This window comes from Mustela putorius, unplaced genomic scaffold (assembly GCF_011764305.1).
Source record: "Mustela putorius furo isolate JIRA1106 unplaced genomic scaffold, ASM1176430v1.1 tig00003845_pilon_pilon_pilon, whole genome shotgun sequence".
Lineage (NCBI taxonomy): Eukaryota > Metazoa > Chordata > Mammalia > Carnivora > Mustelidae > Mustela > Mustela putorius.
The window spans coordinates 4,533,689-5,050,284 of NW_025421998.1; the positions used below are offsets into that span (position 1 = coordinate 4,533,689).

Sequence of the window (516,596 nt, forward strand, 5' to 3'; positions counted from 1 at the left end):
TGTGACTCCAGGACCATGATGTGAGCCGAAGGCGGTCGCTTAACCAACTAAGCCACCCAGGTGCCCTGAAAAAAAAATTATTATGATGATTATTTGCATTTTCAAATGCGAGAAAATGAGACAAAGAGGCTGAAAAAATGTATCTAAATGCATGCAATCCCCTCTTCTGGGAATGATCTGGGAAAGACAAGGTTGAGGGGACAAGACAGAATAGGCATCTTTACCTTGGGGTAAGGAAACCTTGACTTTCTTTGTGAAAAGGGACTACTGGATGATAACAATGACAAGAGCAGGAAAGTGTTAGAGATAAGCAAATTTTATATTTATAATTTGTATAGCTGATACTGAAAGTGAATTCCATGGAGCAGCAGCCCTTTCCTGCTGGACTGAGGGTTTGTGTGGGAAAGTTCGGGAGTAAGAATTAAAGGAAAGCTGAACTTTAGTTCTCTGTAACCGTAAGAACAAAAAGTCTTTTGGATTTCAAGGCAGTCTGGGTGGGAGGAAGTGAGGCAACACTGGAAAGAAAAGAGTCCATGATATGGGGTGGCAGGGTGACCCAAAAGAATTTTAATAAGATTGTTAAATGCAGAGTCAGGAATCATTTGTAATGCTACCTCCCCTCCTCACAACCTACCTCCAAACATCCAGAAATGCTTTTATAAGGAATTTTTTTTCTTTTTATCTCCCCCCCACCCTTTTGACAGGGATATCTGAAGAAAAGCATCACATCTGTGTTAACACAGTGCATTACAAAAAACAATGAGGAAGTTATCCGTGGGCAGAGGTGGCTGTGAAACTAGAAGCACACTGGGAATTTGAAGATCTTAGTAGGTTTCAAACTTCCACACAGTGTGGAATTGAAGTTTGAGCCAATTGTGAAGATACTATTAACCCCAGAGTAGAGTGGTCCCAGCTGACATCTAGGTTACAAAAGCATTGAACATTTGGGTAAAGATCTTGTCAGTGAAGAAGGTTGTCTTTTTTGGTGCATGCTGTTCAAAATAAAGCAAAACAAATTTTAACTATTTTTTAGGTACATAGGATTGACATCCTGGCTGGGTTTTCTTGATTGCTTTGGAATCCTTTAACAAACCATCCACCTGCTGAGTCCACCATGCAAGCCAGAGATCTCTAAGACAGGGTTTGGGGAAACCCTTAGATCTTTCAGCTGCAGGGAAGACACCACTGAAAACCAGGCCGGGGGTTGTGTTGAAAGAGATTGCTGCTGAAGGATTCATTTTCAACAACAGGTCTGCTGATGAATATGATGTCCTCTAACACCTTACATTTTCACAGGGTTGGTTCCTTTGTCCAACAGAACATCTTCTGATCCATACACATTCCTGCTACCCTGGGTTGTAATACATCTTAGCAGATTCCAGGGCACTGAATGCATACCTTAAATAGGCTATCTAGATCAAAGTGAGGTCTCTGATAAGAATGGAACCCTGAGATCTGCGAATGGGACATTTGGTTGACTTCCTGGAACATCCCGAGCCTGCAGCTCTCTCTCTCTTGATAGAGGAGAGAAATCTTCCCTTGCTTTAGCCCTTACAGAGGTTCACCTAAGGCAGAGACCTTTCATGATGATGCTTTTCCTTCATCTCCTGTCATTATTTCCATCCTGCTAAGTTAGAGTCAGGTACTGGTGATTACTGTCTGTCTTCCAGCAGGAAATAGGTTTTACACTGGAAGAACTGCAGGACCTGGCTAATTTACACCAGCAAGATATGAGATTTTGCAGTTAAGAACTAGGAAGGAAAAAAAAAAAAACAGGGAATATTTATCCTATAGAGGGAAATGTGAGGTAATGCAAAGATGTTTTAATTTGTTAATCTATTGCAACACATGGGGTATAAAATGTCTCACTTTAGATGTTCTGAATATTTACTTTGTAACCTTGTTCATTTTTATAGATGTTTCATGACTGATTCAATTAAATGTATGTTTGATTTTTAGAACTATTGATAATATGTCGACTAATTGAATTTTTCACCATTATTTCATCATTATTCTAACCATAAGTACTTCAAATTTCTCTGGTGTCATATGGTCAGTCATCTAGATCCCGCAGGGTAGAGCATGTGATATGTAATCCAGGAATGTACTTCTGAGTCTTCATATCAAGGATGCAATTGTGAGACTCCTGCTCAGGTTTTGGTCAATGCAATCTTGTCTCTTGCTTCTCATACGACCACCACTTTTGGCTCCAATTCTCTATCTTTCTCTGCGTTCAGACCCTTTAACACTGTGAATGCACAGTTACTCCCATCAAGAGGTGGAGTCTATTCCCCATCTCGTGAAGCTGGGCTGGCGTCATGACAAGCTATGGCCAATGGAATATGGTGGAAATGACAGTGTGCCAATTCTGAGCCTAGACCTTGGAGGCCTGACATACTTCTCACCCTCCACACCCTTGCAAACCCTAACTGCTTCCATGAGAACAAGCCTGGCCTGTTTGCTGAAGGATGAGTGGTCATATGGAAGATGGCCAAGCAGTCCTGGAGGAGGTCGTCCTAGATCAGCCAGCTCCCAGAAAACCTGCCAGCAGTCCATATGGATGAGCCCAGCTGAGATCAGCTTAGTCTGGCACAGATCACCGATTTATAGCCAACCTACAGACAGATGAGAAATAATACATGGTTGTTGTTCTAATCAGCTAGATTTGAGGATGGTTTGTTATGCAGCAACACTAACTGAAGTAGATACATTTAGCACATGAGCTATTTAGAGATCCATAAGTAAGTGACAAATTGCACTTCGGATATGTTGGAATGATTTAGCTATCACTAGCAGAAGTGGACTGCATCCCAACTAGTATTTTTTTTAATGTGTGTTGGGGGGGGCACCTTAATGAATGCAAATGTTCTCTCAATTTAATTTGCATTTATTTGATTCACAGGGCTATTAAAAGTTTTTAATGCTTTCATTGTTGATTTTAAATCATCCACTATAATTTTTTAGCATACTTTGTCCCACTTTTCTTTTCTATAAACTGGTTTTTAAAAATCTCTTTGAAAAACCTTTTGCTTATTTTAAGGAGCACCTGGGTGGCTCATTTGACTAGATATCTGCCTTCATCTTGGGTTGTGATCCATCCTGGGATCCTGAGATCAAGCCCAGCATCAGGCTCCTTACTTGGCAGGGAGTTTGCTTCTCCTTCTTCCAATCCCTCTGCTTGTGTGCTCTCTCTCTTAAAAATAAATAATTTTTTCAAAAAGTTAAATAAAAGAAAAATATTTTGCATATTTTAAACATCTAACTTTTGTCCAGATGCTTTTAAACTCAGTATATGCATTGCAGTATGCTGAAATTCCCAAATGGATTTATTTTAAAAATATTACTGATGGAACAAGCTGAGGGATATCAAATGCCATCATGCTCAATGCTACGAATGTCACATTTATCATCTCACTTCAACCTTAACAATTTTTAAGGTAAATAATATTAATAAGCCAATTTCATAGATTAAAAAATGAATTTAAGTAACTTTTTTAACAACATAAAGCAATAGTAGAACCATGTTTTCAAACCCAGTCATTGATATGAGTCCATATTGTTTACCACTATCCTTCTTTTTCTAAAGGATGACTTTGCATTTCCAAGAAAGGGGAACACAGCAATATCTGTTTCTGTATTTTGTTTTTTCTGTCTGGCTGTGTTTCAATGCCTAAGCCAAACTTTGATCAGGGAAAAGTCCTTCTAGAGTGTGATAAATTGTTGATAAACATTCATAGTTCATAACAGTCTGTCACTATTCTTTGTCTTATGCTCCTTAATAAGTATCATGATGGAAAGGTGGGTGAAGGCAAATTAGCCCACTGCCATCCTGTCCTGACAATTCTGTTATCAATACATCTTAATAATCTAAAATTATTACAAACTTAAAAGCACACTCTAAATTTTTCTTTACTATACATTTCAACAACAAATCTTCTTGTTTTACTTCCTGGCTTTTAAAAGCATTATGGTTCTCCATTACTTACAGAATTAAATCTAAAATCTAGAGTACGGCATACTCAGCTCACCACAATCTATCCCAAACCTTTCTATCCTGTTATCTTTGATCACCTCTGTTTTTGCTCCATCTAAATTGAATGCCTCACCATTTCTGAGCACATTCTATTCTTTTAGTATTTCTGCACTTTCATATGCACTGTTATTTTTTCTTAGGCTGTATTTCACCTTTTGGCCATTCAGCAAATTCCTATTGTTCCCTTAAAGCCCTATTATTGGAGGCTTCTCAGAGTTCCCAGCCATAATTAGCGAGCTCAGTCCCGTCACACTGACAGCACATCTCTGTCCCAGCACTTACATCATAACATCATACGGTATTTATATATTAACTTGACCCCAAATGCATATTCTCTTCAGGTATTATTCATCCTTACACTGAAGCTCAACGAATAATAAATTATTGAGTTAATAACTTTAATATATATGTAAGAAGTAGAAAAAATAGCGAGATAATACTAAAAAATATATGAACTGAAAAAGAAGAAATAAAATTCTCCCTTTTCACAGACAACATAATTGTCTTCATTGAGAATTCCAAGTAACTTACACAAAACTGCTAGAATTAATAAACGAGTTTAGCAAATCACAGGATAAAATATAAATATACTAAAGGGGAAAAAAGCTTTATTTTTTTCTCTCCATTCTAGCAATGACCAAGTCTGTATTAATCATGTTTTTAAATTTTCTGTATTTCACTCTATTTTGACATTTTGGAGGCCTTGCTGCCTGGGAAGTGAATGACCTTCCTGTGAATACACCTTTCACATACAAGCCAGCTAATTCTGACTCCTAACTATCTCCTTTATCTAATTTCCATACACCAAGAGAATAATTCCCCAGGGCCAAGTACAGTACAACTTGAGGCCACCTCTCTAGCCCAGAGCCCACTAAAATTATTCAAACTCTCCAGTTCTAAGTTTGTGCCAACTGGCCTGTCCTACTCCCCTGATTCCTTCCTGCAGAGAACAATGTAAGGGCTCTGGGCTATGATTTCCCCTTGTCCTTTCTGCCTCCTGACTGATCCAGCTACTTTCCATGCGACTCTGCATGGCATGTCCTACTTTTTATTTCTAGAAATCTGTAACTTTTCTCCTTCTTGGCAATAATTTCTGTGCCTACATGTCTGAATCCCAGGTACATTTTAATATATAGTGGAATTCAAAATTAAAATTAATACCTTTCACAGTAGGACCCCAAACTGTAATTTTTAGGTATATACCTAAGAAAACATGTGTATGACCTGTATGCTAAAAACCTCAAACACTGATGAAATAAATTAAAGAAATACAAAGGTACAGTAAGCGTATGGACTGGAACACTGAAAGAAACGGGAAGATTATTAAAAGGTCAGTTCTCCTGAAATTGTTACATAAATTTAACACAATTAAGTTAAAACCATAGCAGGAATTTCTTGTAGGGATTGATAAGTTGATTCTAAAATTTTTACGTAAAAGCAAATACGTGAGAATAAACAAAACGACTTGGGAAAAAAACAAGTTTGGAGGCCTCTACCTGATCTCAAGACTTAGGATTAATCTTTGTAATTAAGATAGTGTAATATTAGCAAAAGGACTGACAAACAGGTCAGTGGTAGAGAACAGAGAATCCAGAAAGAGACTTTTATCAATATTTATTTCTGAAAAGTTACAAAAGCAATTCAATTAAGAAAAGATAGTCTTTTCAATATATAGTGTTGGAATAATTTAATACCCATGTGCAAAAACACGCAAATAGACCCCATGACTTAAACCTCACATCTAAAATATAATATAATTCCAAGTGGGCCAAGGACCTAAGTGTAAGATGCAAAAGTTGTAAAAAACAAACAAACAAACAAAAAAACAACCAAACTCTTTGTAACCTCAGGTTAGTCATATGATTCATAAAAGAAAGTTGGTAAAGTAAACTCCTTCAACCTTAGAAACTTTGCTCTGTGAAAGAAACTAAGAGAATGCAAAGGTAAATCACAGACTGGGAGGAAATATTTAGAAATCACATTTCTAACACATAAAGAACTCTAAAACTCAACAGGAAAGAAACAAACCATTTTAAAAGCGGGCAAAAATTTTGAACAGACTCTCCACTAGAAATGGAAAATAAGAGAGAAATGAAAAATAGCATGAGAAAAAGCTCACCTTCATTAATTAATAGGAAAATACAATTTAAAACCATAATAAGACACGGCTATACACCTTTGTCTTTGTCTTAATCAGACTGAAATTTTCTTCAATATAGCATACATCACTCTGCCCATCTTCTCACCTTGCCATGTTAATCTGGCTCCTTCTCCTTCCCCCCTTCACCTGCCAATTCCTCCTGATCCTTTAATACTAACTCTTAATTTAGGCACCATTAATTCTAAGAAGTTTGTCCTTTAACCTCACTCTCACTCCCCACATCTGGGTCTGAATTTGTGGCCCTTGTAATAGGTGATGACGGGCCTTCCATTTTACCTCTCACCTCATCTATCAAATACAGAGCGTTCACTTCTTTAATTAGAGGTTTTAGTACTCTTAACTCTGATCTCCATGATGTCAGACTCTGTCTTCTTCAAGGTTATATCCCCAGAAATTAGCACATTAAAAATATAGTTGAATGAGTAGATAAATTCATATAAGAAAAGTTCTATGTTCCTTCATGTAACCTCTGTCTCTGTTTGACCCACCCTTGATCCCCAACCCCCTTAAGTTTCTCATAGCTGCCACGATAGTCTGTCAATCCCTAGTCATTTACTAATTAAAATCCTTTTTCCTTCATAAGAGGAAGGCCTGGTTTCTCTAGGTGGCTTGTTCAGCTGACCAAAATTGGACACCTTGTCCTCTGAATTACTATCCTTAGCCTTAGGTGTCCTCAAATGAGAATTCTGTATCATGGATACATTGGTCTTATGGAGACAATGTCAGACATGACAGCATGAACACAGTTTCAGCTGCTTGGTACTTCACTATAAGACGTTGACTTCTGGGTCTTCTGGGTGGCTCAGGCAGTTAACTGGTTGCCTTTAGCTCAGGTCATGATCACAGGATCCTGGGATGGAGTCCTGCATCAGGCTCCTTGCTCATTGGGGAGCCTGGTTCTTTTCCTGCCTGCAGCTTCCCCTGCTTGTTCTCTCTCCCTTTTTTGACAAATATATAAATAAAGTCTAAAAAAAAAAAAAACAACCAAAAAAACCAGATTTCTTCTTCTGCCATTATGATGGAGGTCTGTTCCTAGGTGTGATCCCTTGGTTGGTTCAAGTCACCAGTTTTCTCCGCACTGCCGGTGCTGATAACAAAGGATACTGTTTGTCTGTCTTTATCTGCATGTGGCCTGAGTCGAACATGTGTACCAATCCCTCCCTGAGTTACAAAAGTTGGCAACACAAGGTGACATCATTATCATGATAAGACCCAGTGTTTGCATATGCTTCATCATCTTAGCCCTCTTATGTAAGGTTAGTGCTGTCAGGGGCACTAGGACTGGGACTTGATTTTATGGTACTTATAACACTGTTTGGAAAATATTAGAAGCTTCATAAATGTGATTCACAAATGGATGGCTTTGAAGTTGATTATTTCTCCACCCAATATGCCTCGCTTTAAGGTTCGGGAAGCCAAAGTCAGTTAATTCTAGACTTGAGTCTTCTGCGGGCCATGAGACCTTGAAGCCACTGGAGAACCCATGTCTCCTTGGTTTTCTTCTCTGGGAAACAAGATGCTGTTACCCAAGCTGCATGACTCACATGACGATGTGAGTGTGGAGAATACAGGGGACAACAGACAACAAGTGTGTGAGTGTGTGTGCTGCCATTGCCTCCAACGTGGAGAAGCAGCTTCATAAAGAATTTACTCCATGTGCCAAAAGGTGAAAGTTGGTGTACTTCTGCTTTCTTATCTTTTGCCTTCAGTATGAAAAAGGAAACTCCCCAGAGGAAAATAAAGCACACTTCAGGATTGTTGCTTCAAAAACCCTACGAAAGATGTTCACTTGTCCAGTTATCTCGGTGACAGAGAGAACAGAAAAGTGTCTCTGAGCCAGGTTGATGCTGTGACCCTGAAAATAGAGAGGTGAACCTCTTGACAATTAATTGAAGTAAAGAATTTTCTTCACTGTGGTTTTCCAACTCTTCCACTCCTGAAAAGTTCTGGTTGTGAGAGAGAACTCAAGACTTGGGCCAGTGAAGGAAGAGTCACTGAGAAACATCCCATCTTACAGGGTTGGGGGAGAAGTCTTGGTCTAGAGAAGTCTGTGCACTGACTTCAATGAGGAGTGAGGAGTTCCGGAGTCAGGGCCACCCTTTGTTTATTCTAGAGGAAGACTGAGCTTGGGGTGTGGGAAGGAAGACTGAGCTTGGGGTATGGGAAAGATTTCTACTGGTGTGTAAAATGTCTCACTTAGGAGATGCTGGGCAGGAGAATCGGAATAAATAAATAAGCATTCTGAAGAATGCAGTTCATGGGATTACAGATGATGGAGAGCACGTGCTCAAAACCACTGCATCTTATGTGAATACATCAAGCCAGATCCCGACCAAAAGCACATAGATTTACATACACAGGGCAGCCAGCAGCCAACAGCGACCAACATTTCAGTTCTCTATGCATCTTGGTTGGCTGTACAAGGAGGGATTTATTCTTCGCTTCCTTCCAGTTCTAGCATCCTGATACTGCGAGCAGTATCAAACCCTGTTTGAAAGCTGGTCTTGCCCAACAATAGATTGGGGGGGGGTAGTATTTTCACCCTTTGCATTTGTAATTACAATGTTTGTTTTGTGTTTTTGCGGTGCAGACACAGGATGGTGCCTAGACATGTGTGAGTGTTCACAACTGTGTATAGGGTAGGTGGGGAAAGTGTGTAAGACAGAGGCCAAGAACACTTGTCATCTGCTAGGGTGTCTCTACCAGATCCTTTCTGGACATAATGTTTGCTCCGACACAAAAGGGCCAGTGGGCCGGGGCCGGTGCTGGATATGCCCGGTGTGCCTGCTGGGTGTAGGAAGGACGCGGCCGGCGGTAACAAGAATCAATATATATTTACCGCGGGGGCGGGGGGGGGTGCGCGGAGGCTGCAGGGCGGGGCAGCGCTAATGAGAGCAAGCCCGGCTTGTGGTTGGTTCGGGAAGTCTGGTACCCACAGAGGAGCAGGGAGGGAGGGGATGCGGGCGGGAGGATAAAGCGATGAAGTGTGCTGCGTTACCGCGCGTCAGGCGCCGTTGTGGCTGCCCGAATACGGTGGGTCTCTGACCGAGCCGGCCCAGTCCTCGCGCGTACACTACCGAGCAGCGCGCGCCTCTCGCCGTGGCCCTGGCGGCGGCTACCGCAAGCCGCGAGCCGCTGGAGCGCTGCGAGAGCGGGTGGGCGCCCCGGTCCCCGGCAGGTGCCCGGCGCGCCATGCAGGGCACGTGCGCCCCCCGGCTCTAACCTGCGCGCTGACAGGAGCATGATCTGTGCCCAGGCCGGGGCTGCCAAGGTAAGCGAGCGCCTTGCGGGGACTCTGCCTGCAGCCCCTTCCCCCGCCCTTCTCTGGGCGGCTTCCCCGCCGCTCCCGAGGCCCCGGCAGCGCCCTCCCTCCCCAGGGCCCGGGATCCACCCTCCTCCCCACCCTCTCGCTTCTCCCGCGAGGTTCAATTGTCAGCGTGGGACGTGCCGCCGCCCGGGCCGGGCAGGCATCCCGGGGGGCGACCCCGGCTTGGGTACGGCAGGCACACCGGGCCCTCCTGCGGGGCACGAAGAGAAACAAAGAAGCCCCCAAGCGGGTTGGTGGCGCCTCCCCCGCCCCCCGGCGCCCTCCCAGCGGCTAGGAGGTGTCAGGGGAGGGGGCGGAGAGACCTACGTAATCCCCCTTCCCAGCCCACACCCACCCCTTGCGAACCAAGGCTCCGAATTTGGGCTTTGCTTCGGGTTCCCTCGTAGACAATTGTGTCCCATGCAATGCCGTGGTTAGCCGAGCGAGTCCCCAGCCCCGCGCGAGCTTGCCAGTGCTCTCTCAGGGGGCGCGGGGCAGGTCGGGGCCGTGCTCCCCTGGGTGGTGGCAGGATGCGCGGTGTGGGTGCTGCTCCAGCGCCTCCCTGTCCCCGGCCGGCGGCACCGCTCAGCCGGGCCTGCCACCTGAGTTTTAGCGGGAGCAGCCCGTTTCGTCGCCTACCGTATTGCGAGCCGCACGCAGGCGGGGAGGGAGCCACTGGGAAAAATGCGCGCGGTCCATTTTTAGCTAGAGGTGCGCTTCCTTCTACCCCTACATTCCCGGGCCGTGACAATGCAGCAAAATCCGAGGGCTCGAACAATGTGGCCCCTCCATCCCCGCTCCGCCAGTGCCTTGTGATCGCTCTGCCGTTTTGACGTCTCGGCCACTTGGCAGATTTGCGGAGTGTGGGTGCGTGGTCTGTCTCTCTGTCTTGCACACAGAGACCATAACTTCCCTGCCCAATTTGAGCGCGTGGGGGGGAGCTGGCAGGGACACAGGCTGCGGAGATGCCCGGCTTCCTGTGGTTCCGGGCACAGAGCGCCCCTGTCTGCATTGAGCTGACACCAGATAGCAAGTGGGGATTTTCCTAGTTGCTGAAGATATTTGACGTTGCTATAGTTTTGTGCTTACTTCTCTTGGGATCTGCAGTGGTGCACAATTCTCCCCCTTGTTTTTATTTTTTTCTCTTTGAAAAGATAACAAGGCTGTGTTCAGCAGAAATGTAAACAGGACGAGCAGCCTAGTTCAAAGACTAAGGGAGGCATCTTCTCTCTTTTCCTGGGATTTAAACGCGATTTAGGAGGGCAGATGCCCTACCTGAAAACGCCAGACTTTAAAGACTCAGGCAGTGTCGCGGTCCAAGGCCTCTCAAAGCAGGTGGCCAGATCTGCATTTCTCATCAGCGGACTCGCTCCGGCTGTGGCTATTACGGTAATTCGTTCTAGATCGGGGATTCATTTTGAAAATGTGTGTTTTCCACTAAGAAGGGATTAGAGTCCAAATGCCTACCCTGTGTGTATGAATGTGTGTGCGTGCTTGGAGCAAAAGAGAGTGGCAGAATTCCCTGCTGCCCCTTCCCTCTGTTTGCCGCCTCCTCTGGAATGTGGCATTGGGGGGGGGGGGAGTAGGACTATTTTAGTTCCTAGACCCACAGGCAAATTGAACTTCAGAGTGTTTCATTTAATAAACCATGTTCTGACTAATTCTGGAGTCCCAGTCTAGGGCAGGTTAGCAGCTTTGTGGAATGACAGTTCATTTTGTCTCAGGTAGTTATTTCATGAAGGCAAATTGCCCAAGTTTGTTTAGATTGTGACATTATTGACTTGGTTGGGAGACCACCAATAGGCTGAGCTGGCACAGCCTATTAATGGATCAGTACAGAGAGACTGCAACGCCTGTGACTTGTGTCTGTACCGTCATTTGCTTCCCTTTGCGCTTCTGGCTTTTAAAGAAGGGTGTTTTTAAAAGATCATTTAAGCGTTAGTCTCTGTGATGCCTGCATCAGATATGATTATCAATGCAGGGAGGACTAAAAGGACAGATGTGATTATGGGAGAAGAAGCCTCTGCCATCTCCCCTCCTTATCAGTGAAGTGAGGAAGTTGGACTGGCTGATTTCTGGGGCTCCTTCCAGTTCGAGCATTGTGTGATAATGGTAGAGGAGTAAGAAAAGTTACCAAGTTTATCAAGGCCAATAATTATAGCCCAAATTATACAAACAACAAAGGGACAGATTATAGAATCTATGGTTTGTTTTAACACCTTGCAGTTTGTTTTAACTCTGGCATCTGCATTTTCTTCTAGATGAAATTAACCAATGACTCAAACAGGTCAAATTTGTTTGCTTTTATTCCCTAGGGCAAAAGATTTGGTAGGGTCTGGGGTACCTAGAGGAATACTGGGTAACAGATTTTCTCCTTGTTTGTGGATTAGTTCTTTATTACAGTCTCATCTTTTGTTAAGTAATGGACAATATAGCTTATTTCCAATGATTGATTTTTTTTGTTTGTTTTTAATGAAAGACTCTAAGTGGTTGTTTCATTGGCAATTGGTAATAGTGTCTGATTTACTTTCCCTGACAGAATTTGATATTGTTCACAAAACTTGCTAGCACTGATGCTCTTTATAGAAATGAGGCAACAATTATGCTAAGGCAAGCAAAGCATTTTCAGGTGCTTGTAGTAATTTCTACAGTTTGGGAGTGGTTGGGGTATTTGGTCATCGATTTATGCTTAACTACTCAATTTTCCACTGTACTCTGCTCATTGTTTTAAAGTTACAATTATAATAACATCCGGGACTAAGGATACCTGCCAGGCGCAATAAAGTATCCCCTCTCCTGTTTCCATAGCCTTCTCCTTCATACCTCTGAGGTAGCTCTTATCATACTGCAGTTGCAGGAGGTGTGAAAGGACCACAGCCTCCTTGAATGTGCTGCGAGCACTTTGAGGACAAGGACATTGTTCAATTCATCTCTCATCTCTCTGGCACATTGCACTTCGCCCAGGACAGGGGTATGTTCTCAGGAATGTTGGTTGAGTGCATTTCAGGTCATAACAATGCCCTCTACTCTTTTAGGCAGGAGGTAGGTGGGAATTCTTCCCTTTGTGAGTCAGATGGGCTGATCGGAGGGGTTATGTAAGCCTCTGAGGAAACAGGTGAGCCAGGACTCAAATCTGTGCCTTCCCTCATGCTGCCCCAGAGAAAAGTTTCCCCCGGCTCTCAGGGAGAAATCACGGAGATTGCAAGACTGCCCGCTTGGGTTCTTTCTTACTTGAAAAACCTGGGTTATCTTTTGATAAAATTGATCTGATAGCTGCTTGGTTCTGTCTTGCTGTGGCCTTAAAAGGGAACTTATTCAGCCCCTGAACTCCAGCCCACAATTAGACGGGTGAGGGTGAGCCCCACTCTGCCACTTCCTCTCTAAGATTGGAGCTTGCTCTGATGATGGACTTATCTAGGGAATGCCCCTGGCGGAGAGTTGTTCTGTTGGAATCACATTTAACCTCTGAAATGAGCCAGCAGCTAGACCAGAGACAACCATCATTGCTGGGCCACCAGCCCACTCTGACTGTCTCCTCGCAGTCGGATTTCTACGCCAACAGGTGTGACTTACAGACAGACCCCTTGCTTCCATCCAGTCACCTCCTTACCTTTTCATCCTGAAAAGCAGGACGGGTTACTATTAGGAAACCAGGAAGTTCAAATCCACATGCCTTCCTGTAAGGCAACCCTAAGCATGTTTGACACTCATGGACTTTTAGAGAAAACAGTGTGGAATGTTCCACGCAGCTTTTTTCAAGTCACTTTCCCTCTCTGAGGTTTGATTTCCTCCTCTTTAAAAGTAAGGAGTTGAACCAGGTAATCCAAAAGGTCATGTCTAACGCCGTGATTCTGGGATGGTTTTTGTGGGTTTACTCAATTGAATTAGAGGGAGACAAAGATTAGTATTAATTATAATTATATTAATATTTACACTTATTTATAAACCTAACTTTGCAATATATCTACTAGAAACACTTAAGGCTATGTGTGCTAGCCTCTGGGTTATCTCTGTTAACCATATTGTCCATAAGTAGCTATCACAGTTCTTTCTTATTTGTAAAATTAGATTTACTATATGAAAGGAAAAAATCTGTGGCATTTCTGTTCCCAGTGAGGAGAAAAGTGGATGATCCCCAACTTTTGTATAAAATGTCTGTTAGTTTATGGTTTGATAGTCAAGTTTCGAGGACCTAGAGTAAAATGTTTTTATTCTCACCATGGAGTGTGTTTCACAGCTGAGTAACCATGGCGGTCAGAAGTGTTCCCTGGGATTCATCTAACAATGTTCCCATTGCCTTCTGGTCCCTCACTTTGCTCTTATTTATTTACTTATTTACTTACTGTTTTGTGTTTCTGCCCCTTCTTGAGTTCGGCTGATGTCCTGCCTCAGCCATAACACATTGGGGGCTGGTAGCTCTGCCCACTTACCCTTACCCCATCCCACTGGATGCATGCAGGCGTCTCATAATCTTCCATCTGTCTCAACACTTTCTATCTTCTTAAACTTTTTTTAAAAGATTTTATTTATTTGTTTGACAGACAGAGACCACAAGTAGGCAGAGAGGCAAGCAGAGAGAGAGAGAGAGGGAAGCAGGCCCCCACGCTGAGCAGAGAGCCCCATGAGGGGCTCCATCCTAGGACTCTGGGATCATAACCCCAGCCAAAGGAAGAGGCTTAACCCACTGAGCCACCCAGGCGCCCCTCTATTTTCTTCATAACTGTTGCTTCTCAAGTTAAGATACAATGAGGTTTAGAGGCAGACTAGCTCATCTGATGATTTTGTTGGACATCAACATGGACTTTCTAATCACTGGGCATTTGTCCTAAAGCCTCCTTCAACACTTTAGGAAACAAAGCAGTATGTTGGTGATTTATATGTCCCATATCATAATATTTGGATGTATGGGCATTTATTGGTAAGTGGTTGTCATGTTCTGTGACATGGGCATTGTAGAGAAAATGATAAGCAGTCCATGCACGATGACAATAATGTCACTGCTTATGGGCAGGGTATCACCAAGGCCACTGAGCACCCTGGTCACTAGACAATGACTTCTGGATTCCCCATAGCAACCAGGAGTTGTGCCCTGTTCACACTCTTCCTGATTTGTTGGCCCAAAACTTGATGTACACAGAGGATTGATAAATAAGGATGTACTGTACAGACAGGCTATTCTGGTGTTACCCAGTATCTGTTGCCTTGCAGTATTTGGGGGAGAATTCAGTGTATGGAACTTAAGCTGGTGTTGTTGGGGTGGGGGGTGCTGGAAAAGGACGCCATCTGTGCCCATAATGACGAATGCCATCATGGAGACTTCACTCGGGGTCCCTTTTATATATTTAGTGGAGCAGATTTTCCCTTTCACACTTTCTAGATCTATTTGGATTGAACAGATGTCAGGGAAATATCATGTGTGTGGAAGGGAAAAAAAGAAGACCAGAATTCACATCCATGGCCAGTGATTGTGATTCAATCAGTTTGTCCTTAAACTGACACTCATTTAACTTGTACACATGTTCCCTGCTTTTGCTTTCGGGGTTTAAGTCATGACAGTTTGAGAAACAGAAGTCTCAGTCCTGCAATTCAGAGGTTCAGGTTAAGGGGAGACTAGGGTTGGACACATTAGACCTCGCTTGCTTGCTGTCTGCAGCCACAGCAGCCGTCCATCATGGTCCCTCCTGCAACACACTGACCAGCCAGAAAACCACAGGATGTGATCGATAGGTGTTTACTCTTAAAAGAACTTCTCTTTTAAAGTGTTGTTATTCTTAATTCCTTTTACCATCAAAATGTAAGACTACTCAGTTAACAAAATCGTCCCCTCTATTTTGTGCCTAAGTAATTTTTGTGGAAATGAGCTTTCTGAAGTTGAGAAAGAAGTAGTTTTGAGGGTCACCCCTGTCCCTGACAAGACAAAGGACTGGCTTGTAAAGGGACCGATGGGAACAAACAGTTGACACAGAAACATGCTGTGATAGGGGACATTTCAGATGCCTCTCCAGACTCCACACCCCTCCCAGCTGGTCAGTGTTCTGTTCCCTCTTACAGAACACACCTGGATAAAGTGGTCCACGCTGGCTTTCTTTAGTCCCCCTGTGTGAGCCTGTGAAAATGTATTTTATTGTGTAATGTTTAATTGACGCTAACAAGATGATTAACATATCTGTGAATTATGAAGAAAATAAAAAAAATACCGGCCAGCCGTGTAGCCTGAGACCAGAATACTGTGGGTTCATTGGAAGCACCATGTGTGCTCCTGCTTCGTCTCTCTATCAACCTCGCAGAGCACCCATTCAAGCTCTGGTCCCCACCCTTCCTTCCCACTGTCCCCATGATGGTCACTGTCAGTGTCTGCTTATCCAGTACCAGGCCAGCTCCCATCTGAGTGCCGCTGATCACACCCTAGGGTCCGTTTTCTCTGTCCTGAGACCTTTGCTTCTAGGACACCAGATTCTCCTGGCTTCCTACTGTGTCCCTGGATCTCTTTGTTAGGCTCTCTTGATGGTCCCTGATTTTTTTATCCCTACATGATGGAATTCTCTAGAGCTTGGCTCTCACATCTCTTCTTACCTATATTTCTGCCTTTGGTCTCAATACAGCTTTTATGCCAATGATCATCAAGTCTATCTCAGTGGTCCTGGCTCACCTTAGAATGCTACCACTGGCATCTCCCTGAATGCCATGCAATCTAAAATTTGTCTGTGCAAAACACAAACCCCAATTTTCACTCCTCAAAGCTGCCTTCCCTTTGGAGCTCTCTATCTGTGTAAAGGGACGCCTCTGTTCTTCTGTTGCTCAGGCCGAATGCCTTTGATCCCCTGACTTGTGTTTCTCTTCTAATCCGGCTTTTTGCAAATGGCAGTCCCTTCTTCTCACCACGTCTGGCCAGCATAACCAGACTTATCTCAGCCACCATGATCTCTCAGCTTCTGCACGGATGCCCAACCAGTCTCCTGCGTGCCCTGCCCATCTGCAATCTGTTCTCTGTAAGGCAGCCCAAATGATCATTCATTCGTTCACCAAATATTGACTCAATGTCTGCTATGTGTCAGGCATTATTTTAGGTGCTGGCATGCAGCATAAATACAACACAGAACAGTCAGAAATCTCTGTTATTTTTTTGCCCACAGTCTTTGATGGTTCCATCCCTCTGAAAATGAAATCCAAACTTCCTGTTTGGCCAACAGCCCCTTTATAAATGGGGCTCCCACTCCTGCTGTACCAGGCCCATGTCCCCAACCTCCTTAACCTTCCTTAACCAAGCCACTCACACTCTCATCTCCCATGCTGTTCCCTTAACCTGGAAGGGATGCGTGTGCAGGGGGAGGGGAGGCTTCTCCCAGGTATGTGCAAGCTTGACTCTCGGTTGATGACATATCACTTCTTCAGAAAGGCTTTCCCTGACCACCCATGTATACACTGCCTTCTCTTCCATCTCCCTGCTTTCTTTTTCTTCACATTTCTTGACACCACTTGATTTGTGGTGTATTTGCTTCCTTATGCGTCCATTGTCTTGTCTCCCATTCTGTCTTGTAAATGCCTTAGACCAGGGACTCGTTTATTTGTCCAGTGTCTGGAACAGTGCCTGGAACATAGTAGCCACACTCTTTTATTTTTTTAAATTTAATTGAATTTCATGTAAATTCAGTTAATTAATGTATGCTTCATATTAGTTTCAGAGGCAGAGGTCAGTAATTTTTCAGTTGTATATAACATCCAGTACTCATTACCTCATGTGCCCTCCTTAATGACCATCACCCAGTTATCCCATGCCCCACTCACTTCTCCTTCAGCAACCCTCAATTTGTTTCCTAGCGTTAAGAGTCTCTTATGCTTTGTCTCCCTCTCTGATTTCGTCTTTTATTTTTACCCTCCCTTCCCCTATGTTTTGTTTTTAAATTCCACATAGAGCAAAATCATATGATAATTATCTTTCTCTGATTGACTTATTTCACTTAGCATAATACCCTCCAGTTCCATCGACATTGTTGCAAATGGTAAGATTTCATCCTTTTTTAGTGGCTGAGTAATATTCCATTGTATATATGAATCACATCTTCTTTATCAATTCATCTGTCGATGGACATCTGGGCTCTTTCCATAGTTTGGCTATTGTGGACATTGCTGCTATAAACACTGGGGTGAAAATGCCCCTTTGGTTCACTACATCTGAATCTTTGGGGTAAATACCCAGTGGTGCAATTGCTGGGTCATGGGGTAGCTCTATTTTCAAATTTTTGAGGAACCTCCATGCTGTTTTCCAGAGTGGTTGCACCAGCTTGCATTCCCACCAACAGTGTAGGAGGAGGGTTCTCCTTTCTCTGCATCCTTGCCAAAACCTGTTGTCTTCTGATTTGTTGATTTTAGCCATTCTGACTGATGTGCAGTGGTGTGTCCTTGTGGTTTTGATTTGTATTCTGAGTGACGTTGGGCACAGAATAAAATCTTTTCAGAATCTGTGGGGTTAGAGTTTGGATGGTATTTTCAGGTCTCTGGATCCTCCAATAATTGATTTCCATAAATGATTTCCCCTACTCCAAAAGGTGGGAGTTGAGTTCTTCATTACTGCCTGGGTATTTTTTTAAAAGATTTTATTTATTTATTTGACAGACAGAGATCATAATTAGGCAGAGAGGCAGGAAGGGAAGAAGGCTCTCTGCTCAGCCCCGATGCGGGGCTCGATCCCAGGACCCTGGGATCATGACCTGAGCAGAAGGCAGAGGCTTTAACCCAGGTGCCCCATACTGCCTGGGTATTGTGTTGGTACTCAATTTCTGTGTTACTAATCCAGGCTGGCATTCTCTCATGGTTAAAGCTTGTCTTTGCTTCCTCCTCACCCCAGGGGCAAGTAGCTGTTGGTCACTCCATTGTCCTCAAATTTGAGTATTTTATTTGTTGTTATTAGGACTAGATAAAACTCTCTGCCCTCTGGTCTCTGCCTCCTCTGGTCCACACTGATTTTTTTTTTTTTTTCATCTCATATGTTGTTTCTGTGTTTAAAACCATCAGGAGCCCCTAATGTCTACATAAGAAAGAGCCCATTCCCCAGGCTGGTCTTGCAAGTCTGTGGGTGGTGTCCAGCCATGTCCCAGGATTTCCTGTTGACCTCTCCTGCAGCCCACTGGAACTTCTTTTCATTTCTCCAAACATACTTTCCATTTTCCTGTAATGATGTACCTTCTTCCTTACACTGTGTTCTAATCTCAGTTTCCCTAGCCCTCTATAAATTTACCTGTTTTTAAGATCTCGCTTAACTCTTATGTCCTGAGTTTTCCAGTGGATAGAACTCTCCCTGCCCTGACTTCCCATGCGATGGGGATCACTGTATGCTCGCTATTGACTCTCCCGCATTTCAGCCTCCTTACTCAATGATGGGCTCCCCAAGGTTACGGACCATGTCCTGTTTATCTTAGTATCCTGAAAATACTTGTCCTGGTATCTGCCATTGCAGATATGTCTCTGAATGTTAAATGAATGAGTGCCCCGAGGAACAATCTGAGTTGAGAAGGTCTGTATTGTATTGCTTCTAGAATGGCTTTCTGCACAATGTATGCATCCATGAAATGCATATCATAACACTAAGTGGAAATTTGGAAGAGGTGAACTCCACAAGGACAAGAATTTCTATCCTGCTTTTTTCATCGATTTTCCTAAGTGCTGAGAATAGCGCCCAGGAACAGAACTCACTATTTAAAGGCTGAATGCAGTTTATAGCTGGACCATATCTTCAATTTTTAATATCCTTGTATATAAAAGAGTAAGCCCGAGGACAGGTGAGACTTTCCTAAGATCACGCAGTATAAGACATGGAACCTGTCTTCTCCCTGCTGTCCTGCCCAGCCATGAACAGAAGAATGCCTGATAACTTTTCCTAAAGGGACTTTTTTTTTTTTTTTAAGATTGTATTTATTTATTTGACAGAGAGAGAGGGAACACAAGCAGGGGGAGTGGGAGAGGGAAAAGCAGGCTTCCCGCCGAGCCTTTGTGGGGCTCCATCCGAGGACCCCTGGATCATGGCCTGAGCTGAAGGCAGATGCTTAACAACAGAAACACCCAGGCGCTGCCCCCCCAAAGGGAGGTTCACAGTGTTACCTTCTTACCAATGTCTGAGTGACTTCCTTCTTCAGAAGAAACCTGACTTTTTAGATCTTCTGAAAGAAGCCATAGAGAAGAAATTGCAGAATGTCAAAAGACTCAGACCCCAGGCAATAGGAAACAAGATTTGTATGTTACCATTCTGCTTGTGTGGTGCATTCATTTTTGGAAATGCCTGACAGATCTGGCCCCTTGGCTCTGCTGGGCCATGTTTGGGGACTTTGTGTAAACCTGGTGTCTACTTGAAAGAATGAGATAGTCAGTGTTTCTTAAATCCACTCTGATTCAAAAACAATTCACAATAAAGTATCTGGTTAAATTTCACCAGGGAATTTTATTGCAATGCTGTTCTCTGTCTTCATGACAACTTTGAGTAGCAAGCTAGCACAATTTTTGATGAAATATCTCTCACAAGAACTTTGCAAACATTCTCCACCCTTTTGTTACAAGTAAGTAAAAGGCATCTGTCTGGGAAACATACATTCAGGTCCTGGTGTGACATCCTTGGGGAAATAGTTGGAAGTCACTAATTGCTATTTTCGGCTTTTTTCCCAGGAGAGAAGAAAAAATATCACTATATATATACTGAAAAGGCTTTAAGCTTCTAATGAAAAATTTGACCTAGGGACTACTGGATCACAAACCAAAATAAAAATGCATTGTGTGTATGTATACACACACATCTATGTACAGATAATATGGAAATATATATAAAATGTATAAATACTGTATATAAACTTTTAAAGTTCTGATTAATCATTTTCAAGTAATTTTCAATTGTTTTATTCACCTAGAAGACATTTCTTGAGTTTCCATTATATGACAAGCATTTGTTTTTGTGCGGGATTTTTACCTCTAGACAAAAATCTACTTGAGTTTCAGGCAAAATTGTGCAAAAAATACAGCAGAATAAAATCCCTGCAGTGGAGAAACATTTCGGTTGAGAAAGCAAATCGAAAGAGTTGTATCTTTTAAGAGTGATTTTTAAAAAGAGTTTTAATTTTTTTAAAGATTTATAATTTTTAATTAATTAGTCTTTATACCCACCATGGAGCTTGAACTCACAACCCCGAGATTTACAGTTATATATTCCACTGACTGAACCAGGCCCCCAAGGGGTGACTGTTTTATTTCCACACAGCTAATGGAGCGTCTGTTATATACCAGACACTGGGCTGGGGCCTAGGTTATCCTGGTGAATGGGTATGCCAGAGTCCTTGTCACAGAGCTGAGGGTGAGGCCTTCAAGTTCACCATCTTGCTTCTGAGAATATCCTCACGGTTTGGTCATTACGTAGAACATCACCCTTGTCAGGGACTTAGAAATCATTGTGCTGTTCTTCAGTTAAACTTAATCTTACCAAATCAAATGCTTCTGTCCTTGATCTGGACCTTCAGGTCCATTGCTTGAGAACCCAGGGCTGTAGAATCCTGTTCCCTCGTGACTCAAAACTTTGTCACAAATGGTATTTTTCCCCAATGATCTAGAGAATCTTCGGGAACAGGAGGTACTTTTTAATCTAAATATTTTATAGAGACGTCCATGAACATCTGTGTCGAGGGATATTCTGTAGCTCAGACAAGCTACCTGCTCAGGACCCATAGGCTTCCAGGATCAGGCGAGGTGAATGGCCAGGTTTGGTGCACATTGTTAGAAGGTGGAGGAGGCCTGGGATGAAGACCGCACTCGACGCGGGGCCTCCCACTGCTGGGAGTGGGGAAGGGAGGCAGGAGGACAGATGGTCAGATTCTCCTCTCCAGAGGTCTGCATCCTGCTCTGGGTTAAATGGCATTTATCGTGCTAACCTAGGGTATTTTTTTTAGCTTCTAGAGAAAGTATTGAATGAACCATTTCAGCTATTTAGAGAAAGTTGAGGGGTTATAGCAAGAGAAATAAAACACATCTAAACCAAGCTGTGAGAGTAATGGGGGAGGGTAGGAATTAGGTGTCAGAAGTGTCACACTTCCAGAGAAGGAAAGGAAGGTCATTCTGGGGTCCTGACCCCTCCCTGTTTCAAGCGCTCACTGGTCTCAGTTGAATCATGTAAACGATGTACTATTTCTATCAAAACTTTAAACTTCGTGGCAGGAATTTTTTCATGATTGTAAGAGCTCTTGCCTTTGAAATTCCATTTCAGAGGCAGAGTGAATGGCTTTGTTTTTTCCATTTAGCACATCTTGGTATGAATTTGCAGATGGCTTTTGAGGGATCCACATATTTTATTTTTCAAATCTATTTTTCCCAAGTGCCATTAGCAGGTGGAACTCATGACTTCCGGTATTTTTCAGGCAATGAGCTCAGTGAGGTTTGAAAATTAGCTAAGCCATTTATAGATTCATAGAATGCTGGCTAGGGAAGGCACCCAAGCCATGTCCCACTTAACCCTCTCAGGGTCTCCACAATAAGACAGCCATCTCTCAGGGTCACAGCCTCTGCATTTGTGAGACCTAGGATGAGAAGTTGTCTCTGGTCTCCTGGCTTGACCCTTTGCAGCACCATTTGCTAGCTCCCTTTAGGTTTGGGCAGGAAGCTTTTATATCCTTGGAGTCCAGGGAAATAATGGGTTTCAGGGTTGGGGGAGAAGGAAAGCTGCCGGCAGGGGATGGTGAGTCTGGGCCTGTGTTGGTGGCTACTTAGTTTCAAGCCAATTGCTGACATGTGCGAACGTGTTGCTAGTTCTGATTTTTCTAAGAAAACCACAAGACTGAATATTTAAGAGAATTTTAGTTTTTTAAGATTTTTTTTTCCCATTTGCTCAATTTAATAATATGGCAATACTCAGTGAGCCAGACTGGCATAACTGAAAGCCTCTAATTTGCAACTTTTGCTCTAGAGAAACTGTGCTTTGAGGATTTCTAGGATGGAAAGCAAGGCCCATGAGCATGGCTTCAAATAGCCGAAATCGGAAATATGACTCATAGAGGTGCTCTGAGTCCAGAATGAGAACAAGTGGGCAGAAGATTTTGATTCATTAGTAATAAGGATTTTCTGAAAGAGAATTACTTGAAAACAGTGAGGCATCCGTGTGCCAGTGTCCCACTGAGCAGGGGCACTGGGCCCTTTGTTGGGATGCTAGGTGGAGGCCTGGGGTGCTGTACCTTCCATTACACTCTCCATGACGAGCTGTAAGGCTGCCCTACCTGGTTTGGCTTCCTACCTGGGAGCTTCCTACCACCTCAGTGCACCATGGGAGAAGGGCCAAAACTGTCAGGGTGAAACCCTATACAGTTGGCCCTTGCACGGCGTAGGGGGAGAGGGGAGCCAATCCGACATGCAGTTGAAAATCTAAGTATAACTTTTGACTCTTCAAAAAATGTAAGCACTAACAGCCTACTGTTGACGAGAGGCCTTACCAAGAACACGGTCGATTAACACATATTCTGTATATTATATGCATTACATGCTGTATTCTTACAATAAAGTAAGCTAGAGAAAAGACAATATTATTAAGAAAATCATAAGAGAAAATACACTGACAGTACTGTACTGTATCTACTGGGAAAAAATCCAGGTATAAATGGACCCGCACGGTTACGTGTGTCGTTCAGGGGTCAATGGTGTAATTTGTTCTCACTTTCTTCTTTTTTGAGTAAAACCCCACCAGCTTGATTCCTTCTCCCACTGAGGGATTACTTCTCATCTTCCTCTCTAATTGCTGATTTCTCCTGTCTATAAAGCCCTGTGCAAGGCTTCTTCACCACTTAGGAAAATTCCTCTTTTCTTGATTTTTGCTCTACCACCTTACAGATTTTATTTTGAAAATACAGCATGTATATATCATTATGCAAGGGCCTGTGAACTAGGGTTAGCCTGCCTCCAGTTTTTGTAGTTTTGTTGGAACATGGTCACACCCGTAATTTGCATGTGATCTAGGGCTGCTTTCCAGCTGTGGTGGTAGCTGATTAGCGAAGGCAGAGACCCTAAGGCCAGAAAACCTAAAATATTTACTAACTGGCCCTTTAAGAAAAGGTTTCCTGACTCTTGATTCAATCAGATAGATAGCTTGAGAATAAAACCAGGTATAAAGAATAAAATAACAACCACCATTAATGCAATGACCGCGTATTGTTATATTAATGCGTTTCCTCTGGGCATCTGTAATACCAAAATCACACCATAAATACACATTCATGTGCATTTAATAGTATCTCGAATGCATTCTCTTTGCAGTTTTTGATGTTTATATGTGTTATTTTAATTGACTGTATAATAATCTATATACCCTTCCATCCCTATGTATCTATCTATTATGGTCATTTTTATTGTGGTACTTTGCAGTATGCTTTCCATATAAAATTTTATTTAATCCTTCTAAACTTATGTAGGAAATATGACTAACTCCATTTTACAGATGGGAACCTTGAGGTGGAAAGTGTTTCTGAGACTTGACCAGCTCACACCACTAGCCTATCTTATCCCAACCGTGCCTTTTCAGCCATTCACCTGTTACTGGGCATTGCACTTAAATTTACCTTATTTTGTTTATTTGTTTAGTGAGGGAGGGTATATCTTAGAAATACTGCTTTGATGAATACCAATGCATACAAATCATTGACTGAATTTCTCATCACTTCCTTAGAAACGGCTCCCCAAAGCAGAAAAGATCAATCCTGAAATTACATTGTGGTTTCCTAATAGGCTGACAAATTGCTTTTGGAAAAGTTGTAACAATGTATACCACACACTAATGCTCCATAAGGGTGCTCCCTACTGAGTGCTATGATTTAGCCATTCTGTTTTTGCCCTTTCATCATCCAAAGAGGGATACTGGAGGCTGACACTTTGCAGGGAACTGTGGCCAAGTGACTCCTTTGATGGTGACTTCTGGGAAAGATGTTTTCTGGATAAAAAAGGACAGGCTCGACTACCACCAATATTTCCCTTTCCACTTCTTCCAGCTTCTTGGGACCAAGGATGGGAAGCTTCAGGCTAAGAATGGCAGGAGGAGAGAAAGATGGCCTGAGGGCCTGAGACCCTGGGGCACTATTTGGGAAAAATACCGCTATATAGTAAAGCACCCAATTTATTAGTTTTCTGATAGGCAGGCAGAGACAACCCCAGCCAGGGCTGTTTCTGACACTTGCCAATGAAAAGACAAAGAGATGTGAAGCTCTGATTTGGCAAATTCTCTGTACCCGTGTTTTGCCAACACCCTCCCTGGGCAAGGTCTTGGTCTCTTTCCAACTTGTATGCAGTCTTTATATATCATAGATATTAACTCTATCATATATGATGTGGTTATAATGTGTCTACTAATTTTATTTATGATGCTCTATTGGTTAAGGTGGTGATCTTTAGAGGTCCCCATCAAAAGGTACAGTTTGTCTTCACAGTTTGTAATGGGGGCAAATTCCTATTTCCCAATAACCTTGCACTTAATTCTTTGATCATCCAATAAATCTTTCCCTGGATCCATTGTTACATTGGGGAGTGCAAATTGGTGACATTACCATGAAATAATTCCTTCCACATTTATTAGTTGTCATTCTTCCATGAGAAAGAGCTTTCTCTTTCTTCTGATCTCTTCTTTTTTGGGGAAGAGAGGAATCCCTGGGTTCTCATAAATTTTCATTTACTCTTTGTGATACAATCAATTGTTGTCATTTTTTTATGCTTGAATTAACCCAGTTTTGGCCAGTGGGAGCCTTTTATGCTTTTCTAGCACAAGAAATTGAATGCTTATATTTCTTTGTTATTTCCTGCCCTGCTTTTCTCCCTCCTCCTTTCTTCCCTCTCCCTCCTTCCTCCATTCCTCCCTCTTCCCTCCCTTCCTTCCCTTTCATTGGAGTGGGATGTGTTCATAACATGGGCCAGAACCAGAGCTGTATTAAGTAAAAATGGTAAGCGGAAGTCTTCTTATCTTATTCTTGTCCTTAATTAAATTGGATTTCGTTTTTCACTATTAAATGGTATAGGCTGTTTATTTCAGTTAAAAAAAGAAGTTAGTGTTCCTCTATTCCTAATTTAGAATGTGTTTTAATCATGGTGTAAACGCAGAATTTGGGGGAATTTACAAAGGTCAGCTAGTGCATTTTCTCCTTTGACCTAATGAAATGATCCATTGCGTTACTATATTTCCTAATAGTTAACTATTTGTATTGTCTTCAAATTCACCCAAACTGAACGTATTTTATTTTTTAATTGTGTTGATTCAGTATGCTTAGTTTTATATATATATATACACGTAATAATATCTTTATTTAAAGCTAAATATAAACTATATATAAATGTATTTATATATAACTCTGTATAAAAGAAGCAATAAGATTAGTCTACATTTTTATTATGCTATATATTTGAAATTTGCAAAAATGTATTAGGAAACTTTTGTTTTAGTCCTCCCAAAAATGAATGTGATGTTAGGAATATTATTTCCTGGAATTCAGATAGGATTTATTTGGAAAATCTTCTTGAGCTTTATGCTTTTTTCAGGCAACATGATAAATTAACTCATTAATCTCATAGTTATTGGTTTATTTAGAGTTTCTACTTCTACTTGAGACAAATAATTTTTTTTCCTAGAAAGTTATCTATTTGCCTAAATTGAAATTAATTTTTTTTTTGTAAATTTTAATTGCACCCTAACCGGTGGTCTTTTTCTTTTTTTTAATTTCATATTTTCCCAGTCCCTCTTTTCCTGTCTCCCTCTGTTTCTCCCTTCCTTTTCAAAATAAGATCTGTTCGAATTTTGTTATTTTTAACCCAAGAACTAGAGCTGATGTTTACTTTATCACTTTCTTATATCTAATGTTGTTATTGATGTGTCTCTTTTTTTCTGTTGCATACATTTTGTTTTATTAATCACTAGCTTTCTTCAATTACAAGAGTAATATAGAAACATAGCAAAACCAAAAAAATTTTCAAAAAATATAAAATGGAAGCTAGAAGTTGTCCCTTTCAGCTCACCTGTGTTATACTCCCCAAAGACAGATACGCCTATTTTTTTTTAAAGATTTTATTTATTTATTTGACAGAGAGAGATCACAAGTAGGCAGAGAGGCAGGCAGAGAGAGAGAGGGAAGCAGGCTCCCCGCTGAGCAGAGAGCCCAATATGGGACTCGATCCTTGGACCCTGAGATCATGACCCAGCCGAAGGCAGCGGCTTAACCCACTGAGCCACCCAGGCACCCCAGATATGCCTATTTTTAATAATACCTTCTTTGTGAGTTTCTTTTGCTTTTCTCTTTACACTGTCTTGGGTACAAAGCTAATTTATTTATTTTCATCTTGTGATGGAAATTCCACACCAGTCATCCTTTCCTGCTGAGCCCAGATTTGGATTCAGGATTTTCTCAACACCAAGCCATACGTTGTCACATGTAGGAGAGAACATGCTGCTGTGTCGGCCTTTGGAAAATGCAGTTGGCTACTAGACCTATCTAACAGATTCACATTTACCCAGATTGTGGTCTTTTATAGCACAGGTTTCCCATTTGTAAATTTTAAGACTAAATTTATTCTTAAACATGAATGTGATGAGTTTCTCATTCATAGATTTGGGTGAAAATTTTCTATTTTATTTAGTTTTTATGGGATTATTTTCTGATGCTTTCACTGTATGGAGGATTTTTTCCTGTTTTATAAGTAGTGTTTTGACTGTGATTATCATGTTTGTTTATTATGTATTTCCCCAAGACTCTTGATATATTATTTTATGATCCCCTGTCTTTGGGAATCATGGAGAAGTCTGAGGAGAACCTAAATTTAAATTCTTTGTAGAAAATTTGTGTGGAATTAGAGCATTTTACCAATATATCAAGGTACATAGGCTTTTGTTGCTGTTGTTGTTTGTATTGGAACTTACTAGAAACATGCAAAACTCTTTTTTATTTGTGTTTACAGCACAAGAAAATCATCACCTGTTATATTTGTGTGTATTGGCCCTGCTCCTTTGTCACTGTATTTATATCAGGAGTTTTGTTAGGCTACTTATCTACCAGTATCTCCCTTCTCTTTTTAGCTGACTCATAAACTCTGACTTAATTTTGGAATGGTCCCAGTTTAAGAGCTCAATTCCAAATCTTCCTTGCAATGTGAGCTCAGTGAGATGTAGGTCTAAGTCACTGGGTGGGACTTCTGGGATAGCTCTTTGAAGGGGGCTGATTCATCTGGCATACCACATTTGCCTTTACTCTTCCTCCATGTTTAATCTGGAATGTGGTCGTGGTGGCTGGAGTGCCAGCAGCCATCTTGTGAGCAGGAGAAGAAAGCCACACACTAAAGCTGGTAGAAGAAGGCCTAAAAATAAATCCAGGTCCCTGGCAGGGTGGCTGCCTTACCATCCCAGAAATATCATCTCTGGACTTCTTGTCACAGGAGAGAAAGCAAACTTGTTTCTTGGCTAAGCCACCATTAGTGACTTGTTTTGTTTCAATTGGTGTCTTTGAACCAAATGTCTCTCTGACAAACAAATGCCTGTTTCATAAAGGTGAATTATCTGTCTACAGCTGTCATCTTCTCACACGTTGCTTTGTCCTTTGACCCTTTCTTTTGTATTCTTAGGAAACTTCTAATTGCTTTTCTACATCTCTAATTTGAATTCCACTCCAAAGCAGACTTTATTTCTGTTATTGCCTTTTAATTCTTCTTGATCTAGTCCTCAATTTGGGCCACATCTTTTTTTAAATTTCAACTTACATTTCATGCAGTCTCTCTTTGGAGCTCTGAATTTAAGTGTCTTCTGAAACGGTCTCAAGTTATTCTTTACCTGACCTGATGTATGGGTTCACGAGGCCTTTTGTGCATTTATGACATTTATCTGGAGCACAAAATAGAATCAGTTTAGACCCTTCTACTACATGCTGTGCCACCTCTCAAGTATGCTTTTCCCTGAATCCCCACTTGTCTGTGTATTACACACTTTTTTCCATTTCAGTTTGTTTACCTTTGGATGGCATAACCATCTAGGCTGATGTTCTCCAGGGGCACATATTCTCCTGTCCGTTCTCCTGGGTTCTGTGTGTGTTCTGCCCAAAGCAGAGGGTCCGGGATTAGCTGGAGGCAAGGTGAAACACCTAGATGCAGTCAGACTTTAATGCCTCCTTGACATTTATCTGCTGGGGTTTATCTGGCTTCCCAATTGTTGGATGTGGTTCTGTGATCACTTAAGGGAAATTGGCTCCTGGATCAAAGTAAAAAGGGATGAACTTGTGAGACGCTTCCTCTCCACTCCCAAGGGAGGCTGATTCCAGTCAAACCCTGCTTGACGCCCCATCCTCAGCTGTGTTGAAACACAGGGAGGCATTCTCATCTCTGTACAGGCAGATAACCAGAGGAAGCTCTTCCTCCAGAGTGCTGGAAGGGTCAGGTGCATATTCTGGAAGGATGTGGCTCTTGCTTCATTTCTGAAATTGAAGGATGTGCCATGCCTCCTGCTTTCTGCGAAGTTACCTTCTGAACAGATCACAGGTTTGCAGTCCAGCCCATCCACACTGCACCTAAGGGAGACTTCTTCCAGGGAGCTGAAAATATCGAACGGCATTATTGATCCCCAGGGCTGTGCTATGGGAGCATGACCATCATTGGAAGTCGACTCACACCTGTTTGGGTGGTGGCCAAGTCAAGCTCAGGATTTTCCAGACCTGAGTCTGAGCCCACTGAAATGTCAAGGCATTTCATCTGAGAAATACTTTTATTATGTCACGTTTAATATATATAAAGCCAAATTTATGACTTCTCGTGGTAATGATATTGTAGTTCTCCTAGCCCTTAAGACTTGTAGTAATGCAAAGTTAACATGTAGGAGGCAAGCAGCTGGACATAAGAAGTATCACCTTCCAAACACCTTTCAGGTTGTTCCAGAAGTCTACTTCCATCTTTTCTGTTCTCACTGCTGCCACTCTCGCACAAGATTCAATTCATGTTTGATCAGCAGAAGAGCAGTCCTGCTCATCTCCTTCGTCCGGTCTCTTTTCCCTTCCTCTCAACAAGCATCTCAATTCCAGTTTCATCATCTTTCTACAGAAGCGCAGTCATGCGACTACTTTGTGGAGGAACCTTGTCTCCTTCCTTTGATATGCAGTATCGGGTTCAGAGACCTCCCATAGCTGGATTCCACATTCATTTGCCCAGTATTGATTCTCACTGCTGTTGAAGATGGATACTCATCTCATTAGCAGATCTCACACACCCATTCAGCTCTCATCCTCAGCTCTTAAAATCTTATCTATGCTGTTTATTTCTCTGCTTGGAATGCCTTCTGCATTCTTTATTGCCAATTTAGAGTCTACCCTTTACCCCAAACCAGCTCAAATCCAGTTGTCAGATTGTTCTGACCAACACTTTTTTAAAGAATGATTTTGCCCATTATAAATGGAATAGGATTTTTTTTATATTTGGAAATAATTTTACTGGATTTGTATGTAACTTTTTTTTTACATCACTCATTTAAGGGTCTTATTTATGCTATTTCCCTAAAGAACAGCAATAAATAGGCCTTCTTTTTCCCCAGCTTTGAAAGTCAGGATAATAGCCATCTGACTTTGAGAGGGAATGTAAGAAGATGTCATGCTTTTCTGTAGTTGAAATTGCGCTGTCAGGTTGGCATAACTCAGTTACCCTCTGAACAGATCACAGTTTTGCAATCCAGCCCAACCACACTGCCGCTAAGAGACCTCCTCCAAGGAGCTGAGAATGTTGAAATGGTCTGTTGGAATGCCAGGTGAAGGTCTCAATTTAGGTTTTTTACTTTCTTGGCACATGGAGTCAATGGCTTAATCTCTGCTGATGATTAAATATCTCTTTGCTGAAAACACGAGTTTCGTTTTGTTTTGTTTCTGGTTATTTTGTTTTGGTTCCGAAAGCACAGACTCCTCTAGCACTGCCAGTAAATTAGTCATGAACTGCCAGGTGGATTTTATTCTGGGAGGCAGAATTCCAGGGTCTTCTTGGTAGAGTTCATTTGTGTCCTTTCCCCCACATTTCTTGTTCCTAAATTGGTTAGAAAAGGCCTGACTTTTCTGGCTGCACATGTATTTGTCTGCATTATGCATTTACCACTCCCCACAGAAGCTTCTTTTTCCTAACCATGTCTATAGCATTTGCTTTGAAATTGGTGTGGTTATGCCTTATTCAAGCCCGCCCTCTGTCTGAGACCAAGGGACCCATTGTTAGGACCACATTTTCTAGAGTCCTTCCCCTAAGACTGCTTTAGGATAAAAATAGAGCTTACTGATGGAAAAAAGTTTGGGATTTTCAAGGTCAAATAAGGTAGCTCGGACGAAGAGAAACAGATTTCTTTGTTGCAGGACTTCTCAGGGCTTTTGGCATGGTAGTTTGCAACACAGCTCTAGCAGGACAAGGTTGTGGGGCTGTACATTGCACAGTTCTGATGTGAACTGTGCCTCTTGGAGGGGTCCAATGACATAACCCCAGAGGAGATTCCAGTGGCATCCCAGAAGCATCTGGTATGAAGCTCTTTAATTGCTTTAGGAATATATTTTAGAAGAAGTGTTTTATGAGAAATACCATGTCAAACAGCCTGGACTGTTGTCAACTCTATAATCAAGGTAAAATTGGAGGTTTGCTGGAGTTTCTCTGCCAGTCTGGCTTAAAAGTGCTCAAAGACCCCTTCTGTAGCATTATGTGTGATGAAAATGCCGGTGTTGGTCTTCATGCTACGGGGGAGAGCGTGCTGTGGGAACTCCGTTTTCTACTTTATTAGTGCCCCGTTCACTCTTTGAGAACACTTGGCATTTTGGCATTGCTTTAATAAGTTATTTTTCACATCATATATGCCATTTTAATTTGCTTTCTTTTTCTTTCCTCCTCTATTTTATGAAAATAGCTTCCTTTTTTGGGTAATTCTTCTCCTTTTTATTTTTTAAATTTTCTTTGATTTAGAAGTTTAACACACCACTTGCTGTTGTTGTTCTCAGCTTTCTAGTCTTTCCTTAATTCAACTTCGGTTGAATTTTATCTTAATTGCTTTCTCTCATTATTAATTTTGAGGGTTTTGTTGGGGAATAGAAAATTTTCTCCCATCCCTTTAGGTTCTCTTGGCTAGTCTAATAATTAAATTAACAGAGGACAGATTAAGAGGAGAAAAAACAAATTTAATTACATACCTATGAGAGCCCCATAAGAATATGAGACCCAAAGAAGTGAACAAAGGCAGTTTTTATAGCTATAGACAGAGAAACAATAAATTTCTGAAAAACCGTCCAGACAAAGAAACTTACTTGGCTACTGATTAGTGAAAAAAAGCAAGCAGAGTCTGTTTACACAGCCTTCTTCGCCCTGAATTCCCTGTCTCCGGTGGTTAAGAACGTCTCTCTAACTCCTGGGGCAGTGAGGGTACCCTTCCATAGGAAATGGTATTATTGCCTTTCAGGGGGAAGGAGGATGATCAGTGTAAGGACCTATTTAGAAACTGTCCCTGCTCCCCTTCCCCCAGGGGATTTACTAGGAGACAAGTCCCAGAAACCAGCTTCAGGTAACAAAGCCCAGATACAAAGGTGGGTCAGGCCAGGTGGAGGCATCCAATCAGTGGGCGGATGCATACTGTCTCCCTGGTTACCAAGGAGTATGGGCCCCGCCCTTTGGGCGCCAAGGAGTCAGGAGGCAGGCAGAGAGAGAGGGGGAAGCAGGCTCCCTGCGGAGTAGCTGGATCCCAGGACTGTGGGACCATGACCTGAGCCGAAGGCAAAGGCTTTAACCCATTGAGCCACCCAGGCACCCCAATATGCCTGTTTTCTGATCTGTAAAATGCAGTTAGTGATGAGTCAGTTTGAATACTAAACGCATCTGAAGTTCTTTCTCTTTGTTGTTGAATTTGTACTTATTTGATACTTTTTTTTTAAAGATTTTATTTATTTATTTGACAGAGAGAGAAATAGCGAGAGAAGGAACACAAGCAGGGGGAGTGGAAGGGGGAGAAGCACGCTTCCTGCTGAGCAGGGAGCCCCTTGTGGGGCTCGATCCCATTTCCCTGGGATCATCACCTGAGCTGAAGGGAAGGCAGACACTTAACAACTAAGCCACCCAGGCACCCCTTATTTGATATTTTCAATGATTCTATCTATTTTTTTCTTCCTATTCATCTCTAATCCTTGAAATTTAGGATTTTGAAATTCCTTTTTTATTATATTTAATTTGTATATAATCTCTTCATTAATTTTTTTTTAACTCTGTCAAATGTTGTTATTTTTATTAAGGCTTCCCTTTATCTGGCTACATGCAGAGGGATGAGGCTGAGCTGAAATTAGGAGGGTCCTCGTACCAATGAGGAGAGCACAGGTTACAAGACCTTTTCCTTTCACACCAGTGACTGCCCCTCTGAAGGCTCCTGTGTCCTTTCATGTCAGTTCTCCAGAAGAATCCTACTGTGCTCTTGTCCTGGATTCCTCCTGAGCAGATGCCAGTGCCGGTGGAACGCTGCTGTTCCCTTGCAGCGTGCATCCACTGTGAAGAATTCTCAAGTCCATCGCCCTGGCCTTCGTCATCCGTCAAGTCTTTTGTGATTTTCTGGAAGGTATTTTCTTAGAAATGTCATGATCCATCTAAGCTTAGATGATAACAACAATTCAATATATTTCTTTCAGTTTTCTCCCATAGATCAGGAGAGCCCAACATAGTTTTGCCATTTCCCTCTTAAGTAAGGAGAAAGTTGGCTGGGGACCTGTCTGTCTGCCAGCACTGGGGGTGGGGGACGTTTTCCACCTCCACCCCCTACTCCAGCCGCGCACCCCCTTGGCTCTGCTGCTCTTTGCCTGAGTCCACTGAGAGGAGTCCTGAGGAAACTCCTGATTCCACTGGCTCACTAGGGAGCACCACCCACATCGTTCTGGAATCCAGCTGAAGTCACCTGCCCAGGAATCGCCCAAAGGCAGGACACCTTGGCCCACTGACCATCAAAGTGCTTCATTTACAGTTGGGAGTTGAGCTACACGAGGCGATTGGCTGGGCCCTTTTGGGCCCCTGGTTTCCTTGGAGTGTGTTTTTCTTGGAATGCAGCCAAGAGCATTGACAATTCTCTTGGGTTTTACTATTGTATGCGTGTGAAAAATTTAGATTTTAGAAAACTTATTTTGCAGTTTGCAAGGAACTGAGGAAATAAAAATCTTTGGTGACAGTAAGGAGAACTAAGCACTTGAATTATGTCAGCCCCCAAGGGACCACTGCCAGGCTCTAAATCCATACCACAGGATTTTTGCTTCTGGTCCTACTTTAGTCTCTGGCCTTTTGAATGCAGTTAACTACAATGTTTTATTCCTCCTGAGAAAATGCTCACAATATGTGTGGACTTGGGTCTGCCTTCTGTATTTATATATTGTTCTGTGTTGCACACACTCTATGAGGCAGATTTCTCTGAGAACCTGAACACCAGGATGGACTAGCACTGGGGTCTGATTGAGGAGTGGGATGTCTGCTTTTGTTTCTTAATCTGTGACTTGGCTATCCTACATAAGAAGCCCTCGAGGGAGGCTAATTAAAAATGCAGATTCCGAGCTCCCAGGAATGTGGCCCTGGAAACTGTCTCCTGCTGTGCCTAAAATCAGCATTTCAAAACAAGTTCCTCGGTTGGAGCAGATGAGCTCCTGACCAGGGAACCCTTTCTCTGCACTCTGGCAACACTTTGTCTCTTCTCTCTCCCCTTCCCCCCATCCCCTTTCTGCACCACCTTGGGTGTGGCCTGCATCACTGGCTTCGGTATCTCAGTGGCTCCTTCTCCCTTCACTGTCAAGGAGCAAGAAGAGCTTCCCCTGGACCTAACACCTCCCACTCCAGATCTCCCCACACATCTCAGGTAAAAATAGACCATGGGGAGGATCCAGGTGGAACATAATTCAGTATTTAAACCAAGTTAAGATTGTTGGTTTAAGATAGACAGGTCTTTTAAGTTATCAGCAGTAAATGTGAATCTTTTATTCTGTCAAGGTTTACTGAAAGTCAAATAACCTCGTGTTATCTCTGTTGCAATTTGTTAGCAAAAAGATGACAAAAATGATGGTTAATTGTCTGTCTCATCAAAGTTTTCATGGGTAATTATTAAGATAGATTTCAAAGTCTTTGGTAACCTGAAACCTTAAAGTTTTGCTTGGATGATAAATGGAATTAAATTCGTCAGACATCTTGGTCTTTTCCAAATAAGATAAAGTGCTAAATCATTGATAACTGGACATAGGTTTGTGCTTTGAACTTCTTATTACAAAGTAACTAAGGATATTTAAATCTGTTGGTAAACATGTTTAGTGCTTAACTGATTCATAAATTTGCCCTCTAAAGAATTCTGGTGTAACAGTTCACAGTGGGTTACTCCTTAGTCTTTACTAGAGACTAAGGTTTCTAAAGATGAAACATTCTATTAACTGTAACTAAGACTGATGGAAATAAGGAAAACAACTGTGTATGTGGAAAAGTAAGAAATATGTAAGAAAGATAGGAATGGGAATGCATTTTTGTCGAAGGTAAAAGAAGGTTATTTTGTCCTAAATGAGATGGTTGTTTAGAAAGAAATGGCTTGGGACAAAAGCTGAACATAAAGGAAAGTTGTAGAAGGTTTATGGAGGGAAAATTTTGGAACAGAATTTTAGATGTGGTCGGGATGGGCCAAGATTGAAATGAATGGATTTTAAAGTTCACTGGTATAAGATTGAAAGTCTGCTTTCACTCAGTTCAAAAAGACAAAGTATTCTCCAGTTGTTGCTCTGCTCTTGATGAGAAAATGCAAATAGCTGTTTTCTCTCTGCCTGCCCAGAAAAACCAGTTTCTGTGTGTTGACCTTATCAGGTCTTTACCATCCCTAATCCTATTTAGGCCTGTGCTTTAAAACTTTCTAAGGTTTTAACAAACTTCCCAAGATTTAAGTTGTAAATGAAGTCTTCTTAACTTATTAGGCCTTTTATTTGATAGGCTAAGTCACTCCAGAAGTACTGTTAAACAAATGATAACCCTTGGTAACATTTGGAAGGGTCTTGTTAACTACTCTGGAGGTAATGTGTAGTTCCTAAAGTTGTTTGTTTTTGTTTTTTTCAGTTCCTAAAGTTTTAATATACTAAACAAGATAATCGCTCAGTGTTCTGGCTATTGGAGTGTTGCGGGTCACAGAATAACTAAGCTTCCTTGTCAGTTGTATCATGGTGAACTCTTGTGTTGTACCATTGGCAGGGTCTGTTTCTGAGTTTTTGTCATTCACAATTGTTCTTACTGTCTTACAAAATGAGTTTCATCTTCAAGAAAGTTAATGTAAAGGACTTGTAGGACAAAAACAGGTATTCAATATCTTCAAGATCAAAACTGAAATGAATAAGAATTTCTGGGACTAACTAAGAAAAACTTTAAGTATTCATTTGTGAACAAATTGAAGCATTCAACTTTTCTATCTGAACCCTCTAAGATTCAGAGGTCTCAGTATGTATTCTTTCTTCTGTGGCAATCATAGTCATTTGCATAAGTTCAGTAAGAATCTGTTCTTCTTGTAACATTGTTGGACACTATTGGAAACAATTGGCTATTTTATCAAGGTTTTGACTAGAATGTATATTTGAGAAAGACACATGTAAACTCAGATATGACCAGACAGGTTAAAGGAACTAAGGTTGACTTTATGAAACCTGGAGCCCTTGGAACTGTTGGCCTGATACCTTCCTTACAGAGTTCCCAGCAGCCTCACCAGGTGAGTAAAGAATGTCAGTTCCTGGCAGGTACAGGAACCTCAGAATACTCTGGGGACCTCAGGAAGAGGAATTCTCCCAAATCTCCAGACATTGCAGGCATGTCTGATGGCAAGTAATTGGCTGGGCTTCTGGCCTGGAGAGGCTACTAGAAGTTCAACCTAGAGATTCCTTATAAAAGTTCCAGCAAAGTGGATTCTAAAAGATCTATATGATCAATCATTCTCGCTGAGCTTATGTAAATAATTATGCTGTTTGCTAAATCTGGACTTGTTTTTCACACAAATTAGTCTTATTTGGCTATCTCTGGAAATGAAGGTTATTATAGAGAAAAATTATGTTTCAATAACATAACTTTGTGGATGTTAAATTCTAGTTCTGGTTATCTTTGAATAATGTTTACCTAAGCTAGACAAGAGACCAGTGGCCCCCAGTAGACGATGGGAGGCAGATTTATTAAAGCCAGGCAATGCTTTAAAAAATAATACCTAAATCCTGTCAGACTTTAAACCCAGCTATCCTCATCCCTGGAGCTGAACATCTACTTCTGTAGAGCATAAATATTGGAGGTGATTGATCTTGTTTATTTTAGTCAAATTGGATTTAAAAGATTCCTGTAGCTATAATTCACCTCAAAGGCTCTATGGAAGGCCATCTCTCATAATAAGCAGGCTTAGAGGAGACCTTGAACATACTGGAAACTTAGATGTATCCCAACACCTCCAAGCACCAGGTAAAACTCTAAGGTGCATCTCCCGAGAAGCTTTAGAAAGGATCCCAATCCCCATGGGTAACTGGGCTCATCCCCAACCACCAGGGGACATGATATTTGTAAAAGATTTAAAAAAGAGCTTTTCCAACCCACCTGGACAGGCCCCCATCCAGTGATACTGGCAAGTCCCACTGCTGTTAGAGTTGGAGCTATCACTCCCTGGATCCAACATTCCAGAGTAAAGAAGGCTCACCAGTTGGAGGAGGAATCATAACAGTGGAAAGCCCAACCAGAACCTACAGAACCACCTTCAGTGAGACCCCACTAACTGATGGACATCTGTTCGCCATGGTCCCTGGCTATCATTGATGTGATATCCTTCACCTCAGGAGTCAGACTTTATGTTGCTGCACTTTCTGATTGGAATTTCTCCCAGAAACTTACTGCATATTGGGCAACCTTAGGACCCTTAGGATGGATTACTAAGTTTATAGAAAACACTGTTACCAGGTGAGCCACCGCTCAGATACTAGCCTTGTAGGCCTGTAGTAGATGATAATGATGCCTTCTAAACTAGGTGTTTGAAGGGGCATCAAAGAGGGGAATGAAAAGTAAAAACTGTACTGTAAGATCGCCGACCAAACCAGCAAAGGAATTCCAGTCCCTGTCTCAAAGCCTCTCTGGGTTCTTCTTCCCTACCCTGTTTCCTGTGTGTGGTAAACCTCCGATCCTCCAAGTTCTCCGAGTGCCACCTGGTTTTTCCATCAGGATCCAGTCCAGGTGCCATAACAAGAGGGGACCTCTGAGCCTGAAGTACCCCACCAAACATGGCATTGTCATCAGCTGGGATGATGGAAGAGATCTAGCACCACATTCTATAGAAAGTTGCATGTGGCCTCTGAGGAGCGAGCACCCTATGAGCTGACTGAGACCCACCCCCCAAACCTAAGGCCAGGAGAATACCACCCAGATCACATTCACGACCTCTAGCACCCTAGCTAGTCATGCTGTCCTTTACCCTTCTGGCCATACTGCAGGCATGTGATGGACTCCAGCAATGCGCTCACTCACACTGAGCCCATCCGTGTAGGCATGCCACCCCGTGTGTGGACCCAGCTGTCTGGGACCTGACAGATTGCCGTGGAAGATCCTCATGGAGCTTTACCACCATGCCTGGCAGGAAACTGTATGAAGCCTCAAGGAGAAGCCCTGCAGTTTTGCCCTGGACTTGGAGCAGGGGATGGCTAGCAAGCTCCAGCTCCCCTTGGAGAAGAGCTATGAGCCTGAGGAGGTCAACTTCTTACCACTGGTGACAAGATGTTCTGCTGCCCTAGGGTTCTTCTAGCCTTCTGTCCTGGGCATGGCATCCTGAGACATTCATGAAACTAACTGCAACCCCAGTGTGAAGTGTGACTGTCCACAACATGTGGCACTTATACCAATGCAGTGCTATCTGGTGGGACCACCTTTACCAAGGCTTTGCCAATAGGCTGAAGAGGGAGCTCCTCACTGACTCCCAGCATGATCAAGGCTGAGATCATCATGCTGACTACAAGCATCTCTGTGGATCCGTGGTTCCATTCTGGCCTCCCTGCCCACCTTCTGGTAGATGTGGATCAAGCAAGCCGGAGAACCACAAGTCCAGCCCCTCCACCTTACCCCCCACCAAGTGCTTCCAGGCAGACAGAGCGTGTTACCTTCTTTCTTGACAAACCCTCACTTGTGCAGAAAATGAGATGACATTGTCATGGTTGAATTTATTTTTTGCTGCTTGACTCAGGATTTTTAAAAACTGGAATGGTGAAGGTGACAGTAGTCAGTTGGAATTCTATTCCCCAAAGTTCTGCAGTGTGACTTGAGTGTTTGGATTGTATACTTTTTTTTTTGAGTCATTCCAAACATCATGAGATGCATTGTTCCAGGAAGATGCACACCTTCCCAAACACCTCCCCACATCTCCCTAAGGAGAATGGCTCAGACCTCGCCTAGTCCACTCAGGAGAGGGTGATAGCATTGCTTTTATAGAAATTATGTAGTCTATTTTTTTCATTTTCTGCCCGAATGCTTGTTCTTTTTTTTTTTTTCCAATTGAATACCTATTTTTTAAAATTTTTTCAGCTACCATCTTTTTTTGAAGTTTTTATTTAAATTCCAGTTGGTTAACATACAGTGTAATGTTAGTTTCAGGTGCCCAGTTTAGTGATTGACCTACTCCACACATCTCACGGTGCTCATCACAAGTGCACTCCTTAACCCTCTTCACCTTTTAACCACCCCCCACCTCTCCTCTGGTAACCATTAGTTTGTTTTCTACACTTAAGAGTCTTTTCTTGGTTTGCCCCCACCTTTTTCCATTTGCTCACTTGTTTCTTAAATTCCACACATGAGTGAACGCATATGGTATTTGTCTTTCTCTGAGAGATTTATTTCACTTAACATAATGCTTTTAGCTCTATCAGTATCATTGCAAACAGCAAGATTTCATCCTTTTTAATGGCTGAGTAATATTCCATTGCATATGTATACCACATCTTCTTTATCCATTTGTGACTTGTTGGATATTTGGCTGTTTCCATAATTTGGCTATTGTAGATAATGCTGCTATAAACACAGGATGCATGTATCTCTTCAAATCAGTGTTTTTGTATTTTTGGGGTAAATGCCAAGTAGTACAATTGCTGGATTATAGAGTAGTTCTATTTTTCACTGTTTGAGGAAACTCCATACTGTTTTCCAGAGTGGCTACCCCAGTTTGCATTCCCACCAACAGTGTAAGAGGGTTCCCTTTTCTCCACATCCTCACCAGCATGTGCTTTCTTCTGTTGTTAATTTTAGCCATTCTGAGAGGTATGAGGTGATATCTCATTGTAGTTTTGATCTGTATTTGCCTGACAATGAGTGATGTTGAACATCTTTTCACATATCTGTTGGCCATCTGTATGTCTTCTAGGGGAAAAAAGTCTATTCACGTCTTCTCCCCATTTTTTAGTTAGATTATATTTTTTGTGTGAGTTTTTAAAGTTCTTTATCTATTTTAGAAAATAATCCTTTATCAGATATGTCATTTGCAATTGTTTTCTCCTGGTCCATGGGCTGACTTTTAGTTCTGTTGGTTGTTCCTTTCACTGTTCAGCTTTTTTTTTCTTTCTTTTTTTTTTTTTTTTTTGGATGAAGTCCCAATAGTTTATTTTTGTTTTTGTTTCCCTTGCCTCAGGAAACGTATCTAGAAAGAAGGTGCTGTGGCTAGTGTTAAAGAGGTTACTGCTTGTGTCCTCCTCTAGGATTTTAATGATTTCTTGTCTCACTTTTAGCTCTTTGATCCATTTTTAATTTATTTTTTTGTTTGGTATAAGAAAGTGGTCCAGTTTCATTTTTTGCACAGTGTCATCCAATTTTCCCAACACCATTTGTTGCAGAGGCTGCTTTTTTCCTCATTGGATATTCTTTCCTGCTTTGTCAGAGATTAATTGACCATACAGTTAAGGGTTCATTTCTGACTTTCCTTTTCTGTCCCATTGATCTCTGGGTCTTTTTGTGCCAGTATCATTCTGTCTTGATCACTACAGCTTTTTAATGTAACCTGAAGTCAAACCGTGATGCCTCCATCTTTGCTTTTTGTTTTCAAGTCACTTTGACTATTTGGGTTTTTTTTTGTGGCCCCATACAAATTTTAGGATGGTTTTTTCACACTCTGTGAAAAATGCTGTTGATATTTTGATAGGATTTGCATTAACAATGTTCGTTCTTCTAACACATGAGCAGTTTCTTCCATTAATGTTTTATAGTTTTCAGAGTACAGATCTTTTACCTCTTTGGCTAGGTTTATTCCTAGGTATCTTACCATTTTTGGTGCAACTGTAAATGGGATAGATTCCTTGATTTCTATTACTGCTGCTTCCTTATTGGTGTAAAGAAATACAACAGATTTCTGTACATTCATTTTGTATCCTACAACTTTACTGAATTCATATATCAGTTCTAGCAATTTTTTGGTGGAGTCTTGGATTTTCTATGTAGACCAGCATGTCATCTGCAGATAGTGAAAGTTTGACTTCCTTGCTGATCTGGATGCCTTTTATTTCTTTTTGTCTGTTTGCTGTGGCTAGGACTATTTTGAGTGGTCAGTCATAATGACCCCCTTTTTTGCCACCAAACTTTCAATGTGTGAAGACTTTTGTTCTCCCTGGGCATTGGCTGAGACAGTGAGGCAGTTTAATAAAAGTATATACTTTAAGGGGAGGGGAAAAAAAAGACTTGACCAGAGTCCTTTGGTTGGCTGTAGTCTGGGATAAGCTGCTCCAGGTTCTACCTCCTAGTCACATCTAGAACAGAATGAGTTGCCTCTGTCATTGCCCCAATTTTTAAAAGACTTGGAGGCACCAGGAGCTCCTGTTTTACATAGCCCACCACCATTTATTCTATCTGTCCACTTGGATGTGTACTTTCTACCTTATAATTCCTCAGTCTGGGCACACTCCTGGCTAAGACAGTATGCATGCCCTTGGGGGAGAAGGAGGCTTTGGTTCTGTCCCCAAAAGCCTGGCACATGGAATGACCTCATTCTCCCCACTGAGGACTGTGGAGGACTTGCTCAAACACCTTGCCGCACATCGTTCTTAGCCTAAGAGACAAACTACCACATCCTTCACGCTTAGATCAATGGGTATGAGTCTCCAGGTCGAGGCAGGATTTCAGGATGTCATGCAGTGTTTTTAGCCAAGATCTCGTCATACCCGCCCCACGGCCCACCTGGCCCCAGCCTGCTTTCTTGGGTGCATTGGCAACTGAGCAGTCTGTGGGATTATGCTTCCACAGTGTGCACTCAGATGTAGGGCTCTAATTCATTATCGAGTTTTCCCTGGGTCTCAGTCTTTCCTTCTTGTAAACCCTCAACCCCACCCGGATCTGGAAGAACCAAACCCCCTGCCATATCTCAGTGTTGTCCCCAACATTGACTTTGACATTCCCAGAAAACTCTCTGGTATGTGTCATACCTCCTCAGTTCTGGCCTGACCTGCTACCCCAAGGAGGGGCTTTCTAACAGGATGAAGATGAGAGGCACCACATTGAGAGGGTAGCTCTGAGACAGACCCTCTGGCTGCCCTTGTCATCAGGCTGGACACGAGCACTGTCCACAAACACTGAGATCCCCCCATCATGTGGATTTTCCAAGCCTACCACCTGTTTCCGGTGCTGATCACACAGGAAAAGTGAGGCATCTTTGCTAGGACCAGCTGATGTTTCTGTTGACTGGGGGTGTTGTTCTTCAGGGAGGCCGCAGCCCTGCATGCCCCCTCTGTCTGCAGCCACCCTGCCCTTAGCAGCTCTACTGTCTGCCCTGCAGGGAGGAAAAGTGGTGGCGGAAGGGCACAGAGCCTCTCCTACACACACTGGGGAGTTTGTCCTTCCTGCTGCCATGGCTGTGTGAGGAATGGGCTGGCTCCTCTCCTTCACTGGCCTCCCCAGCGCTGCAGCTTTCCCTCCCTCGCTGGGGCCTGGATGCTGTGTCAGCACTTGGGACATTGCTTCCCCGCCAATCTCTCCCCTACTCAATGTGCACTTTTTCACTCATCCAAAGACAAAGTGACCTGATTTGGGACCATCCACCCCTTCGCGGCTCCCTCGCTCCACCCTGGTTTCCTCAAACTTTATTCAGGGCTCCTGGCCCTGCGCAGTGACCTCATACAGGGGAGTGGGGCATCTTGTGGTGTGGACTGACGTGGAGGTCAAGAGAATGGACTCCGCAGACGTTTTTAGCTGTGGGCGACGGGCAAGTTGAAAGGTTTGGTCTCTCCATCTGTGAAACTGGAAAAATTGTGTGCTCATTTCCTAGGAGTGTTACTGGCATAAATGAGGACATACGTGTAATACGATTAACCTGGGACTGGACCAGAGTGCCCTTAGCAAGTCTTAGTAATTGTGCACTATTACTACCCAGTGGTAACTCCACTCTTTGCCTCTACACAGAGGTCGTGAAGCGGCCTCCGTGCAGCACGGGGTGGGGGAGGAGGCAGAAGGAAGCGCGTGAGTCAGCGGGAGACCCACTGCTCTCTGAGGACCTCTATAGCCTGAGTCAGGGATTGCACCTGTATCTCTGAATAAATTGAGATTTACGATTTCACCTGGAGGTTTATCTTCTAGTTCTGAATTTGAAAACAACTATTATTAATGAACTTACCACACTTATATCCTTGCCCGCCCACCCACACACACCCAAAAAAACATGGACCAGGTTGCTAACAGGACACGCAAATCAATTTGAAAAGGGGACCATTGTTCCAATAGCAAATTGAAATCTTTCTAAAAATGTCCTGTCACTTAAATAAATAAAACAGAAGGCATGCACACGTTTGGGAGATGCAGTGTTTGGCTAAGACCAGGGGCTCTGCCAGGGCCAGCCTGAATCCTGTTGCCCGTTTAACTTTTTATTTCTTGCTGTTTTGGGACTCAAAGGAGATGCTTCTGAATTTAAGAATTTTCACCAACTTTCTATTTGAAGGGCTAAGTTATTCATTTAAATTTTGTAAGCCTCACAGCTCTTTCTGGTTAGGTATTAATAACTTTGCCTTACCTACCCGGTTAATCTACAAAGTAGATGGGGGTCATGTGATGACATTCTGCCAATGGAAGTGCCCTCTGAAGGTTGGTTTCATCTATCCTCAACCCAGCAGGCAGGGTCCCAGTGCTACATACCCACAGTGTGGCCTCTAACGTTTTTTAAAAGGAAGTCCAGGGACGCCTGGGTGGCTCAGTTGGTTAAGCAGCTGCCTTCGCTTCAGGTCATGATCCCAGCGTCCTGGGATCGAGTCCCACATCGGGCTCCTTGCTCAGCCGGGAGTCTGCTTCTCCCTCTGCCTCTGCCTGTCATTTTGTCTGCCTGTGCTTCCCCCCCCCCCACTTCTGATAAATAAATAAAATCTAAAAAAAAAACAACAACAACAACAAAAAGGAAGTCCACTATTCCTTTATCAAGCCGTTAACTGGCTATCTGTTACTCCGAAATTGTTTTCCCCTTTAGTTCTTAATTTCAAGCCAGCTCCGTGATCAGAGCTCAGATGTGGAAGCAGGAGGCCTTAAGTAAGTTTTTCATCACTAGGTGAAAAAAATCTGTCTGGATAATATAACATTGTTTAAGCCTTTTGCTATTTTAAAAATTTTTTCTCTCTATATAGAGATCCATATTCATTATAGAAAATGTAGGTTTTTCTCCCATCACCATATGAATATACACTCATAATACATATATTTAAATCTTCTGCAAGTCATTTTCCCCCAGTTTATTGTGATAACATCATCAAATAATGCGAGATGACTTTGACACTGTTCAGCTGGTTTTAGATATAGACTCTCTCCAGTTTGTTTAATGAAAGTCCTATGGCTGGGCCTTTAGGGTCTTGCCAATTTTCACTGTTTTATTAATAAGATAATCTTCCTTCTAAATAAATCTGTGTGATCTGTTTTAAATATATGACCTTTTGTGTCCAGCTTCTTTCACTTAGCATAATGTTTCTGAGGCTCTTCTGAGTCGTGGCCCATGTCTGAACTTAATTTTTTTCAGCTGAATGATCTCCATTGTGTGTATTCAAATTTGCTTAACCATTCTTCAGCTGATGGACATTTGGGCTGTTTCTACCACCTTTTGGCTATTGTAAATAATACTACCGTTAACATGTCTTTGTTTCTTTTCACGTCTTTTGGGTATAAATTTAGGAGTGGAATTGCTGGGTTCTTTGGTAATTCTACATGTAACTTTTTGAAGGCTTATGGCATTTGAAAGATAGACTTAATTTTATAACAGTTCCAGATTTACAAAAAAATTGGAGAAGTTATTACAGAAAATAGTCTACGGCCATACCACCCTGAACGCGCCCGATCTCGTCTGATCTCGGAAGCTAAGCAGGGTCGGGCCTGGTTAGTACTTGGATGGGAGAAAATTTCTATATACCTCACACACAGTGTCCCTATTATTAATATCTAATATTAATGTTACATTTGTTACAATTAATAAGCCAGTATTTATATGTTATTAACTAAAGGCCATACTTCCAGATTTCCTAACATCCCCTTTATGTTACAGGAATCCCCCCAGGATAGCTATTTACATTTGGTCATCTTGGCTTTTCTTGGCTGTAACAGCTTCTTTGACGCTTCTTGTTTTTGATGATTGTTTTGAGGAGTGCCAGTCAGGTGTTTGTAGCACATCCTTCTGTTGGAATTTCTTCTCATGATTAGCCTGGGGTCCTGTGTTTTGACTAGGAAGACCATAGAGGTAGAACATCATTTCATCACCTTGTATCAAAGGTACATTCTGTCTGAGGGACTTCTCACTGTTGATGCTGACCTTGATCACCTGTCCGAGGTGTGTTTGTCAGGTTCCTCCACTCCACTCTCTCCACTTCCCACATGGTGCTCTTTGGAAGGAAGTCACAACATGCAGTTCACATTTAAGGGGTCAGGACTCTGCTCTACTTCCTTGAGGGCAGAGTACCTACCTACATAAATTATTTGGAATTTTTCTCCACAGGAGATTTGTCTCTTTTCCTCCACTTAATAGTTTATTCATTCATTTATTTATGTCGATATGGACTCGTGAATATTTATTTTATGTTTCAAGTTATTGTCCAGTGATACATTATTCATTTCTCATTGCTCAAATTTTTCCAGCTTTGGGCATTGGGAGCTATCTCAGTTGACTCTTGTTCTTTTGACATACACCATCACCATGTGGGTTATCATCATCCAGGACTTTTTGGTTTGGTTTGAGCATTTCCTTAGTTCCTGGTACTGCAAAAGGCACATGGGTCCATCTTGTATCTTTCCTGTTTCAGTCCTAGAATCAGCCATTTCTCCAAGGAGCTCTGGTTTCTTTATCGGAGAATGGAATTGGGCACTACACTCTGGATCCTAGGTTTTATGACATTTTTGATGTTCAAAAACCCATGGCATTAAACTTGATTAAGTGAAATTACCAATATTTTACTCACTATTTTCTTGCATTGCAAGAAGGGTAACCTTAAAATACTTTCTCCTTTCTAAGAATAGATTGCTAGATGATGTAAATAGACCAAATAACATATATCCTCTTAATTATTTCTTGGTTATATTTTTTAACATTTAAATTTTTACATTTATAAGCTATACTTTTGGTACATGGTATCAAGTAGCTGTTTTACATTTTTCCAAACTAAATTACTAGTTCTATCCAATAGGATTCATTTTATACTTTTTAAGTAACTTTTCTTGGTCTTTGAATCTTGTGATAACGGATTAATTGGATTATGGGTTAAGCTGTGTGAGCTCAGTCTAGTCCATATTGTCCCCTAGTACGGCTGAGAGATATGTCACTGGTAAAATCAGACTTGTTTTGCCCTCTTGTTTTCTTATATCTTAATGAACAGTTTCTAGAGGCAGTGGATGCATGTCTTCTTGTTTGGGAAGTCTAGCTTCTTGCTTTGGCCATGGAGCTTGCTTTTAGTATACCTCTGTGGAAGTCCCTTATTGAAAAGCCTATCTGTTCCAATAGCAGGAGAGAACTTCAAACTCTCTGTTGCCCAAGTGTTACTGGAGTGTGACTATGAGAAACAGAGTACATGAAACATTTTCTGAAAAATCTATGGCCTGTCCAGTACTCTTTACATGTTGCCACCAGGGCAAAACAGAACAGAAGTGAATTGGGTCTACCAGTTTGGATCCTTTGTAGACTTGTTCTCGTGTTGGGTTTTGTCCCAACCTTACACTATGGGCTGCTATGAGAACTAGCTGCCCTGAAACCACACTTGGATTTATCCTTTGGGGCCTTCATGGTAGAAGACGTGGTTCTCTCCATCACCCTGTGTCTCTTTTATGCTGGCCTTAGGAAGAATTCTCACCAGATTTGTCGGCCAGCAGAAACTTCCCCAGGGTGGTTGGTGGTTAGTTTTTATCTCGTGGGCACTGTTTCCTCTACCATATGGTATTCTGTCTTTGGTTTGGGTGATAGGAAGCTCAGAGGCAAATCCATAGGCCACTTACAGCAAAATCTTTGCCTCTTACTGAATTATACCATCCTGCTTCCAGTTTTTGCTTTGTCCTGATCTCCTTTTCCATTCAATTTTCCAGTTTTGTGTTTAGGGTTTCTCTACCTCTGCACTGTTGATGTTCTGGGCCACATAATCCTTTCTTGTGGGGATCTGCCCTATGCTTTGTAGGATATTACCAGCATCCCTGCTTGTGCCACTGGTAGCAGCACCTCTTAAGCCCAGTTGTAACAGACAAATATCTCTCCAGACATTTCCAGATGTCGCCTGGAAAGCAAAATCACTCCTTGGATGAGAGTCATCACAAAAATATTTTTGGCTATATGGCAATGTATAACATTTTAAATTAACAATAAATAGCAAACGAAGAAGGCTTAGTGGGTAAAGAAATGGGGAGTGGGACATTTGCATATAGACCTAATGTAAAGAGCCTAGAGCCTTTCTGAGTTGCCCATCACTGCAACTGGTCTGAACCCCTGTAAGTATATTCACCTGGTGATTCTAAAGCAGCATTTAGTCCATGGAAGTTGTCATGTTTTTAAAGAGAGAAGTTTCTGAAGCAGAGAAATGGAGGGTGTGTAATGGCCCAGCCTTCTTTGGGTCCGCCCATTCCACCACGACAAACAAGACAAGGGAGATGTATCAGCTGCCTTCATTCGCAGGGCACTGGTCAAGCCCCATGTCCGCACGCAGGCAGGCTTTCCACTGCTTCCACTGTCCGGTACGGTACCATTCATAATTCAGAACATGTGGAGATGGAAAATGAAGACAAAGAACATGAGTAGATCATAGAGATCATAAATGGGGACCTAAGAATTGGGTTATTTGGCACCTTGGGGGGCCTTATTGTTTCTAAAGACGATCTTAAGGCTGCGTTATGTGCTAGTACAATTGTGTACGCCTTGAGCAACTTGCCCCTGGCCCACAGTGGGCAATGGACATTTTGTACTTTTAAAATATTCTGTGAAAGGCGATTAAAGTTGTCTATCTTCCAAGGAAATCTTTACTAAGCTTTCAAAGCCAGAGCTAAAGAATAATAGGCAGTGCCCAGGCAAGCATTTTCATGTGTCTGTTCTGATTTTTCTAATGGCAGTAGGGATTTAATCATGCAAGAGTGTGTTGTGTGTGTTTGTGTGCTTTAACAACACCTCAGCCTAAAACATCTTTCTTTAGAGTAAATAACTGAGTTTTACACTGTTTTCTGCCTATTGAGATAGTGACATAGAGCACATTTTGGCCTTTGCTTGAAGAAATGTGATTTTCATTTTGCTTTCAGGGCACATTCCTTTGCAATGGAAGCATGATGTAGTTTTTCTTTTGTTATTGTAGAATAGCTGAAATAAAGGTGTGGAGAAATATTTAGAAGCATTTTTAAAAAGCAGGGTTATAAAACTCAGTTCTACATTCTTCATGACTTGGGTTTCCACAGCTTGCTGACATCTGCCTGTGGACTTATATCAAGGGTAAGCAAAGAGTCGTTCAGAAAACAATGAGTTACTTTAGTTTAAAATCAGGTGTGTCTTGTTTTTTGTTTTGTCAGAAAGCAAGTGTGACTCTCCTGCTGCTGACCCAGAGTTTCTCGGTGGTGGCCCTTGTTGGAGCTGTCTCAGGATGTGATTATTAGGAGGGTTTGGGCTGGGAAGGGACCGCCCGCTGGCCATAGTACTCTTTCCAAAACTGTGTTTTGGTTAAATGCACAATCTTGTTTAGTTTTCAGCCCGTCTTACTTGACGGCACACATTGTTTTGTCCATTATTCCACTAGGGCTTTCCACGTACTATCTCTTGTCTTCACTGTTATTCTTCACCATTAAAGTTGGTTAACATATCCTTCAATTTGCACATGTTGAAACTGAAGTTCAGAGAGGTTAACAAATAAGTAATACAAACTAATAATCCAGTTAAAAAAGGGCAAAAGACCTCAATAGCCATTTTTCCAAAGAAGACCTATGAATGGCAATGCACATGAAATGATGTTCAACATCAGTCATCATCAGAGAAAGTCAAATTAAAACCACAATGAGATATCCCTTGACATATCTGTCAGAGTGGCAAAAATTAAAAAAAAAATACAGAAAATAACAAGTGTTGGTGAAGATGGGGAGAAAGAGGAACCTTTGTGCATCGTTGGTGGGAATGTAAATTGGTGCAGCTTCTCTGGAAACATGGACAGTTCTCAAAAAAAAAAAAAAAAAGAATTATCATCATATGATCCATCAATTCCATTACTGAGTATTTACCCATAGATTCTGAAAACACTGTTTCAAAAAGTTAATGCGCCCTTATCTTTATGGCAACATTACTTAGTATAGCTGAGTTATGGAAACAGCTAAAGCATTAACCAATACATGAATGGATAAAGAAGATATGATGTATATACACAATGGAATATTATTCAGTAATAAAAAAGATGAAATCTTGCCATTCAGGACAACATGGATGGACCTAGAGGGGATAATGCTAAGTTAAATATGGCAGTCAGAGAAAGACAAATAACCAAATGATTTCATTCATATGTGGAACTAAAGAAATAAAACAAATGAACAAAAGAGAAAATGCGGACTCTTAAGTACAGAAGACAAACTAGCTGCTACCAGAGGGGAGGCGGGAGGGGGGGTGGATGAAGTAGGTGAAGGGGATTAGGAGTACATCCATTGTGATGAGCACTCAGTAATGTATGGAATTCTTAGATCACTATATTATACACCTGAATCTAATATAACACTTTATGTTAATTATACTTGAATTTTTTAAAAAGGATGAAAACACACACACACACACACACACACACATATATATATATATATATATATCTCATATAAACAGTGTTAAATATTTAAATTAAATTCAGCTCTGACTTTAGCCTGTGTGCCTTGGGTTTCTTTTGGGAGTGAATCAAGAAAGAAGAGGAACATGAATTGGGAGTCAGGAGACAGATTGTAGACTGGCCCTGCTGCTAACTCCAAGTGTGTCTTCAGTTGTTAAATCAATAAATACGGAGCTAAAATGAGCTTTGAAGCACATAAATCAGGAATCTTAGTCTAAATGCAGAGTTGATCCAACAGGTCCTGGGTGGGAAACTGAGCTCTGCATTTTTATATGTAGAAACATATATACAATACAGTACTTTAGACTTCATACGTCATGTTATGTCAATAATGATGGTTTTTTACTTTTCCACTATTTATACCTCTTTTTCCTCCACAGAAGCTAGAACTCAAGTAATTCGAAATTATTGTGGTGGTCTTAGATACCCTGGTAGGATTGCTGAGGTAGAATAAAAAATAATGATAACAAACATTTAGTGTGTTTACTGCAAACCAAGCACTGCGCTAAATGCTTTATTCTGCCCAATAACCTGTTATTATTGCTAATTTATAGAAAAGCAAATATTTAGAGAAGTAAAATATCTCACTTAAATTCAGAGTAATTTGTAAAGCAGGATTTGAACCAAGGTTCTGTAACTTTGGAACCTTAGCCTTTAGTTACAGTGCCCATAACTCTGCTCAGTAATGATAACAACTGATGTCAGATTTTTTAACATCAAAGGGGGTACCATCATTGAACCAACATTTTAAAGAGATCAGAATGACCAAGAAATCAAACCAGTGGGCTTGGGCTATAGCTGGTTTCTATCTGGGCAAAGTAAAGGAGGTCTCCACTGACTGTACTAATACAACAAATACAGAAAAGAGAAAGAAAAATCAGTTCAGGTGTTCCTCCTAGACTTCTTCTGGGCACTCATAGCTCTGACTACACAGATGTCCCATTGGTCTCAAGCAGAGGCTGGGAGGACCAAGTGGGGTTGAAGGGCCAAAGACCTCAATAATTTGGACAGAATTCATAACTCAGTAGGGCCACCTATGTGCTTTCACCCCTGGGTGACACTCAGGGTAATAACGTTTATCTCACAGAATTATTTTAGGGTTTATATGAGAGAACATTACATTACTTAGCACTGTGCCTGGCACACAGAAAAGTGCTTAGTCAAACCTGTTCTTGTAAAAACAATTGATTTATATTTTCATTTGGTAAATATGGGCAAACAATGAAGACTCCTACCTGAAGACACTTTGTTCTATCAGATGAGATCCCATAACAGGGGTAAGATGTGACATGTTGAGGGAAAATGCGTAAAGTAGAATGAATCCTATAGAAAATAGAAGAGGCATTTAAATACACTCCAATGGGACGCCTGGGTGGCTCAGTTGGTTAAGCAGCTGCCTTCGGCTCAGGTCATGATCCCAGCGTCCCGGGATCGAGTCCCACATCGGGCTCCTTGCTCAGCAGGGAGCCTGCTTCTCCCTCTGCCTCTGCCTGCCATTCTGTCTGCCTGTGTTCGCTCTCTCCCCCTCTCTCTCTCTGATAAATAAATAAAATCTTTAAAAAAAAAATAAAAAAATAAATACACTCCAATTAGCTATCTCACGGACAGTTGAGGGGGATATTGTGCCAAAAAAGTAGGCTTCTATGAAGAAGGAAATTGAAAATTTGCTTGCTGACAGCCCCACCAATACTGGCAATAAATACCAATTAAGCACTGCTAGGAATTGGGTTGGGGATTTAGAATCTAATTCGAGGAATTTTCACAGAACATAGAGTGAAAATGTAAATAAGTAGGCATTATAAAAAATAAATGACTAAGAGGCTAGATCTAACATACAGCATATCCAACATACATTTATTCTTCTCACTCACTCTTAACTTGAAGAAAGTGGAGAAGTAGCATCATTTAAAGATAAATAAAAGGGGGGCGCCTGGGTGGCTCAGTGAGTTAAAGCCTCTGCCTTCGGCTCAGGTCATGATCCCAGGGTACTGGGATCAAGCCCCACATGTGGGGGGGGGGGGTCTCTGCTCAGCAGGGAGCCTGCTTCGTCCTCTCTCTGACTGCCTCTCTGCCTACTTGTAATCTCTGTCAAATAAACAAAATCTTTCAAAAGAGAAAAAAGATATATAGAAGGAAAAAATTTTAAGATATCTAGAAGAAAAATTACCTATGCTAAAGAAAGAGTTGAGGTTTCTGGTATAAAAGTCCCTCCTGAGGGGTGCCTGGGTGGCTCAGTCATTAAACGTCTTCCTTCAGGTTAGGTAGTGATCCCAGGGTCCTGGGATTGAGCCTCACATTGGGCTCCCTGCTCAGCAAGGGAGTCTTCTTCTCTCTCACCCTCTGCCCTTCCCCCGATCTTGCCCTCTCTCTCTTTCTATTCTCTCTCAAACAAATGAATAAAACCTTAAGAACAAAAGTTCTATTGAGCCCATATAGAATATTGAAAAAGATACACACATATACATATCCTAACAATATGTTATAATTTCATAGGAAAAGAAAACAATTCAGAAACATTTAAATTTTTAAAAAAGATGGAAGAGACCAATAGTGTTATCAAATAGCTCATTTGCTTCACTAATTGCCTGGTGACAAAGGAACAACAATTAGCAGGACTGTGAGGTAAGAGTAGACATGTAGACATGTAGACAAAGCAGTATTTACACAGCCATACAGAAGAATATACTTTGTGACATGTCAGTATCATGGAATGTTCTATCAATCCAGTATTTCTGGAAAAACGTTTAAGGAAGTACACTATTTATTAAAATCCATCACAATGCAGAACCAACAAAAGGAAAGTCAGTGCATACACGGAACAGTATTAAACGCCAAAGCTACTAATCTCCTAGATAAGCCAAAATGTGTTTTAAAACATATATTTGGAGTAATTTTAATATAACTCTGATAAAAGACAGCCTAAAATAAGAGACATAAATGAACAGTATCATAATATTCTGGAACTAAAGTTCCAACTGGCTTAAAAAGAATTGTATAGTGGTGAAGTAAATATTTCATTTTTAATTTTAAGAGCTTTATGTTACTCTTTTTCGCTTTTCTTTACAGACTTCTGTTCTGGTTTCATGGATGAACTCTCATATGACATTACTTTTTTCCCCTTGCTGTTAGTTTTCTTTTTTCCTTGATGTCTTTTTCTTTCAAATTCTTTTAACATGTCTGTTTATTTTAATCTCTTTATTTCCTCCTACAAGCTTGTCAGCAAATATATGGTCATCCTTGGTGGTCTGGTCATATTTAAGAATGAGGTTTAGTCTATCAATTTGGTGGGCCTTACTTCCTTGAAAGAGCCCTCCAATCCTCATATCTATAGGTGTTTTTCCTTGGGCTGGTCATTTTCTCCTGGAAAAGAAAGCTCCAGACTCCTGCCTGTGGTTTTGAGCTTGACAGCTAGAGTTCTGGGAGCTCTATCAGGCAGGGGTCAGCATAACTCAGTTCAGTGATATACCTCTCCCCTCTTCTGTACTTGGTGCCTTGTAATCTGGAGCTTCTTTTAAAAACTTCCTTCTGAAGGTAAACTTTCTACATATTGCTGTGGGGTGGGGGAAGAGGACGTGGAAGCCAACCTTCCCTATTGATACTGTCTCCTATTTTTGGCCCCCTCTTTTTTACTCTGTAATTCTGGAACCTTCTGGGATTCTGTGATGTGAATTGGCTTGTTTCCTGCTGACTGCTGTCTCTTTGGGCTAGTTCTTTGACATCTGTTGTTGTTTTAAATCATGTTCCCCTTTACCATCCATTGTTCAAAAATGGGTGAGTATATTATCTCTCATTCATTGTCATTATCTCTTGTATTTCCTTGTTCTTGTAAGTTCATTGCTTCTAAAGTCTTCTGCGATCTCATCTGCTTGAAAGGAGAGAGCAGAGGTAAGCACATGCATTCATTCCTTTTTTATGCTTTTCAGTGAACTTTGGGGAAACTGCCACAAAAGGTCTCTTTTCCCAAAAAGAAAGTCCCATTTGGATTTTGGCAGAAGTTACATTAAATCTGTACATTTCTTTGGAAAAAAAAAAAAGAATTTCTTTTTAATATTGAGTTTTCCTACCTGGGAAGGAAGATGACTTGACATTCTGATCAAATGTCCTTGGCAGCATCTCAGTTTTCTCTGCCCGGGTTGAGCAGCTGACTGAGGGACAGTGGGGCATGGGAGGGCTTTGGAGAAAAATAAAGGTAGCTGGCCTGACTCTGCTAGGGGTAGTGTGGCATTGTAGAGCTGACTCCATTACCTGAACTCGTTTTCCTCAGGTCCAGATGGGACATTAATAGCTACCTCCTGGAATTGTAGTGAGAATTAGAGTCTGTTTAAAGCACAGAAAACTGAGATAAAAAAAATAATGGTCCTAGGGGTGCCTGGGTGGCCCAATCTTTAAAGCGTCTGACTTTGGCTTGGGTCTTGATCCCAGCTTCCTGGGATTGAGCCCCGCATCAGGCTCTCCGCTGGCAGGAAGCCTGCTTCTCCCTCTCCTACTCCCCCTGCTTGTGTTCCTTCTCTTGCTGTGTCTCTCTCTGTCAAATAAATAAATAAAATCTTTTTTAAAAAATGGTCCTTATTTACGGTTTCATTAGCATAGGATATTTCCAGGTACACCCCTATATATTTTGCTTTTTGCTGTTAAGATAAATGAGATGTTTACTTTCAATATTTTCATGGTCTTTTAATAGTTTTTAAGAAAAGCAGTTTCTCTTTGGAGAAGTATCGTTAATCCCGATATATAAGTTGAATTACATTTCAATTCTGATAGTATTTTTAGAAGCAGTTCTTGCGTTTGCCATCAGTGAGGAAATTTTAAGAACTCTCTGTATTGGAGGACAGGAAGCAGGAGTATTTAACCCAAGCCGTGAGCCTACTTGAGGCTCAATCAGAGGCCAGGCCAGTCCTAGTGCGGTCTCTGTTCTTACAGCTTCTGTTATTGGTAGGTTCTAGGTACATTTTTGGAGTAATGTTTCTTACATAGTGAAATAACAGTAATTCTCTGTAGAAATATTAGGGGTTGTCTTTTCATTTTCTTTTAAAAAGCATTAACATGTGATACATGCAAAGAAGATATGTGACCTCAGAGCCAGAACATTACCGACCATGCTGAATCCACCTGGGTACTTCTCCCCAGTCCTCAAGTTTATATTTTACATGACCTGCAGAGGGTACAGAGTGTACCCCCAGCTTGTACCTTGCAGTACTTAGTGAGTCTGCATTTTCCTTTCAAAGCATCCTGTAAATCCAGGTACTTCTTCCCTCCCCCCCCTTTTTTAAAAAAGATTTTATTTATTTATTTGACAGACAGAGATCACAAGTAGTCAGAGAGGCAGGCAGAGGGAAAGAGAGAAGTAGGCCCTCTGCTGAGCAGGGATCCCAATGCAGGGCTTGGTTCCAGGACCCTGGAATCATGACCTGAGCCAAAGGCAGCCACTTAACCAACTGAGCCCCCCAGGCACCTCTGGATCCATGCACTTCTAGAAGAACAGCCTGTGGGTGACCGGTTACCTTGCAACATAACCTTCAAGATAACAAACCTGTCCTTTGCTCTACCAGATGAGATCACAGATAGGAAAGTCCTTAGAAATTATAAAACTGCATATGAGTGTAAATGTCTCTATGGAAATGCTAGATACTGCTATCAAATTTAACAACTCTTTCAGATATCCTCGAGGAAGTCAAATTGTTTTAAACAAACAATAAACAGAGCCCACACCAAGAGGGTTAGGATCCATGGCAACAAAGTGGGAAGAACAAAGGAGACTTTGGGGACAATAATGGTTTAGAGCTTGTCAGACACATTTTCTGGATGAATAAAGCATGAAAAGAAGAGCACACATAGAAAAGCAGAGAATGAAATTAGTGAAAATGGAAAAGCAATGTATATGACAAGAAATTTGAGCTTGGAGATGCCTGGGTGGCTCAGTCGGTTAGGTGTCTGCCTTAGGCTCAGGTCATGATCCCAGGATCCTGGGATTGAGTCCCTCACTGGGCTCTTTGCTCAGTGGAGAGCCTGCTTCTCCCTCTCCTGCCACTCCCCCCACTCGTGCCCTCTCTGTCTCTCTCTGACAAATAAATAAACTCTTTAAAAAAGTTAAAAAAAAAAGAAATGAGCTTGTTAAAAATGACTATGCAGTGTTTATAGAAATTAAAGTTTACTTTGGTAAAAGAATTATAAATATATATTTTTAAATACTTTGTATAGTAAACATGTGAAGATCAATTTAAACATGCTATTTGATAGACTTAACCACATATACATTCCTGTATTCAGCAAGCATTAAATTGTAGTTTTGGTCTTTCACTACTATAACACCTCTAAATAAAAACTGGCAAGGGGGCCTGAGTGGCTCAGTGGGTTAAAGCCTCTGCCTTCAGCTCAGGTCCTGATCCCAGGGTCCTGGGATCCAGCCCCACATCGGGCTCTCCGCTCAGCGGGGAGCCTGTCTACCCTCCCGCCCCCCACCTGCCTCTCTGCCTACTTGTGATCTCTGTCTGTCAAATAAATAAATAAAATCTTAAAAAAAAAATAGACTCAAAATGGATGAAGGACCTCAATGTGAGAAAGGAATCCATCAAAAATCCTTGGGGAGAACACAGGCAGCGACCTCTTTGACCTCAGCCGCAGCAACTTCTTCATAGGAATATCACCAAAGGCAAGGGAAGCAAGGGCAAAAATGAACTATTGGGATTTCATCAAGATGAAAAGCTTTTGTGCAGCAAAGGAAACAGTTAACAAAACCAAAAGACAACTGACAGAATAGGAGAAGATATTTGCAAACAACATTAGATAAAGGGCTAGTATCCAAAATCTTTTTTTTTTTTTTTTAAAGATTGATTTATTTATTTGACAGAGAGAGAGATCACAAGTTAGGCAGAGAGGCAGGCAGAGAGAGAGGAGGAAGCAGGCTCCCTGCTGAGCAGAGAGCCCGATGTGGGACTCGATCCCAGGACTCTGAGATCATGACCTGAGCCGAAGGCAGCGGCTTAACCCACTGAGCCACCCAGGCGCCCCTAGTATCCAAAATCTATAAAGAGCTTAGCAAACTCAACACCCAAAGAACAAAGAATCCCATCAAGAAATGGGCAGAGGACATGAACAGACATTTCTGCAAAGAAGACATTCAGATGGCCAACAGACACATGAAAAAGTGATCCACATCACTCAGCATCAGGAAAATACAAATCAAAACCACAATGAGATACCACCTCACACCTGTCAGAATGGCTAAAATTAACAAGTCAGGAAATGACAGATGCTGGTGAGGAGGCGGAGAAAGGGGAACCCTCCTACACTGTTGGTGGGAATGCAGGCTGGTGCAACCGCTCTGGAAAACAGCATGGAGGTTCCTCAAAAAGTTGAAAATAGAGCTACCCGAGGACCCAGCAATTGCAGTACTGGGTATTTACCCTAATGTAGTGATCCAAAGGGGCACGTGCACCCGAATGTTTATAGCAGCAGTGTCCACAATAGCCAAACTATGGAAAGAACCTAGATGTCCATCAACAGATGAATGGATAAAGAAGAAGTGGTATATATACACAATGGAATACTATGCAGCCATCAAAAGAAATGAAATCTTGCCATTTGCGATGATGTGGATGGAACTAGAAGGTATTATGCTTAGCGAAATGAGTCAGTCGGAGAAAGACAACTATCATATGATCTTCCTGATATGAGGAAGTGGAGATGCAACATGGGGTGTTTGGGGGGTAGGAAAAGAATAAATGAAACAAGATGGGATCGGGAGGGAGACAAACTATAAGAGACTCTTAATCTTACAAAACGAACTGAAGGTTGCCCAGGGGGAGATGGGGAGGGAGAGGGTGGTGGGGTTATCGACATTGGAGAGGTATGTGTTATGGTGAGTGCTGTGAAGTCTGTAAACCTGGTGATTCACAGACCTGTACCCCTGGAGCTAATAATATATGTTTATAAAAAATTAAAAAATTATTTAAAAAACCTGGCAGGCATTTATCATGGGATACAAGGATGCCTATTTTATGGAGTGCATTTGGTAGAAACTCTTGCTCTTACTGGCTTGCTGTGCTCAGATGGGCCCTGCCATCCTTGTATGCCCAGCACAGTCTCACAGGTATAATAGTGAATTTATGAATGAACAGGAAAGTCATATGTTCAGTGTCTTTGATTCATGGATGAAGCCACTTGAAGTGGCAAGGAACTCCATGTCACTTGTCCCTTTCTTGTTGAAGTGTTTAAAACAGTAAATCCAGAAGGAATCCTATGACAGCTAGACAGGAAGAAAATTAGCAGCTGCAGTTAAGTACTAAGGACATTTAATTAGGGAACGTAAAATACACCAATTCTGAACTCTCATGAAAAAGCTGATTTTTAAAAATTACCTTTTAGCACAATTATAAAAGGAACACATGATAACAAAAGTCTAATATATGAAAAACTACCATATGAAGAAAAAATTATTCATTATAACACTCTTTTTTTTTTATTTTTTATAAACATATATTTTTATCCCCAGGGGTACAGGTCTGTGAATCACCAGGTTTACACACTTCACAGCACTCACCAAAACACATACCCTCCCCAATGTCCATAATACCACCCCATTATAACACTCTTATAACATTTTGGTGTACTTTCTTTTAGTCTGAGGCCAGAATCTATATCTTCGTCATCTTCATGCTTCCAGAGTCTCTTAGGAAACTGGGTCAGAGCAGGCCCTGCATAGATATTCACTGAATCAAGTGAATTAATTATGGGATGTCTTTAAGCCATTCTTTCTTCTCTCACCTTTCTTCTCGGTCATTGTTAATCAATGATTATTGCTTTCATCTTTGTACCTATGGAAAGGTGAAACTAATGAATAAAATATATAATAAGTATGAATTTGCCACACATAGGAGATAAAATGAATAGATATTTCAACAGTGATACAACTGTAATGTCAAGGAGATGTATAAAACCATCTTTTTCTGTGTTTCTTTCAATTATTTTCAAGAAAAAGAAACTGACATAGCAGACCACCATCAGTGAGGAAATATATCTAATGAGTACTAATAACCATATGATTCCTTCTTTAAACCTTTTATGGCAGTCTTTCAGATGGCCATCGTATTTCATCTTCTAGGTGGTATAGGAAGGACTGTACTTTACTGCACGTCGAAGTTAGGCATGATCATGTCACTTCGAGTGGACAATGGAATAAGGGTGCAAGTAAAAATGTCTTTTCTCTAGGTTAAGATTTATGAGGCTATTTATTTAGCACATTATCTTTCTACACAGAAGTGATCCAGACAGCATGTGTTAAGCTGAAACTACCATCAGTGTCTATTCCTGATAAACAGACCTCTACTACTGACCAAGGTTTGGGAGGTAGTGCGATTCAGAAAAGAAATTTTCGTTGGATTAAGCCGATGAGATCTAGGCTGATTATTTGCTATCACAGTTTAATTTAGCCTGTCCTGACTGACGCATTCCCATTCATGAAACTGGGCATTTTTCTAGTCATTGTGGAAACCAATACTAATAAAATATGCATCTTTATTTCAGAGGAGTTTCCCTCTAAATGAGAGGGTCAGGTGCACAAAAAGTACCACTCAGCCTATAAGTTTAATAAACACAATAAAGTATAACAAGTCAAACACTTATAGGATAGATTAAAAGTTGTGGGAGGTATTGCTTCAGGTACAATGGTTTGAATTAAAAAGCTATAAACTCCAACGATTTCATGGTTAAAAATGAATTCTTTCCAGTAGCTTTTCTCAAACACTCAGAAAATACTTTATCAGCAGATTCATTCTTCTGGCTGTATTATTTAAGACTAGAGTATTTAAAATGTTTCCATATTTGCTATACAAATCTTCTCTGAGTACACTATTAAATTATAATTTATAATAATACATTTAATTATTATTAAATATATTATTCTAAAGAAATTACAATAATTAGGTCAATAATAATAATTCATGTGAGACCATTGCTTCCCTCTTAGGTAATAACCTGCTGTGTGATATTGTGCAGTGAATCTTTCTGTCACAGGGTTTATTTTTCTAGGGATTAAATTGATATGTTCTTTTCAAAATCAAATTGATTCACATCTGCAGAAATATAGAGTTCAGATTTTGGTCTTAGTCTGCACTGAGTCTTTGCTCCCCCACTGATACGAAGTCCGAGACTAGTACCTTTCATGTACCAGAGCTTTAGTTTTCTTAGCTATACAGTGGAAGTAATGAACTCTCATCTTTGAAGCTTCTTGTGAGCACTAAGTTAGGAAGCGCTTTGTGCCAGGGCTGTATTCATAGTGTTCTCTTAAGAAATGTTTATTAGGCAATATTAATTATATTGTTAGCCACTACATTTACCCCTTCTTTAGCTACATTGTTTCCAAAATGTTTTAAAGTTAAAAGGCAATACATGTTGACCAAACATGGGTGATTATTATTTTTTTTAAAGATTTTATTTACTTATTTGAGAGAGAGAGAGATAGAGAATGAAAGAGAGCAGGCATGAGAGGGGAAGGTCAGAGGGAGAAGCAGACCCCCTGCCGAGCATGGAGCTCAATACAGGACTTGATCCTGGAACTCCAGGATCATGACCCTAGCTGAAGGCAGTTGCTCAACCAACTGAGCCACCCAGGTACCCAATATGGGTGATTATTATGAAAAATAAACAGTTAAGGTATGAGGAAAATATAGCAGTTTTCTAATTTTGAGATTCTTTTATTCATGATTTGGTGAGTGGTTCCTTAACTTTTCATCTTACATGGTTATTGAATAACTTTTAGAAAATATAGGTAAGTCAAAAGAATCAAGTAACAAATAAAGAGAAGCAAAAAGAACCAAGTTATAAGAACTTATCCATTATCTCAAAATCTAGAAGTAACTACTATTAATACTTTGGTAGGTGTCCTGCAAGTAGTTTTTTATCTGTATATGTGTGCATGTAAACAAACTCTGTATGATATATACTTTTTAATGAAAAAGGGATTATATTCTGCTTTTTAAAAATACGATCCTTCTTGGGGCACCTGGCTGGCTCGATTGGAAGAACATGAGACCCGATCTCAGGTTCATGAGCTCAAGCCCCACTTTGGGTGTAGAGATTACCAAAAATGAATAAGTAAACTTAAACATTTTTTAAAAATCAAAATGTGGTATTTCATAAACACCTTGCATATGAACATCATTCCCCATAATCTTTTTCTTTTTCTATGGCTACAAGTGCTGTGTACATTCCTCTGCCCCTCCAAACCTTCCTGCCCATTCATCCTGCCTGTACCCAGGGCTTGGCTGGAGTGGGCTACAGGGCACAAAAGAGACTCCCCTGCCCTCTGGGTTCATTCAGTGAGGAGCACCAGAAGAGACCAGAGAGGGGAAGCAGAGCTAGGCAAGGTTATTTATTCTATTCCTGCTACCCTGTGGGACTACTGGGGGGTTTGGGACTCTGGTCAGGCAGTCCCTTCCTGGGATAATAATGCACCCCCCCTGTTACAGTCTGAGAATCCCGTACCACCCTTGTAGTTTACTTACCTTTGTAAAATTCATAAAATTACCTTACCTTTTTAAAAATTATTCAAACCATTCAGTTTGAGTGTCCTGTCTCTTTCCTCCTAGGACCCTGATTCATATAGTAAATGAGATGCACACTATAGTGTGCATCAGAATCACCTGGAATGTTTCCTTTTTTTTTTTCTTCAAATTTTGATTTAAATTCTAGTTAGTTAATATTTAATGTAATATATTGCTTTCAGGAGTAGAATTCGGTGATTCATCACTTACATATAACACCCAGTGCTCATCATAACAAGTGCCCTCCTTAATGCCCTTCACCCATCTAGCCCATCCCCCAGCCACCTCCCTCCATAAACCCTCAGTTTGTTCTTTGTTGTTGAGAGTCCCTTATGGTTAGCTACCTGGAACATTTCTTAAAACAGATTGCTGGGCATGACCTTGGGGAATTTGTGATTCAGTAAGTCTGGGAAAGGTGAGAGTCTGTGTTCTTAACAAGTTCCCAGATGATGTTGGAACTGCTTGTTTAAGGACCATACATTGAGAATCAGTGCTTTAAACGTTCATTACATTGTATGAGTGTGATAGTTTATTTAACCTTCCATCTCTCCCTACACAAGTAACTTGGACATTGATGTCTTTCTAGCTAAATCATTACACACAGATTTGTTAGTTTCATTCAAAAAATTTCCTAAAAGTAGAACTTGGGTATATGTATATGCAAAGTTTTAAGGTTTTTGATCTTTATTGCCAGAATTAAATTAGAAATTCCATTAGAAAGTTTTTATAAATTTATAATTCCAACAAATATGAAAAACAGCACTTCTGTTATCTCTACAAATGTAGTGTCGCATTTTATCGTTTATTAAAATCTTTGCCAATTTATAAATGAGAAAATGCAACTGTTGTTTTCCTTTGAGCTATTTTGATAACTGGTAAGATGAAGCAGCTTCATAGATGCTTTTGTCTGTCTGCACTTCCTGAGTTTTGGAGACCTTTGCCCATTGTCTACGGGTCTACTTGTTTGTTTTATAATCTGAGATACTTTTTATTTGTAAGCAACACCAACTTTTGTCTTTTATGCATTTTCAGTATTTCCCCCAGTTTGTTGTTGGTTCTTGGATTTTATGATGATTTTTCAGACAAAGCATTTCTTGTTCTTTCTGTAGTCGGAGCCTTCAGTCCCTCACTTTATGGTCTCAGGTTTTAGCCCATATGGTTAGAAAAAGAAAAGCCACCTTTACTCCCAACAGGATGTAACTCTCTACCCGTTAGTATTACTTTAATGAATTTCTTTTTCATGTTTCAGTGTTTAAACTTTAATTTTGTAAGATAAAGCTATAGTTTTCCTCCATAAATCTCTTAGAACAACTCTTGAGGGATTTGTCCATTCCCCATTATTCAGAAATACCACTTCTATCAATCACAGAGTCTTACATGTATTATTAGGGTTTATTTTTAGGACTTCTTTTTGTTCCATTGATCTGTCAACCTCTGTACAGGACAACACTGTTAATTACTGAACATTTAAAATGCTTTTAATGCATCTCATTGATTTTCTTTAATTCCCCCCAAATTTCTTTAGCAATTATAATGGCTACTTCCACATAAGATGCCATTTTGTCTGGTTACCTCAGAGAGACCAATAAAATTTTGTCAAATTTTACATCAGCAACCTTTAACTATTTTTTCCATGAATTTCAGTGCTTCGGAATGTTCTGACCCACCTTTCTGTCCCTTTTCCCATTTCATTTGTTTTGTTTTTCCCTTACTCAATTTAATTACCTTATTTAATTTTTAGAACTTATCTCTCCTTCATTTCTATACCTTCTTTCTCCCTCTGAATCACCAGGTTTCTCAAGGGGATGTGGCTGCTGGGTGTGTGTGTCCTTAGGCTGAAGGGACTGGCAGGACCGTGACTGTGTGAGGCCCAGTGCAGACGTCTCTCTTGTGAGGTCCAGGTGGATCTGTGGGTCCTGACTGGGAATAAGTGACAGAATAATTTCAGTGTCACTTTTCTGAAAGGAATCCCTTTGGCATGTTCCAATGGTACTGTACTTTGAGATGACCTTTTTTTTTAAATTGCTGTTGATAGAATTATTTTCTCTTTATTCTGTTTAATGACATTCATATCCCTAAGTTTTGGGCTTGACCTGTGAATGAGAAGGGCTGGTGGAGAGAAGGTAGGTTCAACACCATCAGATGTGTTGAGGTCAAGTTGGGGGCGTGAAGAAAAGAACAGGTAGCACTTGCCTTTCCTTGGGCTTTTGCCTGGTTCATTGTGCTCAGCTGGGCACGCCCTGTTGAAATTCAGCCCATCCACCCCAGGCACTCTCTGTACCCCTTTCCTGCTTTACAGCATTCTATTCCATTGTACCTGTCATCAGTGCATCATACTGATGTACTGATGTACATCAGTACAGATGTACATCATACAGATGATAGTACAACATACAGATGATGTATATCATACTGATGATAGTATATCATACTGATGTACTGTATATTTTCTTATTTATTTTGTATATTGGCCGTGTCGTCAATGATATAGTTTATTGTTTGTGTCCTCTACAAGAATGAAAGTTGCTGAGCTTTCCTTCTCTGTGCCTCCTCTGTGCAAATAAAACAATGTTTGGCTCCTATTAGATGGGCTCAAAAATATTTGACTTCATGACTGAAAGCCTGGATCCCCTTCCTCCTGGATGTTCCCTGCATCCCCCCCCCACCCCCCACCCTTCCTTAGGCTGAGACTTAATCAGCTTTCAGGACCCAGCTCATGGGTCATCCTACCAGAAAGCCCTCCTTGTGAATCCCCTCCTCAGATATCACATTGTAACCCTGTGAGCCGCACAGCAGAGGGCCTGTCTGCTCACTGCCTGCCTCCCACCGTGTGACGTGTGCCTGGCCCGGCTGTCAGAGCATTCTCGCTCCTGGGTTTCTAGATCCTTGTCACTACAGGGCCTGGCTCATAGCACAGAGCTGGAGACTGTCAAGAGAAGAAATGCAAGAGTTGTGTCAAGCTCTTAAATAAGAACGAACACTAGTGGCGAGATATATTTTGTTTTGCTCTGGCTAAGAAAGGTATTTCAATAAAGCTTTCAGTAATGCAGGCTTGTGAGGTAGTAAACTCCCTGTTCCTGGAAGTATTCAAGCACAGGCTGAATAATAACTGTCAGTGGGTACTGAGAAGGTGATTACCACTTTGATTATGTTGGAGGGTGAACTAGACAACGGCTGGGGTCTCTGTGTCACTAAGATTCAATGATTCTATTATTCTTGGCTAATTAAGCTTATGTGTTAAATTTTTTCCCTTTCATTTTTTTCCTTGCCCTATTTCCCTTTGTTTGTTTCTACACTTAGTTTGTCTGTCATGTTACTTGTATGCATTTGTGTCCTCGAAATTATGAGTGCAGCTATAATCCATCTCCTGTTAATTCCTTGGGAAATGCTGGTGCTTTTCATCATCTTTCTCCTTTGGCAGCCCATTTGTCTTTCTCAAATATGCAAATGTCATGGAAACATCTGTCACTTGCTCTGTGATCTCTCTTTCTTCATAAATGATGGAGGAAGAAAAAAAATGATTGCATGTTATTAATACCATAAACAGTTGGATCTCCACTTCAGCGAACATCAAGATTTATAGATTAGGACATTTACCTGACTATTGAATCACTTGTTGCTACACTTTCTCTCATTTTGCTTTAGCAAACAAACTGAAATTTAAAAAGAAATTAAAAAATAAGTAGGAGATCATTTAAAACTTATTTATAAGCATATTAGTTTCCTAAGGCTGTCATAACAAATTAACAGGGGCTTGGCAGCTTAATATGGCAGGAATTTATTCTGGAGGCCAGAAGTCTGAAATCAAGAGGTTGCAGAGCTGTGCTCCCTCCAGAGGCTCTGGGAGAATTGGTTCCTTCCCTCTTCTAGCTTCTGGTGGCTCCAGGCCTTTGTTGGCTGGTGGCTTCACAGATCTGACCTGTGTCTCCATGGTCGTGTGCCTTCTTCTCTCTGGGTCTTTCCTCCATTTGTTTCTTATAAGGGCACTTGTCACTGGATTTAGGGCCTGCCTGGACAGTCCGGGATAATCGCCTCATCTCAAGATCTTTGACTTACTTACATGTGCAACCATTTCCCAGAGTCACATTCACAGATCCCATGGATTAGAATGTGGACATCTCTTTTGAAGGGGCAGCCATTCACGCCACTCCAAGTAGTAAGCCGGGGGAGGTCATTGGGAGAAAAGAAGACTGAGCAAGGTCTCACATGGAGAGCCCAGGGATACCACTGCCACTGTGTGCTATGTTAGTGCTGTCTACAAACAAAGGTCCCATATCACCATAATAATTACAAATAGTTGTAGCAGCCCTAATTTATAGAGCACTTATTATGTTCTGGGCACTATTCTAACTGACTTTACAAGATCATCTTGGCTTATTTTTTCAACAAGTCTGTGAGGAGGCAACTATTCCTGTTATTTTACAGATGAAGAAAATGGGTGTTAGAGAGTTAAGGAACTTGCTTAAGGTGACACAAGCTGTAGGGGGAAGGGTCACTTATGTGTGTTACCACGTGTGCAACCATGACTGTTATGCTCACTGAACAGAAGCAACCCAGCCTCAGCCCCTGTACCCTGACCAGCAAAGGCAGGAGAGGGGACTGGAAGTGCAGTGGTACAGACGAGTTGGAGCGAGTCTCAGAAGTCTTTTGCTGTGCCTGTCTGTGCCAACGGCTCCCAGTGAAAACAGCCAGCCTGGTTTCCAGAACAGTTTCCCTCTACTGCCAAGCTACTGGAGAAGGGAATGCAAACTCCACCACATTTCTTCTTGGGGAGGATCGTACACCATGCAGGGAAAGGAGAACCTGGTTAGGGCTGATCAGCTTGCACGTGGGTGTGCCTGCCCACTACACCATGCATACACGCACACACACACACATCCTCCGTTCCTGTCTGTATGCCAGCCACCTCCCTTGTTCTGCCTAGAAGAAGGTGCTGTGAAGAGTAGGGTCGAAGGCAGGTTCTGCTTCTGTCTGTGTTCCTCCTACCACCAGGACCAAGCTTCAGAACTTCCACTGGAAAGTCCAGGCCACAGTCCAGTTACCCAGGGAACCAGCCAGGGTCACCCACACCCCCCACATGCTTCTGGCTTTCTCCTTCTCCCTGAAGGGGAGGCTGCGGATCAGGCTGGGCGATGACAATCAGGCTGGGGGAGCCGGCATCTCTTCCCAGTGGGTAGGAGACACGGAAGCAGGGGGAAAGAATGGGAAGAAGGCTGCTCCATTGCCATTCGTTATTTATTGTTTTTTTTTTTATTTGTTTATGCCTCAATTACTTAAGAAAAAGAACCAAGCCAGCTTACAAAAGGTACATAAACAACAAAACAGGAAAATACATTTTTTTTAAAGATTTTATTTATTTATCTGACAGACAGAGATCACAAGTAGGCAGAGAGGCAGGCAGAGAGAGAGGGGGAAGCAGGCTCCCCGCTGAGCAGAGAGCCCAATGCGGAGCTCGATCCCAGGACCCTGAGATCATGACCTGAGCCGAAGGCAGCAGCTTAACCCACTGAGCCACCCAGGCGCCCCAGGAAAATACATTTTTGAACTGGAGGTGAAGTTCTGTGAGGCAGATTAAGCTGAGGGGGCCGTGGACCCTCCCCCCCCCCCGCCCCACCCCTGCCATGCACCATGGCTACAATCTTGACCTAGCTCAGGTCTCCAGGAGTGACTAAGGAGGGGCAGCGCAGGGCAAGTGGGCACAGACTCTTCTTTCCAGAATTAGAGGAGATGCCAAGTGTGGCAGAGCACTTAACTGGCATGTTATTTAGAATATCGTCACACAGGCCATACGTCATCACAACAGCTCATTGATCAGGGAAGTCTCTTAGGAGTGAGGAGCCCTGGTGTGGGCAGAAGGAAGAATAGGTCCCTCCCCTCTGTGAGTCTGGGAATATACCTGCCTTTATTCTTAACTGTTCCCCTCCCTTAGAACCTTTCCACTTTTTGAGAAAAGCCTTAATAACTTCGTTTAGCTGGAAGTTCAGTTTTAATGGTAAGGGCTTTTCAGTCCCTCAGTAATGAATAATGAAAATGAAAAATTTTAGTTTTTCACTGGCAGGTATTTCACGTGTGACTACAGTGCATTATGGAACTATCTGTGTTTATTGTGTATATATATATATGTTTTCAAAGGTTTGTGTGTCCACACCTGGAGTTTTCTAAAACACATTAGTAGCCACTTATATGAAATTTCTTTCCTTTCCTTTCTTTCTTTTATTTTTATTTATTTATTTGTTTGTTTATTTATTTATTTTTGAGAGAAAAGAGGGTGAGCAGGAGTGGGGCAGAAGAAGAGGGAGAAAAAGAATCTTTTTTTTTTTTTTTTGAAGATTTTATTTATTCATTTAACAGAGATTGAGAAAGCACAAGCAGGGGGAGTGGCAGGCAGAGGGAGAGGGAGACGCAGACTCCCCACTGAACAGGGAGCCCGATGTGGGGCTCTAGCCCAGGATCCTGGTTCATGACCTGAGCCAGAGGCAGCCACTTAAGCTTAAGCGACTGAGCCACGTAGGTGCCCCATCCTTACTGAAATTTCTAGTTATAGTGTACTCTGTGTGAATTACGTTTGAGTGTATATCATAAAGTTAGAAAATTAGAAAATAATGTCAAGGAAATGGGTTTTGCGGGTGTGTGTGTGAGTGGGTACGGTCTCCTCTGACAGTCAGTCTTCTTTCACTCATCATAAGTCATTAATACCAACTCAATAGATTATCCATAAAGGTGTAAGATGTTTGGGGAGTGCCTGGGTGGCCCAGTCAGTTAAGTGGTTGGCTCTTGACTTTGGCCCAGATCTTGATCGCAGGGTCCTGAGACTGAGCCCCACCTTCACTCCTGGCTGAGTGAGCCTGCCTAAGATTCTCTCTTTCTCTCTCCCCCTCCTTTTGCCCCTCCCCACTCCATGCACACACACACCCCTTAAAAAAAAGTGCAAGACATTATGTGAAGTTTGGATTACTTTGGGGACATTAGAGTGTTTTTATTTTTACTCTTTGTGCATTTGAAAAGGACAGGGGTATCCTTCTTTGCATTTCTTTGGGGCTTTTTATCCATAGACAGACATTGTGAATGCAGTGTAATTATTTAACTTTTTTGGCAATGGTCTCCCTATCAATCAGCCATGCCAGCAGTTATGAAAACATGCCATGAGCTTTATAGTCAGACAAATAAAGTTAGAGGCTATGTTCATCAATCAGTCACGCCAGAGGTAAGAAAGCATGCTACAAGGCATCGGCATGTGCTGAGATTCTAGGTTCCAGAGGGAGACCTCCCTTCTAACTCCTTTCTCACTCACTCATTCATTCAATTATTCAGCCGGTGCTTATAAGCACCCCCACGTGGTTCAAGCAGTTATATCCATTGCATCAAAAAGATGAGTGGGACATGGTCAAAACCCTTACAGTCTGGTGAAGGAGACTGACAAATCAGAAGGATTTAATATGGTAAACGTTAAGTTAGAATCTGCCTTGGATAAAGTGTTATCTAGTTCTAGAAGAAACACCTAATCAACAGCAAGGCAGAGATGAGTGGGGGAAGGCTGCCTGGAAAAGCTGACCTCTGAGCCAAATTTCTATTATTATTGATCCTTTTAGAAAGAATAGTGATTAGTCACGTTTAAAAGCCTCCTTATATCAAAAAAATTGCTAGTAACTGCTTAATTCATACTGTAATATATGATCATCTCTTATACTTCAGATTACCCTTTATAGATTATTATAGATGATTAGTGACTTGAGAGAAAGTGTGACAGGAATCTGTGGGCATTCGAGAGGAATGAGGAATTAAAGTGAATGACCTTAACTGTTCTGCAAGCATTCTGGTCATTGAGTGGAAGGGTCCATTTAAATTCTTGATCTTAGAGGGACGTAGGACCTGCCAGATGCCAGGCTAGGCGGTGGGGCCAGGAATAGTAGCACAAGCAAAGGGTGTTGGGCCAGGGAGCGTCTGGCCAAGTGTGATGGCAGAAGCACCTAAAGAGCTCAGAGATTGCCCAGTGGGAAGGACCCTGTGTGCCATGCCTGAACTATTTGCATTTCCTCCCAGAGGTTATGGCAACTGCTGAAGGATGCTAGGCAGGTAAGAGACATGATCAGAGTAGGATGTTTCAGAAGGACCCTGTGTTATTACATTTTGATGGGATGGTGGATTCATTTCCTAGTAATAAATTATCACAAATTTGGTGGCTTTTCACAACAGGAACTGATTCTCTCCTAATTCTGAGGCTAGAAATGTCACGTTAAGGTGAAGGTAGGGTCATGCTCCCTCTAAAGGCTCTAGGGGAGAATCTGCCTCTGTTGTTTCCCAGCTCCTGGTGGCTCTAGGTGTTCCTCGGTTTATGGCAGCATTTCTCCAGTCTCTGCCTCTGTCTTCACATGACCCTCTTCCCTGTGTTGCTGTGGCCTCTCCTCTTTTATAAGGACACTAGTCACTGGGTTTAGAGTCCACCCTAAATCCAGGTTGATTTCTTCTTGAGATCTTTAGTTATATCATCTGCAAAGACTGTAGTTCCAAATAGGGTCACACCCTGAGGTTCCAGGTAGATAGGAATTTTAAGAGCACACGATTGACCAACTACAAATGGGGACAGGCTTGGAGAGGTCCAGATACTCAGATTATAGAAGGACCTGGGAAGACATTCTAACAGGCACCCACAAGGAGATGGAATGAGTACATGGGGAGAGTGAGGCTGATAGACAATTTTTAGGAAATACATGCTTAGGAGGAAACGGTAAGAAGGTTAAGGGGTTATGGAGTTAAAAAACTAATCTCCATAAAATTTGCATGACCTAAGTCTTAACTCATATGCCACTCTTCCTTCTATAATAGTGGCTCATAACATGTATTTTTATCTTTATGGTTAGCACTAAGAGTGTTACTGTTAGTATGCTAAGCGTGTTACTACCATTATCTCATCTAATTCTTAGACAGTCTTCAGAAACAGGTACTATGGTGATCGACTCCCATCCCACTATAAAGATGAAACAGCTGAGTCTCGGAGAGGCCAAGTTATCTGCCAGTAAAGAAATGCCGGAGTTAGGATTCAAACCAGGTAACCACACTCCAAAGGCAGGACTCCTGAATACTCACACATCACATGCCCCCGCTCCACCCCTACCAGCAGTCAGTTACTCCTCCTCCTTTGCCCTCCCTGCCATACTACATGAGATACATTTCTATTTTGTCCTTTGTCAATTTCTAACTAGTTTATCTTTGTAAGCAGAATTGTGTGCAAGTATGGAGAGCAAGATCTGGACCCCTTTCGCTTTTGCATGGTGCCCCCTATATTTTGCACCTTACGTTGCATGAAGATCACATTTCAGAGTGTTCCTCAGATAAGGGAATATTACTAATTCAAACCACACTGATAATCCAGCCTGTGTGAGAGACAGACAAGAAACACAATTATTGAATATTTTGATTTGTGCCTAGATTGAGGTGAGCATAAGGGCCTTGGGAGGAGCTTAAGAGGGACACTTCGTTGAGACTGGGAGGGGCGTGGAGGATAGGGTCAGGTAAGGCAGCTTTTGGGACCTGAGGCCTAAACTTTGTGTACCTGAGAGGGTGTGTAGGGGTGGCCTGGGAAAGTTCTAGGCAGAGATGAAAGCTCCACATGTGGCTCAGTATGGCTGGAGACAGGGAAAGAGGGAAGGGTGGTGGCCAGCAATAAGCGTGGGCAGGTAGACAGTGGCAAAGCCATCAGAACACTTTCTGTTGTGCTTTGGCCTTCATTCAGAGGAAACAACTGAAAGGCTTTAAAGAGTTGAAGAATTAAAGAATCAGACTCAGGTTCTGAGAATGGCTTTTCAGCAGCATGGTGGGAGATGAGCTATGGGGGGCTGAGACTGGAGGCAGGAGTGTCAGTTGAGAGGCAGCTGTGAATCTGTGAGGAGAGGGTGGGCAATGGGAAGGGGGCTGACAGCTTTCTATATATTGATAAGTGTCAATATACCGTGTAGAGGGGTGAGAAGTGGAGGTCCCTGGAGAGTTGGATAGAAAGAACTTGGTGGCAGATGTAGAAGTCAGGGAAGGGAGGAGTCAGGGATACCTTGGCAGGGTGAGGGGGTGGTCACTAGGGAGCAGTCTGTGGCCAGAGGGAAGTCAATGATTTGTTTGGGACTTGGTGGGTTTTAGACTCTGGGTGCAGATGTCTGAGAGTGGCTGGGTTTTTAGGACCTACATCCTGAGCACCTGGCCTCGTCGGAGCTGTTTGAATGGCAGGCAGCAGCCTTTATTCTTTTTTTTTTTTTTTTTTTTTTTAAAGATTTTATTTATTTATTTGACAGAGAGATCACAAGCAGGCAGAGAGGCAGGCAGAGAGAGAGGAGGAAGCAGGCTCCCCGCTGAGCAGAGAGCCTGATGCGGGCCTCGATCTCAGGACCCTGAGATCATGACCTGAGCCGAAGGCAGCGGCTTAACCCACTGAGCCACCCAGGCGCCCAGCAGCCTTTATTCTAAAAGAAGGAATTGCAATTTGGAATTTAGAAGTCACCGAGTTGGGAAGATGTTAAACAAAACAATAAAAGCAGTACCATTCCAGGAAACACTTGACAAATTCGACACTTAGCAAAACATTGAAAGCTTCCGTCTAAAGGAGGTTAACATAAAAACAAACACAAGTGGCGAGGAGGACCTGGGAGAATGCACCTGCAACATCTGGATATACTTGTCAAAGCACTTAGGGTCCTGTTCAGTGGGGTCCTAATCAATTCCTATACCGACACAGACGGACAAGGAAAATGAACCGGCCATTCTTAGAGAAACGAGAAACTGTCAGTGAACATATGAAGAGATCCTCCGTTTCCCCTGTAATTAACAATATGCAAGGTAAGCAACAATGGATGTTATTTTACTCCCACCAGATTGGTGAAATAAGTGGTTTAAGGGGGGCAGGAAATGGCCCTTTGTTCACTACAGAAAGATACAAACCAAGCGGAGAATAAACTGAGAGTCTAGTAATCTAGTCTACTTCGGAGGGCAAAGGAGGGTGGTTGCTAGGGAAACTTGACTTTTATCTGTGATGTTTCCATTGTTTTAGCAGGAGGATGTATTCATGGCTCGCTTGTATATTTAAAATTAATAAAAAAAAAATCATTGCCTCCCCCTCATTTTACGTTACTGGGTAATTACAAGGAGTCATGACATGTGTTACTCATTGTTGCTTTCACAGCAGGAAGAAAGACTCAGGATGTGCGTTACTAATTCTGTTACCTTTCCATCATATTTTAATGATTGGTGATGTAGAATCTGGAAATAAAGATAATACTAGTCAAGAGGGAAAATAGAACTTAGAGCAGGGTTTTTCATGAAGAGCACTATTATTTTGGGCTGAGTCAACACTTCTGTGATGTTAGGGGTCGTCCTGTGCCATGGAGAATGGTCAGAAGCACCCCGTCCTCTGCCCACCTCCTGAGTTAGGATGAACCGCCAGTCTAGGCAAAGCCCAGAAAAAGAATTTAGGCTTCCTTACTTCCAAAGCCCAATTTCCACTTCTGCAGGAAAAAAATTAGGGACCTAATTATTAGGGGCTAGTACTTTGCTATTCCTTACACCACTCTTACACACTCCTTGACAAAATTACATTTTGCTGTTTTTTTCTTATCTTCCCATCTAGATATACTTCCCATGCCCAGGAAGGGGCAACTCCCTGCCTGACAAGATTGCGGCTTTTGATCCTCCAGGATAGCTCAGAGCCATGAGATTATGGAGACAAAGTAATTTTGTTTGTTGAACACCATCAGAACTTTCTGGACAGAAGTTCATTCCAGGGGACACGCTTCGTTTCTGATCATAGATGCACTAGGGCCCTTGGTTGTAACAGAAATCCACACCAACTAGTTTAGACCAAAAAAAAGAGTCAGCCACCAGAAGATTACAGCTTGTAAAAAAGCCCCAAACGGGGAGCACACATACAGAGGTTAGATGGCAGAAGACAACCTCGGAGGGGTAACAGGGCCTGAATTTTAAATCAGCTGTGTCAGCTGTGTTAGGGGAAGGAGCATTATTTTGTCCAAAGAAGAGCCGTTAGGTCACAGAGCAGCCAGGCCAGGAGGCTGGTTTGGGGAGCAAGAGCAGAGTTCGGAGGACTCCATTAAGTGGGTTCCAACAGCCCTGAGAGAGAAAGTGGCCCAGCTAATGGGTGACAGTGAAGATAGAGCAAGGGCACTGGTCCCAAGGGAACCAGACAATGGGTTCACCTGGAAGTAGGACCAGAGAAGGATGTATGCAGGGCAAGTGTTCTTTTGCACACAGGGAAGAAAGACTATAGGTTAGGTGGCTACAGGACATGAATGGAACCAGTGTCCTCTTAGAGATGGCGAGGCTGGCGTGGCTTGGTGTGCAGTCTTGCCTTCTTACAGAAAGTCGATGGGGGCACACTGGTGGGTGAGATGGGAGAGGGCTAACATGGAGAACCCATGTGCTTTGAGCGGTATTCTTCTGTCCCTCACATTTTAATTTTTAAAACAAAAACAAGATAAGGGTGTAGATTTATAAAAGAATAAAGTGCCCGACTTTATTCTGCATGGAATGAAGATTCCAACTTGACAGTCAAGGAATTCCAAAACTATTGTGAGTGATGGGAAATGTAATTCCACCAAAGTGTTGTGCTGTTCAGAATCACTAGTTACACACACAAACACACAAACACACACACATTTAAGTTCTGGTCTGTTGTTTTATAAGATCTCATTCTCAGGTTTTATTTCCTGGTGTCTCTTTCTGGAATTTGTTTAGGTCTTGTTCAAAACTTGAGTGAACATTTGGATTTCAGGCATCACACTTTCAGCAAATCCACTAGGCTCCAGGGATAGGACACTTAGGAGCTCTGCATGGACAATCTAGTGGGAAAAGACAGTCTCAGAAAATATAATTCAATGATATAAGAAGATGTATGAGAAGCAATGAAGGAAAATCCTTTTTCCCCATCCTGGGAGTTTTAGCTCATATCCTAGAAAAGTCTACAGTCCTGAAATTTGAAGAATTGCCTGTGAATGATAAACGACCAGACCTGAAAGTGTTTAATATAGAATCTCCCTCAAAAGGTTGGGCATTCTTATCCCTTCTCCCTGTTGTCAGCTGCATTATAGGAAATCTTTTCAGTAAGATGACACTTATAGATAATAAAAATAAAATGCTTTTTGGTATTTCATCTGACAGCTTTTGAGATTAGTTTAATGTTATGTGCTGATGAGCTTTAAGTTTCACTGAGTTGAATATTTAAGCAGATAAAAGACTCTCAGTCACTGAGAGTTACTTATGCTTATGTTAAAAAAACAAAAAATCTACTCTACAACTCTACCACTGGGCTTTAGAGCTTCTGAGATTTTTTTTTTTTTTCATAAAAACCCTTTCATATATGTCTGTTTGACATCAAACACAAACACATACATACACACAAGTAAAATCTGACTTGGGTACTAATTAAAGCAATATTTATATGCAGTCTAACAGGTCAAATTATACTTATGTACTAATTAAACTATTATTAAGTGCACTTGAATGTAATGTGTTCCTTCATGTTCAAAATCACTTTTAATAGCATGCTTTCGGTTGGAGGAAAGTAAATAATTAAAAGAGGCGTGAGACTTTTGGTGCCTGCCCCTCCCCTCCATTCCTTCCCCCGGCACTCAGAATGCTCTTAATTGGCACAGATCCCTACAGGGAACCAATGTGACAATTAGAAGTCTGCCCTCTTTATAAGAGGCTCAAAGGAATACAAGGTGTTGGGAAATACTCTTATTTTCTCGGTCGCATTATAAGGAATCCTTGGACACAGCAGTGTCTTCATAGAAAGCCATGTGTTCACTGAAAGGGATGCTTTTCCTCCCAGGTTGGAATGGATAAGCAGCCTGTAGGACACAAACAGCTAGACCAGTCCACCCCCCTCCCTCAGGGTTGTTTTATTTGCCCTTGTCAAATCCCTCACTGTGTCTTTAAGTGCCCACTGCTTTGGGTTCCTAACCCTCATTCCCTGCAAGGCTCTTGTTCTCATGCTGTGTCCACAGAAGTCTCAGGTTCAAAGGAGAGCTCAGATTTCTCATCCCTTTGTCATTAGGGCTGCTCTGGTTGTCCATATATTTTGATTTTGTGTAAAATATAATCTGAAACTCAGGTTTTCTGGGGAAAAACATTAACAAAGACAGCAAACCCCAGCTTTCAGATGTAAATGACCACCCTGAGAATGTTCCAGCCATATCTGGGCCACCTGGGAAGCATTCTCAGATCTGTGGCAAGTGAGGCATGGGGTGGAGGTACCCGAGAAAGAAAGAAGACACCAGTCTTCTCATTCCCAGAGGATGGGGTAGGGTGGGCAGAGGCAGAGGGTGGTTAGGTTGAAGGATTACATAAAAACAAACTCTTCCCACCCCTGCATGAAGGAAAGACAAAGAGCCGGAGGAAAATTAAAGGGCCATTTGGAATGTTGAGCAGGGCACAGAGGTTTTGCTGTCTGGTTCCTGGAATGAAGGGATTGGTCTACTTCTGGACCATCAAATGTATAGTGTCGAAATGGGTTGTTGCTCCCTTGGCATCCGGTGACCATAGGCTGCCCTCCAGAAGATGTCCGTTCCTAACTATGTGTTTAGGAAAACAGTCTGATTAAATAAAGTTACTGAGGGTGTGATGACACACAGTATACCCACTGCTACCTGGGTGCCTGTAATCCTTGTTGAATCTTGATAACTGGAATTTCATATAAGATTGGGAAGCTGGCATAAAAATTCTCCAGCACAAGGAAGGGGTTCATACCCAGTGCCTGGCAAAACCCCAGTTTCTGAGCCATCATTCTTGCAGTGGAGGGGCTATGGAAATCCCCTGTGAGGAAGCTGGAACCTTATCAGTCTGGGTTTCCTGGGTCTTAGGTAGGTGGCTTCAGATTGGTACCCTTGTTGCCAGCTAACCACCAAGTGCACTTTCTTCCTTAGCTTCAGCAGCTGTTCTATTCTTGCTCTAAACTGTGACTCAGGGGCGCCTGGGTGGCTCAGTGGGTTAAGCCTCTGCCTTCGGCTCAGGTCATGATCTTAGGGTCCTGGAATTGAGCCCCACATTGGGCTCTCTGCTCAGCAGGGAGCCTGCTTCCCCCTCCACCTCCCCCTCTGCCTGCCTCTGCCTACTTGTGATCTCTATCTCTCTGTCAAATAAATAAATAAATAAAAATCTCTTAAAAAAATAAACTGTAACTCAGAGATGACCCCAGTTCCTACTTTGCTTCCCAGGTGTTGTCCCAGTGTCAGCCTGGACACTGGACCAGGAAGTAACCCTCCAGCCCAGCCTAGGACAAGGGTCCCTGATGCTCAGGCTCTGGTGTGAGCTGAGAAGAACCGCAGCCACTACTTCACACCGTCCCAAGTCACTTTCTCTTTTGTCAGATTCTAAGAACATCTAGAGAATTTTGTTTCTTAATTGCAGGATGCACAAAGTTTTTATTCCAACCAACTAACTGACACATGGGGGACACTGTCAAAATGTGTCTTTTGTGCTGTCAGTGGACAGCAAGCAAAGAATGATTTAGAATAGTTGACGTTTGCTCTGCCCTCAAAGCAACTTGAAGGGAATACGCTTAATTTCATGTCTCATTTTGTTCGATTTAATTGAAATTTTTATCATATAGTATCTGATAAAAAAAAAGATGTTCTATGTTTATGTAAGTGATGAGGCATATTAATAAACCCATCTCACAATTTAAGAATCAGAGCAGCAGAAGGGACACGTGCCTATGTGCCCAGCCTCCCAAACCCATCTTCTTGTTTTCTTGATATCATTTCCCATAGAATTTATTGTGAAAATTTGCAAATGGACAGCAAAGCTGAGAGAATTTCACTGTGAACATTTCCATTAGATTTCAAGTAAAAATTCCTTCTGAATGTTGAAGACAGAATTTCAGCCACCTAGTACTCTGTCAATGCTAGCTAATTCTTATTCAAGTGGGTGGTGAGGAGGTCCCTTCACCATGCAGACTGGGAATCCTCGGATGAAAGGCTCATTACAAGCACAACAAATCATTGCCAAAATGCAACTGATGTGAAGGATAGAGTAAATCCACTAATATTTGCTCTATCTTTTCTGTGCAAGTAAGACGAAATATTTTGGGAAGAACATGGAGCTTTTTGTGGAACAAAGAAGTCACGGAGGCTCTGGGGTGGCATTTTACTTATTTCCTTTCAATGGACTACTTGCTTTGATAAATGCAGACCTTTCATGGGTGAATGTTTTTAATATTTCAGTCACTTTTTCCTTCTGAAGGGCATACCTTATTTGAAGAGTCTCTTGGTTCTGCTACCTTTTCAATAGCTAATTATGTCTCAAGGTTTTTCCGCCCCCCCTTGCCCACCAGACCACATTTCCTCTTAATGTTCATAGCAGTTAATGGCCTGCTCACATCTGAGTAACCTTTTAGATAATTCTTCTCAGAGAGCCACATGGTATTTTCTTAGCATAATGTTTACCTATTTCGTAGGTATTCCTTGAGGAGGAAAAATAGATTACCAGGTGGAGTTGGTATTTACAGATAAAGAGTGGTAAATATGGCCAATTACTGATAAAGTATGGTGGACTTTTTGCACCCTTGGATTCAATTCTGGAGTCCATTGCTGCATGCAGAGTGCATCATGGGAGAGTGCTTCGTGTAAAAGATGCCCCCAGCTTCTCTTTTTTTATGCTGTATTTCTTTCAGAAAGAGAGAGACAGGCTACAACCAGAACTATACAATGGAACTGTAGAGAGAGGCTCTGAACCAATCCTGATTTTGTATTTTGGGGGCCATTTTTCAGTATGTGTCTGTGATGCTCCAGAACAGGGGTTCTTCCCCTGGGTTCAGGGGACCCCTAGGTTAGAGTTTCTGGACTTTGTATAGAGACCACCTGCATTAGGATCCCTTGATGGTATCTGTTAACAGGCAGGTTCCTGGGCCTCATCCCTAGATCTCCTAGATGACTCTTTTAGGGACTAGAGTTTGGGAATTTGGATTGTAAAGAAGCTCTCTTGCTATTCTCTATAGTACATTAAAGTTTGAGAGCCACTTCTCTAGAATTTCCTGAAATTGTATCCAAATATTTTTATGACTTGCATATGAACATTTTTCCAGGACAGTCAAAATATTTGGAACTATTGCTCTAGAAAACAGAATCCGTGGGTCCTGAAGGAATTAATCCTACCGTCTTACAATTTGGGATTGAGTGACTCAGCTTCTGTGGGAAATGGCACCCAAAGAGGCTTGATGGCTGGGAGAACAGGTTGGAAGCAAGCCCCAGCTTTCCCCTCATTAGACCATCAGTGATGAGGATCTCAACAATTATTCTTCTGGTACTTAGTTCTGATCATGTTACCTCTCAACCCAAAATTTCATGTGCTCCCACTACTTAATGACTTTATAGCCTGATATAAGAAGCAGTATGGGCTGGATTAGTCCCTCCCCAAGTTTTCATTAATTTCCCTCCTGTCAGCCTCCCTGTGTTATCTTCTAGCCAGGATGAGCCCCTCATCATTTCATCTCCCCAATAATGTGGTTAGGAAAGGCTGCAGGGTACGCCCACAATAGCCAAACTATGGAAAGAGCCTAGATGTCCATCAAGAGTTGAGTGGATAAAGAAGATGTGGTGCATGTATGCAACGGAATATTACTCAGTCATCAGTAAGAATGAAATCTGGCCATTTGCAACATGGATGGAATGAGAGGGAATTAGGTTAAGCAAAATAAGTCAGTCAGGGAAGAACAAATGCCATATGATTTCACTCATGTGGCATTTAAGGAACCAAACAGAGGAGCCTAGGGGAAGGGAAGGAAAAATAAGGTAAAAACAGAGGGTGGCAAACCATAAGAAACTCAATTCTAGGAAACAAACAGGGTTGCTGGAGGGGAGGGGGATGAGAGGGTAGGGTAACCTGGTGATAGGCATTAAGGAGGGCACATGATGTATAGAGCACTGGGTGTTTTATATACAGCAGATGAATTACTGAACTCTACCTCTGAAACGAGTAATATACTATAAGTTAACTAAATTGAATTTAAAGAAAAAAATTTTTTTTAAGTCTGCAGAGTCAAATCTGAAGCCCAGTCCTGGCACTGTCCCTTGTTTGTTAGCTCTGTGACTCTAGACAAGTGACTTAAACCCCTTGAGCCTCAATTTCATCCCTAATGATATAAGAATAATCACACCTACTCAGCAAAACTTTGGGAGAATTAAACAAGTCATGGAGCTCTGTGCAGTGTCTGGAATGCAGAGAAGAGCTCAACTGCTGGCACCATTCCTCCTGTCCCTCTGCCTTCCCGCTTCGTTTCCTGGAAGTTTCCTTGGGTCTCCCATCACTCCCCGTACAGGAGGACTTCTCCCTCCCTCTTCCAATATGGGTAACATTTTATTTTTATCTTTCTTTGGCATTTGCCACTCCCTGATTTGTGGGACTTTTATGTACCTGTCTTACCTACCCTGTCCCTGCAGACAGGATTCCTGTCTGCTTATCCTCATGGACACAGACAAAAGCCTCCTTGCACATAAAAGGTGCTCAACTAAAAGCTTGTTTTAATGCTATTCCTAATAGAGAGGAATTTTGTATGTCTTTCTTATTACCCAGGAATTTGCTGGGTTAAAAAAGGCACTTCGTAACATGGAGGAAATGATCAAATATCAAATGATTCCACAACTCAGCCTCCAGACAGCTGTATACCAAGTCTCTGCTCTCTATAATAGCTAGCAGTTAATTATGCACTAGTCACTGTGTGAAGCTGTATCCCAGATCTAACCCTTGAAATGGCCTTTTGACTTGGGTTCTCTAACACCCCCAATGTACAGGTGAGATCTTGAGTCTTAAAGAGGTAAAGAAAGCGGGGAGAGGAGGGTAGTCACACAATATTGTGAATATGTTAAACGCTACTGAATTTTTCCATTTAAAATGGTCAATTTTAGGGGTGCCTGGATGGCTCAGTTGGTGAAGCGTCTGCCTTTGGCTCAGGTCATGATGCTGGGGTCCTGGGATTGAGCCCCATGCCGGGCTCCCTGCTCTGGAGGGAGCCTACTTCTCCGTCTCCCTCTGCCTGCCACTCCCCCTGCTTGTGCTCTCTCCCTGTCAAATAAATAAAATTTTTAGGAAAAAAAATAAAGAGGTAAAGAAAACACACCCAAGGTCCCAGTTAGAGGATGTACAGCCAATGGGACCTCATGCCTTAAGAACTGTGCTATTGTTGCCCCTTGTCCCTCTCTGATTTTGAAATCTTACAAAGGTCCTTTCACTGCCCATTCTTTAAATTAGAGAGGGTTGGCACGCCTGGGTGGCTCAGTGGGTTAAGCCGCTGCCTTCAGCTCAGGTCATGATCTCAGGGTCCTGGGATTGAGCCCTGCATCAGGCTCTCTGCTCAGTGGGGAGCCTACTTCTCTCTCTGTCTCTGCTTGCCTCTCTGCCTACTTGTGATCTCTGTCTCTCTCTCTCTCTGTCAAATAAATAAGTAAATAAAATCTAAAAAAATAAAATAAAATAAATAAATTAGAGAGGGCTTGGTGACATGGGCAAGCAATTGCAAAATGACATTTTCAGAGCTCTTCCTGAAAATATCTTCCTTGTGGAGGCTAATACTTCCATAAGGTGTTTAAATCACTTAAAGAATATTTAAATAAAACCCTGGACATAATATTATCTAGAGGACAAAGCCTTGGAGAATATCAGCGGCTTTCTTGGGAGTGCCGGGGCCTTCACAAATATCACCAAGAAAGGAAAAAGCATTTTCTCCAGAGTAACTCATCCTCTTTTCTTCTGTGGTGAGAAACCATCAAAGTTGTTGACACTCAAAAGAGAATCTTGCTTTCCACGGGAAATAATAAATGGAAAACAGCCATCCTAGGATGCTGGAGAGAGCAGCTGACAGCTCTACCCAAGGGCTCCAGTTTGAATCAAGCTGTGTCATTTGTGCCACATCAAAGGTGAAGTTGAAATCTGCTGCACTGAGCAAAGGAGATTGTAGTATAGTGTTCTTACCCCTAAGTGAGAATTCCAAGGACAATATTAATGCCAAACTTAGCTTGAGTTGTACTGTACTTCAGTAGAAGTTCCTTGTGATTAAGAGCCTAGATGTGGTATTAAAATTGAGTAGTCTTTATATTTTATTGGCACCTAAATCCCTTACTGTGATTATGGTCACCATTAAAATGAAGTCCAGCCCTTGCTTCCTTCCTTCTTTCCAATTTTGCTTGAGAGATCAAATATATTCAAAAGCAAAGATTACAACTCCACTTTTTTAAAAAATATTTTTATTTATTTATTTGAGAGACAGTGAGAGAGAGCATGAGAGGCGAGAAGGTCAGAGGGAGACGCAGACTCCCCATGGAGCTGGGAGCCTGAGGCGGGACTCGATCCCGGGACTCCGGGACCATGACCTGAGCCAAAGGCGGTTGCTTAACCAACTGAGCCACCCAGGTGCCCTACAACTCCACTTTAAAAAAATCTTTTTTTAGGGGCGCCTGGGTGGCTCAGTGGGTTAAGCCACTGCCTTCGGCTCGGGTCATGATCTCAGGGTCCTGGGATCGAGTCCCGCATCGGGCTCTCTGCTCAGCAGGGAGCCTGCTTCCTTCTCTCTCTCTCTCTCTGCCTGCCTCTCAGTGTACTTGTAATTTCTCTCTGTCAAATAAATATATAAAATTAAAAAAAAAAAATCTTTTTTTAGAGAGAGAGCACATGCTTGTGTGTTGTGTGCGAGTGCACCGTGGGTGGGCAGGGGAATAGGGAGAGAGAGAGAGAGAAAATCCCAAGCAGGCTTCATACCCAGCACAGAGCTGGATGTAGGGCTCAATCCCATGACCTTGAGCTCATGACCTGAGCCAAAAATCAAGAGTCAGACACAGCTGACTGAACCACCCAGGTGCCCCAACACTTCCAGCTTTAAGAACAGTTGAATACAAAGAAATGTGTTTTTAATCTATGTAGTATTGTATATAGTCTGTGTTATATCCTGCAGCGTAGACTATGACTGCCTTATTCATATCTAGGGCGAGTTAGAGAACCAAATATTTCTAGTCAGGAGCCATATCTCAGGAGCTGGGTCACTAAAACTACCAAAACTTCACTATCCAGAGCGTGGCTGAGCTTTATTTATCAACATTCCAATTAGTCCTAAAGTGTTCATTAATTAGCTCAAGGGATACTAGAAGTAATTTTTCACTGGTAGAATTTGTCCAGGAAGGCTATGCAGGCAACTTTGCATTTGTCTGCAGAAGGTAAAATAATCAGAAAAAGGTTGAGGACCTTAGTCTTATCTAGGACTGTGTTTGAGCCTGCTGATGAAGATTGTTTGCTCAGGACAAACAAGGAGATTTACTGTCCCTGCACTGTCCTGAGACGAGGTCCTCCAGTCCCCATGCTGCCTAATGGTTAGAGGTTATCTAAAGAACCCAACAACTTTGAGTGTCCAAACTGACTTAGGCTCCTTTGTGTGCAGTATATTCTTCCAGTATATTTTCAGTGATTTAAGTGCAAATTTGGCTTTAACTTCCAACAGCACCTTCCCAAGCATCCCGGAAGAACACATGGGAAAGCCTTACCAATTGCATACAATTATGAAGTGAGAGCAGCTCTCACATCATCCTTATTTTAATACAAACATTCGCCAAATTACTGAGCATCTACTAGGCTCAGGGCCCTGAAATGGTGGGTGCCAGGCTGTGGGAGCAAAGATCTTATAAAATAAGGTCTTTGTGTGCAGGGGCTCACTTGTCATTTGCCTTTGCCTTCATGACTTAGATTATAAAAGATGTCAAAGTAACATTAATCAAAACCTTTCCCCTGTGAAAACTTCCAGTTTTTGCTACCTGATCCTCTATCCTGTAGATCTGGTGGGTGGCTTCAGGCTGGGAAACACACTGGTTCTCCGGCCCTATTCTGAACGCTCCTGCTCCCACCCCTCAGCACAGTCCCTGCCATCCACAATGTTGGCTTATTTTAAGAAAAATAATTCACCTGTTACAGTCAGCATGAGTTAGGATCAGGGGTATACCGGCAAATGTTTCAAAACTGGTGATTTTAAGAAAATGAAGTCTATATACACACATACAGATTTATTAAAAATTCTGCTGATATAAAGGATAGGTAGCATACAGTTTTGCAAATAATAAAATATACAATCTTTTTTCTTATAAGCTCCATAAAGTCAGTTGATTTTCCTAGAATGTTTATGTGAATTTCTGCCAGATTTTTGTATTTTGCATCCTATAGTTGCCATGGACAGAGGAGTGCGATTCAAATCGCATGTTGTTGCATATTTTCATTTACCTTAACTAGTAAGGTAAAATTGAACCGGCAGAGGGGCTCCTGGGGGGCTCCGTGGGTTATGCGTCAGGCTCTTGATTTGGGCTCAGATCATGATCTCGGGGTTGTGAGATCGAGCCTCGTGTCAGGCTCTGCACCTCTTTCTGCTTCTTCCTCTTCCCTTCCCCCACCACCTCTTCCTCTCCCCACACCTGCCCCCTGCGTCTTTTTCATTTTCTGGGGGGAAAAAAAATAAAGTAAACCATTGAAGACACATTAGAACATCGCTCATTCTTCCATGATGAACTGGAAGAAATGTTTCCTCAAAGATTTGTGCTCTTCAACAAGTAACAGCTACAGAAATGACAGAATACTGCAAAATTCATCTGCATTACTAACATTTTCCCTATCACTTCCTAAAGAATAGACAGTTTTTGAAAAAAGAAAATCCAGTCCTCATTTCTAGCCCTTTCCAGTTCCCAGAATATGATTACTCCCACCCTGGATGATTTCCAGTTCCCAGTGTGATTCCCACTGAACACGCATTTGGGAAGAGATACACAGGACAATATTTCCATCGTCTAGATTCAGTACCAAGGAGTTACTTCAAAAGCACAAAAAATAGTATGATGTAGTAAAATAATTAGGATGTGATGAGCCTTCAGTGTTTATTACCTTATTCTCCAGTGTAATTGATTGATATAATTTTAAGTTGATATCATTTAATTTTCCATAATGGTTTCATGGTTTTCGTTAACAACTGGCATGCATAATTTGAGAGAATAGCAGTCTTCTCCCACAAGCCAGTACAAGCATATGTGTGAGGTCATGGATTGAAGAGTTCTGTTTGCAGAAAAGGATAGGCCTCCTCTAATTTGTAGGTCCTAGATATGGGACAGCCACTGGGGCTTCCCTGCTCAAAAGTCTAGTGTGAGAAGGTCCTGAGAGTTTCTCTGGGAGTTTTATACTTCGAGATCACCTCTATCTCGAATGAAAGGGCTCCAGTAGAACACACCTTATTTGACTCCTTTTTAACCTCTACGAATGATACATTGACTTATTTTTAAAGTAACTTTAGCAATTTGTGTTTGTTATCTATTTCTGCTTTACAGGTGATCTAAAACTTGGTAGCTTAACATAACACATATTTATTTTTTCACACAGCATCTGAGAGTCTGGTGTCTGAGGGTGGCTTAGATGGGAGGTTCTGGCTCCGTCTCTCAGGAGGCCACGTGTCAGCCAAGATTAGAGTGTCTGAAGGCCTGACTGGTCTTGGACGACTCCTCACGTGGCCATTCCCTTTGCCATGCAGACCTCTCCATAGGGTTGCCTGAGTATCCTCACAACATGGTGGCTGCTTCCGCCAGAGCCAAAGATCCAAGATGGAGCAGGTGGGAGACCACGAGGCTTTCATGACCTCCTCTCAGAAATCACACACCATCACTTCAGCTTTATTCTATGCTTCACACGTGAGTCACTACTTTCAACCCACTCAAGGAGAGCATAATTAGGCTCCACCTTTTAACGGTAGTGTCAAGAATTTGGGGACATATTTTGAATGATCACATACCGTACTGAGACCATGACCCAAGCTGAAGGCAGAGGCTTAACCCAGTGAGCCACCCAGGTGCCCCTATGTCATATTTTCTAAGGCTAGAAAGCTTTGTTGTGTATATAGCTTAGTTTCTGTACTTAGTGGGAATTTAATCTTGTTTGATAAACGCTGACCTAACATGAGCTTTTTCTCCGTCTGTATGAATCTAGGATACTGTTGGCATCTTCTCTGAGTAGATGCAGTACATGAAAACCATAAACCCTAGTGTGTGTCTTTCCTCTTTTCTACAAAACCTTGTCAAATTCAGAGATGATGGTCTTGGCTTAGTTAACATCCTCTTTTCAAAATTCTCTCTGGAGACCAAGCTCTGTAGGTAGCAAATGCTTCCTACAGAGGAGGGGAGAGAGTGTTGTAACCTGTTATCCATGAGCCAAAAAGGTGGGTTATGACAACCAGGTGAGGCAGCGCAATGAGGAGCTAGTCTCTGGAGGAGACATTTAAAAAGCAAACAAGGGGCACCTGAGTGACTCAGGGGGTTAAAGCCTCTGCCTTCTGCTCAGGTCATGATCCCAGGGTCCTGGGATCAAGCCCCACATCAGGCTCTCTGCTCAGTGGGGGGCCTTCTTCTCCCTGCCTCTCTGCCTACTTGTGATCTCTCTCTCTCTGTCAAATAAATAAATAAAATCTTAAATTAAAAAAAATCAAACAAGTCTATTTTATAATGAGAGAGATTCCCCCCCCCCACAAGTTTGGCAATTACTGTGTTCCCCTTCCTCGTTGCAATAGGCATAGTTTTTTTTCTTGATAGAGGGATGCCCAGATTATGAAAATGACAAGATCAGAAGGTAACTGTCACATTTTGCTAATTCTACTTATTTGGGAAGAAAAAAAAAAGAATCACTAATGGCATGGTGATTACTTCTGGAGCTTATGGCTTACAGGGGGTGTTTCCCTTCAGTCTTGCAATATGGCGTGCGCCAAAATGAATGCTATGGCATGTGAACAGGCACCTCCAGGGAGAGATTTCTAATAAAATTTAATAATTTCCCTCATAAAGATTTATAACACATTTGGTTGAGATCTCTTGTGCACTAATCACAATTGTAACAGTTCATCCATTCAGATATTTTCACATACAGAAAAACCTTATGTTCACGGGGACGCCTGGGTGGCTCAGTTGGTTGGACGACTGCCTTTGGCTCAGGTCATGATCCCGGAGTCCCGGGATCGAGTCCTGCATCGGGCTCCCAGCTCCATGGGGAGTCTGCTTCTCCCTCTGACCTTTTCCTCGCTCATGCTCTCTCTCACTGTCTCTCTCTCAAATAAATAAATAAAATCTTTATTAAAAAAAAAACCTTATGTTCACGAGAAATTTAAAAAAACTTAATTCCCACTTACATGCATATTTTGTTGCAGCAAAATATGACACAATGATCAATGAGACCTCCTTGAGGATATCAGGATATAAATTCAGTGGGGCCAGTGAGACATATGAGTTCTGGGAGATAAAGAGAAATGCAAACATTCCATGTTAAAGAAAAGCTTTACATGAATTTTATAAATTGATAACAATGACTATCAATGTATTATAGTATTTAGAGTCCATTGGGCATGTGTATTTTATTTTATTTATTTTTAAAAGATTTATTTATTTGAGAGAGAGTACACTGGGTGTGGTGGGGGGAGGGGAGGATAGAGACTCTCACGCAGACTCCTGAGCCCAACACAGGGCTCAACCTCCCGACCCTGAGATCAGGACCTGAGCTATAATGAGTTGGATCTTTAACCGACGGGACCACTCATACATCTCATGAGTATCTGTATTTCTTCCTGAGTGGGAAGGGGTATTTATTTCTCTCATGTTCATGTACCCATGGATGGATATGATTTACTGCTAGAATGAGACAGTTTTCAGCACTGATTCTGTACATTAAAAAAAAAAATTCACAGTTGAAAGTTAAGGATAACTTTTAGCTTTACTTCTGGTTGGTTTGGGTGACTATGATAATAATCTGTAGATAACATTGAAAGGAAGTCATGCAGTTTTTTAAACTCCTTCTAGGCCTATTACAAAAATCACAACCATTATTTTTAAGGTCCTATCATCTGACAAATTGATTAGGTTCTCTTTCAGTTTATCTCTGGGAGTGTTAGAAAGCAGGAAGGCTTTCTTAAGTGACTAGTAGTTTTGCTTGTTACTCTTAAACTTAGAGGTACCTTCTCTAAGTTGGTCTGTATAGTTAGAAAAGGTAGATTGAAATGTTGTTAACTTAGTACACTTTTCCAATGTAATGCAATATTTTTTAACCCTACCTATTTAAAAATATTTTTGTCAAATATTGAGTTGCCAATTTTAGCTCATGTAGGTCATGTAATTAGTAAAATGATCACTTTAGCCAAATTTGTAAAGCCAGTGGGGGCTCTTTGGCAAATCAGATTGCCAAATCGGATTTGCTTTCTGCCAGAAAATATAATCTCCCTAGTTTTTTAGATTCAGTGTGTGTTGATATATGTTGCTGAGACAAGCAGCTCACTTCTGAATTCTCCTTCTAAGATAATTACATAGAGAAATCCGGGAGCTCTCCCACACGTCTTGCCATAAATTAAGGCTCTTTTGCCGCCAATATTTTGTACCAGGCCCTTTGCTTTGCTTTTGTGGGAGGCTTCCTCAGGAGCCATGCATGCATGCTTTGGCTTGAACTGGGAAACAGAAGAAGCAGAGTCTTTAAACATCCTTACCACTTTTGCGTCCCCATTTGACCGTATATCATAATGAAGACAGCATCTTGGGCCAAAATGTTCTTTTCTGATTCTGTTTCCATGCTTAACCCTTAACAAAAACAGTGTAAAACTGGAAATACAGGAAACGTTACAAAAGCACCTTGATTGAAAGAAGCTTCGTGAAGGAGGTTTTTACATCAACTCTTTGTGGATTTCCAGAAGGTTTTAACATCCAGAGTTGGGGTGGGATTCATGGCAGGAAAGAGGTATGCCTGTGTTTTGGAAAGTGGGGGGAGTGCAGTTGTAGGAGGGGAGTTGCATGCAAACCCAGCTTGAGCACCGTGGACACGAAGTGATGGTCTTCCTCTCTAGGCTGCATTAAGTGCATCATGTACCGGTGAATCCTGTAAGAAAACTAGTAACAGCCTGCGTGAATTCATCTTTACACTTCTCATGGTAGATTTGTGACCCATAATTGGTTCAAGTTACATTTTCTTCACACTCACACTTGCCACGTTTTTTACCCGCACAAAGTTGCAAAAGAAATTCAGCAGTTCTGCTGGGCCTCAGAGTTGAGAATCTTAGGGAATTTGGGATGAAGTATGTGTAGAGAATGGTCTGGTGTGGAGAGAAATGTCTGTTATATTCTTGCAACTAAAGGAAAAAATTATTTGTACAAAGATGTCATTAACATTAAAATATAAAACAAAAAGAAAACACTTGAATGTCTGAATATGTTTAAGGGAGAAGTTAATTGTGATTCTGTGAAGTGTTGTAACCTATGACTGGGGAGTAGTAGCTTTGTGAAAACTTCAGAGAAATTTGCTACAAGGAGCCTTCAATGAAAAGAGTTTCTTTTTTTAAATTTAAAATTAATTTAATTAACATATAGTATATTATTAGTTTCAGAGGTAGAATTTAGTGATTCATCAGTTGCATATAACACCCAGGACTCATTATATCACGTGCCCTCCTTATGCCCATTGCCCAGTTACCCCATGCCCCTACCCACCTCCCCTCCAGTAACCCTTAGTGTGTTTCCTAGAATTGAGTCTCTTATAGTTTGTCTCCCTCTCTGATTTCATCTAATTTTTTCCCCTCCCCATGTTCATCTGTTTTGTTTCTTAAATTCCACAAATTAATGAAATCATATGGTATTTGTCTTTCTCTGACTTATTTCACTTAACATAATACCCTCTAGTTCTATCCACATTGTTGAAAATGGTTAAGATTTCATTTTTTTTCTGATTGCTGAGTAATATTATATTGTATATATATACCGCCTCTTCTTTATCCATTCATCTGTCGATGGATCTCTGGGCTCTTTCCATAGTTTGGCTATTGTGGACATTGCTGCTATGAACATTGGGGTGCATACGCCCTTTTGATTCACTATGTTTGTATCATTTGGACAAATACCTAGTAGTGCAATTGCAGGGTCATAGAGTAGCTTTATTTGTAACTTTTTGAAGAATCTTCATACTGTTTTCCAGGGTGGCTGTACCAGTTTGTATTCCCACCAACAGTGTAAGAGGTTCCCTTTTCTCCATGTAAGAGGGGTTTTTGATAACTTTTAAAAAATATCTAGTAAACACTGTTTTCAGCATTCTTTAATCCTCACGGTAACTCTGAGAACTATATGTAGCTTCTGTTAAGATTCCCATTTTATAGATGAGGAAATCAAGGCACATGACGATTAATTTGCAAGGATACCAAGTTAGACTCTGAATATTTGATTCTGGTTTTCCAGTCTGTACAATGCACATGGCTTTAGAAGCTTTCTCCCTCTGTTTTGGTCAGGATCTGTACCCTGCAGGATTGCTACCTCATTTTTTAAAAAAGTAGCATGTGTATTTTGGGGTTTTGTGCACAGTAAACCCCATAGCAATAATGACAATCATTATAGAATAAAAAGAAGAGTATTTTCCTTTTCCATGTTTTCCATGTTCCTTTCCAGGTCCATATGTATTCATAATTCTATTATAGTCATCAAATAGACAAAATTTGTTTCCTGCTTTTTCTACTTATTTTATTTATAAAATATTTTTATTTTGCCACATTGCCTTTATAATAATTATTCAAATAGTTGTAAAATGCTTCAATAAGTTGATGTTCCATAATTTATTGAGATAGTCCTCTCTTGGTTTCCTTTATGTATGTTACTTCACATAATATTGCAGTGATCATCTCATAAATTATTTAATTCCTCTGGGCCATTTCCCAAAGATAAATCCCAAGGATAAATCCCAAAGATAAATCTCAAAGATAAAGTGAGATTACTAGACAAAGGATAAAGCATTTTTGTTACAAAACTAAAGTGACTTTTTTTTTAAGATTTATTTATTTATTTGAGAGGAAGAGAGGAAAGAGAAGAGGTGAGAGGGGCAGAAGGAGAGAGAGAGAAGCAGACTCACTCCTGAGTGCAGAGCCAGACCTAAGACTTCACCTAAGGGCCTTGAGATCATGACCTGAGCTGAAATCAAGAGTTGGAGGCCTTCAGTTAGTTAAGTGTCTGCCTTCAACTCAGATCATGATCGCAGGGTCCTGGAATCGAGTGCTGCATCTAGTGCTCTGCTCAGTGGGGAGCCTGTTTCTCCTGCTCCCTCTGCTGTTTCCTCCCCACTGCTTGTGCTCTCTGGCTGTCTTTTTTGCTTTCTGTCAAATAAATAAATTAATTAAATATTAAAAAAAATAATAGAGTCGGAGGCTTAACCAATGGAGCCACTTAGGTACCCCTAAAGTCGCATTACTTTCCTAATGAGATACGCAGTCTTTTCCTTCCTAATCTCACAAGGATGGGCGTATTTTAGTGTTACAATCCTTTGCAAGTGTACCCCCCACTTTCTTAAGTTACCTCTGTTTGCTAGCAGATGAGTCTGGTTATTACATAGTAGTATCTTTTATTCATTGTGTTTAGATGTATGTTGCTGGGGAAAAAGTACTAACTGAATTATAAATGAACTCTCTTTGTCTTTTCTGAAGGAAGTATTTTGAAGTTGTAATTAGTAACAAATGGAATTTTATTTTACAAGAAGGCTAATTTGGCTATTTCGCTCAGGAGATGAGTAATTCCTGCAATTCTTGGCAGATTATGGTTTTGCCTACCCCTGTATCACGATAAATAAATATTTTCGCTTTCTTCAACAGTAGCTGTTGGAGCAGCTGATTTTGCTGCCCTGTCATTATGTAAGTTCATCCTTTTATTATTATTATTTATTTATTTGACAGAGAGACACAGTAAGAGAGGAACACGAGCAGGGATGTGTGGGAGGGAGAAGCAGGCTTCCTGCCAAGCAGGACCATCCCAGGACAGTGGGATCATGACCTGAGCCAAAGGCGGACGCTTAATGACTGAGCCACCCAGGTGCCCTACAAGTTCATTCTTATCCTGGAAATCTCTGAAGAGAGCTTACAAGGAAAGACCACTTTGTATGATTTGTGTATAGTTTACTGAATAAACAAAAGTAATCTAAGACAGTGAGACCACTCCCATTTCTTCATTTGCAGTAGATGTATTCAAGGATCCTAAGTCATTTTCTTTGTGGGTTAGTTTGTCCCAGACTGTATTCTTCATGCCCACCAATAGCGCAGGAGGGTTCCCCTTTCTCCACATCCTTGCCAACCCCTCTTGTTTCTTGTGTTGTTGATTTTAGCCATTCTGACACATGTGATGTGATATCTCATTATAGTTTTGATTTGTATTTCCCTAAAGATGAGTCATGTTGAACATCTTTTTTTTTTTTCTTTTAAGATTGTGTTTATTTGTCAAAGAGACAGAGAGAGGTACAGACCACAAGCAAGGGAAGTGGCAGGCAGAGGGAGAAGCAGACTCCCTGCTGAGCAGGGAGCCAAATGTGGGACTTGATCCCAGGACTCCAGGATCATGATCTGAAGGTAGATGCTTAACCAACCCAGGCATCCAGGCGTCCCAGTGTTGAACATCTTTCCATTGTCTGTTGGCCATCTGTATGTCTTCTTTAGAAAGATATCTGTTCATGTCTTCTGTCCATTTTCTAAGTGGATTACCTGTTTTTTGGGTGTTGAATTTTATAAGTTCTTTATATATTTTGGATACAAACCTTTCATTGTATATGTCATTTGCAAATATCTTCTCACCTTCTGTACCTTGCCTTTTAGTTTTGTTGACTGATTTCTTTTGCTGTGCAGAAGCTTTTTATTTTGATGTAGTCCCAGTAGTTTATTTTTGCTTTTATTTTCCTTTGCCTTAGGGAACTATCTAGAAAAAAATTTGCTATGGCCAATGTCAAAGAACTTATTGCCTGTGTTCTCTACTAGAAATTTTATGGTTTCCTGTCTCACATTTACGTCTTTGATCCATTTCGAATTTATTTCTGTCTATGGTGCAAGAAAGTGGTCCAGTTTCATATTTTGGCATGTTGCTGTCCAGTTTTCTCAACACCATTTGTTGAAGAGACCAGACTCTTTCCCATTGGGTATTCTTTCCTGCTTTGTCAAAGATGAATTGACCATATAGTTATAGGCTCATTTCTGGTTTTTTTATTCTGCTCCATTGGTAACTGTATCTGTTTTTGTACCAGGAGCATACTTCTTTGATCATTACAGTTTTGTAATATAACTCGAAGTCCAGACCTGTGATGCCTCCAGCTTTGCTTTTCATTTTAAGTCGCTTTGGGTATTTAGGATCTTTTGTGGTTCTGTACAGATTTTAGGATTGTTTGTTCTAGCTCTGTGAAAAGTGCTGGTGGTACTTTGATAGGGATTGCATTAAATGTGTTGATTGCTTTGGGTAGTATAGACATTTTAACAAGGTACTTCCAATCCATAAGCGTGAAATATCTTTCCATTTCTTTGTATCTTCTCTCTCATCAGTGTTTTAGTTTTTAGAGTACTGGTCTTTCACCTCTTTGGTTAGGTTCATCCCCAGATATCTTATGGTTTTTGGTGCAGTTGTAAATGGGATTGATTCCTTAATTTCTTTTTCTGATGCTTCATTATTGATGTGTAGAAATGCAACAGATTTCTGTACACTGATTTTATATCCTGGGACTTTGTTGAATTCTTTTATCAGTTCTAGTGGTCTTTTGGTAGAATCTTTCAGGTCTTCTACACAGAGTATCATATTATCTGCAAATAGGGGAAGTTTAGCTTCTTCCTTGCTGATTTGTTTTCGTTACCTGATTGCCAAGGCTGGGACTTCCAGGCTATGTTAAATAACAGTGGTGAAAGCAGATATCCCTGTCTTGTTCCTGCACCTGGAAGAAAAGCTCTCAGTTATCCCCCCCCAAAGATGGTGTTAGCTGTGGGTTTTTCATAGATGGCCTTCATTATGTTGAGTTAGTTCCCTTGAATCTTACTTTGTTGAGGTTATTCATCGTGAAATGATATTGTACTTTGTCAAATGCTTTTCCTGCATCTATTAAAATGATCATATACTTCTCATCCTGAAAGTTGTACTTCTGAAAGGCCAAGGTTGAGGCCTCATTGAGAAGCAGGCTCAGGTTACCGACTAAAGGTTCTGTTAAGGAGAGATTCTTTGTCAAGACACAACCAATTAAAATGAGGCTTATTATTGCACTGCCAGGAAAGCTGTGCAGGTTGCACACTGTTCAACTCTAGGAGTGCCATTTACTTCATAGGCTGTGTAGATGACTACCCACACCTGAGTTGTGTGGTGGGTAGCCTGCATGGCCATGTGCAGTCTTATGGCCACAGCTCCCTCGGCTGGTAGAAGAATTTCCAGTTGCTTCCCTTACGTTCCATCTTGGTCAGTGGGCAAGATCCCTCCTGTCCTATCTCCACCCAAGATGTCTATGTCCCTCACTGTCATTTGAGACTTTGGGACTCTTGGACTATTTGTGGTCCACAGTGAGTGGGTGGACCCTTGCACTGAGTACAATATAGCCCCTACTGCCTCCATCCTGTCCTTTGATCTTACACAGAGAAGGTTTTTACTTAACCTTCCATATCCAGAGCATTCTTTGCAGTCACTGCTCTTCTCTTTGAAGAACTAAAATCTCTATAAGCAGACACTGTCTGACACCTAAGGCTGTGGGTCTTTCCAGTCTCTGCTTCTTTGCAGTGAGAAGAGTAAATCAAGGAGCATAGGAAACACATGGATTGATATATCTAGATAAGCCTCTGCCAGAGGCACTTAACAAGGATACCATTTAAGGGTTCTGGGGGGAAGTAAGGGAGCTCTGGGAGCAGATACTAGTGCACATCAGCCAGTCTGCAGCAGGGGCAAGGAGCCTTTGAGGAGGAACTTCCAGAAAACAAAGGTAGACAGGCAGAAGAGAGCAAAATTCAGTGCAAAATTCAGTGCAAAGAGATCTTTGGCTAAAAAGATCTACCATGCTCCCCTCTCCCCCCTTCTGCTTTTTATTGGATCACTTATGTTTTCTTTATAGCTTTCTCCCTGACTTCCACAAAATGATGTGTTCTATTTGAGTTCTTTTAGTGGTTAACTTTATCTTTCTAAGAGGTGTAGTCAACTTTACAAACATTAAAGCTCAGTAATCTCTGTGTTGTCCTCAGCAACACAAAGGCCTCAAAATGCAAGCTTCCAGGGTGCCTGGGTGGCTCCCTTGGTCAAGGGACTGCCTTTGACTCAGGTCAGGATCCCAGAGTCCTGGGATTGAGTCCCATATTGGGCTCCGAGCGGCATGGGGAGTCTGCTTCTTCCTCTGACTGCCCCTCTCATGCACTCTCTCACTCTGTCTGTCTCTCTCTCTCTCAAATACATAAATAAATAAAATATTTAAGGAAAAAAAAAATGCAGGTTTCCCTCCCCTGCCTCCCATATTTGGCACTGCTTTTACTTTCCTCCTTTTGTGAACTTCCATCTGGTCATTTATCATTTTTACAATCAGTTCACATTTAGATGAACCAACATGTCCATTTCTTTGCTTCATACTGTGTCTTAAGTCCAACTTACTTCTAGATTTAATCTCCGGTGTGCTGAAATAATCTTTAAGCTATTTAGAGCGAGAAAATCTCTGGGTCTTTGTTCTGTCTGAAAGCTAACCCTTACTCTTGAATTACAAATTCACTAAGTATATAATTCTAGCCTAGCGCTTCTATTTTCCCTTGGCACTTTGAATGTATCATTACGTTATCTTCTGGAGTCCTTTGTTGCTTTGGGAAAATGTGCTTTTGTCTAATTGCTATTACTTTTTAGATAATCTTTCCTTTCCTTTTGGCAATTTTTAAGGCATTTTTATGTTCTGCACATTCACCGTGCTGTATGTGTAAAGATTTGCTTATTCTCTTTGAGATATGCTGTGTGGCCTGTTTTAGGGATCGTGTCATTCTTCCCATCTGGAAATGTCTCCACCATCAGGCCTTCCCCATTTTCTCCATTCAATGCTTCCTGTTTCTATATAGTGGATGTTTTCATTTTCTCTCCATGTTACGTAAAGTCTTGTACTTTCTAGATCTTTGCTCTCAGGCGGTACACTCTAGATGATTTTCTCATGTCTTTCTTCCAATAGGCTAATTTCTGAGGTCTGGTCTTCATCCAGTCTGTAGATTTCACTATTTCAAAGTGGCTCGATATTTCATATGAAAACTTTATTTACATCTTTTGTAAATCCACTTGTTCTTTTTCCATTAGGCTCCTGTCTTATGACTCGTATTTCTTCCTTCATCTCTTTGAGCAATTGAAGGTGCCAGTCTTAATTTAAATGTTATCTCAGGGGCGCCTGGGTGGCTCAGGGGTTAGGCCTCTGCCTTCGACTTGGGTCATGGTCTCGGGGTGCTGGGATCGAGCCCTGCGTCGGGCTCTCTGCTCGGCAGGGAGCCAGCTTCCCCTTCTCTCTCTGCCTGCCTCTCTGCCTACTTGTGATCTCTCTCTGTGTGTCAAATAAATAAATAAAATCTTAAAAAAAAATGTTATCTCAGACGGTATTACTATTTTTGGTTTTCAGAGTTTAAAGTCTCCCATTTCTTACCGGCTGACTGTCTCATGGTGGTTTCTTCTCACTGAGTCCGATGGACCTGGGCCATGACTGCCTCCCAGTGGAACAGTTCATTCACATTTATCTCTCTGGACCTCATGCAGTTAATGAGTTCAGGGCAACCTTGTATGTCAGTATTTGGCTGGAGGTGTTGTATGTCTCTTTACTACCCGTGTATGTGAATTCTCTTATTTCTGTTGATGGGTTAGGTCTGAGGCATTATTCTCTTACATAATTCTTATCACCCTTGGCCTCCTTGGAGCCATTGTGTCCCTGAGCTGGTGGGCACTGTTTTTGTCTTCTTCACTAAAGGACAAGTCAGCCCTCCAGGGCTTCTGGCTTCCAGCAGGGAGCCCGGCATCTGCATTCATCAAAAGCCACACTTCCAGAGGTTAAGGCCTGTGTGCAGCTCTGACCTGCCTGTGCCTGCCTATGGCTTCAGCTTTAGCCAAACTCCTCCAGCTTCTAGTTATCCTTTCATTCCTGGCACCTCTTCTGGTATTGAACTTGGGTATATACACAGAGTAATATCTCCTATTTAGCATTTTTTTGTATTTGAAGCAGGTGGGGCAGCACTAGGAGTAGGAGGCAAAGGCCTTTCATGTCAGCTTGGCTTGCCTTATTGCATGAGGCCCCAAATGTTCCATGAAGCCAGTATAGCATGGACGGCAAAGCCGCTGAGGCCCCTTCCTAGCTTTGCCCACAGTGCTGCAGTGATGTGTGGTTTTGAGATGTCACTGGTCACACTGACCCACAGATAATCCATGCTTCCCTGTCACTCTTGCTGACTCAGAAGCAGGTGACCCCCCCCCCACACACACACAGGTGTCCTCAGTCAGTGACTGGGGACCTGTGACACCCTCCAGACACAAGAAGCATCACTCTGCTTCCTGAGCAGATCATTCTGGATTCTGGTTCTCTGTCTCTTTCAGGCTGGTGATTATTTTCTTTCTTAGGGCTCATGACTCCTCTGTAAATCCCAATAATACTTGCAAGGGACTTCTTCTTCCCCTGTCTCTTGACTCTTGCAGATTAGAATTTGCAAGAAGGTGCCCCCCAACCCTGTTTTTTGTTTTTATTTATTTATGTATGTATTTTTTTACTCTGTGAAAGAAGTTTCAGTGGAAGAGTGAGTTTGTAGCCAGGATACAACTGGATAGGATCTGTGGGATACATGGAGAAGGGAAACCAGGACCATAAATGTCTTTCCACAAGGCTGCTGAAAAGGGGAGAAGATAAAGAGGTTATTTGAGTGAGAAGAACCTGGGAGAGGAATGAGTCTATCTGAGCGCTGACAGGAAGGAACCAGGACAGTGGACAGTAACTAAGAGAACAAAGTCATGGAAGGACCAGGATAGCATTCTATTGTGGGGTGGCCAAGATGCACAGTCCCACAGTGGCTGCACGTAAGGTTAATGCACTGGGCTATGTCAGAGGGAGAACTAGAAACTAAAGGAATAGTGCCATGGCTCTATCTTCGGGTTCTTCTCCGAAAGGGTGGGCAGAGTTGAGAGGGATTTGTAATCACTGTCCTTGATTTTTGACCTAGGGCCTTCCTCAAGCCAAGAAACCCTGCCGCCTGTCAGCCTGCCTGGATTGGGAGATTTTGGTAGTCAGTGAGTCCTTTAGTGGAGGAACTTTGTAGAAGTAGAGGGGTCTGTTGCTACTGCCCAAAAATAACTTGTGGGGATGGGTCTTTGAATATCCACTGTGATGGGGTGTGTTCTAGTCAGCTGTTTTAACAAAGTGTCTTGGCCTAGGTGACTGAAACAATAAATACTTATTTATCACAGTTCTGGAGGCAGGAAAGTCCAAGGTCAAGGTTCTGGCTGGGGAGAGCCCTCTCCTTGGTTCACACCACTTTCTTGCTGTGTCCTCACGTGACAGAAAGTACGGGAACTCTGATTTCTTCCTTTTCTTGTGAGGACACTAACCTCATCATGCAGGCTCCGCCATCATGACCCCATCTCAACCTAGTCACCTCCCAAAGGCTGTACCTTCAAATACCATCACATTAGGGATTAGGGCTTCAGCATGGGAATTTGGGGGAGATAAAAACTTTCAGTCCATATCAGAGTGAGTATGAGGAAACTTTCAAAGGTTGAGGCCTGGGATGGAGGGCTTTGGCAGAAAATTATAGAGAGGGACTCAGGGCTTCTAGAAGACAGAATATGTGGGTGCTTGGAGGAACATGACTCAGGAAGGGTTAAGTAGAAAGTGTGTGTGTGTAAGAGAGAGATAGGGAAGCATGCTAAAAACCAGGATGAAAAAAAATCTAAACTTTACAACTTACTTTGGCCTTATTCATGCAGTTCTCACTTTTAAATCCCTTCTGAAATGGCACCTTTCTCTTCTGTAAAGGAATGAACTAATTTGTTCAGTATTTTTTTGAAATGCTATATGTCAGGCACCATGGGAGGGGCAGAGATGCAGGGATAGGTAAACTGTCTCATCCTTGGGAACTCATAGTTTCATGGGACAGTGGTCCTCAAAGTGGTGGATGTGAGTCTCTGGGGCAAAGGACTTGCCAAGGGGTACTCAAACATGGCTATTTTACAGAATTCTGTTCGGAAACCTTTGGCTTCTATCTATTCTTCTCTAAAATTAATTTGTTTGGATGAACCTGTGCTCACCATAATTTTTTATAAAAGGGAGGCATTCCCCTTACCTATCTCAAATCTTACCCTGATGCATTGCCCACAGACAAAACTTCAAGGGCATCAGAGAGAGAGAAAACCTTTTTGTAAATAATAAATCAAGACATCAGAAACCTTTGGAAATTTCTCCTCTGTTCCTGTCTTCTGTAGCTCTCTTAAGAGTGAAGCGTGGTGTTGGAAAGGGGATGGTTGGCCTCTGATTTTGTGATGTTCCATGTATGGTATGTAGAGAAATGGCAGGTTTCATTTTAATGACCTGGCCTCTTCCGTTCTCTGCCTGTAGTGAGAGAAGTTCTTAAGGGAGATAAACAGGAGAGCAAAGCAAGGAGAGCTTCTGTATGAAGTAATGAATACTGAGAACAGGCCATCATATTTAAATGCAAGCAACTCGGGGCACCTGGGTGGCTCAGTCCTTAAATGTCTGCCTTGGACTCAGGTCATGATCTCAGGGTCAGGGGATCGAGCCCACATATGGCTGCCTGCTCAGCGGGAAGCCTGCTTCTTCCTCTCCCACTCCCCCTGCTTGTGTTCGCTCTCTCACTGTGTCTCTCTCTGTCAAATAAATAAATAAATCTTTAAAAATAAAATAAATGCGAGCAACTCTTTCTTTTTCTTTTTTTGACAGAGAGAGCCAGCACAAGTAGGCAGAGAGGCAGGCAGAGAGAGAGGGGGAAGCAGGCTCCCCACTGAGCAGAGAGCCCCATGCAGGGCTCGATCCCAGGACCCTGAGACCATGACCTGAGCCAAAGACAGAGGCTTAACCCACTGAGCCACCGAGGCACCCCAATGTGAGCAACTCTTTACACACATTTTCAGTGCTCATCCTCCTGGCCATTGATTCCTGCAGAAGCAATCAGGATGTTTCCTGGAACTACCAGCATTTGCAGGCTATTAAATAAAATGTGCGAATAAAACTTTTACCTGAATTCTCTCAGATTAGCAGTATATTCTTTTTTTTTTTTTTAAGATTTTTTATTTATTTATCAGGGGGACGGGGAGAGAGCGAGCACAGGCAGACAGAATGGCAGGCAGAGGCAGAGGGAGAAGCAGGCTCCCCGCCAAGTAAGGAGCCTGATGTGGGACTCTATCCCAGGACGCTGGGATCATGACCTGAGCCAAAGGCAGCTGCTTAACCAACTGAGCCACCCAGGCGTCCCAGATTAGCAGTATATTCTTAAGTGAGATACTAAAAACCTAGCTTTTCAAATCATACCATGAACTCTTTCTATAATCATTTGTCATGTTTAAAATAATCAATATTTCTTTCCTACTACTATTTATACAAAATAAAACTGTAATTATATGTTAGCTACTAGACCGAATCTCTTTAGCGATATATTCTTTTCACTTTTTAAAGTAGATTTAAAAGTTTTGTTAATTATGTCTAGCAAAATTATTGGAGTTATTTCAGATTTTTATACATGAGACTCAATTGACCTTCAAACCAAATCATACACAAACAATTATGGAAGGAATGCCAAGGGTATTGTCATGCTCCACTCTTCTCAAATAACTGATAATTTTAGCTGCAAATTACATTGCAATAGAACAAATGAAATAACGAGAAGAATTTATTATCTAATTCATATAATTTACTTTAAAAGGGTAAATATAGGGGTGCCTGGGTGGCTCAGTGGGTTAGAGCCTGAGCCCCACATCGGGCTCTCTGCTCAGCAGTGAGTCTCCTTCCCTTCCTCCCTCTCTCTGCCTGCCTCTCCACCTACTTGTGATCTCTGTCTGTCAAATAAATAAAAAAAATAAATAAATAAAAAGGGTAAATATATTAGATCATGTCATTTTAATCTTACTGGAATATTTTTAGTAATCTAACTTACAAATTACCTTTTACTTCATATCTACTCACATCTATGTTTTGAAATACACATTAACACGTTGATTTGAACTTAAAAATAAAGGCAGACTTCTTCTGACAGAAAAATCTGCTTGGCTATTTGGTTTGACAGAGAAGATAGCTTTACCACTTATGTCAAATGGTAAATATTTCCATAAATAGGATGATTAAATATATAGCTCCAAGATTATGCCAAAAATACATTTACAAATATTATATTGGTAAAAGTGTAATGAAATTAATAAGTAACTCTCCCAACTTTTCATGAATTAATCAATGTATTTCTAAGTGAAAGAGGAATATTGATCATCTGACAAATCTTAGTAACCCTTTTTTGCATACTTCCCACAAAGTGAATGACTCTGATGACAAGTAGCACACTTTTCTAAGTCAGGTGTTTTCCATTTCTTTACTTTCACCAAACTAAAACAGGACCTAAGAGAGTTGCTGGCTCATGACCATTAAAAATAATTTCAGGATGTGAGGGCGATCTGGCTGCGACATCTGTCACCCGATTGATCGCCAGGGTTGATTCGGCTGATCTGGCTGGCTAGGCAGGTGTCCCCTTCCTCCCTCACCGCTCCATGTGCGTCCCTCCCGAAGCTGCGCGCTTGGCCGAAGAGGATGACCTTCCCCGATAGAGGAGAGGACCATTCTTCGGTCAAGGGTATACGAGTAGCTGCACTCCCCTGCTAGAACCTCCAAACAAGCTCTCAAGGTCCATTTGTAGGAGAACGTAGGGTAGTCAAGCTTCCAAGACTCCAGACACATCCAAATGAGGCGCTGCACGTGGCAGTCTGCCTTAAAAAATAATAATAATAATAATTTCATTGATGAGTAAGTATAGAATTTGGATTATAAAACTTGGAAATAGTTCAAAGATTTGTATTATAATATTGCTATAATAAAATCTTTTCTACTAACGTATACTTATTTATGTTACTAAGATGTTACTGCTTAATTCTATAATAATAATAGTAATAACAGGAATTACACTAACGTAGATGCTTGAATCATTCTAGCAATGTCGTATTAATCATGGCTACATAAGCTACTTGAGGAGATACAGCCCTTATATATGTTGATAGATGCACCTCTGATCATGTTTTATAGTAGTATTTTTTAAAACTAAATTTGTAAGAAATTTATTTGATATGGATCAAATAAATAATAACAGGATTAACAATTGATTACCCAACCGGAAGAAGTTGTTTAACACTTAGAGCTGGGGTCATTGATTTTTTTAAAAGATTTTATTTATTTATTTGACATAGAGAGAGATCACAAGTAGGTAGAGTAGCAGGCAGAGGGAGAGGGAGGAGCAGGCTCCCCACTGAGCAGAGAGCCAATGCGGGGCTCCATCCCAAGACATGGAGATCATGACGTGAGCTGAAGGCAGAGGATTTACCCCACTGAGTCACCCAGGCGCCCTGATGTTTTTTTAATTACACTTAAATCTCTATATATTTTGTCACAGAAAGGCATAACTAACAAAAGAGTTTACATCGTAAGTATATAACATGAGGATAAAATTATATCAGGGAATTGAAATGGCAATATGAGTGCAATGAGAATTACAAAAGATGATCTTTGTATGTTGTAAACATCACAGAAGTATGTTAGAGTCTGTTGGATACATTTAAAAGAGCCATGTAATCATTTAATTTTAAAAAGTCAATATATACAATATAGAAATAACATCCTTTGCTGTGATTGAAATTTTTGATGAAAATTTCCTACTTCAATTTTAAAATACACATACAATTACATGGTATTTCAAAAAGCACATTTAGTAGTTATGGTAACAGAAATGTTTGAAGAGAAGAAAAGAACTATAATAGAGCTCACATAGAAATAAAACAATTATCACAAGTTTCCATTAATATAATAATAAGCATGGTAAGTATATGGCACATATCTCAGGTAGATAAATGAAAACTTCCTGGAGTCACCAGTAATTGAGCTAGGACTAGAAGAGTTGGGGCGGAGCCAACCTCAGTGGAAGATGGGGCCCAGAGAGGAGGGCTTGGGGGAACTATGGATGTGCAAGTAATGGAGGAAGCAATGTGTATTCAATCAGTATCCTACGCTGGGTCATTAGGTAGTATTTTTTTTTTAAAGATTTTATTTATTTATTTACAGACAGAGATCACAAGTAAGCAGAGCGGCAAGTAGAGAGAGAGGGGGGAAGCAGGCTTCCCTGAGCAGAGTGCCCGATATGGGGCTCGATCCCAGGACCCTGGGATCATGACTGAGCTGAAGGCAGAGGCTTTAACCCACTGAGCGACCCAGGCGCTCCTAGATAGTATTTTTAAAATGCAGTGTTGCTGCAATGGATATCCTTGTGCATCTGTATTTTCATATTCTGGTGATGTGTCTTCACTTCTTAGAAGTGTAATTGCTGAGTAGATAGCACTGGGGTACTGAAGTCTGCCCTCTCTGGCATAGGCGGGCAAGGAGTGATTGCTACAATTTCAGGAATTTTATGAGCCTGATGTTAAACCATTGGTAACTTGAAGTTGACCAGGGTGAGGGAACTCATACCACAGAAATCAGCAAATGCCTCCTGCTACTCCAGAAAAGCCAGCTTACTAACATCATTGGGGAAAAAGTGCCAAATTCCCATCTACTCATATAGTATTCTTTAAACATATTTCTAGATTCATTTTCTATATCTTGATTTAGAATTTTTGCATCATTTACTTAAGAATGGGTAGGTTATAATTTTTGAGGGGAAGGAGCATAGCATAGGTGTTGCTTTGTTAAATTAGGTTGGAAATTATATAATAATTATCAGTTCCTTGAATTTGTGAAATAATTTTCTGTTAAGCAACAAACGCTTTTATTTTTATCTATTATAATTTATTTTTTATTTATTTAAGCTTTTTAATTTTAATTCTACTGCTAACATACAGTGTTATATTAGCTTCAGGTATATAATGTAGTGATTCAACAATTCTATATGTTGCTTTGGACGCCTGGGTGGCTCAGTCGGTTAAGTGTCTGCCTTTGGCTCAGGTCATGATCCCAGTGTCCTGCGATCGAGTCGCGCATCTCCTTGCTCAGCAGGAAGCCTGCTTCTCTGCTTGCCATTCCCCCTACTTATGCTTGCTCTCTTTCTCTCTAACAAATGAAATTAAAAAAAAAAAAACACCCACAATTTATATATTCTCATAATAAGTATACTCTTAATCCCTTTCGTCTAACTCATACAACCCTACCCACTCCCCTCTGGCAACTATTAGTTTGTTTTCTGTAGTTCAGAGTCTGTTTCTTGGTTTGTATCTCTTCTTTTTTCTTTTGTTGCTTTGTTTTGTTTCTTAAATTCCACATGAGTGAAATCATATGTCTCTTTCTGACTGGCTTATATCACTTAGCATTATGCTTTCTAGCTCTATCCATGTTCTTGCAAATGGTAAGATGTCATTCTTTTTTATGGCTGGATAATATTCCATTACATATACCACTTCTTTATTCATTCATCTATCGATGGACACTTGGGATGCATCCATAATATGGCTAATATAGATAATGCTGCATTAAACATAAGGACGCATATATCCTTTCAAATTAGTGTTTTTGTATTCTTTGGTTAAACACCCAGTAGTGTAATTACTGGATCAGAGGGTAGTTCTATTTTTAATTTTTTGAGAAACCTTCATACTGTTTTCCACAATTGCTGTACCAATTTACATTCCCACCAACAGTGCACAAAGGTTCCTTTTTCTATATCCTCCCCAGCACTTGTTGTTTCCTGAGTGTTTGATGTTAGTTCTTCTAACAGGTATGATATGATATCTCAGTGTGGTTTTGATTTGCATTTCCCTGATGATGAGTGATGTTGGCATCTTTTCATGTATGTTGGCCATCTGTGTATCTTCTTTGAAGAAATGTCTGTTAATGTCTTCTGCCCCTTCTTAATTGGGTGTTTGGGTTTTTTGGCATTGCGTTCTATAAGTTCTTGATATGTTTTGGATACTGACCCTTTGTCAGATATGTCATTTGCAAACATCTTCTCCCATTCCATGGGTGGCCTTGTAGTTTTGTTGTTTCCTTTGCTGTGTGGGATCTTTTTATTTTGTGTAGTTCTAGAAGTTTATTTTTGCTTTTGTTTCCTTTGTCTCAGGAGACATAACTGGAAAAATGTTGTGATGGCCTATGTCAAAGAAGTATTGCCTGTGCTCTCATCTAGAATGTTTATGGTTTCAGGTCTCACATTTAGGTATTATATCCATTTTGAATTTATTTTTGTGTATGGTATAACAAAATGGTCGGGTTTCATTCTTTTGCATGTTGCTATCCAGTTTCTCACCACCATTTGTTGAAGTCTTTTTCCCATTAGATATTCTTCCCTGCTTTGTCAAAGATTAATTGACCGTATGTGTCTGTTTTTGTGCCAGTACCATCCTGTCTTGATGAGTACAGCTTTGTAGTATAACTTGACATCTGGAATTGTGATACCTCTGCTTTTGCTTTTGCTTTTTCAAGATTGCTTTGGCTATGCAGTGAATGCTATGCTATTGAATCACCCTTGCAGCCCAGGAATAAATCCCACTTCATCATGCTGAATAGTATTTTTAATGTATCCTTGGATTTGATTTGCTCATATTCTATTGAGGTTTTTTGTTTCACAGCTCTCTTTTTTGCGGTGTCTTTTATAAATTTAAATTTTAGTTAACGTACAGGGAAATATTGGTTTCTGGAGAAGAATTCAGTGATTTATCACTTATATACAACACCCAGTGCTAGGGACACCTGGGTAGCTCAGTTGGTTAAGCCTCTGCTTTTGGTTCATGTCATGATCCTAGACTCCTGGGATCGAGTCCCGAATTGGGCTTCTTGCTCAGTGGGGAGCCTACTTTTCTCTCTGCCTCTGCCTGCCACTCTACCTGCTTGTGCTCTCTCTCTCTGTCTGACAAATAAATAAATAAATCTTAAAATAAAACAAACCCAGTGCTCATCACAACAAGTACCCTCTTTAATGTCAATCACCCATCTAGCCCATCCCCCAGCAACCTCCCTCCATCAACCCTTAGTTTGTTCTGTATCATTAAGAGTCTCTTGTGTTTTGTTCCCCTCTCTCTTTTCTTGCTTTTCCTCCTTCCCATATGTTCACTTACTTTCTTTCTTAAATTCCACATATGAGTGAGATCATATGGTATTTGTCATTCTCTGACTGACTTATTTCATTTAGCATAATATACTCTAGGTCTATCCCAAGTTGTTACAAGTGGCAAGATTTCATTCTTTTTGATGCTGAAGAAGAGAAGTCTTCTTTATCCTTTCATCAGTTGATTGATATTTGGGCTCTCTCCATAGTTTGGCTATTGTTGATAGTGCTACTATAAACATCGGGGTGCATGTACCCCTTCAAAAGTGTATTTTTGAAACTGTACTTTGGGTAAATACCTAGTACTGCAATTACTGGATTGTAGGAAGGTAGCTCTATTTTTAACTTTTTGAGGAACCTCCATACTGTTCTCCAAAATGGCTGCACCAGTTTTCATTCCCACCAACAGTGCAATCCTTGCCAATACCTGTTGTTTCTAGTGTTGTTAATTTTAGCCATTCTGACAGGTGGGAGGTGGTACGTCATTGTGGGTTAGATTTAATAGTTCCCTGATGATGAATGATGTTGTGCATCTTTTCATGTATCTGTTGGCCATCTGGATGTCTTACTTGGAAAATTGTCTATTCATGTCTTCTGCCCATTTCTTAACTGGAATATTTGATTTTTGGGTGTAGATTTTGATAAGTCCTTTACAGATTTTCGATACTAACTCTTTGTCAGATATGTTCTTTGCAAATATCTGCTCCTGTTCCATAGGCTGCTTTTCAGTTTTGTTGATTGTTTCTTTCACAGTGCAGAAGCATTTTATATTGCTGAATTCCCAGTAGTTTGTTTTTCCTTCTCTTTCCCTTCCTCTGGCATTGTGTCTAGTAAGAAACTGCTATGGCTGTGATCAAAGAGGTTTGTGTCTGTGTTCTCCTTTAGGATTGTGATGGTTTCCTGTCTTACATTTAGGTATTCATCCATTTTGAATTTATTTTTATGTATGGTATAAGAAAGTGGTCCAGTTCATTCTTCTTCTTGTTGCTGTCCAATTTGCCCAGCACTATTTGTTGAAAAGACTGTCTTTTCCCATCAGATACTCTTTCCTGTTTTGCTGAAGATTAGGTGACCATATAGTTGTGGGTCCATTTCCGGGTTTTCTATTCTATTCCATTGACCCGTGTGTCTGTTTTGTGCCAGTACCATACTGTCTTGATGACTAGATCTTTACAATATAGCTTGAAGTCTGGAATTGTTGCCTCTAGCTTTTTCTTTTTCAGGATTGCTTTGGCTATTCAGGGTGTTTTGTGGCTCTGTACAAATTTTAGGATTGTGTGTTCTAGCTCTGAAAAATGCCATTGTATTTTGATAGGGATTGCATTAAACGTATTGATTGTTTTGGGTAGGATAGTCATTTTAACAATGTTTGTTCTTCCAATCCAGTCCAATCCAATTCATGAGCATTGTATGTTTTTCTATTTCTTTGTGTCCTCTTCAGTTTCTTTCAAAAGTGTTCTATAGTTCTTAGTGTACAGATCTTTTACTTCTTTAGTTAAGTTTATTCCTAAATAGTTTATGGGTTTTAGCGCAGTTTTAAGTGGGATATATTCCTTGATTTCCCTTTCTGGTGCTTGGTTATTGGTGCATAGAAATGTAACAGATTTCTCACATTGATTTTATATTCTAACTTTGCTGAATTCATGTATTAGTTCTAGCAATTTTTTGATAGAATCTTTTGGGTTTTCTATGTAGAATATCCTGTCATCTACAAATAGTGAAAATTTGACTTCTTCTTTGCTGATTTGGATACTTCTTATTTCCTTTTGTTTTCTGGTTGCTGAGGCTAAGACTTCTAGTACTGTGTTGAATAGTAATGGTGAGAGTGGAAATCCTTGACTTGTTCCTGACTTTAGGGGAAAGGCTGTCAGTTTTTCCCTATTGATAATGATATTAGCTGCAACTCTTTCAGATATGGCCTTTATGATATTAAAATATGTTCCACCTACCCCTAAATGGTATTGAGGATTTATATCAAGAATGGAAGCTATATTTTATCAAATCATTTTTTGTATCTATTGAAGGGTTATATGATTCATATCATTTCTCCTATTATGTGGTGTATCATGCTGATTGGTTTGCAAATATTGAACACCCCTGCAGTCAAGGAATAAATCCCACTTGATCATGGCAAATAATTCTTTTAATATACTGTTGAATTTGATTTGCTAGTATTTTATTGAGAAATTTTGCATCCATGTTCATCAGGGATATTGGCCTATAGTTCTTCTTTGTGGTGGTGTCTTTGTCTGGTTTTTGGATCAAGGTAGTGTTGGCTTCATAGAATGAGTTTGGAAGTTTTCCTTCCATTTCTATCTTTTGGAACAGTTTGAGAAGAATAGGTATTAACTCTTTAAATGTCTGCTAGAATTCCCCTGGGAAGTCATCAGGTCCAGGACTTTTGTTTGTTGGGAGGCTTTTGATGACTAATTCCATTTCTTTGCTGTTGATGGGTCTGTTCAAATTTTCTATTTCTTCTTGTTTTCATTTTGGTAGTTTGTAAATTTCTAGGATTTGTCCATTTCTTCCAGATTGTCCAGTTTGTTGCCATATAATTTTTTATAGTATTCTCTTATCATTGTATTTCTGTGGTGGTGTTTATGATCTATCCTCTTTCATTCATGATTTCATCTATTTGGGCCCTTTCTCTTTTCTTTTTGATAAGTCTGTCTAGGTGTTTATCAATTTTATTAATTCTTTCAAAGATTCATCTTTTAGTTCATTACTCTGTTCTACTGTTTTCTTTTTTGTTTCTATATAATTTATTTCTGCTCTAATTTTTATTATTTCCCTTCTTCTGCTGGCTTTAGGCTTTATTTGCTGTTCCTTTTCTAGTTCCTTTAGGTTTAAAGTTAGGTTGTGTGTTTGAGATGCTTCTTGCTTCTTGAGGTGGGCTTGTATTGCAATATATTTGCCTTCTCAGACTGCTTTTGCTGCATCCCTAAGGTTTTGGACTGTTGTGTTTGCATTTTCATTTGCTCCCATGTATTTTTTTTTTTCAGTTGTTCTTTAATTTCTTGGTTAATCCATTCATTCATTCTTTAGTATGATCTTCTTTAATCTCCATGTATTCAAGGTCTTTCTAATTTTTTTCTTGTGTTGTGGTCTGAAATCATGGATGGTATGAGCTCAACCTTTTTTTACTTGTTGAGACCTGATTTCTGACTCAGGATATGATCTATTCTGGAGACTATTCCATGGGCCCTTGAAAAGAATGTATAATCTGATGCTTAGGATGAAATGTTTTGACTATCTGTTAAGTCCATCTGATCTAATGTGTCATTCAAAGCCATTGTTTCCTTGTTGATTTTCTGCTTAGATGATCTGTCTATTGCTGTAAGTAAGGTGTTAAAGTCCTGTACTATTATTGCATTATTATCAATGAGTTTCTTTATGTTTATTATTAATTGGTTTGTGTATTTGGGTGCTCCTAATTTGGGGACATAAATATTTACAATAGTTAGATCTTCTTGATGGATAGATCCCTTAATTATGACATAATGTACTTCTTCATCTCTTACTACAGTCTTTGTTTTAAAATCTGGTTTGTCTGATATAAGTATGGCTACTCCAGCTTTCTTTTGTCATCCTTTAGCATGATAGATGGTTCTCCATCCCTTTACTCTCAATCCGCATGTGTCTTTAGGTCTAACATGAGTCTCATGTAGGCAGCATATAGATGGAGCTTGCTTTTTTTTTTTTTTTTAAATCCATTCTGATAGTCTGTCTTTTGATTGGAACACTTAGTTCATTTACATTCAAAGTGATTATTGAAAGATATGAATTTAGTGCCATTGTGTTACCTGTCGAGTTGATGTTTCTGGTGATGTTCCCTGGTCCTTTCCAGTCTTTGTTGCTTTCAATCTTTTTTTTCTTTTTTCCCCCTCCACTCAAAGAGTTCTTAAAATTTCTTGCAGGGCTGGTTTAGTGGTCATGAACTCCTTTAGTTTTTGTTTGTCTGGGAAAATCTTCATCTCACCGTCCCTTTTGAATGACAGCTTTGCTGGATAAGAATATTCTTGGCTGCAGATTTTTTCCTTTCAGTATGTTGAATATATCCTGCCACTCTCTTCTGACCTACCAAGTTTCTGTGGACATTTCTGCTGGCAACCTGATCTGCCTTCCTTTGCAGGTTAAAAGCTCTTTTTCCCTTGCTGCTTTCAGGATTCTTTCCTTGTCTGTGTGTTTTCTGAATTTGACCTTGGTATGTCTTGGCAATGTTTGGCTTTTATTGAATTTAATAGGAGCTTTCTGTGCTTCCTGGATTTTGATAACTGTATCCTTCCCCAGATAAGGCAAGTTTATAGCTATAATTTTTCACATAAACCTTCTGCCTCTTTTCCTCTCTCTTCCTCTGGGACTCCTATGATACAAATGTTATTACATTTTAATAAGTTACTTAGTTCCCTAAGTCTATCTTGGTAGTCCATTATTCTTCTTTCCCTCTTCTTTTCAGTTTCCTTAATTGTCCATAATTTTATCTTCTATATCACTGATATGCTCCTCTGCTTCATCCATCCTAGTTTTTATTAAATCCATTTGGGTTTGCATCTCAATTATAGCATTTTAAATTTTGGCCTAACTAGATTTTAGTTCTTTTATCTCTGCAGTAAGGGATTCTCTAGTGTCTTTTATGCTTTTTTTTTCAAACCCAGCTAATATCCTTATAATTTTTTTTTTAATATTCTAGTTCAGATATCTTACGTACATTTGTATTGATTAAATCCCTGGCCATTGTTTCTACTTCCTGCTCTTTCTTTTGAGGTGGATTTCTCCATGTCATCATTTTGTCCAGAAAAGAAAAGAAGAAAAAAAAAAAGAAAGAAAAAAAACAAAGAAACAAAAACCTAAAATACTAGTTCCTGGGTGTGTTTTGGTCTGTTTTTAAAAGAATCTAGTTCCGGGCGCCTTGGTGGCTCAGTGGGTTAAGCCGCTGCCTTCGGCTCAGGTCATGATCTCAGGGTACTCGGATGGAGTCCCGCATCGGGCTCTCTGCTCAGCAGGGAGCCTGTTTCCTCCTCTCTCTCTCTCTGCCTGCCTCTCTGCCTACTTGTGATCTCTCTCTGTCAAATAAATAAATAAAATCTTAAAAAAAAAAAAAAAGAATCTAGTTCCAAAAATTAAGAAAACAAATTGAAAATTTAAAAATTCAAGAATTATATAAAAATACAAGTAAATTAAAAAAATTTTTTTAAAAGATTTATTTATTTATTTGACAGACAGAGATCACAAGTAGGCAGAGAGGCAGACAGAGAGAGAGGAGGAAGCAGGCTCCCTGCTGAGCAGAGAGCCCAACGTGGGGCTCGATCCCAGGGCCCTGGGATCATGACCTGAGCTGAAAGCAGAGGCTTTAACCCACTGAGCCACCCAGGTGCCCCAAATTAAAATTTTTTTTAAATGTTAATAATAAAAAGTTAAAAAGTGAATTGAAAAAATAAGAAAATAAATGAAAAAATAATAATAAACAAATAAATGATAAAAGTAAAATTAGGACACTAGGTCCTCTTTCCCCTAGAGCTGAAGCTTTGCGGCACTCCATGATCAGTAGACTTGCTACGAACAAGTTGTTTATGTTGGTCTTGGGGGGAGGGGTCTGCTTCCCTGGTTCTCAGGCTGACTTATTTCAGTGGAACTGGGTCTCCAGGGTGCAGGAGGGTGGTGGGGCTTGGCATAAGCAGCTCTGTCATCTAGGAGGTGGTGCTGTTTTGCTCCCTGAAGACTTTCAGTGCTGATGGGATGAATATAGCAGTGCCCTGTTTTCTTGCCCTCACTCTGCAGGAGACCATATAGAAGAGCAAACAGTCACCTTTCTTGTGTTCCTGGAATCAACGCTCTTGTGTTCCATCAGAATCCTTCATTTACCCTGCTTGTGTGTGAGCCTTTTTTTTTTTTTTTTTTTTTTAATCTCAGGCCCTCAACTGAGTTTTAAAACTACAAATTTTAGGGACTCCCACAGACCTGAGCTCTTCCTCTGGGGGAGGACCTTGCTATATTTTTGGCATTTGCTCCTCATGCCAGCAAAGCATTCTATGACATGGAGCAGTTTATGGCAAAACAGAGGACAAAGCGGGCACCAACCCTTGCTGCTCTCAGTAGGCTTCCCCACTCCTTTGCCTGGGAACAGTGCAGTCCTTCCATGCCACATGTTCTTGAGACCCAGCAGATCCTCTGACCAGACTATCATGCCTCGGACTCCACCTTGTTTCTCCACCTAAGCACCTTTAAGCCAGGCATGTCATCCACAGGTAGCAGACTTCTACAAGTTCAGATTTTGTGCTCCACTGCTTATAAATACTTTGTGGTAGCCTGCTTACACAGATTCCCTCTCTGCCACCATATCCACAGCTTCATCTCCCCCAAGTCAACTTTCTACACCCCTTTTCTTCCAAGAGGTTTTCTCTTTTCTACTTGTAGACTTGCAGTATTTCTTCTCTCAGACCTCCAGTTGAATTCCTTAGATATTCAGAATGATTGGACAACTCTCTAGCTGTGTTCCAGGGAAGAGACAAGCCTAGGTCCACCCTACTTCTCCGCCATCTTAACTCCTCCCCTCCTGTGGTGTCTTTATCTGGTTTTGGTGTCAGGATAATTCAGGCCTTATGGAGTAAATTGAGAAATATGCTTTCCTCTTCTCTTTTTTGGAGGAGTGTAGGAAGGACTGATATTAAATCTTCTTTAAATGTATGGTAAAATTTCCTGTGAAGCCATCTGGTCCTGGTTTTTGTTTCTTAGGAGTTTTTTGATTACTGATTCAATTTCATGATACTGACTCATTTTATTGCTGGTAATTTTCTTTTTCTTCCTGATTCAATTTTGGGAGATTATTTCCCTCTAGAAATTTATCCATTTCTTCTAGGTTGTCCAGTTTGCTGGCATATACTTTTTCACAATACTCTCTTACAATCCTTTGTATATCTGTGATGTCAGTTGTTATTTCTCCTCTTACATTTCTAATTTTGTTTGTCTCCCCCCGCCCTCTCTCTCTCTCTCTCTTTTTGTTTTGTGGTATCTGTCTAAAGGATTTTTAATTTTGTTGATCTTTTAAAAGAACTAGCTCTTAGTTTCATTGATCCATTCTATTGTTTTTTAGTTTCTATTCCATTTATTTCTGCTCTAATCTATTTTTTTCTTCCTTCTACTTGTTTTAAGTTCTGTTCATTCTTCTTTCTTTAGGTATGAAGTTAGATTGTTTATTTGAGATTTTTCTTGCTGCTTGAGGTAGGTCTGTATGACTATAAATTTCCCTATTGCTGCATCCCTAAGATTTTGGATTGTTGGGTTTTCATTTTCATTTATCTCTACGTATTTTTTTATTTCATCTTTGATTTCTTGTTTGGTCCATTCACTAGTAAGTAGCATGTTATTCAACCTCTATATTTTGTGCTCTGTCCAGATTTCTTTCTTATGGTCGATTTCTAATTTCATAGCATTATGGTCAAAAAAATATGCATAAAATGACTTCAGTTTTTAAAAATTTGTTGAGGTGTGTTTTTTGTTTAATATGTGATCTATTCTGGAAAATATTCCATGTGTACTTGAAAAGAATGTGTATTCTGCTGTTTTAGAATGGAATATTCTGAATATATTTTTAAAGTTGTTCTGAAGTGTTATTCAAAGCCCCTGTTCCTTATTGATTTCTGTCCATTGATTTAAGTGAGGTGTTAAAATACCCCACTATTATTGTATTACTACTTATTACTTCCTTTATGCTTGTTATTAACTACTTTAAGTATTTGGGTGGTCCTATGCTGGGTACATAAATATTTACAATTGTTATATCTTCTTGTTGGATTGTCCCTTTCATGATTATATAGGGTCCTTTGTTTCTTGTTGCAGTCTTTGTTTGAATGTCTATTTTGTCCAGGATATGCATTACTACCCCAGCTTTCTATTTACCTCCATTCACATGATAAATTATTTTCCATCCCTTCATTTCAATCTGCAAGTGTTTTTAGGTCTGAAATGAGACACTTGTAGGCAGTATAGATGGGTTTGTTTTTGTTTGTTTGTTTTTTGGTTTGGGTGTTTTGTTGTTTTTGTTTTGTTTTTGTTTTGTCTATTCTATCATTCTATGTCTTTTGATTGGAAAATTTAGTACCTTTACATTCAAAGTAATTATTGGCAGATAATGTCTTTATTACCATTTTATTACTTGTTTTTTTGGTTGTTTTTGTAGATTTTCTCTCATCCTTTCTTCTTTTCCTCTCTTTCATGGTTTGCTGGCTTTCTTTAATAATATGCTTGGATTCATTTCTCTTTATTCTTTGCATATCCATTACTGGTTTTGTGATTTGTGGTTACCATTTGGTTTGTATATAACATGTTCTGCGTATAGCAGTTTCTATTAAGTTGATGATTGCTTAAGTTTGAGCCCATTCTTTACTCCCCTTCTCCCCACATTCTAGATATATGGTGTCATATTTTACATCCTTTTATTCTGACAGTCCCTTGTATGATTCTTACAGATATATTTATTTTTATTGCTTTTGGGCTTCCTACTTCCCTTGCTTTTGCTTATAGTCCTTCCTTTCCACTCAGATTCTCCTTTAATATTTCTTGTAAGGCTGGTCCAGTGGTCATGAAATCCTTTAACTTTAATTTGTCTGAGAAGCTCTTTAGCTCTTCTTTTATTCTGATTGATAGCCTTGCTGGATAAGAGTATTCTTGGCTGCAGATTTTTCCCTTTCAGCACTTTGAATATATCATGACAGGCCCTTCTGGCCTGCAATATTTCTGTTGAAAAATCAGCTCATAGCCTTCTGGAGTTTCTCTTCTATGTAACTCCTTTCTTTTCTCTTGCTGCTTTTAAGACTTTCTGTCACTTCTTTTTGCCATCTTCATTGCTATGTGTCTTGGTATGGACCTCTTGGGGTTGATTTTGTTGGGGAATTTCTGTGCCTCCTGGGTCTGGATTTCTATTCTCTTCCCCAGATTCAGGAAGTTTTCAGATATTATTTCTGCAGATAGATGTTCTGCCTTCTCTTTTTTTTCCTTCTCTTTCTGAGTTCCTTTAATGTTAATATTATTCTGCTTAATGAGATTGCTGAGTTCCCTAAGTCTATTCTCTTGTATAATTTTTCTTTCTCTCACCTTCTTAGCTTGATTATTTTTCATTGCTCTGTTCTCCAGGTCACCAATTTGTTCTTCTGTTTCATCTAGTCTACTGTTTATTCCATGTACTGTATTTTAAATTTCATTTATTGTGTTCTTCGTCCCTGATTGGCTCTTTTGTTTTAATCTCATTGTTACATGTCCGCCACTGTTTTCTCAAGTCCAGTGGCTATCTTTATGATCATTTTATCTTTACAATCATTACTTTAAATTCTCTGTCAGGCATATTACTTATCTCCATTTCACTCAGGTCTCTGGCTGTGATTTTGTCCTGTTCTTTCATTTGGGACATATTTCCGATCTCTTCATTTTGTCTAATTCTCTGTGTCTGTTTCTCTGTGTTAGGAGAAATAGCTGTGTCTCCAGCACTGGAAAGTAGTGGTTTTAGGCAGATGTCCTTTACAGCTCTGCTTTTTAGTGCCCCCTGTTCACCAGAACCTGGCACTTTGGGGTATCTCCTATATATGATGAGTGTGTCCTGCTCTTGTGACTAAGCCACTTTTCCTTTAGTCTAGTCATCTGCATTGTTTCTTTTTGCCTGTTATGGGCAGTATTTTGTAACTGTGGTATTAGTGGGCAGACCAGGGATGCCTTGGGTTCAAACTGAGTTGGATTAGGTGTTTGCCAGAGATGCATTGGCACCAACTGCAGAGTATTTTCCCTGTGTTGTCCCCGGTGAGGTTTTGTTGGTGGGTAGGGCTTGTAGTCAGAGGATATATCTGCCCCCAGCCCAGTGTTGAGGTTACAGTCTGGCTGGTATGGAGTCACTTTGGAGTGGTGCTGGCCACTGCATTGTCTGTTTGCACACTGCCAGACTGTGGCACTGCCTTGTATGTGCTCTGACCATGATAATATTGGAGAGGGCAAGTCCACCAGAAGCACAGGGTGGGGTGAGGCTACCAAGCTTTGCGTGTGGCTGGTCCTCTTTGGAAAGTGCCCTGAAGCCCTTGGACTGAGACAGGCTGTCCTGGGTGGATTGGTGGAAGCACAACAGGGGGCAGATTTGGGGAGAGCAGTCGGGAGTAATAGGGCAGCAGTGCTGGCAAGTTTGGTAGAGTCCTACTAGCACTGGGGAGCAGGGAGGGAAATAGCACCTTCCAGTTCCTTTGTTCCTGTAGGCATTCCCTAGTGATCTCAGTCCCCTTCAGGACAAGCTCTGAGATTAGTGAGTAACTCTCCTTCCTATATGCTCTAGGCACCTTCCAAACTGCTGCTTATGCTTTATTTTCTTGAGCTATTTGTCATGCTTTCTCTTTAAGGATGGGAACACTGTTTCTGTGGCCCACATCCTCTCCAGATCCCAGCTTACTTTTTTTTTTTTTTTTAAATTCCAGGTTTTTAGTCTGCCAGCTGTAGGTACAGAAGAAATTTGACCCTTCTGGTTTTCAAAGCTAAAAGGTTTCAAAGGGATTTGTCTCCACTGTATACTACCCAGTGTGGGGGTCTCTTTCTCTCCCCTCTCCATGAGGGGGGCATTCTCTCCCTTCCAGGACAGTCCCACAGTCCGGTTAATTGCCAAATGCTTCTCCATCCTTCCTACCCTCTTTGATGGGGCCTTTTTTCTGCCTTTAGTTGTGGAATTAGATCTGCCAGTCTTTGTACTATTGTCTGGATTATTTACACTGATGTGAATGTTGTCTAGTTGTATCTGTGGTATGAGGTAAGCCTAGGGTCCTCCTACTCTGCCATCTTTCCTGGAAGTCTGTGCAAAACACACTTTTTAAATTGTTATGAAGTAGGCCTGGGTGGCTCAAAATTGTTGTGAATTTCTTCCATATTTACAGTTATCAAATTTTAGAAACAAAGTCAATTTTTTAGAAAAATTAAACATTTCATCAGGAGTTGGGAATTTATTATGTTAGACTCTTAAATACTTTTCTTTTATACTTTAAACTGTTTTCCCTTCCACTAGTAGTTATGTAACTTTCATATTATGCTGCTTATTTGCGTTTTCTCTCTAGTTTTTCTTTTCTAAATTTGTGTGTGAGTATATATTTCTTTGGTTTTCATATATATTTCTAAATTTTATGGTCTTTTTAAAATTTTTCAAATATTTTTTGTTTTTTCATGTATATGTACCTATATGTGTAAAATTAAGAGAGTAAAATAGAAAAACAAGATCAGTAATACTCTGCTTTTTTTCCTAATTTTGAAAAATGTAAGAATTTAATTCTTATTTCCCTTTTCTCTTATTACATAGCAAAAGCAGTTAAGTATATATTTAATTATTGGTCTTGTATAGTATCTGACCCATCGTAATTGAGAGGGTTGGCATTCCTAGGAGAGAGAGTGGTGCTATTTGCCATCCTATATAGAAGTGTTTGGATGTTTTAACCTTCAGATGGCTGACCCAGTGAATACTGGCTGGACAGAACAGGAAAAGGAACAGAAGCAAAACTATACTCAAAAGGAGAATCTATGGTATTAAACAGAACTTCAATACCATAGATTCTCCTTTTGAGTATAGTTTTGCTTCTCTTCCTTTTTTAGCCTTCTCATCATAATTGATTTCTTAAGGCCATAATTGTGATTTAAAATTCCTTTTAACCAAGAAGTTATTTAGGCTCTTAGTTTTAAATTGGCTAAGGTATTTTTAAACTTCAAACTTGCATTATGAATATCTAGCTTAGTTGCTTTGTGGTCAGAATATGTTATCCATATTCTTTTCATATCTTGTAATTTGTCTAGTTTTTCTTTGTGGTCCATGTATAACTAGTTTCAGTAAATGGTTCATGAATACTAGAAACCAAATCTATTCTTCGATGGTCAGGATCTTGAAGGCTTTCCTCAATAGCTTTGTTCTGGTCATAGATGTACCTCAGGACATGTAATGACAGTGTGTGGAAATCCGGATATAAGAGGGGGCAGACAAATCACTGTAGTTCCCCACAAAGGAGAAATAATTTGCCCAGTGTTTCATGGGAGTAGACTTAGGCCCTCTGAGGCACAGAGATGGACGTGGAAGTCACGTGGGTCTGAATGCCATCTTGTGTGATCTGGGTTTTATGGGAGGAAGTTTGAGGCTGGTGACATGAAACAGGTTTTTAAATCCTTTAAGATCTCAACCATAGCAGTAGGCAGTCTATGCTGCTTAGTTCTCCGCACTGTTGACTTTATCCTATTTCTCCTGGGCCACAGCAAGCTGGAGATGTTGCCTTGTCCTGCTCTCCAGATGCTTTGTCTACCCAGAGATATCAGTCTCCTAAGTCAGGTCCTGCTCACCTGTAGTAGAGTGACAAAGGCTGTGTGATCTTAAAGCATCCTTGAACTAGCCCTCAAGGAAATATCTGGTCATAAGTGGAATTAGAGTCCTTTGTGGCATCATTTTAAAAACTCCTTCTCTGATTATGCTTTCCCATTTTTGTCCCAGCACTGTTCCATGCACACTTCTTTTTTTTTTTTTAAGTTTTTATTTATTCATTTGAGAGAGAGAAGCAGAGAGAGCACAAGCGAGGGTCGGCGGGGGGTGGGGGGAGAGACAGAGGGAGAGTGAGAAGGAGAAGCAGACACCCGGCTGAGCTGGGAGCCTGACATGGGACTCCAAGCCAGGACCTGGAGATCATGACTTGAGCCAGAGGCACACTTCTTAATGACAGCCACTTATTACCAATTACACCGTATTAGAAAAAATTTAGAGACTCATTTACTTTTATCTTCTCTCCATATTTTGCTTCGTAGATAATTTATGCTTAAATTCTAATCCTGAACCCGGTACTATAAATTAAAATTGAGTATCAGCTACATATGCAAACTATATTCTTGGCTCCAGCTAAATGAAGTCTCTTCCTGGGAATGCTGATAAGAAATAAGAAACATATTTCTTTCTACTTAAAATGCATGAATTCTGTCAAATAGGGTCCGTGTTGGATTATAGTTGAATGTCTATATCAAACTAATGAGATCTGTTGCAGTTTCTTTACATTTATAGATGAATCGTGGTGTCCTAGAGAGGAAGGTATGTCTGATTCCGTCCAGAATCCTTCTTGCAAGGAAAAGAAACCTATTTGAGCTAATTCAAAAAAGGGGGAGTTGTAGAGGAGCAGGGTTGTAAAATCCTACAACACACAGCTTCGCTTGCAAAATCACGAGGGGCTTAGGTTTCTCTCGATTTCTCTTTTTGGACTGTATTCCTTTGCTTGTCCGTGTCCTCCCATGGCCTGAGGTTTGGATGACCTCACAGAACTAACACCCACCACTCATATCTCTTAGAACAATCAGGGAAGGAACTCTTTTTGGTCACTGGTCAGCCAGTTAATTGGCTCCACTTGATGCCATGTCCATCTCTGGCAGTCAGCTTTGGCCTGGGAGTGGTGTTGTCTAGGGCAAACCTGGCCGCCAGCACCTGCTCCTTGTGGGGCCAGGAGAGGGAAGAATTTCCAAGAAGAGGAAATCCTGAGCCAGAAGGACAGGCAGTGAGGTTTGTGTGGTGCAGAACAGGGAGAGGGGCAGGGTATCACTGAGGAGTTAGCCGGCATTTTACATTCCCCTCTGGAGGAAACCTGTATGAATGGCCCAATAGTCTGTGTCGAAAAGGATTTTGAAGCTTTGGGGACAGAATTTTCCAGGTGAAAACTGATAGTTCATCCTGTATTTTTTTTTTTTTGTTTTATTTATTTATTTGACAGACAGAGATCACAAGTAGGCAGAGAGGCAGGCAGAGAGAGAGAGGAAGGAAGCAGGCTCCCCAGTGAGCAGAGAGCCCGATACGGGGCTCGATCCCAGGACCCTGAGACCATGACCTGAGCTGAAGGCAGAGGCTTTAACCCACTGAGCCACCCAGGTGCCCCTATCCTGTATTTTTAACTTAAAAAATCAATATCACAACACTGGCCCATTCAACTTCAAGTATTTTAGATCACAGGTTGAATTTTGTTCCTAAGTGGCAACATGATCTGAGAGAACAGAAGGGGAGTCAGGTCCCAGTTCTTCTTCCTCATGCAGTGGCTGGGGGTCACCTTGAGAGCCGTGCTCTTGGCTCGTCAAGAGCTCAGGCTGCTTTTTCCAAACAAGAAGGTAAGAGGTATGTTTGCTCTAGAAATGGGCAGCTCCGGGCCAGAAATTCACAGGCTTCCCTGTGCATTGTCAGGTGCAGCTGGTGTCCCAGAAGGAAGCACTGATTCACACATTCATAGTCAGGTCCTGCTACTCTAGAGGGACACGCAGGGTACAGCGTTTGGTGTCCGCCCAGGCAAGACTCTGTGGGCTTGCTGAAGTCTTAAATGAATCCTTCCTCTAAGGCCTGGAAGCACTTTGAACACGGTTTGACAGGTCCTTTATCAAAGAGTGAAGTTAGCGTTGATCACCTGGGATTTAAGGCTAAGGGAGCTAAGGATTTAAGCTAGATGGTTGCCAGGGTCCCATTTCATTGTGTACTAGATGAAAGCGATGGTAACTGGTACCACCTTAGAGCTTAGTGGAGACTCTCTGGCTTCTGATGCTGACTTTCCAGGGTTATTCTATATTTTGATCTCTTTAGGCCACACGTACCATTCAGTTAGACAAGATGCTTGAATTGAAGACCCTTTCACCTTCCCTAATGCTGTTCAGAACCGTAACTTTTTTCCTCTTAGTATCTGGATCTCTTGAAGGTTCTAATGCCAAGCATGCACCTAATAGCTCAGTAAATACTTCCTAAACAAAAGTCTGGAGAACTAGCTTTTAATAGTTGAGTTGACTACATTTTGTTATCACAGATAATAATGCTAGTTAACTTTTGTAGAGGTCATTATGTAGCGTAAATTCTTGCTACTCCAACTGTGGTCTTTAGACTAAATCACACCCTCACTTGGGAAATTGATAGCAGTGTTGAGTTCAGGCTCCTGCTGAATCAGAATGCTTAACGGTGTGGGAAATTCAGATGCATTTAGATTTAAGAAGCCCACTCTGGACCGTGTTTCTCAAGCCTAACGGCAATTAGCATCCTAGAACAATTAGATCAGACTTCCGGTGGGTGAAAACCAGGCTTTGGTATTTTTCAAAACTCCCAAGAAAAATCATGTAACTCCCAGAGGAAGCAGCTTCAGTCATTTTGGACAATCTGGGTGGGTTTTTTAATTTTTCCTCATTAATTCTTAAATTTTATTTTACTTTTAGTAAAATTCACATAGTGTTATATTAGTTTTAGGGGTACAATACAATGATTCAACAATTCTATACATTACTCAGTGCTCATCATAAGTATACTCTGAATCCCCTTCACCTATTTTTTTTTTTAAAGATTTTATTTATTTGACAGAGAGAAAGAGATCACAAGTAGGCAGAGAGGCAGGCAGAGAGACGGGGGAAGTAGGCTCCCCACTGAACAGAGAGGCCGATATGGGGCTCAGTCCCAAGACCCTGAGATCATGACCTGAGTCAAAGGCAGAGGCTTAAGCCACTGAGCCACCCAAGTACCCCTCCTTCACCTATTTCATACATATTCCACCTACCTCCCCACTGGTAACCATCAGTTTTTTCTCTGTTGTTAAGAGTCTGTGGTGGTTTTTTTGTCTCTTTTCTTCGCTCATGTGTTTTGTTTCTTAAACTCCACAAGCGAATGAAATCATATGATATTTGTCTTTCTCTCACTGACTTATTTTGCTATGCATTATAACCTCTAGGTCCAGCCATGTCATAGCAAATGGCAATATTTCATTCCTTTTTGGGGCTAATAATCCATTGGGTGGTGTGTGTGTGTGTGTGTGTGTGTGTGCGTGCGCCATATCTTCTTTATCCATTCCTCTATTGATGGATACTGGGTTGCTTCCATATTTTGGCTATTATAAATAATGTTTTAATAAACATAGGAGCACATATATCTTTTTCAATTAGTGTTTTTGTATTCTTTGTAAATACCCACTATTGAGTATTTAGATAGATGGTTGCCAGGGTCCCACTACTGGGCATTTACCAGATCAAATGGTAATTCTATTTTTAATTTTTTGAGGAACCTCCATCCTATTTTCCACAGTGGCTGCAACCATTGACATTTCTACCAACAGTGCACAAGTGTTCTTTTTTCTCTACATCCTTTCCAACACTTGCTGTTTCTTGTATTTTGGGTTTTAGTCATTCTGACAGGTGTGAGGTGATGCCTTACTGTGGTTTTTGATCTGCATTTCCCTGATGATGAGTCATGTTGAGCATCTTTTCATGTGTGTATTGACCATGTGTATGTCTTCTTTGGAGAAATGTCTGTTCATGTCTTCTGCCCATTCTTAACTGGATTATTCGGTTTTCAGTGTTGAGTTGTATACATTCTTTATATATCTTGGATACTAACCTTTTATGGGATATGTCATTTGCAAATTTTTTCCTCCCATTCTGTACATTGCCTTTTAGTTTTGTTGATTGTTTCTTTTGCTGTGCAGAAGCTTTCTATCTTGATGTAGTCTCAGTAGTTTATTTTTGCTTTTGTTTCCCTTGCCTCAGGAGACATATGTAGAAAAATGTTCCTATAACGAGTATCACAGACATTATTGCCTGTGCTCTCTTCCAGATTTTTATGGTTTCAGTTCTCACTTTTACGTCTTTAATCCATTTTGAGTTTATTTTTGTGTGTGGTGCAAGAAAGTGGTCCAGTTTTATTCTTTTGCATGTAGCTGGACAATCTGGCTTTTCACTGTGAAAATCAGATGGCAGAGTCACAAACTGACTCACCTTTCCTTACAATAAAATCTGATTCCATCTCTGTGTCTTGCACATCTTGCAAAATTATAGAATATTCATGTCTGGGAGATACTTTGTGTCAGAGGGGATTACATTTGAGCCATGCTCAATCTAGGATCAGCTGTTTTCAAAATGTGGACTTCAAAGAGAATGCTTGAAATACTTTGAGGAACCTTACAAGAAACTTGGAAGGTCAGATCTTTTATTAATATTTTCTTCTGCTGCTACCACTGAATTAGTCTAGAGAAATTGTTTGCTTTTTATAAAGAGCCAAGTTCAGTAGGGGGCAACTTGCACAGATGCTTCGGTTTATGAAATTAATCTGGAAACCTGTTATGTATGAGGTTTGTGTCCTTCAGTTTATCTTCCCTTGGCCACGTAATGACCTCTGTGGCCATCTTGATGCCTGTGCTCCTTTTGCAGATTCTTCTTCCTTTTCCTGCACTCTGGGGCTCAGGCCTTTGGCCTTCTGTCTTCTCTACACTCACTTCCCTGGTGTGGTTCCATCTATTCTGAAGACTTTCAGTTTCACCTGTGTGCTGATGACTTCTGTATTTGTATTTCCACTTCACATCTCTCCTTTGAATACTAGACTTGTATTGCCTTCTCCCCCTGGATGTCTCAGAAGCATTTCCAAACATAAATTGTCCAAAACTGAACTCCTGTTTTTCCCCCAAGCTCTGCTCCACCCCTTCCCTATCACAGTTCATGGCAAGTCTATCCTTCCATGTGGCTCAGGTCAAACAATGGTGTCTTCCTTCTCTTTCACTCACATTCTGTAGCCAATGCAGCAGCAGGCACTTTGCTTTTATCATTGATGTTTGTCTAAAATCCAGCAACGGGGCACCTGGGTGGCTCAGTAGGTTAAGCCTCTGTCTTCAACTCAGGTCATGATCTCAGGGTCCTGGGATCAAGCCCCACATCAGGCTCTCTGCTCAGCAGGCAGCCTGCTTCCCCCACTCTCTCTGCCTGCTGCTCTGCCTACTTGTGATCTCTCTCCCTCTCGGTCAAATAAATAAAATCTTAAAAATAAATAAGTAAATAAAATCCAGCAACAACTTCTCACCCCTAACCTAGTCCAAACCACCAACATTTCTCACTGGAATTATTGCAAAGACTCCTAATTTGTCTCCCTGCTTTTTCTCTTGGTCACCCTCACACCCTGGGAGAACCCATTAAAACCTCTGCTCAAATCCCTTCAGTGGCTTCCTATCTCTTAGGAGCAAAATCAGAGTCCTTACTAGGACTTAAGGAGGTGGTACCTAGGTGGCCGCCCTCCTTTCCTCCCCGTCTACATCTCTACCTTCCTCCCCAGCCTCTGTTCCTGCTTTCCTCCATTGTGCCAGACATGCCCCTTCCTTTAGGTTTTGGCTTTTGCCATTCTTCTGCCTGGTAAGCTCTTTCCCCACATATCCACATATGTCCTTCCCTCCCTCCGCCACATCCATTTTGTCCTGTTGCCCCTCTTACAACTCAGTCCCTCACAGCCTCCTGCCTCCCAGTGCTCATCCTGTGTCTGAGCCCTGCTTTCCCCAAAGCTCACATCCCTTTCCAGTACACTACATAACTCATTCACTTCTGTTTATCATCCGTCTTCTCAGTCTAAATGTATGCTCCAAGATGGTAGAAAAAGACATTTCAACTGTTTTACCCGCTTTTGTATTACTCGTGCCTAGAAAAGGCATCTACAGTGAATGAATGGGTATATTGGCTCTTCCAAAGATTCCTGGACCCCATTTAGTATAAAACATCATGTGTTTGTCACTGAGTGCCCACTGGGGCCCTGCCAGCAGCATGTATCACTAATACATTATCTGTGGATCTCTGAGCTCAAGGCCTTACAAGGGTCTGATGTGCAAACAAGCACAGTATAATGTGATTCATGGGCTTGCAGCTAAAAAACAAAAGCCCTGGGCGTTCAGAGGGATGCCAACAATCTGGCTGAGGTAGGAGATGTGGCATTGAATGAGGTGAAGAGTGGGAGTCTCCAGGGAAAGAAAAGGAAAGCATCTTAGGCAGAGACAGCACCATATGAAAAGGGACGCTGGCAAGAAGTATTTTTAGAACCACTGAACAGCAGGACGCAGTGTGGTATGTGGGTAGGAGTGGTTGGGATAATCCTGGAAAGAGGAGTAATGAGACCAACCTATGGAGGCTGAGTTTTCTGCACTGGCGAGTTTGGATTTGGTCTTGTAAGCAGTGGGGGACCATTCAGTGTTTTAAGCAAGGAAATAACAAGACTAAACTGATGGCAGGTAAATACCCCTAGTGAAAGTTCAGGGAGGGATGAAGGTGGATGAAAGCTAGCACTGTGACAATGGAGATGGGTCAAGGGCTTGGCAGCGCAGTGAGGAGGGTCAAGGAACTCACAGAGATATGAAAGGGTGAGTGGCCTAGAATTAACAATAAAACACTGACTGGGGAGTAAATCTTAAGCACTAATAATAAGAGAAATAGAAATTAAACCCATAGTGATATACAATTTTATGCCCCTCAGCACAAAAAAGGAGGCTGACCATAACGAACATTGGAAAGAATGTAGAAACATGGGAACCACACTGGTGTGGAAAATGAATGGGTTCTGCCCCTTTGGCAAGCACAGTGCCCTCCCAGGAAAGTGAAGGATCAGTTGTCTTACTGTTCGCACAAACCCACACCTGTGCACACTCTCAGGAACCTCTCCTATATGTGTCTAATGGGTTGTAACGGGTTGTGGGTAAAAAAAAGTGACATGCTTATATGGCAAAAGAAAAAAAAATGGAAAAAATCTAAACTCTCACTTATAAGAGAGTAGATAAATACATTTTGGAAAACACAGCGATGAAATACTGTAGTGAATAAACCAGAAGTCTAGAATTATGTGCTAATGTAGGCAAATATCCCAACCATAACATTGCTATTTCTGGAATGTGAAGAACATTTTTATAAACTAACGTGAACTCGTTCATGCCACTAAAAAAGGTTAAAAATCCTAATAGTAGAAAATAATGGAAAATTTTCTGTGAGATTTCTGTAATGTAGAATATGCACAAGATACATAATTACTACTTGAAGAGATCTTTGATTTGCATTATTAGATTATTATTTAGATATCTCCCTGTAAAGTCAAAATGTCACTAGATACCATATCTACTTTTGTAAATCAAATAACGTTAGTATGTTCTATATGAATTTAGAGAATTGGGGGTTAAAATGGAAAGCATTTTGAATACAAATTAAAAAGACGTAAGCTCTGGTCCTGGTTCTTTCCTTATTTCTAGAGCTGCTCAGATCACTAGAACTTTCTGAGACTTCTGTTGTTTGTCATTCCCCTTAAAATGAGGACAGGCTTCCCTGCTCTGACACTGGTGGTGTGATGGGGAGGACCAAGTGAAACTGTGTGGAGGAAAGCTGGTCCCTATGAACTCACTGACCATGGGCTTTAGCTTCTTATATTACTGAAGTAATATATTTTGAAATAACATTGTTACTCAATTGGCAGATCTGAAAGGACAGTGAAACAGCCTGAATTTTCTATCACAGACCCAAACTCTTCATGTCTGTGTTACTTCATGTCCTCTGAGCAGGAGGTACATGATGAGATTAGCCATTTGGGGGTGAGGTGTCATTAGGAGAAACCCCTGGAAGGGGTGGTGGCGTGGGAGCTAGAAAGGCTGTGAGGCAGAGAGCACATCAGGGCTGATCGTTGTCAAGAGAGCGAAGAAGCTTGAGTGGATCTTGCCAGGCCTTTCAGGACAGCGTCTCATCTCCTGGGAATGGGGCCACCTGGGCTTCCTTGCGACACCCAGCCCTGGGCAGGAGCCACCCGGGGTGGGTCATGGGCTCCTGAGCACAGCTCGGGGACGTCTCCATCAGTCAGAAATCTGATTTACCGGGAGGAGTCAAGATGGGGGAGAAGTAGCAGGCTGAGACTACTTCAGCTAGCAGGAGATCAGCTAGATAGCTTATCTAAAGATTGCAAACACCTGCAAATCCATCGGCAGATCGAAGAGAAGAACAACAACAATTCTGGAAACAGAAAAACAACCACTTTCTGAAAGGTAGGACCGGCAGAGAAGTGAATCCAAAGCGACAGGAAGATAGATCCCGGGGGGAGGGGCTGGCTCCCGGCAAGCGGTGGAGCAACGGAGCACAAAATCAGGACTTTTAAAAGTCTGTTCCGCTGAGGGACATCGCTCCTGAGGCTAAACCGGGGTGAAGCCCACACCGGGTCAGCGTGGCCTCAGGTCCCGCAGGGTCACAGAAGGATCGGGGTGTCTGAGTGTCGCACAGCTTGCGGGTATTGGAACGGGAAAGCCGGCTACAGAGACAGAGCCGACAGTAAGATCACAGCTCGGTGTTACCTTGAGCCAGCCGCAGGCTCGGTGAGCTCGGAGCGCGGCCAGAGGTCAGGCAGACCGGAGTTACTGGGCGCTGTTCTCTGAGGGCACACTGAGGAGTGGGGCCCTGGGTTCTCGGCTCCTCCGGACTGGAGACCAGGAGGCCGCCATTTGTATTCCCATCTTCCCGAACTCTACGGAAAGCGCTCAGGGAAAAAAAGCTCCTGAAAGCAAACCCGAGCAGATTACTCAGCCTGGCCCCTGGTAAGGGCGGTGCAATTCCGCCTGGGGCAAAGACACTTGAGAATCACTACACCAGGCCCCTCCCCCAAAAGATCAACAAGAAATCCACCCAAGACCAAGTTCACCTACCAAGGAGTGCAGTTTCAATACCAAGGAGAGCAGCAGAATTCCAGAGGAGGAGAAAGCAAAGCACAGAACTCATGGCTTTCTCCCTGTGATTTTTTAGTCTTGCAGTTAATTTAATTTTTTCTTTTTTTTTTTTTTCTCTTCTTCTGCTAAAATTTTTTTCAACTTTTACCCTTTTCTTTTTTAATGTTTTTTAACTAGTTTATCTAATATATATATTTTTTCTTTTTTATATTTTTCTTTATTCGTTTTCTTTTTATTTAATTCTTTTCTTCTTCTTCTTCTACTTTTTTTTCTTTCTTTCTTTTTGAACCTCGTTTTATCCCCGTTTTCCCCCCTCACGATTTGGGATCTCATCTGATTTGGTTAAAGCATATTTTCCTGGGACTGTTGCCACCCTTTTAGTATTTTACTTGCTCCTTCATATACTCTTATCTGGACAAAATGACAAGACGGAAAAATTCAACACAAAAAAAAGAACAAGAGGCAGTACCGAAGGCTAGGGACCTAATCAATACAGACATTGGTAATATGTCAGATCTAGAGTTCAGAATGACAATTCTCAAGGTTCTAGTTGGGCTCGAAAAAAGCATGGAAGATATTAGAGCCCTTTCTGGAGAAATAAAAGAACTAAAATCTAACCAAGTTGAAATCAAAAAAGCTATTAATGAGGTGCAATAAATAATGGAGGCTCTCACTGCTAGGATAAATGAGGCAGAAGAAAGAATTAGTGATATAGAAGACCAAATGACAGAGAATAAAGAAACTGAGCAAAAGAGGGACAAACAGCTACTGGACCACGAGGGGAGAATTCGAGAGATAAGTGACACCATAAGACGAAACAACATTAGAATAATTGGGATTCCAGAAGAAGAAGAAAGAGAGAGGGGAGCAGAAGGTATACTGGAGAGAATTATTGGGGAGAATTTCCCCAATATGGCAAAGGGAACGAGCATCAAAATTCAGGAGGTTCAGAGAATGTCCCTCAGAATCAATAAGAATAGGCCCACACCCCGTCACCTAATAGTAAAATTTACAAGTCTTAGTGACAAGGAGAAAATCCTGAAAGCAGCCCAGGAAAAGAAGTCTGTAACATACAATGGTAAAAATATTAGATTGGCAGCTGACTTATCCACAGAGACCTGGCAGGCCAGAAAGAGCTGGCATGATATTTTCAGAGCACTAAATGAGAAAAACATGCAGCCAAGAACACTATAACCAGCTAGGCTATCATTGAAAATAGAAGGAGAGATTAAAAGCTTCCAGGACAAACAAAAACTGAAAGAATTTGCAAAGACTAAACCAGCTCTACAGGAAATATTGAAAGGGGTCCTCTAAGCAAAGAGAGAGCTTACAAGTGGTAGATCAGTATGGAACAGAGACAATATACAGTCACAGTCACCTTACAGGCAATACAATGGCACTAAATTCATATCTCTCAATAGATACCTTGAATGTTAATGGGCTAAATGCCCCAATCAAAAGACACAGGGTATCAGAATGGATTAAAAAAAACAAAACCCATCTATATGTTGCCTCCAAGAAACTCATTTTAAGCCCGAAGACACCTCCAGATTTAAAGTGAGGGGATGGAAAAGAATTTACCATGCTAATGGACATCAGAAGAAAGCAGGAGTGGCAATCCTTATATCAGATCAATTAGATTTTAAGCCAAAGACTATAATAAGAGATGAGGAAGGACACTATATCATACTCAAAGGGTCTGTCCAACAAGAAGATCTAACAATTTTAAATATCTATGCCCCCAACGTGGGAGCAGCCAACTATATAAACCAATTAATAACAAAATCAAAGAAACACATCAACAATAATACAATAATAGTAGGGGACTTTAACACTCCCCTCACTGAAATGGACAGATCATCCAAGCAAAAGATCAACAAGGAAATAAAGGCCTTAAATGACACACTGGACCAGATGGAAATCACAGATATATTCAGAACATTTCATCCCAAAGCAACAGAATACACATTCTTCTCTAGCGCACATGGAACATTCTCCAGAATAGATCACATCCTCGGAACTAAATCAGGACTCAGCCGGTATCAAAAGATTGGGATCATTCCCTGCATATTTTCAGACCACAATGCTCTGAAGCTGGAACTCAACCACAAGAGGAAGTTTGGAAAGAACCCAGATACATGGAGACTAAACAGCATCCTTCTAAAGAATGAATGGGTCAACCGGGAAATTAAAGAAGAATTGAAAAAAATCATGGAAACAAATGATAATGAAAATACAACGGTTCAAAATCTGTGGGACACAACAAAGGAAGTCCTGAGAGGAAAATATATAGCAATACAAGCCTTTCTCAAGAAACAAGAAAGGTCTCAGGTACACAACCTAACCCTACACCTAAAGGAGCTGGAGAAAGAACAAGAAAGAAACCCTAAGCCCAGCAGGAGAAGAGAAATCGTAAAGATCAGAGAAGAAATCAATGAAATAGAAACCAAAAAAACAATAGAGCAAATCAACGAAACTAGGAGCTGGTTCTTTGAAAGAATTAATAAAATTGATAAACCCCTGGCCAGACGTATCAAAAAGAAAAGAGAAAGGACCCAAATAAATAAAATCATGAATGAAAGAAGAGAGATCACAACTAACACCAAAGAAATACAAACTATTATAAGAACATACTATGAGCAACTCTATGCCAACAAATTTGACAATCTGGAAGAAATGGATGCATTCCTAGAAACATATAAACTACCACAACTGAACGAGGAAGATAGAAAGCCTGAACAGACCCATAACCAGTAGGGAGATTGAAACAGTCATTAAAAATCTCCAAACAAACAAAAGCCCAGGGTCAGACGGCTTCCCGGGGGAATTCTACCAAACACTTAAAGAAGAACTAATTCCTATTCTCCTGAAACTGTTCCAAAAAGTAGAAATGGAAGGAAAACTTCCAAACTCATTTTATGAGGCCAGCATCACCTTGATCCCCAAACCAGACAAGGATCCCATCAAAAAAGAGAGCTATAGACCAATATCCTTGATGAACACAGATGCGAAAATTCTCACCAAAATACTAGGCAATAGGATTCAACAGTACATTAAAAGGATTATTCATCACGACCAAGTGGGATTTATTCCAGGGCTGCAAAGTTGGTTTAACATCCGCAAATCAGTCAACGTGATACAACACATCAATAAAAGAAAGAACAAAAACCATATGATACTCTCAATAGATTCTGCAAAAGCATTTGACAAAGTACAGCATCCCTTCCTGATCAAAACTCTTCAAAGTGTAGGGATAGAGGGCACATACCTCAGTATCTTCAAATCCATCTATGATAAACCCACCGCAAATATCATTCTCAATGGAGAAAAATGGAAAGCTTTTCCACTAAGGTCAGGAACACGGCAGGGATGTCCATTATCACCACTGCTATTCAACATAGTACTAGAAGTCCTAGCCTCAGCAATCAGACAACAAAAGGAAATTAAAGGCATCCAAACGGGCAAAGAAGAAGTCAAATTTTCACTCTTTGCAGATGATATGATACTATATGTCAAAAACCCAAAAGACTCCACTCCAAAACTGCTAGAACTTGTCCAGGAATTCAGTAAAGTGTCAGGATATAAAATCAATGCACAGAAATCAGTTGCATTTCTCTACACCAACAACAAGACAGAAGAAAGAGAAATTAAGGAGTCCATCCCATTTACAATTGCACCCCAAACCATAAGATACCTAGGAATAAACCTAACCAAAGAGGCACAGAATCTATACTCAGAAAACTATAAAGTACTCATGAAAGAAATTGAGGAAGACACAAAGAAATGGAAAAATGTTCCATGCTCCCGGATTGGAAGAATAAATATTGTGAAAATGTCTATGCTACCTAAAGCAATCTACACATTTAATGTAATTCCTATCAAAGTACCATCCATCTTTTTCAAAGAAATGGAGCAAATAATTCTAAAATTTATATGGAACCAGAAAAGACCTCGAATAGCCAAAGGGATATTGAAAAAGAAAGCCGAAGTTGGTGGCATCACAATTCCGGACTTCAAGCTCTATTACAACGCTGTCATCATCAAGACAGCATGGTACTGGGACAAAAACAGACACATCGATCAATGGAACAGAATAGAGATCCCAGAAATAGACCCTCAACTCTATGGTCAACTAATCTTCGACAAAGCAGGAAAGAATGTCCAATGGAAAAAAGACAGCCTCTTCAATAAATGGTGTTGGGAAAATTGGACAGCCACATGCAGAAAAATGAAATTGGACCATTTCCTTACACCACACACAAAAATAGACTCAAAATGGATGAAGGACCTCAATGTGCGAAAGGAATCCATCAGAATCCTTGAGGAGAACACAGGCAGCAACCTCTTCGACCTCAGCCGCAGCAACATCTTCCTAGGAACATCGCCAAAGGCAAGGGAAGCAAGGGCAAAAATGAACTATTGGGATTTCATCAAGATCAAAAGCTTTTGCACAGCAAAGTAAACAGTTAACAAAATCAAAAGACATCTGACAGAATGGGAGAAGATATTTGCAAACGGCATATCTGATAAAGGACTAGTGTCCAAAATCTATAAAGAACTTAGCAATCTCAACACCCAAAGAACAAATAATCCAATCAAGAAATGGGCAGAGGACATGAACAGACATTTCTGCAAAGAAGACATCCATATGACCAACAGACACATGAAAAAGTGCTCCATATCACTCGGCATCAGGGAAATACCAATCAAAACCACAATGAGATATCACCTCACACCAGTCAGAATGGCTAAAATCAAGAAGTCAGGAAATTACAGATGCTGGCGAGGATGCGGAGAAAAGGGAACCCTCCTACACTGTTGGTGGGAATGCAAGCTGGTGCAACCACTCTGGAAAACAGCATGGAGGTTCCTCAAAATGTTGAAAATAGAACTGCCCTATGACCCAGCAATTGCACTACTGGGTATTTACCCTAAAGATACAAACGTAGTGATCCAAAGGGGCACATTCACCCGAATGTTTATAGCAGCAATGTCCACAATAGCCAAACTATGGAAAGAACCTAGATGTCCATCAACAGATGAATGGATAAAGAAGAAGTGGTATATATACACAATGGAATACTATGCAGCCATCAAAAGAAATGAAATCTTGCCATTTGTGACAACATGGATGGAACTAGAGGGTATCATGCTTAGCGAAGTAAGTCAAGCAGAGAAAGACAACTATCATATGATCTCCCTTGATATGAGGAAGTGGTGATGCAACATGGGGGCTTAAGTGGGTAGGAGAAGAATCAATGAAACAAGATGGGACTGGGAGGGAGACAAAGCATAAGTGACTCTTAATCTCACAAAACAAACTGAGGGTTGCTCAGAGGGAGGGGGGATGGGAGAACAGGGGTCGGGTTATGGACATTGGGGAGGGTATGTGCTTTGATAAGTGCTGTGAAGTGTGTAAACCTGGCGATTCACAGACCTGTACCCCTGGGGATAAAAATATATGTCTATAAAAAATAAAAAATTAAAAAGGAAAAAAAAATCTGATTTACCTTTTCAGGGCTGCCACAATATCATGAGAATGCCTTATCATATTTTATGTTTGATGACTGTGATTACCATTATTCACAGTAAAATGACTTAATAAAGCATCTATTCATCTAGATAATACAAGATGGAAATTAATGCCTATTTCAAAGTAATGGCCAGTGTCCTGCTTTATGTTAAGTATGTTTCTGTCACTGTCATAAATGATGTGAAATTGACCACCATGTTGAGTAATTATTTAACACTGGTCTGGAGTTCTGGTTAATGCAAGGAGATATAGAACAAAAGCAGTGTGAGTGGCCATTGTAAAGTTAAGAAAACAACAACAACAACACAGCAATCATTTCTAGGGATATGATTGTAGACTTGTAAAATGGAAGAGAAATAGCTAGTTAATTGAATAATTAAGGCAGTTCACAAAACTAATGCTATTCAGAATATAAAATTGTAAAGTGATTTAAAAATCATCTTATTCACAGCATTAATAAAAATATAAAATGTCTGTATGTAATCATTAAATGCAAGCAGTATGCAGATTAAACTACAAAGCTTTACCAAGAAACATAAAAGATTTACATTAATCCACAGACGTTCCATGTTCTTTCAGGAGAAAACTGAATATTGTGAAGTTGAGGATCTGTTTCATGGTAACTCATATATAGGGTACAGTGTAATAATAAAAATGTACTCAATTTTCCTATTAAAATTTTTGATTAACTTCTTTTGATAATATTTTTCTAAAATATCGTGAAAGTGTAAGGAGGCCAGAGAGATACATTTTTTTTCTCAATGTAAGATTTTATTTATTAACTTGAGAGAGAATGTGAGAGTGAGAAAGAGAGCACAGAGGGAGAGGGAGAAGCAGACTATGCTGAGCAGAGAGTCTGAGGCAGGAGTTGATCCCAGTACCCCAAAATCATGACCTGAGCCCCAGCAGATGCTTAGCTGACTAAGCCACCCAAGTGTCCATAGAAGAGATACATTTAAAGAGGACAAAAGAGAAAGAATGAAATAAGGCTAACATCACCATAGTCAAAGCTACAGCAATGACTGGAATGTGGTCTTGACTCTGAAAACAATGATAGGTTTCTGGAACTGCAGAATGAGAATAAATGCTAACACATGGAAATTCTGCTACATAACAGAGGCAGCAGGTATCAGCAAGGAAGAGGGATGTTTTTCACATGCTCCCAAATAGCCACAGATGGACATGAGAACCAACATTTTCAGTAGTGCCACAGCAGCTAGTTGGGTACAAAAGAAAGGAGCACAAGGCTTCCTAAGATCATGTGTGAGAAGGAATCAGAAAGAAAAAGCTTAACTACATAAAATTGGAAATCTTCCACTTGTATCCAAATACATAAAATTAGGGTGTCTGGGTGGCTCAGTCAGTTGAGTGTCTGCCCTCTGATCAGGTCATGATCCCAGAGTCCTGGGATTGAGTCCCACATCGGGCTTCCTGCTCACTGGAGAGTATGCTTCTCCCTTCGCCTCCACCCTAATCTTATGCTCTCTCGCTCTCTAAAATAAATAAATAAATGAAACCTCAAATATGCAAAATTTAAAGGCAAATAACACAAGAGGAAGATATTTGCAACAAGCACATTGGACAATAGCTTAATATTTTGGGGTGAATAGAACTCCTATACTTAAGTAAAAAACAATGCTAAGCTTCTGTAGATAAACACGCAAAGAATAAGATCAGACAGTTAATAAAAGAGTAATTGGAATTTCCTAATTTTTATACTTGTACTGTATTTATATAAAATAATGCTTTATAGCTTGAGATTCTGAGTTATGGGTGTCCTTTTTTCTTGTTTTCTGCTTTTGTTTGCTTTCAGATTTTCCACAATAAGAGCAAGTTTCTTTCATAAAGGAAGGTAGAGGGGGAGGGAGGGAAGCAAAGGGAGAGAGAGAGAAGGAAGAAAAGGGGAGGGAGAGAGAAAGAAAAAAGAAAGGGAGGAAGAAAAAAAGGGGGAGGAAGGGAGGGAGGGAGGAAGGAAATAAGGAAGGAAGGAAGGAAGGAGAGGGAGAAATACTATGTTGAAACCAAATGTGAAATGACTACTATAATTAAAGTCAAGAGAAATTTAATTTTTATCCACTTTCTGGCAAATAAAATATATTCCCAGTGTTGGTTATGCCCACCTTTCATAAATTAGTCTTTGCAACTAGCTGACATCAGGCAGGAGCCATTTTGGAAAGATGCTTTATAGTATAGTAATGCTAGTGAGTCTCATTATAAAATTCACTGCTGTAGAAAATATTCCTCAAAAGCCAGAATTCAAAACCTCTGTTAAGAAAGGGGATAAGACCCTCAAGATAATAACTGACTGAGGCAAAAATGATTAACTGATGCTAAAAGAAGTAGGTGAATGTCTAAGAAGTAATAATGTATTTATATAATCTCAAAATAACCATAAGATACTTACTAATTGCAAAGGACCCTCAAGATAATAACTGATTGAGGCAAAAGTAATTAATTGTACTAAAAGAAGTAGGTGAATGTCTAAGAAGTAATAATGTATTTACATAATCTCAAAGTATCCATAAGATACTTACTAATTGTAAAGGATTGAATAGCTTTACAGCGGAGAAACCTGGCAGACATCACCTTAACTGAGTAATCGAAGATAACTGCATCAGAAATGGGGAGTGATAGTGTATGTACCCAACATGGTGCCCACAGAATTCAGCTTTGCTTCTTTGGTGTTCTGGCCCAAAAAACAAAGTCTGTGCTGATGATGAGAAAACATCAGCCAAATTTAAGGTGAGAGACACTCCGCAAAATGACTGGTCTGCAGCCTAGAAGACTACCCATGTCACGGAATACAAAGAATGACAACTGAATGCTACACATGCCCTGGGATCTTCGAGCTTTTCTTTTCCCATAAATGACATTATTGAAAAAAATCGGCATAATCTGAATGAGGTCTAAAGATTACATAACAGAATAGTGTCAATGCTCATGTCCTAATTTTTACAATCACACTGTAGTTATATAAAATAATTTCTCGCTTTTAGGAAATATACACCAAAGTATTTAGCAGTAAAGAGTATCTACAGACCACTTTTCAATGGTTCAAAAAAAATCAGACATGCACACATATCAATATGCATAATTATATAAATTATATATGTAGGGGCGCCTGGGTAGGCTCAGTGGGTTAAAGCTCTGCCTTTGGCTCAGGTCTGATCCCAGGATCCTGCATTGGGCTCTCTACTCAGCGGGGATTCTGCTTCCCTTCCTCTCTCTCTGCCTGCCTCTCTGCCTACTTGTGATCTCTGTCAAATAAATAAATCTTTAAAAAAAAAATAAATTATATATGTTTATATGCATGAGTGTGTGTGTATGCATACACACAAGCAGAGAGAGAGAAAGCAAAAACAAATGTAGCAAAATATTAACATTTAGAGAAACTTTGTGAAATGTATTAGGGAATTCATTGTAATAGTCTCACAGCTTTTTGAAGTTTGCCGAAATTTTTTTAAAAAAAATAAATAAATAAATCAGAAAAGGGGCCAGGCGGTTGAAGTCTCAGCCAAGCATTAGTCCTTCTTTAAGGCTCTGGCTGGAGTGGGAAGGCCCCTCAGTTCCTGAACTTAACACGCCTTCCTTGATACTGAGCTCTGTGTCTCTCTCAGTCCTGCAGGTGCCGTGTATCTGGTGCTTTCCATGTATTTTCCTACTTCAATGCACTAATAGCACTGTGGAGTAGAAACACTCAGAGTCCTCATTTACAAGTGATGTTTGGATAGCTTGAGTAACTTGCTCATGGTCCCAGAGCTGGAATTTGCAGAAGCAGACTTGAACTCAGACTTCTCCACCTCCCCCTGCCCTCCTGCTTGTTCTACATCTGGGAACCATCTGTCTCTCCCATCACAAGCCTTTCAAAGCAACTCTTTTTGTCACGGTATTTACAACTCTCAATGCATCCCCGCAGCTCTTGCACACCATGTGGGTTCCCTGAATTGATATGTACGGGCTTATGTTACCCCATTTGCTCGGTGTGCCTCCATTAAAATCACATGGAACTCTGCCGTGTTATTCCTTAAACTATTAGATTCTGGATAGGCAAAATGAAGCAGTGACCGAATTCATTAAGTGTAAATTCGAGGCCTTCTAAGCTCTTTGACTTCAAGTGAGCAACCTTTAACAGACTCTGGCTGTGGTTTGTCCAAAGCCCCTTTTGGCCATGGTAGACAGTGAAGAGAGACCAGACACTAACCTTTCCTGGCAGGTCTTCTCCAGCCTACTCTCTCCCTGTCCCAGCCGCTATGACCTGAGACTGCTCTTATTCTAAAGTGCAAATGCCTCCAGGAGGACCCAGTTTAAGTCTGTTAAACTCCAATTTTGTAATTGCTTTCATGCCCTAAAGGGGACTTTCTGTTTGCCAGCTAAGAGATTGAAAAGGACTCGAGACAGCAGATCGAAGCAGAAAATGCAACCTTCTGATGGGGCAGGAGATGGTTTCCCGTGGTTTTCTATGTTTTGAGATAAAAACTTAGTAAATGCAAATATATAACTATGATCCCTTACCAGCAGCCCAGCACTGCAGCCACCGAATAGAATCCAATCTTCTCTCTTGTAGCAAAGAATGTGTTCTTTGTGGGAAATATTGAGGAGGGAAGGATACAAGGTATGTCCTGACCTAATGACTACTGAGACAAATTTGACCTGAGAGTTGACAGTTCCTAGGGGACAGTGATCAAAACAGCTTGGAGTTTCAATGGAGGAGAGGAAACAGCAAGTACAAAAATAAAAAGTAGAGGACTTGGTTGATTGGGATGGTTTGACTGGGACAGGAGAGAAGAAAGATGTATCTTAGATCATGGCCATCTCACAAGTTTATATTGGTTCTGAAACCTCTTCCTCACTCATGAAATAGAAGACCTTTCTTTTAAAGAAGGTCAGTTTAGGGAAATACCAAATGCTGGTTGGTGGAAGAATCAGGATGTGGGCAGTGGGGCCCAGTGCAGAGAGGAGTAGGACGGAGGCTGTTTTGCAGCCGTGTCAGTCTGCTTTGGCTGGTGATGTTGTGAAACAAGTATCCCCACAGTTTGCTTTTCCTGGGTAGGCTGTGAAATAAACATCCCCATAACTTCATGGCTCCCGCTAAAACATTTATTTCTCCCTCCCATCACACTTAGGCTGGGGGTCGGCTGCCGTTCTCCTTCACTTTGTGGGTTGGACTGCATATGTGTTCTTCCTTTTGAGGTGTAGGCTGAAGGCATAGCCCAATCTAGAATTAGAACATGCTGTTGCTAGGAGCAAGAGGGGTGGTGTAAACTCATCTCTCTTAAAACTTCTTGCTCTGAAGTGAACATCCCATTTAACAGGCCAGAGCACATGGTCAAGTCCAAAGTGTGTGAGGTGGGTGTCTCTGGTCTTCCCACACATAGCACGAGCAAGTTGCATGGCAGGCAGGATGTGTGATCCCTGCGGAGGAGAATGTGAATGGTGTCACCATCACAGCCAACTATCCTTTCGATGTGAAATGATACAGTCTCTTGTCTTCATTTATTCAGACCAAAACCATGAGGTCTTTGGATGAGAGAAAAGACTGATTTCTGTGTAGTCTTACCATCGTTTCCCCTTGGGGGTGAAGCGATGGGAGCCAGGGGTTCCCTAAGGCAGGGCTTTGTGCCACAGGAGAGAAACCCTGAAATTATGACTCGGCCCTTATATAGGAGTTCCTGGCCCATCTGGCCATGTTCCTCTCTGGAAAAAGGAAGAAAGACCTTTGTTCTGGAAAATGATGAAATCCTTTCTGAGCAGAGGAGGCAAAAGACTTACACTCCAGCAAGTAAACAGATACTTCCAGATCAGGTGAGATGACATCTTTCCAGAGGTCTCTATCTTTAGGGTGGCCATAAATCCCTCCCCAACCCAGGTTCCAGGGCTCTTTGCTCAGAAACCCCTTACCACCAGAAGTGTAATATTCATAGGCTGTTTATCCTGATACTTGTGATTTTGATGTTCTGATTTTTAAGATTGTTAAAGTTGTCATTAAATTTTAGCAGACCCACATTTTCAGAGGTGAAAATGAGGACCTGTCTGCTTCACGATCCTTGGTAGGTGAATATTCTCCAGTGGAAATGCTGAGACCAGAGTGAAAAATCTCACACTTGTCTCCCTGTCCCAGCCGGTTGACACTATTGGGTTAAATGTCATATCTGGAACTTCTTCATGTTTCTGTATACCATCAATGTGGAAAAGATAAAGTTTCTGATGAAACCACTTGGATATTCTAATTTTTCTTGCCTTGTAAACCCTCAATATTTTAGCATTGAGTGGCACAATTTTTTACATTTAGTCCTTAGGACCTTTGAGATGCCACTGTAGAAAAGATGGGTGTTGAGCACATGCAATCACATGTATCTGGGTCAGCTGATGCCTATGTTCTTGATATCTTTATGGATTATGCATTCAAAGAAACCTGCTATTGTTTTTCAGTATCTGAAGTACTCTTCTATGTGTCTGTAGAGTCTTAAAATTTTATCCAGTGGAAAAATGTGTGACTGAAATAGAGAGCGGTAATATCCAGTTACCAAAGGGACTGGTAGTGACAGAGGTCACTAGATACCTCTCCCTCCCCCACGTACAACATCTATGGAAATAATTTTATGAAAAGTTTCCAAAATGATGCACAATGATAGCACTCTGGGGCCTAGGAACAGTGATTGATAAACCTGTCTCCAGAACTGATATCCATGGTACAGAGTATGGCTGGCACCCAGAAGACCAGAGCCAGACCAGCACCAACCTACCTGCTGGCCAGCCTCCCATTTCTCCCCTCTTCCTGTCTTCATCTGGGGTCTTCCGCTCCCCAGATGTGGCACAGCTGGAAATGGACATAGAGATAGAATGGGCATAGGAGCTGTGCTGCCTCCAATAAGCAAAAGCAGAACTGGGAGAGGCAGGGAAACGGAGGACAGTTCCTGGCAAGGGAAAGAAGAACTGCTTCATCCTACCCAGCAAGAAGATTCTCTGTGGGTAGATGAACAGGTAAGGAGAAGCAAGGAACCTCTTCGGTCTGCAAGAGCTCCGCGTTGCTAGACCAACAGCGAACCTAACTAGAGGCATTAAGTTAAATGGAAAACAGCCTTGCCTGTGACAGCACTCTTCTCTCTGTAATTCTGACCAAATTTGCAGAACTCCCACTGCCCCCACTCCGTTCATGCCACCTTCATGTGTATGCTGGATTCTTGCAAGCTCTCCCGACTTTCTCCCTTGTCTCCCCATCAGTATGCTCTTAAAGCAGCAGTGAAAGACACTCTGCTCATTGCCAACCAGGTCATGTCACTTCCCTGCCCTCTGATGACTCCCTGCCTCACTCCATGTGGAGACCCCAGCATTTCCACTGAAGTAGGAAGCCTGGAGCCATCCAGCCCCATGCTACATCTTCAACTTCATTTCCTGCTATTCTCCTCTCTGCTTTCTTCGTTCTGTCTGGCCCTATTAGCCTCTTTGCTGTTTCTCAAATAAAGCCCAGGCACTTTCCACCTCAGGACCTTTGCATCTGCTGTTCTCTTTGACTGGAGCCATCTTTCCCTAGACATCTCCTTAGACACTTCCCTTTCTTCCTTCTGTTCTTTACTCAAAATCTTCTTTCCTTTGAAAAACCCGATCTAAAATGTCACCTTCTATCTACATCTTAACATTTCATTTCTCATTTATTGTTTGTTCTTAAAATTTCCCACCATTGAACATGGGTATTTCATTTATTTATTATGATTCTTTGTTGTTGTTGTTGTAGTTGCTGTCTCCTCTCAAACATGAGCTGCACAGCCAGGCCTCATAGTATGTGGTGTTCACAAACACTGCCTCATCTCCAGTGCCTGGTGTGCAGTTGAGCCTCAATGAACCCTTGTTGAATATATGACTGAATGGAAAGACTCTTCCCCATGAAGGCCTAGAGGGAGATATATGTCCAGCAAATGAAAACAAACAAAGTTAGGTCATGTTGTGACTCTCTGAGGGTTTTAGACAGCAGACCCAAAGCAAGGTCCTGCTAGTCCTCCTCTGTCTCATCTCACTGAATTGAGATTGACCAGCAAATCAGACCAATCCCCTGCCAGAGCCATGGTCCCAATCCAAGTCCTGACTACCCTTGTACCTGTGAGGCCCAACTCTAGCACACCTGTAGGGAGAAGGCCTGGATAAGGGGGAACCCTCACCTGGAGCCAGGCAGAACCTTGCTCGAGGGGTTCCTTTGAAACTCTGAAGGAAGGTGGAGCTCACCCCACTGAGGAACCCCATAGAGAACCTCTTGCCCCTACTCCAGGAGTGGGTGCAGGGAAGGAAACTTTGGTCCTTCCTACAGGGGGATGTAGGTGGGAGTCTTCCTCTCTGGCTGGTGCTGATATATTAAATGATTGCTTAACAAATAGCACTTAGCAAACGTGTTAATATTTGACCATGCATGGTAGTAAAATATGATCAAACAAACACAAATACTAGCCCAATAAAAAGAATCTGAAACAGAAGGGAATAAAATGCCATTATTCACACACACACACAAAACCAGAATAAGAAAGGTATTCTTCGGCCCACACCCATGATAATTTTAGAAACCATCTTGAAATCTTAAGAAAGAAACCTCGGCTACAGACAGCAAGGACTTTGTGGGACCTATGTGAAGAAAGTTACGACTATTCATTTAAATCAAAATGGGGCACCTGTGTGGCTCAGTCGGTTAAGCATCTGCCTTCAGCTCAGGTCCTGGGATTGACCCAGTCCCACATCAGGCTCCCTGCTCAGCGGGGAGTCTGCTTCCCCCTCTCCCTCTGCCCCTCCCCCCAGCTTGGGCTCCCTCACTCTCTCTCAAATAAATACAATCTTTAAAAAAAAAAAACAAATTTAATAAGTGGAGAAGAGATCATGTTCCTGGTTGGAATAACTTAGTGTATAAACCCTTACCCTATTCGTTTGCTAGTTTAACTTAATCCCACTAACAAGATCCATGGGATTTTTATGTTCTAGAATGTGGTCAGTTGAGTGTAAGGATTGCGTTCCATTGAATCTTGGGCAGAGTCTTCTGTGTGGTGTTGCCAGCACTCTGGCCCCCTGCCCTATAAGTGCCTTGTGATAAACATAGCTCTGTTATGGCATCTTTACACATCCCCCTGTGTTCACATTTTATTTGCCCAAATTCTAGACAAATAAAAATGCAAGCAGAAGAATTGATTTCAAAAATTAATAAAGGGAGCGTTTTTGCTACCCAATGTGATCCATTCTTATAAATATATAGTAAATAGGTTTTTATGTTTTACTCTGTGTATATGGATACACACGTACACACAAACCTGAAAACTTTGTGTATCAACGTATGACTAGAAGGAACAGTAGAAGAGATTGATCTTGAAATATGTGAGTTTATAAAAAATTTATTGATTTCTAATATATTAAATGATTGCTTAACAAATAGCACTTAGAAAACTATTTGTAGGGGCAAAAAACCAAAAATGAAACAGATGTTAAATATAATGAACCATACTGGGGTTCCAGAAGGCCCGTCCCCATTACTGTCTTAAAGGTATTACTGACCAAAATAACTTTCTGATCACTGAACAGGAGCTGCCAGGACACTCCTCAGCTCTCGGATTCAGTGCTCTAAGACAGGTTTTGTATTCAGATGGTCTGGTCTGTCTATATTGGTTCCTTTAGGGCAGGGCCAGGTCTGTCTGCGTTCTGGAGCCTGATGCCTAGGTCTGTTCCTCATTCTGTGTACAGCGCTTGGCAAATGACATAACCAGCCCACGCTTCAGCTTCCTCCCATGTAAACTATAGACAGTCGTAGCCACCATCTCGCAACGCTGCTGCAAGGGTTAGGGAGTTCCTCTACATGAAGCACTTAGAAAGGGGCCTGACGCATCAGAAGCTATACAAATACTAGATATTAGCTCTCACCACAGCGTTTTTCCAGTGTGAAAACGACGCCAGGCAAGTGGTAAACTGTCAACGAATGAACGACTCTGAGCCTGCTTTGCTACTAGCCCCTCTCTGACACTCCAAGGATACAGGCAAACCCCTCAGTTGTCCCCCTCGGGGACAACGCGTGACAGATTTTGAAAATGGAAGCAGAAATTCAGCTCAACCAGCCTTTCTTCTTCTTCGGCCACTTGGAGCATGAAAAGCACTGAGCAGGATGAAGCCTGCACGTACCCATCTTCCATGAGTTTAAATGAGATACTGAAGACAGTGTAAGTGAGCTCCTAGCTGCTGAGGACAGTGAGAAGTCCATATGTTTTGCATAATTCTGCCCCTTCTTATTGCTTATTGTACAAGGAAAATGTTTTGCTAGTCTGTCACTGGAATCTGTTTTTAATGAAAACATCCTGGGATCGGCTATTATTCTTGGAAGACAGCTTTGTAGTGGAGTCAGTCAAGTATGAGTTCTGTTATGAGAGTTTCCCCATCGCAGATGTCCTGTGGATGGATCCTGAAGGTTGAGGAAGAGCAGCCGTGGACTGAGCAGTGGTAAATTTTGGCCCTGGGAAGGGTGGAAGTGGTAGGTTGGGGACCCAGCTCATGCCATGAACTCTGACCCTCGCAGGATGGCTGCTGGGGGCTGCCTCCCCTGTTCCTTACAATCCTGGCTGTAGGACTCAGCCTCACCCCTCCTCCTGGCAATTCCATGCTGCTGCTTAGAGTTGGGGTCTGAGGAACAAGGTACTGGGAGGAGGAAGCTGCACTCACGTATTTACGTTGTTCGCTCTTGGAGTTGGACCTGTCCCGGTAAGGACAAACTGGTCATCTTTGGAACCGGTCTTCCTTAGAATTAGCATGTCATTGGGCTGGGAAGAAAATGTCACATGGAAGTTTGGTGAACTTGGAAGTTGAAAGTCAGGACATCTTTATTTTCCTTCTGTGTATCATGATCAATAGAGCTTTGGTTATGGTTATGCTAGAGAACTGGAGAAGTATATGAATAAATGAAATTCAAAAATACACTAATAAAATGAGGATAAAAAATGAGTAATTCGGGATGCCTGGGTGGCTCAGTTGGTTAAGCAGCTGCCTTCAGCTCAGGTCATGATCCCGGGGTCCTGGGATCGAGTCCCACATCGGGCTCCTTGCTTGGCAGGGAGCCTGCTTCTCCCTCTGCCTCTGCCTGCCTCTTTGTCTGCCTGTGCTCACTCACTCTCCTTCTGTCTCTGGCAAATAAATAAATAAAATCTTAAAAAAAAAAATGAGTAATTCTGTGGGTATGCTGCCAAGTCCATATTTGGTGAGAAAAGCCTTGCTAGTTTGTCAAAGCCTTTTTTTAAAAATTTTTAATTTAAGATCAATGATCTATATGATGGTAGGGCCTGAGAATTTGGAAGGCATTGTAAGTTGTTAATGGCATGAATTGATGTTCGTGGTAGGGGCTCATAAAGGCACCTCTTCCCAGAAAAAGGAATTCAGCGGCAGTAGTGCCATTAAGGTTATGTGATAGTAAATCTTGTGTGTCCTGAAAATGCAAATGGCATCAAGTCAAGGGGCTAAAAGAAATGAGATCGGGATGAAATGAGACGAGTTAGACCCCCAGTCGTGCTGACAAGCTCATGGTCATGAAATCGAAAATCGGACCAGACTCGTTTGTGTGAGTGCCTTGTCCCACTGGCCATTAGTAGAGGAGTCCTTGCTGTGACAGCAACGTGAGGGAAGTTCTAGTGACACAGCTTGTGACCGGGATCTCTCAACAAGAATCGTTTTATTCAATCAGCGAGTCCAATATTCTGGTCTCCAAGAAGAAATAAGCTTTTAAAAATCTCATTCCGAACACGAACAGTTGAGCTTAATTTGTCCTTCCAGGCGGGTCCCTTGTGTTGCATTTGGAATTGCCCACGTAGGACTTGGCATCTCCTGTTGGAATTCAGTCGATCCTCACTGTCAATCATCCATTGTGAGGACAACTAAGAATAACTGATAGTCATGATGGCAAGTCTCTTATGGGGGGTGATTGTGCGAGTTGACCAGCTTTCTGAGGCTATGAGACACATCTGCTTAGAGTAACTCTAAATTCTTTTTCAGTATCACAGGCCTCCTGGGAAGGCCAGGATCTCTGGGGCTTTTCTAGAATGTCCAGAAGGTGGCACTTTGAATAGGCTTCCCTGAAACTACTTCTTGGAAATAAGAAACCCACTCTCAACCAGAATATCTAGATTTCTTCAGGGGTGGGTTTATGAGTGACTTCTTGTCATACTGCCTGTATGGCTTGGCATTTTAAACAGCAAATGTACATTTTTTCCCTATGATTACCAAAAAAGGATTTAAAAAAAAATCTGTCATCTTTTTCATCTTTTATATTGCCTCCTTTTATCCATTCCACCAATAATGATACAGCTGTCTTCCTCCAAAACTGTTCACTTCCAACATCCAGACCAAAGGGAACAGGAGGCTAGCAAAACAGCAAAAATCCTTTTTAGCACATGATAAATCATTGTGTTATACTTTGTGTATTAGTGTTTAATCTTAGCTCATTTGGGTAGGGACAGATCCATATTGGCCCTGTATGGATATCTTATCTGCTTTTTTTGATTTTTAATAATGGTAACTTCTCCCCTGGTGACCTGGTAGGAGGGGCAGAGTGTTGACACCTTTCAGCCTTGATCCCTAGAATGATGCTGTTGGACGGCTGGTTTGCAGGGCACGAGCATGGATGTCGGGGCCTCAGGGAGCTGACATGGGAACCAGGAAGGATTGGCCTTGTTGAGGACTGTGCTTGCTGTGCCCTTCCTGCTCTGCTGTTAGGACTTCTACCACAGGCCCTGCTGTAGTGATCTCCAGAAGCATCCTTCCTGCTTAGTTTCCCCACTGCCCTGTGCAGGGCGCTCTGAGAGTCCCCCCAAGGATCAGAGCCCCTCAAGTGCAGTAGAAGAAATTGATAAAACTGCATATAAATGCTCGTGCATTTGAAGGAAGAATTGTGTAATCTCGGGTTACTTTCAAGGTACAACTGTGTCGATCCCCAATACTGCCAGTTGCGCTTTCTTGTTGGGGTTTCCTCTAGTTAAATACTTTGAAGAGCCTGGTGGATTTGTAAGCTTAGATGGGCCAAAAGCAAAGGGTAGGGCACTTTTCCGGTTGCGTTCCTATAGACAGGCACCTGGTCCTCTTTTCATTCCTTAACTTCCTTGGGTTTCAACCTATTCCTGATGGAAGAGGTGCCATCCAGGTTCTGGTTGGTGGGGTGGCATGAGATTTTGGAATCTAGAGCTGGATCCTTTTTAATCCCTACTTTGTTTATAAACTCTCCATTCTGCTCTCATTCTTCTTGGCCAGTGTCAAGTTTTACAGCTAAACTATGAAGAAATTGTTTAACAACAAAAAAAAGGAAAGTAAACTGTAAAGTAAAATATACCAGTATTCTCCCAGGTTAATTGCTAAATCAGGAATGTGTGATTTGAATGGTCTTTTTTCCTGTTCTGCTTACTCTTCTAACGTGCATATGCACGTTTGATTAATTGGATCAACATTTGGCTTGGGACAGGTGTACCAAGAGGCTTCTTTCCTATCTTCTAAAGTCTAGACCGTGAGTTGCTCAAGGACATAAACAGTCAGTCCTCGTCATTCAGCAATTCTTTCATCCATCCAATTCTCACTGAACATGGTTAAGTTAAGCCCTTCGACCAGACCTGTGCTTAGTACTGAGGATGGCAGCCGAGCTCCCAGAGAACTTTGTGTTGGCTTCACAAGACAAATGTTAAACAAATAGTTCTTTAGAATTATTTTGGAAAATCCAAAAACAAGTAGTGGGTGTTGTCCCGGAGCACCTGCACTGGCTGGGGAGCCCAGGAGACCAGGGACTAAAGGCTGTGGAAGGGGACTGAGGGAAGCATGTTTCAGACAGAGAGGGCCGTGTCCTGACATCTCCAAGAAAAAGAGAAGCAAGTGTCTCTGAAGACAGCATAGCTCCCCGAGTGGCTGGGGTGTCACATGTGGGGTGTAAAGAGGCGGGCAGGAGGCCCAGATCCATTTTTCACGCTCATATGAAATATCTCGACCTGTCTTCAGCTTTAGCCTAAAGGAAGTGTGCAGCTATGGAAACAAAGAAGAGCCACAGTCTGATGTCCTTTTATAAAAAGCATCCTACCTGTTGTATAGAGTATATATAGGGCACACAGAGGGTGGGGAGATAGGTTTGGGTTAACTGAGATTAGGTAGGAAGGACACTTGGGTCATGATGAAGGAGTAGAAATGATGAGAAGCAATGGATTCTAGAATGGTTAAAAAGTAGTAGCAAAAGGTACTAACAGGGAAAACAAAGTTACTGACAGGGAGACCCAGTGGGTAAACAGCCGTCACTGACTCTGGGCTTTGGGTTCGAGGATAAAGATCCCAACTTCTTTTTGTACTGTCTTTGGGCCATAAGAAGCCCCAGTGGATGTTGGTTTGGAGTTCAGATGAGAGCTCTGAGTTGTCATGGGAATTTGGGAATTGTCAGTGCTCTGATAGTAATTGAGGCCATGGATGGGAATATAGGAGGGTCTGAAGCCCTCCAACATGGAAAAGGTGAGGGAGGAAGAGCCTGCATATGGGGCAGGGCTGGGGCAACCTGAGGAGCAGCTGGGAAGACAGTGGCCACCATAGGGAAAGATATGAATGCCACAGATGGTGTCCAGAATGGGGAGGAAGGGCACAAAGCAGGAGCCAAGCACATGGACCTTCAATTCTCCATCCCCTGTGCAAATCTGCTCAGATCAGGGATGAGAATATCATCTGTACATTCAGAATGCAAGCTTGCAACTTGTTTCTTACACAAACCCATCTGTCAGCAAAGCTTCAGGTTTCACTGGGATTTTTGGAAAGCCGATATCATATACCCCTTTTTTCTGGAGTGCAACCATATTGATTCCTTCCATAGCAACTTCAACTTCCAAGGAAGAGGAGTTTTACCAGAGTAAAGACTCATGAACTCCAGAGTGGTACAGGGATTAATAGGACCCTGGTGGAAACACCACCAGCAATTTTCCCGTGTCTGGTGTCTCTCCTCTAAGTTCCTAATTTTGGACCTGGTTTTGCTGTACTGAAATGCAGATGGTGTGGCCAGGGATTGTTATTTGGGGTAATACTCTCCTGGCGACGCAAAGGACAGTATTCACATCTGAGTGAGTGCGCTGAGATGAGTCAGTGATATTTCCAGCAGTTTAACTGTAGCTCTGGTTCCTTTGTGCTTGAGGGAATCTGGTAAGTGGGGCATGTCTGAAGATGCATTTAGGAAGTTTTCCCATCTCCTCCCCACAAACCCCACACCAAATCCTTGTTTCCTGAAAAGAAAAAAAAAAAAATTTCCCCCTAGTCCCATGATTCTTATTCCTTGACTGTAAATTTTAAAATCTAAATCAAATGACCCATGCCGCAAAATAACGTGGCTTGCTACCTTGGGTCCACATCACGAGAATGATTTTGATCCTCGTGTGATTTTTCCATTCACCTGGGGATCACCCAAGCCAAATATCTCAATGGGGGTGGCGGGCACGACGTCCTTCTTTCGGGTAATGTCGCTGGTTTTGTTTGCTCGGGATACACGCTGAGTTAACCTCGTTGGCCTTTTCCCCAGGAATTGATGCGCGTACACGTGGTGGGTCATTATGCTGCTGCACCTGTGTAGTGTGAAGGTCAGTGTGTTTTTCTGATTCTAAGAACCCATCCATGTCATTCCATTATAAACCCACTCCGCTCATAATGGAATGTGCCTCAGCCCACCGCCCACCATGGCCGCCCGGCCCAGGAGTTCTCCACGGGCAGCTCTGACATCTGAGATCCATCACCCGTCCCTCCCCTGCCCCCTGCATCCACCCCTATCGACCGTGCTCCATTTCGAGATGATGTTTTTTTGCATGTCAAGTTTCCCTTGTGTGATGTGAACCTACAGTTGTCACAAGTGAATTGATACCTAGAAACAAGCACTCTGGGATGGCCCTTCCAAAATGATAGCAGAGAACTCTGCGGGGCTGTCGGGAACTACCTACGGCTGATGTGAATGCGCTGAAATTCACACGGAGACTAGAGCCGCGGTTTCTCTGGCTCACTCGGTCAGACCACCCACCAGGAGGTTGCTAGTTCATTGGAGGGGGTCTCTTGTAGCTAGGGATGGGGGGGGCTTTCCCTGGAAGAGCTTTTCCCGGGTCCCTGCAGACTTCCTGCCACGTCTCCTGCTTCCTGTATATCACAGCTTTACAGCTGTCGGGGACAGCCCTGGTTTGTAATAATCATAGTTCACATTAGTGGACGCTGTGTGTCATGATCTGTGTTAGAATCTTTTGCTGCATGAATCCTCTCTCCCCACAACAATCTGAAGAGGTAGGTATGACCGTCATCCCCATCTTATTTTTGAGGGAACTGGGCATGAAGGGCCGTATCACTGGTGAGTCTCTGGGTGGGTAAGTGAGGAGCAGGGAGGGACCTGCCTATCTGAGCTGGCATCTCCACCCACAGGCCCTAGTGTGGCAACCTGTAAATGAGGCTTTTGTCTGAAAGAAATGAAAAGCTCCCATCTGCATAGTACTTTGCAAATGTACTAAGCATATCTACGTACATATTCAGCTAATCCGTGAACTAGCCCTGCAGGAAGGAGAGCAGAGCCCTGAGATGTTCAGTGAGCATCTCGGCATTCATCAGCTCTCAGAAGGAAGGCAGTCCTCACACTCGGGTCCCTCTTCCACCCCCAGCACTGCCTCCAACTCACCCACGAGGGAGCTGTCTGAATTAGGAAGTTCAGAGTAACGCGCTTAGGGAATGAGCACTTTATGTATTGTGTTCAGGAAGCATTAACTTAGTAGGTAATCCCATGCTGCCAAATGTGCAGGGACAATCCGAGGGCAGTGACTTTAAATGTTTTACTTTAAATGTTAAACTTTTCTTTTCTTACTCTGTTTCCCAGTTTGTTGTGCCGTCAGCAGCCCCTTTATTTCTCTGAGTTTGCTCCGCTACGCATCCACTAGACTTCCCCCTCCGGGAAGGTTCAACTTTCTTTAGGAGAATGCTTTTCCCAACACACAGCACTCCTGTCTGTTTACATTCCCCTGAGACTTTTTGAAATTTTCTCTTTGGCTAGAAAGATACAATAGGAGGACTTAAAAATACCTTTTGGATACATTTAACCTTCTGGAAGAATGTTCTCACTTGCCTCTTTTCAGGACTGGTATCTTGGAAAGTTACAAACTTTGCCTTGACTGCAACTACAAAGCTAAGTGGGTACACAGATAATCTCAAGGGATTTTATTCAGCAATCCAAGAAACACGCTGTCCATCTATTCTCCCTTGACATTCATGGAAGTGAGCGCTACCTGATTAACAGGAGGGAGAAGACAGAGATCAGACTTATGTTCCCAAAGCACTTACTTTGTGAAATATAAGCATAACCCCAACTTCCTACACAACAATGACACTAGAAACAACCTTATCCCCAGTTTCTGTGGAAAGTCAGTGCAAAACTCCTTGTCCCAAATTGCATCATAAAGGAAATGTTACAGCCCCATTACTAATGTGTATTTTGTTGAGACCTTCAAAACTGAAAATAATCCCAAGGTTTCCTATGCCTTTCTGTAATACTTTCCCAGAAGATTCACCATGGTCCAGAAGAAGTCTGCATTACTAGCTGGATTTATTAAAAAAAAAAAAAAAATCTGGAGATGAACGAGAGAAGACTAATGCAGATATCTGACCATTTTATGCAGATATACTTTTCAGGTTCTGGAATGATCCTGAGCAGGATGAATGCTAATCTCTAGAAGAAGCCCCAATAAGGGGGAATTTCATACTGAGACCAGGGATTCTCAACCAGGGATAGGTCTCAGATCAGTAAGTATAGCTTTGTGTGTGGAGCCCAGTCATCTGCATTTGTAAAAGTCTCGGGGGTGATTCTTATATGCACCCCTGGTTAAGAACTAGTGGCCAAAACTGATGGGAATTAAACCTCTCTGTGTCTGTGAATGAGAATAGAACCTAAATCTATACTGCAGATCTTCATGCTAGAGAGAGGATCTTGTTGCTCAAAGACAGGCTTCCTAAAGCCTGTAAAAGGTCCATTTTGGAAAAGCAAACAAACATTAGGGTTTATGTGTTGCAATGATTAGCTTCTGTGTGTCTGTCGGGTCCCCCAGGGCATAGATACTGGTTGTGCAAGAGAGAAGTAACACTTGTGAAAGGAGAGAGGAAGGAAAACTGGTTGGGGCCTTCAGCCTGACGGTCTCCACCACCCCAGGGGGACCCTTGGGAGCAAAGCCTGAGGGTTCAGAAACACCCATGTTGGGTGGGGAACGGCCAGGCACTTGGAGCCCCACTGAGCTCGGAGCACTGTAAGAAGACCGCGACCACACCCTGTAAACTGTGGGGTCCCTGGAGGAGTTGGCAGCTGGAAACAATGAGTCCTTAGCGCCATTGTTTGCCACATACTCCAGAGACTTCATAAAAAATCGGTTCTGGGCTTTTCAGAATTTGGTCAGAAGCAGCTGGAGGCAGAATGAAGATGGGGTCTTTGCAGGAAATCTCTGTCTTCTGTAGAGGGAGAGGGGGGAACGGAAAAAAGAGGGAGACAAACTTGGCTCATTAGACTTCTCTCTGTGTGAGGGCATGTGCTAGAAGCCAGGGCTTGGTAGAACAGGGCATGAAGATTTGAGGGATCTTAAAAACTCCTCATGTAGGAAGTGAAGTCCAGAGAGGTTGTGCACCATCCCAGATCATTCAGAGGGTAGGACTCAAGGGATCCATGGGGTCAACCTCTGCCCCACCCAGCTTCACGTCTGCCCGAGACCATACACCCCTCCTGAAACAGAATGTTCCTTGTCTCTTCATCCTCCTTGACCTCAATCTCTGTATGACAGAAAGAAATTGTATGTCTTCCTAACTTTAGTGTTTTTGTCAAAAAGTCTTCCAAACTGAAAATGATCCCAAAGTTTCCTACATCCTCTCCCCACACCATCACTTCCTGGAGGTGAGTTCTGTATCTAGAATGTGTTAGTAGACAGAGGTGGGGATCCTTGGGCATCTGAAGCCCACAGCCAGCTTCCCTAAATAGCCACCATATCTCTGTCTTGCTTTTCAGTTATAGTCATTCAGGCATAAATGGACAGTCATCAAAGGCCTTGAAGTCCATCCCACAATGGTTCATCTTGACACCAGTAGAAAACCAGCCAAAGAGAATCTTGAATTCTCTTCATTTATTGGCTTGGGAACTGAACTGAAAGATCCACCGCTCACTCCTTCCCCTCCTCCTCCACCTCTCCCATCCCTCTCCCCCTCATAGACTGCAGGTTCCGAAGCCCCGAGCCACTGGATAGAAATAACTAGTAGAGAAGCTCTGAAGCTCCCTGCACGTGAAGCCACAAACTCTAGACCTCACTGAGTTGGGGACCACCAGGCTTTCCCCACAGCTGTTCTCCACTCAGTGCCTTGAATTCAGCTTTACTGGGCTATGAGAGAGAAATTGTGTATCTCGCACTGCTAATGGGTGAGCTGAGTCATGCCCTTGGCAGAGTCAAGGGACTACATCAAGGAGACCAGTATCCTTAGGTGAACCTAGAAGGGCTCTGACCTGACAGAGGAGGTCTCCTTCAGGGGCTACTTGCCCTCTGCCCCCCAACACAGGATGGGCACCCCCTCCTCATCTCGCTCAGAACCCAGATCACCTGGGGAGCGTTGGCTCGCTCTGATACCAGGGAGGAGCTCTGCTACCGGTATTTTCTCATTAGGAAGCAGCAATCTCAGGCCAGAAATAAAACTCTCCTGCTGACTTGCTCACAGCCTGTCCCAATAATTGTTCTGAGCGTCATCTGACGCAGCAGTCCCAGCAGAACGGGCCACGCAGGCTCAACTCTGTCCACCATGCCCAGCAGGACCAGAGCCTCCAGCACAGAGCAAGGCTGTGGCATTGAACATCCTCTTGGTCTGCCCTTTAGAAGGTGTCTTGTTTTGAATACATGATCTGTCCTGTTCTTTCAAAGTAAGTGCTTTTATCCAAGGTCTGGGCTGTCCTTTAAACATATTTTTCTCTCACTTAAAGGGAAGTGTATTTCTAGTTATTTCTAGGCTCTTTTGTGGACTCAGCTTGAGAAAAGGAGACAGGTAAGGGAAGAGCGCTTTTGTGTGCAACTTAAAGATCGGTTGAAACTAGGGCATGCACATTGCAGAGCTGTTTTCCTCAGACAGCAGGTGGCTGGAAACATGCGTGTGTAGCTAATTGTCTGGAGCTTTGCTTTTGAAGTAGCGTGTAGTGAGTGGTTTTGTTCAAACAAGGGAGTGCCGGCTTTATATGTAGCCCCAAATGAGACGCCTCTCTTCTTGGAAGTGCTGGATTTAGAACCTGAATCTTCTTTTTCAGCAAGAACTAGAAGTCCCTTCATACTGCTTTTTTATACCCTTATGCCCATTTGCATCGTGCCGAGTTCTTAGAGAACACAGCATTGCTGGGATCCTGCTGCTGTCTGAGTCCAGCACTGTGTGTCAGCAGATGTTGGTTCTGGGTCTGTCTGGCTTAGTTATGCTTTCTTAGCGAAGAGTCGTGTTTTACATGATTTCAAACAATAAGTCAGTATGTGAGTGATCACGGCCAAATATATACTATACCAAGAAAGGATATCTATTTTCTTTTGTCTCTTGCAGATTTTTGGGGTTTTTTCCCCCATAAAGTAGAAATAGGATTTTGGAGTATTTTATTCTCTGTAAAAGTTTTGGATATAAATTACCCATGTCACTCTGGCCTCATGAACTGTTAGTTGTTAGATATCAGACCCTAGGATAAGGGTCCTAAGACACAGACTCATTCTGATTTGGATGATGGAGATGGAGATATGGACCCATCATGCATTATTAATTTGGCAACTGTTTATTGAGCACCTACTGTGTACCAGACACAGTTGTGTTGGAGACATGGTCGTGAACAAATAGGCTCCTGCCCTCATGGGGATTTCTACCTAGTTGTGGGAGGGGGTTTTTCAGAAATTAAAGTAAGTATACAGTATGATGTCAGGAATTGGGACGTTCTACGAAGAAAGAGAGAGCAGGGTAAGGTTAGGTAGATAAGGGTAGAGAAGGTAGAGAAGAGAGGACCCGGGGACACCTCGCATTGCCTGCTTTGCCATTGTACCCCAGCTTTGGGTATCATCTCCAAAAACTCATGTTATCTCTGAACTTGCTTAAAAATTTAACCCAGAAGTTATCAAGTCATCACTGCTATCCTTCCTCGCAAGATTATTTTATTGGGCTGCATTTTTTTTTATAGTTGTTGTTGGTTTTTTATTGAGGAAGGGTTTGATTCTATTGATGAATTTATTGAAAAAAACAGACAATTTGATATAAAAATTCAAAGTCTGAGCTTCTTTTGAAAAAAAAAATCAATAGTTCTTACAGTATCTGGTCCACGTGTGCTTGGCAGCAATTGTTGGGAGCTGAGGGAGGCAGTCCCTGTTAAATCAGGGGGCGTATGACCTTCAGATTGTCATTGTTTCCACTTTGCTCACCTCCTGCTGGCCTCTCAAGGCAACCCCTGCTCCAGCCCATTTTGATGCCAGTCGTGCAATGCTCAGAGCGGTGGTATACGAGGGACTACGAGGGAGCCTTGCTTCCTGGATGGGTGCTGGGGATCTTACCCTTCACACAGGATCTCACATAGCCCGGCAGAGCAGGGGACTCAATGATTTACACTTCTTTCACTCATGACAGTTGCAGGTCTAAGTAACTAAGAAGCTCTTGGAGTTATGGGTCCCATTACACTCCTGCCTAATTAAAACTCAAGCCCATTCTTTTGTTATTTCATCTTTTGTCCTTTATCAATTCAGTCCACCGAAACCTTCCCGGACTTTCTCTTCTCCAAAATGCAATTAACCCAAGTATGTTACTTTGTTCCAATTACCATTTATTTCATTTCAGTGTGGCTTTCCATAGTATGATGCCATTCGTTACCTGGCATCAGAGTGTGACTACAGGAATTCCAAGAGCTAGACCTGAGGCTCCTGGGTCACATGCCCTGGGATCCTCATGTCACCTCCCAAGAAGGGTAGCGTTCAGGAGTGTCCTCCTCCTTGTTTGAACTGGTTCAACCAGTGTTTGGATATTTCTGAATGTATATAATTGTCATAACCATATGTTTGCGGTCCCCCAATCAGTATGTGTGATTTTCATTTAAATCCATGATGGATACTAGATTCTTTGCTAGGCAATGCCCTCTCCCCTATTGCACGTGTCCCTCCTCATGTCAGAATCACACATCTGAGTGTCCTTTACAACATTTTGCCCTGGTTAGTATACCTGTCAGTGAAGGGCAGTTTGACCCTCACTCACAGGCCTGTGCTCATTTTTCGGGAGTGGATCTCTTTGAACCCACCACAGGGTTGCAGCTGCCTCAATGCAGAAACCAACAACTCTGGCATCAGCTGGAAGCTCAGACACGCAGACTGCCAGGCCCATTCGGGAAATGCTAATTCAGTATCTGCCATTTTAATAAGTGTCCCAGGAAATTCATGTAGACCTTTAAGCATTGACCACAATATAAAATGTCCTTGGGAACTAAGTATTTATCAAAACATCTTAATGGTCATTAGGGAAAAAACAATCTGTCAGTGTAGTTGAATGGAGGATGTAGAACGTGGAAAAAGCAATTAAAGTCCCTAAAAAACGGTTGTTAAATTAAATAAGATGTTATTACCAGTCAGGCGAGACAGAAAAGTGATTAAGAGCTGACGTGGGAGTCCAGTGGCCAACAGCTAGGTTCCTTGAGGAAGTTACCAGCCCGGTCCTCTGCAAGTTCCCCTGCTCAGTAGATAGAACCTTCCATAGGGCTTGGAAATACATCTTCAGCTGCCTGGGATCCACCAGTGAAGACTGCTTCAGTAGCTTTCTGCTGAGAGGCAAGCATCTAATTTCTGAAAAATCTTCAGGTCGTTTTGAAGCCCAGTTGAGTTTGGGAACCACAGGCCCCTCATGGAGCCTCTAACTCCCCTTTTCTCAAAGGAGGACAGTAACGTGGGTTTTTTAGAGAACTTAATGGTAGCACAAAGACAAAGATTGTGTCAAATGCCTTACACAGAGTAGCTGTTCAACACAAGTAGTGATCATGGCGAGGGTGATGATAGGGATGGGGATGACAGTGATGATGGATCATAGATTCTTAACGAGGTGCTGGGGAAGACAGTGGTGGGAGCACTGATGATGGTGATGATGATGTTGATGGTGTAGGTTCCACTTACAGGCCTGCTGGATAGGCACCGATCTGCATCCTTTTTTCTGAAATAGAAGCTTTACTTTATATATGGATCAGTGTGGAAGCCCAGTAACAGAAATTGTCAGAATAAATAGGATTATTTTATTCTGGTGTCTGCTAGGCCTGCACCAGATATGAATCCTCCTTTTTAATAATTCTGGGTGTTCTATTTTAAGTTTTTACATTTATTTTTAATGGAAGTATAGCTGACCTATTATACTAAGAGGAACAAGCTTCCAGTTATAAAATAAACAAGTCATGGGGGCAAAAAGTACAGCATAGGGAATAATAATGATGGTGTTTTATGTTTACCTTGTACTTTCAGTTTTCCGGGTGCTTTGCTGTACATCATCTCCCTTGACATTCCGTTTGATCTTAAGGGATGCACAGAGCTCTCATGTGATCTTAACATCACTGGATAAGGACACAGAGAAGCAAGGGGCTTGCTTAACTCTGCTTACTGCACAACCTCAAAGGGGCTCAGGTCTTTGGACCCTTCAAACCCTATAGAAACTGTTTGCTGTTTTTATACTAAAAGCTCATTGTTTTTTAAAGATTTATTTATTTATTTGACAAAGTGAGAGAGAGACCGCGAGGGAGGGAACACAAGCAAGGAGAGTGGGAGAGGGAGATGCAGGCTTCCCACTGATCAGGGAGTCTGATGCGGGGCTCAATCCCAGGACTCTGGGATCATGACCTGAGCCGAAGGCAGAAGCTTAGCCAACTGAGCCACCCAGGGGTCCCTAAAAGTTCATATTAAGGAAAGTTTCCCTGGCAAATCTTTTTGGTTGAGGGCTGATGAATCCCCACCAGTTGTTAGATTAATAGTTGTCTGGGAAATATCTTTGTTTCCTGAGTCAAGTGCTAAGTTAGTCTTACTTTTAGGTCTTTTCAAATCTGAGGCCAGAGAGGATTTTTTTTTTTTTAATGGAGAATCAATGACCACTGAGAGCAAAATAATAAAGGCCCACTTAACTGAAAAATAACATGATTCTGGTAATTATTAGAAGAAAATATGATATGGTCCACTAACCCTATATTATAGTACTTGTATCTGCAATTTTTCATGAATTCCCTAAGGTAATTAGTTTTATGAAGTATTGCCAGGTGGCACTTTTCTACTTTCCGAGCCCACTTGGAAATCTCCAATAAACACTTCGACTGGAAAGCTATGTCAAGAAGTTTTGCAGAATGTACTAGAGAGCATATCTATCAAACATTAAGTCAATACACAGTCCACTGACACCACCCTCCTGGAAACCTCGACAAAAAGCTCCTTGCCTCCTCCACCATTGTTTTTCCTTGGCAGAGAGTTCACCCCTCCAGCTCGCCAGAACATGATATAGGAGAGTGTGTGGGGACCCAGGGCCCTCTCAGCTCCAGCTGCTTTGAATTGTCATCCCTCCTCCCCTCTCTGACAGCGCTGGTCCTACCTCTCAGAGAAATGGCCAGTCTCTACTCTCTTGAAAACCACAGGACCAACTGTAACTTTTATCTAAAATTGTGTCCACCCCAAGGCCCTGTGGTGTCACTAGGAGGAAGGATTTTGAATTACTTTCTCTCAAGTCACTTTCTCATTACTCACTGGGCAGTCCAGTATACTCATTCCATTTCTGTTTTTTTAGCATCCGTGTGTGAAAAGAGTAATTGCAAGTCAAGAAGGGGAGCACAATGTCTTGGTTAATTGTTATGATAGATTAAAAATTAGTGTCCCAATTCTACATTATTTAAGAATTAGGCATGTAGGGCGGCTGGGTGGCTCAGTGGGTTAAGCCACTGCCTTCGGCTCAGGTCATGATCTCAGGGTCCTGGGATCGAGTCCTGCATTGGGCTATCTGCTCAGTGGGGGGCCTGCTTCCCTCTCTCTCTCTCTCTCTCTCTCTGCCTGCCTCTCTGTCTGCCTGTGATCTCTCTCTGTCAAATAAATAAATAAAATCTTAAAAAAAAAAAAAGAATTAGGCATCTAGAAGCCCAATAGGTGTGCCCAGTGCAATCCACATTGCTAACCCATTTATGATGATTCCTCATCTGGAATCCTACTTTCAAGCTAGGAAGTTTGAAATGAAAACAACTGAGGTGCTACAGATACTTTCTTACTATAGATTCATTACTTCATAAATATTTATAGAGTGGTCACTCTGGGCCAGATGCTGTGCTGTATGGAGTCTACTGAAAGAGAAAACTCACTCAAACCATAACCCATATGGGCATTCAGAAGGAAAAGAACATTGCTCTATGAACGCATGTAAGGGGGATATTTACCTAAACTGGGATTTAGGAAGTGTACCTGAGGAAGGGACGGTTACCGGGGAATTGACATATGAATTATAGTTAATGAGGTAAGGAGGGGAGATTTTCTTATTATAAAAACTAATGTCATCTGCTTCCAAGAAAATATGACCTCATTATTTAACATGGAGGGGTGTGAAAAATAAAGCAAGTTAATATTTTCTAGTTCATTTTTCCAGAACAATCTTCATAATATCTAAAGTGTACTGCTCTTTACCTTGCAAACCACCTCCTGTATTTCTAGGCAATTGTTCTTCATGTTATCACATACTCTAGATCAGTAGTAGGCTCTCATAATATTTTGAGAGTCTTCAAGGAAAGAATAATGACTGGCTATCTACTTTATCCAACTACCCGAAATAATAAATTTGCAGAGTTAGTATGTTGGTCACAGAGCCGTGTATGACAGAAGAGGTCTACTGAGCACCATAAAAGGGAAGAATTACATTTCAAGCCAAGTAAAAATATAGCAGAGTAAAAGATGAGCACCTAAGTAATTTCTCCCAATTACTAATACCATAGTGAAATGCTGGAATAATTAATAAGTAATGCATTATCCTAATGTGTGCCAAGGGAGTAATTGGTTAAGTAAAATCTACTGCCCTCAAAGCATTATTTCTTAGAAGAGCGCATTCTCCTCTTTATCTCCTTCCTCTGTAATGGCTCCCCCTCCCCTCCCCTTCAAGGGAAAAAAAAATGGATATAGATACGTATTGTCAATCATTCGTTTGATTCTATTTATGCTCTGTTAGGCTCAGTTTCAACCTGAGATCTAAATATTTTAGTATAATTGGTACAGAAATCAGGAAACAAAAAGGAAAAATGTTGACTCTTTTCCTGTTCCAGAATTAACAATTTGTGTTACAGTATTACTACTAGGCATTTGCTCATTCTTTCCATTGTTCATTCATTCTGTGACCCTTAACTGATTACCATAGTAAGAGCTGTGGGGTTCCCCAAATGGACAAGACACAAACAGATGTTTGATAAATATGGCATGTGTGTTGATATTCCAAGAGGAGACGTTAGTAGTCATTCATAAAAGACTTTTGTGGTCAAGTAAGCTAGAGATACACTGGATTGAGGCAAACATTCGATTTCTTCACTGCAGGACCTCTCAGAGAGTTTCAGGTGTGTGAGAGGGAAATTCAGAAATGTAACATTTTTTTTTTAAACATCATCCGCTGACTCATGATTCCTTGCTTATGCCCTGGGATTTGTACATTTAAGCAGGATTCTGCCTTCCGGGTAAGGAGGCAGACATTAGCAGAGCCCATTAGGACCCCTAGCAGGAAGCATGGGGATCTGCTCAGACTTCTCTCTGGGATGGAGGGACAGTGGCAAACCTCTAGTGGTGAAGAGGTAGAAAACCAGGACAAACCATAGTCATACAGACCAAGCAAACTTGATGGCAATTTATTTTATTTGCATTACTAATTTTAATAATATTAAGCATTAATAGTAAAAGCAAAGCTTTGAGGGTCAATAAGGTCAGGAATTTCGGCAGACTGGATAAAGTCTGTAGGCTCTTGCTTCAGATTTTTTAGGTTTGTATCTATGTTTTGCCACTGCTGATTTCTATGACCCAAGGCAAGTTACCTTACCTCTCTAAAGTTCAATTTTTTTCATATGTAAATGGAAATTACAATAACAATACTGCAAAGAAAGAAAGAGAACCCTTATGTAAGTATATGTTACAATGTATATAATTGCTAATATTCTATTTTGATCTACGAAACTGCAGTTTCATAAGGCTCACAGTGATAAGGTTAAAATGCCTTGTCTTTTTTCTGACACAAAAATGTGGTTCTCCTATTCTCTGACATTAACCAGGTGTCCAGAGATTCAGTTCACTTCTGACACTAACTCCCAGAATCAGCATAGACCCTATAGTTTAAGGACTCAGCCCCATTACACTGCTCCTCTCTTTAGGCCCTACCTACAAATGGGGTGCCCAGGCCAATTATAAATTCTTCCCAGCCAAGTATAAATTCCAGGGTTCCCGTAACTCCTCCTGGTGATCAATAGTTTAGTGGAAAGACTTACAGAACTCAGAAAAACACTATTCTTAACATTGTAGTGTATCATAAATCATTCCTGTTAGCAGCCAGAGAGACATAGAGCAAGATCCTAAAAGGTATAGGCACATAGGAGCCTCCGTTTCTGTAGAGCTGGGGTGCCTCTTGGCATATATGGATTTATTCACCAACCTGGAAACTCCCCTGAACCCCGTCATTAGGAGTTTTTAATGGAGGCTTCATTAGGTAGGCACGATTGATTAATAGATTGGCCATTGGCACCTGATCTGAAAGTTCCAATGTTATGATTGCAGGTTTGGTTTTTCTGGTGACCAGACCCATCCTAAAGCTCAGAGCCCATGAAGAGTCACCTCATCAGCATAAATTCAGGCATGGTTGAAAGGGGCTTATGCAAATAAGAAAAGATGATCTTATTACTCAGGAAAATTCCAAGGGTTTACGTAGCTCTGTGCCAGAACTGAGGACAAAAACCAAATATAAGACCTGAAACCACACACCTCTTATAAGAACAAATGTAAATACATATCTCCTAAGAACAGAAAATTCTCAAACTGAATCAATCATCTATTTATTTATTTGAAAGAGAGAGAGAGAACAAGCTGGGGGAGCAGCAGGCAGAGAGAGAATGGGGGAAGCAGGCTTCTCGCTGAGCAGGGAGCCCTATGCAGGGCTCTATCCCAGGACTCCGAGATTATGACCTGAGCTCATGGTAGACACTTAACTAACTGAGCCACCCACATGTTCCATGTATATCATATTTAAAGGAGATGTCTATAAAGTAAATGATTAAGAGAGAAAAATGAGAAATAAAAACAATAAAAGTCAGCTTACTATCAAGTCAAGTACTGTTTTCTGGGAAAATTTTCTTAATGTGACAAGGATGATAATACTATATTGATGAAAACTATAGTCTTCAGTGAAAGAGCCATGAACTCTCTGCTTTTCCTAACAATGTAGCACTGAAGTAGGTAAAGCTGCAGGAAATGAGCAGAAATGTACATCTGTTGAGAGTTTTAACTCATTCTTTGGCATACAGATGTGACATAAATATTATTACACAGAAGCCAAATAATATATAAAGTTAAAAATTATACCAGTTTTTGGTGCTGCATGATGGGTCCTGATTCCACATGCAAGAAGCTGGGAAATTTCCACTCCATCCTAATGAACAGGAAGCTGAACACACTGCAAAGTCACCAACTCCTCCTGAGTAGTTAAGAGAGGGGAAGACATAGCGCACACTGCTGCCCCCCAGGACTGGTGAGCCAGACTGGCAAATACAGGGAGTTGTGACTTACCCGAGTGAAGACTTATGAGAAGAAACAGCCACAGGAATCACACTGAAAGAAGAAAACCTATGCTGTAATTGATGGACGGCTGGAGGCTCAGTGCAGACAACTCAGAGAATCAGAAACCCCAGGGACCTAGTCTTAGGGGGCTGCCATGATTTTGAACGATTTAACCTCCAGGAGCTCAACCTGGTTCTGACAATAAATATCAGGGGGAAATACCCTCATACTTCTGGCAGAGGGAGGGGAAAGGGAACATCTTGACATACCTCAGAGCACTCTGTTCTTCTTAACAAAGCCTGTCCTCAGTGGAAATTAGTTGACCAGAGTCTAACTTGTTAGATTATTATCAGAGCCTAAGTGACCAGGGTGCCGGGGGAGGAGGGAAATGCCCACCTCAACCCTGTCTCACCTAATGGGGGAGAAAAAAATGATATGATAAATACTAATACAAGTGTATCAGTAATCATTTTGAAGATCAGTGGTCTAAATGTACCTATTTAATGTTAGAGATTATCAGAATGGATCAAAAAACTGGGCCCAAATATATGTTGTCCACAAGCAACCAATACAGATATAAATATAAATATAAATATAAAGGGATATATAGATTGAAAGTAAATGGATGGAGAAAAATGTGCCCTACTAATAGTAATCAGAAGAGTAACTATATTAATTTTGGATAGCGGAATTCAAAGCAAAGACATTTATCAATTTTGGATAGTGGAATTCAAAGCAAAGACATTTATCAGAGCTAGAGAAGGGTATTACATAATGATAAAGGAGTCAGTTCTCCAAGAAAACATGACAGTCCTCTAATGTGTATGCACCTAAAACATCATGTTAAACTACATGAGACAAAAACTGCATAGAGAAATAAATGAGCGCATTCTCATAGCTGGATCTTTCAATACACTTGTATCAGAAATGGACAGATCCAAACAATCTGAGGGTTTTGGAGGGGTGGGGAGTAGGAGGTTGGGTGAGCCTGGTGGTGGGTATTATGGAGGGCACGTATTGCATGGAGCACTAGGTGTGATGCATAAACGGTGAATTCTGGAATGCTGAAAAGAAATTAAAAAAAAAAAAAAGAGGGAGTCAAGATGGCGGAGAAGTAGCAAGCTGAGACTGCTTCAGCTAGCCGGAGATCAGCTAGATAGCTTATCTAAAGATTGCAAATACCTGAAAATCCATCGGCAGATCGAAGAGAAGAAGAACAGCAATTCTGGAAACAGAAAAACAACCACTTTCTGAAAGGTAGGACCGGCGGAGAAGTGAATCCAAAGCGACGGGAAGATAGACCCCGGGGGGAGGGGCCGGCTCCCGGCAAGCGGCGGAGAAACCGCGCACAAAATCAGGACTTTGAAAAGTCTGTTCCGCCGAGGGACATCGCGCCAGAGGCTAAACCGGGGCGAAGCCCACGCGGGGTCAGCGTGGCCTCAGGTCCCGCAGGGTCACAGAAGGATCGGGGGTGTCTGAGTGTCGCAGAGCTTGCGGGTATTGAAACGGGAAAGCCGGCTACAGAGACAGAGCCGACAGTAAGCTCGCAGCTCCGTGTTACCTTGAACCGGTCGCAGGCTCGGTGAGCTCGGAGCGCGGCCGGAGGTCAGGCAGCCGGGAGTAACTGGGCGCTGTTCTCTGAGGGCGCACTGAGGAGTGGGGCCCTGGGGCTCTCGGCTCCTCCGGGCCGGAGACCAGGAGGCCGCCATTTGTATTCCCATCCTCTGGAACTCTACGGAAAGCGCTCAGGGAACAAAAGCTCCTGAAAGCAAACCCGAGCGGATTACTCACCCCGGCCCCGGGTAAGGGCGGTGTAATTCCGCCTGGGGCAAAGACACTTGAGAATCACTACAACAGGCCCCTCCCCCAGAAGATCAACAAGAAATCCAGCCGAGACCAAGTTCACCTACCAAGGAGTGCGGTTTCAATACCAAGGAGAGCAGCAGAATTCCAGAGGAGGAGAAAGCCAAGCACGGAACTCATGGCTTTTTTTTCCTGTGATTTTTTTTTAGTCTTGCAGTTAATTTAATTTTTTCTTTTTCATTTTTTTTTTTCTCACCTTCGGGTAAAATTTTTTTTTTTAAACTGTTACCTTTTTCTTTTTTTTAACGATTTTTTACTAGTTTATCTAATATATATATATATATATTTTTTACATTTTTCTTAGGTGTTTTTTTTTTTTTAAAAATTCTTTTCTTTTCTTTTCTTTTTTTTTTTTTTTTTTTTTTTTTTTTTTTTTCTTTTTCTTTTTCTTTTTTTTTCTTTCTTTCTTCCTTTTTGAACCTCTTTTTATCCCCTTTCTCCCCACTCACGATTTTGGATCTCTTCTAATTTGGTTAAAGCATATTTTCCTGGGGTTGTTGCCACCCTTTTAGTATTTTACTTGCCCCTTCATTTACTCTTATCTGGACAAAATGACAAGACATAAAAATTCAACACAAAAAAAAGAACAAGAGGCAGTACCGAAGGCTAGGGACCTAATCAATACAGACATCGGTAATATGTCAGATCTAGAGTTCAGAATGACAATTCTCAAGGTTCTAGCCGGGCTCGAAAAAGGCATGGAAGATATTATTAGAGAAACCCTCTCGAGAGATATAAAAGCCCTTTCTGGAGAAATAAAAGAACTAAAATCTAACCAAGGTGAAATCAAAAAAGCTATTAATGAGGTGCAATCAAAAATGGAGGCTCTAACTGCTAGGATAAATGAGGCAGAAGAAAGAATTAGTGATATAGAAGACCAAATGACAGAGAATAAAGAAGCTGAGCAAAAGAGGGACAAACAGCTACTGGACCATGAGGGGAGAATTCGAGAGATAAGTGACACCATAAGACGAAACAACATTAGAATAATTGGGATTCAGAAGAAGAAGAAGAAAGTGAGAGGGGAGCAGAAGGTATACTAGAGAGAATTATTGGGGAGAATTTCCCCAATATGGCAAAGGGAACGAGTATCAAAATTCAGGAGGTTCAGAGAATGCCCCTCAAAATCAATAAGAATAGGCCCACACCCCGTCACCTAATAGTAAAATTTACAAGTCTCAATGACAAAGAGAAAATCCTGAAAGCAGCCCGGGAAAAGAAGTCTGTAACATACAATGGTAAAAATATTAGATTGGCAGCTGACTTATCCACAGAGACCTGGCAGGCCAGAAAGAGCTGGCATGATATTTTCAGAGCACTAAACGAGAAAAACATGCAGCCAAGAATACTATATCCAGCTAGGCTATCATTGAAAATAGAAGGAGAGATTAAAAGCTTCCAGGACAAACAACAACTGAAAGAATTTGCAAATACCAAACCAGCTCTACAGGAAATATTGAAAGGGGTCCTCTAAGCTAAGAGAGAGCCTACAAGTGGTAGATCAGAAAGGAACAGAGACCATATACAGTAACAGTCACCTTACAGGCAATACAATGGCACTAAATTCATATCTCTCAATAGTTACCCTGAATGTGAATGGGCTAAATGCCCCTGTCAAAAGACACAGGGTATCAGAATGGATAAAAAAACAAAACCCATCTATATGTTGCCTCCAAGAAACACATTTTAAGCCCGAAGACACCTCCAGATTTAAAGTGAGGGGGTGGAAAAGAATTTACCATGCTAATGGACATCAGAAGAAAGCAGGAGTGGCAATCCTTATATCAGATCAATTAGATTTTAAGCCAAAGACTATAATAAGAGATGAGGAAGGACACTATATCATACTCAAAGGGTCTGTCCAACAAGAAGATTTAACAATTTTAAATATCTATGCCCCCAATGTGGGAGCAGCCAACTATATAAACCAATTAATAACAAAATCAAAGAAACACATCAACAATAATACAATGATAGTAGGGGACTTTAACACTCCCCTCACTGAAATGGACAGGTCATCCAAGCAAAAGATCAGCAAGGAAATAAAGGCCTTAAATGACACACTGGACCAGATGGACATCACAGATATATTCAGAATATTTCATCCCAAAGCAACAGAATACACATTCTAATCTAGTGCACATGGAACATTCTCCAGAATAGATCACATCCTCGGTCCTAAATCAGGACTCAACCGGTATCAAAAGATTGGGATCATTCCCTGCATATTTTCAGACCACAATGCTCTAAAGCTAGAACTCAACCACAAAAGGAAGTTTGGAAAGAACCCAAATACATGGAGACTAAACAGTATCCTTCTAAAGAATGAATGGGTCAACCGGGAAATTAAAGAAGAATTGAAAAAAATCATGGAAACAAATGATAATGAAAATACAACGGTTCAAAATCTGTGGGACACAACAAAGGCAGTCCTGAGAGGAAAATATATAGCGGTACAAGCCTTTCTCAAGAAACAAGAAAGGTCTCAGGTACACAACCTAACCCTACACCTAAAGGAGCTGGAGAAAGAACAAGAAAGAAAACCCTAAGCCCAGCAGGAGAAGAGAAATCATAAAGATCAGAGCAGAAATCAATGAAATAGAAACCAAAAAAACAATAGAACAAATCAACGAAACTAGGAGCTGGTTCTTTGAAAGAATTAATAAAATTGATAAACCCCTGCCCGACTTATCAAAAAGAAAAGAGAAAGGACCCAAATAAATAAAATCATGAATGAAAGAGGAGAGATCACAACTAACACCAAAGAAATACAAACTATTATAAGAACATACTATGAGCAACTCTACGGCAATAAATTTGACAATCTGGAAGAAATGGATGCATTCCTAGAAACATATAAACTACCACAACTGAACCAGGAAGAAATAGAAAGCCTGAACAGACCCATAACCAGTAAGGAGATTGAAACAGTCATTAAAAATCTCCAAACAAACAAAAGCCCAGGGCCAGACGGCTTCCCGGGGGAATTCTACCAAACATTTAAAGAAGAACTAATTCCTATTCTCCTGAAACTGTTCCAAAAAATAGAAATGGAAGGAAAACTTCCCAACTCATTTTATGAGGCCAGCATCACCTTGATCCCAAAACCAGACAAGGATCCCACCAAAAAAGAGAGCTATAGACCGATATCCTTGATGAACACAGATGCGAAAATACTCAACAAAATACTAGCCAATAGGATTCAACAGTACATTAAAAAGATTATTCACCACGACCAAGTGGGATTTATTCCAGGGCTGCAAGGTTGGTTCAACATCCGCAAATCAGTCAATGTGATACAACACATCAATAAAAGAAAGAACAAGAACCATATGATACTCTCAATAGATGCTGAAAAAGCATTTGACAAAGTACAACATCCCTTCCTGATCAAAACTCTTCAAAGTGTAGGGATAGAGGGCACATACCTCAATATCATCAAAGCTATCTATGAAAAACCCACCGCAAATATCATTCTCAATGGAGAAAAACTGAAAGCTTTTCCGCTAAGGTCAGGAACACGGCAGGGATGTCCATTATCACCACTGCTATTCAACATCGTACTAGAGGTCCTAGCGTCAGCAATCAGACAACAAAAGGAAATTAAAGGCATCCAAATCGGCAAAGAAGAAGTCAAATTATCACTCTTCGCAGATGATATGATACTATATGTGGAAAACCCAAAAGACTCCACTCCAAAACTGCTAGAACTTATACAGGAATTCAGTAAAGTGTCAGGATATAAAATCAATGCACAGAAATCAGTTGCATTTCTCTACACCAACAGCAAGACAGAAGAAAGAGATATTAAGGAGTCAATCCCATTTACAATTGCATCCAAAACCATAAGATACCTAGGAATAAACCTAACCAAAGAGACACAGAATCTATACTCAGAAAACTATAAAGTACTCATGAAAGAAATTGAGGGAAGACACAAAGAAATGGAAAAATGTTCCATGCTCCTGGATTGGAAGAATAAATATTGTGAAAATGTCTATGCTACCTAAAGCAATCTACACATTTAATGCAATTCCTATCAAAGTACCATCCATCTTTTTCAAAGAAATGGAACAAATAATTCTAAAATTTATATGGAACCAGAAAAGACCTCGAATAGCCAAAGGGATATTGAAAAAGAAAGCCAACGTTGGTGGCATCACAATTCCGGACTTCAAGCTCTATTACAAAGCTGTCATCATCAAGACAACATGGTACTGGCACAAAAACAGACACATAGATCAATGGAACAGAATAGAGAGCCCAGAAATAGACCCTCAAATCTATGGTCAACTCATCTTCGACAAAGCAGGAAAGAATGTCCAATGGAAAAAAGACAGCCTTTTCAATAAATGGTGCTGGGAAAATTGGACAGCCACATGCAGAAAAATGAAATTGGACCATTTCCTTACACCACACACAAAAATAGACTCAAAATGGATGAAGGACCTCAATGTACGAAAGGAATCCATCAAAATCCTTGAGGAGAACACGGGCAGCAACCTCTTCGACCTCTGCCGCAGCAATATCTTCCTAGGAACAACGCAAAAGGCAAGGGAAGCAAAGGGAAAAAATGAACTACTGGGATTTCATCAAGATCAAAAGCTTTTGCACAGCAAAGGAAACAGTTAACAAAATCAAAAGACAACTGACAGAATGGGAGAAGATATTTGCAAACGACATATCAGATAAAGGACTAGTGTCCAGAATCTATAAAGAACTTAGCAAACTCAACACCCAAAGAACAAATAATCCAATCAAGAAATGGGCAGAAGACATGAACAGACATTTCTGCAAAGAAGACATCCAGATGGCGAACAGACACATGAAAAAGTGCTCCATATCACTCGGCATCAGGGAAATACAAATCAAAACCACAATGAGATATCACCTCACACCAGTCAGAATGGCTAAAATCAACAAGTCAGGAAATGACAGATGCTGGCGAGGATGCGGAGAAAGGGGAACCCTCCTACACTGTTGGTGGGAATGCAAGCTGGTGCAGCCACTCTGGAAAACAGCATGGAGGTTCCTCAAAATGTTGAAAATAGAACTGCCCTATGACCCAGCAATTGCACTATTGGGTATTTACCCTAAAGATACAAATGTAGTGATCCAAAGGGACACATGCACCCGAATGTTTATAGCAGCAATGTCCACAATAGCCAAACTATGGAAAGAACCTAGATGTCCATCAACAGATGAATGGATCAAGAAGATGTGGTATATATACACAATGGAATACTATGCAGCCATCAAAAGAAATGAAATCTTGCCATTTGCAACAACATGGATGGAACTAGAGCGTATCATGCTTAGCGAAATAAGTCAAGCAGAGAAAGACAACTATCATATGATCTCCCTGATATGAGGAAGTGGTGATGCAACATGGAGGCTTAAGTGGGTAGAAGAAGAATAAATGAAACAAGATGGGATTGGGAGGGAGACAAACCATAAGTGACTCTTAATCTCACAAAACAAACTGAGGGTTGCCGGGGGGAGGGGGTTTGGGAGAAGGGGGTGGGATTATGGTCATTGGGGAGGGTATGTGCTTTGGTGAGTGCTGTGAAGTGTGTAAACCTGGTGATTCACAGACCTGTACCCCTGGGGATAAAAATATATGTTTATAAAAAATAAAAAATTTAAAAAAAATAAAAAATAAAAAATAAAAAAAAATAAAAAAAAAAAAATAAAAAAATATCATTAAAAATATCAAATAAAAAAAAAAAAAAAAAAAAAAAAAAAAAGAAAAGAAATGTAAAGAAAGAAAGAAATTGACAGATCCAACAGGCAGAAAATCAGTAAGGACAGTTGAGCTCAACATGCCATCAGTCTACTGGATACAGTCTACTTAGATCTATAGACGACTTCATCCAACAGCAGAACACGCATGCTTCTTAACATGGAACGTTCACCAAGATAGACCACATTCTGGGACATAAAACACATCTTAAGACACATCTAAGAAATAATGGAAATAATACAATAGCTGCTATCAGACCACAATGAAATGAAGCTAAAAATCAGTTAACAGAAACTTAAAACCACCAAATGTGTGGCAATTAAACAAGCACTTCTAAAGAACACATGGGAAAAGTCTTTGTTTTTAGGTAGAGAGGGGAAGAGGGAGAGGGAGAGAGAGAATCTCAAGCAGGCTCCACTCCCAGGGAAGAGCTTCACGAGGGGCTTGATCTCACCACCCTGAGATCATGACCTGAGCCAAAATCAAGAGTGAGATGCTTAGGCAACTGAGCCACCCCAGGCACCCTAAGTTATGGAAGAAATCTTAAGATGAGGTTTTAAAATATTTTAACTAATCGAAATTGAAAACCAACTTATCAAAATTCATGGAATGAAACAAAAGCAGTACTTAGAAGGAAATTTTTAGCGTTGATTGGATCTATTAGGAAAGAAAGAAAATCTAATACCAATAATTTAAGTTCCCACCTTGTGAAACTAGAAAAAGAACAGCAAGTCAAAGCCAAAGTAAGCAGAAGAAAATAAATAATAGGAATCAGGGCAGAAATCAATGAAACTTTAAACAGATAATACTCTGGTTTCTCTTCAGATCGCATAAATCTTTCGCCTTTTTACTAAACAGATCATTTGTTGAGAAAATAAATGAAACCATAATGATTACAATTACAGTTCTGCTCACAATACAATTAGACAATAAAGTTTTAAAAAATCCCAACAATTTTTAAAATTGAAAAATAGTTTTTGGCCAAAGAAGAAACTAAAGTTATAATTTTGACTATTTAGAAAATAATGTCGGCGCCTGGGTGGCTCAGTGGGTTAAGCCGCTGCCTTCGGCTCAGGTCATGATCTCAGAGTCCTGGGATCGAGTCCCGCATCGGGCTCTCTGCTCGGCAGAGAGCCTGCTTCCCTCTCTCTCTCTCTCTGGCTGCCTCTCTGTCTACTTGTGATTTCTCTCTGTCAAATTAATAAATAAAATCTTTAAAAAAAAAAAAAAAAAAAAAAAAAGAAAATAATGTCAATGTGGTTATTGTACATTGAAACTGTCAAATATTGCTAAAATTATCTATATGGGAAAATTCACAATTATTATTTTTATTACTTAAAATCAAAGAAAAGAAAATTACTAAATATGCTGATGAAGAAATTAGCAAAAACCTAAATTTAGAAAAAAAAGTTAAATAATTAAAACATAAGAAGAAATGGATGTGCTAAACATAAAATACAGGAAAACAATGGCATTGATAAATAAATCTAAAAGCATTTATTTGAGAGAATGCAACATTCTAGAAGACAGAGCTAATGAAAAGAAAACAAATATCCATGATTAAAATCAGAAAAGCCATATAAAATTACATAAAGTTCAAAGAAATATAAGTTATTATGTTCAAAATTATAATACTATATTGTAAAGACTTGGATTAATCTCTTAGAAGAGGAAAATTACCATATTTGCAAAGTAGAAAATTTCAAAATACCAAAATTATGATAGAAATTATAAAACTTGACAGAGAGTACCTATTAAAGTGTCCAGAACCACACCATTTTAGAAATTGATTGAGCCACCCAGGCGCCCCTCGTGGGGCATTTTTAGAGCACTGGTAATAGCTGCCCAAAGTCTGAAACGTCTGGTAACACAGACTTGATCTAATGGAGCCAAGAATATAAAGCAGTGGTTTTCAACTGGGGGAGGGGGTGGTGGCCTAAGAGGACAACTGGCAATGCCTGGAGGCATTTTGATTTTCACAGTTGGGTGGCTGCTGTTGGCGTCTGACTTGTACAAGCCAGGAACCCTACAGTGCACAAGACAGTCCCCATAGTAAAGAACCATCTTGCTTAAAATACAAAACCAGGTTGAGAAACACAGTAAACGTACTGTGCGTGTGTGTGTGTCTGTGTGTGTGTGCGCGCGCGCACGCAAGTATGTGTTTGCGAGTGTGTGTTGGCACAGCATAGCAGCTGTCTTCCTCCAGAGCAGGTAAACTAAGAAACCTACAGGTAGAAGCTACAGGACCTTTATGACTTAGCCTGAGAAGTGTCACTCCTGCTGGCTTGTGTTGGTCACCCAGACCAGCTCTGACTTAGTGCAAAGGGCACTTTGTAATGCTGTGAGCGCCAGGAGGTTAGGATCACTGGGAGTCCTCTATGAGGCTGGCTAAAGGTGTTCAATTGTCTAAATTAAAAAATGGTCAACTGGAATATTAGAATTAAAAGTTAATTCACGTGACAGGAAACAAAATAGATACATATAATAGATGTCAGTAGATTTCATCTAAACTAGTGATTAAAGTTAGAAAATGTGAGGGAAAGAAAATCCAGTTATAAAGTATGTAGAGCTAGCTGCAAAAAGAAGTTCATGGGAACTCTTTGAAGTAAAATATAAAATTTCACAAAGGGACATCAAAGATTGGATTATAAATATAATTTCCTATATGTTTTCTTTGTATGTATTTTATTAAACAATTCCAGAAACAATCTAGATAAATACATGAACATAAGCAAGAAACTTTAGGGAAAGAAGTGTGAATTTTCAGTTTAACATTAATATATTCTAAAGTAATTTGAGTTGGTGTGGTATTAGTACAGTAATATAATGGAAGATCATTGGAACTATATAAATGGGCCACAAATTGGCCTGAGCATAAATTTTGTAAGTAATAGTGATGAAATACAAGACTCTGAGTACAAAATATCTTACACAATAAATATTAGATACAATTAACTACTTGAAAAAGTAATCATTTCATCCATTAACCATACACCAGTTCTTAATAGATTTGCATTAAATATAAAATGTGAAACCATAAAGAGACAAAAGAAAATATGGATGAATATTACCTTGAATTGAAGACAGCGCATCTCTTTAGCATAAACTAACAGAATGATAACAATGGAAAAGAAACCCAGGTATTTGCCAATATAAAATGTTGTCTGTAATTAAAAAAAAAAAAAAAAAACACTGTAAGCAAAATTAGATCAGCAAATTCTGTCATATCAATGGAAAACTGTGGGTGTCCTTGATAGATAAGTAGTAAAATATGTTTTTATGATAAATAAAGCAGTAAAATCCTATGACAAAATAGAAGAGACATGAGCTGCCTCTCCATTGATTATCCATTCAATATATATTTATTGGGCATTTATGATGTGCCAGACTCTGTGGTAGGTATGAGTCATACATGTAAAAGACTGTTGAACCACCGAGAATATATTTAGCCATACTAAAACACAAAACAAAAATTAATGGAAAACCCTCTTCCATTTTGCCTATCAAGCTAAAAATTTTTTTAAATGATACTACAATTTTAAAAATGTGTTAAATGTTGGGGTGCCTGGGTGGCTCAGTCATTAAGCGTCTGGCTTCGGCTTACATCATGATCCCAGGGTCCTGGGATGAGCCCCACATTAGTCTTCCTGCCGAGCTTCTCCCTCTCCCACTCCTGCTCTCGCTGTGTGTCTCTCTCTGTCAAATAAATAAATAAAACCTCCCCCCCCAAAAAAAGTGTTAAATGTGCACTGGGACAGGCACTCAAAATACGCAGAATGAGTTGATGTGAGTCACAGGTTTTGGCTAGCTGTCAGCAGGCATAAATGTGTTACCAGGGTCCTCAGGAAATAACAAAATACTCAGATATTGGTACAAAGAATAAGCTATAGTTTATTTGCAGCATACATTCACAATAGTGAAAAATGAGAACTATCTTATAGAATTCAACAAGCTGACTTAAAATGTTTAAAGTAATACCATTATATGGAATAGTGTGCCTCTTTTATAAAACCAATCTCCTAAGAATAAAATTAAAATTGCCCAGGACATCATGTTATAGAAGTACAATGTACACAGCACAAGATTTTTGGCTGAAAAATGCATATGCGTACCTCAAAGATGGTTGGAGAGGAAATCACTGGTATTTCAGCAGTGCAGATCTTGAGGTGATAGGGCTCGAGGTGCTCTTGGTTTTTCTCGGTATGATTTTGTTTATTTTATAAGCTATTTTTAATTAGGTAGCATTGTTTTGATCCTAGAAACTATGAGTTAGAAATGGTATATTAAGGGTTTTTTTAGTTGGTTTGTTTGTTTGTTTGTTTTAAATATTTTATTTATTTATTTGACAGAGAGATCACAAGTAGGCAGAGAAGCAGACAGAGAGAGGGGGAAGCAGGCTCCCTGCTAAGCAGAGAGCCAGATGCTGGGCTCCATCCCAGGACCCCGGGATCATGAACCGAGTCGAAGGCAGAGGCCTTAACCCACTGAGCCACCCAGGCGCCCCTTGTTTGTTTGTTTGTTTTTTAAAGATTTTGTTTATTTATATGACAGAGAGAGAGAGAGAGAGCAAGAGAGGGAACACAAGCGGGGAGAGTGGGAGAGGGAGAGAAGCAGGCTTCCCGCTGAGCAGGGAGCCCAATGTGGGGCTTGATGTCAGGACCCTGGGATCATGACCTGAACTGAAGGCAGATGCTTTATGACTGAGCCAATCAGGCGCCCCAGTATATATGTTTTGAAAAGGCAAAAGGAAGAATGCCTGTAGATGTCGGGAGCATCTTACCAAATTACAGAGCTGCCTTGCAACTTGGTCATTAATTTAATCTGTGTAGTTCCCTTCACTATTTACTTAAACTTTATAATTTCTCTCTCTCCCCTACCCCGAGCCTGCTGCCCACCGCCCCCCCACGACACACACACACACCACCCCCACCCCCTGCAACAAATCTAATCACTGTTGAAAAGAACAATGTAAAACCAGGACAGGTGGCTTTAGTTTTATTCAATCAAATGCTTTAAAGAGCTTTTGCCAATATCCTGCTAATTGATCCATGGGACCATTTCCTCCAGTGATTTGCGGTGTTTCGTGGTGTTAGCTTTTATTGAATTTCCTTCCTGGATTTTTGTTGTTAGAATTGTTTCATAAATTGAGATCTATTAAAGGGAATGGCATTCGATACTGGTGCCAGAAGGAGGTGGAGGGAGGGGGAGATTATGCTTTCAAGAACTGATTGTGCAGAAGGCCCCAGTCTGGTTCCAGCTGATGGAGGCCCCGTGGCAAGTGACACTTTTATTTATTTCGCTGCCTATGTAAAGGATACCAGAAATGGTAGGAAATCACATAATTACATAAAAACCATGCAACGGACAGTTTGTTTTGGATCAATCTAACAGGCTGACTTAGAGCCTGCCTGTTCTTTAGTCATCTGAATACCAGCAACATTGATTTCCACGTTGAGACTCATAAACTCCAAGGGTGTGTGGCTCCTCTGAGAAGCCCTCCGTGTCCCAGCATGTGACCAGAGACCTCCTATGACTCTGCTCCCAGTTTGTCATTAATTAACACACACACACACACACACACACACACACAGGTCTCCCACAGTGGTTTTAGAATATAGGTGTTAAATTTAATCTTTCTAAATACCTGGTACTATTCAAAATAAAATGCAGGCAGAAATTCACATCATTATTACTTTTTAAGAGCTGTGATAAACTCTCCTGTCTTTTCCTATGTTAAGGGGAATTCCACCATCTTCGTGTAATTATGAATTGTTACTAATGTCAATAAAAAGTGTTTCATTTCTTAGATGATACTATTTATTTTTGCACAGCCATACGCTAAACGCAGTCTCCTGGGAAAATGCTGAGAACACTGGGAACGTGTTAGTAGCTCTTCTTGGAACACGCCTGTCCACTGGCATAGACTACATTTGAAAACAGACCTCGAACCGAAACTGATTAATGTTTTATAGTATTTGTAAACCTAGTTCAGCTCTGCTGTCTCCTGAGGAGCAGTTCCTTTTATGGCACACGGCCTAGCCTGTCTTCTTTCTGTTTTGTTTTTCTAAAGTGAAGTCAGCTACCTGAATCAGAAGGAACATACTGCAGCCCTCCTTTGCCTGTGGAATAGGAAGTACATCCAACAGAAATGCAAATATCTCTTATCCCACTTCGTCTCTCAGAAAGTATCAGCTGGACACTCGCAGTGTTGGCTGGAAGCTTCATCTGGGGTTTCTCTTGGGTTCTCACGATGCTCGGGGCTTTTTTCCTCTTCCCTCTTCTAGTCCTGTTCTTCCTCTTTCTGTGGAAGAACAGATTTTTGTATTTGTGAAAGAAAAATGAATCCATCGATGAATTAAAATGTGATGATGAACGAATCTCCGCCACGTCCTTCCCATCCTCCTAGTCAGATGCTTCAGACTTTGTTGAAACAACTGTGCCTGGTCTCTGCTCTGTTCCCTGATACCCTGCTCCCTCTCCTCCTCAGACAATAATGTCCCTGACCACCCTATTAAAATTGCAACCACCCCACTCCCGAACTCGCTTTCCTGACTCGTTTTTCTCCGTGCTCTTATCCCTTTCTGATATGGTTTGTGATTGGTTCAATTGACTTGTTTATGATCCTTCTGTCATTAGAATGTAAGCTCTCAGAGGGAAGAGAATTTTGTCTTATTGTTTGCTGCCCAGGCGAGAGTGCCTCCTGCAGAGGCATGAACACAGTCAGCTGCCTGAACAAATAAGCCCAAAGATTTTCAGGGATTAAGAATGAGGACACAGGTGTAGATGCGTATTTTTTAATTCCTTTGATCTGGTCTAGGTTACATGTCGTCCTCATTTATCCTAGATGCAACATTTAGGCAAGTTTCAGGAGGGAGTAGTCAAGTTGAGTTACAAGTGGGGGCCCTTTCTTTCCAGCTGAGGACACCCTGTGATCGTGAATGGAGTTTCTTTGCATTTTCCTGAACTCATTTAGAACAAGCAGCAGACAAAGGGCAGCCTTGGGCTTTTGCACTGCCACCTTTTACTTTAATTTTTTTTCTGGTGACTACTTTTTATACAAGGAGAAAGTTCCAGAATGAACATTTTTATGAATACTAGAAGCAAAATGCTCTTTTGTTCCCTTTTAGGATGTAGGTGTTTCAGTTAGGTGAAAAGAAGCATTTTAAACAAAATGTGATTTGCTCATACCTGGAACCCCTGAACTTCTGTTGGATCATGTCTGATGCACTCGAAGCCTTTCCCATTGTACTGAGAACAAACTGCAGGTCTTCCCATACATAGTCCCTGTCCCTCTGCCCCATGCCTCTTTTCCTTGCTCACTATGTGCAGTCTAATGCAGCCTTTCTGTGGTTCCTTGAACCGTCAGGAATTCCCATAAAGCAGAGGGGGTCTGTAAGGTCAATGCTAACTTTATAGTAATAGTAAGACTTTATTTGCCTTTTCCACCTCATTCTCTCATGATGTGCCCTGGAGTTTTTCAGAAGCTCCATGATGTATTATATCAACAAACTAAAGTAAGAAGCAGGTGTGAGAATTCAGCTGTCTTCAATTACACCAGACCTTTACTTGCAAAAACATTAAACAATGCTGCAATTCTCTTTTTTGTTTTGAAAAATGTAGGGTTTTTTTTTTTCATACAGTGTTTCCCAAGTTAATATTTTATGTTTTTCATTGTTGCTTTTAAATGACATAATACATAAACTTAAAATTTTCAGCTGTTAGTGTGATAAATATTGGTAGATATAACCCACATAAGTGGAAGTTCGTTAGGATTCTCAACAATATGTAAGCGTATAAAGTGATCTTGAAACCAAATGTTTAGAATCACTGATTTAGAGCTACAACTATACCAGTTTAAGGGTAATTGTGTGATTCAATAATGCCAATGTTCCACAGCCTCCACTCTGCTAGGTCGTGAGCACCTCTCAGCCTTCTGGGGCTGTGGGGGAGGTGGTCTCTGGAGCCTGCATGGTGGTAACCATGGGGTATCCAGCAACAGGGGCTCACCTGTGTTTGAGACGTGATTTCTCTATAACAAGCAGAGTCTCAAGACCCTTCCCTTTTGGGTCTGTGGGCTCTACTAGTCATAAGCTATTTCACTGTTAAGAAATGCAAAGACTGTCTTTTTTATGATCTAATATAATTTTCATTCTATTCTTAATAATTTTCTGAGACACATTCACAAGCTCTATTCCACTTTCTCCCTATGTGTGAAATCATAGTATTTACATTTTTTAAAAGATTCTATTTATTTATTTGACAGAGAGAGATATCACAAGTAGGCGGAGAGAGAGGGGGAAGCAGGCTCCCCGCTGAGCAGAGAGTCCGATACGGGGCTCCATCTCAGAACCCTGGGATCACTACCTGAGCCGAAGGAGAGGCTTTAATCCACTGAGCCACCCAAGCGTCCCCAGTATTTACATTTTTGATGTGGGAAGGCGAGGTTCTTGTCTCACGGAGTCAAAGAATGAATTTGGCAGACAAAGGAGATTTAGTAAAGCAACAGAAGTTTATTAAGCAAGGGAACTCTCCTCTACTATTGGTGGGAACGCAAGCTGGTGCAGCCACTCTGGAGAACAGTATGGTGGGCGGTTCCTCAAAAAGTTGAAAATAGAACCTACCCTAGACCCAGCAATTGCACTACTGGGTATTTACCCTAAAGATACAAACGTAGTGATCCAAAGGGGCACGTGCACCTGAATGTTTATAGCAGCAGTGTCCACAGTAGCCAAACTATGGAAAGAACCTAGATGTCCACCAACAGATGAATGGATAAAGATGTGGTTTATATATATAATGGAATACTATGCATCCATCAAAACCCCCAAAATCTTGCCATTTGCAATGATGTGGATGTACTAGAGGGTATTATGCTAAGCGAAGTAAGTCAGAGAGGGGCAATTATCCTATGAAGACATGTCTATCTTAATTAAACCAAGAAACCTAAATTAGTTTAAATACTTATTACATCTCACCTGGGCCCACTTTTAAACGTCAGTCAATTTATTTTTCATTGTCAGTTTCTCCCTGAGACACTGGTAGGGAAATCTGGTGTGTGCTGTAGGCAGTCCACACCCAGCGTGCGCAGAAACAGGAGGGGGGGAGACAGAAGAGACAAAGTGCTGCCACAAGGCAGAGAAAAGGGATTCCTACCTCTAAAGCTCATCCACGGGGACAGAGGAGTAGATGCCATGGTTTTCCACCAACAAGTGGAAGTCAGGCCAGAGAAGACAGGGAATTTCCCCGGAAATAAAGGGAGTTTCAGCAGCTGCTTGGGAATATTCCTTAACGTTCTGGTCCAGAAGGTAGACTAACCACAGTCGGCTCCTAATTATAGCCATTAACCTGGGCAAGGAATGAGGGAGAAGACTTCACATCAATTAGAAGGAGCAGAGAGAGTCAGTATCCCCTTTGCTAGGGAGGGCCTGGGTTTCCTCCAACAACCTGGGGTTACTTGGAGTTAGGGTTAGTGCACTATTTACTAGATAGTAAAGTTTACTTGGGGTTTACTATTTAGACAATTATCCAGTATGTCAGGAGGGAGTTTACTGGTCTGGTTACCTCCACGCATGTTCTGCAAAGGGCCCCCATGCCTGGGTCCTGATTTAGAGCCCTGAAAGTCTGTACGGACTTAGGGTACCTTGGTCTGTTCGCAGCATTTCCTGCAGAAGAGACCTGAGAGACCCCAGTGTGGCCATGCAATAAGCATTACAGGAGCTCAGTCCTTTCCTAAATTTGCAATCCAAATGGTCTCCAGGGGGTTGAAAAGCACCCCAAGGGAGAGTCCTTGGAAACTGAAGAAGAGAGGGGAGGCCTTACTGCAAAAGTCATGCCTTATTTTACCTTGTCTTGAAGAACTCGCCATGTTTAACCCATGAAAAACGCTAGAGAAGTTTTACAAGGGGAAATTACCCAATTTTGGAGCACCCAATCCAGAGGCGTCTCCTGGGAGGATGGTTTGTTTCCCATTTTGCAATCCCAGTAGGAGTTACGCTGTACCTGTTACAGAGAGGGGACTCTGAAGGCGTCCCTCCACAGGAGCTCTCACCCCTGAACCAGGAATCCCATGGTTTCCTACTGAAGGTGAGAGACGGGCCTAACATCCTGGGCTGAGGAAGACTCAGGCCAGCTGGGGTAGCCACTCCTACCCGCTGTCACCTAATCCTCCTCTTCTCCTCCAGATTGCGACTCCACCCCTATCTGGCCTAATCATGAGGGTTTGGAGAGGTTAACAGTTTACACGTTGATATACTTTTCAGAAGCCTAAGAATGCAAGCGAAACGGGTAGGTTCTCTTAGTGGGAGGCGTGTGCTGCTTATAGATGAGGCTTCTCTGGGGTGTGACCCCCAGGGCCAAATCTCTATCCTTTTATGTGTCTCCAAGACCCCAAGGTCACCCATGGTAACCAAAGGGCAGGCTCAGAGGGCTGGATTGCCAGTCCTTTGTGCGTTCCCCAGATGAACTTTAAAGCAGGGAATCCTCTTAATGACCTCAGTCTTAGAGTTCTCTTGATTGAGCTCTCATTGTTTGCGCATATAAATTCGCTTGCATTCCTATCCCCAGGGTGCCTGATCAGGCCAATTATAAGCCAATTTCAATTTCGCTTCCTCGCTTTACCCCTGGGCACTTATCCTGTCCATCCTGAAATAAATGCTATGAAAGACATTTTTAAATGAAAAAAACCTTATATCTACATAGGCAACACTCTTCCCCTACTGACCAGTCAGAGGGATCACTGAACTCCTAAAATTCCCAGGTGCTTAGAGAAAGAATTGTGGAGGATAAAGGTGTCCCCGAAATGGATCTCTTGTGAGCCGGCGTACTGATTGGAGACTGGAAAGACCTGAGGCCAAGTCCCTGCAGGGAGAAAGCCATTTAAGAAAAGCCAGTGAGGGGCGCCTGGGTGGCTCAGTGGGTTAAAGCCTCTGCCTTCGGCTCAGGTCATGATCCGAGGGTCCTGGGATGGAGCCCCACGTCGGGCTCTCTGCTCCATGGGGAGCCTGCTTCCTCCTGCCTCTCTGCCTGCCTCTCTGCCTGCCTCTCTGCCTGCCTCTCTGCCTGCCTCTCTGCCTGCCTCTCTGCCTGCCTCTCTGCCTACTTGTGATTTCAGTCTGTCAAATAAGTAAGTAAAATCTTTTAAAAAAAAAAGCCAGTGAACGGAAAGCAAAACGACGTAGGGTTAGGCCTATATTCCTGTCTTCTGTGGCAGGGGGATTGACCAAACCTTTCCCCAGAAACCTATCACCTGAGATGGAAGACTAGGGGCCCTGCTATTCTCCTTTAACTTAAGGTGCCCGGTTTTGTTGTTTGTTAAAAGAGGTCATCTAAGAGAGAGATTTCTCCCAAGAAAGAAAAGAGTCAGCTCTTACTCACCCTTCGGTGGGACTGTTCTGTGGTTTCAGCACCAAAATGATGCGGGAGAGCCAGGTTTTTGTCTCATGGAGTCGAAGAATGAGTCTCGGGGACCACAGAGAGTGAGTAAAGCCATAGGAGTTTATTAAGCAACGATACAGGGGGGGGAAAAAAGCTCTCAGGAGTGAGAGGGGTCCTGACCAGGTTGCCACTGAGGGCTCTTGGGGATTGTCTTTCACAGAAAGCAAACCAGGGAACTTAAATCTTTTACTATCTCTATTGATACCACAATTGAGTCAGGACTAGTGGTAACACCTTCAGTGACTGACTTTTTTTTAAGGGTCTGGTCATTCTCGGCTGGTCACAAGTAGCTGTTAGAACAAGACCTGGTTTGTTCCCTTATCTCTGGTTTCCTTTCATCTCCCCCATTTTGGAATTTTGTGGTCCCATGGCCCCCTACCTGTCTTTTCCTACCTAGCCCCACCTGTCCCTTACTCATTTTGATGTTAAAAATGAAGAAATCAGGAAGCACGAGGGTAAGAGACTGTGCCCAAGATTGAATATCAAGCTAGGGCAGAGAGCCAGGGGGAGGGGCAGGCTTTATAATTCAAAATCCCAAGGGGGTGTGTTTTATTCACTGCGCTTTATTCACATTCTTGTGCTTCCAATATGGATTTTTTTCTTGATTTAAAGCTTTAGTTTTTATTTAAATTTGTTAAACTCATGGTTATATGAATTTAATATAACTTTTTGCTATAAAATAAGTTGGCTGGCTTTTTAAAAGAGCAGATTTTACAAATAACTGGGAATTGCTGGAGAATATTTATAGATGTAGTGTGATTCTTGGAGCCCTCACTATAAAAAGCAGCTTTAGACAAAGCGGGACTGGGCCGGGGGAGTGGGGTGGGAGGTGGTATGGGTTGTTGTCAGAGCTTCCTGGGATTAGAAATCTAGACAAAATGAATCAGACTCTGACCTGGGGAGCCCAGGCCAGACCACCAGCCAATTAAGTCTGAGCCCCTGGGGCTGGGGTCCAACCAAGCATTTACATGCATCTGTTAAAACTACTCGGACTATTCCAAGCACTTTCCCAGGTTGACAGCTAGTGGACTAGAAAATCAAAATACAGCTCTGCAAAGATCCGTGAGGCTCTCTGAATTTCGTGAAGCAGATGGCACTTGGATTCCAACTCCTTACGAGGAGTACGGTAAGGAATGCACTTGCTCTGAGTCATAAAAAATAAAGGACCCAGAGCAGGTTGGGGGGGGGTGTTGGGGAAGCAAATAACAAATAGCAGCAAGCTTTAATCTCTTTGATCCCAGGAAAATGCCTAGACAGGGAAGGATAAGTCCTACTGAAAGCACCAGGAATCCAAGTTAGACAAAGGTCTAATTGCGGAAGCTGGTCAGCAGCCTCTTGGTCCATGGTGTATATGTCTATCCTTAACACCTTGCCTATAAATGAAAGACCACAAAGATAGATCACAGAGGCTTTGAAGCTGTGAGAGCAAGTGCGTCATTGCCCTGGGTTCCAAAGGAAGGGGCTCAGGAGCCTGGAGGGTGGGGGCTTGGGGAGGGCAGGTAGAGAATTGAACAGAGATGGAATGAAAAACCAAAACATTCCAAACAAACTTTCAGTGAGGAAGAGACATAGCAGCAGGCTGCAGAGACCCAGTGGTTGGGACTAACCAAAGCACGCAGCACAAAGCCCAGCTATCATGCCACAAAGACTGACCTCTGCTGGGGTGGCAGGGAGGCCTACGATTCTCTTCTCTTCTTTAGTTTGTGGCTAGGCTTGTCCTCAAGGCTTCTGAGCTGCGGTGTTTCCTGTTCTTACTTCTTCTCTGATTGTGCAGTTAATCTCTGCTCATTTATTCCCTGAAAGAATAAATACAGTGTCAGTCTCTTTATAGTAAATACTTGAAGTAAATCTTAGCAAAAGTGCTGGCCACTGGCTGGCTCTCAAAAATGGTACCTGTTTAAAAATTGTTTTTAAAAATGGTGCCATGTCAAGTGCTGTTAAGACAGTGCAGGAGGAAGGGGGAAGTGATTGAACACAGGGAAAGGAGGCTTCTTGGTACAGGGTGATTAGGGATGAGCAGATGTGCTGAATGGGAGGGAGAGTCAAGGGTGCCTTCAGATGTTCAGCCTGCACACCAGGAAGAATGGGGTTACTGTCTACTGAAGTGGGGAAGCGAGGCCTTGGGGATGGGTTGACCTAGAACTTGTATTTTGGACATGTTGTGCTTGAGATGGGGAGTCCATATCCAAGTAGATGTCGCTAGTTAGGGGGAACCCACCAGCATTAATCCTATGATTCTCTTCGTGTTACAAATGGGGACATAGTCTCCATGTTTTCTCTCTGATGGTGTTTTAGGAACATCATCTCTTTCTCTGGAGCTTGCACAGTTGAACACAGCTGAAAGCACCGGGACCCAGTGTGCTCAGTGAGTGGGGGAGGGGACTGTCAGGACCGGCTGCACAGGAGGCTGATTGACAGCAGAATCGAGGGAGCTCTTGCACAAATATCCTATGATTTCACTCGTATGTGGGATTTTATTGGATGAGCACTGGATGTTGTATGTAAGTGATGAATCACTAAATTCTACTCCTAAGGCTAATACTACATATGTCACTTGACTTGAATTTAAATTTAAAAAAAATAAATAAAAATGAGGAAAAAAATTATTTTAAAAGGAAGCTCTTGCAAATCACATGCATCACAATGACACAGTTAGAATTTGGAAGCAGAGGACAGAGGGAGGATCAAGGTACCCATATGTATTTGGAAAAAAATCCCAGGGTAATTCTGATAGTATTCCTCCCTCTTGTCATTTTTGTGGGAACACAGTGGTAAAGTTTTAAAGATTTTTAAATTGAGAGCGTTTTTTTAAATACTTTATTTATTTATTTGAGGGATGAGAGAGAGAGAGAGATCATGAGCAGGGGGGAGGGTAGAGGGAGAAGCAGACTCTGCTGAGCAGGGTGCCTGATGTGGGACTCGATCCCAGGGCTGTGGGATCATGACCCAAGCAGGGGACAGACGCCTCACCTGTTGCACCATACAGGTGCCCTGTTTTTTGTTTTTGTTTGTGTTGTTTTTTCTTCAAATATTTTATTTATTTATTTGACAGAGAAAGATCACAAGTAGGCAGAGAGGCAGGCAGAGAGGGGGGGGGAAGCAGGCTCCCTGCTGAGCAGAGAGCCTGATGCGGGACTCGATCTCAGGACCCTGAGTCACGACCTGAGCCAAAGGCAGAGGCTTAACCCACTGAGCCACCCAGGTGCCCCTTGTTTGTGTTTTTAAGAGAAAACATGCAATGTGTTTGGAGTACATAACAGTTTTGCCAGAAAAGGAAATATAGACCGGAAGACCAGGAGCCACAAGACAGAGGTTTGAGGCCCCACTTTGCTGCTCAGTGGGACCCCAGGCAGGAACCCCACACCCCTCAGAATGGGCTGGAAGCTGTCTTCCTCGGCCACTGTCACCAGGATGATTGTGTGACGTGATAGCTGAAACTGGAAAATGCTGGGCCAAAGCTTATTGTTACCATTTATCCATTCTCTTCTGTCAGTCTTGCTTTTCTGGCTGTCTGCTTTCATTCTGTTACTCTCCACCCTTCCTGAAGAACATGCAATGGCATTTTCTTTCCCACCGGAGGTAGTGAATCCCAAAGATAATTTCCCAACATTCTGACCTCCCCAACCCTGTTCCCAGCCTGCCTCTCTCACCTTACCCTCAAGTACTCCAATTCGGTCAACATCCAAGTATGCCATGCACAGCTGAATGCAAGCTTCACAAGGGCAGGGGCATTTGCCTCTTTAATTGGCTGGTGCATCTCACTGCCTACAGCAGCATCTGGCTGGTAGCAAGCACTCAACAATATTTGTTCAATGAAAGAATGGAGTATAGTCTTCTTTTTTTTTTTTTAAGATTTTATTTATTTGACAGAATGAGTACAAGCAGAGGGAGCCACAGGCAGAGGGAGGAGAAGCAGGGTCCTGCTGACGAGGGAGCCCAATATGGAACTCGATCCCAGAACCCTGGTATGATGACCTGAGCCAAAGGCAGATGCTTAACCAGCTGAGCCACCCAGGCACCCTGGAGTATAGTCTTTTAATACTAATGCTATTCCTATATGTAGTGGTAGCCCCACCCCTTCTGAGGTTGGGTTCTACCCACTTTCCAAGACCTCCCTGGTGTTCTCACTTGCTAGAATGATAACTCAAGGGTTCAGGAGGTCATGAGCTAGAGTAGAGGAGAATGAGGATCTGGAGACAGTTATGCAAGCACTGTCAATGGACCAAGTATTTGCAGGATCGACCTGACCCACAGGAGGTATAAGGGAGTTGACATGAAGGTCATAATGGCCAGAGCCAATAGTGACAAGTGGCAGATCCATGCAGAAGGGGTAGAGTAACTGGTCTTCAAGCTAGCGGAGAGAGCCTGGGAGGCCAGGATTGGGGATCCCACCTGGTCAGTGACGTGGTGAAGATCTGAGAGCTGATTACGGGACTGAATATCATGGTCTGTTCTTTCTCTAGGGAGAATGACAGGACAAGGTAGGGACCAAGTTTTAGGATAGCAAGGAGAGCAATGAGGTTTCCATCAAGACAAGATGTAAGAATACTCAGTAATAATGTGCTATGCCAACAGCCTGAGTGGGCTGGGCACCTCTCTTCAATTTTCCTTGACTTTACAGCCATCCAGGGTAGTTATTCATCAGATGAAACTAAGGCTCAGAGGAAGCATAAGGCCCTACCTGACTAGGCATAGCGGGTTTGGGGTCACATTGGTAGTAAGATACACCGCTAGTCATTGGCACAGGTACGTCTGATCTAAAGCAAATACTCTCTCCTTCCTATCCTGTGGCCCCAGGGAACCAGCCACAGTGATGGACACCAAAGTGGAGAGAAGTTACCTAAAAACAACTGGAATCGTTCATAACCCGGGTCACATCTCATAGCAGAATCAAAGAAATTGAATTTCCTGCTGTGTCCCCATACTTCCCCTCTAAGGACTCATTACAGGGGTGGCCGGGTATAACCAGCAGCAAGTGGCACGATGGGGGTTGAGGAGGGTGACAGAGTAGGCAAGTTGCTACTGGATGACCTTCTTCTCCGTCCAGCGCTCATAAGGCCACCCTGGGCCTCTCAGACTTTATCGTGTGTGAGGTAGCGTTTCCAGCGGAGCTGTGGCCCCTCTATAGTCAGCTCAGTTTTTCTGATAGTCCAAAGCAAAATCTAGGCTTTTGTGGCAGATAATGTGCTGTTGCTGTCATCGGCACTCACCCAAGGCACCATCTTCATCATTGTGTGCTCTAGGGTACTCTCCAGGTCTAAAGAGAGTCCACTGGAGCAGAGGTGGGCTTTTGGTTGGTTTGCTTGTTTTTCATTAAAAATGGCTTACTTCTGGGGCACCTGGGTTGCTCAGAGGGTTAAGCCTCTGCCTGCGGCTCAGGTCATGATCTCAGGGTCCTGGGATTGAGCCCCACATCGGGCTCTCTGCTCAGCGGGGAACCTGCATCCCTTTCTCTCTCTGCCTGCCTCTCTGCCCACTTGTGATCTCTCTCTGTGCCAAATAAATAAAAACATCTTAAAAAAAAAAAAGAAAGAAAGAAATGGCTTACTTCTAGTGCATCATATAACTAGGGGGAAAGCCTGGGCGTCCCTGGGACCTCAGATATTCTGGTCCCCTCAGCATGGCATCCCTTTTTCTCAAGAGCATCACGTGTAGCCGTGGAGGCAAGCACCCCAGGGGAAATCAAGACAATGGTAGCAGCCCTACAACCAGCCTTTCTGGGGCAGGTGGTGGGAGAGAGGGTATTTCTGAAAAGGCGTTTCTTAGCAGAGAGAAGTAAAGTTTGATTCAGAGATGGTCCTAGGGGATTCCCTGCCGCTGTCCCAACAGTCCCGCTGAAGCCATGTAGATAAGGCCAAACAAGGGTGGGTTATTCCTCTCACTAGTCCTCATCCACTACTAGCTCCTCAGCCTAGTGCCTGACTCTACCTCAGCTGTACAACCGTTTGCTGAGATCAGGTCTTATTTTATTGAATTGACTGAAATTTGGGAAAGGTCGGGATCACACAGCAGTTAGAAGTGTAAATAAGTCCAAATCAGTCGGAGTTCAAAGGCTTTTACCCCCAACGCCAGCCTTTAAGTTAGTGGGGGGTGGGGGGCATTCTCTTACTCTGCCATTCTGGGCTGGCAGCAGGATTGAGGACCGAGAACCATTCTGGACGACGGACCTGGGTCAGCCCACTCTTGGAGGGAGGTTTTACACAGACTGAGGGGAAGACCAGAGGCTAAGAGGAGGGGGTGGGGGCAGCTGGTGGAGGAACAGGCAGAAGGCAGGGAAAGAAGAGGACACCGGATTTGCGTGTGTGTGCGTGTGTGCGCGTTTTCCAGCCAACCTAAATGCTTTGAAATTGACCTTTGTTGAGATCTGATGATCTCTCCTAGCTCTAAGCAGTGGTTCCCAGGACCTTTTGGTAAGAAAGAAACAAATGGTTGTAGTTCATTGCAGACAAACAAAGCTCCTCTAAATTGTTTTTAAATATCAATGGCATCTGTGACAAAAGCTTATTGTTTTAAATTATTTTTAACATCTCAAATTATAGATTATCATTTTTAAGATCTCAAAATGCTGCTTTTGACTTGGACATCTTCACTAGTATGTGGTCATGCCAGCTTAATTAACATTATTTACAATGGAGAAAAATTGAGCAATCGAAATTTCTAAAAATAAAATTAGTGTGGTAATTACTATAAATACCCATGTGCTAATAATTAGGGCTATTGAAATGACTTTTGTAGCATATTTTTAATCACATGGAGAAATTCTTACACTCTGTTATGCATGAAAAGCAAGATACCAGAATGTGTACTCTCAATTACCTGACAAAATGGGTGAGGAAAAAAGAAGGAAATATTGTAAGTTACCCTACTGGGAGCCTCTGAATGATACAGTTATGGGGACATGATATTTTTTTAAAAATTTGGGTATTTTCAAATTTTAGCATTTATTATTTTTACATTCCAAAATCCCAACTCTGGAGTTCCTTGGGTCCTGGAAATGTGCAGAATGTGGCTCAGCTTTCTTCTTGCCCAGGAAAGACTGTGGCAGGTTCTGCCCAGTGGTGAGAGTGAGGCTTATAGTTGAGACCTAACCGGAATGTTCAGCTCTGAGGTCGGCTGCCCAGCCATGCACAGCCGTCGGATGACAGAGCTGAAAGAAGGTGACCGTGAGTGACCCTGCTCATCCTCCATTGATACTCTCAGATCAGGAGCCAACTCAGCCATACCATTTTGCTTCTCTTCAGTCTCCTTTATAGTCCCTTTCCACCATCCTAGGTTGAGGAATGAAGTCAAATGTGCGGGAAGGCGGTGAATCCATTTAGAATCTGTCCCAAGATTCTTCCTAGCAGCTCTCAAGACATTTGAACCTTCGGGGTGCACTTGACTGCCTTGTTACATCTGGTCCTAGCTGGTGTTCACAAACATTCAGCTGAGTAAATTTGAAGATTCAATTGGTTTTATGCAATGACTCTGCCAAACCGTAAAGAAAAGGTTTTGAAAGGTGGGAAGAGGAAATTACTAGTAAAGAATGCAACCTTCTTAAAGGGAACGGGAAGGGGTCTGTTGGGTAGATTATCTCACTAGTGCTGACCAGGTAATTCCATTTTGTCCAGATAAAAGGTTGCATTCCTGGAGGGGTGGAAACTGCAATTAGGTTAGGTAGTAAGCCTTGGTTTGCTGGCGTGGGATTTAGTACAGGTTACTCAATTTTGGGAGTGCTGTCTCCTTTTTAACAATGCTCCCCTTTTGGTCAGACTCTCGCTTGACAGAGAGATGTGATTAAAATGTAAGGCATTAGCCCCATCAGCTATCGCTCTACAGTTCTTGCAGCTTTTGTCAGTCCTCTGTGTGGTATTCACAAGAAACGACATCTTTTGCTTGATCTCTGTGATAGTCACAGGTCCTGAATTCGGGTTCATGGTTTCTAAGTTGGCCATTTTCTTTGCTCCTTTTCTGACATTCCATATCATTTAGGGAAATCATTTTCTTGGTGTAAACATGCAGCTTTAAACATGCAGTTAAAGCTTTGGAGAGAATATGATGCACCAAGGAGATCGTTGTGACTGTTACAAACAGGATAATACCCAATATGTATAGTGTACTTTGGAGTCATGGTCCCCAAGGCTCAAACCAATCAAAATCAAGTCAAAGACTCTGCTGAAGGAGTCACCGTTTTAAGCCAAGTGGATTGCTCAGTGATCGTATGTAACCGAGTTTCTTCAACCTTCCTCACAAGTGTTAATCCAGGTGCAGAAAGTGGTCTGGACCACAGCACAGACCCCTCTTTGCTCAGCTAAGAAATAATCAAGGGTTATCTTACCAAGAACAACTTTGGCTGGAGAATCTTGTGGGTAGTTATTGTTTATCAGTGGGATCTCCAGGAGCTAAAGAGAGGTTTCTGATCATATTCTTACTGACATTTACTCTGAACCAGGGAAACCCGGCCCTGCCAAAGGAGGTAAATCCTGATCTTGAGTCATGAAGGCCTCCTGGTCACTCCTTCCTAACTTGCTGGTGTAGATCCAGGATAGTCCACAAATGAGGTGTCTTCGTTTGTGGAAAGTTAGGGGCACAGTTCAGTAATTGGAGACATTGTCTGGTTATGACTTGCCTTCTAGGCATTCAGAGGCTCAAGGAACATGGTGACTACCACAGACAAAGATCCCGTCAGGGGCCGAATCACCCCCACTAAGCTGGCACCATTAAGGGAGAGATAGGAGTTTTTGATGACAAATCCAGTAGTCTGAAAGGCAAGTTTACCACCCCCTTAGCTGTGGCCTGGGAGAAACAAATGTGGGGTGGGGAGCATTATCTTTCCAGGCTGATGCCAGAGTGAAGGAAAGAGCAAGAAGAAGAAAAGGTTTTATGGTCAGTTAAAGTATGAAGTCTTGTTCTGGTATCTTGTGTGTAAGCAGTCTACCTGAATGTCAGCCTCTTTGCCTGTTTGATTTCTATGTTTCCAGTGCTGGTATAGTGGGGCCTTCTTCAGCTGTGGGATGGATATCTAAGAATTAGGTCCCTAAAGGTTGGCTGCCATCTGAGTAGTGAAAAGAACTTCATATCTCCTTCTAGAGAGAGTCAATGGCAGTCTTTGTTTTTAGCGATTCCAGGTCAGGAGGGTTGAAAAAAATTGGGAACATTGGTTTGGTGAGTTGATGTCCGGTATTTGAGGAAACTAGGATTTAGGATCTAGTCCAGCTTATGGTATATAACAAAACTTCAAAGATAACGAACAGGATTCAAATGTAATATAAACAGAGGTGCAAATACAACTTTTTCTCTACACTTATCCCCATTTTTTCCAAGGACATTCACAGTAAAACTGATTTGCTTACATTAGACTTGAGCTGGTCTTTTACATAAGTCCCGTAAGAATAGTGGTTGACTGTGTAAGCTCTTTTTAGTATTGCTTGTAAGGAAAATACCAGGCCAGTTTTTCCAAGGGGCTTTATTGGCTACATAAAGTCAACTTGAGTTCTTTAACTGTCTGTTAGACTCTGAACAGATTCTTACTGAATTCATGTAAAGAACTCTTTCACCCTGAAGGGAATTTTGGAGGAATCTTGAAGGGGGGGAAGTAAATGTTTCATCTTTGTTTACCAAGTTATGCTTTGCCAAATTGTTGTAAGTCATAAGATAACTTCATAGAAAAGATTTCCTTAAATCTGGAAAAACAAAACATTAAAAAAAAAAAAAGCACTGTTTCAAAACAGGAAGTCATACAAATGATGATCATCCTTCTCAGTTTATTCAGTCCCAAGTAATTAATTCTTATTCTGCTTGAATCCAGGTGTGTTTTTTTAATTGTCATTGTTTGTTCTTTGTTTTTTGGGTTTTTTTGGTTTTGTTGTTGTTATTTTTAGCTCTGGGAATTCTTACTCAGTTCATTTTTATGATCTTACAGGCTTCTTATGATCAGAAACCTATACTTGTCAAAATCCTTTCTTTAAATCTCCTTAAGATGAAGTACTTTTGCAGGAATAATTCTACAAATCATCAGAGTAAAACAATAACTGTCTACAGATGACAATAAAAAATGTAAAAAAAAATGTTGCTAAAGATCTAATGAGAGTTCATTATAATGATATTAATGTGGAAATTTGGTGCTTTCTGTAGCATACAACGTTTTAAAATAATAACTGGAGTTAGGCCTGATAACATTATGCTAGGACCTCTCAGAGTTTAGGATTCCATACGATTTCTAGGAAACTAATTACGTGTACAAATACAACCTAGGAAGGCCTAGTAATTATTTTACAGTGCTTCCATGTAATTTAATGTATCAAATATGCCTAATTTACTTTATCTCCTATTAAAGGACAGAGAATAAATCTTTTGAGGTATTCCAGGATCCTCTGAAAAAAAAAAATCTCAAACTTAGATCTCAAAAACACTTTATTTAGAATTTGATTTGGGGGAAGTTTGTAAAATATATCAAAAGGTTTTAAAACACTTGGTCAGATAGGATTACAGATCATTGTAAAACAATACTTCATTATCCATTTACATATCATGAGGGTTAGAGATTTCACAGGCAAATACAAAAAGTTAAATCCTTCTGTGGCTTGTCAAATTGTGAAAACAACAAAAAAATAAACAAAATTTAGCTTTCTTAATGGAGTTAGTTTTTTTAAGTAATGAAAGAACTGATAAATACACAGGAACATAGGAGATTATTTTCACAAGACATAAAATCTATTTTCTAGGCATGTTACTTAAAAGGTCAAGAAAAACTCTTTATAGTCTCTTATTATGAGCAAACCAGTAGTCCAAGAAAATGTTGTACTTTTTAACATAGAGAAAACCAAATTTAATTTTGCACCAGCCTACTTTTGGTATTAAAGTTCATTTAAATTAATTGAGTTCATTCTAATCTTAGCTTGGCTACACATTTAAATTCTTTTTCAAAGATTCCTTTCCCATAAGCCTTTCACAAATTTCGTTCTTACATTAAGATTTTGTCCTGTGTTTTTCTTCTTTCTCATTTTGAAATAATTAGCCTCTCTTTAAGACAAAATTACTTTCATTTCCCTCCACAGAAATGCATTTCCATCCCTCACACCTTCTTTTACTGAAAACACACATCCTGCTTCACTTGCATTTACAGATGTTTCCTTGGTAGATTTAATTTCTAATAGCTTTAATTATATATTAGAATATAAGATTTTATTTATTTATTTGAGAGGGAGAGAATGAGAGAGAGAGGGAGCATAAGAGGCGGAAGGTCAGAGACAGAAGCAGACTCCCTACCCAGCAGGGAACCGGATGCTGATGCCGGACTTAATCCCAGGACTCTGGTATCATGACCTGAGTCGAAGGCAGTTGCTTAACCAACTGAGCCATGCAGGTGCCCAATTCTTTATTAGAATTTAAAAATTATTTAAAAACTCAATTTTTAGTGAAAATAAACAACCATGAATTGTCTTTTATATTAGCATTCTGTGGCTTAGCAAATTTTAAAATGCTGTTTATATTTTCTAAAAACATGTTTTCTCATAGTACATTTTCTTTTCAGTATGATGCAAAACATGTTTATTAATAAACCCAAATATCTTTCCTCTGTAAAAGAAAGTCTACGTCTAGTGAGTAATATTTTAGTATTTTTTATCTTACTTAGAAATGATCTAGGTATTTAATTTTATATATTTAATATTTAATGACTATTCATCATTTAAGTGAACTTACCAAACTTTAAGGTTTCAGGTTACCAAAATGATTTGGGGCAACTATTTAAAATTTCACCTAAAATATTTTGTTCTACTTACATCTATTTAATTTGCTTGTTCTTAATAATTACGTTTAGATTACCCACTAAACTTCATGAGACGTCAGAGTGAGCCATTATCCCAAGCTATTTTCCTTGCTGAAAAATTTTGTGAGATAACATGAACTTAATGACTAGTAAAGTCAGGTAAAATAGAAATTGTATGTCTGCATTATATTCAATAATGGTAACTTTGAAGATATGCTTATTTGAAATAAACCAAACTTAAACTACCTTTCATATGCAAAGATTATCCCAGATCACATGAATCTGAAAAGTAGTTGGGTTAATTTCTGTTATATTTCTGAGATTTTTAAGGAATACTTAATTCATGCAAGGGTTTATCTAGGTTACTTAAATAGAGCTCTTTTACAAGTTGATTTTAGCGGTATCATCCAAAAGTAGAAAATACCACACATGTAGAGCACACATATGTAGACACACATAAACATACGGAAACATATAAACAGAAACTTTGTAGTTTCTATTTTACTAGTTACAAAAGAAATAGGATCTACTTTTTTTCTAATAGAATTCTAGATAGAATAAGTGAAGTCTACTTGCTTAGATGTCTAAAGCTAAGTTTTTGGTTAGTTTGTTTTTTAAAGATTTTATTTATTTATTTGACAGAGAGAGAGAGAGGGAGAGAGCAAGAGCAGGAACACAAGCAGGGGGAAGTGGGAGAGGGGAAGCAGGCTTCCTGCCGGGTAGGGAGCCCGATGTGGGGTTCGATACAAGGCTGAATCCAGGACCCTGGGATCATGACCTGAGCCAAAGACAGATGCTTAACCATCTGAGCCACCCAGGTGCTCCTGAAGTTAAGTTTTATTTTTTTAAAAAAATTTTAAAGATTTTATTTATTTATTTGACACAGAGAGAGAGAGATCACAAGTAGGCAGAGAGGCAGGCACAGAGAGGCGGGAAAGCAGGGTCTCCGCTGAGCGGAGAGCCCGATGCAGGGCTCAATCCCAGGACCCTGAGATCATGACCTGAGCTAAAGGCAGAGGCTTAACCCACTGAACCACCCAGGTGCCCCTTCTGAAGCTAAGTTTTAAATGAGCTTTCCCCCTTTGGTTTTTCTTCTGATAAGGATTACCTCTCTGAAGTTTGTACTTTAACATTTATGTCTCAAAAGCACAGGGAGAGACGGCAAGTTACAAGCCTTTTAATATAAATAGGGGAGACTTTGGGAAAGGTAAAAAGGAATAGGTGATGTTTGAATTTCCATTAGAGTTGCATTTCTAGTTTTGCAGAGATTTATAAGTTGAGAACAATTGCTCACAATCTCTCCAAGAACTGGGTTGCAATTAGAATAACCTTCTAGATTGATCCATCCATCCATCTTTTTATGAAGGCTTTAAAAGATTTGTTTCCCCCCACCTCCCAAATATAGTTTTATTTTATCCTGTGGGAGAAGCCTAAAATAAAGTTTCTTTTAGGCTGTGCAGTTAGCCAATTTGTAACCACAGAGCTACTTTGTAATTTTGGCTGGGACCTGCAGTCATGCTGGCCCATGGGGAGATGAGGAAGGGGTGGAGGCCCTCCAGCACTACACCATGGGAGACACAGCAGAATGGGAGGCCCTAAACACAGGACTCAAAGCTCCTCTCCATCCTGCTTTGCTGTTCCCAGGACTCTTTTCCACCTCCCACCAGCCAGGCACTTGTCCAGAGGAAGCCCTGGAATGTTGGAAGCAGCTAGGGAGGCAGGGGTCAGTCAATCTGATTTTCTTCCTTCAGCAAAACCCTATTCTTAGCTCCTGGCTTGCCCGTGAAAGCTATTCCAGGAATGAAGAAAATCTCCAGGGGCTCTTGTAGGCCAGGATTCCCCCCAGTCCTGAAGAGGCACTATTCTTGTGACCTGTCTGAAGCCCCCTGAAGCCCTGCTTGGAGGAGGAGGGAAGTAGGAGCCTGTGCCCTGGCCCCATGGAGCCTAGAGCCTCAGAAGTTCTAGAGGAAGGCAAAAATAAAATTGGGTACTTGCTCCAGGGGCAGGGTACTGGGCTATGCGTGAGTGCAATTAACCCAGCTGTCTGACCTGGGAGGGGCCCTCAGGTGCTTAGGCCCATTTATCTGGAGAGGAGAGGGACTCTGAGCAGCAGAGGGGCATGGCAGAGGGAGCTGGGCTCAGAAGCAGTAGTGCAAGACTGAGGCTTGCCCTGTTTCAGTGCCTGGGGAGCTTGGCCTTAGCCCGCCTTCAGGGCACATGAGCACATGCTCCTGGAGGCTTAAAAAAAAGAAAAAGGTGACCTCAAAGAGGGTACAAGGGTTATTATCTCCCCAAGATCCAGAGTCACTCCCAAAGGTAGCAAAAGAAGAAATTGACCGGTCCCGGGCAGTCAGAAACCCAAGCCACATTCTGAGACAAGCAAGAAGGTGATAACTATCCCTGGGAAAGAAAGGACCTGTTAACCCATAGGTATGGGTTTGGAAGGACAGGGACAATGTGAAGTTTTATTTTTCTCTATTGACTGGGCATGATAGAGATTCATAAAGGCTTCCTTTTACCCAGCTTTTGTCAGTTTCTCTAGGCTCCCATCTGTAGCTCCAGTATTTCCCAGAATTGGGCGAGGTTTTTCATTATTTTTTATTTTAATTTTCCTTTGGCCATTTGAGACAATAATATAGTGGTTTACCAGAAAATCTCTTAGGGTCTCAACACTGAGAAGGGCATGTTCGGCAACCTTCCTTCAAAGGTAGATAATGGGGATGTCTGTAAGACCATTAACTTGGAGGACTTTTGTTAATAGTCATATAAAGACAATTCTGACAAAGCATAACCAGAATGAGGACTTGAATAAAGGAAGGTAGAGAGTGGTAGGAGTTACATCCATCTTACATTTCTTTGTTCTAGGTACCTCTTGTGTCTTTAATGTTTCATTAGCCTTTTATGGAAAATCTTTCAATGTAGCCATTTTGGAATTTTTAAACCTTTGAATCTTTATGCATACCAATTAAAATAAGTATCCCATTCTGTTTAATTTTAGAATTTTTTTAAGTGCACTTAAATGATTTTATTTAACTGGAAAATTCCTAATTCTAGGTTGTTTTTAGGAAGATTTTGCCATTTCTGTAGATATTTATTGCTTCTAGGACCATAGATTTTATTTTATTTTTTTTTAAAGATTATTTATTTATTTATTTGACAGGCAGAGATCACAAGTAGGCAGAGAGGCAGACAGAGAGAGAGGTGGAAGCAGGCTCCCTGCTGAGCAGAGACCCCGATGCGGGGCTTGATCTGAGGACCCTGGGATCATGACCTGAGCCGAAAGCAGTGGCTTAACCCACTGAGCCACCCAGGTGCCCCTAGATTGCTTCTAGGACCATAGATTTTAGATAAAGTAGGTGTGCCAGATGTCATGCTTAGCTCTTCAGAGGTTAAGGATACCATTAGCTAAGGCTTGGGGATTCTGAAAGCCAATTTAATACCTAAAAGGGATATGTCCCTGGGTTGTGCAGTGCTTTACAGTATATTTTGGTGCATAGAAATTTTCTTGAGGTTGGTGAGGGACCCAGTATCAATCTGAAACCATTCTGTGATCAACTTATTGTATCATTGGATGTTCTTGAGTTCTTCTGCATTCCAAAAACCTTCAAATGCTCAACATGTGGGGTTCAAGATGGCAGCATAGAAGGATCCTTAACTCACCTTTTCCCATGAACACAACAAAGCTACAAAGTCTTAGCACACTCTCAACAACTGGCACCTATCAAGAATAAATCAGACTACTTAAAAAATCACAAAGGTCTGAGGAACAGCCAAAGCTGTGGCAGGGTTGAACAACTTGTTCATCATCTGCACAGGGCCACTTCTTCAAGACTGGGAAACATAGCTGTTTTGCTTAATACATAAAAACAAACACAGAGAGCATCAAGCAGAGAAATAGGTTCCAAAAGAACAAGACAAAACCTCAGAATAAGACCTTAATGAAAGGGAGATAAGTAATCTACCTGATAAAGAGTTCAGGATAATGGTCATAAGGATGCAGATTGAACTCAAAAGAAGAAAGGATCATCACAGAACTTTAACAAAGAGATGGGAAACAGAAGAAAGTACCAAACACAAGTCAGAGATCTGAAGAATACAATAACCGATCTGAAAAATACATAGATAGGTTCAATAGTAGGCTATACAATGTAGAAGAACAGATGAGTGACCTGGAAGACAGGGCAGTGTAAAATCACTTAAACAGAACAGCAAAAAGAAAAAAGAATTAAATATGAAGATAGCGTAAGGGATTTGTGGCTCAACATCAAGTGGAAAAATACTGCATTGTAAAGATCCCAGAAAGAAGAAAGGGGCAGAAAAATTATTGGAAGAAATAATGGCAGAAAACATCTCTGATCTGTGGGAGGAGACACACATCCAGCTTCAGAAAGCCCAGAGACTTCCAAATACAATGAACCTAGCAGTTACTTTCCAAGACACATTATAATTTTATTGGTAAAAGTTAAAGAGAGAATGTTAAAAGCAGTAAGAGAAACCAATTGTTATGCAAAAGGGAACCCCCATATGACTCTAAGCTGATTTTTCAGCAGCAACTGCAAGCCAGAGAGAGTGGCACAATACATTCAAAGTGCTAAAAGGAAAAACTTTGAACCAAGAAGAGTCTTCTAGCAAGAACAGAAGGAAAGATCGTTTTTCTGAGGCGCAAAAACTAAAAAAGTTTATCACCACTAAACTGGTCTTACCAAAAATGTGAAAGGGATGTACTTAAGCTGATAAAAAGCTTGTTACTAACTGGTAACAAGAAATCCCATGAAAGTAAAAATCTCAATGGTAAATGCAGTTGTAGTAAAGGTATTGGGCCAACCACTTATAAAGCTAATATGAAGGTTAAAAGACAAACATAGTAAAATTAGCCATAACATAATAATTAGCTAAAAGATACACAGAATAAGAAGATATAAAATATGACCTTGAAGACAGAGCACATGGAGGGGAGTAAAAGGGTAGTTATTAGAACATGTTCAAACAATGCTATCAATTTGAAATACACACACACACACACACACACACACACACACCACATACATCAATGGATTGATCATCCAGACAAAATCAATAAGGAAAAATGACCCTTTAATTATGTCTTAGATCAAATGGGCTTCATAGACTTGAAAGAATACTCCATTAAAAAACAGCGGAATACACCTTCTTCTGAAGTACACATCAAACTTTCTCCAGGATGGATCATATGTTTGGGCACAAAACGAGTCTCAATACATGCAACAACATGGAAATTGTATCAAGCATCTTTTCCAACTGCAGTGGTAAGAAACTAGAAGTGATTACAGGAAGAAAACTGGAAAAATTCACAAATATGTGAAATTAATCAAAATGCTACTGAACTATGAAGAAATCAAAGAAAAAATAACAAATACTTGGAGACAAATGAAAATGGAAATACAATAGTCTGAAATCTGTAGGATGCTGCAAAAGCAGTTATAAGGGGGAAGTTTGTAGCTATACAAGGTTACCTCAAAAAAACAAGAAAAATATCAAATAAATAATCTATACTTGAAGGAACTAGGGAAAAGAATGAAGCCCAAGCGAGTAGAGGAAGGAAATAAGGAAAATTAGAGATATTATCTGAATAATTAATTCAAGCCTCAAATGAAAAAAAAAAAATTTTTTTCCCAAAAATAATCCAGATCATTGAGACTTCTGAGTTCTATTTGTCTGGGTAGACAGATTATCTTTTATTTATGTATTTATGTATTTATTATTTTTAATTTAGTTACTTGACAGAAAGAGAGCACAAGCTGGCAGAGTAGCAGGGTGAGGGAGAAGCAGGCTCCCTGGTGAGCAAGGAGCCTGATGCGGGCCTCGATTCCAGGATCCCGGGATCATGACCTGAGCCGAAGGTAGTTGCTCAACCAACTGAGCTACTTAGGCGCCCTGGCAGTTTATCTTTTAACTCATAACAATGGCAGTCCGTCCTCTTGGATAAACATAAATGAAATAGAGACTAAAAGGACAATAGAAAAGATTAATGAATAGATTCAAAGAACATCATTAAAATGCCCAAAGCAATCTAAAGATACTATATATAGAAAACCCTTAAAGACTCCACTAAAAAGCTACTAGAACTAATACACAAATTCAGTAAAGTTGCAGGATACAAAATCAATATACAGGAATTTGTTGGGATTTCTGTACACTAATAATGAGCTATCAGAGAGAAAAATTAAGAAAACAACCATTTATAATTGCATCAAAAGAATAAAATACCTAAGGCATAAGTTTAACCAAGGGGTTAAAAGACCTGTATGCTAAAAACTGTAAGACACTGATGAAAGAAACTGAAGAAGACACAAACAAGTACATGAAAAGATATTCCACGCTCATGGATTCAAAACAATCTCTATCAAAATCCCAATGACATTTTTCATAGAATAGATCTAAAATTTCTATGGAATCCCATAAGATACCCCCAAAACACAAAGCAAGTAATCTTGAGAAAGAGGAACAAAGCTGGATTTCAACCTATACTACAAAGTTATCCTAATAGAAACAGTATGGTGTTGGCATGGCAACACGCAGTCAGATGGAGCAGAATGGAGAGCTCATGTAGTAAACCCATACACTTAATTTATGACAGAGGAGCCAAGAGTATACAGTGGGGAAAGGAAAGCCTCTTCAACAAATGGTGTTGGGAAAACTGGAGAGCCACATGCGAAAGAATGAAGACCACTCTCTTTTATCGTACACAGGGCATGACTGGAATATAAGACCTAAAACCATAAAATTCCTAGAAGAAAACATAGGCAGTAGTTTCCTACCATATCATCTGCAAATAGTGATAGTTTCCATAGCTTGGCTCTTGTAAATAAAACTGCAATGAATACAAGGGTGCATGTATCTTTTCAAATTAGTGTTTTCCTGTTCTTTGGATAAATACCCAGAAATGGATTAAGTGGATGATAGAGTAGTTCTGTTTAAATTTTTAAAGATCTTTCTGTGCTGTTTTCCACAGTAGCTGCACAATTTACGTTCCCACAAACAGGGCATGAGGTGCCCGTTCATGCATATCCTCTCCAACACTTGTTATTTCTTTTCTTGATAATAGCCATTCTGACAGGTGGAAGGTGATATCTCCCTGTGGTTTTTACTTCTATTTCTCTGATAATTAATGACGCCAAACATCTTTCACCTGCCTGTTGTCCATCTGTATGTCTTTGGAGAAATGTCTATTTAGATCCTCTGCCTACTTTAAAATCAGGTTATTTAGGCTTTTATGGCCATAGTTCCATGAGTTCTTCATATATTTTGGATATTAACTCCTTACAGGATATATGTGACCTTTGTCTTAGTGATTTTTTTTTTTTAATCTGATTTGAAAGCCAAAGGAAACAGAAGCAAACAAACAACTTGGGTTATGGCAAACTACAAAGCTTCGGCACACAAAGGAAACCATCAACAAAATGAAAAGGAAATGTACCAAATGGGAGAAGATAGTTGCAAAGCTAAATTGAGTAGGACTTAAAATATGGGTCTCAGTTCTTTTACTTTCTGATCATTATGCACCATTTTCCCTGCTGGGAATATCCCCCCGGCTCTCACCCTGCCCTTGTGATTCTTCGGGTAACTCTTACCTTGGCGGTAGAGTTGGTAAGACTCCACAGACTACCTGGGAGCTGCTAATTGTTCACACAAGTGTGTTCTGGTTTTCCAGGGCAGATCCCACAGCTTATACTCTCATACTCTCGTTCATTTTCCAGTGTTTAACATATGCATTCGTTGACCAAATGAATAAATACATGAAGGTTGTCTGGGAAGTGCACCCTTAGCAGTTTAAAGCCATTCTGAAATGTGGCCCAGGCTATCTCCGAGTAATGTTAATAAAGCAAGAGTAAAATGCTGGCCTCTGATGTGGGTCATAATTGAGGTTCTGAGATGGAGCACATTGTCACAGAGAGGATAAGACTTGTCCTCCACAAAGAACAAAGCTAATGTGTTGGAAAGGCATGTACTTAAGATTCATTAGCATGTACCTGTGGCTCTTGCTTCCTCGGAGCTCATGTTTCATCTCAAACAGCCTTCCAGAAACCCAGATTACTGCATTTTCTCATTTTCCTTTTAATCCCACGGTCTTTTGGGGTCTTGTGAAAAAGCCTGATGAGCTCACCTCATTGTGATGACCCCGTCTCTCTTGCTGCCACCCCGGGAAGGGAGGGCTATGTCTGCTCTTGCTACATCCCTTGACTCCTCCCACAGCTGTCACCCCCTGGAGGGATACAGAACTTTAATCTTTCTACCTACAAGGTAAAAGGGAAAATTAGAGATGTTATCTGAATAATTAATTCAAGCCTCAAATGGAAAAAAAAAAAGATTTTTTCCCTAAAATAATCCAGATCATTGAGACTTCTGAGTTCTATTTGTCTGGGTAGGCAGCTTATCTTTTAAGTCCTAGAAATGGCAGTCCGTGCTCTTGGATATATTACTGTATCATGGAGACCCACGACTTGTAGGCATCGGCTTACGAGTAAAAAATGCCTTAGCCAGATGAAAATCTAGTTTGCTTTCTGGTGATTGCTACAGAGAATCAAATTCAATTGTATTCTCATTGAATGTAATGAAAACCTATAGCATTGAGCAAAGATTCCCTGTGGCTGGAAATTGTTGGGAGAAGCACTGGGAGTTCAAATTCCATGGTGTCCGCTGTATCTTGCATGTCATAGACAAGCTATGGTGATGGTCCCAGACATCCAAATGAGAGACAGATTAGGAGAAAGCCATTCTTTTCCTTTAGTCCAGAAAACTGAAAACTGTGTCTGCTGGTAGCTTTTGTCTGTGATTAATAGGTTCCAAGAAGCCTCAACTGATTACCACTTCTCCCTAGTTCTGACAAATCCAAAAGATTCATTGGTATAACAGGTGTTGGAATGGGACCATCTATGAAAGGTATTCAAGGATCTCTCTATGTGTTATGTTTGAAAAAGTAATGGCTAAATGTTTTCTTTTCTCTTAAAGTTCTCTTAAAAACAAGCAAGGCTTTGGACTGGGGTGATCCGTACACGGGAGAAGTCAAGTAGGGAACCCAGATGTCTGAATGACCACAGCCTGACTGTGAGCTCCTTCAGCCATAATCTTCATGGTGGCTTCCCCAATGCCAATAGAACTAAATAACATGTCCTGGGTTTTTTTGTTTTGTTTTCAAAATAGAATTCTTCCTTATGTCATTTCAATAAGTGATTGATAATACAGTAGTATGTCACTTAGTAGGTCACTTGATTTGCTGTTTTGACCATGGGGATATCTTGAGGCTGTGGGAACTTCCAAGAGATTTTCACAGATTTAGACACTCAGTTCATTTAGTTGTGGTTCACTTAAAAAGCAATGCTTTGTCCTGCTCTTGTATTAATTATTTTTTTCTCCTATAAAAGAGAAAAAGTTTGATGGGGATGCTGGTGGGTTGATTTTTCTCCCTGTCATTCCAATCTCCCAATCATTTTATCGTAAATCACTGGGGATAGGCCTAATTCTTTTTTAATAGCACCAGTTCTTAATCGTTTCCTTCTTTTCCCAACAGATATCTCCCAATTTAAGTCTACCCTATGGCCCTCATATAATAGCCTGGGTGCTGTGATGGCACAAACCTGCTGTGGCCGAGAGAATGAGTGACAGCTAGCATGGACTTGAGTACCTGGACTGGAAATACCACAGGCGTGGGCCCAGTGATGGGAGGGAGGGGAGGGGCCTTGGGAAGGAATGTATTACCTGTGACCCCATCTGGGATATGAACTGGCCATGTCACTTCTCAAGGGAGGTAAAGAAACTCGAATAACACAGGAGGCAGAGACCAGATGCTGTTTATTTTCCTCTTTGTCCCTGCCATAAGTTGTCTTCCAAAAAATGGTCTCAAGTATTAACACGGAACTTATCTCCGTTTGATAACCAGAGCACTGTGTAGCTAGTTCAGTTCACCTGTGTGCTGATAATGGGCCATCTGGCTCGTGTCCCTCAAGACTGGCCTTTCTCGTAGAACTGTGGTCCTGGGTGGTGCCTTTCTCTGTCCTGCTGGGTGATCTGAAAGAACAGTGCTGACCACCCCCCAACTTCCTGAGGGGAGAGCTGGGTCTGTCTAGCTACCTGACCTACCACCGCTTCCTCTAGTGCCTTGGCAGAAACTTCTGCCATGTTGTTCCTGGAGGAAGGTGTTCAACATCACAGTATTCATGAGAGCACAGTGTGGGCAAGCCCACCACTACGTCTTTCCCTGTCTTCAAAAAAGCTCAGAGTCCCCAAAAGAAACAACTCTCCCCTTGAAACATGGCCTTGGTCTTGATCTTGGTCTTGATTAAGCTCCAACCTCGCCAGTCCCCCCATGTTTTGGGGGGGGGGACTGGTCTTCCAGTCCCCTGGATATGTGTGGGCAGTGTTTGTAACACTCATCATGACTTTGCCTATTGTCCTTCTGCCTAAATATACTTTCTCCATTTCTCCCTAAGTCCTATTTCCTTCCCTATCTGACAAAATGAGTAATTATCTTCCTGTCTTGTGAATAACTCTACCCTCGTTTGATTTCACCCTACATTGAAATGATTACTTTATGTATCTTCTCGTCACTAGATAGTATCCAGCTCATAGCATATACCTCACCTCTGGTGTGGTGTCAGTCATGTTCTCCTTGCTCACGTGTGTTTAACTGATATGTTAGCTAGCTCTGCTATGCCACTGGTGACATTACTTTGCTATATAACAGTGAAGTATAGCTTTTGTACTGTATTCGGGCAAAATAAGATTATAAATACAGTATGTTCCAGAAGGTCAGTCTAGTTCAGTTTGTATCGATGGAAGTGTTGTCTAAGCTTTGACAGTGGATGCCAAAGTCCTGAAATTTACTTCTCTTTGATTAGTTCTGAGGAGGAAGGTATCCTGGGGCAGTGTCCCCAACAATAAAATTAGACACAAGTACTACTCGCCTTAGAATGCATGGCGTGGTACATGGCACTGCCCTCCTTCTGGGTGAATGCCATGGCCACGAGATCTCAGTAGAAACAGACCACATGTGGTGCTGTCGGTGACCTCTATTACTGTGTCTTTCGATTGTTCCTTCTTTTACATACCCCCCTCCAGGAAGCAGGCCATTTCTTGTTCTTTTACCTTTCATCCTCCCACAACAAGACTTAGTGCCTGGCTCCCAGGTGGCACTAAGGGATCATCTGATGAAGGCTCTCCCTACAGGCACACTTGGTTTTCAGGATTGCTGTAGTTTGGACTTCCCCAGACACAGTGGGGTCCTTGCACCTTGCCCCTCTGTCACTGCTACAAGGTGATGTTTCTAAGGCGAACAGATTATATCCTTTTCCAGATCAGAAATCTTCTGTGGCCCTCCCATCCTTTAAGGCAGGGAGGTCCTGTGTGGAGGTCCTGTGTCTTGGTGTGTCAAGGGAGACCCTCTCTAGCACTTCTCGCTGTCCCTCCTAACACTCTGGCAGGCAGCTGGGAGGACCTCTTCCAGATATACAGCCCCACCATGCTTGTCACAACATGCTTGTCGTACCATGCTTGTCACGCCATGCTTGTTCATAAAGCTCTGTCTTTATACTGAGACTTCCTTCTGCAGAGATTGGCTTTCCCTCTAACCCTGATCAGTTAGTTGGGTGACCTCCCTACTACTCCTTCCAAATACAGTGTCACTGTTCTCGCATCTGGGAGGGCATTTCCAGAATCCCTTTTTCTCCTATGAGGACCTTGCCTGCCACTCCTGTCATGGGCCTTGGCGTTGTGTCAGAGTTGCCTGCTTAAATGTTTGCCTCCTGTGCAAACTCTCTGAGAATAGGAGCACTGTTTAATTCATCTCTCTATGCGTACTTGATGCTTGGCACAGTGTCTAGTACATACTAATGACTCAATAAACATTTGTTCGTTGAATGGGCTAAAGGAAGGAAGAAAACAAAAACAAACAAAAAAGAACAGTTTACTTAAAAATCTCACCAACTCTGCTGAGCCCAACCTCCCAGGGGGTGGGAGAATTTACGAGGGCATCTATAAAGGAACCCTGAACTTCCACAACGAATCATAAGGTATTTGAACGCTAACTTCACAGTGTATGCAGACGTAGCACCTCATTTGCAGTCCGGCTGAATTGTCCTTAGAAGCGTATTCATTGCCTGGCCAGGTTGCCTCTTAGCAAATCTGAACAGGACTGGGAATAGAGGAGGAAATCACACCGTGACTTACATTCTCTGCAAAACTGATGCTCCCTCCTGAGTGAGGCAGCACAGTCCAAGCCATCGGGCTGGGGTTCCAGTCGTGGCTCTGCTGCTCACTTCAGACCACTGCCCTTCTGGAGCAGCAGGAGAGGCTGGACATGACCTCCCACCACTGACTCTGGGAGTCCCAGTGACTCGGCTTTATAGGGCGGGGTTGAGGACTTGACTGTCATGAGGCAGGTGGCCATGTGCTGGCTGGGAAAGAGACGCAGTCACCCCGCTTGGCACAGCAGCCGTGGGGAGCTCCAGGAGTGCGGCTGCGGTGGTCAGGGGCATTGCTCACGCCTGACCCATTCTGCAGCCTCGTTGCTCCCCTGCCATCCCGCAGGGGGCTCCTCAGTGGTCAACAGGGTCCCTGGGGCTTAGGCGCCGCGACCAGCCAGGGATCACTGTGGTTCTGGGAAGTAAGAGCATATCCTTTACTTCGGCTTGTGTCAACACAGAAAGAAGGGACCTTCCCAGCTTGCATCAAGGTGGGACGATCCTGAGGAAGAAAAGGGCATGTCTGAGACTGAAAAGGGAAAGACATCTGTACATTCCTATTCATTCTCTATCCTGGTCTCTGTCAGTGTGTCCATCTGTCTGCCTGTCTCTCTCTCTCTCACACACACATACACACACACAGAGGAATACCACTTTCAGTGAACTTTCTTTTTAAGTAATCAGAAGGAGATGTTGCTGGGGATCAGAAATTTCCCTTAAATAACATAGGAAGGCACCTGCTGCCTCCAGTCTTCCTCTCTCCCCTCACCCACGTCCCTCCCCTGCCCTGCTCCATTAGTCTGGTCATAGTAACTACCCACGCTTCCACAGCTTCATTCTTGAACATGTCTAAGCATAACCCTCCCAACCCTCAGAGTTGTACCCAGAAATTCCGTATTTGACCAAAGTGATAAGAGTTGCATATCCCACAAAGCATAGCCAGGCCTCCTGCTCACCTCTCTTGGGCACAAGGAGCAAGAATGGCATCGGAGAAGCAGGGAGCCAAGACTTCTCTCTGCCGCCATCACAGGGGCCCCAGAGAGAAGTGGGGATGGGAGTTGTTCCTCTCAAACCTATTGTTGGATTTTTCTCGTTAGTGGTGAGGCTTTCTGTGTTCCTAAAATAATTCATTTAACTGTCATTTTAACAGGTCCCTTGTCTGTTAAATCATGACTTCCTATGTGGATAATCCCTGACTTGGTTTGATTTGCTTATTAAAATTTCCTCTGTCTAATCTTCCCTTCCTGTCGGCAATGTGTGGGATTCTATTTCTTCTTCAAAGAAAAGGAACCCACACAATTCAGTTTATATAATTTTGTGATATTCTTCTGCACAATGGCCAGCACAAAACAGCTTTTTCAACACATGGCTTCAAGGCTAAAAACACAGTTTTGAGACAGTTTCAGAGACAGGTGTGAGGAGCTGAAGAGTTGGCTAGAGATGGTAACACTGCAGCCGCCTCACACTTTTCTCTGCAGAAGGGCTTGGCCATCTGGCGGGTCTTGGCCACCTCTGTCCCATGACCTCACTCCGACACTGCTGTTCCCAAGCCGATGTGCAAACCTACAGGCAGGAATCGGATCTCAGGAAGTGAGACACAGAGTGGGATCTCCTCTCATTCCCTCCTCTCGCTTCTGATCAGTGTCATTCAGGAACTGGTAATGGAGGATTCTGGACAACAAGCCTTGTGCTTTGGGCAAGACAGGCATTGGGAAGGGTTCCTTCCCATTTCTTTCCCAGAAGGGTCATGAGCACCAGAGCTCATGACATGGCTCTGGGACCAGAGGCAGGTGCGCCCCAATCCAACAAAACATCTACTGAGGGGCACCTGGGTGGCTCAGTGGGTTAAGCCTCTCTCTGCCTTCAGCCCAGGTCATGATCCCAGGGTCCTGGGATCGAGCTCCATGTCGGGCTCTCTATTCAGCAGGGAGCCTGCTTCCCTTCCTCTCTCTCTACCTGCCTCTCTGCCTACTTGTGATCTCTGTCTGTCAAATAAATAAATAAAAAATAAAATCGTAAAATAAATAAATAAATACATACATAAAAAACATCTACTGAGTACCCACTGCATTCTCACCATAGAAACACAGGCCCAAGGGGGCCGGGCAAGGCCCATGCTATCTTGGCACCTGCTTCTTAGTAGAGCAGCACTGCTAAGAAATAAGAAAGTTGCAGATAGAAGAGGTGCCCAAACTCCCGTTTATCTGCTTCAAAGTCAGAGAGAGAGAGATGTGAGGTTGAGAACAGGCACTCAATTGGGAGTAGGAGGTTGGGGGCAGTAAGGGTAGAAAAAGCCAGGGGGGCTTTTGAATGTGGTCAGAAAAACATAGCCATGCACAGCCCCAGATAGACTATATTATATTCTAACCTCAACTTTGGTCAAAAACCTGTGCAAGAATCTGCCACCATTGGTAATTTTTACAAAATGTGTTTTTTGTTTTAAAGAACGTTCACCGCATCATGGTTTGTTCTCTGGAGAAAGTCTAAATGAAGCATTTTATTAAGAATGTGGAAGGAGAAAAAATTCAAATATTCTGATCATGAGAGCTATGCGTTCCTTTTTTTTTTTTTTTTTTAATTGTATTTATTTATCTGAGGGAGAAACAGAGTTCCTGCTGAGCAGGGAGCCCGATGCCAGGCTCAGGCTTGGAGATCATGACCTGAGGGAAAGACAGACACTCACCTGTCTGAACCGCCCACGCACCCTAGAACTATGCTTTACTTATGTCTTCTTGGCTGTCAAGAGGATCAGATACTCCATCTGAATCAATTTCTTCAAGTCTGTCTGCCCATGTTACAATTTGGGGAGAGTGCTTAAGAGCGATGAAAGTGCCCCCTCACAGTCACACAGAACAGGCTCAAATCCCCATTTCCTGCTGCCAGAGGACCTTATGAATGTTTATTAACCACCCTTCTGAGCTGGGTTTTTTACCAACAGGGGAGTAGTGATGTTTGATCAGTTTTTAATGTGATGATGCCCTAAGTCCCCTGCATAGAGTGAAGGTTTATAATTATTAGCTATTTTCATACTGCTACTTCCTGCTTTCTGTCTAGTCTTTATCTCCCCAGTTCCTTGTACATTTCTTTTGTTGTAAATTTTCTCAGATCCATCGTAGAAAGAGAAGAGTTACATATAATTTTGTTTTAAGTTCCATTACCGCCCTGATGGCATAACCCAAGCTGAGTGTAAGATAAAAAAAAGCTTCAGGCATCTACTTGCTCAAAATAAAATCTGTTCCTGAACTCAAAAACTATTTTGCTCTTTGCCCAGCTACCTAATGCCCATTTCTTTAACCTCATCTTGTACACTTTAGTGAGGTTTCCTTCAGGGCTTCTGTTTTTCACTCACTGTTTTGATTTCACAGTGTAGAGGCAATTTTTTTTAAGAATCATTTTCTCTGTTATAGATGTGGCTTTTGTCCACTTTCTTTTCATTTCTGAGCTGAAATTCACAGCTTTATATATTTCAAAACAGAAAAGCTATTAATGACTTTGTCAGTTAGAAACTGACACAGCAGAATCTTTGTTTTCCTGTGTTCTGGAAAAAAAAATCCACAACATACCCCTTTCTTAGAAGTGGCAGTTTTTTCTTTTAGGATTCATCTCCTTACGTGTTTTGGTCTTGCTATGTACTATAATGCTTAAGAATAACTTAAAATATTAAACATGTGAGACCTGTTCCAAGATTTTTTTTTAAATCCAGGAACATGTCACTTGACTAAAAATATTCTTAACAATTTGAGTTACTTAAGTTGGAAAGCAAAATTAGTAAACAAAACATCGTTGTTGAATCCTCAGCAGCAAACAGGAGACAAGCCAGCAAATGGAATCTTACTCCCTATGAAGTAGGTCACAATGTGATCAGATTGTCTTTAGTGACTCACTCATTGGAGTCCTTCCTGAAAACTAGCCCATAAAATAGCCATAATTAGATTACAACCAATAATTGGAAAATTACGGTGTCGCTGAAACTGTTACTAGAATTTTTTGGGTTTCTTATCCATGTCAATTACCCATCCCCAAGGAAAGGGAAAATAAAAGACACTCGAATTACTTAGTGGAATGGAGAAAAAGCTGGAAACAATCTAGTGATACTTGTTGCTGTCCTTCTCATAGATAACAGGAAAGCCACTCTTGCTCTTTGTAGGGAAGAGGGAGAAGGCAGGTCTCTGTGCCACGAGATTGGCTTTAGAGATCAGGAAGAATTGCGAGGTTGTAAACAGTGAAATCCCTTTCTGGGAAGAGAGTGGTCTTTTATCTAGGGCTATTTGTAAACAGGACAGATCCTCTCTCTCCCTCTCTCTTCACAGTTCAGATGTGAACAGAGAATGATTAAATTGTTTCTTCCAGCTGGATGAGTCTGTAGTGTGAGCTTGGAACACGTGAATGGCCAGGGAAAATGGAGCCACAAAGGAACACATGTTGGGAATCAACTATCTACCGGCCGTGCGTTGAGAGGCAGCTGTCGTGGGTCTTTAGCAAGAACACCTGTTTAGGGACGTGATGGCATATAGTTTTATGTGAGCCTTTGAACGTAACTTTTTGTCTCTTCTTTCTCTGCACTGTCTACTAACTTACATCTTTCAATATTTTATCTATTTGTAATAGCACACTTAAACCCTTCTGCAAAAAGAAGGGACATTGAATAAAATAAATCATATCAACTGACGTTTCAAGGGCCTTTTTTGTGCCAGGAGTCATGCCAGTTCCAGAGGCAATAAAGAGCATGGAACGCTGGCTTGAAGTCTTCACTGCTTAGGGATGCGAGCGAACTGGTCAGCTAGCAATAATTCAGTAGGACTCTCTTCAGGGGAAGGGGATTCCTGTGGGATCGCAGAGCCGAGGCCCACATTTTAGGGAATCGAAAGAGGGTACAAGGGGAGGTTATATCAGAGTTGGTGCTGGGGCAGAATCTTAAAGCAGAAATACAATTCCTGCGAGTACAGAAGGAAAGGATGTGGACAAAGACAGGGGTGGGGAGGGCGAGGGAAGGCGGTGTTCAAGGAGCAGCTTTGAAACTCCCCTTCTTATTCTGGGCAAATGCCATTCCTCCAATCCACTCAATTACTGACAAATGTCTTCCTTGGCTAATGTTTCCTCCTATGCCTTTGTTCCCACCGCCTGGACAGTGAGCACTGGTATAATTTGAGTTTCAGGGGAGTTGCCTAGTTTCCAGGGAAGTCTAATAAAAATACCACAGCAGAAATGTCTTCAACAAAAGAAAAGCAATCCATAATCTTTTGTGATTTTTACATTGATACTACATTGATAAAATTCCCTCAGCCTCAACATTAATACAAAAACATCCTATTCAAGTACCTTACAGATAAAGGGAGCATTCCCCTCCAAAAAATTGGTATATAAGGTACATTTATAAATACACTAGACCGTTTAAGCTTGGCATTTCAGTTTTGTAACTGTGGGGCTGTGACTTGGGAAAAAATCTGGGGTTTGGTTGCAGGAGAAATTAAGTGTGAGGTCTCTGGGGATGATGTGAGGGGACCCTCGGCTAGTGAGTGGGCCTGGCCGATTTCCCAGAACATATGTTTTGGTGAGGCTTTCATAGTAAAGCAATACCAGTAGTGTTTTAGTAGACTTTTATTTATTAAGTGCCTGTTATGCCAAGAGCTTGGTTTGCGTTCTCTCAGTAAGTTCTGACAACAACCCATTTAAAATAAGGAAACTGAGGACCAGGAGGATCAAGTAAAATGTCTGGGGATACGCATGTTGGAATTCGGTAGGTGCTGCACCAGCTTTGGTTTAACCTGTAATCATCAACTTGACTACTTACTTGCAAGTTGTTTTTATTCTTCGTAATAATACTATAAGATGTTATTTGTCCACATAAGGTATATATGAGCTGCAGAAATGTCATGCTCTAGCCACAGCCTTTCTTTTTTGGAGGTCTCTGGGCAAAGCCCACTGGAGCATGGGCAGGCTAGCAATGTCCTCTCTGAACTGCCCAGAAGAGCCAGGGGGCCTGCTGAGTGCGTGGATGGCCCATGCTCCTGGGCTTTGCCTGTCTTCCTGAGAGGAGGACTGGTTTCCAGGTGACACTGGTCTGTCCATTTTCATACTGTTGCAATGACAAGCATTCTTAAAAAGAAAAAACAACCCCCCCCCAAAAAAAGACCATATGGTGTCAGTAGTGTGATGAGAGGCTTTCTGAAGTCTGGGCTTTTCTGCCTATAGTAATGCCATGGTTACCGCCAGGGGGGCCTGAGGAATTCCTAACGAGAGACTCAAAGAAGCAACGGATAGGCCTGCCACATGGCCATTAAGGCCTGAGATGGAGAATGCCAGCAGTGTGCTTCATTAGGTTCATGGACTTTTTACAAGGGCCCTGGTCTTGAGGATGGGAAAGGTACAGGCCTAAGTGACTGCTGAACAGACTTATGTAATCTCAAGAGCAGAGGGGATGGCCGCTGAGGCCTGGGCCTCGTGACCTGTAAACAGAAACTTGGTTTGATGGATGTGTGCAATAAGTAATTCTCCTGGGATCAAAACTGCATGACTCAACCCGTTTTTAGGCCTCAATCTTCTCTTCTGCTGTCTTTTGGGAGGGGTTTTTTTTTTTTTGTTTTTTGTTTGTTTGTTTGTTTGTTTGTTTTGTTTTGTTTAAGAGCAAGTGAGCAAGAGCAGGGAGTGGGAGAGGGAGAGGGAGAGACAGAACCTGAAGCAGGCTCCATATTGGGTGTGGAGCCTGACTCAGGGCTTGATCTCACCACCCTGAGGTCATGACCTGAGCTGAAATCAAGAGTCTGATGCTTGACTGACCGAGCCACCCAGGCACCCCCTTAATCTTCTCTTCTTGAAAATGGAAGTGTTCCTGGGGCACCTGAGAGGCTCAGTGGGTTAAAGCCTCTGCCTGCAGCTCAGGTCATGATCCCAGGCTCCTGGGTTCCAGCCCCGCATCAGGCTCTCTGCTCAGCAGGGAATGTGCTTCCTCCTCTCACTCTGCCTGCCTCTCTGCCTACTTGTGATCTCTGTCTGTCAAATAAATAAATTAAATCTTAAAAAAAAAAAAATGAAAGTGTTCCTATTTGTAGACCAGCATGTGATTTTATAGCCAGGTTTTATGGCCAAAATGATACATTTAAATCCCTATTTTAATATACTTTGATGAAGTCAGAGTCACCCTTCCTTGTTTCGAAAAAGGGTCTCTTGTGTAAGTTCGCTATGTTTCTCCCCCATGTTTTAAGACTTTAAAAAAATTTTTTTTATTTATTTGAGAGAGAGAGAACAGAAACAGGGAGAGAGAGCATAAGCAGGGAGGAGAGGGAGAATCAGGCTCCCACTGAATGGGGAGCCCAATGTGGGGCTCCATCCCAAGACCCTGGGATCATGACCTGAGCCAAAGGCAGTCACTTAACCAACTGAGCCACCCAGGCGCCCCTCCCCCATGTTCTAAAAGCTATCTGTATCCAGAACAATCCAGCTATTATCACTGTGTATCCACTCAGCTCATATGAAGTGCTCAGTGTTATGTACAGTACAAAGCTTGCCTTTTCCTCATCCGATCCAATGGTTTCTACAGTACCATTGGCTCCAAGGGAGTCCTAGTCCTCTGAGATTGGATTTTGTTGAAAATTATGGTGTTGGGAGATCCCTAGGTATCAGAGGTCCTTGATAGAAATCCCAGATGACTGGGGACATTCTGTAGGGCAGAGAGTTGTAATGGGAAGAGCTGTAATGCAGGGACTACCTCTGATTCTGGACTGTGTGTAGGGTCTCGAATCCTGGTGGGATCACTAAAATGTTCAGTGATAATAGCTGTGATCTCCCCTAAAGAAGGATAAAGCTTGTTCTCAGTGAATTGGTGCTGGATTTCTCAAGAGGTGGCTGTTTGTCTGGGGCGGTCACCCCACCTGAGCCATCTGGACCTTCTGAGACCCCCGGGCTAGAGGGAGTGAGGAGAGACAGACCCCAGCCAAGTGTGGCAATGCCCAGTCCCTTGGTGAGCTTGCATCCTTGTTCCTGCCTCCGCTGTGTGAAGCCCGAGCCAGAGTTCCGACCTTCCTCGGAGGGTTACTCAACTCACAGTTCATCTCTCTGTGAAGATGGGACTAGGTCTCACACCCCCGCTCATTGTCTCTTTGCCCCCACAGAATCTGTACCAGAACAGGTTCTTAGGCCTGGCTGCCATGGCATCTCCATCCAGAACCTCCCAGAATCGACGCCGGTGCAAGGAGCCACTCCGTCATAGCTACAACCCCGGCCAGTTCCACAGCATGGCCATCAGGAACGGCCCCCATGGCACCGTCACCATCCCCCGCTCCACCAGTGACACTGACCTGGTCACCTCGGACAGCCGCTCCACGCTCATGGTCAGCAGCTCCTACTACTCCATAGGGCACTCACAGGACCTGGTGATCCACTGGGACATCAAGGAGGAAGTGGATGCTGGAGACTGGATTGGCATGTATCTCATCGGTGAGTCAGATGCACTTAGCAGGACCAGACCGCAGTGTGCTACAGACAGAAGGGTCTGGACACCGTGGTTTGGCTGTTCAGCAAGTGTGTGGTTCACAGTGCCCTTTTACGTATGCTTTCATATGTCACAGACTCACACAGCTTGCAGTCACCTGTGTCACATACACACCAGATTCTAACACACTGCAGACCAGGTACTGAGGTGTCTCTTGCTACCTCCGTTCAGTGGAAGAAAATCCCAAGATAGGAGGGCCAGGTATGCTTGGACACAAACATCATTACTATTGGCAAGTGTAGAAGCTCTTCTACTTATGAATAAATTAGTATTACAAGCCTCTTGTCAAGTCCATATGTTCCTAAGACCAAAGCAACACCATACACACGAGCGATGTGTGCCCATCTCCGTGGAGGGAATTTCACCGTTTCCAGCATAGTGGGGCACCTCTTCTCACCTGCTCTTTCCATGTTCTTACTGCTTTGTATTCAAAAGATGTCACTGGATTCGATGTACAGTGAGAGCAGGCACACAGCAGGCTAAGGAGCAGAGTGGTAGCTGAGAGGAGAATGCACAAGTCAGCGGATCTCACAAATTCGAACTCACCTGAAACATGCATTTAATCTGTTGTTCCTGATAGAATCGGATGTGCTGGAAATCGGTGCATTTACGAAGCGAAGTTGTGGTTACTGGGCAGGGGGGAGGGTGATCTCTAGAGTCAGCTGTCAAACTCAGGGGAGGCCAGGCCTTCTGCTGTCAGTTTGTGTGTGGAGCAGTTTACACATTTCAGGGGTGCCCGAGTGACTCAGGCGTTAAGTGTCAGCCTTCGACTCAGGGTATGATCCCCGCATCCTGGGATCCAGCCCCGCATCAGGCTTTCTGCTCGGCGAGGAGTCTGCATCTCTCGCTTCCACTCCCCTTGATTGTGTTCCTTCTCTCGCTGTGTCTCTGTCAAGTAGATAAATAAAATCTTAAAAAAAAAAAACCCAAACTACACATTCGGACACAAAATGCCCAATTTAATATCATGAAGTATCACAGAAACCAGTGGATTTTATGAGAATTTTACGACCTGTTTATCTGATAAAAATAAAGGGGATCTTATCTAACTGACTAGCTATCAGGGAAATATTTTTAGCTCTCTTAAAGGTTTTGAAATCTGCTTGGCTGGCCTATTTACAATAGACTCTTTGTTATAAAGATGGAGAAATGTAATTTTTGAAATTTGTACGCAAGCCGTGGTTACTAGATCAATTGGATTCAGGTAAAATTTAATTTGCTTCAGAATAGTTCTTGAGTAAAATTGTTTGGATACCATCAGACTACAACAGAGCTTGTAAAATAAGAGCCCCCAAGCATATTTTTTAGTCCATATTATTTTAAATTTGATTAGTTACCAACATTGTAAAGTGTAGAGATTTCACAGTGAAATCCAGATTTCTAGCTTCTTTCACAAAAGCCCTCAATTTGGCAGCCCGAGCCCATAATTCTACTTGGCTTTAGTGCACCAAAGTTAAGCATTAGCTGCTTTGGGTAGCCTATCTGTACCCTTCAGTCTTTCCACACTCTCCCTCCCATCCGTCCCTACCTTCAGTCATTCATTATGGATGTTACTTGTTCAGCACATTAGGCAGTTAGATTTTTGACCACAGATCTGGTTCTGAAGCAACTCTTTAAAGCTGTACCTTCGTGCAGTGCCATTCATTCCCAGGCCAGGGAACTGTTGGAGGAGGAGCATGTGATGGGGGGAAGGTATGACACCCAAGGACATTCATCCAAAGTGAAGGAGTGGCTGGATCTGGAGCTCAGCCCTAGATCCGGGCTGGGGGTGGAGGTTTCAGGTCATGGGCCCCCCAAGAGTTGATGGAAGTCACCGTGGATTGTGTAGAAAGGAGCACCAGAAAGTCTCTGTCAGAGACAGGGGCAGCAGACGCACCCACAAAGGAGGTAGAGGAGGGATGGAGACTTAGGATCAAACTAGGAGACCACATCACAGAAGTCAAGAGAAGGTGGTGGAGGAAGGAAGGGGTGTTCAGCGGCTCCAAAGGTCGTGAAACTGCAAATGAATCAGATCCGGTGTTAACGTGACATTTTGACTAAGACAAAAGTAAACACAGCTCATCATCTTAGAATCTTAACTTGACAGTTTGTTCTCCTCATAGTAGCTGCATATATATAACTGTGAAGTTATTTAATGCAGAACGCCAACACTTTCGGCAACATAGCATTTCAGAAATAATTTTCAAATCCAAAATTATCTGGGAGTCTTAAGAGTTCATAATTTGTAGGTCCTTAGTAACGTATCTGTCACATTCGCAGTGCCTTGCCAAAGATCAGATCACTGACATAGACCTAACATTTTAGAGGTGATGATTTAATTTAATCTGTCATTTCGCCACAGAAGTGAAGCCAATGCAGTGGCTCCCAAGGCCACAGAGCTGCCTGGCCTAGTGTCAGACCCCATGCTGCCCATAGGAACATCTCAGCACATCCTGGTGCAGTATCAAGTGGGGGCCATTCCATATCCAAGGAAAACCGAAATGCCCTTGGGAGGCCGGGTTTGGGATGCTTTCAGCTCTGACCTTCAAGCTCCCCAGGCAAACATGACTGGGGAAAGAGTGAGACCCTTGAATGTGGAGGGGGATGTGTGGCCTTCCCACTGATCCCAGTGCTGTCCTTAGCCAGGAACGCAGTGGAGTCGGGGGCAGTAACAGGAGCAACCCTGTTATTATTATCATCATCTGTGAAATCCCATTTAGCTGCCCTCCTTTAGGGAGTGGTTCATGAGCTCAATACAGTGTAATGAAGGATTCTCTCTCCTAGTGACACAGAATGGGGAAAGATCACATGGTTTCCGTGACAGTGCGACCTTGTTTAGAATCCTGTCCTGCAGCTGGCCAGAATGTATGGCCCCAGCCAGGTATCGTCATCAGAGCTCCAGGTTTCCTATCCAAAATAGAGGAGAAAACAGGACTTTCTTCTAGAAATACTGAAATGAACTGATGAGACATTTAATGCACATTTAATGCCTGTTGATCAAGACTTCATGCCTTGATCTACCTTGTCAGGGAGCTCTAGTCTCTGGATGTGGGATAGCAACTTACCTTAATTCCCAAACTTTGTCCTGAGGCTGTATCCTCATTTTGCCCAGTTCCATAGGAGCTGAGGTAACAATGGTAGCAGTTTTCCAAGAACCTTGCAGAGCAAGGACACGATTCTGATACACAAAAGTTTCAGTTCACAGGGCGCCTTACAAACCAAGGACTTTTCTCTCTCTCTCCTGTGTATTTAATATGTAGAAAGTTTAATTAGGTATATTCTGATTTTTTGTCTCTTCTTATTTTTGAATGCAGTGTGTCAAAAATTGCTAGTAAAAAATGTATAAATTTTAATCTTAATTTATTTATCTCTACCTTCACTTCTGCAGATTCTATGCTTTGTATATGTTGCTGTGAATTACCTGCTACGTAAATGTTTCATATCTTTCTTCTACTTCCATTTCTTAGTTTATTATTACAGATCTGTCTGTGTTCCTTGTGCTACTCTTTGCCTTGGATTCTTTTTTTAAAAACTATTTAAGATTAGTCTCTCAGTTTCCTTCTGCTTCATATTTGCTTAATCTTTTACTTTATTTTCAGACTTCATCTTTTCTTTAAATGTAGCATGTGTGTATGCTTTTATATTCTGATCTAGGAGTCTCTAGATTTTAACTGGCCAGAATAGCACTTTTCCGTTATTGTATTTACTGTTACATTAAAATTTATTTTTATCATTTCTTCATATTCTTTATCTACTGTGTTTTCTTTTTGTTTTTTTTCTTCTTTCCATTAGATTGATCTATCAATCTAAAAATTACATTTTTCTTATTGTCCTTATCATGAGTGCTTTTAATCAGAGATCAGACATTCTCAATGAAGGGTGTTTCTGCCCCCATTCGATTATCAGAAGGCACGAGTTCCTCTGAGAAGTGGAAGCCAGGTTGCATTTTCTTTGTTGGGCTTAGATGTAGTGGATCAGTTGTCCTTTCTATCTGATTCTGTGCTTACTTGTCCATGCTGCTCTCAACAGCAATAGTCTTTTCTATTACAGATTAGGGCATAGAAAGCATAGCTCCTATGCTTTCATTTGGAAGACAAAGCAAGAGAAGTACATTTCATTTTTCCCAGGTGTGCTGTTTCGGTAAACTTCACTAGAACTTTCTAATACAAATTTTTAACAACCTGTAAAGATCTTTTCTCTATTATAGACTGGAACAAGGAGTAGGAGTCTACACGCCGGAATATATAAATATCATTCAGCAAATATAATCTCCTTTTGAAAAACTTAATACATCTCTATGTGTTCTGTACAAAATGAGTAATGACAAAACTTTTTTTTTTTTTTATTTGTCAGAGAGAGAGCGAGCAAGAGCGAGCATAGGCAGACAGAGTGGAAGGCAGAGTCAGAGGGAGAAGCAGGCTCCCCGCAGAGTAAGGAGCCGGATGTGGGACTCGATCCCAGGACGCTGGGATCATGACCTGAGCCAAAGGCAGCTGCTTAACCAACTGAGCCACCCAGGCGTCCCAAGTAATGACAAAACTTTAAACAGCACTGGCCTAAATAAGCTAATGTTTCAGGTTATTATTATGGTTTTACATGTGCATCATAGAGCTTTGCCATAGAGAGCCCTATTGTTAGCCCAGACTATAAACAGAAGTATCTCCTTACTGGTGATGTCTGACAGTGATCTAAGACCACTCCCTGTATTATTCATTCAGTCTTCACAACAGACTTTTGGGGCAGGTATTGATAATATACCCAGGCTGTAGCGAGGAAGGAAAGACACAGAGGGATTAAATAAGATGCGTAAAATCACATACCTACTAAGGTAGACTAGCCTTCCTTCCTCAAAGGGCTGTAAATTTCCCTGTAACCACACAAACATTGCTCCCAAAAAAGACTTCCACCATGACAAAGAATATGGAAAAAAAACTTTGGGACATAGGGTCTAGGGGCTGCCAGTCCTCAGGGTGGCAAAGGGCCTGGCTGAGCCCCCACCATCCATTTCAGGCCTCTTCTCTTCTCTAATGCTGCCTTCTAGTGCAGAATCTGGTCCCAGCACCTTTAATGTCTCTGACTTTTGTGCAGCTGTCTTCAGATGCACGCCAGTCCCCTTGTCAGGTGCACTTATGCAAGTGGGGAAGGAGGACCTGAGCTCTGGGGATCCCCCTACTGGTTAGCCGGTGGCTGAGAAATTCAGCTTTCCACCACGATGCCTTATGCCTGCTCCCTGTCTTCAAGGTGGCAGGTACTCATTGGGCCCTGGGCTGGTCGCGGTGTAGTAGGGCTGCAGCCCCCTGCTGTGTTCCTTGTGCTACTCTTTGCCTTGAATTCTCAGCTCATGGGCTGCAGCTGCTCTGTGAGATCCTTGAACTTAGCAAGTTCCCATGAGGTCTTTGTGAGCGAGGCAGGAGCTGCACCTTGGAGTTTTTCTGTTATTCTCGGGCTGTTCACAGAGGCCCGGCCTAGCGTCCATGTCTCCAAAACCTTATTCTCTGCATTAAATCCCCTTCTGCATGAACTGTCTGGACTGATTCTGTTTTTCTGCATCTGACCCCTGCAGTACATTTGGATTTCCATGCAAAGACCAGTAGCTTTTCTAAAAATTGGCCATAAATGACCTTGGGGAAGGAACTGACCTCAGCACAGATGGGCCAGACAAGAATATCGACTATTCTGTTTTCTGGTGTGTTATTTGTTATGAAGTATTGTCAATGCAAGAGAATGGGCTATTTATTAGGAGCAATTGACAGTCTCTTAAAATGTGTCCTGTTTGGTTTTTTTTTTTTATGTTTTGCTTTGTTTTTTTTTAGTGTTTTCATGCAATTCAAATATTTATTTTTTTCCTTTTCTTTTTTTTGAAAATTAAAAAAAATTTTTATAAACATATAATGTATTATTAACCCCAGGGGTACAGGTCTGTGAATCACCAGGTTTACACACTTCACAGCACTCACCATAGTACATACACTCCCCAATGTCCATAACCCCACCACCCTCTTCCTACACCCCTCTCCCTGGCCACCCTCAGTTTGTTTTGTGACATTAAGAGTCTCTTGTGGTTTGTCTCCCTCCCAAATGTGTCGTGTTTAAACCTGTACAACCACATGGATCTCCATCCTAGTTCAGTCTTTTCTGACTCTTCCCCCCTACTTAGCCCATCCTTTTCTCATTTGTGGCCCTGGGCTTTCTTGATATTTAACCCATTCTTATACTTACTATAATCTAGGGACATTGTCTGTTTCCTTGAATAAATCCCCAAATCTGTTAGAAACTTTCTGGAAACATAGACCATATCTTACTTGCCATTATGTCCCCACAGTTTAGCATTGTTGTCTGAAGAGGAGGAAATCTTACACAATCATTATATGATTAATGCATGAATGAACATCCCCCTTCTAGGTATTAGTTACGTGGATATCTGATTGTAACTGTTCAAATGAATATTCTGGTGATCAGAGTGGATAGATTCAAGTAAATACCTCTCCTTAGAGAATTGCTATAATGAGGCAAATCTCTTTCTGGATGTGAGACTTGTTATATCTGTACTGAAGACCCAGGGAGCTAGGAAAATATTACACCTTTTTTGCAGAAAGGAGGCAATTACTCTAAAAGACATATTATGCAATCATCTTAGTAACCTAAGCAGGGATGTGAGCACACACTGTGAATATTAAGACTGGCAAATTTTGCAACCAAGTGGTTTTCCCGAGGGATACAAAGAGTTCTTGTTATTAATGAAGCAGAGGTAGTGAGTGTTGCTTTGCCCAATCATCTTTACCAAATAAGAGACAGACAAAATGTGCAATCAGCATGGCAGGTCACGAGCACATTGACCAGCTATCTCATTTAATCCTCCACTAGGAGGTCCTAGTTATTAGGACTCCACCGCCCCGTCCCCCTCAACTTTGCAGGTGATGCCATTGGTACACGGCACAAAGGGCCTTGAGAGCTGGGTCCTTCAGCTACAAGCCCTGCCATCATTCTAGCCTGTTCTCCCAGTCCATTCAGATACAGGATGTGAACCTCAGGATATCCTAGTTGCAAAAAGGATAACCATGACCTAGCTGCTTTCTGTAGAGGAGCCCCTGAGTTCTCTTTATTCCTCCCATCACTGTGGTTGATTTGGATTCTCAAATACGGTTTCCCCACAGCCTCAGATCTATCCAGCTCAAGTGGTTACATTTTGGTGAAGAGGAAACCACCAGGGCACCACGGATGATCAAAGTAAATTCTTATCTCTGTCTTAGTCTGCACCGAAACATAAGGTCTAGAGCCAGAGAGGAGGAAGTCAGTTGGGTCTTCAGAGATCTGTCCTCTTCAGGAATGCTGTGTTCCTCTCTGGACACCGGCTGTAGGAAGGATATTGACTGTTGCACTGTATTGAGTAGAGAAATAGCAGGAAAGAAAAAGTACATCGTCTCCCCACAAGCTCCTCTCAGTGCTACCAGGCAGGAGGCTCTCCCTGAGCTTGAGCCCTGGACACCGCATCGGGACCTCTCTCTTTGCCCTCCACACATCCACCCTCATCTCTGCCCTTGATGAGGGTACTTCCCTGAACCCCTGCTGGTCTCCCTCCTTGAATTTCCCCATCAGAGCACCCTGATCTTTTCCTTCCTATCCCCTAATACAAATTGTAATAGTACCTTTATTTCTCTACTTGGTGTTTCAAGTCTGTATCCTCAATTGCTTGTAAGCTTTAGTTCAAAAAGGACCATCTTGGTTTTGCCCAACTGTGGCTCCTGCATATTCCCCAGCATGACAGACAGTTGGAGCTCAATAAGTATCTGTTGAATGAATAGATGAATGTATGAGTGCATGAAGGATGGATGGACACAATCATGGACGAGTCCCAGGTATTACAGGATGATGGTATGCAGGCTGGAGAAGAAATGCTATTGGTTGGAGCCTGTGATTTTTGGGACCCAACAGAAAGTGTGATTGGATGTTTTCCTTATGGCTCACTCACAGACCCCCATAGAGACCAGGTACTGAAAGTTTTAGGGAGATTTTCACACTCAGACTCACACATGGAAGGGCTGTTCAAAAGCAAAATGGATGGCTACAAGAGCAATCATTTTGTGTTCTGGGAAGTGTTCACGAACCAGCTAGATGAGCTTAGGAGTATCGCAGAGTGGGGAGAGTCTTGTCTTATAAAGGAGTTGGTTCAGAGAGTATCTGAGGATATTTTCAGCTTTCTGATTCTGATTCCAGGTACTTTTTCTTTGGCTGAGTTGGAGATAGTTTTAATATCCTTTGCTCTTTTTCTTTCTTTATTTTTTTGTTCTAAATATGCTGTAAGTTAATATATTTCTCTGTTCTGCTATTCATTTAGATGAGGTCTTGTCAGAAAACTTTCTGGACTATAAGAACCGTGGAGTCAATGGTTCTCATCGGGGCCAGATCATCTGGAAGATTGATGCCAGCTCTTACTTTGTGGAACGTAAGTACTTTTCCTATTCTTGTTGCTCAGGATAAAGCAGAGTTCAGCTGCAATTTTTTTGTTGTTGTTGTTGCTGTTCATTGCATTGCCTCCCCTTAGAAATGTGCCATGCAAGAGAGCCATAGGTTTATGAAGTGCTTAAAAATAAGAAGAAGTAAGTTCTGGGTTAGTTGGGCAACAGCCATCCAAAGCAGCCCAGGGAGCCATTCCTTTTCATTTCAAAGAGAAGTTTTGCTCATAGGCCTCTGCATTCAAGACCTTTTGGCTTAAATCTCTTAACTTTCACTCTGTGGCTCCTCCCAGTGCTAACCTTACGTAGCTGCCCTGCTGTATCTTATCATCCAGTTTTGGCTTGACTTGAGCAGGTTCTTCAAGGCTTACCTGCTCATGGCCCCCCATGCTGGGGATGTTCCTCGCGCTGCCCTGCCCTGACCTTTGACTCTGTCCACAGTTCCCCAGGAGGCGGATGATCCATTACTACCAACAACCTATTTCCTTGATTCCTGATTTACTGACATTTCTGGGTTTATAAAACTTGTCATCATGTATTTTACTGAGATATTTTCGAAACTTTCTGTCTTTGAAAAAAATCCTTCTTACAGTGAAAGGATTTTTTTCATAGGTCCCCATATTGATGCATTTCCCATTGCATGAAGAAATAGCCTTGTGGGCCTCATGTTTGCCAGCTGAAGGAAAGCACAGTTTACCCTTATTTCCAAGTCCTTCCCTTCCCACTTGGGTACTGGAGAGGGCAGAATGCGCAAATCCTTTCCTGCACCTTCTCCTTCATAGCAGGGATTCAGGCCCTGTAACTCTTCTGAAAGGCAATGATGAGCTACTCCCTTGTTCCAGAGGAAAGCATATGTGGCCAGGAACCTAGAGTTGTCTGTTGTCATTGGACTCGTTGTTCAAGAAAAGCTGTATACTCTCAATGCTTATGTTTTATGTTATTTTTATTCACTCTCATTTCCATTCATCCACTCAGTAAGCACTTTATAAGACCTACTATATTTCAAATATCAGGGATTTGAAAATGAAAGGTCTAATGTCTGCCCATTAGAAGCTTATGGCATCTCTCCTACTAGGAATGACACAAATGCCCCCTTATTTTGCATTAGCACGTGCAGAATGTGTAGACAGGCGATTTGATACTGTCAGATGTAGAGGTGAAATGATTTTATGAGATGTGGTTGGGCCCTTGACTTTGGTTTGGGCATAATGAAGTTCCCAACAAGAGATTTCCTTTTCCTTAATATTTAGCTCCCTGACTCTAGCTTTCCTCCTGCAAATCCATTTTGCATGTTAATACCAGGCAAAATGCCTTGAACTCAACTCTGATACCATCTGGACAAAAGCCTCATGGCTCTGTTTTCTGATAATATGAACTGAAACTTCTCCGCCCTGCTGTTGAGACCAAATAAGACCCACTCTCCTCCCTCAACCCCCTTCTCCATCCTCCCCAGCATGCCCTCTTTTGCCCAAGTCATGCCAGTATCTTCCCCATCCCACAAATAGTATCATTGATCATGAAGGACATAGATCGGCTTGATCTGGGGATAATGATGGGTTCCAGCTAGTGGTCCCTAGAGTGACTTCCCAAATGGTAAGAACAAAAAAGGTAAAAACTTGCATTAGTAATGAATATTAGACACAAGAGCTGACTGTATTCTCTAGTCTATGTTGGAAGTTGGATGGAGAGGCCATCTTTACACCTGTTATCTTCTTTGGAGTTCTAACTAATTGAGAAAGAAGCCATTTAGGGTCAAAACATAGTATCAGCTCAAAACGGTGCAGGAATGAGCACATCCTACAAGTATATGTTTTTTTATAGGCAAGGAAATAACTCTTAAGGATGATGTGAAATTTTATGAGCTAATGTGAAAAAGTGGGTTGTGTATAAATTAATCTAGCAATAGTGCTATTCTTTCATTTCAAATAGCAAACCATTTAATATAATTGTCTTCATCAGGAGGATGAAGAGACACTTAAAGTGCCACTAGAGAGATACTATGACATAAAGCCAGCTCTGTAAATTATATAAAATAATTGTCATAATTGAGTAAAAGTGTATTCAAACTTGGTTAAGTAGCAAAGTCCTAGAATAAACAAATGGCTTGCCAGGTCATATTCAAAAATAACTAAAAATGGAACACGTCAGAAAATGACATTTTGCAAACGTCCTAGTGCAGACTTGAGAAGGGCTCACTGGGCAGTGCACCTGCTGGACTACAACTACCTCAAATGGATGAAAGTGAAATTGAGAAGGTGGTTGCAAATACATCAAAGCCGTGTTCAATGTACAGAGAATGTATTATTCTGTACAAATGTAATCTAATGTGTCAAAAACAAAAAAATTATCAAGAAAAAACTTAATTGAGTTCACAAATGACAAGAATCTTAACTCCGGGCACACCTATAAATCAAATAAATTAGAATGCGGTAATGGATAATAGCTGTAGGAGTCTGAGTACATTAAAACTGTATATAATATGCTATGTGAATTCATATTTTTAATGTGAAATAATTGATATTTTCAAAATGTATGATTGGAAACGTGCCAGATTAACAAATGGGAAGGGGTTGAATGTACAAAATGTTCTGCTATTTATATTGCTATTGATTTATATATATTCTTTCATTAATGCAATAAAAGCATCAGAGGTCCTCTTGCTATAATAAAAATGCAGAAGCCAGGCCATTACCCAGAAGGTTACACAAGTTTTTGATATTAATAAAAATCAGACTCCTATAGTCTCTAAATAGTACTAAGTGCATTAATCTAATTTGTAAATTATACCTTCTTAAAATTAAAATCTATTTTACAAACTGCTCATGGGCCAGATTTTAAATGTTGAAATAGGACAGAAGACCATTCTTTTTATCTGAGGATTAAATTAAAATAATAGATGATGTTTTTATTTTATTTTTATTTTCTGTTTTTATTTTTGTCCTTTTCTAGGAGTAGAGATATATTGCAGATTACCTGGAATCTGTAATGTTCTAATAGTACATTTCTTTGGGGTCATGATTCAATTTAGAATTAGGAAATTGCTATTGATTTATATAATTTTTTTTAAGGTCTGACTAAATCAGATTTTGAAAGTACTACTAAATGAGGACCATTCAAAATAAGCATTTCCTGCACTCTGCAAGGAGTTACATGCAAGATAAAACACAAAAGAAAGGTTTCCTTTTCTCTGGCATAATTTTTCCCTAGTGGGCTGTTTTTGACTATAGTAATAATTGCTATAATCTGAGAACTGCAACAAGATACAAGGTTTTGTTTTGTTTTGTTTTTTAAAGATTTTATTTATTTATTTGACAGAGATCACTAATAGGCAGAGAGGCAGGCAGAGAGAGTGAAGGGGAAGCAGGCTCCCTACCGAGCAGATCTAGCTGGGTATGTGTCAGGTTCTCCCAATGAGGTGAAAGCTCTTAACACAAATAAATGGTCAGGCCCTATTACCACCGACTGAGACTATTCTGGAGGAAACTTGACTCACTGTGTCGATAAAAGAGCATACAGATTCACCTGCCTCTCTGAACCCTTTAGTGCTAGAAGCCTCCTGGGCACTGTACTCATCTTCAGGACCTCAGGTCTGGAGGGAGAGGCTTGGTCCCTGCCAGCCAAGGCTATTTGTTGCATTCCAGTAGGAATGTGCTTCTCTCCGGGCACATACCTCTCACTGTGTCTTGGTATCAGTGACGATAAGGAGCACCCATCCCAGCTTTGTGGTACAGAGTTGATCATCACCCATGAGGAAGGGGGGCTTGTAGGCAGATGGGGCCAGTGGGAGGGAAGGGCTGGTATTGGGGGCCAAGTGGTAGAGAGATCATTGCAGGCAAGGGACAGCACCTGCAAAGGCCAGAAGGCACAGGGGGTGGGGGAGGGGGTTGGGCAGGCATAAGGGAGAGTTGAGGACAGAATCCTGACAAAGAAGAGGAGCAGAGGGAGGAGGAGGAAGAGAGATCATCCAATGTGCAGGATTAAGTATGGCCACAAACTCCTTGACAGTCCTCTCGAGAGGAGGCATTCAAGTCTCCTCTCCCGCGTGCATTTTCATGCTAAAGTGATGCTGTGCCAACTTCCAGGCCCAGATTTTAAGAGACAGGTAGCTTCCATTTCCTTACCCTTGAGAAAACTCACTCTTGGAGCTGTGAGGCAGCTGTGCTGTCAGAAGCCCAAGGTGGCCACGCATAAGGTTGCATGGACAGACGGTTGGCCAGCCCAGCTGCTCCAGCCATCCCCACCCAGGGGAAAGCAGGTGCAGCCCAGCTGTTATCCATGGTAACAGCATGTGAGACCCCAAGGGAGAGCTGTCCAGCTGAGCCCAGTCACCTCACAGAACTTTGAGAGATCCTAATACAGTGCTGTTTTAAGCTGTTAAGGTCTTGTTTCCTTTGTTATGGAGCAACAGTAACTGTAGCATCAGAGAAACCAAAAGAGTGGGGCCAGGGCAATCAGGGAGAAGAAAATATGAGAGGAGGCATTGTCAACACGACCTGGTGAGTGCCAGTGGAGGAGACGTAGGAGACACAGTCTGGAATGCATCTGTGGAGAGTTGGACTGTGGTTCAGGAGTCGGGAGGACAGGAGGCAGAGAAAGTGAAGAGCCCAGCCTGTCCTGGAACCCTTGACCTGCTAGGGACCAGGTGACTAGAAGTTTGTTGGGGCAGGATAGGAACAGGACTCGAGGACAGAAATGCATGTGCGAGCAACCTTACAGCACCCCTTTCCTAGCGAGACTGAAGAGAAGAAGAACCTGGAAGAACTCAGGAGTGGTTTTCACCTGTACAGATGTGGTAGAGTGAAATCAGCACTCCCCCAAAAAAGACTCTCTCTGTCCCTCTTAGAGCCTCTCTGCACACAGGATTAATCTCTTTTAGTCAAGACCACAGACACAGGGAGCTAGAAATAAGCAGGCCGATGAGGTTCTCTATAGCTCTGCCTCTAGACTGTGCTTTGACAAGGTAAGGAGGGAGTATTCTGCCCATTTTAATCTCCATGAGATGGAGAGCTCGCGCATAAAGGCCCGTGTGGGTGAGGGCAGAGAGAGCCCACATTTGTCAGGAGAGTATGTGGGGCAGACAAAGGAGCCTGACCTAACTAAGATACTGTGTCTGGACCTGCAGCCAGGTAGGTGAGGCTGTGTCCGAAGGGCATGGCCAGCTGATGTCCATTTAGACGGATAGAGCAGATGGGCAAGAAGGGGCTCCAGCCATCCCACAGGGGGTGGCCTGTGCTTGTCCGTGGGGATCTGTGCATGGGTTATAAGATCTAACCCCTGGGCAGCCATTTGGCATAAGGCTGATGTCCTGAATAGAGGAGTCACAACAGGAATAGTGCAGCGAAACATCTCGAGCTCTCCCAGTATGCCAGGCACCATGCTGAACACCTAAGATGTATTGTCCCACTTAACTTCATGAAAGCCCTGGGAGGCCAGTGGTATTTTCCCCTTTTCTTTTTGAGATGCAAAAAGAGAATGCAACTGGTCCACTATCCACAGAGTAGGACCAGGACTTGAACCTTTACCCTCTGACCTCAGAGCCAACCATGATGTCCTGATAAGGTCAAAGTAGACCAGAAGGGCCCCCACCAGTAAGGTGGAGTTTCAGTGCAAGGTTCTGGTCCCATGGAGGGTGGGTTATCAGGTAATATGCTAGATAGAACTTTGAAGTCGGAGTCAGTGCTGGGGGCATATCTCCCAGAATGACTGGGCAGGGAACTTATATGGCCATCAGAATGGGAAACCGGATGTCACTGCTCTAGCAAATCCTTGACCAGAGGAAGGAAAGTGGAGATGACTAACATATGGCCTTCCTCCCATCCAGATGATTCCAAGTGAGGAGCTCGTAGGCTCTACCATAAAAAGCTATAAAATTCAGCTTAGAAGACAGACGCACTCAAAGATGTCAGTTACTCCTTCACACATAAATCCAGAATCTTATCTGTTTCAGTGTATTTGTTAGATGTGTATGAATCCCGTTTGTATAGACTTTTTTTTTGTATAGACATTTTTTAAAGTTTACCTATTTCCAACAAAATCTGAAGAAAGGATTAAAGTAAAAATCACCCATAATTTCAACACAAGATAACTTTTTAAAACTTTTTTTTTTTATTGCTAGTAGCATCTCCTCTTAGGGAGGCTTAATAAATACTTATTCCGTTAATTAGTGAATTAATTAAGCTAGTGTTCAGAACTCCTGTATAGAAAGCAAGAGACTTATGCACAAGGATAACAACCATTTTGTCTTCTTTTTCCCACACCTGGCCTTTGAGCCATCTAGAGGAAGAGACAGAGAAATATGGGTAAGGGAGGGAACCAAGTGGTCCCCAGGCAGATGCATATGGCAACCAGGTACTACAAAGACAGCATGTAGTTCAGGTCTGTCCAGTTCTTGGAATAAGGAGGTAGCAGAGCGGTACCACCTTTTTAAGCAGACTTACTCTGCTCTTCACTTAACATGGGCCAGTCCACACTGGGATCAGTTTAGTGATTAGCAATGCTTCCTTCTTTGGTTCAGGTCTTAGTTAGTGATTAGGAACTCTTCCTTCTTTGATTCAGGTCCTGGAAGCTGATGCCAGAAGAGCATTCTCCCTTTTTTACTACATTCCCAGCTTACATTTCTTCCTTTTGACCCACTGAGCCTTTTAGTCAAGTCTATGTCGTGCACAGCTGTAGTGTTCTTGAGGACAGAGACCCACAAAGGTCAGGGAAACCTGACGGAACACCATGTGTGACCTCCTAGACACTTGTCCTTTGCATATATCTGGGGCCAGTTCAGAGGTTACCCCCAGGAGCTGCTGTCATCCACCAAAACAGGTTTTCCCTAAGTCAACTCCAAGGCCATTTTGAAATGATGCCAGTGATGCTGTCTGTCCTTAAGGGCTTTGTAGAGCTAAGAAAGTTCAGAGTTCATGTCCTGTTAAAAAAAAAAAAAAAAAAAAAAAAAAAAGCACTAACTCCTCACAAATTCTCATTAATCCAGACCTCAGTCACTCATGAGTCTCACTTTCTCAAAATCCTAGAATTCATATGATACCCAAGAATACTGAAAAACCCAACAACATCCACAAGGTCTAGAAAATGCAAACAATGCCTTCTCTGTTGCAGCAGCTGCTAATCTTAGCACAGTTTCCTGCTTCCCAAGCAAAACCAGAGTCGGCAGGTCCTGGTCCATATTTAGATCCACGTTTCTACTGCCGGCTGTTACCTGAGAGAAGAGGACAGACAAATGCTGAAAGGAGAAAGGAGCGAATTGTGTTTCTTTCAGTTTCACCAGAATGAGCACCAATCTGTCTTTAAAATCCAAACCAGAGAACGTGACTTCTAAGAGAGGAACTGTTTCATTATGCCCTCAATATCCTTGGAGAAAATATAGTTACAAATACCACACCATCTACCAGAGAATGACATATATGAAGCACTGCTATTTTTATACAGAATCTAGAAATTCTGTGGACTCCCCCCTCTCTCTCCATTAATAGTTACCCCCGAAAAAAGTAGGCTTATTTTACAGTGTGGGTTTTCCGTAATAGAGAACATGAATTTCTTGTGAGTATTAAAATTTTAAGTCCTGTCTGACCCTTTAACAAAGGAACAGATGAAAAGATAAAGAATATATATAATATGAAGTACTTTTCAGAAGGGGAAGAGAAGATGTAAAAACACACAAACAGTAACAGAAGGGAAAAGGCAAGAAGGGTGTGGGTACATGGAAAAGAATGACCAAAATGTTCTGCCGCGAGCCCTCTTCCTACTAGCGTAATCATAGGTAGTTCCCAAATTGGAGAAAATAAAATTCAGGCAAAACTCAATACAAAACAATGAATACTTAAAACATCAGAACCCGTTAAATAGAAGCTCTGGATACAAGACACAGACGAAGTAACCACACGAGGCAACTGCACAAAGCAAATTCTTGTAAGAGATGGACTCTTGAAAGAAGACCCGACACCACACACCCCCCACCACCACCCGGGAGTGCTCACGAGGGTCCTAACTGGGGTTCCGATGCGCAGCCCCTCTGGCGCCCTCTGTCGGCGGCGGAGCGAAGAGGAACGGGGGAGGGTCGTTCCTGCGCTGGGGCCACCTGCCAGGGCTGGAAAGGAGCCAGGTAATTCGGAACTCGCCTAAAGGATCAGGGTGTCCTGAGACTCTGTATGAAACGCGGAAGGATGATACAAAGCTCAGAGGAAGCTCCAGGCTGGCTGCAGGCAAGAAGCTAAGCCAGATGCAAGGTAGTAAGAAGTTCATAAAACCTGTGATTCCGGCCACCTCGAGGGAGTGTAGAAAATTAAGGCAGTAGTTACCATTGGGATATTTACATCAAATTAAGACTGTTTCTGATGACGCATGTTCCTCTCGCTTGACCACCTCTGACACAAGCAAGGAGTGGCTGAACTTGGTGTGTTCGATGATCTTCTGTCACCTCTCCCACTTCCACACACCTTCCTTTAGGACAATTCCTGATTATCTGGAATAGACTCCTCTCTGAGCTTACCCAGAAAGAGATGCTGAAACTTCCAGTTCTACAGATTGGTCTGTGGATGCCAGACACGTGGAAAGGGAGGCCCTGCGAGCCCATCAGAAGCTTGCACCATTAGCCAGGTTGATAGTTCTGGGTTTTATGGGATGGCATGTGGGCCTCATTCATCACTTTTTTCTCTAACAGCCTTGACACTAACCTGCCCCATCACTCCTCTCAGCGTCTGTGGACTCTATTCCTGAATGGACTCCCCAACTCAGCCAAATAGTGAAAATCAATGCCTCCAATTCAGAAATGAGTTTTTCCCAAGAGGCAGTAAATTCAAAACCCGCAAATGTTATTCTTTTCATGAAATCCCACATCACTGGAGTGCATTGTCCCCTTCTTAGGCAAGGAATTTGCCTGCTGCAAGGCTGCTTTTTTAAATGCAGAGGTCTCTTAGAGAGACCCAAGATTCAGTTGCTGTGTCCTAGGCTTTGGAATCAGCTGCACCTGGGAAAAGCAGCAGCCAATTCAATATGCAGCATGCCAGATGGCCTGGCATTTCTATATGAGCTTCGAGCTACCACATCCTGTGTGGCTGGGAGCCAGACTGGTGGGTGGGCTCTCCTGGGCCGGACCTGCAGGTCTGAATATTCCTAGCCTGCAAGAGTCTCTCCGCAGAAAACCGTGGTCCTATCTGCAGCTGACACCGTTAGTCCCGCCTGAGCATCAGATGGTGAAAAAGTTAAGTGTCTCCTAGAATCTAAGGGAAAATTGGGTAGGGGCAGAAGAGAGGCTCCCTGTGAGGCAAAGGGGTATCTGGAGACAAAGCAGCGTTTTCCACTGGGCTGGATGCTTCACTTTTTGCCAGGCTAGCCCACCTCTGAGGATCTTACCTTGTCATGCAGCCTGTTTGCAAGATTAAAGTGTGACTGTCTGTGTTACGTGACTCCCGGAGAGCTATTTTGGTAGAGTTCTGTGAGCCGCATCCCTGGAGCTGGTAGCATAGCAGCCCTCTTAAATATGGTCACAGGGCTATCTGGTATCTGGTGACCAGGTATCAGAAATTACTCTGCCTTAGATCCCTAAGATCTGTGCATGGTCAAGGATGTACCCAGTTAGCCTAAAGTTACCCTCCCAACCTCCTGAAGAGCCATGGGTGTGGAGCTCTGACCCCCTTTACTGCCGTAGTGCAGTATATCTCGTGCCCCAATTGTCATGAAACCTCGTCAACAGTCAGGTCTTCTGATAACAGGCTGCTGACATTCCATTTGTGGTTCTCACCTTGATCCAGTTTTGTAAGTCAATATTCAAAATGCTCTACTGATCCTAAACGGTTCATTTTAAAATTCTCGCTGAGATTGCTTCCCTCCTCCACCCATACACTCTCAGTGTCCTTCATACACTCTGCCCCAATGCATCCTTGCCCTTCATGGCACTGGCAAATCTGGAAGAATTTGGCGAGTACCTGATAAAAGTACATGCTTCCCTGAAAGAGTTCAAGAAAACACACCAGCTGGTCAAGGGCTGGGTTAAGTTATTAGTGATCAGGATAGGATGTGGGGTAGGGTCTCCATCTGACCCTGTCCCTTTATGCCAGGAACTGTACTTTCTACCATCTGGACCTCTTCGGTAGGATAGTCTGTCGTTCTTAGTTTATGTGTCCTATGTCAACCCTAGGGAACTCAGCTCTCCACCATCTGACCAGTTAAAAGCCTTCCCACCACGTGGACTGAAATGCAGAGACTGACCCCCGTAATCCAGGATGAGGGATAAAAATATGTGGCACAGAACGTGCTAGACTTTGTGGTGTATGGCCAATCCTGTATTTGGCCTCCGAGGATCTGTTGGGATCCTTGCTTCCAGCTTGAATACCCCAGGGAGGTTGAGGGACAACCTCAGCCAGGAGAGAGGACAAAGTGTCAGCGACTAGATGGTACTTCTTTTTCACTTCAGATTCTTTGATCCTTCTAGATAGAAGGATCCTCTTATCAGGGATTTTTAAAATCTTATTTTATTAATCTTTTCAAAGAATCAAATTCTAGTTTTCTTGATCCTCTCTATATGTTTTCTGTTTTTTTCCTTTCTGCTCTTATTTTTATTTTTATGATCTCCTTCCGTCTTCTTCCCTTGGGTTTAATTTGTTGTTCTTTTTCTAATTTCTTGAGATGGCTGCATAGCTCATTGGTTTTTAGCTATTCTTCTCTATGTATGCATTTAAAGCTGTACATTTTCCACTAAGCAGTTTTTGTTTTGCTTTGTTTTGGTAAAATTCTAAGTGAAGCATAACACAACAGAAAAACGCGCAAATTTAAATGCAGAGCTTATGAATTTTCAGAAAGTGAACACATCCATGTACACAGCACCCAAATCAAGAAGCAAAGCTTTACTCACATTTTTTAACCCATTCTGTATCTCCTCCCTCCTTTCCGTACATCTGTGGGGTTTTTTTCTTTTTTTTTAATCTTGCAGCCTTTTTGCTTTTTTTAGTTTTTATTTAAATTCTGGGTACTTAAGACACAGTATAATATTAGATTCAGATGTAAAATTTCCTGATTGAGCAGTTCTACACAACAGCAAGTGCTCATCACATGTGCCCTCCTTAGTCCCCAGCACCTATTTAACTCATCCCCCACCCACCTCCCCTCTGGTGATCATCAGTGTGTTCTCTACAGTGAAGACTCTGATTCTTGGTTTGCCTCTTTTTTCCCCATGATTGTTTTGTTTCTTAAATTTCACATACAATTGAAATCTTACGGTATCTGTCTTTCTGACTTATTTCCCGTAGATAATACTCCCTAACTCTATCCACATTCTTGCAAATGGCAAGAGTTCATTCTTTTTGATGGCCGAATAATATTCCATTATGTATATGTACTATGTCTTCTTTAGTCATTCATCAGCCAGTGGACATTTGGGCTCGTTCCATAATTTGGCTATTATTGGTAATGCTGCTGTAAACATCAGGGTACTTGTATCAAATTGGTATTTTTGTGTCCTTTGGATAAACACTTCTAGTAGTGCAATGGCTGGATTGTAGGGTAGGTCTATTTTTAATTTTTGAGGAACCTCCATACTGATTTTCAGAATGGCTGCACCAGTTTGCACTCCCACCAACAGTGTAAGAGGGTTCCCCTTTTCCACATCCCTGCCAACACCTGTTGTTTCGTGTGTTGTTGATTTTAGCCATTCTGACAGGTGTGAGGTGATACCGCATTGTAGTTTTCATTTGTATTTGCCTGATAATGAATGATATTGAGCATATTTTCATGTGTCTGTTGGCCATCTGGATGTCTCCTTTAGAAAAATATCTATTCATGTCTTCTGCAAATTTTTTAGTTGGGTTATTTGTTTCTTGAATGTTGAGTTTTATAAGTTCTTGTATATTTTAGATACAAACCTTTTTTCACATGTGTCATTGGCAAACATCTCCCATTTCCTAAGTTACCTTTTAGTTTTGTTGACTGTATCCTTTGCTGTGCAGAAGCTTTTTATTTTGATGAAATCCCAATAGTTTTATTTTTGCTTTTATTTCTCTTGCCTCATGAGACACATTAGTAAGAAGTTGCTACGGCTGATGTCAAAAAGGTTAATACTTGTGTTCTCCTCTAGGATTTTAATGGTTTCTTGTCTCACATTTAGGTCTTTAATCCATTTTGAGATTTTTTTGTGTTTATGGTGTAAGAAAGTGGTCCAGTTTCATTCTTTGCACAGTATTGTCCAGTTTTCCCAATACCATTTGTTGAAGAGACTGCTTTTTTCCCCATTAAAAATTGTGCTTTGTTGAAGAGTAATTGACCGAATAGTTGTGGATTCTTTTCTGAGTTTCCTATTCTGTTCCACTGATCTATGTGTCTGTTTTTGTGCTAGTACTGTACTGTCTTCATCACTGTAGCTTTATAATGTAATTAAAGTCCGGAATTGGGATGCCTCCAGCTTTGCTTTTCTTTTTCAAGATTGCTTTGGCTATTCAGAGTAATTTTGTGGTTCCATACAAATTTTAGGATTGTTTGTTGTAGCTCTGTGACAAATGCTGGTGGTATTTTGATAGGGATTGCATTAAATGGTTAGTATAGACATTTTAACAAAGTTTATTCTTCAGATCCACAAGCATGGAATGTTTTTCCAATTCCTTGTGTTGTCTTCTATTTCTTTCATCAGTGTTTTCAGAATACAGTTCTTTTAACTCTTTGGTTAGGTTTATTCATACGTATCTCACTATTTTTGGTGCAGTTAATGGGATTAATTCCTTGATTTCTGTCTGCTGCTTTGTTACTGGTGTATAGAAATACAACTGTACCTTGATTTTGTATCCTGTGACTTTACTGAATTCCTGCATCAGTTCTAGCAATTTTTGGTGGAGTCTTTTGTTTTTTCTATATAGAGTATCATGTTATCTGCAAATAGTCAAAGTTTGACTTCTTCTTTGCTGATTTGGATGTCTTTTGTATCATTTTGTTGTTTGACTGGCGTGGCTAAGACTTCAGTACTATGTTAAATAACAGCGAGAGTGGACATCCCTGTCTTTTTCCTGACTGTGGAGGAAAAGCTCTTAGTTTCTCCCCATTGAATGATATTAGCTATGGGTTTTTCATATATGGCCTTTATTATGTTGAGTTTTGTTCTCTCTAACCCTACTATGTTGAGGGTTTTTATCAAGAATGGCTGTTGTACTTTGTCAAATGCTTTTTCTGTATCTATTAAATGGATCATATAGTTCTTACCCTTTCTTTTATTGATGTAGGGTATCACGTTGATTGATTTGCAGATATTGAACGACCCTTGTAGCCCAAGAATAATTCCCACCTCATCTTAGTGAATGGTTCTTCTAATGTACTGTTGGATTCCATTTGCTAATATTTTATTGAGAATTTTTGCATCCATGTTCATCAGGAATATTGGCTTGTAGTTCACTCTTCAATGGTGACTTTATCTAGTTTTGGTATCAAGGTAATGCTGGCCTCATAGAATGAGTTTGGAAGTGTCCTCCCATTTCTGTTTTTTTGGAACAGTTGAACAAGGATAGGTATTAACTCTTTAAATATTTGGTACTATTCCCCCCTGTGAAGCTATCTGGCTCTGCACTTTTGTTTGTTGGGAGGTTTTTGATTACTGATACAATTTATTTGCTGGCTATCGGTTTGTTCTAATTTTGTTTCTTCTAATTTTCTATTCCTTCCTTCTATTTCAGGTTTTGTTGTTGTTGTTGTTGTTTTTAGTTTATATGTTTCTAGGAATTCATCCATTTCTTCCAGGCTGTCTAATTTGTTGGCATATAGTTTTTCATAATATTCTCTTAAAATTGCTTGTATTTCTGTTGTGTTGGTTGTGTCTCCTCTTTCATTTGTGATTTTATTTATTTGGGTCCTTTCTCTTTTCTTTTTGATAAGTCTGGCTAGGTATTTATCATTTTTATTACTTTTTTCAAAGAACCAGCTCCTGGTTTCACTGATCTGTTCTATTGTTTTTTGAGTCTATATCATTTATTTCTGCCTTAATCTTTATTATTATTTCCCTTTTTTCTGCCTGCTTTAGGCTTTGTTTGTTTTTCTTTTTCTAGGTCCTTTAGGTGTTTATTTGGTCTATTAGGTTCTGTATTTGAGATTTTTCTTGTTTCTTTTTTTTTTTTAAAGATTTTATTTATTTGACAGAGAGAGAGAGAGAGATCACAAGTAGGCAGAGAGGCAGGCAGCGAGAGAGAGGGGAGGAAGCAGGCTCCCTCCTGAGCAGAGAGCCCAATGAGGGGCTTGATTCCAGGACCCTGGGATCATGACCTGAGCCGAAGGCAGAGGCTTTAACCCACTGAGCCACCCAGGCGCCCCTTTTCTTGCTTCTTAAGATAGGCTTGTAATGCTATATACTTCCCTCTTAGGATCACTTTTGCTGCATTGCAGTGGTTTGGGGCCGTTGTATTTTCATTTTCGTTTGTTTCCCTGTATTTATTTAATTTCATTTGTTGCCATGTAATTTTTTAATTTAGTTTTTTAATTTTTAATTCTTATTCTATTCAATTTAGTATGTGTTTAACCTGCATGTATTTGAGGTCTTTCCAAATTTTTTCTTGTGGTTGACTTCAAGTTTCATAGTGTTCTGGTCAGAAAAATATGCATGGTATGATCTCAGTCTTTTTGTCCTTGTTGAGGCCTGATTTGTGACCTCTTATGTTATCTTCTCTGGAGAATGTCCCATGTGCACTAAAAAGAATGTCAATTCTGCTTCTTTAGGATGCAGTGTTCTAAATGTATCTGTTAAGTCCATCTGGTCCAGTGTGTCATTCAAAGCCCTTGTTTCCTTATTGATTTTTTGCTCAGATGAGCTGTCCATTGCAGTGAGTGGAGTGTTAACGTCCCCTACTAGTATTGTGTTATTATCAATGAGTTCCTTTATGTTTGTTATTAACTGTTTTATATATTTGGGTGCTCCCATTTTGGAGTCATAAATATTTACAATTGTTAGATCTTTTGTTGGAGTTTCCCCGTCTATTATGACACAGTACCCATCTTCATATCTTGTTATAGTCTTTGGTTTAAAGTTGAATGTGTCCAATGTAAGTATTCCTACTCTGGCTTTCTTTTGATGTGCATTTGACAATAAATGTTTCTCTACATCTCACTTCCAGTATATAGTTGTCTTAGATCTAAAATGAATATCTTGTGGGCAGCATATAGATGGGTCTTTTTTTTTTTAATCCATTCTGATATCCTGTGTCTTTGATTGGAACATTTGGTAATTCAGAGTAATTATTGATAGATGTGTATTTAGTGCCATTTTATTATTTGTTTTGTTCTTCTTTCTGGAGACTTTCTCTGTTCCTTTCTTGTCTTTGTCACTTTTAGTCTTTCCTTTCCACTTGGAGTCCCCCTTTAAAATTTCTTCTAGGACTGGTTTAGTGGTCACAAACTCTAGTTTTTGCTTGTTTGAGAAACTCTTTATCTCTCCATCTATTCTGAAAGATAGCCTTGGAGGATAGAGTATTCCTGGCTGTCGATTTTTCCCATTCCACACACTGAATATATCTCTTCTGGCCTCCTGAGTTTCTGGGGAGAGATCTGCAGTAAGCCTTATAGGTCTTCCGTGTAAGTTAAGGATTTCTTTTGTCTTGCTGCTTTTAAGATTCTTTCTTTATCACTATATTTTTCAAATTTAATTACAATATATCTTGGTGTTGGACTGTTTTTGCTGATTTTTGATGGGAGTCCTCTGTGCCTCCAGAACCTGTCTGTTTCCTTCCCCAGATTAGGGAAGTGTTCAACTTTCATTGCCTCGAATCAATTTTCTGCCCCCCCTTTCCTCTCTTCCTCTTCTGGTACTTCTATAATATGAACACTATTACATTGATGGAGATCCTGAGATCCCTAAGTCTACTCTCATGATCCATAATTCTGCTTTCTTTCTTTTGTTCAGCTTCATTATTTTCCATTCTTTTGTCTTCTGGGTCAATAATTCATTCCTCAGCTTCTTCAGCCTGGTGGATATTATAACCAGTCAAATCTCAGTAATTGTATTTTTCATTCCTGACTGATTGTTTTTCAACTTTTTGTCCAAATGCTAAGAGCCTCCCTGAAGGCTTCCATTCTTTTCTCAAGCCCAGCAAATATCCGTATGATCATTCCTTTAAATTCTCTAGCAGGCATGTTACTTACATCTGTTTCATTTAGATCTCTGGCATGACCTTTTCTTGTTCTTTCACGTGGGGTGAATTCCTCCATCTTGGCATTCAAAGTCTCTGCCTTCTTTTGTGTATTAGAAAACCCAGTTATGGGGGCACCTGGGTGGCTCAATTGTTAAGCGTCTGCCTTCAGCTTGATACCAGGGTCTTGGGATGGAGCCCTACATCAGGCTCCCTGCTCAGTGGAAAGCCTGCTTTTCCCTCTCCCACTCCTCCTGTTTGTGTTCCCTCTCTTGCTGTGTCTCTTTCTGTCAAATAAATAAATAAAATATTTAAAAAGGAAGGAAGGAAGGAAAAGAAAAGCCAGTTATGGCTCCTGCCCCCGGAAGTGATGGCCTTATGAGGAAGCGATCATACATGTGTCCAGGGCCTGGTGCTCCTGGGAGCATCTCAGGTGTGCACCGTGTGCATTCTGCAGCTGTCTCTTGTCTATTTTATCCTTCAGGCCAGTTGTCTGCAGAGACTCTCCTTGTCTCTCGTGGGCAGTGTTTGGTACCTGGCCAGAAGCGGGAAGTTTTAACAAGATGTATGCTTTGGTCTGCTTGTGAAATGAGATCCGAAGCTACTTCTGCTAGAACTGAGGCCCCACTGATCTCTCTGGCTGGGAGATACGGGGTGGGCAGGGGTTGGTCTTCTGGGGAAGAGGCCCCCTGTGTGGGGATGGAGGCGCCCTTGCTTGAGAACACAGCCCTGCCAGAGCTCAGGAGTGGGTGTGGTGTAAGCGAGGCAGCCCCTGTAGGCCCCATGCTGCCTCCTACAGGTGGTTCTGTGCTTATGTTGAGGGGCAGGGGAGGAAAATGGCACCAGTCAACTCTTTTGTCCCCAGAGAGGAGCCTCAGTACATGTTGGCTCTCAGGGAAGCACTCTGAGACCAGCAAATAATCTCTCTCCATGTGTCCCATTCATTTTTCACTCCGCTATTTCCACACCGTCTGCGCCCAGCTTGTTTGCCTGCCTTTTCTGCCCCAAGCAGCCCATTGCCCTCTGGGCTCTATCTCAGCCAAGCCTGCTAACTTTTAAAACAGGGTCTGGTGGTGGGTATTAAGGAGGGCACGTATTGCATGGATCACTGGGTGTGGTGCATAAACAATGAATTCTGGTACACTGAAAAGAAATTTTTAAAAATTTTAAAAAGGAAAAATAAATAAATAAAACAGGGTCTGGGCAGGGGCCTGCATTGGTCTTCTGGGGGCTAGGTCCCGCCACACTGGGATTGAGAGAGGTTTGACTAAGAAGGGCAGTTGCAGCAGAGTGCAGGGGGATGGAACTCGGAGTGAGCAGGCCAGGAGGCCAGTGCTGGGCTGGCTGCCCTCTGTCCCTGGCTCTGCACCTAGGCTGAGGGTCAGGGGAGGGAAATGGTGCCAACTGACTCCTTTGTTTTGGAGAGGAGCCTCTGTGAATACTACCTCTCGGGGATGAGCTCCAAGAAGAGTGAACAGTCTGCCCCCTGTTGTGCCCCAGGAGCTCCTGAGATTGCCATTTCCAGGCCATCTGCCCCCAGGGTTGCTTACCTACCTTCTCTCCAGGCGAGGGGCACCCTTGGGGTTTCATCCCAGCCAAGCCCACCGACCTTTAAAACTCTGGTCTTAGTCCGGTGATAGGTATTGAGGAGGGCATGTATTGCATGGAGCAGTGGGGGGTTATATACAAACAATGAATTTTGGAACACTGTATCAAAAACTTATGATGTACTGTATGGTGGCTAACATAACATAATAAAAAAATTAAAATAAGGATAGATAGATAGAGAGATAGATAGATAAAACTCTTGCCTTCAAGCCTTGCTGGTTGCAAGAAATCAAGGAAATTAGCCCCTCTCATTTTCCCAGCCAATGGCTTGGGGGAAATGTTCTCCTTGTGTCTTCCCCTGTGTGCTCCTCTGTCTCTAGCTCTGTCTCTCTCTCTCTCACCTTTGCCCACAACCACAGCTCCCCCCACCCTGTCCACACCAGCTCCACAGCCCCAGTGATCCATTTCAACCCCAAACCAGGTCTCTGTACTACCTCGCTCCCTTGATGTGGTTTCTTCTCTCCCTCTAGTTGTGGAGTTAATTCTGCTACACCTCAGGTTGATCTGATCGTTAGTTATAAAGCTCTTTTTAGGGGATGAGACAAGCCTATGGTTCTACTTCTATGCCACCATTTAGCTCAAGCCCCTCCACTTCTATGTTTCTGTCTCTGGGGTCATTTTCCTTCTAGAAGGAAAGAGCTTCTCTTTTTTGTATTTCTTTTGGTGCAGGCCTGCTAGTGATAAACCCCTCCATTTTTGTCTGAGAATGTCACTATTTCACTTTGACTTCTGAAGAATAATTTCACAGTTATATGAAATTCTAGGTTAGTTGTTATTTTTTTAGCACTTAGGTCTGTCACTTCTCTGTCTTCTGAAAAGTCATCTGTTAGTCTTTCATTCCTTTGAAAATAATATGGGTTTTTTTTCCTCTGATGCTTTTAAGACTTTTCCCTCTGTCTTTTGTTTTCAGCAACTAAACTATAATTTTTTTTTAAGATTTTGTTTATTTATTTGACGCAGAGAGAGAGATCACGGGGCGGGGGTGGGGGAAGGAGGCTCCCTGCTGAGCAGAGAGCCCAATGCGGGGCTCAATCCCAGGACCCTGAGATCATGACCTGAGCCGAAGGCAGAGGCTTAACTGACTGAGCCACCCAGGTGCCCCTGAACTATGATGTTTTAATGAGTGATTTTTGTTTTTATCCTGAGGCTAGATGACAAGTTATTATTATTTCCCTGGTTACCTTTGCCCAGTTCTCTGGGACTCCAGTCATTCTACTGTCCCATATATCCCTATTCCCTCGCCTGTATTTACCATTCTTTTTTGTCTCTTTCTTTGGTCTGGATTTGCTCTATGAATGCATCTAACTGACCCCCTTCCTGCTACATGTGCTATGCTACTAAGCCCTTGTATTGTGTTCTTAATTTCAGCTCTTCTGTTTTTCAATAATAAAGTTGCTATTTGATTCATTTCTATTGGTTCTAATTTTCTGACAAAGGTTGCACTTTATCTGTTTTCTTTAAAGTCTTTGCTTAAGTGACAGGCGTTAAGGAGGGCACTGGGTGTTATATGCAATTGAGGAATCACTTTACCTTTGAAACTAATAATATACTATATGTTAATTAATTGAATTGAAATTACAAAAAAAACCCTAAAGTCTTTGCCTAATGACTTCAGTATCAGGGCCCTATTTTGTTTTGGTTAGTGCTTTAGGCCGGTTACTTCTGTGTCTTATTGTACCTGGCAGTTTTCTATCCATCATCATATGTTGGCCATGAAAGGTAGAAGCTTCTGTAGTGGTATCTCCTCCGGGAGGGCATTTGCCCTTTCCTCAGCTCAGTGGTGCGTGCAGGTGCTGATGGTGGGGACCTAACGAAAGGATAAGCTCAATGAAGGGCAGTACAGTCTTGGTAAGCTGGAATCTCCTTCTGGCTCACTGTGTTCCTAGGGACCCCTCTCCAGGGTTTGCATAGGGATCCAAGGATTTTCTCCAGGGACTTTTCCCTGACCCTCTCCCCGCCAGATCTCCTCCCGACCAAGGGACAGAAGATTCGGGCTCTACTTTTCAGATGTTTCCATGATTAGATTTCTAGTCTTTTGCCCTAAAAGCAAAGATTTGGCAAAATATGAGGGGAAATCAGCTGGGTATTGAGGTCTCCAGTCCTTTCACTCTGGTCCCACGTAGGCAGCAGCTGCTGTGCCTGTCCTCTGCCACCCAGGGAAGGGTATGTAGGTTATCATTCACCCGACTGGTCTCTCCCTTCTCTTGTTTCCATTGCTCTGCAGTGCCTTAAATATTTTGTTTCAAAATCAGCTTACTGAGTTAGCAACAGAAGCATTTGTCTGCTACGATTACTCTGTTCTAGAAGGAAGAGCAAGTCGCTAATTGCCTTTTAGCAAATACTCCACATGCAAGATCCCAGAGACCAGAAATACTTGTCTAATAACTTGCACTGAAACAGGAAACGAAATACATTTATTGGATCATTGTTGAGTTTAGAATCAGCCCTCTAGCACCTGAAATAAATATTGTCCATAAATTGAAGTTGTAATGTTATTTTACCTAATGGTTTAGTTTGATCAATATCCCTCTTTTGCTGTGGTACCATATTTGAAAGCACAAACATAGGATTTATGCTGCTGTTCTAAATAAGAAATTGCTCAAATAATGTATAGTTCTTCATGTAAAAAGAGAAATATCGGTTATTATAATTACTTCAGAAAGAAGTTGCAATTAAGTATTTTTCATTGAAGTAATCATAATTTAGCTATTAGAGAAAAGTGACCTTACCTCATGGCAATTTTTTTTCCCTCATCGCAATTTTTATAAGTTAGGCAAATGTGAAATACTTAAAGATGTGAACATCTTCTCTGTTTATTCAAAATTTATGACTTTATTTTTTCAATTATTTTCAAATTAAAAAGTTAATATAATTAGTCCATAATATAGCATTCTAAACCAATTCTGGAAATGCAGATTTAAGTGGGATAATATCTTACCAAATTACAAACTTTTGACAGATCAATTTGATATTCTGTAATACCATGACTTTTTTTCTATTAGAGTCATATATTACTTTAATGAGAATTTTACTACAAAAATATCATTTGAATGCCAAGTGAAAATACCATGGTTTTCAGAGCTATGTGTAGAGAACAAAGTTTTTTGGTACAACTTCTTATGGCATTCACATTTACATATTTTCCTTTTTTTGAATGAGTTATTGAATGCAGACTGCTTAAATGAAATGTTACTGGACAAGCTTATGTAAAAGGTAGACTGCTTTATTCTGGTGTTAGTCCAAAACCAGGGCCTGATATATGAAAGGCTTTAAACCTCTACTTTCAAGATATCCAACAGACAGTATCAGCTTTAAATTAAAGTGACTTTTCCAAGTGTTAACTGTTTACATACATCATGGAATCTTCAATGTTAGGCATCTTGTCAGTGAACACTAATTCCATTTATTCCCATTTATTAGGAAGCCTTCCTTTTGTTTTTGTCAAAAATCACAGCCTTTCTCTAAGCTACTTATTTCTTAAAATCCATTTAATTCCATTTTATTTTTTTCCATGTAGAAATGAACTTATTGCTATGTAGGATAGACTGGGAGACCCCAAGAAGGTTCATATCATTAATGTTGATTATTTCTTTAAAAATATGCTGAGTGAAATAAGTCAAGCAGAGAGAGTCAAGTCTCATATGGTTTCACTTACTTGTGGAGCATAAGGAATAACATGGAGGACATTGGGAGATGGAGAGAAATGAGGGGGGAATTGGAGGAGGAGACAAACCATGCAAGACTGTGGATTCTGAGAGACAAACTGAGGGTTTTGGAGGGGCGCGAGTGGGAGGTTGGGTGAGCCTGGTGGTGGGTAATGAGGAGGGCACGTATTGCAGGGTGCTCAGCACTGGGTGTGGTGCATAAACAATGAATGCTAGAACACTGAAAAGAAATAAAATAAAATAGAAAAAAATTTTAAAAAATACTGCTCTTGGGAGAGGAAAGGGCAAAGATGGCAGAGGAGTAGGGGACCCTATTTCAACCAGTCCTCTGAATTGAGCTGGATATCTGCCCGAACACTTGGAACACCCATGAAATCAGCCTGAGATGTAAGATTACACACTTCTGGATCTCTAGGCAGGCAGAGGATCATCAGTGGAGAGGTAGAAAGGAGTTGGGAGAGTGTGGGCAGATATCAGAGGATAAACAGAGGGAGGAGAGAGCCATCAGAAGTGAGCCATTGGAAAGTACTACTCCAGTATGAAAGTTCCTGCTCTTGGGAACCAGCAATAGCTTGGAGACCCGTGGCTGTGAGATGGGAAGGGACTAATAACGGTACTCAAAGAGAACAAAGGACCATAAGGGATAGTCGTTAGGACTAGGTGGCTGCAGGTGGGGACCTAAGCCCACAGTTCCCAACTGGCCACAGCCATCTCCCACCCTTGCCTGAGAGGACCCACCAAGGGCTTGAGTCAGCAGTCCTGGGAATGGCGGGTGTCGGGACCGGGCTTACCTGGATCAGTATTGGTGGTGGTTTTGGTGGCAGGAGGTGCAGAAAGCAGAGGCCTCGGGCAACCACTGAGACAGTGGCTGGGGGTGTGCTGCGGGAGGCTGCGGTATTCAGCAGGGTTGACAGGGGGAGTCTGTGTGTTCTAGACCATTCAGAGGGGAGCAGACTGTGGCTTCTCTTTGAGGCGGAGGTCTGGGTGCAGGCAGTTTACTTTGCTCTGACCCTCTGAAAAGGTGTGAAAAGCCGCCAGAAAACAAAAACCTCCACAGAACAAAAGCCTGAAAAACCAGTTTCCACAGAACCCAGCCCCTTGATAGGGGTTAGGGCAACCCTGCCCAAGCAGGACTGACTGAAAAACAATGCAGCAGCCCCCCACCTCCACCAGAAGACAAGCTGAAGGAACAAGAGGACAATAACCACAGGGTCCCCATAAAACTGTTAAAGCCCAACATCCCGGGGAAACTGTATGCTAAGCTCCTGGTAGTGCCTCATGGCCTGTATATTTCTTAGATACAACTTTCTCTCTCTCTCTTTTTTTAATTCTCATGATTCTTTTTCTTTCATTTTTTTTTTACCTACTTACCATTTCAACTAGATGTTTAATATAGCATATTCTATAGAAACTTTCTAACTTGAATTTTTTCATACATATGCTTTTTCTTTTTTTAAATAAATATATAGAGATATAAGCTTCAGTGTAGTCCCTTTTCCCCTATTCAATACTGCCTTTATGTATATACCAGTTTTGATTTCCCTGTATCTCTGGAAACTTGAGTTCTCTAACAAAGATAACAAGATACACCCAGGAAGAATTGAAATACCCTTCCTTGTCCACATCAACAGATTATAACCACCTTTCTGTCACCTGCCCCCTCCTTTTTTCTTCTCTCTCTCTTTTTTTTTTTTTTTTTGTTGGTCTTTCTATTTGTTCACTTTTGTTTTTGTACTTTATAAATCTTATTTTAGAGGCTCATTTTGTCTGGGTTTTTCTTTTTCTTTTGTCAGTCTTTTTGTTTTTGGTTCTGTACTTTCTAAACTTACTCTTGGGGCTCATTTTGGGTGGGGTTTTTTTCCCCTTTTCTCTTTGGCGGTGACTTCCAATTGCTCTGAAACTTCCCAGGGTGTACCTTGCCTGGATAGTGGTTGATACTTTCAACTATACATCCCCTCAACCACAACACAACAGAATGACAAGGAGGAGGAATTCCGAACAAAGAAAAGACCCAAAGACAGTGGCCTCTCCAGCAGATCTAATGAATATGGATCTAAGCAAGATGTCAGAAATACACTTCAGGGTAGCAATTATGAAGACAATGGGCTGGAGAAAACTATTAATGGCAACATAGATTCGTTAAGGGCAGAAGTGAGAACAGATCTGGCAGAACTTAAAAATTCTATTCCTGAGATGCAATCTAATCTAGGCACTCGAACAGGGTAAATGAAGCAGAAGAATGAATTAGTGATCTTGAAAACAAACTTATAGAAAAGAAGGAGCAGGAGGAGGCCTGGAAAAACTTAAAATCCATGAAAACAAAATTAGAGAAATAAATGACACCATGAAACATTTCAATGTCAGAATTATTGGGATCCCTGAGGGGGTGGGGAGAGAGAGGACTAGAAGATATATTTGACCAAATCATAGCCAAGAACTTTCCTAGTCTGGGGAATGAAACAAGTAATCATGTCCTAGAGGCAGAAAAGACAACCCCCAAATCGATGAAGGAAGATCGACCCCCAGGTATGTAATAGTAAAACTGTCAAATCTTAGAACCAAGGAAACCATTTTAAGGGCAGTTAGGAGGAAGAGATTCCTTACACACAGAGGGAGGAACATCAGAATAATGTCAGACCTGTCCACAGAGATCTGGCAAACCAGAAAGGGCTGGCAAGACATATTCAGGGTACTAAATGAGAAGAATATGCAGCCCAGAATTCTTTATCTGGCAAGGCTGTCATTCAGAATAGAAGGAGAGATAAGAAGCTTCTAGGACTGGCAGAGACTGAAAGAGTATGTGACACTAAACCAACCTTGCAAGAAATATTAAGGGGGAGTGGGGTTCTATGAAAGAATGACCCCAAGAGTGGTACAGAACAGAGATATACAGAGACAATCTATAGAAACAGGAACTTCACAGGCAACTTATCTGTCAGTAATTACTCTCAACTTGAATGGCCTAACTGCTCCCATAAAATGACACAGGGTTGCAGATTGGACAAAAAGACAGGACCCATCCATATTCTATCTACAAGAGACTCATTTTGAGCCTAAAGATAGATCCAGAGTGAAAGTGAAGGGATGGAGATCTATCTTTCATGCCAACAAACTTCAAAAGAACACTGGGATAGCAATTCTTGAATCAGACAGCTTAGATTTGACTATAGCTAGAGATATAGGAGGACACTCCATCATTCTTAAAGGATCTATCCAGCAAGAAGAGCTAATAATTGTAAATATCTATGCCCCCAACATGGGAGCAACCATACTTCTTACTATAATAAGTCAATCGTTAGCAAAATAAAGAGACATATTGGTAATAATATGTTAATTTGTAGGAGACCTTAACACACCACTCTCAGAAATAGATCATCTAAGCAGAAAAATCAACCAAGAAATAAGAGCTTTGAATGACACACTGAACCAGATGGACCTCAGAGATATATACTGAACATTCCACCCTAAAACAACAGAATACTCATTCTTCTTGAGCATGCATGAAACTTTCTCCAGAATAAACTACATATCGGGTCACAAATCAAGTCTCAGCCTATACCAAATGATTGAGATTTTTCCCTGCATATTCTCAGACCACAATGCTGTGACACTGGAACTCAATCACCAGAAAAAGTTTGGAAGAATTTCAAACACTTGGAAGCTAAAGACCATTCTGCTAATGTTCGGGTCAACCAGGAAATCATCGAACTTAATCACTACTCATGAAAACCAATGAGAACAAAGACACACCAATCCAAAAGCTATAGGATATGGCAAAGGTAGTCCTAAGGGAGGAATACATAGCCATCCAAGCCTCACTCAAAAACAAAAACAACAAAAAACAAAAACCAGAAAAATCCTGAATACACAAACTATGTTTACTCCTTAAATATATGGAGAATCAACAACAAAACCTAACCCACACATGAGTAGGAAAATAATTAAGATTAGAGCAAAGATCAATGAATTAGAAACCAGAAATACAGTAGAACACATTACTGAAACTAGAAGCTGGTTCTTTGAGAGAATTAATAAGATCAATAAACCACTGGCCAGACTCATCCAAAAGAAAAGAGAAAGGATAATAAATTATGAATGAAAGGGGGGAGAACATGACTAACACCAAGGAAATAGAAGCAATCATCAGAAATTATTATCAACAGCTATATGCCAATAATTAAGCAACCTAGAAGAAACGGATGCATTCTTGGAAACTATGAACTTCCAAGAGTGAAACAGGAAGAAACTGACAACCTGAGTAGACCAGTAAGTAGTAACGAGATTGAAGCAGTGACCAAAAACCTCCCAAAAAACGAGTCCAGGGCCTGATGGATTCCCTGGGTAATTCTATCAAACATTCAAAGAATAAATAATACCCATTCTCCTGAATCTGTTTAAAAAAATAGAAACAGAAGGAAAACTTCCAGATGCTTTCTATGAGGCAGCATTACCTTGATCCTCAAACCAGACAAAGACCCTGTCAAAAAGGAGAATTTCAGACCAATATCCCTGATGAAGAAAACAGATGCCAGAATTCTCAACAAGATCCTAGCTAATAGGATCCAACAGTACATTAAAAGGATTATCCGTCATGATAATGTGGGATTTATCCCTGGGATACAGTGTGGTTCAACATCTGTAAATCAATCAGTGTGAAAGAACACATAAATAAGAGGAGAGCCAAGAATCACATTGTCCTCTAAATTGATGCAGAAAAAACATTTGACAAAATACAGCATCCTTTCCTGATTAAAACTCTTCAGAGTGTAGGAATAGAAGGAACATTCCTCAACTTCATAAAATCCATCTATGAAAAATCCACAGCAAATATCTTTCTCAATGGGGAAAAGCTGAGAGCCTTTCCGTTGATATCAGGAACATGATAAGGATGTCCACTCTTGCCACTGTTGTTCAACATAGGACTAGAAGTCCTAGCAACAGCAGTCAGACAACAAAAATAAATAAAAGGTATTCAGATTGGCAAAGGAGTCGAACTCCCTTCACAGATGACATGATACTATATGTGGAAAACCCAAAAGTCTCCACCCCCAAATTACTAGAACTCATACAGCAATTCAGTAATGTAGCAGGATACAAAAATCAATGCTCAGAAATTAGTTGCTTTCTTATACACTAAGAGTGAAACTGTAGAAAGAGAAATCAGAGACTCGATTCCATCTACAATAGCACCAAAAATCACAAGATGCCTTGGAATAAACCTAACCAACAAGGTAAAGAATCTGTACTCTAGGAACTACAGAACAGTCATGAAAGAAGTGAAGAAGACACAAAAAGATGCAAAAACATTCCATGCTCAGGGATTGGAAGAATAACATCATTAAAATGACTATGCTACCCAGAGCAATCTATATTTTCAACACCATCCCCATCAAAATACCAATGGCATTTTTCAAAATGCTGGAATAAACAATCCTAAAATTTGTATGGAACCAGAAAAGACTCCAAATTGCCACAAAGAAATGTTGAAAAAGAAAAATGAAGCTGGGGGCATCATGTTTCCTGTTTTCAAGCTGTATTACAAAGCTGTGATTACCAAGACAGCATGGTACTGGCACAAAACAGACACATAGACCAGTGGAGCAGAGTAGAGAGCCCAGATATGGACTCTCAACTCTATGGTCAAATAATTTTCGACAAAGCAGGAAAAAATACCCAATGGAAAAAAACTCTTCAGTAAATGGTGCTGGGAAAATTGGACAGCTATATACAGAAGAATGAAACTGGACCATTCTCTTACACCATACACAAAGATAAACTCTAAATGGATGAATGACCTCAATGTGAGACAGGAATCCATCAAAATCCTAGAGAAGAACATAGGCAGTAACCTCTTCAACATTGGCCACTGCAACTTCTTTCAAGACAGGTCTCCAAAGGCAAAGGAAACAAACACAAAAATGAACTTCTGGGACTTCATCAAGATCAAAAGCTTCTGTACAGCAAAGGAAGCAGTCAACAAAACAAAGAGGCAACCCATGGAATGGGAGAAGATATTCGCAAATGACACTACAGAAAAGGGCTGATATTCAAGATCTATAAAGAACTCCTCTAACTCAACACCCGAAAAACAGATAATCATGTCATGTCAAAAAATGGGCAGAAGACACGAACAGACACTTCTCCAATGAAGACAAACAAATGGCTAAGAGATATGTGAAAAAAATGTTCATCATCATCAGCCATCAGGGAAATTAAAATCAAAACCACATTGAGATACCACCTTACACCAGTCAGAATGGCCAAAATTAACAGGACAGGAAGCTACAAGTGTTGGAGAGGATGTGGAAAATGGGAACCCTCTTATACTGCTGGTGGGAATGCAAGTTGGTACAGCCACTTTGGAAAGCAGTGTGGAAATTCCTCCAAAAGTTAAAAATAGAGCTACCCTATGTCCCTGCAATTGCACTAATGGGTATTTACCCCAAATATACAGATGTAGGGAAGGAAGGGCCATATGCACCCCAATGTTCATAGCAGCAGTGTCCACAACAGCCAAACTGTGGAAAGAGCCGAGATGCCTTTCAACAGGCAAATGGATAAAGAAGATGTGGTTCATATATACAATGGAATATTACTCAGCCATCAGAATGGATGAATACCCAATTTTTGCATCAACATGGATGGGGACTGGAGGAGATTATGCTGAGTGAAATAAGTCAAGCAGAGAAAGTCAGTTATCGTATGGTATCACTTACTTGTAGAACATAAGAAATAGCATGGAGGACATTAGGAGAAGGGGAAAATGGAGGAGAAATTGAGGTGAAAGACAAACCATGAGAGACTCCAGGAAAAAAACTGAGAGTTTTAGAAGGGAGGGCAGTAAGGGGATGCGTGAGCCTAGTGGTGGGAATTAAGGAGGGCATGTATTGCATGGAGCACTGGGTGTGATATGCAGACAATGAATCATGGAACACTACATCAAAAACTAATGATAGGGGCACCTGGGTGGCTCAAGTGGGTTGGGCCTCTGCCTTCGGCTCAGGTCATAATCTCAGGGTCCTGGGATCGAGCCCCACATCGGGCTCTCTGCCCAGCAGGGAGCCTGCTTCTCTCTGCCTCTCTCTGTCTGCTTCTCTGTTTACTTGTGATCTCTGTCAAATAAATAAATAAAATCTTTAAAAAATTAAAAAATAATTATGTACTGTATGGTGACTAACATAACACAATTAAAACATATATACATAAAATAAAAATAAAAATACTGCTCTTGGGATTATTTCCTCTTGCTAAAGCTAAGTATTCTTCAGATTCAAAATTCAATTTGTATCTTATTGTTCCACTGCTTCTTTTTTGATTGAGGTTTAATTAACATGCACTATTACATTAGTTCTAGGTGTACAGTATAATGATTCAACAAGTCTATACTTTTCTCAGTGCTCATCAAGATAAGTGTATTCTTAATTCTTTTCATGTATTTCTCCATCCCCCTGGAGCTCCCCTCTGGCAATGACCCGTTTGTCCTGTATATTTAAGAGTCTGTGTGTTTGTCTCTTTGTTTGCTTGTTTGTTTCTTACTTTCCAAATATAACTGTAATCATATGGCATTTGTCTTTCTCTGATTGATTTATGTCACCCTAACTTCATCTATGTTGTTGCTGATGGCAAGATTTCATTTTTTATGGCTAAGTAATATTCCATTGTATATTTATACCACATCTTCCTTAGCCATTCCTCTATCAATAGATACTTGAGCGCCTTCCATAACTTGGTCATTCTATTTTTCTAATTTTTTGAGGAACTTCCATACTGTTTTCCTCAGTGGCTGAAGCAGTTTGCATTCCCACCAACAGTACATGAAGATTCCTTTATATCCACATCCTCTCCATTGCTTCTTGATCTTTTTGAGCATTTGAAAATATTGTACTCTCCATTACTCCTTTTAGATAACTGTTGGGACTGACTCTCTCACAGTTATTATAACCTCTTGAGTTAAAATTGCTTTTCTTGGATGTTGAAGATAGGATTTACATTTGTTTCACATCTCTTATAAATGAAATATTAGATGTAAGCTCATTTTTCTTGCTACAGAATGTTATTGAACAGAGAATTTCATTCTTTCTGCAAGTGGTAAAGGATGGCATTTTACTTCTGTGCTGGTCCAAATGTCTTTCTCAGTCGTCTACTCTGATCATATTTTGATTCATAAGACTTGGACATTTCTGCAGACATGGTAATGTATGGATAGTTAAAAACTTACCATGAAGTTCCGATGCTCATGGTGATGGCAATCTGCAATGTCCGGACAGCAATAGGAATAATCACTTTATTCTTAAAGAATGTTTTTCTGGGTTGCAGAGTTCTATATAACAGTTGTTGGGTTTTGTTGTTATTGGGGATTTTTTGTTTGTTTGTTTTGCATATGGAAGCTGTCATTCCTTTGTCATCTGTGATTTCTGCTGATACTGAATAGTCATATGTCAAATTGTTGTTTCTATGAAGATAATCTAGCTTTTTTTTTTTAATTTTTTATTTTTTATAAACATATATTTTTATCCCCAGGGGTACAGGTCTGTGAATCACCAGGTTTACACACTTCACAGCACTCACCAAAACACATACCCTCCCCAATGTCCATAATCCCACCCCCTTCTCCCAAACCCCCTCCCCCCGGCAACCCTCAGTTTGTTTTGTGAGATTAAGAGTCACTTATGGTTTGTCTCCCTCCCAATCCCATCTTGTTTCATTTATTCTTAAGTGGGTAGAAGAAGAATAAAGGATAATCTAGCTTTTAACTTCACTGGTTGATGATGTGATTTTTCTCTTCTTTTTTTAAAGTTTTACAGTGATATCTGCGTGCTGTATTTTTTTTTTTTTTTTGGTTCATAGGATTTTTTTTAAATCTATAAATTGATGTTTTTTATAACTTTTGGAAGTTTTTGGATAATTTTTCACTTTTGGAGAATTTTTGGCTTTAACACCTCTGTCTCTCTCCTCTCTTTTTGGATTCCAATTTATACATAAATTAGACCACCCCCTAGTATCCCATATGTTCCTTACTTCTCTTTTATATTTTATACCTTTTTTTTCTGCTTGTTTCATTCTGAATTTTTTCATGACCTATATTCCAATTCCCTAAATATGCTCATGTGTTTTGTTTAATCTGCTTTAAAACCCATCTATTAAGTACACTATTTCAAAATTGTAGTTTTTTAGATCCAGAATTTCTGTTTGGTTCATTTTTATAGGCTTCATACTTTGTTGATAGTTTCAATTTTGTATTTTACTTCTTTGAATGTTTTCAGTATACATTCAGTAAAGCTTGTGTCTGATAACCCAGTATCTAGAAGCCATATGAATCAGCTTATGATGTCTACTTGTTCTGTTAGTATTTTGTACATTGTCTAGTATCTTGTGTACCTGGACACACAGAACTGGACATTGGAAATGAAAACTTGCAGAAATAATTTGAGGCTAAGAATCATGTTATTATGATTTCCCTCCTGAAAGGATTTATTTTCCTTCTAGGTGATATTTAGTCATTTTAAGACATGAATGATTTGAAGGGCAAGTAGGTTCTCAGCAGCATATCTATTCTGCTGTTCAACTTGAATCATGAAGGATTACCAAAATCTTCCTCTTTGGCAGGCCCTGAACCCTTACGTTTGATACCCTTAGCCCTGCAAGTCAAAAAAAGTTCTTTTAGCTTTTCCAGTTTCTCAGCTGCATTTTTTGGAATCAACATAATCCTCAGCCCCAACTAGGGAAATGACAACCCCAAGTCCTAGGCTCATTTATGGGTTTTCTTTTTCTGGATCTTGTCCTCAATATTCCCATTCTCATCAGGTCTCTGATGACTTTGGACTAGAATTCCCAATTTTAGAGGGAAAATATTCCAAGACTACCTAACTAAATTTGAATTTGAGATAAACAATGAATATCTTTTCTAGTATAAGTCTGTTCCATGTAATAATAGGAACATACTTATATTAAAAGTATATTCTCTGTTTATCTGAAAACCAAATTTATCTGAGTATCCTATATTTTACCTGGCAGTCCTATTTCAGGCAGATTGATATCCATGTTTTTCCAGCTTTTCTAGATGTTTTCTGAATTAACTAGTACATTGTTACTGGAATAAGAAGTTTGCTGTTGCCTACCTAGTCAACAATCTTGAGTTATTAAAAATTTTTAAAAGACAAATCACCAAATGGAAATTTAAAATGTTTACTGAAATCCTAGTTGCCATGAATTATATATGTGACCTTGTATAATTAGCTTCACATTTTGGTCTCATTCTTTTTAGATGTAAAAAAAAAAAAAGAATACTAGATGACATTTGTTGAGGTCTTACTATATGCTTAGCATTGTGCTAAATACTTTAAAAAATATTAATAATAATTACTTACACTTCATAGGGATTTTGTGAGGGGTAGATTTAGTAGTATGAGTGATTGGGTACATGCTAACTGCTAATTAACTATTAAGACAAATTTGTTGTAACTTGTTTTTTTTATTTTTGCTTTTCTTACTTTTACTTTTATTCTGTTGTAATAAACACATTTAACATGAGATGTATCCTCTTAGTAGATCTCTAAGTGTAGTTACAGTATTGGTAATTATAGGGATAATTTAATACAACAAATGTTTAGAACTTACTTATCTTATGTAACTGAGAATTTATACCACTGATTATCAACTCCTTATTTCCCTTCCCCTCCCAGCCCCTGGAAACTATAATTATACTCTCTGCTTTTATGATTTGACTATTTTATATACAACATATAAGTGAAATCATACAGTATTTGTTCTGCGACTGACTCATTTCATTTAGCATAACATCCTCAAGTTTCATCAATGTGGTTGCATATTTCAAATTTCCTTCTTTTTGAAGATTCAGTAATATTCCATTGTATACCATATGTTCTCTATCCATTCATCCATTGATGAGCCTTTGGGTTGTTTCCACATCCTGGCTGTTGTGAGCAGTGGTACAGTGAACATGGGAGTGCATATACCTCTTTAAGATCCTGATTTCAATTCTTTTGGCTAAATAGCCAGTAGGATTTCCAGATCACATGGTAGTTCTATTTTTTTGTTTTAATTTCAATTCCAGTTAATTAACATATAGTGTTATATTAGTTTCAGGTGTACAATGTAGTGACTCAACAATTCCATACATCACCCGGCTCACCAGAGGAGTGCACACCTTAATCCCCATCACCTATTTAACCCATTCCTCCACCCATCTCTCCCTCAGTACCCATCAGTTTGTTCTCTATAGCTAAAAGTGTTTCTTCATTTGTCTCACTCTCTGTCACCTTTGCTTGTTTGTTTTATTTCTTGAATTCCACATTTGAGTGATAATGGTATTTGTCTTTCTCTGGTTGACTTATTTCACTTAGCATAATACCCTCTAGTTCCATCCAAATTATTGCAAATGGAAAGATTTCATTCTTTTTATGGCTGAATAAATTCCCATTGTATATGTATACCATAACTTCTTTATTCATTCAACTGATGGATATTGGGTTGCTTCCATAATTTGGCTATTGTAAACAACACTGCTATGAACATATGGGTGCATGTGTCTCTTTGAATTAGTGCTTTTTAAATTCTTTGAGTAAATACTCAGTAGTGAAATTTCTGCATTGCATGGTGCTTCTATTTTTAACTTTTTGAGGAATCTCCATACTCTTTTTCTACAGTGACTGTACCCCTTTCCATCCCTGCAAATAGTGCATGAGGGTTCCTTTTTTTCCACATCCTTGCCAACACTTGTTGTTTCTTGTGTTGTTGATCTTACTCATTCTGACCAGTGGGAGATGATATCTCATTGCAGTTCTTTTTTTTAACTTAAAAAAAAAAGTTGTTGTTGTTTTTTAAAGATTTTATTTATTTGACAGACAGAGATCACAAGTAGGCAGAGAGGTAGGCAGAGAGAGGAGGAAGCAGGCTCTCCACTGAGCAGAGAGCCTGATGCAGGGCTCAATCCCAGGATCCTGAGATCATGACCTGAGCCGAAGGCAGAGGCTTTAACCCACTGATCCACTCAGGGGCCCCCCAAAAAAAGTTTTTAAAATTTTTTTTTCCTTTATTTATTTGAGAGAGAGAGCATGAGAAGCGGGGAGGGTCAGAGGGAGAAGCAGACTCCCTGCTGAGCATAGAGCCTGATGCGGGACTCCATCCCAGGGCTCCAGGATCATGACCTGAGCAAAAGGCAGTCGCTTAACCAACTGAGCCACTCAGGCACCCCTCATTGTAGTTTTGATTTGTATTTCCCTGGTGGTAAGTGATGATGAACATCTTTTCATATATCTGTTGGCCATTTGGATATCTTCTTTGGAGAAATATCTATTCATGTCTTCTGCCCAGTTTTTAATGGATTCTTTGTTTTGGGGTATTGAGTTTTATTAGTTCTGTATATATTTTGGATACTAACCTTTTATCTGATAGGTCATTTGGAAATATATTCTCCCATTCTGTAGATTGCCTTTTGCTTTTGTTGATTGTTTCCTTTACTGTGTAGAAGCTTTTTATTTTGATGAAGTCCTGTTAGTTTATATTTAGTTTTATTTCTCTCACCTCAGAAGGCATATCTACAAAAACGTTGCTGTGGCTGATGTCATAGAAGTTACTGTCTGTGTTCTCTTTAGGTTTTGTTGTTATTTCAGGTATCACATTTACATCTTTAATCCATTTTGAATTCATGTGTGTATGGTGTAAGAAAGTGATCCAGTTTCTTTCTTTGCATGTTACTGTCCAGTTTTCCCAATACAATTTGTTGAAGAAACAGTCTTTTTTCCATTGGGTATTCTTTCCTACTTTGTTGAAGATTAATTGACCATATGGTTGTGGGTTCATTTCTGGGTTTCCTATTTTGTTCCATTGAACTGTGTGCCTATTTTTGCACCAGTGCCATACCATTTTGATTACCATGTCAGACTTTCAGACTTGAAGTCTGAAACTGTGCTTTCTCCAGCTTTGCTTTTTTCTTTTCTTTTCTTTTCTTTTTTTAAGATTGTTTTGGCTAGTAAGGGATTTTTGTGGTTTCATACATATTTTAGAATTTTTTGCTCTAGTTCTGACAAATGCTGTTTGTGTTTTGATATGGATTGTATTAGATGTGTGGATTGCTTTTGGTAATATATACATTTTAATAATATTCTTCCAATCCATGAGCATGAAATGTCTTTCCATTTCTTTGTGTACCCTCAATTTCTCCCATCAATTTTTTTTTAATTTAAATTTTGTTAGTTAACATACAGAGCAATATTGGTTTCTGGGGTGGACTTCAGTGATCCATCATATATATACAATACCCAGTGCCTATCACAATTGCCCTCCACCACCCATCTACCCATCCCCACCCAACTCCCTCCATCAACCCTCGATTCATTCTCTATCATTAATAGTCACGTATGGCTTGTTTCCCTTTCTTTTTTTTCTTCCTTTCTCTGTTCCCACATGGTCATCTGTTTTCTTTCTTAAATTCCACATTTAAGAAAGAGTGAGATCATACGGTATTTGTCTTTCTGACTTATTTCACTTAGCATAATGTAGGCTCCATCCGTGTCATTGCAAATGGCAAGATTTCATTCTTTTTGATGGCTGAATAATATTCGTGTGTGTGTGTGTGTGTGTGTGTGTGTGTGTGTGTGTGTGTGTGTGTACACCACATCTTCTTTATCCATTCATCAGCCAATGAACATTTGGGCTTTTTCCATAGTTTGGCTGTTGTTGATAATGCTGCTATAAACATCAAGGTACATGTACCCCTTCAGATCTGTATTTTCACATCCTTTGGGTAAATACCTAGTAGTGGAATTGCTGGATTGTATGGCAGCTCTATTTTTAACTTCTAGAGGAACCTCCATATTGTTTTCCAGAATGGCTGCACCAGTTTGCATTCCCACCAACAGTGTAAGAGGATTCCCCTTTCTCTGCATCCTCACCAACACCTCTTGTTTCTTGTGTTGTTAATTTTAGCCATTTGACAGGTATGAGGTGGTATCACACCATTGCTTTGATTTGCATTTCCCTCATGATGAGTGAGATTGAGCATCTTTTCATGTGTCTGTTGGCCATCTAGATGTCTTCTTAAAAAAATGTCTATTCATGTCTTCTTCCCATTTCTTAACTGGATTTTTTTTGGGGGGGTTTCATTTCATATAAATCTTTATAGATTTTGGAAACTAACCCTTTATAAGATATGTCACTTGCAAATATCTTCTCCCGTTTCCCTTTTAGTTTTGTTGATAAGCTTTTTAGTTCATTTTTGCTTTCGTTTCCCTTGCCTCTGATGATGGGTCTAATAAGAAGTTGCTATGGCCTAAGTCAAAAAAGTGGCTGCCTGTGTTCTTCTCTAGGATTTTGATGGTTTTCTATCTTATATTTAAGTCTCTAATCCATTTTCAATTTATTTTTGTATATGGTGTTAGAAAGTGGTCCAGTTTCATCCTTCTGCATGTTGCTCTCCAGTGTTCCCAAAACCATTTTATTGAAGAGTGTCTTCCCTCCCCCCGCCCCACTGGTTATTTTTTTTCCTGCTTTGTCAAAGATTAGTTGACCATGTAGTTGTGGGTCCATCCCTGGTTTTTCTATTCTGTTCCACTGATCTGTGTGTCTGGTTTTGTGCCAGTATCATACTGTCTTGGTGAATATAGCTTTGTAATAAAGCTTGAAGTCCAGAATCATGGTGTGTCCAGTTTTGCTTTTCTTTTTCAGGATTGCTTTGACTACTCAGGGTCTTTTGTGGTTCCATACAAATTTTAGGATTCTTTGTTCTAGCTCTATGAAAAATGCTGGTGGTATTTTGATAGGGATTGCATTAAATGTGTTGATTGCTTTGGGTAGTATAGACATTTTAACAATGTTTGTTCTTCCAATCCATGAGCATCAAATGCTTTTCCACTTCTTTGTGTTGTGTTCTATTTCTTCCTTAAGTATTCTGTAGTTTTCAGAGTGCAGATCTTTTACCTTTTTAGTTAGATTTATTTGTAGGTATCTTATGCGTTTTGGTGCAATTATAAATGGGATCAATTCCTTGATTTCTCTTTCTGCTGCTTCATTATTGGAGTATAGAAATGCAATAAATTTCTTAATTGATCATATATCCTGCAACTTTGCTGAATTCATATATTAGTTCTAGCATTTGGGGGGGTGGATTTTTTCAGGTTTTCTACATAGAGTACTGTTGTCTGCAAGTAGTGAAATTTGACTTCTCCCTTGCCAGTTTTGTTGCCTTTATATCTTTTTGTTGTCTGATCACTGAGGCTAAGACTTCCAGTACTGCATTAAATAGTTATGGTGAGAGTGGACATCTCTGTTTTATTCCTGACTGTAGAGGAAAAGCTCTCAGTTTTTCCCCTTTGAAGGTCATATTAGCCCTGGGTCTTTCACATATCACTATGATGTTGAAGTATGTTGCATTTATCCCTACGTTGTTGGTTTCTTTGTTTTTATCTAGAATGGATACTGTATTTTGTCAAATGCTTTTTTTGAGAGGATCATATGGCTCTTATCTACATTGACCTTTCTTACTTAAAGACATTGGAATAATCTTATTCATAAGGAAAGCTAGTAATGCCTGTTTAGAAATGCCTGTTACGTAAAATTTCCTTCCACCCAGCTGTGCTTGAGCTGAAGCCACTGGCCCCATCAAGCTGATGTCATGGCACCTACAAGAAGAGGAACTTAAATTGCACCAGCTCAGTGAGGTTGCCTAGCTATATAGGCTCACTGCTTTATTCAGTGTTCCCTCCTAATCCCTAACCTACAGGCTGGAGCAGGACTGGGTCTGGACGTGTATACCTAACAATGTGCAGATAACTGTGAGGTGCCTTGAAGAATACAGAACTGGGTTGTAAGATTGTCCACCAAGAGCTTAAAAGGCAATCAACAGTAATGCAAAATCACTGCAAGAAAAGAATGACAGGAGGGAAATGGAAAGTATTGGTGTATCTAAAAGAGCATATCCACTAAAAAGTGAGCACCCAAGTGTCATCCAGGTGGTGGGAAGTCTTGACAAGTACAGTTCAATGGATAAAAAAGTAAATACAATGGCTAATTAAATTTGATGAGGGGTGCCTGGGTGGCTCACTGGGTTAAGACCTCTGCCTTCGGGGCACCTGGGTGGCTCAGAGAGTTAAGCCTCTGCCTTCGGCTCAGGTTGTGATCTCAGGGTCTTGGAATCAAGCCCCGCATCAGGCTCTCTGCTCAGCGGGGAGCCTGCTTCCCCTTCTCTCTCTCTGCCTGCCTGCTTGTGATCTCTCTCTTAAAAAAAATAAAAAAGACCTCTGCCTTCGGCTTGGGTTGTGATTCCAGGGTCCTGGGATTGAGCCCCGCATTGAGCCCCACATCAGCCTCTTTGCTCAGCAGAGAGTCTGCTTCCTCCTCTCTCTGCCTGCCTCTCTGCCTGCTTGTGATCTATGTCTGTCAAATAAATAAATAAATGAAATCTTTAAAGAAAAAAAAGATTTGATGAAAAAATGCTTAATCTCACTACTAATCAAATACATGAAATAAAGATGAAATACTACTTAAACTTATACTTAATTGATAATACTTAATATTAACAAGGGCTACATTTCCTGATGAAAGTATAAAGTGCTTTTTGAGAAGCATTTTGCCCACAAGGAAGGGGAATCCTTAAAATATTCACATCTTCTACGGAATAATATTGCAGTACTCATATCTTCTGTGTCAAGAACCAATTGTGCTTTTAACTTGTGCTTGAACTCTGTAAATAAAAAAATGAAAGTATAAAAAAATAAAGAAAAAGTAAGCAAGCTTTCTATATTGTAAAATTTACAGATAACAGAAATCCCAAATAACAGTGGAAAACAACAGAAATGTTTTCTGCAAGGGAGGCTCCAAAATATAGTGCTTTAGCTGGACATTACCATTCAAAATAAAATAGAGATTTTTGTATTAAGGAGGAAAGGGAGAATGGATGTTGGAAAGATAACCAGCAAGTTTTGCTCCGTTATACTAGGGAACAAACTTGAACTTCAACATAATTTTCAAAAAGTCATTCATTTTTAGGGAAGAGCCCAAATTTTCAAAATTACATGAATACTACAATTACAAATCAAGTCAATGATTCCGTAAAACAATGAATGTCACCAACAAAGATTTGATAGTTGAACCTATCTGTTTAATGTTAACTTTTTAAAATGCAGTATTATTACATTATTATTTTACTACATTACATATAGTATTAAGCTTATACTCCCAGATATGCATAAAAACACTCATAGAAGTTTTTTTATACTTTTCACTGTCCATATTTTCCATAATGAGCATATCTAAAATGCAAGCTAAGAAAATTATAGACATTTTTTTTTCGAAACATTGAGTCTGATGACAGATTCCCAGACTTGAGAAACAGGATCTCAAATTTGGGATTTCTCATGTTGTTCCAAACAAAATTAAGTAAGGGGCTAAGACATAGCCTGGCAAATTTTTCAAATTTAAAAGAAAAATCCTACAAACAGTAAATTGGGAAAAGCAAGTCACCTTCAAATAAACTAGACCCAGGTTGGCCACAGATTTTGTCTTTAGTTATCATGCATTATTTGCACTCTAAGAACTTTATTTGCTTATCCAATACTTTATGAAGTAGGTACTGTTGTTAGTTCTATTTATTTTACAGGAAGCATGGAGTAAGGGAGGTCATGGACTTGCTTCTTGTCTCACAGATTGTCAGGAATGGAGCCAAAAGGCAAACCCAGGCAGTGTGGACCCCCATGGCCATATCTTTCCTACTTACATAGAAAGGACTTTGAAGAAAAACAAATTGTGATGCAAATAAGTTATCATTAATGAGTATCACAGTTTAGAAAATATGCCTCCATCCATGTATCTCAGTAACTTCTCAAAGTCGTCCTCCAAGTTGCTAAGATAGTAATCACAATGAATTCAATAACCAAAATTACAGAACAGCCTGGTGGTAGGCATCACACCAGCTAGAATCTCAGAAGTAAAGGTTTATTACAAATAACTTTTTTTTTAAAATAAATGGTTGCTGTTTTAGTCCACTGTTTCTTCTTTTAAGATTTTATGTATTTATTTGACAGAGAGAGAGATCACAAGTAGGCAGAGAGAGAGGGGGGAAGCAGGCTCCCCGCTGAGCAGAGAGCCCAATGCAGGATTGGATGAATGCAGAGAAGTTGAAATAATGGATTTCACTTGGGTACAAAGAGAAATTTTTGAGGACACATTTTTAGGGAGATGTCAGACCTGTCCACAGAGCCACATGTCGAATAAGCATCAGCAGATGAGAACTGCTTGGCTCATGGGAGGAATTACGGGTCATTTTCTGGGGGTGTCCTTCTGGAAATGGTTATCTCTTCTGGATCATACCCTAGTTCTCAGTACCATTTGATTTCTATTTTTCAGCTGAAACTAAGATCTGCTTCAAATACTACCACGGTGTGAGTGGAGCCCTGCGAGCCACCACCCCCAGTGTCACAGTCAAAAACTCCGCAGCTCCTGTAAGTCCCATTTCTTCCTCTTTGGTCAGAGCTAATCTTGGTGCTTCTTTGCTTTCTCCCACTTCGTGTGTGTGTGTGTATGTTTATATACACATATGGGCATATGGATTATATATATATAGATATAGATAGATAGATAGATAGATTATAAGTAGACAGAATAGTGAGGAGGAAGGAGAGCCAAAGGCAAACTTATTAAAATCATACCACTTTTTGTTTGTGAAATGTTAAGCTTTAGTAGTGAGATGTTTGCAATAGATTCATGCTTCACAAGTGTGAGGAACAAGTGTTTCTCTGGTGTGCATTTTTAAAAATTCCTTGGTTTTTAAGGATTTATATTTCCATATGTTTTAATTTCTTTTTAAGCTTATAAAGAAATTTATGGAATAGAAATTTATAATCTCAGACTGATTTGGTTCATAAAATTATAAAATGGTAGGCCTAGAAGAGACTAGAATCACTGGTCATTTTTTCCTTTATATGAATGAGGAAACTGTCCGATATGCCTAAGTAATGGACCTAAGCTCACAGCTGCAGACCAGAGATTTAAGTCACGTCTTTTGTTTGTTGTCCTCTGGTTTTGCTCAGTACTCCAGTAACAAATGCTGCCTTTTCCTAAATTACAGTCTAGTTTGCATCTTTCTGGTGCTGCTGACCTTTGTTCTTAATGCATCTGATTAGCTGAAATTTACCTTCAGGTGGCATTTCATGTCCTTTTCACATAAGATAAAGATTAGTCAGTGGGAGAGGCTGACCAAAAACCGGTGAGGGCTTTGTCAGGGTGGCGTGTAAGTAAAAAAGATTTGGTTTCCCCTATGTAAAAAGAGAACCTGGGTAGCTCAGTCCGTTAGGCATTGAACTCTTGATTTTAGCTCAGGTCTTGATCTCAGGGTTGTGAGTTCAAGCCCCACACTTGGCTCCAGTGAGTAAACTTAAAGTGAAGTATGAATGATTTGGAAAGACCTTTACCCCTAAAAGACATGGTTTTGCTGTTTCCTAAGTCAGTCCTTCAAGGTGTGGAAAATGAGTGACTTGAGTCCTTGGTGGTATAACCAAGGTAGGCAGGGCTTGGGACCACAGGCTGGGCTGCCTCAATCCGGATAATTGGTGCAGAACTGGATGCTGGCTGGAGAGGGCGTCCCAGGGCTCCCTGTCGGATGACATACAGCAGGCAGCAGGAGAGGGGAGAGAGAGGGACCATCTGTACTTCTCACTGGTTATACCATTTTCTCCTACACTAGCCAGACAGATTGGAAGGTGATGTCTGTCATTTTACTGGATAGGACAGGAATGAAAGTGTTTTGGGGAAGTATTCCCAGAATGCCAGATACCCCCCATGGTGGGCCCAACATGTGGGAAAGTATCAAAAAGAGGGTGCCTGGAAAGGCCAAAGAGGCTTTGATGGAAGTGGCCAGTTGTTCAGTCAGGAGGGTCAGCTAAACGGAGTCGGCCAAGCTGGAGCTGGTACTGAACTGACCAGAGGCGAGGCGGACAAAGCATGGAGGCCCTGAGCACACAGCAGATAAGGAAGAAAAGAGCCCGGAAGTGGAGGCAACTGACACAGGAAAAGCCTTCCGGGCACGGGCACAGGCACAGCATGTCACACAATGAGGCAGCTTCTCTGCAGGCACACTGACTTCTCAGCCAGAAGGGGCTTTGCTCAATGATGGACGAGCCTTTTTGGTTCAAGGCTGAAATGAGTGGTGCCGTGAGGGAGCTTGGGCAGCCCTGGAATCTTTAGGATTGCTTTTTGGAGAAGGCTCTCTGGAACATGTGGCTTCTCTGAACTCAGCCTCCTGGGGACTCCAGATGTCATCTGCTTCTCAGACCAATACAAGACATGTGATTACAGGAATGCAGGTGTACAGTTTAAGCCTAAAAGAAAATAAGGTGCCAGCTCCCTGGAAACTGCCAGAATTGCACAGTGGACAGGCTTTACCAAGTGGGATAAACTCTCAACAAACAGGCTTTCCAGGGGCTGCTGACGAGAAACAGGCTGAGGAGAGAAACAGCTTCAGCCTATTATTTGACAAAAAGTAGAGGAGACAGCATTGAATCTGAGTCAGCCTTGACCTCATCTTGGTTACTCCTCTTGTGTTACCATTGCTTATACTCAGACATCTTGAAATGTGTTGACATGTTGCCGTCATCCTGATGATTATCTCCATAATGATTTTCTCACATAAATCAGTAGACACTTGGGTCGACAACTTTTGTTTCTCTTTTAATCCCCACGCACGTGAGCCTCAGATCATAAGGCCAAATGAAGCCGGGAACAGAGTCGTCTACCCACTGCCATGTTGGAGTCATTTGCAGAGGGAGCATGCATTTTCCTGGAGACAGTATTTTAATATGCATTTGGGTTTTATAATAGTTAAACTACTGGCTCTTATAGCATGGTGCACTCTTCAGAGGAGTTTCACTTGCCTAATTTTAGTTGGTTCACAGCACATCTGTGAGATAGGCAGGAAGTACCATTTTGGTTACAGGACCATTTGGCTATCTGGTTATGGAGCTGAAACAAATCTCAGTTTTGTTTCTGAAATAATCTAGCGGCATCTGGTCTAAGGACTTATGCAAACTTTTTCTAAGGGGAAATGCTATTCAAGTTTTCCAAAATCAATTTGCCAATAAACTCTGAGTACCCATTTTCCAATGATGGCTTCCATTTTCCATCCAAAGATGGCTGCCAATAGCCATTATGTCATGTCCCAAGGATCAATGAGTTAGTTTGTGGCAATAATCTAAAAGTATAATTTTTTGAAAAGGGGGAAAAGATGCCAAATGCCCTGTTAGTATATAACCAGCACTTCAATATTTTGAGCACAGCAGGTTCTCAGTATGTTTTAGTTCCTTTTCTCATTTTCTCATTCCATCTTATCCTTTGCCTTTGTCCTATTGACAGTCATTGAGGTCCCAGTCGGGGGTGGGGAAAGATGTCACCTATCCTTATCTTTCCAAGGCTCTCATCTGTTTATTATTCTTAATTGTGTATCAGAAAATATGATGAGTAAGGGGTATGGGAGTAAATGAAATACAAATCCCAGCATTGAGAACTCATGGTTATTCTGTTGTGAATTATAAATACTCTTTGAAGTGTCTGGTGCTGGGCTGTGAAAACCCATTGGGCTGGTGTAAGCCATGAGGCAGTGCCTGCAGCAACTGGGAAGGCCTTGGGAGGAGGTGGTGTGTGGGCACTGTGGAAGGGAGTTACGAGGCCCTGGAGGAAGGTAAGGCATTGGCAGAAGGACGGCAAGTGCAGAGGTGTGGGGCTGTGACAGAGAAGGAGACCTACATTGTGTTAGAGCTAAACAATATACGAATTACTTATTTTTTTTGCCATATATCACCCCGTACTTTGTTTTTCATACTGTTTGCATCTTATTGGGAGCACTTAACATGTATTTTATATTTTACTTATATTTTCTGTAGAAAATCATGTTTAAAATAAGCTCTTTCTCTCAGTATTTTTGCTTCCTTTTCCTGTGCATTACAGTCCCTCTTATAAGCCTCGTGGTATTTTTTTTTCCTCTCCCTATTTATACATTGAAGGACAGAAATCTCCCCAGTTTGCCAAAAGACCCCTGGTCTTCATCAAGATTTTAATTTATAGAAATCTCATCAGAATTTTGTTATTCTGGATTTTTTTTTAAACCTAATTTTTCAATTTATTGATTTTTAAATACAAGATACATAAGATGATTAAATTAGTAACAACTTTCCTAGCACTTCCAGATTTTAGTAGAACTTTTTCAAGAGCATTATTTTATTTATTTATTTATTTATTTATTTATTATTATTTTTTTTTAATCCCTAACTCACATTGCTATTTTCGGTAAATTGTCCTCTGCTCAGCACACTGTGAATTTTCCAGCTTTCCCTTCAGGTCCATGCTTCCACACAGGTTTTTCCATCATCTTCCCTTCCCTTTTTGTGGACCAAGCGGCATCCTCCAGTGGGATCTACTAGTGGGCTCGGGAGAGAGCTCTCCATCCACCTGCTGGGTTCTCTACGGGGCATGAGATTCAGATGCAACATGTCCCTGTTCTCAGTGTATGCTCTGCACATCTGCTTTCCAGGTCCCTGAGGAGCCTTCACTGCACATGCAGTGGAGGACCACCATGTGCTCCCTCATCCCCAAACGTGACAAGGCCCGGGGACTGTAGCCTCTGGATACAGAAAATAGGCGGTTGGTGGAGACATATCTGTGGCAGGATGGGGAAACAGGGTCCAGGGAGTGTGGAAGGGCCACCGCAGAAAGGGGTCAGCTGGGGATGTTCGTTCCTGCTGTATCTGGGGCCTGCTGTAGCTGGTTCCCCAGATTTCCGTTTAGACAGGAGTATATTCCTCCTCAGTCTTCATCAAGATTTTAATTTATAGAAATCTCATCAGAATTTTGTTATTCTGGATTGTTTTTAATCCCTAACTCACATTGCTATTTTCTGGCTACCTATTAGTATCTTCTGGCCTTCTCAGTGAGAAATTGGAAGTGAACATATCCATTTCTGCTCCTTCTTCTACCACTTTGATCCAGTGTCTCTGCAGCCAAGCTTTCAGTAATAATTGAACAGCAGAAAGTTCAAAGCAAAGTTTACTGCCAGAACTCGAGATATCTTTCTGTCAGTTCATGTTCACACATTCATTTGCTTTGTCAGACCACCCAGCAGAGGTAGAGTTCACATTCTCCTATTTCAAAACAAAACAAAACTGAATAGGCCATTTGTCTAGAAATGTGGGCTATTATTACTTTAAAGTAAGATCAGGTTCATGGGGTACCCAGGTGGCTCAATCAGTTAAGTGGCTGACTCTTGGTTTTGTCTGAGGTCATAATCTCAGGGTCCTGAGATTGAGCCCCCATCAGGCTCCAAACTCTGGAACCTGGATATGTGGAGTCTGCTTGTCCCTCTCCTTGACCCTTCCCCAGTGCCCCTCTCCCCACTGATGCTCTCTCTGTCTCTCTAGAATAAAATCTTTAATAAAATAAAATAAGATCAGGTTAAGATTTTCTTTGCAGTCTGGGTCTCCTGCAATGGCCATTGAACTAATAGTTGAAAAATAGCCCCAAACTCCAAGTCATTAAACTTTTTTCTAGTAATATTTGTCTTGGGAGTTTTAAAGCAGATTTTTCAGAAAAAAATATTTTAAATCATTAAAAATAACTATAGAATAGCTACCTTAAAGTTACAAACCTCCTGGAAAACACTCTGGCCAAATTAGTTGCTAAATTAACTCACAGGCAAGTGACTGATGGGAGCAACTATCAAACAGAATTGTTAGACATGAACCGATCATTTGATCAGCTTCATTAAAGAGGGTGAAATGATCTTGTGGTTTATTATTGGGAGAGATGAAGTGGCAAGACTAGTTGCTGAATGGAGGCCTTCTTGGTAAGCATCCATGGCAATGTATCATCAGTTTGGGGGTGAAGGTCTCCCAGTTTACCAAAGGGTCCCCTTCATCCTGTGTGTCCACAGGGAGTCTCAGCTTCAGCCCCAGTCTGTCATGAAGTAGTCCCAAAATTAAAGGAGGAGTAAGAGTTCATCCCTCTTGTTAAGTGGGAGGGACGGCACCGCGATGCTGGAGTGACCTTAGCATTGGATCCACGAGAGACCCGGCACAGGCAGCCTTGAGCAGATCTTGGGATAGCAGCACTTCCCAAAGGGCTTCTTTTTCATAATTTTAGTTCTTTATGTGAGTTGTGCTGTGTAAAGAATTGCCTCTACACAGTGGAAGAAGGACTTGAGGAAAGTTCGGAGCCCTTTTTTTTAAATCATAAGAAAACTGGGTCTTGTAAAGTTTTCGTCAGAATTGAGCCTTTTGCGATCTCCCTAGACTTGTGCCCTACAATCATATCCCTCAGTCTGCCCTCTTTTCCCATTCTGATTCTAGAAACCTGGCCCCATGACATTTTGGGAAGGTGACATGATGTTTATTTTATAATTGGATGTGGAATTTATAATAGCCATAGGAGTCATTTGTGAATTAATTCTGTTTTGTCTGTTTTCTTACTAACACATCCATAATTCATTTTTGTTGCTTGTCACCAGTACCTATCGAACCAGGCATTAGAAAAGAACTTCATCAAAAATCCTATGTTGACATGAAATTCTGAGGCTTAGTCCCTAATATTCTGAAAATCAGATTCTTAATGCAATAATCTCAGGTACGCTAGAAGGGCAATAAGTCTGACGTGATTAGACTGTACATTATTCTAATTTTTCATTTCTTTCCTTTATATCTATACCTCTTAGCCTTTCTTTCAGAGAGAACTTAAGAAAACGTTTTGATTTGTAGAAGCCATAAACCAAATGCTACAAATAAAACACAACAAATGTAAACTTGAATGCTCCTCCTAAAACTTCTTGCATGATTTATTTACATGCAAAGGATCTGTCTTATCCATTTACCAGCAAGCTATAGGATGATTTTATAAGGGGGTATTTTACAAGATCTCCTGACTGTTGTGACTTTAAAGTCTGTCTCCATTTCACAAAGTCTAGGGTGCACTGGGAAAGGGGTTTCTCAGAGGAATAGGGAGAATTTGGTGGTTAGTGGTTTTTGTTGTTGTTGTTGTTGTTAACCTTTTCATCCCCTGAACCAATTTTATGGTTATTGACATAACATACCATTTCTTGTATTTGAGAATCTGTAGCCAAGTTTTGTCTCACTCCTAACCTGGCAAATTGTTTTATGGTGCTCAGAGCTTCTTGCCTCTAATCCTCTTTCCGCAGAAACCACTCCCACCTCCTCAGATGCAACCCTCCCCAATATATGCAGCACTCTGGTTCCCCCACCTTGGAGTTTTGCTGAGAACATAGTTATTTTGTACACCTTTGTGTAGCCTACTGCTTCCATAATTCATTCATGCAGTTATTTCTTTATTAGTGAGCTCTTCTGTGTTGACCACTAGTCATCCAAAACTGAACAGAATAAATGCCCATCCTCTTGAAGCTATGTGCCTGGGATGAGGTTGAGTAGTGTGGAAACAGACAAGAAAACAAGCAATAACAAAGGACTATTCTAAGTGCTGTGGGAATGGACACATAGGGCACTTTGGGAGGACCAAAGATGAGCATGCCCAGAACATGATGGAAGGCTTTCTAAGTGGAACAGACCAAATCACGGCCAGGATTTGATCGAGCCCTTTATTTTTATTTTTTTTCTATACTGTTTTGCCCATGTGTAGGGGCATGTTATTCATATGCATATCTTCAGTCCCTTGAGGTTTTGATTAGACTAAAGCAGGGGAACATTTAGACATTTGTATTTTGGCTAACACATCAGATGGATTCATTCTTGTCAAACAGAAGTAAGAGGAAAGGAAATCACAACCACACCAAACATCCTCTTCTAGAGAATTTATGCAGGTCCTGCCCACAGTCATACTTCTTAAAAAGGTACCCTGAAAGTTTGGATTCCATTGTGGCCCAACATTAAGAAATTTGTTCTATTTCAGTGGAAGAGGTTCAGAGCTTATTTTAAAGTGGAATTTTGGGGTCTTGAGTCTGGAGGTGTTTCCTGATAAGGTTCTTCTACCAGCTTTGTTTTGGCATTGGGGTGGTTTACATCCTTCCTTCCTGGGTTGTAAGAAGCAAGTGCCAAATAACATTCTCTGCATTTTTCCATAGAAACCACATTTGAAAATACTAGACACATATCACTCATGGGAAGTGGAGATCCTCTCTGTGTTTGTAAGAGCCGTGTTCTTACACTGGAGTTGGGATGTCTGTGAAGCTCTGATATTATATGGATGTGTTCATGCATGTCCTAGGGGAGGATCCCAGGCATTCATCAGATTCTGAACAGGGTTCATCGTCCCAAAAAGCTCATCACTGTTAGAGAAAACACCCCTATCACTCTTTGCTGATATGGAGACCTAATTTGTCAGGATTTGTACTGTTAAAAGTCCACCTTTGCCTTTATTGGAGTAAACACCCTAGTCTTTGGCAACCCTACGTAAAGCCAAGAATGTTTTTAATGAAAGGAAACAGGTAGTAAATACCTAGATAAGGCACACAAATCTAGAAAAGAGATGAATCTAGACATGAATGTACCCCATGAGCCTGATATAGGAGGACATCAAAATTAAATGAAGGCCTCTTAAACAGAAATCTTTTTGTTTTTCTTTTGCAGTAGGATACAAATGTTGATGTCCAGGGATTAGAGGCAGGGAGCTTGGCACAGAGTAGACAAACTAAAAAGTATTTATTCTTCCTAAAACAAAGCAAAATGAATTCATAGGTGAGGTCTTTCAAATGATTGAGGTATAAGTAAGTCAGATACAGTTTAAACATTCTAGAGCAAAAAGAAAGAAAAAAACTTCTAAATAATTTTCCTTACCCACCATAACACTGAAACCAGAACTGTCAAAAAGAGCACTAAATAGAAAACTATAGGTCAGTCTTATTGATGAATATAAATATAAAATCCTTAAGTTAAATATTGGCAAATAGATTTCAAAAGTATTATTAAAATAAAGAATTATACCCAAGTTATAAATTTGCCTCATTATTATTATACTATGTGAACAGAAAACCACATCATCTTTTCTATAGATACAAAAAAATCATCTGACATTTCTTTCTCTTAGTGATGCTTGTACTTTCAGAACAATGCTAAGTAATAGTGGTATTACTAGAGGTATTAATAGCGCTCTTTGTCTTGTTCTCAACTTTAATGAAACCATTTCTAGTGGTTCCCCAGAAAACATAGGCAAGAAATGAAGATTCAATGTTGGAAAGAGAAACGAAATTATCATCACTTATAAATGACTTGACTGTATTATGTAAAATAATTGATTGAGACTCTTAGAAACAATAAATTATCTCTAATATATAAGAATTAATAGCTCCACTATAAGCAAAGAAAAGCCAATCAGAAAACATAATGGAAAAAAAGGTTTTCATTTTAGATTAACCAAAAAAAATAATAAAATATCTCAGTAAGAAATGTGCAAGACCATGATCTCAAAGAGTTATCTGCACTCAAATGTTCACCACATCATTATTCACAATAGCCAAGATATGGAAGCAACCTAATTGTCTATCAATAGATGAATGGATGAAGATTTTATGAGATAGACAGATAGATAGATGAATATTGTTAAGACATGAGAAAAAGAAAATCCTGCCATTTGTGAGAACATAGATGGACCTCAAAGACATCATGCTAGAAAAATGAGCCAGAAAAGAAAGACAAATACTATATGATTTCATATGTGGGATCTAAAAAGGCTGAACTCACATGATGTTATATGTCAATTATATCTCAGTGAAAGTAGAAAAAATGTGCATGACCAATTTATTTTTTATTTTTTTAAAGACTGTATTTATTTATTTGAGATAGAGCAAGAGAGAGTGAGAGAGAGAGCATGAGTGTGGGTGGGAAGAGGCAGAGGGAGAGAGAGAAGCAGGCTGTCCACTGAGTAGAGAGCCCAATGCGGGACTTGACCCCAGGGTGACCTGACCTGAAGGCAGACACTTAACCAACTGAGCCACTCAGGCACTCCTGTACAAGACCAATTTAATGAAAAATTTAGAACTAATGAAGGATAATAGAATATTTAAATATATGCAAAGATGAACTGTATTTTTGTTTCAGAAGCAGTATTTAACCTATATAAATTCCCTGTAAATTAATTTAAAATTCAACACAACTGCAATTAAAGTATAAATAAGATGGTTTTGATAGCAAAGTAACCCTAGCTTCATCAGACCCAATATGTGAGAAACATTATAATGGTTTTGGGAAATGAAAATAATAAGGAAAGACTAGCCTGCCAGAAATTAAAAGGGCTATGAAGCTATAATAATTAAAATTGTTAATGAAGAAAGAGACTAATAGAACAATGGAAGAGAAGAGAGTACGAAAATAGACCCCAGGATATTGGGAAACTTAATTAACAGTTAAGGTTATATTTAAAATCAGTGTGGGAAAGAGAGATTTTACCATATTGGTATTATGGCAGCTAAACAAACTATTGAAAAAAAAATATATATATATGCATCACACCCTCTTATTAATCCTAATTCCTTATGTACAAATGGATAGATATTTTCAATACTTAAAAATTCTAGTTAAAAAAAGGCATGTATAGGGGCACCTGGGTGGCTCAGTGGGTTAAGCCGCTGCCTTCGGCTCAGGTCATGATCTCAGGGTCCTGGGATCGAGTCCCGCATCAGGCTCTCTGCTCAGCAGGGAGTCTGCTTCCTCCTCTCTCTCTCTCTGCCTGCCTCTCTGCCTACTTGTGATCTCTCTCTGTCAAATAAATAAATAAAATCTCTTAAAAAAAAAAAAGGCATGTATAATTTGAAATCTTGGAGAGGAATAGTTCTTTATAATCAGAACACAAAGCCTAAGACCATAAATGAAAAGTAGCAATAAATTCTATTCAATACATTTAAAAAATCTGAATGGAAAAACATTCTAAAAAGTAAAGAAGTAGAAAACAAAAAGAAGAAACTGATTTAAAAAATCAGGCAAAAAGCTAACTTCTTTAATTTACATAGAACTCATTTATATTGTTTAAAGAAAAGAAACCATTTTAGAAACAGGCAAAGAGCCTGAAGTCCATTTTTAGGGGAAAAAAGTACAATCACCAGTAAGCACATAAAAAGATGCTCCATCAAAACAATGTAAAGACAACCACACTGGGAGAAAATATTTGGAAAAGATTTATCTGACAAGGGACTGTTATGCAAAATATTCAAAGAACTCTTAAAATCAGCAATAAGAAAATGAGCAACCCAATTTATAAATGAGCAAAAGATCTGAAGAGACACCAGACCAAAGAAGATACACAGATGGCAAATATGTACAAGAAAAAATGCTCCATATCATATGTCAAGAGGGAAATGCAAATTAAAACAAGGAGATCAGTACATTCCTCTTAGAGTGCCTAAAATCCAGACAACACTGCCAACAGACAAGGATGTGGAGCAACAGGAATGCTCATTTGCTGGTGGGAGTGCCAAATGATACAGACAGTTTGGAAGACAGTTTGGTAGTCCCATACAAACCCAAACAAACTCTTACTATATGATCCAGTGATCACACTCTGTAGTGTTTATCCAAAAAGTTGAAAATTTAAGTCCATACAAAAACCTACACCCAGATGTTTATAGTAGCTTTCTTCATAATTGCCCAAACTTGGAAGCAATGATGATTTATTTCATTAGGTGCATGGATAAATAAACTATGGTACATCCAGATCATAGAATATTATTATGAGCTACCAAGCTATGGAAAGACATGGAGGAATCTTAAATACATATTGCTAAGTGAAAGGAGCCAATCTGTAAATATTATGTACTGTAGAATTCCAAATATACGACATTCTGGAAAAAGCAAAACCAGAGAGACAGTAAAAAGATGAGTCATTACCAGGGGTTCTGGGAAGGGTAGGTCGAACAGGAAGGGCCCAGCGAATTTTGAGTGCAGTGAAACTATTCCATATGATACTATAATGGTGGATGCATGCATGTTATTATACATTTGTTCAAACCCACAAAATATATAACACGAAGAGTGAGCCCCAGTGTGAACCAGGGACTTTCAGTGAAAATGATGGGGAAGCATGTAGATTTATACATTGCAACAAAGATGGAAGCTGTTGGTGATGGTGGAGGCTATGTATGTGTAGGGGCTGGGAGTTTATGAGACCTCTCTGTACTTTCTGCTTAGGTTTCCTGTTAACCTAAAACTGCTCTTAAAGAAGAATAAAGTCAATTTAAAAAAGAGAGATGCTCCAATTAGAAAGCAAATATAAAACAACATTGTATCTTTGAAATTTGGTAAGAGAATGACTTCGTAAGAAATGATGGTTATAAGATAATGGGGCATCTTTAAACAGCAGGCACAGATGCCTGATCTAAAGGCTATAAGAAATCACTGAATTAGAAGACTACCTAAGAAAATTCACCTAAAACTGAGTGGAAATAAGAAACAAAAATAGAGAAAGAATAAAAAGGATCTAGAGATCAAATCTAGGGACAACAGGATTTTTTAAAAAAGCATTGCCAATGAAATAAAAGATAAAAGACGTTTCTGATCTCAATCATATTTAAGATATCTGAATTTCATGGTAAAATACATATATATGTTCATGGTAGAAAATTTAGTAAGTGCATAAATAAGAAGGAAAAATGATAACACAGCATGCAGCAGGCCTGTGGAACAATATCTTCAAGAATTTTCAAACTGAAGAATCCTGTAAACAAACAGGAGAAACTTCCAGGATACTTGGAAAAAACAAAACCCAAGAAACTTTGAATGTTCCTCCACAGCACTAAAGATATACAGATGGCATAGAACTCATGATGGCATTAACGGTGGCAAGATGAGTATTTAAAGAAAACATTTTGTTTTCTACTGTCTCAGCTGTCAAAGATATGTGAGGACAAGGGAAGATGGATATTCTCAAGCATATAAGAATATGGAAATTGCCCACACATCAAAGATGCAGTCCCAAGTATGAGGAAATTGTGGTTGAAAGTGAGTAAGGAAACTAATTAGCTATAAAATGATAGGCACAATAATTGTGAGGACACATTATTATTTTATTATTCAAATATATATTGTGTGATTTATTGCATAAATGGGTTGAACAAAAAGTACTTTAAACTTAACAATCAAAAAGGCACTCTTAAAAACTCTCTTTTTAAAGATTTTATTTATTTATTTGAAAGAGAGAGAGTGAGCGTGAAAAGGAGCAGAAGCAGAGGGAGAGGCTGAAGCAGACTCCCTGCTGAGTAGGGGCCCTGATGTGGAACTCGATCCCAGGACCCTGGGATCATGACCTGAGCTGAAGTCAGATGTTTAATCGACTGAGCCATCCAGGCGCCCCTTAAAAACCCTTTAAAACAAACAAGCAAACTCTCAATATCGAGACTTGCCATGGTAAGGAATACTTGCTTAAACCAAATAGTGAGTGTCATTCCTGTTGAGGCCCACAGGGACGCCCGTGGGGCCTTTAGCCACCACAAACCTCTCAAGGGCAGATGTCCACAGTAGGCAGCTTGTACCCATAGATCTGATCTATTAATGTTGAAAATGAAGGTTTGCATGTTGAATCCACTGATGTATGCCTCTATATGTCAATAAGCTTCACTTCTATTCCTGACCACCAAAGAGGACTAACATGGTGACTGTATTAGCGGGCAGGGCTGCCATAACAAAATGCCACAGATGGCATGGTTTAAACAACAGACATTTATTTTCTCTCTTCTAGCTTTCTGAAGGCTAGACATCCTAGAGAAGGTGTTGGCAGGATTGGTTTCTCCCGAAGCCTCTCTTTATGGCTTGCAGATGGCCTCTTCCCTGTGTCCTCCTCACTGGCATTTTCTCTCTGCACATGCATTTCTGGTGTCTCCTCCTCTACTTATAAAGATGCCAGTCTGATTGAATTAAGGATCTGCCCTAAAGACTTCATTTAACCTTAATTACTTCTTTGAAGGCTCTATCACCAAATATAGTTACGTTAGGACTTATGAACATATGAATTTTGTGAGACACAAGTCAGTTTATAACAGAGACCTACTGTTTCCTTGGGCTGACTTGACAAAGTGTACTCTAGCTGTCTGTTGTACAGCGCCTGTGCTCCAGGAGAATTCATACAGCTAGCTCACTATCCACCACTGTTGTACATAATATATATTTTATATATTTATAGAAATACATATTGTCACATAAGTATATAATTATATATTTAATATATATTAAAATGTAAGGATTTCAGTCTGATTTTCTGGGACTCTATAATGAAACAACACAGGAGAAGAATGCTGATCTTAGAGCACCAGTCCTATCTCCTTGGCCATAGAAATACAGATTCAGATGTAGATGTAGATATACATATACATATACATATACATATACATATACATATATATGCATATATATATAATTACATATATGGATTTTTCTTTTTGTATTTACATGAGCTTGATCCTCTTTCCACAATCCATCAAACTAAATATATACTCATACATTACAACACTTAGCCATGAAACACTAGAAGTTTGGTTTTTTTTTTTTAGAAGTTTTTAATATTAAAATTAGGAGACCTTAGTTTTGTATAGTCCCAGGAATTCAGCTAAACAACTGTTAAATCATCTGAACACCTGTGAACTCAACCAAAAATCTAAGAAAAAGAAAACCTATAACTGTACAAATAGAAAATCAACCACTTTCTCCACCAATGACAGGACAGAAAAACTCACCTTAAAAAAGAGAATAAAAGGCAGTACTGACTGCCAGGGACCTAATCAATATGAATATAAGTAAGATGTTGGAACTAGAGTTCAGAATAATGATTATAAAGATACTAGCTAGACTTGAAAAACTATAGAAGACATTGGAGAATCCCTTTCTGGAGAAAGAAAACTAAAATCTAATCAAGTCTAAATCAAAAGAAGCTATTAATGAGATGTAATAAAAATGGAAACTCTAACTGGTAGGATAAATGAGGCAGAAGAGAGAATTAGTGATACCTAAGACAGAAAGCTGAGAAAAGAACCTGAGAAAAGAGAGAGAAATAACTACTGGATCATGAGGGGAGAATTCAAGAGATAAGTGATACTTTTAAGTGAAACAATATTAAAATAATTGGGATCCCAGAAGAAGAGGAAAGAGAGAGGAGGGCAGAAGGTATACTGGAGCAAATTATAGAAGAGAACTTTCCTAATCTGAGGAAGGAAACAGGCATTCAAAACAAGGAGGCACAGAGAACCCCCTCAAAATCAATAAAAATAGGTCAATACCCCAAAATATAATAGTGAAGTTTGCAAACTTCAGAGACAAAGAGTAAATCCTAAAAGCAAATGGGACAAGAGGTTCAAAACCTACAAGGGTAGAAAATTAGACTGGCAGAGTACCCCTCCACAGAGATCTGGCAGGCCAGAAAGGACCGGTATGATATATTCAGGGACTAAATGAGAAAAACATGCAGCTAAGAAAATGTTATCCAGCAAGAATGTCATTCAAAATAGGAGGAGAGATTTTTTAAAAAGAAAAATTCCAGGACAAATAGACACTAAAAGAAATTGTGATCATTAAACCAGTCCTGCAAGAAATATTAAAAGGGATCCTTTAAGCGAAGAGAGAGCCCCAAAGTAACATAGACCGGAAAGGAACAGAGACAATCTACAGAAACAGGTACTTTACAGGCAATTCAGTGGCACTAAATTCCTGTCTTTCAATAGTTACTCTAAATGTAAATGGGCTAAATGCCCAAACAGCAGGTATCAGATTGGATGAAAAAGCAAGACCCATCAATGTGCTGTCTGCAAGAGACTCATTTTAGATGCAAAGACACCTCCAGATTGAAAGTGAGGTGGTGGAAAACCATTTATCATGCTAATGAACATCAAAAGAATGCTGGGGTAGCAATCCTTCTATCAATCAAATTAGATTTTATTTTTATTTTATTTTATTTTTTAATTTATTTAGTCAGAGAGAGAGAGCGAGAGCGAGCACAGGCAGACAGAGTGGCAGGCAGAGTCAGAGGGAGAAGCAGGCTCCCCATGGAGCAAGAAGCCCGATGTGGGACTCGATCCCAGGACGCCGGGATCATGACCTGAGCCGAAGGCAGCTGCTTAACCAACTGAGCCACCCAGGCGTCCCTCAAATTAGATTTTAAACCAAAGACTGTAATAAAAGAGGAGGAAGGATACTACGTCATACCTAAAAATTATGTTCAACAAGAAGATCTAACAATTGGAAATATTTATGCCACTAACATAGGAGTAACCAATTATATAAACCAATTAATAACCAAATTAAAGAAACATACTGATAATAAAACAATAATAGTAGGGGACTTTAACACTCTGCAAAGGACAGATCATCTAAGCAGAAGATCAAGGAAACAGGAGCTTTGAATGACACACTGGACAAGATGGACTTCAAGATATATTCAGAGCATTCCATCCTAAAGCAACAGAATACATTATTCTTGATTGCATATGGAACATTCTCCAGAATAGATCACAAATGAGGTCAAAAATCAGTTCTCAACTGATACCAAAAGATTGGGATCATTCCCTGCATATATTTAGACCACAATGGTTTGAAACGAACTCAAACACTAGAGGAAATTTGGAAGGAGCTCAAATACATGGAAATTAAAGAGCATCCTACTAAAGAATGAATGGGTGAACCAGGAAATTTTTAAAAATTTATGGAAACAAATGAAAATGAAAACAGGACAGTTCAGAACCTTTGGGATACAGGAAAAGTGGTCCTAAGAGGGAAGTATGTAGCAATATAATCTTTTCTCAAGAAACAAGAAAGGTCTCAAATATAAACCTAACTTTATACCTAACAGAACTGGAGAAAGAAAAGCAAGTAAAGCCTAAACCAAGCAGGAAAAGAGAATTAATAAAGAATAGAGCAGAAATCAATGAAATAGAAATCAAAAGAACATTAGAAGAGATCAAGGAAACTAGGAGGTGGTTCTTTGAAAGAATTAATAAGATTGATAAACCCCTGACCAGACTTTTCAAAAAGAAAAGAGAGAGGACCCAAATGAAATAAAATCATGAATGAAAGAGAAGAGATCACAACCAACACTGAAGAAATACAAACAATTATAAGAACATATTATGAGCACCTATGTGCCAACAAATTCAGCAATCTGGAAGAAATGGATGCATTCTCAGAAACATAAAAGTAATAAAACTGAAACAGAAATAGAAAACCTGAACAGACCCATAACCAGCAAGGAAACTGAAAGCAGTCATTAAAAATCTCCCAACAAACAAGAGTTCAGGGCCAGATGGCTTCTCAGGGGAATTCTACCAAACATTTAAAGAAGAACTTAATACCTATTCTTCTGAAACTGTTTCAAAAAAAAAAGGAAGAAAGAAAGAAAGAAAAGAAAAAGAAATGGAAGGAAAACTTCCCAACTCATTCCATGAGGCCAACATTACCTTGATCCCAAACCAGACAAAGAGCCTCCCCCAAAAAAAGGAGAATTACAGACCAATATCCCTGATGAACAAGGATGCCAAAATCCTCACCAAGATACTAGTCAACAGGATTATTGGCTGTGACCAAGTGGGATTTATTCCTGGGCTGCAAGGGTGGCTTAACATCTGCACATCAAAAAAGAAAGGACAAGAACCATATAATCCTCTCAATTGATGCAGAAGAAGCACTTGACAAAATACAGCATCCTTTCTTTTTTTTATTTTATTTATTATTTTTTTAAGATTTTATTTATTTATTTGATAGAGAGAAATCACAAGTAGATGGAGAGGCAGGCAGAGAGAGAGAGAGAGAGGGAAGCAGGCTCTCCGCCAAGCAGAGAGCCTGATGCGGGACCCGATCCCAGGACCCTGAGATCATGACCTGAGCCGAAGGCAGCGGCTTAAACCACTGAGCCACCCAGGCGCCCCTACAGCATCCTTTCTTGATTAAAACTCTCCACACTGTAGGGATAGAGGGAACATACCTCACTATCATAAAAGCCATTTATGAAAAACCCACAGAGATTATCATTCTCAATGGGGGGAAACTGAGAACTTTTACTGTAAGGTCAGGAATACAACAGGGATGCCCACTCTCACCACTGTTGTTCAACATAGTACTAGAAGTCCTCTTCTCAGCAATCAGACAACAAAAAGAAATAAAAGGTATTTAAATTGGCAAAGCAGAAACCAAACTCTCACTCTTCGCAGATGGCATGATACTTTAAGTGGAAAATCCAGAAACTTTCACCCCCAAATTGCTAGAACTCATACAGGAATTTAGCAAAATGGCAGGAAATAAAATCAATGCACATAACTCAGTTGCATTTCTACAGACTAACAATAAAGACAAAAGAAAGCAAAATTAAGGAGTTGACCCCATTGCACCAAAAATCATAAAATAACCTAGAAATAAACCTAACCAAAGAGGCAAAGGATCTGTGCTGAGAAAACTATAGAACACTCATAAAAGAAACTGAGGGAGACACAAAGAAGTGGAAAAACATTCCATGGATTGGAAGAACAAATATTGTTAAAATGTCTTTGCTACTCAGAACAGTCTACAAATTTAATGCAGTCTCTATCAAAATACCATTGATACTTTTCACAGAACTGGAACAAATAATCCTAAAATTTATATGGAACCAGAAAACACCCCCAAATAGCCAAAGGAATGTTGAAAAAGAAAACTAGAGCTGGTCACATCACAATTCCAGACTTCAAGCTCTATGACAAAGCTGTAATCATCGAGAGAGTATGGTACTGGCACAAAAACAGACCCATAGATCTATGGAACAGAATAGAGAACCAAGAAATGGTTCTCAACTCTATGGTCAACTAATCTTTGACAAGCCAGAAAGAACATCCAATGGAAAAAGGACAGTTTCTTCAATAAATGTTGCTGGGAAATTGAATAGCCACATGAATTTAAGGCACTGTGGCTGAACAGGAAGCCAGGGCCAACCAACACTTGTAGATCTGACTCTTCCCAGATGCTGTCTTATTAGAGTTTCAAAAAGTCAGAATCCGGGCACCTGGGTGGCTCAGTGGGTTAAGCCGCTGCCTTCGGCTCAGGTCATGATCTCAGGGTCCTGGGATCAAGTCCCGCATCGGGCTCTCTGCTCGGCAGGGAGCCTGTTTCCTCCTCCTCTCTCTCTCTGCCTGCCTCTCTACCTACTTGTGATCTCTCTCTGTCAAATAAATAAATAAAATCTTTAAAAAAAAAAAAAGTCAGAATCCATTCCTTGCATTTTAATGCAGAGAGATAATTACTTTTTGTCCTTTGCAGTTTTTCTGTGTTGCTTTCGACAAAGGTGGCAGAAACCCTAAAATTAATAAAGTCTTCAGGCATGTTGCCGTGGTATCAAGGCCCTTATATGTGTTTCCACCAAAGGGAAGCCATAATTATCAGGCAGCTCTAGGATCTAAAGTGGAAGTCTGATCCTCTGGATTTTCTTATACCTCTCCCAGGGCTGTGGATAATTTCTCCTCCCACATTCTTGACTGCAGCCATGTTTTATGAAAAATGGTACTCTGTCTGCATTTCAGAGGAGGTCAGTAGAATCTTAGCATTGATGCTTTGATGTATGTGTGTCTGTGTGTTTCTGTGTGTGTGTGTGTGTGTGTGTGTGCCTGTGTCTGTACATGTGTACATGCACAGGCAAACACCTTTTTAAGCTAATAGGAGTAGGAATTTCTATTATTTATACATCCAAATAGATACATTTCTATATAGTCACTAACAGGTTGTTGAGATTTCCTTGTAACTGGAGCCAATTTAATTTTATTGGCCAAGTATACAATATATGTGTATTACACTTTCAGATTAAAAAAAAACTTGCTTAAAATTGCTAACATTAAGTTTTTTTTTTAATCTAGCTATTTGAAATCATTATTCTTTCTCTTTTGAGACTCTTTCTAGCTATGTCTAACTCTTTAGTTTGCCTTTTCTTAAGGACTTAAAGAGCTAATAATATAAGGTGATTTTGTTGGATGAGGGAAAAGGGGACTTCTCAGGAGGAAGTTTATTCAAGAGCAGGAGAATCTGACTTTTCAAAGAGCTACTCTGTAACCTGGAACAATCCTGTGGTTTATGGTGTGCTCCCAGATAACCTGTCTTAGGAAGAGTCTGTATTGTTCTCTCAGACATTCCAATGGTGCATGATGAAGCACTTTGAACTAAAAAGGACATATGGGCAACATACATCCCAGGTATAGAACACAGGGGGCCAATTATTGTTTCTGGGTGTGCATATATGTGTGTGTGTGTGTGTGTGTGTGTGTGTGTGTGTGTGTGCTCGAGTCTGTACACATGTACATGTGTGGGCACACACCTTTTTAAGCTAATAGGAGTAGGGAGTAAGAACATCCTGAAGGCAAACAGAGTTGGATTCAAATCCCTGCTCTCTGACCTACCAACTGTATGTCTTTGAAGCTGGGAATAAGATACCCAAACGCAACAGTTGTATGGGCATTTTTTCCTTTACTCATTCATATATTTAGTTCCCACTCTTAAAATTTTAAAAACAATAATATAGGGGGAAATATGGAATAAAGAAACAGATAATACCATTTTTTTAAAAAAGATTTTATTTATTTGACAGAGAGAAATCACAAGTAGGCAGGCAGAGAGGCAGGCAGAGAGAGATGAAGGGAAGCAGGCCCCCTGCTGAGCAGAGAGCCTGATGTGGGACTCGATCCCAGGACCCTGAGATCATGACCTGAGCCGAAGGCAGCGGCTTAACCCACTGAGCCACCCAGGCGTCCCGATAATACCATTTTTGTCATAATTTTTTTTTTTCTTACTTGGGTTGTACATGTTAAAATTGGCCTGATGCTTTCCTCATTCATTGCCAAATATTAAAATATCCAATTACCCTGTATTTCCCAAACAATACACAGGGATATAAAAACAAAAACTGAGATGGGTTCATACTCCTGGTCAGCAGGGTTATTCATGTAGAGTTAGGGTCCAGAACTCTGGACATGATGGGTCCAGGATTTGTCTTCTCTGGGTTTCTAAGTCTGTGTATCTGCATGGACAAAAGTCAGTGGCCACTGTTCTTATCATCCAGAGTTGTACTATGATATGGGGCTGAAAGGCAGTTCTGTTGTTATTCTTGATGATATGATGGTTTCCATATCACACAAAAGAAATCTCTGAGCCACCCTCTGGCTTCTCAGTTCCTAACACCAATCTACTCCAACCATGGACTCCCATGCTTCTGTTCCACACCTTCATACCACCAGTGACAGCATCACTTCCAAATTCTCAGTTCCAAGATTACATGACTCTTGGGCCATCCTCTCCCTACTTTGCAGCGAACTTCCCCACCCTGCGTATTGCACTCATGTTTTCTCCTCCCTGGCTAAGATTCTACCATATATCACTCCAATCTGTTGCTTGCCCCTTTCATCGCTGTGTCACTGTCATGTGGCTAAACCCAGTCCTGGTTAAGCCCAATTCCATCTACTCTTTACTTGCTTCTAGGAAGCAGAAGAATCTTCCATTAGTCTCTGACCACAAACCTCAGGGGCCCTTTAGTACTCCCCAGAAGCACTCTGCCTTTCCCATACTTAGAAAAGGCTATTTCACATTTTATTCTTTTTCCTCAAACCTCAACACTCCTCCACTGTCAGTTGATGACCTGTCTTCCTTCATTGAGAAAATGGAGGCAATCAGAACACAACCAGCTGGCACCCACACTACAGCAGTGTTATTCATGTAGAGTTAGGGTCCAGAACTCTGGACATGATGGGTCCAGGATTTGCCTTCTCTGGGTTTCTAAGTCTGTGTATCTGCATGGACAAAAGTCAGTGGCCACTGTTCTTATCATCCAGAGTTGTACTATGATATGGGGCTGAAAGGCAGTTCTGTTGTTATTCTTGATGATATGATGGTTTCCATATCACACAAAAGAAATCTCTGAGCCACCCTCTGGCTTCTCAGGTCTACTAGCCTGCCTGCATGTGGGCAATGCCCCCTCCTGTTATTGCTGCCATTTCAGCCTCTACATGTGTGCAGCACCCTATCCCATCTTGCCTTCTAAGAAACTCATGCTGAAAGTAGTATCTGGCTCTTGCATAGTCAGTTCTTTCCCCTACTGGAGCTTTCCCAAGCCATCACATGACATTCCTGCTCAAAACTGACTTTTTCCCCAAACAACATTCTTGCCATAGCCTTCAAGTTCTAGATGGTCTACCCTTAGATGGTCAGCCTACTGCCACCTCCTTGTTTTCCATTTAGTTCTAGCCTCACTGGTTGTCCTTCTGACTCTTGAATATAGCAAGTTGGTCTGTCCTCAGGGCCTTTTGCACTTCCTATTTCTCTGCTTAGAATATTTCCCCAAATATTGAAATGGGATACTCTCTCTCTTCATTTAGGATTTTTCTCAACGTACCTCCACAGAGAAAGCTTCTGTAACCACCCAAAGTGAAATCTTTGTTCCCCACACACCCCTATGCTTTGTTTGGGATTGTGTTATAATTTTTCTGTGTTTGCTTCCATGTTAAAGGGTAACCTCCAGGGTCATGGAGGCACCTGCCTGTACTATTAGGAGCTGTTTCCCAGTGCCAGGTAGAACAATATCTAGCATGTAAGAGGGCCTTCATAAAACATTTGTACCCAGTAAGCTTGGGTCTGAGCCCTGGCTCAGACACTTAACTTGGTGGCCTTGGACAAGTTACTAAACTTCTTTGATACTCAATGATATAGGTAAGTGATAAAAATGGACCCACTTCACAGGACTGTTGGAAGGATGTCTGAGGGATGAAATGGCGCCTGTGACACTTTCAGTACTAGTTTATCAGGTAATGTGCCTACAGTAAGGATTAATTCATATTATGATGAGCATGAGCTAATCCTGAAACCATTTCTCTCTGGGATTGCTTCAGCTCTCTGGTTGCAAAATACATAGACTTCAGTATCAGTAGAATAGAGAGAAGCTAAATGCATGTTTGGATAATATACGGAAAATCTGAAAATGCCAAAAGTAATGAGTTAGTACCTGTAAGCAAGAGTTTAATTCTTTCGTTAAAGATGTTTTCTTCAAAAGAATTTACTGGCCCTAGAATAGTAGCCATGAGATGGATGGTTGGATGGATGAATGGATGGATGAATCGATGGTTGGATGGATGGATGGATGGTTGGATGGATGGGGATTGTTCCAAATGATGGCTGAGTTATGGGTTTTATTTTAACAAATATTTGTAAGAAAAGAACTAGATCAGAAGTTATGGATTACTTGTAGTGCACAATTGAGTCTTGTTTAGAGACCTTGTCTTTAAAGATCACAGTTTAGGCAACTAGAAGGAGGGCCTTGGCTTTCTATAAAGCCCTGGGGAATGCAGAGGTGTGAAGTAGGTATGAGGTTAGTGGATGCTGATTAGAGAATGAAAGAGCAAGAACTCTCCTGCCATATGTGAGAAAAGGGTTAGTACTCACTCATCACATGATTCTGCAAAGTGTAGGCAGCAGGAGGCCCCCAATGCATCTGGAGAGTAGGAAGCTGCTCCTCAAGGGCCCTGTGATGGCAGAGTGCCTGGGGACCAACAGCAAGCCCATCCTTGGATGTTAGCAGGCTCTTCTTAGTTTCTCTTGGAAAATGAGTATCCCTGTGGCATGTCATGGGCCAAAAGGCATTATACTAGAGAGAGGCAGATACATTTGTTTGCCCAAACATAAATACCTTTTTACATGAGAATGCATCCTAGAAATGTTAGAGCAAGTTAGCAAGGGGGAAATGGTTTGTGTGGAAGCAAAGTCATTTTATAGGTATCTTTTCAGGAGCATCTTTCATTTGGTAAGGGGTACATACTGTCACAGTTTCACCAAACACTGCCCATCCCTCCCTGGGTGATCCCTCACATTGCTGGTCTGCTCAGTCCAAGGGAGTAGACGGTGACAAAGAGCTCCATGCAGAATGCAGTCCTTTTCTTTCACCAGCAGAAATAGCTGCTGACATAGTCCCCATGATTTCATTTAACCAGAGGTTTTCAGGTAATTAATTTAACAGCTGTTTTCAAAAAGCAGAATTAAAGCCATTCTCTTTTTCCCCTCCAACCTCACAGATTTAGATGCAAAGACCTAACTATTGGTGCACCTGCCTTCTTAGCTACTGGTGGTGGTAAAGTACAAAACCGAGGTCTGAAAGGACAGCGGATTTGAGGAGTTTTATAACCTGTTAGAACAAGATTCTAAATTCCAAAAGGATACAAAGACAGAGAGGTTCAGTACAGGGCTCCCCTCTTTCCCTGAGCACTCTTGTTTACCACTTAATAGAGCAAGGTCCTCTCCTCCACACTGTTGTCCTACCACACTGTTGGGACCCTCATCATGCTTCACCTGGGCCCTTGCAGCTGCCTCAGTGTTGTGGCTTCTGACCTTGTGGCTCGCAGCCTGAGGTGTAACCTAGACTCACCAGGGGAGCTTTAAGGATGAATGTCCTTGCCACACCCAGAGGGTCTACCTCCTCGGGTCTGGAGAGCCTGGATGTAGGTACAGAAATGCCCTGCACATCAGCCTCCGGGCTATGACCATGGGAGCCTTTGGAGCACAATCTAAGCTTTGAACTCCTGTCCAGAACATTACCATGCTTCTGCAATGAGTATGTCTTCCTTTCTGAAGTGAATCGGATCATTTAAATACAAAGTTATTCACCAAAAAATAAAACCAAACATTCACTGGCTCTCTCTTGCCTATAGGTAAAGGTCAAGTTCCTAAACATATACCACAATAAAAAAGAAATAAAAATAAAGCATACATTTAAATGTCCCAAACCTGGCAACACCAGCCTCAACTTTCTGATGCTGCAGAGTCTCAGGGACACCATGCTTTCCAGGTCAGAGCTGGGGCCGTGCTGGCAGCTCCCAGAACACCAGGCTAGTTTGCATCACTCTGCCTTTGCTGCAGCGGTTCTGTCTGCCTACAGCCTCCTTCCTCCCTTACCTCCCTTGGCTCATTCCGCCTCATCCAGCGATACCCAGTTCAGGAGTATTCAGCTCCAGAGCAAACCTGGGCCATACCTCCAGCTGCACAGGATTGAAGCAGTCCATTGCCTGTCAGAAGATCAGCTCCCTAATGGAAAATGCCAAGTACCCCATGGCACTCGAGGGCTGCAGGAGAGAGATTTGGGGGTGGACCCCCTGGCTCTGCCTCTCCCTCTGCCACTCTCCCCTTCGTGTACTTTTGTGGCAACTTTCCCTGACTTCTTTCCCCTGGCTTTCAGAGTGTGCTCTGGCATGATTTGGTTTTAGTGAAAGTGTAGTCTGTCAGTGCATAAAGCACACAAAATGATTGATTTGAAAGATTGATGAACAATGAAATAATTGTTACTTAAGGGGAGGGTATCATTCAAGGAGACTAGAGAAGTTTTATACATTTATGTATACAGACAGATACACATGTACATACATATACATGTTTATAATATACAACATAAGTTATTCTGTATGCTATATGAGGTTTTATACACACATAGGTATTTCTGAAAAGTTGAGAAACACAGAATAAATTCTTTTTTAGATAGTAGGTTAGTTATATTTCCAAGTGATACAATTAACATATTTACCCTCTAAACACCTTTCCAGGTATTTTAAATTTAAAGCGGTGTCTCCAGTTGTTAATCATGAACTGTCAATTTCTTGCCCCTACAAAGTGTTCTAAGAGTCTGGAAACACAGGGAAAAGTGTGTGTGTGTGTGTGTGTGTGTGTGCGCGCGCGCGTGCGCGCACATGCCCTGCCTTGCTCCAAGGAGGATCTCTGGCTACTAACAGAATACACAAGCAGTGAAGGGTGGGGCTCCTGGGTCAGGTTCATGTGCTCAGGACCATGGTGGGCACACATTTTACAAGGGCTGTGGTGGGGGCTGATAGCTCTGTATCAAGTGGTCCTTGCTAACAGGAGAACAAGTCCAGTTACACAGTTCATGGTTTACCAGGGATGAAAACTGGCCACAGCTGCTCAGGAGAAGTACATCTGTTGGTTCTAAGAAAGGGCAGATATTTTTCACAAGGCAAGAAAAATGTGTGGAAAATGAGCTCTAGCTCATAAAGGAAATAGAGTGAAGAAGGTTGTGTTAGTCTTCTATTGTTGTGTAATGAATGACCACAAAGCTAGCAGCTTAAAACAGCACAGATTAGCTCACAGTTCTGAAGGTCAGAAGTCCCACACACGGTGGCTGCATTCTCTGCTCGGTGGATCGCAGGTAAATAGAAAATCAAGGCATCAGCCAGGCTGAGTTCTCATCTGGGAGCAAGGGGAATTCTGCTTGCAAGCCCAGTCTTGCTGAAGAACTCAGTACCTCGTGATTGTAGTTCCTGTTTCCTTGGTGGCTCTTCAAGCTAGCAATAGTGCATCAAATCCTTCTCACTCTGAAACTCTGACTCTCTCTTTCTCTCTGCTTTCGGACCCAAATTTAAAGGGTTCATTGATTAGATTAGATGCACCATATTATCTCTGCCTCTCAAAGTCAACTGTGACATATCCCATCACCTAATCATGGGATTATGCAGGGCTGGTATACCAGAGGCAGGAAACCTTGAGGCCCCTGGAAACTCTTGCCTGGTCCAAGAAAACTCTTAGGCCCCTTCTTTCCTGCCACAAGGCTTAAAAGGGCCCCTTCAGGACTCCCAGTTTTAGGGGTTAAAGATGGGGGAGGAAAGAGACAAGCCAAACCAACTCAACAGGAGTTCCTAACTACCCACAATATGTAGATGTTCACTCCCAGGATGCACATGGTCTCTGAAGAAACAGAGCTGGCACCCTTCCTTCCCCATGAGCTGCCAAGTAACTTGCCCTTAGTCCAGCTTTACCACGAAGTAACCAGGGAGATGCTCAAAACTCCCTACAGGCTTCCCCTATCTTCTGATGGAACCTTTCCAGAAGTTCTGCCCACCACCACCTCCCTGCCTGCTGCAGCTCTGTGACCCCTAATCTCAACCTGTGACCCTTCATCCTAGACCCATGGTCCCTCAGATCAGCTCCAAAATAAGCAAGATGTGCTCATCCGCTGTCTGGGCCAACTGAAGAGCGTAGAAGCTAACACAAGCTTAGTGCATAGTTGCTTCTATTTTTCTATTTCATGAAGGCCAAGATGATTAAAATAGCAGCTTAACATGAATTTGTTGGAAAACTGAGGATAGAAAAATATGGACAAGATTCCAAGTACATTAAATTAATTCAGATGAGTGTGGCATAGCAGACAATGCATTTGTTGACCTGAGGTAGATTTATAAGAGAGTCTGGCAGAGCAGAAAACTGGCTCAGACATGCAGAAGGCCTGGAGGCAGCTTTCAGACTACCTTGTGGTCATGTCTCTTTTTTAGAGCCAGCCAAGCAGATGCCTCGATTGACCTCTTTATGCTTCATGTTCTTCATTGAAGAGTAAAGAACCAAATATTAGATAACCCACTAACATAATACTTAACAATAAAAAGCCAGAGGCTCAAAAACAAGTCACAGTATAAATAACAATACTGGCCTCATTGAGAATTTCTACTGTGTGCCAGCCTTTGTGCTGAGTGTTTCATGTGCACCTCATTCAGGTCTCAGGAAAACTCTGAGAGGAGGTTCCATTCTGGCCTCCATTTGGCAGAAAGCCCCCAATAGAATGAGGGAACATGAGACTCAGAAGAGTTGATTGTCTTGCCTTGGGCCACACACTGAAGAGAAGCCAGCAGAGAAGGGGGTGTACAGACTGGCTTGAGCTGTCAACACCCAATAGAACACCTGCTTATCACAACCTCCATACTTTTTTTGGTGAAATGTGAGAGCAAGAAACAAACTGTGGGAGTAATGTCATCAAGGTGGTGGTATAGGAGATTGTAGCTTCTGTCACCCCACAAGCATCCACAACTAGCTGCCCATGAGCAGAAACAGCTCTGGGGGAGCTGTGGAGTCCACATAAGAAACTTCAGCAATGCAGTGACCAAAAATCCTAAGAATAATCACACAAGAATAGAAGAAAGACAGATTTCGCAGCATTGTCATCTCCATTCCCAGGCTGACACTGCTCAGCACCCCAGGGATGCTGAGGGAAGCCCCCAATAGAAGGAGTTCCCCTCTCTGGGAAAGGAAGAACAGGTGAGTGTCCCCAGTATTTTAGGACACAACACAAAGGTCCCACTTGGATTTTACCGCACCCAGACCAGCAAAGCTGAGCTGTATAGAGCTAGCTAGGAACAAGGAAGGAAAATAAGGACTACCAATAGCAGCACGCAGCAGGAACGATCATGATTCACAGTGACCTGCTCTATAGACAAACCCAGCAGCTTCCATTACTGTAAAAGGAATTAATGACCAGCTCATCTGTGGCATAACTCCTCCAGATTTTACCAGCTTTTGCCCCATAAGTACTTGTGTCTGCCAGTGCAAACTATCACGGTCCGTCTTAGCTCACTCTACCCCTTCCACCAGAGCCTGCAAATCACACCAGGAGCCAGCCTAGGCCTCTGCATCTGTTGCAAATGCAAGATGCCACCCTTGAGCCCCATGGCTGACCTTCATCACTGTGTGTGCCAAAAACTGTAATAAGAAACAAAGGTCATCATATAATTACAAAGGGGTCTATTTATAGCATCTGTCTACCATCTATATCTATATATCTATATTTATATATTAAACAACACATTTTGAAACAACCAATGGGCCAAAGAAGAAATCAAAAGAGAAATTTAAGAATCCCTTGAAACAAATGAAAATGAAAATACAACATATCAAAACCTGTAGAATGCTGCAAAAGCCATTTTAAGAAGGACTTTTATAGTGATAAATGTTGACATTAAGAAAAAAAAGATCAAATAAACAACTTAAATTTATACTTTAAAGGAACTAGGGAAAAAAAGAACTAAGCCCAAAGTTAGCAGAAAAAAGAAATAACAAAAATCCCAGCAGAAATAAATGAAAAAAGACCAACAAAACTATAGAAAAGACTAACAAAACTAAGAACTAATTTTTTGAAAAGATAAACAAAATCCACAGACCTTTAACTATGCTAAGGAAAAAAAGAAAGAAAGAAAACTGAAATAATAAAATCAGAAATGAAAGAGGAGACATTCTAATACCTCAAAAATTCAGAGGCTAATAAGTGATGACTGTGAATATTTATACACTAACAAATTTGATAACCTAGAAGAAATGAAGAAATTCCTAGAAACATACAACCTACCAAAACTGAATCATGAAAAAATAGAAATCTAAACAGATCAATAATAGGTAAGGGGATTGAATCAGTAATCAAAAACTTTCCAAGAGACCCCAGGATCCGATGGTTTCATTGGTTTTTCCTATCAAACATTTAAAGAAAAATGAACACCAGTGCTCTTCAAATTTAAAAAAAAAAAAAATGAAGAGGAGGGAACACCCCCAAACTCATTTTACAAGGCCAGCAATACCCTAAAACCAAAGCCAGATAAGGACACTATAAGAAAGAAAACTGCAAACCAATATCTTTGATGAATATAGATGCAAAAATCCTCAACAACATATTTGCAAACAGAATTTAACAGTACACTAAAGGGATCATACAGTATGATCAAAGTGGGATTTATCCTTCGGATGCAAGAATGGTTCTACATATGCAAATCAATCAATACGTAAAATAAATATTAATAGAATGAAAGATAAACATTGTGATCAAGTCAGTAGATGCAGAAAAAGCATTTGATAAAATACACCATCCTTTCATGGTAAAAAAAAAAAAAAATGGGCAGAACATACCTCAGTGTAATAAAGGCTATATATAACAAGCCCACAGTGAAAGGCCAAAATGAAAGGTTGAAAGATTTTCCTTTAAGATCAAGAATAAGATAAGGGTCCCCATTCACATAGTATCGGAAGTCCTAGCCAAAATAATCAGGCAAGAAAAAGAAATAAATGCATCTTAATTGGAAAAGAAAAAGTAAAGTTGTCTTTTGTTTGTAATGATACAGTCTTTTTAAGATGGTGGCTGGGTGGCTCAGTGTGCTAAGCATCTGCCTTTGGCTCAGGTCATGATCTCAGGTTCCTGGGATCAAGTCCCTCATCAAGCTCTTTATTCAGCTTGCTTCTGCCTCTCACTCTGTCCCTGCGCTCTCTCTCTCTCTCAAATAAATAAATGAAATCTTAAAAAAAAAAAAACAACACATGATCTTATATATAGAAAATCTTGAAGACCACACCAGAAAACTCTTAGAACTAATCACTCAGTGAATTCAGTAAAGTTGGAGGATACAGAATTAACATATGTACATCAATTCTTTCTATATACTATCAGAAAATGCCAAAGAAATAAGGGGAAAAATACCACTTAAAATAACATCAAAAACAAATACTCAGAAATACATTTAACCAAAGAAGTAAAAAGTGTGCACTGAAAAGTATGAGGCTTTGATGAGAAGAATTAAAGAAGACACACAAAAAAAATAGATATTCCATGTTCATGGAGCAAAAGAATTAATGCTATTAAACACTCATAACTACCCAAAGGAATGGATAGATTCAGTGCAATTTTTATCCCAAATTCCAATAGCACTTTTCAAAGAAATAGAAAAAACAATCCTAAAATTTATATGGAACCACAAAGGACCCAAAATAATCAAAGAAATCCTAAGAAAGAACAAAGCTGGAGATACTACACTTCCTGATTTTGAACTATACTACAAAGCTATAGTAATCAAAACAGGATGGCACTGGCATACACAAAGAAACGTAGACTGATGGAAAAGAAACAACAGCTCAGACATAAACCTTTATATATATAGTCAACTAATATTGACAAGGAAGCCATAAATCCTCAATGTAGAAAGGATCGTTTTTTCTTCAATAAATGGTATTGGGGAAACCACATGCAGAAAAAATGAATTAGACCTATATCTCCTACCATTCACAAAAATTAACTCAAATGGATTAAAAACTTTAGTGAAATACCAGAATCCATACAATTCCTCAGAAAAAACATATAGAAAAAGTTCTTGATCTTGTCTTGGCAATGATATGTTGGATAGGACACCAAAAGTACAGGCAACAGAGCAAAATCAATGATAAAGCAAAAACTAATAAGTGGAACGACATCAAACTAAAAAACTTGTGCACAGCAAAAGAAAAAAATCAACAAAATGAAAAGGAAACCTACAAAGTGGGAGAAAGTACTTGAAAATCATGTTATCTGATAAGGTGCCAGTATCCAAAATATGTAAAGAACTAATGGACCTCAGTAGCCAAAAACAAACCAATTTAAAGATGGGCAGAGGACCTGAATAGACATTTTTCCAAAGGAGAGATACATATGGGCAGCAGACACATGAAAAGATGCTCAATATCACTCATCATTAGGGAAATGCAAATCAAAACCACAATGAACTATCACCTCATACCTATTAAAATGGCCATCATCAAAAAGATAAGAGATAAATGCCGGTGAGGATGTGGAGAAATAGGAATCCTTGTGCACTGTTGGTGGGAATGTAAATTGGTGCAACCACTCTGGAAAATAGTATGGGTTTCCTAAAAAAATTAAATATAGGGACACCTGGGTGGCTCAGTCAGTTAAGTGTCTGCCTTTGGCTCAGGTCGTGCATGATGCCAGGGTTCTGGGATCAAGTCCCACATCAGGCTCCTTGCTCAGCAGGGAGCCTGCTTCTCCTTCTGCCTGCCACTCCCCCTGTTCATGCTCTCCCGCCCTCCCTCTTTCCCTCTCTGACAAATAAATAATAAATAAATCTTTAAAAAATTAAAAATAGAATTTCCATATAATCCAGCAATTTCACTTCTGGTGTCTATCCAAAAATATGAAAACAGAATCTTGAAGAGATATCTGCATTGCTGTGTTCATTACAGCATTATTCACAGTAGCCAAGCTCTGGAAACAACCTAAGTGTCCATCAATGAGTACATAGGTAAAGAAAATGTGAGATAAATATAGATATAGGTATATAGATATGTGAATATTACTCAGCCATGAGAAAAAAAGAAATCCTGCCATTTGCAACAACATGGAGGGATCTTGAGAGCATTGTGCTAAGTGAGATAATGCAGACAGAGAAAGACAGATACTGTATGGTATCTATATGTGCAATCCAAAAAAGCCAAATTTATGGAAACAGAGTAGTAGAGGGGTGGATTCTATGGGTGGAGAGGTGGGGGATGGTGGGGAGATTTTGGTCAAAGCATACAAATTTTTAATTGTAAGATGAATAATGTTCTGGGGATCTGATGTCGATCATGGTGATTATAGTTAATAATACTACATTATGAACTTGACAGTTACTAGGAGAGTAGATCTTAAATGTCCTCACCACAAAAATGAAATTGTAATTATATGACATGATGGAGGTGTTACCTAAAACTATGGTGGTAATCATTCTGTGGTATATAAGTGTATCAAACCAACACTTTGTATGACTTAAACTTACAAAATCATTATATGTCGATTATATCTCAAAGCTAGGGGGAAAATAATTTGACAGGATTTCAACAACAAGAAAAACTGGCATATACATCCAATGGATTATTCAGCCATAAAGAGGATTAATCATGGGGAAACCTTTTGATGGTTAATTTTATGTGTCAACTTGACAGGGACACAGGGTGCTCTGATATTTGGTCAAACATTATTCTGGGGTTTTCGTGTGAAGGTACTTTCGGATGAGCTTAACATTTACGTTAATAAACTGAATAAAGCAGATTGCCCCCCTAATGTTGGTGGGCCTCATCCTAGGAACTGAAGATCTAAATAGAAAATAATCCTAACCTTCTGTTGAATGAAAGGGAATTCCTCCTGCCTGACTGCCTTTTAGCTGAGACATCGGTTTTTCCTGCCTTAGGACTCAGACTGAACCGTCAGCCCTTCATGGGTCTTGACTGCTGGCTTTCACACTGGAACTTAACACCATCAGCTCTCCTGAGTCTGCAGCTTGCTGACTGCAGATGTTAGGACTTGTAAGCCTCGAAAAATGTGTGACCCAGTTCCTTATTATATGTGTGTGTATACACATACGCGCATACACACACACTGTTGGTTCTGTTTTTCTGGAGAGCCCTGATTCGTACAAACCTCAAAAACATTACACTAAATAAAAGAATCTAGTCACAAAAGGCCATAAATTGTATGAACCCACATATATGAAATATCTAAAATATGTAAATCCACAGAGACAGAAAGTAAATTAGAGGTTTCCTGGGGCTGGGGAGGAGAGAAGAATGGAAAGAAACTGCTCAATGGGCATAAGGTTTAAGATTCCACTCTGAGTCGTTAAAATGTCTAAGAAATAGAACAGTGGTCACACAATATTGTGAATATGTTAAATGCTACTGAATTGTTCCATTTAAAATGGTCAATTTTAGGGGCACCTGGGTGGCTCAGTGGGTTAAAGCCTCTGCCTTTGGCTCAGGTCATGATCTCAGGGTCCTAGGATTGAGCCCCACATTGGGCTCTCTGCTCAGTGGGGAGCCTGCTTCTCCCTCTCTCTCTGCCTGCTTATGATCTCTGTCAAATAAAAAATTAAAAAATAAAATAAAATGGTCAACTTTAGGGGTGCCTGGGTGGCTAAGTTGGTTAAGCCTCTGCCTTGGGCTCAGGTCATGATCTCAGGGTCTTGGGATCCAGCCCCACATTAGGCTCTCTGCTCAGCGGGGAGCCTGCTTACCTCTCCCCCTCCCTCTCTGTCTGCCTTCCTGCCTGCTTGTGATCTCTCTCTGTCAAATAAATAATTTTTAAAAAAAAAGGTCAGTTTTATGTTATGTGAGTTTCACCTCCTAAATTATTTTAAATGAAACAGAAAAAAGTAAAAAATACATACATACATACCCCCCCACCCATGTACATACACACATGCACACATGTGTATATATGATTACATGTGTACACAGTACGTACATGCCCCACACATGTATGTATACCCATACATGTGCATGTACATGCATACTCCCGTGCATATATACATACTACACACATATGTACATACATACATACACACCAAAAGCTTCCAGGGAGCCAAGTTGGTATCACATTTCATGGAATCTAAAATGCCATGGATATTAAGATGCATCATTGATTTTCATACCACCATGATAGAAAAAGCTTCCCAATTACAAGACACATTGATGATTAGCGATACCCCAACTTCACAGCATTAACATGGAAAGCAATGGATATCTTAGGATTGATGAAGGCAGCTCCAAAGAGATGGCCTGGGAAGGTGTGCTACTGCCACTTCTCAGCTTCAGTTGCTTACTCTGGATATTCTGGAAAAGTCTGAAACCCACATTTTAAATAGTTTAATTAAAAAAAATATGTTGGAAACTAATTTTTTAAAGTTCTATGACTGTATTAGCCAAAGAAAACACATCACTAGATCTTACAGCCTGCAGTGTCACTTGTGCTCAGTGATTGCAAGAGTGCCTTTTGTAGGTGGAAGCAGGCAACAGTGATCAGCTCACAGAGAGTAGAGTGGAGGACCCTTCACACATTGAGGGCCTCACTGTCTAGGGGACAGTCATCCAGACCAGGAAGTGAGATCTGCAGAGAGTTGGATTTTTCGTCCCTAATAGATACAGGCTTGAGCACAGCGCATGGGGCCTCCATGGGCCAAGGCATTACAGAACCTGCTTCTGGTGCTTGGAAATAGGATCAAGACAGTTTGAGATAAGAGTTACAGACAAATCAAAGGCATCTTTCTATTACTGTTTGAAAGAAATTGACACTTAAGACTGATGCTTCTCCAAGTGTGGTCCCCTCAGCAGCATTAGCCTCATCTGAGCCTTGGTAGAAATACAGACTCTTGGGCCCTCCCGAAACCTACAAAATCAGACTCTCGGGGATGGGGTCTGGTAATCTATATTTTATGAAGCCCCACCGGTGATTCTGATGCATTCTAAAGTCAGAGACCTCAGCCCCGGAACAAAGGGAATGACTCAACTATGTCTTAGAATTTGGTAGAGTTTGTTATACGCCTACTTTCAGAATAGTCTACACTACACAAGAAACTATTTTTTAAACAAATAGCTAGAAAAACTAAAAATCATCAGGGAACATCCAGGATTTGCTTACTTCCAGCTAGCATTGCTCTGTACCCAGTCTCCTCATTTTATTTAAGAAAGCCAAATGCGGGGCACCTGGGTGGCTCAGTGGGTTAAGCCACTGCCTTCAGCTCAGGTCATGATCTCAGGGTCCTGGGATCGAGCCCCACATCGGGCTCTCTGCTCAGTGGGGAGCCTGCTTCTTCTTCTCTCTCTGCCTGCTTGTGATCTGTCAAATAAATAAAATCTTAAAAAAAAAAAAAAAAAGAAAAGAAGGCCAAATGCCTAGCCTCTCAGCACAGCAGCCCCTTGCCCCCAAGGAGATTTGCTCCTGGTGCTAATGTCTGCAGTCCTGTGTTGCCCAAAGCAGTCAGAGCTAGAAAATCATTCCCCAGTAGTTACATGTTTTGTTCAATTCACACAATGAAAACTAAGAGGAATACCTCATTTTCCAACCCCTCTCTTTTTGCCCAAAGTGATTAGCAGAAGACCCCTGAGATTGAAGGCCATGCCTTGCCTTCAAGGCAATAATGTAGGAGCAGTGGGGACTCTGGAAGCTGACTTGGTGACAGCAGCATCAGAAGGCAGAGAGGAGCAAGCAAAATAACAGAATAGGAGCTGAAGAGTTGAGCAGCCAGACTGGGTCTGAGGAAATGGTCTCACAGGGCTGAAGGGCTCTGTCGCAGGTTCTGCAACTCATTCTATTTAAGCCAGGGGGACCATAGATGGATTCATCCCAGGTGCATTTGGGGAAGCCAACAAATTGTTCTGAGCTTAGCTCTCACACTTGTGAACTAGTGATGAGTGAATGATGCTTGACTTGCAAACCATTCTCAGAGTATGTCTAGAAGTACTGGCTCCAGGCTTCGCATGTCACCAGCCTTCATCCCTGTTACTTGTCTCTTGCCCCTTTGATGGGCCTTGTAAGTCTTCCATCACAGGTGTCCCTGGGGTTGGGAAATGGCCTGGAATGTGGCTGACTGTTACAATTTTATGTTTTATTCTTTTATGCCCCTAAAGATGACTTTGCACTTTAGATTTATAGACCTTTCTGCTGGAGAACTTGGAATGAGTTGCCTAACCACCTCATAATCATATTATGAGGATTCAGTAAGACAAATGTACTTAAAAGTGCTCTATAAACATTTATAATGTGTTTCTTTGTTTATTATTTGTACATTGAACATTTCAGAGACGGAGGTAGAAAGGAAACTTGGAACTTGGATTTGTTTGCTTTCTTTTTATGTGTTTTTTTGAAGGCAGGTTGGAGGCATATCAGATTAATTATTAGATGGAGGCAATATATATCGAACTGTATGGGAACCACTGATCTCTGATCTAAAATGGAACCTGTAATTCCCTGCTCTTGGCTGCTAATATGCCACAGCTTGGATAGCTTATTATTGGTAATGCTGTGTTAGCTGGCACCTGATTTTTAAATTCATATTAACAATCATTGAGCATGCACTTTGCTTTTATAGGAAAATGAGAGTTACCTGGGTCAGGTAAATAAATAAAGGTTCAGGGGGGCCTGGATGGCTCAGTGGGCTAAGCCTCTGCTCAGGTCATGATCTCAGGGTCCTGGGATTGAGCCCCACATCGGGTTCCCTGCTCAGCACAGAGCCTGCTTCCCTTCCTCTCTCTCGGCCTGCCTCTCTGCCTACTTGTGATCTCTGTCTCTGTGAAATAAATAAATACAATCTTTAAAAATAAATAAACAAAGGTTCAGTGAAGTCATGAATTTCAACGTCTGGCATCATTGTTGCTTGAATTGTTCTGGAACTGAACACAAACCTTGTCAGCATCTTAGGAGGAAGAGTCATCTACAATTACTTGAGAATAGTTGTGGCTATGTAAATAGAGTTAATGCATTAGAATTGAACATACTGTGGCCACACCCCTGTTGGAAATGCTGGGGGTGGGCAGTGTGCTACATGGAACTTTTCCAGCTTTTACCTGTGGAAGAAGAGCCAGGTCCAGGACATTTACAGAAACAACTCAGAGTCACCTTTCCCATGCAAGAGAGTTCTTCGAAAACTCCTTTTTTACCTCAAAATGCACACATGTTTTGCATTTGACTTCAAAGCTCTTTATGTTTGTTTTTAAATTAGTTTTACCCCAAATTTTGAGTACAGTGGGTGCTCCACAGCAGATGTCTCCCCGCCACCCCACCCCGCCCTGGGGCACACTTGCCTACCTCTGGGAAAGAGCAGGCACCTGTCGAGAAACCTCTGTGTTCTCAGAGACTGGGAGACGGAGGATATAGGTTAACACACTCATATGACCGCGTGTTCGAGGCATGCATGTTTCCAGCAAACAGCTACACACCTTCATACTGCTGAAGCAGAGTTCCCCTGCCGGGGTAAAAAGGCCTGCTCTCCACTCAATTTTTTGCCTAATTGTGTTTTGGGAGCATGTAACGATGTAGATTCATAATTAGAGCCTTTCAGACAGCAGACCTAAAGAGAAAATGAGAATGTGAGCAGGAGAGATACATCAGAACTAACCCCAAAGCCCTTCCCTCAACCCTAGGAGCCTTCTCCATAGCCTTCGGGAATCTTCTGCACACCACCAACAGATTGGGCTGTGAATCTGTTACGCCATTTGCCGAGGAGGCTTGTTGTGGAGACATCTTTGTGGAAAACAACCAATGAACTGGCGAGGGCTGCATCCGACTGGGGGCCTCCGGACTAGCACCGGGCAGTTAGGGTAACGGCGAGGCATCACACATGGGAAAGAGCAAAGGGAACTAGAGAACCTACAGACCTGAGAAGATGCGCAGTCTTCACCTGCCTCTATCACCTCAGTCAAGTGGTTCCAGGGTGAACTCTGGCTGAGTCTTCACACCGTTTTCACAGTCCATAAATGGTGGGGCTTCTATATGTGCAGCAGATCTTTTAACCTCAAACACACTCCTGGAACTCACCTCTACCAAGACGTCAGGATGCAGAACCTTCCTGAAACACGCAAACATTTTTACTTCCTGGAAAATGTTAATCACAGTTACTGTTGGCCACCACGTTCATATCGTCAATCTGGCGCCGAGATGACTGTAAATAATGTTAACAAAAATCCACGAGCTAAGTAGATTTCTGTGGGGTTTTAAATGTGTCTCCTCTGTGAGCTTAGTAGCCTCTGAAAAATACATACTTCTCTCTTTGTCTACAGACCTGATTTTTGCTACCATAAAGATGAAGAAATAGTTTGTAAATATCCTGCATATTTACAAATTTGTAAATATCCTGCATAACAAGAAGAGGAATATTTAAATAGGAAGAAGCAAAATATGTATGCTTCAAACTATCCTTTGCTATGGTTGCAGGTTTAAGCTTGTGTTAGCCTGTTATGAAAAATGTAGTTTAGTCCTCCACTTTTTAAAAATTGGAATGCACACACTTTAGACTTATAATTCTACAAGTCTTTATTAAAGTATGGTTTCTGTTGTGTCTTCAGTGAACTTATATTCTGAGGAGATAAGCTAGATGTTGGCATCCTTAAACTAGAATTAGGAAGACAGTTGTCATTGTCCTACTCTGGCACGTACAGCAGCGTAAGGGCTTGTGGCTAGCCTATTGAGAACTTCTATGGCCTTCATCTGGACAGAGGTTTGACAAAGAAGAAAAATTTACATTAAGGAATTTTTATTTATGCCTAGGTGTATTGGCCACTTCAAGAGTTAGGAGAAGGGTCGAGGCTGAGGACACAGTGTCTGAGCTGTTTGTTGACTTCTCAGGCTCTGTGTCAGCCAGGCAATGTGAAGACCACACACAGAGCAGGAAGAATCAGGCTTTCCAAATGGAGGGGAGATAATGCCTTGGAACCAGCCCATATTCCCAACCCACAAATCCCAGGCCATGTCTTCCTCTAATTGTTTATTATCAAATGAGATTCAGAGAACAGACCTATCTCTTATCTCACTTGATGCCAAGATCCATTCCATATGCCACTGACATTGATTTCCTCTGCCACAGCCCAGGAGCCCTGAGATGCACCTTGCACTTGGGTCTGAAAACAGGTATACTGAGGAGATTTGCATATTAGCTACAGCCAAACACGTAGGCACACCAGGGGCACCAGCTTCAGTGTGAAGAAGGATTCTAGAAATCCCTTTGTACTCTCCTGGGCCAAAGCTGTGAGCCCTAGTGATGCCCAGTCGTTACACTCAAGTCTTACAAAGGTGGCTTGATGGTAGCATATAGTCACACTCTTACAGCATCAAGGATACTGAAAAGGCAATAGAAACAGCCCCACAACCTACAACAGAGACTTTGAGCTAGAGGCTGACAAGTTCAAGTTTTCTATCTTCTCCTTTCTCAGGACAGATTACCTTCTAAAAAGTGGACACTTGGGCAGCTGGGCTCAGGTGGCTCAGTTGGTTAAGCCACTGCCTTCAGCTCAGGTCATGATCCTGGAGTCCTGGGATGAAGTCCTACATTGGGCTTCCCCTGTTCTGCAGGGAGCCTGTTTCTCCCTCTCCCTCTGCCTCTCCCCCTGCTTGTTTTCTCTCTCTCTCTCTCTCTCTCTCTGTCGAATAAATAAATAAAATCCTTACAAAAAAAAAAGAAGTGGACACTGTATGAATTTGCTTAATAATCTAACTTTTAAAAAATTATTTTCTGCAAATGCAGTGCTTTAAATAGTAATACTGTGTTGGAATAAATAGTCATGATCATTTCTGAATAGAACTTTCCTAGGAGAAAATGGAAGCAAGGACTTTAGGTGTTCTGATTAATATATTAGCAGATATATATTGAGCAATGCTGGAAAATAAAACATTTTAGCAACTTGACTTGCAAATACTCACCAGACTACAGATAATCCATGTAACAATTATGTTTCTGAAGTTTCCCAGATTAAATAAGAGAGAACTCAAAGTAGTTCTTAATGCTATGCTCAGGCTCTTCCCTAATACACAGAATTTCCTGGAAATCCCTAGATAATAATACAGATTAGAAGAAATGGAGGTACCGCAGTTTTACAGCATACTTTGCTAAATGGAAACACATTATAATTACAGCAGTAAACATCTATTGACCTATATCATTCTGTTGCCTTAGGGTCTGCTTTAATAAATAGTTTTTGCAAATTTGAATGTGAAAAGATGTTGTTTACATAAGTAGTTACAAAGAGCCTCTAATATTACAGTAATTGTGTTTGTTGATTTCCATTACTCTGAAAAATGCCCCTCCTCCCCACTAGCAGATCCTCTATTACTGGGAAAGACATAAGATTGCTAGAAGCTTGTTTTAATCAATAGTAGCCTAATAAAATCACAACACTGCTGTCTTTGTAGACTATAGTTGGAGAAATAACTGTGATTAAGCATGTTTGCTTTGCAGTGTATCTATTTCAATGCTTGTTTTGCTTGTCTCCCATTTTCCTTCTTACAGATTTTTAAAAGCATTGGCTCTGATGAGACTGTCCAAGGCCAAGGAAGTCGGAGGCTGATCAGCTTTTCTCTCTCAGGTATGTTTCGCTCACCTGAAGGCCATGGAGACAATAAAAGGTCAACCAACAGTTGGGTGACCTATTTGACTCTTACCTACAAGTTACTCCATCTCTATGTGCCTCAGTTTCCCTATCTTCTAGTGTAATTCCACATTTAATTTAAAACAAAAATTAAAAATACCTGCTCCGTTTTCCTTGACCTCATAAGGATACCAGAAGAGACAGTAATAATAGATGCTAAAGCACTTTGAGATAATAGGAATAAAAGCTGCCATTTCACTTTGCCTCCATTGTCACTAGCATTATCTGAAAGTTTATAAAGTGGAGGTAGGGGAAAGCCTAGGGAGAGAAGCAACCAGCAGACTGTTTAAGTGAAATCTCACATGAAGCTCATTTGGTAAAACAGATAAAAACCAAGCTGCTCAAAATAGTACATTTGTGGAAAAGTCAGTGAAAATCCAAATAAAGTATGTAACTTAATTAATAGTATTTAGTTGAGTAATCTAATTTTTTAGTTTTCATAATGCATTATAGTTCTGTAATATATTAATAGTGGGGCAAACTGGGTAATGATGTCTTGAAAATATCTGTACCATCTCTGCAACTCTTCTGTAAATCCAGAATAATTTCAGAATTAAAAGAAAAACTGAGTTACACTGCCTAAAATGATATACAAAGCTCAGAGCCCTACACATTAAATTCCATCCTAAGTGGTCTTTGGGGAGACACAATGGCGTGAAGCTCTGGGACTCTATGGAACACAGAAAACTATTATCTTAGCTTGTTGTCAACCAACAAATGTCGCAGGCCATGAATGTCAGAGAGCTAAGACCAAAGACACTAAGTACACTAAGTACATGAGTGTCCTTGGGAGATAAGACAGTCAACTGGCATTTTTTTCATGTCTAAGTGAGCCCCAGTAAAGCAAATGTGTGCCTGAAGAACCACTGGTAAATAATTATAGCAAGATTACAGGATAAAGATTAATAAACAAAAAGTCAGTTGCTTTCCTGTATACTGGCAATGAACAAATGGAATTTGAAATTAAACACAAAATGTCTTTTTATATTAGCACCCCCAAAACCAAAATGTTTAGATATAATTCTAACAAAATTTGTACAAGGTCTGTATGAAGAAGACTACAAAACTCTGATGAATGAGGGGCGCCTGGGTTGCTCAGTGGGTTAAGCTGCTGCCTTCGGCTCGGGTCATGATCTCAGGGTCCTGGGATCGAGTCCCGCGTCGGGCTCTCTGCTCAGCAGGGAGTCTGCTTCCTCCTCTCTCTCTCTCTGCCTACTTGTGATCTCTCTCTGTCAAATAAATAAATAAAATCTTTAAAAAAAACCTCTGATGAATGAAATTAAAGAACTAAATGAATGGAGAGATATGCCATATTGACAGATTAAAAGAGTCAGTATTGTCAAGATTTTAATTTTTCTATAGAATCAGTGCAATCCCAGTTAAAACCCCAGTAAGTCATTTTGTAGATACTGATATATGACTCTAAAATTTATGGAGAGATGCAAAGACCCAGAAAACCAACACAGTATTCAAAGAGCAGATCAAAGTTGGAGAACTGACTTACTCAACTTCAGACTTGCTACAGCTGTGGTAATCAAGTTAGTGTCATATTGTGATGGGACAGATAGATCGGTGGAACAGAATAGAGTATCCAGAAAGAGACCCATATAAATTTAGTCAACTGATCATTGACAGAGGAACAATGGCAATACAGTGGAATAAAGACAGTCTTTTCAACAGATGGTGCTAGAACTACTGGACATCTCCATGCAAAAAAAAAAAAAAAGACTCTATATCCAGAACTTACACCCTTCACAAAAATCAACCCACTGAATAACCCACTGAATAGAACTAATAAATTCAATAAAGTTGGAAGATACAAAATCAAAATACAAAAATCTGCTGTTTCTGTAGTAATGCAGAAAAAGAAATTAAGAAAATAATCCCATTTATAATTTCATCAGAAAGGGTGAAATACCTAGGAATAAATGTAACTAAGGAAAGACAGACCTGTACACCAAAAACAAGAAACACTGATGAAAGAAATTGAAGAAAATGCAAATAAATGGGGAGATAGTCCATGCTCATGGGTGAGAAGAATTAATATAGTCAAAATGTCCATACTACCTATAGCAGTCTACATATTCAGTGCAATCTCTGTCAATATTCCAATGGCATTTTTTCACAGAAATAGAGCAAAGAATTCTAAAATTTGTATGGAACCACAAAAGACCCCAAATAACCAAAGCAATCTGAGGAAAGAAGAGCCAAGTTGGAGGAATCATTCCCAATTTCAAACTATATTACAAAACTATAACAGTCAAAATAGTATGATATTAACATAAAAACAAGACACATAGATAGATCAAAGGAACAGATAGAGAGTCCAGAAGTAAACATACTCTTTTATGGTCATTTAATTTATAGCAAGGAGCCAAGAATATACGATGAGAAAAAGACAATCCAGTCAATAAACAATTCTGGGAAAACAGGACAGCCACATTCAAAAGAATAAAACAAGACCTATATTTCACCGTACAAAAAAATAACTCAAAATATATTAAAGACTTGAACATAAGACCTGAACTCACAAAAGTTTTATAAGAAAGCATAGACATGAGTCTTGGTGGTGATTTTTTGGGATTTGACAAAAGCAAAGGCAACAAAAGCAAAAATAAATAAATGGGACTACATCAAACTAAAAAGCATTTTCACGACAAAGGAAACTGTCAACAAAATGGAAAGGAATAAGAGAAAATAATTGCAAATTGTATTTCTAAAAAAGGGTTAATATCCAAAATATAAAATATATAAAGGGGTTATATATCCAAAATACACAAAGAACTCATGCAACTCAGCAGAAAAAAAAAAAAATCCGACTTAAGAATGTGCAGAAGAGGGGCGCCCTGGTGGCTCAGTGGGTTAAAGCCTCTGCCTTCAGCTCAGGTCATGATCCCAGGGTCCTGGATCGATTCCTGAATTGGGCTCTCTGCCCAGCAGGGAGCCTGTTTCCTCCTCTCTCTCTCTCTCTCTCTCTGCCTGCCTCTCTGCCTACTTGTGATCTCTGTCTGTCAAATAATAAATAAAATCTTAAAAAAAAAAAAAAGAATGTGCAGAAGATCTGAATAGACAGCTCATCAAAGAAGACATATAGATAACCAACAAGTACACAAAAAGATAGTCAGTATCACTTACCATAAGTGAAATGCAAATCAAAACCACAATGAGATATCCTCTCACAGGTGTTAGAATGACTAGTATCAAAAGACAAGGGAGGAGCGCCTGGATGGGTCAGTTGTTAAGTGTCTGCCTTCAGCTCAGGTCATGACCCCAGGGTCCTGGGATCTAGCCCCCCACTGGGCACCCTGCTTAGTGGGGAGCCTACTTCTCCTCTCCCACTCCCCCTGCTTGTGTTCCCTCTCTCACTGTGTCTCTCTCTATCAAATAAATAAATAAAATATTTTTTAAAAAAAGACAAGGGGAAACAAGTATTAGTGAGGTGGTAGAGAAAGGGAACCTTTATGCACTATTGGTAGGGATGTAAGTTAGTGCAGTCACTATAAAAACCAGTATGGAGGTTCCTCAAAAAATTAAAGATAGAACACCATAGGATTCAGCAGTTCCACTTCTGGGTGTTTATCCAAAGAAATGGAAACACTAACTCAAAAAGATATATGCACCCCCATGTTCATTGAGACATTATTTATAATAACCACGACACAGAAGCAACCTAAGTGTCCACTGATAGATGAATGGATAAAGAAATTGTGGCATATATATACACAATACAATGATATTCAGCTAAATAAAAAATGAAATCTTGCTATTTGGACAACATGGATGGACTTGAGGGCATTATGCTAAATGAAATATGTCACACAGAGAAACACAAAGACCATATAACCTCACATATACATGGACTCAAAAAAAAAAATCAAGCTCGTGGATTGGTTGGGGTTGGGCAGAATGGGTGAAGATGGTCAAAAGATACAAACTTCCAGTTATAAAACAAATAAATGATGTGAATATAATATACAGCATAGTGACTAAAGTTAATAATACTGTATTGTGTATTTGAAAGTTGCTAAGAGAATAGATCTTAAATGTTTTTATCAGAAGAAAAAGTTATAACGATGTGTGATGACGGCGGTTAAATAGACTTATTTGGTAATCATTTTGCATTCATACAAATATAATACAAATACATGAACCATTATGTTGTACACCTGAAACTAATATAATTTTAAATGTCAAATATACCTCAGTTTTTACAAATAACTAAAAAATGGATCAGACTTAAGTGTAAAATGCAAAACTATAAAACTTCTTGAAGGTAACAGGAGAAAATCTCCATAACATTGGGTATGACAATGACTTTTTAGCTACAACACTGAAGATGTGGTGCATAAAAGAAATAATTGATAAAGGATGAAATTTATTAGAATTTAAAACTTCTACACCACAAAAAACAATGTCAAGAGAACAAGAAGACAAGCCACACTGGGCAAAAATATTTACAAAATACTCTTATGTTAAAAGAACATTATCCATTATACAAAGAACTCTTGAAACTCAATATGAAAACAAACAACTCAATTTTTAAAAATGGGCCAAAGATTGTGGCAGACATCTCATACAGATGACAAAAAATCATTTGAAAACATGCTCCATATCGTATGTCACTGGGGAAACGCAAATAAACACAACAATGAGATACCACCACATACCTATTAGATTGGCCAAAATCCAGAATGCTGACAACACCAAATGCTGACAAGAATGTAGAACAGTGAGAACTCTCAGTGGTTACTGTTGGGAATACAAGTGGTATAGCCACTTTCAAAGGCAGTTTGGTCATTTGTTACAAAACTAAACATAATCTTACCATAGGATCCAGTGACTGCATTCCTTGGTATTTACCCAAATGAGTTAAAAACTTAACTCTGTACCAAACCTGCACACAGATGTTTATAGGAGCTTTTTTCATAATTGACAAAACATGGAAGCAACTCAGATATCCTTCAGTAGGTGAATGGATGAATAAACTGTAGTATATCCAGACAATGGATTGATGTTCATTGCTAAAAGGAAACGAGCTCTCAGACTAGAAAAAGATATGAGGGAATCTTAAATGCATATTACTAAGTGAAAAACAGTTATTCTGAAAAGGCTACATACTATATGATTCCAACTTTATGACATGATGGGAAGGGCAAAACTGTGGAGTCAGTAGGGAACTCAGTGGTTGCCTGGAGGTAGGGGTGGGGGTTATGGGAGAGGTGGAGAACAGAGGACTTTTTAGGACAGTATACATATTCTGTATGATACTCTAATAATGGATACATTTGTCCAAATCCATAGAAGATACACCACCAAAAGTGAATGCTAATGTAAACTACAGACTTGGGGTAATAATGATGTGTCAGTATAGGTTCATCAGTTGTAACAATTGCACCCCGCTAGTGGGGAATGTTGATAATGGCAGAGGCTCTGCATGTGTGAGGCAAGAGGTATATGGGAAAATCTGTACTTCCTCTTCACTTTGCTATGAACCTACAACTCCCCCCATCAAAATAAAGTATTTTATTTAAAATAAAATAGTTGATGACATTAGCATGTATCTAAGTTAAAGAAAAAGGAAGAAGAAACTCAATACTTTTGTGTTATTAGGGCAGAAAGCCAACAGCTCCTGATTTACCATTCTTATGTTCCTGTTGAAATGCTTGAGAAATAACAGTTAATTGTGCAAACCTGCAGAAACAGCAGAAGCATAGAAAACTTCTCAACTGCCTTCCAGAAACCAAGAGGGACTTTAATTAACCAAAACAGTGAAATCCTGAAACTTGAGAGGGATGCCATGTAGGATGGGCAGCATGGGGCTGGGGAAGGAGACAATATCTCTGTTAATTGGTTCCCATTTTGGTTCTGCCACATAGACATGGGTTGATAGACCTACTATATTCATTGTGTGAGACTACAGCCCTTGGCCATCTTACCTCTCCACTTTGCAGAGGAATTTTCACTTAGACCCTTAGAATTTTCATTTGGATTTCTTCTCTCAGTGTCCACCAGGTTTCCTGAGGTGACCTCAGGCCCTCACCTCAACTGTCCTGAGGAAAGCTGGAAGTCCAGTCCAGGAAAGGCCAACCATCCTCTCTTAAAACACATAGTAACCACAATATCTGTTGTATTGATTTTTGACAAGGAATGGTTTTCTACATGTCAGTAATTGTTCCATATAATGGGTTCTGTAGACATACCAGTCTGTCTTTATAATGAGGTAGAAAACAGTCTAAAGATTGGAAAGACTTTTCCACATTTTAGATGGACTTTTCTCCTTGTGTAAAGCCTGATATGATCTTTAACCTCACCAAAACACATTTAAATTAAAATGTTCCTAATTTTATAGATTTCCAGGCCATGGGGTTGAAGAAAGGGATGTTTTTCAACCCAGACCCTTACCTGAAGATTTCCATTCAGCCTGGAAAGCACAGCATCTTCCCTGCCCTCCCACACCATGGACAGGAGAGGAGATCCAAGATCATAGGCAACACTGTGAACCCCATCTGGCAGGCCGAGGTGAGTGTTGTGGGCCCTGAAAAGAAGTCTGAGTGGCCAACTGAAACAACTGACCATAAACCAGCCCACATGCCATGCCCTCCTTTCTTGGAGCCCCAGACTGCTGCTAAGTTCATGGCTCTCTGATCTTAGAAGAGAGCTGTGTTCTCTGTGGGTTGTAATTCAGGGATTTTGCTGGAGGCCCTCAAGGCAATACCAGGAAACTTGCAGTAACACTCAGTAGGCCTGCTGTAGCTCTTCATCTGAGAGCAAGACAGCCTCCCAGTACCTCTGTGTGGAAGAAAGAAGAGAAGCATTCTGACACTCTTCCTACGTGTGCAGTCCTTAGGCAAGAATGCCAGATTTTAAATGTGTCCCTCTAGACCAGTTCCAGAGTTTCTAAAACCATCCATTTCCTAGAACAGGTAAATCATGAAGCCCTACAATACCCTTGGGAGTTACATATTTTTTTTATTTAAATAAACATGAACCCTAATTTTGCATCCCACCTTCCTGGTCTGAACGGTGTTTGGTAACTTGCTGGAGTATCGAGTGGTTGGTTCTGTCTCAGGAAGGCCTGTCTCCACTCCCGAATGTGTGTCCTCTACCGGCCAGAAGTGAGGACATTCCTCAGTAAAGCCACGCACATGTCAGACTTGGCCTCACAGTGACTAAGTTCTCTCCTAGGGAACTAACAGAAAGTTGTCACCACCTGCTGGGCAGTTTAACTCACATGCTTTGGCTTGAGGTTGTGACCTGCTGACTGTGTGGGCTGGGGAAGCAGGGAGGCTTAGGGCATGGGAGGGGCTACTATTTAATGTTGGTGTTAAAAGCACGGGTTTGCAGCCACACAAATCTTGGTTCAAATCTCAGCATGACCTGTTACTCATGTGGATTTAAGAAATCAATCATCCTCAATCTGAGCCTGAGGTTACCTTCACCAGGCTGTTACTGACGGGAATGTGCTCCTCCTTTCCAAGGCACTTGCTTTGGACAGGTTTCCTTCCTTTATTCTTCAGAGTAGATCATCTCTGTTGTAGACTTTACAAGCGTCCTTGAATAAGAAAGCGTAATTAGATGTCTGGGGATAAATCTCATTGTCTCTGGGGATAAATCTCATTGTCTCTTAAATTACACCACCCACTTCCTAGGCTTAATAAACCCTGACCCAGGCCTTACAGAGGAGCAATGTTTAAAGTTAGAGCAATGTAAAGGCAATGGGATTGCACTTGAACTTCCTACTGCTTTGGTTATCAACAGATTCTAGAGCACTGAGAGTACCAGTAGCATGGAATACTGAATCTTAAATTATTTGATCCTTCAGTCCTGGCTATTGTCACCAATTATTTCTGGTCTCCTCACTGCATTCCTGGGGATAATAAAAGACGCCACAGGAATTTGTAGTACATGGGGGCGGGGTGGGGGGGCTTCTCTCTTCCGAAGAACTTCAGAGCAACTTGTTCTAAAACATTTAGTCACAAAGGTATTATAAGTCTCAAAGAACAGTTCAGAAACCCACCACTATCAGAATGTTTTTGGTCTAAAAATGTCAGCTAGAATCCACTTTAAGTTCTGAAATTATTTCTGCATCTCTAGTTAAGATTTACTTCACTCTGGAAAGATCCTAGCACACTCTCACTAGTCCTTTGCTTTTGACCTCCTGCATTCTATTCAGCCTCCCCTGGTTAAAGTTGGTGTTCTTTTTTTTATTTTTTTAACTGGGTTGGGTGATGGGCCTTAAGGAGAGGATGTGATATAATGAGCACTGGGTGTTATATGCAACTGATGAATTACTGAATCTACATCTGAAACTAATCATACACTGTATGTTAACTAATTTAATTTAAGTATGTAAAAAAAAAAAAAAGTTGGTGTTCTACAATAAGTTTTGCCACAGGTCTTCCCTATGAGGATTAGACTGAGGGTAACTGATTTCTCAAGTTAAATATCAGATAACTTGACTGAAGATCTGCAGTTTCCACCCCTAAATGCTCTCCTGTGCAGAGCACTCAAGGACTTGGCTGTCCCAGCGTTACTTACCGCTTGTGTCCATAACGGATGCACTTGGCTCTGAGCTAGAGGATGTGGGGCCTGCTGTGGTATTTTTTACAAACAAGAAGTCCAGAGGGAGGTGGTTCTGGAAGTGCAGCTGCTGAGAACACCAACAAGGGACTCGAGCTCTCTGGGTCTTCCCACCACACTGTTAGCCAATGACACTCAACGTCCTGTCTTAAAGCCTCAACCTCAAGTTCGAGAGAAGAGAGCAAAAAGCCTTCTCCGTGTAAGGCTTTGCATTTTTATTCTGTAAGAGAAGCCCTTCCCAGCAAAAGCCCTGTTATCTGTCACAGACATTCACCTGTTTGGGAAAATCTAGTACTTCGATTCCCCAGCTCTAAAATAAGGAGAGGAAGGGAGAAGGTGTTGAACATGGGTGTCGAATAGAATAATTTGTAGTGTGTGCAATGTGCTTCAGCTCCCCTCACCAGTACCTTACACTCTCAGTAGTTGCCATCCCCCACTGCCCCACATGCTTTCACGAGGCTGCAAGATAATCTTTGCTCATGTCTGCCTGAAATGTACATTCCCAACGAATCAACTAGCAAGTCCTGCTCACCCATCAAGACTCTGCTAAAATGCCACCTCCCTCCTGGGCCTTCCTTGATTCCCACCCTGGACCTCAGGAGGAAAGTGCTCCTTCCTTTCTGTCCCTTTTTTTATTTGCACATCCATCTTTCCCGTGAGCCTTTGAGCTCCTCAAGCAGATGCTAATATCCAGTTTTTCTTCGCATCTCCAGTTCCGAGAACCTACTTCTATAAGGCTTATATATAGGGCTTACTATGTCAAGCAGTGGAAACATTTTATGTAATTAGCTCAGTCCTCACAACAACTCTAATGTACTATTCTTACCTCCATTTAAAGATGGGAAAACCAAGACACAGAGAAGTTAAGTAATTTTCCCCAGGTCTCAGCTGGTAAATGGCAGAACCAGAATTTGAAGCAGGTCATCTGCCTTTAGAGCCTGATACTGATCAGTTTGGGGTACATAGGTGGTTGTGGATAAATTCTGGAAAGAGTATCCACAGATTTTATCGGATACTCAAAGTGATGAGTATAACCCCTCCCCTTCAAAGGAAGAATAAAGTTTAAATCTATAGCATTGGATGATGAGGCTGAAGACGGTTATCAAGTCGAACGTGGTCTTTCAGCTAATCATCCGAATTGCTACTTCTGAAGGGTAAATTTGAAGGATCAGTGAGAATGTTTTTAATGGGGAAAGCCAGGTGAAGTTCTATGGCTGATAAGATTAATATAAGAAATGTTACTGGGTATCTGTTCTGTGGTAGAAATAGAAATCTCTGGAAGGACAAAAAGGATTGAGAGGTAAGACCTCTCAGGCAGGTGGAAGGAGACAACACAAGGAAATAAATGATCTAATCAAGGTATGGACAGAATGCAGCAGAATGCTGATGGGAGGACTTCCCAGATGGTGTGCTGTGGGACTTAGGTCGTGATAGGTGATGAGACATTTTTGGTGAGTGCCATGGGGGCATTCCAGGTAGAAGGTACAGCATGTGCGAAATTACCAAGGCATCTCACAAACACTTGGGGAACTCTATAGAAATGGCATGTGATTGAGAAATAAAAAGAAAGAAATACCATGTGGTTGGAGCTCACGGTACACACAGACAAGTGATGGCTGTTGGGCTGGGCTTACACCAGTTGCATATATCCAGCATGGTTCTCTTCTTTATTTATTTCTTTTTTTTTTCCCCATGTTCAGTCAGCCAACATACAGTATACCATTAGTCTTTGACATAGTGTTCAACAATTCATTAGTTGCCTGTAACACCCAGTGCTCGTCACAATATGTGTCCCCCTTAATGCTCATCACCCAGTTACCCTATCCCCCCACCCCTTCCCTTCTGTAACCTCAGTTTGTTTCCAGAGTCCAGAGTCTCTCATAGTTTGGTTCTCTTAATTCTTACAAACAAAACCTAATGTTGGGTTCTGGGTCTCATACTGCACCTTGGTGAACGAAATGAAGATTCCCTGCTCCTACAGAATTCACGCACATTTTTAAATATCTGTGCAAACAGGTGAATGAGAACCAAACTGTCCTACTCTCTGTATATACCTACTAACATAAAGCACATTCATTTGAAATAATTGAATTTACCTGCACTTAAGAGCAAGAATAGCCTTTACTGTATAGTTTAAATGCTAAATTTATTTCTGTGATTAATGTTGCATTAAAATCTTACTTTATTTTTTTCAGATTTATGCAAGTTCAAACATAAAACATGTTTTTGCTAATTAAAACACTCTAAACCTTAGAAAAAATACTCTTGGAATTTTATTTACTTATTTATTTTTACTATCAGAATTTTAAAATGAAGAGAGAAAATTGAGAGAAAATACATACTAAGTATAATGTCAACTAAAAAAAAATTTAAAGAAGACTACATGTTGATTGATCTCTTTTTTATGATTACTACTGTAATTAGAAACTATTTTCACACAGGGAAAATGCTCCTGATTTTCAAGTCTGTTTACTTTCCTGAATGGATATATTAAGCACTTAATGAGATTATATCCACACAGAGAAGTTAAATAGAAAATGGCAGCAACTGAAGGGTTTGGGGTTCTTTATTCAGAGTGCCTATCGGGAGAGTATATTTAAACCTCTAAATCAAACAAGGAATTTCTAAAAGCAAATGCTTAGAAATATCATGTGGATTGAGCAAATATTAAAATCGAGCCTGGGTGTTTGTCAGCCTCTACCCTTTCCTAGGAAGGGGCCTGAGTGTACCAAGCCTGGCAGGCTTGCACAATAGCAGGAAGGTCATTATGGCTGGAAAATAACCATGTGTGAGGGATGGGAGTCGGGGATAAGATGAGGTTGGGCAGAGAGGCAGGGCCCGGCATCTTTTAAGTCAGGGAAAGTGGTTGGTTTTTTATCCTAAATGTGGTAAGATGCTATTGGGGTAAAAAGGCATTATGTTCTGATCAAAATTTACCCAAATGTTCCTGCGGCTCTGTGTAGAATGGAAGCAGTTGCTTTCTGCTTCCAGCTGTCATGAAACAGCATGTGGCACACTAACACAAAACACCTAGAAAAGCCAGATAAAATTTAAAAGAAGAAAAAAAAAGATTTGTGATCGTGAGAGGATGTTCAGGACAACAGGACTTGTGTGGCCAAGATCCTGGAGAGGGGGACGCCTGGGGGTCTCCGTCGGTTAAGTATCTGCCTTCAGCTCGGGTCATAATCCTGGGGTCCTGGGATCCCACGTTGGGCTCCCTGCTCAGCGGGGAGCCTGCTTCTCCTTCTCCCTCTGCCTACTGCTCCCCCTGCTTGTGCTCTTTTCTCTCTCTGACAAAAAAATAAATAAAATCTTTTTTTTTTAAGATTTTATTTATTTATTTGACAGAGAGAGATCACAAGAGGGCAGAGAGGCAGGCAGAGACAGAGAGAGAGGGAAATAGGCTCCCCGCTGAGCAGAGAGCCTGATGTGGGGCTTGATCCCAGGACCCTGGGATCATGACCTGAGCCGAAGGCAGAGGCTTTAACCCACTGAGCCACCCAGGCACCCCGTCATCATAAGTTTTCTTGTAGTGTTCAGCAATTCATCAGTTGCGTATAACCCCCAGGGCTCATCACAACATGTGCCCTCCTTAATACACAGGTGCCTATTCTTGGACTTATCAGAGGTAGATTTTAAATACTATTTTATGTTTTTAAACTTAAGAAGCTAGACATCAATAATAAAAATAAAACTAGAAAATGCCCATCCACTTTGAAAATTAAGCAAAATCTCCTAAAAAATCTAGGGGTCAAGGAAGAGATCATAATAGAAACTAGAAAACATTTTGAACTGAATAATAATGAATATATGACATATTTAAACTTATGGGATGTAGCTAAATTAGAAAATAAGCTGATCCCAGTGATGTGAGTTTCCATGTGATTAATCTACTATACCAGTACTGTGAAGAAGATGAATGCAGATATCACTGAACTAGAAAACAAATACTTGACAGAGAGAGTTAACAAAAATTACAGTGTAGTTATTGTACTTGTATTAAAAAGATGAGTATTGGGGCGCCTGGGTGGCTCAGTGGGTTAAGCCGCTGCCTTCGGCTCAGGTCATGATCCCAGGGTCCTGGGATCGAGTCCCGCATCGGGCTCTCTGCTCAGCGGGGAGCCTGCTTTCTCCTCTCTCTCTCTGCCTGCCTCTCTGCCTACTTGTAAGCTCTCTCTGTCAAATAAATAAATAAAATCTTAAAAAAAAAAAAGATGAGTATTATGAAAATATTTTGCAAATAAATTTGAAAATTTAGAGGCAATGGGAAATAATTTTTAATAGCCAAAATTACAGACTTTATTTAGGTTTCCTCAGTTTTCCCTATATTTTTCCCAGAATTATTATTTTTTGTTTGTTTTTAATTTTGTTTATTATGTTATGTCAGTCATCACACAGTACATCAATAGTTTTTGATGTAGTGTTCCATGAAATGGGAAATACTCTTTACATTATTATTTTTATCATTATGTTTATTAAGGGACAATCTATAAACAAAAATACAATTCATTACATACAACAAAAAACTACATTAATTTAAAGCAGACATTTTGTGGGGAAGGTGCCTGGGTGACTCAGTTGGTTGAGCATCTTACTCTTGGTTTTGACTCAGGTTATGTTCTCAGGGTCATGAGATTGAGCTTTGCATTGGGTTCTGTGCTCAGCAGGGAGTCTGATTGAGCTTTCTCTCTCCCTCTGCCCATCCCTCCTCCAATAAATAAATCTTAAAAAAAAATCAAATCAAATGATTTGATTATAACAAGGTTGCAGGATACAGGGTTAATATACAAGAAGTCCCTTGCTATCTTGTATACCAACAATGAACAACTGGAATTTGAAATTAAAAACAACACTTTTATATTACCATCCCCGAATGAAACACTTAGCTATATATCTAATAAAATTTGTATCGAATGAAAACTACAGTGAATAAATCAAAAAACTAAAAAATGGATATATGTTCAGGGATAGGAAGATAACATTGTCAAGATGTTAAGTTCTTTCTAATTTCATCTATAAATACAATGTAGTCTTGAAATCCCAATAAGTTATTTTTTGGGTATTGACAAATTGATTCTAATCTTTACGTGGAGAGGCAAAAGACCTAGAATATCTAACTAATATTAAGAGGAGAAGAACAAAAATGGAGGACCAATGCTACCCAACTTCAAGGCCTACTATAAAGCTGCAGTGTCAAGAATATGTGGTATTGAGGGGGAAAAAAAAAAAGATAAGGATCAATGGAACGGAGTAGAGTAGAGAGCCTGGAATTAGACCCCCACATAGTCAACTGATCTTCGACAAAGAAATAGAGACAATATAATGGAGCAAAGACAGTCTTTTCAACAAATGGTACTGGAAATGCACATGGAAAGAAAAAAATCTAGAGACAGACCTTATACTCTTCAAAAAATTAATTCAAAAAGGATCATAGACCTAAATGTAAAATGCAAAATTATAAAACCTCAGATATTAACATAGGAGAAAATCCAAATGACTTTGAATTTGGTGATGCCTTTTGAGATATAATACCAGAAGCATGACCCAAGAATGAAAGAATTGACAAGCCGGACTTTATTCAAATTAAAACTGCTCTGTTAAAAACTGTATCAAGAGAATTAGAAGATAAGCCACAAACTGGGGGGAAATATTTGTAAAGGCATAGCTGATAAATAGTTATTATCCAAAATATAGAAGAAAAAAAAATTTTTTTTTATTTGACAGACAGAGATCACAAGTAGGCAGAGAGGCAGGCAGAGAGGAAGGAAAGAAGGATCCCTGCTGAGCAGAGAGCCCGATGCAGGGCTCAATCCCAGGACCCTGGGATCATGACCTGAGCCGAAAGCAGAGGCTTTAACCCACTGAGCCACCCAGGCGCCCCTAGAAGAAATTCTTAACACTCAATGAGAAGAAAACAAACAGTCGATTTAAAAATGGGCCAAAGATCATGACAGGCACCTCACCAAAGATACACGGATGGCAAATAAGCACATGAAAAGATGTTGCACACCTTATGTCGTCAGGGAAATACAAATTAAAATAGCAAGGAGACACCACTGCACACCTATAGCATGGCTTAAATCCAGAACACTGGCAACACAAACACAAACGCTGGAGAGGATGTGGATCAACAGTAAATCTCATACATGGCTGGTGGGCTTGCAACATGGTACATTCACTTTGGAAAAGAGTTTGGCAGATTATTAACTAACTATACTCTCTTAAATGACCCAGCAATCAAGGTCCTCGGTATCCAAAGGATTTCAACACTTATGTCCACACAAAAGCCTGCACAAGAATAATTGCCAAAAATTGATGCAACCAAGATGTCTTTCAGGAGGTGATTGGATATATAAACTGTAATGGGTCCGGACAATGCAGTGTTATTTGGCACTAAAAAGAATCAAGCTACCAAGTCATAAAAGACATAGTGCAAACTTAAATTCATATTACTAAGTGAAAAAAGTAGATCTGAAAAGACTACATACTGCATGATTCCAACTATATGACATTCTGGAAAAGGCAAAACTATAGAGACAGACAGTAAATTGTCAGGGGTTGCCAGGAATGTGTAGGAGAGAAGGATGAATAGGCAGAGAGCAGAAGACTTATAGGGCCATGAAAATACTTGGTATATTACAATGGTGGGTGAATCTTAATTTACTTTTGTCCAAACCAGTAGCATATACAACAGGAAGAATTAGCCCTCGGGTATACTGTTGACTTGGGTGATTATGATGTGTCAGTGAAGATTCATCCTTGGTTTAAAAAAAAAAAAAAAAAAAGTGCCATTCTGGTGAGTGATGTGGATGATGGAGGAGACTATGCATGTGTGGGACAAGGGGTGTAGGAGAAATCTTTGTTCCTCCCTCCAGTTTTGCTGTAAATCTAAAAGAGCTCTAAAAAATGAAGTCTTTTTTAAAAATAGCTTTGGCTCCTCCAGAGTGTTTGTATTTTCTGATAAATTTTAGGAAGACCTTTGAACCTGCAAAAAAAGAAGTTCTAGAATCTTATTTGGCAATTTGTTGAATGTTAACTATTCCATTCTGTGAAATGATATATCTCCACTTATTTAGGTCTTTAATTCCTCTTGACAATAGATGTGGTTTTCAGTATAGAAATCTTGCCTATTGGGGGGGGTCTATTGTAAGTGGAATCTTTTTTCATTTCATTTCCAGTTATTTGCTTCCTATATATATAAATTTTCTCTATTAGTCTTGAATCCTGCAGCCATACTAATTTCACTTGCTAATTCACTAGTTGTTTCATGTGAAGATATTTAAGTAAACAAACATACTACAGCAAATAAAAATAATTTTACTCAATCCTTCCTAAATTTATGCCTTTTGACTTGTTTTTGGTGGTCTGCCTTATTGCAATATGCAAATATGCAATATGCAATATGCAATGTTAACTGAAGGGATGATGGAAGGCATCTTTACTTTATTACTGATATTAGGGAGAAAGCATTCAATACTCACCAAAAAGCATAGTGCCACTAGATTTTTGTAGATGCTCTTCATCAGCTTAAGAATGTTTCCTTCTATTCCTAGTTTGCCGAGAATTCTTTTATTAATCATAGGTGATGTTGAATTTTGTTAAACACTTTTTCTACAGCTGTTGAAATGATTCCACAATTTTCACCTTTATTCTATTAATTTGGTAAATTACCATGATTGATTTTCTTTTTTTATTATTACTTTAGGTTAGTCATCATTAGTCATCGTTAGTTTTTGATGCAGCGTTCCATGATTCGTTGTTTGCGTATAACACCCAGTGCTCCATACAATACGTGCCCGCCTTAATTCCCATACTCAGCTCACCCATCCCCCACCCCCTTCCCCTCTAAAACCCTCAGTTTATTTCCCCCATCATGTTCTGTCTCCGCCTCTGATTTCCGCCCCCTTCATTTTCCCCTTCCTTCTCCAAATGTCCTTCATGCTATTCTTTATATTCCAGAATAAGTGAAACCATATGATAATTGACCTTCTCTGCTTGACTTATTTCACTTAGCATGATCTGCTCCGGTTCCGTCCTGTTGATGCAAAAATTGGGTATTCATTCCTTCGGGGTATTCTATTCATTCATTCATTCATGCCCAAAATTTGGGTATTCTGTTCATTCTATTGAATATTCTATGGATATTCATAGAACATTGTATGACTATTCTATTCATTCTGTTCTTTCATTCTTTCTAATATTAGATCAACCATGCATTCCTAAGATAAATTCTACTTGGTCAAATGTGTCATTATTTTTATATATTTTTGAGGTTCTTTTACTAATAATTTATTAAGGATTTTTACATGTACATTCATGAAGAATTTTGATCTAATTTTGTTAGTCTGGTTTTGGTATAATTGTAATCTGGTCTTATGAAATTAGTTTTGAAATTTTCCTTCTTTTATATATTCTGGAAGGATGGTATATAATTGTTGTTTTCCTTCATAAATGTTTAATAGAATATATAGATGAAGACATTTTAGACTGCAGTATTAAAACGTGAGTTCAATTTTTAAATAGAAATAGGGCTATTCAAATTAACTATTTATACATGGGTAAGCTTTTGTAATTTATGTCTCTCAAGGCATATTGACATTTTTCTTCATGCAGTTTTTATAGGGGTGTTCCAAATAGTATTTTATTGTCCTTTAATGTTTATAAATTCATTAAGAATAATATTTTTCTCATTTTTTTTAATGGTGAACTATATTTTCTCTTTTTTTTTGCTAACCAATCTATATATGTTTTTATAAATCTTGTTAATTTTTTTTCAAAGAACCAGGTTTTGATGATGATTTTCTCTATTTTTCTTTGTTTTCTATTTCTTTCTATTTCTACTCTTAATTTTATTTCTCTCCTTTGTTGCCTTCTACTTACTTTAGGGTTATTTTGCTGTTCTGTTTCTAGCCTCTTAAGGTGACATTTTAGGTTTTGATTTTAAACTTATTTTTCTTCTATAATATGTTCATCTAAAACCATTAATTTTCTTTAGCCAGTGGTTTAGCTGCATTTCATAAAATTGATATTTTTTTATTTTCATCATTCAGTTCAACATATTTTTCAATATCCCTTCTTTGACCCATGGATTATTTTGAAATAGACGGTGTAAAGTCTAAATTTTAAGGCTTTCTTAAATATCTTCTTGTTATTAATTTCTAATTCAACTTAATTGTGGTCAGAAAACATACCTACTATGATTTCAGTTCCATTTAAATACATTCAGTCATGTCTTACAGTCTGGTATACAGTATATTTTGGTGGATTTATTATGTACAGTTGAAAAGAATGTGTATTTTATGTTTTACATAGTAAAAATTAATTTCTTACTACTAGCTTTTTATCAGTTGCTGAGAAAATTGGGAGATGCTTAAATTCCCCTGCTATGATCATGGAATTATCTATTTCTCCAATTCTGCCAACTTTTGCTTTCTGTATTTTGAGGCTCTCTTTTGTTAGGTACATGCATAGTAATGTTGTCCTGATGAATTGGCCCTTTTAACATTATGAAATATCTGTCTTTGAAATACCCTGTCTTTGGCAATCCCCTTTCTCTTGAAGGCTATTTTATCTCACATTAATATAGCAACTCCAGCCTTCTTATGTTTGACATTTGAATGGTATGCCTATTCTCATCTATTTACTTTCTAGATATTTGTGTTCCTATCTAAAAGATGCATATCCTGTAGACAGTTTTTCACCTACTGTGATAATCTCTACCTTTAAATAAGAGTCTTTAGTTCATTGTCATTTAATGTCATTATTCATACGGTTGTATTTAGGTCTGTTCTTTTATTATTTTTTGTCTGTCCTCTTTTTTTTCAGTTTTTTTTCTTGTTTTGGATTATTTGAATACTTTCTAGAATTCTGTTTTAATTCATCTGTTGGATTTTTAGCTACCCATTTTTGGATAATTTTTTTGTAGTTGCTTTAGGGACTACAATATACCTTCTTATATATTCATTATCCACATAGACTTAATAGTATACCACTTCACAAAAATGTGGTAACATTTCAACAACATTTACCTGTGCCCATGATCCTTTATGTTATGGTTGCTATATATAGCACATTTTTCATACATTATAAACCCCACATAACTATGTTATAATTTTTGCTTTAAACAGACATATATGTATTTTAGGGGTGCCTGAGTGGCTCATTTGGCTAAACACAACTGACTTGATTTTGGCTCAGGCCATGATCTCAAGGTTGTGAGATCAAGCCCCATATCAAGCTATACACTGGGTGTGGAACCTTCTTAAGATTTTCTCTCTCCCTATGCCCTTCCCTCCTCTCCCCCTCTCTAATAAAAAAGACCAGACATATGTATTTTAAAGAAGTTAAGAAAAAGTATAGCCCCCTATACTTTCCCCATTTGTTTCCTATTTCTAATGTTTTCACTCATTTCTAAAGATCCGAATTTTCCTTCAGGTATCATCTCCCTTCAGCATGAAATCTTTCCCTTGGCATTTCTTGTAGAGTGAGCCTGGTGACAGTTCTCTTAGTTTTTTGTTTATCTGAGTGTTTTAATTTCATCTTCATCTTGGAAGATATTTTCACTGAATATAAAATTCTGGGTGACTGGTATCCCCAATACTTTAAAAATGTAGTTCCACTGTGTTATGGTCCCTATAGTCTCTACTAAGAAATCTGTAATGATTTGAATCATTGCCCTCCTGTATGGAATGTGTCATTTTTCTTTGGTTGGTTCAAGTTTGTCCCTTTATCTTTGGTTTTCAAGGTTGATTATGGCATTCCTACATACGGTTTTTGTATAAGTTTTCTAGGACATACATTGTCCTGCCACATACAGAACATATTATTTCATAACTCTGGAAACTAGAAGTCCAAAATCAAGGAGTAAGCAGGGCTGATTCCTTGTGATTGCCCTGAAGGAGAATCTGTTCCATGCCTCTGCCCTAGCTTCTGGTGATGCTGGCATCTTGGTCATTCCTTGGCTTGTAGTGTGTTGTTCCAATCTCTGCCTCCTTCTTCACATGGTATTCTCACCATATGTCTCTGTGTCCATATTCCTCTCTTCTTATAAATACAACAGACACATTGGACTAGGGCCCAGTCTACTGATCTCATCCTAACTTGATTACATCACAAAGATTCTATTTCCAAATATGATTACATTCACATGTTTAGAGCTTCAACACATTTTTGGATAACAACATAATTCAACCTATAACAGTTTTCTTCTAATTTATCCTGTTGGTTTGTTTAACTTCTGGGATCTATAAACTTATGTTTTCACCAAATTGGTGAAGTTTGGCCTTTATTTCTTCCAATATTTTTCTGTTGAATGCTCTCTCTCCTTTTTTTCTTGGACTCCCAATATTATATGCTAGACCTTTAAATATTGTCCCACAAGTCTCTAAGGCAATTCTCTCTCTTCTTGTAATTGGATCATTTCTGTTGATCTGTCTTCAATTCCACTGACTCTTTATCACCTCCATTCTATTATTACCTCTATTCAGTGAATTTTTTTCATATATTAGAATTTTTAACTCTGAAATTGCAGTTTGGTCTTGTTTTTCTTATTTATGTTTTGCTGATGATGTTTCTTGTCTATTTATTCATGACAAGTATATTTTCCTCTACCTCACTGAGTGTAGTTAAAATAGTTGCTTCAGAGTCCTTTCCTGATAATTCTAACATATGTGCCCCTTTTTTGTTGTTATTCATTATTTTGTTGTTTTGTGGTAGCAGGCAGTTAGCTTGGTTGGGCTCACACTGCCGTGAACGTGGTGGCCAGCAGTTCAGACTTCAGTTCAGTTCTTTAAGACCTAACTGCAAGCTGATTTCATTTTCCCTGTACCTATATGATTCTGTGATCAGCCAGAAACTTGGGCTGAGTTTAAAAAAAGAATTTGTTGCTTTCATTCTTTGCCTTTCTTCTTTCTGGCACTTTTCTTTCACTTTTTGGTGATGCTGGTTACTGCAGGCTCCTTTGCCTGGTTTCTGCCAGCCAAAATGATGATGGGGTTTTTACTGAAGTTTTAGCTACTCTTTACCACTATTGGAGTAGAACTACAGCTGCATTCAAGTCAAAGACCCCCAGTCTCTTATTTCAGTGAACAAGTTCTCACAGTTTAGCTGTATTACAATTATAAGCAATCCTGCCCCCAGTATTGTATGGGGGCAGTTCATTCTCAAATTGATTTTTCTGGACATGGCCAGAATTTGAATTTTTTGTAAAGAAGCAACAATGGCTAGCTGTCTTCTGTGGTGTTCATTTTAAGTGTGCTATTAAAATTTATTTAAATTTAATGAAGGGGAAAAAACATGTTTATCTTAGTAGATCCAGAAAGTGTAGTTGATAAAATTTAATATCTATTCCTGATTTTTAACAACTTTCAGAAAACTGAGAATAGAAGAGAACTTCTTCACTCTGAAAGAGGACTTAAAATATTAAGAATAATAAGAATAAAATCTAGAGTAAACATCATATTGAAATACTTTACCTTGAGAACAAGATAAGGATACATGCTTTAGCCACTTCTGTTTACTGAAGATCCATTCAATGGAATAAGGCAAAAATAAAGAAAATATATCACAGTTGGGAAGGAAGACTTACTTATTCTCAAATAACATTGTCATATAAGTGAACAGTGTAAAATAATAAGCCATTAGAATTAATAAGTGAATTTAATGTCACTAAATAAATAAAAGGTTAATATATAAACACACACTATTTCTACATGCAAATAGAAAATGAAAACTTTAAAAGATGCCATTTACAATAGCATCACAAAACATCAAATACCTAGGAGTAAATCTAGCAAAAATGTAAAAGATCTCTATACTAAGTACTGCCACATTTCTGAGAGAAATTAAAAACACCCTAAATAAAAGGAGAGATATTATATACTTAAGGATTTGAAAATTCAGTATTGTGTGGGGGCAGTTCATTCTCAAATTGATCTGTGGATTCAGTGAAATTTCAATCAAAATTCTAAGAGGTATTTTTAATGTCACTTGACAAGCTAATTCTAAATCTATACAGAAATTTTTAAAAAATGGCCAAGAATAGGCAGGAATATCTTGAAAAAAAAAAAGGACTTAAGTTTACAGATGCCATGATAAATATAAAGCTACAGGAATTACAATGATATGCATTGGCATAGAATAGATGAATGGCTAGTTGAACTGACAAATTAGATACACACGTAGTATCACTGTTTTATGACAAAAGTGGTACTGCCATATACAGTAAGAGAAGGATAGCCTGTTCAGAATTTGATGTTGGGTCAATGCGCTGTCCATATACAAAGCACAGGAGTCTCGAATGTAGTCTCATAGCATAGACAAAAATCAGTTCCCAATAGATAGTTAATCTAGCGAGAGAATTTTAACAATAAGGTTTCTAATTCATAACATGAGAATTCCTTCGTGACCCTATGGAAGCCAAAAAAAGGGGGAGGGGCTGTTAAGTAGAATATGAAAGCATTAACCACAAAGCAAAACTTGGTTAATCGGATGACATTGAAATTACAGATGTCTGTTCCTCAAAATTCTACATTAAGAACAAGCCACAGAGTGGGAAAATATATTGAACTGTATCTAGATAGCACTCACTACCTCTACAAATCAAGAGGAAAAGGACAGACACTCACAGAAAAATGAGCAAAGACTTGAACAGGCACCTCCCAGAGGAGGTTGTCCAAATGCCAATAAACATATAAAAAACTTCTCAGCTTCATTAGTCATCCAGGACTAAAAATTAAAAGTGCAGTGTGATTCCACTGCACACCCACCAGCATGGCTAAAATGAAGGAAATGGACAATGACTACTGCTGGTGAGGTATGGAACAAGTAAGACTCACACTCTGCTGATAGTGGGGGCGGAGTGAGAGGGAGGAGGGGGAGAAGGGACATCAGTTAGGAGGCAGTTGTCAAAGCTAGGTGGGAGACGATGAAGCTTGGACCAGAGAGGTGGCAGTGAACATGAAGAAGTGTAGATGTAGATATAATTAGCCATTATGCCTCACTTTTGTCTACTGGGTCCCTTCCATATCTCCCAGATACCAGGCACTTAAAATAGGGCTCTAGCAGGTAGCTCAGAGTAGCATCTAGTGCTGGGGCTGGCTGTAAGTCCAGTATTAGGCACAAAACCCCCAAAAGATTAGCTTACAGTTAAGCAAACCACAAACCACCAGATGTGTCAGATGTGGGCATAAACTCACAAGAGTTAGGCTTGGGCTCGACATTTAGAACATTCTTGTAGATGCCAAGTGTTAATAGGCTGTTACCAGAGTTTTCACATTTAGTCACCCCAGTAACATCATGAGTAGGTAAGAATGAGACTTATTGTCAAAGAGATTGCCAAAAACCTCACTGATCAAGCAGAGCAAGTGCACCACGTTCGGCTACAAGCCTCATGCTCTAGAGATGAGATAAAAGACCCTGGCTAAGGCCCGTGATCTCTAAGGGTAATGCTAGATGATTACTGTAATCAGCCAGCCCTAACAGGCTTTAATCAAGCTCTGATTGGTTTACAAAGGATGGTTAACCTCAGTGCTGGTTGATTAGAAATTGAAAGGTAATTTAACCAGAAATTAAACTGTACTTTTAACCTGGACTAGATGAACAGTTTTCATAAACACAAAAATCACATTTATGGAAGAAAAGCATTCTTCAAAATGCAAAGCTGGCACTGGTTGTAAGAGAGAAGCCCTAGACAACAGCCCTGTCCCAGGACAATAGTTTTTTGTTTTGTTTTTTAAAGGTGTTGTTTATTTATTTGCCAGAGAGAGAGCGAGAGCTCAAGCAGCGGGGGAACAGCAGGCAGAACAGGCAGATGGAGAAGCAGGCTCCCTGCTGAGCAGAGAGCCCGATGCGGTCGGTACTCAATCCCTGGACCCTGGGATCATGACCTCAGCCAAAGTCAGCCACTCAACCAACTGAGTCATGCAGGCGTCCCAGGACAGTAGTTTTTAAAAAGATTTTTTGAATGGGATGCCTGGGTGGCTCAGTTGGTTAAGCTGTTTCCTTCGGCTCAGGTCATGATCCTGGGGTCCTGGGATCGAGTCCTGAATTGGGATCTTTGCTGAGCGGGGATTTCTGCTTTCTCATCTATCTCTGCCTGCTGCTCTGCCTACTTGTGATCTCTCTTTCTCTCTCCCTCTATGACAAATAAGTAAATAAAATCTTAAAAAAAAAAAGATCAGAGCACGTGGGTGGCTCAGTGGGTTAAGCCTCTGCTTTCAGTTCAGATCATGGTCTCGGGGTCCTAGGATCAAGCCCTGTATCAGGCTCTCTGCTCAGTGGGGAGTCTGCTTCCTCATCTATCTCTGCCTGCCTCTCTGCCTACTTGTCATTCTCTCTCTCGCTCTCTCGCTCTCAAATAAATAAAAAATTAAAAATAAAGATTTTTCGAAGTTCACTGATACAAACAGTGATAATCTCAGCACCAAATAAGTTATTTTAATTGACGAACTCAGGAGCTGAACACTTTTCTGAAAGGAACTCGTGAATGGAACACCAGCGTAAAAACACAAGGGGCTCGGCTCCAGAGCTACTGCCTCTGTTTCCCAGGTGATGCCTGAGGCTCCTGCACTGAACTCAGAGGCACACAGTTTGATGTCAGCTGGCTGTTAAGCTAATGACATCCTATAGGGCTGATACCAAAATCAAAGGTGAGGCTAGAGTCAGTAAGAAACAGATCTAAGTAGATCTCCAAGAATAAAGACTTGAGAGTTAAAGAAATCAAATGCAGATGAGCCAAAGAGGAGGAACCAAGGAAGACCCTTGAGGAATGGGGGAGCAGACAGTGGGAAGAGGCCGTGGGAAATTTCAGAGGAGGCATGCAGTTGTGCTTAGTGTAGCCATATAAGCTGGTCACATTTATTTTTAAAAATGAAAGGAAAAAAAAGGCAGTGTCACAGAAACCAAATCCTGAGCATTCTCTTTCCTTATGCATTCAGCATAAATTCTGCTTCGGTAAGGCCCATCCCTGAGAGTGATCCTGTCCTTCTGGGGGCCGACAGCAGGTCCCCATCTTTGCCTCCCTTATGCTTGTCTTGCAGGAAGTAATGACTGTGCTCCAGGGACAAATTCCAAGTCAAGTCTTTAATCTATTTAGCTTTGTCAGCTTTTCCAGTGCTGTAGGTAATTAACCCGGAAAACCATAAAGATATATGAACAAAAGCAAATATAGATAACAGTATTTTTAATGTTAAAAATATCAGGGAAAATCAATAGAGTTCGTGTCATATTATCAATGACTTTAATTTGAAAATTTTTTACAACGATATTACTATTAGGCTATTGATTTCCTGTATTATAACATTATTATTATGGTGCTACCATGATTAATTAGCTAATCTCACAGTTCCTGGGGTTTTGTTTGTTTTAAAGACAATATATTTATCTTCAAAAATCTGGTAAACTAGGCTGCTAACTGCGTCTGTCTTTGGCTAAGAAACCCTTGTATTTAAGGGAGGCGTTACTGGGTATGGGTGTTACTTAGAACATTTGTGAAAGAGACATTCAGACAGAAGTAATACAGCACTAGTCTGTTGACTTCCAGAGTGATGGAAAGGGGGTACCAGGCAGCCCACACAGAACATGAAAAAGCAAAAAGCAAATCCACCTGACGTTGCAGGGAAGAGGAGGGAGTCTGGCTCCATTTGTTGGACCAGCTCTTTAGATATGGAACCCTTAGGGGCTCCTAGGTGGCTCAGTGGGTTAAAGCCTCTGCCTTCCGCTCAGGTCATGATCCCAGGGTCCTGGGATCAAGCCCTGCATAAGGCTTGATCTGCACAGCTGGGAGCCAAACTCCTCCTCTCTCTGTCTCTGCCTGCCTCTCTGACTACTTGTGATCACTCTCTGTCAAATAAATAAATAAAATCTTAAAACACACACACACACACACACACACACACACACACACACACACAAACTCCACTGTTAAAGATATGGAACCCTTAGTGACCTGACTTTTCCTATGAGCCCACAAATGCCAAATCTAGGCCACACAGCATACACACTGCTTTAAAAAAGTTCACATTTTAATATAGTATTTTATTTTATTTTATTTTATTTTTTATTTTTTTATTTTTTATAAACATATATTTTTATCCCCAGGGGTACAGGTCTGTGAATCGCCAGGTTTACACACTTCACAGCACTCACCAAAGCACATACCCTCCCCAATGTCCATAACCCCACCCCCCTTGTCCCAACCCCCCTCCCCCCAGCAACCCTCAGTTTGTTTTGTGAGATTAAGAGTCACTTGTGGTTTGTCTCCCTCCCAATCCCATCTTGTTTCATTTATTCTTCTTCTACCCACTTAAGCCCCCATGTTGCATCACCACTTCCTCATATCAGAGAGATCATATTACAGTTGTCTTTCTCTGCTTGACTTACTTCGCTAAGCATGATACGCTCTAGTTCCATCCATGTTGTCGCAAATGGCAATATTTCGTTTCTTTTGATGGCTGCATAGTATTCCATTGTGTATATATACCACTTCTTCTTTATCCATTCATCTGTTGATGGACATCTAGGTTCTTTCCATAGTTTGGCTATTGTGGACATTGCTGCTATAAACATTCGGGTGCATGTGCCCCTTCGGATCACTAGGTTTGTATCTTTAGGGTAAATACCCAGTAGTGCTAATTGCTGGGTCATAGGGCAGTTCTATTTTCAACATTTTGAGGAACCTCCATACTGTTTTCCAGAGCGGTTGCACCAGCTTGCATTCCCACCAACAGTGTAGGAGGGTTCCCCTTTCTCCGCATCCTCGCCAGCGTCTGTCATTTCCTGACTTGTTGATTTTAGCCATTCTGACTGGTGTGAGGTGATACCTCAGTGTGGTTTTGATTTGTATTTCCCTGATGCCCAGTGATATGGAGCACTTTTTCATGTGTCTGTTGGCCATCTGGATGTCTTCTTTGCAGAAATGTCTGTTCATGTCCTCTGCCCATTTCTTGATTGGATTATTGGTTCTTTGGGTGTTGAGTTTGCTAAGTTCTTTATAGATTCTGGACACTAGTCCTTTATCTGATATGTCGTTTGCGAATATCTTCTCCCATTCTGTCAGTTGTCTTTTGATTTTGTTAACTGTTTCCTTTGCTGTGCAAAAGCTTTTGATCTTGATGAAATCCCAATAGTTCATTTTTGCCCTTGCTTCCCTTGTCTTTGGTGATGTTCCTAGGAAGATGTTGCTGTGGCTGAGGTCAAAGAAGTTGCTGCCTGTGTCCTCCTCAAGGATTTTGATGGATTTTTTTTTCACATTGAGGTCCTTCATCCATTTTGAGTCAATTTTCGTGTGTGGTGTAAGGAAATGGTCCAATTTCATTTTTCTGCATGTGGCTGTCCAATTTTCCCAACACCATTTATTAAAGAGGCTGTCTTTTTTCCATTGGACATTCTTTCCTGCTTTGTCAAAGATTAGTTGACCATACAGTTGAGGGTCTATTTCTGGTCTCTATATTCTGTTCCATTGATCTATGTGTCTGTTTTTGTGCCAGTACCATGCTGTTTTGATGATGACAGCTTTGTAATAGAGCTTGAAGTCCGGAATTGTGATGACACCAACTTTGGCTTTCTTTTTCAATATCCCTTTGGCTATTCGAGGTCTTTTCTGGTTCCATATAAATTTTAGAATTATTTGTTCCATTTCTTTGAAAAAGATGGATGGTACTTTGATAGGAATTGCATTAAATGTGTAGATTGCTTTAGGTAGCATAGACATTTTCACAATATTTATTCTTCCAATCCAGGAGCATGGAACATTTTTCCATTTCTCTGTGTCTTCCTCAATTTCTTTCATGAGTACTTTATAGTTTTCTGAGTATAGATTCTGTGCCTCTTTGGTTAGGTTTATTCCTAGGTATCTTATGGTTTGGGGTGCAATTGTAAATGGGATTGACTCCTTAATTTCTCTTTCTTTGTCTTGTTGTTGGTGTAGAGAAATGCAACTGATTTCTGTGCATTGATTTTATATCCTGACACTTTACTGAATTCCTGGACAAGTTCTAGCAGTTTTGGAGTGGAGTCTTTTGGATTTTCCACATATAGTATCATATCATCTGTGAAGAGTGATAATTTGACTTCTTCTTTGCCGATTTGGATGCCTTTAATTTCCTTTTGTTGTCTGATTGCTGAGGCTAGGACTTCTAGTACTATGTTGAATAGCAGTGGTGATAATGGACATCCCTGTCGTGTTCCTGACCTTAGCGGAAAAGCTTTCAGTTTTTCTCCATTGAGAATGATATTTGCAGTGGGTTTTTCATAGATGGCTTTGATGATATTGAGGTAGGTGCCCTCTATCCCTACACTTTGAAGAGTTTTGATCAGGAAGGGATGCTGTACTTTGTCAAATGCTTTTTCAGCATCTATTGAGAGTATCATATGGTTTTTGTTCTTTCTTTTATTGATGTCTTGTATCACATTGACTGATTTGCAGATGTTGAACCAACCTTGCAGCCCTGGAATAAATCCCACTTGGTCGTGGTGAATAATCAAGGTAACCCCGAGCTGTGAGCTTACTGTCGGCTCTGTCTCTGTAGCCAGCTTTCCTGTTCCAATACCCGCAAGCTCTGTGACACTCAGACAGCTCCGATCCTTCTGTGACCCTGCGGAACCTGAGGCCACGCTGACCCCGTGTGGGCTTCGCCCCAGTTTAGCCTCTGGAGTGATGTCCCTCAGTGGAACAGACTTTTAAAAGTCCTGATTTTGTGCGCCGTTGCTCTGCCGCTTGCCAGAAGCCGGCCCCTCCCCCCGGGGTCTATCTTCCCGTCACTTTGGATTCACTTCTCCGCCAGTCCTACCTTTCAGAAAGTGGTTGTTTTTCTGTTTCTAGAATTGCTGTTCTTCTTCTCTTTGTTCTGCCGATGGGTTTGCAGGTGTTTGCAATCTTTAGTAAGCGATCTAGCTGATCTCCTGCTAGCTGAAGTAGTCTCAGCTTGCTACTTCTCCGCCATCTTGACTCCTCATCCTAATATAGTATTTTAAATATTCACCTCTCTTCTTGTGCCTGGAAACATACAAAATGCATACAATATAGCAAGATAAAATATATTTAATATAAGCGAGAAGAAGCAAATCAGAAAATCAATTTTGGGGGCGCCTGGGTGACTCAGTGGGTTAAGACTGCCTTCAGCCCAGGTCATGATCTCAGGGTGCTGGGATCGAGCCCCGCATCAGGCTCTCTGCTCAGCAGGGAGCCTGCTTCCCCACCTCCCTTACTTGCCTGCCTTTCTGCCTACTTGTGATCTCTGCCTGTCAAATAAATAATCTTTTTTTTTTCAAGGAAATAAATTTTTAGTACAAAGATAAAGGTAGTACACAAAATGAATGTTCAAAGTCTTGTGCACCCTCTAGAAGAATGTTAGGAATGACTGAGGAGAAAAGGCCTTCTGATCTCAGAGGAATGGTCACACAGGTAGTGCTTAGCCTAGAAGACAAACTTTGGTACTTTTCATACAAATGCTGATTTTGATTTGCAACTAATTTTATTTAGAATTTGTGCAACTGTCTATGTTAACAAGTAAGATATTTTTAATTTTATTTTCTTACATTATTGTACAGTTTGTAGAAAAGGTGTCTCGTCCTCAGCAAATCATTGGGGTAGTTTCTCCTTTTTTATTTCTACTTTCTTTGAACAGTTTATATAAGAAAAGATTATTTACTCCATGAGTTTTGGTAAAATTTACTTCTAAAGTGGCTTGAAGACAGAATGATTGATTACAAAGTCAACTGTTTAATGTTATTAATTTATTCAAGTTTTTTATTTCTTCCTGAATCTATTTTAAAATTTTTTTCTAGAAAGCATCTATTTGCATATGTTTTCTATTTATTTTTATAAAATTGTTCATAAAAATACATATAAAATACAAATGTGGAGGCCATATGCTGTGTATGTGGGTATATGTACAATTTTTATGTCTCTACTATTTCTCTTTATATTAATCTGATGCCTTGATTTTATTCACCTAAAGGGCCCTGAAACTTTGTGACTGGTAAACTCTCCAAGGTTTTTTTTTTTTTATTCAATTAGCTCATTAGTTTTAGATCTTGTGTTCAATAATTCATCAGTTTCTCATAACACCCAGTGTTCATCACATCACATGCCCATCTTAATGCTCATCACCCACTGATTCCATCCCCCACCCATCTCCCCTCCAGCAACCTCACTTTGTTTCATATAGTTAAGTCTCTCATGGTTTTTCTCCCTTTGACTTCTTCCCATACAGTTTTCCCTCTTTTCCCCTATGATCCTCTGCGATGTTTCTTATATTCCACGTATGAGTGAAGCCATATGATAATTGTCTTCTCTGATTGACTTATTTTGCTCAGTATAGTACCCTCCAGTTCCATCCACATTGATGTAAATTGTAAATAATCATCCTTTCTGAGGGCTGAGTAATGTTCCATTGTATATATAAACCATATCTACTTTATCCATTCATCTGTTGATGGACATCTAGGCTCTTTCCATAGTTTGACTGTTGTGGACTCTGTGAATGTTGGGGTGCAGGTGCACCTTTGGATCACATTTGCACATTCTTTGGGGTAAATACCTAGTAGTGCAATTGCTGTGCTATAGGGGTAGTTCTCTTTTTAACTTCTTGATGAACCTCCATGCTGTTTTCCAAAGTGGCTGCGCCAAGTTGCATTCCAACCAACAGTGTAAGAGGGTTCCCCTTTCTCCACATCCTCTCCAGCATTTGTTGTTTACTGTCTTGTTAATTTTAGTTATTCTGACTGGTGTAAGGTAGTATTCTCATTATGGTTTTGATTTGTATTTCCCTGCTGCCAAGAGATGTGGAGCATTTTTTCATGTGTCTGTTGGCCATTTGTATGTTTTCTTTGGAGAAATGTCTGTTTATGTCTTCTTACCATTTCTTGACTGGATTCCTTGTTTTCTGGGTGGTGATTTTGATAAGTTCTTTCTAGATCCTGGGTACTAGCCCTTTATCTGATTCGTCATTTGGAAATCTTCTCCCATTCCATAGGTTGCCTTTTAGTTTTGTTGATTGTTTCCTTGCTGTGCAGAAGCTTTTTGTCTTGATGAAGTCCCATTAGTTCACTTTTGCTTTTGTTTCTCTTGTCTTTGGAGATGTGTCTGCAATAAGTTGCTGTGGTGGAGATCAAAGAAGTTACTACTGTCTGCGTTCTTCTCTGGGATTTTATGGATTCCTGACTCCCATTTAACTCTTTCATCCACTTTGGGTTTATCTTTGTGTAAGGTGTAAAAGAATGATCTGTTTTATTCTTCTGTATGTGACTGTACAATTTTCCCAGTACCATTTATTGAAGATAACTGCCCTTTTCCATTTGATATTCATTCCTGTTTGTCAAGGATTAGTTGACTAGAGAGTTGAGGGTCCTTTTCTGGGTTCTCTATTTTATTCCATTGATCTATGAGTCTATTTTTATGCCATCATACTTTCTTGATGATTATAGCTTTGAAATATAGTTTGAAGTCTGGTATTTTGATGCCATCAATTTTGGTTTTCTTTTTCAACATTCCCCTGGCAATTCAGGGGCTTCTCTAGTTCTGTACAAATTTTAGGATTATTTGTTCCAGTTCTGTGAAAAACGTCGATAGTATTTTGATAGGGATTACATTGAATTTGCAGATTGCTCTGGGCAGCATAGAAATTTTAACAATATCGGTTCTTCAAATCCATGAGCATGGAATATTTTTCCATTTCTTTGTATCTTCCTCAATTTCTTTCATAAGTGTTCTGTAGGTTGTAGAGTACAGATCCTTTACCTCTTTGGTTAGGTTTATTTGTAGGTATCTTGTGTTTTTTGATATAGTTGTAAATGAGACTGATATCTTTTATTTCTCTTTCCTCTACCTCATTGTTAGTGTATACAGATATAACTAATTTCTGTGCCTTGATTTGATATCCTGCCACATTGCTGAATTCCTGTATGAGTTCTAGAAGTTTGGGGGGTAGAGTCTTTTGGGTTTTCCACCTAAAATATCATGTCATCTGTGAAGAAGGTTTTGGCTTCTTCTTTGCCAATTTGAATACCTTTTATTTCTTTTTGTTGTCTGATTGCTGAGGCTAGGACTTCTAGTACTATGCTGAACAACAGTGGTGAGAGTGGGTATCCCTGTCATGTTCCTGACCTTAGGGTAAATGCTCTTAGTTTTCCCCCATTGAAAATTATATTCTCTGTGGGCTTTTCATAAATGACTTTTATAATAGTGAGGTATGTTGCCTCTATCCCTACACTGTCGAGAGTTGTAATCAAGAAAGAAAGCTGTATTTTGTCAAATGATTCTTTTGCATCTATTGAGAGGATTATACGGTTCTTGTTCTTTCTATTAATGTAGTGTATCACATTGATTGATTTGCAGATGTTAAGCCACCCTTGCAGCCCAGGAATAAATCCTACTTGGTCACGGTGTATAATCCTTTGAATATACTGTTGGATCCTGTTGCCTAATATCTTGGTGAGGATTTTGGCATCCATGTTCATCAGGGATATTGGTCTGTAATTCTCCTTTTTGGGAGGGTCTTTGTCTAGTTTTGGGCCCCAGGTAATGCTGGCCTCATAAAATGAGTTGGGAAGCTTTCCTTCCCTTTCTATTTTTGAAACAGTTTCAGAAGAATTCGGTATTAAGTTCTTTAAATGTTTGGTAGAATCCCTCTGGGAAGCCATCTGGCCCTGGAATCTTGTGTTTTGGGAGATTTTTGAAGACTACTTCAATTTCCTTGCTGGTTATGGGTCTGCTCAGGTATTCTATTTCTTCCTGTTTCAGTTTTGGTACTTTTATGTTTCTGAGCATGCATCCATTTCTTCCAGATTGCTGAATTTGTTAGCTTATAGTTGCTCATAATATGTTCCTATAATTGTTTGTATTTCTTCAGTGTTAGTTGTGATCTCTCCTCTTTAATTCATGGTTTTATTTATTTGGGTCCTTTCTCTCTTTTCTTTCTGATAAGTCTGGCCAGGTGTATATCAGTCTTATTAATTCTTTGAGAGAACCAGCTTCTAGTTTCATTGATTGCTTCCAATATTCCTTTGGTTTCTATTTCATTAATTTATGCTCTGATCTTTATTAATTGTCTTCTGCTTGGTTTAAGTTTTATTTGCTCCTCTTTCTCCAGCCCTATTAGGTATAAAATTAGGTTGTGTATTTGAGACCTTTCTTGTTCCTTGAGAAGGGCTTGTATTTCCATGTACTTCCCTCTTAGGACCACCTTTGCTGCATCCCAAAGATTTTGAACAGTTGTGTTTTCATTTTTCATTTGTTGCCATGAATTTTTAAAATTTTTCTTCAATTTCCTGGTTAACCCATTTATTCTTTAGTAGGATGCTCATTAGCTTCCATGTATTTGAGTTCTTTCCAAATTTCCTTTTGTGATTGAGTTCAAGTTTCAAAACACTGTGGTCTGAAAATATGCAGGGAATAATCCTAATCTTTTGGTATCAGTTGAGACCTGCCTTGTGACCCAGTATGTAATCTGTTCTGGAGAATATTCCATGCACAGTGTGCATTCCATGTGCAGAATGTGTATTTTGTTGCTTTAGAATGGAATGCTTTGTATATATCTGTGAAGTCCAACTTGTCCATGTGTCCTTCAAAGCTGTTGTTTCCTTTTTGATCTGCTTAGATGATCTGTCCTTTGTAGTGAGTAGGGTGTTAACATCCCCTACTATAATTGTATTATTATCAATGTGTTTCTTTAATTTTGGTTATTAATTGGTTTATATAATTGCCTGCTCCCAAGTTAAGAGAATAAATATTTATAATTGTTAGATCTTCTCATTGGATAGACACTTTAAGTATGATATAGTGCCCCTCTTCATACCTTGCTACAGTCTTTGGTTTAAAATCTAATTTGTTTGATACAAGGATTGCTACCCCAGCTTTCTTTTGATATCCATTGGCATGATAAATGATTCTTCATCCCCTCACTCTCAATCTGGAGGTGACTTTAGGTCTAAAATGAATTTCTTGAGACAACATTTGGATGGGTCTTGCTTTTTTATCCAATCTGATACCCTGTGTCTTTTGATGGGAATATTTAACCCATTTAAATGCAGAGTAACTATTGACAGATATGACTTTAGTGCCATTGTATTGCCTGTAAATTCCCTGTTTCTGTAGATTGTCTCTGTTTCTCTCTGGTCTGTTGCTTCTGGGTTCTCTCTTTGCTTACAGGATCCCCTTTAATATTTCTTGCAGGTCTGCTTTAGTGATCACAAATTCTTTTAGTTTCTGTTTGTCCTGGAAGCTCTTTATCTCTCCTTCCATTCTGAATGATAGCCCAGCTGGATAAAGTATTCTTGGCTACTTTTTTTTTCCTCTCTTAGCACCCTGAATATATCATGATAGCCCTTTTTTGCTTGCCAGGTCTCTGTGGATAGGTCTTCTGCCAGTTTGATGTTTCTACCATTGTAGGTTAAGGAGCTCTTGCCTTTAGCTGCTTTTAGAAATTTCCTTTTGTCTTTGAAATTCTCAAACATCACTATTGGGGTGTTCATCTATTTTTATTGATTTGGGGGATTTTCTCTCTACCTCTTAGACTTGAATGCCTATTTCTTTCCCCAGATTAGGAAATTTCTCAGGTATGATTTGCTAAAATATACCTTCTGGTCCTCTCTTTCTTCTTCCTCTGGGACTCCAGTAATTCTAATATTGTTTCACTTTATGGTATCACTGATTTCTCGAAGCCTCCCCTCATGGTCCATAGGTATTTTTCTCTCATTTCCTCAGCTTCCTTCCTTTCTGTCATCTTATCTTCTATGTCACTGACTCTCTTCTGCCTTACTTATCCTAGCTGTTAGAGCATCCAGTTTAGTTAAATCCAGTTAAACCATTTTTAAATTTTGGCCTGATTAGATTTTATTTCTACAATGAGATCCTCTAGTGTCTTTTATGCTTTTTCAAGCACAGCTAGTAACTTTATAATCATTATCCTAAATTCCACCCCTAACATTTTACTTATATCCATATCGATTAGATCTGTGGCAGAGAGTATTATTTCTGATTCTTTCTTTTGTTATGAATTCCTCCTAGTCATTTTGCCCAGAGAAGAATGAACAAGAGAACAAAATCAAAAATATCAACCATCACCCAAGTAAAGTGCACACTAGACAAATTTGAAGACATCTGAAACCAGAAAAAGAAAAGAAAAGTTAGAGACGAAAAGGGGGAGGACATAATATAATCTCCCAGGTGGACAAAACAGGTGGTCCACTTGGTCCTAGATGCATTTTGGTATGTTTGTTAGAAGACACTAAATCCCAAAATTCTAAAGAAAGCAAACCTTATATATATATATATACACAAAAATTCAATATAGTGAAAAGAAGCCAAAAATGAAGAATATATCTATAAAATGTAAATGTAAAAAAGAGAAAATTTAAAAAAAAAAAACCTTAAAAACAAAGAGGTAATAAAATAGGAAACTAGTTGAAAAGGAAAAAGAAAATGAAAATTTAAAATTGAAGGGAAAGGAATCATGAGAAAAAAAAAAAAAACCCTCAAATTCTATATACTGCTTTCCCCTAGCACTAGAGTTTTGCAGTCCTGTGTGCTCTATAAACTTGTTCACCTGTTGTTCCAGCTGGTCTTCTGTGGGAGGGGCCTGCTGTGCTGATTCTCAGGTGTCTTTGCCTAGGCAGAGTTGCACTATTCCTTGCCGGGGTCCAGGTTCAGTGTGAGCTGCTTCAGGTTCTTCTATATGGCTTTTGTTCCCTGAAGGCTTTCTATGCCACTTCAAAGGATGAAAATAAAGATGACCTTCCTCCTTCCCCCCACCCAACTCCGCCAATCTCCAGCCCTGGGCCTAAAAGATCTTGGCTGCCTTTCTTCAGTAAATCCTCAGGGAAAATAGTCTTCCCTTTTGTGTTCACTCTTGTGTGCACCAAACTCTGTGGACTCCTTTGGTGTACACCAGTGCAGATCCTCCTGGGGAAAGGTGGAGGGTCACCAAGGTTTCTGCCCTTTGCAGGGCCCCCACTCAGAGAGTAGTCACCTGACCCTGCCACTATTTGCAGTTTATGGCAAACACAGCTGAGACCCCACTCCCAGGCTCACTGATCATAGCCAGTTTCCCCGCTCCAGTGCTTGGGAACTCTGCTGGCTCAGGCACCCCCATTCTTTCTGTTACCCTGGGGGTCCTGAGACCACACTCTCCCCGCTAGGATTCTGCCCCACTTTGCCACCTGAGCACCTTTCAGACAAATCTTTCTCTCACTGGAGCATTTTCTAAAAGTTCCAATGTTCTGCTCAGGGGCTATATCACTTTCTGGAAGCCAGCTTAATGTAGGCTCCTTCCCCACACACCCCAACCAGTTATCTTTCAGTATATCCCTTCTGAATCATCTCTCCGCACCTCCTACCTTGTAAAAAGTGGTCACTTTTCTATTCGTAGTTCTCTTTCTTCTCAGGTTGATTTCATAGGTGTACAGATGATTTGATAGTTATCTAGCTAAATTCAAAGGACCAGGTGAAATGAGGTCCACTATTCTTCTGCCATCTTGCCTCCCTTCTCCAAGTCTTTATTATTTGAAAATGTTTTTAATTTTTACTTCACTCTTGAATGAAAGTTTAGTGGGTATAAAACTTTATTTTTCCCTCAGCACTTTGAATTATAACTGGACACAAAACACCAATTTCCCAGACTATGATCTAGCTTACAGCCATCCTACCACGTAACAACACACAGTTACACATACACACAGGCATGCATGCACATGTGCCCAGAGAGGTGCCGTAATCAAATATATAAACACTGAATTCTATCTTGCAGACTCATGATGCATATTTGTATAATTAAAGCCCCTGCATCACCTGCTATTAAAGAACTGTTTCCCGTGTTTAGCTCAGTGTTTCTTACCAGAGCTTTCACTCTTTCTTCTTTTTTGAGGGGGACCTCTCACCATGATGGGGAAACCAGTTCAAGAGATACTACAGTACACTGATTTAAATACTATCTATAAATAATCACAAACATATTCATAAGGTCTCATCCTGCTCTTACTTACCCTACCTTATTGTTTTAGGTTTCTATTACTGTGTAACAAGTTACCACAAATTTAGCAACTTAAAACCACAACTTTTTATTACCTCACAGTCCTGTAAGTCAGAAGTCTGGGCTCAGCTTATCTGGGTTCTCTGCTCCTGGTCTAAGAGGCAGAGATCAAGGTATTAGCTGACCTATGTCTTCATCTAGGCTTGTCTAGAAGAAAGACTATTTATAAGATCATGAGGGTTGTTGGCAGAATCAGTTCTCTGCTGGTTGTTGGCTGAAGACCACTCTCAGCCACTACAGACTGTTCTCTAGTCCTTGTCATGTGGTCCTCTTCATCAGCAGAGCCAGTCATGGGGACTCTCCCATGCATCAAATTTGTCTCAATACTTTTCATCTCTCTGACTTCAAAAAGTGCCCAGTCTTTTTTAAAGGGCCCTCCCGATTTGGTCTGGCCCACCCAGATTAATTTCTTTTGTATTAGGTCAAAGTCCATTGATTGGTAATTCCCAAATGTGGGTGTCCCATCCATCATGTTCACAAGCCCCACCCACACTGTGGAGGGGGTTATATGGCTTGGGTGGGGAAGGGAGAAACTGGAGGGGTCATCTCAGAATTCTCCCTACCACATTTATTATTCATCTTTGCCAGCCTGTGAGTATCTACATCACACACCCAAATGAGGAGTTTCACTTTCCTTTTATTTCAGAAAAGTCCACTATAGTATGATTCCCAGATTTTCTTCCAGAACAATAACTAGTGTGGCCTGGGCACTGATATTTCAATCTAGTGTTCATAGAATATTTTGACTCACTCACAAGCTTGGAGTGTATTCCACTTTTACAGCATTGGTGTTTCACATGGAGTGGAATTACTTCAAGAACTAGCCAGTCATTCATTACCTCATTTATTGGTGTGCTGAATACAAAGGTAATGTGTGGCTTCTGTGTGCAAAAAGCTTTATTAAAAACAGATACTACATGTGCATCCTTATTAACCACAAGAAAATAAATGGACTATAGAGGAGCTATTGAAGCAGAAGAAAGAGTCACTGCCTCTGTTGGTGGTTCCCAAAGTCAGAAGAGGCTTCATGGAATAAATTTTATGTGAATGAGTTTTTAAAGCCTGAGTAACATGGCAAGGAAATAAGGAAAGAAAAACTACCAGGCAAAGAGTAAATCTGAGAATGTGTGAAAGAAAATGAGTATTCCATTTCATTTCTGAGTGTTTCAGGGAATAAGTATGTTAAATGGACCTGGAAAGGCTGGCAGGAGCTGGACACGTCATTGGGAAATTTAGATTTCATCCTGTAAATGAGAAGAAGAAGGAAATAGCTATGCAGGAGAATGAAATGATCAGATCTGTGTTTCAGAGACATACCTTTACTGGCAACTGTAAGAGAGAAGCTGAATACAGGGAGACAAGGGCCATATGTAGGCCAGTGCAGCCAGAGTGAAGAAGGGAGAATGGAAAATCAATAAGAGAATTTAGGCTCTGACTGACTGGATTTGGGCTTCTGCAGGTGCAAGAACAAGCAGGGTGGCCCAAGGTGCACAGGTGAGGAACCACATCAGGGATGATGGCAATTTACCAACAAAGCATGTGCAGATGCTGAAGATGAAAGAAGAGCTCTTTTCTTTCTACTCTGTTAGGGGTACCATAAAGTCGGGACAGAAAGGTTAAGTAAGTTGCTTGTGATCACACAGCAAATTTTGGTCTTTGTTTCCAATCTAGTAACCTAATCCTATTACTTCTTTGTAAGTATTTAAGTGAATCATCTCCAGAAATAAAAGATTAGAGATATAGATGTGGATAAGGATATGGATATGGATATAGATAGAGTACATGTATATATAATATACACTTTTGCTTTTGATATATTTTATGTGTAATGTGTAATCATATACACATTACATATTTATAGGCACACACATACAGATCTTACTTCCCACTCAACCAAGCCACGAGTAAATCTTGGCCTAACTTTGCCATAGCAGTACCTAAAAATGAAATTAATAATACTGTATTCTGAAGCTGGGGATTCTTAGAGCCTCATATGGAGATGCTTGAGGCCCTGTCAAAATCCAGTTTGTTCACTCTTGGGCAGAAGAGATGGAAACTTCGTATATATCACAAATTTGCAAGAGCAGACTTTACTATTCAAAAAAGTTAGATTCCCTGCAGTTACAAGGCTCATGTCCCAGAAGAATTGTCTCTGGCACTTCCTTCCTAGCACAGAGTTAAACCACACACTGCTTAGAGGGGCTTACGCCTGGACTCCAGGGCCATCCCTTCTTAGTATAAAACCCTGTGATGTTGCTAGGGAGAGTTAAAAAGTTCCTCTTGATTCAAGTATTGCTCTACTGATGGAGTTGTTTTTCTATCCTTGACTTTAGGCAGCCCTGCTTTCAAGGGCCATTTTAAAACTCAATGAATAATGCCACTTGGATAGAAAGCCATATACCGTGCAAGGTTCCACTGGAGAGTAGCTGCAGTTTGTATGCTCCATTTACTTCTTTCCTGCTTTCCTCCTCTTTGAAGAACTTTTGCAGAGGAAGTAGCAGACCTAGTCCATTTAACTTTCATTAGCAATGAATAATAGTGTTGGCTGGGTGGTACCGGCAGCCTTTGGTGAACAGAACTGACTTATTTCCCTATTAAGCCCCACTGCAAGAGAGGCAAGGCAAAACTAGATGTCCCTTCTAACTGACCTGTTTCGCCAAACTGGACCACTCTTACTCCATATCACCAGTTACATAATCTTGGCTTCTAGTTGGTGTCCCTGCCTTACTGCTGAATATCCTCCTATCTTTTCGAAAGCAAAGTTAACCATCTCTGTCATTTTTCGATTCTCAACCTTTTCCAACTTGCATAAGTTTATGAATAAAACACTATACTACTGCTGTTAAAGACTGGAGTCATCTTTTTCTCATACCCCTCCTTAAACACTCAATGGAAAAATACTTTCCAGATCATGATGAACATGTCTCTTAAATTTCCCACAACTGTTTCCTCATTTTTATTATCATATCACCCTCACATTGATACCTGTCTCATCTCAGTTACATTGAGGCAATAATGAGCCCCATTAAAGGACTCCTTTACGTGACCAGTAAAGATCTTTCTACCTGTGGTGACATCTTCCCTTTCTACCTAAGACCTATTATTATGGATGATCATGGTCCACACAAATGACTTATCAAACTTCCCAGTTTCCTTAACCTCCTCAGTTTCCTTGGCCTTCACTTTCATTCATCACCAACCATCCATTCCAACACTTATACCCCAGATCTTGTTAAAATATCACAAGCTCTCCAGCTTTCTTTACAGTCAACTGTTTGATACCCAACTCTTTATTTCCATCACTCTGTTCTCTGATTACTTTGGGACATTTGGTCACTCAACCCCTCTCTTATTCCTAAATATCACTCCTCCCACATGCCCTCAATCCTGGGAATCCAATCTTGGAAATTTGTAGCCTCTTTCTCTCCCACATGCCATGGCTCTCACCGACATTTAGCCAGTCCACAAATCCGCCACCCTCTCCTCCTTCCCTGCCAGTCTTCCTCCTTTTATCTCACTTGTCTTACCTGATCTGCCCACTTTCAGATCAGGTAAGTGGGCAGCCATATGTATGGGCCACCTCCTCAGCACTACTACATTCCTCAAATGCAAGACCTTTGTGTGTCTGTCATTTGCATGAGTCAGATCCTTCAGTTCATCCCAGATGCCTTTGGAATAAGTCCAAGCTCTGGCCAGGAGTTTTATCTCACAACATGACCCACAACCAGAACCCAAACATACTGAGCAGCCCACAGTCCCCAAAGGGACCTGTGCATTCTGTGAAGTTCAACCCCTTGTCCATGGTACTCTCTCTCCCTGGAATGTTCTTCCCACATTTTCTTTACCTGGCAGATGTCTGCCTGTATGTTGAGATTCATTTAAAGCATTGCACCCTCTGGGATGTCATCTCTACCTGTCCATCAGGCTCCTCCCCACCATCATAGCTCTTCTCTTTATTCATTCATTAGGATGAGCCTTTGGGGACTCTCGCTATAGCACTTCCTGTCTTATGGTTGTCTACTTGCAACATAAACACTGTGACTCTTAAGGTTAGAGACCTAAGGCCCCAGCACTTAAGGGTGGTGGCTGTGCCATCAGCACTCAGCTCAGAGCCAGTGCTCAGTGAGTGTTTTTGAGTGAGTGTACAACATTCCCCTTCTCCTGAGTCATTGCCTCCTTCATTAATGACACTCCTGATTTCTTTCCCATTGTGGAACTGCTGCCAGTTTACACAATTGCCAACTAAATAGTCCCTTTAATTAGCTACTCTTTTTATTTTAATAAGTTCAATTCATGGAAGTTCTTTTTATAGAAGATCTGCCTTGTATTTTTCCTGAAGCAAGATGGAACATAATAAATAAAGTATCTTCTTTCTATAAAAGGCATGTTGAGTAACAGTGCAAACTAAAATAAACAAATTCCCCCACAGATTGTAATACCAGTCCTAATATCTCTCTGGAAAACTGAAGTTGTCAAGGCCTACGTCAGTGGGTTCTCAACAAGGGTGATTCCCCCCCCCCAGGGGACATTGGTCAATATCTGGAGCTATTTTTGGTTGTCACAACTAGGTATTACTGGCATCTGTTGGGTAGACACCCACTAACATCCACTGCTATTATTAAGAATGCCAAGACCAAAATAAAGAATTATTAAATTGGGGATGAATAATAGGTTATGAATCATTGGACTAAATATTTAAGCCACAGAAAAAGATTTAGATTTTATCTAAGGAATATTTTCCTAACAATGAGAGTATTTGAAGTTAAAAATGGATTGTTACTCAAAGAACTGTGGCTCTTCACTCTGGGTACACAGCAAAGTAAACTGAGAAGCTTGAACCATGACCAGTTCCCAGCTCCACCCCCCAGGGAAATCTGATTTAAATAGTCAAGAATGGGATTCACTTACAGGTATTTTTGTGAAAGCTCCCCAGATTATTCTAATAAGAGCCAAAGCTGCGTACCAATGGCCCAAAGCAAAAAATAAGAGTCCCAACAATATGTGCTTAAGCAAAACTTTTACTTTGTGTTGGAAAGTTTGCTTTTATGTGAAGTTTACTTTTAACCAAAAGGAGGCTTGATGCTGTAGGAGTACTGCATATAACACTCCAGCTTATACCCAGGTGTTGGGCCTTGCACAGCTTTCTTCCTGCCCTTGCTGCCCAAGTGTAAGAGACCTGACATTTGCCTAAAGTACACCCAAGAATGGAATCCAATGCTATAAAGTAAAGGTGACCTGAAGAACTTAACTTCTCTGACCCTGGGGACACCAGGAGTTCCTTTGTTTAGGACAGTCTTATGTTTAGGTGGAGATAAGGAGCCATTTATGGATTCGTTGGTCCAAGCCTGTGTTTGTAGATTCACAGTTCTCTAGGGAGACTTCCCAGGTGTAGTCTGAAACCACACCCCATATGTGGAGGGCAGGGAGAGAGGAAGAAAGAGGCATGCCATTCCAGGTTGGTAGGTGGCAGTTTTAACAGTAACAAAGGGAACTTACATATGAGGCTTGTCTTGGGCAGCAGCAAGATGAATGGAACCCCATACCTACCCTCTAAATCTTAAAAGGTGACGAAGAGGCCCTAAATGGGTTTAGTCATATGCACCATGCAGCTGTTTTCAACATCACATCACCATCTCGAGGCTGTGTCCTTGGAGCAGCCTCTGGCAGTAAGAAAGGCAAGCAAACCCACATCCCAAGGATGGGGGTGTGTTGCAGCAAAGAGCTGTGTCTGGGTCCAGCTCACAGGTCAATCAGTGTTGTTTGTTTGTTTGTTTGTTTGTTTGTTTTTTAAGAGTTTATAATTTTATTTATATGAGAGAGAGAGACTGGGGACAGGCAGAGGGTGAGGGAGAGAGAATGTCAAGCAGACTTCTCGCTGAGTGTGGTGCCCATCATGAGGCTCGATCCCAGGACCCTGAGATCATGACCTGAACCAAAATCAAGAGTCAGATGTTAACCAATTGAGCCATCCAGGTGCCCCTTGAGCAGCGGTCTTTCTTTATAGTGTTCACCAACAATGTTTCAGTTGCTTTTAGTTGCCCATGAGCAAAAAGAGGGTGAAGTGGGAAATGGCCAGACTTTAGACCCTAAGAATGTTCAGGGAAGGCTCCTTCATTTGCCACATTGGTTTTCTTTCACAGGTGAATTAGGATAAAAAAGATAAAATTCCCCCAAACAGAGAGGGCTTAGAGCAGTAATGCATCTTTTCAAAAAATCTTTTGCAGATACAGTTCAGAGATTTCTCTTTTGGCCAATAGCCAAGCTATTTCTCTGGATAGAAAGACAGAGGGAACATTAGCAGTAGGAAACTATAGCTTTGTCTGAGCTGTAGGTATTTGAAACAAGCCTTATGGATTACTACAAGCAGCTGTGGAATTATTGGTCATTATGGGCCAGATGAAATGAGGTAGGGAATTTGAAAAAAGTACAATAATTAGAAAGTCAAAAGGAGAAAGAGATAGGATAGATGATCCCCAACTTATGATGACTGGACTTAGCAATTTTCAACTTCATGACAGCGTGAAAGGTGATATGCATTCGGTAGAGACTATACTTCAAATTTTTTATTTTGATCTTTTCTTGGGCTAGGGAATGGGTGTGATATACTTTCATGATGCTTAGCTTATCTGGTGATGCCACAACTCCCAACCAGGTGATCATGATGGTCAACACCAATGCACTTACAACTATTCTGTACGTGTACAATCATTCTGTTTCCACTTTCAGTATAGTATTCAATTGATTACATGAGATATGCAAAAAAAAAGTTTGTATTAGAGGATTTTTCCCAACTACAAACTAATGTGTTTTGAGCATGTGTAAGGCAGGCTAGCTAAGCTATGATATTTAGTATTAGATGCATTGCATGTATTTTCAACTTCTGATATTTTTCATTTAAAATGGATTTATGAGGATGTAACTCCATTGTAAGTTGAAGATCTGTAGTGGATGTGGCAGATAGAGTCTGGATAGAGCAGAATTGGAAGGAAAGAATACAGTTTAATTTAACATGGAATGAGCCTTCTTTTAACCCATTTGACAATTGAAGATGCAGAGCCTCAGTGAGGTTGTTCATGAGACTCAAGAATTTGGATGTGCAGAACTTGAAATAAAAACCAAGTTCAATGTCACAACAAAGATTCTTCAAGAGCTTCAAGTAAGCCAGGTCAACAGAAGCAGCCAGGAGAAACACCCTTGGCTCACCAGTACAAGGAGCTTGCTCATGAATAGACAGACTTTTACATTTTCAGAGCTACTCACTGGTTCTTAGAAGAACCTCACATAGCTGGGAGCTTACGTGGACTCCAGGATCTATGGAATGTAAGGAAGGGCCTAGTAGGGAGAGCTTAATGGGGAGAGAAGGAAAAACTCAAGCATTGCTACTGAGTTTTACAGTGAGTTTTGCTAAGCTGACTTTGGTGTCTAGTGTAGGCTGCTATAACCAGAAATACTCTTGTTTTAATAAAGGTGATTAAGTTTTTCATTTTGAAAATAATATATGCTCATTACAGGAAGTATGGAAAATACAGAAAAAGAAATGGGGGAAACAATCCTACTTGGAAAGACAACTGCTATTAAAACTGATTGTAGGGGCACCTGGGTGGCTCAATGGGTTAAGCCTCTGCCTTCAGCTCAGGTCATGATCTCAGGATTCTGGGATCAAGTCCCGCATCAGGCTCTCTGCTCAGCAGGGAGCCTGTTTCCTCCTCTCTCTCTCTCTCTCTCTGCCTACTTGTGATCTCTCTTTGTCAAATAAATAAATAAAATCTTTTAAGAAAAAAAAGATTGTAATTCTTTCCAGTTTATTATTCATGTAATTTGTATTCTTGTGATCATGAATTAAATGTTAAGAATAGGATGCTCTTATCACTTAACATTGTAAAACAAGCATTTTCTATCTTTTGTTCAACATTATATTATAGCTATATATATACACCAAACATAAATTATTATAATTTAGAAAGTTATAAACTATTCTATCATATACATTTACTACAATGTACCTAGCCTATTGTTGACATTTAGGTTAGGATATTGATTACAGTACACTTCAGAATGGAGTTACTGGCTCAAAGATCTAGAAGTTTTAAGGATCTGAGACAGTTACTGTGGCTGGATTCTGGCTTAGGTAGGCCTTCTTAGAGAAGTACCTCTTCCTGGTTTGATACTCAAATTTGCCTGTCCATAAGTTTTGTTAGTACATGAAATGATTGATTCTTAAGAATTGAACTATTCTAAGGTATTATGGAAATTAGAAGCACTACATAGAGGTACAGAGGTCATTAGTGCTGTTTGTCAAATATTTCTGCTCCCCGCCTCCCAGACACATTATAGGATCCTAAGTCCTCCCTGTAGTTGGCTGAGCCATGTGTCTAGTCTTGATGAGGAGTTGGGTTTGGAAATGAACACTTATTTGCAGGGAAAAGACCCCCCAGAGTCCCCTTTCCTCTGTCACTGTGGCTGGCAACTTTTGAGAAGGTGTCTGCTCATCAGACTGGCTCCTTGAGTGGTCGCTAGCAGAGCCCTCAGCCAGCCCTCAATGGCAGTGTGAACAAGGAACAAAACTTTACCATCAAAAGTCACTGAAACTTGAAATTTGGTTGTTACTGCAGCATGACTTAGCCTGTTGTCATGGTACAAAGGAGACTTTAACATTAGTGTATTTAACGTATTTAATCTCTGTAATTAGAAATCAACAAAAGTTAAAAGATTGCTATTAGAAATTAATCACGGTAAAAGGAAATAATTATATATTTCAGCTATTATACAACCCTTGATTAAGGGTACTGTGATGTTCAATATTATTAATACTCCCTTCTCCCAGGTAGTCTGAGCTAGGCAATGCCAACATGTACCTTCTCCTTTTCTGCACTTTTTGTTTGTTTATTAAGTTTTTATTTTAATTCCAGTATGGTTAACATACAGTGTTATATTATTTTGGGGTGTGCAGTATAGTGAATCAACAGCTCTATAGATCACATGGTACTCATCATGGTTAAGTGCTTTCCTTAATTCCTAATACTTATTTCCCCCATCCTCCAACCCATCTCCCCTCTGGTAACCATCAGTTTGTTCTCTATAGTTAAGAATCTGTTTCTTGGTATGTCTCTGTTTTTTTAGTTATAGTTAAGAATCTGTTTCTGGTTTGTCTCTTTTTTTCACTTTGCTCGTTAGTTTTGTTTCTTAAATGCCACATATGAGTGAAGCCATATGTCTTTCTATGACTTATTTCACCTAGTGTTACACTCTTTAGCTTCATCCATGTTATTGTAAATGGCACGATTTCATTCTTTTTTTTAATCTTCTTTATCCATTCATCTACCAATGGACAGGTGGGCTGTTTCCATAATTTGGATATTGTAAATAATGCTGCAGTAAACATAGGGGTGGATATATCCTCTTGAATTAGTGTTTTGGGGGTTGGTTGGTTGGTTGGTTTTTGCATAAATACACAGTAGGGCCATTACTGGATTATAAGGTAGTTCTATTTTTTTTAAGATTTTATTTATTTATTTGACACACAGAGAGAGATTACAAGTAGGCAGAGAGGTAGGCAGAGGGGCGGGGGGAAGCAGGCTCCCTGCTGAGCAGAGAGCTTGATCCCAGGACCCTGAGATCATGGCCTGAGCCAAAGGCAGAGGCTTAACCCACTGAGCCACCCAGGCACCCAAGGTAGTTCTATTTTTAACTTCCAAGGAATCTCCATACTGTTTTCCACAGTGGCTCCACCAAGTTTGCATTCCCACCAATAGTACCCAAGTGTTCCTTTTTCTCCATGTCCTTGTCAATACTTGTTTCTTGTGCTGTTTATTTTAACCATTCTAATATGTGTGAGATGATATAGTGTAGTTTTGATTTGTACTTCCCTAATGATGAGTGGTGTTGAATGTCTTTTTGTGTGTCTGTTGGCCATCTGAATGTCTCCTTTGGAGAAATGTCCATCCATTTTTAATTGGATTATCTAGTTTTGGGGTGTTGTGTTTCATGAGTTCTTTATATATCTTGGATACTGACCCTTTATCAGAAATGTCATTTGCAAATATCTTCTCCCATTCTTAGGTTGCCTTTTAGTTTTGTGGACTGTTTCCTTTGCTGTGCAGAAGCCTTTTATTTTGGTGTAGTCCCAATAGTTTATTTTTGCTTTTATTTCCCTTGCCTCAGGAGACACATCTAGAAAAATGTTGCTATAGCTGATGTCAGAGAAATTACTATCAGCACTCTGTTCCAGGATTTTTATGGTTTTGGGTCTCACACTTATGTCTCTCATTCATTTTTTATTTATTTCTGTGAATGGTATAAGAAAGTGGTCCAGTTTCATTCTTTTACATGTAGCTGTCCAGTTTTCATACCACCATTTGTTGAAGAGACTGTCTTTTTCCCCCTGCATATTCTTTCCTCCTTCATCAAAGATTAATTGACCATATAATTGTGGGTTAATTTCTGGGTTTTCTATTCTGTTCCATTGATCTGTGTGTCTATTTTTGTGCCATACTGTTTTGATCACTACAGCTTTGTAGTATGACATGAAGTCTGGAGATAGTTCATCTTTAGTTTTGTTTTTAAGATTGCTGTGGCTATTCAGGGTCTTTTGTGGTTCCATACAAATTTTAGGATTGTTTGTTCCAGTTCTGTGAAAAATGCTATTGGTATTTTGATAGGGATTGTATTAAATCTGTAACTTGCTTTGGGTAATATAGACAGTTTAACAATATTTGTTCTTCCAATCCATAAGCATGGAATGTCTTTCCATTTTTTTGTGCCTTCTTCATTTTCTTCCATCAGTATGTTTTATACTTTTTAGAGTACAGATCTTTCACCTCTGTGGTTAAGTCCGTTTCTAGGTACTTGATTATTTTTTGGTGCAATTGTAAATGGGTTGTTTTATTAATTTCTTTTTCTGCTGCTTCATTATTAATATATAGAGATGTAACAGTTTACTGTACATTTGTTTTGTATCCTGAGACTTTACTGAATTCATTTATCAGTTCTGGCAGTATTTTGGTGGTCTTTTGGATTTCTGTATAGAGCATCAAGTCCTCTGAAAATAATTTGCAAATAAGTTTGACTTCTTCTTTACCTACTTAGATGCCTTTTGTTCCTTTTTCTTATCTGGTGGCTATAGTTAGGACTCCAGTACTATGTTGAATAAAAGTAGTGAGAGTGGACACTTTGTTTTGTTCTTGACCTTCAGGGAAAAGCTCTCCATTTTCTCCATGAAGTATGATGTTCACTGAGAGCTTTTCATATACATTGAGGTATATACTGTCTAACCCTACTTTGCTGAGGGATTTTTATCATGAATAGATATTGTTCTTTGTCAAATGCTTTTTCTGCATCTATTGAAATGATCATATGGCTTTTGCCCTTTCTCTTAATGATATGAAATATCATTCTGATTGATTTGTTAATATTGAATCACCTTTGCATCCTGGGAATACATCCCACTTTATAGTGCTGAATGATTTTTTTTTTAATGTGTTGTTGGATTCAGTTTGCTGGTATTTTGCAACCTCAATGCCTATCAGCTCTTTTTTAAATGCTTGGTAGAATTCCCCTATATTCCCATCTGGTCCTGGACTTTTGTTTATTGGGAGTTTTTTGATTACTGATTCAGTTGCCTTCCTAGTAATTGGTCTGTTCAAATTTTCTGTTTCTTCCTGCTTCAATTTTGATAGGTTATCTTTCTGGGAATTTATCAGTTTCTTCCCGGTTGCCCAATTTGTTGCCAAAAAATTTTTCATAGTATTTTCTTATAGTTGTTTATATTTCTGTGGTGTTTCTCTAATTTGTTATTTTGTTTGAGTCTTCTCTTTCTCTCTGTTTCTCTCTCTCTCTCTCTCTCTCATGAGTTTGGCTAGAGGTTTATCAATTGTATTTTTTTTATCCCAAAGAACCAGCTCCTGATTTCATTGATCTGTTCTATTGGGTTTTTTTTTTTACTATTTATTTATTTATTTTAGTTTCTATACCATTTCTTTCTGCTCTAATCTTTATTTCCTTCCTTCTGCTGTCATTGAGTTTTATTTGATCTTCTTTTTCTAGCTCCTTTAGGTATAAAGTTAGGTTGTTTATTCTTTCTACACTTTTCATTGTTCACTATGCCACCTTCTGATGGTTACAATCTTTAATTGTTGCTGCCTTTGTTTTAAAAGTCATACAGTTATTTTAAAAATGAACAGTTTAGAATAAAATGAAAAAGATCTGCTTTCTCTCCTCTAGCCTACTAGCCTACTTAATTTAACTTACCTGTTTCTTTTTTTTTTTTTTTTTTTTTTTTTTTTTTTTTTTTTTTATAATTTTTTATTTTTATAAACATATATTTTTATCCCCAGGGGTACAGGTCTGTGAATCACCAGGTTTACACACTTCACAGCACTCACCAAATCACATACCCTCCCCAATGTCCATAATCCCACCCCCTTCTCCCAAACCCCCTCCCCCCGGCAACCCTCAGTTTGTTTTGTGAGATTAAGAGTCACTTATTCCAAGTACAAATGAAATCCACTCTTGAATTGTTATACATCTTGCTTTTTTACTTTGTTTTTAAAGTATCTATTCATGTTGGTACATATTTACCTGTTTCTTTTTAGTGACAACAGAGTTTTTTATTTTAGAGATTTACTTTCCTTAGTTTAACTGGTTGCTGTTGATAGACATTTTTGGTCTTTTCAGTCTTTTGCTATTGTTAATTTGCACAAGTGTGCAAGTTAATCCAGAGGGAGAATTCCTAAAATTGGGATTCTGAGTTGCAGGGGATTTGCAGCTTAAATGCCAGTAAATCTTGCCAATTCCTTTCCCAAAGGTTGAATCAATTGAATGGGATTGTACATCAATAGTGTGAGATTTCTTTTTCCACTGTCAAGAATACAGGGTACTATGAAACATTTTAAATCTCTGCCATTATAATCAAGAAAAAGAGGTATTTTGTTATGGTTTAAAGTGCACTTCCTTAATTATAGATGACTTTATGCTTGTTCTTTCTTTAAATATGTTAATACCTTTAGTATAATGGGACCTAAGTGGATTCTTTCTCTTTAAGGTGAGCTGTTTTTATTCTTCGAGTCTTGGAGAATAGTCTTATTTTTTTTTAAGATTTTATTTATTTATTTGACAGACAGAGATCACAAGTAGGCAGAGAGGCAGGCAGAGAGAGGGAGGAAAGCAGGCTTCCTGCTGAGCAGAGAGCCCGATGTGAGGCTCGATCCCAGGACCCTGAGATCATGACCTGAGCCGAAGGCAGAGGCTTAACCCACTGAGCCACCCAGGTGCCCCAAGAATAGTCTTATTTTTAAGCATCAAAAAAAGTGCCTCAGGGTAGTTATTATTCATTTACTGAATAAAGAGGGCTCATAGCATTTCTAAGACCTTGATATATATATATATTGCCACTGGGATGTTTTATAATGACTTCATCCAAGGCAGATGGGCTGGGAATTGGCTCTCAGTTAAAAACTGAGAGGTGAAAATAAAATAAAATAAATGAAAATATTTATTTTTATAATGATTTTTATAAAAATAAAGTTTATTTTTATAAAAATATAAATATTTATTTTATAAAAATTATAAAAAATAAAAATAAAATATTGTATTATTTATCAAAATAATAAAATATTATCTGATCAATAGCAAATAATATTGATGTGACATATTGTTTAATTACAGCAATTCAGCTTTGTGTCCTTGCCCACTGATGTACTGGAAATTGAAGTGAAGGACAAGTTTGCTAAGAGCCGCCCCATCATCAAGCGCTTCTTGGGAAAGCTGTCGATGCCCGTCCAAAGACTCCTGGAAAGACACGCCATAGGGTAAACCTGTGCCTGAGATCTCAGTATCACTAAGTCTTCAGTGAGCAGGCGAGGGGACACCTCCAAGCTGCAACAATGTAGTCTCGTGGGGACTCAGACTAAAATGGTGGTATTGAACTTCCTTGGCTTCTCCCATTAATTATCTTGCTCAAGACACAGCATTGAGTTACACCAACCTTTCCCTTTCTTCTTGTTTATGTACCACTGGGTATTTCTGCAGAAGAGTAGAAAAATCCCAAGACATATATACTGAAAGGAGCCCTTCATGGGGTATTTTTCTATACAGCTAGAAATTAAAATTTATTTTGCTATTGAGATTATTTCTGCTTGTGTATAGAATTTAATCATTTGGGACATTTCTATAACAAGATGAAATGCTGGTTTACTAGCGTAGAGAGATTTAGAAGATGCTAGTATTTGTAGAAAATGCTAGATAGTATGTATGAAATTTTAAAAGCATGAATTCTCATGGACAACAGCAATTAGGTCACTTGCAAAATTCAGTTATATTTAAGAATGTTTCTCTTTGTATCTTTCATTTTCATGTCCTCTCATGATTCTTATTAAAACAGACTCTTAGCAGATGAGATATTTATATATAGTGTATATTTCCCTAGTTAACAACAACTATATTTGAAAATGCTAGGTAGAGTTCTTGGGACATAAATGTATGCTATGCTGTGCTGTGCCACTGCGGCCCTTAGAATGATATTGAAGGAATGAGGAGAATGTGCAGAATTTCCAACTGTCTTCATTTAAAGCTTTTTGGATTTTCAGGACTTTGGAATCACGAATGATTATCATAATTTAATTAGCGCATTGTAGCCTGTGTGCGTCCGCGTGCGTACTGGCGTGCCATTAACTCTCAAGCCAAAGGGAGAGACATTTATGGAGCTACAGCCATGTCCTTGTGTCAGACACAGTGTTTGTGCTTTCTGTTTATGGTTGTGAGGATTAAACAAACAAACAAATGTACATTAAGAATGCAAAGCAGTCCCTGGCACATAGGGACTAAAAGACTCTAGATCATTCATTTTTTTAAAAAAATAGCGTAATTTTGGCTTGTAAAATAAAGGCAACTCAGAAGGCACCCTCATTTCCTTTGCCTATAACACCCCATCCCTAGGCTAGTTCTCCGCCTCCCCTGAGTCCTATAGCTGGACCACCTCAGCTTCACGTGGGATAGCCGTGGCTTCCTTGAACTTTTTAGAGTAGTCCTGCCTTATGCCTCTAGCTGGATGTAAGCTATTTAAAGGCAGGCCTATGCATTACAAGCTCTGTATCAACTGTGACACTTTTCATGTGGCACAGGCTCCAAAAAATATTTGTTAATGAAGTGAGTGAGGAGCAGAAGAAAGAAAAGCCTGGAACAAATAGCAAACTTAATTTTTGTCTCAATGCCTGGTTGTCTTTAGGCATCCCCTGATTTCAACTAGGTTTTTGGGTTCAAGATCTCTTTCCTGTGGTCATAGTAGATTTGCTTCATAATATTGACCAAGATCCTTTCTAAATAAAGATTGTGGTTCATTGTGTTTTGCTCCCTATAATGCTTTATTTAATGGACCTCCTAGGAACCTCAAACGCTAAACTATGGCTGACCAAAGAAATATATTAACTCAGTGTATCATTGGGATATAGGCTGTTTCATAATGCTGGGGTTTTTTTTTAATTTTTTTTTTTTAATTTTCAGCATAACAGTATTCCTTGTTTTTGCACCACACCCAGTGTTCCATGCAATCTGTGCCCTCTCTAATACCCACCACCTGGTTCTCCCAACCTCCCACCCCCCGCCCCTTCAAACCCCTCAGTATTTTCTAGAAACATTAAAATGCTACCAGTCAGCCATTTATCTTTCTATTTTAGCATGCCCAGCGAATAAATGGAGTGAATACAGAATCATTTGAGTAACAAACAGTTTAGGAATATGTCTTGTTATTATTAAACTGGATTTGTTGATTCTTGAATATCCAAAACAGTTACCTTTCCTATTGAAGCCAAGGTGGGGGGAGGGAAAAGCGCTCTGCTAAAGCTCCATTGCTGATGAAACTATGAAAGCAAAGTTTCATGTTGATTCCCCCTGGATAATTCTCTTGTTGGTAATCAAGAAATAGCCTTGAGTGGGCAGAGGGGAATATGCCAGACTCCAGGGCAGAGTTTCAGAGTCTGTATGTGGGACCGTGGAGTTAGCATAACTGGAAAGCAACCTACCAGTTTTGCTTCAGTCCGTCCTGCAGCAGGTCCCCTGTGGAAGCACTCCACAGCTATGCAGACCGCTCCAGTTACCATGACAGCATCCTTTCTTAGACAGTACGTATACAGACTCCAAGATATGCCTCTATTGCTGGCAATGTCCGTTGAGGGCACTGGAAAACGTCAGCCTGCACAGGAAAAGCAGGCAAAGATACCCATGTCTTTTTTGTTGTTATGGTTGTCTTTTAGGGGGTTTCTTGGCTTAGAACACAGGTTGGCAGCAAACTTTCTGTAAAGGGCCAAGTAGTAAATATTTTAGGCTTTGCGGACCATGTAGTCTCTGTTTCAACTATTCAACTCTGCCATTGTGGCATGAAAGCAGCACCAGACAATAAGTGAACTAATAAGCATGGCTGCATTCCAATAAAACTTCTATTCGAGGAACTGAAATTTGAATTTCAGACAATTTTCATGTGTCACAAAAATATTACTCTGCTTTTTTTCTGTTTTAAAATGTAAAAGGCTCAGAGCTCAGATGTTTAAAAAAAAAAAAATAGGTAGGGGGCCAGATTTGAGCCCTGGGCTACAGTTTCCTGACTCCTGCTGTAGAACATACAATAAGGATTTTCTTGAATTTTTTCACTGCTGTTGAGCAGATGTTTAGCTTCTGTCTGTCTTCTCTGCACCTGAGTGGATCATCGCCTCCTATTAGCAGGTCCTCCCTGGACTTACCCATCTCACCTACCAGCATAGACAGCATGCTGTCTAATCTTTAAGGAGAGGTACTGACCAGATTGTAATGGTGCTTATTTCCTTCTAGGGATAGGGTGGTCAGCTATACACTGGGCCGCAGGCTTCCAACAGATCATGTGAGTGGACAGCTGCAATTCCGGTTTGAGATCACTTCCTCCATCCACCCAGGTATTTTTGGCATCAACTTCATGTCTTGTCCTAGCCTAGGGTTGGTGTGGTTCTTTTCTCTTAAAATACAATAACCATGGTTCTCTCCAGACATGTCCTAGGTTTTGTGGTTCTCTCCCTTCTCCATCTGAGACCCAGAAGGCAGTGATCTGTTCTGGAAGCCAGGTTGCTGTCCCCTTGATTGAGAGGCTCCTCTTCATTCTGGTGACCCAAAGGTAGAGGGTTAGACAGTGGAGGGGGAATTGACAATGAGCACGGGTATGGAGCCGTGTCTAATTTATCATTTTACTCCCAGCACCCACATAGGAGATGCTCAATAGATGCTTAATCATCGCATACATGAATGAATGAATGAATGAATGAATGAATGAGAAACATGAATGAATGTGATGCATATCACATTATTGAAGAACTATTATTGTACAATGGGTTTATCACAGGGGAAAATGAAAAACATAAATCAGACCGAAAACTTCAGAATCATCCAGTTTTCTGTTTGTCAAGCCAAAACACATTTCCAAACAAGAATGATGAGATGCCTCATAATTCTACTTTGGTGTTCTCCCACAACCCCCTTACTGAGTGTAGATCACGCTGAGAATTAGCCAGAATTAGTCCTTCTGGGCCACATTTATGAGTTGCTGTTAAAGCTAATGAGGCTTTGAAAACTCTTAAGTCTGTAGTTTTTCATGGCCCAGTTGTGGTGGTCTGTGCCCAACAGATAATGCAGATTGTGAGAAAAGACCCTGACTGCTTTGTCCTTTCACACTCATCCTGAGAATGAAATTGACTCTTCCTTCACTGTAGCAGTAAAGATGGCCTCACGGCTCACCAGAGAGATCATTCATCTTCAGTGAGTGCATTGCACTAGTGCTCTTGAAATGGGAAGTTCACACCAGGCAGGCACCCAACAGAGCAAGCAGCTGGGAGAAGGTAGAAGTAAACAGTGCTTGCTGTTCCTTGAATGGTTGGTTGATGTGGAGACCTCGTTTATTTTCCATTGCAATAACCTGCAACAGGCTACAGAAGGACCCTGGTTGCTCCCATCAAGTAGTCATTTTCTGCTCTGTAGTTGCTAAGAACCTGGCTTTACCCATTCTGCCACCTGCTGGACCCCACAGAAGACACTCAGCAAACATCAGCCTTGCCTTAGGGCAAGGCCCTATAACCACCCTTCCACACACACACCCCCCACCCCCGCCAAGGGCTTCTGTACAGTCTTCCCTGAAGCAAACATTGTTGAGCTAGTTTTATAGGGTTTGGGTATTTTAACCAAAACTATGAATTCCCTTGAAACAGAATTCTGAAAGATCACAACCGCAAATTGTCATTAACATACGGAGAACTCATTCTTAAAGAATTTTTTAGCAGAGCTTTGGCCTTTGAGAAATCCTCATCAACGCCTCCATCCGATATCCTCATGCAGAAATCCTTTAGGATGGCTTACTGGGCCCGCAGAGTACACTAATGCACGAACCCCACTATGCCCTGGGAGAAATGACATTTTCTTCTCGCCCGCAGATGACGAGGAGATTTCCCTGAGCGCCGATCCCGAGTCCGCGGAAACTCAGGACAGCCCCATGAACAGCCTGGTGGCCAGCAGCCGCGGGGAGCCTGCGGGCGAGGCCCTGGAGCCTTCCGGGAGCTCGGAGCCCGAGCCGTCGAGCCAGGACGGTGCCGGCGACGCTGCCGGGAGCGAGAGCCTGGAGCCTGCCGAGCCAGTTGAGGAAGCGGCAGGTACCACCGAGGCAGGAGACGACGGCGCGGGCTCTGTGGGACCTGACGGGGCTGGGGAGCTTCTGGGCCCGGGGCGCGAGGACGCCGAGCCAGCCCTGAGTGCGGAAGAACTGGCCCAGCGGCTGGAGCTGGGCGGGGAGGCGCCCCCGCCGGGGCTGCTGGAGGACGGCGAAGCCCGGGGCAGCCCCAGGGAGCCGGAGGCGGAGGAAGCGGCCGCAGAGAGCCGCGCGGGGGGAGAGGAGAAGGAGCAGGCCGAGGAGGAGGAGGAGGAGGGCGACCTGTCTGCCCTGGGGCAGGGGGAGGACAGGCTGCCGCTGCGGGCCTCCGTGAAGAGGAAAAGCAGGCCGTGCTCCCTGCCGGTGTCCGAGCTGGAGACGGTGATTGCGTCCGCGTGCGGGGACCCCGAGACCCCGCGGACACACTACATCCGCATCCACACCCTGCTGCACAGCATGCCCTCCGCCCAGGGGGGCGACGACGGCCCGGAGGAGGAGGCCACCCTCCAGGATGCCTCGGAGAAGGACGGGCTTAGCGAGGTGGACACGCTTGCCGCTGCGCCACCTCCCCTCGGGGAGGATGGAGAGGGACCCGAGGGGGCCACTCCAGACACGGCGACCCCGGGCCACTCCGGCTTGACCAACGGCGTCGTCCCGGATGGCGACTTGCTGCCCAGCACGGGGAGTGAGAGCGACTCGAGCCCCCGGCAGGGCGGGGACCACAGCTGCGAGGGCTGTGACACGTCCTGCTGCAGCCCGTCCTGCTACAGTTCCTCGTGCTACAGCACGTCCTGCTACAGCAGCTCCTGCTACAGCGCCTCCTGCTACAGCCCCTCCTGCTACAACGGCAGCAGGTTCGCCAGCCACACGCGCTTCTCCTCCGTGGACAGCGCCAAGATCTCCGAGAGCACTGTCTTCTCCTCGCAAGACGACGACGAGGAGGAGAACAGTGCGTTCGAGTCTGTGCCAGACTCGGTGCAGAGCCCGGAGCTTGACCCGGAGTCGGCCAACGGGGCCGGGCCGTGGCACGACGAGCTGGTCACCCCCACCGGGAGCGTGGCAAGAACCGTGGAAGGTCTGGAGTCCCCCGTGGCAGGGCCAAGCAATCGGAGAGAAGGTTAGACCTCAAACCTGATCAGAGTGAGAATAGGACCACCAGGGGGACCCAGGTCTCACCAGCAAGGTTTCAAAACAAGTGAGAGATCAGTCTCAAATGGGGTTGCCGGGGCAATGTATGCCTGTCCTGTACATGTATGTGCGTGTGTATCTGTGTATGTAAGTATTCGTGACTGTGACTAGCAGACATCCACCACCTCTCAGATACACACCAAGAAGTACAACTAGTGCACTCATGTGAGTGTGCTCTAGTATGCGTGCCTGTCTGTTTTACCTAATCACTAGAACTGGTTAGTGTACATGTGACCCTTCTGGTCTTGACAATGACCAGAGCACCCTAGATAGTCTTGAATGATACAAGCAGAAAATATTCGGCAACATTCGGTGGGTAATGTATAAATATCTGCTGACTTCCCCAAACATACTGAAGATTAGCAATAAATGTTAATATAAATTGAAAAACATTGATTTTTACCTTTGCTTTAGAGTTTAACGTAGCCTATGTACATATGGAAATGTATAGCCTACATATATTTGTCATTATTTCTGTCTGTTCAGTTCTCGTTACTGTTTTTTTTTTACTATTATTCTATTTATTCAATCTAAAAATATAAACAGCTCACCCATTTCTCCCATTCCCACTCCTGCCTCTGGCAACCATCCATCTGTTGCCTGTTCTCTTGAAAACTACAAGACATTAATGAAAGAAATTGAAGAAGACACAAATAAATGGAAAGATCTTCCATGCTGATGGATTGGAAGAATCAATACTGTTAAATGTCCACACTGCCCAGAGCAGTATTACAAGATTGTGAGAATCCCTATGAAAATTCCAATGGCATTTTTCACAAAAATAGAACAATCCTATAATTTATATGGAACCATAAAAGACCCCAAATAGCCAAAACAGTCTCGATAAAGGACGAAGCTGGAGGACTCACACTCAGATTTCAAACTACAAAGCTATAGTAACTAATTCTCGTTTTGTTTTTTTGTGTTGTTGTTGTTGTTTCTTGTTTGTTTTGTTTTAATTTGGCTATTTTGGCTAATGGGAGGGGGAAAAAAAATCACGTGAATTCATAAGTCACCTCGTTTCAAGTGGGATTCTGATCCAAAAGCTGCCACCTTTAGTTTTAAAATATATTCTATATTTTAACCCAAAATGTTTGTTCTTAGTCATGCCTGTGGAATCTTCTATAAAATTAATTCTTTATCCAGATTTGGGAACCATCTTCCAGTCAATGACAGTGACATGGGGGAAATAATTCAAAGGTCACATGATATTATGAAATAATTCCATTGCTTTAAAGGAGAAAAATACAGATTCTGCTATTTTCCTGCTCTCCTGTTTACATTAGCCTCCAAATAGAGGTGGTAGTATTGTCTCTAGATTGTAAGCTCATCAAGGGCCAGAACCGTATTTTCTGTCTGATTGATTCTTAGCACGCAAACAAATGCTTGGCACCTATAAAATTTTATAGCAACCAAAGTGAGCATAAAAATTAATCTTGAGTATTTGACAATGCCCAGTTCTACATTTCAGAGAAAGATGGAGTGAGGGAAAATAGCACTTGGGATAAGGAGGAGTGTCAAGAGATTGGTCAAGAAAGAGAAACACAGGGAGGAAAACCACGGTGACATCCAATATGGAAAGGCAGGGCTGAGAATGGGATGGACAATTCCTCTCTTTAATGTGGATGTTTTGAGTTGCTCTGGGCCAGATGCTATGTGCTGAGCCCAGGAAGATGGACAACTGTCAGAGGTGTGAGAGGGGCTCAGTAATTACAACAGAATTGTATCTGGGGATACACACGTAAGAGGCACAACTAGGAGCTGGCTGAGGTGTTTTAGTCCAGAGGTTGGCAAACCTTTTCTGTAAAGGACCCAATAACAAGTATTTTAGACTTTGTAGATCAAGAGGGCAGAATTAAGCTACTCTTCTTCCCAAAGGCTACTTTTTTTTTTTAACAGTTTTACACTTAAAAGTGTAATAACCATTCTTAGCTCAGAGCCACATAACAAGGCCAGAGTCATGGTCTGTCACCTGCTGTAGCCTGTGGTGTGTATTTTGACCACCATGTCAGGAGGTAATCATTACTTGAAAATTGGTTCAGTTTACAAAGACATGCTTTACCAAAAAACAGAACAAACACTCTCCATGCCCTTGACGGATGAACAGTCCAACTGGGAAACCTCCACCTTAACAGAAAGGACAGGAAAGTGTTTGGGGGCCATAGTGGACCTCTTGGCAGGGCAGTTTCGAAAGAAAATTGTGAATTTCTGAATTCTGCCGACTGTAAACTCAAAAATGGCTGAGAAGCACCTACAGGCTTTACTTTGGTGCCTGCTGGGGGCAACGCAAAGATTCCTGAGATGGCCAGTCCCATGACAGCTGGGCACAGGCTACATGAGCCTGCCCTGTCCCCTCTTGGTGGTGAGTCACTGTCCCTCACCAGCACATGCTCGAAGAAAGCAGGGCTTCGCCACCACCCGCCTGACTTTGGCACATGTGCCCTGTTCTTCCACAAGAATCACTCTCGCCCCTTCCTCTGGCTTCCAAGACAAGGAATTCCTTCACTAAGTTAGGTAAGGTAGGCTGGCTATACACGTGTCCACATAACTGAATCTGCAGCCATTTAGGGAAGATGGGTTCCGTATCTCCCTTTTGTTTCTTCCCCTCTCTGTGAAAACCTCCTTTTTAACCTCAGCATTAAACAGTTTTTGAAAAATTGTCTGCAGATCGAATGAAAAGAGCAGTGTAATGTGATTTGACCTCCAGACCTTGGAGTCAGGCCTCCTGGGTTTAATTCAGTCTCCCGCCCCTTCCTAGCTATGCCACCTAAGCCAGCTTCCTGGAATGCTCTGTGCCTCGTGTGTGGAGTGGGTGTGAAGGGAGACTCGCTTTCCAAGGGTTCTGGAAAGGATGAAATGAGTTGATGCACGTGGAGGGCTCAGCTCTGACCGAGGAAGGGCTCTTCCAGGCAGAGAGGCAGGGAGGCTAACTTTTAAAGTGGAATATGTTTCCTTCTCAGGGATTCTAGCAGGTCTGACCACTTGCTTTGTGTTTGAGGCAAGGGTGAGTGTGTGGCGCCCTGCCCTCCCGCAGAACAGACCCGCTTGCTTCTTCCTTGCGCTCCATCCATTCAGTGGGCTGAGCTGCGCCTGTCGCATCATTGCATTTGCTTGAGGTTCACGAGCAGGTGGGGTCAGCTCCATTAACCCCAGCAAACGGCAGTATTGTGTTTCCACTAGCTTGGAGGAGTAATTAACCCGATTGGTCGAATTAATTACAAGAGGTAAGTTTGTTGTTCTTTTTAAGAAACCAAATTTAAAAAATGCAGCAGCTGGTGACATAACAACGGTACCATCGCTTTTTCGTTTCTGACACTGAGCACATGCAAAAGCAAACATGAGTGTGGGATCCACTAAAAACAGAGCCCCTGTCTGAACCAGGAGTCCAGTCACAAGGAGTGGTGCACAGCACAAGGGACCCCTTCCTCGGTCTCCTCAGGGTCTCAGAAGGCCCCCAGGATTTGAGCAACATAACAAAGCTTGCACAAGAAATCATGCTATATATTTAGCATTTAAAAGGACCCATGAATACATCTCTGTTTTTGTTTTACAGTTAGCTCTAGGAATTAAATGGCTAAATTAAACCCACCTAACTTCCTTCCTAATTAATTTTTTTTTATCAGTTTTGGTGGTTTTTTTTTTTTTTTTTTTTTTTTTTGGATCTAGAGTGAGAAGAAATTATCCTTTCCGTATCCTTTCCTAGTGTATGGACATTCTAGGACATGTTTGAAATTTGGGGTCCCATAAAGATCTTCACTACTCTTTTTTAGCTTCTCTCCTTTTTGACCTAAGGGATGATGGAACGCTTGCTATTTGCATCAGCCGTGGAGGGCAGAGGAAGGAGAAGGCCTGACCTTTGTCTTCGGGCCAATAGAGGCTATTGCCAGTGAGCCAGGAGTGTGTGAGCTAGAGGGATACCACTCTGAATGGGGGCTGTCTCAGGGTGTAGGTCTTCCTAGCTCTCCAAAGGTCAAGAGTGATTGCTTCTGATGATGTGACCTGACCCTATGGGCCTCCCCTTCACATAGCCACTCTCGTGCAGGATTACCAGGACCTAAGAACGTCATGAAATAGGAACATCATTTTAGCACATTGTTCAGTTCACTCTAAGTCTGTTTGACAATAATATCAACTATGTCTATAATAATCGAGGTATGCATTCCATGGATATGTTTATTTCTAAAATTTCTCCATGTCTGTCTTTCTTCCTTCTATCCCACTTCTGTGTTTCAAGTTTTCCTGTCTCAGTCTTCCTGCCTCTTATCTACTTCCTTCGTCTCTTGTCCTTTTCTCTCTCTCCAGAGTACCCTGGCTTGTCTGATTTCTCCTCAGAATAATCTAGAACAATCACAAGATCCCATAGCTCCTTGCTCCTCAGCCCAGTCCCTAGCTTCCGTACTAGAGGAATTTACCTTCTTGGCCCACCAGTTCCTCAGCGCCATCTTGACAGGCACCATCTAAGAGTTTCATTCCGAAATCGAAACCTGAAAAACAGCCTCTTGGCAGCCCTCTGGTGAAACCTATCCAAATGAGGACCTTTGGTTTTGTATGGGCTCACCAAGCTTTTACCAGACTTCACAAATGCTGCACTTCCCTCAGGCAGGCCTCAAGTCAGGCTCTGCTGGGCTCAAGTCAGGCTCGGCTCATTTTCTTTTGTGTCCCCGTCTGATGCCACCCTCCCATTAACAAAAGTCAAGTGGGTACAGAATCAGACCCCTGATCCTACATACTGGTCTGTGTGATACAGATCATAGTCGTGAAGTATTTATTTTCTTGGGTTAAAAAAAAAAGAATTCCCCTATTTCCTCTCTCATGAACAACTGTGAATGTAGCAAACTGACACACACAAAAATAGATTGCCCGCTCTGGGTTTTTTTTTTTTTTTTTCTTGTAGTCACTTGTTTTACAGTCATGCTTTTTTGATGAAGTTGCTGCAGCAATGAGTGAATCTGAATGTCTTGACTATCTTGTCCGTAGGTGAATGTCCTATACTCCATAATTCCCAGCCAGTAAGCCAGCTTCCTTCCTTGAGACCTGAACATCATCACTACCCAACAATCGATGAGCCTCTTCCACCAAGTAAGCTTTAGTGTTTAAAGTCTATGTCTTAATTCTTCCTATCGAGTCTAAACAGGTCAGTATGAACTTGTGTGTACAGATCCAAAGTCTTCCCCAACTCCATACCTTACACAACTATAAAATAAATACATTTATATACATGGCACCTACTGTAAAAATGGGGTGTTTTGATGAATGATTTCCATATGGGATCTTGAAGAAATAATCCATTACCTTCAGTGCCCCTCAACTTCTGAAACAGAGTATTTCTTACGAGACTTGACTAGTCCTTGCAAACTGTACATGACCTTTAAGTCCTGAATTTTACTATTTTCTGTTCAGAAGTTCACAGGTCAAGATAGACTAATCCTGTTGTTCTCCATTGAAGCTGTTACATCGCAGATGCCTCCATATAATAAAACATTCAACCCATCAGGGTGCAAGGACCTGTGTTGCCTTGTTATAACTTCCATCAATAGGTGACAGCCTACTTCTTCGGTAGTTCTTAGGAGCTTCCAGAAAAAAGTATCATCTTTAGGGATGGTGTTCCATCCATAGTAATGGTGTAACTCATTACTATTTAACTAGTCATTTGAACTTGGGAAAATCATGTAATATCTCAGAGACTGAGTTTTCTTATTTGTAAAGTAAAGCCTTAATTTTATCATTAGCTACATGCTAGATCTAGACTGGGTAGTTCCTAGATATCATTTTGGCCTTAACCTTATAATACTACATTATCATACATTTCTAAGAAGGAACTGATACCCTGGACATTATACAGTCACTTCGCATATATATGTTCACGAATAATTCTAGAACATCTCTGTTTTGGCTTAGGCTTATTTTTCAAGCAGAGATAACCTTTAAGATTTGATAAATTTTACAACTGCAGAATCTTGCCAGGATGCAAGGAATCGATATTTCTTTACATTCCTTTGCCTGTGCTTACATTAGGAGGTTACAGTTAAAAAAAAATTTTTCCTGATTCATCTGTTCTTGGTAACATGATATATTTTGCATTTACACCATTCTTGTCCTATTCAGTTGTAATTTATCAGTGAGAAAAGAATAAATACCTTTAATATGTAAACATTTAAAAGAACACTGTATTTGTTTGGGGGATCAGGGCAAACATTATGTTTTTTAATTTTTGATACCTGACTCCTTTCTTTATTTATATATTGATTTATGGATAGTCCACAGATGACTAGTAAAATTTCAGCGTCACTATACTTAGCACTTATGTAAAAAATATCTATTATAAATACATATATATAACATGTTCTTACCAGGAAAGGAACACTTCCCCACAACAAAAACCTATCAATTCCTGTGTGCATGAATTGACCTTCAATCCATACAAGAGTAATTACTAGTTATATTCTGGACCTGGTAAATAATTGAATATAAGTCTAATTTAAAGATTTACTTTATATAAGCTGTTTTCAATAATGAAGACAAATTTCTCCAGTTGGGTCTCAGTTCTCTGTTCATTCAACACTGAAAAATATGACAAATGTTGGTAGGGAAGCCTAACAACAGAATTTTCTTTTTTTTTCTTTTTTTTTTTTTTTAAGATTTTATTTATTTAACAGAGAGAGGGAGATCACAAGTAGGCAGAGAGAGGGGGGAAGCAGGACCCCTGCAGAGCAGAGAGCCCGGTGCGGGGCTCGATCCCAGGACCCTGGGATCACGACCTGAGCCAAAGGCAGAGGCTCAACATACTGAGCCACCCAGGTGCCCCCAGAATTTTCTTGATAGTCATTCTTTCAACAAATATTCATTAAATGCAACAAATATTCAATAAAAGGTAAACAAAACAGACAAAGATCCCTGCCCTCGCGGAGCATACGGTGTAGCCAGGCGGAGACCCACACATGATGAAAAGAGTGAACAAGGCAATAGTGTAACAGGTTAGATGGTGGGCAGTGCTGTGGGCAGGCATAAGCAGAGTGTGGCGAGGTGGGATTTGGAGGATGCGCTGGCAGCTGGTTCGCCATTTAAATCCGGTGGTCAGGCAGGCTTCCTTAGGAGGCAGCATTGGAAGCTAGGCTTAGAGGAGGTTGAGGAACAGCTGGGAGACCAGTGTGTCTGGGGCCGGGAGACAGTAGTGGCGGATAAGGTCAGGGAGATACCAGGGACCCAGAACACACAGGGCCCTGTAGGCCACTTAATAGCTTCGGCTTTGACTCTGGATGAAAGGAGAACATTTTAGAGCAGAGAAGTGATATTCTCTGACTTAGGTTTTGTAAGTTTTTCTGCGGTTGCTCTATTGGCATTAAATTTTGAGGAGGAAATATAGAAGCATGAAACCCAAAATATGGTTATGGCTGTGGCCCAGGTGAGAGGCAGAGGAGGCTAGGGCCAGGGTGGGAGCAGTAGAGGTAGTGAGGAGAGCGGTTGCGTTCTAGACCTATGTTCCATAGGTAGGTTTGCCTACAGATTAGATGTGATGTCTGAAACAGAGACAGGAATCAAGAATGGTCTCAAGCATTTTAACCTAGAAAGATGGACTTGCCTTCAACAGGGGCGGGAAGGGAAGGCTACAGATAGAGGTTTTGGTGGGAAAGATCTGAAGCTTGATTTTGACCATGTTCTATTGGAGATGTCATCTAGGTAGTGATGTCAAGAAGGCAATTGGATGTGTGGCTGAAGTTTAAGAGAAAGGTGTAGACTACAAACATGGTATTGCATTTGTTAAAGTAAAAGAAGAAAAGGAGAATAATTTTACAGGCTTTTTTTAGTATAATAACTAAAGATGGTACATTGTTAGGCTCTACATTGTTCCTAGACTTCATGGAAAGGATAGAATTTTATATTTTCTGGGGCTTTCAGTCACAAATGAATCACCCTTACTTACCAAGCATCATAAAGGTAATCACTGGCAGGAATCTGTCTAGCCAACACAGTGCCGTGTCTGTCAGGATACACTGAGGCCTAAAGTTCTATTTGGAAATCTTTCTTTACACAATATGTAAAAGTAAATTCTTTACAAACTAACCCAGAAAAAAATGCTTATAATCTCTAGAGATTATAAATATATAAATATATATAAGAAATATATAAATAGAAATATATAAATATTTCTGAACACATATGAATGTGCAGTTATGCACTTATAGTTAACACTATTACATATTTAATATATTGACAGAAGGACATGTCTGGCTGGCTTGCCATCCTTTTCCACGAGAGATTGGGAAATATGGGAACTTGTAGAAAGAAATTGTTATTACCACTGCACTGCCCCATTTGCTAGTGTTTTCCTTGGAGGATTTATGAGACTGGAGTCCTTCCTTCATGGCTGGAACCTGGAGGGTGGGGACCCTCATTTCTCAGCAGTGTGCCCATGGGACCTGGCGTAGTTTTTCGTTCATAGGAAGTGCTGAGAGGAGTTTGTTTGTTCAACTGAACCAGATACCACAATACTCTTCAAAGACTCATGTTCCTTCTTTGTTGAATGACAGTCATGTTGAGTTCAAGAAAAAAAAAATTGTTGGGGAATCACTGAAATTTTAACAATTTTTGGATCAAGATTAATTACCTAGTAGTTACACATATACCCAGTTTTATCAGTGGGCTATTTTTCATTTACAGCTAACAGTTGAGCTGGATTATCTAGTAGACAATTTTCGTCCACACCTTCTAGAATATATTTATACAATCTGATTATGTTTTTCCTTCAGTTTGTCTTAAATAAGATTTGGTGTGTTCTGGTATTTTGGTTTCCATTGTGCATTATTTGGCAATTCCTCAAGTAAAAGTCAGACATAAGTTATCATCGTCACAGATGTACCATGCATACATAAAACCATAAATATACCAAATATATTGTTTTTTCTCATTTAAAAAAATTGAGAGTTGCTATGTCATTACCTGAATGATCATTTCTCAATAGAATTATTAATATCTGACCTACTCCCTAAAGCTATGGATTTTCTTACTTAAAAGGCTGAATAGTTTTCCTCCATTTGCAGTCATTTTTTGCTTTTTCTTCCTTAGCCTAACGCATTTTGCAGCATAACTTTATCATGAAGCTATTATTTCCACCACGTTTTCACATTTGGACTCTAAAAGCTTTGCCCATTGCTGTACAGCAGACATTGCTCTTCTGTGTGAAGCTTATTTATGTGTGTTTTACTTCTAGCTCTCCCGGGTTTGAGGACTTTGGCACTCACCCCGCCCTACCCCGTGTATTTATGTCGTGTATCCCCCCATGTGTGCACGTTCCGTTGTTTGGTTTTGAAATCCGAGAAGGGAAGAATTTATCTTTGTCTTGGGCTCCCCCTGCTGTTTGTGATGTTTCCTTAATCAGCAAAGAGGTAGTCCAACACTTGATGGGTGTTCATTATTTATCAGTGAAGAGGTATTTAAAATCTTGATGTGTGTTAATAGTTGTTACTGGTTTTGTTTTGTTTTGTCAAGAGATATTTGGCAGCCACAGGTGGGTTGAAAATACACTGAACTTACAACTTACCAAAAGGATGGTTTGAGGGGCTCAGATCCTTCCATTCTTCCTCAAGAGGAATGGCAATGAATTAAAGTTGCAGAGTATTGGATAGAGGTCATCTGAAGTTTCAGGTACAGTATCTTAGAACTGTAGCTAAAAGTGGTTTTAACACGAGGGCCATCATCCCCTCACCGACGAGTCGCTGTCTCTCAGATTTAGCGAAGAAAGGATTCTCCGGCATCAGACTGTCAGCTCTCCCTGGAGGGTGTTTCCAATCTTGCAGCTGTCATTGGAGTAGCCAACAAGATTGACAGGATAGAGATTGTTAAGGGAAGAGATAAAGTAAACATCAGACTTTCTCTTTAGAAAACAGTAGAATCGTAGCATAGGTCGTATTTGAGGAACCCTAGCTCTTAAGAGACGCTGAGTGCAGGAGGCTGTTTTTCGGAAAGCCAGTACAGCAGTAGTACCTCCAAAGTCATGGCAGGTGCTGGGGGCAGGGTCTGACCTTTAGCAGGTCACCAACAGTGAGTTCTACCTACAGAAGACCTGGCAGTGGTATCTATTTCCCGTGAATCAGGAGTTTGTCCTTGATTTCTCTTTTTGCCTTTTTATCACACACCAGACTGGGAAGCTCGCATTGACAGCCACGGGCGGGTTTTTTATGTGGACCACGTGAACCGCACAACCACATGGCAGCGTCCGACAGCAGCAGCCACCCCTGATGGAATGCGGAGATCGGGGTCCATCCAGCAGATGGAGCAGCTCAACAGGCGGTTGGTGATCAGCATGCGGGGAACCCCTGGGAACCCCTTGGAAAGGAGAGGGGCAGCCAGCGAAAATCCCCCCCACTTACACGTTTCTGCTCAGACTGTATGAGGAGCCTGGAAAGTAATTATGTACCTTAAGAAACCCATTTGTAGCAGTACTTAGAAAGCTAGATTTAGAATTTGGTGGCAGGAGACTAATTAAGCCTGAGTGTCATTTAAAGATGGAGAATTCTCTGAACTTCTTGATGGCATGTGCTCAAAAACAGGTGTTCCTTAACCAGGGGCTCTCAGACCACCCTCCTCCCTAGGTATTCACTGAGGATGCCTTTGTTCCATGAACCCTCCAGAAACTGTATGCAAAATTATACATGGATGCACATTTTCCCATTAGACTGGTCCATATCTCTCATGAGATTCTCAAAAGGGCCCAGAACTCAAACAGCTGAGAACCCTCCAAAGATGTGTTCAGTAGAATACTAAAAGCTGTCTGTATTCATGTCTGTCTGTATTCATGTCTGCCCCGGTCCCCTAATTGCTATATACTCAGTAATTCCTAAACAGCTTTCATCTTAGAAAAAAAAAAAAAAAAAAAAAACGTTTAAAAGCAGTTTTTGAGGATTGTTTGGTCTAAAAACCAGACTCTTACCTGTGAAATTGTCAAGATGCCATTTTGTTTTTAACCTGCAAATGAGATCCTAAATAACATTTCTGTCACGCTGTAAGCTAGCATGTGCATCATATCCGACCTCTTGCTTCTTTAAGGCCAAGATGGCAGTTTTGGGATACTTTTCGTAGCCAGGACCGCAAACTGCATGCTTGAATTCAGCCTTATCCACAAGCCATCTCATTAGGATGAAACAAAGGAAAAGTTGAAAGGAACTATACAGTATAAGGAACTAGAAGCTGACGTTATCAGCCAGAAAAATAAAGTGGGCAATTTAGTCCTATGAAAAACACACAGAGGCAAAAAATTGAACTTCTGGTTACTGTTGCACACAGAAGAACACACTTAGGTGAAAATCGCCAGGATTCTTTGATTGCTCGAGCATTTGGAAGACATTCACTATCCATTTTTTGTCCATTAGTAGCTGAGCATTTAAAGTCATTAATGAGAACTGTGCTGGATATTCATCGGCAGTACATTTCTCTACCATCATTCCCACAGAAGGAAAACACATTACAGAACTTGTGATAACCCAGCTTTATTAGTTAAGAACGCATCAGAAATCTACAGGAGAGCCCTTTCCTGGTGATTACAATGAAACTCCTGTCAATAAAAATGTGGAGGACACAGCAAGCTCATTTTACACAGAGACTGCACTGAGATTGCATAGGCAGAAATAATCTGTAGATCTTTCCTGCCCAAACAGAGAAGCTAAACTTGATTAGGAGCTGAACTTGGCAGGCTGAGACATAGGGAGAGTATCACCAGGCTATTATCTACAGGAGGTACAGTTCCAAGCACTGAAAGAAAACAATACGTTGAAGCAGAAGTAAGCACCTTGACCTAGGACATTAAAATCCATGAAAATTCATCATATTCAGGTTATATAATATAAAAATTAGGCCAAATCCATCCTGAATCAGGCCTCTAGAGAAGTTCTACAGGCTTTCATGTGTAAATTCCTGTGCCCTCCAGTGGAGCTGAACCATCGGGAGAGGCAGCCAGACTTTGTGAAACAGGAAGTGGTATTTGGCACATCCATCTGGACAGATAAAAAGAAAAGAAATTTGGTGACTTGAGAAAGTACTTATTTCTTGTGAGAAAACCTACTTAGGGAAGGCCAGATAACCTCCAGATAAGTATCCCAGCTCTTCAGCGCTTATCTTAACCTAATACATTCAAGCTTATAGAGTTTTTCAGTGACCTGGCATGATAAGGCGGCCACAGAAAGTACACTGCTGGTCTTTGGGATGTGATCACTCCTGGGGGGTGTTTTTCTGAAAACCTTTGTTGGTTATCAGAAGGAATTAACAGCAATCCCCGTCTCACAGCAAAACAGATATTTCTCGGTGTTGCAAGGTGTAAGGGAAGGAAAACGTTCTTTCTTCCCTCCTAAGTTCTTTGGCTGACTTCATACTTAAATTGACATAAGAAAAAGATTAAAAGGAGAAAACTAAATTTTATTTCATATGTAGGAAAGCTCACAGAACTATGAGACTCAAAGAAATGACAAGAAACATTTTTTCTGTGTAAAGAATTAACAAACCAGTTTGGGCTTGGGGTAGTAAATTGGTGTAGAGGAACAAGGTTGGTTTACCCAGCCGTCGTGAGCCTGATCCCTATCCCTGATGATAAAGAGGACTACTGCCCTCCAGGTGCAGATTCACAAGGGAAATTCACTTCCTGCCTTCAGAGATCAGAGGACGGTCAGAGGGTCCTTCTGCACTGGTGGTTTCTTAAAACTTTAATTCTAAATAATCAATATGCCATTTCGGCATATTTTGGGGTGGCCTGTCCTGGACCCAGTGGGGTTTCCCTGGACTCCCAACAGCATAATTATGAAAGTCAAGTGTGTTTGTGCAAGAAGATGCACACTGAAAAAGGTAGAATGCACAGTGCAGCCTACAGCGACCACATTCAAACTCACCGGTACCCCAACGCAGCACACCTTTCCTGGCCTTTATGGCTTGACCATTGTGCTTCTGCGGCAGAGACGTCCCTCACCACCTGCCATGCTCCATTCTGCTAAGGCCCATGAGAATGTCCTGTGGTCCCTGAAATCTCCCAGAACTCTTCACGCAGAGTTAGTGGTTGCCTCTTCTGTGATTGAAACTTTCTGCCTTGTCCTCCCGGGTACCCCTCCCCATGCCTGATGGGTACCAGAGTCTAACAGGACTCAGTGTAAGAGTTTCTCTAGTTAATTCTTTCACTTTCAGAATATTCTGAATTAATTCGATGCACCTTCACAGATATTTATCGAACAAGCAGAAAATATAAATATGTATTCTCACTTCAAATAATCAACTAAAGTTTGGGGTTTTTTAGTTATTTGGATAAAATATTTCTATTATTGAGACATGGAAGTTTAAAAATGTAAAAAAAAAAAAAAGATGTATATATAATTCTACGACCCCAGGCTTTACCTTTTGAAAAAAATCTTGTCTTTAATTTCAATGTGCATGCATAGACCTTGTGTAGCTGTGATGATAATATGTAGTTAGTTTTATATTCTCTTCTCACTTGCCGCACTATAAGCATTTTCATATTGCTACAGAGACTTAGAATATCATTTAAATGGTTGTATAGTGTTCCAATGAATGGACTGTACTTTAGTTAACTTCTTTTGCCATAGTGCTGGATGTTTCCCTTATTGCTTTCATTACTATTTTGGATAAGGCTGAGGGCCCTGTAAAATATTAGTATTATCTCACAGAAGTATTTTCTGGGGGTTATAGTCTCCAAAGCGCAAGCCACGGGAGATCACTGTGGTCTTGGTACTTGATATCAATGCCTAATGTTTCCTAAAATGCAGGCTCGCTCTGCCAGCAACAACAACTTCACTCCTGTCCCATCTTTGGGTGTGGTTTTGTGGACCTAAGAGGTGCTCCCAGGATTTTAGTTCTTACATTTGATTTCTGACAGGGAGGGTCAACTTTTGTTTCCATAAGTTTTTCTTTTACCAGTTATAGTTCCTCCCATGAGAACTGTATGGTCTTGGGCTTTTGTGTTTGGTTTGGCTCAATTCTGGAAGGTTTTCCTCTTGCTTGGCTTTGTGCATCCCTGTGTGTGTATTCATTTATAAATTAGATATTCTGGCTGACTTTCTTACCAATTTCCATGAACTCTTTTTTTTTTAATAGAGTATTTTTTTTTAATTTTTATTGACATATAATGTGTTATTTGCCCCAGGGGAACAGGTCTGTGATTCATCAGTCTTACACATTTCACAGCACTCACCATAGCACATACCCTCCCCAATGTCCATCACCCAGCCACCCCATCCCTAACCCCCACCACTCCCCAGCAACCCTCAGTTTGTTTTGTAAGATTAAGAGTCTCCCTCCCAATCCCATCTTGCCATAAACTCTTTATATAATATTTTAAAAAGTATGAAGGAGGATGTGGAAGGATAATTCTTGATGAAATGTGAGAGAACCTGTTCTGACTCCCTCTCTCATCTTTAAAACAGAGCGAGTGTCTGAGGCTACCCTCGCTGAGTGATCCCTCCACAAACTGCTGTGTGTCCTGCTTCCCCAGAACTGTCCCTGTACTTCAGGACAGATCAGGGCTGGGGTGTAGTACCTGGGATTTGAGGCTGTTGACGCAGTAAAGCCCAAGACAACCAAAGTCCAACTGAGGACACACAGCATGTTGTGAAATTACTGACATTTTCATCATCAAATAAGATTGCATTGATTCACAGACATTCTCTTCTGTGGTCACTGTACTTTGGGAAGGAAAAGTGAGGTTACAACTTTATATTTGTCTGTGCTCTGTTCTGGGTTATCTCTCACAGAGTAACAAACCACCCAAAATTGGCATGAAACAATGATAATTTATTGCTACCATCATTGTTATTATATATCACTTTTATTTGTCATGGTTTCCATGGCTGACTGGGTTCAGTGAAGCCATTCTCTCTTGGGGTATTGTGTTGTCTTGTGGTTGCAGAGGGTTGCCGGGGCTGGTGACCCATATATCTGGAGGTTGATGCTGGCTGTGACTGTCAAGCAAAACACCTATCTATGGCCTTCCCATGGGACCTCACAGCACGGGCACTGCAAACTGTCACTTACGTTATCTTCAATTTGTCAAGGTTCCCACAAGCTCTTCCCAGGTTCAAGGAGAGGCAACATTGATTCCACGTCTTAATAGATGAGTAATTAGGTTCCAGAAGAGCATGTGGGACTAAAAATATTGTTGAGCCATTTTTGGAAAATGCAGCCTGCCATGAATCATTTAGGGAATCTCCCTGACAACAGCTCCCTTGGTCTTTGGCAGCCCCATTCCTCCCCTGGTCAAGGTTACACACTTAGGCAGCTTCTCAGTGGCTCACTCTGTCCCTCCCACCATGGTGGCACTCTCTGAGTTCCAACAGGCAGAACAGCAGACAGCCATCCTTCACCTTCCCCACAACCTCCAGACCACAGACAGGTTGACGTGGTAAATAAACGTGGGATTCCTCGATATAATCCTTTGCTCATTCCTGCCCTCTCCCTGTTTTCTTATTAGAGGACTTCTCAAAAATGCCCCACAGTAACTGCTGCAGGCAAAGGTGTCTCTTGACACACGGTCATGAGTGAGTGGCTGAGTGGCTGAGTGGCTGAGCCTCAACCAGTACACTGGTGACTCTTTTTTTTTTTTTTTTTTAGATTTTATTTATTTATTTGCCAAAGAGAGAGAGAGAGAGAGAGAGAGAGCACAGGCAGGCAGAGTGGCAGCAGAGGCAGAGGGAGAAACAGGCTCCCCGCCAAGCAAGGAGCCTGATGTGGGACTTGATCCCAGGACGCTGGGATCATGACCTGAGCCGAAGGCAGCCGCTTAACCAACTGAGCCACCCAGGCGTCCCCCAACTGGTGACTCTTAAACCTAGACGGAAGTAATGCCACCTGAAGGACTTCTTAGAAATGCAGATTTCAATTTTGCTTTGATTTCTGTGATTATAACAATCGCCCAGCTGATTCTCTTGCAAGGGGTGTAGAGACCACACTTAAGAAAAAAAAAAAAATTCCTTTAAAGAACAAAGAAAGAAGGAGGTCTCTGGTCTTCAGAAGCCCCATCACAGTGGACTCTGTAATGATGTTTCCCCCTTGCCCCATGTTGGATTGCATTCGGAGACTTGGTTATTCACTGTTCCTTGGGCTCTCACTCTCCTTTTCCTCTTCACACCTCTTTCTCCACCCCCTGTATCTCCTTCCTTGGTGCAAGACTCATATAGCAACCGGTCCTTTGCCTCTTGTCACTTGCATGAAATCAACGACCTCCAAGTCAACATATCCAAATCCACACCAAGATTCCCTTCCCTCCTGCCTGTTCTCCTACATGTCCCTTTTCAGGACTGGCTCCCTCACTTACCATCACTATTGTCTCCTCCTCCTTCAACCTCTGCATCCAGACAGGCCCCCAGGTCCTGCGCAGTCTGCATATAAGATTACACCGATTCTGCCACGAAGTCTCTCTTGAATTCAGCTCCCTCTCCCATTCTTGCTGGGCCTTGAGGAAAGGGGAAGCTGAATCCTGGGTGTATGCCTTGGTAGGCTGAGACATTAGGCAAAACAGAGGTCAGGCGGGGAGGATAAGGGGGCTACATGGATGAGGGAAGTAGAGCAAAGAGGAAGGACACGGCTAGACATCAACCTATAAATCACAGCGTAAATGAGACAGAGTGGGCTCTCAGGGCAGGGAGGTTTAGGAAATGTCTGCATTTGGGGCAGAGACAGATCTTACTCTCCCTGCCGTGGGGGGGGTGTTCCTCTCCCCCAGCCATGGGGTGTTCCTCTCCCCCATGCTTGCAGAGCCACCATCGTCCCCCATGCCCGCCTGTGTCCAGGCCTTTAGCACCTCCAGACTGGGCTGTTGCAGTGGCTGGTTCCCAGCTGCTCTCCCCAACTCATGCTCTCCTCCTGCAGTGCATGCCCCACCTAGACGGACGTCCTCATTCTCAGTTGCTAGCTCAACGTCTTTTTCAGCAACTAGCCAGATCCTGCCGCAGTGGTTCTCAAAGTTGGTCCCTGGGCCAGCAGCAGCAGCATCACCTGGGAACTAGTTAGAAATGCAGGGTCTTGCCTCCTCCCTCCCCAGATCTACTGAATCTGAGAAATTCTGGGAGTGGGGCCCAGCTGTCTGTGTTTCAACAAGCCCGCAGGTGATTCTGCTGCAGCTCAAGAACCCGTCTTTACAGGGGCACCTCAAGGCTCCCTGCCTCCCCCTCTGCTGGTCCCTTCGCTGCCTGAGCCCCACACCTCCCGGGAATCCACCCAGCTGCTCAGAGTTCCCCAAGACTGAACTCTTCTGTGTTAGTATACATTCTTTCCCTGAAAGGTCCCCAACAGGCTCATACTAATTCAAAATGTAGGCATCGAGGTGTTTCTCTGTCTGTGTCTTATGCTTTGGGACAGCTTTTTGACATTGTTAGAGTGATGGCTTGCATGCCATTCCCCTCTTTGTTCTGTCTCCACTGTGTGTGTTCAGAGGCCGAAATCCTATTCCCATCCTGACTTGGATCTGAAAGTCCAGCATGGAGCCTGGGCATTTTGGGAGAGTCAGTACATACTTAGTAAGTACCTGGAAAGGTGACTGACTGGCCGAATCCTCAACCTGGGAAGAAAAATAAAATGAGCCTTCAAATCAGCAGAAAACATCTGCTTGTCGGCCAGCATGCTCTTAGAATGTAATATTTCCACAGTTCCTGCCAATGATATGTTACCTGTCAGATGACAATAAGGGAGTAGAATTATTACTCTGGTTTATAGACCACAATATGTACAATAATGTAGAAGTAATTTGATATCTTAGTTGTGACATTTAAAGTTATTTCCCAAACCATTATTTTAAACTTAGTCTGGTTTTATTTAATGCAGGGCAGAGGCTGGTCTTTTGTGACTAGATATCTGTGTTAATGTGTAAAAGTTACCATACTTGAAACTTATCACAGTTTACAAAACGAAAAGAAGTCCACTCACTCATCTGGACACACTTGTCTTGCCAGTTGTTTCGGTATCTTGTGGGAATTTTAAGCATTTATTTGCCAATATTCAAGACGATTCTTTACAGATTTCTCCAGTTCCCTGATTCAGAGCATCAGCCCCCAGCAAGGCATTAAGCAAAAGTTAACCCCTGTCTTTCCATTTTCTGATGCAAAGGTATCAAAACATTCAGCGAACCATTGCAACAGAGAGGTCGGAAGAAGATTCTGGCAGCCAGAGTTGTGAGCAGGTCCCGGCAGGAGGCAATGGAGGAGGTGGTGGGAGCGACTCAGAGGCTGAATCTTCTCAGTCAAGTTTAGGTATGGAAGGAGGAGAAGAGTGGTGGAATGGGGGAGGGGAAAGAGGCTTGGTGTCAGCAGTGTGAAACAGACAGCATTTTCCCACCATGAACATAAAGGAGAAGTGAATTCATAGTAAGAGAACTCATACTTGCGCATTGAGGCAATTTTTCCAGTGGCCTAATGATTTCTCGTTGAGTGAATTTATTTGTGGGTGTCCTAAGAATTTTCCACTTATAAATAAAACATGCATTGAAAATTCACAGTCTACATCAAAGAACCTACATAACAACACTAGGAATAATTTTTTGTTTGCATTTAAAATAAAATACAATTCCCCCTTGAGGGAGCAACGTGGGAGTAAAGAGGTATTCCCAAAAGCTTACCTTAGGTACTCTTCTGCCCCCCGCGCCTGGTTACCTAATACCGGAGGCCAGGCCTCCGCCAGTTGTCTGCTTTTCATTTCTTTGAATCTGCCTGAGTGGACTCAGACGAGAATATTCAAGAGGCATAAAAGACTGGCTTCAGTTTTTTATACCCGTAATGACAAAAGATTATCACAGTGACTTCCCAATCCACTTTCTCTTAAGTTGGGTTGAGTGCTGGCACGTTGGAAGCTCGGGGCAGAAGCTCCTCGCTGCAGGGCAGAACAGTGGATTTCCGTGCACACACAGTCCCACCAACGACTGTAAGTGCGTCCACTCTCTTCATTTTACCAGACAAGCTAGTTAAACTGACTGGTTTTAGTTTTTCTATTTATTCATTTTTGTGACCTCTGAGAGAGGTGTGCTCAAGTGGTCAAGTAATTAAAAGCAAGAGGAAAAAAAGGAATAGAAAATCTCTTTCTGAGTTTGGTTTCGGGAAGTTTTGCATTTGCAATGTAACAAACCATCCCAAAAGGTAGCAGCTTAAACTCCTAGCCTTGCATTTATCACACAGGAGAGCAATTTTGTATTTGCGGTGGGGCTCGCGCATGCGTCCTCAGTCAGCTGCCCAGTCCCCTGCAGGCTGACTACCCTGACGTGGTCTCATTTGGGCTGGCTGGTCCCTGCTCCCTGTAGCTTGTCTTCTTGTCCCAGACTAGCCCAAGCTTGTTCTCACAGTGGTGGCAGGGTCCTAAGACAGAGTGGGGACACGAAGACTTCCTGGAACCCTGACTTACGAGTTCTGCCAAACTCTGTTACTCTAGGGAAGACACAGGCTAGCTCAGTTCGGCAAGAGAAGTGCAGAGCCTTGTGGATGCAAGGAGGAGAAGAATTGTGCCTCTTAACTATGCTTAGCCTTAAGATAGCCTTAAGATAACTATGCTTAACTATGCTTAGCCACTCATAAAATAAGAGAACAGTACTGGTATAGAAGGGACAAGATGTTCGAGGACGTGAGCCTACCGGAGTTATGCAGGAGCACTCCTAGGAGATAATGACTCTTCACTGGCACAAACAACGTGATAGGACACCTGGTCCTATCACCGAGATACCTGATCATATCACTCTTCAGAACCACAGTCCGTTCCCAGCTGTCCAGTCAAAGCTTAACGCGCTGCTGGTGTAGAGAGAAAAGTACTGCATTTAAAATGACTTTTTCCCAATGTGTCTGTTGCTTTCCTTTCCTTTTTCCAGATCTGCGGAGAGAAGGGTCACTTTCTCCGGTGAATTCACAAAAAATCACCTTGTTGCTGCAGTCCCCAGCGGTGAAGTTCATCACCAACCCCGAGTTCTTCACTGTACTACATGCCAATTATGTGAGTACTCTTGAATACAGAGGGGACCCACCTGGCTTCCATCAAAACTCAAAATACATCTTTGCTAAATTGTTTAATAGATGAAAAGGGAAGGCATTTTAACCCAGGCAAGATTGAAACCAAAACAGAACAAACCAACTCAGTCCACTCTTTCTACTATCTGGGAGTCTCCCAAAAAGGAGAAGAGCTGGATTTGGCAATGCTGTTGCTTCTTTGTTTTCATTAGGCACAAATGTATCAATATCAGTGAAAGTCCTTTGGAAACAGATATGTGTTTCTGTTACTGCTAAAATTTTAAAGGAACAAGATTATGAAGTTGTGACAGATCCCCCTCAGCCTGCATCATTTTGTAAAATCACTCTCATTAAAGAAATGTTAAATTAGATTTCTCCTAGATAAATATCTAGTTTTCCCTTTAATGAAATGAGATGTTCAAATACCATACTTAAGTTCTTTTTGCATATATGATTTTTTTTGGTATTTTCAAGAAAGCAATTACATGCTTTCCCTATATTCATTAATTCTTTCATTAGACAAACATTTTCTGTGGACAGATGCAGATGTAGGTGCTGGCCTCACAGAGACAGCATGACAGCTGAACAGCACAAGCTCCCAATTTGTGGAGCAACAGACACGTACAAAGACTAGTCTGATGTGAGAGGACAGCGCCCAACCTCAGGGAGGAATGAAATGCTCTGGAAACACCAGAGATACAGTCTAGGGGAGCATCCCCAAGGACAAGGCTGCTGAACTGAGTCAGGAAGGTTGCAGGGGGGTGGGAAGAAGCTCCAGAGAGAGGGAGAAAGGACGCAGCTGTGAAGAGGCTCAGGGTTGGGTATATGAGGTTGGGATGTGGTGGTGGGCAAAGGTGGTTCAGAAAGGGCTGGAGAAAAAGTAGCAAAACTCAGGGGAAGTCATGAGAAGGAGTGTGGCTATGCCTCAGGAGGCGGTAGGAACAAACAATAGTCCTAGGCACTTGTGTTACAAGATCAGGTGTTCGATTAAGCGTCTTCTCTATCCGAAGGGCGGCGAATGGGGGGCTATAAGGCTAGAGGCTGATCCAGTGTCGCAAGTGAGAGATGATCGAGGCCCACCCTGAGGAAGGGGCTGGGAGGACAGAAGGGGGGACCATGGTGATGGAGGCAGGCAGGGGTGAGGACTCGAGAAAGTCGGAGTCTTTTCTGCTTTGGGCACCTGAGTTAGGGGTGAAATTACTTGCATCTGAGCAGGTGTAATTATTTGATTAGGTGACAGCGGGAGGAGACCAGTTTTTAGCAGGTTTTATTTGAGAAGACTCTGGGACATCTGTTGTTAGACTCAGAGTGGTTGCCCACTAGGGCAGGGGTGAGTCACAAAGGGGGACAAGGATGCCAGATGTTGATGCCCTCAAGCACTGGGCACCAGGTGGCTCAGGTCAGGAGGAGCCACGGCCCCACTCTGGCAGCAAGCAGGGCTGGCTTCCAGCCCTGTGGACCGGAAAATCATCATTTGGCACAACTAAAAACTCTGGAAACGTTTTCCTTTCTTCTCATCCCCATCCCCTCCACACAGAGAAGTTTGTGACAGACCTCTGAAGGCCAGCCTTAAGTCCCCAGGGACCCTGAATTAATCCTCCTTGTTACAGACGCAGAAGTGGAGCAAGGGAGGACTGGTGCAGGCAGAGAAGGGTGGAGAAGAGAGGGGGGCAATGCTCCCAGTGACGGAGGGAGACTCAGAGAGCCCAGCCTAGCGCTGACTGGGGAGAAGGGAGAGGGGAGCCTTTGAGTGTCCCCCCCTGCCCCGCCCAGAATGTGACCGTATCAGCGGCTGAGGAAACACCCATACAGATCAAGCAGATCCATGTGTGTTTATCGTGCATATTTAATTTTTGAGCAAGATCTCCCTTCTGAGGCTTCCCCCTCCATGCACACAATAAATCACTGTGTTAGCAATCAGGTTACATTGCGATAAGATGTTCAAGGTGTACTTGGTCTGTATTTTTCCTACCATCCTCCCCCAACCCTCTATCCCAACCGGCCCTGACCCCCCTCTCAGGGTGCCTACCGAGTCTTCACCAGTAGCACCTGCTTAAAGCACATGATTCTGAAAGTCCGGCGGGATGCACGCAATTTCGAACGCTACCAGCACAACCGTGACTTGGTGAATTTCATCAACATGTTTGCAGACACGCGGCTGGAACTGCCCCGGGGCTGGGAGATCAAAACGGACCAGCAGGGAAAGGTGAGTGTGCCTGACAGGTGGGCCTTTCAACAGAGAGCTCTTTATCTGAAGAAGACCCATGAGAAAGTGAGGGGTGGGGGAGATGAGTGAGGACAGGGAAGTCTGTGTCTCAGAGATGTGCCATCAGCTACCAGGGGGAAGAGAGGTTCCCATCCTGCAGCAGGGTTTCTGTCCTGCAGCATCCCCAGCCTCTTGCCCCCTGATGCCAATAGCATCAACACCAACTTGGGATATTGCTAGATGTTCCCTAGAGAGCAAATCATGCACAGTTGAGAATTGCTGCCTATGTGTTTGGAAATTGAAACCAGAGTCTGTTCAATGACCTTTCTATTGTTATGCCTCCGTAGACAGCTAACTCTCAGGGAATGAGATTATTAGTTAAGTGGGAATGACGTTATTAGATTACTTGTGGTGATTTTCCTAATAAGCCTTCAGTTCTCATTAAAACAACCTGGCAAATGGAAGGGTATCTTGGGCCCATGTGATGTTACTGGCTTGCATATTGCCTTTGTGTGACCTTAGCCAAAACTGATCTTTCCCAGGGATGCTTTGGAAGCCTCACAGAGTTTGCTGCAGCAAAAATGTTCTTTCTTAATCATCACCAGTCACATCAATGTATTTATAGGACAGGTCAAACAGTTTATGAAAGACTTTTTTCTGTGTAATTTTGGGAGGGGGGGGTGGAGGCCTGTGGTAGAGAGAATGCCTCCCTTTTTTAGGGTCAAAGGAATCAGAAATTTTGTCAGTAGACATGTCTCAGTCTCTGCGATGTTCAGTGTGCCACAGTCCCCCAAAGTGGGCTGATTGGGTGCCGTTGTCCCCTGGGAACCACAGATTCCTCCCCACAAACCCCTTAGCATGTCTCAGTACCTGTACTCTCTGAAGTGTGTGGAGAAAGAGTGTCCACTAATGCAAGTCTGTTAGCTTAGTAAGTCTGTATGACCGGCTCCTGTGTAGTTGGGTGAATTGGAAAAGGGTCTGGGGTGGGGGGTGAGCTTTGTGTAATAGAAAAACCTCGAGAGCCAGAATCTGCTCCTAAGGACCTTCTCTTTTACTAGGTGTGTCCTCCACTTGGAGAATGACAGTGATTTATGCTGGGAGGACCTGAGGTTGTGTGTTAGGGTGGGAAATAAATCCTGAGCCAGACAGAAAGCAAAGGAGCCAGAGTGCACGTGCCTCATCTTGGTGGTCTGTGGTCACCATATTTACATTATTCCTTAACTAAGTTGTCAAGAGTATACCACTAAGGGGGCGCCTGGGTGGCTAATTGGGTTAAAGCCTCTGCCTTCGGCTCAGGTCATGATCTCAGGGTCCTGGGATCGAGCCCCACCTCGGGCTCTCTGCTCCGCAGGGAGCCTGCTTCCCCCCCCCCTCTCTGCCTGCCTCTCTGCCTACTTGTGATTTCTCTCTCTGTGTCAAATAAATAAAATCTTAAAAAAAAAAAAAGTACACCACTAGGAATCAGTGAACAGAAAGTATCATTATGGTTTATTATGCAAATAGCACACTAATGCAAACAACTTGCTTAGCCCAGATTTCCATAACACCCTAAGTGCATACAGCTCTCACACTAGGATGCAAACAGCCAGAGACCCAGCAGAATGCCAGGAAACCCCCCCAGTGCCGTCAGCCCTGTTTCTCCAGGGTGTATCACACTAGCAAAGAAACACAGTAGCTGAGACATGCGCCAAGAATTTTAGTCATTTTGAAATGTGTATTAGGGAATTTCTGGCAAAACATTTTCCCCCTAATTTTGTTCAGTGATATGGTACCCTATATAAGAAAGAAGGAAGTCTGAATCTAAAATGAGAGGGCTTGAATTCTGCTTTCAGTTATGACACAAACCAGCTGTGTGACTAGATACACACACATAAACTGGTCTAAGTCTTTACTAATTGAGCACATACAGACTCAGAGATGGCAAACAAAACTTCTAAGAAGCGTACCGTGCACTGAATTTTTGCAGGGGTTGGCGGGGGGGGAGTAGCCTTCAATTAAAAATGTATTATCACAATCCATAGGGTAGAGAGCAACAGTGAAGGATAGTGGGGACTACCCCATTCCATTCTAAACACGTGACCATGAGCAAGTTCCTTTACTGCTCTGAGCCTCACTTTGTCCGTCATAAAGCAGCAATAATTACTATTGCCTTCATGCCAGTTATAAAGAGTAAATAAGTGAATATGGGCATCCATGATAATAGAATAGATTAGTAATTCCTGCTGTTCTTCCTCTTGATGCTGTGGGAATTGTCCAATCCAAAAAACTGCAACATCGGACTGGCAACTGGAGAAAATACAAGAACACCTCATTGCTAAAGCCCATGGATGATGGGAATAGGTTGACAAGAACATTTGTGGACTGTCTCCTACAGGCTCACCTCTCTGACTTGGAAAGAATGTGTTGCACAGGAGTCTGGGATCTAGGAACAGCGGTCACTGAAAAATCAGGGAGTCATAGCTCTCTATGCAAAAGACATTTTCACAGATGGCCAGAGAAGATTCCAGAATGCCACAGCACCTTCTGGTTCCTCATTCTAGCCAATCTGCTTCTTGCTTTATTGACGTGTGCAAAGACAACAGCCTTTGTTTTTAGTGTACACCATGGTGGGCATAGAAGACCAGGGCTGGCTGTTCGATGTCTTTGAATGCATGATCATCCCCACAAAGGGGTTCAGGGACAGTGCTCTGAGAGTGGCACCACTTCAGGAGGACCAGAGTGAAGGCCCAAATGGCATCTGACTCATCCATTGTCTTGGAAGTCTGAGAAAGGAGGCCACAGCCTTCTGCCAGCTTCGGTAGAGATTGGATGTGGACCTTAAGTAGGTTCCAGGCTTGAGTGAGGGGGAGGCTTATCATCCAGAGAGGGCGTGGGGCTGCAGATGGTGGGGCAGGGGAGGGTCTGCCTGTGGCCGGCATGCAACAGAGGCATCCTCTACTAAGGAATGAACACACAACAGCAAAATAAACAGGAACCTATGAAGAGAGCCACTACTACATGAAGGAAACAGAACCTTTGAGGAAAAAAACATCTTACAGTAGAATTTCCTTCAGAAAATAGAAGAATTTAAAAGGTACCTGCCAATCATACACAAGATGGTTTAGGAGCACGTGGTTTCTATTGAGCAAGAAGAAGTAAGAAGAAGCAGCCACAAACTGAGAAAAGCTGAGAGGAGACAGATGTAAGAAAACAGAACTACCATATGATCTGGAAATCCGAAAGAATTGAAATCAAAATCTCAAAGAGGTACCTGCATTGCTATGTTTCTTGAAGTGTTAGTCACAATAATCAGGCAACCTAAATGCCCACTGACAAATGAATGGGTAAAGAAAATGTGGTGTATAAGAAGGGAGGTAGGGGGGTGTTAAATGGTGATGGGGGTTAAGGAGTACACGTGTTAGGAGGAGCATTGGGTGACGTATGTGAGTGTCGAATCACAATATTGTACACTGGAAACTAATGTACTGTATGTTAACGAGCTGGAGTTAAACTAAAAACTTTAAAAAAGGAATGTTTGTAAATGTATGTACAGAAGCATATGGAACTAGAACTGCTCCTAACTCAGTGAAACTGCACAGTGCATAATGTGTCTATCAAGTAGCATCTTCCATTAAGATATTAGTGTTAAACAGGTGTTGGCGAGGATGCAGAGAAAGGGGAGCCCTCTTGCACTGGTGGTGGAAATGCAAACTGGGGCAGCCACTCTGGAAAACAGTATGGAGGTTCCTCAGGAAGTTAAAAATAGAGCTACCCTACCATCCAGCTATTGCACTACTAGGTATTTACCCAAAGAATACAGAAATACTAATTCAAAGGGATACAGGCCCCCCAGTGTTTACAGCAGCAGTGTCAGCAATAGCCAAAGTATGGAAACAGCCCAGGTACCCATCAACTGATATACAGTGCAATGTTACCAACCATAAAAAGGAATGCAATCTTGTCAGTTGCAAGGAGGTGGATGGAACTAGAGTGCATTACGCTAAGCAAAATAAGTCTTGTCAAAGACAAATACGGTGTGATTTTACTTATGTGTGGAATCTAAGAAACAAAGTAAAAAGCAAAGGGCAGGGGAAAAGAGAGGCAAGCTGAGAAAGAGACTCTTAACTATGGAGAACAAACTGATTTTGTTTTTTTATTAGTATGCTAGCACCATATACTCATCAGTAGTTTTTTGATGCAGTGTTCCAAGATTCATTGTTTGCATATAACATGCCGCGCTCTGTGTAATACGTGCCCGCCTTTTCAAACTCAACACCCAAAACACTGGTGGTTCCTAGGAGGGAGGTGAGTGGGAGGGGAAGGGGGAGATAGGTGATGGGGATTGCCCAGTGAACTTGTAGTGAGCCCCAGGTGTTGTATGAAAGTGTTGAATCGCTGTACTGTACACCTGAAATTAATATGATACTATGTCTTAACTGGAATTCGAAAACTTACTTAAATAAGAAAATGTGGTATATACATATAGTGGAACATTATTCATTGTTCCTTAAAAATGAAGGATGAACCTGGAGGACATTATGCTCCATGAAATTAGCCAGTCACAGAGGGTCAAGTACTGCATAATTCCCCTTACGGGAAGTATTTGAAATAGCCTCAGAGTGACAGAGCAGGATGGCGGTGACCAGGGCTGGGGCAGGAGGAAATGGGGAGTTTGGGTTCAATGGGTGCAGTTTCAGTTATACAAGATGAGTAAGTTCTAGAGACCCACTGTACAGCCTTGTGTTAACAACACTGTTCTGGGGGTGCCTGGGTGGCTCAGTGGGTTAAAGCCTCTGCCTTCGGCTCAGGTCATGATCCCAGGGTCCTGGGATCGAGCCCCGCATCAGGCCCTCTGCTCAGCAGGAAGCCTGCTTCCTCCTCTCTCTCTGCCTGCCTCTCTGCCTACTTGTGATCTCTGTCTGTCAAATAAATAAATAAAATCTTTAAAAAAAAAAAAAACAACACTGTTCTGCTCTGTGCACTTAATACCATACGGCTGAAATTTTGTTAGAGAACAGTGATTAAGTCTCACATGTTCTTCTACAATTAAAAAAAAAAGGCTGAAAGTAAACATTTTAAAATCACAAGAAAGAGCAACATGTAATAGCATAGGGATAAAACCAAGCAGAACTGATGCTATATAAAAATCAGATCACTGAGAGAAAACATGGAAACTGTTGTCTCTCAAAAAAAGTGAGGGAAGAAACCAGATCGCAAACACGGAGGGGTAAGTTAAAAATAATAAATAAATAATAAAAGCAAAAAGACCATATCTTACTTTCTCAGCCAGGCCTGTCCTCACCATTCTATTTAATACCAAAAGCACCCAAGATCCCCAACCCATGTGCTCCCCCATATAAGTTATATACTTGTTAGATTTATTGTTTTGTCTGTTTCTCCTGACAGAATTTTGAGCGCCTTGAGAGCAGGGATCTTTGCTCGTTGATAAAACCCCAAGGGCTTAGAATATTCCTAGCATATAATTACCACTCAGTTAAAATCTCTGTTGGGGAATGGCTTATGGATGTTCCTAAAGAAGAAACCAGAATAATAGGTAGAACAACAAAAATTAAATTCAGAATATAAAAATTCACTTATTAAATATTGAAAATAAAATTTTGTGCTCTAAAATAAATTATTCAGGTAGGCAGATTAATGGGGCTCACTGAGCTATATTAAAATTAATTAAAATTCTATATCTTCACATACTCTGGAATTGTCTTTAAATGGGGATTTTTTAAAAGTCTTATCAGTATATAGCCATGATAATATGAAAGTTACCTTAAAAAGAATAAAAATCAGGCAAGCTTAAAATTTTCCATCCATGAAACTCAACTACAGAAATTCACAGAGCAAGGAGTACAGGTTATTGATGAGAAAAATTTGCAGCCCCCAAATTCTATATCCAAACAAATTGGTGTCATTCAAGTGTGAAAATACTAGGAAAACCACCTTACATGCAGGATTTCAGAACTCACTGTACTCTCTTGCCTGTCCAAAGAAAACACCAAAAGCCATTCCCCCAATGACTTACAAATGAAGCAGAACAGGAAATCAATAATGGAGAAAACAGTATAAAAGGGCCTTAGTGGTGAATATTTAAATCAATCAAATATATGAATGTAAGTGTAAATAATTGTTAAAATACTTTAAAATATTTTGAAAAAGATTCAATAAAATATGGGAGAATATGTATAAGAAAAATGGAAAAATTGAATAACAACTATCTGAATCATATTCCTAACCTAAAATAAAATAGACGAGGGAAGAAGGCCGGTGAACAGGGCAGGGAAAGTTGTACTAATGTTCATAGTTGAGTAATTTGAAAAACAATGGCTAAATATAGTTACTTGATCAACTTAGAAGGCAACTGTTTGTACCACTGAAAGCAAGATTTTTCTGTTTCAAATTTCTACCAAAATAAGACCAAGCAAAATATGGTTTACATAGCAAAATACCCCAAAAATCCACCAGGAAGCAAAAAAAAATTGTAAATAACCAAAATAAAGTAACAAAAGTACAGCCAAGCATAATAGTCTTAGTGATAGGTATACCAAAAAGGAAGACATTTTCAGATTTGGTAACAAACAGATCCAGCTTACTAAAAGACATACCCAAGAAATGATTCAGAGTTTAAAAAATAAAAGAATAAATATTAATAGAATGTAAAAACCATAACAAGAAAAACCATGGTATATTAATATCATAGAAAGCAGAGTTCAAATTCACACCATTAAATGGAGTCAAAGTAAGATTTTTTATAAATCAAAGGCACAACTAAAATAAAGATTTGTTATTCATATATATTATGAGCCAAATAGCATCATATCATATATAAAGAAAACTAAAAGAGAAATACAAAAAGAAATGAAATAAATGCATGGTAGGAAAATGAGTTTTGTATCTATCAGTTTGACAGAAGGACAAAATAAGTCAGGATTTTAAATAATATAGTTTTGGAATAATGGATATATATTATTTTGTTAAAAATAGACCTTATGTAGACCTTAATTACATACAATTTTTATTTGTCAATTATACCTCAATAAGCATAGAAAAAATAGAAGTTATATGAATGGATAAACAAAATGTGGTATTATCCATACAATGGAAGATTATGCATCTTTGAGAAGCAGTGAAATTCTGACACATGCTACAGCATGAATGGACCTTGAAAATATCATGCTAAGTTAAACAAGTCAGAAACAAAAGGACAAATACTTTATCTCACATGAGGTATCTAAAAATAGTGCAATTCATAGAGATAGAAAGTAGAATAGAGGTTCCCATGGTCTGGGGGAAGAAAGTAATGAGGAGTTTGTCTTTAATGAGTACAGAGTTTCAGTTTAAGAAGATGAAAAACTTCAGGAGATGAACAATGGTGATGGTTATGTGACAATGAGAATGTATTTAATCCCACTAAACTGTATACTTAAAACTGATTAAAATGGCAAAATTTGCGTTTTGTACATTTTACCACAATTTTCTTTAAAAAGAAAAAAACAGTTTACAACTCCTTTATGAGATCCTTGGAGCTTTGTTTTATAGCACAAAGAAAACAGAAGAGCATAAAATACTCATGTTGCATTCCATGGCCGTAAGCAATAGAGCTAAATTTTAAACAACAAATTTAGAGTCAGTCAGGAAACGACATACTGTATGATTTCACTCCTGTGTGGAATTTAAGAAATGAAACAGATGAACATGGGAGGGAAAAGAGAGACAAACCATAAAACAAACTCGTAATGATAGAGAAGAAACTGAGTGTTGATGAGGGTTGATGACAGCAGGTGGGATGAGCTAACTGGGTGATAGGTATTAGGAGGGCACTTGTGATGAGCACCGGGTATTTTTTCTAAGGGATGAATCACTGAATTCTACTCCTGGAATCAATTAATATTGTACCACATATTAATTAACTAACCCATAAAACTGTGAGAAAATGTTTGGCTTCCCCTGTAAACAATAATTCAGCACCATTTACCATTCAGCATTTCTAAGGGGTCTTTCAAATACTCCACATTTATAAAGTCCATGAAAAGCACTCATGGACTTATGATGAGGATAAGAAGGTAATTTGTTAATATAGACCAATAAACAAATTTTTTCTAATTTTAGCCCAGTGATTAACTCAACTTTTAGGAATTTATACTAAAGAATTGCCACATATGCACAAATAACAATAAACCCATTTAACTTTAATTTATAAACTTGCAGGCATATAGTTCAGTAATAAAAAGACCCTTCAAATATTGACTTCAGCTTATACTTGTGTGTTTAAAATCTCATGTTATAGAAACACGTTGATAAATGTTTTTTTTTTTTAACTCACATTTTTTTCTTCTTCAGATTCTTTACTCATCTTTTCGATGTCACTAGTGCCACTCTTGAAACACCGAACCCAGTTTTTCAGGGCACATCATATTTAGTCCCATCCAAATTGGACATACGGATTTTTTTAACTTTTATTTTATATTTCTAAGATTTTATTTATTTATTTGAGAGACAGCACAAGCAAGGGGAGGGGCAGAGGAAGAAGGAGACTTCCCACTGAGGGTAAGTCCAACTAGAGACTGATCTCAGGACCCTGAGATCACGACCTGAATAGAAGGCAGATTCTTAAGGGACTGAGCCACCCAGATGCCCGCAAATAGGCCTTTTTGAATCTGTGTGGGATGCTGTCCTGGGAATTTTACAGCAAGTCACAGATACTGAGTCACATGATATTAGGGGAGTTAATCTCCTACATCCTGTGGAACTTTTGGTCCCCATAATGAAACCACTTCCTGTATCACTTTTTATAGAGCTCTTTAACAAAAGAGACTTGTTTGCAAGGACATCTAATACTTGAAATTATAAGCTCATACTTCCCAAGAATAATTTTTACATCTGTATTTGACTTGGATTACCTCTGTAAGGTGGCATCCGAGTGTCTCTACAATGAACATTGATTGAGGTCTTTAAGAGGAAGTCACCTTCACCAAACATTACATTTTGTTCAAGATAGTATTTGAAAGATTGTTTAGTAGTACAAAAGGGTTTTTTTTCCTGAGAAGGTACCAATTTTATGAGAGGTAATTTTAAAGAATAACTTTTGTCACATATTGGGACATGTACAGTAATCAGACATGCTGCAAAGGTTTATGAACAAGAATGTTTATTGAAGCATTATTTTTAAAAAAGTAAAAAAGTAAAATATCCAGTGATAGAGGGTACCAAAATTACTATACATCCAGCAAGCTATATACCTGCTAAAATTGTATTAAAAGAATGTCTGATAACTTAAGGAAATGCTCATAAAATAGGAGATGGAAAAAAATCTTCTAACAAAACTGTAGGTGCCGATGTGGGGAAAATATGTAGATATTTGTATATTTGCATGAGAAAAGAAAAAACTAGTGGAAAGGTCACCATAATATTTTGATGATTACCCTTGGATTGTGAAATTTGAGGTAATTTTTATTTTCTTCTTATTTTTTTATCCTTTTAAAAATTCTTCTCAATGAGACTGTGCTAATTCTATAATCAAAGAAAGAGACTTTGTTTTTAAAATAAAATGTTTCATGAATTATTACTAGTGTTATTTTAATACATTGAAGGCTCTATTTCTCTTACTTTCCATGGTGAGTAAAGTGTTATGACCAGGAGTCTATAAGTCCGCAGTGTGAAGTGTTTATCAGTGACTAGCATGCCCCCGTCTTCCATCGTTTTGAGCAGATAAAAAGCAGGGTCAGAAATAAACTTGAAGACTGGGCGCTGTAGCACTCCCTTACTTTATTGACCTCACTCTGGCTCATTCTCATGCAGTGTGCTTTTTTACTGGTCTATCTGCAGTCTTTCTTCGTGGACCACAACAGTCGAGCTACCACTTTCATTGACCCCCGAATACCTCTTCAGAACGGGCGTCTCCCCAACCACCTGACCCACCGACAGCACCTGCAGAGGCTTCGGAGCTACAGCGCTGGAGAGGTAACCCCCCCGCCTCCCCTCCAGGCTCACAGTTCCACAGGCCCTGCTCCATTTTGGTGACTGGAATCTAGGATTGCCTGCTCTCCAAGGGCTCTGCTCTATCCCCATGGTCTTTAGAAGAATGCGGAGTCAGGGACACCCACTGAACTCTGTAGACCCATCTTCAGACCGCCTTCTTTCTGCCTTCCATTTTGTCCTAACAGTCGCCACTACAAAGATTATGTCTAGCTTAAGGGACGAAATGGAAAATGCAGGCTCAGGAGACCCGCACACCAGGCCTGCACTGTGCTTCCTTAGGCGGGCCAGTCACATGTGATTTCCTAAACGATCCTAAGGATATGACTGACATTAAACCTTGGGCTCTTCATAGATCCCGGAGAAGACATCAGTACCATAGACATACATGGACCAAAAACTGGGGGGGATCCACTGGGGACATGAATACTCTTTCTGCATCCTACCACGTGCTCTTTCCTGTTTATATCTTTAGTCACTGCCTATGGTCACCTTCCACTGAATCGTGAAACCATCCTTCTTAAACATCATGGGCATTGTCTTTCTCAAGTACAATCTCTTTATCCCATACCCTTTCCTGGCCTCCCTTCTCAAACCGAAACTCCAAACATAGCTCTTTTCTACTTCTAGTCCATTCCTGGCAATACTTTGAGTAAATCCCTCATTGATGTTTCCCAGGTATCGGTACCATCCTGGAGACTAGCAGGATCTCAGGAGGTGGTGGCCACTGAGAACCGTTTCTCGTAAAACAGGCTGTCGTGCTGGATTACAATGAGGCAAAAAATGAAGTAGTACAGGGTAAAAGAGGAAGTGTGTGTGTGTGTGTGTGTGTGTGTGTGTGTGTCTCCCCACTGCTCCCACATCATTCCAGGGAGAACTAGGGTGAATGTCTCAGGAGAAATGGGGAAAATAACAATCCACCTGGCAGCCTCAGACAGCACGTCTCAAGGGAAGAGCCTGTTCCTGACGTATTGGTACCAGTTTACTACTCTTTTAGGGGAAGCATCTGTATCCTGACAGGCCTAACTCTTCCCAACCGAGGGCGCTCACAGTATAATGCCAGTGTGAGAAAATGGATTTCCCTTTCATGGGTCATCTTGGGTTTTGCTTTAGGATGCTGCTGAAAACATGCTGATTCTTTCATTCTGTGTATATGTAAAATGTGCACCTGGCCATGCAGAGAAAAATATTACGCTTTCCCCCAGGTTACGTGGGTGTCAGGAGCACAGATAGCAGACACTCTGCAGCTGCCATGCTCGCAGGCGACAAAAAGCAGCACCCAACGTCCCAGCTCAACAGGCATTGATTATATCCCTCTCTGGTGGCACTTACTTATAACACTTCAGAAAGGATGGCATAAAATCAAGATTTATTTAAGTGGATAAACTCAAGATTCTGAATCAACTTGAAACATGCCATTTAATTTATTTAAAATATCCAAGGTCTTTAGTATTATTAAGGCGATTTCGTCGTTACGAGAGATAAACCACATATGATAAAAGAAACTGAGTCCTGAAGTCAGGTTCACTGTCAATAAAACAAAAAGGTAGGTTCCTCCTACCTCCTACCTACTACCTAAGGTAAACCCCCTAAAGATCTAGATCTCTTACATTTATAAGAAAGTAGTCTGAAAATACAAGTATTAAGACATTTCTGTTGAAATGAGATTCAAGTCATGAGTGCCACTTGCGTTACCTGTTTTTTGTTTTTTTAAAGATTTTAATTATTTATTTGACAGACAGAGGTCACAAGTAGGCAGAGAGGTAGGCAGAGAGAGAGGAGGAAGCAAGCTCCCTGCTGAGCAGAGAGCCTGATGCAGGCCTTGATCCCAGGATCCTGAGATCATGACCTGAGCCAAAGGCAGAGGCTTTAACCCACTGAGCCACCCAGGCACCCTCAGTTGATCAGGTTTTTAAACCCATCCCATCCCTCCGCAAATCTCCTGGTAGCTTTGCGCTGACACAAGGAGAAACAGAGAAAAGCTGGGAGGCAGAGAATTGCTCATCCGGTTAGCATTCCAGAGAAAACAAAGACCCAAGCTCTATGAAAATCAGTATCTGGTTCGCCCTGCTGTGAAAGCCCAGAGCCCAGGGAGTGAAACAACAGGAGGATCTTGGTATAAAAATAGGAGGAGGGGGGTGGTGGGAAATGTTAATTGTGTTTGCTGTGATATTATTTTGCTCAGCAAACATTGATTAAGTGCATGGCTTGCTATGAGCACTGTGGAATGCAAAGAAGTATGAGATATGATCCCTGCCTGGGGGGGTTTTATAGCCTGTGTTTGAAGCCAGGTCAGAAAACACAGAGTAGAGTACCAAGAACAAGTAAAATATGATTGAGTGCCAAGAGAGGTGTTAGGACAAGTGCCACAGAAGTTCAAAAGAGGCCAAGGAAAGACATCTTTACAGTTAATGTACTTGACCTAACCCTAGTATCTAGCCAGGTACAAAGGAAGAGGAAGGGCAACCCCACAGAGAGCCCGCATGAGCAGAGGTACAGCAGTAGGGTCAAGAAAGGGCAGTAAAGAGACAACAAATATTTCACTGTGACCAGAATAGGGTTTCCACTTGCATTTTGTCTTGGTTTTTAAAAGCTTTGAATGCCGTATGGTTGACACTTCCCCATGAGCCCACTGAATGATTTTTGAGAGGAATAACATGATGGTTTTTGTGGAAAAGTGGCTTTAGAGGAGAAGACGATTGGCATTTTGAGGACACTTCTCTAATGTGTGGAATTGTCCCCTGCCATTGCAGGACCTTTTTTCCTGCTCACATCCATTAACTGTCAGGAGAGCCCTCACCTCAGCCGTCACTATGACAACCGAAACAAACAAACAAACACCAAAATACCTCTAAGCATTTTCAAATATTCCCATGTGGTCATACCACTTTAGTTAAGAATTGTATTTTATAGTCAGGCAAACTTAAAAATCAGAAACTCAGCTCACACAGGGAGTTCCAGACCACAGTTCAGATCTAACTCCCAGTCCAGTGTACACTAGTATTTTAGAAAACAGACAATGGCGGCCAGGAAGAGCAAAGAAAGGAGTGATCTGCAAGAGAAGGGCCCATTAGAGGCCACTGGAGGTGGCCAAGAGACCCAAGACAAAGAACACCCCTTGGGAAGAAGACTGCAGAGGTCAGGAGGTGGGAGGAAGGGGTACCTGGGACTTCAGTTGCAGATGGAGTCTCAGCTCCGGCTTTGCCACCGAGGAGGTGTGTCACTCCTCCTTCCTTTCCTTTCTGGGGCCTCAGGTCCCTCATCTGCAGGGGACACCAGGGGACTAGATGGCTGGCTCTGTGATTCTCAGTCTGTGAGCCTCGTGGCACATTAACAACACACAGCTGAGATGAACAGGAGAGCCAGTTGGGGAGGATGGCGGGTTTGCTCTTGGGTAAGTTAGACAGTGAGTAGGAAAGCAGTAGGCTATCCAATTTGAAATGACAGTTAAGCAGATGGAAATATGAGACTCGGGAATGATCAGTGAACTGTTTCCATAATCCGTGGTTTTTCCATGTCACATGTCAGGATTACTGTTGGATTTGCTATAGATGTTTCTTAGGCCACAACCTTAGGAATCAGTATTTTCTGTTTCACCTTCATGAGCCACTCCCTTAAGTGCTACTCAGCACTGAATGTTTTATCAATTTTAAAGACAGAATTGAAATCAGCTCCTATATTCAGGATCCTAAATGGTAGAAATTTCCCTCAAGCCCCTGTGATAGGTTATTAACAGAAGCACTGTCACATTTCTTTTAGATTTTTTTTACTTCAAATGAAAAATTTTCAGGCATTTTGCTGAAAGCAGTTATCAGGAATACAGTAGTTTATGCATAAAAAGATCATGATTTGATGCTTTAGCCTGCATTTTAGTACAGTGTCACGTTGTCTGCAATATACCAAAAAAAAAAAAAAAAAAAAAAAAAAAAAAAGGTGTTAACAGAACAGGCCTAACTCTTCCCATAATGTCCAAATGGAAATGGACACAGATAAATGGAAAGAGCGTATTGGGCTATAAATATTGGGTTCCATCTCTTGTGAGGAAATCACTAACAATCACATTTGTCTTGTAACAATAAGGAAGGGTACATAATTTTTATTTCTTTTAACACCTTATTTTGGTCAGGTTAGAAAGTCATTAGTCATAGGGAAGTTCTGGAAGGGTACACACCAAAAAGGATAATAGTAATTGCCTCAGGGAAGGGCAGGGATCTGGTAGAGAAGAGAAACCGACTTTTCACTTTGAAAGCAGAGGTCACTCTGGGTCATTCTTTGCAGGGAGCTTTTTTTGATGGTAGAAGTTATTCCAGTGGCTCTGATGACACAGAGAAGTCATCATTCGGGAAGCTTGCCTTTGGGGAAGGTAACTTCCTTACCACTTCTAAAAACTGGGAATTTTCCTCTTGATTCCATGTAACCTATATGTGGTTATAGGTTTTACTGGAAGTTTATAGAATTCAGACACTTATGAAAATAAAGTTTTGAATCAACAGTAAGTAAAGAGTGTAGAAAACACAGACACAGACAGGAAAGAAGTTGAAAGGAGAGTATAATATCCCATCTGGAGACACTTCTGGTCTACACAGAAATAAAAAATTGAATCATGTTGTCTATGGTTCTGTATCCTGCTTTACCAGTACAATACCCTGGAGACGGTTCCCATGCCATTAAAATTCTTCTGTATTTTAATCATATGAGTCTACTGTAATTTAGCTCAAGCCTTCCTTTGTAATTATGTTTATTACTCACTTTCACTATTATAAATATGTTGAATGACTCAAGCATAGATCTCTCTCTTGTTTCCTTAAGATAATTCTGAAAACTCTGTTAACGATCTACTTTCAGAATACAAAAGGAATCTAGAGATGAGTGCAAATTCATTACTTGGGCTTTTCCTCTGAACTCAATATTTTATCATTAGGTCTCCAGCATTTTCAAAGAGAACGTTAGCTGATTATTAACCCAAACTCAGTCTAAAACCTGCAATTTCAATCAGGGCTTTAAAAAAAACCACCAGTTTACATTTCTAAATTGCAACACAGAAAAGAAGCTTGTTTACCAGTTACTGAAAACTATTTTCTGAGCATTTTTTTTTTTTTCTGGAGAGCTAAATGTTTGAAGTTTTCACATTTGCAATTATGATTAAAGCTATCTCAACATCAAAAGGAAAAGAAATCTTTAAATTAGTTCCTACTGCAAACTGGGTTTTAGCCAGTCATAGAATAGTCATGGCATGTCTGGGGAGAGAGGTGGGCCCTTGTGCAAGAGCGGGGGTGTCCCTTCTTTGTCTGTCTCACACACACACACACACACCTGTGAGAAACTCAGTAACACAAAAAGTGTCAAATGCACTTCAGTGAGTCATGTAATTTTGGTTTTAAATAGAAAATCCATTTTTCTAGTCATTTTCAGTAGTTAGGAAAACAAATGTTAGCATCATGTTTGCGGTGAGATCCAAATCAGGTCACTCAGCTGATGCCAGACATTCCTCAGGATGGACCATTTAGTACTGCTTTAGGGGTACAAGGATTCTAGCACATAGTAAACTCTAGACTGATCTCAAAGTCATTCCCAGCCCTGCTTGAAATTATCTCCATCTCTATAAATTCCTGGCTCCTGGTTGGACAAGCCTGTTTCTATTTAACCCTCCCATCTCTTCTCATCTGTAGGCCCTCTGCTACCTCCTTTACCCTCAGCAGATATCTCTCATGGTTCAGGTACCCCATGAGCCCTCCCTTCCCCCTGTGTCTTTTCTCCACCTCACTCCTAGTTCGCTTGAAGCACATTCATCAGTCAGTCATTGACCTGCAGGGTAGCTGCCCCTCATCTGGTTTCTGAAGTTTTGCCATCAAGCTTAGCTTTGCCAATGAGCAGGCGAGCAGGCAACTTCAGAAGTAGGCACCAGGTTTCCCTAAAACGTATCTGCGACATATGAATTCCCTCCAGCAGCCAGGAATAGAACTGAGCCTCCTCCTGTTTCAGAGTGCCCTTTATTTCGGGGCAAGCCACCAACAAGGGGACGCTTAGGCTCAGGGTGGGGCAGCAGGCATCACTTGAGTTCGGAATACAGCCGTGCCTTCCTGAGGTCTGTTACCAGACCTACTTCCTCAGTTCTGTAATACATCATTTAGATAATCTTCAACTGAGCAGTCTTTCAGAGACCTGTCTCTGCAGCATTCAAAATATTTCAAACACATTCAAGCAGACTGATGTAACTCCTTCCAAGAAAAAGAGACCTATCATTTCAGTCCTAGAAGGGCTTTACATATGTATTAATTCAAGGAGAGAGAAATGTAAAGACTCCACGCTGCCTACTTTAATAATCAGCAAACTTTTCTTTCATCACCTTGCACTGGAACCATGTACATGGGACTAGAAAGTGCTGTTGCAGAAGTACTAGCTTCTAAATCTTGGTGGCTGGCTGCAGGAGCAGTACAGAGCTGAGAGCTAATGGCGTCAAAGTGAGGAGTCTACCTCAGTAGCCCAAGGAATCTATTTCCTGGTACCCCAAGTAAGCAGTGGGCAAGGAAAAGGGCCAGGAGAGAAAGGATATATCTGCATGGCTACTACTTCAAGAAGAGCAATTCAGGGGCACCTGGGTGGCTCAGTGGGTTAAGCCTCTGCCTTCGGCTCAGGTCATAATCTCAGGGTCTTGGGATTGAGCCCCACATGGGGCTCTCTGCTCAGCAGGGAGCCTGCTTCCCCCTGTCTCTTTGCCTTCTGCTCTGCCTAGCTGTGATCTCTCTCTGTCTCTCTGTCAAATAAATAAATCTTAAAAAAAAAAAAAAAGAGCAATTCAAAGACTGCCATATACAGACAGAACTGCTAGCACAGCTTGCAAAGAAAGGATGTTACCTGTCTCTGTGTGGAGTGTGGAAGGAGGACCCAAATGAAAACCAGCAATAACCATGTCTTTAATGAGTAAGCCCTAAGTAATCTGTCCTATTTGTCATCTGCTATATGATACATGGATTAGCCTGAAAGTCCCCTTTCTGGACTTCGTAGCATAGGAATTCAATAACGCTCCTGAATTCTGTGGAAGTGAATCGTGCGCCACTCTCAGAGGGAGAATTTTCTTTCCTTATTTGTCCAGATCTTGCACACTTTTTAAGTAATATCACAAAGTAATAGTCAATGTAATTCTGAAATGTTTGCAAAGCCTATTTTGATGTACTTTACCAAACACCATCGAATGAGTCATACTCTACAGCAAACCCCATATATCTGGTGAATGTACTCCAATGGGGAAAATCTATAGGGTCCTTGTTTAAAAAGCTTACCCTGCAGGGTCCTTTAAGGAGCAGAAGTGCATGGAATCAGGGTAGGAAGCTCACTGCCACACTCTAGAACTTAGGGGGTTTGTTAAAACTTAAAACTGAGCTGAATTAATCATCACAAATATCAGTTTTAAGCTAAGCAAATTTTATATTTCATGAAATTTTATCAAAATGGGCATCCAAAACCAGGGTATTGGATCCAGGCTAACAGCAGGAGAGGAGTCAAACAGATGCTTTGTGGTCAAGCATTAGTTGCTACCGTGGTTCTGCCTCTTACAGTTTAAAATGTTGTAAAAACTAAATTTATCCAATTCTCAGTTTCTCTGTTTGGAATCTAGGGTTAATAGTGCTTATCTTTCAGAATTTTGGGAGAATGGGAGGATACTATGTGAAGAGTAGCCAGCACAGTGAATGGATCGGTAAGCACTCAGCAGAGAATGACCATCTGAGAGTGATCCGTGCTGTTCAAAAGAGCAGGTCCATTTCACACTCAGTTCTGAAGTGCGGTGCTAACTCTGAGAAATAGAAGTCGTAAACTTAATCTTTACTGAGAGTATTCATGTTGAATTTGTCTCTTCGATCAATTTTTTAAATTTAACTTTCTTTTTTCAGCTTTCGAAGATTCATTGTTTATGCACTACACCCGGTGCTCCATGTAATACGTGCCCTCCTTAATACCCACCACCAGGCTCACCCCTCCCCTCAACCCCCTCCCCGCCGAAACCCTCTAAGAAACATTTCTCCTCATCAATACGTTGAAGAGACTTATTTCCAGGACTGGAGGAAATAAGTCTCTTCAATGTATTGATGAGGAGAAATGTTTCTTAGTCGATATAGTGTATTAATTCAGATAACATTGATAACATTTGGCACATTCACTTTCTTAAAAAACCATCAACCACCCTACTTAGTCTTTTTTTTTTTTTTTAACTTGCTTATTTCTATTCACTTTCAGGACTGTAACTTCATTTCTTTCTTAACTTAGGTGATAACAGGATCTTTTACCCCTCATATTGAAAAATTAGTATCAAAAGACCATCTGAAATTGATAAGATTTCCAGTGCTAACAATTTTATTTTGAAATTAGGCTTCAGAAGTCTCTAGAAACAGAGGAGCCTCTTTACTGGCCAGGCCAGGACACAGCCTAGTAGCCGCTATTCGAAGCCAACACCAACACGAGTCATTGCCACTAGGTATGTATTATGCTTTGGGGACCCCGGATACCCAACACTTAGCCTTTTTTTTTCTTGTCATGAATCTTTTAATATTTAGGATTCTGTGTTCTCCTTTTTCCTCCCCTATGGTGTAATCTACCCCTACCCTTTATTTCCATCCCCCTTGTGCCCCTTTTTCCTTTCCCTTCACTCCTCAATTTGACCTACCATCTTCCCTGTTTCTCTTCTGCTCTCTTCCAGACCCCCATCCCTCTCTTCTGTATTCCAGTCAGTGATTTGTTAGCCGAGACAGGAGAGCATAGTTTAAATGAAGTGATGGGACCTGTTGCTCTTAGATGCAGTTTTTGATTTAGAACTCCCTTGTATGGGGATAAGTCAGCACAGTCTTCGTTCCTAATCTCAGTTATCTCTTGAGGTACATCCCACTTGTATCAAGGGAAGTGAGGTGAGAGAGCCCCGGTGGATTTGGATATTTCCATTATCACTACTGGGAAATCAACCTTGGCCACAGGTCGTCAGGGTCAAGTGCTCAAAAAAGGGTTTCTTTGAATTCATGTAAAATTTTTTGCCATAATAACTATAATAACTGACCAAGAGAAGTCAGAAGGAAGAGAGTACAACTCTCCTCATGGAAGAGCTATTTTATTTTCCTTCACCTGTTCACACAGGGATGAGTTAACACACAGTTAAGTTCCTGGAATATTAAGGATGATTAACTTAGATCTGGTTCCCTTTTGGTTTGCTCTTTTAAAAATGATAGTGCTATTATGTCACAGAAAACAACCTGCAAGAGCTTACATTTTTTGATGAGTATGTCACCTGCCCTTCAAACTCCTGGGTTAATCCTGGCATCAAGCAGCCATTTTCCAACCACTAGAGAAATTACCTCTGGGTTGAAGACTCAACCACAACTCGCCGTTCTGTCTGTTTCAGCATATAATGACAAGATTGTGGCATTTCTTCGCCAACCAAACATTTTTGAAATGCTGCAAGAGCGTCAGCCAAGCCTGGCGAGAAACCACGCACTCAGGTAGGGGCTTGTCCCTCATCCTCTAGCTCTGGGTCTCTCCAGCTGGTCTTCCAGGTGGGACAGCACCTCCGTGGGGAGAGAACAGAAGCCTGTGTTTTGTTCATGTATTTAATTATGTCTTGAATACTGAAAACGAAGGATCCGGGGGGTTCTAATATTCTTTGCAGTGTCACAATAATCAGAGCTAGTCATATTGCCGGGTCACATACTATTCATACAATGCCAATATGATTTCCGTTGATTCGGAGGGAGGCACAGGAAAAGTAAAATAGCTTCCAAAAAAGAATTACTTATGTAAAGCACCACATAAATTTTTTATTCAAGTGTTATTAACACAGTAACTAATGTGATACTAATTTCAGGTGGACAGTGTAGTGATTCAGCAGTTCTGTGCTTTACCCAGTGCTCTTCGTGGTCCCTGTACCCTTAACCCTCTTCACTTATTTCACCCATTTCCCCACCCGCCTCCCCTAGTGTAACCATCAGTTTCTTCTCTGTTGTTAAGGGTCTGTTTCTCCTTTGTCCCTGTTTTGCCTTGCTTATTTGTTTTGTTTCTTAAATTCTACATATGAGTGAGACTCTATGGTATTTTTCTCTGACTGACCTATTTTACTTGGCATTATACCATTTAGATTTATCCATGTTGTCACACATGGCAAGATCTCATTCTTTTTATGACTGAGTAATGTTCCATTGCATATATGTACCACATCTTCTTCATCCATTCATCTGTGGATGGACACTTGGATCGCATCCATATCTTGGCTGTTATATATATATGCTACCATAAACACAGGGGTGCATATATCTTTTTGAATTAGTGTTTTCAATTTTTTGGGTGAATACCCACTAGTGGAATTTTTAGATTATGTAGTAATTCTATTTATAATTTTTTTTAGGAACCTCCATACTCTTTTCCACAGTAGCGCACCAGCTTACATTCCCACTAACACTGCTTGTGGGTTCCTTTTTCTCCACATCCTTACCAGCATTTGTTGTTTCTTGTGTTTCTGATATTAGCCATTCTGACAGGTGTGAGGTGATGTCTCATTGTGGTACTGATTTGCATTTCCTTGATGATGAGTGATGTTGAGCATCTTTTCATGTGTCTCTTGGCCATCTGGATATCTTCTTTAGAAAAATATCTATTCATGTCCCCTTTCCACTTTTAATTAGATTACTTAGGGGGGTTTTGATGTTGAGTCGTATAAGTTCTTTAAATATTTTAGATGTTAACCCCTTTTTGGGTATATCACTTGCAAATATCTTCTTTCACTCACTACATTGTCTTTTGTTGTTGGTTTCCTTCACTTGCAAAGGCTTTTTGTTTTGGCGTAGTCCCAAAAGTTTATTTTTGCTTTTGTTTCCTTTGCCAAAGGAGACATATCTATAAAGATGCTTCTACAGCCAATGTCAGAGCAATTACTGCCTATGTTCTCTTTTAGGAATTTTATGGTTTTAGGTCTCACATTTAGGTCTTTAATCCATTTTAAATGTTTTATCTTTAAAATATCACAGTTAATGGTAAACCAACTATTAGATGAACATATTCAAAAATACACCAACAAGCAAGCCAAAAGTATCAGAAGTATCCTGTGTTCTAACTACTTATATCTTAATATCCATTAGTGTCACTGTTGCATGAGTGTCTCTGAAACTGAATCCACGTCATTTGGAAAGGACAGCCACTCACGGTGATAACAAGAGAACATATCCTCTGAAGTTAGATCCCACTTTCTTTGCAAGATATTCAGGTATCTCTCTGCGTCAGCTGACTACATAACATTTGGAAGCTGGCTATACGTGATGGTTAAGTGTTTCCTCTTGGAGTTTGAATTCTTACTCCATCTCTTAGAGACCATTGATCTGGGCCTGTTATTCAGCCCATAGATGCCCTTGATCTCTTCAGATACAGAGTTATCATGTGGGCATACAGAGTTATCATGTGGGCACTGTGGAGATGCTTTTATGAGTGTGTGTAAAGGATCAGGGAAGGTGGGCACAAGTGCAGTCACTAACTTGTCATCTCCCATTTGGTGGTCTTTTGCGTCTAGCTGACAGCTGTAGTACTCTGATTTGACTTCCTCAGTGAATCACCAACACCTGAACATAGCCTCTTTGCTATTCAAATTCCTATTACTCCTGCCTGGGTGGATCATTCACTCTTCTCCCCACACACACCCACACACCCTCACAGACACCTCTTTTCCCTGCTTTTTACTCCGTGTGCATTAGAATCACTATTTTCCCCGTTGCCGGATCTCCACTCTTCCCTCTTTCCCTGTCTCTACATCCAAACATCTGCCTCTCACTTCCTCTCTTCCAGCCTTTTTTTTTTAACCTTTTTTTTTTATTCCCTATCATAGCCTGTGTTTGGGTGCTCAACATTTCTCTCCTGGATTTTCTAGGGGTGTCCTCAAAGGTGTCCCCTGGATCTAGGACAAAATTACCTTCTTATAGCACAGAATAAATCATCTTACACCAGCCTTTAAAAATACTTCCCATTGTGTATAAAATAAAGTCAGGATTTCTAAGCAGTTTCCAAAGTCTGGCCCTAACCTAACTCTCCATCCCGTGCTAATTTTTTCCTTCTGGTATCTTCCACCTCCATTAAAAAGCTGTGTTCTCTCCTTGTTCTGCCCTCTCAGGAACGGCTTTTCTCTTAAGGACCTCTCACTCCTTTTAAAGGCTCAAACCAAATGGCAAAGATTCACTGACCTAGACAAACTTCATTACTTCTTTTGCCTTACTTTATTAGTACTCCCTTTTTGTCCTTCTACTCTATTTTTTCCATTATCTCTTGAACACTGTCTGTACTACTGTCTCCATATGATATGTAAACTCCTTACAGCAGGACCTTCTGGTCCTTGCTTTGTACTACTCTCCCCCTCAGAACCAGGTCCTCTGCTTTGAAGATAAGAAACATTAATTACATTTAGAGTGAATGGAAGATCTTTATTGTGAACAGGTGACCTTCAGCACGAGTGATTGTCCCATCCACTTCTGTTCGCTCTGCCCATTTTATTACTGTGCCACAGAAGGGTCATTTATCTGTGAATTACTCTATGACTCACAGTATATCATAACTTAAGGGAATTTCCAAAGGATTTTCAGAGGGATTGTACTCTCTGGAAAGTTTCTGAGAGATTGCTGCTCTTAAACATTTTATATGTTACTGATTCTGTTACTAAGTAATGAGTTCACAGCTAATTCTTCTGAGGAATTTGAACTCACCAAAGGCACTAGAGTCTCATTTAAGTCATCTTTAAAAGTGAAAAATGTAATCCTGTGAGTAAAAGAGTGAAAGTAAACTATTTTCAGCACTATTGCATAGTATTGCATTATAACAAAATTCAAGAAACCTTAAAGTCTTTGTTGCAGTGCAGAATTGTACAATTACAATTTTCCAGATATTGGAAATAAGACATCTTGTAATTGGAAAAAATCTTGGCAATTATTTAGTACAGAAACTAATAGCTTCTTTAAGATTATGGACTCCTTTAAGGACCTGTAGGCCCAGGATGAGAGCCCGAATATCTCATCAAAAGCAGAAGGCCCATAGTAACTAAAAAGCTATGGAATAAAAAAGGGAGAATAGTAAGAGGAAGAAAATGCTCTTCAGGGAGTCAGGCTTCCAGGAACCAGGAACCTGGGCATTACTTGCTATGACTGGGCCTGTGCTTGCCCCTGAGTGTGACAGGAGGGTGACTAAGCTCTATTTTAAAAGTCCAGAGGTTGAAAAGAAAACCTTCTTTCCCCATGACACTGTTCAGAGGAAGAAATTACTGCTTCCTCTGTGGTCTCCAGGTGGGGGCTGTGACCCCTGTTCAGCCTTGCTCTTCTCAGGGAGCCATGGATCCACTATCGTGGGTCCACAAAGCCAGTTTCTGGGTTAAAGGGTGGAGGGTGGGTCCTCAGAAAGCTGTTCAGCAGACAGCAGTGAATCATAAGGAAGCCACATGTGGAAAGGGAAGATGAAGCCAGAAACCCAGCGGCTGATGACATTTCTTCACTTTAAGGATCATGGTAGCAGTTTTCATTCATTCATTCTTCCTTCACCTGGTGTTTTTATTGTGCCAGTGTTCTGAATCAGAACTGTGGGAGGCTGTGTACACAGTAGCAGAACAAAGCAGACATTGGCCTTACGTTGCATGGTATTTGCCATCTGTTGAGGAGGGCAGATGATAGGCAAGTTTGCCTTTTTTTTTTCCTTAAGCCAAATATATATAGCTATAGAATGTGTTAAAGGCCACAAAGGACAAGATCAGAGTTCAGCGATAAAGACGAAAGAATATCAAGGATTTCATTTGGATATTAAGTTTTGAGGCCACAAGGGGAGATGTCAAGATGTCAAGGAGGCAGGTGGCTGTAGTGAACAGAGTCTTGAGGAGAGTTTTGCACTGGAGTTTTCCTGGTGGGCAAGGGTTATTATGTGTAGGAGAGGTATTCTAACCTTTAGAGATCCTTCCCAGTGCCAGTACCTTTGGGATTGAGTCCCAGGGGCATTTGGAGGCCCCCCCAGACAACTGGGTCTGCATGAAATTTTCATAGACATGACAGAAGGTTCTATGTCCTGTCGAGAGCCACTGAAAGTCTCAGAAAACTGTTTTCGGCTTTCTTATATATGGATGTGGTTCATGTGGGCAGTGGGATAATAGAACCACTACAGGGCAGTGACAATTTCTGTGGGCACTCTGCTGCCGTAGTAGAGTTGACCCTCTTTAGACTTCATGTCCTCAGGGACACTGGGAATAAAGGGCAATCCCTAGAATGTTCTTCCCATTTTTCCTCCAGACAGAGAGACCAGGGGCTTTCCCACATAAAGGTCCCTTGGGGAATGGGATGATGGGCCGCAGGGGCACGGTCTTTGGAATGACATATGTTTGAGAGTCCTTTGTGAGACTGAGTTAGCAAACCAGGGGAGAAGATCCACCAAAGTCTTCCAAACAAGAGTTCTGTGAGGTGGTATCAGGATTTAGAGGCCAACGCTCAGGAACATGGAGTCGAGAACAGGAACATGAAGGGAGAGACAGCTGGTGGAGGAGGAATGGCGCTTGCACGCTCGGCTGGGCTTCCACATCTTCCCTGCGAAATGGTGCGGACAGTTCCGCTCCGTTTTTCGAAACCCCAGTCAGTGAAGACACTGTGAACACCCCCAGGTTTTGACAATAGCCTTTACTGCAGTGATGGGCTACCTATACTGAGAGGTTGAGTCACAGTGCATTTCTCTGTTCGATCTTATTTTGCATATCTTTGTAGAGGCCCAAACGTTTCCCTTTTCAAAAATATACCCACCAAAAGGACAAATTTATTATATTGTTGCCTGAAAATATTCAAGTAATGATGAAGATCTGGGTTCACATTATTATCATCAGAGAGGGGAAAAATTGGGAGATTTATTCCCTAACTTACCTGTTGGTAATTCATACTTTGTTTCCCACATTTTTCTAGGGAGAAAATCCATTACATTCGGACTGAGGGTAATCACGGGCTTGAAAAGTTGTCCTGTGATGCAGATCTAGTCATTTTGCTGAGGTAAGGGGCTAATCCTGAAACGCTTCTAGAAAGGCTGCTCTGGGCAGTCTTCCTCCACTACAGCTATGACTGAAACACTCACCGTTTGTTTTAGAGGATTCTACTGGCTGCAACTAAAGTAGGGCCTCCACCCTTGTACCTGCTGTCCATTGCCGCCTTTACATTTACAACTGGGGTGTCAAGAACTGTATATAGTACTTGAAAGAGACAATTATTTCAGGATTAATTAGGGTTTAAAATAATGCTGAGAATATTTGCATGCCGGCATCGGCCTACCTAAGTGAACCTAAGTGCTTTTGTTGTTGCCTTGTGAGAACCGTAACCACTGTTACCGCAGTTCATGAATATTCTCTCATGGACAGAAAACTAACTTTTTTTCTTTCTTCTTCTTCCTTCTCCTCTGCTTCTTCTTATTTCTCTTCTTCTTTTTTACTTTGCAGTCTCTTTGAAGAAGAGATTATGTCCTACGTCCCACTGCAGGCTGCCTTCCTCCCCGGGTACAGCTTCTCTCCCCGCTGTTCACCCTGTTCCTCACCTCAGAACTCCCCAGGTAACTTGAGCGTAACTTGAGCATCTGGCATTCTGTCTTATGTCAGTGGTGACCCGTGTTTCCCCCAGATGGAGGTAGGAGAAGGACAGTTGTGTATGAGCTCTCTCTCTCTCTTCCTCCCTCTCAATTTTCTGATTGAAAGCACACTGCCAAGATTGGGTGTTGAAATTTGCTGCCCGTTTTTGTAATACTGCGTTCTACATTTTTTTGAAGATTTAATTTATTTATTTGACAGAGAGAGAGATCACAAGTATGCAGAGAGGCAGACAGAGAGAGAGAGAGAGGGGGAGAAGTAGGCTCCCCCCTGAGCTGAGAGCCTGATGTGGGGCTCAATCCCAGGACTCTGAGATTATGACCTGAGCTGAAGGCAGAGGCTTAACCCACTGAGCCACCCAGGAGCCCCTATGTTCTACATTTTTAAATAATTGGAAAATCTTTTTTACAAAAACAGTATTTCATGACATGTGAAAATACTGTGAAATTCAAATCTCAGTGTCTGTAAATAGAATGTTATTGAACCCCAGCCACACCTGTTTACTTGTGTGTTTTCTGTAGCAACTTTCACACTATAACGGCGTAGAGGAGTAATAACAATGAGACCAGATGGCTGCAAAAGCTTAAAATATTTACTATCTGGCCCCTCACAGGAAAAGGTCTGCTGACCCTGCTCTAAATTGCTTTTGTACCCTGGAGGCATTTAGAAGGGAAGAACTGTTTCCAAAACATTCTGCCTTATGACTCAGAATGTTACTAGATACCAATTTTGGTAACTTTTTGCTAAGGAGTTGCTCAGTGATATGGTTACTAGGGGCCACCATAATGTTCCCTATGAAGACGTTGAAGACTTTTCTTACATGTACAATTGTTCCCCAGCTGTTTTCTTCTATGTATTAGGATTAATTTACTCATGAAATAGAAATTCTTTATAGGTATCTTCCATTCCAAATAAGGAAATGAATACTGAACTCTTTAGTGACAAAGGGTTCATCAAATCTAATCAAAATGATTAGTTACTAAGTAAAATCTATACTCCCAAATGGGATCCAGATATTGGAGAGTTTTTCCTCAGTTACTTGGTTTATTATACCACCTTGGTCAGAGTCTTGGTGGTAAACCCAAATTTCTTTTTATAGCTTAAAAAGTAAAGGGATTTAGTTATAAAAACGTAGTAGGTAGATGACTCGGTGATGGGCATTAAGGAGGGCACGTGATCTGATGAGCACTAGTGTTATACGCAACTAATGAATCATTGAACACTACATCAAAAACTAATGATGTATAAAACCGAATGGTAAGAAATCAGAGAGGCAGACAAGCCATGAGAGACTATAGACTCCAGGAAACAAACTGAGGGTTTGAGAAGGGAGAAGGGTGGGGGGATTGGGTAGCTGGCTGATGGGTTTCAAGAAAGGCACATGTTGCGAAGAGCACTGGGTATTCTATGCAACTCATTGAACGCTGTCAAAAACTAATGATCTACTATATGTTGCCTAACTGAACACAATAAAAAAAAACTAATGATGTAATACTGTATATTGGCTAATTAAACTTAATTTAAAAAGGAAGGAAAGAATGAAGGAAGGAGAAAAATAATAAAATAAAAATCTAGTAAGTTCATATCTCACAGCTTCTAGAGTCTGTCCAAGCTTAGTTTTTGAAGCCACTGGAGAAAGTCACAAGAGAGATATTTTAGCAGTGTGTTTCGTCCCTCCAAAGGGATGTCTCACTCGGCATTACTTGGAACTGCTGAAGGTCTCTAAAATGAATATATTAGTTTGGCTCCTCCAAGTCATGTCCTGAGAATTATCTCTTAGAGGTAGTTTTATTAATTGCTAGAATCTGTTTCTAAGTCAGTATCTCCTCATTGTCGTCTCCTCCAAACCAGTGCACCAAAGGCTTAGTTAAGGACATACAGTGTAATTGAGATGCCGTGGGCCGGGAAAGGAGGATGAGGAGCTTTGCCTGAGCCAACATCAGGACAGCCAAATGTTTCTGGTGCACACAGGATGACTTACTTTTGGGGAGCAGAGCCTTCCACTTAGGGACAACTGTGGGTCTCCACCATGATCTTTCATTTTGTCATAGATGTTGTCCTAGCCTGATAAAGCATCTGCACTTTGGTTCAAACAGTTGAAAGTAGAGTATGATTTTAACATCTTGACATGGGGAAGATATAATAGTACAAATAGAAAAATAAAAGAGAATAAAGAGTTATTTGCTAAATGATAATTATTTGCATAACTTTTATAAAAGGCATTACTAATACCATGAATGCAAACAATCTTCCAATTCATTTTAATTTTTAATTCTCCTAGCTCTGACCATAGGGTCCTAGATTATGTAATCCAAATGTTTTGGTGTTAAATTTTACAATTCCCATATTTTTAGACCTTCATGAAATTTAACTCGGTGCTACCTGCATTCTACTGGGCAGAAAATGCTACTTGCACCTAAAGACTTGTATTCTAGTTGAACCTGTAGCCTGAAACCTGTCATTTCACTTAGGATAGCTTTTTTCAAGTGGTGGCTGTTGGTTCCCTTACGCCTCAGGTGCTGTGGAGGCACAAAGGTGAGGCTAGGGCCCTTCACACTTCCTTGATTATACTACTCAGCTGTCTCTCCCCACCACCCCAGTTGCTGTCATCTCCCAGCCTTTCTGTCATTCTCAAAGACTGCGGTACCTGTCTCATAATCCCCCTCTCCTTCTCAAGTGCTTCCATCATCCTGAATGACTTCAGCATACACAAGGACACCCATTCATTTCCCTGAGCTCCTGGTTTCTGGAATTTCTGGTCTGCAATGACCTTCCCCCCGGTGCAACCACTCGTTCCCACAGTCATCTTCCCACCCCTGTCGTTATCTCTAAAATCACTGATTCAAGCATCTTACTCCCATCCAACATGCTTGTTCAACTACTCTCCCCATTACTGTCCCTTGTCCTCATCAGGACCTTAGTTCATGCATGTCTCTCCTTTCCTTTCTGTTCTTCCCTTACCCAGCATAGATTCCACAGTTCATTTTCTTTGTAACATCTGTGCCAATGGCCTAAACTCCCCAGTCCTCTCCATTTTGTTTGCAGAACTCTGCCCCTTGATAAACATGCTATCTGCTTCCTCTGCATCTATGCTCAGGACTTCTTGGGCAAATTCATCTGACAGGGCAGACTACAAACTATATGTTAGCCATCTCTCACCTCACCTAGACCTTGAATACCCAAAAGAAAACTCGACCATGTTTCCTAGGTAAACTTCCCTACTGCTGGTTATTTTTTCTTTTTCTTTTTTAGAGAGAGAGTGTGCAGGGGGAGGGGCCCAACACAGGGCTGGATCTCAAAACCCTGGGATCATGACCTCTGAGCCAAAATCAAGAGTCAGACACAACCAACTAAGCCACCCAGGTGCCCCCTACTGAGATTTTGAATGTTTATGCGCCCCTCAAAACTCCAGCTCTCTGTGTCTCTCCTAGCAAATGAAGCCCCTTCTCCCTTCACTGAGAAAACTGAAGCCATTAGGTAGACATTTTCTCAACTGCCTGCTGCCAATCCTACAAGCCTTCCAAGCCTACCCCTCCTTCCACTCCACACTGGCGCATCAGAGGACCTGCCTTCACTAAGGTCACCATGACCTCCAGACACACAGTCCAGTGGGTAATTCTCACATTTAACATTAAGCCACATTTGACATTATTGATTGCTCCCCCTAAGTCACTTCTTCAGTAAGCTTCTGTGACACTACTGTATGCATTTCAACTACTTCTTTGGCCACCTGTGCAGACTCATCCTTCACTTCCTGCCATGTCTAAAACTCAGTCCCAGGTTTCTTCTCTTCTCTCTCTCAAACCATGTCTCTTTCCAATTAGACATTCAAGGGTAGCACCATCAAAGACCAAGCTTATGATCTCCCCCACAGATATGTTCTTCTTTCATTGTCCCCATCTCATGGACTATCGATGCAGTTCCTTCAGTTACAAAACCTAAAGCCCACCTCTCCCTCACTACCTATGTCCAGTTCATTGCCTCCTAAACACACCACAGTCTGTGCTCTCCTCACCTTCACTGACACCACCCTAGTCTAGTTTAGGCTCTCTAAATCCACCCCAGGCCTCTCGTTTTTCTCTCTCCTGCAGAAAGACTAATGTTTTCATAACTCAATTGTCATCATGTCAGTCCTCGTGCAGTGGCTTCCTACTGTGCTTAGTATTAAACAGAATTGTTTAGCAGAATGGACCTTATCCTTTTGATCATCCACCCACCTCGCAAGCCTTGTTTGCATCACTCTGATCCATGTACCCTGAGCCCCACTTTCCATTCTGCCTCAGTACCTTTGTACATGCTGATCTTCTACCTAGACTGCTCTTCTCCTAGCTCTTAGTTAAAGAGAAGCCTTTCCCAACTAATTCAGTCTAATTCATGCTTACTTATTCTTCCCCAGGGAATATTCCCCAGGGAAGCCTTCCCAAACTTGGCCAGAGTGCTCTCTGATATCAAAGAACTGAGTTCCTTTCCTTCCTAGCTAGCAGTCATCTCAACTTGTAATTATATTGTCCTGCCTGTGAGTTTATTGGTATCAGTCTTCTTTAGAATATTAATTCAATACCTGGAATATAGTAGTTATTGAAGGGGCAGGCCATGATTCTGGTCATCTGTAAAACTTGGAGAAGAATGTTATTTTTTCCACTCCTTTTCTCATTAAAAAGTATATAAGGATAACAAAGCATTCACAAAACAGTGATATAAAAACTCTTTTTCTAAATAGAATCAGAAAGTCATTATTATTACTATTACAAATGTTTCCTCTATGATACAAGATAATCTAATATAAAGTCCTCAATGCTCTGGGCCCTACAGGACACCTCTGTTTATTTTAGGGTCAGTATAGTTAGACAAGTACGCCATACACATGTGTTAGTCTGAGTTGCCTCGCTACAGTTATAATCACTTATTATAACATAGAAACTTACAAGAAAAATTTAGACTAGTTTGATATGCTGATTTAGATTATTTAAGTACAGTTAAGCCAACAGATATTCTCACGAAGGTATTGTTAAGAGAAATACAACTTGAGGTGGAGTGGAAGACATAAATGTTTATTGTCATCAGAATTCATTTTTCTCTTTACTATATTACTTCCATTTATTACAAAAGAAACTGAAAGAGTAATGGAAATCAAAGGAAACTTTTTTGAGAGGAAAATAAGACATAGGAATGTGCCTCCGGTTGGCCCTTCTTCTGACATTGCTCCACATATCAGTGATGACCTTCAGACCATGTGCTTCTCTCTGCAGGCTTACAGAGAGCCAGTGCAAGAGCCCCTTCACCCTACCGGAGAGACTTTGAAGCCAAGCTCCGAAATTTCTACCGAAAATTGGAAGCCAAAGGATTTGGTCAGGGTCCAGGGAAAATTAAGTGAGTGTTCCAATGCTTGTTCACCGAATTCGGATGCTAGATGTTCCTATCCTTTTCTCCCCTATACTTTGTGATACTTTTTGGAGATTGGATTCCATGGTGTGGTAACAGTTATGTTCATAGAAAGGAGGAATGTTAAAAAAAAAAAGTTGGGAAGAAAGAAGGAAGTTAAATTGGAAGAGAATCAGGAAGGAAGGAAAGAGAAGAGAAGGAGAGAGAGAAAAAAAAAAACATTTCAGACAAAGGCATATACAAAATTAATGATAGACCTTTACAGAAAACCAAGAATCTTGAACTAAATTTTTAAAATTATGTATTTCCTCTTACTTATTCTTGGAGCAAATTTAATTCATTTGTCAAATTCATACATTCTATAACTTTGTAACAGAGGTCTAAGTGAATAGTTATATTTTTCCCCTCTGGGTTTATTGTGTTCATCTTTAAACACTAAATCTTAACTCAGAAATCCAACTTAAGAGATTCTCTTTGGAATTGTTCAAAAGAATCCTAAAAGTAGGGAAATATGGTGGAGGTCATCCAATTATAAAAATGTACATGTTGTCCTTGTGCTCCCAGTGTTTTGAAAAGAGCGTTAAAATAAATCCATTGCTGAACTCATGTGATCTTCACCAAGTTGGAGAGGCAAGGGGGTGACACCATAAGCTTGGGCGCTCACAACTCATCTAGAGCACTCTCCAACATCAGAGCCCAGAGCCACTACTCACTGCCCACATGGCTTCTTCCCAGGCTCATCATTCGTCGGGACCATTTGTTGGAGGGAACCTTCAATCAGGTGATGGCCTATTCCCGGAAGGAGCTTCAGCGAAACAAACTCTACGTCACCTTTGTTGGAGAGGAGGGGTGAGGCACCAGCAGTTTTATGCAGACACCTCATTCAGTGTGGGCAGGCCAGAGTCACCAGATCTTGGTGACTTTTCTGAAAAAAAGAACAGGATAGCTCTTAGCCTTTGCCCCAAGGTGATTCTGATCATGTCCCTCCAGGAGGTCTTTCTCTCTCCAGGCATTGCCAAACTTTAGAATTATGTTCTTCAAAAGCCCAAGATTATTGGCTTGTGTTAGAGTCTGAGGTTACTTATTTACATTGTGCACAACCAAAAATATAGACTTAAGCTATTGGATCTTTACTTTTTCAGGTTGTGTACACTTTTGAGTATCTGATCAAAAAGCTCTTCCTCCTAGAGTGCACATAAAGAACTACATAGCAAATTTTCCCTAGCATTTCAGTGATTTTGTGAAAAACTATCTCCAACACTGGAAGATAAGCCTACCTAGAAGGGCGTATCACAACAAACTTGGAAGTTTTCTTGGTTCTCACCCATGTACTATCATGGGAAACTCTTTTATGCCTCTCACAGCAAGCTCCTTCTTTCAGATGGGCCAGCTCTGTGTTTTATCCAGTAGGATCATATGATTGAATAAAGGCTAAGAAACACTGCCATAGGAAATTTATTCATGGACATCTAGTAAGAAACATCCCGAAGCTGCTTCCTCACTTTCTACAGCAGACTGTGCTCCCACAGGCATCCACTGTAAGGATCAGAGGCCTCTCTCTGCTTTCCCTACACTGACTGAAGGAACAGACTAGCACCTGGGTAGAAACAGGCCCCTCCCCCAACAAGTAACGAGCTTCTTGGGCCTCTGCTTCCTTTGCAGCCTGGACTACAGTGGTCCTTCGCGAGAGTTCTTCTTCCTTTTGTCTCAGGAGCTATTCAACCCTTACTACGGACTCTTTGAGTACTCTGCAAATGACACCTACACAGTGCAGATCAGCCCCATGTCCGCGTTTGTGGAAAACCATCTTGAATGGTAAGATCTGGAAGGCTCGCTTTCTCAGCTCGAAAGTTCTGGTCTTTCTCAGTCAGACATCAGTAGTACTGACTTGAGCAGCACTATTTCTTGTTTAGAGCAGTGGGCCAGATACTAAGAGGGGTAATGAGAGTGAACAAGAAAGCCCTAGAAAGAAGATTCTGTTAGTTTTCACCCAGAACATGAAAGGAATTACGAAAGACACTGCAGATTTACTATGAACAGCAAATCACTAAAAGAGCCAGTAATTGCCTTCTGAGGAAGCACTGAGGTAAGTAGACGTAGTTGAATGTTGAAATGTTTACCAAATGTTGAAAAGTCTACTAAAATCCTAAGAGTCCCTGGTGGAGGCTCCTTGGAGGTATTCACTGGGTTGGACATGTTCTTGATGGTGGACCAGTGGCTCTAGAACTGTCGATATCAGCTTGTGCCTCTTACCATGAAGCAAGTAAGGCTGCTGGGTCAGGTGCTCTCCGAACATCCTCCCGGCTTGAAAATCCATTATTTCTTTGATTCTCTTTTATGGAGGCATCCATCACCACTTACCAAGATGTATAAGAAGATAACTGTCAGTCAACTGTCTGCCATTCTGTGGTGAGATACCTCAGATGTGGGTATTAGAAGTCTCCAGAAAGTTGCGTGGTACATCTAGGATGCAAGCTTCTTCCTGCTGTGGCACCACCACACCTGATTTGAAAAGTATTCCTACTCTTACTGTAGGAGCTACTGCTGTTAAGAGGAAAATGAGTCCTAGAAACTGATAATATCTTAACGTTGCTCATTTTTGATGTGTTGTGACAGCTGCTGGGGGAGGGAGCTCCTGGGGTGATCCCTGGCCTCCTGGCTTAGAGCCCCAATGCCCATATTTTGATATATAGCATCAGAATAACCCACCTCTGCTAAGACTTATAGCTATTGCACGTGTCCTCTCTCTCCAAAAACCTGTAGCTCTGAAGTTCTTGAGTGGAGCAGCAGTGTATCTGCACTCAGTGTTTGGCCCAAGTGAGGAACCCAAAGTTGCCCATTGTTGTTCCATTTCCTGTTTATCCATAAGTGGATGCTGAAGTCTGTGAGGCAGAAGCACAGAGGCAGGGCAGGTGGAGCGTGCAAGGGGCCACTAAGGGGGTTTGTGACCCTGAGAACTGAAGGCCAGCTCGGACTAAAGTCACATCAGGAGGGGTTCATTCTGACAGTAGAGAGTGCGGTAGCACCCGCGACACAAGAGTACATGCATACATGCGTTATCCTCAGTACGGTCCCTCAAGTATCCCTTTTAAGATGTTAGAAGTAATGACTTACAATCAGCAATCAAGAAAGAAATATTTCCTTCAAATATATGACTGTGCTAAGGTGTTGTGGGGATGTCTTCATTAATTTAGCATTGACGAACCAAACACACACTGTGTGCCAGGGAGATACAGAGGTGAAATGAGGAAGCTCTTTCCCCCACGGAGTGGTAAGAGTGGTGGGGAGCAGCACATGCGTAGACCAACAGCTGTGCTGCAGTGTCTTAAATGCCAGGCTACACATACTTAACACACATGCACACATGTGAATAAGCCTGGGATGCATATATAAGCCTGAGAATTGTATTAAATTGTATTATATAAAATTGTACTACATTGTATTAAATACATGTATTAAAACACATTGTATAAATTACAACTCTCAAAACCACTCGACACAAGGTGGGGTGTGGGGAGTGAAGCCAGTGGATCTTAAAAAAGAGGGGATGACTACACCCAGTCTTAAGAGACTCAGCAGAGGAGGGGAGAGAAGATATGCCCAGAAACCAAATAGGGATTAAGAACTGAAAAGCATGAGAGGGAATGGAGCTTTCCGCAAGCAGTGCAGACATATTAGGAGCAGAGAATGACCTCAGGGTTGAAGTGAGGCTGGGGCAGGAGAGGAAGTTGGTCATAACCTACATGGAGTACACTGTAGTTAGATTTGTGGTTTTGAAAGTAAATCTTGCCGTTGCAGGGAGACACATTTGAGGAGGTAAGACTGGAAAGAGTGAAACCAGCTCTAAAGCAGTTGATGAGTCAAGGGGTTCACACTCAGGCAGAGGTTGTGTCCCAGGAAGGAAGAGACTGGCTTGAAGGGCATCTTGGAGGGAGAAGAGATTGAACTAGTTGGTTCACTGAAGTAATGGAGCCTCAAGGGAAAAAGAGATGCATAGCATATGTCCGGAGTTGCCTGGTTGGATGGGCCGATATTACTGGCTGTGATGGGAGTTACATGAGGTAAACAGTACTCAAAGATTTTATTTATTTAATTGAGAGCTAGATCGAGAGCGAGAGAGAGAGAGAGAGAGAGAGAGCACATGAGCAGAAGGGAGAGGGAGAGATGGTCTGAAGCCTCCCACCAAGTGCAAAGCCGAGCACGGGGCTCAATCTCACCACCACAGGGAGATCATGACCTGAGCTGAAACCAAGAGTCAGATGCTCAACTGACTGAGCCGCCCAGGTGCCCCTCAATGATATTTAGAGGAAAGGTGAGGAATTCACCCTTTGGCCAGTAGTTTGCACTTTCTTCTCTAAGGACAGGTTGATGTGTTGTGTAGCTAGAACTGTGGCCCTGGTGAGCTGGAGAGCAGCCAGGCTAGAAACTGGGATGTGGGAGATTGCAGAGTGGCTGCACTTTGAGAGGAGAAGAAAGAGCCCTCAGAGCTTGTGCAGATGATGAGCAGAGCCAAGGCCCACAAGACAGGGACAGTGTGGGTACACCGGGCATGGGCAGACCCTGAGAAAGCTAAGAAGGAAGAACCCTAGAGCTGAGCTCCTGGGAGGAGCATGACGAGGGAAGGAACGCACTGGTGGGAGCAGAAGGTGCTCACGAGACGCCTGCTGGGGACAGGGGAGGCAGTCTGGAGAGGGAGAGGCAGAGGGGACATGTAGGCAGCAGAATGGGGTCTGCAGGGCTCCGGAGCCTGGGATTTGGTGGACAGAACTGAGGGGATCCAGGAAGTAAGTACATTCAGATGACCAAGGGGGCTGCATTCAGATTGTGGCACGGGGTAAGGAGGGTCAGCGCCATGGTGGCATTTTTGGGACCCAGAGTTTTGAAGGAAACCTTGCAATCAAGCATGTTTTAGTGCAAACACAGAGCAAAGGCACAAACAAAGACTTGCGGCTTGCTACCTGGGAGTGGCCTCCGTTACTTTCCACTGGGGAAGGTGGCTAGCCCGCCGCCCGGCCCCTGCTCTCACACCAGACTCCAGTCCTTCCGCTCACCTCTGGCATGAGCGGCAGCGGACAGCCATGCCGATGTGTAAGTTACACTTTATTACAGTGAGGAAGGGACTGTTACACAGGGATGTTGCAAGCATTTGCGGAGTTCTCTGGGTGAATGCTTTATAAACATCAAAGGCCTAGAAGTAGGTAACCTGGAGGTGCTAACCGCTGCTTTCCAGAGGAAAGCACCTGGGGACTTTGTTCTGCCAAGGTCCCTACTCGTGTTGAGTATATGGGCTATGTAGCCTAGAACAAAACTGCAGGTCGCTTTCTGAGCAGCTCACCATTTCCACGGAGCCCTGGCAGACCAGGCCACTGTAGTGCTGTACACTACAGCGTTATAAGGTGAGCAGGAACTTCCCCTCTGATGCAAGGCAGAAACTCAAAACTTCCAGTCCTCCGCACCCTGGGCCGGTAGAGACATGAGGATGCAGAACGAGCACGGGAGCTGGACAGCACAGGGAGCCTCACAGAGACTTGGACACTTCTCTCATCTGCGCACAGGGGCCTGGGAGCGGGCAGCAAGCTTGTTGGGCGGTCAGAGCCATGGCTGAGAAAACTTGAGCCACTAGGGCACAGCCTGCTTTAGCTTTAGATGGGAAGCCCTGGTGGGCTGTGGGCATCGCAGCGAATATTCCTTCTGGGTGTCTTGCTAGAAGCTTCCCTTGTGCCTAGTAGCAAATAGTTTTACAAAGAAAACTGAGCACCCTGAGGTGCTCCGTCAGCCCGTTGGCAGACATTTTAAAGAGGGTTGCCAAGGAGGGCTCACACTTTGGAGTCACTCTGGGCCTAACACAATGGATGAGCACCGCGTGGGTGCCGAGGCTGCTGCCTGAGCCTTTGTCAGTGTCACTCCTGCAGCTGGGAGAGGATGACACTGTGGAGTTGGTCAGTGAATCCTGAGTTCCCAAACCTCAAAGCAGGTGCCACACCCCCGCCAACAGAATGGGTGGGGCTGTGGCTGATCTTGGGTCTAGGTGCAGGGCTCTCCTTCCTTCCTCACTCCCAGGACGCTTTCTCCCACGATCCACATGGGCTGTCAGGAAGAAGATTCTTGCTGTGACCAATACATCACACACAAGAAAACAGACCAAAAGAGTAGAGGACTCATCCTGGTTGCAGCCTTGATTTTGTAACGCTGGAAATTGTCCCCGATGCAGAACAAGCCTGGGCAGGGGTCTGCCTGGAAGGAGGAGTGACTCCCGCCCCCTGCCCACCTCTTCACTCTACACAACAGAAATGAACAGAAAACTCATCAGGTTTACAGGATTCCAACATCACCCAGGATTGAAACCTTGCTCAGGTGTGGCTGGAGGAGGCATCCTTGCACTGGTCTTTTTTCTTTCTTTTTTTCTCTTTTTTTTTTTTCTGGTCTTTATCTGTCATTGGCCTTCTTCTGTGTCCCGTACCCTGATTTATGTGATTCTCCCTTGAAAATACCTTCATTGGAGCAGAGACGGGTTTGTTTTATTTTTACTCTAGCACATGCCCGCCAATTTGAGGTGTTAAAATAACATGTCTTTGAGGATTGGCTGGATAACTGAGTGTTGTTCCACAAGCCACACCAGTCACTTCCTTGTACCAAGGCCATTAAAATAGAGGGCTCCTACCTTCCATGTACAATTAGTTGCTCAAAGGTGACCCTTTGTTACCATCTGTGATTTTAAAGCCCTTACAGTGTCGGCAATAAATGCACATATCCCTGGGAGCTTTGTACTCTGCTGTTACTGATGGAGAGCCTCCAACTCTTCTCACAGTGCACTAGGCCTCTCTATCAGCTGCTTCCAGGCCAGCTTCCCCCCAGAGATGGGCAGAAGAGCCTTCCTTGCTCACTCCCATTTGACTGCAGCTGCCTGAAATTCTCTGGCCCCTGCTTGCTAGTGTGTGGGCTTCACATATGCTGGGAAACAGCCAGTGAAATCAGAAGCCTGTACCGTGGGGCATATGGATTCTACCCACTTCCCTTTGTTTCTACTCAAATGTTGAGAGATCCCAGTATGAATGAATATAGTGTACACACATTAAGGAAACTGAAAAAAAATCTGATTGGGGGGGAGTGTGTCATAGGCCTAAAAGGACTTCTTGTAATTGCTGTTTCTTTACTTATTTGTCCAATGACTTTACAAAGTGAGAAGGACCCTGTCAGAATCAGCAGTGATAGCACTCCTGACAAGTAAGAGAGAGATCCTTCCATAAAAGCTGCAGTCACAGGAGCTTGCAGCCCTGCCGGACATGAGTCAGGCAGCAGTGGGCTGGGAAAGAGCATCTCGACACTCTTCTCCCATCCTCCAGCCCCACTGGCCAAACCACCCATAAACCAGAGGGCAAGGGATCTCCAGACATCGCAGCCCATAGCAACCTGTCCCCAAGGTTACTGTGCAAGGCAAAGAATGGTGGGAAACCCATGGAGGTGAAAGGCCAGGATCAAAAATAACTAGAAGAGCCTCTAGAGCTTGGACTTTCAATCCATCCACTAGAAATATTACCATTTGCTAGACTCCGTGTGTCTGTCATATGTGTCTTTGACTACAGAAGCCTCCAAGTCCTATTCTAAAGTCTACATCTTCATTCTTTTCCATTTGCATATTAATGAGGTATTCATATGCTGACCTTTTAATTCTTTTAATTGCTATTTTAGACTGATTTTATGGCCCTGGAAATACAGGAGCTAATACAAAGCTAAATAATAAAACATCCATTGAAAGCTTGCCAACCATGCCAGGCACTGTTCTAGATACTTTTGTGTAACAATATTATAATCCAGATACTGAGTAGATGAAGGTGCTGGTACAGATGAAGACAATAAGGTACAGATGTAGCCAGTGTCTCAGAGACAGTCACCAACCAAGTAGAAACGGGAACCCAGGCAACCTGGCTCTAGCATCAGGCTCCAGACCACTTACTAGGGCAAAGGCAGGTATTTAAATGGACAGATTACAATACAATATGATAATTGCTATATATACCATGTTATGCCCTTACCACATTGTATGGTAATGAGTATTAGGTACAAGAGCCTTAAGAATGAGCGTGAGAGTATTATATTGTTGGAGGCTTAGATTTATTCTATTTTTAAAAAGATTTTTATTTATATGCTCATTTGAGAGAGAGAGAGGGAGCAGGTGGAGGAGCAGAGGGAGAGGAAGAAACAGACCTGCCCTCCTGAGCAGGGAATGATCCCAGGACCCTAGGATAGTGACCTGAGCAGAGGGTAGATGCTTAACCAACTGAGTCACCCAAGTGCCTGGGTTATTCCATTTTTTTAAAAACTGGTGTGAACATTTAAATAAGTATCCTTTATATTAAAAAAAAAAAAAAAGAAGAAGAAGAATGGCTGGGATCTTGGGGCACCTGGGTGTCTTGGTCATTTAGCCTCTGCCCTGAGCTCAGGTCATGATCCCAGGATCTTGGGATCAAGCCCCACCTTGGGCTCCCTGCTTGGCCAGGAGCCTGCTTCTCCCTCTGCCCCTCCCCCTGCTTGTGCATGCTCTCCCTCTCTCTCTCTCTCTGTGTCAAATAAATAAATAAATAAATGTGTGGGGAAAAGGGACATCCAGATAGAGGTCCCAACATTCCCAGCAGGGTGGAGGCGTGAATACACATGTCCGTTTTGTGCGGCTACAAAACAGAGATAAAGAGGCTCTAAAGGCGTCCCCTTATTAGAAGGAAAGGGCATCTGATGGCATTCCAGGGATTTTGGATTTTATCATGAAGATGACAGTGTGATATCTTTAGAGGAATGTCTTGATCAAATCTGTATTTTCAAAAGTCAACTCTGGTTATAAGTAGTTGAATTGGAGTGGACAATGGCGGTGTCATTTAAGAGGCTGTTGAAACCGTCCTTTCAAAAAAAAAATAGGGCAAAAGCAGTGGGAATGGACTTATTTCAGAAGGAGAATGAGCAAATGAGCAAAGCTTGGTGATGAATCATAGAGATAGAGAGTTAATTTAAGTATATGAAATTTTCCACTTGCTATAAAGTGATATATAAGAAAATACCAAGTAAAAACTTCTTATGTATTCTGAATGAAGGTGACAAAACTGTAAATGTGCAAAGCTCTAAATGTATTTTTATGTCTAATATAAAGTATGAATGGTGCAAAATGCATATATTTTGAAATTATTATGTTTGAGTAGGAAAGATTCACATTCAGTTTAAACATCTCTTCTAAGGGCCTATCCTGATCAGTTGATTGAAAATAGCCCATCCAGGGGTGCCTGGGTGGCTCAGTGGTTTAAGCCTCTGCCTTCAGCTTAGGTCATGATCTCGGGGTCCTGGGATTGAGCCCCGCATTGGGCTCTCTGCTCAGCGGGGAGCCTGCTTCTCCCTCTCTCTCTCTGCCTGCCTCTCTGCCTATTTGTGATCTCTTTCTGTGTGTCAAAGAAATAAATAAAATCTTTAAAAAAAATAAAATAGCCCATCCATTTATAACTCTCCAACTTAACAGCTTTGCATAGTGATAGAACTTATTGCTGTATGAAATAAAGTATATTTATATATTTATCTTATATATTTATAACTCATTATTGTCTCTCCCCTAGAATGTAAGCCCTATAAGACCGCAGCCTTGTTTTCCTAATCATAAACTTGGCACTCAATAAATACGTGTAGAAGCAAAGAGAGATCACAAGTAGGCAGAGCATCAGGCAGAGAGAGAGAGGGAAGCAGGCTCCCCGCTGAGCAGAGAACCCGATGTGGGGCTCGATCCCAGGACCCTGAGATCATGACCTGAGCCAAAGGCAGAGGCTTAAACCACTGAACTACCCATGCACCCCTCATTTCAATTTTTAGTTCAAAATATTTGGGATTTGGAAAAACAGTGCTCATTTTTGCAGATCATTTAAGACTCTACCAATTGTCCTCTCTAAGATCACCACTGGAAGTTCTTTCCCTGTCTCAGTGATTCTAAATGCCACTTCTCCCAGAGCAAGCCTAAGATCTTAGCTCTGAAGACTAAACAATCGAAACAGGTGAATGGCTTCTCCATTCTGAGGCAGAGTGCTAGAGTGTCACACGTGCTCTGTTTTAAGTACTAGCATGCATCACTTGATGCATCACTTGATCACTTTGAATTGTTGCATCACAACAATTACTGTGATGTGAGTCACTCTTCACATTATCATCAGCAGCAGATTTTCAGAAGCCAGGTTTCAGCTCTGACACTGTTTAATCAGTTTCTGTTCAACAGCTAGAAGGTCCATGTGGTCATTTCATGTCAGTGACGGTGGCCCATCTAACCCTGCCAGTGTCATAACCAGAACTCTAAGACCTCTCAAGTCAAAATCTCCGAGAACCTTTGTATCTGTAGCATAGACTCTTACCCCCATTCTGCTTCTGCCCTGATTTCTCTCCCTTTGCAAGCAGACACTACTTGGGTGGTAAAAATCTTCTGCTTTCAGGTCTTTAGCAAAGGGAGGTGCGGGGAGGAGGGAGACTCCTTTGAACATGTTTAGAGGTTGGCCAAGTGGGTATTAAGTGTAATTGTAGAGTTTTATGGAACTTAAGAAGTCCTGGATAACATACTTTAAATGTCCCTTGCTGCATGTGTGGAGTCTTGAATTAGTAGGTAGAAACCACAATATCACAAGATCCCATTGGATGTCTTCTGGCCTTTCAACCTCCCCAGGATCCCTCCTGAAAGAAGAGCTCAGTGTATAGTTTTTATTTGAGTCAGGATCAGATAAACTCCTTACTCCACGTCACCCAGCAGCAGTCGCTAGGGCTTTCTGTGGTCTAAGAGCTTCGTGGGTCCCATCTGGCTGAATCTGAGTAGCCTTCCCAGCTGTGCCATCAAGTAACTATGGCACAGAAACTAGATTAGAAATCACCATTAAATTGTGCATGACCTGTTGTGACTGTGTCCATTCTGTTTGTCTCTTAACCCAGCCTTCTTCAGAACTTGCGAGGAAGTTTAGGCAAGATTTCAAAACTTAGAAAGAACGCTCACTTTGAACACTTGCACTATCTAGAAATAGACCTGAGGATTTAGTATATTTAAAATACTCAATTCAGTTGGGAAAGAATGAACTCCTCTGTTAATGATGCCAATACAATCAGCTGTGCAACAAAACATTAGGTTAAATTTCTCTCTAATCTGAAAGCATATGTAAAAATTATAGCAAAATTTCTTCAAGCAAATCTAGGTGCCATAGATATCCTAGAACATTAACATTATTGAGAACGTAAAAGAAACAAGAAAGCTTGTGTGGTAGAGACTTCTTAAATCATTATTGGAACCCTAGAATCTATCATAGAAAAGACATTTGAATATGTATAAAAATCTGAAGACTTTTTTATGGCAGAAGTACCACAAACAAATTCAAAAGGCAAGCTTAAAAAATGGATCTATAGTCATTTTAATGAATTCATCTAAAGATAATGTGCGATTTTTTAAAAATAAATTCGTAGGGGCACCTGGCTGGCTCAGTCGTTAAGCATCTGCCTTCGGCTCGGGTCATGATCTCAGGGTCCTGGGATCAAACCCCGCATTGGGCTCTCTGCTCAGGGGGAAGTCTGCTTTTTCCTCTCCCATTCCCACTGCTTGTGTTCCCTCTCCCTCTGTGTCTCTCTTTGTCAAATAAATAAATCTTTTTTAAAAATTAAAAAAATAATTCCCAGGGACACCTGGGTGGTGCAGCCAGTTAAGCGTCTGACTCATGGTTTCGGCTCAGGTCGTGATCTCGGGTCCCGGGATGGAGCTCCACGTCAGGCTCTGCACTTGACACTGAGTCTGCTTAAGACTCTCTCTGCCCCTCCCCCCGCCACTTGCATTCTCTCTGCTTCTCTCCCAAATAAATAAATCTTTAAAAACAAATCATTAAATACATTCCTAAAGACTAAAATGCCATTTGGTGCAAAGGGCTTAGTTGAATTACTAGTTGGAAGCATGTCCCAGATATGAACCCCTCCATGCACTCCTGCTCCTGGGGACTTGGTGCCCGTCACATAGCCTGCCTGGCAGCGAGCTTCCTCGGGCGTGTTATAGATGCTGCATGTTCCATGTTCGTGCTGCCGCCTTGCTCTCCTGACCTGGTCTCTCCTTTCTCTATCCCATTTTGCCACCACCCACCCCCCCCCCCACCCCCCCACCCCTGTTACTCAGCACAAAAATCTGTACTAATTCCCACTGTCTACAGAATGCAGTCCAGATTCCTCAGGTCCTCGGGACAGCCCAGAAGGTCTGAGACAGCTCGCCTTTGAGACACCATCTGCCTCTCTGACCAGTTCCTCCTTTGTCCTCCTCCTGCGTCTCCGGGGGGGGGGGGGGGGGGGGGGGGCTACACTCCACTCTCCTCCGCCCTCTAGGGTTCCTATTGTCCCTCTGTCCCTCAGCCATAGGGGTCCACATTCCATCCGCCCTTAAAGCCCACTTAAAATATTTAGTAGTTCCTTCCTGATTTCTTTCCTGAACTTTCTTCCAGAAAACAGCTTCTTCTCTTGAGTTCTTTGAGAACCCACGGTGCTCAAACCCTTTTCACTGCAACTACTTGCCAGTGGAATGCGCATTCAATCCAGCATTTAGAAGAAGGCAAGCAGAGCCGGTCTCCGTCAGGTGCTGTGTGACTGCTCACTTGCCCACTCAGATCCTTCTTCTCCCCCCTTGGGTCTCCGCATTGTGAAGATTTGTGTTAGTTTGGAAACTGGGTCAGTCAACACACTACTATCTTTGCTCTTTGCACCCAGCCTGGTGTCTGGCATAGAGGCAGCACCCCAGTTCCTGAGCCGGGGCGTCCCTCAGCACCAGATGATGATTTCAGAGCCTGGCAAACCTGCCTGCACATTTCTCCTCTCCTCTCCGGTGCTCTGTGAACCTGAGCAGCTTTCTTAACCTATCTGAATCTGGGCCTCCGTGAGAGAACGATGCCTGTTCTGCATGGTGGAGCAGAAGGTTGTAAACGTAGATGCCATCATTCTGTCCTTATTCTGCAGGCACGTCGGAAGGTGCCAGAGAGAGCTAGAGTGGTTCCTTCCCTCCGCAGTTTCTCGACCTCAGCACTGGTGACATTTGGGGCCAGATAATTATTGAAGGGTTTGTCCCGTGTGTTGTAGAATGTTTAGCAGCATCCTTAGCCTCTGCTCTCTGGGAATGGTTGTGCCACCCCCACCGTAGCCAGTGGTGACAACCCAAAAAGACTCCAGAGGTTGCCGGATGTCTCCTGGGAGGCAGATGTCTCCCTGTTGAGGACTTTTATGTTTCCATATGGAAAGGGGTTGGGCAAAGAAAAGTACCTCCCGGCTGAACAAGGGCAGCCACATTTTTGCAGGATAAAGAATATTTCTGCAGGCTTATCGTATTGTGAAAACATGTTTCATATTGGAATAAGTCATTTTTTTTTTTATATATCTTTGGTTACTGGATCCACATAACCCAGCCTCTGAGCAGGGACCAGGTAAGAGCCTCGGTGCCCTCAGGTCCCTGACTCCAGGTTCTGATTCTTTCTAGTCCATCCACAACGGAGCCTCCCACTTGCTTTAATCATTTGCTTCCAGAACACTTGCCTGCTGGACTTGGCGGCAAAGCTTAGACAGAGGCCGTACATCTCAGGAATCAGGAGGCACATGGGGTTCCTTGGGAGGGTTGCAGGCAGGGAGTTCTCTCTGGCCGGGTGCTGTCACCTGCCCCGCAGACCACCTGCTCCCTCCCAGTGGGCCTGCAACTGTGCAGGAGGGCCTGGTACCCCACGGCAGTCTTCCTGTAGACCCGGAGGGAGCAGCACCAGAGCAAACTGCTGGTGGGGCTGCCGGGGCCAAGTCCAACCCACTAGTAGCTGTGGCACTGGGAGACGAGCTTGGGGCCAAACCCAGCACTCAGCAGGCAGGAATGTGCACTGAACAGAGGGAATGAAAACAATGCTGGGTGCGGCATGGGAGCAAGGAGCTGGGGAAATGTCACCCTGTTGGAGGACAGGGCACCGCAAGAGTCCCAGCTCCACTTTCCTAACACCTAGGCCAGAACAGCTCCATAGCAAAGAGGTCATTATTGCTGGCCCTTGACCCCACCATTTGCAACCTGTGTTCACTTTCCAAAGGGAGTTCTGCTCACATAAGTTATGGGGATGTGACGTACAGCAGACAGAATGTAGTTAATAATACTATGATCACTTTGAATGGTGATGGATAACTAGTCTCACCATGGTGAGCATTCTCTAATGTATAAAAATATCAAAGTACTATGACATGTACCTGTCCTACTAGTAGGACATTACTATGTGAGTTATAATTGAATAAAAAAATTTATTAGCAATCAATAGCCCTAAAAATGGCTCTTTCTGGGAGCCTAGTTGTGCCTAGCAGCAGAAGCATATAAGATTTCTGAGCAGATAGTAAGAAGAGAGGCAAATTATAAGAGAGAATTATATAGAATTATAAGAGAGAGCAGGAAATTGATGGGAAAGAGCCCTGAGGAGGCAGGAGGGAAGAAGACCCATCACACTAATGAAGAGAGAAGCTTTGGACCGGGGACGGCTCCCTCTTTGGGTTGGAGGGAGAGAAATGACAAGGGTGGGTTGCAGGTGCACACTTGAGGCTGGGGACACACGAAGGGGGTTAGTTTGGGCAAGAAAGAAGAACCCCTCCCCTGTTTACTGTGGTGGAAGGTGGCAAAGACAGATGCACGTGGGTGTGGGTGAGTGGACTGATTTTCTGCTTTGAGAAGAGATGGGTCTTTACACTCCACGCCCTCTCTGGGGTCTGCTCATAAAATGCAATGGCCAATGCCTAAGGCAAAATTTCACTTCTGACTTTCAGACCATTTCTCCCCACCTGCCCGGTCCCCTCCACGCCTCCCCCCAGTTTAAAAAAAAAAAAATGATGAGGGATTTAGAGTTAGTAATTCTCTTTAGTTGACAAATGCCAAACTTGATTTACAAGCATACTTCCAGAACCCACCCCACAGAGTCTAATGTCCAGGCACCTATATATTAACAAGCATCCCAGGGATTCTGATGGTGGTAGAAGGTCACCAGGCTGGGAGAAGCATTACCGCAAATTCTGGCAGCTTCCAGAGCCCTCAGAGTGTGGGAGAAGAAGAAAACTAGGTGTTCGTGCAGTTTTCGCACAGAGAAATAAAATCACCGCAAGCAGAAACAATAGCTTTTCTCTCAATTTACCAATATGTGAGAAGTCAGAAAACATAAAGATCCAAAAATGAAGGCAATAATATTGGGTAAAGAACAGAAGCCTACAGTTGTGTGGGAATATCATAAATATTGTATGCACCTAAGTAATGAGGTCAAGAAAGGATAATTATTTTTAATTAATAATTGCCGTGAGCATAAGGAAAGAGGAGTATCTTTGAGATAGGTTTATAAAGTGAAATAGAACTTAGCAATTATGAAGTGCTTTTCATCTTCAAAGAACCTATTAACATTAAATTACTCTTCTTTTTAATTCTCCCATGAGGTAGGTAAGCAAATTTTAGCGTTATTATCCCTTATTTGTAGATGGGAAGAGAGGACTGGAGAGGCTGTGACATGCCCATGTAGACCTAGAATTGGGAAAAGACTTAAAAGAAAAAGAAGTTCCTATCATATAGGAGATGTGGGTTTCCAGGCTGTAATTTCATCTTTGGTTTCCTGTATGCTTATGTTACTGAAAAAGAAGTGACAGCAGATGTGTATGATCGCCTGTTGGAGGGATGAGAGAAGGTCATTGCGGCACGGGGATGGGGGAGGCCGCTTACTGCTCCCTTGATTTCCCTGGTGCATTAGGACTTAAACTGAGGAAGCCTTTTCTTTTTTTTTTTTAAGATTTTATTTATTTGACAGACAGAGATCACAGGTAGGCAGAGAGGCAGGCAGAGAAAGGAAGGGAAGCAGGCTTCCCGCTGAGCAGAGAGCCCGATGCGGGTCTCCATCCCAGGACCCTGCGATCATGACCTGAGCCAAAGGCAGAGGCTTTAACCCACTGAGCCACCCAGGTGCCCCTGAGGAAGGCTTTGGAAAGAATCACAGGTAATTAATTTGACCAGACTATTTACATTACCTTACTTCGGCATACATATGAAGTAGGGATTAAAAATTGTGCTTTGATTACATGATTCAGACTCTTTTTTATGAATACATCTAGGCCAAGAATTCCCTAAGCTTGATGCTTTCTAAGTATAAAAATTCACAAAGTTGGAACTATTGTTTAAGTCACTGGAAGATATACTTCCCATATTTGTTCATTTTCTGATTTGTTTAAATACCAAATAGAACTAACAGAGTCAACAGCATCTTGTCTATTGGAAGAGGTTTTAAAAAACACAAATTCTGTGAAACTATGGAGGCTTCTTTTCTGCTTCGCCTCCATCTCGTGAGAGGATATGTGCTCTCAGAGCATTGGGCAGGATTAAGTTGGACGGCAGCGGAAACAGGTGAACGGAGGGTCAGGGCCAATGTAACCCACACAGAATGGGTTTTCTAAATTGAGAATAGTTAAACTGTCTGAAAAACAGTGTTGGAAATGGCATTTGCAGAGATGAGCCAGGGACAGATGTTTAACCTTAACCAAGTTGAGAACAGGATCAGGGGCTCCAAGTGATCTGAGAAAGGGGATAATTGGTGCAGACATACAAATCTGATTATCAAGAATATAACTGTGATGGGGCGCCTAGGTGGCTTAGTCAGTTAAGCATCTGCCTTCTGCTCAGGTCGTGATCTCAGTTTCCTGGGATCGAGCCTGGCATCTGGCTTCCTGCTCGGCAGGGAGTCTGCTTCTCCTTCTCCCTCTGCTTCTCCCTGCCCTGCTCGCCAGTACATTTTCTCTCCCAAATAAATAAATAAAAGCTTTAATTTTTTTTTAATTTTTAAAAAAAGAGTATCATTTTGAAAGATACACATGAATCACTCTAGACTTCTAAGGAGGTGCACGATATGATCCAGGACGCAGATCCCCAGGCACAGGCTGAGCACAGATCTTGGGACCTTGGAGTCTGTAAGGGCACTAAAGGGGCAAGAAGGGCTTCCAGTTTTCAGATGATGAATAACAAAGGTACACTCTAAGATTAGCTTTCCCTGCTGGCCAGACTTCTAGGGACTTTGTCTTTTTTATATTCTAGCCCCAAAGAATATCAATTAATTCTATTATCTTAAGAAGTCAGCAGATAAATCTTCCAATCTTCCAAATAATAAATCTTCAAAACAGTCAAGCCAGATAAAACATAGTTGCACACCTCAGTGTCATATTTATTTTTTTATTTGGTTTATGATGTTCCCATGCCCCCCCATCAATACAGTTAATTCAGAACCAATTACTTAAATTCCTGTAAGGAGTCCTGTTGTTCTGGGTATATCTGTACCTGTGGGGCATAAGAACTTGATGTTGTCAGAGCCAATATTATTTTGCCAATTGCATAAAATCTATAGAATGTCATTGAAGTTGAGACTTCAGGAAGTCACTTCCTGAACACTAATAATGTCACTAGACAGTATGCTCCATGGGAGCTTGGGAGCCTTGTCTTTTGGGTTCCCTGAGTAGCCCAACAACTAGCCCAGTTCCTCAGAAATGGTAGGGAGCTCATGATTTGTCAGAAGGAAGGAAGGCAGACCTTCTTTTCTTTATAACCTGAGTTTTAGTAAAATATCGTGCATTGCTTAATGAGGCAAGAGAGGGATAGAGCATTTCAAGGCATTGTAGATTCTGCTTGGAGCACAGCGACGTTGCTCTCCCAGACTCTCTTCTTTCTATAGCCCAGATAATTAAGACCATTTCAACCTCACCTTCCTGGATTACTCAGATGATGATATAGTAGATTTCAGAACATTTTAGCTATGCAGGCAAGCAGCTGTTTCCGGTCAACTTCTCTACATAATTCTGGGTGTGGGCCCAGACTCCATGTCTCATTCGAAATTAGGTAAATTCTCCTCTGGCATGAAATGAAATGACTTTAGTGGATCAACTTAACAAACATCACAATAATATGCTTATTGAGAAGAATTCCAGAAAACTAAAGAAGATTTTTGGATTCCATATTTGTGTTCTCTATACCTTTCCTAGGGTTGCCACACCAAATTACCACAAACTGGGCATTCTCAGTCTGGAAGCCAGAAGCCCAAAATCAAGGTGTTGGCAAAGACATGCTCCTTCGGAAGCCTCTAGAGGGAGAATCCTTCCTTACCTTCTGGTAAGGGGGCTCTGAGGATGTCTTGGTTGGTGCTGCATCAATCCAATCTCCTCTTCTGTCTTTTTGTGGCCTTTCCCTCTATTTCTGTGTCTTCCCTTCTCTCTCTAATAAGGACATTTGTCAGTGGATTTAGGGCTAACATGAATAATCCAAGATGATCTCTCCTTGAGATCCTGAATCCTATCCACAAAGATCCTTTTTCCTTTTCACAGGTTCCAGGGTTTGGAAAGCAGGTTCCAGGATCTGGGAAGTAGACATATCTTCTTGGGGGCCAACATTCAACCCACTAAAAGGCACAGATAATTTGCATCATAATCTTCTAAAAGAGCTTTCTCTAAAAAGGAGTCCCTCATTTGGCCACCATATTGAAGACCAAGCAGCAGCCCTGTTCTTACTCGTTTGCCCCCTGTGGGGCTGGTATTAATAGTGGGCACTTGGCAGGCATCAGGGCTAGACATTCGTTTCAGTTGCTAATTAGCAATCAGAAGATAATATCCTGTCATTATCTTGGGTTGGCAGAGTCTCTTTCATGGCAGATGAAGAAAAATTCAAGTTTTCTCAGCTAATTGCAACACTGTTTCCTCACACAAGGAGCTATGAAAACCAAATAAAAATCATGCCTTCCATCTGCAATATTTAAACAACTCTGGGGGTGTGACAGAGGGGGTTCTTTGCACATTTCTTGAAACATTCTCTGAATAAGGGTGGGTGTAGAGAATAGACCTAATCTACCTAACCCCAGAGGCCTTGACCTACATTCCACTCTGGCCACCTGCTCCCACAATGGCCCTCCCAGCCTCATTATCACCCAGACCTGTGCCATATCTGAAATTGAAAAATTTAAAATCCCACCATCAGTCATTGTACATGCGGTGTTCCCACCTCCTCCCCCTACCACAGCTGCTCCCCGAGTTCATTTGCACCTCCGACACCATCCCCTACCCATCTGGCATGGCTGCCTTCACCCCGGGCCTCCGTGCTTGCACTCCATCTGATGGGCAAAACGCCACCTTGGATCAGTGTCATAAGGCACTCTCCCACATTCAGTGCCAGGGCTATTTCCTGTACCTCTAGCACCAAAGAAGATGAAATAATTCTGAGAGGTGGTACAGTGTCTGACCTCAGCAGGTTCTACAGCAGAGCTCCCCGGACCTTTGATGCTTCTTCCCTTCCACTGTCCTGAAAGCTCTTCCACGTTGAGGAGATGACTTCAGATCCCCCTCAAGTAGAAACACTGAGGCTCTCCCCTCAATTTCCCACTCCAACTACAAATGCCCAGTGCTGACTCCTTCCCAGCCCCTCCGTCCTCCTGCTTAAGACAGACCCTTCCACTCAGGCTCAGGATCCATCTGCTCCCCTCGCCTCTGTGCCCTCGCTCCAACAGCTTCCTTTTTCTCCCCATCTTTACACGTTCTCCCCCTGGTTATGGCTCCTTTCCTTGGTTCACTTCTCCTGTGGAATCTGATGTCTCTATTCATCACCAAAGCTGCCCTTTCCGTGAGCAGCACAGACCACCTAGTCAACAAACCCGGTGAGCTATCATCCCTCCTTACCTTAGTGGAAACCTTTACTCACGGATTTTTATATGTCGGTAAACATATATGATTTTATAACATTAGTAATGTGCATTCATTGTAAGAAATTTAATTCGCATAAGGAAATATCTCCACACAGAAACAAATACTGTTAATATTTTGACTCGAGGGGCCCAGGGCGGCACAGTCAGTGAAATGCCCGACTCTTGGTTTTAGCTGAGAGTGTGATCTCAGGGAAGTAAGAGGGAGGCCCACGGCATGGGGCCCTGTGCTCACCAGGGCATCTGCTTGGCTCCATCTCTCCCTCTCCCTCTGCCCTCCTCCCCACGCTCTCTCATTCGCTCTCTCTCTTTCTCAGATAAGTAAATAAATCTTTAAAAAAATATTTTTTGACTCCAGTCCTTCCAGGATATTTTGTGGATGGTTGGATAGGTGAATGGATGGAAAGATCGATATAATCCTATATAAAATATAACAGAATCAAAGTTCCCTGTTTTTTAAAGTTCTCTCTATGTTACAGTATAAATTCTAAAGCTATATGTTTTATCTGACCTCTGTGTTGAGAGGCAAACTCTTTTATCCAAATACCTACTAGACGTTTTTATTTTGATCCTCCCCCAAGTTAGATCTATCGAATCTCCCACAAGACGCTTCCTGCCGTCCTTCACTGCTCGTTCTGCTCCCATGACGCTCCCTGTCCTGACATTTTTACTTTCACAATTTTTCTCACCATGACCTGGACATACTGGCAATCACCTTCCAATCTGCCCCTTCAACAAATCCATCCCCTCACGTGACTGCAGACCGATTTCTTAAAATGCCATCCAAGTACATCACTGCCTTGCTTAAACCCTGCAAGAGGTCCCCATTCTCTAGGATTTAAAAGCTGAGCTTACAGGCGTGGAAAGGAAGACCTCCCAGGACTTCCCACGTCCTCTTTCTTTAGCCTAATCTTGCTGCTCCTCTCTCTATGTGTGTGCTGTAGTCATCATGAACACATTCCATTCTATTTCCTGCCTCTTTCCTCATGTGATGTTATTTTCTTGGAAAGTCCTCCCCTGCCTTACATGACCTAATTTCTACTCATTTTTCAAAGTTCACCTCAGTCATCACTTCCTCCATGAACCCAGCTAGATTTAATCCCTTCCAAATCAGCAGGCGTCCTTCCTCTGTGTTTTCACACACCTGAGTACTTTTCTAAGCACATCTTACAAGGCAATGAATCATGGCATTGTTTTATCTATTGTTGCATTGTTACATCTATCCCCCTGTCCTGTAAACTCTTCAAAGTGAATGTTTACCTTTGGCATCTTTGTACACACCTCGCACATGGTAGAATATCAGTAAATTTGTTGAAATTGAAAATGCATGAACACAGCATAGTTTCTTTTACATTTGAAAAACAAACCCAAGCCTCCTTTGGTGTCACACCCTCCTTCACCTACTACCCTGATTTCCCACTCCCCCTTAAAGACACGTTTGTACAAAGAGTTATTCTGCCACGTTCTCCACTTCCTTTCTTCCCGTTCTCTCCAGCCAGCCTTCCTCCCCTTTACCCCCATGGAAACAGCTCTCATCAAGGTGCCAAATCTGCTGGGCAACTCTCAGACCTCCTGTTACCTGATCTCAGAGGCGGTTGACATTGTTGGTCCCTGCCTCCATCCTGAAGCATGTTCTCTTGGTTCCTCTCCAACCTCTTTGCCATCCCTTCTCAGTCTATTTTATTGTCCCTCCTCATCGTCCAGACCCATGCGTGTTATAAATGCTCAGCCCTTCGTCCGCCTCTCTATCTGCACATACCTCTTTGGGGAAGTCTGGTCCAGCTGCATAACTTGAAATGCAGTCTACCTCCTGCCAGCCCTCACATTACCATCTGCAGAAGGCCCTTCCCAGAAGTACAGACTCACTGCTACAGCTGCCTGCTCGACAGCTCTACCCAGATACTGAATAAGCATGACAGCCTCAATGTGTCTGAAAGACAACTCTCCAGTTTGTCCTGCAACCTTCTCTTCTGGTGTTTCCCATCTGGCAGATGGCACCACCATCCACACAACCGCTCTGGTCCGAGACCATGGAGAGTCTTTGGTGCCTCTCTTTCTTACATCTCCCATCCAGTCCATCAGCAAGTTCTTTTGGCTCTGTCGTGAAAATACATCCTGAATCTGACTTCGTTGCCTCTACTTATACCCTGGTATAAGCTACCATCACCTCCCATCTGGATTACTGCAGGAACCTCTAAACTGGTCCCTCTGCTTCCACTCTCACCACACTCACCTCTCTGCATGCAGCATCCAGAGAGATCCTTTCAGTGCATCAGTCAGTTCATGTATAGACCCTACGTGAAACCCGCAGGGGATTCCCATCATACTTTGGATAAAATCCAAAGTCCTTACTATGGACTGCTGAGCCCTAATGTTCTGTCCTCGGGGTGTCTCTCCAAACTCATGTTCTATCCTCCTCACTCTCTCTGTCCGAGGTCCAGTCCCATTGCTCCCTTCCCTGTCATTCAAATAAACTATATGTGTTCCCACCTTGGATATCGCTGTTCCCCCAACGTATAATGCTCGTTCTCCTGGAGGGTCACTCCTTTCCATAATTCAGATCAGAAATCATCCCCTCAGAAAGGATGACACAGTCTGGTGTGTTTGGAAGGAATCAATACTGCCTCCCAACTTTCCCTCAAGAGAAACCTAGAGGCCAGGTTTCTGGTGGGAATATAAAATTATATTTGGTGGAGTAGGGTTCCTGGAGATTCTTAGAGATTCTAGGAGTGGTGAAAAACTGCTCAGGTATTGCAGAGTGGAACACAAAGCCTTGAGACTGGTGACCTTAGTTGCCACCGAGGGCCCAGGAGAGGCATGCAATACCTACGTCAGTTAGAAAGGAGACTGTAATCACCTATTTGGATATTCTTCCCCCAAGAGGGTGGCTTTGCCCTCACCCCCACCAAGGGACATTGAGCAGTGTTTGGAGACAGTTTGGGCTATCGTGACTGGTACTGGCATCTAGTGGGAAAAGGCCACCAGTAGTGTCAGCTGTCTTAAAGTGCACAGAACAGAAATAGTCCATGCTATTCCTTATACTCCACCAATAAGTGAAATCATAGATAATTGACTTTCTCTGCCTGACTTACTTCACTCAGCATAATCTCCTCCAGTTCCATCCATGTTGATACAAAGTTGGATGTTCATCCCTTCTGGTGGCTGCATAATATTCCATTGTGTATAAGGACCACATCTTTATCATGGAACACTACATCAAAAGCTGATGATGTACTGTATGGTGATCAACATAACATAATTAAAAAAATAGTAAAATAAAATAAAATAAAATAAAGTCCCCTACTATTATTGAAAAAGAGAGAGGGGGAGAGAGAATAGCTAGTCAGTAGTGTTACAACTGAGGAACCAGCTCTATTCTTTTGAGAGTCACAAAGGACCTTATAACCCTGCAGAGCCCTGTCATTTGCAGGGAAGAAGTGACCTAGGATGATCTACAAAGTGGCAGAAATGGAAAACAGAGCTGCTTCAGAGAGAATTCTAGAATTCTAGAATTCAGCCATCACAAATCATCTGCTGTCGGTCTGCAGGTGCTAGGCAGTGAGCAGGTGGGTACGGTCACAGAGCCCTAGCCTATGAGGCCGGCCATGGTGATGGTGTCCTGGGAGCATTCAGGCATGCGTACAGTTTTGGCAGCACTCTAGCCTCCTTCGCTGACTCAGCACAATGTTCTCAAACCCTTGGGATTTGCCAGTAGAGTGCTGGTTCTGACAGGTGCTTGTGCTCTAGGAGACCTTGTGACATTTGGAAAAGGCCTCCAAAGTCTGCAGACTGTATCCAGGATTTTGAGCAGACCTCCATTTCCTGCCAAACACTTGAACATCGGCCGCTCCTCAGCCCCCAGCCTCTCACAGGCAGCAGGGGCAAGCATATTATCACCAATTTTCCAGCCTCTTACCCCCCCCCCCCAATATACTGTCTGATAACCTTTCCAGGCAGGAAGGCCAGGAGATAGGGTCAGCTTTAGGTCATTCAAGGCTGAAGGTGATCCAAGGGGTCTCTCTGATGCTGAGCATCAAAAGATCCAGAAATCATGGGGTGCCTGGGTGGTTCATTGGTTAAGCCTCTGCCTTCGGCTCAGGTCATGATCTCAGGGTCCTGGGATCGAGCCCCACCCCGCTCAGCAAGAAGCTTGCTTCCCCCCCGCCTCTCTCTGCCTGCCTCTCTGCCTACTTATGATCAATCTCTCTGTCAAATAAATAAATAAAATCTTTAAAAAAAAAATAGATGCAAAATCAGAGTCACACAGGAGGAGAGACTGAAGGCTTACAGACTGAGAAGAAACTGAGAAGACCAGTAAACCCAGAGACACCTCGACACAATTATTAGGGGCCCAAGTTTAATGCCAGGGCATCAAACTACCAGATACACCACCGCAGAATCTTTTTGACTTGGCATATTACCTGGATACTGCACTGAGGGTTTTATTACATTTTTATATCACTTTCATATAAAGACATTAATTGGAAGCCTTTTAAGAGTATTTTGTTTCACTATCCGAAGTGTCCTCCAGGGTATCATTAGGTCTTATTTTCTTCTTTGTCAAGCCATCTGCTTTCCCTTCCATAAATCCAGCCTGTGAACAAGAAAGTCCTCTCCCAAACTTCCTGACTGAACGTTTTCGCCATTGTGCAAACTGCTTTTGTTTCAAGAATCAGTTGAAAAATACACCGTGAAATCATTACGTGCTATCTCCTGCTAAAGCATGTTCCCATCCAAAGTTCCACCTGAAAGACTAAAGAGGGAGAGGAAGGGAGAGAGAAGCCTGCTATGTTGGCTTCTTGGTGTGAAACATTCACCACATCTTTCCATCCGTTGACTCAAGTCACCCAGTCTCCTCCATGGTTCCGTCTTTCTGTCTGTCTTCCTGAATGGGGACCTCCTGTGGATATTGGAAATGGGCATCCAGTGGTAAATGATGTCTCAGAAATGTTCAGTAGGCTTGTCTAGTCATGCTCCACTGGGATAAAATCCGATGATGATTTTTAATTTAATTCAATTCAGCAAAGCTTAATGGGGTCCTTAACCTGTGCCAGGCATTGTGATGCATGAATGTTGTGTGTGAGCAGAGCAAAAGCCTTAGTTCTATAGCAGCCACGGACTCAGTCCACATTCATTCGCACCTCTCAGTCCAGCATGGGTGTGTATGGCCCTGGGGTCCTAAGGGATCAGACGTGCCAGTGTGCAGTGGTGTTTATTAAACACCCAGGTGGACTGACCTCCTCTAGTCCCTAGGCAAAGTCTTGTAGTGTCTTCGCAGTTGCCCTCTACAACATTTTGACCCCCATTGTGCAGATGAGTAAACTGAGGACTGTGGTTGTTTAACAGCTTGCCCAAAGTCACACGAGTCAGAAGAGTTAAACTGAGGCAGCCTGACATCAGAACTTACAGTTTTGTTCTTCCCACCACGCTGCCTTCTTTGGATTATTGGCTAACAGCCCAAAGAATGATGAGTCAGCAAATGGTTATATACTCAAGGGGAGAGTCGAGTCTTTGTTGGACTTTCATCCCACATGGAAAGATGTGCCAGAAATGTGTAAAACTCCATTACCTTCTGAACTCACTAAAATGCACAAAACCCAGATAGTACTGAGATAAATCCTCGCCAGTAACATCAGTTCCTTTCATATCTCCTGCCATCATCTCCCTCCATGTGTTTACAAAAGCTCAGAGTGGCTGCAGTTGCTTTCATCAGAGGCAGACTCAGTTCATCTCCAGATACCTGGTGAGGTGTTCAGAAGGATGCTTGAAGAGTGCCATCGGCCTGTTTCAGAAGTCCTCTGATGGTCCCAGAGTTAACTGGCTGCATGCTGCCTCCCCCAATACTGATGAGCAGATGGTTAAAGATGAAGACCACTTGGGTTTCCATCAGAGTGGGAAGGGCCAAACCAAGTGAAGAACATTTATGAAATGAAATGCTTTGTGATTTTATTTAAACTGCATGATGAAAACCTGTATTTGCAGATATGTGAGGGGGTCTGTGTTGTCCTGTAGTATGAAAAGAGGAAGCTGCAGAGAAGCAGGAGTGGCATTCACACAAGTGGTCCCATTCACACAAGTGGTCCCATTCACACAAGTGTGTCTGTGCTCAGCAGCTGACATGTAGGGGAAAGACCCATCAAGGTCAAAGACGTTACCTCATGAGACAAAGTTGATGTTCTTTTATTTGATACCTTCAATGCTGTGTGTATTTTTCTTTACACTAAAAAAATACCCAATTCTGTTTCACTTGGCAGGAAGATAAGGGTTGATGATAACAAAAACCAAAAACGTAACACATGGAAAACCAAGGATATGAAAAGAACATAGAGTCCAAGGATTTTTTTCTATAAATCACAGGGTTGGTGGGGCTAGGTTGAGAAATGTCATTGTGAGCTGTCCACTTTCTTTCCCTGAAGGAAGACAGACCATGTCTTTGTAATGATGAAACCCATAGGTGACTAACTCAATAGAAGGGTTTTTTTTTTTTTTTTCCTATTAAGGGATTTTTATTTCCTATTCTGGGGTTCTTAGTATTTTGGTATATTGATCATATTTTTGTGGCATCTTAGGTCCAAATGGATTTCTGTGGATTAATCTCTGATCAGGAAATAAATAGGAAAAAATGGCTTATGTGTTTTTAAAGAGTCAGGAATACATCTTAAGGGGACGGCATATCACAATATCCTAGGAGTTTTCATATTATACCCAAGGTGGAGCTAGAGGGAAACTCTTTCGTCTCCAGACTTGAGGATTACTGATGAAGGAAGGCCCCATTCCTGACCCATCAGAGTACTGTATCCTTCAGGTGGCTGGAATGGAGTAAAGATTGAGACCCACCATCTAGTGCCAGGGGCAGGTTCCAGAGAGACCTGCGTGGTATAGCTGTCATGTCTGGTACATGCAATTGGGGGACATGCCTTGTCTTCCCATGTCCTCAGACACCTCCGTGCTGTCTGCACTTGTACCTGCTGATGTACCTGGGGCCTGAGGCCCCACCTGTGAAGAGAAGTTGAATGATGCCCCCCTCTGGAATTGGACCCATGTGGGCATGTCTGATATGGGAGCCCAACAGGAAGTAAGTGTGAGCAGGGAGTCTGGGGTCCTGGAAATAACACAAGAGAAGCAGAATGGCACAGCAAGCCAGAGTGGTCCACAAGCCTGAGGCCGAGATGGGGCGGCTGCTCCCTAGGTCCACCATGACTTTGCCAGCCTAGGGGTTGAAGGACAGTGAGTAAACTTCAAAAGTAGTTCCAGTAAACTCTCAGGTCCCTAGCAGCTCTGCTGTGAAGTCTGTCCAACAGAGCAGGTCGACACAGAGGAGCTGTGCCCTACCAGCAAAACAGAAATGAGCACAGTCCACTCCGAAGAGCAGGTCTTGGGCAGCAGCGGCCTGGGGGTCAATGGCAGTGGCACCACACTAGATCAGGCAGCACATTAGCCATCACTGGTATGGGCTGAGATCAGTACGCTTTAAAAAATGGCAGCCCGGGAAAGGAGGAACAGTGCCACACCCTGGGAGCCAGGCTGACCGGCAGTATCAGCTGAGACTCCTTGTGAGGTCCCTGCTGAGGAAGGAGGGCTGGAGGTCCTGCAAGTTCACACATGGGAACATGCAGCTGGGGACCCTGTGGCCTGGATGTTGAAGTGACACAGGAATATCCACAGGCAGGGAAAGCACGGTCTGCTACTTCCATGGGGACTTTTATTTGTCCTTAAGACTTTTTATTTGTGGGGCGCCTGAGTGGCTCATTCAGTTGAGTGTCCAGTTCTTGGTTTCAGCTCAGGTCATGATCGCGGGGTCCTGAGATAGAGCCCCGCATTGGTCTCTGCGCTCAGCATAGAGTCTGTTTGTCCCTCTCCCTCCTCCTCTACCCTTCCGCACACTCCCGCTTGTGCATTCTTTCTTTCTTTTTCTCTCTCTCATAAATAAATAAATAAAATCTTCAAAAGTACTATTTGTTTGTGCCAAGTAATTTAGGCCAAAACATAAACTTTTTTGCTTAAATTATGTGTATTGCTTCTTAGATTATCAATACAGAGACTAAAGAGATAATTTCTTTCCATTTCATAATTCCTACACATGTGTAACAAAAAGGATAGTCAGTTTCTCAGCAAGTAGTTGTTCAAGCTAAGTGAGATAAACCAAGGAAGTGCACAATTACTAGAAGATGTTTTCTTATAAATGAAATTATACACCATGGCAATTCACCAGCTGTTAAGGCTTTCCATTTCAATCCCTGCTTTTTAAGCTGTTCTTTTGGATTTGAGTTGTACAATTGTATTGTGCTTCATACAGACACATCCCAGATCATAGTTCATTGCTCTGGAAAATATTTTACTATATATATTGGTCTGGCTATGAGCCATCCTGTGTTTATGTAAAGCAAACCACATTATCATAGATTGCTTGCACACCTACAAAAAAATATCTAGAGCTTACTAGTGGCCCACATCAGCCTGTGAAACTGGTATAATTTTGTCTTTAGAAATTCCATCTTACAGTCTACCCATTCAAAGTCAATCAACAGCTGTCTGTTGGTGGTCTGCATTGCAAGTGTCCTATGCCGGAAACCAGGCCATTTGCCGCACTCCCATCGGGTCACAGCCCCTTGTTGAGAGGTAGGCGGTGGTGATCCTTGCTACACGATGCTGGACAAGACACCAAACCCTGAGTCTGAGTCTGCTCCCCAGAACTTGCTTTCCTGATCACTTATGATTGGTCCAGGATGGGCAGCCAACCTGAGTCGCAACAAGCAGGGAATCGTGTTGGAAATTTGGACTAAGTCAGAAAGAGTCAAGTTGGCCTCTCTAGGATGAAAACCACAGAAGTTTTGACAGCAAGAGAGAAGAAAGAGCAGAGGTGCATAAAGAGAAGTCAAGGGGAGAAGGTAAATGAGGGACAGTGAAGTCACTCCAGTGCCTCATCTGGCTGGCTCCCAGCTACCTTCCTGACCCTGGATTCCATGAGATATCACCAAGAACTTGCAAGGAATTCCCCCCTTGACTCAAGTTAGTTGAAGTTTACTTGACACAAGTTGGTGTTGGAAGTCAACATAAAATAAGATAATAATATCATGTAAAAACTGCCGTTTTCCAGAAGAGGAAACAGAGAGCAGGTAGTTAAGTCCTTGCAGGAGATCACACACCAGGCTGCCTGGCCCCTGGACCAGAGGATTAACTTCTCTATTGTTTGGCTTCTCCAAAGGGACACAGAGGGAAAGTCCTGACAGATACGCATCTGTGTCTTCACCATACCACTTGCTTGGGGCTAAATATTGGCCTTCAGTTTCTTAATCTGTGAAATGAAGTTAGAAAAATTGTGAAAATAGAGTTGTTGCAAGGGTTAGGGAGATAATATCAGTAATATGTTACTGATATCAGTAATATGTTCAGTAGGCATTCAGTGAAAGTTATTTCCAATCTGTTTCCAATTTTTCACTCAGAAGTAATTGCAGTCACTGGAGCTCCTGGCACATTGTAAAGGGCAGTGGTAACCAGCATTCTTCTGCGTTTTTACTGTTAAATAGGGTGCTGAGATCGACCTTCCTCATTGTGGTAAGGGACCATTCTTCTATTCCTGGTTTACTACAAAGATTTTTGTAGATGACTGAGGCCAGAAATGGATGGCAGATACTATCTGGTAACTTCAGCTTCTAACAACAGCAAAAGCCATACGATTTTTGTCTTTTGATTTCATAATTCATTTTTCTACAGATTTTATTTATTTGAGAGAGAGAAAGAGGGTGAGAGAGAGCATCAGAGGGGAGAAGGTCAGAGGGAGAAGCAGACTCCCTGCAGAGCTGGGAGCCCAATGTGGGACTCCATCCCAGGACTCCTGGATCACGACCTGAGCCGAAGGCAGTGGCTTAACCAAATGAGCCACCCAGGTGCCCCCATAATTCATTTTAACAATAGTGTTGTTAATAGAATACTGAATATTAAACTGTCCTCAGTTTCCTAAAATCAAATATCTTTAATCATTTTGCATTGTTCTGGGAATGGGTTGGTAGGTTCTCATGTTTTAACTATAATTTTTTAAATATATACGTGAAACGTCTTTAGTGTTCTTTCTTTTGCTTTTTTCCAGATTCCATTTTGTGGTGATGGTAGCTCATAATGATGAATTAAGAAGTTTTCTGTCCTTTTCTGATTTCTGGAACTACATAAATAGCAGAAGGGTTTTCTATCTATCCATGGAGGATTTGAAAGAATGTCTTTAAATACGTGTGAGTGCGTGTGTGTGTGTGTGTGCGTATCCAGTCCCAGCATCAATTTTGTATATAGTCTTTTCTCCTTATAATTTTCTAGTTCATACTGTGGTTCTTTGCCTATTTAAGTTTTCTGCTTCTTCCTGAACAGATTTGAATAATTAATAGTCTGTTAGAACATTTACAATTTCCTGGAATATTCCATTTTTTTAAACATTGAGCTGAAAATTGTGTTCTTGTGTAATATTTTCATCTACTCCCTATCTGTGGATACTTACTGCCTGCTGAGATTACAGTTCTTCCTTACCAGGCCTTTGGGGGCCACCTGTCAGTGAAGAGGGTACTCGACCAGACACCTGTGTTGATGTTTGCGCTCTTCCTGCTTTGGGTGGTCTCGGTCATCTCCATCTGGACGGTCACAACCCCACCATAACACTACAAGCCTCAGCTGTAAAGCTTAGAGTCCAGTTAGAGTGGGCAAGCCTGTATTGGGATAGAAGTAAGCCGTGTTTGTATATACAGGATTGTGGTCATCATGTTGGGGACTGGTCAGTTATTAAGCGGGTCAGGAGACAGCCCTGGGACAAAGCACTAGTGGAGCACACTGGCCTCAGGGACTTCAAGACGTCTGATTACCCTGCAAGCTTCCCCATCCACAGTGCCTCTCCGCTGAGGTTCCCTTAACCTCCACTCTCTTCCCAGTCGATCGTACTTGTACGTTGATGTTTGCATGTTATCTCCTGCGAAAAGAATTGACCACTTGAAATATGCCAGTATGAAGTGTTATTTAGAATTATGCTCATTCTATGGGATCAGAGGATGTATTCATTGTAACAATGTTTATAGTAGTTGGAAGGTAGAAAACCTTCTGAGTCTGAAAAAAGTCTCATGAAAGGTAGTGGAGGTGGGTTAGTTGAAAATTCCAAGTGGGGGGATCTGAAAAAAAAGTCACAGCAGAGTCTACAGTTAGGTGAAAGTCTGCTTAGATGGAAAGAGACCAGGGAGACCCCAAGTCTCAGAGGCAGGAGCCAGAGATGGGCAAGGCCCACATGCTGAGGAAACTGTGTGCTAGACCAAGCAGACGAGCTTCTGGTTTAGGAGCAGGGCAGCCGTGGGATCAAGCTCCAGCAATCAGCCAAGCAGGTTATTAGCGAAAATTCTAGAATATTATTAAAAAATCCCAGGATTTTCCCCGATAAGGATTTAAATCATTAAAGGCCCATGTATCTGGAGGTAGCCAGACCTACAGGACCAGTTCTTCCCAGCGGAGACCTGTTCTTTGCTTGTGTGTGGCAATAGTAAATAGCCGTGTAGTCTCAGCTTATGCTTACCACAGCAGGATTCCACGGAACTCTTCCTCCTGACTCTGAGCACAGCTGCCATGAAGGACTCATACTCAAGTCTTCTACCTCCTGGAGTATATTGGGCACACATTAGACCTTCAGGTGATATCTCTGGAATCTTGAATGGATAAGGAGACATGGTCCAGAAAGCTTTCTATGTCCTTGGGTTCCGGTCCTCCTCAGGTTCAGTGTGGACTGTTTATCTGGGCTTCCAGACTTCCCCTTTACCAGTGCATTTCTTCTCTTGTGTCCTTATACTGTCAGCTCTGAGAAGAGGACTCCAGCAGAAGGGCTGTCTTCTGGTCCTTGGGGGAGAGGAAAGTTCCTTTAGTACATACCAAGCACGCAGGTGTGGTTTACAGTAAAGCGTAAGAAGGAGGAGAATGGGCACTTCCCTTGTGTCATCAATTGGCAAATTCTGTAAACAGATACTGTCAAGAAACACATCAAATACAAGTACAAGTTAAATTTTTTAACAATGTGAATTTCCACCTGCCCTTCAATTTTTCTGCCTTGTCTGTGTTTCAGGTTTAGGTTTAGTGGTCGTATCCTAGGCCTGGCTTTGATCCATCAGTACCTTCTTGATGCCTTCTTCACAAGGCCCTTCTACAAGGCACTTCTGAGACTGTAAGTGTATTACTGTAGGCCGTGGTCCACACACAAAGGCCTGGTCTCCCTGGTACCTCGGACTCTGTCCCTGGTTTACCCTAACCATTCCTGTTCGTTGACTTTTCTGAGTGCTTAGACATCACATAAACTTTTTAATACAATATAAGGGCATTTGGAGTTTTTATGTAAGCATAGGAGAAGACTATTAAAACTTCATATAATGGAATGAATCAGTTTATATAAATAATTACAGTCATATTGCAAACTTTGCATTACATTAAGTAGAATTAATCTGTCTAAAACTTCGTTGTTTTAAAATATTTTTTAAAAAACATTTCTCCAGTTGCTCAAGAATCCATGAGTTAATAATCATCCCATGTTTTTTACTGGAATAATTGCATTCAATTTCACAATTGAATTTCAGATTTCAATTTGAAAAACAAATTTTCAAAAACAAGCATTGAATGCACTGAAAAGACTCATCAGTATATTCCAGAGTATCAAATTGTTGGAATCAGTCTGTGTTGTTTTAGCCAGGCTGGGCATCTGTTCGGTTAACAAACTGGTTACGTTTTACCCTTGGAATGCATCCAGGCCCTGTGATCTGAGCGACCTGGAATATCTGGATGAGGAGTTCCACCAGAGTTTGCAGTGGATGAAGGACAACAATATCACAGATATCCTAGACCTCACGTTCACTGTTAACGAAGAAGTTTTTGGACAGGTTTGTGAGATGCGGGGCTTGGAAAGAGCATTTGTTTTTACTGTTGAACATTCACATGACACAAAGTTTACCACCTTAATTGTTTTTAACTCTGTAGTCCAGCATTGTTGAATATAGTCACACTGCTGTACAATCTCTAGGACTCGTTTATTTTGCACAACTGGAACTATAGCCATTAAATAATAATTCCTCATATTTCCTTCTCCCCAGTCCCTGGCAACAGCCATTCTACTTTCTCTTTCCGTGAATTCGGCTGCTCTAGCTACCTCATACAGGATTTGTCTTTTTGTGACTGGCTTATTTCACTTAACACATTGTCCTCAAGATTTGCCTACATTATAGCACATGATAGGATTTCCTTATTTTTAGGGCTGAATAGTATTCCACCGTGTGTGTGTGTGTGTGTGTGACATTTATTTATTTATTTATTTATTTATTTATTTATTTATATAAAAAATTTATTTACCCATTCACCTATTGATGAACGCTTTGGTTTCTTCCACATTTTGGCTATTGTGAATAATGCTGCTGTGTACATAGGTGTACGTTTATCTGTTCAAGCCCTTGCTTTTCCTTCTTTTGTTTTTAATCTAGAAAAGAAAGAATCTCATTCATTTAAAATATAATTCATTGAGGACTACTTTCTTTAGTAAAGCTGCCCATGTCTTCTTCCTTCTTTTCCTTTTCATGACGTGGATCTACTTTATAGATATTTTGAAAAACAAAGTGATAATGGATTAGAAAACATTTTTATGAAATGTGAAATACATTTGGAAGGTATTTATGTGATCTGTGCCACTACAAAATACTTCTTTTTATCACATCTAGATATTTGCTCCTCCAAAATGCATGTATATAAATATTATTTAATAAGATAAAGCTTCTTATTTTTTCCATCAGTATTTATATATTTTTTAATCTTCTGGGTTATAGTTTTATCAGGTTAACCATAACCTGAGTCATTTACAAGAGATTTCAAAAGCCTGTGACACGTGATAACTTGTAATGGGTCGTTGTGAGAGTGGAGTTGGTAGGCTTTGGAAGTACCTATGAGCACAAGTATAAGCACAAATATGGGCAGCCTGCTTAGTCCAAGTGTGAGAGGCAACCACTGAACTTGGCGGCACCCATACCATAGTCAAGAATTTTGGACAGGTCCTGGAAGATGTCAACATTCTGTTGAATTTCCTCTGTATAAACATACCTCTGAAGAATACCCTCTTCCATATTTGAGAATTTTTTTTTCTTTTTACAACTGTAGAGGGCACATTTAAATGTGTTCAAAAATATATGATTTTTTGGGCCCCTGACTGGCTCAGTTGGTAGAGCATGTAACTCTTGATCTTGGAGTTGTAAGTCTGAGCCCCATCTTGGGTATAGAGATTACTTAGAAATAAAATCTTCCCCCAAAAAACAAAAAGAATATACAGTTCACTGGACTCTCCTGCCATGTACTAGGTGAAAGTATGAAGTACACTTCCCTGTGCATGACTTCTTTTAGCCCATTCTTTACATTTGCCTTGTAGTAGAGGGTAAATTTGTAAAATAAGCTCAATCATTTAGCAAGTTTTATTAAGACAATGGAGTAGCCATCTTAAAAAATTTTAAGTTAAAAAAATTTTAAGTTAGATTCCTTTTTTCAAAATTTTATGTTATGTTCGTCACCATACAGTACATTATTAGTTTTTGATGCAGTGTTCCAAGATTCATTGTTTGCGTATAACACCCAGTGCTCCATGCAATCTCTTCCCTCCTTAATACCCATCACCAGGCTCACCCATCCCCCATCCCCTCCCATCTGAAACCCTCAGTTTGTTTCCCAGAGTCCATAGTCTCTCTTGGTTCATCTCCCCCTCTGATTCCCGCCCTCCCTTCATTTTTCCCTTCTTTCTCCTAATGCCCTCCCTGCTATTCCTATGTTCCACATATAAGTGAAACCATATGATAATTGTCTTTCTCTGCTTGACTTATTTCACTCTTCTTAATACCCTCCAGTTCCATCTATGTCGATGCAGATGACAGACATTTATCCTTTCTGATGGCTGAGGAATATTCCTTTGTATATATGAACCACATCTTCTTTATCCATTTGTCTGTTGAAGGACATCTCAGCTCCTTCCAGAGTTTGGCTGTTGTGGACATTGTTGCTATGAACATATGAGCATATAGCCCTTCTTTTCTCTTTAAGTTAGATTTCTAACCTAACTCATTATATCACAATAAATACCACCTAGATTAGAAAGCTGACTATTAAAAATAAATAAATAAATAAGAATGATAGAATTTTTATTTTTAGTCTTCCAGTAAGGAATGCTACTATAGATGTGACACAACTTTCAAAGTCATTAAAGAAGAGACTGACATAGTGAGCTAAAATTACTATTTAATTCTGTGTGGCAAAAATACAGCATAAACACAGTAAGAGCGTCATAATATTGAATAGACTAAAACTAGTCTTTCAACATAGAAAGAGATTCCACAGACCAATAGGCAATGATCAACAAGTAGATCATTAGCAAAACATAAGTGATTCTCAGAAAAGGAAATAATCTCCTTCACAAGTTGTAAAAATGTAAATTAAAGTATAGTGAAATGCCGTTTTCCCTTACACGATTGTCAAGAATCGGAATGGTTAGCAATATTCCATTTGGGAGGTGGTGTAGGGAGCAGACATGGCTGCACAGGAGTGTAGGTGGGAGTAAGTGGAAGTTTGGTTCACTCCCTGTGAAAGGCACCCTTATGATATCTACCCTCATTCTAAATGCACCCGCCCTTCTGGGTATTGTATGTAAGTGATTAATCACTAATTTCTGCACCTGAAACTAGTATTACCTTGTATGTTAACTAACTGGAATTTAAATAAAAAAATAAAAAAACAAATGCACCTGCCCTTGAGTCAGCACCCATGTCTAGGAGTTTGTCCTACGGATTCACACCTGATTCAAATGAGTAATGTACTATGATCTTCACCACACCCTTGTTGATAGTTGCAAAAGATCTGAGTACTCTGAATGTCCAGAAATAGAGCACTGGCTAAATAAAGTCTGATACATTCACACAATGGAATAGTGAGCCAGCGGGATGCGGGGCTGAAAAGTGCAAGACATCCCAGCCCATCAGCTTCCTTGTAAATCATAGATCGTGAACGGGATATTGCAACAACAACAACAGAACAGAGTAAGTCAGTTCTGAATTGGTTCATGACAACTGTCAGGGTCCATTTTTAAGTGAAAAAAGTATGGTGATGAATAGTGTATAAAATATGCTATTTATGGGGGAAAGGAGATGATTTATACATGTTCCCTGCTATATTGGTCAGTTCTCCCTGGAAGAGAAGTGAGGGCAGTTTTCTCCGGGTAGGGAGACTACACGGCTGGGAGATGAGACGGGAGAGAAGCTTGCTTTTCACTCATGACTTTTTATACCGCTTGAATGTTACTCCCTGGACCCATATTACCTACTCAGAGAAAAATGAAGTAAGCTACACATAACTGAATACACAAAATTAGAGGGAAAAAATAACACTGAAAATACAAAAGCATACTCCTCTTGTGTGTGGGGCACAGGAACAACTCAGAAGTTCATGATGTTCCCAATGAAAAATAATAAGGATGTGGTGTAGATCTAGAAAAATGTCTCTCTGTGCACAGTGTAAACAGATCTCATTCTTCTTCAAACGAGGTCGCTAAGAACAATGACTTTGGTTCTGGAGAACTGAGTCCTAGCCCTTCTTTTAGCAAGTTATGAGATCCTGAAGAGCAGACGAACAGCTGCCGGTAAAGGACATCATAGGCTTTTCCTGGGTGTGTTAGTTGGGATTAGGGTCAGCTGTCTGTGAGGAAACCCAAAATGACCCTGCTGAAATTAACAGTTTATTTTTCTCTCGCATCCAAGTATAGAGGCAGACAAGCCACGGCTACAGTGCCTACCGTGGGCATCTGCACTCGTGGCCCAGCCATCATGGTGGGACCTGAAGCCGCAGGACAAAGGAATGACAGCCCCTCCCTTCAAGGAGGGCCATACAATACTGCTGCTTACACCGTACCTGCCAAGATTTAGTTACCTGGCACACGTAGCTGCAAGTGGGGTTAGCAATTAGTTTTTAACTGGGCAGCTGAAAATCAGAGGTTCCATGGAATGTGGATACTGAGTAGCAATTAAGATGTTAGAATTAGCCAGTATTTTGTAACTAGCACTAGTCACCTATGTGATAAAAATAAAAATAACCATCAGATTTCTGTGGACTGCTTGTTTAGGTACCTAAGTCAATGAATGCCAAATATACATATCTACATTTCTTAAACCCATGGCTAAATAGAGTTATGCCTCATTTCTTACAGCTTCGAGTGGTGAGCTGAGCCCCTTAAGTGACTGACAACTCCTTAAAACACCAACACTTTTTTTTAAGATTTTATTTATTGATTTGAGAGAGAGAGACGATGAGCAGGGGAGAGTCAGAAGGAGAAGCAGACTCCCCACTGAGCAGAGAACCCAATGTGGGGCTTAATCCCGAGACTCCAAGATCATGACCTGAGCTGAAGGCAGCCATTTAACTGACTGAGCCACCCAGGCACCCCAACACTTCCTGATAAAAACGGCTAACAGGTTATCTACCCTCTTGCCTTTCAAAAGATAGAACACAGATCATAGCTTTTCTTAACGATTCATTTGTCCTACAAGCACCACTATACAAAGTGGCAAGGTCATTCTCTGTTTCCTTTCTCAAGGTCAGTCTGTCATTCTTCAGTCAATATTACACCGGCTATAAAACCATCTTCCCACCCTCTGCTGTTTTCCTGCCAATGACCTGCTCTGGGTGGGGAGGCTGGTGGCTTTTGAGGATGTGATCTAAGTGGGATTTGGGGGAATTGAGTATAAGGACTTTCCAGTCCATCTCTTTCCCTGGGACAACGAGGGGCATTTTCCTTTTATTTCTGTTATGCCTCTTGAGTTAAGGAAATATGCTTCCCTTTAATAAAACAAACAAAAATGCAGCTTTCCAGCTTCCAGCTCAAACCATCATCTGAAAAGAACCAGAGCTTTTTTTAGTAACTTCCAGAAAAGGAAAAAGACTGAAGGAGGCAATAATGCTGAACCCATGTGAGGAAGACTTTTTATAAATCGTTCGTACTCCTAGAATTGACATGTGTCACGGCCAGATGAGCTGAGTTGATAAGCAACGCCATCTTTCTGTTTGCTCACAAGGTAACGGAGAGGGAGTTAAAATCCGGAGGGGCCAACACCCAGGTGACGGAGAAGAACAAGAAGGAGTACATCGAGAGGATGGTGAAGTGGCGGGTGGAACGTGGTGTGGTACAGCAGACCGAGGCCCTGGTACGGGGCTTCTGTGAGGTGAGGCCCAGGCCCGGCTGAGGAAGACAGGCTGCAGTCAGGGCCCTCCCTCGTCACCAGCACAGCTTGTAGGGGGAAAGAAGAAGAACCAAGTCAGGCAAAGGGCTCGGCTCCAGTCACCACATTGCAAAGAGGAGACCCTTGGGACAGAGGACAGAGGGGTCAGAGTTCTCTGGGAGACCTAGCTCTTGTGGTAGGTGAAAAATGTCTTCACAAAAATGGTGTTGCTGTGGCCCCGGTGTGGCAGTTAGGAAAACACTCAGTATCTCCTGTCAAGGTATGTGCATGCTGTGTGTTTCCTTTCATTCAGTGAAATGAAAATAAGTGACCTGAAGGCATTGGAGGGCACTATCCGTTCCTGCTAGATTTCCTGTGTTATAGTGTCACTTTGTGCCATGACCAAGGTGGTAAGTCAAGAGGACAAGGGACAGCTGCCAACTTCCCGTGCACCAAATGTTGATATCCTTAACCTTTTGCAGTTTAGAAACAAGACGCTGTAAATGTTTTCTCGGGGTTCGGGTCTTGGAAGGTTTTCTTTCCCTGCCCGTGATGGAGGACAACATGGCTCACTGGCTTGTCTACCAGGAGCCTGATTGGAGGAGCTGTGACTTGTGTCTGATCTATTTGAAAACAAAGCGTAAAATCAGAGCTCAGAGCCCTAGCTAAGGAGGTCCTTCCAGATCTTTGAAGGCAGGAGGAAGGAACTGAAGGGAGAAAGGAAGGGAAATACAGTTGTTTTAATATAGAATGCCCTTTCTAGGAAATAAGTCATAGTTTTATATGGAAGAGAGGATACCTTGTAAGTGAAATGATCATAGTAGGAGCCCTCAGTTCACTTCAACATGTTGGGGGGACCTTTTGTCTTTAAAATGCAATGATACTTGGCAACTTCAGTGCAACCAGAGAAAGTCAAGTCAGATTTGCTCATGAAAGCGTTCTGAGAGGGACTTTCAGAGGTAGTGAAAACCCTGGAGCCTTTTTTGAGTTCCCAGCTCATTGATGGTTGTGTTTCAGAATGTTTAAGTCATGACTTCGAACTTGAACACGAAAGTACATTGGTTTAAAAAAGAATAAAGTTGGAAGTGATGGTCCGTTTCCTAGTGTAAAACCACAGAAGTGATAATAACGACTAGAACTTCAGCGTGGTTGGACCTGAAGCCTAAATGTGTATTTCAGGTTGTAGACTCGAGGCTTGTCTCCGTGTTCGACGCCAGGGAGCTGGAGCTGGTGATAGCTGGCACGGCGGAGATCGACCTGAACGACTGGCGGAATAACACGGAGTACCGGGGAGGTGAGCCGAAGGGCTGGCCCAGATGCAGTTGTCTGTTTTTAAGAAAACGTAGACTGCGGTGAAATTAACGTAGCCACTCCTTGTCTCACGCTCACCAGGCCGGAAAACGGTTGGTGGGGTCCCAGTTGTTCACATGGGAAGCAGACATCTCTGAGGACATCCCTCAGAGCATAAAATCTTATAAAATGGCCATTTTGTAAATCAGCTTTTGCTATAAAACCTGACCTGGGTGCACAGATTGCCTTCGACCTGTGTGAAGGCCCACGTTAGAGAACCTGGCAGACCAACAGGAGCAGTTCGGTCCTCCTCACCCCTGCGGTACATGTCGCCTCTCTCCCTTCCTCCTCTCCTCTCTGCACATGCCCTCTGCTCCCCTCAGGTTACCACGACGGGCATCTTGTGATCCGCTGGTTCTGGGCCGCAGTGGAGCGCTTCAATAACGAGCAGAGGCTGAGGTTACTTCAGTTCGTCACGGGAACGTCGAGTGTGCCCTATGAAGGCTTTGCAGCCCTCCGGGGAAGCAATGGGCTCCGGCGCTTCTGCATAGAGAAGTGGGGGAAGATTACCTCTCTCCCCAGGTAGGCGCTCCTGCCGGCCCTCACGAACCCACCAAAGAGGGCCACACACTTTGATATTGGGGTTTGGGGGATGGTCCTTCGGGATGGAATTCTTTCCTGCCACCCAAGTTACTCTTATATGACTTATTGGCGAAAGGCACCCGTGAGGAGTCTCTGGGAGGTGAATTTAGACCATATTCTTGGTTGTTTTTTTGATGACTGAGAGCATTTAGGCTGTAGTGTCATGGCCTGTGTGTCTGTTGTGGGAAGCCTTCCCAGCTGTCTGTAGCCCAGTTTAACTTGAGGAGGAATGTCTCAGCAAGTAAGGGAGGGAGGAGAGGCTGGAAGCCCAAAAGAAGCCTTCCAGCTCTGTATCTGTCCTTCTCCGGCACATGACTTGTACTCGGAAGGATGGTTATGCTCGTACGTGTCACATTTTTCCTACTGTGTTTTGAAACATGAGAGGACAAGACCATGTTTATCTCAAGTCTCTGTAGTGACTTCAGTATAGCAAGCTGTCAAGGAGATGATGGTGAGATAAACGCACTAAGGGAGACACTAGGGATCCAGGCAATGTAACAGAAGGAATTCCCTCCACCACGAGTTCTAACACTTCCTGGATCCTTCCTCGACCACCTTGAGCAGTCTTTTCCTGCTCAGTGAAATAAAAGGGCACCTCTGCATAGGTACCACAGTAATAAATACTGTTCAACGACAGAAGAAAAGACTGATCCATATTATTTGCTTCTGCTATGATATTTTCTGATTATAAAAGATGATCCACATTTAATTCAGCTCATTCCACATGGCCTCCTGGACACTACTGCTAAATCCTAGTGGAAGGATCTACTGAACTATGATTGGCATCCAGACCTCCCAGACCTTCCCATGTCCTGAAGACTCATCAGCTGATGTCAGTGAGTGTCAGGAGGCCCAGGAAACAGAGTACATGCCCACCTGGTCAATGACAGCCTACCATCTTGGCACAGTTTCCAGCCCTGGCTTCATGCACTTGTTCAGCAGACCCTTGGTGCTCATTCGCATGGGTCTGCTGAGAGCTGAGCATACTGAATTAAATCTGGCAAGAAAATAAGGCATAAAAAGGCAAGGTTTCCATTTATGTAGTTTAATGACAGATTCGGTAGATGAGGTTATTTGGAAACAGTCTGTTTTTAGAGGAATTGGTTTGCCTCACTACTTGATGATAGCACACGCACCCCCCCCCGCCCCACCAGCATCGTGTGTACCCTGAAGAGTGGCTAAGACACAACCGTCTACCTTCCCAGAAGAGCTTATAGTCTAGGAAGGAGCACAGCCCAGTAATAGTAAGTTACAACACGAAGTGGAATCGGAGAAGCACTGAGAAGGAGGGTAAATGGAAGGTACCGGGAAGGTCTGTAATGTAGAATACAGACCAAATCCCGATTGAGTTGGGAAGGGGACATGCCACAAGAAGATGGCACTTTGGTGAGCACTGAGGGGGCAATAAATGAGTAGAGCAGAGTTCCAAGCTGAAGCAGGAAGGATCGCTGAACCAGCGTGGAGGTCAAGATATCCAAAGTGATGCTCACAAGGGATGTGATTGAGAAAGATAGTTTGGTGGGTCACAGGGAGAGGGCTGTGTTGAGGAAGCTCTGTTTTACTCTTTAGGAAAGGGAATAGGAATTGCTTTTGTCATTTGGAGGTCACAGATTGAGCCTAAATACATATTTTCTTTGAGAAGCTTTGAAATATACATTAATACTATTAACCTACACAAGGAGGCTGTAAGATGGACATCGGGCTTATCATTGAGCTATTCACATCCAGGCCAAGGCATGCCTGAAAAAGCTGCCGTTCTGCAAACTGCAGAGAGGATTCCTTTGGGAGACAGAGACTTTACCTTGGGCCAAGAGGGTCCCAAGAAGCAAGTGCTGAGATGCCTCAGGGAGGACAGTAAAAATGACCCCCTGGATAGTAACCCCTAACTAGTCTTCCCTGTACATTTTCTGAAGATCCAAGAACCGAAAAAGCTCACCAATGTGTTCAAAGAAAGAAATAACTTCTGACTTCCAAGAACAGTAGTTTGGGTAGACTAGCCAGACCACATGGTAGATGGCAAGAAGCCCAGAGCTAGCAGAGCACCAGGCACAGGACAACCCGGGACTTCCCAGGGAACAGAAGCCCAACGCACACTGCCCAGACTGGGAGGAAAGGTGGTCTGAAACTACATTGTTCTCAGATTTTCCCCCCATAGAGAGGCAGCTGGCTTCCCAGACCAGAGTGCCAAATAGTGTCACAACCAAACCCAAATCATAGCCCAGGCTAAATAAAACCTTACATCAATTCGAGTCCTTGCCTCCTAAAAACCGTAGGAGGGTTAGGAAGGAGGACTATGAGAGCAGTGGTTTCCAGGGAGTCATTTTACAGTGTCTGGTGAAGAAACTTCCGTACCAGATGGGCGGGATAGTCACTGGGGTTGAGGTCAAGGAGCTGGCAGGTTAGGGCATTGAACAGGCCGGTCACCATGTGGACTCAGGTACCACATAGTTTGGCGGGAAAACTTGAAATGGGAAGGATTTAAGCAAAGAACCAGAGGTTTTAATAAATATAATTAGCTGGCAGGTCAGAAGGTATGGAAGATAGTTCGAGATCACTGATTTTCAAACTTTTTAACCATAGGCCACAGAAAGAAATACCTTTTTTACATAACATTACAACCCAGTCTGTGCATATTTGCTTTGTGTATGTGTGTGTGTGTGTGTGTGTGTGTGTGTCTGACATACAAGTTCCTCAAGATGACACTTTACCTTCTTGCCGGCAGATAACATGCTGTATCTTCTAATCTATCCTGTTGAATTGAAATAAAATGCAAGATAAAACCTGTAGTTAGGGCACCTGGGTGGCTCAGTGGGTTAAGCCTCTGCCTTCAGCTCAGGTCATGATCCCAGGGTCCTGGGATGGAGCCCTGTATCAGGCTCTCCGCTCAACGGGGAGCCTGCTTCCCCCTCCCCCTCTGCCTGCCTCTCTGCCTACTTGTGACTCTCTCTCTCTGTGTCAAATAAATAAATAAAATCTTAAAAAAAAAACAAAACTGTAGTTATGGGGGGGCGGAATCTAAGAGAGTCAAAGGAACAGAATTTTTTGAACATTTGATTCCCTTCTTTTTTAATTTATTTATTCATATTTATTGAAGTGTACTTGACACAGCGTGTTCCATTAGTTTCAGGTGTAAGCATTGTGTACACGTCTGTAAGTTATGCTGTGCTCACCGTGAGTGTGGCTACCCTCTGTCACCTTACAACAGTATGACGATGCCATTGACTGTATTCCCTGGATCGTGCCTTTTATTATTGTGACATTTCCATTCCATAACTGGAAGTCTGTACCTCCTGCTCCCCTCTCCGCATCTTCCCCATCCTCCCACCCCCGTGCCTCTGGCCACCACCAGCTTATTTTCTGTATTTATGAGTCTGTTTCTGCTTTGTTACCTTATTTTCTAGATTTTCTAGAAAATTGTTACTTTATTTTCTAGATTACATGTATATGTGAAACCATTTAGGATTTGTCTTTCTTGGTCTGGCTTTATTTCACTTAACAGAATACCCTCCAGGTCCATCCCTGGTGTCACAAATGGCAAGATCCCATCCTTTGTCTATGGCTGAGTAAAAAGAACAGAAATTTTTGATTGAGGATTTGAAATAACAATCTAGAACTGGCAGTGGGGAGTGAGCAGGGCTCACCCACATCCCAGAATGTGGCAGAGTGATCGCCGGCTGTCTCCCTCAGGAGCACTGGGAAGCGATGCTAGGACTTGTAAGTCATGTCCAGAAAGGAAGAGTGGGAGAGTTTCCTTACTATGTAGCAAGGACTGGGGAGGCGCCAAAGAAAGGAAAAGCAGGGAATTTAGAGTAGACGCTGCACAAGACAGCATGGAGATGGAATAAAGGAAAGGAGACAAACTTCAGGGTTTACATTTGGAGTAGGGACCAGGGATTACAGAACTGTGGGTCAGGGGCAGATTAGCATAAAAGTTGCAAATGGAATTCTAACCACAGGCTTCACTGAGCACAAGCACGGGGGAGGGGGAGGCCTGGTTAAGGTGGGCCGGGATGGCTCTCAAGCCGGCTAGGAGATGTAATTTTGCCCCCCTACAGGACATTCAGCAAAGTCTGGAGACGTTTCTGGTTGTAGGGGGAGGTGCTACTGGCATCTGGCAAGTAGAGGCCAAAGATCTTTCTAAGCATTTTCTGGTTCACTGGACAGCCCCTCCCAACAGAGAATTCGTTTAAAATGTTAGTGGTACCAAGCTGAGAAACCCTGCTCTGCGGACCATAAGGCTTCAGGGAGCCATTGGGAGTTCAGAAAAGAAATTGCCAACCACTGAGAAACCAGAGAAGCCAAGGGGAGAGAGATGTTCAAGAAGGCTCTTATAGAGCCCGAGGAAGTGAGGGTAGAGAAATGGGTCCCTGGATTGGGAACCAAGAGGTTCTCAAAGAGGATGAGAAAGAGTGGGTTCAGTAGTGGCAAGAGTGAGAAGCATCACAGAGTGAGGCTGTGGTTGGGTGGGGAAGAAGACGGCACGTAGGAAGACCGGACTTGGAACACTGGCCTCACAGCTTGCTGAACAAGCAGCCGCGGGGGGCAGGGATTTGCCTGATGTTAGTAGTGTTTACTTTTGACCAGCCTCAAAGTGGTCTCTTGGGGGGAGAAGCATACTGTCCTTGGCCTTGGTTACCATCTTCATCAGTAACTTGAAAAAAAGAAATAGAGGAGACAGGGCGATCAGTAGTGCAGATGATACAAATTAAAGAGCAAATAATACAGTGATTGACACAATTTAAATCCTGAATTAACCGCAAAATGCTGGAATCCTAGATTAACACCAACCGAGTGAAAATTGACCTGGCAGGATTGGAAAGATCCGTGTGGAGTTCCAAAATAGCAACCGCACAAATGGGAAATCCGGGTGACTCATCTGCCAGGAGTTCATGTGCGGAAGGCCGAGGGGCTTGAGTCCCCACAGGTGCGACATGCTTCCTGCAGTCATCCGCAGTTGTGGCCACATTGAGAGAACCTTGTGTCTAAATGATGAATCACGGATTATAAGAGGCATTTACGTGTATTCTAACATTGCTCCTCACAACAGATCCCCGAGGCACACAGAACATGTTATTACCCCCATTTCACAAGGGAGAAGACTGAGGCTCAGAAAGACTAATTGACTTTCCCAAGGGGATAAAGCTAATAAGCGGCTAGACTGCAGTCCAAAGAGACGTCTTCCAGCCCTGGTTTTGGCTTTCCCCAGCACCCCAATGCACCCAGAGCATGGGGCCCAGTGCCCAGGGGGGAAAGTGAGCAGGAGCTCTGAGCGGGCAGAACCACTCCAGGAGGACGGCGAGCATCTAAGAATGCAAAACTGAACCGTGACTGGATTGTGTATGTTCATCCTAGTTCACAAACTAGAATCTGTTTAAGAGTGTTAACCAAAGCTGGTCATAAAAACAGTAAAAGCCATTCAGAGAAATTCTGGGTGTTCACACAAGGTCTTAAAGAGTACCATTTGCTAATGCTTTCAGATTATTCCCAGAAATTACCTTATATAGAATTCATTTGGTTTGCAAATAGGGATTTTTTTGCTGTAACATTTCCACTGATGAGTGCCACTTAAAAAATAAATAAATAAAAACCAAGATGATGATGTCTGCTCACATCTCACACCTCACTAGTTCAGCTAGGTTCAAAAGCATACCTGGGATGTTCCTGCCCCACTTAACATAGCTAGCCAGAGCCCAAAGTAGTTTTAATCTTTCTAAACATAGAGAAGCCGCTGACATTGTCATCCTGCTCATTTTCCTGAGTGCTTTTTCACTTTTACTCAAATTAGTTTAGGTAAAATATTTTAATTATTCTCTTGTGAAGTCAACCTAGGCCTACTGAAATATTAGATCATAATCTGAGACCTCTACTAATCTTGGTCTGTTTTTATGCTTCTTCCCAGTTAAGTCCTTGAGGCCTAAGGCCAGATGCACTATTATCCTCTACTCACCATTGGCGCTTGTGAGGGGAGGAGTTTGGGGGGTAGTTTCCCAAGGACAGTGAGGGAGCTATGACCAGGCAAAGGAGGAATGGATGTTGAGAGGCAAACACAACAGTCTCCTTCCCCTGAGCCTCCATCTGGAACTCTGAAAACAAAGGTATAAACAATAAACAACTTCCTTGGGGATCTTGTAATTAGAAGAATTCCATATCCCAAATGAAATTCAGATGAAGGGAGAATGGTCTCTTCAGTTAGAGTTTTGTTTATTTGTTTATATATATATGTAGTTGTGATATGTTATCTTCTTCTCTTTTATTTTTTTTTATTTTATTTCATTTCCTCTAAATGTGCCCCTTTTTGTGCTGGTTGGTTTCTCAAAACACCGCTACAACACACCGCCCCTTCGAGGGAGCAAAAGACATTCAGTTAACCGAGCGGCACCCACCCACCTTCCTCCCTACCTAATGCAGGCCATGGCCTCAACCAGAGAGTCCATGAAAACAGAGCCCATCTGACAGGGAGAAACTAGTCAGGTGACTTGAAGTTCCACAGGAGGCACCTGTTGTGGTCTCTTGGGCTCTCCACTGAACCCCATACAGATGACACAGGATCTGGTCCTGGTGGGGGAAACCATTCCTTGTCCAAACCAGGTGCTGTCGTGCGTGGGCCCTGAGGATGAATATAGGATAGGACAAGTAAGGCAGAACCCAGGGTGCAGGCATGATCCGGGCAACCAGGAAAAACTAGTCCATGAGCTCAGCTGTCCTTGGAAATCCACGTGCCCGTGTCAGGTTAGCTGTGTCGCACTGCAAGTGGGGGAGTCTGACCGTCTCCAGGGCTCACCGGACTTGATGGAGCTTTGGATGTCAAGACTCCAGGGCATCTCGTGGCAGCCGTGCACTGATGCACGTAGTTTACTGTGGCCCAGAAATCAGAGCTGGACAAGGAGACGTGGAACTGTGATCCTCTAATAACGATCATGCTTCGGCCGCCTTCACTGGTCACATCCAAGTTCACCGCTCAGATGCAGAATAGAGCGGACCCACAGAGAAGCCGACCGATCCTCTAGTACAGCCCTGCATTAGTATGGTTTGCTTATGAAGGCAAACCGTCTGTTACCATTACTCTCCTCCCTCAACTGGTTTATGTGTGTCTGGAAGGCTGTTGTTCTTAGTTGCAAGATTAAAACTAGTTACTTCATGGTGGTCCGAAATCGTGGTTGCGCTCACTTTGTACTCCCTTTTGCTTCATAGCTTCTGATCACAGATACATGCAAACGCCTTCACCAATCTTTTTTCCCCATTCAGGGCACACACGTGCTTCAACCGACTGGATCTTCCACCGTATCCCTCATATTCCATGTTGTATGAAAAGCTGCTCACGGCAGTAGAAGAAACCAGCACCTTTGGACTTGAATGAGGACCTGGAAACTCACCTGACATTTTCCTGGGATGATCCCCGTGCCCTTTCCCTAAATCAACTCTCCTTTGATTTTTGGTATCCCATGATTTTTATTTTCAGACCAAATCAGGATTGACAAAAGCTGTGCATGAAGAACTGCCTTCTTCTGAGATCCAACCTTCAGGCTTATCTCCTCTATTCTCGATGAACTGCTAGCCTGTATGCAATATTAAACAGCAGCCATCTCAAGGTCTGTGTGTATCTCCACATACCTCCATTACTAACAGTGAAATAGGAATGCAAACTATGCTACACTTGACCAAATGGTAATCAAAGTTTACTTCCATTTATATAATTTTAGGGAAATTTGAGCATTAAGCATTCCGAGCTTTTATACGCCCATGTCTTCTTCTGAGCAGAGCCACCATTTTTTTATAATTTCTAACAACCAACTCCAGGTCTAGGAGCCAATCAACAATTTCTTTTCCTCCCACTCTCCTTTTGCCCCGCGCATACCATCCATCCAGAAACAGCAGTGGCAAAGCTGAAATTTTTATACGTTCAACTCATGAGTCCTGTGTGGCATCAGTCCCATCAGCTGGAACTGGCCTTAGACATATGGTGCAAATACCACACTTTCCAACAAGTAACAACAATGGGAAAAACGCCCCCTGCTGATGCAACATAGTGTATCTCGTTGGTTGTGGGGATTGTGGCTTAGCCTGAGTTTAGAGAAGTCCAGGAGGGGCACAGCCCCCGTGAACACTCACCACCAAGAAGCAGAAGCTTGTGCACATGAAGGAGATCTCATTACGTAGCCTGAAGCCCGAGGCTTCCACCCCCATGGTGATGTGCAGTAGAACGTGACAGAGCGAGCAGGAGAGAGGGAAGAAGGCCACGTTAGGTTGGTTTGAATACCGGGGTTCTATTCTGTTTTCCTTTGCTTTGCTCTGTTTGGCCAAGCTATGGTTCTCCTTCGCAAAGGGAAAAGAAAATGTAAAGATCATCTCATGGCTTTTGTTAAAGGGAAATGGCAAACGGACTTTTGTTTTAACTTTGATGTTGTTATTTTCATGCTGCGCTTTTTTTTTAACTTTTCTTTGCTGTGGTGTTCGAATTCCTTCACATCGGATTGTCCACGGGGACACGTTAAACGAGAAGCTGCAGAGAGTGATGGTGCTTGTTCGGGGTCAAGGGCAATATAATATTCCTCCTTCGTCCGCAGCAATCCTCCTGGAGCGGACACCTAACACCCCAAAGGCATGTAGTTTTGTCAAAATAAATATCCAGTTTCTTTCACCGCTCAGTGAGGAGATAGCTCAGAAAACTCAAGTGTTTTCAGAAAAACAGTTGCCGGCTCCAGAGACAGACTAACCTCTTGATTACATTTGGAATAAGCCTAAACTTAATGGTCATTTCTATTTTTCTAACCTTGTTATCCGTGTTGTCTGAAATATCTCATAAGTGAAAGTGTTTTTCTTCACTGGGAAAAGAAGAGCTAAAGGCCCCTCCCCCACTGTTGAGATGTCACATTGTTACTTCTAATATATTAAACAAGGGAGAAGTGTGAGAAATGAAATGTAAGACAGAGTTAATCCCACAGGAAGCCATGCCTTGTGCTCATGGTATCAGTGTGTGTCCAGGCACTACATTATGTTTCCTGGAAACTTCTTCTAGTAAGAATTCTTTATAATGCACCCCTGGCTGCTGTGTATCCATAGTCAATCAGGAAATAATATGTTACAGAAGTTGAGCTTTCTGTTGTTGTCTGAAAAGAATATTTACCAAGATAAGATGGAATGTGTAAGTCACATAACATAAATTTGGGGGATCTATAAAATTCAGTACACATTTCCGTATCTGAAAAGTTATGGGTTCCAAGGGAGCTATTATTTATAGAATAATGCACATCATCTCACCATTTTACCTCTTTGAACAGCATCTCTAGTATAGGGGGCATCTTTCATTTTTAGAACTTGGTGTTATCCATGTGTAAATACTCTTAATTCAATCACTTGATTCCTTTTTTAGTACTTACCTTATTTGTTAGGCATTGGCAAGGGAGGAAGGTGTTCAAAAGACGGAACAGGCTCCTGGGGAGCTTTGCAATTTACACAAATATCTAATTAACATATTAATTAGATTCCTTGATACCCATTCTACCCATACACAGAAGGAACGAGGTATCCTAGGAAATATACAGAGGTAGATATCTTGGACATGAATGGTTTGTCAACTAAGTTTTCCTTCTTCCTGTTCCCCCTCCTCCCACCGGATGCCCTGACTCTAAATGTATCCCACAAAGCTTTGCAGGATCAGTATTTCGTAAAAATATAAAATTCCAAGAAGTACCGATGTCAAAGTCAGCTGAAAGGATGCAAAGTTTGCTTAACAGGGTCCCAGATTCTGTGACAGCCTCGCGTAGAATCCTGAAGGAAGGTAAACAAAGAGAAAAGCAGTACATACAGTTGTTATGGAAAGATCCTATGATTTCTCTATGTTCCAAGTGATGCTTCTTTAGCTATTACTCACTAATATATGAGGCTAGAATACATGAAAATCGTGTGTGTCTAATTATGCCATTAATTCCACCAACTGGAGGTGTGAGCCTCCCCCAATCATATGATGCAACCAGGGAGGCAGATCTGTTTTGTTACCACTATATTTTCTTTTTTCATTTAAAGTATGAGTTTTCTCCATGGAGACATATAATAATATCAGTCACTTAACAAACCACCATTCCCCTAAAACACGACCTTTTAGAGCTAGTTCTGGTAAGAGTGTATTAAGCTTAATTGGGGAACAAACAACAATTAATAAGAGAAAACATATATTTCAAGTAGAAAAATACTTGTAAAATGCTATGAAGTATTATAATTTCATGGATAGGACATTTTATTGTATCATACAAAGACAGAAACTGCCTCTGCTGGGTCAGGAGTTCTTCATAGCTTCCTGTGTATGGAAGTTGGCAGCAGTTATGAGAACTTTTTTTACTACCATCGTAGCACAATTGTTTAAAGGGCAATGAGGAAATTGAGAAAAAGAGAAAAGGGATCCTTTGGCAGATTTTTAAATCTTTTTTCTCTTTTAATACATGACCATATGTCTATTAATGGTAAGTATCTTTGTGTGGCAAGTTGATAAGCCAGAATTTCCAGAACAATTCTAATGTTCCAACTATGATATTTGTCAGTCCATGTGTCAAACCATGTGTCCAAAATTTGGGTTCAAAAAATTTCTCAGTTGCCACAAATGTTTTCCCAGTCAAGATGAAACACTTTCAAATGAAAGTAGTTAGAACTTTACATAAAAAATGTGGTGCTTTATTATTATTATTATTATCATTATTATTATTATTATTATTATGTACTTCAGTGTCCAGTATTAAAACTACTGCAATACTATATCATAAAAATCTGGGATGGATATTCTACCCATCATACGGTTGAAAAGAGAAAATGTTATTTTCCTGTTAGTGACATGTAGTCCCTTTGTTCTCGTAGAAAAAAAGGTGCCTAGAGGTAGTGTATAGAGTAAATCTTGTTCCATTAGCCTACTTCCTGCAGCTTCCAACTTACCTAAGGAAATGTCTATAACGGTTTTGTTCAAAGTCTTTGTTCTAGTCAGTAGCAGGAGAAGTCCACAGAGTTGGGCTGCTTTTGCTTCCATCAACAAGAAAAATGTCACGTGATACTCAGGCCGAGCTTTCTCTTCCATCATACCACCTTCAAGGAATGTCAATAAACTCACTTTGGTATGGCATCGTGTGTCCTCCTTATTGCAAGCAGAAGTCCAGGGCAACGCGTAACAGCTTGTGTCATGCCCACGCTCTCACTGGATGTAAGCAGTAAAACAGCACGGAAGGCGGTCAGCTGCTGGGATAAACCATCCCTGGAAAAATTATTTACCAAAAGAGCAGAGTACGTGTTCACAAATCCATGAATAATGGAACAGGTTTCGTAACGAGTTCCTTCTGTATGCCTGTTAGGACAGCACACAAGCCACGTGGGCTGTGCCTGTGAGTGTCCTTCATGTTGAACCAGGCACACATGGGTTTATTACATCCCTACCTGTCGCGATGCTTCCACAAAGACTCCAGGCTACAGCCCAACATCTAGGGTGACCCCCCAGAAAAGAGCAGTAGGCAAAAATGTTGTGTCCAGTGGCTCGTACCGGAGCTCCCAATATCATCATGGTCTTGGGAGTCCGTAAAAGACAAACTGTGTGGCTGTCACTGGGCAGTCAGAAGCTGAGTTATTCTTTGAGGAGGAAAAAAATATCAGATAGTGTGGGTAGGACTGAGAGACCAAAAGTCCTGAGAAGCCTCAATATTGCACTTTTATGCACATTCTGGGTTACTTTAGATTCATTCTAACTGAAAATAATTTTTCTCTTAAGGCATAAGAAAAAAATTAGCCTAAACCATAATTTGCAGACAGTAGATGATATTATTTGATATTTTAATCTGATCATTATTCTGAAATCAAGATTAGATTTCAGATCTCCCCAGTTCTGTGGCCATGCTTTTCCAACACAGTGCTGACAACTGTGGGAGGAAAAAAAAGGCACATGTGTCTTAAAGCCCAGACACAATTTAGGTATGTTTGTAGAGGACAGTTCTCTAACAATTAATGAAGAGAAAGTTATGGAAGCTCAGGCTAACCTTTATCACTGCTGCAGAAATCATTACAATTTTGGCTAAGGAGAGACACTTGGATACTCCTGTCTGACGAATTTTCTCTTGGAGGTAAAGAATCTGGGGGCCAGGAGAGATGATTTGCTCAAGGCCACCAGGCTTTATCTTGAGGGCTAAAGGTATGTCCTGTCGCAAAATATCCCTTGGGGTCCTGAGCTCCTGGACCTGGTATAACCATGAAGAAATTGGCCAGGAGGGTGAGAGAGGGAGGCAATTATCCATCTGGCGAGCCATGGGGTATGGCCAGGAATCCAGTCAGGGTGAACTCACCAAAGAAGGATATGGGCTGCCTATGGCTACAGACCCTCCACATGACTTTGCTGGGGCTGCTGTAACAAAGGACCACAAACTGGCTTCACCTGGCCTGAAAGTCTAAGATCAAGGTGATGGTGGAGTTAACTCCCTCTGAGAGAGGATCCGTTCCATCCCGCTCTCCTAGCTTGCAGGGATTTGCTGGCCGTCCTTGGCCTTCCTAGGCTTAGAGACCCCAGCCTTCATTTTCGTGTGACATTGTGTGTGTGTGTGTGTTTGTGTATGTGTGTGCGTGTGTGTCCAAATTTCTCCTTTTTATAAGGACAGCAAGTCATAGTGGATTAGGGCCCGCTCTATGGCCTCATTTTAACTTGGTTACCTCTGTAAAGACCCTAACTTCAAATAAGTCCATGTTCTGAGGTACTGGGAGTTAGGACTCCAAAGTATTATTTATGGGGGACACAATTCAATCCCATGCTATCCTCCTTCCTGCCACATGTCATCAGCCCCGACAGTAGTAGTAGTAATAATAAAAGCTAACTTATATTTAGAACCACACTGTTCACCAGGCTCTTTTATTGCTTTTACAAAAATCACAAAAGGAATAAAAAACATTGCCTGTAAGTTTACTGGTTTTTAAAATAGTTTACTATATAAATCAATAATTAATATTGTGGCATCTATTTTTTTAAAAGATTTTATTTATTTATTTGACAGAGATCACAAGCAGGCAGAGAGGGAAGCAGAGAGAGAGAGAGGGAAGCAGGCTCCCTGCTGAGCAGACAGCCGGATTCGGGGTTCAATCCCAGGACCTCAGGATCATGACCTGAGCTGAAGGCAGAGGTTTTAAACCACTGAGCCACCCAGGTGCCCCTGTGGCATCTATTTAATCAGTGGATTATCTTGATATAGCCAAGATCTGAATGAGAGGCTGGGCTCCTTCCAGAGGCCAAACACTCAACCACCACCACACACTACCTTCCTTGAATTAACCATTTATTGAATACTGTCCTGGGTACAGGGGAAAATGGTAATATTTACCTCAAGGAGTTCATGGTCTAGCAATATGCAATTCATTCTTCTGCTTCATGTGAGATTTGACCCCTGTTTTTGATATGAAAAGTCCCTCCCGCTGCAACCTCACCACAGCTCCTTACCCACATGAGTAAGGTATGATGTCATTTAAAAAACAATAATAAATAAGCAAAATGCTACGGGGAAAAGAAAACAAGAGCCATTGGGTCCATTGAAGAGGAATGAAATAGTAACAGAGAAGGGATGAGAAATAACCAAATCAGCCTAAGAACCTTCATACCTAGGGCGCTTAGTGGTTAAGTATCTGCCTTTGGTTCAGGTCGTGGTCCCAGGGTCCTGGGATCGAGCCTGACATCGGGCTCCCTGCTTGGCAGGTGGCCTGTTTCTCCCTCCCCACTTGCCCTGCTTGTGTTTCCTCTCCCTTTGTGTCTCTCTGTCAAATAAATAAATAAAATCTTTTGAAAGAAAGAAAGAAAGAAACAAACAAACAAACTTCATACATTGAGGACCTGGGAGATGAGTGCTAGAAAGAGATTTATTTTAATGCCTGGAATTGCTGAGTGAATTAGTGTCAAAATGTGTTGAAATTAATCATCTTATAAATACTCAAGAATTTGTATTTCTTTCCATCTTTTCCCAAAGGGTATATCTTACAGGTTTCTTTTTTCCTTTATACTTATGTAGTCCCTATTAATTTTTTAATGTAATAAAAATGGGATCATGACTTTTATCATATCCAAACTTTTATATTTGTTATTTATAAAAAGAACCACTCTTAAGTTTATTACTTTAGTAGGAAAAATTAAATGATAATAGAGAGTGTCTCTTTTCTTAGATTGTGATAGATCGCATTAAATGGCTTTAATTCTTCATCCCCTCCTATTAGCCATACCCAGTCACCTCTTACAGGGAGCCAAGCCCAGAGGCATGTAAATTACTTGCACAGTTGAGCTTAACCTCTCTCTCTCTTTATACTCAACTGTCATGAAAGCAGAGTCCTGGTATAAGAAGAGGATGAGCATATGGGGAGCAGTGATGAGACCAGACTCAGTCAATCAACAGCCAGATGACCCCCCAGGTATTTGAGTAAATGCAGCCAAGATTATGAAAGCCACGTAAGCCAAATTCCAGCTGATCCCAGAAACATGAACTATAAGTTCATAGTTATATGCCAGTGATATTTTGTGATTGTTGTACACTATTATTGTGGCAAGTGCATAACCAGTTCAAAGACCATCTTTTCCTTTGTGGGATAACTTTTGAAACCAAGCACAGAAAGTTTAGTTTAATGGTATGAATGCATCCACTATGCATGATAGCCACTGTTTAAATTAATAATGAGAATGAAGACAGAAGAGAAATTAGCATATTTACATGAGCTCATCAACAAAAAATTATAAAATGCATGAAGAACTCCAGTGCCAGGAAAGAGAATCCACAGATAGAATGAAGGGGAGAAACTTGAAATATACTACAATCTAAGAGAAGTCTAAGGTAAGTACTTTGAAATGTTCAAACAGATAAGGAAATGATAAAATACATAAATCAGAAACAGAGATTATAGGGCCTAGAAAGGCAGGCTTGAAAAGGACAATACTGAGATTCTTTTCCTTTTATTTATTTATTTATTTATTTTCTGGAACAAGCCTCTTGAATTCTTTAGGTATTTGACTTGTATGAAAATGCATAGCAGCTCACAACACTTGAAAGACATACCTTCTAAAATAAGTGAATCTATATTTCTCCATATATATGTGTTTACAAAATGTACCTTTATCATAATTGCATAGTAAAAATAAATAAATGCTCTGTTAGTTTCATTTTATAAATTCAAGTTCAGGTTGAGATAAGAATACACAAATGCTGAACTTTTACCCTAAGAATGTTGAACTTCAACTTTCAAAAAAACAGACCCATAGGTGTTTAATAAATGTTTTTAAAATTTGTTTGTCATAGTAAATATAATTTGTTTCAGTGGCATAACAACACATACATATACATAAATATGATTTGGGTTTAAATTACTTCTTGTTACTTATTTGCATAAATTATAAGCCAAAACTCTTTGAATTTATAGTTCACTTATTTTGAGACTATGTGTGATGTGTATATAAGTTTATGACTGTTAGGTCTTCTTAGTGGCTTGTTTCTTTTACAAATATGTAATGAACTTCTTAGTGCCCATCAATATTCACCTAAAATTCTACTCTCTTGGTTATTAAGAGTTATTAAGGGTTCTATGAATATCTACATTCACCTACTATGTGGATACCCATAAGATCTTTTACCCAACACACAGAGAATATGCACTCCTCCCAAGAACATGAAACATTAAAAGAAAAAAAAGACTACAATGTCTGAATAAATGCCAAAGAAATTATAGCCCCACATTCTCTGGCCACAATGCAACATAATTAAAAGCCAATGCTTAAAAAAATTATTTACCATAGGATAATAACAGAACACGAGTCATCCCTAACTCATGGAAATAGCAAAAACATCTCTTATATTTACATGTTCAACTGGCCAATGAACATCTCTATTCAGTGGGCTAATAAATCATGTGTATCACTCAGGAAAGTACAGTCACTCTGATCCAGAACAAGAAATTCATTATAGAGACGGACCTTGCACAGTTGTGGGAGCTGGGGAATAAATCTGTGGAAGCTGTGCAGCTAGTGGTTGACCTGAATCAGAAGAAAAGCCAGATATTAAGAAGGAGGGAACTAGAATAAGGAGCTGAGATAAACTGAAATGCATGAGAACAAACTAGAAGCCTCCTCAGTTCAGTGACCTTCTGAAAGCAATGGTTCCTTCCATCATGGAGCCACATCCGTTTCCGACCCCGACTCAAAGAAACTGCAGAAAGAAATCCTTCTCCTAAACTCTTCATCCAATCCGCCAGCGATTCCCGTTGAACTTTTCATCAATCCTGTCGCCATGTCCCTGTCTGAGCCACAGTAATTGTGCACCGATGTGACTGTCACAGTCTCCTAGCCGGCTGTCCTGTATCCAGGTCACAGTGTGTCCTCTACACCGCAGCCAAATCATCATTATAAGACATGTGTTAAAGCATGTCACTCTTCAGTTTCAATCCTTCAGTGGTTTCCCATCAGTTTTTAAACCCTGCATGATTTGCCATGAGTTACCTCTCTTATCTCTTACCTCTCTCTCCTAGCCACACACCCCAGACTCCTTTTCCCCTGAGAGCATTTGCAGTCATGATTTCCTCTGCTTGAAATGCTCTTCTTCTGCATGTCACCAAGATTCCCTTCCGGGCTTTATTTAGGTCTCTCTCTCTATTGTCACCTTCTCACAAAGATATCTCCTTGCCAATCCTTCTGAAATATGGCCCCCAGTCCCTCCCTACATCCTATTTTTGCTTCATGTTTTTTCATACTACTTATCTCTACAGACATTGTTTTGTACAGTTGACCCTTGAACAATACCAGGCTTGGGGTGCTGACTCCCCACGCAGTTGAACATCTATATATAACTTCTGATGCCCCCAAAACTTCACTACTAATAGCCCGCTACAGACCAAAAACCTTACCAATAATATAAACAGCCAATTAACACATATTTTGTATATGTATTACATACTCTATTCTCACAATAAAATAAACTAGAGACAGGAACATGTTTTTAAGAAAATCCTAAGAAAAAATACGTGTATAGTACCATACGGCATTAGGATCGAGACCTGCATTGGGCTCCTTGCTCAGCAGGGAGTCTGCTTCTCCCTCTGCCTGCCACTCCCCTTGCTCATGCTCACTCTCTCTCTCTGACAAATAAAAAAAATAAAATCTTAAAAAAAAAACTGACCTTTATTCTCCTCTCATTGCCTGGATATATCATCAGAAACCACCCTCCAACCCTCTCCCCTCTGGTAACCATCAGTCTGTTTTCCATAATTAAGAGTCTGCGTCTTGAGTTAAGATGGTGGAGGAACAGGGGACCCTGATTTCCTCTGATCCCTAGAATTCAGCAAGATAACAATCAAATCATTCTGAACACCTGTGAAATCAATCAGAGATCTAAGAAAAGAAATGCTGCAATTCTACAAATAGAAAAGCCACCATTTTTGGAAGGTAGGTGGTGCAGAGACATGAGTCAGGGTGATCTATCAGAGGATATGGCAGAGGGAGGGCACCTGCTTAAGGAGTCACTGCCAAGTATTATAAGCAGCCCCAAATCAGAACTTTTAGAAGCCTGCCACGGTAGAGGATGTCCCTGGCTTAAAGGTGTTCAGGTGGTGAAGCAGGCCAGAATCCCAGGTGTATAGTCTCAGGATCCCTGGGGCCACTAAAAGAATGGGGGTGCCTGAGTGTGGTAGGGTTCCCGGGCATCGGAGCGGGGAAGCTGTCTGTAGCCAGGCTACGCACCCACTTTTTGCTCAATGTTTCCATAAACTGATAACCACTGTATGGTCACGCAACTACTTTTCTGACAGGGGCCCAACAAAAGACAGGGTGGGGAGACCTCCCTCCCTTGCTGGGGAGGAGCAGTGTGGGTGCACACCTCAGGAGTCTGTAAAGTCTTGAGACTCAAAACTGGGTCCCATGCCTGAGATGAAAACACTTGGTTATGAGCTGAATGAACACAGAGTTCTAATGGAAAATAGAGGGACAAGAGGGGTTGACTGCTTTTCTGTCAGAGATCACTGAAGAATGGGGGATGCGAGCTTTCAGCTCCGGGGCTAGAGGTCTGGGCGCCGCCATATTTATCCCCCCTCTTGATGCTGAAAGCATTGAGGGAGCAAAACAGCACCACACAGTGCAATCCAGAACAACTGAAACGAGCCTGGCAGGGAGGCACCGGGCCAAGGACGTCTGGTGGACCAGGCCTGCCCCTCCAGTCTCCTCATCCTCACCACGGGGCAGGAACCACGTGGGGCTCTGTGTGGAGCTCCGTGTCCTACTTTTGGGGGACAGGCAGGGCAGGGCTATTACTGAGATGTAGTCACAAATGGAAGCTCTAGCAGAAAGGATACATGAGGCAGAAGAGAGAGTCAGTGATGTAAAAGATAAAAGGATAGAAAAGAAGGAAGACAGGAAAAAGGAAGACAGCTACTAGATCACCAAGGGAGACTTGAGAAATCAGCTGTGCCAGAAAGCGAAATAATACCCTGGTAACAGAGGGGAGGAAGGCTTATTTGAACAAGTTATGGCTGAGAACTTCCCTAATCTTCATAAATGACTTGAAACTCTGTGTCGAAAACCCAAAAGACTCCAGCAAAAAAAATCGCTAGAACTGATACAGGAATTCAGTGAAGGCACAGGATATAAAATCAATGCACAGAAGTCAGTTGCATTTCTGTACAATAACAATGAGGCAGAAAAAAAGAAAAATCAAGTAATTGATCCCATTTACAATTGCACCAAAAACCATAAGATACCTAGAAATAAACCTAACCAAAGTAAAAGTTCTATACTCTGAAAACTATAGAACACTTATGAAAGAAATGGAAGAAGACACAAGAAATGGAAAAACACTCAATTCTCATGGATTGGAAGAACAAATATTGGTAAAATGTCCATGCTACCCAAAGCAATTTACACACTCAATGCATTCCCTGTCAGAGTACTATCAGCATTCTTCACAGAACTGGAACAAATAATCCTACTATTTGTATGGAACCAGAGAACACCCAGAATAGCACACCAAATTAACAATGCATTAAAAGGATCATACACCATCATCAAATGGGATTCATCCAGGGAGGCAAGGATAGTTCAATATCTGCAAACAAATGTGATATACTACATCAACAAAATGAAGGAGAAAAAAAAATTACATGATTATCATAATAGAGTCAGGAAAAGGTATTTGACAATAAAAATTCTGAACAAAGTCTGTATAGAGGAAATGTACTTCAATGTAACAAAGGCCATATACGACATACCCACAGCTGACATCATAATCGACACAAAAAGCTAAAAGGTTTCCTCTTAGATCAGGAAGAAGACAAGGATGGCCACTCTCCCCACTTTTAGTCAACAATAGTATTGGAAGTCCTCACCACAGCAATTAGGCAAGAAAAACAAATAAAAACATCCAAACTGGAAAGGAAGAAGTAAAACTGTCACTATTTACAGACAACATGATATTATATATAGAAAACCCTAAAGCTTTCACCAAAGAGCTATTAGAACAAATGAATTCAGTAATGTTGCAGAATACAAAATTAATATGCAGAAATATGTTGCATTTCTGTACACAAATAACAAATTATCAGGAAAAGAAATTAAGAAAAAATTTCATTTACAATTGCATGAAACAGAATGAAATACTTCGGAAAAATTTTTTAAAAGATTTTACTTATTTATTTATTTATTTATTTACTTACTTATTTGACAGAGAGAGAGAGCATGAGTGGGGGAAGGAGCACAGTGAGAGGGACAAGAAGACTCTGTGCTGACCATGGAGTCAGACATGGGGTTTGATCTTGGGGGTTTAATCTCATGACCTTAAGAATATGCCCTGAGCTGAAACCAGATGCTCAACCAACTGAGCCTCCCAGGTGCCCCAACCTATGAGTAAGTTTAACAAATGAAGTGAAAGATCTATATGCTGAAAATTATGAGACGTTGCTAAAAGAAACTGATGATGGCACAAATAAATGAAAAGACATTCCATACTCACAAGATGGAAGAATTAGTATTATTTCAATGCCCACACTGCTCAAAGCAATCTACAGATTTAATGCAATCCCTACCAAAATACCAATAGTATTTTTCACAGAATGGGAACAAAACAAATAATCCTAACATTTTTATGGAACTGCCAGAGACCCGGAACAGCAAAGAAATCTTGAGAAAGAACAAAGTTGCAGGTATCATGCTATAGTAATCAATACAGTCTTTGCTTGCACAAAAACAGACACACAGATCAGTAGAACAGAACAGGGAGTCTAGAAATAAACCCATGCTTACATGGCCAATCTGTAACAAAGGAGGCAAGAACATACACTGTGGAAAAGACAGTATCTTTTAAAAGCAGTTTGGGAGGGGCACCTGGGAGGCTCTGCTGGTTAAGCAACTGCCTTTGGCTCAGGTCATGATCTCAGGGTCCTGGAATTGAGCCCCACTTCAGACTCTCTGCTCAGAGGAGCCTGCTTTTCCCTCTCCCTCTGCCTGCTGCTCTGCCTGCTTGTTTTCTCTCTCTGTGTGTCCCATAAATAAAATCTAATAAAATAAAATAAAATAAAAAGCAGTCTGGGAAAACTGGGCAGCTACATACAAAAGAATAAAAATGGACCACATTCTTATACCATATTCAAAAATAAGCTCAAAGAGGATTAAAAACTTAAATGTAGACCTGAAACCATAAAAATCCTAGAAGAAAAACCAGGCAGTAAGCTCTTTATCACTCAATATTTTTTTGATGTCTCTTCAGGCAAGGGCACAAAAACTCCAAAATAAACAAATGGGCCTGCCTCATACTAAAGTTTTGGCACAGTGAAGGAAACCACCAATAAAACAAAATATGACCTACCAAATGGGAGAAGATACTTGCAAATCATATACCTGATAAAGGGTTGATATCCAAAATATATAAAGAACTCATACAACTCAATAACAAAAAGTATACAACCCCATATTAAAAAATCCTGAATAGACATTTTTTCAAAGAAGACACACTGATGGTCAACATACATATGAAAGATGTTCAGCATCACTAGTCATCAGTGAGATGGGAGTCCAAATGATCAGGAGATAGCCACCCACAGCTGTTAGGATAGCTATTACCAAAAAGACAAGAAATAACAAGTGTTGGTGAGGGCGTGCACTATTGGTTGGAATGTAAATTCATGCAGAAGATTAAGAGAATATATATATATATGGAATATTACTCATTCCTTAAAAAGAATGAAATCTAGCCATTTTCAAGAACATGGATGGACCTAGAGGGTATTATGTTAAGTGAAATAGGTCAGAGAAAGGCAAATACCATTTAATGTCACTTATATATGAAATCTAAAAACAAGACAAAACAAAACATAAACAGCCTTATAGATATATAGATACAGAGAACTAACAGGTGGTTTCCAGAGAGGAGGCAGATAGAAGAGGGCCAAAATAGGTGTAGGGGATTAAGAGGCACTAAGTTCTAGATAAAAATAAGTAAGTCATGAGGATGTAATGTACAACATAGGGAATATAGTGAATAATATTGTAATAACTTTGTATAGTGATAGATGGCAACTAGACCTATGATGCTGATCATTTCATAATGTATAAAAACATACTTAACTATCCTGTACACCTGAAACTAATACAATATTGTGTGTCTATTTTAATTCAATTAAAAACAGACCAGATGAGGAGGGAGAAGGTATGTGGGAAATCTCTGTACCTTTCAGGTAGTTTTGCTGTGAACATAAAATTTCTCTAAAATAAAAAATAAAGTCCATTTTAATTTTTTTTATTTTTTAAATTATTTTTTTCTTATATACTTATTTGACAGACAGAGATCACAAGTAGGCAGAGAGACAGGCAGAGAGAGAGGAGGAAGCAGGCTCCCCGCCAAGCTCGATTCCAGGACCCTGAGATCATGACCTGAGCCCAAGGCAGAGGTTTTAACCCACTGAGCCACCCAGACTTCCCTAAAGTCCATTTAAAAAACAAAACAAAACAAAACAAAACAAAAAAACAAACAAACAAAAAAACCCGAATATTTAGAAAAAAAATACCAGACGAGAGCACCATGTTAAATACAGAGAAGACATCAGACGTATAATACTGCGTATTGCATAGGGCTAGAGTAAGGGGTTAATAATATTTACTCAACTTCTGCTTCCAGATTTCCTCCCAGTGTGTGAAGGAACGAGGTGCCCTGGTCAACTCCCCGTGCTGTACAGCAGCCCGGCTCAGTCTCATAACAACCCGCCCCCCCCCCCCCCACGCCCCACGCCCAAGGTAAAGCGCCAGCTGGCAACACTTATGCCTTTCACTGACGGAGGGACCAAGTTTTGGAGCACTCAGATGTTCAACAGGTGTGTAACTGGTTGGGGCCGGGCGCCCTGGCTTCGGAAGGGTAGTGCTGCTCTTCTCCTCCAGGCCAGAGCGGCCCCACAGGCTGCACTCTCTCCCTCTCGGCTGCAGAGGGAGCGCGTGAGATACCCTGCACTCCCGACTCCGAGCCGGCAGGCGAGGGGCGGGGCGAGGGGCAGGGCGAGGGGCGGGGCGGGACGTGGGCAGGACGCCGGGAGTCCGCCGGCCGCAGTTAAAGCGCGCTGACCTGGGGGGGGGGGGGGTGGAGAGCGGCTTCCTGGAGGCTCTTGGGTCCGCGTGAGGTGGCAGCAGGTGGGACCGTTACCCGCAGGCAGCCGGGAGCGAGCGGGGCGGCCGGAAAGGAAGCGTGCCGGTCCACCATGATCCCCCTGGAGAAGCCCGGCAGCCGCGGCTCCCCCTCGGCCGCCGCCTCCGGGTCGGGCCGGGCGGGCGGGAGTCTGGGTGCGCCGCGCCGGCCGCCGCTCCCACCTCAGGCCCGCGGGCTGCTGACGGAGATCCGCACCGCCGTGCGCACCGAGCCCTTCCAGGACGGCTACAGCCTGAGCCCAGGCCGGGAGCTGGGCAGGTGAGGCGGGCGGGGCCCGGCGGCCGATCAGTGCCAGAAGCCGGCGGGCGGGCGCCGTGGGGGTGGCGGGCCCGGGGCCGATAGCGCGCGCCGTGACTTGGCACAAACTTGGGTGCGGGCGGCGGGCAGCGGGCGGGGCGGTCGAGTCGCAGCAGCCAGCCCTCCGCGCGCCACGGCTTGTCCCCGCAGCCGGCGAGGCGCTCCCCGGCGCGCGGCTCTCACCCGGGAGCGGGTGTGACCGAGTCCCCCGACGGCGGGGACCGGGGCCATCAGCCCCGTCTCTGCGCAGGCCCTTCCGGCGTCTGAGGCGTTTTCCATGCGAGGCGGCGAGGGGGGCGTGGGAGCTGCGTGCACTTCCCCGGGAGCCGCAGCTGCGGCGTCGGCGCTGGCTTCGCGCTTCAGCTCGCGCGTGTGTGCTCGGTCCCCTCCGTGGCCGTGCGAAGGCGAAGCGGGACGGGACGGCTTCCGCTGCCCCCGCGCCGGCCGGCCGTCTCAGCCTCGCGCCGACTTCGTTTTCGGTTTCTTGGTTTCGTGCGACTTTAGTTGTGAAGTATTTGGGTCTCTGTGGCCCAGGTCCCATCGGTTTTACTCCCAGGCTCTTGGCCCTCGCTTCGCGCTTTCCCCTCTGCTCCAGCCGGCCCTTGTCCTCTCCTCCCGCCGCCGCTCTTCTTTCGGCTCTTCGTGAAAACTGTGAAAGGCGAAGGCTTGCTTGGAGACCTTACACTGTGCGTGTTGATGAGGGGTGAGGGCCAGGGGTCGGGGGACCGACTCCCCTTTTCCTTACGAACAGTTTGGAGAAGTCCGAGGCGTCGGTGTTGGAGTCAGACCTGAGCGCGTTCAGCCTGGCCGGCCCGCTCCGTGTGCCTTCGACTGGGTCACTTCGACTCCTGCTTTCTCACCCATAAAATCAGTATCTTGACCGTGCCCGCCTCCCTCGCGGGGGTGCTGTGCGGGTGACAGGCCTGTAAAGCACATGCTGCAGGTCCTGGCACAGAGACTCAGTAAACGTCCGCCGTTGCTGCAGACGTCTGTCCCGCTTGCCAGACAGCGCCACGGTAGGATGGGGCAAGGGCCTGACGGTGGTGACTGCCTTCATCTGGGGTCTTGGGAAAGGAAGGTCTTGTAACATTGCTCACAAGCAGTATTTTAAAAGCTCAATTTTGCATATATTAAGCTGGCTTTTATAAATAGGGGTTGGGGGTTTTTTGGTTTATTTTTTTGGAGGGGAATCTACCTTAAACATGTCATCCTTATTTCAAATGTTCACAAAAGGAAGAATACCTTTCAGAGCAAGATACACTTCGCTATGGTGCGCACTATTTTTTTTTTTAAGATTTTATTTATTTATTTGACAGAGATCACAAGTAGGCAGAGAAGCAGCGGGGGGTGTGTGTGGGGGGGAAGCAGGCTCCCCGCTGAGCAGAGAGCCCGATGTGGGGGGCTGGATCCCAGGACCCTGAGACCATGACCTAAGCCGAAGGCAGAGCCACCCAGGCTCCCCATGGTGCGAACTAATTAACTGGATCTGTACTGACTCAGCTAGGTATTCTAACTCATCCAAATTCTAGACATTGTGAAGTAGCCCTGTCTCCTGAGAAGGGAAAACTAAGACTTTCTATTATTTGGTTGTCTGGCTTCCTTCCACAGAAGGAAAACTGGCATTACAAAGCTGAAATATCTTTAGGTGGCAAGCACTGTCTTGTAGAGTTTATAATAAATGACTTAATCTGAAAAAATTGATTTGCACCCTACCAGGTGTTGATACTAAGTCCTCCAGGAATGTTCTTTTCAGTTCTTATTTTTGTCTGTATTGTAAAATTCACTTGCCTACAGGTATTTATCTTTTGCAAATATATTACATATATTTGTATGCTCACATAAGTTTGTTTACAAAAGTTACAACTCCTGAAGCAGCAGAACAGGGCAATTAGATAGCTGCTTAATATAAGAACCTAAAACAGAAAAACCAAATTAATGTATTTGTTTCTTTTTGATTCCTTTAATTTTTTTTCTTTTTTCTTTTTGTCACGGAGAGGTTTAATGCAGTGATAAAGACCATGGTCTTTGGAGTCAGGCTGTGGTTGAATCTTAGCTCTTTACTTACCACTTATATGAACTCGAACAACTTAACCATTTATTGCCTCACAGTTGTAGAGAGAATTAAATAGAACACATCTATAGCATTAAGGCTGTGCCTTTCTTAAGGGGAACACCCAATAAATATAATTCATTGTGTAACAATAAGTGTTCTTTTACATATAACCAGAAAGCAAAATGCACAATTTTATGCTTCTGTCTGTGGTGAAAGTAGTGAAATCTCATTGCAAAACAGACAGGAACTGTTTAGAACTCTCAGGAAGCAAAAGTTCTGTTTTCTGTTATTAGCAGTCTCTGTTTAAGATTTATAAATTTTGCATGTGTATTATGGTTCTGACATAATTATTCATAATCTTTTCTGTAATAAGAAAGGCGTCTTTTTTTCCAGCTATGAACTGTGGTTGCATTTTTGGTATAACTAATTGATCTCATTCTGATACAGAATTCACAAAATTATCTGTTATATTTTAATGATGTAGTAGGAAAAAGCGAAGATCTATTTGCTACATCCTATGGCCTTTCATTTAGTAAAAAATATTGAAGAGATGAGAAGAGATAAATGTTCAAAGAAACTGAGTTCTTTAAGAAGTTACCATTTTTTATCTTACACAAAATTAAAGCTTTCAGTGAAATGGTTGAAGAGAATTTTTGAAGTGGTCAATTTTGGTTCTATAGTAATGAGAGGATGTGATTTTGATTATTTTTAAGAAATGTAAGGTCATATTCTTTGATGTTTCCAACAGAGTCCATAGCAACCTAAATGTGGGTAAATATAGGATATAAAATTTTGTTTCTTGAAGCTTGACTTCTTATTTGTAAAGCTTGTTACCTTTCTTTCAGTCAGGATATGTGCCAGTGTAAACCACATAAATGATTATAGGTACAGGAGACATGACCTTGAGTTCTGAGAATTTTTTCATAATATTGATTCCCCTTGAGCTTGAAAGTATAGGAACAAAAATAAGTTTCTAGAAATTTAAAATAGTACAAATTTCACATTGAATGATTTGCCTTACATGTGTTTTCATTATTTAGTCCTCAACTTTAACACTTTTTATGCATTGATAAATTTTATCTTAAGAAAAAAAGGATTTTAAAGCCAAAAGAATATCTTTTACTAAATTATTACATACTGATAGTTGAACTTCCCTATGAGAAAAAATATGAATTCTCTGCTGAATGAGTATTTCATAAATACTTTATTATGGTTATACAGGTGCTTTCAGTTGTATTATCTTACTTAATTCTCACATGCACGTATTGAGAGAAAGAGAGAGAGCTCAAGCAGGGGGAACTGCAGAGGGAGAGGGAGAAGCAGGCTCGCTGCTGATCAGAGAGCTGGATATGAGGCTCTATCCCAGGAACCTGGAATCCTGACCTGAGCCTAAGGCAGGCAGATGCTTAACTGACTGAGCCACCCAGGCACCCCCGGAAAGTCCCATTTTCAATGAGAAAACCCAGGCAGAGATTGATGGAGTCTTATGAAAGACTGCTGAGCTGGCACTCTTTGAAATCCCTTCTGTTATATAAGTCAGATATTTCTCAAAGAATAATCTGCAGCCTGTCTTGTAGCTGAAGCAGTTTCTCATAGTTTTTATGAGAGGACATGAGTTCCATGTTGGGACGAACTCTATTTAAGCTTCTGTGTCATATAGTTTCCTCTTCAGTTGGTCTTTGTGGTAGATAGGGATGTTGTGTATCTTTCTCTTCAGAGCAGTTGAGAGTAACTAGAATAAGAAAGGATTATTATCAGAAAATAAGAAAATATTCAAGCTGAAGGAGGGCGGGTATAATTCAGGAACTGTGTGTTCTTTACCTGGATTCATGGCTGTAGATAATGGCTTCAGGCTTTTGTACCTTATAACTACTTGAGTATGTGTCATAAATTATAATTCATAATTTCTTTAGAAATTAAAACCTTTCTGGGGCATGTGACTGGCTCAGTCAGTTGAGCTGTTGATTCTTGATTTCTGCCCAGGTCATGATCTCAGGGTCCTGAGATCCACCCCTACATAGGGCCGCATGCTCACTGGAGAGTCTGCTTGAGGATTCTCTCTTCCTCTGCCCACCTTCCCTGCCCCCCCACCCCCATCTCTCTCTCTCTCTGTCTCGCAAATAAATAAATCTTTGAAAAAAGAAATTAAGACCCTTGGTAAGTAATATTGTTCATGTAGAAGTTGCCTTGTTTTAGGATGGATATTATTTAAGATTCCTTGGCCACTAGTGATTAGTTTGAAGAGTATTTACCAATAGTTGTGTGTAATTTGGTATTTTTGGAAGGATTAAAAAAATTGGCTATGTTTGTGGTTCAGCAGCAGGGTTACTTAGCAAGTTCTAAGGCAGATACTTCATTGAGTCAGCTGTTCTAATTTTTGAAAAGTTGGGACTTAAAATGTTAAAATCTTAACTTAAAATGTCCATAAACTTGGTGTGCCTGGGTCGCTCAGTTGGTTAAGTGTCTGCCTTCAGTCCAGGTCATGATCCCAGGGTTCTGGGATGGAGACTACATCAGGCTCTCCACTTAGCAGGGAATCTTCATTACCCTCTCCCTCAGCCCCTCCTCCCTCACCGGCTCTCAAAATAAATAAAATCTTTTAAAAATAAAATATAGTCACTTCTTAGACTTTTTGGCTAAGATCAAGTGTAAAAAAATACATTAACTTAAGGATTGAAGAATTTCAGCCTCTTCATAAAGCTATGTGTAACAAAATTTTATAAAATCAGATTATTGAACCAAGTGCATTAGAAAGCTAAGTAGCTATTGTCATTAATTCACCTATTCAGGTAAAGAAGAAGGAACTACACTTAATGAGGGAAATTTTACATCAAGTAGAGAGTTCAAGTTAGCCACCTTCAAAATTTCTCTGTTCTAGGATTCTTCTTTACAAATTACTATCATTATAGATCTGAAGTTTGTGCCCCAAACACTAAAAATAGTTACTGATTACTGATCATTTGTTGAATGCTATACACTGTAGAGATGTAATTTTGTGTAGTCTTTACTATCTTGCAAGGTTAAGTGCTATCAACCTAATCTTACAGATGAGGAATTCAGGCTCAGAAATAGTTGAGTAAATTGCCCAAGATTATGTAGTTACAAGCCAGAATGGAAAATAGTTTGTCTTTTAAAGCCCTGGCTGTTCTTGTCACTCATGCTGATAGCTGATCTGAAGGACTCACTGACTTTTACACTTAGGATCCATAGATATTTTGGGTTCTGCTGGTTTCCTTTCAGAGGTAAGGAGACAGGTAGAATCTGTCCTAGATCTTTCTGGAGTGGAACTTCTTACATTTAATAGCACTCCAGTGCTATTAAGTAAATGTTCTGTATTAAGCACATAAGGCACTTTGCTAGCATCTGGCAATTATTCTCAAATGTAACAAATCAGTCACTATTCCCTTTATCAACAAGAAGACCTGTCACCTGGGAAAATTTTATGGGGAAAATAACTTTTGAGCTCAGCCTTAATGAATGGATGGAATTCCAGTAGTAGTGATGGAAGATACTCCTCCGACCATTGGCAATAAAATAAATAAGCACAGTGGCAGAAAAATTCAGTGAAAGAGGGAATAACAAGCAGTCTGATGTGGTTAAAATATTAAACTTCATAAGATTAAGTTGCCAGAGAACTTTTATTTAATAAAAACAGGAATAGCTGTGTATATTCAGGGTGCTTATCTGATACCCTATTTGAGCACCTGCCATCTTCAGGGCACTATGGAGATACAAAGATGAATGATAAGTGAGGTCTAACTAGGGACGTCCTAGCCTAGCTTGGGAAACAGGCATGGTGCAACAAATGGTACTATGTCAGACCAATTTAAATAACATGTGCAAACCCATCCAAACCTGTTACCATTCTTATAATCAGTCTGTCAATTGATGGTACCACGTTTATCCAGTGCTCAGGTAAAAATCTTCCAGATTTTTGTGGAACAAAAAAATGCTTCCACTTTTCCCTTTTCCCCTCAGCTCTGCCTGCAGTTCCATCTGCCAAGGAATGCTTATGAACTTTGACCCTCTTTTAAATGCTTCGTCTTTTCCTAGCCTCTACGCTGCTGTTTTACTGGAGACCTACTGCCTTAAATTATTTTATTGGTTTCCCTAGTCTCTAGTTAACATTTTGTAATAAACTGTTAATAACACTATCAGAATTATCTTTAAAAAATTTATTTTAAAAATTCTAACAAGTACCCATTTTTACCTTGAGAGAGTCCAAACTCCTTAGCACTTCTTAAAGATGTGCACCACACCTTCCTAAGTTAGGCCTCAGCAATGCCAAGATGACAAAACCAAGGAGGCTTAGACTGGTAGATCTAACTCGATGTCCTTCTTCTAATTATTTGTTGATGTATCTTTACTTTCCCGCCTCTCTGCAATGTATTATCATTCAGTGGTTCTGAAATATATTGATTTTTTTATATTCCCCCCACCAAAAACTATTTAATACAAACCTGAGTTGTCAGTTTGGTGTGTAATAGTGAACCACAGATTTTTGTGAAATGCATGGTGAACTCAGTAAATCGTGAGAACTGTGTAGTCCAGGAAGAATTTTGGCTAAATCAATAAAGAAAGCAGATGTGAAACAAACATCTTATGCCCTTTGAACCTCATCAGCTTCAAGTCTGTAGATTAACTGTGGCCACTAGTTTCCGGAGAACACTTTATCTTTCTGCCCAAGTAACCTGAAATTCAGGATTTAGATACAATCATGGTTTTTACCATGAAGCTGTGGTAAAACGTGCATATTTTAATCCTTGAGGGGTGTAACATTTAAACACTGTGATGATATAATTCTTAATGTGTTCACTAGGACTCAGCACCTTGAATGCTGAATCTCCCATTTCTGGGTACTGTGTTGCTCTACAGAAAGAACAGTCTCAGAAGTCTTTTTATCTCCTTTGTACTCTTCCTTGAGTAGTTTCAAGGGTTCCCCTCCCATTGCACCAGTCATCTAGAGGTGAAGGCCGTACAGGTTTCCTCAAAACCCTCATGATCTGCTGTTCTTGCTGTCAGTTTTAGTATCAGAATGATGGACGAGTTTCTTCAGTGTGGGATAATGCAGGGCTTGGTTGACAATTGCCAGCCGCCTATTTTTGTAAGGCTCCTGAGCTATATAGAATGACTTTTACATTTTTATATAGTTGAAAAAAATCAGTAATATTTGATGATTATATGAAATTCACATTTCAAAGTCCATAAAGTGCTTTTGTTTTGTTCTGTTTTGTTTTAACCCAGAGCCACCCATTCATTTACCTTTTGTCTGTGATTTCATTTTACAATAGCGGACTTGCATAGTGGCAACAGAGACCAGCAAGACCGAAAATATTTGCTATCTGCCCCTTTACAGAAAAATGTGCTGACTTCCAATATAGTGCATGACACAGTGGAAAGAAAAGAATAAACCTAAAACTGTGAAGAGTGCTTCCAAAAAAACAAAGGCGGTGTCCAGACTAGGCACTGGTGGGGGTGGAGAGCCATGGGAACTGTGCTGGCAACCCTAAGAAGTGGTTGTGTGGCTCCAGATGTCGAATTGAATATGGGTCCCTTTCCTGTATTTGCCTCTGGTTCTGGAATTTAGCAATAACTTTTCTGTAAAAGGGCTCCCAGAGTTTGTAGGTTTGCATGTGTCTGAATCCCTTTCTCTTTTGAGTCATCTGTCTTCCCATCTATTCAAAAATACACATTCAGGCTAGATATGAAGTCGTATTTTACTTAATGCAGAGTACTGTATTGCCTGGAATGTTAAGTGTGTGAACAGTGAACATTTGTGTATTTGATGGAAGAGTATGTAAAGCAGTTCAGCAGAGTCATTTCTAAATTACCAGGAACATACTTCCTGTCAATTATATATGTTGGCCTGTTTTTTATAAATGAAACTTTATCTCTTTTTCTCTTTTGAAACTTCTGACATAGTAATAATTTGATTCTTCTTATTTTTTTCTTAAAGATTTTATTTATTAGAGAGAGAGCACAAGTGAGGGGCAGAGGGAGAGGGAGAAGCAGACCCCCCACTGATCAGGGAGCCCAATGTGGGGCTTGATCCCAGAACCCTGAGACCATGACCTGAGCTGAAGGCAGATGCTTAACCAACTGAGCCACCCAGATGCCCCTGATTCTTTTAATATCTATGATTTTTTTTTCTCAAAAGAACTCATAAGTCATCAGGAATCTTTTAAAACTTGATAGAGATGTTAGTCTAATGATTTTGCGGAGTAAAATAAAAGGCATTAGTCTGTGATGAATAGGTTTATGATTTAATCCCTCTAAGCATCTATAAACGTCTTTCACATCTTTGTGAACAGAAAGAACTTTGATCTGAACAAGGGTGCTGTTAGGTAGATTGTTACTTATGTGAGCAACTAAGTTCACAGTTATACGTAAGCATATATCCTTTAACATTTTTATTAGTGGGGGTTACAAAAGTATAAAGTGCATGAAAAATATATTTGTGGTTAACAGCAGCTAGGAAGGAAAAATTAGTACTCAAAATTACATCAATAGTCTAGAATTCTGGGTCCAAATCTAGAATAATGAGAAAGTCTTCAGAACCTTTATGGGGATAAGGAATGATTGAAAATTGGAAAAAGAAGGAACATGTGAGAGCTCAGGTTGTGATCCCAGGGTCCTGGGATGGAGCTCTCTGCTCAGTGGGGAGCCAGCTTCTCCTGCTCCCTCTGCTCCTGCCCCACCCCACTTGTACTCTTTCTCTCTCCATCTCTCTCAAATAAATAAAATCTTAAAAAAAAAAAATGGGAAAAGGGAGTGGCAGTTAACAGATCCCAGCTTCCATCAATACCCAATAGATTTGCATTTGGAAGAGAAAGGTCTTTCTGTACTGTTCAGCAAAAAGCCCAGACTCAACAGCCCTTCACTTTAGGCTTGTGATGAAAATCTTTTTAAAATAATATGCACCCAAGAGTGGAAGAAACAACCTCACAGTTTGAAAGAAGACACTGATACTGGCAGTAGGTTAAAAAAGGAAAAAAAAAAAACCAACAACCCAGAAACAAAAACTGATTCCTAAGCTGCCTTCCAACTTAAAGATTGGGTATTTTGGGTGATGACTATCACAAATTAATGATTTGTTTGACTAATAGCTTTTTATTTAGCACTCACTTTGTGACAAATCCCTTGTTGAGCAATTGCTATGTATTATATGGTTGAATTCTTACACAACCCTGTCAAGTGGATTCTGGTGTGTCCTCTTTTACAGATAAGGAAGATGAGATTTAAAAGGTATAATGAATTGCCCAAGTGGGCTGCAGAGCTGTTTCTGGGATTCAAACCCACATCTGATTCCAGAACTCATAGCCTTAATTTGCTTAGTTTGTTAACACTCACTCCCCTGTGACTTCCTTATTAGTTTAATAACAGATGATAGTGTAGTGTATCAAAATGATGCTTGTTGTATCTCTCTTTATAGGAAAACGAGACAGTTCCAACTGATGCTGTAGTTGAAATATATAAATGAGATCCATAACTTTTGTAGTTTTGAAAGGCAATATAGTATTAGTCAATTCAGTTCTTTCAGAAATTCTGATAACCAGTTTCTCTTAATAAGCCTAATACCTTTTTTCAAGATTCAAATCATTCTTATGTATAAATGTAAAAAAATAAATTGTATAACTGCAAAAAATATTTACTTTAATATACGGTTATTCTCTATTCAGAAGTAATTTTGCAGGTTTACCAGTTACATTTTATTTGATTAGAGCTGTACCTATTAAATTCCTAAGTGGTAGTCCTGCATTTGTAATTGAATATGGTCTGAATTTGATTATCCACTGATGAATATTTGGAAATTTTATGAAAATTTACCATCTCTAGAAAGTTGTCAAGTTTAACAGGGAATGTTTTTGTTTAATTCTAGGGGGAAATTTGCAGTGGTGAGGAAATGCATAAAGAAAGATTCTGGAAAAGAATTTGCAGCAAAGTTCATGAGAAAAAGAAGAAAAGGTCAAGATTGTCGGATGGAAATAATTCATGAGATTGCTGTTCTTGAACTGGCACAGGACAATCCTTGGGTCATTAATTTACATGAAGTCTATGAAACGCCATCAGAAATGATCTTAGTTCTCGAATAGTAAGTATTATTTTCCTTAGAGTTTGTTAGACAGTCTATACTTCATAGGATGCTAGTCATCTGTGATATGTATTGTAGCCTAGCCCTGGAAATCTGAAGATTTTCCAGAACTTTTTCATGTGTTTCTCTTGTTAATTTGGAAAATACCAAATTAATAAGAATGCATGTATATTAGATTTTTTATTTTCATTCTTTAATGAAATTCTTCTGATAGTAAAGTTCTCTTGTGTTCTTATTAAAGGCACTCTTCAGAAACTAAGTGATACCAAGGTAATATTAAAATAAGAGACATTTCACAGTCTCTTACATGTTCATATAGTCTGAGTTAATATTCTCCTTCCTTTCAGAAACAATTGTTTGATTCATACCATGTTTTCATTTGAGTAAGTAGGGACTGTATAGGAAACAGCTTCAGAAAATGGACAGTTTTTTCTTCTTAAATCCATTTTCCCTCTCTGCTTCTCCTACTAAAGGAAATGATTGATAGATTTGAATACATATAAAAGTCGTAACTACATCAAGAAATACAAAATGAAAAGATAAGCTCAGGGAGAATAGTTTTATCTGTTCATCCAAAATGCTTAAAATTTATTTACTCTGTAACTAGATAGTACAAATTACACAAAAACGTGAACCTCCCAGTTTAAAAATAATGGACAAAGGATATGTTAAAATTTCAACCAAGTAAAATTGAAAATCTGATCAGCTTTATTAAGCGATTCTAGCAAGTGGAGGGCAGCTCCAAGGAGTTGTACAAAGTGGACAGGTTTTCTAGGAAGGAGCGTGTGGCAAGAAGTTATTAGCAAAAGAGGGGGAAAAAGGATTGTTTCAGGCAACATCACCTTCCCTTAAGGGGAGGGCAGGGAGTCTTATTCGGTGGATTACCTCATCTTCTTTTGGGGGGATGGATAGGGCCCATGTGAGATTCCTTGCTGATGCTGGTCAGAAATTTTCTGATTGACTGGTTAAGACTTATACTTCTAGGGGCACCTGGGTGGCTCAGTGGGTTAAGCCTCTGCCTTCAGGTCAGGTCATGATCTCAAGGTCCTGGGATTGGGCCTTGCATCGGGCTCTCTGCTCGGTGGGGAGGCTGCTTTCCTCTCTTTCTCTCTCTCTCTCTCTGCCTTACTCTCTGCCTACTTGTGATTTCTGTCAAATAAATAAATAAAAAATCTTAAAAAAAAAAAAAGACTTATACTTTTAGGGGAGGTTGAAACTGTAATTAGGTTAGATATGAAGCCCTAGTTTGGTGATTTGTTGATTTGGTGACACCAGGTTGGGCCTGTGCTTTTCTTTTTAACAGATATGAAGGGAAATTCCACATAGATGTACATATATATAAATGGCCTATATGTATATGAAAAATATTGATTCTTAGAAATTATATAATGTAAATTTAAAAATATTTCCCCTTACAAGAGTGGCAGAGATCATAACGAAAAAGTTGATGTTCGTGGGTTGAAACATCTGATTTATGCTACAGGTGCAACTTTTCTGGAGGACAGACTGGAGTTGTGTATCAAAAACTGAAAACAACGATGATGATGAACAGTCTTTAATCCAGCAATTTCACTTACATATTTTTCCACAAGGAAATAATGGGGCAGTTGAGCAAAGATGTGTTAGAAAATATTCAGTGAAGGTTTTTTTAATGTAACAAAAAAAGAAATAACCTAATTGTTTAATAGAAAGGGCTCAGTTGGTTAAATAAGTGATAATGTCACAAAGTGAATTACTGTGCAATCATTTAAAAAGCTAAGGTGGATATAAATGTTTCAACATAGATTTTTTTAAAAATATTGTTAAAAAAACATTACAAATGTGTAGTATTCTTAAAAAATTTGGAAGTTTGTAGAAAGCAAATTCTAGATGGCTAAAATAGTGGCTTCCTCTTGATAATGTAATTCAAGAGCATTGTGTTTATAAATTTTAATTCAGTAATTTCACTTATAGGAATCCCTTCTAGAGAAATTATAAAATGTGTTTCACACAGGGTATTTTTAATAAAAATATTTAAAATGACGGGATGGTTAACAAATGTAGTATATGTGGATCATATCTGAATAAAGTTTTCTAACTTAAAAAAAAGTTGGTCTAGGAATCTCATTTATAAATCCCCTGCCTACCTAGATTTTGGTTTCCAGTTTGTTTTGGAGAGGATCAAGGCATGACTGGAATTTGATCTAGAAAAGACTGTGAAATGCTACTCTCCCACCAGATCTCATTCCTCTCCTGTTCCCACCAAACCTGCTCTTCCGCCTTTAATCCTGGGCTCTTCCCAGGTCTCCCGGTCTTTCTGCTGGCTCCAAACTCACTTCCTTTTTGTGATTCCCTTTTCTTCCGTGGCTAGTTCTGCTAGTCTCTCGCCAGCACCTCACGTTATTTCCTTCTTTCTCCCAGTCTCAGATGAGCTTTCGCTGTCCTTGGGTAGTTCTTTACCTAATCTCTCGTTCTTTTAATGTGCCCCCCCCTTGCCCCCGCCAGGATCTCAGGATCTATTCAAAACCTTTAACACACTCACTACATCACCTGCTTCCCATCTTTTCTGAGACACCTGGCCCTTTGTCCCCTCTCTGGAGAGAATAAAGGCTGGCAGGCACTCTCCCGCAGCATCCCTCACCCCTTCGCTTCTATCTGAAGCTTCCACTGCTTAACTCTGAGGCTGACCTTAATTTGTGCTTTTTAACTCTCTTCTTTTCTAGGGCCGTAGTTTTGCTTTAAGGTGAGTTCACTGACCTCTCTCAGCTTTTCAGCCCCTCTTCCAAGGCGGTGCTCTGCCCTTGTCTTCCAGTGTGGCTGTCTCTCTTATCCTAAAATTCCTTTTCCTCAGTTTTGACTGTCTTTAAACCATGGTCCTGGCTTGCTTTGTCCTTTCCTGCCGTACTCTCTAAAGGAGCAGGCTGCGTTTACAGCTTTCCTCACCTCGTCCGTGTGTCGCTCTCCGCCAATCCTTGCATGTGTCACGGGCCATTGCACCATGACTCTCAGCTGCCGCACCTGCTCTTCCCAAACCGTTTGCCAAAATCTGTCTCCTCTTTTCAGCGCTCACTCCACTTCTTACTCTCTGTAAACCCTTTGTTGTATTATACCTTCTTTCTTGAAATGTCTTCTTTCTTGGCTTTCAGGGTCTCTCTCTTTTTTCTTCTTTTTTCTTTTAAATCTGTCACAGCCTTTCACCCTGCTTCTGCCGTGTGAATACAAGTGCTCCCCAGAGTTCGTTAGCGGTGTTCTTGTCGTGCATTTATATTCTGTGCATTTACTCTGACTGATAACAACCTGTGTGGCTTCAGCTATTATTTATAGTGATTATTTCCAAATCTTTGTCTCCAGCCCTGGGCCTTCTAAGTTCTGACTGCGTCTCTCTGTATCCAGCCACACATCGTTATCAATTCAGGATATGAATATGTGGGCTCCCCTGCATTGCCCAGATAATGCCTGTTTTTCTTCTGTTCCCCATTTCCATTGTTATTCCCCATTTATTTCATAGCTCAGGACTGAAACCTTGACTCTCCTCCTTTACCTTATCTCCTTTAAAAGCTTGTAAATAATAAATTACCAAGTTTTTCACTTAAACCTCATCCTTGCGTTCCTTTTTCTTGGTACCTGCTGTTTCTCCTCTCTGTTGGGTCTCTGATGGACTCTGAGTAGCTTCTTGGCTGATCACTCTGGCTTCAATTCCAGGATGTTCCACAGATTTCTGGTAGGTTACTAAGACATAGATGTGGTAATATCATTCCCTTGCTTAGAAATCTTCGGTGGCTTCTGTTGATTTAGTGATCATGGTTTCAGGACCACACATCAATATGATCTGTCTAAAAATATTTGTATTCTACTTTTTGTATGAAGAGGAAGTCTTAGAAATATGCTTTTGGATATTGAGGTATCAAAATTCTCAGCCACATCAGTAGATTGTTTTGAGGGAAACGGGCAGGTTTATGATCCCCACGTCACTAATACATTTCGCATACACTTAAGTACCTGCCATATGCACCAGGTGCTAATAGTATAAAAGTGGTATAAGAGTAAAAAAGTATGAAAGTAAGAACAGCACAGCCTCTGCCCTCTCCATGCTACAGGCTTAGTGAAGGAAATATAAATGATTACAGTGATGTTGGTGTTTAACCAGAAATGCTTGCTAGTTGCTGTGGGAACAAAGTGTCCTGGTCGTGTAAGAAGTGACTGTGTGTGCCAGGCACTATGCTAAGTCTTTCAGCCAGCTTTATAGAAAGTATTCACGTGCTGTATATACATTCTCTGTTCTATTTTTTTTTTAATTTTCAGGTTTATTGAGATATAATTACATAAAACATTTTGTAAGTCTGAGGTGTAGAATGTGTTGATTCGATACCCTTATGTATTGTGTGATGATTACCATTACAGCATTAGTTAACACCTGCATCAAGGTATATAATTACCTTTTGGGGGGCAGGGGGGGTGGGTAAGAACATTTAAGATTTACTTTCTCAGCAACTTTCGAGTATATAATATTAGTAACTATCACCACCATGCTATACATTAAATTTCCAGAACTTACTTGTCTTGTAACTGCAAGACCAGTAAGTGCCCTTTGACCAATATCTCCTTTTCCTCCACCTCCCCACCCACTGGTAACCACCAGTCTAGTCTCTGTTTCTAGGAGCTTTGCTTTTTTAGATTCCATATATATGTGGAATATATTAAAATGGTTGAATAATATTCCATTTTATGTATATCACATCTTCTTTGTCCATTCTTCCATTCATCGATACTTCAGTTAACAGGGGAGTGTTAATCTTTTTGAGATTCTGTTTTCATTTCTTTTGTATATATACCCAGAAGTGGGATTGTTAGGTCATATGGAAGTTCTTTTGATGAACTCCATACTGTCTTTTCTTTCCTTTCCTTTTCTTTTTTCTTTTTTTAAGATTTTATTTATTTGACAGAGCGAGAGAGCACAAGCGGGGGGAGCAATAGAAGGAGAGGGAGAAGCTGGGTCCCTGCTGAGCAGGGAGCCAGATGCAGGGCTTGATCCCAGGACTCTGGGATCATGACCGGAGCCAAAGGCAGGCTCTTAAGCATCTGAGCCACCCTGGCGCCCCCCCATACTGTTTTCATAGTGGCCGCACCAATTTACATTCCCATTAGCAGTGCCCATGGATTCCCTTTTCTCTGCATCTTTGCCAACACTTGTCTCTGTGATGATAGCCATCCTAACAGGTATGAGATTATACCCAGTTGTGGTTTTGATTTGCCATTCCCTGGATGATTAGTGATATTGAGAACATTTTCATGCACCTGTTGAACATTTATATGTCTTCTTTGGAAAAATGGTCTGTTTAGTTTCTCAACCCATTTTTAAAATCACATTGGTTGTATAAATTCTTTATATACTTTGGATATTAAGCCCTTATCAGATACATGATTTGCAAATATTTTCTTCCATTCCATACATTGCTTTCCATTTTGTTGATGGTTTCCTTTGCTGAGCAGAAGCTTTTTAATTTGATGTAATCCCACTTGTTTATCTTTGCTTTTGTTGTCAAACCAAGAAAATTGCCAAGACTGATGTCAAGCAGCTTATAGCTTATGTTTTTTCATAGGAGTTTTATGTTCATGTCTTATATTCAAATCTTTATTTTGAGTTGACTTTTGTGCATGATATGAGGTAAGCATCCTGTTTCATTCTTTTACGTGTAGCTATCCAGTTTAAAAAAAAAAAAAACATTCATTGAAGTTCATTGAAGGGACTGTCCTTTATTGTATATTCTTGGATATTGTATATCCTTTTTCATTAGTTAATTGACCATCTATGCATAGTTTTATTTCTGGGCTTTCTATTTCTGTTCCATTAATCTATCTTTTTATGCCAATACCATACTGTTTTTATTGCTGTAGCTTTAATACACACATACACACACACCCACAGTTTTTTCACAAGAAACTTTTTGTATTAGAGGTAAAATTGGTTTATAACATTATGTAAACTTCAGGCGTACAAAATTTGACTTGACGTGTGTGTACTACAAAGTGATCAATACTGAAAGTCTAGTTACTATCCATCTTCATATAATTGGCCCTCTTCACTCACTTTTGCCCACCTCTCTCCCCACTTAGCCTCTGGTTACTACCAGTATGTTCTCTATATCTATGAATTTTGTTTTGTTCATTTTTTTAAAGATTCCACATATGAGTGAAATTATATGGTGTTTATCATTTCACTTAGCATATCAGGGTCTGTGTTGTCACAAAGGCAAGATTTCATTCTTTTTAATGGTTGAGTAGTAACTTATTTTGAAATTGGAAATATATTTTGAAATCCAGATTTGTTGTTTCTCAAGATTGCCTTTGTTATTCAGGGTCTTTTGTGATTCCATGCAAATTTTAGGATTTTTTTTTTCTGTGTCTCTGAAAAATGCCATTGGAATTTTGATATGAATTGTGTTGAATTTGTAGATTACTTGGATAGTATGAACTATTCAACAGGATTAATTCTTCCAACCCATGATCATGGTATATCTTTCCACTTACTTATGTCCTCTTTGATTTCTTTCATCAGTATCTTACAGTTTTCATTGTGTAGATCTTTCACTTTCTTGGTTAAATTTATTCCTAAGTATTTTATTCTTTCTGATGCCATTGAAAATGGGGTTGTTTTCTTAATTTCTCTTTCTGAAAGTTCATTGTTAGTGTATAAAAACACAATGATTTTGGTATATTGATTTTGTATCCTGCAACTTGATTTATTTGTAAATTTTAGGACAAGATTTTATATGAGAAAAAATTTCAGAGGACTAATCAACCTAAAGTCACACTAAATAACAGCCAAGATTCAATCTGGGAGTGTGTGATTCCAGAGCTTTTACCCATGAGTTGTGCTGCTTTATGCATCTAGGAGATAGATATTTAGGGTTTTATACTAACTCATTGCCTTACCTAGAATGTTTCAGATTGTTTTGACCTTCTCTCCTATTTTTCTGTCTGACTTACACCTCCTCTCCTGCTAGTCCTTTTCCAGCCACAGTGTGCATTTTAGACACACTGTCTTTTCTCAGCACTTAAAGATGTCATTGAGTTGTCATTTGCCTTTTGTTTATGACAAGAAGTCTGCATTGATTCTCCGTTCCTTTATAAATGTCTCTTTTAAAAACATTAATTCAGAAATTTGAGCATGATGAGCCTTGGGTTTTCTTTGTGTTTATTCTGCTTGGGGTTTACTTTGAGCTTCTTGGTTGGATCTTTGGGATTATAGTTTTTATCAGTTTGGGAGTTTTTCAGCCATTATTGGAAAAAAATATTTGTGTCCCCCCCCAACTCTCTTCTCTTGTTCCTTCAATTACCATCTGTTAAACTGCTTGATATTGTCACTCAGGTCCCTGGGATCCTATTGTTTTTGTTTCTGTTTTTTTTCCCCCTTTCTAAAGATTGAATTGCTAGGTCTTAAAATTCCGTTGCTATATCTTAAAATTCACTGATTCTTTGCAGTGCTATAAAGCCCATCCAGAGCAGTTTTCATTTTAGATACTTTATCTTTAGAAGTTCCATTTGGTCCTTTTTCGTACCCATCATCTCTCTTGTTATGGTCATATTTTACTCTAAATCCTTGAGTATATTTATAATGCCTTATCTGCCAATTCCATAATCTCTGTTATTTCTGGGTCTGTTTTTATTGTTTTCCTGTAAGTTGTGGATTGTAATTTCTAAGATTTTATTTATTTATTTGACAGACAGAGATCACAAGTAGGCAGATAGGCAGAGAGAGAGAGAGAGAGAAGCAGGTTCCCTGCTGAGCAGAGAGCCTGATGCAGGGCTTGATCCCAGGACCCCAGTGTCATGACCTGAACCAAAGGCAGAGGGTTTAACCCACCGAGCCATCCAGGTGCCCCGAATGGATTGTAATTTGTGGCACTTTCAGATGTCTTAATTTTTGGAATGATGCCATACATTAAGATTGCCACAGTGTTGAGTGGATTTTATGATCTTTCATTAAAAATGATGACGTTTGTTTTGACAGGCAGTTAAATCACTTGTAAATCCGCTTTCTTGGGGGCAGTTCAGAGGCTACTTAATCTTACTACTAAGGTATGGCCCTTCTGGGATGGGGGGCCTGCTAACTGCCAAGTGGTTCACATGATTTGTCTACTTCAACTGGACAGGATTGAAATATCTTATACTGTTCTCTGTGAATGCTAGGAATTATTCAGCTTCTAACTTCCCAGCAATTCTTTGCTTGACCTTACAGAGTTTCACCTTATGCTTGCCCTTATTAGTATTTTATCTAAGACTTCAAGATACAGCTAAGCACATGTCTGGAAATCTTTCTCTATAGGTCACTCCTCTTGAAATCCAACTTCATTAGCTTCATCAAACTCCTGGTCTGTGTCTTCATTTTAGCAAGGCTGCCATATTCTGCTTAAGCTTCTCTACCACCCTGTATCACAGTCCATAAATAATTTCCAAATAGGAAGACAGACAGTAGGGCTACTTATTGGTGTCCCTTTTCTTTGGGATCATGGTCCAAACTGCTTACGTTCTCATGTCTGAAAACAGTTGGCTCATATACTTTGCTCATTTTCTAGTTGTTTATAGATAAAGGGTAAGTTCTCTGCCATTTGGCTCAAAGGGGAAGTAGGTACTTAACCTTTAGTGAGTCATGTCCTGTATTTTTTACACCATCATGCCCTTATACTTTGTACACTCTGCCTGGGATGTGCTCTTAACCATTTCAGCTAGTGGATTCCTTTTCCTTCTACAAGTCTTAGAATAAATGTCATTTTTTAATAAGCTTTATTTTCTCCTTTCCAATGAATTGCTCAGTTGCTGAATTATCAAATCACTTGATATATAATTTCACATGCACATATATTTATACATATGTATTTTTAAAAATGTTTTATTTTTTTCTCTCCCACTAGTACCTGAAGTTATAAGCCATACTTTCTTTATTTTAAAGATTTTATTTATTTATGTATCAGCGTAAGCATGCACAAGCAGGGGGAGTAGCAGGCAGAAGGAGAAGCAGGCGCCCTGCTCAGCCCCATGTGGGGCTCGATCGCAGGACCCTGCGATCATGACCTGAGACTTAACCAACTGAGCCATCTAGGCGTCCCCATACTTATTTGTAATTTATCTTTATATCCATAGCACATTGCACAGCACCTAACATATTTGATTGGTATTTGTTAATTTTGAAGAGTGAGGCAGGAAAGATCTGAACTGAGCCTTGAAGCAGGTACAAATGGATATGCTAGTTTCGATAGAAAAAGGAATGTTTGGTGTCAGAGTCTAGCCTAGGTGCAGGCAGCCAGGCAAACAGTTGCTTTTAGCCTGCAAACATCGTGTACATACATGGATTTGCAAAATGTTGATCAAAAGATACTTAACTTTCTAAGGGCCACTAGAACGTTGAAATGAAAAGTTCTTTATCTGTTTTATAAAAATAGTTTCTGTGTAAAATTTTTTGGGCAAAGTTCCTGAATTAATGTTTTTGTAAAAGCTTTTTTGATAAAAAATTATATGTAATTCATCATAAAGTTAATTTCTCAGTTTCTGGGTAATTTTAAAGTAGTGGAAAATAAGCACTACTAAAGTAAATATACCATAACATAGTTGTGGAAGTGTTGCTGTGGTTAAAAGATAGGGCACAACAAAACTTGTAGTGTTTCTCTGGCTTCTAAGTGAAGGCAGATACTTCCTGTGAAGTGGCTGGTAAATAGTCTTCTATGTCCTGGTAGCCCTACATAACAGATGCTTTTAAGGGTTGCAGATTGTTCTTTAGTATAATTTTGTTCAGTTCCATTCACTAATACAACTGCATTTCAGCAGATATAAACCGGGATGATTGCACATTGTATCAGAAGGGTGTCCAAGTCTTGCTGTCAGTGAAGGCTAACCTTTATGGCTTTGATAGTCTGCGTTTGAAATACATCTCTGAAAATTTTCAGAAAACTGCAGTTTTGTACTTCGTATGCTGTGCTTATGTAAACTCCTTAAATTGTTGGGAAAACAAAGGAAACCCCTGGGTTATAGCAAGGATTGGTACCCCTTATAGTGGAATGAAGTAATAAGAAATTGCTCTTAAATCTTTTCACTTATGTAAATTGACCTTTATTGAATTTTATTGTGAATGGTAGTAATGAGCTGGGAGACTCCATTGTGTTTGGGAAACTTTTTCAACCAAAATACTGTTCTCTGTTTTAGTTGAGGAACATGGACAGTTCTGAGTTGTAACTGGCAAATGGTGGTGTACGCGTGCAGAGGGCCATATGTTCCGTCATGGTGTAACTCTAGCTGCTTGGGACCGAGTAGCTCATACTGACTCTTGCTTTAGGTCATCAAGTCCATCTTCACAGAGTATGGTAGAGCAAGGCTGCAGTTAATGTACTCTGTAATGATGTTGTGACTGTTCATTTCTTTTCTTATGACTCGTATATTACTTTAACCATGCCTATATATGGGCATTTTACAATTAAATACATAAAAATTACTTTGATGCTTTCATATTTTTAATACTAAAATCAAAATAAAATATCAGTTGTATAGGTTTAGCCAAAATGAAAACCTTATCAGCCAGTGAATTATTTGCTTTCACTTTCATCACCTGCAACTGTTCCGCTAAACTTAAGTATGTTTTTATCTAATTCTGGTCTTTCCTTATATGGGCAGAATTTGGAAATAGGTTGCTGTAACAGAAAAGGAAAGAAAAAAAGGAACTAAGTTACCATACTGAAAGGCAATTAATAAGTAGCTCTGGTCTGACAGCAGCATGGCTGTTTGGAGTTTTATATTTCATGATAATTTATAGCAACTTTGTGAAAACAACCTAGTCTTTTTCTTTTTTCCACACATAAAGGACATTTTGAGATAAGACATGAACTGCCATTTTTGGTATGAGCAAAATGTTTAAGTATGGACTTTCAGCCTAAGAGCAATAAAATTTTTAAATGTTGATTATTTTTTTCCCTCTTAATGGCAAAATTATTTGGAGGAAAACAAACCGAGATGCTTTGCCGAGAGGTTGGAAGAAAATTTAAATCAGTATTAAACTTCTGGTGAGGAGAGGCTCTTCCTATTAAAATTTAAAATGCACGTTCCCTTCACTCCAGCTGTTTTGTTCTAGGTATCTACACTTGAGAGCTCTTGGCACATGAGGAAACATGGGAGAAATTCTAATGTGCCTTCTCATCACAACATTGTTTGTAATTGTGAATAATTAGGAAGAAAGTAAATGTCCTTCAAAGGGGTATGGTTTATTCACAGGGATATAAGAGTTCAAAATTATGAGGTAGGTAGATAAATATAAAACCATCAAGGAAAGATTCTTAAGACATGTTTAAGTAAGAAAAAATTGTAGAACAGCATCAGTAGAATGTGTCTTATTTACCATTTATGTTTTTTGAAAAAATCGACACAACTAATATTTTGTGTACATTTAATAAGTATATATTTTCATGTATGTATGTATGTGTGTGTGTATGTATATATATATATATATAAATTTTTTTTTTTAATCTGGAAAGAAATAGTACACCAAAAGGAGATGTGGCCCTTTGGAGGATTGGAGAAGGGACCTTTAATTAATTGGAGGTTGTTTGCTTTATTTTCATTATTTGTATTTTTTATAAAAATATTTCTATGTATTCTGTAATCAAAAAATCTTGAGAAATTTTCACTTGGGGGTACCTGGGTGGCTCAGTGGGTTAAGAGTCTGCCTTCAGCTTAGGTCATGATCCCAGGGTCTTGGGATGGAGCCCCCACATCTGGCTCTCTGCTCAGTGGAGATTCTGCTTCTCTCTCTCCTTCCTGCTCATGCATGCTCTCAAATAAGTAAAATCTTAAAAAGAGAGAAATTTTCACTTGAAAATGTGTTAGTATATTTCACTATTAATGTTTAATTCTTGAAGTTCTTAAACTGATGTTTTGCTTTAGCTTTGAAAATGTTAATCTTAGATCATACTAGAAGCTTCATATTTTTACTTGAAAAAGAAAAATGGATTTAGGCAAGTAGACAGAAGTTCACAGACACTCAACTTATACTTTAATTGGTTTTATTTATTTATTTATTTATTTTAAGATTTTATTTACTTATTTGACAGAGATTACAAGTAGGCAGAGAGAGGGGGAAGCAGGTTCTCTGCGGAGCAAAGAACCCGATGCAGGGCTCGATCCCAGGACCCTGGGATCATGACATGAGCCGAAGGCAGAGGCTTTAACCCACTGAGCCACCCAGGCGCCCCTCAACTTATACTTCAAATGAAGATACTTAATGCATAAAATGTTAAGAACAAAAAAAGGCTCATTTTTAATGAGCCCTTTTGCTTTATAACTGAAGTGTGTTTCTGTCTTTCTCCAGTGCTGCTGGGGGTGAAATCTTTGACCAGTGTGTTGCAGACAGAGAAGAAGCCTTTAAAGAAAAAGATGTTCAAAGACTCATGAGGCAGATATTAGAAGGTGTCCGCTTTTTACACGCTCATGATGTAGTTCATCTCGATTTGAAGGTAAGATCTAAATTACTTTATAAGTTTGAGATGGTTAAAGAATGATGACACTCCAGGTGTAAAGTGTTTAACATGATTTATTCAAACATTTATTAAGTGTGTATGCTTTATAAGGTAATAAGGAAATAAAGGTCGAGTCTCTTCTTATCCTCTAGCCAGTTTTATCAAGGAAGTAATGTACAGGTGTGTACATAGAAAGGTAAATAAATTGCTCCAGAAAAGGGAGCAATTTTAGAGGATATTGGTAGGATAGGTAAACTCTTCCTGATAAAAGATAGGGTTTGAGCTAGACCTTAAAAAAAAAAAAAAAAAAAAAAAAAAAAAAAAAAAAAAAAAAGGATTTAAATAGATAAAGAAAATATAGGAAAAAATATGGGAAAATTCAGAAAATAGAAGATAAAATTTTGTCACGAGTTAGGAAAACTTGTGGGGTAAACATAAATGAATAGCATCACTGGAATTGAGAGATGAAATAGGAGATATTGACAATTGAGAAAAGACCAGATTCCAGGGTTTTCATTATGGAGAGGGAGATGACTTTTTAGCAGGAATATCTGAAAGATAGTGTTGTAGAAAATTAGGCAGGCAGCAGTCAATAAAATAGAGAACTAAAGAGATTCAAGGCAGGTAGATTTAGAATTGAAAATTATCGAAGGAAGAAGAGGGAAGAAAGAATACACAAAGGGCAGCATATCAAGTAATCAGAATGCCAGCTGAAAGTAGGGGACGCATAAAGGGAAATTTTATTGGCTAGAAAGACCAGGCATAATTTTAACTTAAGGTATGACACTATTCATTAATTCAAATATTACGAGTAGTTGGTTTTTCTTCAATCCCCAGCTCTGCCTTCTCAAAATGGCAAAAAGATGGTAAGCTAGCTGCTGCCATTTAAGCCTTAGAATTGTCCAGAGGTGTAGCAGGAAAGAGCCAGGTTCTACTAATTAGCTCTTTCTGAAGTGCGGAGATGCACTCTCACCAAACCAACTTAGATCGATCTGGAACTAATAAGCATGTGGGAGTGGGGGCTGGGGGCATGGTGCAGGGTTTTGACTGGCCAGGCCAGCATTACCAGTGTTATCTGCTCCAACCCTGGAGGGGTAAAGTCCTCCTCCCATCCGAAGTTTCATTGGGGCCAAGAGTGGGGAAGAGCTGGATTCTCAGATCAGTTCTTTTTCTAAAAGAACAGAGGGCGGGTGGATGCTCAGGAGACCGTGAGGGTCCGCTACAGGTATCCTTAGCGCATCCCTTCAGGCATCCAGGGTAGAAGAGTCTAAGACCCCCATATCCAGTCCCGGTGTGACTGTGGGAAAGGAAACATTCCTCAAGGAACACACCAGTGACTCCAATTCTTTATTAGCCAGAGGAGACAGGGTTAAGGAGGAAGGTAACCTGAGGAGACTGAACCCCTGAACCCCAAAAAGGCTTTCCTCTTCTGGACTTCTGCAGCCTCGTTTTACTCCTCATCTGCCGGTCTCGCTTGACTTCTGCTGTAGTTCGCCTTCTAGCGAAAGGAGCTGCTTATGGCAGTGGTTCTCCAACCACAACAGGGATCAGGACCGTCAGGAAAGGCTTGTCAAAGCAAATTGCTAGGCCCCAGTTGCAGAGTTCCCATGGGGTACTGATACCAGTACAGGCGCTATTTTGGGAACTGCTGCTGTGGGGTGTGGTAGATGTCCTCCGGTTTAAATACCAGTGTTTTATCTTCAGTGCGTGAAGGAACACTCAGGGAGGAGTACAGGAGGGTACGGTGTGTGCTCTGGAGGTTGACTTCTTAAGTAAACTTAATAAAACTCTGTCTGAAATAAGGTGGAAGGGCAATAGATATTCCTTCAAATGCTAGTTTCCTACAGAAAATACAGAGGAAAGAAAACAATTTGGAAACTTTCTTGTTCTTTTCTGAAAAACGCCAATTTACCTTCATTCTGTAAACATACTTTTCTCAGGGATGTTAATTTTTTACTACAGCGGCTAAAATGCATGGTTATGACACTGTAGATTATGGTAGGTAAAGTGGCATTTTTTGGAAGGCAGGTGTACCCACATGGAGTTCCAGGATGGTAAAGCTGAAATGGCCTGGGTAAAACCCTCCTAGCACGGCTGAGGGAACTAGGGCTTTGTTTTTTCCCTTTAGTCTGTCATATGCTTGGAAATTTGCTGGAAGTAATACACACTACTGCCTCCCTCGGGAACACTTAGCCGGAAAAGATGGTCTCTGCAGCCCAGACTTCAGTAGACTCGGACTTCAGGAAGCCTCAGTTAGTGTCAGGCATGCAGAAGAATTCCTACAAGTAATGTTTGCATTAAGCTTATTTTTTTTCCTTTTTTCATGTTTGGTTTTACACACTTAACTTTGGAAAGTCCTATGTTTATTTTTTATGATGTTTTGCTGGTTTTATGATGTGAAAAGAACTTCCAGGAATGAACCCTAATTTAAATAACATTGCACCTATAGGAAATACGCTTTCGATTTATGACAGCTCAACCTTTAACTATTATTCAGGAACTAATTAAGTAGCAGGTCAGACAGGTTGCCAACACTGTGTGTCATGGGTCTTTGATGTTACTTGAAAGCAAAGCAGCCGAAGGTGAAAATTAAGTTCTTGAATACCAGGTTTAACTGTGTATTTACTCAAGGAAATTATATCCCTTTCTCCCTAATACGCTCAGTATAAATCATATTCCTTTCTCCCAGTACACTTGGTGTAGAATTCTTTCTGGATTTAATAGAGGCTTTGATGATGGGCCTTTGATGTTGGGAACTGGACTCTTCATGTTTCATAGGCCCAGAGGAACTAGAAGACTGGGTGGCCTGGGGGGTTCTCAGCCATCCCTCTGTCTCACAGTGTCACAGGTGCAGTCAGATATGTCCCTATGTGAACTGCTGAAGGGGGAGGGTCAGAGACAGAGTTGGTGCCGCAGCCGTGCTGATGGGAATGATTTCTACCAAAAGGTCCTCTCCAGTTGACTTTCTGTGACCTCTGTGAGTCTGGACAGAGAGTCTGCTGTCCCATACCTTTTAAGAACCATCTGTGCCATGACAATTTATGCTTATAATGTTGACTCTGAGTCTAAGGGCTGGAAAGCTACAAAGCTAATATGTTTTCTGAACTTTTAATTCTGTTCAAATTGACAGTCCCCATGTCTAGGGCAACTATGAGTTAGTAGACTGTTTATGTTCCATTATGGTTAAAATGGGACATTCTTGTCCCAGAGACAAGTAGTTAGAAACTAGAATAACTATTGTAGTTCTCCTATAAAAGAGATAATTGTCACAATGGGAAATATGCTACTTGGCTTCAGATCAGACCCCAGATGGGCAGTTTGCCAAAAGACTGATTCACTGATGACTCTCAGCCAGATATCTTAAATTGAACATGGCAAATGCTTTGAGGGGTAGCAGATGCAGATCTTTGACTGTTTATACGACTGCAAAAATAGAAAAGACGCTAAACTGCGATGAAGGGAAAGCCCACTCATTTCACGTAAATTGTGGCAGGATTGACAAAATCTGAGAAACAACAACTCTGCCAAAGTCAGGACAAAGCTAAAAGCCTCAAAATGACCTCGATTTGGTGAATTAGTGGGATAGTGGGATAGTGGCCTACTTCAGTCACAGGATGGACTTGACCAGAAAGAACACAGAGAAATCCAGTCTTAAAACCTGGTGCTCTTTGTGTTTGAATGGTCTTTGCTGGATAGATCTCTCAACAGTTCTATACCCGGTCTTCGGTCATGAGCTCGTCCACACTGTTACATGTATGTGACAAGCAGAGGAGCCGGCCAGGAACTAGAAGCTGGAACTTTCCGTTTTGAGATTTAAGTTGGTCACTGACAGTTTGAACATCAGTGTATTACTTGAAAGAGGGGTAACATTTCTTTTTTTAATTTTTATTTATTTATTTATTTGAGAGAGCAAGAATGAGAGAGAAGGGAGAGAGGGTCAGAGGGAGAAGCAGACTCCCCGCTGAGCAGGGAACCCTGATGCAGGTGGGACTTGATCCTGGAACTCCAGGATCATGACCTGAGCCTAAGGCAGTTGCTTAACCAAGTTAGCCAACCCGGGCACCCAGGGGTAACATTTTTAAACAGTCTCCCAAACTGATTCAGACACTAGTATTAACTTCTTTCTGTACTATGACTGGGTGTTAATAAATAAAAAGCTTGAATTTTCGTTGCCTGATAAAAATGTTCCTCAAAATTTTCTTCATGGTAACTTAAGGCTAATTAAGCAAGTCAATCTCAACTTTATAGTGCTCTTATTCCTGGGTGATGATTCAGTAACTGTTAAATGAGCTATATATAGGAGAAGATGACGATACCAAGATAAATAAAATATCCCCCCCACCCCCCGCCGGCTGTGAAGCAGAGAAATAAGATAATCCAAAGATCTCCTGACTGCCTTTGTCTGTTTGAGGACAGTTTGTGTGTTTCCTGTTTCTTCCATTGTCATTGCTTCTCCAGCGACCTTCTTGTTTTCTTTTACCACCTGGGATTCATGCGTCTTAAATAGAGTTAGGTGCCATGAGCCACCACTTGTTAACACGAACAGGACTCTCTAGAAGGAAGGTCTGGCTGAGCTGTAAATGCTAATGTACTTCTCTTTGTTTGCAGCACAGCTGTCTCACTTCCTGGAAGTGGGTATATTTTGCCATCACAGATGGGCAGATTATAGTCCTGTAACTGTACTTAGGTTTTATTTAGAAGAGTAAGGTCTGTTTCTGAAATGTATCTGTGGTCAAACCAGGGCAGTTGGCAGAAACTACACAGTAAGCATTAACTGAAATTCCCTGAAAGAGCTCTGATTGTAAAACGTGTTTTTTCCTAGCAATCCCTCTGTCAACCGTTTAATGTCTCTCACTTTGGTAGATGATGGATGCATGTGACTGGGCCTAGATTTCAAATACAGTAACATTTTAATAATCTGATCACATTAATTTAGAATTTACTTCATTACCACCACTCCAACTAATTTTTACATGATTACCAAAAAAAGCATTTCCGAGGGAATGTAAAGTATAAATAAAATTTAAGGGACAAACATTTAAGCTATTTTAAAGGAACAAATGGTATTAATGTTCTTAGAACATTTACAGACTGTGCATGTTTTAGTAATCACAGATGGCCCTTACGATATGGTAAAGATTTCCACTTCACAATATTTCTCTTGGAATTTTTTATGTACTGGAAAGGGCAAAACATGTTCAATGATGAATATATGTAACAGAGGCAACTTCTCTTATCTAATTTGCTTGAATAATGACATTTTATTTTACTGGAGTATTTCATTAGTGTAATAATATAAAAATTGCCTTGAGAAGTCTTGGGACTCGTAATCCTAGTTTTTTCCCTGAAGAAATAGCTAGAAGCTAATTAACAAAGAGAAAATAGCTTTTTAATGGAGTTTGTTTCCAACTTAATGAAGGTGGTTTGCCAAAACCTCTTGTTGTTTTATGATTAAAAAGAGAAACTTGGGGCACCTGGGTGTCTCAGTGGGTTAAAGCCTCTGCCTTCGGCTCGGGTCGTGGTCTCAGGGTCCTGGGATCGAGCCCCGAGTCAGGCTCTCTGCTCAGTGGGGAGCCTTCTTCATCCTCTGTCCCTGCCTGCCTCTCTGACTTCTGATCTCTATCTGTCAAATAAATAAATAAAATCTTTAAAAAAAAAAGAGAGAGAGAGAGAAACTGATTCTAACAGTGATCAGTTGCACATTTTCTGTCCTTTTGTGTATGTGACAGGAGGGATGCTTTATCTGGTTTGGATTAATTTATAACAGTTAGCTTGCCTCTATAGTCCAGACTTCTGTAGTGACAGCAATTCGTGGTTTTTGTCTTTCTGTTTTAAGTTTCTACTGTAGCCAAAACTTTTTTTTGATTCAGAAAACAATCTTTTGTACAAAATGACAGATTACACTGAGCCAGTTGTTTTCACTATAGACAGAAAGTCTTAGTTTTTATGAATAAGTTTTCAAGATGAACTGCTATTCTGTAATTGTGTAGTGGTAATAGATTAGGACATTATACAAGAGATGTTAAGAATTCTCTGAACATTTATTGGGGTATCATTTGGATTTTTTATTTTTAATTAAAGGTGTTTATAGCTACACTGTTCAATCCAGTAACACTGGCCATTTGTGGCTGTCAAGCACTTGAGAGCAGAGATGTGCCCCAAGTGTGAACTTTTTGCCAGATTTCAAGGACTTAGTATGGGGGGGAATAAAGTAAAATAGCTCAAAAATTTTATATTATTACCTGTTGAAGGGATAACATTTTAGATATATTAAATTAAAGAAATATTAAAATTATTTTCACCTGTTTCATTTTACCTTTTATAATATCTCCATAGAAGATTTTAAGTTACATTCTGTGACTTGCATTACCTTCCCTTAGGACAGCACTGGTTCAGAGGACAGCCACAGATAATTAAGCCAGAATGACCTGTAATATAAAGATCACTTAGCCTTTCGGCTTATTTTTCAACCTCCTATAATCTGGGTTTTTCTTCCAGGGTTTTACTAAAAATTACTTCTTCAAAAGTCTTTCAGAGGTTGTTTATTTGCTATATTCAGTGGCCTTTTCTTGGTCCTCACTCTTTCTTGTGTCAAAGAGGACCTTTGACTCTCACCTTCCTGATTTTCTTACTACAACATGGTGCCTGGGTTCCTAGCCTCACTTCTCAGACTGCTATTTCTTTTCTTTTTTCTCTTTCTTTCTTTTCTTCTTCTTTTTTTAAAAGATTTTATTTATTTGATGGTGTGGGGGGTGGACGAAGCAGGGGAGGGGAAGAGGGAGAAGCAGACTCCCGGCTGAGCAGGGAGCCCAATTTCGGACTTGATCCCAGGACCTCTGGATCATGACCTGAGCTGAAGGGAGTTGTGCAACCAACTGAACCCCGCCCCCCCCAGGCGCCCTCAGACTGCTATTTCTGAACGTGCTTGTCACTCTTGTGGCTTTCCATTTGATATAGGTATTGGCCCAAACTCATCTTGGCCACTTTTTTTCTTGCTGTTTTCTCTTCCTCTCATTTACTTTCATGGTGTTAGTCTTGCCACTATGTCCTTGTCCTCCGGAGCCATATCCTCAGCCGTGGACTCTTTCCAGACTGAACTGCCAGCAGTCTGTGGTGTTTTTGCAGGCACCTCTCCTTCTGGGTCTGAGAATCAGAATGGAACCAGTTGTCCTCTCTTGCTGACCTTGGCTGTATTAATCAGTGAATGATCTAAGCACCTTGTTCCTCCACAGCGTCGGTCCCAATGGGCTGTGGATTTGGTTAGTAGAATGTGTAAAGTTTCTTCTATTTTTGTTTTGTTTTGTTTTATTCTGTGCTTCATCATATCTTCCTCACTCTGTCTCTGTCTCCCTTTTAGGACTGCAAAAACAGGGTAGAGGCACATTCTTTGAAGACATATTCTTGTATTTGAGAATCCCTTGCACGCATCACACTGTAGATTAGCTCACCTGTATATGCTTCGGCGTGTGGCCTTTTCTTTCCCTGGGATGTCCTCTTGTCCTCCCCTCTAGTCTGTCTTCGACCAGTTCTTGCAGAAGGCCTCACAAAGCCTGATTCCTGTTCCTCCGCCCCCATCTGCTCACTAGGCTTTGCTTGCCACCACACTCGTCCCTTCTGCCTTTGCGCTGTTCTCCGGTTTGTGGTTCCTCCACTGGTAGCTTGTCCTTGCGTCTGGCGGGGTCTTTCTTCTCCCGGAATGCCCCCTGCCAACACCAGGCCCCTGAGTACTGTGCCGGGACTGGCTCCTTCGTAGCTCACTACTGCTTTCTCAGAGAAACCTTGCCTGACTACCCGGAACCAGCACACTCATGCGCAACAGACACACCCCGCAGACACTCCCATCCATTTCCCTGCTGAGTTCTCCTGAGTGCTTAAAAGCACCCAAGGTGTTAACTATTTACTCTTGCTTCTTTGTCTCCATTGGAATGTAAGCCTCCAAAAGAACGTGGGATTTAGGTCTTATTTTCTGTTTTCCCAGTAGGCCGTCAATAAAATTTTTTTGAATAAACGACAGTATCCTTTTTCTCCTCCAAGGTCTGCTCACTTCTCTCCTGTACAGTTCTCCAAGGCTGAATTATTCTTGCCGATGGATGGCCTGAGCGCTTTGTCCACGAGCGCACTTGAAACGCACAGCAGAGCTGGTCGAGCCTGCTGGGTGCTTCCCTGTGATTTTTCTTCTGATGGGGAACTGTCACTGGAGACTTGGGATCACTGGTATTTGCAGTGCCTCCATTCCTGACACAAAGTGGACACCTGTTAGGTTCTTTTGTATAGTTCTGTCTCTTCCTTTCATTCAAGCAGCAGCTAATGTGTGCCCCTGGGTGCCAGCCCACTGCATGACTCCTGGAGCTGGGGATTCTTCCTTCTCTGCCCCTGAATCCAGACTTGGGTCAATCTATAAGCATTTTCCTAATAGAGAAGGGCAGGAGGGACGGTTGGGTAGATAGTAACCCCTTTACAAGAGAGGAACCACCTAGACCTCAACTTCCTGTTTCATATGTTCTTGCTTGTTGAACGTTGTTAGAATCTCTTTGCTGCCATCCTAGAGGTCTTCTCAGCAAGCTGACATGATGCACAGAATAATGGAGAAAAAGTACACAAAGATATTGTTGTGAGCGCGAGCATGGCAAGTAGGATACACTGGACAGTGTCTGCTGAGACAGTCTCCACTGTCGCCGAGCCAAGGGGAACAGGTTACTGATGAGTCTGGAGAGCCTGGGAGGAGCTCGGACTAGCAGGGGTTTGCATGCACGTTAAGGAGTTTGGAGGTTAAGGCTAGCGGGAAGCTACTGACAGGTTTTCGCAGGGGGTGACAGATCAGGTTTGCATGGAGCAAAAGATCCTTCTGTCTACAGAAGGCTGGGCAAAATAGACCCTAGCAAAGTGTTCAGAGGCTGTTGCAATTGAGCAAAAACTTGATGGTACCTTGAATGAGTGTTCTGTAGTTGGAGAGAAATAAAGTCTAGAAATGCTTAAATTTATGACTTAAACTCCATAGGGTGTAGTGAAACGTCAGCTAAATGAGGAGAAAGTGGGGAGAGAGGAATGGCCAAGGTGATTCTTAGTGTTTTCTTCTACCTTGCTAGGTGAGAGTGTCATTCCCTGAGGTGACAGTCACTGGCATATGGGGAATCTGATTTGGGAGGGAAAATAGTCTGGTTTGAGCATGTTGAATTTGAGGTAGCTGTGAGACATCAAAGGGAAGAGAGTAGGTGAGCAGTTGGTTGAAGTGGTCTGAGCCAGAGATAAAAATCTGTGACTCATAATGTCTAGGCTATGCTTAGGCCCTGGGTACAGATGCACTGTGTCAGGTGAGAGCGGGGAGTGTACGAGCGGGGAGCCTCAAGACCAGGCTGTGAGAAACCCATTGAATGGGCCAGTTAAAGGACGATGAGCCAACAAAGGAGACAGAAGCAGCAGCCAGAGAGGAGGAAAAGCAGGATAGTGCTTTCCTGTGGAAGCCAAGAGTAAAAGAGTCTGTAAACAAGGAAGGAGCGGCAGCGATGTCAGCGATGTTCAGAAAGCGTGGGATTAGGTCATTGGATTGTAGTGACCTACGGGAGAGGAAGAAGGAGACAAGTCAGATGGAGTGGCTGCATATGCATGGAAGGAAGGGAGATGTTACCGTTCATTACAAACCTCTGGAGAACCACAGTGTGACAGAGGGGAGAGGAAAATACAACAAACCGAGCAGGGGCATACATCTGTCACGTACAAGGTGTTGTGGAGTAGAGGGGGGCAGGCATCGAGCCCTCCCTGGAGGGCCAGAGGGGGCGTCAGAGTTGGCTTTCTTGAGGCACCGGTGCCTTGCTGAGACCCGCCACGCATGGAGTGAGTGATGGAACTAAATTTGCAAGCAGAGAAGGGGAGAGGGCTTCCTGAGCAAAGGGAGCACAGAAGGCAAGGGCATGAGATGGGGGTGTGCACATCTTGTTTAGGGATTACAGCTTGTTGGATTTGGAACACAGATTGCCTGCGGGAGGGTGGCAGGAGATGAATCGTGAAGAGGAGGCAGAAGCCAGATCATGAAACACTTGGGGTGCTGTAGTGAGGTATTTATACTTTATTGGTACGTATGGTTCTCAGTTTCTCTTTGGAAATATTCTTAATGGCAGAAGTCAGGAAGTGCAGCCCTTTTCTGAAGCAACATAAACTTTTCTTTCAAAAGTCATTTTATTTTGGGGCGCCTGGGTGGCTCAGTGGTTAAGCCTCTGCCTTCGACCCAGGTCATGATCCCAGGGTCCTTGGATGGAGCCCCGCATCGGGCTCTCTGCTCAGGAGGGAGCCTGCTTCCTTCTCTCTCTGCCTGTCTCTCTGCCTACTTGTCATCTATATCAGATAAATAAATAAAACCTTTTTAAAAAATCATTTTATTTTAAAAATTGAAGTGAATTTTATTTTATAGTATATATGTTTGAATTTTTATGTAAAAGTATCTGAGGTTATTTGGGTTAAAAAAAAAAAAAAAGACTCCAGGAATATGAACCTTATTGATTCTGTGGCCTTGGCCTTGGGTAGCTCTGTTGCCCATTGTCAAATACATTTCCTCTGAGAATGTGTTCGTGGGTGAGGACTAGCAACCAGTATCATGATCAGACTTACTTTATGGCAAGAATATTTATTGTTCAGTGAAGGATGGGTTGAAGGTGGGTGGGGAAAACTAGAGGCAGGAGGGTAGTGGTCCAGGTGAGAAATAATGAAAGCCCAAACTTGAAGCAGTTGGGGGTTTTGAGATTTGGGACATGGTACTGTCCATGACTTCACTAGGTGTGAGACATGGTTGAAAATGAAGGAGACAGAGCACTTTAGGTTGATTCCCCCCAGTGCCTGACCCAGGCAATGACACTGGGTGTAGATAAGGAGAGGCATGGGGCGCCTGGGTGGCTCAGTGGGTTAAAGCCTCTGCCTTCAGCTCAGGTCATGATCTCAGGGTCCTGGGATTGAGTCCCACATTGGGCTCCCTGCTTGGCGGGGAGCCTGCTTCCTCCTCTCTCTGCCTGCCTCTCTGCCTATTTGTGATCTCTCTCTGTGTGTCAAATAAATAAAATCTTAAAAAAAAAAAAAAGGAGGAGGAGGAGGAGAGGCATGGGGTTGATGGGGCTGAAGGAAGAACTCTTGCCTGAGCTGTTTACTGGATTGATGGCCTTGCTCAGTAGTGGGAGTTGAAGGTGTGGCCCATTTCAGCCAAATGAAAAGATCTGATTTTAATTGGATCTATGAGTCAGAGAAGGACTTAGGATAGAGGTCACCAGCCTGTAAGTGGTGGTTGAAGCTTCAGTAGTAGATGACATAGTGGAGGGCCAGCCAATGAGGGATCTGGGGCAACACCAGTATTTAAAAGGAGAGAACAAGGAAGAAATCCTTAGAAAATGGTGAGAGATTAAGGAGGAAAACATCCAAGAGTGTGTAAAAGGGTGGTTGGCAGGCCAAATCATACAGCCACAATGGTGCCTTGAAAGACATTTATTCGATCTGGGTGGGGGGGTTGTCTTTGATTATTTAAGATTTTGCGATCTTAGTAAGAACAGCTAGACCTAGGAGAGGGGGCAAAATCCAGACTCAGTGCACTGAGAAGTGACAGCAAGTGTACACAGCCATGCTTTCTAGCTGAGCTTTGAGGGAGTAGCCCGGAGTGAGTGCGTTGGCTAGAAAGAAATGGAGAGTTTTATAGGATATTTATGAGTGGCTTGGTTTTGTTTTTAAGATGGGGTAGATGAGGGGCACCTGGGTGGCTCAGTAGGTTAAGGCCTCTGCCTTTGGCTCGGGTCATGGTCTCAGGGACCTGGGATCGAGCCCTGCATCGGGCTCTCTCCTCGGCAGGGAGCCTGCTTCCCCCTTTCTCTCTGCCTGCCTCTCTGCCTACTTGGGATCTCTCTCTTTGTGTCAAATAAGTAAATAAAATCTTTAAAAAAAAAATGTGCATCTACCCCATCTTTTTTTTATGTGCTGAGCGGGAGCCAGTATAAGGGGAAGAGATTGTATGAGGCCTGTTGCCTTATGTATTGTAAATATATTGTAGAAGTATTTCGTGAATGACTGCTTCTGTTTTTTTTTTTTGTCGATCTCGGTTTCACCGGCGAGCTGTGTAGGCTTTATGGGCTACTTGCTCTTTCTGTATTTTTTAGCCTCAGAATATTCTGCTGACAAGTGCATCACCGCTGGGTGACATTAAGATAGTTGATTTTGGTCTTTCAAGAATAATGAAGAACAGCGAAGAGCTCCGAGAAATTATGGGTACTCCTGAATATGTGGGTAAGTACTCCTGAGAGGGGGTTATGTTCTGCATTTGGGGTCAGGCATCGTCTTCGTTAGGGAGCTCACATGCAGTGTGGTTAACAGTGGGGCAGGCCATCTGCTATATTAAAATTCTACCATCAGAGTCCTTCTTTTGTGTAAAGATTTAAAAATGGTAAACATTAAACGGTAAGTTACCAAACTGATGATTGCTTTCCTGAAGGGAATCAAGAGAATTTAAGGGCTTGCTTCTAAAAGGAATCAAAAAGGATTCTCTTAACAAAGTATAGGATACCAAGTTACTTGAAGGTAGGAGGATGTTTAACAAGTAAGGACCTTTAAAGAACTTTAAGTTCATAACAAACACTGTTGGGTAATTGCAAGCCCTGTGAAACAGTTGGCATGTGGCATTTCGTTGTTGTTGGATTAATGCAGGGTCGAGCTTCTGGCAGAAAGAAAGAAGTGTTAAGCCTTGAAGGTGCAAGAGCAGCTGAAGGGATGAACCGTGGCTTTTCAGTTTTGTTCAAAAATAAGTGAATTCTGACTTTTTGGACAGACTGGCAGAACTACAGGATGCAAAGGGAGCTATGGCCTGAATGAGGTTAAAAAAGATACCCGGAAGCAGAGCAAGGGCAGTGAAAGAGTGTCAAGGTGGTGACCAAGAGTTTACAATATTTACAATTTCAGAGGTGGAACAGTTCTCCATCATTACTAGGGCCGAGGGGCGGCTGTGGACCGCGGCGCTCTAGACCTATAGGTGCAGAAGCTGGATGCCAAGCTGCCTGGGGCAGACAGGAGCGCAGACGCTGTCCAGGGTGGTGGCAGGCGAGTCAGGGGGTGGTTTTGTGTCCGATGACAGCAGCCAGGGGCAGGGGAGAAGGCGGAGGTTGGAGTTGTTAAGGGGACAGGCTGGCTGCATTTCTAGAGGGCCTGGGCAGCCGAGGCCTCTTTCCGGAGAGGAGCCGAGGGTAGTGGGACTTAGTTTACAAGAAGCGTCAATTCCAGAGGACAGATAGGGTTGAGGAAAACAAAGCTGTTGGGCAATGATAATGCAAAATATATAACCCAATGCTTTAAAGTTAAAGTCCTACGATTTGAAACATCCTTAATTAGGTAATGAAAGGTATCACTGGCAGACAACCTTCAGAATGTTGATGTGTTCTTTGTGGGCTAGAACACTTAAATTCCAGTGTGCGTCGTGACCACTCAGGAAGGTTTAAGGATGGGGCTTCGCAGGCCTCCTCTTGGGAAGCAGCAGCCCAGATCCCTCAGCCGGTCGAAAGCCTTGCAGACTAGAGCAAACGAGGAACGCAGGGCTGTGAGAGGAGAACCTTGTGGTGGTTACTGCCCTGAAGGGAGTTCTCTTGTGTTTTGTTTTATGCTGTTCTTTGGGTACATTCTCAGTTTTCTACCAAGAACTTTTTTTTCCCCCTCCAAAAAACCAGAACTATCTTTATTATAAAAGTAAATCCCAATCCAAGAAGACTAAAAATAATTCAGAACTATGTAATAGAGAAAAACAAGGGAGCCTCTCCTCTCTTTCCTTCCTGCAATTTCAAGGTGAGTGTAAGCCTCCCAGCTTGTTCTCTTTACAGAATCCTGTCTGGGCAGAGGGCTGTACACATGACCTCGGTCCTGAAATCTCTTTAGACCCCCCATGCCTCTGTCCCTAAAATGGGGCTACCCTAACACTATCCATCGGATTGGCTCTATCAACTCTTACATCCGTGTTCAGCTTATCATTAACATGAGAAAGGAAGCTACTATTTCCTGCTCCCTCCTCCCAGCAGCTTCTTTGGTCTCCTTTTCCCCTCCAGTAGTTTGGATGCTGTGCATTTCATTTTAAATTTCCCAATAGTTTCTTTTAAAACTTTAAAATAATATTCATAACCTCTGTTTCACGACTCAGCATCAGAAGGTGAAGTTGAGGAAATATACCCTACCTAACATTTTCTCCCAACCTTTTCTTCCTCCCTAATATTGGGGGGGGTGTGTGCCCCCATCCCCTACCAGTGATGAGTATGTGACTTGAGTGTTTCGTTTTTTTCCTAGGATTAGATATCTTCACCCCCCACTTGTTAAAATTGTAATTACCACAGTTGTTAGTTTTTGATCTGTTTATAAATGGATTCAATACTTGATTGCCTGTCTTGAGTTCTTACCACTTTTGAAAAAAACTCATCTTGTGGTTGACTGGATTGTATCAGTGAGTGAGTTTGCCTTTCAAGGAGGATTTTCATAAATTTCTCCTAAGTCCTTGCACATTTGACAATGTCTTTTGTATTGCTTGCTGGGACAGTTTAGTTAAATGTTATCAAAGCATGCTGTTTTCCAGGACTCTACAGAGGCAACTTTGTTGTCTGTGTGTGTGGTGCATGTCATCTGAGAAGGCCCAGTTTTTTCTTTAACCATGTTGATTGACTTTTTGTCAGTGGGTGGACATCTTAAAACCCCCTCCGGCCACAGCATGGAGAAGAGATCAGGCAGGTCAGGGGAAAGTGCCGTGGTCTAGGGTGCGGGCCATGGGGAAGCAGCATCGCGGATGGCATTAAGACTGTAAAGCAGTCATCTGTCAGGACACTCGATTATCGTGGGTATGGGAGGAGAAAGGTGTCAGAGTTGTCAGTTCCTGTTACAGTACTCATGCATTCGGGTATTTTAAAAATATTAAGACCAAACAATGGAGGGTACTGGTGGGAAAATAAGTTAATTACATCTAGTTAGGCTTTACAGTAATTCATGTTAATTTATATAATGCTATTTCATGTTAGCACAAATACTGGTGGTGTCTTAGAGTTTTTGATGAGTATTTTAAAAAATTTTTTATTTCAAAGTGCAAATTGGGAATTTTTTTTCACACAGCTAAATGTTTTCTTGTTTCTGATACTAGCTCCTGAAATTCTTAGTTACGATCCTATCAGCATGGCAACAGATATGTGGTAAGAGTTATTTCTGAAAACTTGATCAAATTGGTTTCAAGAAATGAGTAGGATATTAATTTTTCTTGCATTTTCATTCTGCTTTAGGAGCATTGGAGTGTTAACGTATGTCATGCTCACAGGAGTCTCACCTTTCTTAGGTGACAATAAACAAGAAACATTCCTAAACATCTCTCAAATGAGTTTAAGTTATTCTGAGGAAGAATTTGATGTCGTGTCTGAGTCTGCTATTGACTTCATCAAGACCCTTTTAGTTAAGAAACCTGAGTAAGTATTAGTGAATATTGATCTTTGTCCATTTTTGAGTGATCTGCTCTCAACAAAAGCAGGCTAACCTGAAACACCAAATGGGAGGCAGGACAATGTAGACATTAAACTAGATGAAACCTTGAGCTTATTTGTATTTGTTGAAAGAATATGTCAAAAATGAAGTTTCTTAGAAAACATGAGCTGCATCTCAGTGAAACAGCTATTGTCTGTCTGTCTGGTCTTCCAAAAGGGCTTTTCAGAGATCTCTTCCTTCAAGTGTTTTCCAACACTGTGGGAGTGGCATTTGCACAGATGCCAAAACTCCCAGTCTGACTCAGGAATCACAGTAAGATTCTTGTCAGCTCTTCATACCTCCCCATATATAATACAATAAATACACCTTATGCTCTGATTTATGTATTTTTAAGATTTTATTTTTTGAGTAATCTCTATACCCAGTATGGAGTGCATACTCAACCCTGAGATCAGGAGTCACTTGCTCTACCGATTGAACAAGCCGGGGCCCTCCCAGTATGCTCTAATTTATAATTGAAGTTTTATTTTATTTTTTTTTTTTAAAGATTATTTATTTGAAAAAGAACGAGTTGAGGGCAGAGGGAGAGGGAGAAGCAGACTCCCTGATGAGTGGGGAGCACGATGCGGGGCTCGATTCCAGGACCCTGAGATCACGGACCTGAGCCGAAGGCAGAGGCTTAACTGAACTGCCAGGTGCCCCTCTAATTGAGGTTTTAAACTGTCTTAAGTGTGAAATGTGTTTCATTTTACAGAGATCGAGCCACAGCCGAAGAATGTCTAAAGCATCGGTGGTTGACGGAGAGCAGTGTTCACGATCCTTCTTTCAAAGTGAAAGGGGCATTAGAAGCAGCAAATGCACTCCAAGAAGGTGATGCTGTGCCTGAAATTAATTCAGATACTCAGAAGCCGGAAACTGAGGAATTAGGTGCAACAGAAGAGTTAATTGTATTTACTTCATATACTTTAGGACAATGCAGACAGTCTGAAAAAGAGAAAATGGAGCAAAAGGCCATTTCCAAACGATTTAAGTTTGAGGAACCTTTGCTACAAGAAATTCCAGGAGAATTTATCTACTGAGCAATACTTCCCTTTAAAACTTTAAAAAAGATTTCTGCATTGAAAACATTATTATTATTTATGGACTTCTGGCCACATGGTACATGTACTGAAAGTGGATAAACCAGGTATCGCTGATAGAAACTAAAATAACTTTGTCAAACTTGTGGAGTTAGTTATATCAAGACAGATTTATAAAGATGCCAACCAGGAGTTTTAACGGGTAAAGTTATCTGTGTCCATGTTATTTTTTTAAGAAGGGAGATGTTTGAACCTTTTGTTTCTAAATCTTGTTTCTCCAGAATGAGAATTTGCTATGCAACGATATCTGTATTTCCTTTCTTTAAAAATCCAAGTAAAAGTGCCAAATTAACATCTTTGTAAATCTATTTAGCATTATTCGTGTGCATCTATATCTGCATATATATATGAATATATATAGATAGATATAGATATCTTTGCTAAAATTGACTTTTTCACTTTGGATTTTTTGGAGGGGGGAGTAAGCTTTTTAATTATGTATCTTCCAAATTTAGAATAACATCCACTAGAGTTTGATAATGTTTTTATATTTTATTACTGCTTTATAGATTTGATTTGACTTCTATTGTCTTTGCTTTTGCCTAATGCTTATAACTTATCAGTGAAAAAGCCCTGGCTCATTTTTTTTTTTTCTTCAGTGTCATAATATAGGAGTGGTGATGATTTTTCACCTCAGACTATTCTGGTTTTAAGGTCAAGGTTAAGTAATCCTGTAATGTAAACCAGTGCTGACTTCTCAGTCCCCCACCACAGGTTACTTGTCTACTGTCTTTAAGGAGATGGCACCCGTGCCGCCTTCTCATGTGCTTGTCACTTGCAAGTGTCAGTGTGATCTGATCAACATGGGGTTGCTTTGGTCAGTGAAAAGATGCTATTACATTGTTTTTGTTAATAAAACCCCCGAGAGGGTAGAGATGAAGCATATTCATCCTAGCCATTGAGCCTCTACTTCTGTGCCCTCTGACTGTACTAAGAAATGTTATAAAAAAACAAAATATTTATAAACTTTATTTTGTTCATGAAAAACCTGGATACTTTGTTCATGAAAAACATTGGATACTTTGTCATCAGGGAAGAAGCCATTCCCAGAACTTACATGAATATACTCAGTAGAATTTAATTTGATTAGGATCAACACTTCAGTTGGAAGTAGGCCCCATAGTAAGTAATAAATTCCTATGAAAAAGTGGAAATGTAAAAGTGTATGCCGTATAACTTAAAGCAACTAAACATCTTTCTCACACAAAGTCTGAGTCGTGTCCTTATTTATCTTTTATTAGGCTCAGGGCGGCAGGAGACTTGGGAATATAACTGGTCTGTCGCCCGACCAGTCCCTTCACAGTTGCTCTTTGGGGCTCACTCGATGCTCTCCTCTGCATGAGTTCTTAAATGTCAGGGTCATGAGCTGGTGGCAGCACCTAACCATGTGTTGTGTTGTGAAGTGTGTGCGGTGTACTGTACAGGACTCTGCCCCACGGTCTGTAACCACCCCCTGCCTGCAGGTGTCAGAGCCCCGCTACCTTCATACAGCATCAGCTGAAGCTGATTAGGCAGTTCCAACCGGCAGGTTGCAGTTTCTCACTAAATCGGCCGCATTTACAGTTTCTTCAAAACCAGCGTTTCTAATCGAGCTATAGGAGGAAGAGGAGGAAATGCTACCACCATGGCAGGGTTTTCTGTGAAAACCCGTGACCACTATGTGAAGCCGCAGGTAAGTTCCTTTCCTCTTGGAAGAGGAAAAACACAAGTTTAGGCACATTTTTTTAAACCTCTCTCTGGCAAAAAGAGAAGGGAGGTTAGAAAAATGTCCACTATTGAGTGACACATTTTTATACTTGATTTGTCCAGTTTTAAAACCAGAACATTTAGGTAACATTTAGATTTTTTTGAAAACCACTTTACATTACATTCCAAATAAATACATTTAATATAGTTGCTGTATTTGTTAAAAAAAAAAAAAATCTGTTTTCTTTTAGCCAGACACTTTGCTGTTTGCAGTGTGCTGCATCTTTAGTGGCTTTTGTAAACACATGTCAAGATATACTGACATTTTTTTGACTTATACAGAACATGAAGAGCCTTCATGAAAGTGGGCCAAATAAAATCTTTCCGTTAGTGATTTATCAATTAGCTTTATACTCACCTAATGATGTTAATTTTTTCTTTTAACAAGCTTATGAAGAACCAAACCAGTATTATTGAATTTGTTCACAGAATCTGCAAGTCCATTTTTAATAATAATAAAATTCCATACTGTCATATTTTAGCTTGAGAAGTTTATGAAAAAATAGGCAAAATGTATAAGTGGTTTTAGTCAGTTTAGAAATTCTGTTTTAATGTTTTATTTTGTTGTTTTCACATGAAAAGTAGGAGAAAATGCCACACTCTTATAGAGGAAGGTCAGGTGAGAACCACAAACTCCTAAACTTTTACAACTGACCTCAGTTTGGAAGAAAATTTAATAGAGAAAAAGTCATAAAGGCTGCTCAGAGAACGTTGGACAAGAGGTGAGTTACAGTCCTAGTAATGTAACGCGTGGTCTATAGCTCAGGCCACAGAAACCAAAGCAGGATTGATCTTGGCACCAACATAGATGGTCCTATGTAGGGGGAAAGGTCATTAGCCGGGTATTAACAAACTAACCCTAAATACACTTTAAACTCACACACACCTGAAAGAATTAAATTGCATTGATGAGACTAAAATAGTCAAAAATTTTCAAGGTTATTTACCACCTAGTACCTTCATTTAGTTGCAGAATTTAAAAAAATACTAGGGAGAAGAGAGGTTGTTTTGCCTGAAATGTTATGATCCCTGTCTAATTTTTCACTCACTCTGAAAACTCCTGGTTTATGGTAAAAGAATTCATGAAAGAGCGTAAAAAGAGGTTTCAGTGGCCTTAATATTCAGGAAAGGAACTAACCCTGAAAAACAGTGAAATGCTACTTAACATAAAAATTGCCAATTTCAGAAATTCACAAAATAGGGATTTTACCATTTTCTTCTATGTACTCAACCAACAACATTCAATAATCACAATTTTATAATATAGATTCATTGATCTGAAAGTATCCAAGGTTTCAAAGTCTGTCGATGGATATTTTGGTTGTATGTCTCCAGTTTTTGCTATTACAAATAGAGTTCCTTAAGTAATACTATGTAAATGGCATTTTTTATTTTTGTTAGCTGCTTTTTAGAACACAGTGTCAGAAATGGGATCGGTGGGTCAAATGGTGAAGGTACGTAACATTTTTCCAGATACTGTCTGTCCAGTTCCCCTCTGCAGAGGTTGTATCGCTGTTCTCATCCCATCTGCAATTTAAGAGAGCCTGTTTCCTCACGGCTTTTCAAGTAGGTTCTCACACTGAGGGATTATTGCCAATTTGCTTGAAGAAAAATGGTATCACTAGTTTTAATTTGCATTCTTTTTAAGAATGAGGTTGAACTTTTTTTTAAAAATATAATTCACTTGCATTTTTTTCCTGTGAATTCATTCATTAGTATCTTTTGCTCAGTTTTCTTCCAGGTTATGGTTTTTCTCTACTTTTGCTCCTTACAAATTATGAATGTTAACTTTTGCGATTTAAATTATAAATGTTGGGGCACCCGAGTGGCTCAGTTGGTTGAGGGTCTGGCTCTTGGTTTCCCCTCAGATCATGTGGGGTTGTGGGATGGAGACCCATTTCAGGTTCTGGACTTGCTGGGGAGTCTGTCTGAGATGATCTCTTCTCCTTTTGCCCCTCCTGACTCTCTCTTTCAAATAAATACGTCTTGTAAAAATAGGTAAATATTTCCCCCACTTTAGCATTTGCTTTTTGCTTTGTTTTTGTTATTTCTAGACATGCAGAAATTTGTTTTTATACAGTCAAGTTTATTAATTTGCCTTATCACTTGTAGATGGTGACTCGTTGGGAAGATCTCTCTACTTCCAGGTTCTAAGAGTTACCTATAATTTTGCTAGTATATAGATGGGTTTCATTTTTACATTTAGATCTTTGATCTAATTGTTATTTGTATGGTTGACAGTGGATCCGATGCTGTCTTTCTGCATCTAGCTATCAGCTGTTGTCATTGTTCAGATGTCCCCCACTCCCTCCCGACACAGATGCTAGCGGTTACCATAACCAGGTTTCCGTGTGCACTTG

The 516,596-nt window shown here is 41.2% G+C and overlaps 2 protein-coding genes across 3 annotated transcripts; both read left to right on the forward strand.

The window, feature by feature from the left end:
- The first annotated feature begins 9,092 nt into the window (after positions 1-9,092).
- Positions 9,093-461,432, forward strand: HECW1 (HECT, C2 and WW domain containing E3 ubiquitin protein ligase 1). 2 transcript variants are annotated; one of them, XM_004739366.3, is made up of 29 exons: positions 9,093-9,465; positions 147,886-147,943; positions 212,252-212,576; positions 220,946-221,053; positions 260,788-260,882; positions 300,734-300,809; positions 307,222-307,391; positions 351,140-351,282; positions 354,293-354,393; positions 355,915-357,243; positions 362,292-362,393; positions 367,451-367,601; positions 375,402-375,544; positions 377,143-377,264; positions 379,299-379,484; positions 389,298-389,432; positions 397,812-397,917; positions 398,833-398,929; positions 404,381-404,464; positions 404,905-405,014; positions 410,298-410,418; positions 411,166-411,279; positions 412,093-412,245; positions 442,243-442,341; positions 442,918-443,047; positions 448,253-448,399; positions 449,576-449,690; positions 450,070-450,268; positions 457,574-461,432. In XM_004739366.3, the coding sequence occupies exons 2-29, from the start codon at positions 147,917-147,919 to the stop codon at positions 457,683-457,685; spliced, it is 4,800 nt and encodes a 1,599-aa protein (XP_004739423.1). In that variant the 5' UTR covers positions 9,093-9,465; positions 147,886-147,916; the 3' UTR covers positions 457,686-461,432. The 2 variants fall into 2 exon arrangements, with proteins under 2 accessions (XP_004739423.1, XP_044945469.1); XM_045089534.1 differs by lacking the exon at positions 362,292-362,393.
- Positions 461,433-472,891: 11,459 nt separating this feature from the next.
- On the forward strand, positions 472,892-513,698 carry STK17A (serine/threonine kinase 17a). Its single transcript, XM_045089535.1, has 7 exons — positions 472,892-473,235; positions 483,207-483,419; positions 495,748-495,892; positions 508,021-508,147; positions 511,020-511,068; positions 511,156-511,335; positions 512,106-513,698. Exons 1-7 carry the CDS (start codon positions 473,030-473,032, stop codon positions 512,428-512,430), a joined length of 1,245 nt encoding a protein of 414 aa, XP_044945470.1. The 5' UTR covers positions 472,892-473,029; the 3' UTR covers positions 512,431-513,698.
- The last annotated feature ends 2,898 nt before the right edge of the window (positions 513,699-516,596 follow it).

What these genes read in the sequence shown, in the direction of transcription:
- STK17A (XM_045089535.1), top strand. Translation starts at nt 473,030, where the DNA reads ATGATCCCCCTGGAGAAGCCCGGCAGCCGCGGCTCCCCCTCGGCCGCC. An exon ending in TAGTTCATCTCGATTTGAAG is followed by an intron (nt 495,893 to 508,020) that starts GTAAGATCTAAA and finishes TGTATTTTTTAG; the next exon opens with CCTCAGAATATTCTGCTGAC. An exon ending in AGCATGGCAACAGATATGTG is followed by an intron (nt 511,069 to 511,155) that starts GTAAGAGTTATT and finishes ATTCTGCTTTAG; the next exon opens with GAGCATTGGAGTGTTAACGT.
- HECW1 (XM_004739366.3), top strand. Translation starts at nt 147,917, where the DNA reads ATGCTGCTGCACCTGTGTAGTGTGAAG. An exon ending in TACAAGGCACTTCTGAGACT is followed by an intron (nt 442,342 to 442,917) that starts GTAAGTGTATTA and finishes GAATGCATCCAG; the next exon opens with GCCCTGTGATCTGAGCGACC. An exon ending in ACGAAGAAGTTTTTGGACAG is followed by an intron (nt 443,048 to 448,252) that starts GTTTGTGAGATG and finishes TTTGCTCACAAG; the next exon opens with GTAACGGAGAGGGAGTTAAA.